At 40.5% G+C, this 537,848-nt stretch overlaps 25 protein-coding genes, 8 long non-coding RNA genes and 1 pseudogene across 46 annotated transcripts; 23 read left to right on the top strand and 11 right to left on the bottom strand.

Moving 5' to 3' along the window:
- Positions 1–15,704: 15,704 nt before the first annotated feature.
- On the top strand, positions 15,705–25,081 carry fosl2 (FOS like 2, AP-1 transcription factor subunit). Its single transcript, XM_079370347.1, has 4 exons — positions 15,705–17,453; positions 19,891–20,148; positions 20,435–20,542; positions 22,232–25,081. Exons 1-4 carry the CDS (start codon positions 17,325–17,327, stop codon positions 22,841–22,843), a joined length of 1,107 nt encoding a protein of 368 aa, XP_079226473.1. The 5' UTR covers positions 15,705–17,324; the 3' UTR covers positions 22,844–25,081.
- An 8,467-nt stretch (positions 25,082–33,548) lies between these two features.
- Positions 33,549–38,056, bottom strand: LOC306840887 (delayed-rectifier potassium channel regulatory subunit KCNS3-like). Its single transcript, XM_079370471.1, has 2 exons — positions 37,747–38,056; positions 33,549–35,534 (listed from the first exon to the last, which is right to left on the bottom strand). The coding sequence occupies exon 2, from the start codon at positions 35,479–35,481 to the stop codon at positions 34,192–34,194; it is 1,290 nt and encodes a 429-aa protein (XP_079226597.1). The 5' UTR covers positions 35,482–35,534; positions 37,747–38,056; the 3' UTR covers positions 33,549–34,191.
- Positions 38,057–41,102: 3,046 nt separating this feature from the next.
- On the bottom strand, positions 41,103–48,604 carry LOC306840946. Its single transcript, XR_013781411.1, has 2 exons — positions 48,548–48,604; positions 41,103–41,261 (listed from the first exon to the last, which is right to left on the bottom strand). It is a non-coding gene; the product is annotated as an uncharacterized lncRNA (long non-coding RNA).
- LOC306840945 lies at positions 43,982–44,870 on the top strand. The gene is made up of 3 exons (XR_013781410.1): positions 43,982–44,027; positions 44,128–44,163; positions 44,816–44,870. It is a non-coding gene; the product is annotated as an uncharacterized lncRNA (long non-coding RNA).
- On the top strand, positions 48,171–50,619 carry LOC306840944. Its single transcript, XR_013781409.1, has 3 exons — positions 48,171–48,259; positions 48,505–48,610; positions 50,503–50,619. It is a non-coding gene; the product is annotated as an uncharacterized lncRNA (long non-coding RNA).
- A 2,196-nt stretch (positions 50,620–52,815) lies between these two features.
- Positions 52,816–69,616, bottom strand: wdr35 (WD repeat domain 35). Of its 2 annotated transcripts, none has more exons than XM_079370209.1 (28): positions 69,225–69,616; positions 69,000–69,117; positions 68,290–68,361; positions 68,103–68,195; positions 67,882–68,010; positions 67,571–67,704; positions 66,968–67,133; positions 66,729–66,874; positions 66,485–66,610; positions 62,017–62,202; positions 61,801–61,848; positions 61,650–61,710; positions 60,879–61,023; positions 60,407–60,476; positions 59,439–59,492; positions 59,212–59,321; positions 58,852–59,071; positions 58,691–58,771; positions 58,335–58,471; positions 56,820–57,023; positions 56,563–56,709; positions 55,988–56,120; positions 55,795–55,905; positions 54,659–54,823; positions 54,252–54,392; positions 53,973–54,129; positions 53,472–53,712; positions 52,816–53,152 (listed from the first exon to the last, which is right to left on the bottom strand). In XM_079370209.1, exons 1-28 carry the CDS (start codon positions 69,246–69,248, stop codon positions 53,002–53,004), a joined length of 3,570 nt encoding a protein of 1,189 aa, XP_079226335.1. In that variant the 5' UTR covers positions 69,249–69,616; the 3' UTR covers positions 52,816–53,001. The 2 variants fall into 2 exon arrangements, with proteins under 2 accessions (XP_079226335.1, XP_079226336.1); XM_079370210.1 differs by having other exon boundaries at positions 61,813–61,848.
- Positions 69,617–71,205: 1,589 nt separating this feature from the next.
- Positions 71,206–83,816, bottom strand: LOC306840163 (uncharacterized protein; the record flags this gene model as incomplete). Its single annotated transcript, XM_079369256.1, has 15 exons — positions 83,390–83,816; positions 82,230–82,373; positions 80,789–81,499; positions 79,138–79,257; positions 78,223–78,342; positions 77,903–78,043; positions 77,065–77,184; positions 76,783–76,902; positions 76,052–76,171; positions 74,850–74,975; positions 74,451–74,570; positions 74,030–74,149; positions 73,567–73,692; positions 73,261–73,380; positions 71,206–71,333 (listed from the first exon to the last, which is right to left on the bottom strand). Exons 1-15 carry the CDS (start codon positions 83,724–83,726, stop codon positions 71,206–71,208), a joined length of 2,673 nt encoding a protein of 890 aa, XP_079225382.1. The 5' UTR covers positions 83,727–83,816.
- Positions 83,781–92,541, top strand: LOC306840162 (G-protein coupled receptor family C group 6 member A-like; the record flags this gene model as incomplete). The annotated part of the gene is made up of 7 exons (XM_079369255.1): positions 83,781–83,835; positions 86,501–86,615; positions 86,706–87,018; positions 87,713–88,525; positions 89,189–89,389; positions 89,478–89,595; positions 90,531–92,541. Coding segments are annotated over 7 exons (2,541 nt in total), but the record flags the coding sequence as incomplete, so codon positions are not given.
- A 612-nt stretch (positions 92,542–93,153) lies between these two features.
- Positions 93,154–99,073, bottom strand: odc1 (ornithine decarboxylase 1). The gene is made up of 11 exons (XM_079370616.1): positions 98,785–99,073; positions 97,198–97,344; positions 96,850–96,987; positions 96,536–96,709; positions 96,221–96,393; positions 95,882–96,098; positions 95,701–95,784; positions 95,408–95,570; positions 95,195–95,310; positions 94,845–95,059; positions 93,154–94,542 (listed from the first exon to the last, which is right to left on the bottom strand). The coding sequence occupies exons 3-11, from the start codon at positions 96,949–96,951 to the stop codon at positions 94,404–94,406; spliced, it is 1,383 nt and encodes a 460-aa protein (XP_079226742.1). The 5' UTR covers positions 96,952–96,987; positions 97,198–97,344; positions 98,785–99,073; the 3' UTR covers positions 93,154–94,403.
- A 17,964-nt stretch (positions 99,074–117,037) lies between these two features.
- nol10 (nucleolar protein 10) lies at positions 117,038–131,399 on the bottom strand. The gene is made up of 21 exons (XM_079369508.1): positions 131,200–131,399; positions 130,865–130,910; positions 130,667–130,765; positions 130,498–130,575; positions 130,381–130,418; positions 129,061–129,197; positions 128,894–128,959; positions 128,700–128,760; positions 127,774–127,859; positions 127,364–127,442; positions 127,061–127,210; positions 126,303–126,369; positions 125,206–125,258; positions 121,984–122,110; positions 120,744–120,823; positions 120,532–120,630; positions 119,999–120,091; positions 119,583–119,759; positions 118,627–118,940; positions 117,998–118,100; positions 117,038–117,581 (listed from the first exon to the last, which is right to left on the bottom strand). Exons 1-21 carry the CDS (start codon positions 131,263–131,265, stop codon positions 117,411–117,413), a joined length of 2,190 nt encoding a protein of 729 aa, XP_079225634.1. The 5' UTR covers positions 131,266–131,399; the 3' UTR covers positions 117,038–117,410.
- Positions 131,400–132,168: 769 nt separating this feature from the next.
- LOC306840715 (V-type proton ATPase subunit C 1-B-like) lies at positions 132,169–143,204 on the top strand. Its single transcript, XM_079370187.1, has 13 exons — positions 132,169–132,327; positions 132,557–132,759; positions 133,232–133,299; positions 133,855–133,940; positions 135,682–135,776; positions 137,045–137,136; positions 137,222–137,314; positions 137,421–137,489; positions 138,513–138,605; positions 138,697–138,784; positions 140,654–140,751; positions 140,858–140,987; positions 142,144–143,204. The coding sequence occupies exons 2-13, from the start codon at positions 132,604–132,606 to the stop codon at positions 142,231–142,233; spliced, it is 1,158 nt and encodes a 385-aa protein (XP_079226313.1). The 5' UTR covers positions 132,169–132,327; positions 132,557–132,603; the 3' UTR covers positions 142,234–143,204.
- A 601-nt stretch (positions 143,205–143,805) lies between these two features.
- kcnf1b (potassium voltage-gated channel, subfamily F, member 1b) lies at positions 143,806–145,775 on the top strand. 2 transcript variants are annotated; one of them, XM_079370092.1, is made up of 2 exons: positions 143,806–145,095; positions 145,197–145,775. In XM_079370092.1, the coding sequence occupies exons 1-2, from the start codon at positions 143,964–143,966 to the stop codon at positions 145,253–145,255; spliced, it is 1,191 nt and encodes a 396-aa protein (XP_079226218.1). In that variant the 5' UTR covers positions 143,806–143,963; the 3' UTR covers positions 145,256–145,775. The 2 variants fall into 2 exon arrangements, with proteins under 2 accessions (XP_079226218.1, XP_079226217.1); XM_079370091.1 differs by having other exon boundaries at positions 143,806–145,775.
- Positions 145,776–156,428: 10,653 nt separating this feature from the next.
- On the top strand, positions 156,429–160,690 carry LOC306840551 (uncharacterized protein). Of its 3 annotated transcripts, XM_079369918.1 has the most exons (5): positions 156,431–156,730; positions 157,719–157,889; positions 158,016–159,215; positions 159,890–160,030; positions 160,300–160,690. In XM_079369918.1, the coding sequence occupies exons 1-3, from the start codon at positions 156,658–156,660 to the stop codon at positions 158,639–158,641; spliced, it is 870 nt and encodes a 289-aa protein (XP_079226044.1). In that variant the 5' UTR covers positions 156,431–156,657; the 3' UTR covers positions 158,642–159,215; positions 159,890–160,030; positions 160,300–160,690. The 3 variants fall into 3 exon arrangements, with proteins under 3 accessions (XP_079226045.1, XP_079226044.1, XP_079226043.1); XM_079369919.1 differs by having other exon boundaries at positions 156,429–156,727; positions 158,016–160,030; XM_079369917.1 differs by having other exon boundaries at positions 158,016–160,030.
- A 1,305-nt stretch (positions 160,691–161,995) lies between these two features.
- On the top strand, positions 161,996–171,808 carry mocs1 (molybdenum cofactor synthesis 1). The gene is made up of 11 exons (XM_079369906.1): positions 161,996–162,331; positions 164,549–164,660; positions 165,774–165,941; positions 167,520–167,684; positions 168,427–168,488; positions 168,696–168,807; positions 169,934–170,046; positions 170,255–170,365; positions 170,786–170,906; positions 170,996–171,058; positions 171,651–171,808. The coding sequence occupies exons 1-10, from the start codon at positions 162,128–162,130 to the stop codon at positions 171,049–171,051; spliced, it is 1,224 nt and encodes a 407-aa protein (XP_079226032.1). The 5' UTR covers positions 161,996–162,127; the 3' UTR covers positions 171,052–171,058; positions 171,651–171,808.
- On the top strand, positions 171,051–172,899 carry LOC306840548 (uncharacterized protein). Its single transcript, XM_079369914.1, has one exon. The coding sequence runs from the start codon at positions 171,632–171,634 to the stop codon at positions 172,760–172,762; it is 1,131 nt and encodes a 376-aa protein (XP_079226040.1). The 5' UTR covers positions 171,051–171,631; the 3' UTR covers positions 172,763–172,899.
- A 5,326-nt stretch (positions 172,900–178,225) lies between these two features.
- On the bottom strand, positions 178,226–180,360 carry LOC306840555. Its single transcript, XR_013781346.1, has 2 exons — positions 180,080–180,360; positions 178,226–179,648 (listed from the first exon to the last, which is right to left on the bottom strand). It is a non-coding gene; the product is annotated as an uncharacterized lncRNA (long non-coding RNA).
- A 2,722-nt stretch (positions 180,361–183,082) lies between these two features.
- Positions 183,083–239,740, top strand: LOC306840541 (interferon-inducible GTPase 5-like). Of its 3 annotated transcripts, none has more exons than XM_079369904.1 (3): positions 183,083–183,141; positions 237,474–238,032; positions 238,466–239,740. In XM_079369904.1, the coding sequence occupies exons 2-3, from the start codon at positions 237,489–237,491 to the stop codon at positions 239,083–239,085; spliced, it is 1,164 nt and encodes a 387-aa protein (XP_079226030.1). In that variant the 5' UTR covers positions 183,083–183,141; positions 237,474–237,488; the 3' UTR covers positions 239,086–239,740. The 3 variants fall into 3 exon arrangements, with proteins under 3 accessions (XP_079226030.1, XP_079226031.1, XP_079226029.1); XM_079369905.1 differs by lacking the exon at positions 183,083–183,141 and adding an exon at positions 234,886–234,910; XM_079369903.1 differs by lacking the exon at positions 183,083–183,141 and having other exon boundaries at positions 237,352–238,032.
- LOC306840161 (interferon-inducible GTPase 5-like) lies at positions 190,451–192,153 on the top strand (annotated as a pseudogene). The gene is made up of 3 exons: positions 190,451–190,466; positions 190,608–191,069; positions 191,537–192,153. The product of its transcript is annotated as an interferon-inducible GTPase 5-like (transcript).
- Positions 196,960–198,384, top strand: LOC306840661 (interferon-inducible GTPase 5-like; the record flags this gene model as incomplete). Its single annotated transcript, XM_079370090.1, has 2 exons — positions 196,960–197,533; positions 197,750–198,384. The coding sequence occupies exons 1-2, from the start codon at positions 196,975–196,977 to the stop codon at positions 198,382–198,384; spliced, it is 1,194 nt and encodes a 397-aa protein (XP_079226216.1). The 5' UTR covers positions 196,960–196,974.
- LOC306840547 (interferon-inducible GTPase 5-like) lies at positions 207,924–309,920 on the top strand. Of its 2 annotated transcripts, XR_013781342.1 has the most exons (3): positions 207,924–208,521; positions 208,672–209,749; positions 308,749–309,920. XR_013781342.1 is itself a non-coding variant. In XM_079369913.1 (2 exons), exons 1-2 carry the CDS (start codon positions 207,963–207,965, stop codon positions 209,301–209,303), a joined length of 1,191 nt encoding a protein of 396 aa, XP_079226039.1. In that variant the 5' UTR covers positions 207,924–207,962; the 3' UTR covers positions 209,304–209,992. The 2 variants fall into 2 exon arrangements, 1 of the variants encoding a protein (XP_079226039.1); XM_079369913.1 differs by lacking the exon at positions 308,749–309,920 and having other exon boundaries at positions 208,672–209,992.
- On the top strand, positions 215,827–216,279 carry LOC306840160 (molybdenum cofactor biosynthesis protein 1-like; the record flags this gene model as incomplete). Its single annotated transcript, XM_079369254.1, has 1 exon — positions 215,827–216,279. The coding sequence occupies one exon, from the start codon at positions 215,827–215,829 to the stop codon at positions 216,277–216,279; it is 453 nt and encodes a 150-aa protein (XP_079225380.1).
- Positions 218,862–220,980, bottom strand: LOC306840598. The gene is made up of 2 exons (XR_013781353.1): positions 220,716–220,980; positions 218,862–220,284 (listed from the first exon to the last, which is right to left on the bottom strand). It is a non-coding gene; the product is annotated as an uncharacterized lncRNA (long non-coding RNA).
- Positions 241,925–244,677, top strand: LOC306840543 (uncharacterized protein). Its single transcript, XM_079369907.1, has 4 exons — positions 241,925–242,218; positions 242,662–243,006; positions 243,328–244,014; positions 244,262–244,677. Exons 1-4 carry the CDS (start codon positions 242,201–242,203, stop codon positions 244,406–244,408), a joined length of 1,197 nt encoding a protein of 398 aa, XP_079226033.1. The 5' UTR covers positions 241,925–242,200; the 3' UTR covers positions 244,409–244,677.
- Positions 265,502–268,734, top strand: LOC306840540 (uncharacterized protein). Its single transcript, XM_079369902.1, has 5 exons — positions 265,502–265,739; positions 266,183–266,527; positions 266,855–267,223; positions 267,541–268,224; positions 268,478–268,734. Exons 2-5 carry the CDS (start codon positions 266,183–266,185, stop codon positions 268,526–268,528), a joined length of 1,449 nt encoding a protein of 482 aa, XP_079226028.1. The 5' UTR covers positions 265,502–265,739; the 3' UTR covers positions 268,529–268,734.
- LOC306840539 (uncharacterized protein) lies at positions 288,186–291,317 on the top strand. The gene is made up of 5 exons (XM_079369901.1): positions 288,186–288,355; positions 288,797–289,141; positions 289,468–289,836; positions 290,154–290,837; positions 291,091–291,317. The coding sequence occupies exons 2-5, from the start codon at positions 288,797–288,799 to the stop codon at positions 291,139–291,141; spliced, it is 1,449 nt and encodes a 482-aa protein (XP_079226027.1). The 5' UTR covers positions 288,186–288,355; the 3' UTR covers positions 291,142–291,317.
- LOC306840544 (interferon-inducible GTPase 5-like) lies at positions 305,858–308,752 on the top strand. 2 transcript variants are annotated; one of them, XM_079369909.1, is made up of 4 exons: positions 305,858–305,893; positions 306,265–306,296; positions 306,893–307,469; positions 307,672–308,752. In XM_079369909.1, exons 3-4 carry the CDS (start codon positions 306,908–306,910, stop codon positions 308,304–308,306), a joined length of 1,197 nt encoding a protein of 398 aa, XP_079226035.1. In that variant the 5' UTR covers positions 305,858–305,893; positions 306,265–306,296; positions 306,893–306,907; the 3' UTR covers positions 308,307–308,752. The 2 variants fall into 2 exon arrangements, with proteins under 2 accessions (XP_079226035.1, XP_079226034.1); XM_079369908.1 differs by lacking the exon at positions 305,858–305,893 and having other exon boundaries at positions 305,984–307,469.
- A 1,506-nt stretch (positions 309,921–311,426) lies between the features above and the next one.
- LOC306840546 (uncharacterized protein) lies at positions 311,427–315,472 on the top strand. The gene is made up of 4 exons (XM_079369912.1): positions 311,427–311,639; positions 312,083–312,427; positions 312,749–313,432; positions 313,687–315,472. The coding sequence occupies exons 1-4, from the start codon at positions 311,622–311,624 to the stop codon at positions 313,831–313,833; spliced, it is 1,194 nt and encodes a 397-aa protein (XP_079226038.1). The 5' UTR covers positions 311,427–311,621; the 3' UTR covers positions 313,834–315,472.
- Positions 315,473–320,636: 5,164 nt separating this feature from the next.
- LOC306840545 (interferon-inducible GTPase 5-like) lies at positions 320,637–325,085 on the top strand. Of its 2 annotated transcripts, XM_079369911.1 has the most exons (3): positions 320,637–320,888; positions 321,147–321,720; positions 322,780–325,085. In XM_079369911.1, the coding sequence occupies exons 2-3, from the start codon at positions 321,162–321,164 to the stop codon at positions 323,415–323,417; spliced, it is 1,197 nt and encodes a 398-aa protein (XP_079226037.1). In that variant the 5' UTR covers positions 320,637–320,888; positions 321,147–321,161; the 3' UTR covers positions 323,418–325,085. The 2 variants fall into 2 exon arrangements, with proteins under 2 accessions (XP_079226037.1, XP_079226036.1); XM_079369910.1 differs by having other exon boundaries at positions 320,637–321,720.
- A 12-nt stretch (positions 325,086–325,097) lies between these two features.
- On the bottom strand, positions 325,098–327,549 carry LOC306840552. Its single transcript, XR_013781343.1, has 5 exons — positions 327,463–327,549; positions 327,312–327,375; positions 326,419–326,681; positions 326,126–326,364; positions 325,098–325,489 (listed from the first exon to the last, which is right to left on the bottom strand). It is a non-coding gene; the product is annotated as an uncharacterized lncRNA (long non-coding RNA).
- A 937-nt stretch (positions 327,550–328,486) lies between these two features.
- Positions 328,487–446,199, bottom strand: daam2 (dishevelled associated activator of morphogenesis 2). 3 transcript variants are annotated; one of them, XM_079369896.1, is made up of 27 exons: positions 446,031–446,199; positions 405,629–405,917; positions 392,622–392,711; positions 383,514–383,588; positions 377,639–377,733; positions 368,868–369,201; positions 367,532–367,642; positions 366,622–366,725; positions 366,186–366,252; positions 365,792–365,909; positions 365,458–365,596; positions 363,439–363,462; positions 362,933–362,991; positions 362,535–362,719; positions 361,297–361,599; positions 360,531–360,638; positions 358,453–358,482; positions 356,257–356,363; positions 354,824–354,908; positions 354,331–354,437; positions 353,083–353,171; positions 350,501–350,669; positions 349,094–349,201; positions 348,380–348,440; positions 346,884–347,015; positions 333,889–334,059; positions 328,487–333,198 (listed from the first exon to the last, which is right to left on the bottom strand). In XM_079369896.1, exons 2-27 carry the CDS (start codon positions 405,794–405,796, stop codon positions 332,986–332,988), a joined length of 3,252 nt encoding a protein of 1,083 aa, XP_079226022.1. In that variant the 5' UTR covers positions 405,797–405,917; positions 446,031–446,199; the 3' UTR covers positions 328,487–332,985. The 3 variants fall into 3 exon arrangements, with proteins under 3 accessions (XP_079226022.1, XP_079226023.1, XP_079226024.1); XM_079369897.1 differs by lacking the exon at positions 446,031–446,199 and adding an exon at positions 421,283–421,566; XM_079369898.1 differs by lacking the exon at positions 363,439–363,462.
- Positions 338,899–339,319, top strand: LOC306840553. Its single transcript, XR_013781344.1, has 2 exons — positions 338,899–339,149; positions 339,238–339,319. It is a non-coding gene; the product is annotated as an uncharacterized lncRNA (long non-coding RNA).
- Positions 446,200–461,552: 15,353 nt separating the features above from the next.
- Positions 461,553–463,674, bottom strand: LOC306840554. The gene is made up of 4 exons (XR_013781345.1): positions 463,576–463,674; positions 463,400–463,445; positions 461,890–461,948; positions 461,553–461,687 (listed from the first exon to the last, which is right to left on the bottom strand). It is a non-coding gene; the product is annotated as an uncharacterized lncRNA (long non-coding RNA).
- Positions 463,675–463,764: 90 nt separating this feature from the next.
- On the top strand, positions 463,765–531,038 carry kif6 (kinesin family member 6). Of its 2 annotated transcripts, XM_079369899.1 has the most exons (24): positions 463,765–463,949; positions 465,311–465,420; positions 467,357–467,431; positions 473,213–473,360; positions 473,452–473,561; positions 475,642–475,771; positions 481,257–481,463; positions 482,594–482,737; positions 482,858–482,944; positions 491,607–491,710; positions 494,969–495,074; positions 498,406–498,562; positions 505,333–505,530; positions 511,569–511,679; positions 514,511–514,613; positions 514,854–514,909; positions 522,561–522,611; positions 523,809–523,896; positions 524,048–524,183; positions 526,122–526,210; positions 527,390–527,479; positions 527,587–527,682; positions 529,213–529,328; positions 530,376–531,038. In XM_079369899.1, the coding sequence occupies exons 1-24, from the start codon at positions 463,890–463,892 to the stop codon at positions 530,387–530,389; spliced, it is 2,586 nt and encodes an 861-aa protein (XP_079226025.1). In that variant the 5' UTR covers positions 463,765–463,889; the 3' UTR covers positions 530,390–531,038. The 2 variants fall into 2 exon arrangements, with proteins under 2 accessions (XP_079226025.1, XP_079226026.1); XM_079369900.1 differs by lacking the exon at positions 511,569–511,679 and having other exon boundaries at positions 463,766–463,949.
- Positions 531,039–533,817: 2,779 nt separating this feature from the next.
- LOC306840550 (potassium channel, subfamily K, member 16-like) lies at positions 533,818–537,633 on the top strand. Its single transcript, XM_079369916.1, has 6 exons — positions 533,818–534,118; positions 534,279–534,655; positions 535,458–535,572; positions 536,789–536,955; positions 537,129–537,297; positions 537,415–537,633. The coding sequence occupies exons 2-6, from the start codon at positions 534,443–534,445 to the stop codon at positions 537,621–537,623; spliced, it is 873 nt and encodes a 290-aa protein (XP_079226042.1). The 5' UTR covers positions 533,818–534,118; positions 534,279–534,442; the 3' UTR covers positions 537,624–537,633.
- Positions 537,634–537,848: the final 215 nt, after the last annotated feature.

Below are 537,848 nucleotides of genomic sequence, written 5' to 3'. Positions count from 1 at the left end.
AAGTAGCACTGTTTCTCTTTCAAACTCTTCGCCCCATCTCTTAGGATGAACGCAGCCGCCCTTTGGTGAAAACTTATCTCGGCCGCTTGTTTCCACGATATCACTGTTTCGGTTACTACTCATAGCTCAGGACCATTGGCGAGGGTTAGAATGTCGACTGGCCGCTAAGTCGGGAGCGTTTGATTGAAGTACAACAAAACATGCATTCCACATTTTGCTTAATTGGAAAGAAACCCCACAGGGGGGGATGCAGTAATCATTCTGACTTTCAGGTTTTCAATCAACTATAAAAACCTGTTTCTGTACTGTATCCTGCTTAATACACAACTGTGAGGCAGAGAAATCAAAAGCTACATTTCTTTTTTTATTGAAAAGGATGCGATTGATTTAAATGTATTTGACTAATTTGGAACAGTGACCCTGCATGGTGACCTTCATGAATTTGTTTCAAGGTCACATCTTATCACACTTTAACATGTCCAATACAACTGAGACTGTCAAGATGAATGAACAACCTGTAATTACTGCGCAACCTGTATGCTGCTCACATACTGCATATCCACAAGGACAGGCCCCTTTTTCTTATTTATCAAAATAATGGATTCCTTCCAGATTTCAGATTCTCACTGAATGTAAAAGTTGAAACAATATTTTTAGCACAGAGCGTGACACAAAGTGAGCCGATTTAGATCAGTCAATCAGTAAAAAAAAGTCTACACTCCTGAAGTTTCCTTTGGTCCTTGATGTTGACCCAGGTTAGAATAAGCTCTTTAAGTAACTCTTGAACAATTCCTCCTCAAAGACTCTTAAAACTCTGTCACTGTTTGCAATCTTTAAGTCACGTTCAGTTCGCCTCCTCCCTCCCAAGTGCCTGTGCCGAAACATGGCTCACCTTTACACGCTTTTAAGCAACTTAACAAGGATTTATCCAGTTTAATGATCCTGTGAAGGTGCTGCTCAACAGTACCTTTTGAAGATGTATTTCTCAGCCCCCTGAATCACAGAGCAGAGGTCTGCCAACCCTCCTAGCTAAGACTCCAAATCCACTAATCCAGCCGTCTTTAAGAGATCTCGACGGCAGTCGGATGGAATAATTAAAGGCTGGAATAATTAGCTTGGAATCTGTGGACGGGGATGATTAAATTGATGAGCGTTTTATTTATTTTTTCTGTGGTCCCCATGAGTTTGCGCTTTGCTGGACTGGGACTCGATTTTAGGAACAATTTAAGATGCTGTTTCCCCTAAGAGAAAGATTGGAGAGTTAATTGGTGTTTCAGCTTTCTTTGAACTATTGTTTCACTCCACTGAGTGCCTTCAGGTGAGAAGAATTAAATTAGCCGGTGGGCGATCAGAGCTAACATGATCCAACAAAGTAATGGACATAAACTGCTGTGGGGCTAACAGGAGGCCTGTCTGCTCCAGGAGCAGGTGTCCTTAACTCAAGGGAGCTGGCAAACATGAATATTAGCATTAGATTAACATTAACCGCTCTGGTGACAACCCTATAAGCAGCTAGCTCGGAGGCAGCGAGGACCTGCCAGCCCAGAGAACTGACAAGTGTGTGAAACAGGATCACTTAAAGCTCAGCACCGAGCACCTTCATGGGCAATAACCCAGAGTTAGCTCTTGGCATCACTCACCCGGCTTCACCTCAGAAGTCGGGCAAGTCGCCGGAAACTTTTGAGTAATGTGTGGAGGAACGACAAAGTAGCATGACTGCGGCACTGACATCGACGGTATACGTTGTAAAAAGAAAAACAGAAAAGTGTGAAAAGTGATTGAAAATCCTGAATCATCCCCTGTAAACAGAAACGGTAAACAGCCGGGGAGGCTGCGAGGTAATCAGAAGGAAACAAGGAGCATCCAAAAGGCCTGAATATGTCAGAGTGCGGTAACAGCCGCCTTATTCGAGATTGTTTACTTCCCTCTCCTGTCACTGTGTCCGAATCACCCGATCTGTCAGCCTCGCCTGATTCTTTTTTTCCCCGTCTTTATTTTTTGAACAGCAGCCTTTTGACTTAACATATTTCCCCCAGAAAAGAAAAGAAAAAAACAAAAGACGAACAGTTAGCCAAGTGAAAGAGGAAGGAGGGGGAGAAATCACAAACTCCAGTGACTGTGGGGTATACTGTTTTGAATGTAAGTACAAATTCAGAGTGACATATGGGGAGTTTTCTTTTCTCCCCTCCTCATCTTCTGCATGTTCGCGGGGGGCGGGGGGGGTGTATATGAGGAGGGGTGGATTTCAGAGGCTATGCAGCATTTCCGATGCAGCGTAGGGTTGTTGATGCGAGCCATGTTGAGGATGATGGAGCTGAGAGGCTTAACTAATTTTGGAAAGAGAGAGCAGGAGGAGGAGAGCGGAGGGGGGATTTGGGGCCTTTTGTTACAGCCTGTTTGATCTGGGAATTTGAAGAAAAAAAAAAAAATGGCCCAGAGATGTCGTGAAAATGAGAGAATTACTGCTCGGGTCCCTCACTCCTCTTTTTCATCAAACTCGAGTAACACGAGTACTGTAATGCATTCCTGAGTCAAGGCGTCGGATATTTCTTCCCCCCCTCCTTTCTTGCTTACAGATAATAACTGGATCGAGTTAAACCCTGATTGTTAATTGCTAATTACTCCTCGAACATGAGAAGCCAGGAGAGCGTAGCTAAGCTGATCAAATGAGTGTTCTCTCTGGAGCTTGTAGGTTTTTCCCGTTTTGTCTCATCTCCGTGGTTTTGAGGTGTTCTGGATGCTTTTCGATGGTTTTTGACAAGATAACGACTGATTTCTGTCGAAGCGGGGCAAGATCAGAGCGCGGGGGGCTCCCCCGCTCCTCATTTCCCCCTGGGTGTGATCATAGACACTTGATTTAAACCTTTCATGGGTTAACCAAAGCACATCCCGCAGGTGTTTTTCTCCCTGGAATCCAGCTCTCGGTTTCCCTACATTAAGCAAGCAGTTTGGCATCAGTTCAATGTTCTTGATTGTCATAAAAGATGAGACTCAATTTACTTAAAATTACTCAAACCTGGCACCCTGTGTTTTCTCTGCAGGAAGAGGATTTGGGGCTTTAATGGAGGTTTAAAAGGTAATGTTGGGCAACAATCGCTGAGCTTAGAAGCGTAATCGCAGAATCACTTTTTTTATCAGACGGTTTTCAGGAAAACAGCAGTAAGATCATGCTGGGTGGATTATTTTGGGATGTTTGCTCACTTTAATTTACTCCTTGTTGTTTTCTCTTACTCCTCAGTGGCTCTTGCTTCACCGCTCTTGCCCCCCCCCCCCCCCCCCCCCCCCCCCCCCCACCACCACCACCGATTCCTCCCTTGTCCCCCCCCCCCCTCCACCAGCTACCTGAGGAGCTGTCAGTCTGGATTGCAGCACTGTCGGTTCATCCTGTCAGGCTGAGGGACGCGTTCTGATCAGCCGTGGACACTGATAGACCTGTCAGGTGAGATGACAACCGCAGGAGAAGACGCGCACAGACAGGTACATGTAATGTGACAAGACTCCTTCATCCCTCCACCACCACCAAGCCTTCCCGCTTCCCTTCAATACCCCCCCCCCCATCCCCCGTCCACACTTCCGAAAAATAAATATCCATGTGTTGGAAGTTGGAGGAGTGCACAAGGGATGAGCATGTTTTCTGACGAGTTGAGGAAAACTTTCCTTTTGAGCCTGAGCCGATGTGATGCAGCCACGTGATGAAGTACAGCTCGGGCTGCAGTCTGGTATCATGTCAGCTTGTAGTTTGAATGTTTTTTTTTCTGCACACAGTCTGCATGAAATTAAAGATAAAAAAATAACCGTCCACCTTCCAAAGTATTCAGACTGCAGACTGCCGCTTTGTATATCTTACTGAAGCCATGTTTAGAGCCCAAATCTCCTGTTTTTGAATTTACGCGTGTGGGAGAAATCTTTCAAACCTTCCTATCATATCACTACTATTAGCACAAGCTTCAATATTCCATATAGCTAGAATCTACTTGTTTTAAACTTGTAATTTAATTTAATAAAACTGGGATAACTGAGAACAGTTGTTACCTGGAGCTGAATGAACTTTTGCCGATCAGACCCTGGGACTCTTGGATAATACTTCTCTCACCTCTTTACACGTGTTAGTCAGAGAGTGTACAGTTTTGCAAAGGCAGGATCACTGTTAACAAGAGCGTAACAAAGTCTGTGCAGAGAACATTTTACTTTCTTCTACCCTGGGTAAGAAAAATAAACCGCGCATCAGGGTTTTAAAAATGTGACGATAGCTTCAGACGTTTACTGATCCAACAACATCGAGCAGCCCCCTCGCTCAAGAATGTGCTGCGTGCGAGCTTAAATAGAGGTTTCCACAAGATCCATACGCGCCCACATTCCATCCCGCAGATGATCACGCTCTCTCGAGTCAGCGCTCGTGTTTTAAACAGAGTAGATTGACCTGGGCAGGAAGTCGGAGGAAGGATCATATAGAGCATCTGTCTAATTTGAAAACACAATATATAGACTCCCATAGTATATACAATCACTTTACTGTATCAACATTTTGTCAGGACAGGCCTTAAATAAAAAGCAAAGTAACGTGTTGTTGTGTATTCTCGAGTCATCTTGTAGATCTCCTGTGATCTTGTGAACCCCTCATGTCCAGCTGATCACGGCGCCGCTTTGCTTGCACTTCAGAAACTGACCCAGTTGGCTCGGGTGTTTGCCGTCAGACATTGCAAAACCACAGTAGAGACGTAACACCAGGCACGTGGATCCTGTAGAATCTGCTCTAAACATTCAGCTAGGGAAGATCTGTGATTCCATATCAACAATCATCCAAAAGCCAAAATATCATCAACCATGTGAAATAAATCATGCAGTGTGACCTCTATGGCGTTTTCCTCCTTTATAATGGAACAAAGTAAACAATGTCACCACTTTTTGACTGTTGAACAGATTATGTGTGGTGTGCCGTGTGTTAACTTTCCTCCGAGCACGCGGTCCGCGTGCTCGGAGGAAAGTTGTGGCCAGAGCGATGACAATGATTGCTAAGTATTAAACATGTTAAATATTCCTGACCCTGATGTGTGAGAGTAACCACAAGGACAGTCTTTCATGCACTCGTTCAATCTGTCATGTGAACATAACGATAGCCAATAGGAAAGCAAGCTGACTCACAGCAAATCCCGTTTTTACAGTACAGCACAGTCCATGCCTTCTCCATGAATTCATCTATTTTTTTCTTTTTTTTATTCTTGAATTTTTAAGTGAAAAGTCCAAAATTGACCAACCATAATTCCTGCCTTTTGTCCTTCATGATTTTTCTGCTCTCATGATCTTAAGTCATGTTTGACCGTTTCCAGTTTAGGAGCCGTGACTTTAATTGTATGGTGTCCTGTTCAGGTCATGTCACTGCTCTCCACACAATATAGGATCACAACTGGTAAATCTACATATCTGTTGACATGTTTGGGTCTCTCGGGATTTCTGATTAGATTTGACTTTCTTTTTTTTTGTGTCCATGATTTACATCAGTAAATCAAAAATGTCAACCAGTGTTTTTGCCCCTCTCTCCCCCTGTGTCAGTGTATCCACACAGCTCCTTGGCAGCTCCTCCACATAAGCCCCCCCTCCTTCTGCTTCTCAACCTCTGTGCAGATGTAAACTGTTGACCTCTCTCTGCTCCTCTGGCCCAATGGGTCATGTCCTGGAGGACTGCAAGCAAAAATATAACATAAAGGGAAGGCAAACAGTCGCAGCAAATGAGATAAGAGCAGGGGGTGAGAGAAGGACGAGGAGGAGGCAGAGAGAGGGAAGTGGTGGTGGTAGTGGGTGGGGGTAGGGGTGGGAGGAGGGTGGGGGATGGCTCATGCCAAGTGACACAAACCCCCCTTGGCAGCCTAATTAAATTTTCCACTTTTCCACACTCACATTAAGCCTCCATCCAGCCGGAAGGAATGGACGCAGCAGAGGAGTCGACCCCAGGAAGGAGATCAACCTCCCCCCTCTTACTCCCCCCGAATTGCCCCCTTCAATTCCGCAATTCTGTTTGATCAATGACGTTAGAGTCTCAATCGATACCTTTATTTCTTTTGAAAGCGTGTTGAACCATTTTGTCTGGGGCATTTTTTCCTTAAATGTCAGATATTAAGTAGAGTGTGTCGTTCCAGACTGACAGGTGTCCTTCATCAATCTTTGGCTTTTTCATTCTATTTAATTGATGACATGATGGTATGATCCATAGATCCAATGTTAATGTAACAGACACTTAGTTGTACAATCATTCAGAAATAAGGATGCCGGAAAAAAAGACCAAAATATTTGGCCACATTGGCATTTCCTGAATTTCCCCTCTGGGGATCAATCAATAAAGGAGTATCTTCCTCTTTGCTCAGGCGTCTTCAGGCTGACCTGCTGTGGTTCAGATTGTAAGTCATATACAGTAAACTGATGATCTACTTTCAGAACACAGCCACTTCCTTCCTTCCTGATGTTTACATTTACACTTCTAAATAACTCTGAGGTTAAACTCACTGGATGTAGTTTCACTCCATGTTGACTGTGTCGCTCTCTCTTCAACTTAACTCAACCATTCCAATACCGCCTTGGCTCCATAACCTTCCTTCAGAAACCAATGGATGACTTTACTGAGGCCGCGTCCTACAGAGCAAACAGGCACTGACTTTCCAACTAAAACATCAGTGCTCGTTGTAACTCTGATGAAGACATTGGACAAGGGAATCATTCAGAAGCAGCATCGTAAAATACCAAATTTAACTGCAACGCGACCGACAAAGACAACAAGGTCAGCACTGACTGTAGTTACTGTTGAGTTAAACGCTGCGTGTCCTGCTCATGCGTCTTGTCACGAAATTGGTCTCTTGTATGATCATGATAAAACAGAGGGAGACATTATGACCGATAAGACCCAATCTTTTACAGAAAACGTCTGTCTGCATCACGGTTTCCAAAAGTCCAGTCACTGGAGCATCCTGGATGCTCCGCATTAAACGTGTAAAAGTGTCATCTTTAGATACGCATGTCTCAAATGTTGACCCATTCAGAAACCGTTGAACAAAAAAAACAATTATAGTCAGGAGGAGATGACGTACCCAACAAGCGCGTGTGCTGCAGTACAGCTTCGTCTGTACAGACCTGGGATGGGAACAGTTCAAGTCCCAGTGCCGACCAAATCTGGAAATTGTTCTGGTAACTAGAGTGTTTCCAGTCCACTTCCTGAGCATTACATAGGTGCCCTTGAGCAAGGCAACGACCCCCACCGAGCTCCAAAGCGCCTGCTGTGGGCAGCCCCTCACTATGACATCAATCCATCAGTGCATGTCCACAGGGTCCTGTTTGTACGTACGTGTGTGTGTGTGTGTGTGTGTGTGTGTGTATATTTCAGCCTCTGTGTGTGTGTGTGTGTGTGTGTGTGTGTGTGTGTGTGTGTGTGTGTGTGTGTGTGTGTGTGTGTGTGTGTATTTCAGTCTCTGAGTGTGTGAAGCCTGTTCGACAACAGAGTGTAAAATTGAATTTCCCCTCGCAGGATTAATAAATTGTCTTCTTCTGTCTTCTAAAAGGTTTGTTTTTGTGTCACCTACAGGAAGCCGATGACATTTCCTTAAGTCCAAAATGACCATGTCAACTAAAGTTTAAAGCCTGTAATTTATTTGTGGTTAAAATGCTGCCTGTTAAATTACAGAGGAGCAGAGAAAATGTCGTATTCCTCTCCACCCCCTGAAATGTTCATCTCCACTGATTTAGACTGACTGTGTTGTAAGAATAAATTATTTTTGTAAAGTTTTGTAGGTTTCCCTTTGAGTCAAAATATGTCCTACTATATTGATTTTGTTAAATAACTTTATAAAAAGAAAATCAGCCAACAAAACAGGTAAGATTTTTAAGTGACTTACTTGACTAAAGAGGGAAAAGTTAATTTTTCTATCAATCTTGGCTAAATGGTCTTGGAGGTATTTTACATAAATAGCCGGTAGGAAGTATTACTAACCCCATGTTGCTTACTATAACAACTCACCTCAAGCTCATGCTGCAAAGTGTATAAAAATGCACTTATACTGTTTTCTCAGCCACGATTTCATCCATAAGTCTTTGTCTTTGTTGGGGGGGTTTTTCTCGCAGCAAAACAGGACAGCCAGCTATCAACGTCGATTGCCCTCCATATTTGTTTTCTCATTTGATAACAGAAGTTTCTGTGAGATCCATTATGTCCTTATGTTTGTGGTCTCTCCAATTACTGAAATCTGTGAAGATTGAACAATCATCTCATGTGAAGACAGTCTAAAAAGAAGACTTTCATGTCGTATGAAATATCCATTTGATAAAAAAATAGATGTTTAAGTATGAAGGTCGACGGTTCTCTTTGATATTTTTATGGCTGTTTGTCAAAGTGATTTAAAATGGGTCGTTCTCTCTGCTTTACAGTGAGCATGATTCACCCTACAGCGTGGAAAAACTTCTGGACTTCTTCTTTTGATCAGTTTTACCTCTTCTGGGAAAAATCTTTCTCACACATGAAGTGATGTGTTTGTGTTTCCAGACTCCCAGTGGAAAGTAACAGGTAGAAAGTAAACTGTTAATTCTTAAAAATGATTAGTGAGAAATGTCATTCAGAAACAACCATCTAAGAAAAAAAGCATAAAATGTGCTCCAGAATTAAATGAAATTCTCCCCCATTACTTCTTTCAGACATCTCCGTCTTTAAACTTCAGTTTGGTTAGTTCAAGTCGTTGTTTTTCAGCCGATGTTAAACAACAGCCGGCCAACTCAGCTCCTCAACCAAAACCCATTAAAATTCCAGGCTGCAGAGACCTCAGCCTGCTCTCAGACCTGCATACTCATAAATTACACTGACGACCTTGTTGACGGAGGGAGATAAACTTGCCCATTGTGTGTGCACTGTGGCTGCATTGAGACACGTCACTCACAAACACTATTGGATTTGACTGTGGGCCAGCTGCGAGGTAAACAGCGTGCGATAGGACAAAAACAAAAATAATACGTACATGAAAAGCCCATTAATGACAGGTTTTCCTTTCCTTGATTTCTGGTATGGAAGGTGAGGAGGGGGCTTTTTGTTTTCTGCCAGTAAAAATGGAAGTAACGCCGTGCGTCTGTTTATTTGCAAGCTGCAGGTGTTTGTGTTGACCCCTCGCAGAAGTCCCCCGACCACTCTTTTCTTCTTCGCTCAGACCCTGTTATTTGTTCACTTCTTCCACCACATGCTGTAATATTTCCTCTCCCCTCTCTCTTTCTCTCTCTCTCTCTCTCTTTCTCTCTCACTCTCTCTTTGCTGTTTTTGCCTGAGCTGCGTTCCACTCTTCTTTGTCTCGAGGAGTAGCATGTCTGTGACGCACTTCCTTCCATTGTATCAGGAACTGATACCTTACCGCTTGTGAAGTTACTGTAAAGCATGATTGGAAGGCGCTGTACGCTCAGTGCAGGTAAACATGTGTCTCCACTCGTCTCTTTGTCTGTGGTCATTAGATTAAACAGGACTGCTGGATAAATTACATAAATAAGGCAGCTTGCTTCACTGTAATCTTCTATGACAAACTGTGTGTTAGATATTCCTGCACAATGACAGAAAAACAACATGTGCGGCTAAAGTTGAGTCACTGGTGGTCTTTTGGTTTATTTTCCTTCAACAGAAGCAAACAAGTGAGAAAACAGGCGGTTGCTACGTGATGGCGTTTATTAAGCTGCTCCAAACCCATAATTCACACGTCACTGCAATTCCAGTGCTACTACTGTATTTGGTGTAAGCACGAGCAATACGATGCCAGAAAACAAGCAATTGTCTGATACAGACATTCAAACGTTAAGAAATGTATTCATTCACAGTAAAACCAGAAGCACTGTTGATGAATAGGAAAGTTTCAGGTTGCAATCCTTCAACCAGCTGGGAAGGAAACTGAAGGAAAATCGACCGATCCTACCTCAAACCTAAAATACATGTCTTTGTCACGAACGAGCTGGCGCTACATGTGCCGACTCTTTACTGTGAAAGATGGAAGCCATTTCCTTTTTGCTTCCATCTTTCACAGACAGAATAAGGAGATGACGTTTTCCTCCACACTGCTCGGCCACAAGGAATAAAGCCCCTGAGTATATTACCAATGGACCGTTTCATAACAAACCATGCACACATGTCAATTAAAGCATCTCAAAATGTGGCTGTTATATGAAAACCAAATGGTACAAAGGGACGAGCTGTTGGAGAGTTGAAAGAGGCGGCTTTTATTACAGAGTTCACCGAAATGATCTGTCACAAAAAAAGAGCCAGAAACGTCTCATCAAAATAAGATGACACGTCATTGAGACCATCCACCAGATCAGAAAGTGTGTGAGCTGCATCACATCTCAAGCAGAGGACCTTCATTTAATTGTAGAATGAGCAATTTTTGGAAAAACACGATGCTTGGTGATGGATCAACATGATCACATTTTCCAGCATCAACATGGCTGTGGTGGACTTGTACCAGCATTACTCTGTGTCTGATCAAAATAAAGTTTCAAAGTTGCTCAAAAAGAGGAGGAAAAAGTTGAATGGAAGCGCTACACTAAGTGTGACTCACAAATGTAAATACGTGAGTATTGAGGGGGGAAATTGCACTTGCTGTATTTCTTGGTAGTCTGTATTTTTTTGTTATTGTTGGTGGTGGTCTTTTGGATTATTTTCTTTCAACAGAAGCAAACAAGCAAGAAAACATGTGGCTGCTTTGTGATGTCATTTAATAAGATGCTTCAAACCCCTAATTCCCAGCTCATAACAATTCCAGGGCTGCTCCTCTTTTAGTCCAGGGTCCTGCTTACAATGCCAGAAACTGTAGTGTCTTTATTAGTAGTCTATATTGTTGTGTAATAGCCCAGCGTCTTTCTCAAATGAATACGTGTGGTTCTAAAAAAGAGGGCTGTCCCCTTTGAAGCTGCTGTGAAGATGGTTTGGTCGGATCTTACCCGTGGGGACAAAAAGAAATGTCTTTGTTACGGCTTGTACGTGCATAAATCATGCGTTGAATGTATTGTCTGTTGGAAAATCTCATTCCTCTTGAAGTCTGCCATCCATTGTGTCAATCACTGTGGACATTGACTGTGGAAAATGTCTTTGCTGATGGTCTTGCTTACTCGTGAAAACTCCTCACAGGAGCTTTAAATGTTGGTTAACATTGTTTTAGCTAACGTAATAGCATTGCCTAGGCAATCAGAAAGCACCTTGACTGTGTAAAAGAAGGCGGAGTCAAAGATATCGCCCTTCCTCTTTTTGCCCATATTGTGGTTTTCTCTGAAAAAAAAAAGCTGATCCTTTAATTGAATATTTAGATAAATATTTTCTCATAGACGGACTGCCCCGTTAGTCGAGATTTAAATCGTCTGTGAAGAAGATGTTAGTGTCAACTCTGTTCTACTAATTATGTCTCTTCTATCTATCTTAATGGGCTTGTGATTACAAAGTGTAAAAAACTCAGTAAAGCAGTTTCATATTTAATAATATCATGTCTCCTATGCTCAATGAGCACAAGAAGTTAGAAAGACGCCCGGCTGAGCAGCTTCTAGTTTTCAAAGTGTTCAGCCATTTCTCTTTTTTACTCCTTTGATGTTAATCATTCACAAAGATTGAACCAAAACTGAATCATCTGCACAGGACATGTCCTCTCCAAAACAAATGAAAACTGGAAGAAAAAAAAGCACTTCTATGTTCCAAAATGCAGAATTTTGTCGGCTTTGTTAAAAAAATATTTTGTTAAAAAACATGAATTGTATAAACGTAACAAGAGAAAAAAACAAATAACACACATAAGTGTATTTTTTACACACCCGTGATTCTCTTGTGCACTGTGGGAATGAGTTATTATCTAATATGGACAATATTATTGCACATCAAAATCTGATTTTGACAAAATGTCAAAATGTTTCTTACTTTGTGGGCCTTCAGGGGATCTATACAAATCTGAATTTACTGACAAAATTCTCACAAGATAAAAGCTCGATGAGTATTCCTTCTCATGGAGAGCAAAGGGATCTTCATGTGTAAAATTTGTGGAGCGCCTCATTAATTAATGCCACTGGATGTAAACAATGGACAGAGATTTTGGCATGTTGTTAGTCGACTCACATCTCTAATATTTATCCAGTACCACTTAAACCTGTCAGCGAATATTCATGCGTCAATTGTTTTTCCTAACTGGATGTGACATTAAAACAACACCAAAGGAGGTCGACGGTACATGAATCTAAGCGATTGTGTCTGGAGAGGCTGCATACATTAAAAAAAGAGTCTGTTGAGCTGCTGTAGAGCTTTTTGCATGCCTGAATGTGATCTTATTGTGGTCTTATTGGATGATATGCAGCCAATGGATTTATATTCTTGTCTGCACAATCCCACACTCCTGAGGTCAAGAATGATCAAATTATTCCTCTGTGCTGTTGTGTTTGACTGCTTTACATGAGTCACCACAGCAACCAGTAAATGAAATCACTGAAGGATGGTTACTTAAATTCACAGAGGCTGCCTGCAATCTCTTTTTGACAAACTGTGTTCTTGCTCGGTGGGATCCTGATGAAACTGCTGATTTGATTTCTATTTAAAAAAATCCAACTTGCAGACATCACGACTGAGCTCATGTTTGCTGCAGCTTTGTCTGCGATAAAAACAAGGTAGTTTGGGGTAGTTTTAATATTTTGGGGAAAAGAACATGTTTCTCACCCACAGATGAACCCAGTTTACTGCGCCATGGAGTGACATGTAAAGACAAGCTAAAGTGAGTAATGTACCACTAGCACAACAGTACAACCCACTGTCAGTAACTCTAATGGCTCTTTAACCCCCTCTCTACTCTGCCTGTCAGCACTTTGGAGCCTGCGTGTGTCCAGCACCTGAGCCATGAGATTAGCCACCAGGATCATGTTGAGCTGTTATCCAGGTGATGGTATTACAACAACAGGTGAGTGAAGCTGAACGGGGAAACAAAGGAAAGGCAAGGAAATAAGGTGATGGTAAAAAGGTCGTAGTGGTTATGCATTGACTTGAAACTGTCTTCTTTGTTCTGCTGAGCTCATACCTGCAAAGTATCAAGCATAAAGTCCCTCAGAATAACTGTAGGCCTACAGTTTAGATTTTATATATATGATATTAAATGGTCAATTCTATGGGGTTATCTTTAACTTCAAGTAAAAGGGGACTCATGGTTAAAAAAAAAAAAATGTTAGAAGTCTCTGGTGCCTTTTACAAATACACAATTAAAGCATCACTTCCACAACTTAAAGCTCCCGTGAGGAGTTATCTGGTTATGAAACAAAATAAAACATGAGACTCGTGCCTCTTGAAGACCAACAAAAAAAAACACGTCCATCTGGGACATGATTGATTATTACTATATTGTTTATTTATATACCTCTCACCCCGACCAATGGTGCACACAAGAGAAGCTGCCTTTTTGTAAAATGATATTAAACCACCGACACGTTCACAAGAAAAACATCCAATCATCCATTTCATACTGCTGTCCCTGGGGTCACAGGAGGCTATGTTATTGAGTGAAAGGCACCATGGAAAAATAACACTCACGTTTACATCTATGGTCAATGTAGAGTCACCAGTTAACTTGAGGAGCACTGTGGGGGGTAATCCATGCATTTGACAGACACAACTTTCTACTTTGTCCACAGGAGGCCAAAATCAACACAAATGGGGCTCACAGGAACTTTAATGATAGAATGTGTGGCTATGAGAGAAGTGCTTTTCTCCTGTAATTTTATCCTTCATTTGCACTTTGAAGAGTATATTACTTTATATACTTGCAGACAATGCTGAACACATTGTGTGATCATTGCAGGACTCTGTGGATTCTAACTTCTTTATATGCAGCACAATCTGAAACAGGGCTTTAAGTGCATGCTTGTAAAAACATAAACAATCCTCTTCATATTTCAGCAGATAGTGACAGTAGGATGTGGAATAAATGTTTTCCTTAATATACTGAAAATGTATTTAACATGCAGCACACCATATGGCACATCAACTTAGAAGTTTTACGGACTTTGGACATTTCAAACTCATTTTGTTTTGTTCTATTTAAAAAAATTTTTTTAAAAAACATCACATTGTATAAAATGATTTTTTGAGGTTGTATTTCCTCACTATGTTGCAGACTGCCAGAAAAGAAAAGAAACTGAAATTGTTAAGTGGCAACACAATATTTTCAACGTTACCCTTTTTCATGTAATACATTTGCTAAATTTAATATTGTAAACTATATATGCAGTATCAGTATTCCAATTCAAATTCAAAATCTCTTTACAAAGGACTCCTGGCAGCAGTATGGTGATGATGAATTGTGTCTTATTAAATTTAATATTTTATGCCTATATGTGCATATTGGTGTTAAACCTGAATATTCTATGGAGTCTGTGGTTGCAAAACAGTCCAAGACTATTTTTAAAAGATGAATACAAATGTTCTCCTCCTCTGCTTCAGCTGCACCACACGTCTCTGCAGCATTAGAAAAATGTCGCCAAATTTGAAGCATTTTGTTCATCGCTTTGTTTTGGAGGACTTGACTGTCCTTTAGGCTACTCCATCGTGTCCCTTTCGGATTAACAAGACGCGTACTTGAAGGCTGCTAAAGCCACCAAACGTTTGCGTCATGAACACCTGTAGAACGTCGGCCACGAACAGGTAAGCCTCTTGCTTCTTTACAATAAGTCCTGTGTGCGCTGTGGGATGAGGATGAGATGATCTGTATGCAGCTGATTCCTTATGATGTGTGATGGAGGAGCGCATCATTGGCGCACGAGCTGCGGATCAGATGGCCTCAGTGCGCACGCTGACCCAGGCCTTTAACTGTCACCTGCCCTGACCTCCTCCTCGAGCCTCTAAACTGCTACAAGTTCTGCAAAAGTCCCTGAATGTGTCATTCACCATCAACAACCGTGAAGATAAATTGGAGCAATAATGTCTGACTGACAGGCGTCACATTCCGCTGTTTGTTGTCTCTTCCAATTCCTGCGTGATATCTCATTATGTACTTAAAGATCAAATTTGGACTCGTGTAGGAAGAGAACCTGTCACTGTGCCATACCTTGCTCTGCCCCAAATTGACGCCGGTGGGTGCATCTCAAATGATATTAGAGCATTAATTATAGGACTATGGCAGATTAGATTTCCCCGAGCAATTTAGCAGAAACTCTGTCGCTTAGCAACACCGCTGTCGTTCAAAAAACTGTGTGGTTTGTAGATGATAAAACATTAATCATTAATTAATATCATTCAGATCAGGATTTATTGAACATCTGCGCGCCTTCATCTTACCAGAAGCTCAGGGCGGTGTAGTGAGAGCTCTGAATGACTTTATTCCAAACATGTAGGAGGTATGGATCACTGCACGGGTCAAAAGGCAATGCAGCGAAAATGACACCCAGTAACTTTGGAAATGGTGACATATTGGAGAGCTGAAGTAGGCCTATAGGATGATTGACGTGTTCATGTTATGAGCAATAGAATAAAGTCAGACCCTCCGCGGCGAGTGGTCACCTCAGACAACCCCCTGCAGATTATTTTCCCTCCACAACTTCCCCGACTGAAGTCTGCAGCTGAAACTTTTTGATGGGAGCGACTCTTTCTGGCAATGAGATTCGCGACAAACAGCTTTAAGAGAGCTCAGCACAACCAGTTATGGTGATAGAGATTAAAATAGGAACCATAGCAGATTGGATTATACTTAATACGCCATTTCATATCGTGTAACGTGTCACATTCTGGGCGCTGCGCCCTTGTTTATGAGGTGCGTCCGAATTACAATTAGCCCACATTTCACTGAGATTCCTTTGAAGCAGACGTGCTCGGTGTTGTGTAGATCTAACCAGTGGGCCACATTAATTTGACCGTTTGCATTGGATCGTGCTGTTTTGTGCCTTTCCTTTTGCGCTCCATGCCACCACTCCAAATTACTCACAATGCGTTGCCGCCAAATATCACAAAGACTCAATTGTGCATAAATGCCGCATGACCGATCATTTTCAGTGTTTTTTATTACAAGGACAATCGCACATTAAGGCCGGTGGATGTTTAACTCGCGTGCCTTTAAACTGGAGGAATATTGGGCACGAAGACGCGCAGCATCTCTCTCCTCTCTGTAAACATGCTGGCTTTTCAGTCTGGGCTTTAGACAAATGCAGACAATGAATGATTCGGACGCAAAATAAACTTAAAAGAGATCATGTTCATGCTCTAAACGAACTCCTACGATTTCTGCGCATGTGCGCCTAAAGGCGTTCAATATTTGCGACCTTATTCTCATTAAAATGTGTTTAAAGCTTGGATATATTGTCTTTCTGCACTGATGAGGAGCCGAACCGGTACCAGCGCAACGAGAGCTCCGAATCCTGAGTGTTGAGCGCGAGGGGAGGGAATCCCTCCAGTGTCTGACGCTTCCTTTACCAAGGAAACCCACACGCGCTCTCTGACGCAACTGCCCATTTTAGGAAACATGCGTCAATGGACCGAAGCAAGTCAGACAAATAGTGAACTCCACAGCAGGTACTGACGTCCGTATCAGAAAATAAATCTCTCCACACACATTTCAGCTGCTTTGACTGCATCCCCGCTTTTCGGTTATGTCTCCGGTGTCCGCTCTGCGAAGGCTGGCCGAAGCGGATCTTTCTTTTTTCACTGCCTTATCCAGAAAACAACCCCTCCCTGGATGAAATCGCAACGCCCATGCGTGACGTAGGCAGTTTCGTTGGTGTTGAAAAGCAGTTGCAGTTCTTCATAGTGCCATTGAAGTGAGTCATCTCTAGGAAGTGCGGTAAAAAGGAAAAGAAAAAAAGTTAGAACTGTTCCGTGAACAGCAGAGAGCTCAGTTACAGTGTGTAGACGGCAAAGAGACGGAAAATACTCAGAAGATTAGCCAGGCAATAGGCTTTAAAGCGAGTGTCAACCTGCGTGAGTCACTCTGTAACTACAGGTTCACTTGTCTCAGCTGGATTTGACTGCTGAAGGTGTGCTACTGACTGTAGGTTCAAGTCCTCACCTGAGGATCTCTGCTAGAGTAGTTTAGGTTTACCTGCAGCGGAAGAAAAATAAAAGCACAAAAACGAATATCCTTTATCAGCAGGGATAACAATACATCTATAATAACTGATCATATCAGTGAGATGTTTTAGGTTAGTTTAGTGAGCCATATTTGCACTTTGTCGTTGCCAACTTTTTCTGGATATCCAAAATTAACAGCGTTTCGAGTCAGAGGATTTTTTTTTCTGGTGCCTTCTCAGTGCGAGGATTTAAAAGAAAGGGTTTCAGCAGAGCTCAAACAGTCTACTGAAATCCCCCACTTTCCTGGATCATGTACCAGGACTACTCCGGGAACTACGACACCTCGTCTCGCGGCAGCAGCACATCTCCGGCCCAGCCAGAGTCCTTCACAAGCGGCAGCAGCACGATCGGAAGTCCGATCTCTACCTCAAGCTACCAGGTAAAACTAAGATGTAGCGGCATTATCAATCATATCCAAATAAATAAACGTGAGTTGCACGACCTCTTGCAAAAACATCTATATTGCACTTAAATCGTTTAAATATATATTATCATGGTGACATTGTATGTTGGTTCTCCGGGTCTCTTGGAGGAAAGACGGGAAGAATTATGAACACAGCGCATGAGAAACCGAAAAGATGCCAGACTGGATGTACGCACAAGATTTATATCATCTAAAATCTATGATAGCTATCTTGGCGCAAACGGCTGATGCACTTGCAGACCATGATAAAATATGACACTTGCTCACTGGCTAGTCGTATTATAATCCCAGTTTACCTGACAAATACAGAGAATGTTTGCTCTGGAGTAAAAGTGGGACACATTTATAGTCATTTGAGGCAGATTTCCCCTCCTTTCAGCTCATAAAGCTGTTATATTTTTTGGTCTCCGCGCTGAGAACGCAGTTTTACGCGCAGGCATTATACAGCTGATAAATCCTCTAGAAAGCCCACATAACGTCCCCTGAGCTATTTACACATTCAGCTAGTCTAGGTACAGACTAAGCATTCATGGTATATGCAACAGGCGTGTACTGATTGACACCAGAATTCACATGGTAATGATAAGGTGACGTCCAGTTTCTCTTGAACTCCAGTTTAAACAGTTCGGAGGGCAACCGAGTCGTGCAAATAGGTTCAGTTTAATGTGGTGTTTATAAGATATAAGTACCATCTTGTCAGAATTTGCATGATTAATGATAACATGTCTGGGTTCCCATACGGCGGTCGCGCTTCACATGGCACATTTCCTCAAGCGGGAAGTGCGCAGACACGTAGATGGCAATCAAGCCCGTCTTTCCTTCTCGATAACATTTTATCTGCGCCCCGAGAGAGTGATTAAAAACACTGATCTGGAGAAGCTACATCCTCATTTCACTACAACTTAAGGTTTCACATTCTCTTTGTGATATAGAAGACTGCAGGCGTGCTGTAGAAGCGTTAACACGCGGATGCCTGGCCCGTGCATTCACAAATAATAGGATATAAATCCGGGAAAAGGAATGTTGTTTACCCGCACCTTGTTTTGTGTTAGTGCATTTCTGTGGAAAAATCCTCGTCAGGCTCACGCAGCCTGACGGTAAACGACTTTTGGCCGGTGCCTGTCATTGCTCTGGTTCCCTGTAATCACACACTAGTTGTCTGTTTCTCATTACAGGGGGCTGGGACATGACCTCAGGTTTATTGAGACATCTCAAAACAAAGCATTTATTCTCATTTTATTAGACCAACAGTTTTTTTTTATATCAGTTAGACCGGAGCTTCTTTATAGAAAGAGTTTAATAACTCCCCTGATTATTCATGTGCTTCATTCATCCATCACATTCTTTTAAATGGAATTTTAACGCTCCTATATTGAAGCCAAAAATATAATTCTCGCTAACTGCTTGGCTCGTTACAGCTGGCTGCTTCCCCCTTTACTGGAACTGAGCGCGTTTCACATGTGCTTAACAAATCCCATACACAATGACTCACCAGATAAACAAAGTTCCATGGACTGCCGGGATATCCGACGGAAAGTCGGGAATAACGGGGATATGGGGACGTGCGTAATTTACGCAAACAGGCAGGCGAGCTGCCCGTCTCGTTGTGGACCCCAGGGGCATGGAGAAGTAAAGATCTGACAACAGTTCCCATTCTTTGATCATCATAGTTACTGTCAGTTTCACAATGGCATAATCATTGTAGGAATGTATTAAATTAAACTGTGGAGGGTTTGAAAGAAGTGCTCCAAATCCCTTTTTTGATGGATTTAAGTCACAACCTGCTATTAGAGAAAATCATAGCATTTGCATCACTTTCTGGCTCCAATCATCCCTGTAACTATGCAGTCAAATGCAACTTTTTACTTAAAATAATATTTTTGTTAAAGACAAGTTTTATTTCAACAAAAAACAAAACTCCAAACTAGTTTTTCTAAATCACAAAAGGAGGTCTATGGAACCATATGAGCCTTCACATAAAGTCTCAAATGATAAATATAATTTACCCTGAAAAGTTAGAAATGTTGGCGTTGTGTTTTATCATGGTTAGTAGTAAAGTGAGATGAACTGGACACCCTGGGCTTTCCCATGATTCACAGCATGTGTCACTGTTCCACTTCAGGGGTTACATACGCATTGCTTTGCCTATGTGAATTGAATCATTACTATAAGCTTGAAATGTGGAAAATGTGTGAATTTGATAAAGGTGGGTGGTGGTGTGTGTGTGTTTCCACGATTGTGTTGACAGCAAATGAAGGCAGAGCTCCTTGGTATAAACTTCGATTTTCACAGGAATTAGTTGCACACATTTGACCATTCCAGGCGTTCAGGCTCCTGCACAACTTTCCTCCAAAAATATTAATCCTGTCTCCCTCTTTTCTTGTCTTTCCAGAAGTACAGGGTCGACATGCCCGGCTCCAACAGTGCCTTTATACCCACAATCAATGCAATTACGACCAGCCAAGACCTGCAGTGGATGGTCCAGCCCACAGTCATCACCTCCATGTCCAACCCTTACTCCCGTTCCCACCCATATGGCCATCACCTGACCAACGGCCCGGGGCTGCTGGGACATCACAACACATTGGCTCGGCCTGGGGTTATCCGCTCCATTGGTGACGCCAGGGGCCGACGCAAGAGGGACGAACAGGTGAGGGACCTGGGTTGACTATTTGAACAGAAAAAGACTTGTCTTCATTAGATAAAAAGAAGAAAATGTGCTTTCATCTTATAGGGACAGTTTTGAAAAAAGAAATCATGTATGTCATGTTTTATTTTTCATGCCAAAAGATTCTTTGGATCATTGTTGTATTTACAGCCAGCCAGTGGAACCAGGCTCCTGTTTTCACTTGTGCGCTCCCATTTTTATTGATTATATTTGTCTGGTAAACATCTTATTTTACCTGCCATGTTCCCTTGTCTTTTTTTCCTCTTAGCTCACACCAGAGGAAGAGGAGAAAAGGAGGGTGAGGCGTGAGAGGAATAAGTTAGCCGCTGCCAAATGCCGCAACCGAAGGCGAGAGCTCACAGATATGCTGCAAGGGGTGAGTCTAAAACCTGTTCACCACTGCCATCCGATTAGGTAATCGTGTTTAAATGACACTAAAATCAGTGTAAGTGCTGGAGCATCATGTTCCTCTAATGCGGCAAACCAGTGGTTCCTGTTTTTTGTGCAAAATTTGCAGTGCTTAGAAAATCAAAATTGCAAAAGCAACAATAGAAATGATGTTCACGGAAAGATTACATGTTGCACAAGAAGAAAAAGTAAGCCACTCTTCTTCATAAGGCTGGCAGGAGTCCATATTTTCGATGAGCGATTGAACTCCACACCTAAATTTACAACCTGCATTACTGGTTCGACTCTCACTGCGTCTCTGAGTGCAAGGTCTGAGTGACGAGCTGACAGCCGATGAAAAGCTTTTTGTCTCGGGCAGCTGTAGACAGAGGTAGGGCTGTCTGCAGCAGCCCTGCCTGGCAGACAGCAACGGCAGCTAAATGGACTAATTAGCCGAATTACAGTGAGGTTGAGCTTGTCAGGCCTTAAAAAACCCCCAGGAATGGAATTTGCTGTAGGCAGCTGTCTCCATGAATGCGGGACATTTTGTAAAAAGGGGCCAATTGCTTGTCTCACAATCCCACAAAGAAACATGCTGTACACAGACGCACACACACATCTACAAACACATACATCACAGCCATTGCTTCGAGGGGAAAAAAAAAAAAAAAACACCCTTCGATCTTCACACGCCGGATTTTTAAAACCCTAAACAAGGAAGTGTCCCTTTCCAGTGAAGAGACGGAGCAATGTCTCTACAATTGTTGTCTTTGATCGAGTCAAACCCCCCCTTGCTCCTTGCGTACAACTTCCTCATACCTTTGCCCATGAGTCAAAGTTCTCAGACAGCATGTCACCTTATCTGTGTTGTCTAGAACTAGGGAACGGCTTTTATGGGATTCTGCATTTGTCTTTTAGTGCGAAACATTAATGACACAAACAATACAGACTCATTATGTGGAACTCAGATTCAGGCAGACGGCTTTCAGATTACATGTTGTAAATCCAAATGGCTCATGACAAATTCTTTATTTAATGTGTTGTTTGTGCTCCTTTCTATGAAACTGCAGCAAATGAATAGTGCCCTCTTTTGGTGCATGAGGGGAACACTCAAACGACCTGGCTCTCTTAAATACAAAGACATTAGAAATTGGTGCTTCACCAAAGCTAAAAAAAAAAAAAAGGCTGAAGACGGTCTTTTGTGTTTGAATATGTGTGAAAAAGCTGTTGCAGTATTTGTTTTTCGCAGAGTTCAACAGTCTAGGTCTCAGATGCACGCAATGCACTCAAAGTCTTCTCTGGCTGTTGGATGTTATTTCAGATCTCTCGGCCCTGCCTATATCCTCTCATCTCTGTACTAAGATGTCTAAAAAAAAGTATAAAATGACTCTGAATATTTTGCATTAAAAATAATCTGCTGAAGAAATTCACAAGAAAAGGAAAAACATGTAATGAGATTTTTACCTGAAGATAAAGTTATTTAATTGTACTTGTATGAACACTAAATCAACTTAATTTTGCTTACATAAGACTTGTTGTAAAGAAATGTTAAAGTTGAGTTAAGTACATAATTGTCTGAGAATCACTAAAGGACATGTCAATGAGTTACTCAAATACAAAGTGGCACATGCTGTAATGATGCTTAAGTGCTAAATCTTCCTTCTGTTTGTCCTCACAGGAGACGGAGAAGCTGGAGGAGGAGAAGGCCGACCTGCAGAAGGAGATCGAGAGCCTGCAGAAGGAGAAAGACAAGCTAGAGTTCATGCTGGTTGCCCACAATCCCGTCTGCAAGCTCCCCATCGACGAGCGCCACCAGCAATCCGGGCACCAGCAGCACCATCATCACCATCATCATCATCAGCAGCAGCAGCAGCAGCAGCAGCAGCATCAGCAGCAGCAGCAGCAGTGTGGCCCCCTCTCCCTGACCATGCGCCCCAACATGGGCCCCCGTGCTCAGATGAACCCGGTGGTGGTGAAACAGGAGCCGGATGACGACGATGTGGCGGACAAGTCGCAGCGGTCCGTCATCAAGCCAATCTGCCTCGGTGGCGGCGTCAGTGGCGGGATGTACTGCATAGAGGGAGACAGCCTGAACACGCCGGTGGTAGCGGCGTCCACCCCGGCTGCCACACCCAATGCCCCCAGCCTCATATTCACTTACCCAAGCATGCTGGAGCCCGACAGCCCTTCACCATCCTCCGAGTCCTGCTCCAAGGCCCACCGGCGCAGCAGCAGCAGCGGAGACCAGTCCTCGGACTCCCTCAACTCCCCTACCCTTCTCGCCCTCTGAGTGCGGCTCAGCGCGGCTGAGAAACAAACACTGTGGCTGAAGGCATCATGAGGATCCACCGCCCCCTCCCCTCCAGTGTCTTTGACAGACTTAAGAGCACATTCAAGAGTCCAGACCAAGCTGACCGTGTGAGCCGTTTCCCTCTCTGCAGGGAGACCCACAAGGGCTACGCCATGTGTTTGTTCCTGTTCTGCTTCAGTGTAAAATTTCTTTTTTTTTTTTGTAAAAGCGTGTGCACCGATCCCAACAAGTATCATCCCTTCGCCATTTCAACAGCAGAGTGTCAACTTGTTTACTAAGCAGACGATTTTGAAGAAAGTTCATGCCTGAATCTGGCAAATTGTGAGTTGCTGTAACTGACTACAACAAGAGAGCGCGTTCTTAATATATATATTTTTTAGAAATGTTTAAAAGCCATGCGGCCGACACTTGCACTCCGCCAAGACGAATCAATAAATCACTAAACGAGGTCAGCGTTTGACTGGAATTTTCGAGGAGAGAGAGAGAGAGAGACAATGAGGGAAGGCTTCCTCTCAGCGTTTTTTCCTTTTGAGATTTTTGGACCTTGATTCAGGAACCGTTACTATGAGTGTGTACACATTTCTGACGCTATTTCCATCTCTTTAATTGTATTTATGGCCTGTGCTGATTACATTTTATAAAGTGTTTCGTTGACAACATTGTCCTCTCCTTTATCTGCCTGTAGAAAAGCAAAACAGTCGTCCGCACAGGGCGACCGAAGCACTCCTCAGTGTTGCAAAGGATACGAGCCAACTTTTAATCAATGACTAGTTCCTCAATACTCTATACCTTCTATTTTTGCCATAGTGGCTTGACTTTACAGTAGTATTGGTGTGCTTTTCCTCGGTGATTCTGTACCTGAACTTTACAACCTGTTTATGACAAAGTGTATGTGATTTACATTGATGTCAGGGATATCTCTCATGTGTAGTAGAACTCCCATCGTGAAGAGTGGTGCAGGACTGTCGAATGGTCTACCCCAAGTGTTGCAGAGGTGGCACGCAAAAGTTGTCTTTCGTTTAAGGGTGTCACGTTAAGAAGGTGTTGTCTTCTTTTTTTTCTTTTTTTATAATTTACTGCTTAAGACGTAAATGTTTGAAGAGACCCCCTCCTGACACTGGATTCTGTTCTTTATTTCTTTCTTTCTTTTTTTTTTTTATATAAATAAAGGTCTAACCTTTTCAACACTGCCTCTCAGGGCGGGTCAGGTTCCAAAAAAAAGCCAAAAAAGGATTTGTGTGACACGTGTAATCCTGTAATTCGTACGTCTTTTTGTCGAGAAAGGAGGGATTTTTAGCTCAAATTTGAAAACGCCGCTGTGGTCTAGACTGTCGCCAGCAGCCAATGATGTCAACCCTGTTTATACTGTGTTTTGTAAATCTGTCACTTTTAGTAAAGAAACATGAAATTCAACTCAGATGTGCTGATTTATGGCTGTGTGAACTTTCGTCGACATGCAGGTACTCAAAGGAAGTCTTGGAAACACAGGCCAGACACAGTTTACTTTTTGTCGATAAGGAAGGGAATACTCTCTGTACAGCTGGCCTGACATAAAAAGAGGGGAGAATATTTCTGAGATTCTATGAAGCACTTCTTTTGCATTTTCTGTTTGTTTTAAATGTGTGTGTCTTAAAGGGATGAGGGTTTTGAATACCGTGCACTGAGAGGGACACAACGGCGATATCTGGGAGTTCTTTTGTTTACTTCAAACATTCCTAATGGATAAAATGTCAGGAAAGAAGTGTCAAGGAATTCAAGTTGTTATTGGAAGACCTTTTGTTGTGCTGGATGTAGTAAAAAAAAAAAAAAAAAAAACTTTTTTGCAATTCAATACAAGCTGCTGCTACTTTGGAAAGAACACGTCGGCTGTTTATCGTTTGATGGTGTTGGGTTTTACATCACGGGTTGTGATAGAACATGGATGCAATAGAGAAGATTTCATCCTGACATAAAGAGGTAACCAAAAAACAAGAGTGTGTGGGCCAGTCTGATATGTTGAAAAGTAAGTGAAGCCCCTCGACACACGTAGGAAAGCCATTGACTGTAGATCTTCTGCTGTACATGTCATCTACTGTCTGTCGCCTGTTTTCAACTATTTCTTCTTTTTTTCCAAATGCTTTAACTGTTTCAAATGATTCAAAATTAATTAAAAAACAGCAATATGTATAGCAGTGTTTGTTAATTTAAATGAATAACAATAAAAAATATCATTTTCAACTGGCGTGGTTGCAGTGCTTTTATGGACTTGAATTTCCAGAGGTTCACAAACGTCACTCTTTCTCCAACAGACGATCTTGTTCAAAATATCATCATCCTTTTTGATATTTCCATACTTATTATTGATGCAAAAAAATAAGAAGCTAATTCTAACTTTGAAAAATTAAAGTCTAGGTTCAGAACAGATCTACAACTGGTTAAAACTAAGAATAAGGAAAGTGTTGAAAAGGACAGAATTTATTATATTTATCAAAGTACTGATTATACTTCATTTAATCATTATGAGCAATGACATGCCATGATTATATATACTGTGTGTATATATACACATTTATACATATATACATTATATGTTTGTGTGTGTGTGTATATATATATATATATATATATATATATGTTCAAGAGGAGGCTTTAAGAGTGCTGCGTTTAACCTCCTACTTAGAGAAAACACTGAATATTTTTAGTTCCATGTTTGAGAGATAGATGTATAAAATGTTTATTTGTGCTTTTATTATTTTAAGATAAAAGGATATATATATATATATATATACACACACATACACACCACAGCAGAGTTCGCCGAAAGGCTAACTTTCATCTGTTGTCATGGCCAGATTTTTTTTCTCCAGGCTCCCTGGAAAATCAAAACGAATTCAAACATTGCTAAAAGTAAAACATGTGAAGGTGTAATTTATGCAAAGAAATGTGACTTTTTAAAAACGTTTCAAGCCCGGTGCAGTTTCAGCAGATGGCAGTTCATCACTGCCACGTCTTTGCCAGTCTGAGAAGTTTTTTTTCTTGCCATTGAAACTTTGTGAAACGTTTCTTAGTGCTTATGATGGATTAATGTTGGGTCTTTGTAGATAATATAACAATGAGCAAGCCTGTGTGTGTGTGTGTGTGTGTGTGTGTGTGTGTAGGTGTGTGTGTGTGTGTGTGTGTGTGTGTGTGTGTGTGTGTTTGTTTGTGTTCAGGCTTTTGTGTTTACATTTTTAACAAAGCAGGAGCTCATTGCAAGAACATATCTGAGAATAATAACGCTATTATATAAAGTTCAAAGGAGGGAAATCTCTCCGATGCAATGTAATGTTGATATTAAACCAGTAGAGGACAGAAGAACCCCCCCACCACCACCACCACCAACCGGCACCACCACTTTTCACTTTTACGCTTCATAATTCTCTGTTAGTCCTGTAATGATAACATTTCTTCTAAATCGTGAGTAATGAAGGATTGTTCATTTATTTAAGTAAACTTATAATTCATTGTATCCCGGAATAAAATGACAGTTAAATGACGTCAATGTTTTTCCTGTTAAATAATTGTTCTGTGCATTTGCATTTGTCAGCTGTTAATGACAAAGGTAGAAGATTGAATAACTCCATGCTTCATAATAATCATGCCGTATAAGCTATCCTTTAAGTCCCTTTAATTTAACATAAAGATCCTGTCAAAACACTGAAGAGTTATGTACTCTTACTAAGAGAGGAACAAACTGAAAAGAAAAGGTTTTTGTTTTGATCACCACTGACAACAAATTAATTAAGACAGTATTTACATGTTTATGGTAAAGAGAATATGATATTTACTGCTGTAGGCTACATCACTCATGTTATTCGTCTTCTTTAACAAACATTTAAAGAGCTATTGTTGTGCTGATCAAATCATGAGTGCGTACTGCCCCCATGAGGACACACAAGGTAATTACAGCACCAGGGTTAGGCATTATTTCATTGTTCAATTTTTTTATTTGATTTACAGCCCTTTACAAAATATGAGCCAGGGTCACATTAAACGGATACAAAGACAATAAATACACCTCAAACAGCAACAAGAGCAAATAAGCAGTTCACAAAAGGTGGTTTTGATCAGTGCTTTGAATTGTGGCAGGTTTGTAAAGACCTGAATAACACTACTTCTACTTAAATGTAAGAAATACAAATCCTGTAAAAAGTTTCATTATAAGACCTTTGAGGTGACAGCATAGATTGCTGATATAGGTTACTGTTCTGGATAGATTTCTAAGGGAACTAGGTCACAGGTTCTTGCTCATCAGGAGCGATTGAGTGCACCTGCGATGTTCCCCCTCACCTGATGGCTGATGACGATCAGCTGGGAGGCCACATAGGGAGGTGGACTGAGTCTGTCCTCAGATGGATTTGTGTTTCGTGGGAGTCAACACCATCAGTTGGCTTTCTGTGTTTTTGTTTTTGAATGAAGAGATCAGTAAAGATGCTATTGAGGTAAATACTCCACTAACTTTGATTCTTATTTTTATTTCGGCCATTTTACTAATCCTTTCATGAGCCCTCTGTTCTTTGACTTCTACTTCTCTTTTTGTTTTGAACTCTGGTTTTACGTTTGTCTATCATTTGCATAGTGGGTGGTTTGAAGGGCTGTGCTCATGTTGTACCTTTTTGTAAAAAGGTGCAGTGTTGTGTTAGCTCACCAACATGTAATTCAGATTGTGTTTACTGGGGGGAAGGAAACATATGATCACTGACACTCAAATCATGAAGTATATCATGTAACAGTATCAATACAAAACAACGACTCACTAAAATGTTTATGCGCCTCTGCTCTGATTCACATCATCACAAAGATCTCTGCATGAACTTTGAGATTGTCAGATTCAACATTGGGAGTTTCAAATTTAGTAATCATCCAGTTAAATGACGGGTTAATGTTTATTTTATCCGAACGACTAAACAGTGACTTGTTAGAGTAACATTGACTGTAAATGGACACATTGACTTTTTTTATTTTTTAATTTTTTAAGGGTTTTAAATGGGCTGTCAAACGATAAATATACAATTAATTAATAGAAACATTTCTGGGCCTTTTTGCCTTTATTTGATAGGACAGCTGAAGGAAGCAGGAAATGTTGAGGGGAGATGTTGGGGATGATGTGAATCTAAGGGCTGGGGTCAGATTCGAACCGATGGCCGCTCCGACAAGGACTACAGGCTCCATACATACAGCGAACGGCATAACCACTTGGCTGACAGCGCCCCAATAGATGCATCTCAGACCTTAATAAATCGTGATTAACAAGTGAATGCTGACGTCCCTAGTTTTAAGGGTTTTATTGATCTCAGCTAATATAAAGGTAGGAACTGATTTTCCTGAAGTGGTAAATAATCCTGCGTATAGAACGGATCCTTCAGGTAAAAAAAAAATAATAATTGAAGGAAGCTTTCCTCCAGTGAGCCCTGAACATCATCCTCCTGTGTGAGAACTGAAGCTGACCTTCTGTTTCTCCTTCACTCTCCTCAGCTTGTTTACGCTGCACCGTTTCAAAAGTCTGAGAGAGAGGATCAAACAAACGGCTCTCTGCTCAGTCACAACCTGAGCTTCATCTTTAAACACATCTTATTCAGTGACTCCTGAGTTGATGAATCTCTCCTTGTCTGTGCTTTTAACTTTGATAAACTCTTAAACCCTTTTATATCGTCCTTTTTTTCCATCTCATTTCTTTAGAGGAAAAAAAACTATCTTGATGTCCATTCAGGACCCAGTTATTCAAAAGTGATCTAATCCGATTTAAAGCTATCTGATCAGATGTTATTGATGAATTATAAAATCAGATAAGGTACTCAATACTTAGAAGCAGGCTTAGGATCATTTTGATACAAAAAACGAGGCTGTTATAAGACTAGATTACAGCTTTCACATTTGTCAAACAATACAATAATTTTACAGTAGTGTTGATAATCTAGACGTGTTTAATGTGCATTGGGATGCTGTATTGTTGCTGTGACATTGTAGATAAAGTAACCATTGAAAATTCACTAAACGGCCTTTATCAAATAAGAAAATAATAATTTACAGCATCTGTAAGAAAACTCTCTCTATGTTGGTTTTTGTGCCTTCTGTGGACAAAGTTAGTCATATGAAGTCCCATATCGACCACTGGTAATCCCATACACTTTATGTACTCAAACATAGTCACAATGATGTCACACATCTGCATCTGAAGTGGACTTTTGAAGCCAGTCCATTAGGGGTGTGCAGAAACATCACTGTTTTTATTTGTTTAGGAACAAGCATGGGGTGATTGCCATATTAGAAATAATGTGTCAACCTAGAAACAGTCAAAGAGGTGGAGCTGAGGCAGGGCCTTAAACCTCCTGAAAACGCAACTGCAAGCCCAACTAGGATGAACTATTATCATTCATATGTTCAAAATGGATGAGTTATAAAATATGTTCCCCCCCTTGTACAGTGTGTGCTGATAAAGACGTGAGCTTTTCAGACCAAATTTGTATTTTGGACACTGCTGTATACAGGTTTATTTCTGCTTTCAAATTTGACATTTTAATAAGAGGGGTGTATGGGACTCAAGTGGATACTCAAAGAACAGCATTTTTTGCCATTTAGCATTGGCTTCATTTTCTAACACTGTCCTCTTGCGTATCCACATTTGATCTTTAAAAGTCGGTTTATGAATAGGGTTTTTTTTTTCTCGCTGAAGAATCCAGATCATTCATCAACCTGGGCCTGCAGAGAATCCGATCCCTCTGAAGTGTTTCTCCATCTTCCAGAGGCACAGTGACAATAAATCATCTTGGTATCTAAGAAGAATGTAACATGATTGTGTTTGAGGCACAGCATTATGCAGAGACAGCAGCTCTGGCCGAGTCAGCTGGACATCATTGAATCTAAGCTTTATAAATAAATGAGCTTTCTTTGCAAAGCCATAACTGTGAACATTTCATAGACTAAAGTGTGTAAATGCATCTACATCACATACAGTATATGATTAGGTAAGGTGAATATTGTGCCTCCTCTTGGTTCTTACAGACAGTGGTGATTCTGGAGTCTGTTGGGGCCCTTTAGGCAAGAAATAAGGGTGATACATGCAGCCCTACAAGCTGCATGTATCACCCTGCTGCCATTGTCCTAATGCTTACTCTTCTTCCTCCTTAATCCTGTTTCCGTTTTTGTTTTTTTACTGCAATACTGCGTGCAACGCTTAGCAGGAGTGAGTGCTATGAGATGGGAGGCTCGGGGTGGTGTAACCACTGTCATTGCGCAATGTGCATAAATCGGGGCTGTGGTTTAAAGTTTGTGAGCTAAGCAGGTGCCTTGTCTCGCCTGTTGACAAGCAGCACCTTTGCTTACTGATGATCTGAAAAAGGTTTCTCTTTATGTTCCTGTAGTCAAGCTGAAAACTAAAGGAGACACAGCTTTTGTTGTCAGGAATGAGACGCTCTGATCTTCCAGAGGAAATTTGATCAGCTCAGTCACTGATCTTTCTTAAACTATTTAAGTGAGAGCCTTTCCTGATTTAAATTGAGTTTCCTTTGGCTGTCTATTTTCCCTTTTTAAAATGTTTGTGTGTTTCTGTTTTACCTGTTATCCTGGTTTGATTTGATGCCCTTGTGAAGGTGAATTGTAACACGCTCACTCTGAATACAGGTTATTATAATAAATCCATGAATGTATCAGGACGTACAGATTCCTCTTCCACATCCTATCAGTAACATGTCTGTAAGGATTAAATCGATTTCCCTCTGTGATCTGATTACAGATCAGAATTAAACCAGCTTCGTCTTTGTTTTATTCTTCTTTGGTCCTTCTCTGTTTCAGGTCATGTTTCAACAACAGTGCAGACTTTTTCTTTCCAATGTGAAAATAACATTTCAAGACCTGACCCTTCATTTGAACACGTCACGTTCACTGGGAGTCATTGTGAATGTGCTGAGTAAGCACAATAGCTGATAACCTCCACAAGGGTAATTAAAGGAAAATTGATTTCAGTTTTGTTAGCCCTCAGTAAAACTAGCAAAGCAATAAAGCGCAAACGAGGCTAATAAATATTAAACATGGAGGTATATGTGTAGCTCATGTTACTGTGGAGCTAAAACCACAAAGTGTTCAAGAGGAGGCTTTAACGAGTGCTGCGTTTAACCTCCTACTTAGAGAAAACACTGAATATTTTTAGTTCCATGTTTGAGAGATAGATGTATAAAATGTTTATTTTTTTATTACTTTAAGATAAAAGGATGTATATATACATACACACCACAGCAGAGTTCGCCAAAAGGCTAACTTTCATCTGTTGTCATGGCCAGATTTTTTTTTTCCAAAATAAATTCAAACATTGCTAAAAGTAAACCATGTGAAGATGTAAATTATGCAAAGAAATGTGACTATTTAAAAACGTTTCAAGCCCGGTGCAGTTTCAGCAGATGGCAGTTCATCACTGCCACGTCTTTGCCAGTCTGAGAAGTTTTTTTTCTTGCCATTGAAACTTTGTGAAACGTTTCTTAGAGCTTATGATGGATTAATGTTGGGTCTTTGTAGATAATATAACAATGAGCAAGATATTTTTTTATGAAGTGTATGGAAATAACACTCTTTGTTACAAATTGGCACTATATAAAAATGATTGATTAAATGAAGATTTCAGGTGAGCCTGCTCCTGAAATATGGACGAAAAGAAAAGAGTATTAAGCAACTTTCTTGATGATCTGCATGCTTGCCTACAGTGACTTTTATTGATGATTTCCTGCTGTGTTCACTCATCAGCTCGACTGTATTTCACACTGGTATTTCTCTGGGGTGCTTGAAAAAGTCTGGAGGAATCATGAGGTTTGTGCATGTGTAAAAACAGCAAAATATACCAAAAGGGAACCACATCAGACCTAATGTATCTACTAAGAAACTATTCAATGTTATCATATAGAAAATTGCTTTATTGACCTTACTGTGTTTTTGTCATGTCGAATCATAAAATGATCCCTTTCCAAAGATATCTATCAGAGAATAAAAAATGAGGGAATAGTGGGAGGGAAACGGATTGAAGTATTTCAAATAAAATTCAGCTATATTTGCTTTTATGTAGCGGTCAAAATGGTAGTAAGATGTATAAAAACAACTAAAAGCCAACTAAAGCAGCAGCTCGATCATCCAAACCCCTCTGGACTCTTATTTGCATGTGAGGTGCTTCCAGTGCTCTCTTTGTTTTTGGTACAACTTATCAGTCTTTTAGTCGCCCTCTGTTTAAGATTAGAATAAAATCGAAAATCTCTGTCTCTGTGTTCCTCTGTTATTAAAAAAAACCATTCTGGCTGTCCTTCAGTTCTGATAGGTAATGCTGACAGGGAGTTTCTCTATAAGGAGTGAAGTAATGAACTAAATTAGAGTGCTGTGCTGTGCTGTGACTTTGAGTATAACGGGCCGGACACATGGAGGAGGGACCCGAGTGACCAAACCACTGACTGCTGATGTGGACGTTTGTTGCACGGCTAAGGACAAGAGGTGCTTAACAATTCCATGACAGATTTTGGCTTTTTGTCACAGAGAGACTCATCTATGTAAAGACCACTACCTCATCAGGCAGTACTGTCAAGGCGATATTAAACAGGCAGAATTGAGAATGGAAGATTTTCTAGTATTGACATCTTTTGAAGGGCATCTCGGATGTTGGAGGATTGATGGGCAGATTATTATCTGAGGAACAGATAAGAGATAAAACACAAGTGTTGGTGTTGATTAAAAAAACCAAACTGTGAAATAAAAGCATTAAAGAACAGCACCATTAAAAAGTTGCACACATGTATCAGCACAAATGTGATCTATAACGTTTTTACAGATCATTAAGAACACTCGAAATGTGAATTCAGCTCTTTGTGTGGATTTTTTTATTGACTTTTGTTGAGCTGGGCTCATTGATTTATTAATTACTACACTGATGATGACCAAACAAAACAGAGGACCCTCTAAATGGATTAAGCTGGTAACGGCTTTTTGACTGTACTACCGCAGCGACACAAGAAAGAGATGCATGGATAGAAAGTAGATGTAGCAGCATGGCAGAAATAAAAATGAGATCAGACGTTATAAATCACAGGATGCAGAGTCATCTTTGCCGTCAGCACACATTTTTAATTGCTCAAAACATGCATTTACTGTATTTGAATTTATTCTTTAATTCTCAAACTGTCATGATGTATTTAGAGCCTATAAATAGGTTATTGCACGTCTTTTGTTCATTTGTTCACAGAGTTAAAAAAAAATACTGTAATTGCCAATAATTATTTTGTTTTTTACACTTCTGAAATGATCTAGAGAATGTAAAAACAGACCACCATGAAATCTTTGTGACTTGCCTTTTGACATTTGCAGGAGGACACAGGACATGACATAAAATGCTGAAATTCAGCAACAGTCTGAAGCTGATGATGACAGTAATTTGCCTTTATATCAATGCAACATGTAAATGGACAGATTAATATAATGAACGAACAAGTGGTACAAGACATACTCGCAATCAGAAAACAGTATGAAGAAGCTTCAGTACATGCACAACAGTGCTCATCGTTGCATGACGCAGCATCACACCAGCCTGCTGTGCTTGCTTAAATTATTTCTCTTTCATTTTTTCATCAGAATATTCGACTTCATGTGCGAACTGGCAGGAAACATCTCTTAAGTTGGGTTGAAAAAAATCAGCCATTTACATTTAGAAATAGCTTTTCCTGACTGTTTTTAAATGTGTGAAACATTTTTGAGGCGAGACCCAGCTGTCAGTTAGCGTTGCAAAATTAACAGTTATACAAGGATCTTAACATCAAACATCTTTCCTTAACCCCATGATGTTTAGGTTAAGGTAAAGCAGATAGTGGAAGTAGATCAGAATGCACCCTAAGACTGCAATTATGGCGTAGCATTACAAGCTATCACAATCCACTAAAGCCAGGCAGTTTTCTCTCACTAATTTATTTAGTGTTTTCTGAAGCTAGCTTAAGGTCTAGAGCCAAATATCATAGAACTGTGCATCACTTTAACTTGGGATACAAAAAAAGTGGAGTCCCCTCTATGTTTGCTGCTTCCTGTTTGGTGATGGAGAGCAAATGTAGCCTACAGGTTGTTGATAATTTTCATATTCATTGAATTTCATTATTTGTGCCAAGACTACTCATGACTTTGAATACGCAGCCTGCCTTAATTTAGGTCACATACTAAGTGCAGCTACTTCATTTACCCTGCTCATGAGTTGGGTTAGGGTTCTTCTCCTAAAACACCTTAATGAGTTGAGTGTTGGTTAATAGTTTTGAAACAGAATTCTACCTCAAAAAACTCTTGTACCTCATGAAGATAATTCAGTTCATGCTCTGTTTGAGATCTATGTGCTTCTGCCTCTGATAATACTTAGAGAACTTGTTGAAGATGTTAGTAATGGGTAAAGCCACAATCAGCAGCCCACAGATAATGCACAGCGCTCCTATAATTTTCCCAGCAAGCGTGACAGGAAAGGTGTCCCCGTAGCCCACCGTAGTCATGCTAATGGTAGCCCACCACCAGCCAATGGGGATAGTCTGCAGCTCTGACTCTTTAGATTCTCTTTCCACAAAGTAAATGAGAACGGAAAATGTGGAAATACCAACAGACATGAACAGTAACAGCTGTCCAAGTTCGTTGGAGCTGTGTCGCAGCGTTGCACCTAAAGAGCGAAGACCTGCTGAGTGCCGAGCCAGTTTCAGGATACGAAATACTCGCATCAACCTCAAGATCTGCACCACTTTGCCGACATTCTCCAGTTCTTTGTTCTCACCTTCTTCCATTATATCACAGGCTAATGTGACGTAGAAGGGCAGGACTGACAGGAAGTCGATGATATTGAGAGTGTTGCAAAGAAACTTCTTAGCGGATGGTGCTACGGCTAAACGAAGAACAAACTCCACAGAGAAGAAGAGAACACAGAGTGTTTCAAAGAAGGTAAGCACAGGGTTTTCAATCTTCTTGTCGTTGGGATCCATTTTATTAATGTCTGGCATACTGTGGACACACATGGCAACAATCGAGACAATGACAACACTGAGGGAAGCTACAGCCAACACTTTGGCTGAGGTTGAATAACCTGGATTCTCAAGTCGAATCCAAATATTCCTGCGAACATCTGCACACCAGGAACCCTCGAATAGTGCAATGTCATCCTCTGAATCTGACAACGGCTCGACGGATAAGTCCGAGCCTTCATCACTCCTCTGATCCCAGCACTTATCTGCAGCCAGCTCCATCAGTTCATGGAATTTGTTTGTGCAACAGCAGTCCAAATGACGCTCCTTGATCCCCCAATACTCAATCTCTTGAAAAAATGAGACTATGCACAATCCGTCCACCAAGTGCATTTTTCCAGTAAGGTAAAAGTTGAGAACATAGCAGAAAAATCGGGGATTGCGGTCAAAGTAGTACTCCATGTCAGAGGGACTGAAGTCATCGCAGAGCTCCAGGATCGCTTCATTGGTGCTGCAGCAGAGAAGACGACCCAGGCGAGTCTGCGGGAATCGTTTTAAAACATTGTGCTCCATTCGTTGAATGAAACCACCAACATTAACGGTGATACAGCAATCATCAGAGTCATGTGGTTGATGGATCTGTCCATACACCATGATAGATATTGAGGTTGTTAAGTGTCTCAAGAAAATTTCAGATGGGTTGTTGCCTGCACACAAACACATGGAAATTAGCACACCTCACACTTTCTTGTTTGTCATTTGATCACATTGAAGTGTTACTTTGAGGCCGACATGCATCGAGTTGCATCTGGGTTTCTGTAACACCCTGTACAAGAATGACTGAATAACAGCATCACCTCCTATGGAGTCTTTCTTACAATATACAGATAACACATTTCCTTTTGGAATATATATAGATAATTTACTTGTGTCACAAGCTACATATGTTATCAATTATGGAAGGGTAAGGAGTGCCAGTGGATAAAATGACCAGCCTCCTATACCTCTGTAAGCATGAATTAAAATGATCAGAGGGCAAAAAATTTAAGAGGAACAAGTAACATTACTCAGTCTGTCTTGGAATGGATCAAATGTTTAAAAAAAATGTAAATGCAATGTGGAAAGTAAACCAGGAATTATCCTTTTTTTTTTTTTTTTTTACCTGCCAAGTGACTCATCACAATATCACCCTGTTTTGTTAAACTGGTAGATATGGTGTAAAATATGCCAATGTTGTTGGGGCAAAATTAGTCAATGGCTCAATTTAGCACCAAGAGTTTCTACCGTTTCTACTACATTAGTGCAGAATAACCAGTGTATTTGCATATTATTTTCTGGCCGTACAAAAGATTGAGTGATGGAGACTCAGCCAGACAGAATGTCACTGAGAAGGTCCAGAACAGGTAGTACCATACAGCGAAATGTAAAAGACTTCTAGTCTTGAAATCTGGTCCAAACCAAAGAGCAAATTCATTTGCTTACATTTTAAACAAAGGCAGCCCTCAATGGACAACATTTCCTGAAATTCAGATAAGCTACTTATTACATTTTGATCCACAACAAGTGCACAATAAATCCTCTCTCAATGCAAATTTTATCTCTAGGGATGTTGAGCCATGAGAAAACTTTTTTTAAGGCTTAGGGTCTAAAACTACAATAAAAATAGTACTATATATATTACTAGATATAAAAATACATCTTCTTTACCTTTCTATTAGACTCGCAATATCAACTTTGGCAATAAACACCAAGCAAAAGTCTGACCTTATTGCAATAAATTAAACGTGGGTTTTAATTTAAAGTAAAGGAGTTTAAAAGAGTAAATTATTTCTCACTCAGCATGGGCTCATTTTGATGCAGACCCAGGTATAATGGCTGTGAATCAACACAATGTTGGTGCAGTTGGATGAAGCTCCAGCTTAATTTCAGCTATACTCTCAGATTAATGGTGCCAATTTAGTGGTAAAAAAAACCAAGTACTACTTTGTCATTTCAGGAGGGACATGTTGCAAACCCAAATATTATATGAAACATTAAGATCTATAAATTGTGAGTTATATATATTTAATATATGTTTATTTACTTCACTTAATTAAACTATTGAATAAAGTAATCACACATGGTACACATTTCTAATACCACAAAGGCCTAATTTGGACATAAAAAGCGTTCATCTGGTTTGATTTCTATTAAAGATATAGAAAATATCACAAGTCATTTTTTTTTCCAACGCAGCCCTTATCCCTATATGTACACAAAAAACGTAAAGTAAATTACATCCTTTACTTGAGGGAAACGACCTTTTATTTTGCAGTGAAATTATCTAGAGAGATACCTCCTCCTTCTTCTTCTTTTGTCAGGCAGGGACGTTTTTGAGATATTTCTTCAGGATGTGTTGCATTGTTGAGTTGAACACAAGCTTAGGTAAGAACGGTTGACTCATTAAAATAAATGTGTTGCCTGTCAGCGGAGACAGAACAAATGCTGGATGTTTTTTTGTTAAATAATGATATATTATTGTACAGACAAACTAACTTTGTCCTCATATACAGCTCTAAACCTGCTGTCAATCCTATGCTCTAGTAAGAGGGGCTCTGGCTTCTTAGTATTGTATTACGCGCGGTGATATAGCGTTTCAAATAGCTGTGAAACGGAAAGCCAAGGTCAGATTCGACACGCAGTACGAGTGTTTCAGACTCTTCGGTAAGTGTCCTTCGAGAGATATAAAAAGTCGAAAACTTAAGTTGAATAAAAACAGATTTCGCGAGGCACTAAGCAATAAAGAAATCTATCCGAAAATGGCGCAGAACACACAACTTTACGCATGAACGTCAACAGCTGCAACATAAGGGGGAAAAAGTCCAGTTCATGCATGTGTGCGTCAACCTCAAACACGAGAAAATAATTCTGGGAGCTTACCTGTTCATGGCGCAGATGTCCTGTATGTAACTCACTTTGCTCAGTCTGAGGTCTTGCTGCAAATTGCAGTGCTGTGAGAGTAACGCAGGGCGGAACGCAGCTTGCAATTGATCACCAGCTGACACATCATCCCCTCCACTAACAAGCTGTTAAACAGAACTCATTGAAACTTTGGTGTGTAATGTAGGGCGCATCCTGCTCTGATTTAAAGTGTGTCTAATTTATCTCCATTAATATTTAATGTTACTGTAGGCTAAGTGCTCACATTTTACTTGTGGGCTTCTTCTTGTTTCTCATCTGTTTTCATTCTGTGGCATCTGTTTTCTGGGCTCTCTCTTTTTTTATAACTCCAATAATGAACTTTTGTGAAGAAAAAGAGCAAAACAACTACAGAAGAAAGCTGTTTGAATAATAATTTTTCAAAGATGTTATGATAGCATGTTTAAAGTTAGAGACTATAAATGACCTCCATAAATACATCACAGCAAACTCTTTGAAATGCTGCACATTTTATTTTAATGCTGAATCCGATCTCTAGAGTGAGCAGGAGAGCTAGTGAAGATTTACTATCACATTGGGCCAAACTAATAAGTCACATCACACACACACACACACACACACACACACACACACACACACACACACACACACACACTCCTCCAGTGATTTATTTGCACTTCTGACCAGAAAAACCCCCCCAAAAAACAACTCCTCCATGCGTTCATATCGTCATGCCTCGATTACTGCAACTCATTCCTGTTTATCTCAGCTCCAGCCAGTGCAAGACACAGCAGCACAAGCTTTCACAAGGTCAAAAGAGAGGGAGCACATTACTGCTGTTCTTTCAGCCTTACACTTGCTGCTTGTTTGCTTCAGAATTAATTCTAAAATAATCCTGTTGGCCTGCAGTATAATGCACTTAAATGCACATAACTCCTGTCCCCACATTAGACTACCAGACAACTAAGATCACCTGACCTCAGAGATCCAGGTCCAAGCATTATGGGAAAAAGGCTTTTTTATTCTGTGCCCTAAAACTATTTAACTCGCCTCCCCCTTTCATCCGATTCTCCCCCATGACTGACATCTGTAAGATTAATCTCAAAACACACTCTTACTCCTTCTAGAAACTAAACCAGCCTTCCCCTCTGAAGTCTTTATTATTAACTGTTTTTTTTTAAACGAAAACTAATATTTTCTTTTTTCTTTTCTTGTCTCTTCACTTCTATTTCTGTTTGCCTCATTCTTTGTTCTTGTTATTTTGTTTATATGGTAAAGCACTTGCGCAGTGTTCTCATGTGTTTGAGGATATTTTGTTGGGATTTTATTCAGAGATGAAACGGCTGTGAAAATCAGGGCTGACATTAACATTTAAAAGAACACGTTAGCTGATTGTCCACACCATTGTTTTTTTTACAGTGCCAACCACAACAGCAGATCAGAGTTTATCCCAACAGGTGACATCCTCTGTCCAATAAAAAACGTAGTCTCGTACGAGATGTCAACATTAAATTGATAAAACACAACAGATAAACATCAGCTACATTGGTTCATGTCACATTATTTGCAGATGGGCTGATTTTAATGTACTTTATAAATTAAGTGTTTGAATTGTTGACAGAAGTCGATTCAGATTTTGTCATAATACTGCTGCTGAGACATTTTTTATCTGGGCCAGACATGCAAGGAAGTGGTTTGTTAAGGCTGACATCTGGAACCAGAGCAGAGCCTTGTCTGGTCTAACACATGGCCAGAATAGACCCGTCGGTGGTCAGGCAGTCGACATGAATGAGACTTTTTTTGTTAGCGGCCACATGTGGTCAGAGTTCAGACGTTTTTTTCATTGCTGTATCTGGGAAGTGAAAGTGTGTTGGGTGGCCTGAAGCTGGGCTGGACCAATGAGTGGGAACATTTAAACTTGCAGTGTTGTTACCTTGTAGGCCTTTTAGAGACAGCTGCAGACAACAACAACAACAGCACTTTAAAAAGGCAAAGGTGGGGTACGTTTATTGGCATGCTGACATGTCAGCAGGGATTAGATTCAGGTAAAATTAAAACAAATATATTTAAACTACTTTCAAAGAGACAAGTAGATGTCGTATTTTATGTTTACTTCAAAAGTCTGTAACTTACTTTTAAAACTTTCTGCAGTGTGATACAACTTTTTTCTTAAAATCTTTAAAGACAGTGAGGGAGCATGCCATGATGCACTTAAGTGGAGGTAAAACTGACAATGAGTTCGATTGCAGTCTATCGCAGTGCAGCATTGAAGTGTGATTTCATTAGTGATGGGATAAATGAACTGAGGCATTGAGCATTGTGTCAAGTAAAAGTGGGCGTGTCAAATGAAGCCGCGCTACGAGGCCTGTATCGCTTCCGAAAAATGACGTAACCGATGACCTCGGTTTGGACAGATCACGTGATTGGTTCGTTCACTGTATCGCTTCCCCTTAAAACGCTTCAAACCTCGCGGGACATGGGTGTCATCAGCGCTTGTCATGGGAGAAGTGTTAGTGCGAGTTGGAGAGCGTTTTTCAGAATAAGAGCAGCAGTAGAGGGACAGTAGGAGCAGTAGGAGTACTGTAGATTATTTCCCCTCATTGTAGGGCTTTGACGTGAGATATTATATATCTTTCCTTTTACACTTGTTTGTGAGTGTAACATTGTGTGTGTGTGTGTGTGTGTGTGTGTGTGTGTGATAGAGAGAGAGAGAGAGAGAGAGAGAGAGAGAGAGAGAGAGAGAGTGTGTGCGTGTGAGTTATTCTGTTTGTAAATGTCACTCCTGTATTTAGTATGTGCACCTTCTTTAGTCACATAAACTAGACTATTTGACGTAAAGACCTCACTGGGGAGCCACAGTTTGACAGCAGTGTTACTCATTCTTAAAGACAACATGTTTAAGTGAAATATGTGTAACTGTTTCAATGTATCATGAAAAAAAAAAAAGTTTTTAATTAAGAACAGAGCTCCATGTCTGTCATGCTGTCCATGTACTTACAAATGATCATACTATATAAAATCATACCTTTCAGGTAAAGTCACGTTACCATGGCATTGACTGTAATGTTAATTTGTCCACTAGATGGCAGTATTCATTGTTTCATTAAGGCCTAGTAGTAGTATAGTGAACCTTTTGGTGAAGCAACTGGCTGGAAAGCCTCGGTGATTCATGGGGCTTCATTTGCCCATAACTAGACATAGGTATGCATGTCGTTTTTTTTGTTTTTTAATTTTTCGACATGGGTATGCGTGTTGGTTTTTTCCAATTTTTAGACACAGGTATGCAAGCCGTTTTTTTAATTTTAAGCTGTTTTTTTTCATTTTTTCGACAGGTATGCATGTCGTTATTTTCAATATTCTACATAGGTATGTATGTTGTTTTTTCCAATTTCACGACATAGGTATGTATGCTGTTTTTTCATTTTTTGGACATAGATATGCATGTCAATTTTTTTCGTTTTTCGACATAGGAATGTATGTCGTTTTTTACCATTTTTCGACATGGGTATGTTCATCTTTTTTTTCATTTTTCGACATAGGTATGTATGTTGTTTTTTTTTCATTTTTCAACATAGGTATGTTCATCTTTTTTTCATTTTTCGACACAGGTATGTACATCTTTTTTTTCATTTTTCGACATGGGTATGTATGTAGTTTTTTCAAATTTTTCGACATAGGTGTGTATGTCGTTTTTTACCATTTTTCGACATAGGTATGTACATCCTTTTTTTCATTTTTCGACATGGCTATGTATGTAGTTTTTACTCATTTTTCGACATAGGTATGTATGTCGTTTTTCAAAATTTTTCGACATAGGGATGTGTGTTGTTTTTTCTCATTTTTCGACATAGGGATGAATGTCGTTTTGTTAAATTTTCGGCATGTGTACGTATGTTGTTTTTTTCATTTTTTGACATAGGTATGTATATCGTTTTGTCTTATTTTTCGACATAGGTATGTCCGTTGTTTTTTCTCATTTTTCGACATAGGTATGTATGTTGTTTTTTTTCATTTTTTTCGACATGAGTATGTATGTTGTTTTTTTTCATTTTTCGACATGGGTATGTATGTAGTTTTTTTCATGTTTTTCGACATAGGTATGTACGTCTTTTTTTTTATTTTTCGACATGGGTATGTATGTCGTTTTTTTCTCATTTTTCGACATAGGTATGTATGTAATTTTTTCATTTTTCGACATTGGTATGTATGTCGTTTTTTTCCAATTTCACGACATAGGTATGTACACTGTTTTTTTATTTTTTCGACATAGGTATGTATGTCGTTTTGTTCATTTTTCGACATAGGTATGTATGTTGTTTTTTGCATTTTTTCAACATAGGTATGTATGTAGTTTTTTCTCATTTTTCGACAGGTATGTATGTAATTTTTTCAGTTTTTCGACATTGGTATGTATGTTGTTTTTTTCCTTTTCTTAACATAGGTATGTACGTCTTTTTTTTCATTTTTCGACATAGGTATGTATGTCGTTTTTTTTCATTTTTAATAATGGGTATGTATGTCGTTTTTTCTCATTTTTCGATAGAGGTATGTATGTAATTTTTTCAGTTTTTCGACATTGGTATGTACGTCGTTTTTTTCATTTTCTTAACATAGGTATGTATGTCTTTTTTTCATTTTTCGACATTGGTATGTATGTCGTTTTTTCTCATTTTTCATAATGGGTATGTATGTGGGTTTTTTCTCATTTTTCGACATAGGTATGTATGTAATTTTTTTAATTTTTCGACATAGGTATGTATGTAGTTTTTTCTATTTTTTCAACATAGGTATGTATGTAATTTTTTACATTTTTCCACATAGGTATGTATGTCGTTTTTTTCCAATTTCACAACATAGGTATGTATGTAATTTTTTTTAATTTTTCGACAGAGGTATGCATGTCGTTTTTTCCAATTTCATGACACAGGTATGTATGCTGTTTTTTTCAATTTTTCGACATAGGTATGTATGTCGTTTTGTTCATTTTTCGATATAGGTATGTATGTTGTTTTTTGCATTTTTTCAACATAGGTATGTATGTAGTTTTTTCTCATTTTTCGACAGGTATGTATGTAATTTTTTCAGTTTTTCGACATTGGTATGTATGTTGTTTTTTTCCTTTTCTTAACATAGGTATGTACGTCTTTTTTTTCATTTTTCGACATAGGTATGTATGTCGTTTTTTTTCATTTTTTCGACATAAGTATGTATGTCGTTTTTTTTCATTTTTAATAATGGGTATGTATGTCTTTTTTTCTCGTTTTTCGATAGAGGTATGTATGTAATTTTTTCAGTTTTTCGACATTGGTATGTACGTTGTTTTTTTCATTTTCTTAACATAGGTATGTATGTCTTTTTTTCATTTTTCGACATTGGTATGTATGTCGTTTTTTCTCATTTTTCATAATGGGTATGTATGTGGGTTTTTTCTCATTTTTCGACATAGGTATGTATGTTGTTTTTTTAATTTTTCGACATAGGTATGCATGTCTTTTATTTTCATTTTTTCGACATAGGTATGTACGTCGTTTTTTCTCATTTTTTCGACATAGGTATGTATGTCGTTTTTCTCATTTTTCGATAGAGGTATGTATGTAATTTTTTCAGTTTTTCGACATTGGTATGTACGTCGTTTTTTTCATTTTCTTAACATAGGTATGTATGTCTTTTTTTCATTTTTCGACATTGGTATGTATGTCGTTTTTTCTCATTTTTCATAATGGGTATGTATGTGGGTTTTTTCTCATTTTTCGACATAGGTATGTATGTAATTTTTTTAATTTTTCGACATAGGTATGTATGTAGTTTTTTCTAATTTTTCGACATAGGTATGTATGTCGTTTTTTTTCATTTTTCAACATGGGTATGTATGTAGTTTTTTCTCATTTTTCGACATAGGTATGTATGTAATTTCTTTTTAATTCTTCGACAGAGGTATGCATGTCGTTTTTTCCAATTTCATGACATAGGTATGTATGCTGTTTTTTCAATTTTTCGACATAGGTATGTATGTCGTTTTGTTCATTTTTCGATATAGGTATGTATGTTGTTTTTTGCATTTTTTCGACATTGGTATGTATGTTGTTTTTTTCATTTTCTTAACATAGGTATGTACGTCTTTTTTTTCATTTTTCGACATGGGTATGTATGTAGTTTTTTCTCATTTTTCGACATAGGGATGTATGTCGTTTTGTAGATTTTTCGACATGGGTATGTATGGTGTTTTTTAAAAAATTTTCAACATGGGTATGTATGTTGTTTTTTTTCATTTTTCGACATAGGTATGTACATCTTTTTTTTCATTTTTCGACATGGGCATGTATGTTGTTTTTTTCATTTTTCGACAGGTATGTATGTTGCTTTTTTCATTTTTCGACATAGGTATGTATGTTGGTTTTTTTTCATTTTTCAACATAGGTATGTTCATCTTTTTTTTCATTTTTCGACATGGGTATGCATGTCGTTTTTTCTCATTTTTCGACATAGGTGTGTATGTAGTTTTTTCTCGCTGTTCGACATAGGTATGTATGTTGTTTTTTTTCATTTTTCGACACAGGTATGTACATCTTTTTTTTCATTTTTCGAAATGGGTATGCATGTAGCTTTTTCTAATTTTTCGACATAGGTGTGTATGTCGTTTTTTAACAATTTTCGACATAGGTATGTACATCTTTTTTTTCATTTTTCGACATAGGTATGTATGTCGTTTTTTTCTCATTTTTCGACATAGGTATGTAATTTTTTTAATTTTTCGACATAGGTATGCATGTCGTTTTTTTCCAATTTCATGACATAGGTATGTACACTGTTTTTTCATTTTTTCGACATAGGTATGTATGTCGTTTTGTGCATTTTTTCGACATAGGTATGTATGTAGTTTTTTCTCATTTTTCGACAGGTATGTATGTAATTTTTCCAGTTTTTCGACATTGGTATGTATGTTGTTTTTTTCATTTTCTTAACATAGGTATGTACGTCTTTTTTTCATTTTTCGACATGGGTATGTATGTCATTTTTTTACATTTTTCGACATAGGTTTGTATGTCCTTTTTTTCACTTTTTAACATAGGTTTGCATGTCGTTTATTCTCATTTCACGACATAGGTATGTATGCTGTTTTTTCATTTTTTCGACAGGTATGTACGTCGTTTTTTCTCATTTTTTCGACATAGGTATGTATGTCGTTTTTCTCATTTTTTGACATAGGTATGTATGTTGTTTTTTTCATTTTTCGACAGGTATGCATGTTGCTTTTTTCATTTTTCGACATAGGTATGTATGTTGTTTATTTTTCATTTTTCAACATAGGTATGTTCATCTTTTTTACCATTTTTCGACATAGGTATGTACATCTTTTTTTTCATTTTTCGACATGGCTATGTATGTAGTTTTTACTCATTTTTCGACATAGGTATGTATGTCGTTTTTCAAAATTTTTCGACATAGGGATGTATGTTGTTTTTTTCATTTTTTGACATAGGTATGTATATCGTTTTGTCTTATTTTTCGACATAGGTATGTCCGTTGTTTTTTCTCATTTTTCGACATAGGTATGTATGTTGTTTTTTTTCATTTTTTTCGACATGAGTATGTATGTTGTTTTTTTTCATTTTTCGACATGGGTATGTATGTAGTTTTTTTTATGTTTTTCGACATAGGTATGTACGTCTTTTTTTTATTTTTCGACATGGGTATGTATGTCATTTTTTCTCATTTTTCATAATGGGTATGTTTGTCGTTTTTTTCTCATTTTTCGACATTGGTATGTATGTCGTTTTTTCTCATTTTTCAACATAGGTATGTATGTAATTTTTTACATTTTTCCACATAGGTATGCATGTCGTTTTTTTCCAATTTCACGACATAGGTATGTACACTGTTTTTTTTTATTTTTTCGACATAGGTATGTATGTCGTTTTGTTCATTTTTTGACATAGGTATGTATGTTGTTTTTTGCATTTTTTCAACATAGGTATGTATGTAGTTTTTTCTCATTTTTCGACAGGTATGTATGTAATTTTTCCAGTTTTTCGACATTGGTATGTATGTTGTTTTTTTCATTTTCTTAACATAGGTATGTACGTCTTTTTTTCATTTTTCGACATGGGTATGTATGTCATTTTTTTACATTTTTCGACATAGGTTTGTATGTCCTTTTTTTCACTTTTTAACATAGGTTTGCATGTCGTTTATTCTCATTTCACGACATAGGTATGTATGCTGTTTTTTCATTTTTTCGACATAGGTATGTACGTCGTTTTTTCTCATTTTTTCGACATAGGTATGTATGTCGTTTTTCTCATTTTTTGACATAGGTATGTATGTTGTTTTTTTCATTTTTCGACAGGTATGCATGTTGCTTTTTTCATTTTTCGACATAGGTATGTATGTTGTTTTTTTCTCATTTTTCGACATAGGTATGTATGAAATTTTTTCATTTTTCGACATTGGTATGTATGTCGTTTTTTCTCATTTTTCAACATAGGTATGTATGTAATTTATTACATTTTTCGACATTGGTATGTATGTCGTTTTTTTCCAATTTCACGACATAGGTATGTACACTGTTTTTTTTAATTTTTTCGACATAGGTATGTATGTCGTTTTGTTCATTTTTTGACATAGGTATGTATGTTGTTTTTTGCATTTTTTCAACATAGGTATGTATGTAGTTTTTTCTCATTTTTCGACAGGTATGTATGTAATTTTTCCAGTTTTTCGACATTGGTATGTATGTTGTTTTTTTCATTTTCTTAACATAGGTATGTACGTCTTTTTTTCATTTTTCGACATGGGTATGTATGTCATTTTTTTACATTTTTCGACATAGGTTTGTATGTCCTTTTTTTCACTTTTTAACATAGGTTTGCATGTCGTTTATTCTCATTTCACGACATAGGTATGTATGCTGTTTTTTCATTTTTTCGACATAGGTATGTACGTCGTTTTTTCTCATTTTTTCGACATAGGTATGTATGTCGTTTTTCTCATTTTTTGACATAGGTATGTATGTTGTTTTTTTCATTTTTCGACAGGTATGCATGTTGCTTTTTTCATTTTTCGACATAGGTATGTATGTTGTTTTTTTCTCATTTTTCGACATAGGTATGTATGAAATTTTTTCATTTTTCGACATTGGTATGTATGTCGTTTTTTCTCATTTTTCAACATAGGTATGTATGTAATTTATTACATTTTTCGACATTGGTATGTATGTTGTTTTTTTCATTTTTCGACAGGTATGCATGTTGCTTTTTTCATTTTTCGACATAGGTATGTATGTTGTTTTTTTCTCATTTTTCGACATAGGTATGTATGAAATTTTTTCATTTTTCGACATTGGTATGTATGTCGTTTTTTCTCATTTTTCAACATAGGTATGTATGTAATTTATTACATTTTTCGACATTGGTATGTATGTTGTTTTTTTCATTTTTCGACAGGTATGCATGTTGCTTTTTTCATTTTTCGACATAGGTATGTATGTTGTTTTTTTCTCATTTTTCGACATAGGTATGTATGAAATTTTTTCATTTTTCGACATTGGTATGTATGTCGTTTTTTCTCATTTTTCAACATAGGTATGTATGTAATTTATTACATTTTTCGACATTGGTATGTATGTCGTTTTTTTCCAATTTCACGACATAGGTATGTACACTGTTTTTTTATTTTTTCGACATAGGTATGTATGTCGTTTTGTTCATTTTTCGACATAGGTATGTATGTTGTTTTTTGCATTTTTTCAACATAGGTATGTATGTAGTTTTTTCTCATTTTTCGACAGGTATGTATGTAATTTTTTCAGTTTTTCAACATTGGTATGTATGTTGTTTTTTTCCTTTTCTTAACATAGGTATGTACGTCTTTTTTTTCATTTTTCGACATAGGTATGTATGTCGTTTTTTTTCATTTTTAATAATGGGTATGTATGTCGTTTTTTCTCATTTTTCGATAGAGGTATGTATGTAATTTTTTCAGTTTTTCGACATTGGTATGTATGTAGTTTTTTCTAATTTTTCGACATAGGTATGTATGTCATTTTTTTTCATTTTTCAACATGGGTATGTATGTAGTTTTTTCTCATTTTTCGACATAGGTATGTATGTAATTTTTTTTAATTTTTCGACAGAGGTATGCATGTCGTTTTGTTCATTTTTCGATATAGGTATGTATGTTGTTTTTTGCATTTTTTCGACATTGGTATGTATGTTGTTTTTTTCATTTTCTTAACATAGGTATGTACGTCTTTTTTTTCATTTTTCGACATGGGTATGTATGTAGTTTTTTTCTCATTTTTCGACATAGGGATGTATGTCGTTTTGTAGATTTTTCGACATGGGTATGTATGGTGTTTTTTAAAAAATTTTCAACATGGGTATGTATGTTTTTTTTTTTCATTTTTCGACATAGGTATGTACATCTTTTTTTTCATTTTTCGACATGGGCATGTATGTTGTTTTTTTCATTTTTCGACAGGTATGTATGTTGCTTTTTTCATTTTTCGACATAGGTATGTATGTTGGTTTTTTTTTCATTTTTCAACATAGGTATGTTCATCTTTTTTTTCATTTTTCGACATGGGTATGCATGTCGTTTTTTCTAATTTTTCGACATCGGTATGTATGTAGTTTTTTCTAGCTGTTCGACATAGGTATGTATGTTGTTTTTTTTCATTTTTCGACACAGGTATGTACATCTTTTTTTTCATTTTTCGAAATGGGTATGCATGTAGCTTTTTCTAATTTTTCGACATAGGTGTGTATGTCGTTTTTTAACAATTTTCGACATAGGTATGTACATCTTTTTTTTCATTTTTCGACATAGGTATGTATGTCGTTTTTTTTCTCATTTTTCGACATAGGTATGTAATTTTTTTAGTTTTTCGACATAGGTATGCATGTCGTTTTTTTCCAATTTCATGACATAGGTATGTACACTGTTTTTTCATTTTTTCGACATAGGTATGTATGTCGTTTTGTGCATTTTTTCGACATAGGTATGTAGTTTTTTCTCATTTTTCGACAGGTATGTATGTAATTTTTCCAGTTTTTCGACATTGGTATGTATGTTGTTTTTTTCATTTTCTTAACATAGGTATGTACGTCTTTTTTTCATTTTTCGACATGGGTATGTATGTCCTTTTTTTCACTTTTTAACATAGGTTTGCATGTCGTTTATTCTCATTTCACGACATAGGTATGTATGCTGTTTTTTCATTTTTTCGACATAGGTATGTACGTCGTTTTTTCTCATTTTTTCGACATAGGTATGTATGTCGTTTTTCTCATTTTTTGACATAGGTATGTATGTTGTTTTTTTCATTTTTCGACAGGTATGCATGTTGCTTTTTTCATTTTTCGACATAGGTATGTATGTTGTTTATTTTTCATTTTTCAACATAGGTATGTTCATCTTTTTTTTCATTTTTTGACACAGGTATGTACATCTTTTTTTTCATTTTTCGACATGGCTATGTATGTAGTTTTTTCAAATTTTTCGACATAGGTGTGTATGTCGTTTTTTACCATTTTTCGACATAGGTATGTACATCCTTTTTTTCATTTTTCGACATGGCTATGTATGTAGTTTTTTTTCATTTTTCGACATTGGTATGTATGTCGTTTTTTCTCATTTTTCATAATGGGTATGTATGTGGGTTTTTTCTCATTTTTCGACATAGGTATGTATGTAATTTTTTTAATTTTTCGACATAGGTATGCATGTCTTTTATATTCATTTTTTCGACATAGGTATGTACGTCGTTTTTTCTCATTTTTTCGACATAGGTATGTATGTCGTTTTTCTCATTTTTTGACATAGGTATGTCTGTTGTTTTTTTCATTTTTCGACAGGTATGTATGTTGCTTTTTTCATTTTTCGACATACGTATGTATGTTGTTTTTTTTCATTTTTCAACATAGGTATGTTCATCTTTTTTTTCATTTTTCGACATGGGTATGTATGTCGTTTTTTCTCATTTTTCGACATGAGTATGTATGTTGTTTTTTTTCATTTTTCGACATGGGTATGTATGTCGTTTTTTTCATGTTTTTCGACATAGGTATGTACGTCTTTTTTTTATTTTTCGACATGGGTATGTATGTCATTTTTTCTCATTTTTCGACATGGGTATGTATGTCGTTTTTTCTCATTTTTCGACATAGGTATGTATGTAATTTTGTTCATTTTTCGACATAGGTATGTATGTCTTTTTTTTGCATTTTTTCGACATAGGTATGTATGTAGTTTTTTCTCATTTTTCGACAGGTATGTATGTAATTTTTTCAGTTTTTCGACATTGGTATGTATGTTGTTTTTTTCATTTTCTTAAAATAGGTATGTACGTCTTTTTTTTCATTTTTCGACATGGGTATGTATGTCATTTTTTTACATTTTTCGACATAGGTTTGTATGTCCTTTTTTTCACTTTTTTAACATAGGTTTGCATGTCGTTTTTTCTAATTTCACGACATAGGTATGTATGCTGTTTTTTTATTTTTTCGACATAGGTATGTATGCTGTTTTTTTATTTTTTCGACATAGGTATGTACGTCGTTTTTTTCTCATTTTTTGACATAGGTCTATATATCGTTTTTTCTTATTTTTCGACATAGATATGTCCGTTTTTTTTTCTCATTTTCCGACACAAGTATGTATGTCGTTTTTTTCATTTTTCGACATGGGTATGTATGTAGTTTTTTCTCATTTTTCATAATGGGAATGTATGTCGTTTTTTCTCATTTTTCGACATAGGTATGTATGTTGTTTTTTTCATTTTTTCGACATAGATATGTCCGTTGTTTTTTCTCAATTTTCGACACGGGTATGTATGTCGTTTTTTTCATTTTTTCAACATGGGTATCTATGTCGTTTTTTAAAATTTTTTCGACAGGTATGTATGTTGTTTGTTTTCATTTTTCGACAAAGGAATGTATGTCGTTTTTTACCATTTGTCAACATAGGTATCAATGTCATTTTTTTCAATTTTTCGACATAGGTATGTCTGTCCTTTTTCTCATTTTTCGACATAAGTATCTATGTCGTTTTTTCTCATTTTTCATTTTTCTCGTTTTTCAACAGGGGTTTGTATGTCGTTTTTTCTCATTTTTTAACATGGGTATGTATGTCGTTTTTTCTCATTTTTTCGACATAGGTATGCAAGTCGTTTTTTTCATTTTTTCGACAAAGGTGTGTATGTTGTTTTTCAAATTTTTTCCACATAGGCATGTTTGTCATTTTTTTCATTTTTTCGACAGGTATGTATGTTGTTTTTTCCATTTTTCGACATGGATATGTATGTAGTTTTTTTTTAATTTTTCGACATAGGTATATATCTCGTGTTTTCCTCATTTTTCGACATAGGTATGTACGTCTTTTTTTCTCATTTTTCGACATGGGTATGCATGTCGTTTTTTCCAATTTCACGACATAGGTTTGTATGTTGTTTTTTTCCTTTTTTTGACATGGGTATATATGCTGTTTTTTAATTTTTTCAACATGGGTATGTATGCTGTTTTGTTCAGTTTTTTTTGACATAGTTATGCATGTCATTTTTCGACATAGGTATGTATGTATATTTCTTTTCATTTTTTTGACGTAGGTATGCATGTCTTTTTTTTTTCATTTTTTCGACATAGGTATGTATGTTTTTTTGTTTTTTTTCGACATAGGTATGCATGTTGTTATTTTATTTTTTCGACATAGGTATGTATGCCTTTTTTAATTTTTTCGACATGGGTATGTATGCTGTTTTATCATTTTTTGACATAGGTATATATGTCGGGTTTTCTTCGAAATAGGTATGGATGCTGTTTTTTAAATTTTTTCGACATATGTATGCATGTCGTTTTTTTTCGTTTTTCGACATATATGTCTTTTTTTAAATTTTTTCGACATAGGTATCCATGTCTTTTTTTCCTATTTTTCTCCATAGGTATGTATGCCTTTGTTTTTTCAATTTTTACGACATAGGTATGCATGTCGTCCTTTTTTTTATTTTAGGACGTAGTTATGCATGTCGTTTTTTTCGTTTGTCGATATAGTTATGCATGTCCTTTTTTTCATTTTTTCGACATTCGGCTTGAATTTCCCTCGGGATCAATAAAGTATCTATCTATCTATCTATCTATCTATCATAGGTTTGTATGTCGTTTTTTCCGATTTTACACCAGAGGTATGTATGCCGTTTTTTTTCATTTTGTCGACGTAAGTATGCATGTTTTTTTTGTTTCATTTTTCGACATAGGTATGTATGACGGGTTTTTTTGGACATGGGTGTGTATGCTGTGTTTTTTCCTTTTTTACGACATAGGTATGTATGCCGTTTTTTCTACTTTTCAACATAGGCATGTACGCCTTCTTTTTATTTTTTGCTGCTGAAGCCCCCACAGTGTCATGTAGGGGGTGAGAGGGATTGTCCATGATGGATGTCAGCTTCACTAACATCCTCTTCTCAGCCACCTCCTCTACAGAGTCCAGAGGACAGTCCAGGACAGAACCGGCCCTCCTGACCAGTCCGTTCAGTCTTTTCCTGTCTCTGTCACTGCTTCCACCTCCCCAGCAGACCACTGCGTAACAGATTCCTGCACACTCCAAAGGACCTCAGCAGGTGCAGTCGACCTAAGGATGTCGGTGTTGTGTGACCAGTCCAGTTTATTGTTGAGGTGAACACCGAGGTATTTGTACGTCTCCACGATCTCTAAGTCCAAACCCTGGATGTTCACCGGTGTAGTCCTGCAGAAGTCTATTACCATCTCCTTTGTCTTGCTGGCGTTGAACTGAAGGTGGTTGACCTCGCTCCAGTTGACAAAGTCTATGATGACCTGCCTGTAGTCCTCGTCGCTCCCCTTAGACACATACCCTACGATGGCTGTGTCATCAGAGAACTTCTGCAGTGGGCAGCTCCCAGAGTTGGTGTGCATTTTTATTGATAAGGCATTTTTCTTTAAAATGAACTGCAGCCTATGGATACAATTCAGCAATTGGACACAGTTCAAGCTGGTGATACATGATATTGAAAATGTAAAGAAAAGAGCAAAAGCAATTAAAAAAAGACAACTTGAAATGTTATATTTAAGTCTGTTTTTATTCAGCGTTTACTTCCATATAAAAATAGCAACAAAGCAGACACAGAAAGCTTAAAATTAAAGCGACTCAAAGCCATTTTTCACTAACAAGCAATTTCAAATTTGAATTAAAAGCATATACATGTAAGCTGAAGGACATCACACTGCTTATAAATTTGACTGGGCATCATGATATCTGATCGTGACACAGTGGGCAGAAGTTGTATTTGCTGATCTCCTGCTCTAGAGCGCAGTGTTTACATGTACTGCACATCCAGAACTGGTACTCCTCAATCTGCAGACCTGTCACGATGCATGTGGGCAGTTTTCCTTCTGACCTAAAGAGAGAGAAAAAAAAAATTAGTGTGGAATCATGTGATGAAAACATACACCTAAACCTACTGTACCATCTTGACTTCTTGTAAAAACTCTTCCCTCATCGTTGTTATAGCCTACTGTTGATCTTGCCAATATACATCATGTTTTATGTGTCTCTGTTCTCACCAGTAAATCAAAGTTAATCTGACCTCACCATCATGACATACAAGTGTGAATTTGTCCAACATTGTCTATAAAGGAAAGAAGTAAAATCATCCAGAAAAGCCTTCTATCTCCTTTAAATAACATGAAAGATGTGAAACTCATTGGAGCTCTCACCCCTCTGATGACCTTTCCCGCTCGACTTGGCGGGTGTCCTTCGGGTTGTATTTGGTGAAGATCTCCAGAGCCAGATCCTCATAAGACTGCCGCTGTTTAGGGTCCAGACTCTCGAGGGACTCCAGCTTGATGAAAGCTTGCGAGCATGTACCGAAGGCCCGGTTAGTGGCGGTGCAAAGGGCGAGCAGAGAGTAGATCTCCTCGGCTGGGATGATGTCCTCGTACTCGCGCAGGTGAAGGGCTTCAAAAAAAATAAAAAATACATAAAAAATAGAGAAGATGTTCGTTCTTGTTCTTTGTTTTTTTGCTATCTGAATGCTTCCAGTCAGTGTGTAGAATTTGAGTTAAGTGGATGAGTTACAAAAAGAAACATCCCCTCCAGTGTTCTGAATCATGCAGTAAACAAGTTTGTTGTTGCTGTATGTAAGCCCTCTGACTGACTTGTGAAGAGTAGCATTATTAATGGTACTTTATGGTGGAGTGTTCTATGTGATTTATTACCTGTGTGCATGGCCTTCTCCATGTAGCCTTCATAAAGCTGCCTCTGAGCCAGCAGAAAGAAATGGTACGCTTCTGCTCCACGCCAGGCATTGTCGATGAAACGGTTATCTGGAGAGGTTGCATCTTCCTCGAGTAGCCCGGCAAGTGCAGATGTAGCCTATCGTAAAAAAGAAGAAGATATATTTAGGCTAAAGTTTTAGATGCCTGTCGATATATCTAGAATGCATTCTTGACTCTTCCTATCGACAGGAAGTGAAACAGTATGCTGTCATTTATTACCTCAGACTTCTTCCCTTTCGCTTTGCTCTGCTGTGACGTCTTCACCTGCTTGTGGTAATCTTCAACAAGAAGCGCTGCCAGCACATAAAGCTTCTTCACCCGCAGCGGTCGAACTCTTTTCTCTGCCTCTGATTCAGCTATCTGTAACAGCAGACACACATAAAAAAGCCCATTGAAACATGATTATAGCTTTGAAAAAGTCTAAAATCAGACGCTTAGTTGCTAAATGAGACAAAAAAAAAGGCCTGTCGTGAGATCTTGGGTTCTTTTTGAATGATAACACTGTCAAAAAGTACCAATGTATCACAATGGAAGTTACAAATACAAAGTCACTAATTAATTTCAGTTGTTTTATTTTGGAAGACCCTTCCTCATTCAGCGTTATCAGAGAGAACATATGAGCTTACCTTGTACATCAGTTTGGCTGCATCGACAAAGTGGTGAGCTTTTCGATACAGTTCCACCGCCTCTAAAATGTTGTTCTTCTCAAGGAGATGTGAGGCATATTTGGAAAGAAGAGATTTAATCTCCTTCATGTTGTGCGTTCTGGCAAGTTCCACTGCTTTGTTCCACTGTAAGAAAATGACGACATTTATTCAGGAACAAGAACACATCACTTCTATCAGGAAACTCTTTAAACGTTTAGTTTGTCAATTGAATCTAAAATAATCCAACATGTCTGGGTGCTGGGCAACTTTCATTTAAAATCTGCATTCAGTGGTAACTCTGGTATTTTTAAACTACACATGTGAGCTTCTGATGAAGTATTTCCACTGAAATGTATCTCTGTCGGGGATCATTTCCAAAAACGTCCTGAGTTTTACCAGCTAATGGCATCTACTGGAGCGACTCCAAAGTTGGATTGATTAGACAGTTAGAACCAAAATAAAAAACACAGATTGGATTTAAATGTATTGTATTTCCCTTTCACTGAAATCACTTTTTGGATTCCATTACTCAGACCTTCCTTGATCTCACGATGATGTGACAACACAGTAATTTTCAGACATTCGAGGGATGAGCCACAAGGGGGCGAAGAGGAAACAGTTCAGTGACAGCCTGTTCATTTCAATGTCTAAAGGCCAGCATTAACGCAGCAGGAGAAAGTGCAGAGCAGAGAGGAAGTTCTGCCAGCTCACAGCTTCTCCTTTTGGAGTAACGTACATCCCTGTGCAATTTAAGAGAACATCCTTTGAACTACACCGAGTTGTTGTTCACATTTTTCGCTGAGCTGCAGATTTGTAACTTGTAACTTGTAAAAAGTAAGGTTTTGGCTGTAAGAGTGTGAACCCGAGTCGCATTAAAGTGAACTATTTTTTTAGCCCATGGTTAACTTTACATTGGAAGAGTAAAGTGTGAGGAATTCACACCCTCAGGCTAAATATCACTCAGGAAGAGGATGAGAGTGGGAGGACAGCGGGTGCCACAGTGACTGCTGTGCTCAAAAGCTGTGAGAAAGTGAGTTTAATCAAAAGATCACACAGTGTCACTGTGAAGTCACTGTGAAGGTCTGGCGCCGCAGGGCTTCTAGTCTGCCTCCCACCTGGTTCAGATGGACACAGGTGTCGACTGCAGCTTTGGGTTGGTTACACTTCAGGTAGGCGGTCACAGCCTGATCGCACATGCCCACAGTGGCAAACATCTGTCCAATCTCCTGCAACACAAAGATGACGGATAGTAACGTGGAGCTTCAAAACATGAAGATACTTTTGGTCGAAGCTGAACACTCGGCTCACCGGTAAAAGTTTATGATTCTCTGGCAGCGCAGTGGCCAGTTTCTCGAGGCCAGGGTAGTCCTCTAACATGAAGAAACACTCTGCCAGCCTCTCCTCGTTGTGACCCTGATTGTAGTACTGCTCTGCATTCACCCTTCAGACAGAAAATATTGAAGGTTCAAACATTGTATGGAAAATTATTGTGCTGTAAACCTAAAAGGATAGTTTGACATTTATCTTTTCATGCAGTTTAGAAACTTGAAGCATTATTGTCTGAATTCAGAGAAACACTTATTTGTTATGCATTTGACTTTTTTTATTATATTTTATATATTGGTAATTGCTTCTCATATTTTATCTTATTTAAGTACTTAGTTATTTTAGCCTTGTTTTTTTTTCTTACACACCAATACACCAAGACAAATTCATTGTATATGTATATGTACTTAGCAATACAAACGTGATTCTGATAACTCCATTGTAAATTAAAATGTGTTTAAGTGTATTATTAGTTTACTAAAGCTTTGATCATAATTTTCTTCCCCATATAAGTAACAGACTTGTAGTACTCATGTGGAAAGAGAAAGAGAAAGAACCATTTCTGTCGGTCAGCAAAGTAGTCTCCAATTGCATTGTAGGCCTGGTCCTGCAGAGAATCATCACAGCCGCCAGAGCCAGATTTGAGCAGCTGGAGAACCCGAAACCAGTCTCCCAGCTTGATCCTGAGGCTGATGGCAAGGTCCCTAGAAGAAGAACAAAACATGCACGTGGTATAAGAAAAACATACCGACATGAAAAACTAAACAAAAAGCAAACGGGGACTAAAAGAATCGGTAAAAACGATAATGCCTACCTGCGATCCATATCCAGGTACATCCGCTCTGCTTCCTCAAAGCTGCCGAAGTAAGCCGCCACCTCCGCTTGTTTCATAGGCTCATTCTGCAGGTTTCCTAAGCGCTTGACAAACTCGATGCCCTGGTAGTCTTTGCAGCGGACGAACGCTTGCTCAGCTGTCTTTAGGTCCAGTTTCTGGAGGGCTGCCTCAGCCAGCAGACGCCTGACAGGGTCACAATGAGCAAAAGGTTATGTTAGCTAATCCAACCAAGTGTGCATGCATACACACCACCACAATAAAAAGAAAAAACATAAAGAATTAATCATGCAAATCCATATGAAAGTGGTGCTCACTATATAAACATCTGTAACCAATCCCTCTGTGTCAACTCAGTGATTTTGTGGCTACATTAGAATGAATTGAGTGCAAAATTATTCTCAAGTCTGATTGATGCTGACTCATGGGACAGGAAGGCAACGTATTGATGTTGCCAGATCTTGAGGGACGCTGCAAGAAATGACACACCAGCCAGAGAACACACATAAGCTGGTGTGATCACACCGCTGCTTCGAAAAACTGTAAATCTCTCACATGCTGCTCTCATCCTCCCCCTTTCAGCAGATGATGTAGTGACGGCTGCTACAGGTTGGTGCAAAGCAGTTTTTTTTTCTGATATATCCAACAAAGACAACAAAGGGAATGTAGTTTAAAAAGTGATTATGCTACTTAGTGGGAGTCTTCTTTCTGCGTCTTGTCCCATCTCCCCCATCCCATTTTCAAGCCCAGCACAGTTTAGCAGATGGCTGTTCCGTCATGAGCCCGGGTCTGCTGAAGATTTCTGCCTGTTAAAAGGAAGTTTTTTCTTGCCACGCTGTGACGGATTAAGCTGGGCTCTTGTAATATAGCCATAAGTAAGGTCCTTTACCTGCTTTTTGTAAACATAACGATGAGCATGGTCTTGTTACCTGCTCTTTTGTTAATGTTAACAGACAAACAGTAAGGTCCTTTACCTGCTTTTGTAAAGTGTCTCGAGATAACGCCTGTTATGAATTGACGCTATATAATTAAATAAAGATACTATTAAATAATGGTAACGTTTGCCCAAGATGAGAATAGTTTGCATGAGATGACAGATGGACTCCAAGGACAGAGAAAAACATTTGTTCATGAACAAAGAACCTATGGAAAAAAATTACATAACAACAGACAGATATTGTCCACCCCCCCCCCCCCCCCCCCCCCCCCCAAAAGAAAAAAAAAAAAAGTACTGCTGCTACCAAATGACCCCACATCTCTGGACAATTCAGAAGTCCATTTCCCTTGGTGTTTTGTCTTCTTGTGCAGGAGATGTCTAATAAAACCAGCTCATGAATCATTCAGGTCACATCCACTTTCCCCCTTTCAAACTTCTACATTTGACATTTGCTCTATTCTTCACATGCAGTGTGTAGAAGAGCTGCTGTTTCCAGTATATGAGGTTTCTATTTCTAACGCTCACTTTACTTATGATTACAACATCAGTTTGATATTTACCAGAGTCTTGGGTGTGGGTTGTCTTCAATGAACTGTGAGGCATCTTCAATCCCCACTTTCTCAATCAAAGCACGACTGTCTCTTAGGGAGCGGATTTCAAAGTTGATGAGGTTGTCTTTATTCGGCCTCTCTGGATCCTGCCCAGCAAGAGAATAATTACATTATAATTAACTCAGCACTTATAAACTGCAGCTTTCAGCTCTTTTAAAGTTAAACAAAGTTCAGCTTGTGAGAAAAGTCTCTCCTGATGCATGTGAACACTAAAGTGAAGTGAAATCTGCATTAAGGGGAGCTCTCAGAAAAAGGGTTCATTACTACATTGCTGCTACTGCGTGAGAAAATAATCACTTTTTTACCTTCATGATTTCATCAAGCAGGACAGATTTGATTTCCAGGTCTTCGAAGTCGCAGATGTATCCGGATGTTTGGATTGGTTCCTGGTTTTAAGAGATATTATACATTATAGAAATCAGGACAGTGTAGTTGACCACCAAACAAAAAGCACCTGAGCTCTTACCTCTGGGTCCAGATTCCTGAAAACATACATTCTTGTCTTCTCCATCATGGCAAACAGATCAGGATTGTCATTGGCCCACTTCATGTCCCACACATCCTTGCGTTCAAACTTGGATGGATCTCCTGTAGACGCCTGACTTCCTGCGCCGTCATCTGTGGAGGCACGAACCTCCAGGTCCAACAGAGTCAGGACGCCTGAGATGTCGATAATGGCCAGACGACTACACAACATAATCGTTTTATTAATGTATCAGTGCCGTAAATACAAACTTTACTCAATGATTGAGATGGTCAACAACAGATCTCCTCTGAAGAACACAGTTCATCTGCGTAACACCAAAAAAACCAAAAAAAATCTTGCCTGGAGTTGCAGTTCAAGGACAGATGGTAGGCTCTGTTGTTCAACGTGTATTTGTTGATGAGAACCACATTTGGGAGGCTGTATCTGTGGACCGTGCCGGACTCACGGCCCTGTAAACACACAACCAAACACTCAAAGACTTTGACTTTCATATTAAAATATTATTATTATATTATGGGTTATTATAATATTATTGAAATATAGAATGCAACTAGGGATGTACTTACCACAATCAGGGTCTTATCTGTTGCTGTGATACAACAAATGGGATCTCTAGTTGCCTGAAAAGGAACAGAAACATACATGAAACCCTCTACAGATTATCAGTCATGATTAGTTTACTGTATTTTCATTGACTGTATTTCTTTGTGAGCTGACAAATGTGTACATGTATTTGTTAATGGGTTCCTTTTAAGTTTATTCCTGTGTTTTATATCTCCACAAATCTGTACAACTAACTCTATATGCATGAAGTAATGTTCATTCTGCTCCAAGTAGCTTTTTTAAAACGGGGGTGGCCTACCTGGGACACTGACTATCAGCACTAACGATGTGTTCTTATAAGTTACACAATTTGGAAACGTAAAAATCTTTGATTGATTTTTTTAAGGACTCATAAACAAAGATGCATGAGCAAAGTCACAACTTAATGTACTTCGAAAGTTGCATGCAAACTCTTGTTTGAACCTGTCTGACTGGAAAAAATACATTTATTGATAATGAGGTCGATTGAAGTTTTTACTTGGAAATTTGTTATGGAAATAATAGTATTTTTTTTAATTTAAAAAGTATTTATTTACAAGTGAAAGTATTCCTAAAACATTCAGTTTAGATGATTTGTATTTAGGTCCACACCTCTAAAAAGCCAATCATAGATGTGAATTTTGGGGTGGCCAATCAAATTCCAGGAGGGCCTATGCCACCACTGGCCATACCCCTGCAGGTTTACACAAACAAAAACCTTGAGTGGGCATTTTGATCAGGTTTATAAACCTAATGGAGAAAAGCAACATTACAAAGAAGAAGGTCTAGAAGCATTCAACTTGCTTTTCTAAAAACATCAGAGAAAATAAGTGTGAAATCCAAATATGAAGGTTTTACTGTAAAATGATTCAGAAGGCTGAGAGCTATGTTTGTGTTCAGTTTCTTATCCTTGTAAAGTTGTGTCACTTCAGAGAAAGAAAATGTGTCTTACTGTGAAGGCTTTTGTAAAATCTGGACCACTGTCACTCGCTCCAGAAGGATTGATGTCAATGTGATAAACCCTGCGAAGGAAGTGAGAATAAATGAGAGACAGCCACACAGACAAACAGTTGTCCTTTACCCTGAGGTGAACTGTGGTCCAGGTGCTATGATAGTCCTGGCAGGACATTTGACCTTGCCCAGCCTGTCTAGAGCCTCAGTGACATTTGGACAAGATGAACAAATCCTTTTCATAGCACTGAGAGTACCAACACCTTCCACTGGAACAGCGAGCCAGTACACGGAAGGTTTCCACCACTGACTCTGACTCCTTGTGGTTATCTTGCCTCCTTGTAAATTTCCATGGTCAGCTCTGATTTGGGTGTTTAATTTTTCCCCTGTCCATGACCTGGCTTTGTTGGTTTGAGTTCTTGTGACTGTTACTGTAAATGTTTGTTACTTTTGAATTACAAAGACAAGCTCACCTCTCTCTTCCCTCCTTCTTAGTTTTGGTCACTTGGTTGATCTCCAGGGCAGTTAACTTTTTTGCCACTCTGTACTGCCACAGGTAGAAAGCCTCTTTAGATGCAGCAATCACATGGGTTTTGGTCATGGTGACGAACAGTGGGTCTGACAAAGAAAAGAAGCAACAGCATTATTATGTCGTACGTGACCAGTTTAACCAACTGCATACATGTCTGGTGTTGTTGTCCTCGTTTGGATGTCCTAAGGAGTCAGCTGTTCCTTCATATTCATATTAAGTAACTTGTGTTTTTGACTAGTCCAATTACCATCTCAATTGATATCACAATGTGAGCAAAGTCTGCATGAACTATTTAAATAAATAATCGATAGCAGTAGCTAATAGCTTACTCTCTTTATTCCTCTTCTATCCCCTCAAAATCAAGGTGCTGTACGTGGTACTTAAAAACAGCAACCCACAAACCAAACAGCACTTTTAGACTCAACTACTCTTTCACTGCCATGAATAATCACAGACTCCGTAGTTAGTCTGCAAAAAAAAGACTCCGTCTAACTCTCTGTCTCTCTTGTATGATTTACCTCCCGTCTGACCAGTGGCTGTCACAGTGTAACACCTCTGTGTGCACACTGTGAGAAAGTTTGCAGACAGCTTAGCTTGTTTAGTATATACTCAAATGTCAAACTTACTTTTTAAGAATGTGTTGAAAAAAATGTAAATCAATTCAAATCACAAGAATATTTCTTCTTCTTCTCTTTACATTATATAAGCTCACCAATGTCAATGTACTTTGAGTCCAGTGGAGTGCCAATAGAGTTGCACAGTATCAAGACATACTGTTGAACACAAAAAAAGTGCACAATTATTCCAAAGGTCAGTTTACAGTTCTTTTACAAAAACAAATACTCATCGTTTTGATGTTTTACTTTGTATATTACCCTTGCAGGACTTGCAGACTCAAGCTCAGCATCCTCCTGCGAGGTAATGTATGAGAAGAGAAGGGAAGTGATCAGAGAACTGACGGAGATCTTTCTCTATGAAGCTGACTATGTATCTTCCATCTTGTATATATTCTATCAAGCCATTATTATACACAGTATGTATTTTACCGTTGTAGGTCGGAGTCAGAATATATCTCGTACCTGAGGTTGGGTGTCATCTGCTTTGCTCGCTAGGATGCAGAAATCCCCCGAGGTTGTGATGGACATCAAGCTCTTGACATATTTGACAAACTTCTCATTGTTTTTGGTGTCCCAGAAAACCACACAGTACTCCTGTCGCTCTGGTTTTGTGTAGGCGTACACCACGGTGCTGCAGCAATACCCCCACTGTTGAAGGAGAGATTAAAGAGCGACTGAGATACACATCTTCAGCATGAACTCGAAAACAAACAAGTATGGCCTTTTCAAACAAGCCAATCACCAAAATGTAATAACTTGTGAGCCATAGTAAAGGAATTACGTTCTTGTCAATACATATACAGTATTATTTATTATTATATTTGTTGATTTATAGGCACTGGGAATGTGTCATCTATTTTAGTGTCTTGTATACGTTTGAAACTGACATTTGGAAGCTATCAATGTTAAATCTTGAGTTTAAAGGGATAATTATGACTATCAGAGCATAGTGATATCAGACCACGCCCCTGTCACAATGTCTCTATCTCTACCTGACCTACCTCGAACAAGGAGACACTGGCGTTTTAACTCGACCCTACTGTCTGATGCTGATTTTGTTAAATTTATGGAGAATCAGATAACCTTTTTCTTCAATATGAACACAACGCCTGAAACTTCCAGTCTGGTTGTTTGGGATGCACTCAAAGCGTACCTCAGAGGACAAATTATCTCATACACAGTGAATATGAAAAGGAAGGCTAACAGGGAGCGACAAGATCTCGCCAATCAGATAAAGGAAACTGATTTGCAATATTCTCAAAACAGTAGCTCCAATCTGTTTAAAAAGCGTGTGGAGCTCCAAACCAAATTTGATCTCCTCTCGACCCATCATATTGAATGGCAACTTCTAAAGAGTAAAACTCAATTTTACATCCATAGCGACAAAACTGGCAAAATGCTTTCCAATCAGCTAAAAGGGTTTAAAGCTAAACAGCTCATCACAAAAATTAAAATGGACGATGGCAATATTACATTTGATCATTCTAAGATTAATGACACATTCAGAAACTTCTACTCTCGCCTTTATACTTCTGAACTCCCCGAGGAAGTTTTTCAGATGGAACATTTTCTACACCGTTTAAACATTCCGGTGGTTCCCCCTGACAACAAAAGTAAACTGGACGAGCCTATATCCAAAGAGGAAGTAGCTGCAGCAATTTCTTCACTGCAATCGGGTAAATCCCCTGGTCCAGACGGGTTTCCTGTAGAATTTTTTAAAACATTCTCTGCGTTGCTTTCCCCTAGATTATGCTCACTGCTCTCGGATTCGTTTAAGCAAGGTAACCTTCCAGCATCATTCAACGAAGCCTGTATCACTGTTATCTTAAAGAAAGGTAAAGATCCTGATGAGTGTTCCTCCTACAGACCAATTTCCCTGTTGAATGTGGATGTCAAAATTTTGGCCAAAGTTCTGGCACGCAGATTGGAGTCCACTCTCCCATTAATTGTATCAGAGGATCAAACTGGCTTTGTTCGGCACCGTCACTCCTTCTTTAACACGCGTCGTCTATTCAATATTCTGTACTCGCCTTCAGGCTCACTCTCCGAGTGTGTTCTTTCTCTAGACGCAGAGAAGGCTTTCGACCGGGTCGAATGGAGGTATCTGTTTAAAGCCTTAGAGAAATTTGGTTTTGGCCCAACCTTTATTACGTGGATAAAGCTATTATACCGCTGCCCTTCGGCTTCGATCCGCACCAACTCTCAACTATCAGAACCTTTCATTCTTGAACGGGGCACACGTCAAGGGTGCCCTCTGAGCCCACTACTCTTTGACCTGGCCATAGAGCCGTTAGCAGTCGCACTCCGTAGTTGCAAGGCATTCTCTGGGATTGGGAGATCGGGGGTCGAACACAAAGTGTCTCTTTACGCAGATGACCTTTTGCTCTTTATAGAAAATCTTGACACCTCTTTGCCACCTATAATGTCACTACTCAAGCAGTTTGGTCAAATCTCTGGATATAAGTTGAACCTGCACAAAAGTGAACTTTTCCCTATAAATGAAGCTGCATTAGCACTAGACTATACAAACTTCCCATTCAGAATAGTGGAAAATCAATTTACCTACCTTGGCATTACAGTCACGAAGAAACACAAGTCTCTCTTTAGGGAAAACTTCCTCAGCCTGTTGGATCATGTGAAACAACACCTTACAAGGTGGTCGCCTCTCTCCACAACCCTAGTGGGCCGAATTAACTCTATCAAAATGACTATTCTCCCAAAGTTCCTTTATTTCTTTCAAACCATACCAACGTTTATCCCTAAATCCTTTTTTGACTCATTGGACTCACTTATAACATCCTATATATGGAAGGGCAAGAGACCTCGACTAGGTAAAGTTCATCTCCAAAAATCAAAATACGACGGAGGCCTGGGTCTGCCTAATTTTCGCTTTTATTATTGGGCAGCGAATATACGCTGTCTTACTGCCTGGTCTTACTTTCATTACCAACCTCGTTGCCCACTGGGGGTGGCTACGGAGCTGAAATCGGGCAAAAACATTTCCATCCTAGCTCTGCTTGGATCTTCTCTTCCTCTCTCTTCGAGTAAACCATTGGACAACCCAGTGGTCTGGCACTCCATAAGAGTGTGGGTCCAGTTCAGGAGATACTTTGGTTTTAATGACTTCTCTCTCTCGAGCCCCGTCTGGTCCAACCATCTTTTTCAACCTTCTCTACTTGATCCTGCGTTTCACGAGTGGCACAGACGGGGCATTAAACGTTTTAAGGACCTCTTCATAGAAAACAGTTTTGCTTCATTTGAGCAACTCTCTAAGAAATTTAGCCTACCGAGCACTCACTTCTTTAGATACCTGCAACTTCGTCACTTCCTCCGTAGTCAATTACCAAACTTCCCTGAGACACCTGACACGCATGTTGTTGATGCTCTCCTCAACCTGCATCCCTCACGAAAAGGGCTAATATCGATAATATATGACAGACTGGCAGCTATTAAACAGGCCCCCCTTGACAAAATCAAATCTTCCTGGGAACGGGATCTAAACCTGTCTATTTCGGATGACACTTGGAGTTCAATTTTTAAACTGGTCAATTCAACCTCCCTCTGTGCTCGTCATAGCCTGCTACAGTTCAAAGTAGTGCATAGGGCCCACATATCAAAGGCTAAATTATCCTGCTTCTATCCAGATGTTGATCCCTGTTGTGATAAGTGTAGGACTGCTGAGGCTTCTCTTATCCACATGTTCTGGTCGTGTCCCAGTCTGGAAAAATACTGGAGAGAAGTCTTTCAAACATTGTCTTCAGTCCTTCGTCTGAATTTGGAACCTAATCCTCTGCTGGCTATTTTTGGCACCACAGGAGACGACAACCATCTCACTCCCAGTAAGCGCCGCACAATCTCATTTGCGTCACTTTTGGCCAGGCGGGCCATTTTACTGAAGTGGAGGGATGCTGCTCCGCCCACCCACGCCCAGTGGCTTAGAGACCTTATGGCCTGTCTAAAGCTTGAAAAGATTCGCTATTCAGTCTGCAACTCAACTATTAAGTTTGAAAAGCTGTGGGGGCCTTTTCTGGAATACTTTAGGAACCATCAGTAAACCTAATTGTCCCAGATCTTGGTTATCTTACAATAAAAGCAGACTTGTTTACCTTTTTAGCTTTCCAATAACCTGGCTTCCAGCTCTGTAACTTTCTAACTTTCCGACTCGCTCCAGGCAAGAGACAGTGTGCGGTTTCTTTTTATTTTATTTTTGTTTTCGTTCTGTTTTTTCTTTTTTTTTTTTTTTTTTTTTTTTTTTTTTGGGGGGGGGGGGGTTTGTCTTGTTTTGTCTTTCATTGCTCTTTTTCAAAACTGTTTACGCCTTGATTCTACCGATTGAGGATTTGTGTGGGTACAGGAAGTGACCAGTAACTGTAGATGTGTGATGCGAATTATGTGGATCCTCTGTACGTTGGTACCTATATGTATAGTACAAATGATAAAGTGTACCTGTTTATTTCCGCTGATTTACAGTTTGCACACACCCGATGTCTACCTCTGAATACCTGTACTCCCTTGCTGGAAATGTGTAAAAAAACTCAATAAAAATATTCTTGAGAAAAAAAAAAGGGATAATTAGAGGAGTGATAAATGAACTGGAGCTTGTATAGCGCTTTTCTTTTACTTCTGGCAACTCAAAGCTCTTTTACACCACAGGTCACACCTACATATTCATATCACATCCATTCACTGATAGTAGATTTTTACACATTTGTATGCCACTGACGAGGCAGTGGGAGTAACTCAGGGTGAAGTGTCAAGCCCAAGGACACCAAGTACACATCCACATGTGGCTGCAGGAGATGGGGGTCATTTGTTTTCACACAGGATGCAGCTCAATCTTCAGGAATTTTGTGCATGTGTTAAAAATACCATCTTTTAACCTTTGTATTTATGAGTTGTTAAAAACAAAGCAATAAGTGTGGATATTTACCTTGTAGTCTGGTCTTATGTTGGCAAAATAGATGAACGAGTCTACAGCCAGACCAATACGTAGCCCTCCTCCCTCCCAGGCAACTCCCGTCATCTGCTTCCCCAGAACTTTGAGGGTTCTCAGGTGCTGATTGAAAACAAGAATAGAGGCTTATACAAAAAACGTGTGTTGGCTTTCAGGCCTCAATGCAATGCTTATTAAATTGTGCAAAAGGATGACACAGCAAGACAATATCCACCCTCACCTCTCCAAATGGAGTATAGAACTGCACAGCATTATATTCTTTATCCATATTTGAGGCTCTGAGGGATCCCGCCACTGCCAGAACACTGCCACAGTGATTCCACTGGATGCTGACCACATTCATCTGAGTGTCAAAACACATTGGGTCTGAAGGAAAGCACAGCCATTGGTAAATATCTCATTGAAGTGTTAGCTGGAGAAAATACTGCAGACTTTGAATTCCCCCCCAACCCCCCTTACTTTCATCATTCTCATAGCGCATGATCTGACATCTTCCATTGTCAAAACAAATAGCCAGACACGGGCAGTCTGGTTCGACATAACCTCCACTTCCTGCGTACCAGTGGATACCTGCGATACTGACAGCTCCAGTCGCATTGGTGAGACAGCTGATGGACATTTTCATCTAAAGGATGACACATGATGATAATACAAAGACAACAAATGGTCACATGTCATCACTTAAATGAGAAAATAGAATACATGAAAAGTTGGATGATCAGCCTTTTTAACTTAGCCTTTCTCTCCATACTTCAATCCAAACATTTTTTTATACAATAGAGTCTTATGTATTTCACTTAATGTCGATATGAAGAGGCAGGATTTGAAATCATAAGAGATTACTTTTCTGAATCCAGTTTCATTTCTGGATTATTAACGGGACAGTTGTCCATGTAAATCTTCACTGGTGTCCTTAAATGCCTGTACAGTAACTTCACATTTGAAATCCTTGACTTTGCATGTAATCTGCATTATCTATTTATAAATCTTTTATGCAATGAGTCAAGAAGCTGTATATTCCGTAATTTTTATTTTTAAAGGCTGATGAGCCTTTGCACTCACTATAAAGTTTCCTTGATTGTCATAGATTTGGACTTCCCCATTGGCCATGCCGAAGAGAAGGATCTTGCTGTCTGGCGACCATGCCACATGAGCGAGCTGATTTCCCTTTAGCTCCTTTCCCCAAATCCGGTTTCCTAAAAAAACAAATGCATTAATCTTTCTGCACACGTCAGTACTCATTCCCTGTGTGAACAAAGCAATCCTTGATAATGGGCATTAGTGATTTTATTCTAAATCTGGTCTGAAAAAGATATTGTGATTAATTGCCATTTATCAGACTTTTACTAATCACAGTGTAAATCTGTTTATACCGTCAACAGATCCTACAATGACTGCTCCATCTTCATACACGATGCAGATCTTCTGACCATCAGCGTTCCAACTCATGCTTCTCACAACAGACTTGTTCCGGTTGTTGATCATCTCCTCGTACCAGGCACCTTCAGGACGGGGAGAAACAAAAAAATTACAACCTTAAAAGTTAAGTTTACCACAGGGCAACTTGTGCTGTAACAACAGGAGCAGAAATCACCTTTGTAGAGCATCCATACAATGATGAGTCCGTTCTGGTCGCTGGTTGTCAGCTTTTCATACTGTTCATTCCAGGTGACCACCTGCACTGCTCCTGCAAGTGTCAGATCATTTTTCAATGGTTTTATCAATGTTAAAAACTTAAGTTAGATTAAAGATAGCCGTGAAAACTGCTGCAAGCGACCTACCACTGTGTCCCTCTAGAGTCTGGTTCATCGACAGATTACTGGGTGCAGCAAGGCCTTTGAGTTTGGCATCATCTGACGACAAAGCAGTAAAAAGTACAAGAGATCATTTGTAAAACTTTCACAATGTTTCAGATAAGACCTGTTGTTTTGGGATAACTGTTGAAATAAAATACAAATGTCTAAACTGCCAGGAGTCATTTATTGCATTGGAGCAGTAGTGAAAACAACATCACAACTCACAGCACACTAAGCCAACAGAAGGTCATTTATGTTAGGGAAGAGTCTTTGCACAATCTAAGGATTAAAAACTAACTAAATACCACGCATAGAAAATTAAAACAAGGTTAATTTCCATTTTGTTTAACTTCAGAAAGAAAAATATTAGTAATAACTGTGTTGATCTGAGCAGCACTCACTGGCCCTTTCATTGTAGTTGGCCTCACTAGTTCTGGGATACAATGTTGCTTCTTTGTTATGAAATAATTTTAGCTTTAACATAAAGCAACACAGATTGTTTTGCATCCCTTTCCCCACACGAGCTGGGGTGTGTTAAGATTAAATTGTCTTTTTTGCATTTGCATACATTACAACAATCAGTTTACTTATGTTTACCATAGAAATCCCATGCAATAGGGATAGCTACAAATAGTCTGAATGTAAAGAAAGTGTTTAAGACAGTGTAGTCTTTTAAACCTGTCCTCTGTACTCACCTGTCTGAGTTTCAAGTTTGAGCACTTTCAGGAGGCCATCGTCTCCTCCACAGGCAATGAAGCCTTGATCTTTGTTCCAGGAAACACATTTCAGATGGACATTGTTGGGGATAGCAATCTACAACACAGTGAAAACTGACGGTTTACCAACGCTGCGTGTCTGAATAGGTGTATTAATTGGTGGTTTAATAGGTGGAGGAGAACCTGAGGGTGACATGCACTTACCTTCTTGCTGAGGTAGATATACATCCTGCTATCGTTACAGACTTTTAACGATCCAAAGTTAACTTGTTATGGCGTTCACATCAGGAGACATGAACCTTACGTGATACGTAGAGTAAGCTAACTTTTTAGCTAGCGTTTATGCCTCGTCTTGGTGACTGTAACGTTTAGCCTGCACCGTTAGCTTAGCTAGTTACCTACGAAACACGACACGGTAACCCGACAGTTACAGCTTCACCTTATATAATAAATGCAGACTAAAACATATTTTACATTGTTAGAAAAAAAGAAAACATGTTAAACGGGACGTTTATGGTAGACTGAAGCTCGCAAAAGCAGAAGCTTCCCTCCGTCTCCCCTGGTAACCGTATAACGGAAGTGTGTAGTTCGGAGACTTCTGGGAGTTGTAGTTTTTGTAGTCACTATGTTGCTCGACGACAACAACAGAGATAGATAGATAGATAGATAGATAGATAGACAGACAGACAGACAGACAGACAGACAGACAGACAGACAGACAGACAGACAGACAGACAGACAGACAGATAGATCTGTTGACACTGTGAATTATAATGTGAGGTGAGTTTTTGAGATGAAGCAAACACTGTTTTATAAGCTGCTTAGGGTTGTCGATCAAAAAACTTAAAAAAAAAAAAACAGAAGTAAGACAAAAAACACTTTGATAAAATGACGTGTTTAATTATGATGGCATGACATCCAACATATACAAAGTGATAACGATTTATTTCTGAGATGTTTTAAAGGTGGCGTACAAGCCACATTGAAAATCAAATTCACAATACAAGCTATCATACAGTATGCAAGGTTTGCATCGGAAGAATTGTTTCACAATACTGTATGTCTATAGGTGCTATACGACATGCGATTATTACAAAGAAAATACCAAGGCCAGTTTCACAATCTCAAAAGCACCAATTCATGTCTGTTCAACTGTGGTTCCATGGTTATAAGTTCAACATACATGTGCATGTACAAAAGAAAATACTCTAAACAACCCTTTCGATGACTCAAAAAAAACCGGAGATATTAACTCACAATCTAGAAATGTTTCTGAAAAAGTCCTAAATGGCCACAAACGAGCAATTGTTTTTTTCTCATCTACTAAAACAATTGTACCAGTCTGTTACAGATAATTATTGCGGTTTGATTAAGTTGTTGAAATAATTCAGATATCAAAGAAAAAGGATTGCAGTAATACACTGTGATGTAACAGCCATGGGGCCAAGTGGATCAGGCTCTTTTTTTTTGGTCTTTTCTCTGTGTAATAAAGCTGCAACAAACAATGCTCCTGTTGTTGAAAGAGATTAGTAATTGTGCCACGGTCACGGACGAGGGCTTTTTGTTCGACAAAGCACCATCACCAACCAAGAAATGTTGTCAGAGCACTCAAAACACAACAAGGATGAGGTTCAACATGTTCCCACTGTAAACATTCATGAATATGAAAGGTATATTTAACAATTGTTTGACATACTCCTCTATTTTTATTCTATAAATCCCATATGGTTTATCCTGTAACTTAATTGATTTACACTTACGGATGTTATGTAGCCTTTTTTAAAAATATGCGGAAGAATTCTAACATTTTCACCAGTTACACCATAGTTTACTGTAAGAAGTCCAATAACTGGTGAATGCACATTAATAATACACAACCACAATGTTTACAGTACATTGAATCAGATAGCAATGGCCTGCTATGTAGACCTTAGACAGAGGACTTCTCCTGGTCAAACTGTTGGGTAGTATCGAACATGTTTTTGATCATCTTGCTTCCTAATACTGCTGTTGACCCTCCATGAAGTTCACTTTTTGTAGAAGCTCATCAAGTGAAATAACAGTCAAGGAAATACAGTTTTGAAAAGTTTAGTAGTTATATTTTCCAATTCATGATGACAACACAACAGCTAAACACGATCAAACTTTAAATTCAACTTTCTGTTTTTTAAATCACAAATTAAACTTAAGCTGATGGGACAAAAAGGATATGTTTTCTGCTCAGCTCCTGAATCGTTGACTGAACTTTCTTCTGGAACAAAATCTGAGCTTCACACATGCAGGCATTTTCGGTTATTTCACTCCTCATTTCCTCTGAACAGATGAGAAAAATATGAAGGGAGAGGGTCAGGGAATTTCAGTGAATGTTTAGTATTGCTGGAAAATACACACTGCTAATCCTTCAGTTCCCTTTCTGGACCATCGGCCACTTTGAGAGTTGATGCCAACCTTCAAAAAGAAAACATTTAAGAGTTGATAATACATTGTTAATACATAAAGATAATGGTTATTCATTGATACATTAGGGACAAACATGATTTCTGTCTTATCTCCATTTGTGATTGACTTTAGAAATTGGGTTAGATATGATTCAGTCACTTCGGAGTGCTTAGTTACAGAAGTCAGATTTGGAAAGCTTTACAGAGCACGTTGTTTGGGCATTATACTCACTTGTGCATTACATGCCAATTCCCTGAAAGACATCCAATCACAACAGATAAAAGGCAAATCAATTACAACAATTTACTACGGGCTGTTGCAGGGTTTCCCAAACTTTTAGCATTAACATTGAACAGAGCCATGAACACTATCAGGCCTATCCAAACACTAGCATTAAAAAAAACTCACAATACCCCAACACCATCATTTTATTTTATCAAACTATTTTTTTCTTTTTCTTTTCCCAATAAAGGGTAAAATATGCCATTTTAAACCATCTTTCATTTGATATGTTTTGTTAAGGAATCCCGCTCAGAACGAACAGCTAATCAAAGAGATTACTCTCGCGACCTCCGATTCGACATGCTGAAAAAAGGGGGACTGGGGCCGACAGGTAGCAACAGAGCCGGATGAACCGCAAAAACTAAGACAACGACCGCTCACGGGCAGTCCAACTATGACAGACAGCTGGCAATCTCCTTGGTTTGTCAGGGCCTTTATATGACAACTTCCTTTGCAAAGAAGTCTCTCATTCACAAACCAGAGCAGCACACATTTATGTCTCATAAACTCTGGTTATATCAGCAGAAGTATTGCTTTTTGTTGGAGGTAGTTGCCTTGGTTGCAGTCAATTGCAGACTTCTTTGCAACTGAGGATTGCAAAAAGACCTGACAAAAGTCCAAGTTTATTAAACCTTAAATTTAGAGAAAAACTGTCATCATGGGCTTCACCAAACTCCGTCATCGTAGTGCTTCTGCTTCGATATGCAACCCTTTTATTTAACAGGATGGTCTTTATCACTACTTTTCACACACGTTTTATACAACTCCCCCATCAAGGCACTTTTTTTTTTAATTGGGATTTTTCTGAACTAGCTTTTTTTCTACAAGCCTGTGCTGTGCCATCAACCATGTTTCTGAAAAAATCCCAGGTAAGGTCATTTATCCATTTAATGGGCTTACAAATAAACTGGTTTCTCTTTTCATGATATTGCCTTTCGAGCCAGAAGATCACCTAAGCATAGTACATTATCTGATTTTATCTTTTCAGCACAATACATACCACTGTGAAAAACTCAGAGTCTTTGCTTAACAGCAGATCAGCTTTCATTAAAAACTTCAAACTCTTTAATTCAAAGGCTAAAGTACCACTCAAAGAAGTAAAATTGCCCAGCCTTTACACTCTTTGAGAGGGCTTAGCAACCAACAAGCAAATACCAAAGTAGTAGGCCCTTCTTGGAAAATATCCACCTCACTTTCAATCAGCTTGGAAAGATTGAGATGGTTTGCAAAGGTTCTTGTTAAGTCAAGCATGTGGTCACCCTCATCTCTGGTAAAAACATTTCCAAACATTATAAAGGAAAAAGATCCTTTAAGAATTCGTAAATATTATGCCAATGTATGCCACACTTATTGCTCCATCCAATCCATGCTAGTCTGACTGTTCTCACAAGGCAACATGATTGTCAGGGTTGTGTGTAAAGATTATTTAGGCTAGAACTGTACACAAACTAGTGACACCTCTTAAAGGACTGAATTAAAAAAACAAAAAAAAAGATGTTGGAAAAATCCAGATGCTTACGTGAGCACGTTTTCTGGTCTGCATTCAACACATATCCCACTCGACACTTGCAGTTGTACGAGTCGCCATTGTTGATACAATCGTGCTGGCAGTCATGTCCCTGAGCACATGCATCTGAACCTGTGAAGAGACACTCACAACTGATTTGGTGTAATTAATTTAATGGCAAGAAGATACCGGTTATCACAACTATTCTATGAATTGAATCCCTTAAAATATGAATTGCTTCCCTTGAAAATAATGAAGCAGGATTTAGCATTTCTGAAAGCTGTACCGATCACTAATTCAGAGGAAGAACTTTCTCACGTGAGCACGTTTTCTGGTCCATGTTCAGCATGTATCCCACTCGACACTTGCAGACATAGGAGTTCCCATTGTTGGCACAAATGTGCTGGCAGTCATGTCCCTGGGCACATGCATCCAAACCTAAACCTGTAAAGAAAGACTTGTGCATTACTATGACACCTTATGACATCAAAAATGTCCTTTTGGCTTTTGGCAGAGTGTTTGGTGCCCTTTGGAGAAGCTTATGTCTCAGCCCTGTGACTGAAGATTTCCTGTCTTTGCATCCCCTTCATCTTACAGCATTCCTCGAAAATGGAAAACATCATTCACAAGAGCTCTGGTATATCCATGAGATTACATGACGCACCATCTTTAACTCACTATTTGAAACTTAAGTTGCTTTTACACAACGTTGTGAAACTCCAACTTAGTGCTTTGGGAAATATTCAAGGAACATGCAAGTGGAAACTCATAAGATGCTTACGTGAACATGTTTTCTGGTCTGCATTCAATACATATCCATCATGACACTTGCAGATATAAGAGTTCCCATTGTTGACACAGATATGCTGACATTCATGTTCCTGGGCACATGTATCCAAACCTAAACCTGAAAAAGGAAAGCTCACACCTCAATGAAAAAGTCGGTTGGGGGAAATACATTCAAAGATGCCCTATGACCAAAACTATAAAACATTTCCAGTTTCTATCTCTCCTGCAGAACTCAAAAAATAGAAAATATTCAGAAATTCTTGTGAACTTGTTTTTCTAAACTCTCATATTCTCCAGTTCTTACTAACATGCTTTGATTTGCCATCTTTTGCGACGTTGAATGTCATTTTTGTCGATTTTCTGAGGGGCCAGAACATAACAAACACGAATGTTTATAGAGATGAGGTGCTTACGTGAACATGTTTTCTGGTCTGCATTCAATACATATCCCTCATGACATTTGCAGACATAGGAGTTCCCATTGTTGACACAAATGTGCTGGCAGTCGTTTCCCTGGGCACATGCATCCAAACCTAAACCTGAAAAGGAACGCTTGCACCTTGAAAGCTGTTTCTGATGACATCTCATGCATTCAAATCACCTTTTTGGAACACCACAGGTTACACTTCCCTAGAAGGGGAAAATGTACAAGCCTTGTGACAACATCATTTTTAAAATGTCCCTTGTTTTTTAGTTCATTGTGCTTTTTTTAACCACCCCTTGAACATACAATTGTACTGCTTTTTGAAATATGAAGTGCTCGATAAAACCAGGAATTCAAACATGCAAATTAAAACTGATAAGACGCTTACGTGAACATGTTTTCTGGTCTGCATTCAATACATATCCATCATAACACTTGCACGTATAAGAGTTCCCATTGTTGACACAAATGTGCTGGCAGTCATGGCCCTGGGCACATGTATCCAAACTTAAACCTGAAAAAGGAAAACTCACATCTAAATGACAATCAGTGTGGTGGAACATTACATATTGGTGCCCCCTTGGTTACAGTTGTCTTTAAAAGAGGCCCATGCCTAATCCCTATGATCAAAACATTAAAACCTTTTAAAGTTGACATATCTCCGACTCAATCTTGCTGACCATAAAAATAGAAAATATTTTTAAAAAACTTGTGGTGTGTCCACAGGATGAACTGCCCCACCATCTCTTACTCTCCTGCTAAATTGTATGGGGCCTTTAGGAGCATCCTCTGAAACTCCAAATGTTATAATCTGTGGAATAAAAATGCAAATCGAAAAACCAATCAGCTGCTTACGTGAGCACGTTTTCTGGTCTGCATTCAATACATATCCCTCATGACACATGCAGAGGAACGAGTTGTTATCGCCAGCACATATTTGCTGACAGTCATGTCCCTGGGTACATGCATCCAGACCTGCAAAGAAAACACTTTCACAGCTGACTTCTTGTTTAAAGGTTCCTCAGAAAAAACAACTCTGTATGCATTAACTCTAGCCCCAATTCTGCATCTCTTGACATCAAGTCAGTTGACTCATGTCATTATCCGAACGTCCAATTGCAGAAGATGTAAGATCTTCTCATTAAGCTCATTATTGCTATCATCACAGAGCCTAATCGCTTCTTCCTCTATTAAGTTGTGTTTTATAATGATAATAAAGTAATGCTGGAATAGCATCATTTTAATATGCAAGAAAATGCATATCAAAATACAGTGAACAAGTTCTTACGTGAGCATGTTTTCTGGTCTTCATTCAACATGTATCCCTCATGACACATGCAGAAGTAAGAATTGCCATTTTTGACACAGACATGTTGGCAGTCAAGTCCCTGGGCACACAAATCTGAAACTGAAAGGAGACACTTCCAAAGCTAGCATCCATTTGCAACATCAGAAGCAGAGCTTAAAGAAATTAGTAGACTAAATGTATTTGCTCCGCTGTATTTAACAGGGCTATACAACTATGGCAGGATTAACAGTAAATAGCTTGGATATTAATACAAAACCAAAGGATTAACCACCAGTTCTTACGTGAACAAGTTTTCTGGTCTGCGTTTAACATATATCCCACTTGACATTTGCAGATGTAAGAGTCCTCAGTGCTGACACAAATATGTTGGCAGTCATGTCCCTGGGCACATGTATCTGAACCTGCAAACACACACCAACCCTTTTTAGGAACTTCACTGAGTTATAGTCAATTCTGATAATAGACCTGTATGCAGGAGTTTATCTGATCTGCTGTTCAGTAAATGAAGGATTCTATATCATAATCATATTAATCAGAAAACTCAAATCTTTCATTTCATTTCATTTCCAGACAAAAAATATATTTTTGCCCTTATTATCAATCGCATTCACTTGAACAATCCAGATCAGTATCTTATTTCTTGATATAACTTTATCTGGACTTGGCAGGTGAATTAGGCTTTTAATAATACAAAAAAGACATTTGATGAACAAACTTGCTAAGATTATATTTTGAACTCGGGCACGTTGTGGTCTCTGTTAGTGTGCTATTGAAAATAACGCTAAAGGAGACCAGGGTTCCATCCATATAAAGGTCATAATAACATCCGGAGGTGAAGCCGACTAAGAGTGCTTTTTCATTTGTTGCAAGATCAATCTCTACTGCAGAAAAAAAGTAATACTTTCAATCCCCTGAGAATTTGATCTTGTATTTAAGTAAATAAAATACATGAAGGATACAAAAAGAACACAGCAACCTGAAAAGCATGTAAATAAAGATAAAAGAATCTTACGTGAGCACGATTTTTGATCTGCATTCAACACATATCCTTCACGACACTTGCAAAAGTATGAATCACCATTTGTGACACAAATATGCTGGCAGTCATGTCCCTGGTCACATGTTTCCGACCCTGAAAAGAAATACTTCCACAGCTGATATTTACACCGCCACACAGATTTACCTTTACTGAACAAACAAATTCTGCCTTAAATCAAGCAAGTCAATGGACATCTTCTCAACTGATCAGTGAGATTGTACTAAGATCCTCAGATCACAGCGTCCAAATTCTTACTTGAACATGTTTTTTGGTCAGCATTTAACTTATATCCCAGCCCACACTTGCAGATGTACGAGTCAGCATTGCTAGCACAAATCTGCTGGCAATCATGTCCCCTGGTACATGGATCAGATCCTGAAAACAGACATGTCTGCATGTTACTGACATCTCATGACACCAACCGTGGAGAGTCTAAAGTGTTGGAGCCACTTTATGGTCATTGTTCCTTCAACTATTGAAGTTTACAACTTAGTAATCCTCTTTCTGAATTGGTCTTCTCCAAATTTTAAGATTAAACATCTAGGAGACATCTTAACAGTTACCAGTAAGCTCTAAAATGGCATTTTATAAAATTCATTGTGCTCTTTCATTCTCTCTCCATGACAATTTTCTTGCAAACCAAGAACCTCAGCCCGGTCAAATCTGTTAGATCAGAACTTTTAAAATTACAGATGAACACCAGATTCTTTTCAGATATATAAAGACAGAAACCAACACTCCTTCAAAGATGGAAACTGAGACACTGTACTAAAACATGAACATAAAATCAATTTCTTACAAATATAGAAGAACAAATCACAATTCCTACACATATATGCTGCCAGTGCACCCTATTACACACACTTATATTTAGCCTATAGGATAAAAAAAGCTAAAGAGGGTCTTACCAAAATCTAAATCAACTAAACATTAGCTTCTTACGAAAAATCCAGTCCCAAGCAGCTTTAATGACTGCTGTGTTTTTAAGAACAGGCCAACAATTCCATACCACTCCATCTTCATCAAAGTTATCTCATATGTTCAAAAGTCAACGTATCCTACAGTTTGTGATGAATGAAGGGACACAATCTACCTGAAAAGTCTTGGTTCTTTTGCGAACATGTTTTCTGGTCTGCATTCAAAACATATCCCAGGCCACATTTGCAGATGTACGAGTCACCAGTGCTGACACAAATGTGCTGGCAGTCATGTCCCAACGAACATGCATCTGAACCTGAAGACAAAACTGCAACAGGTAACTTGAAGCCCTTCACATTAAACTGAGAGTTGCAGAAGATTTTGCTGCACACACTATATTGAGGATACAAGGAGATTGTACGATTCTTTGACAAAACAGGGAAAGGAACTGATCAAAAGAGAGAAAACAAATCATGTATGAAATGTAGGTCTTACGTGAACAAGTTTTCTGGTCTGCATTTAACACATATCCCTGTTGACATCTGCAGATGTACGAGTCCTCAATGCTGACACACATATGTTGGCAGTCATGTCCTTGATTACATGTTTCTAAACCTGCAAAGAGACACTCTCACATCTAATAAACTAAGTTTGTGTACAAACTACAACTTCAAAATGTAAAATTGTTATTTTAATGCACGTGGCCATAAATCTATTTGAACTTGTAGTCCTATAATATATATTTTTTGAAAGTGTACATGTCTGTGTATGCTCTAGTGTCTCAGTAGTCATTTTGTATCATTAGTTTGTCTTTTGTGTCATTGTGTGTTTCTCTTAAGGTGTTTTTCAACACTATGTGGTCCTTTCGAATTCATTTTTTCCAAATTTGCATTACTATGTAGTGATTTTTATTCATTTGAAAGTCTTGATTAATATTTTGGTAATTGCATTGCTTTTCTTTGTTTTTCCTTTTGCTTCTCTGAAGTACCTTCTCTTCCTCCATCAGCTGACATCAAAGCCACTGCTGCAGCTCTAACTCCTCACAGTGTTGAAGAGCGAGACAATGACGGTGAGTTTTCTGCTGCTTTTTAGAAAAAAAGAACCTGTCGTACCTGTAACTCTAGGTAGCCCTCTAAGCAGGGTCATCATAGTCTCAGTAGACCTCGGGTCTGGATAACCATTATAAAGGTCTATTTCTAGAGCTATATGATCTATTTATGGCAACACAACACATAAGATATGCTCTTATACTTCTCACAAAACAGCTCTTGTCATTTAACATATGACACGAGCTGGTATGAAAAAACTAACCAATGCTCAGAGGGAGTTTGACACTTGACCATTCAAAAACAAAATGTAATATTTAACACTGAGACATCAAAAACATTAAGAAAAGATAAAGATTCTTACGTTTGCATGTTTTCTTGTCCGGGTTGAGGACGTATCCTGTCCGACACATGCAGTCGTATGAGTTTTCATTGTTGACACAAATGTGCTGGCAGCTGTGTCCCTGAGCACATGCATCCAAACCTGCAAAGAAACACGGTCTGATTGGCTTAAGAAAAATCTGTCAACTATACAGACTACTTACTGTGTAAGGAAGGTGTTAGTACTGATTCATTGTAAAATTACAAGTTTACAGAGCCACCCACATGCAGATTAGTTAGCTTGATTAGCGAGCTGTGCTTAAACTAAATCAGTGTTAAACTGAACTTATTTTGTCGTTTTCAATCCTTTGTCGTGTGACGAAGAGAGACAAAGTAATCTGTCACTTTCTAATCTAACAAGGGATTTTCAGTTTTAAATTAATTTAATTACTTTAAAACAACTGAGCATCATTACTTTCCAATGGACTATTTCATGCAGTTCAGGTCATGCAAACAGAATATTTGATCAATGAGAACACAGTCATGCATGAGCTGCATGTTTTCACTTTTGTAAATGGACAGTCATTTAAAAAATAAATAGATAAAATTGCACGAGCAACCATGATGGAACTAAAAGGTAAAAGAGACAATATAAAGAGACTTTATTGGATCTATTTGATCTTGGTTTTCATTATATAAAAGCATTTCACTGTCAAATGGTCAAAGTGAGAACTTTGTTTTAAGACATTTTGGACCGTTCAACCTTATTGTAGGACAGCTGAAGAAAGAGAGGAAATGTTAGGAGAGAGCAATAGGCCGAGATTCGAATCCATGGCTTCTACAACAAGGACTATATAGTCTGCACATGGGGCACGCTACATAGCTGTTACGCTATCTGGCAATACAAGAGTGAGAACTTTGAATGAAGATGAGTCAAAAACATCTTTTTGACCTTTCGATTAGTTGTTCAAATTTCTGCCACTGCTTTTGTAAACTTGTGGGTTTCGGGTCCTTCAGCAGAACTTTTGAATTAAGTCTGACTAACTCACATTCAGAACACAGCAGCATGACAGCAGGAAGATGTATTTCAAAGAGGATTATTTAAAATAAGTATTTTAACTCTATATTAATGAGCATCGTTTTTATATCAGTTATGTAGAGATGTGCAGGTTTTAAGGTAAGTTTATAATTGTATACTCTATAGAAAGAATATTTGAATCAAAAATCTCACTAAAATATATTTTATTTTATTTAGCAAGTCAGGGTTTTTGCCATGCAGGCTGAGTGGACATTAATGTCACAGAGCGCCTTGGTCCAAATTGAGGAAGCAGCATGAGGCACAAGCTGCAGCGGAGAGAGCAGCAAGCAGTGTGCTCACTGTGAAAAGTAAAGGCAGCACCGTATCAGGCTTCAACCATTTTAACATGATCAAGTCTTAGATCAGCAGTGATCAGTGAATTGTCTTCTTCTTTCATTCGTTTTTACATGGCTTATTGTTGATTGCACACTTTTTGTCACAACCTGCAAGTCAACACCATCATGTTGGTAATCTGAACACAACAAGAGGCAGTATTGCGTTTGTTATTTTGCCCTTGTGTGTAAATTCAAAGAAGAGGACTGGGTACTTTAAAGTGGAGACTCCCTCTATGGTGCTGCCAAAACCATCACAGATCTGACGTACGGATCTGACGTACCGTTGTTTCCTTTATCTGGACTTTCATTAGGCTTATTTATTCCATCACGGTCTGTTCTGCGGTCTAGGCTGAGACCATAATCACCATTTCTGCCATCTAAAGGAATATCCGCACTTCCGTAATCCTGATCCTTACCGCACAAGGTTTCCCTAAATTTAGAAGTGAGCTTCTCAATGACCCCATAGGTCTCCACATAGAAGACATGGTCGTCATGTGGTTGGCTGGCCATGAGTCGGAGGGACGCCATGTCCGCTCTGTCTACCCCAACCGCGTAGATCTCGATCCCAGATGCCCGAGCTGCTGCTGATACTTCCTCCACTTTGTCCTGGGGCCTCCCGTCCGTCACTATGATGGCTACTTTGGTGATGGTCATGGCTCCAGCTCGTGCTCCTGCCTCAGCGGTGAAAGCTTTCTCCATGGCGGTCTTGATAGCCATGCCCGTCATAGTGCCTGAAGCGAGGGGCTCCACACGGGCCAACGCCTGCTTCAGGGCCGACTTGTCAAAATAAGTCTTAAGTAGAAATTCAATCTTCACTGTGCTGGCATAGTTGACCAGGCCGACTCGTGTGGCGTCTGAGCCGATCTCCAGACTGTCCACCATGTCCACCAGGAACTCTTTGGCCTTCTCAAACTCGGCTGGGCGGACACTGCGGGAGCTGTCTATGATGAACACTAAGTCTATGGGCCGGTTTCTGCAGTTGGCCCTTGTTGCTGTTAAAAAAAACAAAAAGGTTTGGGAGTTAAGGATGTCATTGTTGGGTAAAACTTGTCACATTATTTCTTACAACATAGAAGAATGGAAATCTTCTCGTAAAGTGTGTTTACATGCACACCTGTATGTATCAATTTTTTCAAGATATTTTTAGAGACAGTGGGAGAAGACTTCAGTGGCAAACGTCGAAGATGGTCTGTAGCTTCTGCAAATGAGCTGCATGGTATCACTATTAAGCAAGTTAATATTATTAGCTAGTTATTGTACATCTGAACATCTTGGTTTCAGAAGCCTGGCAACCTGTAGTGGCTGGATAGACACCATGAGAACTGAGCCATGTAAATATTCCACATGGTTTTCAGATTATTCGTTGTAGGTTCATAACACTTAGACTGTTTGTTCTGGTTTATTGTTGTGCATGTTAAATTTATATCCTGGTTGCAGAAATGTGCAAATGGTCTTATCTTGGTTTTGAAAAACCTGGATATGCCGCGTTCTAACTTGTGCCCAAAAATGAAAACAAACCTCAACATCAATGGTCAACCTTATTCAAAGACATCTTTCAAACTGACCTCTATAAAAATCATTATTTTTAGTTTAATAGACGAATAAATGATGTTATGGGACTTTTATGGCTTTTTGATATGGGAAGAAACGCTGGTCCAAAAACAAACAACAGTCTTTTTAGATTAGAATGAGAACATGTTAGTTATGGATTTATTAAAATACCTGCGCTGGCTCTGATGGATGCAGCAGGGCCTCTTGAGTCTCGAGCAGACTCCCATGATGCATTGGTTGCAGCTCTGTGTTGCAGTGGCTGGCGTCTCTTGGGCGTCTGCTGCTGGGGTGGCTGAGTAAACCTGGAGTTAGCAGCTTTGCCAAGAGAGTGGGAAAAGGCAGAGGGGAAGGAATCAGAGAAGTGGTGACTTCTGTTTGATTCATATCAAATTAAATTTAGTACTGCCTGGCTTTTCTTTGTGCATGGTTTCTCACCCTTTCTTCCCAATAAGCACAGAAATAATGTCACACTTTATGAACAAAATGTTTCTAAATGTTACAGGGAATTATTCTTTGCATTATCTTATACCCACGATTGTTATGTCACATACATTAAAGTGAACAGAATAGTGGTCTTTATGTCTTGCAAAAACAACACAAGTACAACACAAGGAAACAAGTAATCATTTGGAAATGAGTTAATAACATCATGCAATTTACCTATTGATCTGTATTTATTTGTACTGGTTATAATACATGATGTTATTGGTCGATGCAGACTTTGGAAACATTCAGAAATGCAACTATTTTTTATGAAATGCTCTGTCTTGAATGGAAAGAAAGGGCTACAGTTTGATGTCATGGTGTTATAAATTGCAATAGATCTTAGTAACACTTAACAATAATGGTAATAATAAACAGACTGCTATGACTTTATGTGATTAGATAGATAGATCATTACTTTATTCATAGTTACTTTTCATGAATAAAGTTTCTTATTAATTGATAAGCATCAATTTATCTGGATTTAAGAATTACACCTGGTTTACAATAAATAAGTAAAATGTTGTAATTTATTTTATTGATTGATATTAATTAGGCCTATATACACTTGTTTGCATCTACAACTTTTTAAATTAAAGAGTCATATTTCCATGGGAGAGGTGCTATTCTGCTCTCATAGAGGATGGGGAAATACATGTCTGAAATGAATTGGAATGAATGTAATGGGAATCCTAATTTGTCAATTGAAAATGACTTTAAAAGTCATTGCTGGTGTCCTGAAGTTATTATTTGGAGTCATAAAGATCTGATGGGAGAAACAAGACTTAAGTAACAGTAAGTGTAAACAGTAAATGGTTTACAAACCAATAGGACCTCCACCAACACACCTCCAGTGCCAGCTCTGCGTCCCTCCTGCGTCAGGTAGCTGTGGTCTCCTGGTCGCGCGCTCTGCTGCTGCTGGGTGTCTCGCGCTGCGTGGTCAGCCAGCTGAAGCTCTTGAAAGGTTTCTGCACTGGGTTCTTCATCAGAGGGGGTTTCGAGAGATTTGACGTCTTGTAAGCGTTGATGGACCCTCGGAGGAACCTGCGAGGACACTCGTGTGATAAAAGGACTGATGGAGTGAATCTGCCGGCCACTCTGTGACCCAACCTGAGAGGAAGTTCCCAGAGTTCCCGATGATAGGATGCTTAAAAAACACAGCAGTTCTCGCAGTGCTGGAGTCATTTTGGCGTCCTGTCCTTGGCTCCACTTCCACAGCTGAAAGTGACGCTTTTATATAACGTCCGACAAGGCGTGGGGAGCACGAGACCCAATCCAAAGTCATCTGAAAGAGGTGAGGAGAGTTGTGCACAAGGAGAGGGGGGTATGGAGTCATTAGAATAATGACATTACATACATAAACACTTCATACAAATAACAAAAAGGAACTAAACAAAGACGCATTTACATTTAATTTGATAAATAGTTTCCTATATTTCAATAATTTCTCGTGTTATTTTACTCGTATTTTATTGATATTAATTTTTCATTAAACATCACTAAAAACCTGTACAGGAAGATCACATAGGCAAATGATAAAAAAAAAATCCCTTCAAGGAAACCAGCAAATAAGAACAAAACAATTAAGGAAAAAATAAAGTGATAAAGATAAGTACATTACAATACAATACCAAAATGAGCAACATTATTACAAGAGGTAAAAAGGTAGTGAAGCTTTTTATTACTCTTTTATTAAAAATCCTCTTATTTTCACGATAATTGCCTTCTTTTATAAATGTATGCGCTTCTTTGACCTGCATCAAAATGGCTGAAATATTGTTTTTTATATTTATTTAATGATGAGCAATACAAACTCCACCTCACCAGATATATACTTTTATATAGGCTGTTCACTTGTGACTGTATCACATTGTCTTCGTCACTTTCAAAGTACTTTTCTGTAATTTAATGTCCAGTAAATACTAGAATTATACATGATGAGGTTTTAAACTTATTTGCAAAAATGGAAGAAAAAAAACACGTTATTTTAATTTTGTGCGAACTTTATTGTAAACTAAACCAGAAGCCTTTCAGTTTAAAGGCACGTGATGCTCAGTGATCTTTGTCCACATAGCCCACTGCCCCCTGGTGGAGTGCAAAGTGTGCCACAGTCTCTTCTTCTAAATTTGATAGAATGGATGTGCATTTTGCCATCAGGGGGCTTTTTAGAAAACAATAACAAAAGATGATGTCAAGGCTGGCAGAGAATCATCAGTCAGTAAAATGGGTGAAACAGACCCAAGGAAGAGAATATATATATACAGATGAGCCAATGTATCTAAGTATAATTTACATTATGTTTTGTTTTTGTTTTTTTATCACTGCAGCACATAAAGCAACAGCACAGCAGCTTCAGGTCCCACTTCCTTGTAATATAATAATAAACACCTTTCAGGACACTGTACAATAATCAACATTTATAAAACAACAATGGATGAAATCAGCATTTAGTAAAAGAAATTTAATGTCGGACAGTCAGTGTAATTACAGTTTCAAGTGAGTAGACAATCTTCAACAGGTTTTTGAGGTTTTGAGTCTGGATTTGAAGATGGGGAGAGAGTAAACAGGTGGCCGAGAGGTCCAGAACTGGGGAGCAGAGCAGCTGAAAAACATCTAGCGTGCAGAGTAGGGGAGAGGGGACAGTGAGGTGGATGGAGGAGGACGATCTGAGGGAGCGGGCTGGAGGGACGACGTGAAGGAGGTCAGACAGATATGGAGGGCGAAGCTGTGGAGGGCCTTGAAGGTCTACAGGTGTCATTTGAAAATGTTCTTTGCTTCACTGGGAGCCAGTAGAGTTGCTGTAGGATGGGGTTGATGTGATGGTATGAGGGGGTTGTGGTGACATTACAGGCAGCAGAGCTTTGAACCACTTGGAGTTTATGGAGGGACTTATGAGGGAGGCCGAAGAGAATAGAGTTGCAATAATCAATACTGGAGTGGATGAAGCTGTGGACAAAGATGGAGGCGGTATGGGGGTGAGGGAAGGGCAGAGTTGGTCGATGTTTTGTAGATGGAAATATGCAGACTAAATATGCAGATAATGTTATTGATATGGGATTGGAATGACAGTGTGATGTCAAGGATGACACTCAGAAGTTTAAACTGAGAGGAAGGGGAAACTGAGGAGCTGTGAAATGTGAGGTAGAAACTGCCAACTTTGGATAACATGGATATAGTGCAGATGAGAAGGATCTCGGTTTTGTCATTGTTTAATTTAAGTACGTTTGAGGTGAACCCGGATTTTATTTCAGATAAACAGGAGGTGAGGGAGGAGGATAGAAGTAAGATTTGTTTACTGGAGAGGTAGTGCTGGGTGTCATCAACCCTGAGGGCTACGATTTGAAGGATTTCAGATGTAGGAACTGAAATGTATGTAGCTGTATTTGAAGTAATGTTACAAGTTTCCACGGGCACGATAAACATATCTGTCATGGCGGCTTTGTCATTTGGGCCACTGGGACAAGACACATCCTTTTACTACTATAAAATTAAGGATTTCTTTAGCTTTGATAACAGTTGATAACAATTCATTTGAGTACCCAACAAAATCTATAGGGTTAGTGAATGTTTCATTTATTTAGACATTTTAGTGTAAAATGTTTCCATGTTGTATCGTTAAATAAAGGATGCCTGTCTTGTTAGAGGAAACAGGTAAAGGGTTATATTTAACTGTGACTATATTTTGTGGAAAAATTCAAATCAACATGGTATTCACAAAAACACGTTTTTCTTGTACCTGCGACTGTTTTGCATCAAATTACAGGTTCTAACTATGCAAATGAACTAATCTTCCCTCCACAAGAGGAAGTTGCATGAGAGCAGTTATCCATCGGATATTTTAAAGAAAGAGGAACACAGGGACAGATGCACATTACTGTGTATCCACAGTCCACGGTCTGCAGAAACCATGTCCTTCTACTTGTTTTTCATAACTTTGTGTGTATCTTTCACTCATTCAGGTAAGAGTGATGTTCTGCATGGCAGCTCTACTGGGGACATCATCATTGGAGGAATATTCCCTTTTCACAGAGAAACTAACAGAAACACGACACATGGACCGTCCTCCTGCAGAGTGTAAGTATATACGTCCCCCTGGAAATCCATTTAATTAACTATCATGTGGCAGGAAAATTCTGGATATGTAATTGCTTGCTTTTTTTGCAGGTATAGTTTCAGGACATTCCTCCACAGTCAGGTGATGATATACGCCATCAGTGAAATAAACCAGCGAACACCGAGGGTTCTTCCCAACATCACCATCGGATATGACATCTACGACACCTGTGGAGACGTCAGCTTTGCTATCAAAGCAACGCTGCAGCTTCTGAAGGATCATGCAGAGCCCGAGAGCTGTTTAGGATCTGAAAACATTCAAGCTGCTTTCGTTGAACCCAAAACAAAGGCAATGATTGGTGGAGGGAGTTCTGAACTGTCGATAGCTGTCGCACGGGTTGTTGCTTTGTCCTCAGTCCCCCAGGTTTGTCTTTAGGGTTCTTTCAACAATAATAATAATAATTTCTCTGCCTTACAAAACATTTCCACAGTAACTGAAAGACTGAAAAACTCAAAGCACGCTTGAAAGGGTTATAACTGACCAGCAAACTTCATAAAGGAAGTCATTTGGCAACAATTTATACTTGAGTTCAAGAGGTATTCTTTTTACAATTGCACTGAGTCTTTCCATTCTTCATAGTCCCAAGTTAAAGTCAAGTTGTTTGAAAGTTCAACTGCTGTTGTTAAAAGCGGTTCTTCTTCAAGGAGATAATCCATTTTGGGTAATCAGTAAAGTTTAATATTGGTAAAGTTTAATCTTATTTTATTAATGTTAGACAACAGCTATTGTTTGACTTTATTCAAAGGCGGAGGTGCATCTGCTAAGACTGTGCTTGGGGTAGATGCGGGGGGGGGGGGGGGGGTGTAGAGGGAGTTGCAGAAAGAAACACATAGGGACAAACAACAAAGTTTATATTTTAGTACTCATGTTATGAGGGGTTGAGGATGATTTCATCGCAAATTAAATTGCATTCAATATGAAAAAAAACATCACTTTTAATACATTTATAGTGGGGTTAATGGTAAGATGTGACTGTCATTATTGTCATAATTTGCTTATGGTTTGTTGCAAACTACATGCAGAACAATGTTAACGTTTTTTTCTCATGCTGCTACAGATTAGTTACGCTTCGACTAGCCAGCTCCTGAGCACGAAGTTGAAGTTCCCCACTTTTCTCCGAACAATATCAAGTGATGAGTATCAGACAAAGGCCATTGCTGAGCTGGTGAAGAAGTTTAACTGGAAATCAGTAGCCATTATTGGAAGTGATGATGAGTATGGGAAGTATGGCTCTGATAACCTTTTGGACCTCTTCAGGAAAGAGAAGGATGTCTGTATTGCTTTTCATGAAATTCTGGCAGGTGACTTTTCCTGGAAAAATAATGAATCCCATCCGAGGCTGGACACACTGGTGAGCAAAATTAATAACTCCTCTGCTGAGGCCATCATCCTGTTCACCAAGTCGTCCAATGTTGAAGTCATCATGAACAAAGCCATTGAATACAACCTCAAAAGAACGTGGATTGCCAGCGACTCCTGGTCCACCTCTGAACGTATCTTTCAACTCCCCGGCATTGAAAAGGCAGGTCAGGTGTTAGGGTTCATCTCTAAGAGGAATGAGGTTCCTGGTTTTAAAGACTATGTCCTCTCAATGTCCACCGGAACCACAAACGCCTTCCAGGAGCATATCCTGGAACACTATCCACTTTGTCCGAAACAATCTGAGGAGAATTGTGACCCAAAGTGCTCTATCACAAGCCAAGAAGGCTCCAACAAATGTCTAAACCTGGTATGCTTGGCAAATCGCATCGACCAGGATATGTCATACAATATCTACTTAGCTGTTCAAGTTGTTGTTGAGGGTCTCAGACGCCTCCTCAAGTGTGACAGTCACCACTGTGGACGCAGTGCCAATTTCACAGCCTCGGAGGTAAAACAAAATCATCTTACTAACATATTTTGCATACTTATGTATATATTGGAGGCGGCCATTTTAAAGCCTTGAGTTTGGCAGTTGCCATCTTTTTTCATTTCTTCCAGAGGTTACCAACATTTAGGATAAGTTTAGTAAACGCTGCTATATACCTTTCTTCATAGACAACTATGGTAGCAATTTGTAAATGACAGGTTTACTTTAGAGGAGCTCTACCATATCATTGGAGAAGATCCCAGCTCCCCCTACTGGTAGAAAAACTGTAAACTAAAACTGTAAAACTTCCTGTGATATTATCGTTTGTGTTTCAATCACACAACAAACAAACTGTAAAGGCTGATCATTTATGGTTTGTGTTTACATAATGTGTCATTACTGAGCTTTTGATGGATCTGTGGGCATGTTTTCTTTATGTTTGAAGATCCAGGCCAGGCTTTTTCGGTTCCAATCCATGTGCTAAGCTTCATTAGTAACAACTCTCAACCTATAAGTAAACTCATCTGAAATTCACAGAGAATAGAGTAGGCGTTTAAATTTGATCCCAAAACCTGATTTAAATAAACAAAAACAGAAGTATTTTTACTGACATATCCATCTTGTGGAAGCAAATACAAACACATGGATGATTTTACACAGATAAGCTTGTGTTTGTTTTCACAGCTTCTTTTGGAAATCAAGAAAGTCAACTTCACCGTGAACACCACACACATAGATTTTGACTCCAATGGAGACCCTAGTGTAGGATATGATATTGTCTACTGGGACATGACTGCATCACATGTAGAAACCATTGGCGAGTACTGGCCGCGTGGAAACATCACGATCCCAGAAGATTTTGTTGAGAAAATGACAAATGTGTCGGTAAGGTCCTATCATAAACTCAATTTAATATTTGTTTCCTGGAAATAGGAAATATCATTGTGCAATAATTCTGCTTCCTCTTGTAAAGGTCACTGCTTACAACTGCTCTAAAACATGTAAACCAGGACAGGAGCTGAAAATCTCAGAAAAGAAGTGCTGTAAAATCTGTGTACCGTGTCCAGACGGAACCTTCTCCCCACAAAATGGTACGTTTTCCTTTTTTTACCCCTTAAACAGGATGAAAAGGTCTGTTGAGAAGCTGATTTTTTTAATTGTTTGTTGTGAAAACTAACAAACTTGATAAATCCTGTATGTACACTACCACACGCTTCAATACAATAGGGAACAATGTGATATGACATAATACAGCACAACATGGTATTATACAGTACGATATCATACGACATGGGAGTAATATGGAACAATACAATACTATATGATGTGTCTTGGTATGGTACAATATAATACCACACCATAAGGCACGGTACATTATGGTAACAATTTGATATGAAACAATATGGAGGCTCAAGTCCATTCACCACCACAGTTCAATACAATATAACGCAATATGATACACTTAATTGTCGCTTAAAAACCAAGAGGAATCATATGTCCCCAGGGAGATAAATCACAGTGTAGCGACTCCAAGCCCTAATGTCGCTGGAGAGGAAAACCCTGGGTTCGGTTTATTTGTATGACGCGCTGCTCGGCTATCACAGAAGCACAGACTTCAACCAAATGCGGTTTTGTGGCATTTAATTAAAAGAGTGTCGTTGGTTCACATACAGTACATTGCAGATCAGTGTACACGTTTATGGCTGTATTCCGGTGCTGAATGAATGAAGCGAACGGTCAACAAAAACTACGGCAACCCCCGGCCCCCTCTCTCTCCTACAACTTTTCCCCATTCACAAAAAAGGAGGTGAGCCTTATAAAAACTCCGCCCGTGAACACGTGACCTCGAACCCTGCACGTCACCACCCAGTCGTGAGTGACAGGCTCCATTACCTCATTTATGGCTCCTACACACAGCAATTAGAAAGTTCCTCACAAGCCAGTTAATTCAATAAAAATATGAAACATCACTTACATATCTGTGCTTTTCTCATGCAGTTAAATGTACATGTATTTGTCTCTGTAGGTGATAAGTGCATACACTGTGGTATGAGGGAGTATTCCTCTCCACTGAAGGATTGCTGTTGGAACAAACCAGATGAATTTCTTCTCTGGTCCAATGCCTTCATCATCATTCTGAGTGCTTCGGCAGTCTTCGGGATCCTCGTCATCATTGTGTTTTCTGTTCTCTTTACAATCTATCGTAGTACTCCCATTGTAAAGGCTGTTGGTGGTTACTTGTGTTTCCTGGAGCTTTTGTCCTTGCTGGCTTGCTTCTGCCTGACATTTAACTTCGCAGGAAAACCCACTAAAGCTTCCTGCAGGTTTGGTTTGCCTTTGTTTGGTATTTTCTTGTCCCTCTGCATCTCCTGCATTCTGGCCAACCTTCTCCAAATCTTACTTGGCTTCAACTTTGATCAGAGAAAAGCCTACTGGATAAAAAAGCTCAATCAGCCGGCACTGATTGTGATCCTTGTCTCTGGGGTCCAGTTGGCTCTGTGTGTGTCATGGTTATACTTATACCCCCCCAGTTTAGATGAAACCATATTGGTGAAGAAAATCCTGAAGCAGTGTACTAAAGGCTCCAAGATCTTCTTTTTAGCCATGTTGTGCTACAACGCCTTCCTGGTTCTCATCTGTTTTGCGTTCGCATACAAAGGCAAACAATTGCCTGATTTGTACAACAACGCAAGTCTTATCTCCACAAGTATGGCACTGTTTCTGATCATCTGGATCCTCTTCTTCCCAATTCATATCACCACATTTGGGATATACAAACGAGCCATAGAGAGCGCAGGCATTCTCGTTTTCAGTTACAACATCCTTGTTTTTCACTTGGCCCCAAAGTGTTACATCATGGTGTTCAGAAAAGAGATCAATAATGAGAGGGCGATAACTGAGTACATCCGGAAGCATTACGAGCAGAGAAACATCCCTGTGGCGAAATCATAATACAAAACAATTTCATTGAAAAACAAGTAATTGAAACGTGGAGAATAGATTGAAAATGGAAGTTTATGAGCCAGGCAGGAGAGAAGTTAAATCCGAAAAGAAAACATTTTGTTTGAATCAGAACAGAAAGAAAAAAAAATCTTTCTCCTCTACTTTATTTTAGCCTACATTTTTTTGTTCTCTGTTCTCATCAGTTTTTCCTTTTTTTTCTATATTCCTTTTTTTATTTCTATTTAACTTTATTCTCAACATCTGCCTTATCCATGTCACTTTGATTTTATTGTTAAAACTTTCAGCTCTTCATCTCATTCTCAATGTTTGACTTCATTCTCAAAATTTTGGCTCAATATTTCTTCTTCATTCACAAAATTCAACTTTATTCCCACAATATCTTCTCTCTACCTCTACCTAGACAATTCTTATTCGTCCACAGCAATCTAACTTCATTGTTGACACGTGTGCTTTTATTTCACCATAAGGTAATATTCTTAATATTTCAACTTTTTTTTTCTCAACACTGCAACTCAAATCTCGAAACAAAAAAAAAAGGAAAAAAATCAGATTTCAAATTGGCGTCCTGTGTTTTCTTTTATACAAATGTAAGATGTGTTTTTGCTGCAATTGAATTATAGTGTGTGTAAATAACTAAGCTTTGCTACAAGCAGGAAGATTTTGTTACCACTGTAAAGCAAGACAAGCTGTTTTTCAGTTAATGCTAAGCTAGGCCATGCTATGCTAAACTAACTAGCATCTGCCTTGATATGTATCAGTCATTAAGAAGCTTTGCCTCATCTTACTCGGTTGTAGCATATAAGTGTGTGGTTTACTAAAATGAGAGTCACTAAACAGTGTGTGTGCAGAGTACTGCTTCTATCCAACCATAAAAAAACAATTACAATTTACTTATGTGACTAAATCTGCTGCTGTATCATGAGACTCTTCGCCATTGTTTCTCTCTTTGTATTTGTATGAAACCTTTTACTGTTGCTCTGTAGATATTGATCTGTGTGCATGTTCACAGTCATAAACAAGCTCATCAGTTTTACATTTCAAGCCTTCATGTTGTGTCAGACAGAAACATTTAAACATTTAAATTTCCCCTCGTGGGATTAATAAAGTGTAAATTATTATTATAAAGGACTGGTTATTTTTTGCAGCATTTATTTTTCTGATTTTTATTTTGTATTTGATAAAGGTATCTCGTTTGTCTTATGTTTATATGATAGAAACACCACCTGAAAGTGCTTCATCTCATTTCACCCACCTCTGAATGTACTGTTGTCTGACAAGCTCACAGGAAGCTGTTATAAAACCACTTTTAACTGAGTCAGGCCCATGTAACTGCAATTTTTTATTTCACTTTTAATATGTCCTGTATTATAAAATGAAATGTTTGGTTTTATCTTAGACATTTTAAGAATATTTCAGTATGCAACATCAGGAAGTTTTTTTAATAAGGTTATAATCTAAGGATTTTTATGCTACGCTGGTGTAAACAATAACACAAAGTGCAACGCAAACTCAAGGTTTCTGTAAAGCAGAACTTGTCACACAATGACGTCTGGGCAGAAACGGTTAAACCAGTTCCTTCCACAAACACTAGATGGTGCTCTTAAAACATGCTGTGGCACAGTGCGTTTTAAGTCTTGAGTTCTGTTGTGTAAAAAAAAAAAAAAAAAAAACAACAACGGTAATAATTCGGCTCTGCAACTAACGTTTTATTTATTAAAAAAATACAAAACTTCAGAAAGTTTCCATAGGAAAGCGTCATGACATTGCAATCCCGTCTCTTTCGTATCCATTTCAAACATGTGGTTAAACAGTGCTCCTTATTATAATCATCACGAACATACTTCTTGACTTCTACAAGTTACAAAAAAAAAATATAAAGATAAAATAAAATAAGGAGGAGAAGAGGAGAGGTGCCGTCTGCTTCTTGAGTCCCTGTTTTGGCAAGTGTTAATCTTGAAGATTTAGTTATGGGAGCAGTCGTGGTGTCTAATGTAAGATTCACATGCCATATTAGTAGAGTTTCACTAGAAGGCGCTGTAACTTGCAAAATGTGATGCATACATTTTCACAAGTCTCTGAGTGCTTGCATACATATTCAAATGTTGCACTGATTCTGTGAATACCCAGAAGACAAGCATTTACAAAATTTAAAAAAAAAAACTAAAAATAAAAAAAAAACTAAATAGTATAAAATTTAGTATCAGTATAAAGAATAAATAAGTTTGTCCTCAACATCTTCAAGATTAACCCTTGAGGGGTTCTGTACAGAAGCAAAGATCGTGGAAAATATAAATAAAATAAAAATAGCAGCCATTTTTTGAGGAATAAAAATCAACCCTCGACCACCTCTTCGCAGTTACCAACCACTTCTGCTGTTAACAGGGCTGTAGAGGAGTTTAGTTTAGTCTTAAATCACCACCACAGAAGTTGCTACTATTCTGCTCAATAGTAATGAACGATAAGCATGACAAACCCCTTCACCACTTGGACCTTTGCTACAGTTTCAAGTGTTATGAGTCTTGTGGCGATGGGAATCCTTCAACAAAGTGGCCGTGTGATGTTTTTACAAAGAAACACATTATGGTCTTCATAAACTAAACTCGAGCTCTGACAGGCTCCAAAAAAAAGGGACTTCAGTAAGAAGTCCAAGTACAGAGTGGCCCTCCAACCCTCTGCCTAGAACACAGAGTGTGATTCAGCCTCATAACTTTGAGGGTTGATCCAAAGCTTCCATACAGAACACAAATGTGTGCAACAACATGCCCCTCTCATTCTCCTGTCAAGTAACTGGCCTTAAAATGTCACGGTTAACATGTGGGGAGAGGGGAAAAAAAAAAAAAGAAGAAGAAGAAGAAAGGAAACAGAAACTTCTCTGGTAAATGATAACCAAAAGATTTGAGATGTTTAGAACTGTTCAGTGATGTACAGTATTCATTTAAACCACATGGGCCTGGAAGGGCTTAGTGGCCATCTCCAAGCTGCTCTCTCTGCCACAGCAGGCGGGCACTTCGAACAAGCTGGACTCCTCCACAGGAGCTGGCATGCCTTGGGAGCAGATCTGTTGTACTTGTTGCCTGCAGATAACAAAACAAAGGTTAGATTGTCTACGATTGGATGGCTTTCTACCTGAAACTAATCTACCCAACTGCACTCAAAAGGCTTTAGTGCAATCTCACAAGCTAAAGGTTATTGCTCAAAGATTGTGGAAAAAAAAGGTTATTTGGTATAGTTGGGTATTAGAAGGACGATATTTCTCATTTTAGGGGGTAATTGAATTTAGCATATACGGATACTTTTTAAATTGTACCTCTTATTACTTGGTCGAATGTTGCACATGCTCAGCTTTAATTCCTTTAAGTGTCTGAGTTTCACTTACCAAGCAGGGCGGGACATGACATAGTGGATGTCAGGTCTTTGGAAGCCGTTGAAGGTGGAGGACGCGGCCACGGTGTAAGCACCCATGTTTTCAAAGACCAGCCAGTCCCCCACCTGCATGTCAGGCAGGCTGCACTGCTCAACAATGCGATCCAGGCCATCACATGTTGGGCCCCAGATACTGCAGGGATACATGGCCTCATCTGGCTTTGGCTTCTGTTAACATGAATACCGATGTAAAAACATAATGTTAAGTCATAATGTCATTAGTCACAATGTTTTACCTTTCTCACACCACCTTTTATGACGACAAACAGTAATGCCATTTACATTCTTAAAATATAAAACTACCTTATGTAGTGTTGGCCAGCAGTGAGCATGGTCATAGAGAATACAGTTGAAGGATCCATACACTCCATCATTGACGTAGTACATCAAAGTCCTGTCACTGGTTCCCTCGTCCTCCTCTGTGAAGGAAGCAGACGCAGTCGTTACAAATTATTCTTGGACTAAAACAAATGAAAAATTTATAAATTATACTAATTTACAAATAAAGATTGTTACCATCAGAGGCTGACTCGTCATCCATGATGACCTTCTTGGCAATGATGTTCACAACTAGTGTATAGGCTGAGGCCACATAATAACGCCCTGGCTCAGCAATGATCTTGATACCAGTATCAGCAGGAAAATACTTGTCCAAGGCCGGGGTAATCACTGCTGTGATCTAGAAACAAAAAAAAAAAAAACCTGCAGGTTAATATCAATCCATCTGATCAAAACTCACTGAACTTGTTCTGTGCTAAAGTTTAAAAATATTAATGTTTGGAACACTAATTAAAACATTTTTTGGGTACCTCTTCAAATTTGAGTTCAGTGTCCTCTGAACCAGGAAAACCGCCCCCGATGTCCAGCAGATCCATGTTGAAGCCCAGCTCAGCCTAGTTCACAACATTTTTAAGAATCATGTTTATTATTCTGTGAAAACCAATTTGCAACCATACAATCACAGATATGAATGCATTTGTCAAAACTTACCCCAATATCGAAAACATAGCGGGCATCAGCGATAGCCTGGGTGTAAGTCTCTGGATCAGTGCAGCCACTGCCCACGTGGAAGCTGACACCAATCACATCCAGGCCCAGTTCTTTGGCCTTCTCCAGAAGACCTCGACAAGCTTTGAGTGTAGCTCCAAACTTCACACTCAGTCGACAAACTGCCTTTGAGTCATCTGTCGCAATACGAAGAACCAGCCTGAACAGGAAGAACAAAAAAATTTATGTATAGAACAAACATTCAGAAAAAAATAAATAAAAAGATACCAATAAAGCCTTGATTGTTAATAATAATTTAAAAAAAAAAAAGAAAAGTCTTACTTGGCATTGTCATGACAGCGTGCCACTTTCATCAGTTCCACTTCGCTATCAAAGGTCATCATCTGAACACCATGGGCAGATGCATACTTGATCTGGGAAACTTGCTTGCAGGGGTTGGCATAAATGATTCTGCTTGGATCCACTCCCAGAGACTGAACCAGCTGAATCTCTGTCTAAAAAGAGACAAAGCCAACAAGTCAGCAACAAGGTGCCAACTTAAAAACACAAGCTGCCAGTGCAATTTTATCACAAAGAGAGTTTTGTACCGTGTAATCCTGAGAACATCTAGTGCTATGGACAGTTGCAAATACACACCTTGCTTGCACAGTCAAAGCCAGTTCCCAGGGACGCCAGTGTCATGACAACAGCCCGGCTGTCGTTGCATTTGACTGCATAGAAAGGAGTGACTCGAGGCAGGGCTCTCACCCAGCGCAGTTGTTTCTTAAGCACATCCCCGAGGTCACAGATGTAGAAGGCGTCTCTGTCATCCTGTATTATAACAAGAAATATATTTGTTTCAGAGAAGCAGAATACAATTAGAGAGAGCCTGGTGTGTTGGATTTAAGTTACACAACAACAAATAAGGCCATACGTGTTCTCCTTAAACAAGGTCTGCAATGAACATTTACCGTCATGGACGACTCGTTAATCTTTTGATCAACAATATCCTTGGCAGAGAAACCCTCCTCCAGGAACGAGAATTCAAACTCAGAGAGAGTGGTGGTGTTCATGGTCACAAGAAGTCTTTTTGCTTGGTCACAAGTAAACTGGAAGAGAGAAGGGGGGGGGGGGGCATGTTGAGTGTGTGTTCTGTAGTGAGGACAGTGTCTTTTGTGTCCTTGATGACTAAAGTCTATTTTATTCCCCATTCATGAAAAAGCCACATAAAGTGCAAGTTCGCAAGTCTTAGTAGTTTGTTGCTGATCTTTTTTTTTTTTTCCCCCCACAAGATAGCAAACAAACAGGAAGATACTTACTTGGATATGAAAGAGATGGAATTAATGTTGGTGTAACTAGGTGCAGAGAAGCCAAGGTGGTTCACCAGTGAAGTTAAATCCCTTCAGATAAGACTCAAGGCCTGGGCCTGCAGAGTAGCCAGTGTGTGTCTTCCTAGAGTGGTGATTCTGTTTAAAAAAAAAAAAAGCACGATTTTTAATGTAAAATCCACTAAAAAGGAAAAACTGTACAATGTCACAAAACTATGAACTCTAATCGCAGAATTACCAAATGTGATATACGAAATAAATGCATTTAAAATATATGAAAATTACTTATAAAGTTAGGAATAGTAATATTAAACCATGTTAATTCACTTTAACCATGCGCTAGACAAACGTGCTGCAGACAAAAGACGCTCAGTTTTATTTATATGGTGTGACAACTTGACACCAGAGAATTCATTGAAAGAACTGAACGCTTAAGTCCCGCTCACTCCTTATTTAATCCAACTGCGTAGAAGCTCCGCCTCTGACATGAAACGAATTGGAGGAAAATGAACCAATCAGAGACTACCGGATGCCGCACCTCTTTATATATATATTTTTTTAACTTTATTAAACAGCTTACATTCTGCACAGAGAAACAGCTGACATGTCGATACTTATTAGTAAGCCATTAATAAAAAATAAATAAATAAAAGAACTTGAGAAGTATCTTAAACTGCTATCAATAAGGTCTGAACTGAATATCATTTTTTTTTTTAAATGATCATTTACTGTTTGGGCTGTTTTAACTTTCACTAACTTTAAGGAGTCATAGTATAAAATATAAATTATTTTTTGGGGTTTTTTTTCTAAAGAGAGACAAGTTAATCATTTGTGTTCAAGATTATTCCACACGTAACACTAACCTTTGAGATACAAGACGGAAGTGACGGGTTTACCGCTACAAGACCCCCGCCACCCCCCAATTGTGCGAACTTACATACAGACAAGAAACCATACACACCTATAGATATTCTTACATACAGACGTAAAACGAAACGATATTAAATAAAACAATGCATACTTATAGACATTCAGGTGGGGTTTATCTCTGCAAGCCTTTCATTCATCTCAACCCAGAAATTACGTCACATTACGCAAGAACGTGCGGTTTGTACGCATCTCTCAATGTGCCGGTTCCGCTCTTAATGCCATGAGGCGTTTTAGCATTATAAGTAACCGAACACGTAAGTTATCCTACTCTAAACTGATCGGTCCAAAATGTACTCATGATAATGTAACACTCCGAGGACAATACATCTGAATATTTTCCAAGATGGATAAACTTAGTTTTCATACTACTATAATACATTATAACCACCAGCTAGCTGGTCGTAAGCTAACCAACCCCTGTAAAACACCGGTCACACATTAACGATTAATGTTAAAGAACGCCAAAGCGATGTAATTTTGAGTTACACTCACATTGAAGCTTTCGTAAAACAGTAAAAATACAACATAGACATTGATCAACATTTCATTGTCCCTTTTCAACCGCCAGGATTTACCCTGCTGGCTTTCCGTACAACTGACAAGACGTGACCGTTTTTGCTAATTTGGCTTTGAAAAGTCCTCTCTTACCTTAAAAAGCATTTACAAAGAGTTTGTCCATTAGACTCGAATGCTGGGGTGAAAAAAAATAAAACAGCTCCGCTTCCCGATGAAGCTGGCTGCTGGATGCGGGTGTCTCTGAGCCGGGACTGAAACTAGAGTGGAAGCCGGTGAAGAACTCCGACTGTATTTATAGAGAGCTTGTTGCTATGGCAACGCAGCCAGCTGAAACCGGCCTCCTTCCACGTATGAACCGGTTTAGCCTTGTCACCTCATCCACATGGTGGAAAAGACAGACAGAGACCGCTAGACAGCTACCGCGTTTAAGATTACAAAAGGTAACAGCCAGCACAAACCGGGCTCCTGGGCTCTGTAAAGCTCCAGGCTTCCCCCCACATTGTGCTGAAGTCACACAGACAGAGACCACCAGTCAGTCACAGACATACAGCTCCACTGGACTGTAAAGTCCAAGCCTGAATTACTTTTAAAGGTGCACATGCAGATTTTGTCGTAAAAGTTGGAGAAGTGAAATAGTCTATAGTTAAATATTTAAACAAGTTTTGCAATATTTTTTGAACTAAACACAATAGCTTTATTCAAAGAAAAAAAGGGTTCTTGGAATAGGACTACTGGAGATCAGAGGCAACCAGGAAAGCCGGCTGCTCCACCTTAACTTCTCCCAAAGCATTTCATCTTCATTGTTTCAGAGATCAAATTGTCCTCTGGGGAAGATTTGTATAGAGTTATGCACATATACCACAGAATCTGTACATTTCTCAAACTTTCACATTTCTCTACCAAATATACATAGCGCACCGTTAACTACCTGACTTGTGAAGTCTCTTTGTTCATGTTTCCTTATTTTACTCAAATAAAAGATGAGATTTGATCATTTAAAATCATTGTCATGAATTTGAATTTTTTGTCTTGTTGTAGGAGGAGCATGCCTTCAATGAAAGCTGAAATTGCAGGGATTTGATTGCTCAATACATTATATCCCATTGTTATCATCACTTTAATATGATAGGAAGGCAATGCAAGAGAACAACAAATATTTCTAGGCTAACCAACCGTATACTGTATATTCAGTCTCTATGCAAATATTTAGTGATTAGACCAAGCATGCATGTACAGGTCTTGGTAATTTACACTACCTCTGTGTCCATCAGGAAGGTAAGACTGACTTCAGAGGACTATAACACTGAAAATCCATGCAGAGCAAATATCAATTTAAAATTGCTAGGCCATTTATATATTTTGTATTTTAATTTCTTATTTTTGCTTGATGTCCCTTTTTTTCATTCTTTAGGATCTTCATTTTTTTTTACTATCTTTTCAATGTAATCTTTTTTCATTGATTTTTTAATATCTTTTTTCATGTCACATGAAGTACTTTGTTGTTGAAATGTGTCACATAAATAAACTTGCCTGTCTTGCCTTACATGTTCAAAAATCCTACAGGTGATGTGTAAAAGCATTTTCCATTTGTCATGATGCTTTTTTTCTCTGACCTTTAACAAAAAATATGGAAGTGTACATTATGTTGTACATTTACATTGCTCAGTACATTTTTTTGTATAGTACACAAGAGAAAAGAAAACAACAGCATAATGTCACAAATTTGCACATACAGTACAGTTTTCTTAAAGCCAAAACCCTCCACTTCCCTAACCGTAACCCTAGTGCTGTTATATCATCAGAAAAAGTCTCTCTGAGGTCCAATCACAATAACTTCAGTCTTGTCTGAGTTGAGCAGTAAGAAGTTTCTGGTCATCCAGTTCCTAACGTCCTTAAGGCAGCCTTCTAGTTTATGTAACTGATCAATGTCTTCCGGCTTCATTGATACATATAGCTGAGCATCATCTGCATAACAATGACAATTTATGGAATGTTTCCTCATAATATTACCCAGAGGAAACATAATGTAAAGAGAGTCGATCCAAGCACTGATCTCTGTGGCACTCCATGGCTAACTGGTGCTCATAGAGGACTCTGTCATTAAAATGCACAAACTGAGATTGATCTGATGAATAGGATTTATCAATTTAAAGCCATCCCTGTAACTCTAAGTAATTGTAGTAGTCTCTGTAATAGGATTTGATTGTCAATCGTGTGAAAAGCAGCACAAACTGGGCTCCTGGGCTCTGTAAAGCTCCAGGCTTCCCCCCACATTGTGCTGAAGTCACACAGACAGAGACCACCAGTCAGTCACAGACATACAGCTTCACTGGACTGTAAAGCCCAAGGCTTAATTACTTTTAAAGGTGCACATGCAGATTTTGTTTGTTGGAGAAGTTAAATATTTAAACAAGTTTTGCAATATTTGCTGAACTAAACACACAATAGCTTTGTTCAAAGGAAAAAAGGGTTCTTGGAATAGGACTACTGGAGATCAGAGGCTACTAGGAAAGCCGGCTGCTCCACCTTAACTTCTCCCAAAGCATTTCATCTTCATTGTTTCAGAGATCAAATTGTCCTCTGGGGAAGATTTGTATAGAGTTATGCACATATACCACAGAATCTGTACATTTCTCAAACTTTCACATTTCTCTACCAAATATACATAGCGCACCGTTAACTACCTGACTTGTGAAGTCTCTTTGTTCATGTTTCCTTATTTTACTCAAATAAAAGATGAGATTTGATCATTTAAAATCATTGTCATGAATTTGAATTTTTTGTCTTGTTGTAGATGCCTTCAATGAAAAATGAAATTGCAGGGATTTGATTGCTCAATACATTATATCCCATTGTTATCATCACTTTAATATGATAGGAAGGCAATGCAAGAGAACAACAAATATTCCTAGGCTAACCAACCGTATACTGTATATTCAGTCTCTATGCAAATATTTAGTGATTAGACCAAGCATGCATGTACAGGTCTTGGTAATTTACACTACCTCTGTGTCCATCAGGAAGGTAAGACTGACTTCAGAGGACTATAACACTGAAAATCCATGCAGAGCAAATATCAATTTAAAATTGCTAGGCCATTTATACATTTTGTATTTTAATTTCTTATTTTTGCTTGATGTCCCTTTTTTTCATTCTTTAGGATCTTCATTTTTTTTACTATCTTTTCAATGTAATCTTTTTTCTTTTCTTTTTTAATATCTTTTTTCATGTCACATGAAGTACTTTGTTGTTGAAATGTGTCACATAAATAAACTTGCCTGTCTTGCCTTACATGTTCAAAAATCCTACAGGTGATGTGTAAAAGCATTTTCCATTTGTCATGATGCTTTTTTTCTCTGACCTTTAACAAAAAATATGGAAGTGTACATTATGTTGTACATTCACATTGCTCAGTACATTTCTTTGTATAGTACACAAGAGAAAAGAAAACAACAGCATAATGTCACAAATTTGCACATACAGTACAGTTTTCTTAAAGCCAAAACCCTCCACTTCCCTAACCGTAACCCTAGTGCTGTTATATCATCAGAAAAAGTCTCTCTGAGGTCCAATCACAATAACTTCAGTCTTGTCTGAGTTGAGCAGTAAGAAGTTTCTGGTCATCCAGTTCCTAATGTCCTTAAGGCAGCCTTCTAGTTTATGTAACTGATAGATGTCTTCCGGCTTCATTGATACATATAGCTGAGTATCATCTGCATAACAATGACAATTTATGGAATGTTTCCTCATAATATTACCCAGAGGAAACATAATGTAAAGAGAGTCGATCCAAGCACTGATCTCTGTGGCACTCCATGGCTAACTGGTGCTTATAGAGGACTCTGTCATTAAAATGCACAAACTGAGATTGAGCTGATGAATAGGATTTATCAATTTAAAGCCATCCCTGTAACTCTAAGTAATTGTAGTAGTCTCTGTAATAGGATTTGATTGTCAATCGTGTGAAAAGCAGCACATAGATCTCCAGATTCTTCAGGATCATTGAAATCAAAGGAAGGTAAGATATAGGTCTATAGCTAGCGAGAGTTCCTGAATCAAGAGTAGGCTTTTTAAGAAGTTTAATTAAGGCTACGTTAAATGATTGGGGTACATGACGTGCCAGTAAAGACATACTGATCATATGTGAGGGTGTATTCACACCTAACTTGTTTTAATTCGCTTGAAACAAACTAAAACCCTGGTGCGGACCTTTTGAGTAGGTGTGAATACAAACCATCGAACTCAGGTGCGCACCAAACAGCCGGACCAAGACCCAGCCAAAGAGGTGGTCTCGGTTCGCTTCCAAATGAACCCTGATACGGTTCGTTTGAGGTGTGAAAGCAACCAGACCTCAGTCCAACCCAGCTCTAAAAGCCTTACGGCTTTTTGGACATAACAGGCTCCCGTTGCCTTGCGCATTAAGGGAAACAATTGTTTGGTTAGCAGCACAGTGTTCTTGTTTGTTTCTATTGCCTACTTCTTTGATATAAGACGCAGAGGTAATCTTTAGTCTATCTTTCAGACACTTTCACTAGTGTTTCATCGCTCTTTTCTTTTATTATCCAATACATTTAAATCACACAGACTATGAACAGAACAGTAGCTGCAGCACTTTCCCCCACTGCAGTCTGATCCTCCTCCTTTCCCCTGCGCCACATACGTCAATTATAACCTCGTCCACATTCATCATAACACCGGTTGATTGCCCACACATAGATGTACATTTTTTACACAATTAAATATTTTCGTACCTGTACTTAATGGATGAAATTGTTGCTAAAATGTTTAATACCAGGACAGCGAGTGCAGCATGCAAGTTCTCCATGATTGTTTACTTTCATCTTGCGAACAATCTTTGCACACATGGTTTTGTTTATGAATTCTGGGCCTCTTGCGAAAAGTGCAATGTGAAAACAAACCGCACCAAACCAAAAAAGAAATTGTATTTGGTCCGAACCAAAGAAAGCGGACTAAGGAACTTTTCTGGTGTGAATACACCCTGATATAGAGCTGCTAACAAAGGGAAAGACTTCCATGAACAGCTCGGTTGGGATTGGATCTAAAAGAGAGTTTGACGGTTTACACACAGAAATAATTGGATTTAGTTCTGAAAGCTTAATTGAAGAAAATCAGTCGAGGTTATTATCAGGATTCAGAAGTGTTTCTACCATATCTGTGTTATAAAGGAAATCTGGACCAGGCAAAGGTAGCAGGTTACTCATTTTATCTCTAATATTTACAATTTTATTGTAAAAAGCTCATGAAATTGTTACTGCTGAGGGCTAAAGGAATAAATGGCTCAATGGAGCTATGACTCTATGTCAGCCTGGCTACAGTGCTGAAACGTATATAGGTATATAGGAATGTTTTTATTTTCTTCAATAGGAGAGGATTTATAGTCAGCTCAAGCGTGACATAGAGCTCACATTTATTATGAGTATCTTGCCAGATTAAACAAGATTATTCTGTTTTGGTGGAGCGCCACATTCTCAAATTTGTGCAGTTAGTTTTAGAGAACTTGTTTCTGAGTTTGTATGATATCAGAACATTTACTAAAAGGATTTAGATGCAAAGGATTTAATGTTTATTAGCCGTTTGGGCTTATACAACAGATTTGGGCTGGGAAAAAGTTTCTATGGAATTACAGTTCTGGTTAAAATTTCAGTTAGATTTACAGTCATATTTACAGTAACAGTGAGTTAAACTGGGTCAGCAAAATACATTTTTAAATAATTGAGCAATACATAATTCATGATGCTTTTAATGTCATGCGAAGCACTTTGAGTTTTCTTGTGGCTAAAATGTGTCATATTAAACTTGCCTTCCTCTACCTCGCTTTTACCTGTACAAATAAAGTAGCTGTGTAAAACATGTCAAAAAGAAGAAAGACTTCGGAAATATGTAGCTCTTAATTTTCCTCACCATCACTTTCTCAATGCCACGTAGAGTAATTATTACAATTAATCTCATTGAGCAGGGCTAATTTAAATGCAGGATTTGGAGGATTACAATCTTAGCTAAATATTTTTGGGGGTTAGATTGTTGATCTGATAAAAACAAACAGAAATAATTAATTGACATTTTCATTGTCCAATCAATCGACAGTTATTTCACAAATTAATTACTGATGAAGAAATCTCAGCCCTTAGAATTACATTATGCTTTAATCTACCTAACCTCCTGATGTTGTGAATGATCACAAGAACAGGTTCCCATGGCCAGCTGGTGTGGATACACCTGCACTGTATATGTGTTAATCTCAGAGGTGCTTGCTCAGATTTTCAGACGCCAACAGTCTGTTGTCTGAATGAGTGACCTCGCTCGATGGCCGTCTGCTCAGTTCCTGACCTTCTTGATGAGATTAAAGGAGATTGCAAGGTGATTCGTGTAGCACTGTGTCAACACATGCTTGTATATCACAACAGCCCTGTAAAGTTCTGCAGTATTGATGAGTTATACAAAACTGCAGTAATGAGTACGCCGGAGAAAGTGTTGCATTTTATAATAGCTTTATCCTTGTCTAGATTGGTATGGCCACATAAAATCTCTTGTATAGTGCTTAAACCTCTAAACAATCAAACTCCCCTTCACCTGGAAACCTTCAGTTCCAATCACTCTGACAAAGTGTAATCAGTCCAAAGGTTGCTTTCATAGACAGTTGGTTTGCAAGCAGACATTACCAAATGGAGGAAAATGAAGAATTTGGTCAGTGTGACCTAACAGTACATGTGGAAATGTTGCACAGGCATTGGTTTCACTAACAGGAAACTGTAGGGCTTCATGAGGACCACAAATCTGTGGGCTTCACTTAATATCTTTTCCAGGTCTTGACGCCACAATCAAGGTGGCTCCTACTCTTTGCACAATGGTATTTCCATCCAATTCCTTTTTTCTGCAGAATTGGTGAATACAGTAATTTTTTCCAAGTGCTTTAATTACCAAAAAAGTAAAAAGCACAGCACTTTCAGAAAGTGAGAATAAGGTTAAATTGCAAACTTTTACGATGACATAATCTGCAAGGATCTTCATGCCTTGCAGATTTCCTTTAAATTTTACATTCAGTCTGAACTATTTGCACAGTAGCAGGGCTCATCTCTAATACAGACACATGTCTGTAGGGCAGGAAGTGGACTTACACTTGAGGATCATTTTTTTCAACAGATGTTTATCAAATGGCTTCAAAATCACGAGATTAAAACACTCCAAAAACACAGCCAACACAAATTAAAATGTGTCTCTTTACACCAGTCATGCCCTGCTGTTGCATCACATTATTGCGTTGCCACCCTCTCCTTCACTCTTTTTCCTTCGCCTGCTCTTGTAATGTCTATTTGTCTCTCTGTTTGGAGTTTCTATTATCACTGTGGACCATTGTGGCCTAACCCCCAGATTTACAAGGCCTCAAAAAAGACAAGGATGATTATTGTTAAAGGTCGCCCACATGATACAGTGTACGCTGCGGTGACTGCATCTAGCTTTGTATTTCTCCTCACTCTTTTGTTCGAACATACTTGCACAACAAAATGCCACAGTCCCTTTTTTTCATCAGCAACTGTAATGAAACAGTCCAGCTCAGTGTGCACAAACAAACTCCACTGCTTTCACTGACATTCCTTAAGAGAATAAACTGTACTCATTTGTACCAAGATAAATGTATTATCCCTTTTTGTTGTTTTTTTTAAAAACAGAAATGGGTTAATATCTGCGTCAGTGTCTGGTTTGTAGCTTTCTTTTTAAAAAAAAAAAGCTAGATCATTGTATAAGAATATTATATTGTATATATTCTAAACTAAACAGAAGGAAAAGAGGTGAGTATTTTTGCATCGAGAAGTTTGGAGAAGTTATTGGTCTCAGTTTCCAACAATAAGTTGCAACCTTCAGTGTTGAAAAATTAAACAGGAAGGATTCTCTACTAAATATAAACAGCCCCAAAAATATTTAAATGCTGTCCTGCGTGCTATATAAGGGTCCCCAGCACTTTTATCTTAAGTTTTTCTTTGGTCATCAGGCGACGTAAACGTGCATTGTTTTGAAGAGATAGAAAATTAAAAATCCTGTGCTGCAGCTCCGCAGAGTATTCAGTGTTGGCCGTCACTGTCCCATGCCTCTGTGCTGGTCGCGTGATTAAAAGCTATGAACGGTAAATTCTGTTCCGCAGTGAATTTACAAAATATAAACATGGCATCCATTTTCCCCTCGAGTCAAACTAATTTGAGATGCCCAGTGTTGTCATGATGTTGCACTGCGACAAACTGTATAAATGACAGTTATGATTGCAAAACCAGACCCCGACTGTTCTGCAGCTGTGAAGACAGTGGACTGTAAATCTTCAGGTATATGGGCTTTATTGAAGTTTCAACAAAATATTTGAATAAGGTATTGACAGCTTATTCAGTACAAGCTTTTGCACAGCAAGCTAACTCTGCCTTTGCTGGGAATACACACCTTAAATGTAATGTCCTGAAACAATTCATAAAAGTACAACAACAGCACACCACTTGGAAAAAGTGGTAAATTGCTATTGTAGACAATGTGTTATATCCATTGTCTTATCATTATTATCATTGTGTTATTTGTGACGTAGATTACACACTAGTTATGTGTTGGCTAGAGGAGTTGCATTAGGTAACAAGTTGGAGTGTGTTTTATAAGTTAAGGTCAATATGTCAAGTGAACATGTATTTGTGCTTATGTAGTTTTTACTTGTTAGACTCAAAGTAACACTAGAGTGGGTGTAACCTTAATATTAAAGCTTTTGATGCTCAATATGTTTTAGAAAACTGGTTAACCTCAAAGTATTCACGATCTGCTCTAGTTTCGGTCATATTGGTCTTCCTCCACCAGAACAGGACACAGAAAGTTAACTGGTGAAGATCTTAATGCTATCAACAAGGCCTAGTGCTATCTATATTAGTACCAGAGTGCACATATGACGCACAAACGTGTGTGCACTTATGGCTCCTTTCAAAGGTTGTGTAAGCACTGCACCAACTGTGACAAGTTTACATTACAAAAGTCAACTGTGTAATTCAAATGAAAAACCTCCTGTAGCCATTTGCAGAAAAAGGTGTGTTTGTGTGTGTGTGTGTACACATGCATATGGAGTTTGCTTTAAGTAGTGCTTAGTGTGAAGTGCACACGGCCTAGAGCTGCACTTACTGAATGAGTTTCTACAAGATGTAATTAACACTCTCATTACATATGTGTGTGTGTGTGTGTGTGTGTGTGTGTGTGTGTGTGTGTGTGAGAGAGAGAGAGAGAGAAAGAGTGAGGTTTTTGCTGAAGTGTGTATTTGAGCCTTGGAAATGAGACAACTGAAAAACACAAAGATCTGACCGAAGTTTTCTATTGACAATTATACATTCTCTAGATTGAACTTTTACAGTGTGAGCTCTCAAGTTCTGGACAATCGTGTCGTACAATGTCATGAGTTCTCAAGTCATGCACCGACAATCAGGTGGTACAGTGGGAACACTAAAATCATAAGGTTTGGTCGTGCTTTGTAAACGATTCAGTACAGTGCAGGCAATACTTTTAGTCTGACTTGTCGGTTGGAGTTAGAAGTTACTACAAAAATAGGTTGAGCCAAAGAATATTGGGGGCTAAGCAAATGCTTTTCTCTGTATCGTACAGCATGATGTATCTGTGATTAAAGTACATTGTGATTTGAGCTGAGATGCTAAACTTTGAAAACGGAAAACAGGACTTAAACAAACAAAAAAATCATCAGCTAGATCAAGATGGTCACCCTTCCTAAATGCCTTAATCTGTTCCAACACGTCCCTATTCTCGGCGCTAAAATCCTTTTTTTGATTAACTAGACAGGTTAATATCTAGCTCAAATCCGGTCAGTTTTACAAGATTCCGAGAGTGATGGGGGTCTTACACTCAGGCGATATTAGTGGGCGGCCAATGTGCAAAAATGCCTGTACTAAATGTGTGATAAGTGTGACTCCCTCCCTGCTTGGGTGCACTTGAAGATGGAAATCCCCATCGTTCTCTTTGCGTTCTGCCTTGTGGTCTTCACTCCCTCTCCCTCTAATGTCGGTTGGGAAAAATACAATTGTTTACGCTTCTTTGAAAATATGGAGCTTTCCGATTTGATTCCGCTACTAAAAAAACATATGTTCAAACCTTCAAGCTCAGACCCTACCATCCAAATTTGGCATAGCTAGGTATCACCGCTGTTGCAGACCTATATAAAGACTGAATCTTTCATTATTCGCTGAACTCTCATCCAGATACCAATTACCCAACTCACACCTTTTTCCATTCTTCAATGCTAGAGACTTTGTTAAGACGTTTTCTCCATTTCCCAAATCATGCTCCCGAAACTTTGACTGACACCCTTTAAACTGTGGACCCCAGACATAAGAAATGCATTTCAGCACCTTACAACTGTCTAGGTTTGTTCACCGCAAACTCTCTCGTTTTACTAAACCTTGTGGGAGAACGACTTGAATGTGGTCATAACGGATCAGCAGTGGGACTCGGATCAATCTCTCGTCCATTCTTCTCTCTTCTCCTCTAGCTCTCGAGACGTGGGAGAAGAAACCAGTGTCGGCGCGCACAGTCGCTGCGGATCGGTCTTGACCTACGTAATCTCGTTGTACTTTTACTGTTACAATGACAATAAAGATTCATTCATTCCACCTTGATATGTGCTCGTCATGGCCTTATCCAATGTAAGGTCTTCCACCAAGTTCACTATACGAATGCAAAAATATTTAGGATGTACTCTACGGTCAGTGATGCTTGTAGTAGGTGCAATCAATTCCCCGCCAATCATACTCCTATGTTCTGGTCATGCCCTAAACTGTTTTTGAAACGATAAGTGGAGCGTATGGTCAGACCATTCCTCCTGATCCACTGTTGGATATTTTTGGTATTTCCCCTGACTCCACTCTCCGCAGCGACAAAGGGTGCCATTGCCTTTACAGCTCTGCTGGCCAGACGACTGATCCTGCTCAATTGGAAACTCGTCCCCCATCACATGGATTAAGGAAGTCCTCCAAAATTTAAAACGTGAAAAGTTCAGATTTCTGCTCAAAGGCTCTCTTAAGACTTTCCAAAGCTTATGGGACCCTTTCCTACGATTCAGATAGAGACTAAATTCTTCTTCTGGCTCCCCCCTTCATGTCGGCTGTGGTCTCCCTCATCATTTCTGTCCCACTTTTTTTGGTCTGTCTTTGGTTATGTCTATTGTGTCGTCTGTATGAATGTTTATGTAGATCTTGTGTCCCTGATTGGTTTTGACCTGAGGTGGGTGGGTGGTGGGGAGGGCGCGGGTTTTGGGTTCATTTACAGACTGCCTTGGATCTGTTCTGATGTTATTCTTTGTTGTATGTTATAAAATGTAAATAAGAAGAGTGGGGGGGGGGGGGGGGGGGGGGGGGCTATGTTTGGCACAGTTTCATTTTACAACTGAATGCTTAACAAGAACTTCTTAAAGGGATACTTCACCCATTTACATGAAGCTGTGTATCATTAGAAACATTGTAGTAGTGTTGAAAGGTCGTGAATCCAACCCTCATTTTGCCCTAAGACGAGAAAAATGTTTTTCTTTGCCTGGAAGTTTTCTTCATGTGATGCTAATCATTTTGCATCACATGAAGAAAACGTCTTGATACACAGCTTCATGCAAATAAGTGAAGTATCCCTTTAAGATTGCTGCAAAAGGGCCTTGACAATTATTTTGGCAGCCCTTCCTCCTAAAGTGTAATTCCTGCGTTATCATTGACTTGACCCTGAATGAGACCACTATTCACAAATTAACATTGTGCTGCTTCAGAGAACTTGGCTGACATTTCACTAAGACTCATGAGGAATATGTTTGCTTTAATGAATCAAGTGAGAAATTGTAATTTGCTCATATTGTAGTTTCATACAATTATATTTTTTGTGGCAAATGGAGTCTTCCCCTGCTGGCCATTGGTAAACATGCAGTTCTGTCCACTTCTTATACAGACGAAAAGAAAACCTGTATTAAATGAACATGCTACAAGTGGCATGCATGCGTTTAGTATAACTTTTGTAATATTTTTTGTGTGCAAATAACAACCTGCTATTGTACAACACAGAGAGTGTGTGTTTGAGTGTATTTGACCGTATTTGACCAATGAACAGAAGTTTTATATGAGGAAGTCACAGATTTTTTTGCCTTTACTGAATGTTTCAGATACATAATGTTTTAATTGTTTTTTTTTTTTTTTTTTTTTTTTAATTGAGCCATGAACTGCAATCCAAAGGCATCTATTAAATATCATGTGACAGCAGTTGTGGCCTATAAAAATACAAGATACTGTTTGTGGTTTCACAAAGTTAATCTGCACCAACTTGTAGCAAACTGATTCTTTTTAATCTTTTAAACCCACTCGTTCTTTCACTTAAGATGAAGCTGTGAGATCAGAGGTAAGAGATTAGAGGCTTTTACACTTAATAAGAGGTTAACAGGTAGAATCCACAGAGGCTTGACCCCAATATACATAAACATTTATGGCTTGGCCTAGACAGCTAAAGGACCGGAAATCCCGGAGATGGCACGTGTGGTGTCTCGTTGGTTTCTTGACTCTGCTTGATCAGTCCTTTCAGATTAGACAGAGAGATTATCTTTCAGATATCTTAACCAATTTAAAGCTCTGACGACAGACATCAACTAGAAAACTAGGTAGGGTTAACAGTTCAGTTCAGCTTGGCCTTAAATGATGAAATGTAGCACGTCAAACTTCAATGAAACAATACCGTGACAAAGACACTCCATGGAAAGAGTGAAAAGCTGTATTTTTGTAAAATACACAGACAATGGGTGGTTTGTAATTTAGGTCATAGGGCGATACTTTAAAGGAGTAAATGAAAGGTTTGGTTTTGTTGGTCTCTGCTGACTGGGCTCAGTCTGGTTATTCACAAGGCAGATGGCTGACAGTCCTGTCTTCTTGACTTCTTGTCTAGGTAATCTATTTTTAGATGAATGTCTTCAAAGCAATTGCAGAAAAATATGAATGATATAGTGATAATATTCTACATTAACATAACAATGTTGCACAATGCTGGATTTCATTAATGGTCACCGCTTCCAATAACAGAAACAATCTGCACCATTAAACTGTGCTTGACTTCTGTCTGAAACCAAATGTAAATGATAAAGAACTGTAAATGGATTGGGTTTCCCTTTTTGCATTAAGTATGACAGAGGGAGTCGCAGGGTAACTCATACTTCAATAAAATACATGTTTATACTTTTATGATGGAGGCTACCTTTTTTCTTGATTAAGATTTCCAGTTGTTGGAAGAAAGTTGTCTGGCTGGTGGACATTAGATACAACCAATAGAGACATTTTTTATATTCATTAAAAAAATAGGGGACAGTGCACATTAATGAACATGTTGGAGCAGACCAAAGATGGAGAGGATGGACTTTTCTAACCAGCTAGTGACACATATGAGTGTTAGGAAAACATGGTAGTGTATCTTGCATAATATGTGACCTTTAACAAACTCTACTTTTCCCCTTGGACAAGTTTCCTGTTGTTCAAAATTTTTCCAGGTTTTAGGTTTGCTACTTAAAAAAAGATCACGTTTTACTACCCCAAATTGGTGATTATAGTTTCCACCTCAAGAAAAATATACCACCAGCACAATGTTTAAATGTCATGATTATGACGTTCAGATGTGAATTATATCTGAAAGTAAGAATTACTGTACATCCAGTTTCAAGAGTCCTCACAACACTGATGATTGCTTCAGGTCCTTCATCCAACCAAAATGCGTGATGATTCAAAATTAATTCTTAAACTAAAGACGTCACATCGGCTCTGTGTGCTGTAGTTTGTAACTCTCTTTGTCCTTTATTGTTTTACAGGAGGAGCACTGGTGCTGACACATCTGGGTCACATCTGTCTATACCACTGTTAGAAGCTCCCTTTGACAGAGACCGAAATATTTTTGGATCACTTGAAGATATTTACTTCAGTAAGTACATTGAATTACAATGTAGAGGTGGGAAAGAAAACGGATTGAGGTAAAAACACTGATTTTATGAAATTTTAAATTCACTTCCAAAAAATATTGTTTTGGTCAGATAAGTCACTCCCTGCTAATTGCAAAGTTTAGCTCTTTTACTTAGAAGAATGACAAATGGAGCAGCAAGAAATTCTGCCAAATTCAGTCTCACAGATGACTGGAGTAGATCCTGAAGGATGTACAAACTCAAGAATAGACTTTGAATCCATGGATCCATGAATAGTTTTGAATAGAAAATAGATTCTTTATGAAAGCGACAAATCACCTGATTCTGAACGTGGACAAGACCAGAGAGATGGTGATCGACTTCAGAAGGAAGAGGACAGAGCCATAACTGCTGTGTATCCTGGGAGAGGATGTAACTGTGGAGGAGGAGTACAAGTACCTGGGCATCAACATTGACAACAGGCTGAACTGGAAGTCCAACACGTGTCCAGCAAGACATTGGAGATCACCAGTGTAGCTAGTGCACTGTACTCTGCTGTGGTCTTTTGGGGGAGCAGTGCTTGAGCCAGCGACATTAAGAGACTGGACAAGCTCATTACGAAGGCCTGCTCTGTGACAGGATGCAAGCTGGACTCCTTTGTAGTGGTGACAGCGAGGAGGACTCTGAACACAGAGCACAGAACAGTTATCATGATCATCTCTGTCTCTTCTTTCTGCTCATGTTAACTTTATTATTCCTAATTTCAAAGCGTCGAAATCAAATTGAGTCATGAGACACCCAAAGATGGCCAGCCCTAATTTCATCACCTACAGTATATTGTAGTAATTCTATCGTAATTTGACATTGAATGTCCTGACCAGTCACATATCAGCATGCTTGGGTGTATGCAGGTATAATAGTCTGTATAGAGAGCAAAGATAGGTGAACCCAATCCACCATGACTGCTTTTACCTGCTCTTTTGACAATATCATTATCAATCTTAACACCTGATATTTTGAGGTTTCAGATGGAAATCTTTTTCTTTTTGGTGCTCATACTGCTGAGAGAAGGGAGGGTGAAGCCTATGTGAAACTTAGTATTTACTGTTGAAGTGAGATTCAACATAAACTCTTCCAAGGGATCTACTGAACCAAGAATTGACAGCAGGGTTTTTTCTTTTTTTTTTTTTTTTGGGGGGGGGGGGGGGGGGGGTTGCAGCCTTCTAGAGTTTCTTTGCTTATAATGTGAAGACACAAGTTGCTAATTAGGGTTTAAATAATGCATCAGGCAGAAAAGGAAGTCATGTCAGGAAGTTGTTTAATGCTAACCACTGGCTACACCAGAACTGCTGAGAAGCAGGATATCATTCTGAGGTAACCTGTATCCAACCACCAGACTTTCTTGTATAGTGTGTCAATTTGTAAAGGTCAATCAGAGGCTAAATTTTTGGTTGATGTATTTTTCATCAATGTTCAAATGTATTATCTTTAACTCAAAGGAACCCGTTTAAATTAAGCCGTTAAGAACAGTCCTAAATATATCTGAAGGTTGCCATCATAAAATTAGCCTTTGACCGCCCAGCTGCCTCACTTGTCAACTCGGCCCCTGGAAAGCTGAGAGGAGACCCTGTTTAATCCGGCTCTCTGCTGACTCATCATTTATCCTTATTTCAGGGTTGAGTTGGTGATGCAGCTGGCACTGTCGAGACTAAGGCAAAAAGAAAAGAAAAGAAAAGTTATCTTATTTTCACTGGAACATCTTTTGTGCTTCCCTAGACTGGACTGAAGCTCGGTGAGCTGGCTGTGTCAGCACATTTCACTCCTTTGAAGTCACAGACGGTGGAGAGGGTTCACAGTTTAGGTGTTACTGGTCTACACTCACACACATTTTATTTGCTCTGTGAAATTTGGGGGAAGGGAAAGTCAAAATAAGGGTAAAAAACTATACTCTTTAGAAGAGGAAAAGGCTTACAGAGTTACAGCAAGTTAGTACGTATTCTTAATATTATAAAAAAAACAACTAAGTTTTGTGAATTATTGATGAAGGTAAACCAGAACATCAGGGAAAATATCTGCTACTTTCTTCTAATCTTCTTCTTTCCTGTTGCTGCTGAAATCTGGTCCAAATTTGACTTACTGGATGTGGTAAATTACATTTTTTTTTCTTGTGAGTCAGACGTTGGAAACAGTTTAAGAGGATTGCAGGATATCCAAGAGAATACTACGCACATGAACGCTACAGGGTAGGATAAGCAAAGAGAGAAAAACAGTTAGACAATTAAGCGAAGAACCAAAAAGCATCACTAAATGGACGTGTGCAAAAACAATTTGGCTCCAACACTGATCAAAAATGATTCCTCTTGTTGACAGGCTATCACAGTGTAAATTCCTTCATACAATTATTTGGGATACAAATTCGCTCCTTTTACAAATGTATGGGGAGACTGGCAGCCCTAGCAGTAGCTCTGTCTGTACGTACCTACATGTCATTAGGTTTGTGCATGTGTGTAATTGGGGCCTATGCAGGTGAGTAGCGATTATAAAAGTGGAAAACCAGAATTTATCCTCTGTGATTATTTAAGCAGGTATAATTAAATTAGGTTAAATCTGTTCATTCAATACGTGGAAAATCATTATCTCAACTTCAAACAATTGTTTAAATAAAAGCAAAAAAGCAATAAAAGCAGAAATGAATGTTAAAGTTAGCCAAATCAAGTTTCACTTTTGTCCACAGGGGGCGCCAAACTCGACATTGAATAGATTCTCCTCATAGCTACTCAAATAGAAGATGATGGTTAAGGGATCTTGCAGAGTGGCTGTAGCCTGCATACTCACAGAATGATCTCATTGTAAGACAAAACAGAGTGGACTTCATTACCAACTGCACAACCACAACTTCTTTTAAGAGCCATGAGTCATTTTCCTTCAGCTGAAGAGTCTCTGATGGCCCTAACAAGGCAGCTCAAACACTGCAGAGATCCAAAATTAAACAAGTCTTGGCACAATCATCACCACTGAACTCTGATGGTCTTTGTTTAAATGTGACACTTTAAAGAGAGAAAGCTCGTGGAGAGAGATGGAACGAGACAACAGATAGTTCTTGCTGTGAGAGACACGGGATGTTGTGATTTCATTGCGCACGTCTTTAGTCCATGATTATGCCCCGAGACCTACAAATATGTGCACTAACTTTCAGACTGAATTGACACATGCTATCAAAACGCACGTCTCTGCCTCTTCCTTTCATTTCAGCGCCCGCTTTGGTTGACCCACTTCCTTTGGCCCGATTGCCAGTTGTCATGGGGAGGCCAAAGCATTGTGCAAGGAGAAAAGAGAGGCCTTTTCCTGGGAACCCTGAATAAAGAACTTAACCAAATGACACTTTGCTAAATGATGTTTATTTGTTCCGTAGTGGGACGGTGTCACCGGTTTCCCAACACAAAGGAGTGAACCAGATTGATGCTTTGTGCTCTGGTTTCAGTAACTACTGATCGAAATCTCTTAACAGACACCTGGATGTAAAAGGTCAAGTTCAACCTTGAAAAGGTTTTGTTAAAAACTGGAAAGTTTAGATTATCAGATATGTCCTCCTCATCCAGGGTAGACTGAAACACTATGCCTACACAAAGTACAAAGTACCATTTTCCAATTGTTTTCATTGCATTAAGATTCCAATGTTTTATAATCTTGAGTCTGGTTGGCGAGGTTCCAGGTCGTTTGAGGGAGAGTGGATATGAGTTTTTCCATTTTGTGATTTGGGGAATGAAAGAATAATTCTGCAAATTAGAATCTTTGAATTTGTGGATATGTCTTTTTTTTTTTATTGATCTCTGTTGGAACATGACAAATAATCAACCAGAGCCAGCTAAAAGTTGGCAATAACTGTTAAGCTGTATGGAGCTGTAAAAAAAGTGACCAAAACTAGATGTGCCATTAAAAATCTAATGTGAAGTTAAAACTACAGATAGAACCTTGCACTAACTTCTTGGTTAATCTGTTTAAAATCCAAGTGTTAAAACTATAAAGATCAACCAGCAGAAACTACAGGACACCTCAGATCCATTGCCAAGAAATAGCCCAGCACATAACCCTCAGCCCCCTGTCAAATTGGGCACCGCCGTCTTTTCCACTTCTTGCTTTTGTATGCACAAAATATTCTTGGTGACATCAAATGAGTTTGAATGAGCCCTGGGGGCCGGTGTTGGCATGCTGAGGGGGGCTTTGACGCACCTCCCTCGCATTTGAAAAGGGCCAATGCTGGAGCAGAGGGGGTTCACACCATCAGCACATTGGGGGATGGGGAGGACACCCAGGCTGTGCGTCTATTTCCAAGAACTGCAGTTGTTGGAGGGGAAAAGGAGAAAATAAATCTCCTGCCCTCCTCTACGTCTGATAAAAAAAAGTACTAAACCAGGAATAAAAACTAAACACTTGTAAAGGTAGATTCTGGTACCAAATTTAATTTGTTAATCCAGTGTTGGTTTAACAATATACAGTTACAACGAACAGCATTGAAAAATACTATTTTACACACATCACCCTTTCCTTCCATTCATTTACTACATGTAAAAAATGGTTCAACAGTTAATGTACTTTTAATGGGCTATGACTCATGTGAAGACACAGGTAGTCTTTAATCATATGCACTGAATGTGCAGAGAGCAGCTAGAAACAGACCACCCAGAAGGGCAGGCATGTCTGTTCATCACTTTTACTTTGTTCCACTTTTTGAATCCACCTGCAAGAGACGATTCAAAGACAGACTCCATGAAACTTAGATGTGAGCTGATGACTGAACCCTGTGCTGCTCTCCTTAGGACCGGCCTCTCCCTCTCCCTCTCCCTCCGCCTCCTCTACCCCTGCCTCCGCCCCAGCCCCTTCCCCTTCCCCGGCTGCTGCTCAGATGTCCAGCCGAGCGCCTCAGCTTCTTCCTCTCCTCGTGGTGCTCCCGCTCCGCCTGCTGCTGCTTCTTCTGCTGCTCCGACTGCAGAGGACGGATTAGTGCATGTTAAATAACCTCTCTCTCCCGTGGTGTCCCATACCGATAAGACAACATGAATTTACTGCCGAGTCAACACTGAACATGCTTGCAACTCACATGCAAATACACATTTTGCATCTCTTTTTAAGTTATTGTTCAACATTTTTGTGGCTGTTTGGTAGAGAGCACATTTGGCCCCGTTTGATGTGTCCTTAAGCAAGACACTTAAACCCAATCTGCTCCCGCAGCTTCGTTGGTTGAGTAAGAATGCGTATGAACGGGATTAGTTACTTCTGATGGTCCCTTTACATAAATAAACTCTGCTTTTATCTTGAAGCAACAACCAGTTATAAAACTCAAGAAATGTTTTTTTGTACAACTGAGTCAAAAGACAGAACGATGGAACGTAAACTATTTACCTTTTTCAGAGTGAAGGTCAGCTGTTTGCTGCCCACCGCAGTGTCGGCCATGTTGCTTGGTCCCGTGTTCTCCTCTAACTTCAGTCGGTCCTCCAAAGACGCCCTGAAAACAAACAAACAAAAAAAACATTTCAGACTAAAGACACTAAACGCATAAAAACAAAGAAGTCAGGAAGCAGTTTTACTGTTTTGTTTCTGAGCTCCAGTTTTTTCCCTTTTTTTCCCCTTCATTTGACAAATGTCTTTATTCCTGTAGGGCAACAGGGAAACTAAACCTCTAAATCTCAGATTTACAGCACAGCCGATTTCCAATGAATCAGTTTCATGCTGTCATTTTTTAACCGCCTCTTTGAAGCTGCTTCCTCTCTCACAGAGAGCTCAAAGGTTTTTATAACCTAAAAGGAGTTAATAGAGCCGTTTAATTGCAAAACTCATTTAACACTGTGACAATATATTTGACATACATTTATACAACTGATTCATCCTGCAAAAGTTTCTAAATGAACACACTATGAAACAGCGATGACTAAAAGGTATGTGACTAACGGGACGGCTCGGAAACATGGATTAGTGAAAGGCGTGCCAGCACTCCTCTTACACTTGTGTTTGATACATTTCTAAAGACATACTTCTGTAGTTTCTGTTTGCGTGCCACGTCGTTGAAACTTCTGAACTCCTCCCCGGCTTTGATCTGATAAAACTGTGGCTGACTGGTCTTCTTGCTTTCTGCCAAGTTTGCGGTTTTCTCTCTTCTGCTCTGATCGCCCTCCAGCAGGACGGTTTCACGGTCTCCATCCTTCCTCTGCTGCCGACGGCGCTCCCAGCCCTCTTGTCGCATCAACCTGCGCTGCTCCCGCACCTCCTCCACCCAGCTCTTATCGTCGTCCGAGCTCTCCTCCTCAGAGCTGGCTCGCCCTTCAGGCTCTTCCTCGTCTTCGGCTGCCTGGAAGGAGAGAATAAATTAAAAAACAAAAAACAAAACAGAATTATCAACTGGTAATCTTTTATTACATCCATTATCCTAAAAAGCTACATTAAAAACAATCTGTGGAAACTTGGCACGCCTGCAGAAATCTACAGCCATAAAAAATACCAGAAAATTGTGTCCGGAGGGTTTATGGAGCGTGCAAGTGTCACACTTATTTAAATATTTCCAAAACAAAAACTAAATGTGGAAAGCCACACATTTTCATCCTCGCACTCCTCCTAAGGCTCCTTTCTTCTCCTTCTCACGTGGAAGCAGCTCAAAGCTTGGCAGCTCATGTCTGATATCTTTCACTCACACACTGGGAAGGTTTCCTAAACCTCCGCAAGTACTATGAAGAAGAAGATACTTTATTAATCCCACGAGGGGAACGTGCTACACACACACACGCAGGCTGTAATACACGAGGGGAACGTGTTACACACACACACACGCAGGCTGTAATACACACACATGCATGAACAGGATCCTATGGAGAGGTGGGGCTTCCACAGCGAGTGCTCCTCGGTAAGGAAGTTCAGGAAGTGAGCTGGCACCTCTCCAGATACTAGAACCTGGACTCTTAGCTAACAGCCACTCTGAAGCTAACTGAGTAGATACCTGTTGGGAAGCTGCGGCCTGTTTAGCCAGCAGTCGCAGCTTCTTCTTCCTCTTCTCTCCGACCTTGGAGACGATGGGGTTGAGGAGGCGGAAGTCCTCGCTCTGCTCGTCCACCTGGTAGTCGGGGTTTTCGAACATCACCTTGAAGCGGTCGTCTCCCAGGATGCTCGGGACGGCCTGCGCGTGAGAGACGGATGATGGTTAGGCATCACACGCCGACGGTTCACACATGAACCTCGCTTTCATTTCAAGTCAATTAAAGATTCAACAGATTGGAAGTTCCCCATCTTCTAGAAGGTGCTCAAAGAACAGGAAACATGAAGAGGCGGGACAGCAGAGATTTTAAATTCCTGTGATTAGCTTCACTGAGACACCTTACAGGCACAAGTCAGGACAGGTGATGCATGTTCGCCTACCTTGCCCTTCTTTTTCCGACCAGCCAGCTCCAGTTCGTCATCGCCCTCCTCCATCAGCTTCAGAGCCAGATCCTTGTTCACCTTGGGCAGCTTCTGTCTCAGTCAGAACACATCACTTATGATTACACACTAAAGGAAACTTGACATTCACTGTGTTGAGTCCACCACATTACAGTCCTCTGTATATATCCCCCCTTACTACTTGGAATTGTATTTATGTTATTTTATTCGTTTTTTGACCTCTTTTTTTTTTTTTTTTTTTTTTTTTTGATTGTGTAGAGCTGCTGCTGTAACGCCCAAATTTCCCCATTGGGGATCAATAAAGTTATATCCTATCCTAAAGGAAACAGTAAATAATCTGTCCAGGTGCAGCATGGCAGCTTTACTCGGGCCCGGAACAAGGATGTATTTATTTATGAGGAATATTTGAAAGAATTGGGAAAACTTGTATTTGCATTCATTTCTACTTAAAACAAAAACTATGGAGCGAACCTCTCTGCAGACAGGAGAAAGATGTCACCATGACTTCTCACCTTAACCTGCACTCTCTGGATCCTGGACTCCTCGATCTTCTGCCGGATCTTATCCTTGCGATACTCCTCGTATGCGAAAGGATTTGCCATAGTTTTGACCTGGTGACAAAAAAAGAAGAAAAAAGCGAACAGCAACGACGCTGAATCAAACGTTCCTCTTTGACCACACAGCTCATTAGGACTCAGAGCACTCACTGAGAGAGACGCCTCACCTTGTGATAGAGTCGGATGTCCATGAAGAAGCCGTGCATGTAGGCTCTCAGGAGAGTCGATCCCACCAGGTGAGACAGACCTGGAACATATAACAACCAAAACAGAAAAATCAGGATCAACAAGTATTCAGTCAATGGAAGTTTTTTCTTTTTATTATTGCAAGACAAGAGACAATACACTTCGGAAACAAGACGATAGACAATTATAGAACAAGGAAGAAGTGTGTGTGGAGGTATTTATGAGTTTGTGCGTGCGTGTGTTTATTTGATTTTGTGACGAGATTTCTAAAGAGAAGTCAGAGTGGGAAGAAAATAAACTAATAATAAAGTTGAGTAAATGAATAGATCTATGAGTGTCCAGATTGAAATGAACTTGACACATTAATGATCCTCAGAGGAAGAATCTCAACTGTTCTGATTTTCTTTCTGACTTTCTTTCTGACTAATTGACTGACTAACTGACTAAGAGAGAGAGAGAGAAATGATATGTAGAGAAAGGAGCCGCAGGTTGGATTTGATCCTGGATCAATCATTTCTCTTTGTACGAGGTGTGAAAACTACCGACGAGGCCACCGGCGCCCGACAGCGAGGGAACCTTTCCCCCACTGTCTGACTTTAAACGGCCGTCAACTTTTTATTCTTGGGCCAATGAACGACTGCTCACGTTACCCTCATTTATGTAAGAAGCACCGCTACGTCAAAGCTTCCAAGAATGTGGACGCCTGCTCTCCCCCAGGATCTCCTATCAGCGAGTTTAGCTTCGCTGTTACATAACGGGGCCACATTACGTGGCTTCTGTAAATCAACACTGCTGTTACCCTGTACACCCCCCCCGCCCCCTCCTCTCCTTTTATTCCACAGCAGCCAACCGCCTTCCTGCTTCTTGTCATTTGATCTCTTAACTGCTGAGCCTGCATTCCAGTGTTCATTCAACCCTTCCAGTGTCCTCTCCCCGCACTCCCAGCCCCCCTCACACACACTGCACTCTCCTTACCTAAAGCCTCTCAATCACTCCCTGGGCCTCTACTTAAGCAGTCTAGCCAGCATGCAAACCCCCGAGGCGGGAATGTGACTCACACACTGATTCATAGTTCTGCGTGTAACTTTCTAGGCTCGGCTTTGATTTCCCTTTATATTTTTTTGGAACAGTTATCACTTTCAGCCTTCTGACCTAGAGAGCAACAATGACAAGCTCCTTTATGGAAAAAAAAAAGGTGTGGTGGGTAAAACAGGATCTCACCCAGATTTTCCAGGTCCTTGCGGGTGACGAACTTGTAGTCGTCGTACACGGTGCTCTCTGGACTCTCCTCCAGCTCCTCCGTCAGGTTGTCGAGGAAGGAGCACCATCGAGGCGCAGGGCCCAGAGCCTAAACACACACACACACACACACGTACTACGATAAGCTCAGATTTAGACTAAGTGTGAAACCTGACGTGTGTTTGTTGAAACAAATATAGACTTTCTAGGTCTGTGTTTCCATTCCAGGGAAAGGTTGGCGTGTGTTTGATTTTCCTAATGGACCGCAGGATTCTGTCGGTGTGTAACCAAACATGGAAAGCAGCAAAGACTCTCAGCTCGTCTTTGAAGAAATATCAGCGTGCACCTTTGACCGGTCATATCTGTCAGTCACCATTCTTGCATGCTGCTACTGCAAAACTTCTCTTCTTTTCACATCTGGTTGGAGGGCAGAAAAAACAACAACCAGGCAGCGCTGTCTCGTACCGTGCTCGTGCATGAGCTGGACCGCGCCAAAGCACGCCTCGTCCAGGGCCAAGGAAGTGTACTGTACTGTCTTTCACGATGTGGACTTTAGGACTGTCACAACATCTCACATGAGGTGTGACAGCCCTTTCAGAGACTAGTAGCTCTACTTTCAGGGTTAAAATTGACAAGCTCTCTAATACAGGTGTAAAAAAATGAATGAGGAGTTATAGTGGTGATCAGCTCAGAGAGTTGGTCTGACACTGTTGGGAGTATTAGTGTGACAGCTTTCCCACCGGAGCTGCAGTTTAAATCAGAGGAACTGAAAACGGTCCAGAAGCAGCTGCAGATGACTGACTGAGATCTGATCCTTCACATGTCGACTGGCTCCAACGTCACTCAGCTGAAGCTGCAGCTCAGGCCTGATGTCATTACAGTCATTTCTGCGGCTGCAGATATTCATTGTTTTAAACTTCACCTGGCTGTGTGTGAAGCCTCTTTTTAAGTCCACTCATTTTTTATGTTCAGTTTGTCAAAATGTGCGACAGTCGTGGCTGCTGCGAGCGGAAGACAAAGAGCAGAATATTTAGATGTGCAGTTCAGACAGCGTGTGTGAGACTGCTTTCCATTTCATGAATTTAAAAAGAAGAAATGATTCTTTATCAGAAGCTTCTGATACTGTTGCTGTGGCGTCGTCAAAGGTTTCAGTTCTCTAGCATCCTTTATCAGTTTAACACTGTGGTGTTGTGACCACACCAGTATCTCGTGTTGTTTAGTGAATGCTTCTATCTAACCTTCAAAGCATGTTCGTCTTTCCGAGAAAGGAAGGGGCGAATCAAAGATCCTCTGACACAGTGGTGTCTCACTTCAGAGAAACTTCCTGTAAAAAAGCTGACATTGTTTCAGTGGAATCGGTTCATTCCTTGCTGATACTGACATCACACAGAGCCGCTCAGTGAGGTGAGGGACACGTGATGAAGCTTGGACTCGTCCATGCACAGATAACCAGAGGTTCTGTAAGTGCCGACATGGCAGAAGTAGAAACGGCGAGGTTGCTAAAACGAGTCTGAACACAAAGTTTCTCCTATAAGCCTGCTCCCTCCAGATCATTTCAGACACGCTGCCCCTTAAAACCTCCTCTCCTGACTTCATGCAGAAACTGGCAGGAACATTCCAGGTAGAGCCAACAGTGAAAGATTCTGCCTTTCTGCAGTCACACAAGCAGCTCACCACAGAAACACACAGGTCTTGAATAAGTGTGAAAAGCAGTGATAGGGTGAAGAGGAAGGTCGGGGATCCTCGGGGACACAGTGGACCTTTATCATCTTTTTAGATGAGGTTACCAAGACTTGACATATTTAGTTCATGTAACATCCCTCAAGGTGCATACTGCCCCCTAGTGTAGAAGTGTGTTAGACAATGTGAAGAGGCAGCAGATCGTGTCTGTCTTGTATTCCAGGTTTACCATATTAAACTCTATAACTTGACTTGTCCCTGTCGATATTAAAGGGATACTTCACCCATTTGCTTTCGTTTCTAATGATACAAAGCTTCATGCAAATGGGTGAAGTATCCCTTTAAGTATTCCCTTAACTCTTTTTTCTTGTGCACTGCAGAAGAGTTGAAGTTGATGTGTGTTATTTACACAAAGACAAGTGTACTTTCCCATACACACACACACACACACACACACACACACGCACAGAAACCTTCTGCAGAAGGACACGTGCTGCTCCATCATATCTGAGTCACAGGACAGATTGTGGATAAAAAACCTAAAGCTTTCATAAGCTTCATTCATTGTGCAGCGGCCTTGTGAGAAGCAGATTAGTGAACACAAGTCCACATGATGAACACAAGTCATCTGAATCACTCGGGCCAAATCAAAGACAAAAAAGCGACTTCAGAGGAGAAGTTTGGGACGAGGGCAGACGGTTTAACACGCTGTGACATTTTCAAACTGAAGGATCGCGTGCATGTTTGTGGACCGGGGATGCGAGTCAGGTTAGCTACTTACCTGATGATGCAAACACATCGGGGGGGGGGTAATGAAGTCAAACGTGTGCACTTGTAGAAGGATCAGCTCGTTTTTTAATTTCCTCTTTTTCAGTCTGATGGTGAAGTGAAACAGTCACCTGACGCGTTGTGAGCGGTACTGAACGTGCTCCTGGGCCTGAGCAGCACGTCATGGAGCGGGTAACAGACACCGTCCAAGATGCCACGCAACTTTTACCCCAGGAACCCCACAGATTGGAACTCGGGCCTCCAGCTTTGAGGACTATAGCCTCCTTACTTGGACTGCCTGCACTAACCACTGCACAACTTCATGTGTGAACGCAAATAGACAGATTTTTTTAAACCTGGCTTTACCTGGATATTTTTCCAGTCAGCCTCAATAAATCTCTGCAGGAAGTCAGGAACTGATGTGTGAACGCAGCAGCAAGAAATATGTGGGGGAAATTGAAACCGTCACAAACTGAAGCAGCTTCATTCTCTTCTCAGCATCCAGTACGACCTTTCAAACTCTTTGATGGAAACTATGAAGAAAACATTGCAAGCAGCACCCGGGGCTTTGTCTGGCTGTGAGGGACGTGTGCGACTCAGGAAGACTTAAGGTGCTGACTTTCAGGAGCGCACGTGTGAAAAACATCTTTTGTTTGTGCCGTTAGCCGAGCACCTGTTAAACAGGATGCAGCAGCGACCTGTCTGCCGCTGCTGCATCCTGTTTGTGGAGAAAATATAACAAGCCTGTGAACTCACCGGGATGTAGAACGTGCTCATCTTTGGATCTTCATTGGCAGTGAAGAGCATACCTGTCAGACACACAGGATGCAGACAGCACAATGTGAGGAAACTGATATTAATAGAGCTCATCTGTGGTGGAACAAAAACGGGATTTAGTCCCATTACTGTCCTTCTGAAGGTTTCACACGTGTCACAAGTAATTATTTGAGTCCTTTCTTTATTCTGACCAAACAGTGAGAGGGCGACAAGAAAACACTGTTTGAAGAAGCTAAAAAAAAACATGAAGGCAAAACAACAAGTGATTGTGTGAGCTGGATTATCTGAATGTTCATTTGATTCTTTTAAAACAAGAGTTTTTAAACGATCGCTCCAGAGTAACGGTGGCTGCACTCTGCTGACAGGTGGCGCCACCTTGAGGTGAAACAGCAGTATGTCAATTCAAAAAGATGAAAAAAACCAAAGCACTTAAATTAAAAAAAAAAAAAAAAGTAAACCAACAGTGATGAGCAGGTACAACCACATGTGGGTTGTAGCCGTGGACTTGTTTTTAAAATGTCTATGATGAAACGGCTACTCCAGACTCTCGTTTTTTTTAGCTGTATATGAATGTTGGACAGTGTGACGGGAAATAATCATCAGGAAATAATAATCATCATCATAATAATTGCAACGTTACACTTTAATTTCACTCATGTATAAGTCACATGTAAAGGACTGTCATTCCTCTTCTCCTCACTGGGACTTTCTGCTCTAAATACACTTTAAGTTTGCACGTTATTTATTTGAACACTGTAAACACTCAATGTACGTTTAGCATGCTAATGCTAACTGCACAGGTTTAACCTGTAATTATATTGACTCTTAGTCACATAGGGGCTGCTAAATCGTGTTTGGGGGATTATTGTATACAGAGGGGAGGGGAGACAGCGGGTGTGTATTGTAACTAATGTCTTGTGTCCTGCCTGTCTGTATACTGCTACTGGATGCCTTGAATTTCCCTCGGGATCAATAAAGTATCTATCTAATCATTTAAAATGTACTTTTCTATCAGTCTGTTTTATCAAATCTTCCTGGATGAGATCAGTCAGTCTTGCAGAGGAAGCGGCTCTCACCTGAGTCGGGGTAGATACAGACGTCATTGATGTTGGTCTGAGGCTCGATGGACGAGAACACTTTGCCCTGTGAGTGAGAGAGAACACACATAGTGCAAGCCTTTGTTTACTGACTTCAACAAGGAAATGAGGTGATTTTCTACACTATGGCCTTATTTTTCTTTTTAACACGTTTGTGTCAAAATAACAAATAGACACATAAAGAGTTGCTCCTGATCACTTTCTCATCCCCCCCAATAAAAAAACCTGATCATCCCCACTCACGTCAACTTAGCTTATAATGAAGCTCATAAAGGATTACATCAGAGGACAGCCATGAAATGGGTTTTAATAGATGTCATGTATTTTTGTAGAAATACTTGTCCTGGTTTAAGTACGCTACATCCCGCTTCTTCTCTCTGAGCCGTCTAATGGATGAAAAACATGTTGTTCTGGCTATGAATGGATGTTATTTTTAGACATACAGTCTCTCTCTCTGTATTTTCGTCTTGTTCTATCTTGTTTGGTTTTAATGGACCAACTTGAGGGGGAGAATTTTCTTTGCAGCCACTGCTACTGGAGTCTTTTGAAAATGTTCCTGAATCCATTTTTGCATTTTAACCTGTCGAGCTGTTTCAAACAGGGGCCAGTTAGACGAGCAGGGAGATTCTTTAGATTCACAAACTGAACTTATACACGTTACATTCAACCATGAGCAGAAGGAAGCAAATAAAAGAATCTCTTAACACATCACGAGTCACACACGACACACGCCTTACAGTGTCTTTGTTCCACATCTTTATGATCTTGGAGTCGGAGGAAATGACCAGGTCCAGTTGGTCGTGGAAGTTGAGGGTTTTGATTGGCAGGTTGTAGAAATGATCTTTTACCAGCAGCGGCCGGTTGGAGCGCAGGTCATACATCAGCACCTTCAAGACGAAGCAAAGGGTTTAAAGCACCCGTTAGAAAAAGGCAACACTCAACTCGAAGGGATTTTAAGTCTTCTCGAACATAAGGAGCATGTTCACTTTTTACTGCTTCCAAACCTCAACACCAAATCAACGGTGTTGTTTTCTGCTCACCTGTCCTGTGCTGGTGCCGACGGCCATGGTGAGGGAGCAGTTGAACTTCAGAGCACTTACTGAGGGCAGACCTTGAACTCTAACAAAAATAAATAAATCTCATTAAGGGCGTAAATAAGAACTATTTATAAAGCACCTTTAAAAAACAACTGCTTACAAAGTGCTTTACAAATAAAAACAAATACATCAACATTTAGAGAGGAACAGAGGTAAACGGATGGACCTAACTAAAAAAATAAAAGGCTCAAATAAAATAACTAAAAATAAGACATGAAGTCTAAATGGGACACATGAAATAACAAAAGCTTAGTTGAAAATACTGATGTCCAGCTCACAGATTCTTTGAAAGCTGTGAAGATAAAGACTGTGTCCTGATTTAATCTTGAAGGGTTTTTCTGCGTGGTACCTACTCTGTTCCCTCAGTGAGGCTGCTCAGGGCGCAGTCCAGCAGGCCCACTCTGGTGCGGACGCGAGGGTCCCAGCATTCAACCCGCCCCTGGAATCACATGACAAGAAGGAATCAAGGAGTCAGACAGACACAGACTTTTTTTTTTAAATAATCGTCCCGTCTGAGAGGGGAAACTTCACACTGTGAGAGACGTGTGTGAAGGAGCAGGCTGTCCCGGTGTTGTCCAACACTGTGTGAACAGTGCTAAAGAATCCATGTGTAGCTCATAATGTGGGGCTGCTAAATCCCGAGAACACACCAGGAAGCCTGACGATGTGGGGCTCTGTCAGTGAACATCATCATTATAAAATCAAATCTGAAATCCATGGAAGGAAAGAGATGTTATACAAGACCTTCTGCTGGAGCAGCATGTTGGACAGATTCTATAAGTGTAGTAAAGATTTATTTAAAAAGGTAACTCGCATATTTCACATCTTGATGTTAATTCTTTTTACTTTTGTGACTTTTATTGAAATTGCTCCAACAACTAAACAATTCAAAACACTTGTAACATTTCTCATTGTTTGACACATTCATTGACTTGAAGGAAACAATCCCAGCTGATATGCGTAGATAATCTAATTCTAACAAATCCTCTTTAAGTGAATTACTCTTCGTTGAAAAAACGCATATCTTCAACTTTAGGTACACCTCCAAAAACCTAAGTAATAAACAATGATTGTACTGACCAACAGATATACAGTATGTACGTCATACATTCTCCATCACTGAGCGAGTTCAGCCTTGTCGCCCTGTGACTCCACCAAAGAGTCTTTTTCATTTAAGGTTATTCACCGCAGAAGTCAGCCGTACAAACAGACACAGTTAATACTGGTCTTTAGTTTGTCATGGTGCTTCCTTTCACACTGAGCCTGCTGGGACTCTTACCTCAGAGGTTCCTGTGGCCAACAAATGATGGACCGGGTTGATGTCGCACACGTTGTTCTCCCTGAGCGAGAGAGAGAGAGATCACAATTATCAGCAGAGAGGATAAAGCAGAGAGCGATCCGATGGCGAGCATGACAGGACGCCATGACAGATCTCCCACCTGCTTCACGTGACAAACACTGTGGCTTACTTACACAGCGTCAGTCTGGAGCGAGTTGAGGAAGCGTCCTTGTTCCAGATTCAGTCTGAACACCTCGGAGCTAAAACGAAAAAATAAAAAAATAACACAGTCGTCCAGACAGATCTCTTCTGCTAAAAGGACAGACAGTCAAACACGTCTTAGTGTCCCTCGTTCTCTCACCTCGTCCCCACAAAGAAGAGGTCACACGAGGGGTAGTGATACGAGAAGTCCCGTCCGAACTTTGGGATCCGTGTTTTGTAGTAGTGTCCGTGCTGCGAGTGGAACTCCACGTATCGGTTACTGTGCAGAAACACCAACTGGACAAAACAAGACATGTACAAATGATTACACACTTTATAAAACATGTGCATACAACAACAACCCTGGACAAACTGCAGACCACAGACGAGCACGGCAGGATGTTTGAAGGGTGACGCTGAATTAATAAGGAGGTGAAAACTTCCTCTGATAATTCGAGTGACGACTGGAACGAGAACATGACTTATTAAGGAATAATATACATCGCTAACTCATGCTAATCAGGACTACACTCTGCTGTGCTGCACACAGTGCACAAGGCCGAGTGTCAACGAGGAGCTGGGAGCGTCCTTTTCTGAACACTGCCAACATTTTACATTTCTAAAATAATCGTTTTCTGAATGAATTGTAAAAAAACAAACAAAAAAAACATGTTTTCACCAGCTCATGACTTCAAACATTACACAGATATCAATGTGATTCAATGTGTCAAAGTGATATCAAACAGAATTAAACACCGTCAGTGTACTTGTAATGTCATCTTTAAAGCGACCAAGTCAGATATTCTATGAAGTCTAATGTTGGATATTTGAGTTGACACAATGGGGAGGACATTTGAAAACTGTCGTCACCTTTATACATCTACTTCCTGTGTGGAAGTTATTCTGTGTGGTCAAGATAAATGAACCTGCAATAATCAACAGTAAAAACAAAACACCTGCTTTTTAATACCTATGTTTAAAACAAGTTTATTAACAATCCAAACAGCTTTTTTCCCCCACTGCTTCATCAGCACCAAATAATCTGAAGGTTACTGACAGTCAGCTCAAGTCTCATCTGAGAGCGCGGACATTGACCTCAGGCCTCCATCCGACGGGTAACATCTACGCTCGCTGAGGGAGGACTGAGGAAGCAAAACTTTTCAACATTAAAGAATTGTTCTTTAAAAGGAGATGTCTTTGTGTTTATTGTGAATGCTCGAGTTGCACAGCTCGAACTCTGGGTCCAAAAACAAGACAGAAACATCCAAATGTCAAACTCAAAGCATCAGAACGACTGTCCACAAACCAACGGGGGACGACGACATGGTTGCTATGTTGACTCTTTATATGCAGTCTAGGGCAATGGCATGACAACACCATACATTCACAGATCACACATGTCATAAACCATGTGCAAAATAAAAACACATCAAACATGAGAAGCACTGATTAAGGCCGGAGCAGGAAGAACTTGTCTTACCTTCGAGTAGTCGTCAGAGAGGATGTCAAAAGCGACAACTGTGAGACAAGGAAGGACAAATCATTACATTTTGATTTACATGACGTGTACGGCACACGACGAGAGACGCTGACTCACCGTCCGAATCCAGACATCGCTCAAACTTCAGGGACAACTGGTAGGTGTCATAGCAGCGGATCCTGGGTTTGTAAGTGCCTAAAACAAACGCGATAAAACAGGAAGGTGCTGCAGTCTGTGTCATATCATGAAATGTGCGGGGACTTTCCACAGTGCTGGTTTTCGTTACCTGCTGCCAGGATGAACTGACCATCCCTCGACACTTTGATGGATGTGCACACTGTGGGCATCTCAAAGTCCTGGATGAGCTCGATCCTGCGCTGGATGTCTGGAGTAAAGAAAAAAGATAATAACCCAAAATGAGAATGAGGTCTGAATGAAAGCTCGTTACAGATCTGTCCTGCTGACAGTGAAGAAGAGAACTCACCGACATCTTTCTTCTGGAGTTGTCTTTTCTTTCGATCTGAAAGCCACTGGATCACACAGGGTGATGTGGTTAGGATTTGGCATGAAGATACCCAGTAAAGCAAGGTTTAATTACAGTAATACTTTCATAACTTTTACGCTTGACTCGCATAAAATCTTTACATGGTTCATTTCCACTGATAACACTAGTTTGTCATGGCATTAAAAAGTTGATTTCAAAATGCTGCGTTACTGAAAGACAATAATGAAGGATGTTATTTTCTGTCACAGGTTAGCTGTTTTAGCAAGCTCGGTTTAAACATTTACAGCTTATATAAATGTAACTCTACTTCTTACCTCCGGAAGAGACTTTCCATGACTGAGATTATAAATCTTCACATCGTTCACGCTGGATATCTGCATCGTCACACATAACACTGTTTCTATATAAACACACACCGGTGAGCTGCACTGAGCCGAACCAACGTGGTCGCTTCTGAGCCAAAACAGGAAGTGAGGTTGAGTGTTCAGAAATGTGTCCGAGTAGAAACAGCCCCTCTTCTTTAAAATGGGTCCCTGGTCTTTTACAGCACAGATACTTACATTATGTTTTAAACTTACTCATTAAAATATCTCCAAAAACATAGAGAAAAATAATGTCTTTATCATTTACCGTCGATCAAGAACATTTCGGGGTTTTACTGAATGACTAACAAAGAATAATCTAAACCAGCTGACTTCATTGAAACGATGCTCTTACTGTAAACTTTAGACTGTAAACTTTAAACTGTAAACTTTAGACTGTAAACTTTACATGTTAACTTACATTTAGCTTTGGTCACTTTTTTAAAGTTAAAGACACATTGTAATGTTTGTGACAAATGTGATATGAGTTTTATTCAGTTTTTATGGACCAAAGTGCCTTAAATGTAGGAAATAAACAAACTTTCCAAATTCAAGTGTTTAGTTCACTTAGACTGTTTTATAATTATAATGATGCTTTCAGGAGGCTCCTAGCTTAGTTTTTAAACATAATTCTCTTGTTTTAATTCATTTACATGTAGATGAAAAAGATGTTTAATTATTATTTTGATACACAAGTTATTATTAAAATGATAATGAATCTATCATTTTAAGTAGGCCTACCTTTTTTTTTTCTCTTTAAACTTTATTCTGCATATTTTCAAACTCGAAAAAGAAACACTACATTTGTAACATTTATGATTTTTGGTTGTCTAAGTCATTTCAGAACATTTTATTAGTGAATAAATGTTTACTTTTTGTAGTCCCAACATTTGTAATTAGGCCTAATAGTTGAGTTTCTAACCCGACTGGTTTTACTTGCTCAAATCACCTGGAGTGATGTCAGAGCTACCTGTGATCCCAGAGGACAAAGAGCCGTCAGTCTCAGGTGGAGCTGCTGCTCAGACTCTCCCAGCACTCACAGAGAGACTGACACTGAACGACCATGAGGATAACGTGAAGGTAAGAATCAAGACTGTGATGTTTTCTTTCTCTACTCTTTTTCTTCTATTTTATCTTTTTGTTGCCAGACACAAAGAAAAGTGTTAAAATGATTACAGGACACTCTGACTTTGTGAAAACTAAATAGGATATTTAATCCAAGCATAACAATATCAATTACAATATCTTTACATGAAAGTCTGTATGCTATGATAGAGTTATTCTAACTGTATATTTGATGTGGTTACAGGGTTTTATGGTGCCAAAGCGTGTTCTTGCTGTGGGGATTTTGACTGGATGTCTCCACGTGAAGTACTGGGAGTCATGACAGACTTGTGGTTAATTTCTGTCCCTTTGGACAAGGCCAGTTTAATCAGTGTAGAAAAACTGAAGCGCACTATAGCCAAAAAGAAACTCGCCTCCTGCTGCAGGTTCTCCATCCCAGAGCTCAAGGTAAGATTTTGCATCTTTGAGGGATCTAAAGTAGAGTAAACAAACTAAATAAATATTCACATAAGGATCGGACATGGAACAGTTACATCCTCAAAGAAGAAGAAGAACTGCATGTGTATGTTAGATCTGAGTTTGTACAGTATAGAGCAGCCGAGGAGGCTGATGGTGTTTGGTGTCCTTCTCTGGTGAAGCTACACAGGCTCAGGTTGCTCTCTGCAGTTTGAGGCAAAATTTCCATCTGACCCATTTCACTCAACATGATCTATGCTCACCTGCTCACGTTTTAACTGCAGTTTTCCATTCGTCAGGAGTTCAAACATTTTAAACAATTTTAATAGGATATTGAAATTGAGTTTGGCTCCTTTAAAAAAAAAAAGTAACAAGACACATAGTGTTGCTTTGCGTGATTTGAGCTCTCTGTGATGTCGAATCGATGATACAGTAACACTAACTGTGCTGTCTGTGACCTCAGGTGGGAATACTGGACAGTCTGCTCAGCGTGTCAGATGATCTTTCCAAGCTTGACACACTGACTGAGAGGTAAAAAAAAAACAAATCTGAGAAAGATCAACTAGCCTGAAAATGTTTCTTATTCTCTGTTAATCACATAATACTGTTTTGTCTTAGTGCCTGATTGTTATTTACACAAAGCTTTGTCCTTAAATAAGTCTTGTAACTCTGAGCTTGTGGGCAGTCTATGTCATTATTAATTGATGTTCCAGGGGAAGCGGACGGTTAGTTTTACAGTCTGATTTGAAATGTGTTGTTTACCTAAGCGGGGAGTGCTGTAGGCTGGGATATTTAGGTATTGTTGCAACATTAAAATGTGGCTAAACTTGACAGACTTCACTTCGCACATGAGTCCAGTCTCTTTGTTTAGATTGTGATTCATTGTTTTATAAATCTCCCTTCAGCTAGAGGACTATTGGTGGATTAATAAAACCCTCATCTCATAATGTACATTATAGGCCTCAGTGTAAAGAAAAGTCATTTCCAGGAGATGACAAACTTTGAGTTTTTGAGACGTAATGAACACCTTTTCAACTCCCTCGAGTGTCTTTGTGATGATGATGTTTTTTTCTGTTCCCCGTTCAGTGTGATTAAAAAAACACATCAGTGTATGAGGGAGGTGATGGAGCAGTCTGATGACAAAGTGCTAGAAAACGCCTTGGTCAATGGAGGTGAGTCACAAACACACACACACACACACACACACACACACACACACACACACACACACACACACACACACACACCCATATGTAGTGAGAGTGTTAATTACAGCTTATCGAAACTCATTCAGTAAGTGCAGCTCTAGGCCGTGTGCACTTCACACTAAGCACTACTTAAAGCAAACTCCATATGCATATGTATACAAACACAAACACACAAACACACACACACAAACACAAACACACAAACACACAGTTTTCTGCAAATGGCTACAGGAGGTTTTTCATTTGAATTACACAGTTGACTTTTGTAATGTAAACTTGTCACAGTTGGTGCAGTGCTTACACAACCTTTGAAAGGAGCCATAAGTGCACACACGTTTGTGCGTCATATGTGCACTCTGGTACTAATATAGATAGCACTAGGCCTTGTTGATAGCATTAAGATCTTCACCAGTGAACTTTCTGTGTGGAGATGGCGGCTTAGTGTCCTGTTCTGGTGGCTCAACGAGGAAGACCAATTTGACCGAAACTAGAGCAGATCGTGAATACTTTCAGGTTAACCAATTTTCTAAAACATATTGAGCATCAAAAGCTTTAATATTAAGGTTACACCCACTCTAGTGTTACTTTGACTCTAACAAGTAAAAACTACATAAGCACAAATACATGTTCACTTGACATATTGACCTTAACTTATAAAACACACTCCAACTTGTTACCTAATGCAACTCCTCTAGCCAACACATAACTAGTGTGCAACTGAAGTCTGTGATAAAATAAAATAAATTAAAACTCTGTCCTGATTTGAATCTATTTTTAGTTATTTTAAACCAACCAAAAGAAAGCCTCAATTCACGCCTTAGCATAATTGTATGCAAATAATCATTTCAATAATTTGCCTATTAGATCAAAAATAGCTTCACCAGTGCACCCAGTGAGTAGTTTTGGTATAGAAATGTAAGAAGAAGAAGTTCTGTGGTATATGTTTCTACCTCAATACACAAACTGTCTTCAGAGGAAATGTGCTTCCTGGAACACTGTTTGAACACATTTCCATACCTCCACTCCCACATACATTTTCACAACATTTAACACTTCATTTTGTGTTAGCCTCCTCATACTGATCCACAGCTGATCAGCACAAACCAGGCTAACCTGCCTTACTTTCTCCATCAGACCACGGCGTGGCTAAGAGAGCCGTCCTGTCTCCCCTGAAAGCGTACCTCAAGTCTCTGAGGGGTAGTTTATCTGCTGCCAGTCTGCTCTTTGAGCTGGAGTGTTGTGTGTTTTTTTTTAACATGCATGTTTTTGCAATAGAGCGGCACCATGAATCTGAAGATTAATGTAAAATTACCTGAGGCAAGGGGAAACATCTGAATGGTACAAACTGGAATAAATTGTTTGATGTAAAGTTTGAGACCAACAATCAGTCATCGAATCATCAAAAGAACGAGAGTGTTGCAGACATGTCCTGGCCAATTTTTTTTTTTTTTTTTTAAATATAAGAAAACATATTTGTTGTGTCTCAGCATTATCTCAATCTTTTGTTGAAAATTACAACTGTGATGCAAAATATGATTGCACTCAAAATTAATGTCACATTCCAGTATTTTGATTATTGTGCAGCTCTAGTTTTTGTCCTGATCTTTTTCTAAATGGCACTTTTATATCACTGCAGAGTGGTGGCATGTGTTTTTTTTGACGTCTTAGTGCAGCTCTGACTCTCTGTCCGGTTTTTGTTCCTCAGTGGATCTGATGAGCTATGTGACAAAGTTTCAGTGGGACAAAGCCAAGTATCCCACAACTCTGTCTTTGTCCAGCCTGGCAGACATCATCAACAAGGTACCAACATGTTCATTACATTTTATTCCTATTTATACAGTGGCTGAAAGTGCTGCACACTTTTGGTGCACTTTAAGAAAACATATCTTAATGGGGAAACAAGCAATCTGTGAACCGAAGTCCAAGTCAAAACATCAATACTTGATTTTAACTTTTAGTATATACTTTCTAGAAACAAAGATGGTATTGTACATGTATTCACAACCTGAGTGGTGCTCTCAGGTCTTTCCTCTTCAGTTCAGTGATCTCCAGCTTCCCCATGAAGCTCTTTGACTCACTTCGGTTTCCTGTTGGGATCTAAACTGCTGCTTCACATCAGAGCGACTTTTCTCCATGAAATCGCATCAGCTCTGTGAAGATCTCCTCACTGCTCTCCACTGCTTTATCGGTGGAGACATCGATAGCCTCCCCCTCCTGTTAAAGGAGATCCTCATGGTTCTGTCTGTCCTGGATCCTCTGCTGGATGTTTTGTCGTTTCACCTCGAGCTCTCTCTGCTTCTTGCTCCTCTCTGCTGCAGATGAGACTGTGTCGTGGCCTTTATGTTCATCCACAGAGCAGCAGAACGTCTTTATCACCTCCTCATGACGAGAGCAGACCTTCGCCTGGAGCTTCTTGGACGGCTCCAGCAGCTTGTGTTCCCTCAGTGGAGCTGCCTCAAAATGAGGCTGAATGCTTATTAGAAAAATGTTACGGCTTTTTTGAGTCGGGTAAAATTAGTTCTATCTGAACCAGTTTGTTTGCTCCGCTTTCCTTGCTGGAACATTTGATTGATTAAATTTATTTTCGTGTCATAAACACAAAGTGCTCAGCCCTCATCTCACCAGAAAATCAGCGTGTTCTGTTTTCTTTTTCCTTTACTAACAAAATCTGATCCAACCAAAAAGAACCTCCCTTAAGGTGTCATACATTGGACATTAAAACACCTGTTGTTTAGCCGTTTGCCTTAATCTAATGTTTTCTGTCTGGTTTGCTTTTGTAGCTTACAAAGTTGCAACATTATTTACTTCAGTCTGTTTCATAACCAGATAAAAACTTCTCAAAGGAGCTTTAAACCGTCACATCCATTTATCACGTGTCTGAACTAAAAAGAATCTCAGCTCTTTAAAGATGTCATGGTCAAATCATGGTCACATTGGGTCACATTAAATTAACTATGTCAGTGTCGGAGGGCGAGGGGTAGAGATCTGAGTTCATTGATGTTTTGATGTTGTTCATAACGTGTTACCAGTGATGCTTTCGTGTGCTGTTAAACCTTCGTGTGTTTCAGGAAGTTTCACTGATGGAGGCAGAATTAAAATCCAGAGTTCTTGCATACAACAGTGTGAAAACCAGCTTGCAAAGCTTCAACCAGAAAATGCAGTACGTAATCTCAGATACACGTCAAGTAAGTCGATTTTTTTTGTTCTGCATGAATATTGAACTTGGGTTTCTGTCTCTACAATAGGAGTTTACAAACCTGCAGCCTCAATGACGTAGTGAGAAGAGAAGACCTGGTGGTGTCAGAGTACCTCACAACTCTCCTCGTACTGGTCAGCAGGTCAGTGACACAAACACAGCTGCTCTAACTTCATTATTCTGGATAGGTGTTTCTGATGATGCTCACCTTGAAACATGTTTCTCTTCATGTTTTGCTTCTGTGCCAGAGGGAGCTACCTGCAGTGGGAGAGGACTTATGAGTCTTTGTCACAGTTTGTGGTTCCTCGCTCCAGCAGGTAAGCCGTCTTTACGCACTCTGCACTGTAAGACAAGACTCTCCACCTGATCCAGGTACAAGAGCACCTGCAAAGCTCAGAGTACCTGTTCTCAGCATCTAAAAGGTCAGGCTCGGTAACAGCAGGTGTTTCATTACCGGCAGAAAGTAAGAGTCCACCGAGCTTGCACAGAAGTAATGAATAATGTTTGTAGTGGGACTGAGAAGAAAATCCATTGAGAGAGTGCTGCGTTGACTGATCGCTAAAGAAGACCAAGAATTTAAACGTGTGGTCAAGCTCAAACGTCTCGAGGATGAATTGAAAAAAATGTTGTTGTTTTTTATATTATTGACGGATGTACAGTATTACACACTTTAAAGCACCTGTGAAGAGTTTTTTGAGTTTTTGATCTTGCAAGGGGAAATTAAAATGTAAAACTCTTTTAATGAGAGAGACAGAAAAGTCAGCGCACTAAATGTCCTTGAAAGCATGTTTTATCTGGCTGGAGCGGCAGATCATAAACAGACGTGTTTCTGCAGCAGGCCTTTCAGCTGATGAAGGCTCAATATTAGGTTGTTTTTCTTTTATGTCTTTATTTCGGGGGTGGGCGTATTCCTTTATTCTGATAGGACAGTGGGAAGGGTAGGACTACCCTGAACACACCTCAGACTTGAATCCATAGGTCCGCCCGCTGGGAGCATTACAGCCATCTACCTCAACGCCCCACGGACGGCGTCCCAGAATTTTCTTGTCATTATCTGCAAAAAAATTCCAAGCAAACTTTAGCACAGGTTTTGAATTGCACAAACAACTTTGTGCAGCTGAGAGAGAGAGAGCTCTTCCTCTTTCACTCGAGGACGCTTTTGGTTATCTTGCCAACACCATCAGTAACTTAAAACACCTTAACTCATAGCCCACCTTCTAATGTTGCGTTCACTACAGTTGTAGGCCTTTCACAGCAGACTGTCAGCTTAACCTGTTGCTGCATGTTGTCATGCTTGGCTCTAACCTCAGTCATTTTTTGTTTTGTTTTGTGGCCATCAGGAAGCTGTTGGAAGACGGAGAGGAAGGACTATTTGCTGTTACACTCTTCAAAAGATCCGTGTGTGAATTCAAAGCCAAAGCCCTGGAGAGCAAGTAAGCAGGCCTGATCGGCAGACAATTCCCCATCAAGTCCAGGCTGTGTTATCTCTGTGAATTACCAAAGTGTAGCCTCTGATCCACACAGGTTCAGCGTGCATGAGTACAACTTCGATGTGGAGGAGAAGAGGCAGCAGGAGAAGAAGCAGCTCAGTGTTCACAAGAAGGAACAGTATGTGAGTCAAACCTGGAATAAGCTCTCTAAAGAAGTGTTGTTATGTATCACAGGAGTGTATCTCTGTATGCCACTAACTTGTGATCACAACAGTTCAAAACTGCTGAAAAAAAATAGGAACAAACACCCACTTACTCACTGTGAGTTTAAGAAAACAATTTGTTGGCCATAACTTAAGAGCTCTAATTATGACAACATTCAGGACATTTACCCAAAAGGACAAAGACTATCTGTGATGTCATTACATCCTGGTCGAACACTTAAAATGATTCCCTTTCTCTACTTTTCAATGCATTATCTCAGAAACCTCATGAGACTAGTTTGCCACAGTGTGCCTGCCTTGGTCCTTTGCTGAGGCTGCAGAGTACCAGACTGTGGTGGAGGAGGAAAGGACGGACTCGATGGTAGTCGTGTAGAAGTGCACGGTCACTGGCAGTCCTTTTGTGATGAGTGGACACCGTGGAGTCACCGATGAGGATGGGGGTGGTGACGGCTGCGTTTTTTTTTCTGAAGTCCACAACCATCTCCACTGTCTTCAGAGCGTTAAGCTCTAGATTGTTCTCGTCGCAGCAGGTCACCCGATGGTCAGCCTCTTACCTGTAGGCAGACTTAGTCCCACCACAAATGAGTCCAATGTGGGTGGGGCTGTCTGCCAACTTGAGGAGCTTGAAGGACTTGTGACTGGAGGTGCAGCTGGTGGTGAGCAGGGAGAAAGAGTGCAGCCTTGAGGGGAGCATGCTGAGGGTCCTGGTGTCCGAGACATGCATCCTCTGCTTTTCCTGTCAGGAAGTCTGTGGTCCATCTGCAGGTAGAGTCAGGCTGATGGCGGAGAACTTGCAACAGGCTAGCGGGTGGCATGTCTCCAATGAGGTGTTAAAAATGTCCGTAAAGACTGGAGACAGCTGATCAGCACAGGGTTTCAAGGTGGAGGGAGAGATGGAGTCCGGTCCAGCTGCTTTGCAGGAGTTCTGTCTCTTGAAGATCTTACATACATCTGGTGTCGCTGGGGTGACGGGGGAGAGGGCTGTTGAAATGAACAACCGTTGAAGGTCCTGAGCCCCTGCTGTGGTGGGATGGAGTTGATGATTTCTGGGCTGTCATGGTCTTTCAGTGAGACAGTAGAACTTGTTCAGGTTGTTGGCCGGGTCACTCACAGAGAAGGAGGTTTTAGGCTCATATCTGGTGAGCTGTCTAAGACCCTCCCAGACTGTTCCAGTGTCTTTCTGTTGTACTTTCTTAGAGTGTAAAGACGCTTATCGACTTCTCTCCTCGCTCTGCCGAAGCTGACGTTACACAACTCTTGCTAATGAAAACACAGATTTCCCTTCCAGTGTAAACGCCACAGATCCCTCAGGTTGGTACAGTCTACAGCAGAGCAGATTTCTGTGTCTGCTTGAAGATTGGAAAATTCACTGCAAACAGGCTGGCTGGATGATGTGTTGTTACATCATGAGCCTGTTGAACGTCCTGTCATTATTTGACAAACAATTCAATGTAGTTTCAATCCCAATATTTGTTTCAGCACTGTTGATCCAAAGTGCTTTTAACAGATAGACGATAAAACAAAGCAAGCGATGTGCTACGCAGATATTTCCTGCTTTTAAATACATTTATAATTAATAATAATCTCCACTGCTGCTGTACAGTCTGATGGCAATAGGGACAAATATATATATACACACACACACACACACACACAACTCGTGTCAACGTACGTCTAACTCAGCCAAAAAATAGAATTAATACCTGAAAATCGCTCAGGGAAACTCTGAATTAATGTTTTAAAATCTCTGTCTTTCTGTCTTGATCCCACTTTAGATTTGAGCGTTTGTGATGCAGCGTTATATTGATGTGCACATCTCTTCCACAGGGGATCTTTGTGCGTTGGCTGAAGGTGAACTTCAGTAACGTCTTTGTTGCCTGGATTCACTTGAAAGCATTGAGGGTGTTTGTGGAGTCAGTCCTCAGGTCAGTGCTACACACATTAGTGATTTCTGTCTCATCATGACTTGTGTGATTGGTTTCCCTGAGTTGTTTGTGTGAAAGCAGTACTCACGAGGACGTCACTTCTCAGGTACGGGCTGCCGGTGAACTATCAGGCTCTTCTGCTGCAGAGCGACAGGAAGCGTTCAAGGAAACTCAGGGATGAACTCTCCTCACTGTTCATGCACCTGGACCCCACTGCCACAGCCGGCAAGACAGAGGTAAGAGGCTGAGTCCATTTATGAAGCTTTGGGTGTTTTTTGGTCCCCTTCAGCTCTCAAAAACCACTTTCAGTAATTAGTTAGCATTATTGCACGCATGTGAGCGCCTCATAAAAAATAATCTGAAATTAAAACTACACTGTTCAGAACCATGTGTGCTGACTATTTTAAAACGTGTTCACCACTGAGGCGTAAATTGTGGAACTACTCCTGGACGCCTTCACTTCACTTCACTGGGACGCACATCAGGTCTTGAATCCATCTATTTCCGGTCCATGATCAGGATTCCAATAAAAGCACATGGCAATGTAGTACATAGACTGTTCCATTCAAGTCCACAAGCTCACACGCTGACACAGTCAAACACTGTTTTGCTTCCAAACACACCTGCATGCAATCACCTGGAGCCTGGTGTTATGTTCAACACAAGCCAAGACTCCCCCTTGTGTTCAGTTTCAGAATTACACTCCAAATATTTTAAAATACACATTTAGGCTCCAACACCATGGCTTGTTTTCATGTCCATGTTGCATCAGAATTTAAAAAAAGGCTGTAGGTTGTGTCTCTTTCTTCCAGCCCAGACTAGATGGAACAATGCTCAGTTATGTTTGACAAAAGCCTCTTTGACACAGAAACTTAACACTTCAGCTACATCTTTACAAGGAGGTACATTTTGCACATTGAAACAGCAGTCAGAGGTTAATGTTACATCAACTCTCAGGATTTAAATATGTTTTCAATAGCAGCCTATAGAGGATATTAATGAACGCTCTTTCCATTCAGCCTGTTGCTCATTTATGTTTTCAAAGAACGACGAATGACATCAAATGTTTTTCCAGTCAGATTTCATTATTATGTCCAAGTGATTGAGAGTAGGGTAAACCATGCTGTCTTTAAATAACATCTGTCTCATGCAAATTCATCCGTGGACTCAACCCTCCACAGTGTGTAACATGAAACTGTGGGCTAATAGGCCTTTTGCAAATTTCTTGAAAGCGATTATCTAAAATAATCTATGGGTGTGTTAAGAAAACACAATAGTGCCAGTGAACGCAGCCTCATTTAAATGGTGCGCAGACAACCTGGCAGAACAGAGATTATGATCACTGTTGCTCACACTGCGGTCCGTGTTTTTCTGACTCCCTCTTTCCAACAGGTGAGCCTTGACATCCCAGGGCTCTGTCAGCAGGAGTACTCCTCCGTCATCTGCTTCCATGTCAACACCAACCTGCTGGACCTCAGCTAGCAGTCAGCAAAAAGAAGACTATGACACAACAAGGACAGTCCATCCTGTCCCTCACGCTGTGGCCACTTCCTGAGCAGAAAGGCCTCTCGATAAAGCCCTGCTAAAGAAGAATAAATCCCTCAATGCTTTGGTTTTCAACATTTCTGTAAGCTGGAAATAACTGTGGGGCTTCCCTTTGACAGCTCTGTAAATAACATGGGACCAGCGGATGAATGTTGGTCCTCTGCACCAAAATACAAGCAGCAAATGGACTGCACTGTCGTAATGTGCTGCACAAGCTGTGGAACCACTAAAGAACCACACTGTATATATTAATGTTAGTGTACAGCTTTAATTTAATTTAAATGATTCCTTCCAGAAACCTGAAGACCATCCAAGAGTAAAGAAGCAAATCTAAGACAGTTTGTAACAATGTTAACTTAATGTAGGGAAATATATCATGACTCTGTTTATACTATTTAACTCATTTAAAATCACAATGTTTTAATGTAAAGTTATCATTTGTGAGAGGAGCACTCAATGTGCTTCATTAAAATGGCTTTGCATCTGTGTTTCCGCTTGGAGGACCAAAGCGAAGCTAAACGCTATAATAAGCCATCACACACCCTGAAGGCTAGTTTGAACTTAAACGGCCCATATTTAATGTATTTAACGTTTTAGGTTTTTTTTAACCTCACTAAACATTTCCCTCTTGAGTTGTGCAGTCAATGGCTTCTTCTTCAATGCAGCATGATGTTCATCTTTCAAATCACGTTCCCGTTTTAAGTAAAGCAGTGTAGGACTGTGGATGTAAAAACAAGTGACTATTCTAGAATCAAAATGTATGATTGTCCACATGTGGTGCCGTCAAGCCACAAAATAACCATGAGGCTTCAAAGCAGACTGAGGACAAAAGGATGACTTCATGGTGGCTTTGCTCAAAAAGACAAAAAATGCTGATAAAAAACGGACTTGTGACAAGTGAACTAATATTGAAATAAAGACTACAGAAAAGACTTTTCTTTTTTTCTGCATAACATTTGTTATGATTTGCGGATGTATGAATTAAAAAAACTGTACAAAATACAAATTAAATCTGCTCCTATACGCCACTTTTCTTGGGAGCTCACAAACCAAAAAAAAAAAACCAGAGCAAAATATTAATCTGAACTCAAACATGAATATTAGGCCATGATTTTATGTAAACAATCAAATTTGTTTTTTAATATTGATCAAAATAAACTGCACATGCGGAGAATAGGACTTAGTGTCAGTTTGGTAAAAGAACAAATTAAGTTAAACAAAATAATAACAGACAAAAGATTTCTTTGACACTTAATTGTGAAATGAAACAATAAAATCCATTTATTGTGCTCCCCTTATCCCCTCAACACTGCAGCCACTTTTAGTAAAATGTGAAATGTAGTTTAACGAGATGTCAACTTTACAACTAAACAGGTTGTATATTGACCTGCGAGACTCTCTCTCTCTGCGTGTGTGTGGGCGTGCACGTGTGTGTCAGAGAGAGAGAGAGAGAGAGAGAGAGAGAGAGAGAGAGAGAGAGAGAGAGAGAGATAGAGAGAGAGATGAAGATGTGAGGAAAAGCTGGTCTCCCAAGCTGTGACAGTCAGTGCATTAAACAGTCTTAAGAGGAAACATTTACGCGTTGAAGTCATGGACATCCACTCTGGTTTATACGCTTTATTTTAACAAAAAAAAACATTTGTTTGTAAGAAGAATTTTTATTGAAAATGTGGAAAATTCCGAAACCAAATTACAGGCCTGATTTGTGCTCCGAGGGGAAGATCACTGTGAACATCGGCGGAGTCCGAGTAGTGCTCTTCGGGGATGTTTTGAAGCGCTACCCGGAGAGCAGACTGGCCGAGTTGTTGAACTGTTCAACTCAGAATCATGAAGTTATCTCGTCGCTATGTGATGACTTTGATCCGGGGAGAAAAGAGTTTTACTTTGACCGAGACCCTGACGCCTTTAAGTGCATCATCGACGTATACTACTTTGATGAAATCCACATCAAACGCGGGATTTGTCCCATTTGTTTTGTCAAGGAGATGGAGTTCTGGAAAATAGATCCCTGTGTTTTAGATGAGTGCTGTAAAAGTTACTTAAGTGAGAAGGAGGAGGAGTTGAATGAGATAGCAAACAAAGTGAAAGTTATTCTGGAGGATCTGGAGGTGGATAGGTGCATTACGCGCGCCAAGCGGTGCCAGAGGTTCCTGTGGAGGCTGATGGAGAAGCCCGGTTCTTCGCTGCCGGCGCGCATCATCGCCATTGTCTCCTTCCTCTCCGTCCAAGTCTCTGCGGTGGTGATGTGCGTAGGGACCATCCCGGAGCTACAGGTGACGGACACGGAGGGGAAACAGGTGGAGCACCCTTTCCTGCAGGCGATCGAGACCGCGTGCATGTCCTGGTTCACAGCAGAGTACCTGCTGCGTCTCGCCTCCTCTCCGAACAAGCTGTACTTCGCGCTCTCCATCATGAACGTCATAGACTTTATGGCTATTATTCCGTTCTACGTGGTCTTATCTCTCACTTATCTCGGCACCTCATCCATGATGGAGCTGGCTAACGTCCAGCAGGCTGTGCAAGCGCTCCGCATATTGCGCATCGCGCGTATTTTCAAGCTGGCCCGCCACTCCTCCGGGCTGCAGACTCTCACCTACGCGCTGAAAAGGAGTCTTAAGGAGCTGGGGTTGCTCCTCATGTACATGGGCGTGGGGATCTTTGTGTTCTCAGCGCTGGCTTACACCATGGAGCAAAACCACCCGGAGACTCTCTTCCGGAGCATCCCTCAGTCCTTTTGGTGGGCCATCATCACCATGACCACGGTTGGCTATGGCGACATCTACCCTAAAACCACGCTGGGCAAGTGCAACGCTGCCGTGAGCTTTTTGTGCGGGGTGATAGCCATCGCCCTGCCTATCCACCCCATCATTAATAACTTTGTGGTCTTCTACAATAAGCAGAAAGTGTTGGAGACTGCGGCGAAGCACGAGGTGGAGCTGATGGAGCTGAAGTCGGATGAGGACGCGCGCAGGAAAAGTAAGGATTAAGATGTGGAGGCACCTAGTGTGAGCTGTAGACCCTTCAAAAACTACACTCAGACTGGAGCATAAGGGCAGTTTCATTTTTGAATGTTGACAACACTAGAATCAACATCTGACAAAAAGCAGCAAAAGAAAGCTAAAACTACAACAATGAGACTTTTGTACAGCTCCGTACAGGGACACTTGTACAGCTGAACCAGCTCTCCTTCTCTTTCTGTCGCTGCCTTCTGTAGTCATTTAACTGTTGTTGGTGTGAATGCTGTTGTAATAAAAAGTTGAGCATGAAGAATTATTTGTGCAGAGGATTATTAAACCAACACCATACAGACCTGCCGAAGGAAAAGAAAAATATCTGACTTATTTGTCATCATTTATAATAAAACAACGTTTTAATGGAGGAGAGTTCAAATCATGTTAGGTAATTACTTTTATTACCATGTTGATCAGGACAGATAAGAAATAGCTTGTCATGTCAATAAAATGAGATATAAATGTATTTTCTTTAATGCACCCTGTGTACATTTTGTTTTCATTGTTCACATTTTGAATTCTATTTTATATATTGGTAATTGCTTCTCATATTTTATGATATTGAAGTACTTGTTATTTTAGCCTTGTTTATGTACTTGGCAATAAAAAACAATTCTGATTCTGATGAGTCATCGATTTATTTTGGAACTGAAGTTAGTTGTAGTGCAACAATTTGCACTGTGGCAGCTTCCTGAAGGATCTGCGTGGTGTGGCTGGCTGACATTATTGAGATTATATGTGACTGCCAGACAGCTGCTTGATGCTATTCTCTTAAAATATCAACATATGTTGGGAAACAAGGTGCACATTTTTATGTGCATGTCTCTTTGTTCACATCCACTTTAAAGTAGCCGTGTGGTAAAACCAAACAATCTGTCTCCTTTTGCCTTATCTGAAATCCTTAGTTGCAGACACTATCAGTCAGTCAGTCATTCCTACCTGTATATCTCAGAATTGTCAGAGGGAAATTGAAGGATAACAAGGTGACTTTATAATTTGTTTAACCAAAACATCAAATGTCAACTTCACAGTGACATCATAATATCCTGTGTACAGGATTGATTAATAGCGCTTTCACAGAAAATTTATAAATATATACCACTTAATTTAAATGGTGAAATACACATTTTGTGGTCACAGGTCAAAGTCATTGTATAATCAAATCCATCCCATAGATATTTGTATTTGTCTGCAATCAATCAGGGCTATGTGTGCTCTGCTCTGCAGAGAAGCAGGGGGTGGATATTCTTAGATACCATGTTCTTGTTGTCCAGCCCCTTCTGTTCCATATTTAAATATAAACCCCATACTATACATCAGAATACACTGTGCATCTGAACAACTGCACAGATCTAAAGTGTCTGCACCAAGTCAACAAACTAAATGGTAAATTGCACTTTTGCACTTCTGACTCAAAGAGCTTTCTACACCACATGTTTACATGTACATGTCTACATTCACACATAATGGCAGAGGCTCCTACAAGAAATGCCCAGCCGCCCATCAGTAAAACTGCCCTTACACCCACATGCCACCTTCAGAAGAGACTCGAGCTGGGTCCCACTACAGGACATTGGTCCTCTAGTGATTCTGACAGAAACATGCACAGTCTGTTGGAGGTCATCTGAAGGGCTCTTGCCGTGCTCCTCCAGCTCCTCCTTGCACAGACGAGCAGACAGCGGTCCTGCTGCTGGCTTGAAGCCCTTCAACGGCTCTGTCCAGCCTCCTCATGTTTCTGCCACGCTCCTGGTGTCTTCTGTTGAGACTGTGTTAGGGGACAAAGAATACCTTCTTGCATCCTCATATATGGAAGTTTTATGCAGAAGCTTGACGACCTGCCTGATGGGACTAAGTAGTGCCAAGAACAATAGCAGATCAGAAAACTGTTGCACATGCAACTTTGTTGGGACGTTATCTTGCTCAGTCTGTCTCTTGCGTCTGCTGCCATTTATTTGCACCAACACCGTTGAACCTGATTCACAAATTATTTGTGCTTTCTAACGGACAGATTGAGATCCCTAAAGTCTAAATGACTGTGACGAATAGTCCCACTATTTTTTGAGTGGTGTACAGCAGTACAGCAGTGTTAGCTGTATGCAACTGTTGATCCTGTAAGATGTACTCTTGTGTGACTGAAAGTTTTTCAGCCCGAGTCTTCGTCTACAAGAATACATTTCTCTGTTTGTGCATTACATGTCACATGATCTAAATCAGCAGTCTGTGAGGAACAGCCGTCCTCAGCGGGGAAATGTTTCAAACTGTTCACACCCACATACTGAACACTCAAAAGCATTAACCCCCCCACCCCCACCCCTCCTCCTCCATAAACCCACCCGCTGTCTCCCTCTGTTTCCCTCTCGCTCCTTCGTCCTGCCTCCACCTCCTCAACCTCCGTCTCAGATGAAGATCTGTCAGCGTCACATGCTGAGCGAGCCGCGATCAGACGCTCTGAGATGCAGAGTCTGAGAAAGTGTTCAAAACTTTAAGCCCTGAGTTTAAAAAAGAGAATGTACCGCAGATTGAAGATCACAAAAAAATGAGTGAATGGCTGTTCATCAATATTTCATGAAGAAAGATGATGTGAGAGACACGAACTGACAGTGACTTTAACCAAATATAGCACCTCATGTGTTATGCATCAGCAAGCATGACAGGTGACGCAGTCTCACTGCAGCTGAACGACACTGAGGTGACCACAGCCACTGACCTCTATAAAACAGAAGAGACTCACTTAAATGAGAGTCTTCTGCATGAACATTCATGTTCTCAGTTTACAGTCCGTTTATCTGTGTGGCTCTCACGTTGACCTGTAAACAAAGGCATCAAAGAAGAAGGAGCTCCGTGTCGATACCTGACTCCCCTCTGTGAGCTTTGATGCTTCACTGCAAGATCTCCCACGATCCATACAGTCTCCGAGTGGACTGGAGGAGGAATTAATGGTCAACTCCTTCTTATTGAACAATGGTTTAACTGGTAAATAGCCCTATTTCTAATTAGTTCCCACTGGGGAATTGCACATGGGCAGTATGGGAGGGCATAGGTCAGTGTGTGGGAAGTTATAGTTTCACACACAGAGGCCACTTCCACAGTGTTCATAACCGTAAGAATAAACTTAACTACGTTGGCTTTGTTCTTAAACATTGAACAAACTAAAAACATTTCACTGCATTGCAGAGGGGTTGCAGATATTTACTGGCTCTTCTCAGACCAATGCTTGCTGGTGGCATCACCTGCAACTTATATTTTATTTTATCACAGCATGCACACTTTCCACACTCTTGTTAGATGACTACAATGAAAGCATGATCAATTAAAAACCTAAATTTAAGATTAAAACTGATGCACTGATGCCCTCCAGAAAAGCCTTTATGTCGAGTGCAGGATCTATCCCTTCAAGTCAAACATCTGTCCATCAAACCCATTGCACTTGACACATTACAGACTCTTAAAGTTGTTATTTAATGCTGTACACTCCAGCAGCATTTTCCCCTCTGCGTCTCCTTTTGTCACAAAAAAAAGCCCATGATTTTCCTCACCAGCATGGTCCTCTGTTGTCATGGCGCCAGTCTTTAAATAACAACCTGCATGGCTTTCATTATTCTGCCTCAACGAAGACATTTACTGTTAGTCTGGACTCCCACACTGAATGCACTTAGCGGTTCTTTATAATGCATTTAATACAACAGAAAAGGTTTTTTTTTTAATCCTGTTCATGTCAGAAGCTTTATCAGTACATATGCTTTGAGGTTTTGAAGAGTTTGAAATGTAGGGAGGATAATTGTGTGATCTGAAACCTAGTCCCTGTGTTGTACAATTAAACATCCACCCTTGTATTTATTAAACATGTATGTCACTAACTCAGTGTGTTGTTATTGAGTGACTACAGAGCCTGAGTATGAGTATGTGGGCTTCTATACATAACATCTCAATGTGAACAACCTGCAACATTTAAAGACAAAATCTGCACATTTACTGAACCTGTGTTTATTTGTTGTATTTTACAAAACGCTCTGAACAGCATCATGAATCATTAATAGCTCACAAAGTTGGACCTCTTTAACTCTTGTTGCTCACATTCTGCATGTAAATGTTTTGTTGTTGTTAATTAATCTGTTCAATTGACATGATGAAAGTTTACTGAGAAGGAAGCAAACAAGTGGTTTCCTTGTTCCCTCGGTCCTACAGTGAGGGGAATAATATGTCAAGAGTCGGTAGGTTTAATCAGTATATAAATCAATATTATATCATCTGAATCCAAATTTGTTATCCTTCAGATTTTATCCAAGGCAATAGTTTTAACCTTGATCCCATTACGTTTGAACAGCTGGGCTCAGAATGTTATTTTAGACAGATGATAGATAACTTCAGTTGAGTCCTTGAGTTGTTCCTTCAGAAGCCACTCACTCATAAATAAGGCTGTTTTTAGTTTTTGTGGCTTGTATTGCTCATAGTACATTGTCAGAGAAATGTCACTTGATGTCACTCTTACTATAGTTCTGTTTTATGATCAGAGTGTGCCCTTTAAGCAGTCTGTTGTTACTGGAAATCCCAGCACTCGATCAAGGTGAACTACACTTCTCTGCTCTGAAAAAAAAAGCACCTCCGTTTAGGTCTCGACTTCGCTATGAAGTGAGAGACGAAAACACTTCAAGAATGAAGTGAGAAACCCTTCACACTCCAGATTCAACAGTCCTTTAGACGGCTAAATTATTGATCTTAAGATGTAATGTGTGAAAGGCGCAGGACGGTGACCTTTGAGTCTGGTGTGATGCGGAGCGAGCACTCAGCCTGGCCCGCTCATTGATCGCTTTGCATTCCTCCTCAGCCCCTTCTCGCTCACAGCTGGTCCCTCCGTCTCCTTCTGAGGGGCAGCTCGCCTCTTTCAGACAATAAGAACGCTGGAGACCCTTTATATCTATCTCTTTCATTTTAGCCATCGCCTCTTGCTCAATAATGCATGCTCTACCTGCAAAGGCCACTGCTGCAGGGGGTGAGGAGGTCGTCCTGTCAGGTGTGTTGTCTGAACATAAACTGACCTATGAGTAGAAAGTGAGAAAGGATATTTAGTGCTCTGAATGTCGTTGTTTCTTCCTGCATTAACAAATTGAAAAGTTTAGAAACCAAATCAAAGGCGTTGAAGTCCTCTGGATCTTCTTCTGCTAACGCCGGGGCATGCGTCTCTCATAACTTTATATTTCTTAAACTCAGCTGAGTGTAATGTGTAAAGTGTAATGAGTTCATTCTTACAGAAATAAGTAAGGTCTTTTTCATTTTTCATTTATTTCATTTATTTATTTATTTGAACAGGGGCAGTGTTCCACCTGCAGTCCCTGCTTCTTGTACATAACAACGTAAAAGTGTACGTTTTGTAAATTGTCTTCAGACTTGTTATGAATTGATGCTACACAAATAAATTCATTGTTTGACATTCTGTTCTCTACACCTTCTAATTATTGTTGAGGATATGATGAAAAATCAATATATGCTTGAGCTGGATTCCCATTCAATCAATTCCTTTCAAATTACTTTTAAAATGTCACAGACTTCAGAGCTGCTACCGTTTTCTTCCCCATGAAGGACGTGTGGGATCGGTTTAGTCTGTGGTGCACTTTTGGCATCAGAAATGTTAATAACTGAATTTTGATCTGCTGAAATAAATGCTGCTGAACAAACAATGACAATGAAAAAACTTACAATGAATGGAGATTGTCGTGGAAAGCAGATGCAGGTTTTAGATTTCTTTTTGACTTCCACTTTCTATTCATTCATGTCCAGTTTTCCTGAGAATAGAAAAAGGTAAATATTATGACTTTGGACAAGGCTTTAGTCTTCAGAAAGTCCTATTACACTTCATGCCACCTTCACCCATTCATGCCTCACACACACACACACACACACATACACACACACACACACACACACACACACACACACACACACACACACACACACACACACACACACACACACACACATTGAAAGAGAAGTTTGGTCGAGAAGTTCAGTGATTTGCTCAAGGACACCTCTGACTGATGCTGGGTATCGAACCTTTAAACATTCACTTGAGAGATGAACACTGACGCAGACAGTCCTTTCTTACTTGGTAACATGTAATCATGTTTCCTTGGCAACGATAAACATGTTGTGTCTGTCATGGCAGCTCGGTAATGGCAGCCGGGGGTAACCCTAACTTTACCAGGCTGATAATCTAATAGCTGTAATTATGTGCTTGATGTGAGCACAGAGACTCAAAAAGACACAAAGGTAATATATCAGGCAGTCTACATATACGTATTGCTAGCAAAATAGTTTTGCTGTATTAAAGTCAATACCAGTGTTCACTTGAGGATTCATGCAGACTTGATGTAACAGGTTGAAAAACTCTGTGGGAAATGATGACTGTACTGTAAACTTCGAGACAAGCTCTCCTAAAGTTCACTTTAAACACTGCAGAATTTAAATGAGCTCAACAAGCACAGTTGTCAGAGAAGAGCTCTTTCCGCTCTGAGCAAACTGCTGAAATTGCTCAAAAATATTCCCATAACTTCATCTTTGGCAGTTCTATAAATTATATATTCACAAATGTGTACGTTTTGGTTTGAAAATGAAATTCAGCAGAGATTCGTCTGCTTGTAATTCTATTCCCCTATCATTACTCGAGATTTCTGCTTTTGCTCAAAATGTATTCAGTCTTGATAATTGTGCAAACACTCTGTTCCTGCACAGAAAACCTCCCAGTCACAAACTAAGTCCTGCAGGAGAAGGGGCGATGAAAGTGGAGGGTTAAGTGGGTATCTGTCCAATTTGAGTTCAGCAATGAACGAAGAGGACAAACCTAAATTATTCACGTGCTGACTACCTTTTCATTAATCTGGGAGAACTAGAAAGTACTTCACCTCTGCAGAAGTTAATTATAGCTCCTGAAAAGACGTAAAAGGTCTCTGTAAAAGGATAGACCAAACTGCTGAGGCTCAGAGCAATATAACGCTTAGGTTCCCTTCCATTGAGGTCCTGGGCATCTTAAAGTATTTACACATGAAAAACAGAAATTTCAAGTTAATTTTTTCTGTTTTATGGAAAACATTTCACCAAATGAAATATATACAACAAAAACCACAAATCATTAAGTTCAAGCGCTCAATTCTGTAAAGGACATTTCAATAAAATTCACAGGTTCTTTTTATTTAAGGGACAGTTGTGTTGTAGTGTGTCAAAGAGTTTCAGTTGATTTAGTTAAGCTTGTTGTACACTGTATGATTTTAAACTGATTCAGACGAGATTTTTGTAATTCAATTGTTAAAGTAATCTGTCGACAAGTGTAGCTTTTTCCGTTGAACTCTGTTGAGCATCAAACATGGGACCAACTGGCGGACGTCTACTGAAGATAAGTATCCTAATTCACTCATATGACTTAACGTTAACAACTCTTATCTTTACTTTAAAAGTTAAAATTCCCCGAAGATAATTCTGTAAATATCACATAAATGTGCTGGATTTCATCTCTGACGTTTGATCAATCATTGAGTTCAACCTGCAGAAGTCCTCCACCCAATCCTCTACCTCCATACCTGCTGCCCCCTTCAGAATTAACTGATTAACACGTAATACAAACTAAACATTATATTAAAAAAAGAGCTGGATGTCATAATTGGTAGTTAAGATTATTTGTTTTTGAAGACATTTCCTTGATCTTTACTGGACTCAACATGCAAACAAAGACTGAACACATCTGCATTTACAGGGCAACCGGTGTGAGATGAAAAAACCGCAGTGCTTTGTTTGCTTGGTTCTATTAACCCCAGCACAGCCTGGGAAACCGTTCACTGTGATTATACAGTAAAATCAATGTGTGCAATCGATGTGCTTTTGCAGCACAGCATCTTGAAGAAAACCTTTTTGTCCCAAAGCGCTGCAGAGGCTCCTCTTGTGATTTTGAGGTTCAAAGTTATTCAGCGGCCGTCGTCCTCTCGTCCCTCTGTGTTCTGAGCTGTCTCGTGTGGCTGACTCCCCCTCAGACGGAGAATTGACAACAGCTCGAGGATTCACTTCACAGAAAGAGTCCCCCCGTCCCCCTAGCTGAAGCAAAGATGACAGGGCACAGAGTCCGCTCCCTCAAAAAAACCACCACTCTGTCATAGAGCTAGAGCTCTGAAGGATGTTGATTATGGGTGTTAATTATCCCTGATTGACAAGTAACTGATTACAAATACTCAACTTACTGTAATTCAGTCATTAAATTATTGCTTTGTATTATTTGTAATCGCCTGAGAATAATAATAATTGTGTTTTTGTTACCTAAGAATTATTAACTTTATATCTTCAGGGGGAGAAGGTCCATTTTAATACATCAACATTTTAAGTGTACAGCTTGGCCTATAATCTCATGTTAGATTATGAGAACTTGTATGTGTTTTCTGAAAGCAGAGAAGACATACAAGAGGTGTGTACAATCTGTAGCAGAGCTGAAAATTTAATCTGAGAGCAGCCGTTATCCCTGAGATATTTCAGCTAACGTGGCTCTGAGGCGTAAACGTGAAGGTCACCTTGTGTGACACTAAATCTCTAAACAGGCAGCCGTATCACGTTATTACAGCCATGATTACTACAGTTGTATCTTCTATCCTGCGGAAGCATTCCTGGACCAGGACATCCGGGTGACCTTGGTGGTATAGATGAAGGGATTGTTTCATTGATGATAGAATAATAACACACTCTTTGTTTTGTCTCTCCTGTCTCTTACACACAGTAACAGCCACTGCAAAGAGAACATAAAACGTTCTTGGGAAATGGTGAATGTCCACTGTAATTCCCTCTCAGCATCTTTATGGCAATCTCAGCCACAGCTTCACAAGTATCTTATTTATCCTGCCATTTCCGAAAGAGCTCATATAAGCTGAGATGGTTCAGAGAGGGGGCAACACATTGAGAAGCATTTTTTCTATCTCAGTTCATTTCAGAGCTTTATTGTCCCTGGACGGGAAATGTACTTTCAACAGTGGACAAAAAACACAACAGATAAAAAGACATATAGGGATAGTGCAACACAACCTAAATGGGTACAACCAAAAAAAACTTTAAAAGAAATTTCACTGTCCGTTAAAAGTTTCACAGGAAATGTAGCAATACAAATAAAGTGCTGAAGTGCAGTCAAGGTTTAAAGAACATTAAGTGCAAAGTTTGTACCTGTTGCTCTTGACCCTGAGCAGCCTGTAGCTTCAACCAGAGACATATCAATTCCTCCAAAACAGGTCAGAGTTGGACAAGATTGACTTTGTCTCCTCAAAGGAGATTATTCTCTGAAATGGTAGAAGTGAGTGTGAGAACAGATTTTGAGCCAATGTTTGCCTTTTAGTCACTCAAATGAATATTGACCATTAACTTTCAAGCATTCTGACACAAAAGATAAAAATGCATAAAAAAATGCAAGATATCTATTTTTTTCCTTTTTTTTTTCAAAAATACGAAATGAACATATATATACACACAACTCTCATATAAACAACTCCTGAGATTTTATATAACCACTTGCTATTAGCAATATGCAATTCCATGTTCCCTGTATTCTAGTAAAACACACCCACACAGAACAGGAGGGATTACTGCTGGACCAAAGTGGGAACAAACCTATCATTTAAGGAATATACTCATTCACTTTGTCGCAGGTTTTAAATACCTCTGTTTAATTGCTGTATCATGACAGGCTAATTACCACCATCATGTCAGCCATTCAAGGGGACTAACAGGCCTGAACAGCACCTAGCATTTTGATGTCTATCACTGTGGTTCTACTGAGAAATGTGACGAGCAGGTTGGCAGCAACATGATGGGAAAACAAAATGAACATGAGAGCGTGGTTGACAGTTTCATATAAGTGGTAAATAAAAAGAGGGCATGATGTTCTGCTTTAAATTCAGCTTCTGTCACAGTTGTTCCTTAGTCGCAAATGTACTCCTCACACACTGTGCACGACCACACTAACACCTCCATGTGTCAGCTGTTTAATGGTGTTATCAAGGTTCACACACAGGCTTTCAGATGACAATACTGTGCAACTCTATTCTTCAGCTTCTGTACAATAGTTGTCATATTGTGAAATTCTAGTAAGAACCGCTTATAGACGGTGATAATAGTACAATTTTAAGTAGTGTAAAAACACAAGTGTTAGCAAATTATAATAAAGTGAAAATACATTCAGACCAGAAAAAAAGCTCATTTACATAAATGATTTTCTTTTCATTTGTAGAGTATCCCTGCATGATTACAAAGGTTTTTATGAGAGTACAATATTTCAGGCTTTTGAAATAGAAAGCCTGATTGTAATAATGGTGATTTTACTGGTGGTCTCCTGCACATTAATATACACTACAGAGAAGCAGCTTTATGGTATACAGGTGTTGATTGGAGAAGGCTACATTACACCCAATTAAGAATCAGTCAGATCAGTCAATGTCTGTGTTTGGTATCACCACAAATCTAAGAAATGTCCATAGTTCTTTAAATGTCTTTCATGGATTACTCCAAATACAATTAGCTTTTTTTCTTTCATAATTCATTCATTTATTCATTATTATTATAAAGGCATTACTGCCTGGGTGCAAGCCTCAAGAGTACGGCGTCAGTACAACATTGTACTGCCATCTGGTGGATACAACACAAATTGCAAACACTATCCTGCCAAATTAGAAAAAGGTGCTATTTGGGTTCAAGTAGTTTTTAATGGGGTTGAAATACCTTTTAATTTTACATTTTCGCAAGGAAATATCTTATGTTTACTCAAACAAAACTTAAACAAACTTTAACATCATTTAAAACACATGGGCCTATTTAAAGTTCTTGCAGACTGAACACATCTTTGAACGTATTTTCTTTGTGTCGTGCATGCATAGGAATAATTGCCTCGAATACTAACAAGCAAATGTTTTAGAGAAAGCGATTATAGTGTTTTGTTCCTGCCTGTTTATGTATCAATGCAGTGACGCATTCAAGCGCTGCAGCAGTGTCGTGATATATGATTAAAAATTTTTTAAATGCAGCCAGGTTAAAATAATAATAGCCTAACATTTCAATGCATTAGTTGTAAACCCAGCTCGCGCACACTCATGCACGTACGTCAGTCATTGTCATGGAAACGGAACGGTGACGTGACCTCAGTGCTTCAGGTCTTTCAACACTTTTCATTTGCACTTGGACTTGACACGAGTTGATGCAAAATCTTTCTGCAGGAAGTTGAACTTTTGGAGAAGTGATCGTCTGAAAACTTTTTGGGGAGAACTGCACGCACAGAAAGCCGAGAAGAACTTTTTTTTAAAAAAAAAAGAAGAAGAAGAAGAAGGTGATAGTACTTATTAGGATGGCTTTCTACGGACCCTTGATGGAGGAGTACCTGCAGGCCAGAGACAGACTGTGGCTTCACTACTTTGGTGGTAAGATATTAATTTAATTTTAGCCTGAACACACGATTGATTGATCAATTATTCTTTTTGTCATTTTGCCTGTAAAATAATAATAATAATAATAATAATAATAATAATAATAATAATAATAATAATGAATGTAAAGATTTAATCAATCTGTGAGGGTTAATTGAGAAGTTAATTGAAGCTCTTTAGGGAACTTTTTTGTTTGTAAAATAAATATAAATTGGGAAATATACATATTCTACTGGGAAATGTTTATAACGTGTTAACATAAGCTGTCTTGATTTAAACATAGTTATTTTGGTTTGTTTGTTTGTATCAATATTTTGGGTAATTAAATATGGCGACTGAGCATTTTTTTTCGGATAATGCTAAAAATGTCTTTTTCTTGGTTGCCATGGAAACGACAGAACGTAGTGGAAGCTAATGTCAGCACGTGCTGATGTAAACAAACCAACATCTGTGTCTGTGCATACATGCGTTTGATTTACCAAAATTCGCTTCAGCTAGAGATTTGATCACTTCTTTTAGTGAAAATATTAAACAAACACATGTTTCATAAATAAAGATGTGAGTCAAAAACTGTTCTAAGTTACTATTAAATAGATAAAGAGAGGTCAGTCTCCTGTTATTAGACCACTTGTAGGTCTACAATTGTCTTCAGTCATTTAGTGCCACTGTTGGTGATACATATTTTTAAATAAATATGTTTGAGGATTATAATGTAATGAACTGTTACTTGTATACAAACAACCCCCAGTTTACCAACTTTTACTCAAGTAGAATGAAGAGGTCTTAAGACTTTAATGTTACCATACTTTCTTTAATCTACAATGTTTATGCCATATGGTTGCTGCTGCCCAGTACTTTGTCTTGTGCTTTTTATTCCAGAGTCCCTACTTAAATTCATTCTGTGTAATTTCTCATGTCTATAGAGCAGTTAAATCACTGTAAAGTACAGAATGTGACTTCTTTCAAACATCTTCATCCTCAGGTGGACTCTTCTGGCCTTTGAACAACTTAATCGAGCGTCCCATCGCTGTGAGGCCTCAGGAGATTATGGATTATCCCCCACCGGCCCCTGCTGACGAGGAGGAGGAGGAGATCGATGTTGTGGGTCTGGACGAGGAGGAGGGGGAGGAGCCTTACAGACCTGATGGGGAAGGTAAGTGTGATGATGGTGCTCAGAAATTAAACCTAAATGAAGTTATTGTCCTGAAGGCAGTACGTTTCTTTCACATCACGTGATCTCCTGACTGACTGAAACAGGGCCTGCTTTGTGTTCACACAGATGAAGAAGAGATGGATGTCGCTGGTCTGGATGGCGAGGAGGTGCTGCTGGGCGCCGAACCTCGAGGAGACGACGGAGATGCTCCTCACAGGTTTGATCAGCCCGACATCAGGAGAGGGGAGAGAGAGGAGGAAGTGAATGATGCCAGAGCTCCCTCTCCTCCTCCGCTGCATGAGGGTCCTCCTGCTCCCCCTGCTGACCCTGCTCCAGCTTTTGCTCCTCCAATTGCTGCTCCTTATGTTAACCCCTATGCTCCTGCTTTTGCCTACGCTTATGCTCCTTATGCTCCTGCTTATGCTGCTGTTAACGCTCCTGCTTTTGGTTATCGTTATGCTCCTCTTGCTTACCCTTATTTTCCTCCTTATGATGCTCATCCTGCTGATCCACCTGCTGATGCTGATGACACTCCTGAGTTTCAGATTCCTCAGCTGGAGCCTGAGACCGTCGGACCCCTGTATGAGGAGGAGTGTGCTGAACTCTTCTACACCGTCGACTCTCTGGAAGAAGACCCTGCATCTCCCTCCACTTCTGGCACCTCCAGTAAAAAGGGGAGGAGCGAGAGTGAGGAGGAGAGCGGCTCTGCTGCCAGGAGGCCGAGGTGGTCTGATGACAGCCACTCTGACTGACTCTCGTCTCTCTTTCTCACACCACAGGTTTCTCTCCAAAGGATGCTGCAGTGAACCTGTCTTCTTCCACTGATGACTGGCCTCTGCGTCTGGCAGGACCAGTGGTTCCAAGGACAGCTCTCGTGTCTGGCAGGGCTAAAGACCCCCTGTTGTAGAGTCCTGGACCAGGGGGCCTATCTGTACCATCTCCACTTTTTTTGCACTGCGGTGGATTGACTTTTCTTTCTTTGATCCTGAGAGCGGGTCTTTGCGTCTGGCAGGGCCTGTAACACTCCACTTAGCCTTTGCGTCTGGCGGGGCTGCTTGTAACCTTTGCGTCTTGCAGGGCTGGAGAGGACAGATGTGTCTTTAGATGGATTTGATCTCCCTGGTCACAGCACCAGACTCTTACTGAACGAGCAGTGACTGGAGTGCACGGGGGGAGAGGAGACGAAAAGGGAAGCTGCAGAAACAGGAAGAAAACAAACGTCTTTTTTTAAACAGGAACTAAAACCACACTGATCTGCTCTGCACCAGCACAGGTTCGGGGTCAGAGTCAGAGCTAGCTCATAGAGATAAAATACAGATAGGAAAGGTAAGTACACGTTTCTGACATATGGAGAAAGTGACTCGGGATAGGTAAGATTCAACTCTGGAGCTTTGATTTAAACGAGTGTCAGTTCATGAATCACTACATTTTCAATAAGAAACCAATTATTTAATTTGTAGGCTCTTAGTCCCCTCGTCACTATTGTTTCAAAGAGGAATACATATTTTCTATTTTTTTAAAATAGGCTGATTCACCTCAGTGGATTAAGGAGCGGTTTAACTGAATGTTAAATAAAATGTTAGAAACAACATTATTTTTAAACAAACAACAACCTACCTCTCTTCTAAGATGGACAAATGTACTTTGTCATCATGTTTTAGTATCTAGAAACTTAACTCTGAACAGGCCGAGATGAAAACATAAAGACGGAGAAAGTCATGTTGTGTAAATGTAATTATAATCTCAAAGATAACTTTTGGTTTTATAAAGCATGGTTTCACTCCTCTTACTTCACCTAACAAGCTGTGTCCTTTAATGTATTTTTACTTGTTAAATAAGAATATGTAAAACAATTAGGATGCATGTGTTCTTCTGTAAACTGCACATTGCATGCTTTCTCCGAAGGCACTGTCCTTTTTTTCTTCCCACCCTGGAATCATTTGTTCAGCATTTTAAAGTTGAAATTAAATTAGAAATTTTTCTTCTAATATTTTTTACAGAGACCAAAGCTCCTGAAGAACATCCAGACGTTTCCATGACAACAAAGAAGAAATGCTCTTCCTGGCGAGATGAGAGGGGTGGCCGACCACGAGACAGTGAGCAGCAACATGATGGTGGCTTCGTGTGCTTCAGTTCACAAAGTAAGTAGCATTTTAAAGGATAATGTCTATAGGATAATAGGACAATACAGTATCTATCTATCTATCTATCTATCTATCTGTCTATCTGTCTATCTGTCTATCTGTCTATCTATCTATCTATCTATCTATCTATCTATCTATCTATCTATCTATCTATCTATCTATCTATCTGTCTGTCTACATCTTTGTAACTGCCATTTATGACAAAAAGAATCATGATGAAACTTCAGTCCATTGTGTATTCACGGTTTGTTTCTGATTTCTGAAAGGACTTCTTGAGTCTTCGTTTTCCCTGGAGCTCCTGAGAGTGGACGCTGATCAAACTTCACACAGACGACAGCACAGAGCCAGTTAGATGTGAGGACGCTCCAGCACCACAGCAGTCCTCTGAACACACTGAAGCACTCTCAGCTCCAGACTGTGTCCTCTCCCAGTAAACCAAAAACTCAGACATTTTAAAAGATCCTGTGTTATGTGAGATCCTTCAGACTTTACAAAAGTGAAAGTCCAAGGTAACATGAAAGCTGAATTGGTGTCACAAGAGTTTCTTTGAACTGGAAGGAATCACATCAGAAATGTGTTTAACTATTCGGCGAGGAGCAAACAGAGAGATGTTGTCATTGAGGTATCATTAAAGAGATGGTTTGTCAGAAATACAAACAGACTGAAAAATATTTCATAGATAACAAATAAAGTAATTTTATCTTTTAGTTAGTTTATACTGAGATCACAAAACAAACCATCAGCAAGAAGTTTGACTATTTCTAAACAAAATGTTTTTCTAATGGCTGTTACAGCTTCACCTTGGTCCATGTCAAAGAAGTTTGCAGTGAGTGCACAAGAATTTCCACTAAAAGCATCAAAGTGACTGAAAAGAATCTGCAAAAAAAAAGATACAGGCACAAATTCTATGTGTAACAAAGATGGAGAAGAAATGCTTAAACACATTGCTGTTCAAAAATGTAGGGTGGAGCTATAAATGTAGCATGTAGAAAATGCAAAGGACAGCAGCATAATAGTGACAACAAATAAGAAGAAAATCGATAATAAAAAGCTTCACTTTCTCCAACGTTTTCCCTTAAAAGATTCACTTAGATTCACAAATAAAACTGCAAAAAGCTCTGTACAGACGATGGTTGCGGAGGATATTCAGCTTGGATGTAAAAGATGACTCCCACCCTTTAAATGCTGAATCTCAGCTCCTTCCATCATGATGTATACCATCCTGCAAAACTGAGAGATACAAGTCCAGCTTTGTCCCAGCCGCCATCAGTGAGATGAACAAGAAATATGCTGCAGCAGTTCTTTGGGATTATTTTTAGTATATTTTTTGAAAATTTATTGATTTCTGTTTTTTTACTCAACATGATTGACTGATTGGTCTTTTTTATTATTTGTCTTATTCTTACTGATGAGTTACTTTATCGTGGTTTTACTAAGGGCCTTTCACTTTAGTTTTAAGTGTTGTTATCACTTCATCATGTTGTTATATGTAAAAAGAGTCAGACCCACTTACTGTAATCCAAATTTACCTCCAGGTACAAGTGACCTTAATTTACTTTACCTTACACAATGGTAGCACCTTATTATGAAAAGTAAACATTGTACGGCTAAAAGCACTTATAGACAATACAAAATGATTACCTGGCCAATACCATAATACAGGCAGCATCAAAAAACACAGTTACATGTCAGCAACACAGAAGCATCAGTCACTTTAAAAAACAAAACAAATGTTGGCTAAGTTAGTGCCTTATTTATTTGTGGTTAATACAAGCCCAAGCACAAAATCACAACAAATATGTAAGAAAAATATTTACTCAAGCTTTAGTATTCAAATATAGTTCTACCAACAACAATACAAATTCAGTCTTTTACTTAAAAACTCAAATAAAGTAACCGAGCTCCGACAAGCTCAACGTGGTTATCACGTTTGACTACAGTACCCAGCCTGCATCACTGGCTACGTTTGTTGACGTGATTGGCTGACGTCCCTCCGCCCCTGATCCTGCCTTCCTAGCATGTTTTACACTGCAGAGGAGAACAGAGAGCTGTAAACAGCTACTGAGGACTTTGACGCTGTCAGAACATTTAACCATGGCGATGAACAGAAGCATGAGCTGCCGCTTGTTTCAAAGACTTTATGTTTTTACAAAAATGAAACCGATGCAAACATGCCTGTATGCGCACAATCAGCGGCTGTATTCCGGAGCTACGCAAAAGGAAAATGAATTTGAAGTTAGAGAGTCGGCTTTACCAGCCACCAACTTTTCTGCGTTGCTGAAAAACGGATCAAGACAGGTAATTGTGACTAACAGACACTGCCTATGAGTTGTTTATTTAATGAGGGAATAACTGGTGTTACAGCTAACCATGAAGCACATGTTCAACCAATTTATGGAAATATTGAAACAGTGATCAGATGTTCTATTTTAGATCAGCAATAAGATCCAGATCTTTTAGCTTCCAAACGGAGCTTCATTTTATGATCCACATTAGAAATGTTTTCACTAGTAATTAATTTGTGCATATATGCAATAGATGCAATAATATTAGATATTGTATTATTTGGATTATACTCAGTCCCATTGTTTATAGTATACCATTGTTATACTCAAAGTTTGTTTGGGATGTGAAACCTAAACAACAATCTATTTCATTTAATTCTAATGACATAAAGTGAGATTGATTTTTATCCTGCAGCATTTAAAGTCCAGCTCAGCTTAAAGAATTCTTAACATGCTTTTCTCTTCAGTAAAGTCAGATGTTAGAGGTTTTTATTTCACATAAAAAAAAAACATTTGGTGGTACTTTTTTTTTTTTTCATTCTTTTTATTCGTTTCCCTATAAACAACAAGACATCTCTGGTCATCTCAGGGTACCAGAAAGGCCTTACCAGCTGTGACTGACTCAACATTAACCTCAGTAAACTCTTGACAGTGGATTAAAGTGGATTTGTTGGTTGACACAAAACTGTTCGAAGACACTTTAGAAGATTAATATCATTCTAATATTCTTTGTCGCTGATATAAGTTGGTATCCTCAGTATCTGGCTATACAGTTGGTTTAACCCACCAGTGTCATGTTTACCTGGAGGCTGATGACCTCTGACTTTACTGCAGCTCACCATTGACAGTCAAAGGTCAGGAGGAATACATTTAACCATTGACTCTGACAGCCGCTCCCTGTCTGTGACAGTGAACGTCCTTTGAATCACACTGTCAGCTGAATGTATCTTCCTTCATCGAGGTGCAGCAACATTCCCCCCCGACACACACACACGCATTCTAATTGGAACATTGTGTAACCCTGGTTTACCTATCGAGTTATGTAAGTCTACATATAGACTGATCCCGGGAAACCGGAAAACCTTGCATTTAAAGAGACGTCAAAACAGAGCGCTCTGAAAGGCTTTCGTCGAATTTATTTTGATTATTGGATTGTTATATAATGTATTTCATTATTTAACATCTTCATGTCTTTGTTTGTATCCCTACTTGTCAGCAGGGTTTTAGTGTGATCCCTCCACCCTATTTAGGACTTTATTTAAATGTAGCTGTGTTGTTTTTTTGGATGGAAGTCGAAGTGTAGACGTTCATGCACAGCCACTGATCCAACATACAAGTACAGGCAGCGTTGGTAATTTTCTCCAGATACACTTTTTAAGATTTGGTTTAAAATTGTCTTCAGGTCATCTGCACTATGTTGTAGCCTGTAAAAACTCTGCGCAATGTCTGCCATTGAGGTTATCAATCTGATGAACCAATCCCAGGGTGACAAAACGAGTGACAAAAAACACAAGAAAAACCAAAATCCAAAAACTACGACGAGAAACACAGGGAGCAGAGAGATGAACCACATACCAGGACAAAAGACAATAATCCGACCAGAGACTCAGGGAAAACACAGAGACTAAATAGACATGGGGTAATCAGACGCAGGTGAGACTAACGAGACAGGTGAGGACAATCAGGGTAATCAGACAGGAGGGAAACACAAGGAACAAAGAACACAAGTACAAAGTAAAACTCAACACTGACAACACAACCAAAACCAGATCTACAAAATAAAACAGGAAACACCAAAGACGAGACTTAAAACACAAGACAGGAAATAAACTAACAGGCAACATAGGAGGACACAGGGAAACACACTCAAGACTAAAGTAAACACAAGACTATGAAACATTAAAGCAGACAAGGGAAACAATCAACACCAGGAAACAAATAACACTAAGGACAGAATGAAAACTAAAACAAGATAAAACAGAACCAAACCATGACAGTTATCTTACCGCTGTATGAGAGACAACGTAGTTTCTACACAATACAATGCTAGTTTATGAACAATACCAATCCTGCCTTTAAGCCTCAATATTCAACCAATAATCTTCAACTTGACATTTAATAAGGGTAAAATAAATGTAGGAACATTTTGTTTGATTAAAAAAAGGAATCATGTTCACTGTCCTCTCTTGTCTGTCCCTGAGTGTCACTGTCCCGTTGTCTTTAACCCCAGGAGACGCTGGGAGACGGCGGCATTCTTCCATTTTCAGCGTTTTTGACGGACAGCTTTGGCCGACAGCACAGCTACCTGAGAATCTCCCTGACTGAGAAATGCAACCTGCGCTGTGAGTACGATCCAGTCTATGTATGTTCCCACTGGAACATGTCACAGAATAAACTGGCTTCTCAGTAAACCAGATCTTCTTGTTCAATCAAACACAAGTGGCTCTGTCGGTACTGACACCAGAGGTGGTTAAAAACTTTGCTTCCACTGTTGATTTATTATGACCGCCACCTGCAGATACTTTCTCAGAGCAGTGATCTGATGTCGGGTCATTTATCACGTTTTCAAGAGCAAACCACAATATTGTTGAGTAAGCAGACGGCGTACCTGAGCTAAATAAAGCAGTTTGTGCTCTAATTCTGTGTCCTCCAACGCTTCAGTGGACTCACCTCAGAGTGTTTCAAGATAATCCTCTGGTGATTTGTAGGTTAGGATTCCTTCAGTGTTTATCTTTAGAGAGGTTTTTAATGGGTACTAAATGATCTGAGGCTGTATGCTTCTTCTGTTTTTGAACATTTATTTATTTGGGTAACCCGAGTGTCTATCCGCCCACAAAATGTGAAATAAATCCATCCAGACCTTTCAAAAACTCCACCTCCAGCCAAGAGCAAAACTTTTGCCAAGGTCTGCCATTTTTATTCTCGCTGCAGAGGAGTGACGTCTCCGGGGAAATCTCGGGGGGGGGGGGGGTCAGTGGATTTAAAGAGACACACACCAAAACAGAGCGTTCAGAGAGAGCTGGTTTTTACAGAATCACAAACCTCCTTTGGTGCTTCATTCATGTTATGTTTGGACCAAAGCACAGAAACACAAAACATATATGAGTAGAGTTTTTCTTTTTACAGTAGAAACGTTCACAGCTGCTAATATCCTCGTGGATATAAATAAAAATGTTTGAATGAATCGACCTGTCTCAAGGTAAGAAAACGCTTCTTGTGCTGTTGTTGTTGAAAAGAGCGTTGATTTTTCAGACAGAGTGGGATGATATCCCAGGTCAACGTCATGGTTTGCTGACCGGGTTAAACGTTAGCAGTGCCTTCAGTCCTCCCTGCACGTTGATGTATCTGTGCTGAATGTACTGACACACTGCTCCGGTCGATTCTTCCAAAACTTGTTGATGCAGGGAGCCATCTTTGAGCATCCTCTTTACATTTGACCGTCTTCCACTCTTCAGGTCAGTACTGCATGCCGGAGGAGGGAGTGAAGCTGACACCCCGGGGCCAGCTGCTGTCCACCTCAGAGGTGCTGACTCTGGCTCGCCTCTTCGTCCAGGAGGGGGTGGAGAAAATCCGCCTGACTGGAGGAGAGCCTCTCATCAGACCTGATGTGCTGGAGATCATCGGTAAGGAGCTTGTCCAAAATGAGTTTGTGAGCGTCCTTCATCAGGCTGATATACTGCGAGGAGGTAACAGCATCTAAGACGTGGTTAATCAAACATGGATAGAACAGAGCTTTGAATAAGGATCATAACAATCAAACTCAGGACCTGTGATTAACTGTGCGGCTGTAGCTCAGTCGATAGAGTCGTCATCTCTTGAACGGAAGGTCGGGCGTTCATTCCCCAGCTCCTGCAGCTACATGTCCCATGTGTCCTTAACCCCGAATTGCTCCCACTTTGTAAGCAGCATGTGTATGAATGCGATTAGTTACCGTGGTGTGTGTGAGACCATTCAGTGGATATATCAGTGTTCACTATCTAAGGTCATCACATGATTCATTTAATATCCCTGCTGAGTGCACGATGCATCTACTTACAATTTGCATCACATTCTGAAGAAGAAGGGAATACTCACGAGAGCAGCCTTAAACACTAATATTCATGACCAAAGCCATGTGCTGTGACCACGCTATAACATCTTTGTGTGAAGAGGACCTGAGTCTACCAACGGCCCCCCTAAAGATCAGCATTCATCAGGGTGTCACATGTCAGACCTCTGCTGTGACCTCACATGACCCTGAACATTTAACCGTGGTGAAACATTCACATGAAGTGGAAGGAGATGGCAGAGTGCTGAGCTCCTGGCTTTGTTGGTTTGATGTTCTGACGTTGGGAGAAAATAAGTGGAGTGGAAAACAACGGAGAAGTCCGGCACAAAATGAGAAATATGTGATGTAGGATTGCTTGGTCATAATATCATATAATAATAATAATAATAGTAATACATGTCATTCAGTTAAACATGACTTGCAATTCATACAACTTACATACAGTTAATTTCTCACTTTTTTGATTAGTTGGGATGTTGAAGTTAAATCCTGGTGTATACATTAGTCTTATTTGTAGCTTTTATATTTTGTACATGTTTAGTGCTTTTCTTCTGTATTCCATGTTATATTGTTCTGTTACTAACATTGTGTGTTTAATGTCCTGCTGCTGTAACGCAACAGTTTCCCCAGCTTATGATCAATAAAGTACATTTGTCTACAAAAGTAGTAAAAAAGCACATTTATCTATTTTCTATCTAAATAGCTGAAGAAAAGCAGCTTAGGTTTATTTTTGAGCTTGTGGTGATGTTCTCTCATGGACAAAATAAAACAACCATCACGTTCAAAAGGAAACACTGAATGCAGCACGGCATGCTGCACAGTGATGCTCTAGTTTACCGTCTTCTCACGATCGTGGGGAGACAAACTCCAAGCTAAAATGGACACTCGATTGATTGCCCGGCTCTAGCTCAGTCTATGGATGACTTTTATTGGTCAGTCACTCACGGTTGACGTAAAGCTGCTGCCAAATCAGACATCAGGCTGCAGCAGTTAAAGCAAGCAGTCCAGGAGGGAGTGATATGTGGGACATCTTTATTTCTGGAATATAATCTAACTGATTCAAATATTGAGCATCACAGTTTCCTCTCTGTGCTCACCCTCTTCCTCCTTTCTCTGACTCCTCCCTGTTCCCCTCTCTCCTCTGCGTCCACAGCAGAACTGAGGAAGCTGGAGGGCCTGAAGACCATCGCAGTGACGACCAACGGCATGAACTTGGCCAAGCTTCTGCCTCAACTTAAAGACGCGGGACTCGACCTGATTAACATCAGTCTGGATTCACTGGTCCCGGCTAAATTTGAGTTTATTGTGCGGCGGAAAGGTACTAAAGACTATGTGGGTTCATGTCATGGATGCGTTTAAGCGAACAGTGTGCACAGGTGTGAATGTTGCGGAAGCGTAACGGGGTACAAAGTGATCCTGTCTGTACCGTCTGCAGATGTACGAACAAAGACGCAGAGTGTAGACTGAAGAGGGGAGATGGTATCATCTGAGCCAGCGGGGGAGCGCTGTGTAAATGTGAATGATCGGGTTGCTACATGGAGTTCCCGCTGTGCCGTGCTTACGTAATGCGAATTTACAGATTGGGACAAGATTTAAGATACTGCACTTTAGTGAAAAAGAAGTCTGAGAAGGGCGAGAGTCGGGCCCAGTGAAGCCAGTAACTGAAGGAAAGAAAAGATGTCTGAGTCAGACTTAAGTCGTCATTTTTTCATGTTGTGTTTTTTAAAAGGTTTAGCAGATGTCCAGCCTGTAGGCTTAGGGAATCTTCTGTCTTAGTGAAAAGTGTGTGAAGGATTTTAATGACATGACTTTGAGGGATTCCAGTGAAACAACTACACACCTCCCTGAAGAGAAGTTTGTGGCCAGTGTCTGAGATAATGAGTTCTGTAGAAATGACAACAAACAACAGCTGTTCAGCAGGCTGCTCGTTAGAGATTGTCTTTAGCTCTTTACATGTCCGTGCAAATCCTTAAAGGCAGTTATCAGTAAAACTAAAGCCGACATGTCTGACTTTAAAGATGACAATGTGTGATAAATATTTAAATCTGATTTGTTCCCAGGTTTCCACAAAGTCATGGAGGGTATTGACAAGGCCATCGAAATGGGCTACAACCCTGTCAAGGTGCTTGGTTTATCTTTATACAGTTGTTTTTTCTTTAAGTGTTTATAATTCTTGGATCTGTTTTTGCTTGCATAAAATTTCAACCTTGGTGTGGTATTTGCAAAAGGATATCTTAACATGTAGGAAGGTCGTGAAGGATGAGAAGAAGGGTGCAGTTGTTTAAAATGTGCTCCTCATTGAGCTGCTGTGGTGCGCCGCCCTCTGCAGGTGAACTGTGTGGTCATGCGAGGCCTGAACGAGGACGAGCTGCTGGATTTCGTGGCTCTGACGGAGAAGAAGCCTCTGGAGGTGCGCTTCATTGAATACATGCCCTTCGACGGTGAGTGCTTACTCAGTCATTTTTATTCATCACTTACATATTGCTCGGATATTTCAGTATGAATGCAGTATGGAGCAAAATGGTATACTGATCAGTTTAGCTTTTTAGGATAATTTCTTCAGTGGGTGTTGTGGGTTGTAGTCTTTTGTGTTATTTTTGAATGACTGTATAATCTGTTTAAGGTGCACTTTAAACACCTATTTTTCCAATATTTTTAGAAGTTGGCTGCGTCTTATGCAACGGTGCGACCAATATGCCACAAGGCTATAAAATGCTACACTGGATCGATGGTGCAGCATTCACCATCACACAGCCTGACATGATTACAGATACATCCCCATTAATAGTAAAGACGGTGACACAGACCAGTCTGACTTTTTCTCAGCTTTTTTTTTTTTTTTGCTAACGAGTCACTCTCTGTAACGTGCCAAGGCTAGCTATTTAAGTCAGTATGCAAGAAATGAAGCCAGTCCCCCAGATGACTGGGGTAGATCCTGAAGTATGGACTGATTCAAAAATAGACTTTGAATCCATGCATCCAGAATCGTTTTAAATTGAAAATTATTTTCTGGATTGAATCATGACCCAAAGAAGGGGACAGTTAGTAAAGTTAAACAGTGACCTACAGAGTTGGGCACAGAGATGGCAAGCTGGCGGTCTGTGCTTCACTGTAGGCTGAGAGCTCAACTACCGTACTGTAGCTAGCAGGAGTGAAAACTGATGGAAGTTAAAGAGTGACACGATAGTTGAAACTTGTTTTCTCTCTGAGAGACATTAAAAAAGGTTTATACCGGATCCATTTTATTTCAGATTTTAACAGTACTGTAGATGCTTTTTTTACAATTTATTTCAGTCAACAATGAAAGTGCGCTCTTGTGATGTAGAAGGGATTAACAGGGCTATAGCTAGCCCTAGCATCAGAGTAGCAACACATAGTCCATGTCAGACAGACGCTATTCACTGAACAAATGTGTGTTTGGAGGAGAGCGAGCTGATGTGCACAGACTGATTCAGCTTCATCCGTCAGTCTGTCCTGTACACAACTTGGCAGACGCTAGATTGTGTTTCAAACGTTGACATGAGGGGATTGTCTTCTAAGCGCAGGGCCTCATCCTCTCCCCTACAGGTAACAAGTGGAACTTTAAGAAGATGGTTAGTTACCAGGAGATGCTGGATCGCATCAGGCAGCAGTGGCCCGACCTAGAAAAGCTACAAAGTGGACAAACAGACACAGCAAAGGTCATCCAACTATACTCCTTAACTCAAATACTACTTGCTGCAAAGTGTGCGAAAACACTGCCAAGATGTGTTTTTTAAGATGTATCATCTCATCATCAGTTTAAAGTTAAAAACAATCACAATGACATTAAATAACTTTTTCACTCTCTCTTTTTTGAACAATTGAAGCCACTGTTAACGGTTTGACTCTCCTATTGCTTTTGAACAGACGTTTAAAGTGCCGGGCTTCAAAGGTCAGGTTGGATTCATCACCTCAATGTCGGAGCATTTCTGTGGCTCCTGCAACCGTTTGCGCATCACAGCAGACGGCAACCTCAAGGTAAAGCTACCGCTCTTTTGATGGGCGCGTAACCAACGAAAGTCCACCGCTCAGTTAACTGCTCAAAGCATGTCGGGATACAAAGATTTTTAACACCTCCTCCTGAAACCTGTCGGGTGCTGGATTTTAATTCATTCTAAATTTGAAAGTTGACAAGCAGAGGTGGAACGTCATCGTTTCGCACTATGAAGTGACAAACATGTCACGATCATATCAGAGTTGATCTATTGGCATAAAAGTAAAGTGGGCAGGACTATTGGACAAAATAGCTGATTTGATTGGTTCAAGAGGTCCAAGTATTTATTTTTCAATGATACAGCCAACATTTACACCGAGGCACATTTTCTGTCTAAGATAATCTTACAGCCTGTCTCACAGGTTTTTGTACATATTTGTTATTTATTGTCTGTCTTCTTTCAGGTCTGTTTGTTTGGGAACTCTGAGGTGTCCTTGAGAGATTTCTTGCGCTCAGGATCATCAGAGGAAGAGCTTCTGCATGTCATCGGAGCAGCAGTAGGCAGGAAGAAGAAACAACATGCAGGTAGACTTCAGACACACTGGGGAAGGAGGAAACTTCCACATTATAGGAAATGTTACTATAATGTTATATTCTTCTGTTTGCCGCTCCAGGAATGTTCAATATCTCCAAGATGAAGAACCGGCCTATGATCCTCATTGGTGGGTGACATGGCTGTACGTACAAATCTCTCACACTCAGATTTTTCCTTCAATGCCCCGCAGGGATTTTCTGTGATAATATAGATATCTGTATCTACAGCTCCTTCACTCTGACATATAGACAATCAAATGTACATAGAAACAATGACAGATGAAATCTTGAACTTAACCATACAGAACATCTTTGAAATCTTATGGTTACATGTTTGATACTGAGCTCTATGATTAGTGATCTATGGGTTAAAAAAAGCTCTAGATTTACTTCAGTAGATGTTTCAACATGCTGCTGAGACACTGGCTCTCATTTCTGGCAGGCTCAGTTATTTTAAGGGCCTGACAGTGATACTGTTCTACTGCTGCCTTCATAGTTAGTTGTAAGTCCATAAGTAAGGTTGTGGCAGCTATTTTTTTTTTTTTTTTGAGAACTTGCAAGATGTAAAAAATTAAAAATAAATTAGCGTGGTGGGGTGCGTCTTGGCCTTGTGATTAGTTTGTGCACCTAATTCTTGAAGCAGATGACCTGGGGTTCAAATCCACCCATCTGAAAGCAGATATAATCAATACAAACAATATACCAATACTTCACAGATGCTCCTTTTTTTAACAGGTACCGGATTCCAACCGCCTCGGTCACAAGACAGCCAGAGAGGTTTCCCCATTGTCTCCCAGCTCACAAACAACACCATCCTCTCTGCAGACACAGCTCCTCACACGAGTGGCTCAGGCAGCAGGAGAGTCCCAATGAGAGAAATGGATTTATTGTGCCTTCCACACTGCACACATTCAATACAAGGAGATAGTTTTTACTCCTCTAGGACCCAAATGAGTGGGGGAATCCATGCCTGTTCAGAAATGAACAAAGAAACACCTAATGTGACGGAAAACATCCAAAGTGAGACACTTCTTCCCTCCTCTGAGATTGCTGATGATCTCAATTTCAGTCAAACTGCAAATTCAACTTCCTGCACAAATATCAAAAGAAGCATTAATGAAGACTGTCTCAGGTACGCAGAAGCCAGGAGTCCTAACGTTCTGAACAACAACTTACTGAGGACCCTAGGAACACCTGTTTTTTGTAAACTAAAGAATGTAAAGCACTACAATGTTAGACTGTGCCATAATGAAAGCTCAAGTCAAGACCTTAGTCTGAAACTCCGACAGTGTGTCAGTGATCAGAGTAGGTCAAGCACAAATGTCTCCAACCCTCATCACAATGAAACCGCTAAAGCCCAGCTGACGCACACAGACGCCCAGGGCCGAGCCTCCATGGTGGATGTAGGGGGGAAGAATCCCACGCGGCGAACAGCGTCAGCCAGTGCCACCGTCATCCTGGGCCCCATCGCATTCCAGCTGCTCAGGGACAACCAGCTAGCTAAGGGGGATGCCCTGGCTGTGGCTCAGTTGTCTGGCATCATGGCTTCCAAGCAGACGTCAGCCCTCATCCCACTCTGCCACCCGCTCCCCTTGGACCACATCTCGGTCACCTTTCACCTGGATGAGCTGCAGCACGCTGCGGTCATCACAGCAACATGTCGCACTACGGGAAGGACAGGAGTCGAGATGGAGGCCTTGACTGCAGCTTCGGTCGCGGCGTTGACCCTCTATGACATGTGCAAGGCCGTGAGCCACGACATCGTCATCACAGACGTCAAACTGGTCAGTAAGACAGGCGGAAAGAGGGACTTTCATCGTCCCTCCAGACCTTCCCCCTCAATATGAAGTCTGCATGAAGGAAACTGAGAATCAATGATTTGTCATCAACATGAATAAATGAACCTTTTTCACTTGATCTGATGTATTTTGTACAAACTGAAAGTAGCAACCAGAATATTAAAAAGTTGCAAATTGTCTTCAAATCAGCACTTTTATATGCACAAGAGATAATGGTTTAGGTGATTATAGGCAGGGTTGGTCATTTCCAAAATAGCATGATTCTCCCTAAAAAGCCACGCCCCTCACTTACATGCATGCATGCCATTGGTCCAGAAGCAGATTTCAGCTCATGCTTTGAGTGTGGGCTCGTGCATGCATGGGGTAAAGGGCTTGATTGGTTTACAAAACCTGGACCACAATACAAGGATAGGTTAGTTCCCACTCTAGATTATCCCTCAGAAATGATTGTGAACCGTTTAATAGAGTTATGCTGCAGTTGAGGATTTTACCACTAGATGTCACCGTTGTTGGTTAGATAGATAGATAGATAGATACTTTATTGATCCCGAGGGAAATTCAGGGCATCCAGTAGCAGTATACAGACAGGCAGGACACAAGACATTGGTTACAATACAAGACATTGGTTACAATACACACCCGCTGTCCCCCCTCCCTTCTCTATACAATAATCCCCCACACAAGATTTAGCAGTCCCTATGTGACTAAGAGTAAAGGTTAAACCTGTGCAGTTGGCATTAGCATTAGACTTAAAACTTATATAGCATAAAGTACCTAACCTGTGAGGAGAGAAAAACGTGTGATGTTTAAAAGAGACCTGTAGACAGTTAAAGGGCCTTGGAAACAAAGGCTGACCTAGAAACTAGTTACATGTGTATGTACAGAGGTCTTTGAGCTTATGCCCGAGGTGTGAGTACAGTCGTTAAACAGTCGTTAAACAGTCAATGTAGGAGTAGTGAGCAGTGATTAGCATTAAGTGTCCAAAACAATGAGGTGAAACCAGGGGGGATTAGGGTGATTGCCGTTTAAGTACCCAACTTTTGAGGAGCAGATTAGCATTAAGTGTTGAAGACAATAGAGTGAAACTTGACCTAGTTAGGGTGATCATGTCAACCCTTACAGATGTAGCATAACAATACAGTAGGATGGAGCCAGATGATTAGAGTGATTATCATTAAAGTGACCTGTGCTCAGTAAGGTGACTATCAATATGCATTAAAGTGTCCAACTGGAGGCTGACTCTGAGGTCAGCGGTGCAGGTGGGGAGTGAGAAAAAAGTGAAAAAAGAGTCCAGGGTTCACCGTGTGCTTCTTCCCTGCCGTGACAGTGAAGTGTTGTACAGTCTTATGGCCAGGGGGACAAAAGAGTTCTTGAGTCTGTCTGTGGAGCACGACTGTGACAGCAGTCTGTCACTGAACATGCTCCTCTGGCCGGTGAAGGTGCTGTGAAGAGTGTGGTGTGTTTTGTCCAGTGTGGTGTGTTTTGTGGTGTGTTTTGTCCATGATGGAGAGCCTCCAGAGGAGGTCTCTGGACAGGAGACCTGTTCTTCCTGGTGGGACAGCTTACAAACTGGTGAAAGTCCGGTAGTGTGGAGTTCAATGTAACATGGTTAAAGTCCCCTGAGATGGCAATGAAAGCATCCGGGTGCTGTGTTTGTAATCTCGAGATGTTAGAGTGGATGACGTCACACGCAGTCTCGGCGTGCACACGGGGTGGGACGTAAACAGCAACAACGATCGCGTGAGAGAACTCCCTGGGCATGTAGTAAGGACGGAGACCTACCGCCAGCAGCTCAATGTCTTTGCTGCACGTTGCCTCCTTCACCGTAATATGTCCATGGTGGCACCATCTGTTGTTAATAAACAGCGCGAGTCCTCCTCCTTTCCGTTTTCCGCTGCGTTTCGTGTCTCTGTCCGTTAATTACCAGCTGTACATTGAGAACGTAGTATACCTGATCATACTGCTTTGTCATATTCTGCAGAACTTTTTTGTTGCTCTTTGTCTATAATCAGAATTTACTCTCAGCTGTTTGTCAATATTCTGCATTCAGATAAAAGCTCTGCACTGATTGGTCACATGAAGTTAGTTTAGATGTGACAATATACTAGTTATAATAAACCTTACATCCCAGTGGGGCAGACAAACACTGACAAGACTGAAGCTGCAAATCTCATGCTACTGAAATGACTCTTAAAACACAAAACCAACTTTTAGAAAGTCCATACTGCTAAGAATAGATGATAGGCTTCAATCCATCCCCCCTCCCCCCCACCATCACCAGAGACCAGGTGAGCAAGGAGCTGAAGAGACTCCGCCCCAGGAAGGCAGCAGGCCCAGACAAGGTGTGTCCCAGGATGCTAAAGGCCTGCTCTGCTGAGCTGGGGGAGCCACTTCAGCACATCTTCAACATGAGCCTGCGGCTCGGGAAGGTTCCTGTGCTCTGGAAGACCTCGTGCCTCACCCCTGTCCCCAAGAAGAAAAACCCCAGTGAACCAGGCGACTTCAGACCAATCGCTCTGACATCCCACGTTATGAAGACCTTCGAACGGCTGCTGCTCCAACACCTCAGACCCCAGGTCCAACACGCACAGGATCCCCTGCAGTTTGCATACCAGGCAAAGGTGGGCGTGGACGATGCCATCCTCTATCTTCTACACAGGGCTTACTCTCATCTGGACAAAGGGAGCAGCGTGATGAGAATCATGTTCTTTGATTTCTCAAGCGCTTTCGACACCATCCGTCCCCTCCTACTGAGAGACAAGCTGACCGAGATGAGGGTGGACTCGCACCTGGTGAGGTGGATCACGGACTACCTCACAGAGAGACCACAGTACGTCAGATTGAAGGACTGCACATCTGACACTGTGGTCAGCAGCACCGGAGCACCACAGGGGACCGTGCTCTCCCCCGTCCTGTTCACCCTGTACACCTCGGACTTCCAGTATAACTCTGAGCTCTGCCACATGCAGAAATACTCGGACGACACTGCGATAGTTGCTTGTGTCAGGGATGGACAGGAGGAGGAGTACAGGAGCCTGATCGAGGACTTTGTGACGTGGTGCAGTGCCAACCATCTGCAGCTAAACACCTCCAAGACCAAGGAGATGGTGGTGGACTTCCGAAGGAACAAACCACATCTTGAACCTGTTTCCATCGGCGGGGTCGACGTGGAGGTGGTCAGGACCTACGGGTACCTGGGGCTGCAGCTGGATGACAAGCTGGACTGGTCGCCTAACATGGACACTACCTGCAGGAAGGGACAGAGCCGTCTGTACTTCCTGAGAAGGCTGGGGTCCTTCAACATCTGCAAAAAGCTGCTGCAGATGTTCTACCAGTCTGTGGTGTCCAGCGTCCTCTTCTACGCAGTGGTGTGCTGGGGAGGAAGCTGCAAGAAGAGGGACGCAGCACGCCTGGACAGACTGGTGAGGAGGGCCGGCTCTGTGGTGGGTACAAAGCTGGACTCTCTGGTGTCAGTGGTAGAGAGGAGGTCTCTGGACAAAATGCTCTCCATCATGGACAACACACACCACCCTCTGCACAGCACCTTCACCGGGCAGAGGAGCATGTTCAGCGAAAGACTGCTGTCACAGTCGTGCTCCACGGACAGACTCAAGAACTCTTTCGTCCCCCTGGCAATAAGACTGTATAACACTTCACTGTCACGTCAGGGAAGAAGCGCACGGTGATCCCTGGAATCTTTTTTCACTTTTTTCTCACTCCTCACCTGCACTGCTGACCTCAGAGTCAGCCTCCAGTTGGACACTGTAATGCATATTGATAGTCACTTTACTGAGCACTGGTCACTTTAACGATAATCACCCTAATCATGTCTGGTTTCATCCTACTGTTGTGTTATGCTACATCTGTAAGGGTTGACATGATCACCCTAATTAGGTCAAGTTTCACTCTATTGTCTCCAACACTGAATGCTAATCTGCCCCCCAATAGTTGGGTACTTAACGATAATTACCCTAACCACTCCTGGTTTCACCATATTGTCTAGGACACTTAATGCAAATCACTGCTCCTTTAAGTGGGTGAGCCAATTTACATTCCTGCATTGACTGTTTAATGACTGTACTCACACCTCTGGCACTACCTCCAACACCTCTGTACATGCACATGTAACTAGTTTCTAAAGGTCAGCACTTTGTTTCTAAGGCTCTTTAACTGTTTACAGGTCTCTTTTAACCAACACATGTTTTTCTCTCCTCACAGGTTGTGTACATTATGCTATATTAGTTTTAAGTCTAACTGCTAATGCTAACTGCACAGGTTTAACATATAATTATATTTATTCTTAGTCACATAGGGGCTGCTAAATCTGTTTGGGGGATTTTGTATACAGAGGGGAGTGGGGACAGCGGGTGTGTATTGTAACTAATGTCTTGTGTCCTGCCTGTCTGTATACTGCTACTGGATGCCTTGAATTTCCCTCGGGATCAATAAAGTATCTATCTATCTATCTATCTATCTATGTTTCACATTTTTTGGGAGCAAGCTGAGATCAACATCTTTTTTTACTACATGTTGAATATTTTCTTATTTTTTGGTGAGTCTCAATGAACTCTTAAGGATATTGAAGGGATAATTCTCCTATTTAAAAACATGAATCTGTATTGAGATTGGCTCTTTCTTTACAGAGAAAAGGCAGAGTGTCTTTTCGGCTACTGATGGAGAAATACAACTCCCAGAATGCACAGCACCGCAGGCCACCCGCACTGAAGCTGCAACGCTCTATTTACAGTGTGTTGACAAGACATACGGCCGCGTGCTCAACTGATTCTGAGATTTCAGTAGGATTTGGCATCTAAGAAATTCCTGTCAGCAAACAGGGAGGCAGGCACACCACCTGTCCGTCCCAGCCCGGGCCCCTCATCCTAACCTAGCCTGTTAGCATAGCTTCTTAGCAAGATGGAAGGCATTGCTTTTAGACTCTGGCAGTGAGTGAGGTCCCACCCACTGACCTGTAATAGGTCTGTAGCTTCAAAAAACATTTGGAACAATCAATGTAGTTTCACCCCCTTTAACCACAGCAGCCTCCCATGACGCAAAATGACGATTTAAGTGTCATTGGAGGCTTCTTTTCAGACAAGAAATACAGAGCTTTCCTTTCTCAGGGGAAAAATACTACCAGGCTCCAGTTTTTTGGTTTTCTTTAATTCTGACTGAGAATAAAAGTCAGCATTCAGGATTAAAGTCTGAATCCCAACATTTCTTTTTCCGTGACCCTAACCGTCTTCCGTACAAATAAGTAAGTCTGTTCCTTGTTTGTTCATGTGATGTTAGCTCAAAATGTAACATAAGAATGTGCAAGGAGAATTAATAAAGTAAATTCATAATTAATTATCATCTGTGTGAAATTAATTTCTTAGGTAATTGTACTCAGACGATGATGGGAACGTAAGCACACCAAACCCAAACTGAATTACTACATAATGTTGCACTGATGTACTCATTCTTAATATTATTCATTGTCATTCATTAATCATTGTTGTTTGTGTTGATTGGTTTTGTGTGTTGTTTTTTTTTTTATGTAAAATTTTGTGGGAGAAACCAGAGCACCTGGAGAAAACCCACACACAGAACATCCAATCAGACTAACACAAAGGTGTGTCCTCAAGGAGAACATTTATGTGAGGCTGCTGATTTCCCATGGTGACTGGAAATGGGAAATAGAAGAGCGGGACAGAAGAATCGAGTAGAAAGATAGGTTCGGGAAAGGACATGAATGTTGTAGACTGACCATTTAGGCCTTTCTGGTCAGCAGCCCTTTGAACTCAAAGTGTTGCCTCATGTATCTGTTCTGTTTAGTGGCCAAGGCCCTCAAGGATTCTCGAGACTCCTTCGAACGGTACTTGTAATTCTCAGCAAGCTGGGGGCGGGACTGTCTTTTGAGTGTGGTCTTCTCGCTACTGGATAGCAAAGGGTTTACCAGCGGATTGATCCTTTTGTTGACTCTGTTAGACAATGGCATCTTGTCCTGTTTAAACCACTTTGTGATGCTCTGTTTATCTTCAGTACCATATATTGACCCTGACTCTTGTGTGTCAGAAATAGATGGACAGTGGTTCTGCTTTGGATGTACCTCACCGAGCTCTTCAAAGTGAGCAGTGCCAGAATTATGCAAAGTTATCTCTACATCTTTATCCTGACGCTCTGCACTAGCAGAAAGAGAGCACTCAGCTGAAGTTTCTCCAGCCCTGAAAATGTCTCTCCCATATATGGATGGAGGACTTCTCAGCCTCCACCTGTTTTCCCATTTGTTGAAAATTTGAGTCTCCTCTTCCAGTGATACAAACGGGTCATATTTCTCCAGCAAATCCTCTTTCTTCTCTTCTTCTTGCTTCTCTATGTTCATGGATCTGAACATGAGCTTTTTACACTTTATTGGTTTGCTAGCGGCAAGACATCTTTGCTTACACTTCTCCTCCCTTTCTCTTTCTTTCTCAAGTTTCAACCTAAGCTCCTCTTCACGCAGCCTTATCATCATCTCTATGTGACGCTTCTGTCTCATTTCTATCAAGGCTTCTTCAGGGACTTTGTCAAGCTGGTCAAACAGTCTAAACATACGATGCTCAATACTGGTCATCTTCTCCAAAGTGTCAAGTGTGTTTAACCGAGTATCGACTATGGTACGATACGCAACTGTGACCTTCACACCCAGAGCTTCCAGCAAAGAATCCATGTCATCTTTAAGTATTGAGTCATGGAGCTGAACCTTGACTTTGAGTTGGCCAGCTCTTTCTTTTACTCTCTTAATTTGATCATTCAGTTCATTTATCTCAGAGATTAGCTTCTCTTCTTCCACATTACATGCATTCACAGTTTTCTCTGTTTGCAGACGAAACTCCTTCAGTGTCTCATTGTTTCTGGTGACACTCTGACACAGGACTAGGTGAAGCTTGACCAGCTGCTGGTTCTGATCCACAAACTGCTTGGGATCAGATAGAAATGTCTTTAGTCTCTGCTCAAGTTTCAAGCTTTCATCATCCATTTCAGAATTTTTGTTTTGGGCCGAGGTCTGTCCAGGCGTCTCGCCACTGAGGCTGCACACAGCATCGGACTGAGGCAAAAACTTGATGACAATGTTTTTATACTTGTTATATGTATGCATGATTGTTTCAGTGTGTTCTAATTCATTGGTAATGTTTGCAATTACTTCATGCAAGTCCTCACTTATCACATTTAAATCCTCTTTTGAATTATGCGCTCTGTCAAAGTCCGAGTTTGCTTTTGCAAGTCGTTCCTCAGCCCCGCTGAGTAACTGCCCATGCTTACTTTTTAAACTATGAAGATACTGCTCAATCTTAGTTACATCCTGCTCCTTTAGAACAATAGCTCTGTGTAGCTGTTTCATCTCACCTCTCTTTAAAATCAGGGATGCCATAATCATGGCTCTCTTCTGTTCAATGATGGTAATTTCTTTGGAGGGAAGTTTCTGCTTTGGTTTTCTGTTTGCCATTGTGTTTGTAATTCTATAAAACTGAATCGAACCTTACAAAATAATAGACTTTGAATCAGTGTTGCCAACTCCTCTGTAAGGAAAGTAGCTATTGACTGTCCTAGAAATCGCTGGCAATATGCATGTAATCGTAACGGATGCTGTAGGAGAAATGACGTTGAGGGAGAGACAAACAGTGTACAAATGAGCTGTGTCTGTTTTATAACAGGTTGCCAGTGACATCACAACTATCCTGTGACATCACAGCCTTTGATATTTTTAAACAAACAAAAATCCATTTCAGGGAAATTCTGTTTTTTTAAGCACTGTATTATTTTTTTTAATTACACATGTACTGTACGTCCTGAATTCGAACACAACACACAAAACTTGTTTCTGCTGCGAGCAAAACCAACATGTGAGATTAGAGCTGCAAAATGTATCACAGCCTTTTAGAAGCTGCAGACAACCAGACGAATCTGAACACACAAATACAGACTCGCACACATGAACAAAGCTACACACAGAATACTACACAAATACAACACATACACACAAACTAAAACATTCAAACAAGCACCTATGTGAAATCCCCAAATGTGGGAATCTCGACTGTATAATTTGTGGCAGTGGGGGACTGCGTTTGTGCTCTCCCTTGATGTTTTTTTGAGGGGGCGGCTGTGGCTCAATGGGTAGAGTTGTCGTCTCTCCATCGGAAGGTCGAGGGTCCGATGCCCAGCTCCTGCGAGCAACATGTCCGGTGTGTCCTCGGGCAAGACACTTAACCCCCTTAACGGGTTTTCGGACTGATTCCTGTGCCACTCTATAGCACCTAACACGTATGTGTGAATTAGGACGGGAGGCCTACAGGCAGACCCAGCCTAAAAGCCATCACCTCTCAATGCTCATTTTCTTTCATATGCTGGACCCCAGTATTTGAGAAGGCCAACACCCTCCTTTCTGCAAACCACAAGAACCTCTTCCCCACATGATCAGAGGCACTGCTTGTCAACAGGCAACTGCTTGGGGCCCCAGACCAGTAGGGGTCCTCCCAACAGATGACAAACTTTAAACCACAGCATTACCTCAAAAAGTGCACACTTTTCAATCACAGAAGGAAACCTCCCTAATAAGGCCCCATCAGAAAGCACTTACTCTCAATGCCCTGCTTAGTGTTGCATGCATTATTGCAGTAAAAATAATAACGGACGCTGGATACAGGGGCCCCTAATGCATGTTTGCCTGGGGCCCCAACACACCCTAGAAGCGCCCCTGTTGTTCCAAAGGATTTGCATCTGCCACGAAGGACACCTGCCAAAATCTGTGGATCTTTTTTATTTAAAGGTTTATTTGAATTGGGATAGATACAAAAACAAAGATAATCTTGAACAGTCATCTGATATACAGTGAGTTCCATAATTTTGTTCCTTTTATTGAAAAGGCAGTTTGAGCAAAGAATGTTCTGCCGAATGGGACACAATTGGTTTTTTATGTTGCTCGAGTGGTGGATCTGAAACCACTTTGTAGTCTTGTTATAGTCTTGCAGAGCAGTTTGGGAGCAGCGTTATTTAGGCATTTGAATGCCAGTTTAACTGAGTGTAAGGAAATAAAATTAACAAAACATATGATCTTGTATTTGCGTAGGATTTGGCAGCGATGATACCTTATTCCTTTCTTGTCCAGGACATTTAAGGCTCGGTTATAGAGACTCTTTATGGCCTTCATTGATGACTGGTGAACCTGGGACAATGTGGAAACCAGGATTCATAAAGAGAAAATCACAGTTAAAAGTCAAAGAGATTCTTATCATAAAACAGCCTAGGTTTTCCTCAATGGTTTTACACATGACTTGTAAAGTTTAACTGATAGTCTGAAATTATTCTCAGATGCTTAACTTCAGGGACTTGTTCAATGAGCTCACCATTAACTTTTATATTCAGGAGGTATGTTAGAGGTTGTTTTTTATATGGACAAGCAAACAGAGTTTTTTTTGTGTGTTTAAAGTTAAACAAGATGAGGACAACCAAGGTGATATTTTGTCTACATTGGCATTTAGTTTCTCAGGTTTTACTGGATTAATATACAACTCTGTTATATGTAGACCTATATCTGGGCACACATCTGTTAAGTCATTGATACAGAGGCTGAAGAGTACAGGTCCCAAGACAGTGCCCTGATGGATCCCGGTTTCAGTTTTGCGGAAAGTGGATCTCACATTATCAATTGTAACACATTGTTCATGGCACGTTAATGACTGTTTGGATAAATTTAACTTTGTTAGTTTTGAAATTAAAATGTTGAGATTGACTATATCAAATGGGTTTTTTTTAGATCTAAAAGTGCTGCACCAACCACATGACCAAGTGATTGTTTAATATTTTTGATTAGAAACAAGTGGCAGATTTTGTAGAACGATTATGTCTGAATTCGAATTGCAGTGGATGCAAGTAACGGTTTGTAAAAATAAACATCATACACAAAGAAACTAAGGTGATAAATATGAAGAATATTATATAAAAATAAATACACACCCATATACATAGGCTACTCTGCTTCTTTAAAGTAAATGCCCCAAATCAGCTGATCACCAGAGCAGGGACAGTGGGAGTTAAAGAGAGGGAGTGGCTTAAACGAAGAAATGTAATACATTTGTGAGAGATTATACCTGTTTTTTATGTTTTAATTTACACTGATCTCCATTTGAAATGTTAAGTCATGGAAACCTGCAGGGGTTGTGGTGAAGAACAACTCTAAATGTTTCTGTTATATTAAATGTTTCTTGATGTCAGCTGCTTCAATAAGAACTGATGGGTGATTCACAACTGAAAGAAGACTTCTTATTGGTTCCTGACTAAAGGGCTGGACTCTGATAAACACTTATATTCAAATGAAGTGAAGAAAGTCAGTGAAAGCTGTTCCTGCAAGTGACTGACTCGTACAGTGATCTGCTTTTATCTCGTGTTCTTTACTAATTCACTTCAAGGTGAGTATTCTTTGATAATAAGATCAAATCTGCTTAAACAGGATCGAAAAAAATTTACTAGATGGTTCATTATTATTTTGCTGTGCAGATCAGATTTACGGTTTAATTTGTACCGACCCCTTTCTTGTTGAATTAGGGTTGAATCACTGAAGCCTAAAACATTTCTGTATACCACATTCTCAGTGTTTTCTTCTTTCATATTTTGTTGGTGCCTGATGTTTATTATTTTAGATTTTACTCACTGTTACCTGAATCAGAACCAAGCAGGGAGAGTCAGCTTTTAGTTTCTAAGCTCTCATCTGTGAAACGCTCGGTTGGAGGTACAATTTCTGGTTTAATCAACACAGCCACCGCCTTCCATAAGATCCTGTATCAAACCAGACAAACTGGTATAGAGTAATACCGGGTGCATGATATTTGTACTGTAGACTTTGGATATCAGATCTCTGATGGCTATACTAGCTGTCATAACCGGGAACTACTGTTTATATCATCAGATTTGACCAGATATTGTACATTTGGCACCAAGGGCAAAGCACCCTGTGCATTTAAGCAGCAACCTCTGGTGTTGAAAAAATAAAGTCGACGAGGAAGTGTGAAATCTTGCATTTCCTCGAGTCTGTTATAGCAGAAATTAAAATGTTTACAGCCTGGTTATAAAAACAAAATAGGTCTGATAAGCCCATGTCTCCATTGGTACACACTGTATTGAGGGTGAATTTCTTGATAACTCGTTCATTTTGATTTGATGAAGGATAAAAATTATTCACAATGAGGGGCATAAACAACCTGTTTAATAGATTGATAAGACCTGCCTCAGCTCCAGCTCTCAGCCTCTCAGTTTGACAGACAGCTCGGGTAAGACAGCATAGCATAGAAACGATAGGCTTCCAAAGCCCCCTGCAGTGACAGATGGGGGAAGTCACCCAGGCTTCTGCCATTCATATTTACAGTCTATAACAATACAAGCAGAGATACACACAACCACAGTGATCCAGAGCTAAATTTACACTCACTGTGATAAATCACTTAGAAACCACAAACAGCCGGGAGACGAGCAGAGAGTAAAAATAGTTTGTTGTTGTGTTTTTAGGGATCCTTATAAATAAGCAGCTTGTGTTGTGCTCATCAAGATCTTATCTGAACAGATGTCTGTGATTCCCTAAAATACAAACTTCAATTATAAAAGTCAACTTGTAAAAATAATGTCAGGTTTTCATCAGACTCTCGCCCATAAACACAATGAAAAGGACAGGCTGAGGTCAGACAGAACCTGCACAGGATCAGGCCAGGTCAGATTTTTTTGGGCACCATTTAATGATGCCCGATTATTATCCATTGTTGTACTTCTGTGAAAACATACATTGAAATTATTTTTTTAATCATCAATTTTATTTCAGCATAAATCTTACTTTGCCACTGTAGTTGTATTTCAAATTCAACTAATATTGAAATAATTTTTTTTTACAATAGTGGGTAAAATATGCAATGTTCAACATTTAACTTTCTTATTTAATGATGGAAGGCATCTCGCGACCCCCTTCTCAGTGTCTCACGAGCTCCCAGGGGGTCCCAATCCACACTTTAAGAACAGTAGAGTGTGGAGAAGACTCAGACCTGGACGCCTAAGACATTTAACAATGTGGTGCATTATTTTTCAAGATATTGAAATAGGTTTACATGTAAAATTGGCTGTTTTTCCACCAAGGACTAGATTATTGCAATGGATTCAGAATCATGAAGAACCCCTAGTTTGACTCCTTAAAAGCTACACAAGGCAAAGGTTAACATTTTTAATTTTTCACCTATAAGGTTCCAGGTATCCCGACTGAGAGCAGCTTTCACAGAGTTTCCTACTTGAGTTAAGTTAAAATATTGTTAGAAGACATGTTTATGAAATAATTTGTGAAGAAATGTCTCGGTGAGGAATTTATTACCATATTTGGCAAATATCTGAAAAATGCCCACACTACTAACCCATGCCACAACTCCACCCTGTAGCCTGAACTATACCGACTCTTAGTTGTATGAACACAATTAAATTGGCCCTTGAATCATAATCCCCCTCCCTATCACAAAACATTTTTTGCCTGGAAGTGAATTATTTCTTATTTTAAACATGATTATTGCAGATTTCTATACATTTCCATGCATGTGACTTTAAAACAGTGTCTTTGTGTGTTCCCTATACTTCACCATGTGTACTATACTAGGGTTTCTTAACCTTTTTGACCTTGGGGCCCAACATTTTCAGGGCAAGGTAGTCTGGGGCCCAATCGAGTAAATGGTTCTGATTTACCTTTTGCGGTCATTTTTATTTACTAGCTATTTGTGTCACTATGTTGTAATGAATACTGTTCTTAATTTGTATGTTTTTTAATCAATATATAACCTATACATAGGCTAATTATGCATAAAACCTTGCACAAGTTAACAAGATCATTTAATAAATTTTGCTCATATAAAACCATGTTTAAGTGCATGTTTGTGAAATAAGTAACACAATATAAACTTATCAATAAAAGCAATAAAAGTAGGTGCTCAATGAAGTTAGGTAGAATTGTTTAAATTAAAAAGAGCATTCTGTTTTGTGTAGCGCTGCCCCCGTTGCCGTCATTATTTTTTCGTTTTAAGAACCTCTCCATTACGTTTCAGATTCAGGCCCCGTTTACACGGAGACGCTGTGACAGTAAGACGAAACAGTTGAGTATCGGATTGGCCTTTCGTTCATGTTTCACTCTGTTCCATTTACTATCTTAAACCATACAGAATGGACGATACAGCTTTTTTGCAGAACTTTATTAAACTGTGCATAAACAAATACATACTCCTGCAGCCTGCTCTAGTCCCGGCGAGTGTCACACTCAAATCGGTCCCCCTAGGAACATGTGTTATAACTTTCCACATCCTCTCTTTTATTTTTTTTCACACACATTTGTTTTCTTTATAACCAAAATCAACTTTTCCTTTCCAGTGCCTCTTCCTAGTGCATCAGTATTTAAACAAGAACATTTTCAGTAAACATCCAACTATTCCTGGGCTCCAAAATAAATCTCTTTGGTCATACCTTCAATCATTTTCTCTCTGTTCTTTCTAGCAACACACTGTCTTTTTCTTTTTTTTTCTCTTTTCTTTTCCAGTGCAACTGCAGTCCGTAAACAACCATTACGCAACATCTCATATAACCAGATCATGTACAATAGTCTTTCAGATATGCAGGTGGTCTAATCTGACGACCACATCTGGTAGTAACAGTGGCATTATCACCTCGCTCTGCAGCCACTACAGTCTGTGTTTTGTTCATAGTCTTTGTACGCGAGGAGGAAGAAAGTGGGCTGTGGTTGTGCCTGAGATGGCGACGGTTTCTTCTCAGAACTCCACCAGACTCCAGCTCAACCTCGTATGATCTCGGGCCTACTGCTCTGAGCACTTTTGCAGTTTTCCAGGTTTTGCCAGGCTCGAATGGTTGGACTTGCACACTGTCCCCTTCTTTGAGATAATCCAAGTCTCTTGCTGTGCGGTTGTAGTATTCCTCCTGTCGTTGTCTATTGTTGGTAAGTCCTTGTTTGCTGTTCAGCACGTCAGGCTCTAACAGTGAGTCTTTTGTAGGAAAAAGGGTCCGGGTCCTTCTACTCAAAAGTCTCTGTGCTGGACTTGTGTTGACACCTTAGCTTGGAGTATTCTGATGATCCAGTATAGCCAAGTATGGATCCTTTCCTGCAGCTGCGGCATTCTGCATGAGCCATTTTGCTGTTTTGACTGCAGACTCTGCCTTTCCATTGCTTTGTGGATATCCTGGGGAGGATGTTCGGTGCTCAAACTCCCACTTTTGCCTGAATGCCTTAAACTCTTGTGACGAATACTGTGGTCCATTGTCCGAAATCAGCACATCTGGTATCCCCTCACGAGCGAAATGTGCTTTCAGCTTGTGGATCACAGTGGTGCTCTTGGTGTCAGGAAGACGGTCGACTTCCCAGAAGTTTGAATAGTAGTCCACAGTTATCATATAGTCCTTGTTATGCCATGAAAACAAATCAGTTCCTACCTTGGACCAGGGTCTGTAGGAAAAATCATGGGGATGCAAAGTCTCTTTCTGCTGTTTATGGTCAACTGACCTGCAGATGTCACATTTGGAGATGAAAGTCTTTATCTGTTCATTCATGCCCTGCCAGTATACATACTCACATGCCCGTCTGAGACATCCTTCGACTCCCAGATGTGATGAGTGAATACGGCTGGTAAGGTCGGCTCTGAGAGTGTCAGGGATAACTGCTCTTTCTCCCCTGAACACAATGCCATCCTGGAAGCTCATCTCACCCTGAAATGCGAAGTAGTGTTGAATGTCCTGTGCCATGTCTCTTTTGTTCCTCGGCCAACCTGTGAGGATCAGCTTTATCACGCTTTGCAACTTTGTGTCCACTTTTATTGCATCATGGATGACAGACAGTCTTTCTGCAGAAATGGGTAGGTAGGCTAACATGTTAACAGTCTCTAGATCTGACTCTGTGTCTCCCTGATTACAGTCAGGTAAGTACGCTCTGCTCAGTGTGTCCGCTAACAGCATATCTCTACCTGGCATGTAAGTTACATCAATGTCATATTTCTGCAGTTTGAGTACCATTCTCTGTAGTCTCTTTGGTGCATTAACAAGTGGCTTTCTCACTATATTCTCCAGTGGTTTATTGTCACTCTGAACTGTCACCTTTCTACCATAAGTATACTGGTGGAACTTTTCCATACCAAATACAATGGCTAAACATTCCTTTTCTATTTGGGCGTAACCCCTTTCTGTGGGAGTCAGTGCTCTGCTCGCAAAGGCCACAGGTTTACCTTTCTGAGTCAGGGCTGCACCTAGACCTGTCTCTGAAGCATCACATTGCAGCGTCAACTCCTCAGTCTGGTCATAGTACTTCAGTAGTGGTGCGTCGACTATTTTCACTTTCAGTCTTTTAAAGGCTGTCTCATGCACCTCAGTCCACTCCCATATATTGTCCTTGTGTGTAAGTTGTCTCAAAACTTCACAGTCATCTGAAAGGTGAGCACAAAACTTTGATAAGTAGTTCAGCATGCCAACAAGTCTCTGTACACCCTTAACGTCTGTGGGCCTGGGCAAGTCTTTAATCGCCCGAACCTTATCTGGGTCAATCTGAAGGCCCTCCAAAGTGAGTAAATGTCCAATGTACAGACTGTCTTCTTAACTTAAACATGTCTGCATTCAATTTAACTTGCCTGCATCTCAGTAGGAAATGTCTTAAGTTCTCATTGTGGCTCTTATCTGCCTTTTCCTGTGTGTCTCCCTCACCTGTGATAAGAATATCATCTGCTATGACATACTCTCCTTGCAAGTCCTCTAGCGCCTGCATCAGCTTCCTTTGAAAGACTTCTGGAGCCAACGGTACCGCCCAAACAGGGTTACAAACGTGGTGAGATAGCTAGACTCCTCGTCCAGTTTGACATGCCAAAATCCATGTTTCACATCGCAAACAGTGAACACCTTGGCCTTTGAGAGCTCCGGTAAAATGTCATCAATGGTGGGAAGAGGAAAATGACTCCTCTTCAGTGCTTTGTTCAGTGGTTTGGGGTCAATGCAGATCCTAGGCTTCCCATTTGGTTTAGTCACGGACACCATGCTGCTTCTCCAGTCTGTACTGCGCTCAACTGGTGCAATGATGTCTTTTGTTACCAAGTCCTTTAGCTCTTCCTTGAGCGGTGCCATCATAGCAACAGGCACTCTGCTTGTTGCGCTTTGGTAGTTTCACTGGTGGGACACTTTCGTCGACATCAATCTTGTATTCTCCTTCTAGGCAGCCTACACCTGTGAAAATGTCTCCAAACTCAGTCATTATTTTGTCCATGTTTGTCAGCTCCTCACTTCTTACTTGTGTCTGCTCTGGACACTGCTTAGTCACTATGCTGTCTATGGCCAGGATGTTTTCGTTTCGTTATTCTCTCTCAACAGTTCTGAAGCTCTGCACACTTGCATACATTTTTCCAGTGTTAAGCTCTCTTCTCTTAACAGTCTTTCTCTCATAGCAGAGCTGTATGTGCCACATACCATGCGATCTCTTATTGTCTTTCACAAGTCTTTAATGTCACCAAAGTTGTGTGGCCAAAACTCTCAAATCTGTGACATATTTGTCTATTTTCTCATCTTGTGCTTGGTTTCTGACAAAAAACTTGTATCTCTCAACAGTCAATCAAACAGTGCCATCATAGAACTCACTGTCCTCCTTGCTGTTGTCCACCCGCTTTCCATCGTGGTCAAAAGCTCCCTCCCTCTCTCTCCGAGAAGGTATTTAAACAGCTTCACTTTTGACGTTTCTTCGCATTGTGAGGTCGGTGTACAAAGTCATCTCCTCTTTCCAACTTTTTCATGTCTTCAAGTTGGCAGAGTCCAAAATTAATGTCGGTGGTGGTCTCAAACCTTCAATCGCGAAGTCCGCCGTTCTCCGCTCCTCACTGTTTTGCTCCGCCATTGGCCAGTCACTCGCACGCGCTCCCGGGCTAGGCTAACAAGCTAGCGGCACTTTCCCCTCGTGGCAAAACTCTTCGCCTTAGCTATTTTCAGGACCGCTGCCATCATGTTTCACTCTGTTCCATTTACTATCTTAAACCATACAGAATGGACGATACAGCTTCTTTGCAGAACTTTATTAAACTGCATAAACAAATGCATACTCGTGCAGCCTGCTCTAGTCCCGGCGAGTGTCACACTCAAATCGGTCCCCCGAGGAACATGTGTTATAACTTTCCACTTGACACAGTTCACACGGCGTTGGTGTTTCACGGGGTTAGGGTTAGGGTTAGCCATGTGAACGAAACGGAGCGAACTCTTTGGCTGTGATGACCTCACCACACCTCCCCCCATACATTTGGACATGCGCAGTAGTCGAGAACAAACATAAACAACAATGGCGGCGGCTATGTGCTTCAGCAGCTATTTGCATTGTATAGTCTCTCACTGTAAAGTTTCACTGCCCACTACTGTCTGGGCGTGAGAACTACATCGTTTTCACCCAGGCAAGACCTGCCGTGTCGACGGTCTGTACTTCCAATCCGGAGTGGGGTTGTTTCGATGCGTTTCTGTCACAACGTCTCCGTGTAAACGGGGCCTCAGGGTAGTCACCTAGCAGAGTTGAGACTTCTCCGTAGACGTTAAGCTAAATATTCTTCTCCTTCTCGCCACTTCTAACTAGCGGTTTACTGCCTCTGGTGGTCGGAGAGTATATTGCAGGGCAACGATCACGGCCCTTACGGCCCACAGATGCAAACATTATCCCCTCGCTGCCCTTTGAAGGGCCGCGGCCCCATGGTTAAGAAACCCTGTACTATACTGATTGTTATTCGACAGAGGATAATAGTGACTTTAAAACATCCCTTTTATTCCAGTTTCCAAGAAGCACCATGGGGAAAAAAAATAGATACCTTAATTAAAGAAGCTCTATTGAAAAATTATCAATACTCAGCTTGTGCAAAGATCCAGGAGCAAAATGTTCCTCTAAATATTGCTGTGACAGGAGAGACTGACTCTGGTAAATCCACCTTTGTTAATGCCATTAGAGGAATAGATAACAAGGATGAGGAAGCTGCTTGTACTGGTGTTGTAGAAACTACCATGGAGGTCACACCTTACACCCATCCAAACTATCCCAACATGACATTCTGGGATCTTCCTGGTATCAGCTCCCCCGATTTTCTTGCTGCTGAGTACCTGAAGAAGGTTGGACTTGTAAAGTTTGACTTCTTCATCATCATCTCAGCTGATCGCTTCAGAGAAAATGATGTGAAGCTGGCTAAGGAGATTCAAAGGATGAAGTTTTACTTTGTTCGCTCAAAGATTGATGACAACATACGTAATGCGGAAAGAGATCAGAAAGAGTTCAATGAAGAAGAGACCCTTAAACAACTCAGGGACAACTGCACCCAGGGTAGGTGATATATCCTTTAAAAGACTTAAAAACAATAAAATTGTTTACTTCAGCGCTAATAATGTTCATAATGTTCTTCTGACATCAACTGTTGCTAATTTAGAATATTATACTGTATACTTTTTTGTGTGTGTGTATATATACATACATATATGGAACTGAGGGGAAGGTGAACAAGCAGTACTACACTGCACTGACCATATAAACATGCATATAATATAATTGCATACAGTGCATGTAAGTACAACTGTAACTGACTGGTGTTTATTTGTTAAGCCACACTCTGCTTGTTTAATTGTGATAAACTCCTATTTAAAGTTTTTTGTTATGACAATATATAAACAATAGGACCCACTTTAAATTTCAAACCAGTACATTTATTGGATTAAAATAATTCTCTTTTGAGATTAAACTACTTCAGTAAGACATTTTTCTAATTTCCCAAATTACTTTTTTTTCTGACACAGGTCTTAAGGATCAAGGTCTCCAGTCTCCTCAGGTCTTCTTGGTGTCCAGCTTTCACCTGACACTGTATGATTTCCCTCTGTTAGTGGAGACACTGAAGCAAGATCTTCCTGATCTCCAGAAGGATGCCTTTCTGTTTGCCATGCCCAATGTCAGTCTGGAAATGATCAAAGAAAAGAAAAAGGCTTTCCAAACTAAAGTCAAATACTGGGCTACTCTATCTGCAGCTGTAGCAGGTGTGCCAGTTCCAGGGCTTTCTACAGCTGTTGATCTTGCCTTGCTGGTTGGTGTTGTCACAAAATATGTTTTTGGCTTTGGTCTTAACATCCAATCGCTGAAGAGAATGGCCAACTACACAAGAGTTCCTTATGAGGAACTGATAAAAGGCATATCACCTCTGACAATAGGAGTGACTTCTGAACTTTTACTGAATTTGTGAACTCAAACTGCATTACTGGCAGTAGAGGAGGGGGCCAGATTCATTCCAATACTTGGAATCCCAGTATCAATGGGCCTCTCTTTTGCTTTTACCTACAAAAGTCTTAATCTTTTCCTCGACATGCTTGCTGACGATGCAGAAAGTATATTTAACAAGATCCACTTGAACACCACAGGCTGATATTTGTGGCCGGTACATATTTGTGCTTCCAAAACAACATGTAGATTTTGAGTTATTAATTTAAAATTAGATGTTAACAAGAAAAAAAAACAAATATTAAATGTATGTAGTCTTTAAATGAACACATTAAATGATTAAGTTTGAAATAAGCAGCTAGAAAAAGAGAAATGCAGACTGAGTAAGTCTCGCTGTGCTTCTCACAATATTGACGTGATTCATCTCATCCTTAAATGTTGTTCATATGATTCAACTTTTGACTTTCAGCTGCACATTTTAGAGAATGTGCTTCATATATTTTCAGATTCTTTGCCAACCCCATTTAAAATGTTTTTTTAAATATCTGTATTACTGAATAACTTTTAGCATTAAAGCACATTGAAACATGTCTATTGATCGTCTTCATAATGATAAAGTTATTTTTGTATAATGGTTTATAATGCATGGGGCTTCACTATTATGTTTGTTCAGTTCTGCAGTTTTTAAGTGCTACAGCCAGCAGCATATACCAGTAATTAGTTCAATAATTCCTTCGACATGCTTGCTGCCGATGCAGAAAGGGTTTTTAACAGGGTCCACTTGAACACCACAGGCTGATATTGTTCAGGAAATAGCATTCACTTCCTTCATATTTGTATTGTAAATGTACTTCTTGAGTTATTAATAAGATCAAATTAGTTAGTAAATGGACAGATTAAAACGAAGTGAAATGTTGAAGTTTGAAAGAACCAGCTAGAAAAAGAGAAATAGCTGCAACACAGTGCTTCTCACATTATTGATGTGATTCATCTCAACCCTAAATGTTTTTATGAATCAAATTTCTACTTTTAGCTGCACAATTTAGAGAATGTGCTTCATATTTTCAGGTTCTTCTTACAGCCAATCCCATTTAAAACAGTTTTTTAAATATCTGTATTACTGAATAACTTTTAGCATTGATGCATATTGAAACATGCTTATTGATCGTCTTCATAATGATGTTATTTTTGTATAACGATTTATAATGTATGGAGCTGAAGTGCTTTAAGTGCTAAATACTAAACTGATTTATAAGCCAGCAGCACATGTCAATAATTTGTTCAAATCAGGAAACATGAGTGTTGACATCAAAATATTTCATATATGTTTAAACTGATGTTCTTGAGTCTTTAAATAAAATCATAAGAACAAGCTTAATTTCTTTGTTTTGACTAGTTAAAAACCACTTAGATTTTTTAAAATGTTTTTATTAAAGGTTATTTTCTGAAGCATCGTAATAATAGATTATTTTTGAACATGTAGTTTTTAAACCAAAATACTGTTTCTTGTAACTGTCTGCACACTCTTCAGCTCTTTTACTTATTATGAATAGCCTTCACTGCCATGTAGTGGTCAAGTACTGAATTAAACACCACATAATTGACATTAAATGCATGATACAGTTATTCAACTTCAATTATCAACATCAATCAAAACACAACTGAGTACATTTTTTATATTACTGGTGTAGATCATTTCTTATCAAACAATATGAATACATTCTAATAGAAGCTTTAATATCTTTAAATTCTTCATAGTTTTAACATTTATTTACTTATATTCACATCTGGTGAACAGATTATTATGTACTCCACATAATAAAGTCTGAACGGCCTCCTCCGATGCGCTAACAAAATCAAGTCCTGATCTGTGATTGATTTATTGTCTTATCAGATGCACTGTGTGTGTGTGTGTGTGTGTGTGTGTGTGTGTGTGTGTGTGTGTGTGTGTGTGTGTGTGTTTGCTTGCTTGCATATGTGTTTGTTTTGAGGGGGAAAAAAACACACAAAGAAGATATGGCTTTCACCTGAAAACGTCTTATCATTCTTAATAATTTGTAAATTATTTATTTCAGTTGATAGACACCTATCATGCAACTTTCAGAGAAGATGTCCAGTAGATGGCGCACTTTAGCAAAGTGGTCCCTGCTTCCTCTCCTCCTTTGTTATTTTTGTTGAAAAACACAAGGCTCTAACAGCTGCTAATATTTTAACTTGTTCAGGTTGAAGTAAATTTATTAAGCAGAAAATATTCAGATCTTTTCCTTTATTTTTCCTCAGATTTTGTAAAGGCACCGGAAATGTAGTGTGTCTGATGAGCTGGAGGTGGGGGTTTAGAGGGCCTCTTAAAAAAGGCTGCTTTGGGCCCCCACTTTGGCCAGCTAAGGGCCTGGTTCTTTTTGTCAGTTAGTTTGTTTATTCTTTCCAAAAGTTTAATTTAGGGATTTGTATGTCTTTATTTTAGAGATAAGGCAGTGAATAGAGTTGGACACTGTGGGAGGAGAGAGAGAGTGGGGAATGACATGTGGGAAAGGAGCCACAGGTCAGAATCAAACCTGGACCGCACACTTATAGAGGAGGATACAGTCTCCCTAAGAGGGTTAAACACACTAACCACTAAGCTACCAGCGCCCCTGAGTTATTATTTTATTAGAACAAGCCTGTTGTTAATGTTCCAACGCAGGTATGCAGTGTAAAAAACTGTTGTACCTTCATGCAGAAATGAATGTCAAACAATCCAGTCACATAACCAGCAGGAGATGTCCAGTGCCAGGAGTTCTTGAGATACATAACATTGCTTTATGATAAGGTAACAGCACTGAGACAATGTGAGACAGATTCCTCATCTCCTCTCCAATTAAAGAAAAAAGTTATCTAAAGACCTAAGGTAAAAGGTGAAAGACCTAAGTAGCTACAATGGCAGTCATACGTGTCGGGCATGTGTTGTATTAGCAGTAACAGCTCAGTGTGATAATAGACTGATCGGTCTAACATCAATGTTAGCAACTGTAATTAAGATGTAACAGGGAGGACTGATTATTTTAATTATACAGAGGTCGAAGCTGAGCAGATCTGAGATGATTGACTGTACTGTAATGAATTATTGTTTTCTAAAAAAAAAAAGACAAGGAGGGTTCTTTGCTAAAATGAAGTAAAACAAACAATGACTTTGCCTCAGTTGAGACAGATGGAAAATAACAGACATTTGTTGTTTATTTGCACAACCCTAAGTCTGCTAGCTCCAACATTGTAAACCACCACCTGTTAGGGGCCCAGTTCTTCATAGTTTTTTCTTGTATAATAGAACTGGTCAGCATCGTTAAAATTATCATTGAAAAACAAACAAAAAATGATGCTGGCATTAGATAGATAGATAGATACTTTATTGATCCCGAGGCAAATTCAAGCGGGTAAGCAGGATGTAGAATCAGTTTGTTACTTAAAATCAGAATCAGAATCAGCTTTATTGGCCAGGTATGTTTAACACACAAGTAAAAATATTAAGTAAAGAATGAAACTTCTGTTTAACTTGGTAATCTTGTCTTTTCCTGTCATTTATGGTTCCTTTGTTTTTTACATTATTATATTGTGTTTATATTTACATTTTGCACAATTGTTCAAATTCTTTTAAATTTGGGGTTGCGGTTTGTGTAGCTACATTTTTAATACACCGTTCAGCGCCCAGGGATGTTATGGGCTTTAATCGATAAAACATGAATGAAACAATTAGAAACCTTCAGAAGCCACTTAACTCATCTCCAGTTTGGAGGGAGGAAATGTGAGGGAGGGAAAACGGTGATAGCGTTTCTACCAGATCACAGATAGTGCAGGGGAGAGTACCTGTAAAAGTGAGCCGGTTGAAATTATTTGTACTTATTTGTTTATTTATTATTATTATTATTATTATTATTATTATTATTATTATTATTATTGTTATTATACATTTCCTGGTTATTATCATCAACCTGCTGCTTTACTGGTTTTATGCATCTATGTCGCAGCTCATATCTGCTGCGACATAATCTTACAGGTATGAGCTTGTTTACATCTCATTGTTTGATTTGCTGTATCATCATCTAAAATATAAGGGGAGGACCTCAGAAACAGGGGAAGCTTTCTACAGATTTCTGTGGGAAAACATTTTCCCTCCATCATGATGTTCATTGAAAAAAAAATGCTAAAAGCCTATGAAGAGCTCCAAACATCACTAGTTTCTAAAGAGACAAAGCTTTGAAAACATAAAGATGATTTCTAGCAGCAGCCACAATAAAAATTCATGCTCTTATGATTGGTTGCTGGCCAAGACTGATAAACTTTTCTCCTGTTTCTCTGCTTTGATTGTGCTTTTCTTTCAGGTGAACAACTTGTACACTGATCTTTTGATCTGGTGAGTACACTGTAGCATAAAAGATGTTTTCAGTTAGTCATTATCATCAGTCTGTGTGTCTATGTCTGCTTCACAGTTTGTTTTCATTCATCTTTATCTGCTGCAAATGTCACTTTGTATGTCTATTTTACTGCATTGGTTTATCATCTGTGTTATTTCCTCAAAACCTAACCAGGGACAAGGACTGTAAATTAGCCATGGCTAGAATTCCTATAAACATTTAATCTGGTGCACTTTAATTAGATGTAACAATGCCTACATGTGTTGTTGCTGACAAATAAAATGATTAATAAATAAACAGCACTTTGGTCATTGTGGGATGTATTTAGTATGAGGTGAGGACAAACATTACATATCTGAAGATCATTTGTGTGCTTGATGTTATTTTGATTAACATATGTTAAAGTCTTTCAACATCTGTCACATAACACAACAGTTGTCTTAAATCAACACCAACCTGCAGGGACTTTATGCAGGGAAAAGCTTTAAGTGTTGCTGTACTCAATATATTAAGTGTTTTCTTCCATTGCACTTTCTTTGTGCAAGATGTTTATTATTGTAGTCTTACATTTATTCTATTTCTCAAAGGATTATAGTGACTTTATAACTTCTCTTTTATTCCAGTTTTCTAGAAGCACCATGGGGAATCTATTCAGTCGTAAACATATAGATGCAGAAATTAAAGAAGATCTACTGAATAATGATCAAGACTCAGTTCGTGCAAAGATCCAGGAGTATTTGGACAAGGAGCAAAATGTTCCTCTAAACATTGCTGTGACAGGAGTGACTGGCTCTGGTAAGTCAACCTTTGTTAATGCCATTAGAGGAATAGATAACAAGGATGAGGAAGCTGCTCCTGCTGGTGTGGTAGAAACTACCACGGAGGTCACACCGTACCCCCATCCAAACTATCCCAACGTGACATTCTGGGATCTTCCTGGTATCGGCTCCACCAATTATCCTGCTGTTGAGTACCTGAAGAAGGTTGGATTTGAAAAGTTTGACTTCTTCATCATCATCTCAGCTGATCGCTTCACAGAAAATGATGTGAAGCTGGCTAAGGACATTCAAAAGATGAAGAAGAAGTTCTTCTTTGTTCGTTCAAAGATTGATGACAACATGCGTAATGCGGAAAGAGATCAGAGAGAGTTCAATGAAGAAAAGACCCTTCAACAAATCAGGGACAACTGCACCCAGGGTAGGTGATATATCATTAAAAAGACATTAACAAATAATATTATTTACTTCAGTGCCAATGATGTTTTTCTTTTTTTACATGAATGCTGTCATTTACTCTTTAACTACAAACCAGTAGTTATTGATATAATGTTGTGATCAAACTACTTCAGTGAGTTAGAAGTTAGCTGCTTTGAGAAAGAACTGTCCCTAAATAACTTTTCCCCTTGTGACACAGGTCTTCAGAGACATGGTCTCCAGTCTGCTCAGGTCTTCTTGGTGTCCAGCTTTCACCTGACACTGTATGATTTCCCTCTGTTAGTGGAGACACTGAAGCAAGATCTTCCTGATCTCCAGAAGGATGCCTTTCTGTTTGCCATGCCCAATATCAGTCTGGAAATGATCAAAGAAAAGAAAAAGGCTTTCCAAGCTAAAGTCAAATACTGGGCTACTCTATCTGCAGCTGTAGCAGCTGTGCCAGTTCCAGGGCTTTCTACAGCTGTTGATCTTGCCTTGCTGGTTGGTGTTGTCACAAAATATGTTTTTGGCTTTGGTCTTAACATCCAATCACTGAAGAGAATGGCCAACTACACAGGAGTTCCTTATGAGGAATTGAAAGAAGTCATCATATCACCTCTGGCAGGAGTAGAAGTAACTTCTCAACTTTTACTGAAGTTGTTAACTCAAACTAGCATCACAGCTACATTACTGTTTGCTGAGGAGGGGACCAGATTCATTCCAATACTTGGAATCCCAGTATCAATGGGCCTCTCTTTTGCTTTTACCTACAAAAGTCTTAATCTTTTCCTCGACATGCTTGCTGACGATGCAGAAAGGGTATTTAACAGGATCCACTTGAACACCACAGGCTGATATTTGTGGCCGGTACATATTTGTGCTTCCAAAACAACATGTAGATTTTGAGTTATTAATTTAAAATTAGATGTTAACAAGAAAAAAAAACAAATATTAAATGTATGTAGTCTTTAAATGAACACATTAAATGATTAAGTTTGAAATAAGCAGCTAGAAAAAGAGAAATGCAGACTGAGTAAGTCTCGCTGTGCTTCTCACAATATTGACGTGATTCATCTCATCCTTAAATGTTGTTCATATGATTCAACTTTTGACTTTCAGCTGCACATTTTAGAGAATGTGCTTCATATATTTTCAGATTCTTTGCCAACCCCATTTAAAATGTTTTTTTAAATATCTGTATTACTGAATAACTTTTAGCATTAAAGCACATTGAAACATGTCTATTGATCGTCTTCATAATGATAAAGTTATTTTTGTATAATGGTTTATAATGCATGGGGCTTCACTATTATGTTTGTTCAGTTCTGCAGTTTTTAAGTGCTACAGCCAGCAGCATATACCAGTAATTAGTTCAAATCAGGAAACATAAGTGTTGATGTCAAAATATTTCATACATGTTTAAACTGATGTTCTTGAGTCTTTAAATAAAATCATTACAACAAGCTTAATGTCGTTGTTTCAACTTGTTAAAAACCACTTTGATTTTTTAAACGTTATTAATAAAAAATATTTTCTGAATCCTCGTAATAATAGATTATAAAATGAACCTGTAGTTTTTAAACCAAAACACCCTCTGTTTCTTTTTCCTTGTCTGCACACTCTTTAGCTCTTTTACTTATTATGATGAGCCTTCACTGGTATTTAGTGATCATGTACTGAATTACACACCACATAAATGCATGATACAGATATTCAACTTTAATTATCATCATTAATTAAAAAACAACTAAGATAGTTTTTTTAAATTACTGGTGCAGATAATTGTTCATCAAACAAAAAATACATTCTAATAGAAGCTTTAATATCTCTAAATTCTTCATAGTTTTAACATTTATTTACTTATATTCACATCTGGTGAACAGATTATTATGTACTCCACATAATAAAGTCTGAACGGCCTCCTCCGATGCGATAACAAAATCAAGTCCTCGGCTGTGATTGATTTATTGTCTTATCAGATGCACTGTCTGTGTGTGTGTGTGTGTGTGTGTGTGTGTGTGTGTGTGTGTGTGTGTGTGTGTGTGTGTGTGTGTGTGTGTGTGTGTGTGTGTGCGCGCGCGTGTGTGTGTGTGTGTGTGTGTGTGTGTGTGTGTGTGTGTGTGTGCGCGTGTGTGTGTGTGTGTGTTTGCTTGCTTGCATATGTGTTTGTTTTGAGGGGGGAAAAAACACACAAAGAAGATATGGCTTTCACCTGAAGAAAAAAATCTTAACAAGAGAGTTAACTCATTTAATCAGAAAAACAAAAAGATTTTATTTTAAATAGTGATTGCAATAGGCTTCTGTAAAAGAGGATTAGTCTGATCAAATGAAATTACAAGAAGCAAAACATCTTATCATTCTTAATAATTTGTAAATTATTTATTTCAGTTGATAGACACCTATCATGCAACTTTCAGAGAAGATGTCCAGTAGATGGCGCACTTTAGCAAAGTTGTTCCTTTAATGCACTGCTTCCTCTCCTCCTTTGTTATTTTTGTTGAAAAACACAAGGCTCTAACAGCTGCTAATATTTTAACTTGTTTCAGGTTGAAGAAACTTTGTTAAGGAGAAAATATTCAGATCTTTTCCTTTATTTTTCCTCAGATTTTGTAAAGGCGCCGGAAACGTAGTGTGTCTGATGAGCTGGAGGTGGGGGTTTAGAGGGCCTCTTAAAAAAGGCTGCTTTGGGCCCCACTTTGGCCAGCTAAGGGCCTGGTTCTTTTTATCAGTTAGTTTGTTTATTCTTTCAAAAGGTTTAATTTAGGGAATTGTATCTTTATTTTAGAGATAAGACAGTGATGATAATTTAGATAAAATAAAATAATATAAATGTACATTCACAGTTCCAGGGTCATTTCACCTCGACAGGTCTGATACTGTGTAAACATTCATCAGAGTGACAGTCTGGGGGAAGAAACTGTTCTTGTGCCGAGCTGTTTTGGTGTACAGAGATCTGTAGCGCCTACTGGAGGGGAGGACTTTGAAAAGTTTGTGTTCGGGGTGTGAGGGGTCTGCAGAGACGCTACCTAGAGCTACATAGAGACGACAACAATGTTTTTTTCTGCAGTCCTTATAGTCTGTTGCACTCTGTGTCAGTAATACATCTGCATGCAGCAACAAATCTCAAACAGCAGTCTTTCACAGAGTGAAGGTCAACCCCTTCACGACTTTACTCCTGAAATATTCAGCCAATTTGGGATATTGTTGTTAGATCCAATCAATCAATTGTTTCGGCATTCGTGACATCTTTTTCAAACCTTTCTTTTTACTGTCACAACTTTTTGCAACACGTTGGCATCGAATTCAAATTTTGCACATGTAAAAATATTAAAGAATGACACTTCTCAGTTTAACTTTGTAATCTTGTCTTTTGCTATCATTTATGGTTCCTTTGTTTTTCACATTATTAGGCTATATTGTGTTTATATTTACATTTTACACAATGCTCGAATTCTTTAAAATTTGGGGTTGCGCTTTGTGTATCTATATCTTTAACATACATTAATGAAGGGGGTTTCCAATTAGAAACCTGCAGAAGCAACTTAACTCATCTCCAGTTCGGAGGGAGGAAATGTGAGGGAGGGAAAATGGAGAGAGCGATTCTATCAGATCACAGATACTGCAGGGGAGAGTACCTGTAAAAGTGAGCCGGTTGAGATTACTTCCATATAATTATTATTATAAATATTTCCTGGTTATCATCAACCTGCCACTTTACAGGTTTTATGAATCGATGTCGCAGTTTATATCTGCTGCAAAAGATTTTAAGTCTGTTTGACAGTGTTGTTGTATCATCTGTTTCATTTCCTCAAAACCTAACCAAAGACATGGACTGACAAAAACAACCATGAAGGCCTATACATTGCATTGGTTGCACTTAAGCTAGATGTAACATTGTATATACCTATACTTATTGTCATTGACAAATAAATCTGACAAATAAATTAGTTAATTTTTATAAATCAGTAACAAAATAATTTTTGTAAACAAAAACCTGTTAAAGTCAATTGACAGCTGCTGCAATCGTCAAACATACAAACTGCTGCTTCATGTTCAGTTCGGAAAGAAGGACATCTTATCATAATCTTACAGGTATGAGCTTGTTTACATCTCATTGTTTGATGTGCTCAACTAAGATGTAAGAAACAGGGGAAGCTTTCTTCAGATTTCTGTGGGAAAACATTTTCCCTCTATCATGATGTTCATTGGAAAAAAAAACATGCTAAAAGCCTATGAAGGGCTCCAAACATCACTAGTTTCTAAAGAGACAAAGCTTTGAAAACATAAAGAGGATTTCTAGCAGCAGCCACGATATAAATTCATGCTCTTGTTGACCTGCAGAGGACGTGACAGCTCACAGCTTTTACTCTTCCTGTAAATCAACATGTTTCGTAAAAGTCAGCTGCTTTAAAAATAACCAATGAATGGTTCTGAACTCACAGGACTTATGATTGGTTGCTGCCCCAGACTGATAAACTTTTCTCCTGTTTCTCTGCTTTGATTGTGCTTTTCTTTCAGGTGAACAACTTGTACACTGATATTTTGATCTGGTGAGTACACTGTAGCATAAAATATGTTTTCAGTTAGTCATTGTGATCAGTCTGTGTGTCTACGTCTGCTTCACAGTTTGTTTTTATGCATCTTTATCTGCTGCAAATGTCACTTTGTATGTCTATTTTTCTGCATTGTTTTATCGTCTGTGTTATTTCTTCAAAACCTAACCAGGGACAAGGACTGTAAATTAGCCATGGCTAGAATTTCTATAAACATTTATTGCCTCCATTTTATTTGTCAGGAACAAATAAAATGATTAATAAATAAACAGCACTTTTGTCATTGTGGGATGTATTTAGTATGAGGTTAGGACAAACTTTACATATCTGAAGATCATTTGTGTGCTTGATGTTATATTCATTAATGGATGGTAAAGTCTTTTGGTCAGTGGCGTACAGTGTGATATTATGTACATTATGTTACGTTTCTTCAGTCTTTAGTGTTTCCTGAGTTTTAAGTTGCACTCCTGAGGCCTATACTACGAAGGGAGTTCAACATGTCCAGGGTCTCTTAGGGTTATCTGGCTTGACAAACCCTAACATACGAGATCGTGATTATCAGTCCTACGATGCAGGTTATCAACCTGATCCGTCAACCCAGGGTTGCCAAGAGCGCGTTCACGTAAAAGGGGCGGAGTTAGCATCCCTCCCCTCTCCCTGTCGGGAGGGCTGGAGGATGCACCTGACACCGTCGCCGAGTCAGATTGCCCAGGCTTCCCTGGGAATCGGGCTGCGAGCGGCTCCCGGCCCCCGCCGTCGGTGGGGACCGGGAGCCGCTCGGATAGTTCAGAGAGCCGAGTTAGATTGCCCAGGCTCCCCTGGGAATCAGGCTGCGGGCGGCTCTCGGCCCCCGCCGGTGGTGGGGGCTGGGAGCCGCTCTCGGCCCCCGCCGGTGGTGGGGGGTCTGCTTCAGGAGCTGCCAGGAATCATTAGAACGGCTGCAGCCCGACGGGGCCTCACTGTGCCGGTGGCACGTGAGGTGGAGCCGATCGATGAGATGGCGGGGGTTTTTCCGCTTCTCCGGCGGTCCGGCGAGACCCGGTGTGGCCGCGGTTCCCGGCTTTGATCCCCTATCAGGAGGGGGCAGCGGCGGATCCGAGGCTCTTGAGGGCTCCGGTCTCCACCTACACTTCCATCACAAAAGTGGGGGGGGGGGGGTGGCGGACCGTGGGTTCCCTCCGGTGCCGCCTTTGGAGGCTAACCTGACGGCCGTTTCGGGGTCCGGGCCGGGGGTTCGGGGCGGCGTCCTGTCCCTCCATCGAGCCGGGATCTGTTAACAGAGCGCCTGACGGACAGGTCGCACCAGTGTGCCTACCAGACCTCTGCTGCGGCTAATAAAATTTGTCCCTGTTGGCTCATTCCATGTCGAGACTGGCGGTCCAGTCCCACAATGAGCGTACAGCCAGCTCGTTTTTTTTGTGCTAAGGAAACCCAGCGGGGCTGTATGAGCCAACTGCGACGTCGGCCGCGAGACACCTGCTATCTCCTCAGTCCTCTCTTCACCGAAGTGTTCCTCACTCAGTTCTCCGGCGGACAGGTGGGGGGGGGGGGGGCCATCATGAGCCCACGAGCGCTGGCTCTGAGCGTCGTGTGGACCTTTCTCTCCCGTCTCCATCCTGTGTGTGAGCCTCTGCGGGCTCCCCAACAGCCCTGTCGAGTCGGCCCCCTCTTGGGCTGCACGGGAGCTCGCTCCTCATGCAGTTTGCGTCTCCCCCTCCACGATTCAATGGGGTAGTGGAGACGATCATGCCATCCGGGGAGGGACGCCTGGCTCTTCGGTCAGAGCTGCAGGAGCTCTTGACGAAGGGTGCCATCTCCAGAGTGGAGCGAGAGGAGGAGAGCCGGGGTTATTACCCCGCTACTTCTCTCGTGCGGAAGAAGACAGGCGGGATGAGGCCCATCCTCGACCTGTCTCTTTCTAATAAATCGATTGTGGTCAGACCATTTTCATATGTTGACAATCAACATATGGAGTGTGTTCACCAGGACGACTGGTGAACATCCATCGACCTAAAGGACGCCTACTTCCATGTCCCCATCCTCCCGAAACACAGGCAGCTCCTGCGCTTCGCGTCCGGTTATTTCCTGGCCCCACGCACTTTCTCCAAGTGCATAGAAGCAGCTCTGGCTCCGCTTCACCGGGCAGGGATGAGAGTGTTATCTTATCTGGACGACCTGTTGTTACAGGCTCGCTCCAGAGAAGAAGTAGCTCTCCAGACGAGGGCGCTCGTGTCTCATCTGTCGAGCTTGGGGTTCATCGTGAACTGGGCGAAAAGCTCCTCCATCCCATCCCGGTCCATAATGTACCTGGGGGTGATGTTGGACTTGGCCGACATGTCAGCGCGGCTCCCCCAGCAGAGGGTGGAGGCGCTGAGTGGATTATTAAGCCGAGTGAAGCCATGCAGCACGGTGACAGCTCTCACTGTCATGCAGCTGCTGGGCATGATGGCGGCGGCCCATGTCGTTATTCCTCTGGGCCTGCCCCACATGAGATGTCTGCAGCGGTGTTTCTTTGTTAACACATCGATCCCCGGCTGCAGCGGAAAACGTCTGCTCCGCGTTCCTTTATCCGCTGGATTGGATTGGCCCACTGGGGGAGTCCCTGCGTGACGTCAGCGGGGATTCCCTTGGGAAGGGCTACGACATAGAAATCGACCTAAAGGACGCCTACTTCCATGTCTTCATCCTCCCGAAACACAGGCAGTACCTGCGCTTCGCGTTCGAGGGGACATCGTACCAATACAACCGTCTGCCGTTCGGCTATTCCCTGGCTCCGCGCACTTTCTCCAAGTGCGTAGAAGCAGCTCTGGCTCCGCTTCACCGGGCAGGGATGAGAGTGGTATTTTATCTGGACGACCTGTTGTTACTGGCTCGCTCCAGAGAGGAAGCAGCCCTCCAGATGAGGGCGCTCGTGTCTCATCTATCGAGCTTAGGGTTCATAGTGAACTGGGCGAAAAGCTCCCCCATCCCATCCCGGTCCATAATGTACCTGGGGGTGATGTTGGACTCGGCCGACATGTCAGCGCGGCTCCCTCAGCAGAGGGTTGGAGGCGCTGAGAGGATTATTAAGCAGAGTGAAGCCACACAGCACGGTGACAGATCTCACTGTCATGCGGCTGCTGGGCATGATGGCGGCGGCCCATGTCGTTATTCCTCTGGGCCTGCCCCACATGAGACGTCTGCAGCGGTGTTTCTTTGTTAACGCATCGATCCCCGGCTGCAGCGGAGACGTCTGTTCCGCGTTCCTTTATCCATTGTATTGGACTTGGCCCACTGGGGGGGTCCCTGCGTGACGTCGGCAGGGATTCCCCTGTGAAGGGCTACGTCACGCGTCTCGTTTTTTTTTTTTTTTCACAGACGCATCCCTCTGCTAAAAAAATCATCATGTGCTGATCAGCACAGACAACAGGGCGTCAGCCCAGCTTCTCGGCATAGCCAGAAAGCTGCTGGTCTGGGCGAGCACACGCTTGCTTTCTCTCCGTGCTCTGTATGTCCCCGGCGAACTGAACCGGGGAGCGGACATCATGTCGGGGGGGGGGGGGGTCCTCTTCCGGGATCATGGACCCTTCATGCAGACCTGTTTTCCCAGTTATGGGAAAGGTTCGGCAGAGCGGAGGTGGATATGTTCGTGGCACGTGAGAATACATGGTGCTTCCTTTGGTTCTCCCTGAGCGTAAAGGGAGACCCTCCTCTCGGGGTGGACGCTTTTTCGCACCGGCTATGGCCGAGGACGCTCATTTAGGCGTTTCCCCCTGTCCCGTTGATTTCGAGTTTCCTGGACAGAGTGAGGAAGGAGAAGCTGTGCGTCATCCTGATCCTGATGTGGTTCCCGTGTTTACGTCAGATGACGTCAGGCGAGCCCTGGGAAATCCCTTGGAGGGGGGATGCCCTCTCGCAGGCAGGGGGCGTGCTCACGAGCTACCCGATCATCGGCCAGCGTCTCTGGGCTTGGCCGCTGAACGGACACATCTGGTAAGTATGGGGCTGGCTCAGGATGTGGTGCGCACTATTCAAGGCGCTCGGGCTGCCTCCACAACGGCATCTTAAGCCGCAAAGTGGGCTGCGTTTCAACGCTGGTGCGGAGAGAGAGAACTCTCCGCTACTGCGTGTCCTCTGCCTCAAGTGCTTTCTTCCTCCAGTTCTTAGTGGACCGAAATCTGGCATTTAGCACTATCAAAACATACACGGCTGTAGTTTCATCATGCCACGAAGGTTTTGGTGACCGTTCGGTGTTGGCCACCCGCTGGTGAAGCGGTGTTTAAAAGGGGTACAGAGGCTTCGGCCGGTGGTGCGCAGCCTGGCCCCGCAATGGGATTGGCACTGGTGCTGCGCGCACTGATTGTGGCGCCATTTGAGCCTTTGGATCAGATTCCCCTACGTTTTCTGTCGGCTAAAACGGTTTTGCTCTTAGCTCTGACGTCAGCAAAACGTGTCAGTGAGCTGTCAGCTCTCTCTGTGGCTCCGTCCTGCCTCAGGATCCACGAGGACGGTAGTTCGGCTGTATTACGGCCAAACCCGGCGTTCATGCCAAAAGTCATCACTAGCAGGTTCAAGTCGCGAGTGATCACGCTGGAGGGGTTTTTTCCTCCTCCCCATATATCTGGGGAGCAGGCGACCTCCCACCTGCTGTGCCCAGTGCGCGCTCTGGCATGCTATGTTGCGCGCACAGCTGCCATACGCTGTTCTCAGCAGCTGTTTGTTCACTTCAGGGCACATTCTGTGGGACAGCCGCTGTGTTGACAGGGGCTGTTCACACTGGCTGTGTGACGCCATCACACAGGCTTATATCGCCTCAGGAGCTGAGCCTCCGGCGGGTATTCGGGCGCACTCCACCAGGGGAGTTGCTTCCTCGGCTGCCCTGCACGGGGGCGTGACGGTGGACGACATCTGCACGGCAGCTTCGTGGTCCTCTCCGTGCTCTTTTGTGCGTTTTTATCTACGGGATGCCTCCCGTTTCTCAATGTCTCACTCAGTTCTCAGCACTCTGTCTGCGTAAGAGTGGGATATTCCGTTTTCCTCTGATGCTGTCAGGCGGAAAATGGTTATTCGGGGTGTTGTTGTGCTTGTGGTACCTCACGGACCCAGTGTGGCATTGACTACATCCTGCTTCGCCTCTAACCCAATAGCGATAGCCTTAGAGGGCGAAGCCTATACGAAAGAGAACGTTTGTTACGTACTGTAACTCCAGATTCTATGAGTATAGGCGCAGCCCTCTAAGCGGTGGGCCCCACTGACTCCGTGAACGGCTGAAGAAAAGCCCTTTATTGGGGAACAGAACACACGGTCCCTTCCAGTTATATACCGGCAGGTTGACTGTGGGAGGGGGCCCACCTCGTGGGTGGGCGTGGACTACAACTCTTCAGTGCTGCGCATGCGCGCGAGGGATAAACCCAATAGCGATAGCCTTAGAGGGCTGCGCCTATACTCATAGAATCTGGAGTTACAGTACGTAACTAACGTTCTTACCCTCTTGTCGGATCATTGTCTTTGCTGCAAGTTGGACGTTTCCCCGAGTTCTCTGCTCCCTGAATTTACTTTGCTTTTGTGCTCATGGTTTTTTCTCGTTTTGTATTTTGTTTTTGGAAGTAAGTTTTTGTTTTTGCCTTTTGTTTGAATAAATGTTTTTTTCTGCACATGGGTTCTCCTCCCTGTTTTAATCAGCGATCGTGACACTCTGTCTTGGCAGAATTAGGATGTTTTTCTGACTTTTCTTTTATGCAGGAAAAAGCTTTAAGTGTTGCTATACTCAACAAATGAAGTGTTTTCTTTCGTTGTACTTTCTTTGTGCAAGATGTTTATTATTGTAGTCTTACATTTTATGTCTCAAAGGATTATAGTGACTTCATAACTTCTCTTTTATTCCAGTTTTCAAGAAGCACCATGGGGAATCTATTCAGTCGTAAACATATAGATACAGAAATTAAAGAAGATCTACTGAATAATGATCAAGACTCAGCTCGTGCAAAGATCCAGGAGTATTTGGACAGGGAGCAAAATGTTCCTCTAAATATTGCTGTGACAGGAGAGCGTGGCTCTGGCAAATCCACCTTTGTTAATGCCATTAGAGGAATAGATAACAAGGATGAGAAAGCTGCTCCCACTGGTGTCACAGAAACTACCATGGAGGTCACATCATACACCGATCCAAACTATCCCAACGTGACATTCTGGGATCTTCCTGGTATCGGCACCACCAATTATCCTGCTGTTGAGTACCTGAAGAAGGTTGGATTTAAAAAGTTTGACTTCTTCATCATCATCTCAGCTGATCGCTTCAGAGAAAATGATGTGAAGCTGGCTAAGGAGATTCAAAGGATGAAGAAGAAGTTTTACTTTGTTCGTTCAAAGATTGATGACAACATACGTAATGAGGAAAGAGATCAGAGAGAGTTCAATGAAGAAAAGACCCTTCAACAAATCAGGGACAACTGCACCCAGGGTAGGTGATATATCATTAAAAAAACATTAACAAATAACTACATACCAGTAGTTATTGAAATAATGTTGTGATCAAACTACTTCAGTGAGTTAGAAGTTAGCTGCTTTGAGATAGAACTGTCCCTTAAGAACTTTTTCCTCTGTGACACAGGTCTTCAGGATCAAGGTCTCCAGTCTGCTCAGGTCTTCTTGGTGTCCAGCTTTCACCTGACACTGTATGATTTCCCTCTGTTAGTGGAGACACTGAAGCAAGATCTTCCTGAACTCCAGAAGGATGCCTTTCTGCTTGCCATGCCCAATATCAGTCTGGAAATGATCAAAAATAAGAAAAAGGCTTTCCAAGCTAAAGTCAAATACTGGGCTACTCTATCTGCAGCTGTAGCAAGTGTACCAGTTCCAGGGCTTTCTACAGCTGTTGATCTTGCCTTGCTGGTTGGTGTTGTCACAAAATATGTTTTTGAGTTCGGTCTCGACATCCAATCGCTGAAGAGAATGGCCAACTACACAGGAGTTCCTTATGAGGAATTGATAAAAGTCACCAAGTCACCTCTGTCAGCAGCAGAAGTAACTTCTCGTTTACTGAAGTTGTTAACTCAAATTGGCTTCACAGCTACATTACTGGCAGCTGAGGAGGGGGCCAGATTCATTCCAATACTTGGAATCCCAGCAGCAATGGGCCTCTCTTTTGCTTTTACCTACAAAAGTCTTAATCATTTCCTCGACATGCTTGCTGACGATGCAGAAAGGGTTTTTAACAGGATCCACTTGAACACCACAGGCTGAGATTGTTCAGGAAATAGCATTCAGTATACATGTGTGCTGTCAGAACAACTTGTACCTTTTGAGGTATTAATTGAAAATCAGATGTTAACAAGAAAAACAAAAGAAATGTCAAATGAAAGTAGTCTGCAAATGAACACATTCATTCAATTCAAAAAACATTATTTGTCCCCGGGGGGTAATTAAAGAAGAACTGACTACAGTGAAAATGTAGAATTTTGAAATAAGCAGCTAGAAAAAGACAAACGCAGACTGAGTAAGTCTCGCTGTGCTTCTCACACTATTGATGTGATTCATCTCATCCTTAAATGTTGTTCATATGAATCAAATTTTGACTTTCAGCTGCACATTTTAGAGAATATGCTTCTTACATCCAACCCCATTTAAAAACAGTTTTTTAAATGTCTGTATTATTAAATAACTTTTAGCATTAAAGCACACTGAAACCTGTCGATTGATCATCTTCATGGTGAGAATGTTATTTTTATATAAAGGTTTGTAATGCATGGAGCTTCACTATTATTTTTGTTCAGCTCTGCTTTTTTTAAATGCTGTATACAACAATGATTTATAATCCAGCAGCACATATCAGTAATTTGTTCAAATAAGGAAACATGAGTGTTGATATCAAAATATGTCATTTATGAAAAATGTATGTTCTTAAGTCTTCAAATAAAATCATTACAAAAAGCTTAATGTCTTCGTTTTGACTTGTTAAAACAGTTTGATTTTTAAATTTTTATATTGAAGGTTATTTTGTGAAGCCTTGTAATAATAACAGATGATATAATTAACATAGTTTTTAAATTATAATACCCTTGGTTCCTTGTTACTGTCTGCACACTCTTTTGCACTTGTGGGATGAACCTTCACTGCCATCTAGTGGTCAGATTGCAGAGTTACACAGAATGTAATTGAAATTTATAATACAGTTCACTTAGCAGATGCTTTTATCTTAAGTTATGTACATCAGAGAAGTAGTACAACACAATAAAGGATCTAGACAAAAGGAAACAGCTGTAAGTGTAAACAAACAGATTGAAGTCTGATTGGACACAGGTGCTGACAGAAAGTGACCACAGGCAAGGTCGTAGTGTCTAGTGAGCATCTTAGGACTCTGTTGTGAAGGTTGGATGTATAGATAAAAATAATGGACGGGACAAGGTGCCCGGTGGAGTGAAGCTTTTATTGTTAGAGCTCCCCCTGCTGACTGGCTGCAGTATAGGTTATAAACCCTGCCTCCTCAATGATATCAGAAATCAGGTGGGTCAAACTGTGAAGTTAAAATACTCGTCACATGATCTTGGGTCAAATGTTGTGTCTTACAATATAATATTTAGTGCCATTGATATGTTTACTCCTCAGAATTAGAAAGTGTAGAGTCCGGACGAGTCAGACAAAATTCTGTACATGCAGAAAATCTTCAAACAACATCTGATGAATGTCCTGCTGTCGCTAAACAATACACACACACACACACACACACACACACACACACACATACACTGAGGTGAACAAACATATTTAGGGTGCAGTCATCCCTGCTGCTCATGATGGATGTAAAACGTGTTGAGCGGAACAATGTGTCAGTGTTACAATAAAAGCCTTCAACAGTGATGACTCTTATGAGAATGAATCACACACTAATTGTGGTATAGTAGTCAAACAGTGACTTCATTATCAAATACCAGATGTGTAGATGAATATACTCACATGTGGTTAAAAATACCCGTCATGGACGGCACCGAGGATCTGCTTTGAGTAAATTAACCCTCAAAGGAGACCCCTCTGAATCACTACGACACCAAAGACAGTGCCAACTTGTTGTCGTACAGGGGTGCTACTCACACTTTTTCGGCATGTGAGCTACTAAAAAAGTTCCAAGTCAAAAATGATTTACCTATTAAAATACAAAAGATGTATATCTATTAGGAAAAAATTATTGTGACGATTTAATATGGAAGAAGTCATGAGAGATAGGGTTCTGGGTTGCACTTCTCATGAGAAGAAGGCAGATTTATTTAACACGCCCACAAAACAGTCTAAACATGAACATTACCTTAGGGGTAAACCAGGTGTGTTGGAGCAAGGAGACATTTAACAATCTGAGGAAGGTAGCTCTCGAGGACTGGACATGCATACCTGCTGCTTACTCTGATGACGTGCACTGAACTGAATCAGCCAGGGATGCATAGTCTGGACCGAAGCTGCTGATAGCAAGCCTCAAACACACTTCCAAATGATCATCAGTCATGGTGGACTGTTAGTTTGACTAAATTATCTTGATATGGGAAAAGGCTGACTCACATAAATAAGTGGAGCTGTATAATGCAGTGAGGGAGGCAGCACCTTTCCTCAAGATGGGTTACTTATCCTCTGTGAATAACTTCCAGAACTGTCCATGAGCTCTGGACTTCAGCTGAATGTCGGGTTGTAGTTTCAAAATCTCCTCCTCTGTTCCAGAAGAGTTCAGGTGAAACAGTCTATAACGTGCATTATCAAGTTGCACACATGCCTTCCCTCACATTTCCAGCTCTGATGCTAGGTTTTGGAAGTTTGCCAAATGTTGACGCTGGAGCTTTGAGGAGAGATGTTGCATTTTTCATTTGAAAGCATTAACTGAGCGAATCATATTGATCACAGTTGTGTCTTTTCCTTGCAGCTCGAGATTGAGGTCATTCAACATGTCGGTGAGAATGGTGAAAAATGTACAAGTCTAGCAACCACTGATTGTTATTTAGTTGGTTGTATTCTGCATGTTTAGCTACACGAAAAACACGGACAGAGCGCTCTAAATCTTTGTAGGAATTTCCCTCGACTAAGCCGTCTCACATCAGTGTGCAACAACAACTCAGAGTGATCGCAGTCTGCCTTCTCCGAATAGCCGTCTTTGAAGAGATCTGACGCGAATGTCAGGCAATCTTTGTTGCCACATCCATTATCGCTTTCACGTTCAGCATTTTTAATGCATAATGCTTGCTGGTGTATTATGCAGTGTTAATTGAGGAAGTCCATCCTCTGGGTTGGGTGGGGGTTGTTTGGGCAGGCCATCCTCACCAACAGTCCCAAGGAACCTAAGAGAGCTCAGGAGCTCCCAGAAAAGGGAGAGGTTAGAATATAAAGATGACAAGCAGTAATAAGATATGAAAGCTGGGAGAGAAAGAGGGAGAGAGAGATAAGAGATCCTGGTGCCAGTTCCCCCGGTAGTCTAGGCCTATAGCAGCATAACTTTGAGCTGGTCCTAAGCCAGCCCTAACTATAAGATTTATCAAAAAGAAAAGTTTTAAGTCTATTCTTAAAAGTACCTAGTGTGTCTGCCTCCCGGACCCCGACTGGTAGACGATTCCAAAGGAGCGGTGCCTGATAACTAAAGGCTCTACCTCCCATAGTACTTTTAGAGACTATACGCACCACGAGCAGGCCTGCATTCTGGGAACGTAATGTTCTTGTCGGATAGTACGGTACAAATAACTCTTTAAGATAGGATGGTGCCTGACCGTTTAGAGCTTTGTAGGTGAGCAGAAGGATTTTAAATTCTATTCTAGATTTTATAGGGAGCCAATGGAGAGAAGCCAATACAGGAGTAATGTGGTCCCTTTTCCTAGTTCTAGTCAGAACACGAGCTGCAGCGTTTTGGACGAGTTGAAGGGTCTTTAGAGATTTACCATAGCACCCTGCTAAAATAGAATTACAGTAATCCAACCTGGAGGTAACAAATGCATGAACTAATTTTTCAGCATCATTTTGTGACAGGATCTGCCTAATCTTAGAGATATTACGAAGGTGAAAACAAGCTGTCCTTGTCACTCACGTCTGTAGACTCGTCCAACTGCAGTGACAAACACTCGCTATCTGCAATGTCCTTCCAAAGCTGCTGAGTCAAATCCTCGGACATAGCTTCACTGCGCCATGTAACTGGATTTCTTAAGAGCTGGAGAGCTTTAATTGAAGGTAGCATTTGTTAGTCATGTAATTGACAAGTCTGGGATGTGCTGCACACTTTGCTCACTGACAGCAGAGGTTGACTCTCCTCCTGCATGTCTTTTAACAGGGCTATACATAACATAACACAAATACATTTGGCCTATAAATGCAGTTAGACATCATTATTTATGTTGGTTTCATATCTCTGACTTCATTCTGTCCACTTCAAACATCACTAGCCCCAAAATATCAGCTAAATGTTCTCGAGATAATCACACGAAATGACCAAAAAATGTGTCTGTGTGATGACCCAAAAAATAACCCGGGCAAGTGATCAAAAAGGGGCGATATGAGTCTGTTTAAACATCCACATCCAGATGTGCTCTCCTCCAGATCATTAAGATGACCATTAAAAACATTGCTATTAATATCTCTTGATGAGGATTAATCTGATCAAGTTAAACTTCAAGTAGCAATAAACTTTAATCATCATTCTTACTTGTTTGTAAATTATTTATTTCACCTGATAGACGTCGATCGTTTGCAACTTTCAGAGAAGATGTGCAGTAGATGGCGCACTTTAACAAAGCTGTCCCTTCAGTGCACTGCCAGACTCATGTTGAACAGAGATATGCCGACTGCAAGATTTACAGTCTCTCACTCTGCTCTTTTATTAGCAGCTCTGTCCTGCACCAATACTTCACTCTAGCTCAGTCCTACCACAACCCCAGCATCCACCTGTTGGCTCCGACTACAGGGGTTTAAGATATCATCCAATCACTCCTTACATTTCTGCAAGTAAATTAAAACTGTGAGGAGGTCGGAGCCTGGACGCAAAACAGAAACTATGTTCCAACGAAAGTCCACCGCTCAGTTAACTGCTCAAAGCACGTCGGGATACAAAGAGTTTTAACACCTCCTCCTGAAACCTGTCCGGTGCTGGGTTTTAATTCATTCTAAATTTGAAAGTTGATAAGCAGAGGTGGAACGTCATCGTTTCGCACTATGAAGTGACAAACATGTCACGATCATATCAGAGTTGATCTATTGGCATAAAAGTAAAGTGGGCAGGACTATTGGACAAAATCGCTGATTTGATTGGTTCAAGAGGTCCAAGTATTTATTTTTTCAATGATATAGCCAACATTTACACCGAGGCACATTTTCTGTCTAAGATGGCTTTGCAACCCGTCTCACAGGTTTTTGTACATATTAGTAATTTATTGTCTGTCTTCTTTGAGGTCTGTTTGTTTGGGAACTCTGAGGTGTCCTTGAGAGATTTCTTGCGCTCAGGATCATCAGAGGACATATCGACAATCAAATGTACAATCGGACATTTAAACAGATGATGAGTGAGTTTGTAAAGAGTCGGTCTGTGATGAGCTGGGATTAAAAAGAGTCTAGATTAACAACCAAATATGAAGCTCTATAACTTCTATCAAATCAATACATCCTTCATGTTCTGTTTGAATGTCTGATGACGAGGATGACAGTTTGATGAAGAGGGAGGCCGTTTTACATTCACACTTATTTATCTTCACAAAAGTTCATCATTTAGATTTGAATCAATCATTTTCAGTATTCCTGACACATAAATATCTGTTTATAAAATACAGAGTTCGTTGTCTAAATACAGGCTAGGTTAAGTACTGTTAAGAACTGTTTCATAATAATAAATAATTATAGACAATTCAAAATGAAATCTTTTAGTCAGTAGAAACTGTGCTTTTGGTTATTAGTAGACTGCAGGTTGTTCTTCAGGTGTTTTTTTTATCAGGTAAAGAGACTAAACACTGTAACTGTGTGTGTTTGATGAGAAATAATACAGTGTGTGTGTGTGTTTGATGAGAAATAATAAAGTGCGTGTTTGTGTGGACATAAACAGCTGTTCGGCTGATTGACAGCTGAACGTGATCAGCTGATGTCGCGTCATGTGACGCTGTCGAGGAAACAACGTCTCATATGTCTTAAAGCTGATTTCCTCTGTCCTCTCTCCTCTGCTTCGTTTCCTCCGTGCATCTCTGGTGGGCGAGACTAAGACGCAAGTGGAGGAGACAACTCGGAGGACACTCGGTGCAAATAAGGGACTTGGGATCCAGCCACAGACCTCTCTGCACACATTCAATACAAAGAGATAGTTTTTACTCCTCTCGGACCAAAATGAGTGGGGGAATCCATGCCTGTTCAGAAATGAACAAAGAAACACCTAAAGTGACAGAAAACATCCAAAGTGAAACACTTCTTCCCTCCTCTGAGATTGCTGATGATCTCAATTTCAGTCAAACTGCAAATTCAACTTCCTGCACAAATATCAAATGAAGCATTAATGAAGACTGTCTCAGGTACGCAGAAGCCAGGAGTCCTAACGTTCTGAACAACAACTTACTCAGGACCCTAGGAACACCTGTTTTTTGCACACTAAAGAATGTAAAGCACAACAATGTTAGACTGTGCCATAATGAAAGCTCAAGTCAAGACCTTAATCTGAAACTCCCAGTGTGTCAGTGATCAGAGTAGGTCAAGCACAAATGTCTCCAACAATCATCACAATGAAACCGCTAAAGCCCAGCTGACGCACACAGACGCCCAGGGTCGAGCCTCCATGGTGGATGTAGGGGGGAAGAATCCCACGCGGCGAACAGCGTCAGCCAGTGCCACCGTCATCCTGGGCCCCATCGCATTCCAGCTGCTCAGGGACAACCAGCTAGCTAAGGGGGATGCCCTGGCTGTGGCGCAGTTGTCTGGCATCATGGCTTCCAAGCAGACGTCGGCCCTCATCCCACTCTGCCACCCGCTCCCCTTGGACCACGTCTCTGTGACCTTTCACCTGGATGAGCTGCAGCACGCTGCGGTCATCACAGCAACATGTCGCACTACGGGGAGGACAGGGGTCGAGATGGAGGCCTTGACTGCAGCTTCGGTCGCGGCGTTGACCCTCTATGACATGTGCAAGGCCGTGAGCCACGACATCGTCATCACAGACGTCAAACTGGTCAGTAAGACAGGCGGAAAGAGGGACTTTCATCGTCCCTCCAGACCTTCCCCCTCAATATGAAGTCTGCATGAAGGAAACTGAGAATCAATGATTTGTCATCAACATGAATAAATGAACCTTTTTCACTTGATCTGATGTATTTTGTACAAACTGAAAGTAGCAACCAGAATATTAAAAAGTAGCAAATTGTCTTCAAATCAGCACTTTTATATGCACAAGAGATAAACCTCATTATACTAATTGAGGTTTAGGTGATTATAGGCAGGGTTGGTCATTTCCAAAATAGCATGATTCTCCCTATAAAGCCACGCCCCTCACTTACATGCATTAGCGCTATTGGTCCAGAAGCAGATTTCAGCTCATGCTTTGAGTGTGGGCTCGTGCATGCATTGGGTAAAGGGCTTGATTGGTTTATAAAACCTGTACCACAATACAAGGATAGGTTAGTTCCCACTCTAGATTATCCCTCAGAAATGATTGTGAACTGTTTAATAGAGTTATGCTGCAGTTGAGGATTTTACCACTAGATGTCACCGTTGTTGGTTAGATAGATAGATAGATAGATTGATAGATAGATAGATAGATAGATAGATACTTTATTGATCCCGAGGGAAATTCAGGGCATCCAGTAGCAGTATACAGACAGGCAGGACACAAGACATTGGTTACAATACAAGACATTGGTTACAATACACACCCGCTGTCCCCCCTCCCTTCTCTATACAATAATCCCCCACACAAGATTTAGCAGTCCCTATGTGACTAAGAGTAAAGGTTAAACCTGTGCAGTTGGCATTAGCATTAGACTTAATGTGTTTTGTCCAGTGTGGTGTGTTTTGTGGTGTGTTTTGTCCATGATGGAGAGCATTTTGTCACCGTGTGACCTCCTCTGGAGGTCTCTGGACAGGAGACCTGTTCTTCCTGGTGGGACAGCTTACAAACTGGTGAAAGTCCGGTAGTGTGGAGTTCAATGTAACATGGTTAAAGTCCCCTGAGATGGCAATTAAAGCATCCGGGTGCTGTGTTTGTAATCTCGAGATGTTAGAGTGGATGACGTCACACGCAGTCTCGGCGTGCGCACGGGGTGGGACGTAAACAGCAACAACGATCGCGTGAGAGAACTCCCTGGGCATGTAGTAAGGACGGAGACCTACCGCCAGCAGCTCAATGTCTTTGCTGCACGTTGCCTCCTTCACCGTAATATGTCCATGGTGGCACCATCTGTTGTTAATAAACAGCGCGAGTCCTCCTCCTTTCCGTTTTCCCCTGCGTTTCGTGTCTCTGTCCGTTAATTACCAGCTGTACATTGAGAACGTAGTATACCTGATCATACTGCTTTGTCATATTCTGCAGAACTTTTTTGTTGCTCTTTGTCTATAATCAGAATTTACTCTCAGCTGTTTGTCAATATTCTGCATTCAGATAAAAGCTCTGCACTGATTGGTCACATGAAGTTAGTTTAGATGTGACAATATACTAGTTATAATAAACCTTACATCCCAGTGGGGCAGACAAACACTGACAAGACTGAAGCTGCAAATCTCATGCTACTGAAATGACTCATAAAACACAAAACCAACTTTTAGAAAGTCCATACTGCTAAGAATAGAAGTTAGGCTTCAATGTTTCCCATTTTTTGGGAGCAAGCTGAGATCAACATCTTTTTTTACTACATGTTGAATATTTTCTTATTTTTTGGTGAGTCTCAATGAACTCTTAAGGACACTGAAGGGATAATTCTCCTATTTAAAAACATGAATCTGTATTGAGATTGGCTCTTTCTTTACAGAGAAAAGGCAGAGTGTCTTTTCGGCTACTGATGGAGAAATACAACTCCCAGAATGCACAGCACCGCAGGCCACCCGCACTGAAGCTGCAACGCTCTATTTACAGTGTGTTGACAAGACATACGGCCGCGTGCTCAACTGATTCTGAGATTTCAGTAGGATTTGGCATCTAAGAAATTCCTGTCAGCAAACAGGGAGGCAGGCACACCACCTGTCCGTCCCAGCCCGGGCCCCTCGTCCTCCTGTTAGCATAGCTTCTTAGCAAGATGGAAGGCATTGCTTTTAGACTCTGGCAGTGAGTGAGGTCCCACCCACTGACCTGTAATAGGTCTGTAGCTTCAAAAAACATTTGGAACAATCAATGTAGTTTCACCCCCTTTAACCACAGCAGCCTCCCATGACGCAAAATGACGATTTAAGTGTCATTGGAGGCTTCTTTTCAGACAAGAAAAACAGAGCTTTCCTTTCTCTGGGGAAAAATACTACCAGGCTCCTGTTTTTTGGTTTTCTTTAATTCTGACTGAGAATAAAAGTCAGCATTCAGGATTAAAGTCTGAATCCCAACATTTCTGACCCTAACCGTCTTCCGTACAAATAAGTAAGTCTGTTCCTTGTTTGTTCATGTGATGTTAGCTCAAAATGTAACATAAGAATGTGCAAGGAGAATTAATAAAGTAAATTCATAATTAATTATCATCTGTGTGAAATTGATTTCTTAGGTAATTGTACTCAGACGACGGTGGGAACGAAAGCACACCAAACCCAAACTGAATTACTACATAATGTTGCACTGATGTACTCATTCTTAATATTATTCATTGTCATTCATTAATCATTGTTGTTTGTGTTGACTGGTTTTGTGTGTTGTTTTTTTTTTAATGTAAAATTTTGTGGGAGAAACCAGAGCACCTGGAGAAAACCCACACACAGAACATCCAATCAGACCAACACAAAGGTGTGTCCTCAAGGAGAACATTTATGTGAGGCTGCTGATTTCCCATGGTGACTGGAAATGGGAAATAGAAGAGCGGGACAGAAGAATCGAGTAGAAAGATAGGTTCGGGAAAGGACATGAATGTTGTAGACTGACCATTTAGGCCTTTCTGGTCAGCAGCCCTTTGAACTCAAAGTGTTGCCTCATGTATCTGTTCTGTTTAGTGGCCAAGGCCCTCAAGGATTCTCGAGACTCCTTCGAACGGTACTTGTAATTCTCAGCAAGCTGGGGGCGGGACTGTCTTTTGAGTGTGGTCTTCTCGCTACTGGATAGCAAAGGGTTTACCAGCGGATTGATCCTTTTGTTGACTCTGTTAGACAATGGCATCTTGTCCTGTTTAAAACACTTTGTGATACTCTGTTTATCTTCAGTACCATATATTGACCCTGACTCTTGTGTGTCAGAAATAGATGGACTGTGGTTCTGCTTTAGATGTACCTCACCAAGCTCTTCAAAGTGAGCAGTGCCAGAATTATGCAAAGTTTTCTCTCCATCTTTATCCTGACGCTCTGCACTAGCAGAAAGAGAGCACTCAGCTGAAGTTTCTCCAGCCCTGAAATTGTCTCTCCCATATATGGATGGAGGACTTCTCAGCCTCCACCTGTTTTCCCATTTGTTGAAAATTTGAGTCTCCTCTTCCAGTGATACAAACAGGTCATATTTCTCCAGCAAATCCTCTTTCTTCTCTTCTTCTTGCTTCTCTATGTTCATGGATCTGAACATGAGCTTTTTACACTTTATTGGTTTGCTAGCGGCAAGACATCTTTGCTTACACTTCTCCTCCCTTTCTCTTTCTTTCTCAAGTTTCAACCTAAGCTCCTCTTCACGCAGCCTTATCATCATCTCTATGTGACGCTTCTGTCTCATTTCTATCAAGGCTTCTTCAGGGACTTTGTCAAGCTGGTCAAACAGTCTAAACATACGATGCTCAATACTGGTCATCTTCTCCAAAGTGTCAAGTGTGTTTAACCGAGTATCGACTATGGTACGATACGCAACTGTGACCTTCACACCCAGAGCTTCCAGCAAAGAATCCATGTCATCTTTAAGTATTGAGTCATGGAGCTGAACCTTGACTTTGAGTTGGCCAGCTCTTTCTTTTACTCTCTTAATTTGATCATTCAGTTCATTTATCTCAGAGATTAGCTTCTCTTCTTCCACATTACATGCATTCACAGTTTTCTCTGTTTGCAGACGAAACTCCTTCAGCGTCTCATTGTTTCTGGTGACACTCTGACACAGGACTAGGTGAAGCTTGACCAGCTGCTGGTTCTGATCCACAAACTGCTTGGGATCAGATAGAAATTTCTTTAGTCTCTGCTCAAGTTTCAAGCTTTCATCATCCATTTCAGAATTTTTGTTTTGGGTCGAGGTCTGTCCAGGCGTCTCGCCACTGAGGCTGCACACAGCATCGGACTGAGGCAAAAACTTGATGACAATGTTTTTGTACTTGTTATATGTTTGCATGATTGTTTCAGTGTGTTCTAATTCATTGGTAATGTTTGCAATTACTTCATGCAAGTCCTCACATATCACATTTAAATCCTCTTTTGAATTATGCGCTCTGTCAAAGTCCGAGTTTGCTTTTGCAAATCGTTCCTCAGCCCCGCTGAGTAACTGCCTGTGCTTACTTTTTAAACTATGAAGTTGCTTCTCAATCTTAGTTACATCCTGCTCCTTTAGAACAATAGCTCTGTGTAGCTGTTTCATCTCACCTCTCTTTAAAATCAGGGATGCCATAGTCATGGCTCTCTTCTGTTCAATGATGGTAATTTCTTTGGAGGGAAGTTTCTGCTTTGGTTTTCTGTTTGCCATTGTGTTTGTAATTCTGTTAAACTGAATCACACCATACAAAATAATAGACTTTGAATCAGTGTTGCCAACTCCTCTGTAAGGAAAGTAGCTATTGACTGTCCTAGAAATCGCTGGCAATATGCATGTAATCGTGGATGCTGTAGGAGAAATGACGTTGAGGGAGAGACAAACAGTGTACAAATGAGCTGTGTCTGTTTTATAACAGGTTGCCAGTGACATCACAACTATCCTGTGACGTCACAGCCTTTGATGTTTTTAAACACAAACAAAAATCCATTTCAGGGAAATTCTGTTTTTTTAAGCACTATATAATTTTTTGTAATTACACATGTACTGTACGTCCTGAATTTGAACACACAACACACAAAACTTGTTTCTGCTGCGAGCAAAACCAACATGTGAGATTAGAGCTGCAAAATGTATCACAGCCTTTTAGAAGCTGCAGACAACCAGACGAATCTGAACACACAAATACAGACTCGCACACATGAACAAAGCTACACACAGAATACTACACAAATACAACACATACACACAAACTAAAACATTCAAACAACCACCTATGCGAAATCCCCAAATGTGGGAATCTCAGATGTGTAATTTGTGGCAGTGGGAGACTGCGTTCGTGCTCTTCCTTGATGTTTTTTGAGAGGGCGGCTGTGGCTCAATGGGTAGAGAGTTGTCGTCTCTCCATTGGAAGGTCGAGAGTCCGATACCCAGCTCCTGCGAGCAACATGTCCGGTGTGTCCTCGGGCAAGACACTTAACCCCCTTAACGGGTTTTCGGACTGATTCCTGTGCCACTCTATAGCACCTAACACGTATGTGTGAATTGGGAGGGGAGGTCTACAGGCAGACCCAGTCTAAAAGCCATCACCTCTCAATGCTCATTCTCTTTCATATGCTGGACCCCAGTATTTGAGAAGGCCAACACCCTCCTTTCTGCAAACCACAAAAACCTCTTCCCCACATGATCAGAGGCACTGCTGGTCAACAGGCAACTGCTTGGGGCCCCAGACCAGTAGGGGTCCTCCCAATGGATGACAAACTTTAAACCACAGCATTACCTCAAAAAGTGCACACTTTTCAATCACAGAAGGAAACCTCCCTAATAAGGCCCCATCAGAAAGCACTTACTCTCAATGCCCTGCTTAGTGTTGCATGCATTATTGCAGTAAAAATAATAACGGACGCTGGATGCAGGGGCCCCCAATGCATGTTTGCCTGGGGCCCCAACACACCCTAGAAGCGCCCCTGTTGTTCCAAAGGATTTGCATCTGCCACGAAGGACACCTGCCAAAATCTGTGGATCTTTTTTATTTAAAGGTTTATTTGAATTAGGACAGATACGAAAACAAAGATAATCTTGAACAGTCATCTGATGTACAATAAAACAGCCTAGGTTTTCCTTAATGGTTTTTCACATTTTCTTAATATGACTTGTAAAGTTTAACTGATAGTCTGAAATTATTCTCAGATGCTTAACTTCAGGGACTTGATCAATGAGCTCAACATTAACTTTTATATTCAGGAGGTATGTTAGAGGTTGGGTTTTTTTGTGTGTTTAAAGTTAAACAAGATGAGGACAACCAAGGTGATATTTTGTCTACATTGGCATTTAGTTTCTCAGTCAGAGGTACAGGTTTTACTGGATTATACAACTCTGTTATCTGTAGACCTATATCTGGGCACACATCTGTTAAGTCATTGATACAGAGGCTGAAGAGAATAGGTCCCAAGATAGTGCCCTGATGGATCCCGGTTTCAGTTTTGCGGAAAGTGGATCTCACATTATCAATTGTAACACATTGTTCATGGCATGTTAATGACTGTTTGGATACATTTAACTTTGTTAGTTTTTAAATTAAAATGTTGAGATTGACTATATCAAATGGGTTTTTTTCGATCTAAAAGTGCTGCACCAACCACATGACCAAGTGATTGTTTAATATTTTTGATTAAAAACAAGTGGCAGATTTTGTAGAATGATTAAGTCTGAATCGCAGTGGATGCAAGTAATGGTTTGTAAAAATAAACATCATACACAAAGAAACTAAGGTGATAAATATGAAGAATATTATATAAAAATAAATACACACCCATATACAATGGCTACTCTGTAAATTCATAATTAATTCATAATTAATTATCATCTGTGTCAAATGAATTTCTTAGGTAATTGTACTCGAACGAAAGCACACCAAACCCAAACTGAATTACTACATGATGTTGCACTGATGTACTCATTCTTAATACTATTTAAACTGAATCGCACCTTACAAAATTATAGACTTTGAGTCATCAGTGTTGCCAACTCCTCTGTAAGGAAAGTAGCTATTGACTGTCCCAGAAATCGCTGGCAATATGCATAATCGTAATGGATGCTGTAGGAGAAATAACGTTGAGGGAGAGACAATAAGTGTGTGAAAAAACCCTAAATATGTTTTGAACTACAAATGAGCTGTGACATCACAGCCCTTGATATTTTTAAACACAAACAAAAATCCATTTCAGGGAAATTCTGTTTTTGTAAGCACTATATTATTTTTTTTAATTACACATGTACTGTACGTCCTGAATTTGAACACACAACACACAAAACGTGTTTCTGCTGCGAGCAAAACCAACATGTGAGATTAGAGCTTCCGTTGGGAGCCACACAATTGGATGTAAACAGCAAATCAGAATTACTCCCCCCCATCTCTGATTGGTTCGTTCAGCTGGCTGCACTTTTAATGAGGGTGTGCCACCTCCAGCGAGCGCAGGAGGCAAGTTGAGAGTGCGAGATGCACGTTGAGAGCAAAGAGACGGTGTGTTGAGAGCAGAGCTGAATGTGAGCACACGGAGCAGAGGTTGAGAGAGCGTGTACAAAGAGTTGAGCTCGCATAGATCATGTTTTTGGTTTGGTCAGATATATATTTGCTGTTCAAAATGAAAGTATCCGATTCTGATTTATTGTCCTTTTGCAGGAAATTTGCTTTCACCCTGTACAAGGGACACATAAACAGAAAGACCTCAGGATACATAAAGACATACATTACATCCTCCACCATGCACATTTAACACAGAAAACAGTAACACACATTTAGCATGTCATATGCTAGCGAGAAAGCCACTGCGCTCTCAGAACTGTCTCCTTGGCCTCTCGCCAATGTGGCACAATAATAACGCCATACTCGTCTTCAACATTGGTGTCCCCCAGGGCTGTGTGCTGAGTCCTTTGCTGTGTTCCCTGCACACCCACGACTGTGTCGCCAGGCACAACTGCAATACCATTGTGACGACTGTGGACAACACGGTTGTGGTGGGCCCTATCAATAATAACAACAAATGGGCCCACGGAGGTGTCAGACCTGACGACGTGGTGTAAGGACAACAGCCTACTGCTTAATGTGGAAAAGACCAACATCGCAGGAGCTACACCCCTCTCCTGATAGACGGGACACCAGTGGAGTGGGTGAGCAGTTTTAAATATCTCAGAGTGCACATTTCTGAGGATTTACCATGGGCTGTACACGGACAAGGTGGTGAAAATGGCAAAAAAGTGCCTTTCTCACCTCAGACAGCTCAGGAGATTCAAGGTCTCCCAATGAACCCTGATTTCCTTCTCTGCTTCTGTACAGAGTATACTGACTGGAGCCATATCTATCTGGTATGGTAACCATAGGCTCCACACTTCCCCATGACTTACACGCCACACGCTGTACCAACAGGGCCGGAAGGATTATCAAGGATTCCCATCAGCCCAGCAAACTGTTTGTGACCCTTTGATCATGCATAGTCATAAAACACACACAGAGAATGAGGAACAGTTTTTTTCTCTCTGTGGAATCAGAGCCCTGAACTCTGCACTCTAAACACTTTCAACCCAGCCACATTGAACATCTGCCTGTCGATCTACCGTAAATTCCGTACTATTGAGCGCACCTGGATATAAGCCGCACCGGCTAAAAATAAGTAAATAAATGTATTTGTACATATATAAGCCGCACTTGATTATAAGCCGCAGGTGTCCACGCTATAACAAGAGCTATTTACACAGACGTAGGCTACCGGTAACATCCGCAAATACTGTAGCGTCCGTACGGACGTTAAAGGACGACGAGAGCGTTCAAATAATAACTTTTAATAACCCGATCACTGTCGGCCGTGACCACGCCGTTTACAGCAGAGAGCAACACATAACTTGCCGTAACAATCCAACTCTCTCCCCCAGCGTTCTCTCATACAGCCACTCAACACTTTCTCGCTGGTGCATTCACTGACTCTCCACATAATCGGAATTATGAACACATTATCAACTACTGACTTTACAACATGAACCGTTACAATACGAAGCCTAGCCGACGGTGTCTGTAACACGGCTGATGAAAAAGATGACCGTAATATATTTCACAAGAAAAAGTCCATCCATTCACTGCCTCAGAATGACTTCATTACTCACTTCCTCAGTCTCTGTTGTCGCTGTCAGTGTCATCTTAACGTGCAGCAGCTCTGTTAGCTTCTTTGACAGCCAGGTCGATCGCCTTTAACTTGAAAACTGCATCATATGTATTTCTCCGTGTGTTTTCCATGATGAGGGTGCGTGCATGAAGCGCAAAATGACTGATATTAAGATCCGACGTGACGAAGTCAAATGTTTTTGCGGCAGAAGCTCATTGTCCCCCAAGAAAAATCCATGCATTAGCCGCACCGGAGTAGAAGCCGCAGTGCTCGAAGTGTGAGAAAAAAGTAGCGGCTTATAGTCCGGAATTTACGGTAGTTTAATTTTGATCTATTATAATATTCTTTATTCATAACTATTAAACATTGATTTCCTAACTGTTGTAGACACATGTAAATTATCCATAACCATAACTTAATTACAACTTCTGCTAAAACCTTTAATGTATTTTATTCAATTTAATTCTTCTACATTGCACTGTATTTTAATTTTTTATTATTATTTCAATTGAGCACAGAAGGATAGATACATGTCACAAAAACATTTCACTGCACATCCTGTATGCGTATGTGACAAATAAAAACCTTTGAATCTTTGTTAAAAAACACTTTGATGTTTTTTAAATGTTTATATTGAAGCTTATTTTCTGAAGCCTCGTAATAATAATAGATTATATAATGAATATAGTTTTTAAACCACAATACCCACTGTTCCTTGTAACTATCTGCACACGCTTAAACACTTCGTGGGATGAGCCTTCACTGCTATCTAGTGGTCAAAGTACTGAATTACACTCCACGTAATTCAACATAAATGCATAATAAAGATATTCAATTTTAATTATCAACGTTAATCAAAACATAACTGTAAAATTATTATAAGCACGTTTTATATTACTGGTGTAGATAAGTTCTCATCAAACAATATGAATGCATTCTGATAAAAGCTTTAATATCTTTAAATTCTTCCTAGTTTTAACATTTATCTACTTATATTCACATATCTGGTGAACAGATTATTATGTACTCCACATAATAAAGTCTGAACAGCTTCCTCAGCTGTGATAACAAAATCAAGTCCTGGGCTGTGATTGATTTGTTGTCTTTTTAGAGGCAGTGTGTGTGTGTGTGTGTGTGTGTGTGTGTGTGTGTGTGTGTGTGTGTGTGTTTTGAGGGAGAAAAAGAAAGGAGCTACTTGAGCTGGAAGTGGGGGTTCAGAGGACCTTTTAAAAAGGCTGCCTTGGGCCCTACTTTGACCAGCTAGGGGACCAATTCTTTATATTAATTTTTCAAAGGTTTATTTGGGGTTATTTTATGCTTTTGTGTTAGAGATAAGAAGAGTTACACATTGGGGAGAGAGAGTGGGGAATGTCTCTCAGGTGTGGTCTTTGAGTCTTGCCCGGCCTGGCTCTCTTCAATCCCACCGTTACGTCTTCCACTGTGGAAGCAGAGGCTGAGTCCTCAGAGGTGGACTCGTCCATCACCGAGTCACCGAGGTGTTTGGCAAGCTCGCCCTGAGATGAGATTCGCCCTGAGTATCTTAAGTCTCTGGATGTGCAGGGCCTCTGTAATGTTGAGTGGAGGTCGGGGACAGTGCCTCTGGACTGGCAGACCGGGGTGGTGATCCCTCTTTTCAAGAAGGGGGACCGGAGGGTGTGTTCCGACTACTGGGGAATCACACTCCTCAGGGAAAGTTTATTACCCAGTGGCGTCCTGTGGGGGGTGCTCCAAGAGTATGGGGTTCGGGTCCTTTGTTAAGGGAAGTCCGGTCCCAGGTGGAGGAGTTCAGGTATCTCGGGGTCTTGTTCACGAGTGGAGGGAGGACGGAGCGTGAGATCAACAGACGGATCGGTGCGGCGTCCGCAGTCATGCGGTCGATGTATCGTTCCGTCGTGGTGAAGAAGGAGCTAAGCCGAAAGACGAGGCTCTCGATTTAGCGGGTGATCTTTGTTCCTACCCTCACCTATGGTCATGAGCTTTGGGTCATGACTAAAAGAACGAGATCCCGGATTCAAGCGGCCGAATACGCTTCCTCTGGAGGGTGCCAGGGACGAGCTGAGAGTAAAGCCAGTAGAGCACCAGTAGTGATGAAGTGCTGAGTCCCTTACTGTTCTCCCTGTATACACGTGACTGCAAACCCTCACATGACTCTACCTCCATCATTAAGTTTGCTGATCAGCAACAACAATAAATCAGCCCACAGAGCAGAGGTCGAGAACCTCGAGCACTGGAGCCGTAACAACAACCTAATCCTCAATGCAGCAAAGTCGTCGTCTACCGCCCAATCAACATTGGGGGTAGAGGTCATGCAGAGCTTCAAGTACCTTGGTTACCACATCAGCTAGGACGCAACTTGGTCTGTCAACACCACTGTGATGGCCAAGAAAGGACTCCAGAGGCTTCCTGAGGTGCACAACTTCCACAACAGTTGCTGGTGGACTTCTACAGGTCAACCATCGTCTGTCATCACCGACTGCCTCACTGCGTGGTACTCTGGCTTAGTGGCCTCACCCTGGAAAACAGTTAGTCTTTCCAGCGTATCATAAGGACTGCAGAGAGGATAACTGGCTCCCAACTCCCCAGGTTAGACAACATTTACAGGTGACGTTGCACCCGTAAGGCAGCAGCCATCATCCTTGACCTCACGCATCACGAACACACAATGTTCACCCCCCTGCCCTCAGGGAAACGCTACAGGGTGCTGCCCGCTGTTATGGAAAACACTATATGTGTATCTGTGTACTATATGCGTTGTATTAAGGTCTCATAGAATCTGTCATATAAAATGTATGTGAAATGTCTTAGAATACTACATGCACAGCCTATTGGATGTTTTGTTTTCCATCATTTCTCTCCCTTTATTCTGTTTCTCACACTCTGTACATGTGGGAAGAGTCACCCAGGCTCTTTCTCACTGGACTCCATCTCCTTCTCAGCCTTGGGAGATGGTAAATAGTCATGTAGTCTCTTCTCTCACACTAGGGGATAGATTGTGCCCTGCCAGGTGGGCAGTGGCTCTATGTGGCGTGATGGGGGAGTGATCTGTGTAGTGTGATGGAAATGTATAAGTTTTCATGTTTGCCTTTTCTCGGGGCCTCTTTCTCTCCTCACCGTGTGAGAGAGGGGTCTTCGAACGCTTATTTTGCCTTCGAATAAATGTTCATTGAGACCAGATCGATCTTGGGGTTCCTTTTTGAATAGATCTTCTCACTCTTTATTTTCACTCTTTGGTAATGGGAAAAATTCCACAACACCGCACACACCACCAGACTCCGGAACAGCTTCTTCCACAGAGCTGTCTCACTCACGAACACACAAAAGCAACTCCCCACACCCCACTGACCCTCTGCATACCGCTGCATAATGCATAAATTCAGACACTTGGCTCCAGATCCGATATGTATCCATCATCAGGCTCACCGTTTCAGCCCCACATTAGTTAAATCCTAAAATCCAACCTCTGAGCATAAGTCATTCTCAACAGTCTCACTCCCAGTACATTACCTGCCTATCTAACTCACGGGAAATGTTTAGAACATCTCTCTCTGCAGAACCACTTTCATTTCCTTCGCTGGACTCGCCTCCATCTACAACTTCACAACCCATGCTCAGCATATCCATAAATCTGGTCCTCCATTATTGTAATTTACATAGCCGGAATTAACTTCTTTATCCAAATCAGTTACTGCAACACAACGCTATCTGTCATTCATTCCTACATAACTTGTATCCAAGGTGAGAGGAAATGAAAAGAATCATCTTTAATGGCCAGGTAAGTTTAACACACAAGGAATTTAACTTCGGTAGACTGTGCTCTCATGTGTAGACATTAAATATTAACACTAAACTAGAAAATATAAACAAGTAATTACAGACTAATATGTAACAGGAACCTGATGGCCGTCAAGCACCTTCCATTTATCTCTGACTTTCGTAGCCTCTGCATCCACAGGTTATAATCATCATCCACACTTCAGATTTTCTCACATTTACACTCTGTCAAAGTAAACAGATCAGCTGGGAACCTCTTTCGTCTCGACTCCTCTCTTAGCCTATGAGCCTCTGACAAACATATCAACACTAGTCTTGCAGTTCAGGCCATAACCTCAAAAAATCGCTCTTACTCACTGAGACAGGAAAACGGCAATACCCTCTGTTCCGGAAACAATTTCACAAAGTCCTGCACCTCTATTCTCTCCCTTCATCCACATCAGCACAGCCTGCACAGAAGCCAGACTAAGCTTCTCGACCAAGTCCTTGGATCTTGGTCATCTCAGGCTCCCACTCAACCGTGACAATATGCATCAGTCTCACACTTAGCTCAACTACATTAAACTTGACTCTTATGGGGGCAATGATCAACTCAGAACTACGCCTGAGACGGAACCCCCACCCTGAGTCTCACTCTGCCCTGCAGTCAGTTCATCCTTCCAGACCAGCCTACCGACAACGTCCTCCTTCATCATAATCATTACCTTAGTACATATACATCTGTCTTATACGATCTATCATTAAATATTGTATCTTAAACATCTATGGTTGGCATGGTTGCTAGTGAACTTTCAGTTAACTGCTTCCACCATCAGAAAGACAAGTGTATCTGTCGTTGAATCAAAGTCCTACTACTTTCTTTCTCGTGTTTAAGTTATAGTTACTGAACTCAGCTCAGAGAGCTCAAGCTATTTAATAGGGCAGCCACACAGCTCCCCTTGTCCACCATCTTGTCCCCATGTGAAGTGACCATATGGTGCATTGTTGCAACTCTGTATGCTTATACTTTGTTTTCTGTAGTTTGGTTTATAATGTTATAGTTTTACTATATAAAACCCAATGTGACACCCAACATTAACTCTGAACTGAACTCTGTGTGGCGAATGTTGTTAAAATGTTTCACCTTAGTGAGCACATATTTCTTAGACACAAAAAACAACCAGCTGATCGCTGCTGCAATTATCAAAGAAACCTCTTCATCTAATGGCTCAGACATGAGGACATCTCCCCACAATCTTGTGTGCTCATTTACTTCTCATGCCTTGGTTTCTTGTCATCTTGATGAACTTGAGAAGAACTAAAATATGAGAAATCCAACTGAAAGCTTTTCACTGTGGACAATTACATAAGTAAATTGGCAATAATCTAAAACACAATTTTTCAGAGCTGCTGAAACATCCCCATGCTTCTGATATTAATACTATTATTAGTGTTGTTGAAAGTCAGTTAAAGCCTATTAAGGGCTTCCCACATGTAGCATGTATAATGCTGCAATTTAATAATGTAAATGTAAAGTAACAATGTAAAGCTAGTATGTAGAAGGTTCTTGGCTGACTCAGAGGAAAAATGGGGTGCTCAATGAAATACAGACACAGTATTGAAGTGCTTAGTGAAATGTATTTTGTACAGTGCAGATGTGGAAAACAATTATTTACAATTTATCTACAAAGTGTACCAAGAGTTGCAACGATAATTGATACACAGTTCACACAATGCCGGTTCCTTCCGCACCGGCGGAGATTCGCATCGTTTCTTTATAGGTTCTCATCTGTAGCTCGCCATCCGATTTCCCCGGACCTGGCCTGGGCAAAGCAGGACCATGCATTACATACAAAATATTGTTCAATGTTGTTATTTCAACAAGATACAGTATACTGCACAAAAACAAATCAAATGAGTTCTCTTTAAAAAACACGTCTGTAACTTGTTCAAGACTTTATACATTTTGTATAAATGACATTAAATGTTCATATGGTAACAGTGGTTCTATTTAAAGTGCAAACCAGTACATCCAGTGCCAGCACCGGCAGACTGGTTCACATTACAAACAGCATTTTTAGCATGTTAGCTCATAGAACTCACCAGTTCCGCTCAAACAACAAAAGAACCCGTCACAGTGGAGGTCACACACAGCAGTAGAGGAGGTTGATAGGCATGACAGTGAACAATTCGATCTTTACCAGAATAAATATTATCGGACCATCGCCTACCTGCAGCAGCACGAACGCCGGTCGGGTCCACACTCATGCTGTCAGTGTGGGCGCGGCCATATTTCGGACGGAGCGCAAAGATGATCAGGAGCAAAAACACCTGGGTTACACACATCAAAAGTTTCTGAAGAGATATAGCTTTGATGAAAACTAAAGAGCTTTGCTGTTCATGTTTATCAACATACACTGCTCAAAACAAATAAAGGGAACACTTAAACAACACAATGTAATTCCAAGTAGATCACATTTCTGTGAAATCAATCTGTCCACTTAGAAACCAACAATGATTGACAATCAATTTCACATACTGTTGTGCAAATGGAATAGACAACAGGTGGAAAGTTTAGGCAATTAGCAAGACACCCCCAATAAGTGAGTGGTTCTGCAGGTGGTGACCCTAGACAACTTCTCAGTTCCGACACTTTCTGGCTGATTTTTTGGTCACTTTTGAATGCTAGCGGTGCTTTCACTCTCATGGTAGCATGAGACAGAGTCTACAACTGAGAAGTGGCTGAAGTAGTGCGGCTCATCCAGGATGGCACATCAATGCGAGCTGTGGCAGGAAGGTTTGCTGTCTGTCAATGTAGTGTCATGGGGGCCTGGCGTCCATAGGTGGGGGTTGTGCTTACAGCCCAACACCGTGCAAGATGTTTGGCATAATTTGCCAGAGAACACCAAGATTGGCAAATTTGACACTGGCACCCTGTGCTCTTCACAGATGAAAGCAGTTTCACACTGAGCACATGTGACAGATGTGACAGAGTGTGGAGACAACGTGGAAAACGCTCGGCTGCCTGCAACATCCTCCAGAATGCCCGGTTTGGCCAGTAATGTTGTGGGGTGGCAATTCTTTGGGGGCTGCACAGCCCTCCATATGCTCCCTATAGGTAGCCTGACTGCCATTACGTACCGAGATAACATCCTTAGACCCCTTGTGAGACCATATGCTGGTGCGGTTGGCCCTGGGTGCCTCTTATTGCAAGACAATGCTCGACCTTATGTGGCTGGAGTGTGTCAGCAGTTCCTGCAAGGTGAAGGCATTGATGCTATGGACTGGCCCGTCCGTTTCCCAGACCTGAATCCAATTGAGCACATCTGGGACATCATGTCTCGCTCCATCCACCAACACCACAATGCACAACAGACTGTTCTTGAAGTGTTGCAATAGGAGGACATTCAGCACAGTCAGTTCAGTGGTACAGAGTATAGAACATTAAAAGCGGAAGTACATTTGCCTAAGTGAATAGCTTTAGCAGTACATTAATTTGGTAAATGGTTATACAGCCGTAAACATAGATACAGAAATGAAAGAAGCTCTGGAGAATACTGATCAAGACCCAGCTTGTGCAAAGATCCTGGAGTATTTGGAAGAGGGGCAAAATGTTCCTCTACATATTGCTGTCACAGGAGAGTGTGGCTCTGGTAAATCAACCTTTGTTAATGCCATTCAAGGCATATATAACATGCAAATACAAGGTCACATTATACTCCAATAAAAAGTATTCCATGGTGGACAAATGCTTTCCAAGCCAAAGTCCAATACTAGGCTTATCTGTCTGCAGCTGGAGCAGGTGTGCCAGTTCCGATTTCTACCGTTGTTGACATAGTCTTGATGGTCTGTGTAGTCATGGAATATGTTTCCGGATTTGGTCTTAAAATCTGACCACTGAAGATAAATGGTTAACTACACAGGTGTTCCTTATGAGGAATTGAAGAAGGTCAGCATGTTACCTCCGAAAGCAACAGAAGTAACTCCTCAACTTTTACTGGTGTTGTTGTTTCAATTCGGCAGCAAAGCTGCATTACTGGCAGCAGAGGAGGGGGCCAGATTCCCCAGCCCAGTTGAAATGGTCCTCTCTTTCACCTTTATATACAGAAGTAGGACTATAAACTAGAAGCATAAAAGGAACAAAGAAAAGCAGAACTTGTTCAAACCTTTCCTTCCACGTACACAAACACAGTACAAAAAATTGACATCAAATTCAAATGTGTATTTACTGTATAACATTACTCAGTTTAACTTTGTAAAATTGTCTTTTGTTATAATTTCTGCTTTATATCTTTTTGATATCATTACGTCCATTTATATTTACATTTTATTCAAATTTGGGGTTGTGCTTTGTGTTCTATATTAAATATACCGTTGAGCCCCCCAAGATGTCATGGGATTAAATCAAAGAAACATCGAGGAAGGGCGGTATCCAATACAAAATCGGCAGAAGCCACATAACTCATGTCCAGTTTGGAGGGGGGTTAACATGAGGCCCACTTTGGGCAGATATGTGCCAGAGACAAGACAGTGAATAGAGATGGACATTGGGGAGAGAGAGAGTAGGGTGTGGCCTTTGATCCTAATGCGGTTTATTGGATTGTTTTCTGCACTGTCTTTGCAGAGCGCCTACAAGAATGACCCTGCACATGTTATGTAACGGGGCGGACAGATAGTCTCAACACGATAGAGAATGTAGGGTTGCGGGGTGTGGCTGGGAAAGCTGTTGTCTCTTCAAATTTGATCCACAGACCCGGGAGCAGGGGAACCCAATACATGTTATATAATGAGATGGAGAGATTGTCTCTTCAATCAGTGAACGAAGATTACATTGTAACTCTATGATATGTTATTATTTAATGTATGTAATCTTATAAGGTGGTCCTGTAATCCTCCTCTTGATAGAACCAGTCAGTCTTGTTTAACATGTTGATCCTTGTTCAAAAGATGAACCAGAACAGATATGATCACTGATGAACTAGATCAGTAATGTGATATTTTTACAAATCTTTTCAAATTGTCACTTACTGAGCTCAATGTCTCGAAACTGTTTAAAGATTATTTTGTACCTGTGGCTGAAAACAAATCTCCCAGCTAAATGACCTCAGGCCTGTGGCTCTGATTGCAGGAGTCATGGAGACTTTTAAATAATTGGTAAAGTGAGTTCTGACCAATCATGTTCAGAGCCTTCTTGACATGATGCAATTTGCGTATCAGGCAAAAACAGTAGCAGGTGATGCTAACATTACTTTATTTAATTATTTATACAGGCATCTTCAGGGTACAAAAAACACATACAGAACTTTTACATGCAGATTTTGCCTTTATTGTAGAGGGAGGACAGTGGATAGAGTCGGAAAGGGGGAGAGAGAATGGGGAGAGACATGCGGGAAATGGGCCACAGTCCGGGCGCGAGCCCGGGCCGCCCGCGCGCGAGGACTGAGCCTCAATGCGTGGGGTCGCGCGCACTGCCGCTGCGCCACCGGCGACCCCCCAAGCCCACATTTTAGCAAATAAACTTCTGTCCACTTTTAACCTTGATGCTGGATTGGTAAAATGGTAAATTTGTGATAAAATAAACCTGTCTTTTATGTTTTAATTCACACTGATCTCCATTTGAAATGCTAAGTCATGTTAAGAAACCTGCAGGGGTTGTGGTGAAGAACAACTCTAAATGTTTCTGTTATATAAAATGTTTCTTGATGTCAGCTGCTTCAATAAGAACTGATGGGTGATCCGCAACTGAAAGAAGACTTCTTATTGGTTCCTGACTGAAGGGCTGGACTCTGATAAACACTTGTATTCAAATGAAGTGAAGAAAGTCAGTGAAAGCTGTTCCTGCAGGTGACTGACTCGTACAGTGATCTGCTTTTATCTCGTGTTCTTTACAAATTCACTTCAAGGTGAGTATTCTTTGATAATAAGATCAAATCTGCTTAAACAGGTTTAAAAAGATTTACTAGATGGTTCATTATTGTTTTGCTGTGCAGATCAGGTTTATGGTTTAATTTGTACCTACCCCTTTCTTGTTGAATTAGGATTGAATCACTGAAGCTTAAAACGTTGCTGTATACCACATTCTCAGTATTTTATTATTTCATATTTTGTTGGTGCCTGATGTTTATTATTTTAGATTTTACTCACTGTTACCTAAATCAGAACCGAGAGTCAGCTTTTAGTTTCTAAGCTCTCATCTGTGAAACGCTCGGTTGGAGGTACAATTTCTGGTTTAATCAACACAGCCACCGCCTTCCATAAGAACCTGTATCAAACCTGACAAACTGGTATATGGTATATACCTGGTGCATGATATTTGTACTGTAAAATTTGGATATCAGTTCTTTGATGGCTATAGTAGCTATCATAACCGGTTGTACTGTTTATATCAACAGATTTGACCAGATGTTGTACATTTGGCACCAAGGGCAAAGCACTCTGTGCATTTAAGCAGCAACCTCTGGTGTTGAAAAAATAAAGTCGATGAGGAAGTGTGAAATCTTGCAGTTCCTCAAGTCTGTTATAGCAGAAATTAAAATGTTTACAGCCTGGTTATAAAAACAAAATAGGTCTGATAAGCCCATGTCTCCATCGGTACACACTGTATTGAGGGTGAATTTCTTGATAACTCGTTTATTTTGTTTTGATGAAGGATAAGCGTTATTCACAATGAGGTTCAAGGTTCAAGGTTCTTTATTGTCAAATATGCTCCATGTTAACATACAGCACAGATGAAATTGCAATCCCCCCCCCCCCCCCCAGTGCAAACCTGCAGTGCATAAAAAGAGCACTAACTAGCAATACTATACAACAAATAACTTAACTAAACACATTTGGACAACAAATAACGAACAACAGACAATAGACAGACAAGGGCACTTGTGAGTATTCCACTATGAGGTAGAATGTGGATAAATTAAAGTATTAACAATATAAACAGAGTGCAGATTAAGTTACAAAGTTAAAAAGTGAGGTAGTGTGCAAATAGTGCAAATAGCATAAACAATACAATAAACAATACAATAACGGCTGTGCAGAGTTTTAGGGTGCGTGAATTAGTGGAGCACGCGGGGGGTGGAGGTGGAGGGGGGTGATGCCAGGACCTGTAGGGGCAGACTGTGGCAGGATGAAAGGGGGGGATGGAGGGCAGAGGGGTGAAGGAGGGTAGAGAACTGAGGGCAGAGGGTGGGAGGAGGCGGAGGGGGGATGGAGGCAGGGGCAGGAAAGGGGATGAGTGGACGAATGGGGGGGAGAGCAGGGAGGGAGTTGAGTCTCCTGACAGCCTGGTGGAATAAACAACCACCATGAGGCGCATAAACAACCTGTTTAACAGATTGATAAGACCTGCCTCAGCTCCAGCTCTCAGCCTGTCATTAGTTTGACTGAAAGCTCGGGTAAGACAGTATAGCATAGAAACGATAGGCTTCCAAAGCCCCCTGCCATTCATATTGACAGTCTATAGTAACAACACAAGCAGAGATTCAGAACCAGTGATCCAGAGCTACATTTACACTCACTCTGATAAATTCCTGCTTAGAAACCCCAAGTAGCTGGAACGAGCAGACAATTTGTAAAATTATTTTGTTGTGTTTTTAGGGATCCTTATAAACAAGCAGCTTGTGTTGTGCTCATCAAGATCTTATCTGAACAGATGTCTGTGATTTCCTAAAATACAAATTTTAATTATAAAAGTCAGCTAGTAAAAAAAAGTCAGGTTTTCGTCAGACTCTAGCCCATAAATACATTTGACAGGACAGGCTGAGGTCAGACAGAACCTGCACTGGATCAGGTCAGGTCAGTGTCTTACGAGCCCCCAGGGGGTCCCAATCCCTGTTTTAACAACAGTAGAGTGTGGAGAAGACTCACACCTGGACCCCTAATACATTTAACAATGTAGTGCACTATTTTACAAGATATTGAAATAAACGTATATTTAGAAGTGGTTGTGGCTGTTTATCCAACAAAGGACTGGATTTTTGCAATAGATTCAGAATCATGGAAAAAAAAAACCTAGTTTGACTCCTTAAAAGCTACACAAGGCAAACATGAACATTTTTAATTTTTCACCGATAATGTGTTAGAAGACACGTTTATGAACACATTTGTGAAGAAATGTCTTGGTAATGAATGTGTTCCCATATTTGGCAAATATCTGATAAAGTGCCCGCACGATTAACTCATTCCACAACTCCACCCTGTAGCCTGAACTATACAGATGCTTCTTAGTTGTACTGACACAATTTAAATTGGCCCTTGAATCATAATCCCCCTCCCTGTCACAAAACACGTTTTGAATGGAAGTGAATTATTTCTTGTTTTAAACACGTTTATTGCAGATTTCTATACATTTCCATGCATGTGACTTTAAAACCGTGTCTTTGTGTGTTCCCTGTACTTCGCCATGTGTACTATACTGATTGCTATTTGACAGAGGATAATAGTGACTTTATAACATCTCTTTTATTCCAGTTTCCAAGAAGCATCATGGAGAAAAAAATTAATACAGAAATTAAAGAAGCTCTACTGAAAAATGATCAAGACTCAGCTCGTGCAAAGATCCAGGAGTGTTTGGACAAGGAGCAAAATGTTCCTCTAAATATTGCTGTGACAGGAGAGACTGGCTCTGGTAAATCCACCTTTGTTAATGCCATTAGAGGAATAGATAACAAGGATGAGAAAGCTGCTCCCACTGGTGTTGTAGAAACCACCATGGAGGTCACACCTTACACCCATCCAAACTATCCCAACGTGACATTCTGGGATCTTCCTGGTATCGGCACCACCAAGTATCCTGCTGTTGAGTACCTGAAGAAGGTTGGATTTGAAAAGTTTGACTTCTTCATCATCATCTTAGCTGATCGCTTCAGAGAAAATGACATGAAGCTGGCTGAGGAGATTCAAAAGATGAAGAAGAAGTTCTACTTTGTTCGCTCAAAGATTGATGACAACATACGTAATGAGGAAAGAAGTCAGAGAGAGTTCAATGAAGAAAAGACCCTTAAACAAATCAGGGACAACTGCATCCAGGGTAGGTGATATATCATTAAAAAGACTTAAAAAGAATAAAATGGTTTACTTCAGTGCTTATAATGTTCTTCTAACATGACTACTGTTGTAAGAATTTTATACTCGGTCTCTTTTATTTCTGTATATATTGCACTGATGGAAAGGTGAACAAGCAGTGCTACACTCCACTGACTGTATTAACATGTACTGTAATGCATACAGTCGCTACTCTATGCATGGTTTTAAGAGTCTCGACTTTATTTGCCACACTCTGCATGTTTAATTGCGATAAACTCCTATTTAAAGTGTTTTGTTCAGTCAATATATAATCAATAAGACCCACTTTAAATTTTAAACCAGTACATTTATTGGATTAAAATAATTCTCTTTTGAGATTAAACTACTTCAGTAAGACATTTTTCTAATTTCCCAAATGACTTTTTTTTCTGATACAGGTCTTCAGGACCATTGTCTCCAGTCTGATCAGGTCTTCTTGGTGTCCAGCTTTCACCTGACACTGTATGATTTCCCTCTGTTAGTGGAGACACTGAAGCAAGATCTTCCTGATCTCCAGAAGGATGCCTTTCTGCTTGCCATGCCCAATATCAGTCTGGAAATGATCAAAGAAAAGAAAAAGGCTTTCCAAGCTAAAGTCAAATACTGGGCTACTCTATCTGCAGCTGTAGCAGGTGTGCCAGTTCCAGGACTGTCTACAGCTGTTGATCTTGCCTTGCTGGTTGGTGTTGTCACAAAATATGTTTTTGGCTTTGGTCTTAACATCCAATCGCTGAAGAGAATGGCCAACTACACAGGAGTTCCTTATGAGGAATTGATAAAAGTCATCATGTCACCTCTGGCAGGAGTAGAAGTAACTTCTCAACTTTTATTGAAGTTGTTAACTCAAACTAGCATCACAGCTGCCTTACTGTTAGCTGAGGAGGGGGCCAGATTCATTCCAATACTTGGAATCCCAGCAGCAATGGGCCTCTCTTTTGCTTTTACCTACAAAAGTCTAAATCATTTCCTCGACATGCTTGCCGACGATGCAGAAAGGGTATTTAACAGGATCCACTAGAACACCACAGGCTGATATTGTTCAGGAAATAACATTCAGTACATATTTGTGCTGCCAAAACAACATGTACATTTTGAGGTATTAATTGAAAACAGGTTGAAAATAAGATGTTAAATATAAAATCTTAATCAAAGTAGTCTGTAAATGAACACATTAAAATAAAGAACTGACTCCAGTGAAAATGTAGAAGTTTGAAATAACCAGCTAGAAAAAGACAAATTGCTGCAAAAAAATGCTTCTCACATTGTTGATGTGATTCTCATCCTTCAATGTCGTTTATATGAATCAACTTTTGACTTTCAGCTGAACATTTTAGAGAATATACTTCACATTTTTTCAGTTTCGTCTTCCAACCCCATTTAAAACGTTTTTTTAAATATCTGTATTATTGAATAACTTTTAACATTAAAGCACACTGAAACATGCCTATTGATCGGCTTGATAACTTTTTTTTTTTTTTTTTACAAAGGTTTAAAATGCATGGAGCTTCACTATTCTTTTTGTTCATCTCTGCTGTTTTGAAATGCAGTATACTACAATGATTTATAATCCAGCTGATTATTATCAATAATTTGTTCAAATCAGGAAACATGATATCAAAATATTTCATCTATGTTTAAACTTCTTGAGTCTTTAAATACAATCATTACAACAAGCTTAGTGTATTTGTTTGGACTTGTTCAAACACTTTCATTTTTAAATGTTTATATTGAAGGCTATTTTCTGAAGCCCCGTAATAATAAAATATTCCTTGTAAGTGTCTGCACCCTCTTTAGCTCTTTGTGGGATGAACCTTCACTGCCATCCAGTGGTCAGATTGCCGAGTTATCCAACATGTCATTGAAATTTAAAATTCACTTAGCAGAAACTTTCATCCAAAGGAAAAAGCTGTAAGTGTAAACAAACAGCTTGACGTCTGATTGGACACAGGTGCTGACAGAAAGTGACCACAGGCAAGGTCGTACTGTCTAGTTAGCATCTTAGGACCCTGTGAGGGTTGGATCTATAAACTGTAAAAAATAATGGACAGGACAAGGTGCCCGGTGGAGTGAAGCTTTAATTGTTAGAGCTCCCCCTGCTGACTGGCTGCAGTATAGGTTATAAACCCTGCCTCCTCAATGATAACAGAAACGAGGTGGGTCAAACTGTGAAGTTAAAATACTTGTTACACATTTTTTTCCAAACCTTAACTCTGCTGTAATCATTAGTGTTTTAATCACCCTACATTGTGTTCATGTGCTCATTTTTCTTTGAAATTCATTTTAAATCATTTATTTATTGCCCCACTTGGTCTGCTCATATAGAAGTCTACTGCAAAAATAGTCTACATCTGGTTAATGTTCAGTAATGGGTCTTTTTTCATAATTCCAAATGGTAATATTTCTTCATCACTGCATGATGGTTTTAGTTCTGCCTGCATCATGATGCATCCTAGATTTTAAAAACAAAAGCAGTAGACAATAATGTAAACAGTAAAATAGAGCAGTAAAATGTTTTACATTCAGATGAACATGGAACATGTCATTGTCTAAATATGGTCAAGAAAAATGTTCATGTTAGCTCTGAAAAATCAAAGGTGTGGGTCAAATGTTGTGTCTTACAATATATTTAGTGTCATTGGTGTGTTTACTCCTTGGAACTAGAAAGTGTAACAACAGTGATGACACTTAAGGAATGAATCTCACACACAAACTGTAGTGTATATATATGAATATACTCATGTGGTTAAAAATACCCATCATGGACGGCGCCGAGGATCTGCTTTGAGTAAATATACCCTCAAAGGAGACCCCTCTGAATCACTGCGGCATCAAAGACAGTGCCACCTTGTTGTAGTACAGTGGTGCTACTCACACTTTTTCAGCATGTGAGCTACTAAAAAAGTTCCAAGTCAAAATGATTTACCTAATATAAAAATGCAAAAGATGTATATCTATTAAGAAGAATATTCTGACGATCTTATGTGGAAGAAGTCATGAGAGATAGCGTTCTGGGTTGCACTTCTCATGAGAAGAAGGCAGATTTATTTAACACGCCCACAACACAGTCTAAACATGAACATTACCTACGGGTAAACCAGGTGTGTTGGAGCAGGGAGACATTAAACCGTCTGAGGAAGGTAGCTCTCGAGGACTGGACATGCACCCCTGCTGCTTACTCTGATGACGTGCACTGAACTGAATCAGCCAGGGATGCATAGTCCGGACCGAAGCTGCTGATTGCAAGCCGCAACCACACTTCCAAATGGGAAAAGGCTGACTCACATAAATAAGTGGAGCTGTATAATGCAGTGAGGGAGGCGGCACCTTTCCTCAAGATGGGTTACTTTTCCTCTGTGAATAACTTCCAGAACTGTCCATGAGCTCTGGACTTCAGCTGAATGTCGGCTTGTAGTTTCAAAATCTCCTCCTCTGTTCCAGAAGAGTTCAGGTGAAACAGTTACTATTTAAGTCTATAACGTGCATGCTAGGTTTTGGAAGTTTGCCAAATGTTGACACTGAAGCTTTGAGGAGAGATTATTATTTTTATTTTTTTCATTTGAAAGCATTAACTGAGCGATCATATTGATCACAGTTTTGTCTTTTCCTTGCAGCTCGAGATTGAGGTCATTGACTTCAGATCATTAAGATAACCACGTATCTTGTGAAGCGATGAGCAACATGTGTCCACCACAAGAGGAATTACAAGATAAAACTGCAATTAAGAACAATTCTATCGTTTTTTATTTATTTAATAACACACACACACACACACACACACACACACACACACACACACACACACACACACACACACACACACACACACACACACACACACACACACACACACACACACACACACACACACACACACACACACACACACACACACACAGTTCCACTAGAACTCTCAGAGTTCTGTCTAAACTGTGTGAGGTCATAGAGGGGATTGTGAGGTCATCAGCAGCAGAGTTTTCTTAGCCCCTCAGTCAGCTCAGCAGAGATCATTTCATCTGAGACACTAACCTGTTAAGACGAAAAACACACCTCTGCAGAAAGATCCAATCTGAAGCAAAGCGATCTGAAAAGGAGAGAAAAACAACAACCAAACACGTGAACCTACTTATCAACTAATGTCTGAGAAGAAAACGGTAAGAGAGTGAAGCTGACTGGTTCAAACTAATTGATCGATCATGTTTGTAGCTAGTTAGTGGGTTTCAGTTTCAGCTGTTGGATAGATTGTGATTTTTCATGCGTCAAGTTTCATACAGAGACAAAGTGAAAACTTCACTGCCATGATTTCTGTACAAACAAACAATATACCAAATTTATCCTTCAAGCATTTCTGATGTGAAACACCAACAATAAAACGAAAACCAGACAAGTTAAACAAGTAAAATGTGTCTCAAAGAATGTGTTTGAGCTGATGTACAAACCATATTATATCAGAATCACTTTATCAGTCAGGTGTTTGTGCATTTATTGTCATACCGTCTTTACTGTTGTACACCATACATACAAGTTTAAAATGAAATATTTCAACACCTCTTTGAGATAGGTTTACAGATTTCTAATGTTTGTGTTTCTCCGACAGATGTCTGATTTCAGTCACTTGAACGAAGAACCAGAGCTCATGGAGGCAATCTCCAGCTCTGTTACGTTCTTCTTATTCCCAGAATCTGTTGAGATGACAAATGTCCCTGCACCGGGGATGACTGATCAGACTGTCAATGATTCTGATCAGTTGGTGGACGGTGACCACCTCAGAGAGGACACAGACCTGAGCAGCCATCACAGTTCCTCATCTGAGGACGACCAGAGCCTGTGTTCACTGTCTTTGTGCTCCCTCAGCAAGCACAGCAGATCCATCTGCACGTCTGTGTGGTCGTCTGCTGCATCAGACGTCTCTGAGGAGATCCCATCTGACATCAGATCAGAGGTAAGATCTTCATCCTGTGACACCTCCATCAACAAGGTGACTGAAGAGGACTGTGAGCCTCCAGCACATAGAATGTATTCATCCATTTTTAGATGGTTTCATATGTAAAAATTCACAATATGTTCAAACACGCCGCAACTTCAAAAGGATATCATTTAGGAGAATCGGGGATAAGATGTCCCTGTAGAGGTCCAGTTCTGAAGTTAATAAAGCCAGAAAGAGGAGGGGGAGCTAAACCATGAGGAATTCTATAAACTAGGTGGACATTTTTTTATTTACAAGTGTATTTACAGTTGTCCAATGTTTGTGTTTCTCCCTCAGATTTTTAATGTCATGGAGAACGATGAAGAGCAACAGATGAATTGTGACGATTTACGAGAGAACAATCATGTCGCACATCATCATGTTTCATCAATCAACGAGGAGATGTCCGACTCTATGACCTGCTGTTCCCTCAGCGAGGAAAGGTCCACGATCAGTGTCAGACCTTTCTCCTGCAGTTCTTCTTCCTCCGTCAGCTCAGCCCTCAGTAAAGTGACTCAAGAGGCTGCTGGGGAGACAAAAGACAATAATACTCCTCACAAGGTCCAAACAGTGCTCCACATCCATGTGACACAGCGTTTGTCTCCAAGATCCTCTGAAGAAGAGGAAAGTGGTTCATTCTCTCAGGAGGAACCAGAGGACGAAGAGGCAGAATCCTCCAGCTTCAAAGCTTCTGCCTGCTCCCACTCTGAGAACAGTTTGGATACAAACAAGGAAGAGGAGACACAGGCTGGATGCAAGAACACGATGAATAAAAAGAAGAGGTCTCTCAGATGGTGGAGGAATGCAAAGGTCGCGCGAGCTCCACTGAAACTTTCAGATGATGAGGCTGCTAAATCTGACTGTAAGGCAGAAGGAGAGGGCACGGGAAGATGGGCTTCACCTGAGTGGTCTTCAAGCATGATACAACCAAAACAGAAGAACAAGAGCAGCTTTACCAAGTTCATCAGCAATATATTCTCAAAGGTAAGGATGCATTTATTGAAACAATGCAATTGTTGTTGACAAAGACAATTTGCTGCAATGGCCCAAAAATAAAGAATTATTATCATTTAATCAAACTCCAGTTGTAGCTAACGCCCCCTACAGGCCTGGAGCACTTCTGTTGTGAAAATGATATATTTCTGCATGTTAAAGTTAAAGTTCAGATTAACTGTTGTGTTGACCTGTTTAATGACATTTCTGATCTCTGTTTTATGACTTTCCCACAAAGAACGAGAAGAAGATGAAGGAGAAGGAAGAGGAGAGGACGTCATCATACGCTCATGCTGAGAGGTCTCCCTTCTGGGTGCAGATTATTTGTGGAAGTCAGGCACGAAAGATGGATCCAAAACTAAGAGCCGGATCACGGCAGTCCTAGCCTGAAAAGATCTTTTCACAACTGCTCTTTTACTAAAGTCCCTCCCCCCAGTCCCCGCCCTCTACTCCTCTAAAACCTGTAATGGTTTAAAAAAAAAATATATAATGTTTGAACATTCATGGACGTAGTTGTTTGACACTTTATGATAAGGGTTTTTACAATATGACAAACACCAACTAGTGTGTGTTTGTTCTGAGCTGATGTCATGATTTGAGTCCAAATGGAGGCGGAGTAAGATTTTAAAGGAAACAGTTTGATGCCTGCAGAGGTTAAGAGGTTAACACCTTAATCCCCAACAGTATATGAAACTTGATTGTCAGCCGCAGAAAAACTTTTCCCTGTCACTGAACTTTTTCTTTCTGTCACCTGTTCCCTGGTTTTCTCTTCCCCCTCCCCTTATCACCTCCCTCCTCCCTTTTCCTACAGGTTAATTGATGCTCCTACATCATTTCCTTCACTACTATGGAATATTATTTATTTTATATGTTTCAATCACAATTGAATTTCCTTTTCTATGGATCTTGAAACAATCTCTGTCACACAATCACTCCTTTAGTAAATTAAAACTGTGAGGAGGTCGGAGCCTGAACGCAAAACCGAACCTACAGTATGTTCCAACGAAAGTCCACCGCTCAGTTAACTGCTCAAAGCACGTCGGGATACATCCTGAAACCTGTCCGGTGCTTGATTTTAATTCATTCTAAATTTGAAAGTTGATAAGCAGAGGTGGAACTTCATCGTTTCGCACTATGAAGTGACAAACATGTCACGATCATATCAGAGTTGATCTATTGGCATAAAAGTAAAGTGGGCAGGACTATTGGACAAAATAGCTGATTTGATTGGTGCAAGAGGTCCCAGTGTGTATTTTTTCAATGATACAGCCAACATTTACACCAAGGCACATTTTCTGTCTAAGATGGCTTTGCAGCCTTTACACTGTAAAGTTTACAGCCTGTCTCACAGGTTTTTGTGCATATTAGCTATTTATTGTCTGTCTTCATTCAGGTCTGTTTGTTTGGGAACTCTGAGGTGTCCTTGAGAGATTTCTTGCGCTCAGGATCATCAGAGGAAGAGCTTCTGCATGTCATCGGAGCAGCAGTAGGCAGGAAGAAGAAACAACATGCAGGTAGACTTCAGACACACTGGGGTAGGAGGAAACTTCCACAGGAAATGTTACTATAATGTTATATTCTTCTGTTTGCCGCTCCAGGAATGTTCAATATCTCCAAGATGAAGAACCGGCCTATGATCCTCATTGGTGGGTGACATGGCTGTACGTACAAACCTCTCACATTCAGATTTTTCCATCAATGCCCCACAGGGATTTTCTGTGATAATATAGATATCTGTATCTACAGCTCCTTCACTCTGACATATAGACAATCAAATGTACATAGAAACAATGACAGATGAAATCTTGAACTTAACCATACAGAACATCTTTGAAATCTTATGCTTACATGTTTGATACTGAGCTCTATGATTAGTGATCTATGGGTTAAAAAAAGCTCTAGATTTACTTCAGTAGATGCTTCAACATGCTGCTGCGACACTGGCTCTCATTTCTGGCAGGCTCAGTTATTTTAAGGGCCTGACAGTGTTACTGTTCTACTGCTGCCTTCATAGTTAGTTATAGGTCCATAAGAAAGGTTGTGGCAGCTAAAAGCTCCATGAGTTGCTCCATCATATGTGCCCATTATCTGCTCCGTCTCAAGGCCCAATTCACAAAGAAATGACACAGAAAAGTTGTTCTGTGAGCAGTTTTGTGTTTGATTGTGGAGAAGAGTGGACCGCTTCTCGTCCCTTTGATATGCAGAGTTTCACAGAGATGCTGTGTGCTCTGTGACACATTAAGGTCTTCAGCTATCCTTTATTTACGCTTTGTGTATTAAGTGCAACATCAACACTCGCAAACATCCCCCGATCAGACAGGAAATCTTGCGAAACCTCTCAAGATCAAATGTGATTCCAGAGTCAATAAATAGATGAAGAGGATGTAATAGGGATCGTTTCCCTATCGGTCCCGGAAGTCTTTTCACTGACAGACACGCCCCCTTCTCATATATCACTCATTGATTGGAAGCTGCAGAGGATCAGACTTCAGTGAAACTTCTCAACATGAGCAGAGTTTAATACCGTAGAAAAGACGGACATTAAAAAGACGCTAAACGGAGCGTCGGACATTTAAACAGATGATGAACATCAGTGAGTTTGTAAAGAGTCGGTCTGTGATGAGCTGGGATTAAAAAGAGTCTGACGTGAAGATTAACAACCAAATATGAAGCTCTATAACTTCTATCAAATCAATACATCCTTCATGTTCTGTTTGAATGTCTGAAGATGATGAGGATGACAGTCTGATGAAGAGGGAGGCCGTTTTACATTCACACTTATTTATCTTCACAAAGGTTCATCATTTAGATTCTAATCAATCATTTTCAGTATCCTGACACATAACTATCTGTTTATATAATACAGAGTTCGTTGTCTAAATACAGGCTAGGTTAAGTCAAAACTGTTAATGTAGTTTCACTCCCTTTCACCACAGCAGCCTCCCATGATGCAAAATGACGATTTAAGTGTCATCAGAGGCTTCTTTTCAGACAAATACAGAGCTTTACTTTCTCAGGAGAAAATGATGGCAGGGTGTACAACCATTTAAAAATACTACCAGGTTTTTAATGATTCAAAGCTAACATGCAAATGGGAGAGGCATCCCTTTACATAAAAAAATATGTACTTGATAAAGCTGGCAGAAAAAGATGATTAGGAACAGAGGAATGTACCAGTGTGTCTTTGAATGACCTCCTCTCACCTGCTTAGTGTTACTGTCAATAACGGCACTCTGCACTTCTGAGCAGTTGATGTTTGGGGTTTACTCAACACAGCATTCCTTTTAAGTTTAGTATGAAGTGAAATGTTTAGACGGTGAAGACTGTACTTTACTTCAACCTCCTTAATGCAAACTGGAAAAAAGTTTTTGTTTTCTTTAAATCTGACTGAGAAAAAAAGCCAGCATTCAGAGATTAAAGTCTGAATCCCGACGTCTCTTTTTCCATGGCCCTAACCCTCTTCCTTACAACTAACACGTAAACCTGTTCCCTGTTTAAGTTTTGTGTTTGTTCATGTGGTGTTAGCTCAAAATGTAACATAAGAATGTGCTAGGAGCAGTGAAGGATACTAAAGCAACATACTTGTCAAATCTCATCAACGGCAACAGCCATCGCCCTGGAACCTTTAGCACTATCAACTCTATCATAAATCCTGTGTCTGTTGTTTTGCAGGACGTATCGGTGCATACTTGCAATGCATTTAAACAGTATTTCATGGAAAAGGTTTCCTCAGCCAGAAAGTCCATACCAGATACCCCTTCTGATGTTTGTCCTTCCCAATTTTGCAGTGTGTCTTTGAGAATTTTTGCGCCAGTTGCTCTTGAGGACCTTAAGAAAGCGGTCCAGGAGATGAATTCTGCCACCTGCCCTCTTGACACGGCCCCTGCCAGAATTATGAAGGAAGCTATTGACACCTTAGGTTCCTGCCTCGTCCTCTTCATTAACAGCTGTCTGAGTTTGAGCGTTGTGCCCATTGCCCTCAAAGATGCCATTGTCCGACCACTCCTCAAGAAGCCTAACCTTGATCCATCCATGCTGTCCAACTTTCGCTCAATATCTCACCTCCTTTTTCTGTCCAAGCTGATGGAGAAACTTGTTTTTTTCAGGCCCACCTCCAACTGCACGCCATTGCTGAGAAATTCCAGTCCGGTTTAAGGTCCAGACACGGCACCGAGTCTGCATTGTTGAGGGTCCATAATGACGTTCTTGTGGCTATGGACAAGAAAAGCTCAGTGGTTCTGGTGCTACTGCTGATTGCTGTATTTGACACCGTGGATCATGCCATTCTCATCTCCCGACTTCAACACACTGTCGGCCTCCAGGGGGAGGTGCTCACATGGTTTTCATCATATCTCACAAACAGGACTTTCTCAGTAATGCTAAAAGACTTGTCATCGTCATCTACCCCTCTGTCAACTGGAGTACCCCAAGGTTCCAATCTGGGGCCTATTCTGTTTGCACTGTCCATGCTGCCACTTGGACAACTCATCACCAGACATAACATCCAGTTCCATTTCTACACCGACGACCTTCAGATCTACCTTTCAGTAATCCTGAGCAACCGTTCTGCACTGGAACCTCTTCAAAACTGTCTTCGGGACATCAAAGAATGGCTTGCACAGAACTTGTTTCATTTAAATGAAGGGACAACGCAGTATATTCTGTTCAGCCTTGACTCACCACAAAATTCACTCTGTTTTGACCCTGTAACGCCTCAATTTGCTCTCTCTGTGAGAAACCTGGGTGTTATGTTAGACAATAGACTGACATATGACAAACAAATCAGTGCAGTGGTAAAGTTGAGTTTTTCCACCTAAGGCTCCTTGCCAAGGTCAAACCATTCTTGTCCCGAGCTGACCTCGAAAAGGCCACTCACGCCTTCATCAGCTCGCGGATAGACTACTGCAATGCCCTTTACGCTGGGCTCAACCACTCTCTCCTCCAAAAGGTACAGAATGCAGCAGCACGCCTTCTCTCAGGCACATCCAAACACTCACATCACACCAGTCCTCTGTTCCCTTCACTGGCTCCTGGTGTGGTACAGGGTAGACTTCAAAGTCCTTTTATTTGTGTTTAAAGCCATTCATGGCTTGGCCCCATGAGCCTACCTCAGTGAACTTTTAACCCCGTATAACCCAGTCAGGAATCTGCGCGCTGCAGATCTCACCACCTTGGTCATCCCTAGGTCCAAGGACAAGGCCATGGGGGGGCGGTCTTTTGCTGTTTTAGGCCCTAAACTGTGGATCGCTCTCCCAGCTCATATCCAATCTGCCACTGAGCTCACAACTTTTAGGTCAAAGTTGAAAACCCATTTATTCAGGCTCACATTTCAAACATAGCCACTACTTGGACTGTTGCACTTTCATTTTTATTTTATCATTGTGTTTTAATTATGTTTGAGTAGTACTGCTTTTAATCTTGTTTTTACACTTGAATGCACTTTGTGCACCTTTTTGTGGTGCAGCTCTGTTGCTCTTTCATGTCACCATTGTGTTTTAATTAGTTTTAGTAGTATTGCTTAGTATTGAACACACACAGACTCACAACCACACACACGAACAAAGCTACACACAGACTACTCCAAAACACAAATACCCACAAACACTAAAACATTCAAACATAGCCAAGAAACAAAGCTCACTACAAAGCCCCAGACCACAGGTTCACACTTTGAGAAGTAGATGACTTTCATGAGTCAGTGTGAGTTTTCTTCTTGTTTTTGTTGGATTCTGGCCATGGCTGAACATAGGAATTAGGCCTGTAATCCCCTTTTCATAGGCTGACTAGAAGTTATTTTGGAGGGAACAAGAAGAGTCTTAAGACTCTTAACTATAGCACCCCGAAATAGACAGGAAAAGTGATCGTGTATTTTTGTTCGTGAACTAGAAGTAGCTTTTGGATTTTAGATGATTGCTGATAATAAGCTCTGTGTTAAACAATTTTCTGATGCGTAAGCATTTTGTTCAGCAGGAACATCTTTACAGATGAACACCATTTATTTGAAGTCTGAAGAGATAGAAATAAAAAGCTAATGTTATATTAAAAGGGAACTATCATTAACCTAATATTTGCAAGAGCGCTGAAAAACATGACCAGAGGCTGTGAGGTAGACTAGTGGGAGATTTCCTGACGTGATGACTTTAATGTTTCTGACAACCACTGTAGTCTCATTTAGCCACTTGTTAGCAACTGCTGTTTTAAGTCAGATCACTTTAATATGTGCAGCACGGAGAAGAGGCCAGAGCATCTTCTCCCGAACTTTCACATTACAAATCCTTTTATGCAATACAGAGAGATATGGGAGGTGGCCTTACAGTTTACAAATGGTGATCTTTACATTACAATGGTTGTTTGAAGTCTACTGTATCCTGTCCTCTGGAGACAGTGACTCTGTGATAATCAAATTACATTTACATTTTGTATGGTGTTGTCTGAGAAAGAGGATGCCCTCCTGTGGCTTTCTTTCACCTTCATTCTTCAGAACATTTGCTGTCTCCTGGAAGTCTAGTTAATTTCTCACAGTTGTTCCAGAGTTGTAATGTTGAGGATCGTTCCAAACAAAGCTCTTACAACGAACGGAGGAGAGAGGATCGAGGAGCGAAGAGACACGAGAGCTGACTTCACAGAAGTCTTTTCACTGACAGACATGCCCCCTTCTCGTATATCACTCATTGATTGGACGCTGCACAGGATCAGACTTCAGAGAAACTTCTCAACAAGAGCAGAGTTTGATACCAGAGAAAAGACGGACATTAAAAAGATGCTAAACGGAGCATCAGACATTTAAACAGATTATGAACATCAGCGAGTTTGTAAAGAGTGGTCTCCAGTCTCCTCAGGTCTTCTTGGTGTCCAGCTTTGACCTGACACTGTATGGTTTCCCTCTGTTTCCCTCACGCTGAAGCAAGATCTTCCTGAACTCAGGAGGGATACTTGCCATGCCCAATATCAGTCTGGAAATGATCACAGAACAGAAAAAGGCTTTCCTAGCTAAAGTCAAATACTGGGCTACTCTATCTGCAGCTGTAGCAGGTGTGCCAGTTCCAGGGCTTTCTACAGCTGTTGATCTTGCCTTGCTGGTCCGTGTTGTCAAACAATATGTTTTTGGGTTTGGTCTTGACATCCAATCACTGAAGAGAATGGCCAACTACACAGGAGTTCCTTATGAGGAATTGATAGAAGTCATCATATCATATCAGTAGAAGTAACTTCTACACTTTTACTGAAGTTGTTAACTCAAATTAGCTTCACAGCTGCCTTACTGTTAGCAGAGGAGGTGGCCATATTCATTCCATTATTTGAATCCCAGCAGCAATGGGCCTCTCTTTTGCTTTTACCTACAACAGTCTTAGGGCCTGATTTACTAAGATCCCAATTAAAGAGTTGCCTACTAAATTGTGGCTTCACTCCAAAAGATTGCACATTTGGTTTGTGGGCGTTTTCTCCTAAGAAAATTTGCATGAATGATAACAGGTGCAAACCTTGTGGAGGCGGTAGTATTTCAGACAGGCTTTTGCTCGTTCTACTGGTTTACATCACAGAGAGTTTGGACTGAAAGCAGGACGACTGCAAGCGCAAAATTGGTATTAGTGGGAGAGACAGAAGTCCAGTATTTTCGAGTTATAGCAGATAAATCTGAATATAACAAAAATAACATTTGGCTTATCAAAAGACCACAGCATTAAAATGTGCCTCTCTTTTCTTCCCTTAATTTTTTCAATGAATTGTTTTACATTGCGAAGGAGGTGCGAGCTGTGGCACGCCTCTCAGGCGCACCAATAGGACCATTGCGCACCAGTGCTGTGGTGTCGGACATAAGTGCCTTTGTAAAAGGAGTGCACTGGAGACACGTGTAACCCGAGAAAAAGGAAATGCCCTGTTTAAAATGTAATGTTGGCGAACAGAGGGAAATAGGAAGACAAATGTCAATGTTGCAATTCTTTAGAATGCAGAGGCTGTGAATGTTCAGTATTTAATCATGGGGTTTCTCTTTGTTAAAAATTATTGTCATTCATTTTTCGGTCACAGAAACAGGTTAACGTGTGTGGGGGGAACAGAAGCGATCTTTTCGCCTTCTTTTATTAAGCCTATCTCTCCTCCTAACTGCATCACATTGCTGGTGGTATCAAGTGCTCCTTTTTCTGTGAAATATGTTTTAAATGAGTTATTTAAGGATGAAAAACAGGATTTATATATTGCCCCACTTGGTCTACTCATATAGAAGTATACTGCAAAAATAGTCTACATCTGGTTTTAATTTAATTAACTATTTTTTGTTATAATTCTTCATCACTGCATGATGTTTTTAGTAAACTATGGAACAATTTGAAATAAACAAGAAAACAGAACATGTATATTAAAGCATACCGTTATTTAAGAGACATTCAGACAACAACCTAAAGAAATGTCTTATTCAGCTTTTGCCTTTACTTTCAAACACTCCGGTCTCTGCTCATCATTTTCTTCTGATAAATACAAGTCAGCTAGCCGGCAAACAAGAACGCAGCAGCCTCTCACTGGTAGGAAGTCGTCCTCAACCTGCAGGTATTCTTCAGGTGGGACGCAGCTCTCGTGTTTTCAAATCCGGAAAATATTACTCCTCCACCGGCTAATTCCCGGTAATTCAGATCGTAACGTCGATCACATGATGTTGTTCTGTTATCTCAAATCAGAATAATCACGCACTGCTCTTTGAAAAAATGCTAAAGTCATCCAGCATGGCTATTTCTTGTTTACAAAGTTACGTGTAAATGGCATTCAGGAACTACCGGAAATAGAGTATCAACCTTTCAAAATAAAACCGGAAATGAAGTTCAATCACTATAGTTCATTTAATTTCATATCAAAGCATAGAAAATATTAATCCCATGTAAAAAATCTCGGTTCACTCATCATCAAGTAGTAAAAAGCATTATTCAGGTCATTAATTTCAATAGGTGAAGCAACTGCTGCAGCAATGTAAGGCTTGTCTCCACAATTGAGCCATTCAGGTTTCTGCAGTTACCTCTGTATGTCCTGAAATAACTGATACCATTAAAACTCAAAGATCTCGACAACTCATGGCAAGCCAATGCAAATACCTGGTGATCGGAGGTTACCGAATTTCACAATTGCAAAAAAAAAAAAAAAAAAAAAAAAAAAAAGTTGCTCAATTACATAAATGAAATTATTCTGAAATAATTAACGCAAGCTGTTTCTGCTTGCAACACAAGCAAACTGGTTTAGCAAATTCTAAATCAAGAATCGCATCTCAGAGCAAGCAACCTTGTCGGCAACTCATCTCAACACAAGCAATCTACATGCGGGAAACGCATTTCACAGGCATATCTCTTTCAGCGGGAACTGATATTTACAGGGCATAGAGGACTCTGTTGGAAAAGATGTTCTAATCCATCGCACTATTCAAGCAATTTCATTCAGAATAGAAAACAAGCAATTCAGCATTTTCCTCTCCTGTGCGTCCAGAATCAACTTCTATCATCGAGCGCAAAGTTCTCTTAAACCTTGTCTAACCCAAATACCTGGTGGCAGTGGTCTTCAAAATTCTACCATTTGTTTGCTTTTGAAAACTTTGTTATTTCTCGTTTTAATCAAATATTCTGAATTTAGGATATTTGTACTACACACTTAAATACAAGAAGGATCTTAAGTATCAAATGTTTAGTGGTTTAATTATTCTAACCATGTTTTTCTTTTTTCTGTCATAAAAGGTCTCATTTTGCTTATTAATCTTTGCAGTGAATCACTATAAGTTGGGTTTCATTTATGTTAAAGGAAAGCATGGCAGGCCCTTAAAACGAGCAGCAGCATCTAGTCCGCAAATTTAATAGCGTTAACAAAGCATCAGTCACAGCCATATCATTGGTAAATCATCAATATCAGCCATATCGTTGGCAAATCACCTTTCACAAGTATATTTATGTGGTATCGCTTATTTAATGGGTAAAGTGGGCTCTGTGTAAAATCTCTCACAAGCATTATCTCAATGCTCGGCTCACAGGTGTAATTCTTCTGTGGCAAAGCATCTTTAAATGGGCATAGTGGATTTTGTCGGAAATCTCAACGCTAGATATCTTTCAGTCGGCAAAAAAAAAAAAAAAAGAAAGAAAAATCAGATCAAAGGTTTAGTCGCGTAGGGTGGCTGGGCGCACCCTTGGAGATAGGGTGAGGAGCTTGGTCCCATGGAGGAGCTTGGAGTTGTTATGGAAAGTTTTACTCCATGTGTACAATATGTGTTGTACGAAGGTCTCACAGAATCTGTCATATAAAATGTATCTGAAATGTCTTAGAACACTACATGCACAGCATATTGGGTGTTTTGTTTCCCATCATTTTGTTCCCTTTACTCTGTTTCTCACATTCTGTACATGTGGGAGGAGTCACCCAGGCTCTTTCTCACTGGACTCCATCTCCTTCTCAGCCTTGGGAGATGGTAAATAGTCATGTAGTCTCTTTTCTCACACTAGGGGATAGATGGTGCCCTGCCAGGTGGGCAGTGGCTCTATGTGGCGTGATGGGGGAGTGATCTGTGTAATGTGATGGAAATGTATAAGTTTTCATGTTTGCCTTTTTCTCTGGGCCTCTTTCTCTCCTCACCGTGTGAGAGAGGGGTCTTCGAACGCTTATCTTGCCTTCGAATAAATGTTCACTGAGACCAGATCGATCTTGGGGTTCCTTTTTGAATAGATCTTCTCACTCTTTATTTTCACTCTTTGGTAATGGAAAAAATTCCACAACAGAGTAGAGTCGCTACTCCTTCACATCGAGAGGAGTCAGTTGAGGTGGTTCGGGCATCTGGTCCGAATGCCCCCTGGACGCCTCCCTAGGGAAGTGTTCCGGGCATGTCCCTCCGGGAGGAGGCCTCGGGGTAGACCCAGGACATGCTGGAGAGACTGTCTCTGGGCTGGCTTGGGAATGCCTCGGGGTCCCACCGGAAGAGCTGGAGGAGGTTTCTGGGGTGAGGAAAGTCTGGGCGTCTCTGCTTAGACTGCTGCCCCACGACCCGGCCCGGATAAGAGGCAGAAAATGGATGGATGTTTAGTGTTTTAACTATTTCTAACTTACTGTTGTGTTTTCTGTTTCTGTCATAAAAGGTCTAATTTTGCTGTTATTTGTCTTTGCAGTGATTCACTATAAGCTGGGGTTACATCTACGTTCAAGGAAGGCATGGCAATCCCTTAAACAAGCAGCAGCATCAAGTCCTCCGCAAATTCAATGCATCAGTCACAGCCTTATTGTTAACAAAGCATCAGTCACAGCGATAGTATTGGCAAAGCATTAGTCACAGCCATATATTTGGCATTGCATCTTTATCAGCCATATCGGTGGCAAATCTCCTTTCACAAGTATATTACGTGGTATAGCTTATTCAATGGGTATAGAGGTCTCCGTAGTAACATCTTTCACAAGCATAATCTTAGTGCTTGGCTCACTGGTGTAATTCCTCTGTGTCAAGCATCTTTAAAATGGGCATAGTGGATTCTGTTGGAAATCTCAATGCTAGATATTTTCATTGGCAAATCATCTTTATCAGATCAAATGTTGAGGGGCTTAACTATTTCTAACCAACCGTTGCGTTTTCTTTTTTCTGTCATAAAAGGTCTAATTTTTGCTTTTATTTATCTTTGCAGTGAATCACTAGAAGCTGGGGCATCATCAGTCACAGCCATAACGTTGGCATCAGCATCAGTCACAGCCATAACGTTGGCATCATCATCAGTCACAGCCATAACGTTGGCATCATCAGTCACAGCCATAACGTTGGCATCATCAGTCATAGCCATAACGTTGGCATCAGCATCAGTCACAGCCATAACGTTGGCATCAGCATCAGTCACAGCCATAACGTTGGCATCAGCATCAGTCAAAGCCATAACGTTGGCATCAGCATTAGTCACAGCCATAACGTCGGCATCAGCATCATCAATCACAGCCATAACGTTGGCATCAGCATCAGTCACAGCCATAACGTTGGCATCAGCATCATCAGTCACAGCCATAACGTTGGCATCAGCATCATCAGTCACAGCCATAACGTTGGCATCAGCATCAGTCACAGCCATAACGTTGGCATCAGCATCAGTCACAGCCATAACGTTGGCATCAGCATCATCAGTCACAGCCATAACGTTGGCATCAGCATCAGTCACAGCCATAACGTTGGCATCAGCATCAGTCACAGCCATAACGTTGGCAACAGCATCGGTCACATCAGCATCAGTCACATCAGCATCAGTCACAGCCATAACGTTGGCAACAGCATCAGTCACATCAGTCACAGCCATAACGTTGGCAACAGCATCAGTCACATCAGCATCAGTCACATCAGCATCAGTCACAGCCATAACGTTGGCATCAGCATCAGTCACATCAGCATCAGTCACATCAGCATCAGTCACAGCCATAACGTTGGCAACAGCATCAGTCACATCAGTCACAGCCATAACGTTGGCAACAGCATCAGTCACAGCCATAACGTTGGCAACAGCATCAGTCATAGCCATAACATTAGCATCAGTCACATCAGTCACAGCCATAACGTTGGCATCAGCATTAGTCACAGCCATAACGTTGGCAACAGCATCAGTCACATCAGCATCAGTCACATCAGCATCAGTCACAGCCATAACGTTGGCAACAGCATCAGTCACAGCCATAACGTTGCCAACAGCATCAGTCACATCAGCATCAGTCACATCAGCATCAGTCACAGCCATAACGTTGGCAACAGCATCAGTCACAGCCATAACGTTGGCAACAGCATCAGTCACAGCCATAACGTTGGCATCAGCATCAGTCACAGCCATAACGTTGGCATCATCATCAGTCACAGCCATAACGTTGGCATCAGCATCAGTCACATCAGTCACAGCCATAACGTTGGCATCATCATCAGTCACATCAGTCTCAGCCATAACGTTGGCATCATCATCAGTCTCAGCCATAACGTTGGCATCAGCATCATCAATCACAGCCATAACGTTGGCCTCATCATCATCAGTCACAGCCATAACGTTGGCCTCATCATCATCAGTCACAGCCATAACGTTGGCATCAGCATCATCAGTCACGGCCATAACGTTGGCATCAGCATCATCAGTCACGGCCATAACGTTGGCATCAGCATCATCAGTCACGGCCATAACGTTGGCATCAGCATCAGTCACAGCCATAACGTTGGCATCAGCATCAGTCACAGCCATAACGTTGGCATCAGCATCAGTCACAGCCATAACGTTGGCAACAGCATCAGTCACAGCCATAACGTTGGCAACAGCATCAGTCACAGCCATAACGTTGGCATCAGCATCAGTCACAGCCATAACGTTGGCATCAGCATCAGTCACAGCCATAACGTTGGCAATGCATCCCAATGCAAGCAAAATGGTAAGCAGCCTTTCAATAATCACCATTATTTCAAGCATTCTCTCGTCCAGTAACTCATAATTCACGGAGAGTAACTGTTCAGCTGATAATGTTCTTCTGCATAAGTGTTTAAATTATTGTCTTGTTCTTTTACAGGCAGAAGCCAAGGGATCATGTTTATGTTTGACTGGTGTAATAATTATTTAATAAGCAGCGAGCGTGTTACGTTGCCAGAGGGCATTTATGTAAAAGCTTGTTTTAACTGTCATGTTTTCATTCATTCAGCAGATTAAGTCAATTATTTCATTTTGACCGATTCATCATGTTCAGTAAGTAAAACTTTTCTTTTGGGGGACTCTATGGGCTGTGCTACTTTAAGGGGTCTGCCCCCTTTTCTTTTGGGGGGATCTATCCTAATGACGAGCAGGACTTCATCACAAAAATCGCATCTCCACCCCATAGAGTCCAAGCGCCAAAACATTCTGTCAATCTTATTCTGTCAATCACTTTTTCATTGTAATAAATTCATTCTTAATATCACTTGTCTCTCCTGATTGAAATGAAGCTTAGCGAAAGTTCAGTAAGGAAGACTTTAAGTGATCCACAATCAGGTTTCTCAGTCACCCTTTTTCACGCTATCTCATTTCCGCTGTCATTCTCGAGCTGTCAGTTTGGGCTGTCCGCAGGTTAATCAGCTGTCTGTCACCGGACCTCATCTAACCAATAGCGCAGCGTTCCTCCTTCGTTTTCGGCCTATCATCGTTCAGCTCTCCTTTTAAATATGATCCTTTTTCTTCCCTAGTTCTTTCAAGCTGGCTTTGTGCGCCCCTCCACCTCCCCATCACCGCCATCTTCAGGAGCAGAGGCAACTCCCATCAATCTTTCCCCATCCGGTCTCATCAAATCATCAGTCCTCCACCACCAGGGTCTGGACTCCATGGGGGGATCTATCCTAATGACGAGCAGGACTTCATCACAAAAATCGCATCTCCACCCCATAGAGTCCAAGCGCCAAAACATTCTGTCAATCTTATTCTGTCAATCACTTTTTCATTGTAATAAATTCATTCTTAATATCACTTGTCTCTCCTGATTGAACTATTTTTTGTTATAATTCTTCATCACTGCATGATGTTTTTAGTAAACTATGGAACAATTTGAAATAGACAAGAAAACAGAACATGTATTTTAAAGCATACCGTTATTTAAGAGACATTCAGACAACAACCTAAAGAAATGTCTTATTCAGCTTTTGCCTTTACTTTCAAACACTCCGGTCTCTGCTCATCATTTTCTTCTGATAAATACAAGTCTGTTTTTGTAGACTTTATTCTCGCATCTCAATTATCATCACAGGTTCAATGGATGCAACATGAGCTGGCATAATCGTTTTCTGCTTTCTTCTGTTCAATCCTATCATCCTGGACGTCTAATTTTTTCTTTCCTTTAACTGATATCAAACTGATATCTAAACACAGATAGGGTAACTGAATGGCTAAAAAAGCATCGACCACCCCTTTGCCTGCACCTAGATTTCACAAACAAATGCAGTAGACAATAATGTAAAAAATTACAGAGCAGTAAAATGTCTTTACACCTCAGTGAGCACACATTATGACTTTCACAGACAAAAAGCAGCAAGCTGATCGCTGCATGCAGTCGTCACGGAAACTTCTTTATCGAAGAGCTCAGACATGAGAGACATCTCACAACAATCTCGTGTGGTCGTTTCCTCCTCAAGCTTTGGTTTCCTGTCATCTGAGGAGAAGGGTTAAGTTGTGAGAATTCAAACTGAAAGCTTTTCAACATAGACAATTACATTTGCAAATCAGTAAAGAGCTAAAACACAAGTTTTTAGAGCTGCTAAAACAGCCCCATGCTTCTGATCTTAATACCATTATTAGTGTTGTTGAAAGTCACTTAAAGCCTATCAAGGGCTTCCCAAATCAAAAGTTTGTAAAGAGACACATTTTTGATGAAAACAAGTATAAAATGATTTATGAAGCTGAGATGGTGGTGAAGAAGTCAATATTTTCAAATCCAACCTTCTTCAGGTACTCAGCAGCAGAATAATTGCTGGAAGATCCCAGCATGTCACGTTGGGATAGTTTGGATGGGGATACAGTGTGACCTCCATGGTGGATTCTATAACACCAGCAGGAGCAGCTTGCTCATCCTTGTAATTTATTCCTCTCACAGCATCAACAAAGGTTGATTTACCAGAGCCAGTCTCTCCTGTCACAGCAAGATTTAGAGGAACATTTTGCTCCTTGTCCAAATACTCCTGGATCTTTGCACGAGCTGAGTCTTGATCATTTTACAGTAGAGCTTCTTTAATTTCTGTATTTATATGTTCACGACTAAATAGATTCCCCATGGTGCTTCTTGAAATCTGGAATAAAAGAGAAGTTATAAAGTCACTATATTCCTCTGATAAGATTTCATATTCATATATTTCATGCATAAAGAAACTACGGTGATATATATTAAGGACATTATATAAATATACACAACATACACATAGGCTACTCTGCTTTTTGAATCTACTATTCAGCGTTTCATGTCAGACACTCTTTAGACTCTCTTTGGAATAATGTATTTCTCTGTTGACAAAACATTGTGGGTTAGTTTTAGTTGCTCTGAGAAAAAAACTGTCCCTAAGATGTTTTTTGTCACGCAGGTCTGTAGGTATCCAGTCTCCTCAGGTCTTCTTTGTGTCCAGCTTTGACCTGACACAAACTGAGGCAAGTCATCATGTCACCTGTGGGAGCAACAAAAGGAACTCCTCAACTTTTACTAATATTGTCTCAATTTAACAGCACAGCTGTATTAACGGCAGCAGAGGAAATCCCAGTGTCCAAACATCCCAGAAGTTTTTATGTCTGTTTGACAGTGTTGTTGTATCTGTGTTAGTTCCTCAAAGCCTAACTAAAGACAAGGACTGTGAATTAACCATGAAGTCCTTTATACATTGCATTGGTTGCACTTATGTAACAAGATGTTACAATGTTGATACATATTGTCCCTGACAAATGTATGAATAAATGTTTTTTGGAGACGCAAAAAAACTGTTAAAGTCAATTGACAGCTGCTGCAATCATCAGATACACAAAATGCTGCTGCATGTTCAGTTCAGATAGAAGGACGTCTCACCACAATACGTGCTGATTACCTTCTCAGAGTGTGGTTTCCTGTCCCCACCATACAATATGAGAGGAGGAACTAAGATGTAAGATATAGGGGACGCTTTCTGTGGGAAAACATGTTCTCTCCATCATTAAAGTTATTGAAAGCTAGAAAAAAGCTTAAAGCCTACTAAGGGCTCCAAACATCACTCGTTTCTAAAGGGACAAAGCTTTGAAAACAAAAAGGTGATTTCTAGCAGCAGCCACAATAAAAATTCATGCTCTTATTAACCTGCAGAGGACGTGAGAGCTTGCAGGTTTTACTCTTCCTGTAAATCAACATGTTTGTTAAAAGTCAGCTGCTTTAAAAATAACCAATGAGTGGTTCTGAACTCACAGGACTTATGATTGGTTGCTGCCCCAGACTGATAAACTTTTCTCCTGTTTCTCTGCTTTGATTGTGCTTTTCTTTCAGGTGAACAACTTGTACACTGATCTTTTGATCTGGTGAGTACACTGTAGCATAAAAGATGTTTTCAGTTATTCATTATCACCAGTCTGTGTGTCTACGTCTGCATCACAGCTTGTTTTCATTCATCTTTATCTGCTGCAAATGTCACTTTGTATGTCTATTTTACTGCATTGGTTTATCATCTGTGTTATTTCTTCAAAACCTAACCAGGGACAAGGACTGAAAATAAGCCAGGGCTAGAAGTCCGATAAACATTTCATCTAGTGCACTTTAATTAGATGTAACAATGCCTACATGTGTTGTTGCTGACAAATAAAATGACTAATAAAAAAAGAGCACTTACATATTACATATCTGAGGATCATTTGTGTGCTTGATGTTTTATTCTTTCATGAATTGTAAGGTCTTTTGGTCTGTGGCATACAGTGTGAGAACGGTTGACTCAAATCAACTCAAGCCCATTTTAATTTTCACCATTGCTGACTTTATGGAGAGAAAATCTTTGAGTGTTGCTGTTGGAAACATACAAAGATGTTTTATTGTTGTAGTCTTACATTTACTTTATTTCTCAGAGGATAATGGTGACTATAACTTCTCTTTTATTCTAGTTTTCAAGAAGCACCATGGAGAATGAATTTAGCCGTAAACATATAGATGCAGAAATTAAAGAAGCTCTACTGAATAATGATCAAGACTCAGCTCGTGCAAAGATCCAGGAGTATTTGGACAAGGAGCAAAATGTTCCTCTAAATATTGCTGTGACAGGAGACACTGGCTCTGGCAAATCCACCTTTGTTAATGCCATTAGAGGAGTAGATGATAAGGATGAGGAAGCTGCTCCTGCTGGTGTGGTAGAAACTACCACACCTTACACCCATCCAAACTATCCCAACGTGACATTCTGGGATATTCCTGGCATCGGCGCCACCAATTTTCCTGCTGCTGAGTACCTGAAGAAGGTTGGACTTGAAAAGTTTGACTTCTTCATCATTATCTCAGCTAATCGCTTCAGAGAAAATGACGTGAAGCTGGTTAAGGAGATTCAAAAGATGAAGAAGAAGTTCTACTTTGTTCGTTCCAAGATTGATGACAGCATACGTAATGCGGAAAGATGTCAAAGAGAGTTCAAAGAAGAAAAGACCCTTCAACAAATCAGGGACAACTGCATCAAGGGTAGGTGATCTATCTTTAAAAATACTTTAAAGAATAAAATGGCTCACTTCAGTGCCGTAGTTTTTTTTGTTGCGTCAAAAATATGAAGGACCCCTTTTAGTTCATTGAGTTAGAAGTTAGCTGCTTTGAGAACTGTCCCTTAATAACTTTTTCCCCTGTGACACAGGTCTTGAGAGACAATGTTCCCAGTTTGATCAGGTCTTCTTGGTGTCCAGCTGTGACCTGAAACTGTATGATTTCCCTCTGTTACTGGAGACACTGAAGCAAGATCTTCCTGATCTCAAGAAGGATGCCTTTCTGCTTGCCATGCCCAATATCAGTCTGGAAATGATCAAAAATAAGAAAAAGGCTTTCCAAACTAAAGTCAAATACTTTGCTATTCTATCTGCAGTTGGAGCAGCTGTGCCAGTTCCAGGACTTTCTACAGCTGTTGATCTTGGCTTGCTGGTTGGTCTTGTCACACAATATGTTTTTGGGTTTGGTCTTAACAACCAATCACTGAAGAGAATGGCCAACTACACAGGAGTTCCTTATGAGGAATTGAAAGAAGTCATCACATCACCTCTGGCAGCAGTAGAAGTAACTTCTCAACTTTTACTGAAATTGTTAACTCAAATTGGCTTCACAGCTGCCTTACTGTTAGCTGAGGAGGGGGCCAGATTCATTCCAATACTTGGAATCCCAGCATCAGTGGGCCTCTCTTTTGCTTTTACCTACAAAAGTCTTAATCTTTTCCTCGACATGCTTGCTGACGATGCAGAAAGGATATTTAACAGGATCCACTTGAACACCACAGGCTGATATTGTTCAGGAAATAGCATTCAGTACATATTTGTGCTGCCAAAACAACATGTAGATTTTGAGGTATTAATTGAAAATAAGATGTTAAAAAGTAAAACTAAACAAATGAACACATTCATTCAATTCAAAAAACTTTATTTGTCTCCGGGGGGCAATTCAAGAAGAACTGACTACAGTGAAAATGTAGAAGTTTGAAATAAGCAGCTAGAAAAAGACAAATGCAGACTGAGTAAGTCTCGCTGTGCTTCTCACATTATTGATGTGATTCATCTCATCCTTAAATGTTGTTCATATGAATCAAATTTTGACTTTCAGCTGCACATTTTAGAGAATATGCTTCTTACATCCAACCCCATTTAAAAACAGTTTTTTAAATGTCTGTATTATTAAATAACTTTTAGCATTAGAGCACACTGAAACATGCCTATTGATCATCTTTATATAAAGGTTTATAATGCATGGAGCTTCACTATTATTTTTGTTCAGCTCTGCTTTTTATAAATGTATAGAAAACTTTATAAACTGTATACTACAATGATTTATAATCCAGCAGCACATATCAGTAATATGTTCAAATCAGGAAACATGAGTGTTGATATCAAAAAGTCATTTATGAAAAACGGATGTTCTTGAGTCTTGAAATAAAATCATTAGAACAATGGTCTTTGTTTTGACTTGTTAAAACAGTTTGATTTTTAAAAGTTTATATTAGTGCTGTCAAGCGATTAATACAATGAATCTAATTAATTAGAGGATTTGTAATTAATTAATCTTATTTTAATCTCATACCTGATTAAGGTCCCCAAATAAAGAATTCAAATTTCATGACATTACAAAATTGTAGTGCACGACTAATAAAATGAATACACTAAGAAGACAAGATTTGAAATCCATAATATTATTAGTGAATTTTTATTCAAGTGTGCTATAATTAATCTTGCATCATTTTTTATAATGCGTTAATTTGCGGTGTAATTAATTAATCTAATTAACAAATTAAAGTGACAGCTGTAGTTTATATTGAAGGTTATTTTCTGAAGCCTTGTAATAATAACAGATGATATAATTAACATAGTTTTTAAATTATAATACCCTCGGTTCCCTGTAACTGTCTGCACACTCTTTTGCACTTTGCGGGATGAACCTTCACCGCCATCTAGTGGTCAGACTGCCAAGTTACACAGAATGTAATTGAAATTTATGATACAGTTCACTTAGCAGATACGTGTATCTTAAGTGATGTACATAAATAAATCTTTATTTAACATTTAACAGTCTGAGGAAGGTAGCTCTCGAGGACTGGACATGCATACCTGCTGCTTACTCTGATGACTTTCACTGAACTGAATCAGCCAGGGATGCATAGTCCGGACCGAAGCTGCTGATAGCAAGCCTCAACCACACTTCCAAATGGGAAAAGGCTGACTCACATAAATAAGTGGAGCTGTATAATGCAGTGAGGGAGGCAGCACACTTCTTCAAGTTGGGTTACTTTTCCTCTGTGAATAACTTCCAGAACTGTCCATGAGCTCTGGACTTCAGCTGAATGTCGGCTTGTAGTTTTAAAATCTCCTCCTCTGTTCCAGAAGAGTTCAGGTGAAACAGTTACTATTTAAGTCTATAACGTGCATGCTAGGTTTTGGAAATTTGCCAAATGTTGACGCTGAAGCTTTGAGGAGAGATGTTGCATTTTTCATTTGAAAGCATTAACTGAGCGAATCATATTGATCACAGTTTTGTCTTTTCCTTGCAGCTCGAGATTGAGGTCATTCAACATGTCGGTCAGATTGGTTAAAAATTCAAAAGTCTAGCAACCACTGATTGTCATTTAGTTGGTTGTATTCTGCATGTCTGGATGGTCTGCACACTTCGCTCACTGACAGCTGAGGTTGGCTCTCCTCCTCCATGACTTTTAACAGGACTATAGACAACATTATAACCCAAATACATTTGGGCTATACATGCAGGTAGACATTGTTTATGTTGGTTTCATATCTCTGACCTCATTCTGTCCACTTCCAACATCACTTCCAAAATATCAGCTACATTTTCTTGAGACAATCACACGAAATGACCCACGAAATGTGCGATGACCCAAAAAGAACCTGATCTCTACAGAAAACCAAAGTCAATCTAATAAAGCCAGATGACAGATTTTTACTGAAGTTATTTTTACCAGGTCATAAGTGACCAATAATGGGAGATATGAGTCTGTTAAAACATCCACATCTAGATGTGCCTGACTCTAGATCATTAAGATGACCATTAAAAACATGGAAGGAAAGCAAGTCCTTAAGATTAGAGCAACAAGAGTATCCTGTATCTTGTGAAGCTTGTGAAGCGATGAGCAACATGTGTCCACCACAAGAGGAATTACAAGATAAAACTGCAATTAAGAACAATTCTATCATTTTTTATTTATTTAATCACACACACACACACACACACACACACACACACACACACACACACACACACACACACACACACACACACACACACACACACACACACACACACACACACACTAGAACTCTCAGAGTTCTGTCTAAACTGTGTGAGGTCATAGAGGGGATTGTGAGGTCATCAGCAGCAGAGTTTTCTTAGCCCCTCAGTCAGCTCAGCAGAGATCATTTCATCTGAGACACTAACCTGTTAAGACGAAAAACACACCTCTGCAGAAAGATCCAATCTGAAGCAAAGCAATCCGAAAAGGAGAAAAAAACAACAACAACCAAACACGTGAACCTACTTATCAACTAACGTCTGAGAAGACAACGGTAAGAGAGTGAAGCTGATTGGTTCAAACTAATTGACCGATCATGTTTGTAGCTAGTTAGTGGGTTTCAGTTTCAGCTGTTGGATGGATTGTGATATTTCATGCGTCAGGTTTCATACAGAGACAAAGTGAAAACTTCACTGCCATGATTTCTGTACAAACAAACAATATACCAAATTTATCCTTCAAGCATTTCTGATGTGAAACACCAACAATAAAATGAAAACCAGACAAGTTAAACTAGTAAAATGTGTCTCAAAGAATGTGTTTGAGCTGATGTACAAACCATATTATATCAGAATCACTTTATCAGTCAGGTGTTTGTGCATTTATTGTCATACCGTCTTTACTGTTGTACACCATACATATAAGTTTAAAATGAAATATTCCAACACCTTTTTGAGATAGGTTTACAGATTTCTAATGTTTGTGTTTCTCCGACAGATGTCTGATTTCAGTCACTTGAACAAAGAACCAGAGCTCATGGAGGCAATCTCCAGCTCTGTTACGTTCTTCTTATTCCCAGAATCTGTTGAGATGACAAATGTCCCTGCACCGGGGATGACTGATCAGACTGTTAATGATTCTGATCAGTTGGTGGACGGTGACCACCTCAGAGAGGACACAGACCTGAGCAGCCATCACAGTTCCTCATCTGAGGACGACCAGAGCCTGTGTTCACTGTCTTTGTGCTCCCTCAGCAAGCACAGCAGATCCATCTGCACGTCTGTGTGGTCGTCTGCTGCATCAGACGTCTCTGAGGAGATCCCATCTGACATCAGATCAGAGGTAAGATCTTCATCCTGTGACACCTCCATCAACAAGGTGACTAAAGAGGACTGTGAGCCTCCAGCACATCGAATTTATTCATCCATTTTTCAATATATTAGATTCATATGAAAAAAAATCACAATATGTTCAAACGTGCTGCAACTTCAAAAGGATATCATTTAGGAGAATCGGGGATAAGATGCACCTGTAGAGGTCCAGTTCTGACGTTAATAAAGCCAGAAAGAGGAGGGGGAGCTAAACCATGAGGAATTCTATAAACTAGGCGGACATTTTTTTATTTACAAGTGTATTTACAGTTGTCCAATGTTTGTGTTTCTCCCTCAGATTTCTAATTTCATGGAGAACGATGAAGAGCAACTGATGAATAGTGACGATTTACGAGAGAACAATCATGTCGCACATCATCATGTTTCATCAATCAACGAGGAGATGTCCGACTCTCTGACCTGGGCTTCCCTCAGCGAGGAAAGGTCCACGATCAGTGTCAGACCTTTCTCCTGCAGTTCTTCTTCCTCCGTCAGCTCAGCCCTCAGTAAAGTGACTCAAGAGGCTGCTGGGGAGACAAAAGACAACAATACTCCTCACAAGGTCCAAACAGTGCTCCACATCCATGTGACACAGCGTTTGTCTCCAAGATCCTCTGAAGAAGAGGAAAGTGGTTCATTCTCTCGAGAGGAAGCAGAAGACGAACAGGTGAAAGCAAAATCCTCCAGATTTAAAGCTTCTGATGCTCTGAAGGGAAAGGCACTCTGCTCACAAGTGATTTTATGAGTGGGATTGTGCAGTCCCCCCTTAGCTGCACCTTTAGTGGTCCTATTTGTGACAGGTTTGAAGTTAATAAAGCCAGAAAGAGAAGGGGGAGCTAAACCATGAGGCAGACATTTTTGTTTCTGATACAGTTTTCACAACTCAAACAGACTGAACTTCTTAAGACAAGAGTGAACAATAAGTTATTCTGCAGTATTTACAAGTGTATTTACAGTTGTCCAATGTTTGTGTTTCTCCCTCAGATTTTTAATATTACAGAAAAAGATGAAGAGCAACTGATGAATTGTGACGATTTACGAGAGAGCAATCATGTCACACATCATGTTTCATCAATCAACGAGGAGATGTCTGACTCTATGACCTGCTGTTCCCTCAGCGAGGAAAGGTCTAAGATCAGTGTCAGACCTTTCTCCTGCAGTTCTTCTTCCTCCGTCAGCTCAGCCCTCAGTAAAGTGACTCAAGAGGCTGCTGGGGAGACAAAAGACAACAATACTCCTCACAAGGTCCAAACAGTGCTCCACATCCATGTGGCACAGCGTTTGTCTCCAAGATCCTCTGAAGAAGAGGAAAGTGGTTCATTCTCTCAGGAGGAACCAGAGGGCGAAGAGGCAGAATCCTCCAGCTTTAAAGCTTCTGCCTGCTCCCACTCTGAGAACAGTTTGGATACAAACAAGGAAGAGGAGACACAGGCAGGATGCAAGAACACGATGAATAAAAAGAAGAGGTCTCTCAGATGGTGGAGGAGCGCAAAGGTCGCGCCAGCTCCACTGAAACTTTCAGATGATGAGGCTGCTAAATCTGACTGTAAGGCAGAAGGAGAGGGCACGAGAAGATGGACTACACCTGAGTGGTCTTCAAGCATGATACAACCAAAACAGAAGAACAAGAGCAGCTTTACCAAGTTCTTCAGCAATATATTCTCAAAGGTAAGGATGCATTTATTGAAACAATGCAATTGTTGTTGACAAAGAGAATTTGCTGCAATGGCCCAAAAATAAAGAATTATTATCATTTAATCAAAATCCAGTTGTAGGTAACGCCCCCTACAGGCCTGGAGCACTTCTGTTGTGAAGATTAAAAATGATATATTTCTGCATGTGTAGTTAAAGTTCAGATTAACTGTTGTGTTGAACTGTTTAATGACATTTCTGATCTCTGTTTTATGACTTTCCCACAAAGAACGAGAAGAAGATGATGGAGAAGGAAGAGGAGAGGATGTCATCATGCTGAGAGGTCTCCCTTCTGGGTGCAGATTTTTTGTGGAAGTCAGGCGCGAAAGATGGATCCAAAACTAAGAGCCGGATCACGGCAGTCCTAGCCTGAAAAGATCTTTTCACAACTGCTCTTTTACTAAAGTCCCTCCCCCCAGTCCCCGCCCTCTACTCCTCTAAAACCTGTAATGGTTTGAAAAAAACAATAATAAATGTTTGAACATTCATGGACGTAGTTGTTTGACACTTTATGATAAAGGTTTTTATAATGTGACAAACACCAACTAGTGTGTGTTTGTTCTGAGCTGATGTCATGATTTGTGTCCAAATGGAGGCGGAGTAAGATTTTGAAGGAAACAGTTTGATGCCTGCAGAGGTTAAGAGGTCAAAGATAGGATTGTTTCCATTTTCATCCTTTCTGTTGCATCTTCATTTGTGTTTCTCCTTAAGTGTGTGCCTCAGCTGTGGTCCATAAAAAAAAGATGTTTAATACGTCACATACTTTTTGTCCAGACTTGGAAAAACAAAGAAAAAAAAGAAGTTTATTTATTAGTGACATTTGGTATCTTAATATATTATGGCAGATTTTATTAGATCTCTGAGAAACGTTATTTATCACTAAACTATCACCTGACTGCAGCCACATCACTTTGTTTTTTATTAAGTAAGGTAATACTGAACAAAATAAACTAGTGTGTTAGATTCCTGTTGTGAAGGTGGAATCAAACGCCCAACCTGTGTTTGAAATATTCCCATCTTCAAGTCATTTAAAGCTATCTGACCATGTTCATTTCACATGTATGCATTTTTAACACTGGATTAAATGAACAGAAAAACACCAAGATGTTCATTGGCAGAGCGTGGAGGGCAGGAGGGAGTGTAGACCTGGATTACAAAGTCTAGATAAGGAAGAGCCGTTTTGTTGCTGTTTTGTAAGCCAGCAGGAGACTTTTAAATTTGATAGGAGCAGTAAGTGGGAGCCAGAGTAAGGAGATGAACAGTGGAGTGAGAGGCTCTTATAGGTAGGTTAAAGAGCAGTCCAGCTGCTGCACTTTTTATCATCTGCAGGGGTTTGATAGTGCACGTAGGAAGACCTGCCAAGTGCAATAGTCACAAGAGCCTGTACCAGGAGCTGTGCAGCATGTTCTGACAGTAAGGTCTGATCTTTCTTGGATCTTAGATATCTCTTTAGTTAAGATGGGAAAAAAAACCTTCCCCGTTTTATTAACTCACTAAAGCCTTACCTCGTTTATTCAGGAAAAACATCATTTTCACAGGTTTATCTCACAGGTTTAACGTCTCTTGATGAGGATTAATCTGATCAAGTTAAACTTCAGTTAGCAATAAACTTTAATGATCATTCTTACTTATTTGTAAATTATTTATTTCACCTGATAGACGTCGATCATTTGCAACTTTCAGAAAAGATGTGCAGTAGATGGCGCACTTTAACAAAGCTGTCCCTTCAGTGCACTCATGTTGAACAGAGATATGCTGACACTGTGTTGGTTTCAGCAGAGAGACATAAGGCAGATATGTTTAAATTAGTCTATTTAAGCTGCAAGATTTCCAGTCTCTCACTCTGCTCTTTTATTACCAGCTCTGACCTGCACCAATACTTCACTCTAACTCATTTATTTAGGATAAGATACCATCCAATTGTAACACTCACCCCTTAACGGTTGTATTAACACACACCAGGGATTCAGGGAAGAATTAACTTCAATCAGAAAACTTGTTGTTAATGTATCTAAACCTCTCAATTAAACCATTTGTCCAAACTCAATTCATTCACTTCAATTTAATAACTGTCGGGAAATTCCCATCAGTCACGTGACGTTTCATAAACAAAACAAAACAATTAATAACGACCCAAATAATCACTTGACTTGCCCTAACACACCCCCAAAATATCATTCAACAATCCCCCCAAATGGAAACCACATAAAGCAAACAAAAGTTCATATTTTACGGTCTCTTAGTCTCTGTTTATCCAAAATAAATCCTTCGTCAGTGCGGCCATATGAGCATCCCAAACGTTCAGTCATCAAAAAGAAGCGACATAATCCAAAAAAAATTATAATCCAAACAGGGATATTCCAAACCACACCAAAGATAAGGGAAACAAAAGCGATCTCACCCGGATCCTTGGAAAGAAAAATATCCCGTTCCCTGGCATCGACAAACTTTTCCTCAGCCACGAGCCGCGTGTCCAGGAATGAATGAAAAAAGGTCGGAAATCCTTATTTTCCCCTTTGTTGATTTGATCCCTTCATATTCCGTTGTTTATTTTTTCTATAACACCTTAATCCCCAACATTATATGAAACTTGATTGTCAGCCGCAGAAAAACCTTTCCCTGTCACTGAACTTTTTCTTTCTGTCACCTGGTGCCTGGTTTCCTCACGTTCCTCTTCCTCCTCCCCTTATCACCTCCGTCCTCCCTTTTTCCTACAGGTTAATTGATGCCCCTCCATCATTTCCTTCACTACTATGGAATATTATTTATTTTACACGTTTCAATCACAATTGAATTTCCTTTTCTATGGATCTTGAAACAATCATTCTTTTTGTGGCTCTGTCACACAATCACTCCTTACATTTCTGCAAGTAAATTAAAACTGTGAGGAGGTCGGAGCCTGGACGCAAAACCGAACCTACAGCATGTTCCAACGAAAGTCCACCGCTCAGTTAACTGCTCAAAGCACGTCGGGATACAACGAGTTTTAACACCTCCTCCTGAAACCTGTCGGGTGCTGGATTTTAATTCATTCTAAATTTGAAAGTTGATAAGTAGAGGTGGAACGTCATCGTTTCGCACTATGAAGTGACAAACATGTCACGATCATATCAGAGTTGATCTATTGGCATAAAAGTAAAGTGGGCAGGACTATTGGACAAAATAGCTGATTTTATTGGTTCAAGAGGTCCCAGTGTGTATTTTTTCAATGATACAGCCAACATTTACACCGAGGCACATTTTTTGTCTAAGATGGCTTTGCAACCCGTCTCACAGGTTTTTGTACATATTAGTTATTTATTGTCTGTCTTCTTTCAGGTCTGTTTGTTTGGGAACTCTGAGGTGTCCTTGAGAGATTTCTTGCGCTCAGGATCATCAGAGGAAGAGCTTCTGCATGTCATCGGAGCAGCAGTAGGCAGGAAGAAGAAACAACATGCAGGTAGACTTCAGACACACTGGGGTAGGAGGAAACTTCCACAGGAAATGTTACTATAATGTTATATTCTTCTGTTTGCCGCTCCAGGAATGTTCAATATCTCCAAGATGAAGAACCGGCCTATGATCCTCATTGGTGGGTGACATGGCTGTACGTACAAATCTCAAGAAACAAAGCTCACTACAAAGCCCCAGACCACAGGCTCACACTTTGAGAAGTAGATGACTTTCATGAGTCAGTGTGAGTTTTCTTCTTGTTTTTGTTGGATTCTGGCCATGGCTGAACAAAGGAATTAGGCCTGTAATCCCCTTTTCATAGGCTGACTAGAAGTTATTTTGGAGGGAACAAGAAGAGTCTTAAGACTCTTAACCATAGCACCCCGAAATAGACAGGAAAAGTGATCGTGTATTTTTGTTCGTGAACTAGAAGTAGCTTTTGGATTTTAGATGATTGCTGATAATAAGCTCTGTGTTAAACAATTTTCTGATGCGTAAGCATTTTGTTCAGCAGGAACATCTTTACAGATGAACACCATTTATTTGAAGTCTGAAGAGATAGAAATAAAAAGCTAACGTTATATTAAAAGGGAACTATTATTAACCTAATATTTGCAAGAGCGCTGAAAAACATGACCAGAGGCTGTAAGGTAGACTAGTGGGAGATTTCCTGACGTGATGACTTTAATGTTTCTGACAAACATTGTAGTCTCATTTAGCCAGTTGTTAGCAACTGCTGTTTTAAGTACCCGTTGAAAGAAAATTAAAATTCAGAAGGTGGGATCTTATTCAGTGTAGTTTATCTCATCGAAGAAAACGTCAACATCTCTTAAGATTGTGTTAAGTAAGACATTTTTCTAATTTCCCAAATAACTTTCTTTTCTAACACAGGTCTTCAGAGACGTGGGGTACGTTCCGGTTCCCTTTTTTGCAATCTCCTCGGCCGAACCGGAAGTAGTTCCAGAGTTGTAATGTTGAGGATCGTTCCAAACAAAGGCTCTTACAGCGAACGGAGGAGAGAGGATCGAGGAGCGAAGAGACACGAGAGCAGACTTCACAGAAGTCTTTTCACTGACAGACACGCCCCCTTCTCGTATATCACTCATTGATTGGACGCTGCACAGGATCAGACTTCAGAGAAACTTCTCAACATGAGCAGAGTTTAATACCGGAGAAAAGACGGACATTAAAAAGATGCTAAACGGAGCGTCAGACATTCAAACAGATTATGAACATCAGCGAGTTAGTAAAGAGTGGTCTCCAGTCTGCTCAGGTCTTCTTGGTGTCCAGCTTTGACCTGACACTGTATGGTTTCCCTCTGTTAGTGGAGACACTGAAGCAAGATCTTCCTGAACTCCAGAAGGATGCCTTTCTGCTTGCCATGCCCAATATCAGTCTGGAAATGATCAAAAATAAGAAAAAGGCTTTCCAAGCTAAAGTCAAATACTTTGCTACTCTATCTGCAGCTGTAGCAGGTGTGCCAGTTCCAGGACTTTCTACAGCTGTTGATCTTGCCTTGCTGGTCCGTGTTGTCAAACAATATGTTTTTGGGTTTGGTCTTGACATCCAATCACTGAAGAGAATGGCCAACTACACAGGAGTTCCTTATGAGGAATTGAAAGAAGTCATCATATCACCTCTGGTAGCAGTAGAAGTAACTTCTACACTTTTACTGAAGTTGTTAACTCAAACTAGCTTCACAGCTGCCTTACTGTTAGCAGAGGAGGGGGCCATATTCATTCCATTATTTGAATCCCAGCAGCAATGGGCCTCTCTTTTGCTTTTACCTACAAAAGTCTTAGGGCCTTATTTACTAAGATCCCAATTAAAGAGTTGCCTACTAAATTGTGGCTTCACTCCAAAAGATTGCACATTTGGTTTGTGGGCGTTTTCTCCTAAGAAAATTTGCATGAATGATAACAGGTGCAAACCTTGTGGAGGCGGTAGTATTTCAGACAGGCTTTTGCTCGTTCTACTGGTTTACATCACAGAGAGTTTGGACTGAAAGCAGGACGACTGCAAGCGCAAAATTGGTATTAGTGGGAGAGACAGAAGTCCAGTATTTTCGAGTTATAGCAGATAAATCTGAATATAACAAAAATAACATTTGGCTTATCAAAAGACCACAGCATTAAAATGTGCCTCTCTTTTCTTCCCTTAATTTTTTCAATGAATTGTTTTACATTGCGAAGGAGGTGCGAGCTGTGGCACGCCTCTCAGGCGCACCAATAGGACCATTGCGCACCAGTGCTGTGGTGTCGGACATAAGTGCCTTTGTAAAAGGAGTGCACTGGAGACACGTGTAACCCGAGAAAAAGGAAATGCCCTGTTTAAAATGTAATGTTGGCGAACAGAGGGAAATAGGAAGACAAATGTCAATGTTGCAATTCTTTAGAATGCAGAGGCTGTGAATGTTCAGTATTTAATCATGGGGTTTCTCTTTGTTAAAAATTATTGTCATTCATTTTTCGGTCACAGAAACAGGTTAACGTGTGTGGGGGGAACAGAAGCGATCTTTTCGCCTTCTTTTATTAAGCCTATCTCTCCTCCTAACTGCATCACATTGCTGGTGGTATCAAGTGCTCCTTTTTCTGTGAAATATGTTTTAAATGAGTTATTTAAGGATGAAAAACAGGATTTATATATTGCCCCACTTGGTCTACTCATATAGAAGTATACTGCAAAAATAGTCTACATCTGGTTTTAATTTAATTAACTATTTTTTGTTATAATTCTTCATCACTGCATGATGTTTTTAGTAAACTATGGAACAATTTGAAATAAACAAGAAAACAGAACATGTATATTAAAGCATACCGTTATTTAAGAGACATTCAGACAACAACCTAAAGAAATGTCTTATTCAGCTTTTGCCTTTACTTTCAAACACTCCGGTCTCTGCTCATCATTTTCTTCTGATAAATACAAGTCAGCTAGCCGGCAAACAAGAACGCAGCAGCCTCTCACTGGTAGGAAGTCGTCCTCAACCTGCAGGTATTCTTCAGGTGGGACGCAGCTCTCGTGTTTTCAAATCCGGAAAATATTACTCCTCCACCGGCTAATTCCCGGTAATTCAGATCGTAACGTCGATCACATGATGTTGTTCTGTTATCTCAAATCAGAATAATCACGCACTGCTCTTTGAAAAAATGCTAAAGTCATCCAGCATGGCTATTTCTTGTTTACAAAGTTACGTGTAAATGGCATTCAGGAACTACCGGAAATAGAGTATCAACCTTTCAAAATAAAACCGGAAATGAAGTTCAATCACTATAGTTCATTTAATTTCATATCAAAGCATAGAAAATATTAATCCCATGTAAAAAATCTCGGTTCACTCATCATCAAGTAGTAAAAAGCATTATTCAGGTCATTAATTTCAATAGGTGAAGCAACTGCTGCAGCAATGTAAGGCTTGTCTCCACAATTGAGCCATTCAGGTTTCTGCAGTTACCTCTGTATGTCCTGAAATAACTGATACCATTAAAACTCAAAGATCTCGACAACTCATGGCAAGCCAATGCAAATACCTGGTGATCGGAGGTTACCGAATTTCACAATTGCAAAAAAAAAAAAAAAAGTTACTCAATTACATAAATGAAATTATTCTGAAATAATTAACGCAAGCTGTTTCTGCTTGCAACACAAGCAAACTGGTTTAGCAAATTCTAAATCAAGAATCGCATCTCAGAGCAAGCAACCTTGTCGGCAACTCATCTCAACACAAGCAATCTACATGCGGGAAACGCATTTCACAGGCATATCTCTTTCAGCGGGAACTGATATTTACAGGGCATAGAGGACTCTGTTGGAAAAGATGTTCTAATCCATCGCACTATTCAAGCAATTTCATTCAGAATAGAAAACAAGCAATTCAGCATTTTCCTCTCCTGTGCGTCCAGAATCAACTTCTATCATCGAGCGCAAAGTTCTCTTAAACCTTGTCTAACCCAAATACCTGGTGGCAGTGGTCTTCAAAATTCTACCATTTGTTTGCTTTTGAAAACTTTGTTATTTCTCGTTTTAATCAAATATTCTGAATTTAGGATATTTGTACTACACACTTAAATACAAGAAGGATCTTAAGTATCAAATGTTTAGTGGTTTAATTATTCTAACCATGTTTTTCTTTTTTCTGTCATAAAAGGTCTCATTTTGCTTATTAATCTTTGCAGTGAATCACTATAAGTTGGGTTTCATTTATGTTAAAGGAAAGCATGGCAGGCCCTTAAAACGAGCAGCAGCATCTAGTCCGCAAATTTAATAGCGTTAACAAAGCATCAGTCACAGCCATATCATTGGTAAATCATCAATATCAGCCATATTGTTGGCAAATCACCTTTCACAAGTATATTTATGTGGTATCGCTTATTTAATGGGTAAAGTGGGCTCTGTGTAAAATCTCTCACAAGCATTATCTCAATGCTCGGCTCACAGGTGTAATTCTTCTGTGGCAAAGCATCTTTAAATGGGCATAGTGGATTTTGTCGGAAATCTCAACGCTAGATATCTTTCAGTCGGCAAAAAAAAAAAAAAAAGAAAGAAAAATCAGATCAAAGGTTTAGTCGCGTAGGGTGGCTGGGCGCACCCTTGGAGATAGGGTGAGGAGCTTGGTCCCATGGAGGAGCTTGGAGTTGTTATGGAAAGTTTTACTCCATGTGTACAATATGTGTTGTACGAAGGTCTCACAGAATCTGTCATATAAAATGTATCTGAAATGTCTTAGAACACTACATGCACAGCATATTGGGTGTTTTGTTTCCCATCATTTTGTTCCCTTTACTCTGTTTCTCACATTCTGTACATGTGGGAGGAGTCACCCAGGCTCTTTCTCACTGGACTCCATCTCCTTCTCAGCCTTGGGAGATGGTAAATAGTCATGTAGTCTCTTTTCTCACACTAGGGGATAGATGGTGCCCTGCCAGGTGGGCAGTGGCTCTATGTGGCGTGATGGGGGAGTGATCTGTGTAATGTGATGGAAATGTATAAGTTTTCATGTTTGCCTTTTTCTCTGGGCCTCTTTCTCTCCTCACCGTGTGAGAGAGGGGTCTTCGAACGCTTATCTTGCCTTCGAATAAATGTTCACTGAGACCAGATCGATCTTGGGGTTCCTTTTTGAATAGATCTTCTCACTCTTTATTTTCACTCTTTGGTAATGGAAAAAATTCCACAACAGAGTAGAGTCGCTACTCCTTCACATCGAGAGGAGTCAGTTGAGGTGGTTCGGGCATCTGGTCCGAATGCCCCCTGGACGCCTCCCTAGGGAAGTGTTCCGGGCATGTCCCTCCGGGAGGAGGCCTCGGGGTAGACCCAGGACATGCTGGAGAGACTGTCTCTGGGCTGGCTTGGGAATGCCTCGGGGTCCCACCGGAAGAGCTGGAGGAGGTTTCTGGGGTGAGGAAAGTCTGGGCGTCTCTGCTTAGACTGCTGCCCCACGACCCGGCCCGGATAAGAGGCAGAAAATGGATGGATGTTTAGTGTTTTAACTATTTCTAACTTACTGTTGTGTTTTCTGTTTCTGTCATAAAAGGTCTAATTTTGCTGTTATTTGTCTTTGCAGTGATTCACTATAAGCTGGGGTTACATCTACGTTCAAGGAAGGCATGGCAATCCCTTAAACAAGCAGCAGCATCAAGTCCTCCGCAAATTCAATGCATCAGTCACAGCCTTATTGTTAACAAAGCATCAGTCACAGCGATAGTATTGGCAAAGCATTAGTCACAGCCATATATTTGGCATTGCATCTTTATCAGCCATATCGGTGGCAAATCTCCTTTCACAAGTATATTACGTGGTATAGCTTATTCAATGGGTATAGAGGTCTCCGTAGTAACATCTTTCACAAGCATAATCTTAGTGCTTGGCTCACTGGTGTAATTCCTCTGTGTCAAGCATCTTTAAAATGGGCATAGTGGATTCTGTTGGAAATCTCAATGCTAGATATTTTCATTGGCAAATCATCTTTATCAGATCAAATGTTGAGGGGCTTAACTATTTCTAACCAACCGTTGCGTTTTCTTTTTTCTGTCATAAAAGGTCTAATTTTTGCTTTTATTTATCTTTGCAGTGAATCACTAGAAGCTGGGGCATCATCAGTCACAGCCATAACGTTGGCATCAGCATCAGTCACAGCCATAACGTTGGCATCATCATCAGTCACAGCCATAACGTTGGCATCATCAGTCACAGCCATAACGTTGGCATCATCAGTCATAGCCATAACGTTGGCATCAGCATCAGTCACAGCCATAACGTTGGCATCAGCATCAGTCACAGCCATAACGTTGGCATCAGCATCAGTCAAAGCCATAACGTTGGCATCAGCATTAGTCACAGCCATAACGTCGGCATCAGCATCATCAATCACAGCCATAACGTTGGCATCAGCATCAGTCACAGCCATAACGTTGGCATCAGCATCATCAGTCACAGCCATAACGTTGGCATCAGCATCATCAGTCACAGCCATAACGTTGGCATCAGCATCAGTCACAGCCATAACGTTGGCATCAGCATCAGTCACAGCCATAACGTTGGCATCAGCATCATCAGTCACAGCCATAACGTTGGCATCAGCATCAGTCACAGCCATAACGTTGGCATCAGCATCAGTCACAGCCATAACGTTGGCAACAGCATCGGTCACATCAGCATCAGTCACATCAGCATCAGTCACAGCCATAACGTTGGCAACAGCATCAGTCACATCAGTCACAGCCATAACGTTGGCAACAGCATCAGTCACATCAGCATCAGTCACATCAGCATCAGTCACAGCCATAACGTTGGCATCAGCATCAGTCACATCAGCATCAGTCACATCAGCATCAGTCACAGCCATAACGTTGGCAACAGCATCAGTCACATCAGTCACAGCCATAACGTTGGCAACAGCATCAGTCACAGCCATAACGTTGGCAACAGCATCAGTCATAGCCATAACATTAGCATCAGTCACATCAGTCACAGCCATAACGTTGGCATCAGCATTAGTCACAGCCATAACGTTGGCATCAGCATCATCAGTCACAGCCATAACGTTGGCATCAGCATCAGTCACAGCCATAACGTTGGCATCAGCATCAGTCACAGCCATAACGTTGGCATCAGCATCATCAGTCACAGCCATAACGTTGGCATCAGCATCAGTCACAGCCATAACGTTGGCATCAGCATCAGTCACAGCCATAACGTTGGCAACAGCATCGGTCACATCAGCATCAGTCACATCAGCATCAGTCACAGCCATAACGTTGGCAACAGCATCAGTCACATCAGTCACAGCCATAACGTTGGCAACAGCATCAGTCACATCAGCATCAGTCACATCAGCATCAGTCACAGCCATAACGTTGGCATCAGCATCAGTCACATCAGCATCAGTCACATCAGCATCAGTCACAGCCATAACGTTGGCAACAGCATCAGTCACATCAGTCACAGCCATAACGTTGGCAACAGCATCAGTCACAGCCATAACGTTGGCAACAGCATCAGTCATAGCCATAACATTAGCATCAGTCACATCAGTCACAGCCATAACGTTGGCATCAGCATTAGTCACAGCCATAACGTTGGCAACAGCATCAGTCACATCAGCATCAGTCACATCAGCATCAGTCACAGCCATAACGTTGGCAACAGCATCAGTCACAGCCATAACGTTGCCAACAGCATCAGTCACATCAGCATCAGTCACATCAGCATCAGTCACAGCCATAACGTTGGCAACAGCATCAGTCACAGCCATAACGTTGGCAACAGCATCAGTCACAGCCATAACGTTGGCATCAGCATCAGTCACAGCCATAACGTTGGCATCATCATCAGTCACAGCCATAACGTTGGCATCAGCATCAGTCACATCAGTCACAGCCATAACGTTGGCATCATCATCAGTCACATCAGTCTCAGCCATAACGTTGGCATCATCATCAGTCTCAGCCATAACGTTGGCATCAGCATCATCAATCACAGCCATAACGTTGGCCTCATCATCATCAGTCACAGCCATAACGTTGGCCTCATCATCATCAGTCACAGCCATAACGTTGGCATCAGCATCATCAGTCACAGCCATAACGTTGGCATCAGCATCATCAGTCACGGCCATAACGTTGGCATCAGCATCAGTCACAGCCATAACGTTGGCATCAGCATCAGTCACAGCCATAACGTTGGCATCAGCATCAGTCACAGCCATAACGTTGGCAACAGCATCAGTCACAGCCATAACATTGGCAACAGCATCAGTCACAGCCATAACGTTGGCATCAGCATCAGTCACAGCCATAACGTTGGCAATGCATCCCAATGCAAGCAAAATGGTAAGCAGCCTTTCAATAATCACCATTATTTCAAGCATTCTCTCGTCCAGTAACTCATAATTCACGGAGAGTAACTGTTCAGCTGATAATGTTCTTCTGCATAAGTGTTTAAATTATTGTCTTGTTCTTTTACAGGCAGAAGCCAAGGGATCATGTTTATGTTTGACTGGTGTAATAATTATTTAATAAGCAGCGAGCGTGTTACGTTGCCAGAGGGCATTTATGTAAAAGCTTGTTTTAACTGTCATGTTTTCATTCATTCAGCAGATTAAGTCAATTATTTCATTTTGACCGATTCATCATGTTCAGTAAGTAAAACTTTTCTTTTGGGGGACTCTATGGGCTGTGCTACTTTAAGGGGTCTGCCCCCTTTTCTTTTGGGGGGATCTATCCTAATGACGAGCAGGACTTCATCACAAAAATCGCATCTCCACCCCATAGAGTCCAAGCGCCAAAACATTCTGTCAATCTTATTCTGTCAATCACTTTTTCATTGTAATAAATTCATTCTTAATATCACTTGTCTCTCCTGATTGAAATGAAGCTTAGCGAAAGTTCAGTAAGGAAGACTTTAAGTGATCCACAATCAGGTTTCTCAGTCACCCTTTTTCACGCTATCTCATTTCCGCTGTCATTCTCGAGCTGTCAGTTTGGGCTGTCCGCAGGTTAATCAGCTGTCTGTCACCGGACCTCATCTAACCAATAGCGCAGCGTTCCTCCTTCGTTTTCGGCCTATCATCGTTCAGCTCTCCTTTTAAATATGATCCTTTTTCTTCCCTAGTTCTTTCAAGCTGGCTTTGTGCGCCCCTCCACCTCCCCATCACCGCCATCTTCAGGAGCAGAGGCAACTCCCATCAATCTTTCCCCATCCGGTCTCATCAAATCATCAGTCCTCCACCACCAGGGTCTGGACTCCATGGGGGGATCTATCCTAATGACGAGCAGGACTTCATCACAAAAATCGCATCTCCACCCCATAGAGTCCAAGCGCCAAAACATTCTGTCAATCTTATTCTGTCAATCACTTTTTCATTGTAATAAATTCATTCTTAATATCACTTGTCTCTCCTGATTGAACTATTTTTTGTTATAATTCTTCATCACTGCATGATGTTTTTAGTAAACTATGGAACAATTTGAAATAGACAAGAAAACAGAACATGTATTTTAAAGCATACCGTTATTTAAGAGACATTCAGACAACAACCTAAAGAAATGTCTTATTCAGCTTTTGCCTTTACTTTCAAACACTCCGGTCTCTGCTCATCATTTTCTTCTGATAAATACAAGTCTGTTTTTGTAGACTTTATTCTCGCATCTCAATTATCATCACAGGTTCAATGGATGCAACATGAGCTGGCATAATCGTTTTCTGCTTTCTTCTGTTCAATCCTATCATCCTGGACGTCTAATTTTTTCTTTCCTTTAACTGATATCAAACTGATATCTAAACACAGATAGGGTAACTGAATGGCTAAAAAAGCATCGACCACCCCTTTGCCTGCACCTAGATTTCACAAACAAATGCAGTAGACAATAATGTAAAAAATTACAGAGCAGTAAAATGTCTTTACACCTCAGTGAGCACACATTATGACTTTCACAGACAAAAAGCAGCAAGCTGATCGCTGCATGCAGTCGTCACGGAAACTTCTTTATCGAAGAGCTCAGACATGAGAGACATCTCACAACAATCTCGTGTGGTCGTTTCCTCCTCAAGCTTTGGTTTCCTGTCATCTGAGGAGAAGGGTTAAGTTGTGAGAATTCAAACTGAAAGCTTTTCAACATAGACAATTACATTTGCAAATCAGTAAAGAGCTAAAACACAAGTTTTTAGAGCTGCTAAAACAGCCCCATGCTTCTGATCTTAATACCATTATTAGTGTTGTTGAAAGTCACTTAAAGCCTATCAAGGGCTTCCCAAATCAAAAGTTTGTAAAGAGACACATTTTTGATGAAAACAAGTATAAAATGATTTATGAAGCTGAGATGGTGGTGAAGAAGTCAATATTTTCAAATCCAACCTTCTTCAGGTACTCAGCAGCAGAATAATTGCTGGAAGATCCCAGCATGTCACGTTGGGATAGTTTGGATGGGGATACAGTGTGACCTCCATGGTGGATTCTATAACACCAGCAGGAGCAGCTTGCTCATCCTTGTAATTTATTCCTCTCACAGCATCAACAAAGGTTGATTTACCAGAGCCAGTCTCTCCTGTCACAGCAAGATTTAGAGGAACATTTTGCTCCTTGTCCAAATACTCCTGGATCTTTGCACGAGCTGAGTCTTGATCATTTTACAGTAGAGCTTCTTTAATTTCTGTATTTATATGTTCACGACTAAATAGATTCCCCATGGTGCTTCTTGAAATCTGGAATAAAAGAGAAGTTATAAAGTCACTATATTCCTCTGATAAGATTTCATATTCATATATTTCATGCATAAAGAAACTACGGTGATATATATTAAGGACATTATATAAATATACACAACATACACATAGGCTACTCTGCTTTTTGAATCTACTATTCAGCGTTTCATGTCAGACACTCTTTAGACTCTCTTTGGAATAATGTATTTCTCTGTTGACAAAACATTGTGGGTTAGTTTTAGTTGCTCTGAGAAAAAAACTGTCCCTAAGATGTTTTTTGTCACGCAGGTCTGTAGGTATCCAGTCTCCTCAGGTCTTCTTTGTGTCCAGCTTTGACCTGACACAAACTGAGGCAAGTCATCATGTCACCTGTGGGAGCAACAAAAGGAACTCCTCAACTTTTACTAATATTGTCTCAATTTAACAGCACAGCTGTATTAACGGCAGCAGAGGAAATCCCAGTGTCCAAACATCCCAGAAGTTTTTATGTCTGTTTGACAGTGTTGTTGTATCTGTGTTAGTTCCTCAAAGCCTAACTAAAGACAAGGACTGTGAATTAACCATGAAGTCCTTTATACATTGCATTGGTTGCACTTATGTAACAAGATGTTACAATGTTGATACATATTGTCCCTGACAAATGTATGAATAAATGTTTTTTGGAGACGCAAAAAAACTGTTAAAGTCAATTGACAGCTGCTGCAATCATCAGATACACAAAATGCTGCTGCATGTTCAGTTCAGATAGAAGGACGTCTCACCACAATACGTGCTGATTACCTTCTCAGAGTGTGGTTTCCTGTCCCCACCATACAATATGAGAGGAGGAACTAAGATGTAAGATATAGGGGACGCTTTCTGTGGGAAAACATGTTCTCTCCATCATTAAAGTTATTGAAAGCTAGAAAAAAGCTTAAAGCTTACTAAGGGCTCCAAACATCACTCGTTTCTAAAGGGACAAAGCTTTGAAAACAAAAAGGTGATTTCTAGCAGCAGCCACAATAAAAATTCATGCTCTTATTAACCTGCAGAGGACGTGAGAGCTTGCAGGTTTTACTCTTCCTGTAAATCAACATGTTTGTTAAAAGTCAGCTGCTTTAAAAATAACCAATGAGTGGTTCTGAACTCACAGGACTTATGATTGGTTGCTGCCCCAGACTGATAAACTTTTCTCCTGTTTCTCTGCTTTGATTGTGCTTTTCTTTCAGGTGAACAACTTGTACACTGATCTTTTGATCTGGTGAGTACACTGTAGCATAAAAGATGTTTTCAGTTATTCATTATCACCAGTCTGTGTGTCTACGTCTGCATCACAGCTTGTTTTCATTCATCTTTATCTGCTGCAAATGTCACTTTGTATGTCTATTTTACTGCATTGGTTTATCATCTGTGTTATTTCTTCAAAACCTAACCAGGGACAAGGACTGAAAATAAGCCAGGGCTAGAAGTCCGATAAACATTTCATCTAGTGCACTTTAATTAGATGTAACAATGCCTACATGTGTTGTTGCTGACAAATAAAATGACTAATAAAAAAAGAGCACTTACATATTACATATCTGAGGATCATTTGTGTGCTTGATGTTTTATTCTTTCATGAATTGTAAGGTCTTTTGGTCTGTGGCATACAGTGTGAGAACGGTTGACTCAAATCAACTCAAGCCCATTTTAATTTTCACCATTGCTGACTTTATGGAGAGAAAATCTTTGAGTGTTGCTGTTGGAAACATACAAAGATGTTTTATTGTTGTAGTCTTACATTTACTTTATTTCTCAGAGGATTATGGTGACTATAACTTCTATTTTATTCTAGTTTTCAAGAAGCACCATGGAGAATGAATTTAGCCGTAAACATATAGATGCAGAAATTAAAGAAGCTCTACTGAATAATGATCAAGACTCAGCTCGTGCAAAGATCCAGGAGTATTTGGACAAGGAGCAAAATGTTCCTCTAAATATTGCTGTGACAGGAGACACTGGCTCTGGCAAATCCACCTTTGTTAATGCCATTAGAGGAGTAGATGATAAGGATGAGGAAGCTGCTCCTGCTGGTGTGGTAGAAACTACCACACCTTACACCCATCCAAACTATCCCAACGTGACATTCTGGGATATTCCTGGCATCGGCGCCACCAATTTTCCTGCTGCTGAGTACCTGAAGAAGGTTGGACTTGAAAAGTTTGACTTCTTCATCATTATCTCAGCTGATCGCTTCAGAGAAAATGACGTGAAGCTGGTTAAGGAGATTCAAAAGATGAAGAAGAAGTTCTACTTTGTTCGTTCCAAGATTGATGACAGCATACGTAATGTGGAAAGATGTCAAAGAGAGTTCAAAGAAGAAAAGACCCTTCAACAAATCAGGGACAACTGCATCAAGGGTAGGTGATCTATCTTTAAAAATACTTTAAAGAATAAAATGGCTCACTTCAGTGCCGTAGTTTTTTTTGTTGCGTCAAAAATATGAAGGACCCCTTTTAGTTCATTGAGTTAGAAGTTAGCTGCTTTGAGAACTGTCCCTTAATAACTTTTTCCCCTGTGACACAGGTCTTGAGAGACAATGTTCCCAGTTTGATCAGGTCTTCTTGGTGTCCAGCTGTGACCTGAAACTGTATGATTTCCCTCTGTTACTGGAGACACTGAAGCAAGATCTTCCTGATCTCAAGAAGGATGCCTTTCTGCTTGCCATGCCCAATATCAGTCTGGAAATGATCAAAAATAAGAAAAAGGCTTTCCAAGCTAAAGTCAAATACTGGGCTATTCTATCTGCAGCTGTAGCAGGTGTGCCAGTTCCAGGACTTTCTACAGCTGTTGATCTTGGCTTGCTGGTTGGTCTTGTCACACAATATGTTTTTGGGTTTGGTCTTAACAACCAATCACTGAAGAGAATGGCCAACTACACAGGAGTTCCTTATGAGGAATTGAAAGAAGTCATCACATCACCTCTGGCAGCAGTAGAAGTAACTTCTCAACTTTTACTGAAATTGTTAACTCAAATTGGCTTCACAGCTGCCTTACTGTTAGCTGAGGAGGGGGCCAGATTCATTCCAATACTTGGAATCCCAGCATCAGTGGGCCTCTCTTTTGCTTTTACCTACAAAAGTCTTAATCTTTTCCTCGACATGCTTGCTGACGATGCAGAAAGGATATTTAACAGGATCCACTTGAACACCACAGGCTGATATTGTTCAGGAAATAGCATTCAGTACATATTTGTGCTGCCAAAACAACATGTAGATTTTGAGGTATTAATTGAAAATAAGATGTTAAAAAGTAAAACTAAACAAATGAACACATTCATTCAATTCAAAAAACTTTATTTGTCTCCGGGGGGCAATTCAAGAAGAACTGACTACAGTGAAAATGTAGAAGTTTGAAATAAGCAGCTAGAAAAAGACAAATGCAGACTGAGTAAGTCTCGCTGTGCTTCTCACATTATTGATGTGATTCATCTCATCCTTAAATGTTGTTCATATGAATCAAATTTTGACTTTCAGCTGCACATTTTAGAGAATATGCTTCTTACATCCAACCCCATTTAAAAACAGTTTTTTAAATGTCTGTATTATTAAATAACTTTTAGCATTAGAGCACACTGAAACATGCCTATTGATCATCTTTATATAAAGGTTTATAATGCATGGAGCTTCACTATTATTTTTGTTCAGCTCTGCTTTTTATAAATGTATAGAAAACTTTATAAACTGTATACTACAATGATTTATAATCCAGCAGCACATATCAGTAATATGTTCAAATCAGGAAACATGAGTGTTGATATCAAAAAGTCATTTATGAAAAACGGATGTTCTTGAGTCTTGAAATAAAATCATTAGAACAATGGTCTTTGTTTTGACTTGTTAAAACAGTTTGATTTTTAAAAGTTTATATTAGTGCTGTCAAGCGATTAATACAATGAATCTAATTAATTAGAGGATTTGTAATTAATTAATCTTATTTTAATCTCATACCTGATTAAGGTCCCCAAATAAAGAATTCAAATTTCATGACATTACAAAATTGTAGTGCACGACTAATAAAATGAATACACTAAGAAGACAAGATTTGAAATCCATAATATTATTAGTGAATTTTTATTCAAGTGTGCTATAATTAATCTTGCATCATTTTTTATAATGCGTTAATTTGCGGTGTAATTAATTAATCTAATTAACAAATTAAAGTGACAGCTGTAGTTTATATTGAAGGTTATTTTCTGAAGCCTTGTAATAATAACAGATGATATAATTAACATAGTTTTTAAATTATAATACCCTCGGTTCCCTGTAACTGTCTGCACACTCTTTTGCACTTTGCGGGATGAACCTTCACCGCCATCTAGTGGTCAGACTGCCAAGTTACACAGAATGTAATTGAAATTTATGATACAGTTCACTTAGCAGATACGTGTATCTTAAGTGATGTACATAAATAAATCTTTATTTAACATTTAACAGTCTGAGGAAGGTAGCTCTCGAGGACTGGACATGCATACCTGCTGCTTACTCTGATGACTTTCACTGAACTGAATCAGCCAGGGATGCATAGTCCGGACCGAAGCTGCTGATAGCAAGCCTCAACCACACTTCCAAATGGGAAAAGGCTGACTCACATAAATAAGTGGAGCTGTATAATGCAGTGAGGGAGGCAGCACACTTCTTCAAGTTGGGTTACTTTTCCTCTGTGAATAACTTCCAGAACTGTCCATGAGCTCTGGACTTCAGCTGAATGTCGGCTTGTAGTTTTAAAATCTCCTCCTCTGTTCCAGAAGAGTTCAGGTGAAACAGTTACTATTTAAGTCTATAACGTGCATGCTAGGTTTTGGAAATTTGCCAAATGTTGACGCTGAAGCTTTGAGGAGAGATGTTGCATTTTTCATTTGAAAGCATTAACTGAGCGAATCATATTGATCACAGTTTTGTCTTTTCCTTGCAGCTCGAGATTGAGGTCATTCAACATGTCGGTCAGATTGGTTAAAAATTCAAAAGTCTAGCAACCACTGATTGTCATTTAGTTGGTTGTATTCTGCATGTCTGGATGGTCTGCACACTTCGCTCACTGACAGCTGAGGTTGGCTCTCCTCCTCCATGACTTTTAACAGGACTATAGACAACATTATAACCCAAATACATTTGGGCTATACATGCAGGTAGACATTGTTTATGTTGGTTTCATATCTCTGACCTCATTCTGTCCACTTCCAACATCACTTCCAAAATATCAGCTACATTTTCTTGAGACAATCACATGAAATGACCCACGAAATGTGCGATGACCCAAAAAGAACCTGATCTCTACAGAAAACCAAAGTCAATCTAATAAAGCCAGATGACAGATTTTTACTGAAGTTATTTTTACCAGGTCATAAGTGACCAATAATGGGAGATATGAGTCTGTTAAAACATCCACATCTAGATGTGCCTGACTCTAGATCATTAAGATGACCATTAAAAACATGGAAGGAAAGCAAGTCCTTAAGATTTAGAGTATCCTGTATCTTGTGAAGCGATGAGCAACATGTGTCCACCACAAGAGGAATTACAAGATAAAACTGCAATTAAGAACAATTCTATCATTTTTTATTTAACACACACACACACACACACACACACACACACACACACACACACACACACACACACACACACACACACACACACACACACACACACACACACACACACACACACACACACACACACACACACACACACACACACACACACACACTAGAACTCTCAGAGTTCTGTCTAAACTGTGTGAGGTCACAGAGGGGATTGTGAGGTCATCAGCAGCAGTTTTCTTAGCCCCTCAGTCAGCTCAGCAGAGATCATTTCATCTGAGACACTAACCTGTTAAGACGAAAAACACACCTCTGCAGAAAGATCCAATCTGAAGCAAAGCGATCCGAAAAGGAGAAAAAAACAACAACAACCAAACACGTGAACCTACTTATCAACTAACGTCTGAGAAGACAACGGTAAGAGAGTGAAGCTGATTGGTTCAAACTAATTGATCGATCATGTTTGTAGCTAGTTAGTGGGTTTCAGTTTCAGCTGTTGGATGGATTGTGATATTTCATGCGTCAGGTTTCATACAGAGACAAAGTGAAAACTTTACTGCCATGATTTCTGTACAAACAAACAATATACCAAATTTATCCTTCAAGCATTTCTGATGTGAAACACCATCAATAAAATGAAAACCAGACAGGTTAAACAAGTAAAATGTGTCTCAAAGAATGTGTTTGAGCTGATGTACAAACCATATTATATCAGAATCACTTTATCAGTCAGTTGTTTGTGCATTTATTGTCATACCGTCTTTACTGTTGTACACCATACATATAAGTTTAAAATGAAATATTCCAACACCTTTGAGATAGGTTTACAGATTTCTAATGTTTGTGTTTCTCCGACAGATGTCTGATTTCAGTCACTTGAACAAAGAACCAGAGCTCATGGAGGCAATCTCCAGCTCTGTTACGTTCTTCTTATTCCCAGAATCTGTTGAGATGACAAATGTCCCTGCACCGGGGATGACTGATCAGACTGTTGATGATTCTGATCAGTTGGTGGACGGTGACCACCTCAGAGAGGACACAGACCTGAGCAGCCATCACAGTTCCTCATCTGAGGACGACCAGAGCCTGTGTTCACTGTCTTTGTGCTCCCTCAGCAAGTACAGCAGATCCATCTGCACGTCTGTGTGGTCGTCTGCTGCATCAGACGTCTCTGAGGAGATCCCATCTGACATCAGATCAGAGGTAAGATCTTCATCCTGTGACACCTCCATCAACAAGGTGACTAAAGAGGACTGTGAGCCTCCAGCACATCGAATTTATTCATCCATTTTTCAATATATTAGATTCATTTGAAAAAATTCCCAATATGTTCAAACACGCTGCAACTTCAAAAGGATATCATTTAGGAGAATCGGGGATAAGATGCACCTGTAGAGGTCCAGTTCTGACGTTAATAAAGCCAGAAAGAGGAGGGGGAGCTAAACCATGAGGAATTCTATAAACTAGGCGGACATTTTTTTATTTACAAGTGTATTTGCAGTTGTCCAATGTTTGTGTTTCTCCCTCAGATTTCTAATTTCATGGAGAACGATGAAGAGCAACTGATGAATAGTGACGATTTACGAGAGAACAATCATGTCGCACATCATCATGTTTCATCAATCAACGAGGAGATGTCCGACTCTCTGACCTGGGCTTCCCTCAGCGAGGAAAGGTCCACGATCAGTGTCAGACCTTTCTCCTGCAGTTCTTCTTCCTCCGTCAGCTCAGCCCTCAGTAAAGTGACTCAAGAGGCTGCTGGGGAGACAAAAGACAACAATACTCCTCACAAGGTCCAAACAGTGCTCCACATCCATGTGACACAGCGTTTGTCTCCAAGATCCTCTGAAGAAGAGGAAAGTGGTTCATTCTCTCGAGAGGAAGCAGAAGACGAACAGGTGAAAGCAAAATCCTCCAGATTTAAAGCTTCTGATGCTCTGAAGGGAAAGGCACTCTGCTCACAAGTGATTTTATGAGTGGGATTGTGCAGTCCCCCCTTAGCTGCACCTTTAGTGGTCCTATTTGTGACAGGTTTGAAGTTAATAAAGCCAGAAAGAGAAGGGGGAGCTAAACCATGAGGCAGACATTTTTGTTTCTGATACAGTTTTCACAACTCAAACAGACTGAACTTCTTAAGACAAGAGTGAACAATAAGTTATTCTGCAGTATTTACAAGTGTATTTACAGTTGTCCAATGTTTGTGTTTCTCCCTCAGATTTTTAATATTACAGAAAAAGATGAAGAGCAACTGATGAATTGTGACGATTTACGAGAGAGCAATCATGTCACACATCATGTTTCATCAATCAACGAGGAGATGTCCGACTCTATGACCTGCTGTTCCCTCAGCGAGGACAGGTCCACGTTCAGTGTCAGACCTTTCTCCTGCAGTTCTTCTTCCTCCATCAGCTCAGCCCTCAGTAAAGTGACTCAAGAGGCTGCTGGGGAGACAAAAGACAACAATACTCCTCACAAGGTCCAAACAGTGCTCCACATCCATGTGGCACAGCGTTTGTCTCCAAGATCCTCTGAAGAAGAGGAAAGTGGTTCATTCTCTCAGGAGGAACCAGAGGATGAAGAGGCAGAATCCTCCAGCTTTAAAGCTTCTGCCTGCTCCCACTCTGAGAACAGTTTGGATACAAACAAGGAAGAGGAGACACAGGCAGGATGCAAGAACACGATGAATAAAAAGAAGAGGTCTCTCAGATGGTGGAGGAGCGCAAAGGTCGCGCCAGCTCCACTGAAACTTTCAGATGATGAGGCTGCTAAATCTGACTGTAAGGCAGAAGGAGAGGGCACGAGAAGATGGACTTCACCTGAGTGGTCTTCAAGCATGATACAACCAAAACAGAAGAACAAGAGCAGCTTTACCAAGTTCTTCAGCAATATATTCTCAAAGGTAAGGATGCATTTATTGAAACAATGCAATTGTTGTTGACAAAGAGAATTTGCTGCAATGGCCCAAAAATAAAGAATTATTATCATTTAATCAAAATCCAGTTGTAGCTAACGCCCCCTACAGGCCTGGAGCACTTCTGTTGTGAAGATTAAAAATGATATATTTCTGCATGTGTAGTTAAAGTTCAGATTAACTGTTGTGTTGACCTGTTTAATGACATTTCTGATCTGTGTTTTATGACTTTCCCACAAAGAACGAGAAGAAGATGATGGAGAAGGAAGAGGAGAGGATGTCATCATGCTGAGAGGTCTCCCTTCTGGGTGCAGATTTTTTGTGGAAGTCAGGCGCGAAAGATGGATCCAAAACTAAGAGCCGGATCACGGCAGTCCTAGCCTGAAAAGATCTTTTCACAACTGCTCTTTTACTAAAGTCCCTCCCCCCAGTCCCTGCCCTCTACTCCTCTAAAACCTGTAATGGTTTGAAAAAAACAATAATAAATGTTTGAACATTCATGGACGTAGTTGTTTGACACTTTATGATAAAGGTTTTTATAATGTGACAAACACCAACTAGTGTGTGTTTGTTCTGAGCTGATGTCATGATTTGTGTCCAAATGGAGGCGGAGTAAGATTTTGAAGGAAACAGTTTGATGCCTGCAGAGGTTAAGAGGTCAAAGATAGGATTGTTTCCATTTTCATCCTTTCTGTTGCATCTTCATTTGTGTTTCTCCTTAAGTGTGTGCCTCAGCTGTGGTCCATAAAAAAAAGATGTTTAATACGTCACATACTTTTTGTCCAGACTTGGAAAAACAAAGAAAAAAAAGAAGTTTATTTATTAGTGACATTTGGTATCTTAATATATTATGGCAGATTTTATTAGATCTCTGAGAAACGTTATTTATCACTAAACTATCACCTGACTGCAGCCACATCACTTTGTTTTTTATTAAGTAAGGTAATACTGAACAAAATAAACTAGTGTGTTAGATTCTTGTTGTGAAGGTGGAATCAAACGCCCAACCTGTGTTTGAAATATTCCCATCTTCAAGTCATTTAAAGCTATCTGACCATGTTCATTTCACATGTATGCATTTTTAACACTGGATTAAATGAACAGAAAAACACCAAGATGTTCATTGGCAGAGCGTGGAGGGCAGGAGGGAGTGTAGACCTGGATTACAAAGTCTAGATAAGGAAGAGCCGTTTTGTTGCTGTTTTGTAAGCCAGCAGGAGACTTTTAAATTTGATAGGAGCAGTAAGTGGGAGCCAGAGTAAGGAGATGAACAGTGGAGTGAGAGGCTCTTATAGGTAGGTTAAAGAGCAGTCCAGCTGCTGCACTTTTTATCATCTGCAGGGGTTTGATAGTGCATGTAGGAAGACCTGCCAAGTGCAATAGTCACAAGAGCCTGTACCAGGAGCTGTGCAGCATGTTCTGACAGTAAGGTCTGATCTTTCTTGCATCTTAGATATCTCATTAGTTAAGATGGAAAAAAAACCTGCCCCGTTTTATTAACTCACTAAAGCCTTACCTCGTTTATTCAGGAAAAACATCATTTTCACAGGTTTATCTCACAGGTTTAACGTCTCTTGATGAGGATTAATCTGATCAAGTTAAACTTCAGTTAGCAATAAACTTTAATGATCATTCTTACTTATTTGTAAATTATTTATTTCACCTGATAGACGTCGATCATTTGCAACTTTCAGAAAAGATGTGCAGTAGATGGCGCACTTTAACAAAGCTGTCCCTTCAGTGCACTTATGTTGAACAGAGATATGCTGACACTGTGTTGGTTTCAGCAGAGAGACATAAGGCAGATATGTTTAAATTAGTCTATTTAAGCTGCAAGATTTCCAGTCTCTCACTCTGCTCTTTTATTACCAGCTCTGTCCTGCACCAATACTTCACTCTAACTCATTTATTTAGGATAAGATACCATCCAATTGTAACACTCACCCCTTAAAGGTTGTATTAACACACACCAGGGATTTAGGGAAGAATTAACTTCAATCAGAAAACTTGTTGCTAATGTATCTAAACCTCTCAATTAAACCATTTGTCCAAACTCAATTCATTCACTTCAATTTAATAACTGTCGGGAAATTCCCATCAGTCACGTGACGTTTCATAAACAAAACAAAACAATTAATAACGACCCAAATAATCACTTGACTTGCCCTAACACACCCCCAAAATATCATTCAACAATCCCCCCAAATGGAAACCACATAAAGCAAACAAAAGTTCATATTTTACGGTCTCTTAGTCTCTGTTTATCCAAAATAAATCCTTCGTCAGTGCGGCCATATGAGCATCCCAAACGTTCAGTCATCAAAAATAAGCGACATAATCCCCCAAAAATCCAAACAGGAATATTCCAAACCAGACCAAAGATAAGGGAAACAAAAGCGATCTCACCCGGATCCTTGGAAAGAAAATATCCCGTTCCCAGGCATCGACAAACTTTTCCTCAGCCACGAGCCGCGTGTCCAGGAATGAATGAAAAAAGGTCGGAAATCCTTATTTTCCCGTTTGTTGATTTGATCCCTTCATATTCCGCTGTTTATTTTTTCTAAAACACCTTAATCCCCAACATTATATGAAACTTGATTGTCAGCCGCAGAAAAACTTTTCCCTGTCACTGAACTTTTTCTTTCCGTCACCTGGTGCCTGGTTTCCTCACGTTCCTCTTCCTCCTCCCCTTATCACCTCCGTCCTCCCTTTTTCCTACAGGTTAATTGATGCCCCTACATCATTTCCTTCACTACTATGGAATATTATTTATTTTACACGTTTCAATCACAATTGAATTTCCTTTTCTATGGATCTTGAAACAATCATTCTTTTTGTGGCTCTGTCACACAATCACTCCTTACATTTCTGCAAGTAAATTAAAACTGTGATGAGATCGGAGCCTGGACGCAAAACCGAACCTACAGCATGTTCCAACGAAAGTCCACCGCTCAGTTAACTGCTCAAAGCACGTCGGGATACAAAGAGTTTTAACACCTCCTCCTGAAACCTGTCGGGTGCTGGATTTTAATTCATTCTAAATTTGAAAGTTGACAAGCAGAGGTGGAACGTCATCGTTTCGCACTATGAAGTGACAAACATGTCACGATCATATCAGAGTTGATCTATTGGCATAAAAGTAAAGTGGGCAGGACTATTGGACAAAATAGCTGATTTTATTGGTTCAAGAGGTCCCAGTGTGTATTTTTTCAATGATACAGCCAACATTTACACCGAGGCACATTTTCTGTCTAATATGGCTTTGCAGCCTTTGCAACCCGTCTCACAGGTTTTTGTACATATTAGTAATTTATTGTCTGTCTTCTTTCAGGTCTGTTTGTTTGGGAACTCTGAGGTGTCCTTGAGAGATTTCTTGCGCTCAGGATCATCAGAGGAAGAGCTTCTGCATGTCATCGGAGCAGCAGTAGGCAGGAAGAAGAAACAACATGCAGGTAGACTTCAGACACACTGGGGTAGGAGGAAACTTCCACAGGAAATGTTACTATAATGTTATATTCTTCTGTTTGCCACTCCAGGAATGTTCAATATCTCCAAGATGAAGAACCGGCCTATGATCCTCATTGGTGGGTGACATGGCTGTACGTACAAATCTCAAGAAACAAAGCTCACTACAAAGCCCCAGACCACAGGTTCACACTTTGAGAAGTAGATGACTTTCATGAGTCAGTGTGAGTTTTCTTCTTGTTTTTGTTGGATTCTGGCCATGGCTGAACAAAGGAATTAGGCCTGTAATCCCCTTTTCATAGGCTGACTAGAAGTTATTTTGGAGGGAACAAGAAGAGTCTTAAGACTCTTAACCATAAGCACCCCGAAATAGACAGGAAAAGTGATCGTGTATTTTTGTTCGTGAACTAGAAGTAGCTTTTGGATTTTAGATGATTGCTGATAATAAGCTCTGTGTTAAACAATTTTCTGATGCGTAAGCATTTTGTTCAGCAGGAACATCTTTACAGATGAACACCATTTATTTGAAGTCTGAAGAGATAGAAATAAAAAGCTAATGTTATATTAAAAGGGAACTATCATTAACCTAATATTTGCAAGAGCGCTGAAAAACATGACCAGAGGCTGTGAGGTAGACTAGTGGGAGATTTCCTGACGTGATGACTTTAATGTTTCTGACAACCACTGTAGTCTCATTTAGCCAGTTGTTAGCAACTGCTGTTTTAAGTACCCGTTGAAAGAAAATTAAAATTCAGAAGGTGGGATCTTATTCAGTGTAGTTTATCTCATCGAAGAAAACGTCAACATCTCTTAAGATTGTGTTAAGTAAGACATTTTTCTAATTTCCCAAATAACTTTCTTTTCTAACACAGGTCTTCAGAGACGTGGGGTACGTTCCGGTTCCCTTATTTGCAATCTCCTCGGCCGAACCGGAAGTAGTTCCAGAGTTGTAATGTTGAGGATCGTTCCAAACAAAGGCTCTTACAGCGAACGGAGGAGAGAGGATCGAGGAGCGAAGAGACACGAGAGCAGACTTCACAGAAGTCTTTTCACTGACAGACACGCCCCCTTCTCGTATATCACTCATTGATTGGACGCTGCACAGGATCAGACTTCAGAGAAACTTCTCAACATGAGCAGAGTTTAATACCGGAGAAAAGACGGACATTAAAAAGATGCTAAACGGAGCGTCAGACATTCAAACAGATTATGAACATCAGCGAGTTAGTAAAGAGTGGTCTCCAGTCTGCTCAGGTCTTCTTGGTGTCCAGCTTTGACCTGACACTGTATGGTTTCCCTCTGTTAGTGGAGACACTGAAGCAAGATCTTCCTGAACTCCAGAAGGATGCCTTTCTGCTTGCCATGCCCAATATCAGTCTGGAAATGATCAAAAATAAGAAAAAGGCTTTCCAAGCTAAAGTCAAATACTTTGCTACTCTATCTGCAGCTGTAGCAGGTGTGCCAGTTCCAGGACTTTCTACAGCTGTTGATCTTGCCTTGCTGGTCCGTGTTGTCAAACAATATGTTTTTGGGTTTGGTCTTGACATCCAATCACTGAAGAGAATGGCCAACTACACAGGAGTTCCTTATGAGGAATTGAAAGAAGTCATCATATCACCTCTGGTAGCAGTAGAAGTAACTTCTACACTTTTACTGAAGTTGTTAACTCAAACTAGCTTCACAGCTGCCTTACTGTTAGCAGAGGAGGGGGCCATATTCATTCCATTATTTGAATCCCAGCAGCAATGGGCCTCTCTTTTGCTTTTACCTACAAAAGTCTTAGGGCCTTATTTACTAAGATCCCAATTAAAGAGTTGCCTACTAAATTGTGGCTTCACTCCAAAAGATTGCACATTTGGTTTGTGGGCGTTTTCTCCTAAGAAAATTTGCATGAATGATAACAGGTGCAAACCTTGTGGAGGCGGTAGTATTTCAGACAGGCTTTTGCTCGTTCTACTGGTTTACATCACAGAGAGTTTGGACTGAAAGCAGGACGACTGCAAGCGCAAAATTGGTATTAGTGGGAGAGACAGAAGTCCAGTATTTTCGAGTTATAGCAGATAAATCTGAATATAACAAAAATAACATTTGGCTTATCAAAAGACCACAGCATTAAAATGTGCCTCTCTTTTCTTCCCTTAATTTTTTCAATGAATTGTTTTACATTGCGAAGGAGGTGCGAGCTGTGGCACGCCTCTCAGGCGCACCAATAGGACCATTGCGCACCAGTGCTGTGGTGTCGGACATAAGTGCCTTTGTAAAAGGAGTGCACTGGAGACACGTGTAACCCGAGAAAAAGGAAATGCCCTGTTTAAAATGTAATGTTGGCGAACAGAGGGAAATAGGAAGACAAATGTCAATGTTGCAATTCTTTAGAATGCAGAGGCTGTGAATGTTCAGTATTTAATCATGGGGTTTCTCTTTGTTAAAAATTATTGTCATTCATTTTTCGGTCACAGAAACAGGTTAACGTGTGTGGGGGGAACAGAAGCGATCTTTTCGCCTTCTTTTATTAAGCCTATCTCTCCTCCTAACTGCATCACATTGCTGGTGGTATCAAGTGCTCCTTTTTCTGTGAAATATGTTTTAAATGAGTTATTTAAGGATGAAAAACAGGATTTATATATTGCCCCACTTGGTCTACTCATATAGAAGTATACTGCAAAAATAGTCTACATCTGGTTTTAATTTAATTAACTATTTTTTGTTATAATTCTTCATCACTGCATGATGTTTTTAGTAAACTATGGAACAATTTGAAATAAACAAGAAAACAGAACATGTATATTAAAGCATACCGTTATTTAAGAGACATTCAGACAACAACCTAAAGAAATGTCTTATTCAGCTTTTGCCTTTACTTTCAAACACTCCGGTCTCTGCTCATCATTTTCTTCTGATAAATACAAGTCAGCTAGCCGGCAAACAAGAACGCAGCAGCCTCTCACTGGTAGGAAGTCGTCCTCAACCTGCAGGTATTCTTCAGGTGGGACGCAGCTCTCGTGTTTTCAAATCCGGAAAATATTACTCCTCCACCGGCTAATTCCCGGTAATTCAGATCGTAACGTCGATCACATGATGTTGTTCTGTTATCTCAAATCAGAATAATCACGCACTGCTCTTTGAAAAAATGCTAAAGTCATCCAGCATGGCTATTTCTTGTTTACAAAGTTACGTGTAAATGGCATTCAGGAACTACCGGAAATAGAGTATCAACCTTTCAAAATAAAACCGGAAATGAAGTTCAATCACTATAGTTCATTTAATTTCATATCAAAGCATAGAAAATATTAATCCCATGTAAAAAATCTCGGTTCACTCATCATCAAGTAGTAAAAAGCATTATTCAGGTCATTAATTTCAATAGGTGAAGCAACTGCTGCAGCAATGTAAGGCTTGTCTCCACAATTGAGCCATTCAGGTTTCTGCAGTTACCTCTGTATGTCCTGAAATAACTGATACCATTAAAACTCAAAGATCTCGACAACTCATGGCAAGCCAATGCAAATACCTGGTGATCGGAGGTTACCGAATTTCACAATTGCAAAAAAAAAAAAAAAAGTTACTCAATTACATAAATGAAATTATTCTGAAATAATTAACGCAAGCTGTTTCTGCTTGCAACACAAGCAAACTGGTTTAGCAAATTCTAAATCAAGAATCGCATCTCAGAGCAAGCAACCTTGTCGGCAACTCATCTCAACACAAGCAATCTACATGCTGGAAACGCATTTCACAGGCATATCTCTTTCAGCGGGAACTGATATTTACAGGGCATAGAGGACTCTGTTGGAAAAGATGTTCTAATCCATCGCACTATTCAAGCAATTTCATTCAGAATAGAAAACAAGCAATTCAGCATTTTCCTCTCCTGTGCGTCCAGAATCAACTTCTATCATCGAGCGCAAAGTTCTCTTAAACCTTGTCTAACCCAAATACCTGGTGGCAGTGGTCTTCAAAATTCTACCATTTGTTTGCTTTTGAAAACTTTGTTATTTCTCGTTTTAATCAAATATTCTGAATTTAGGATATTTGTACTACACACTTAAATACAAGAAGGATCTTAAGTATCAAATGTTTAGTGGTTTAATTATTCTAACCATGTTTTTCTTTTTTCTGTCATAAAAGGTCTCATTTTGCTTATTAATCTTTGCAGTGAATCACTATAAGTTGGGTTTCATTTATGTTAAAGGAAAGCATGGCAGGCCCTTAAAACGAGCAGCAGCATCTAGTCCGCAAATTTAATAGCGTTAACAAAGCATCAGTCACAGCCATATCATTGGTAAATCATCAATATCAGCCATATCGTTGGCAAATCACCTTTCACAAGTATATTTATGTGGTATCGCTTATTTAATGGGTAAAGTGGGCTCTGTGTAAAATCTCTCACAAGCATTATCTCAATGCTCGGCTCACAGGTGTAATTCTTCTGTGGCAAAGCATCTTTAAATGGGCATAGTGGATTTTGTCGGAAATCTCAACGCTAGATATCTTTCAGTCGGCAAAAAAAAAAAAAAAAGAAAGAAAAATCAGATCAAAGGTTTAGTCGCGTAGGGTGGCTGGGCGCACCCTTGGAGATAGGGTGAGGAGCTTGGTCCCATGGAGGAGCTTGGAGTTGTTATGGAAAGTTTTACTCCATGTGTACAATATGTGTTGTACGAAGGTCTCACAGAATCTGTCATATAAAATGTATCTGAAATGTCTTAGAACACTACATGCACAGCATATTGGGTGTTTTGTTTCCCATCATTTTGTTCCCTTTACTCTGTTTCTCACATTCTGTACATGTGGGAGGAGTCACCCAGGCTCTTTCTCACTGGACTCCATCTCCTTCTCAGCCTTGGGAGATGGTAAATAGTCATGTAGTCTCTTTTCTCACACTAGGGGATAGATGGTGCCCTGCCAGGTGGGCAGTGGCTCTATGTGGCGTGATGGGGGAGTGATCTGTGTAATGTGATGGAAATGTATAAGTTTTCATGTTTGCCTTTTTCTCTGGGCCTCTTTCTCTCCTCACCGTGTGAGAGAGGGGTCTTCGAACGCTTATCTTGCCTTCGAATAAATGTTCACTGAGACCAGATCGATCTTGGGGTTCCTTTTTGAATAGATCTTCTCACTCTTTATTTTCACTCTTTGGTAATGGAAAAAATTCCACAACAGAGTAGAGTCGCTACTCCTTCACATCGAGAGGAGTCAGTTGAGGTGGTTCGGGCATCTGGTCCGAATGCCCCCTGGACGCCTCCCTAGGGAAGTGTTCCGGGCATGTCCCTCCGGGAGGAGGCCTCGGGGTAGACCCAGGACATGCTGGAGAGACTGTCTCTGGGCTGGCTTGGGAATGCCTCGGGGTCCCACCGGAAGAGCTGGAGGAGGTTTCTGGGGTGAGGAAAGTCTGGGCGTCTCTGCTTAGACTGCTGCCCCACGACCCGGCCCGGATAAGAGGCAGAAAATGGATGGATGTTTAGTGTTTTAACTATTTCTAACTTACTGTTGTGTTTTCTGTTTCTGTCATAAAAGGTCTAATTTTGCTGTTATTTGTCTTTGCAGTGATTCACTATAAGCTGGGGTTACATCTACGTTCAAGGAAGGCATGGCAATCCCTTAAACAAGCAGCAGCATCAAGTCCTCCGCAAATTCAATGCATCAGTCACAGCCTTATTGTTAAGAAAGCATCAGTCACAGCGATAGTATTGGCAAAGCATTAGTCACAGCCATATATTTGGCATTGCATCTTTATCAGCCATATCGGTGGCAAATCTCCTTTCACAAGTATATTACGTGGTATAGCTTATTCAATGGGTATAGAGGTCTCCGTAGTAACATCTTTCACAAGCATAATCTTAGTGCTTGGCTCACTGGTGTAATTCCTCTGTGTCAAGCATCTTTAAAATGGGCATAGTGGATTCTGTTGGAAATCTCAATGCTAGATATTTTCATTGGCAAATCATCTTTATCAGATCAAATGTTGAGGGGCTTAACTATTTCTAACCAACCGTTGCGTTTTCTTTTTTCTGTCATAAAAGGTCTAATTTTTGCTTTTATTTATCTTTGCAGTGAATCACTAGAAGCTGGGGCATCATCAGTCACAGCCATAACGTTGGCATCAGCATCAGTCACAGCCATAACGTTGGCATCATCATCAGTCACAGCCATAACGTTGGCATCATCAGTCACAGCCATAACGTTGGCATCATCAGTCATAGCCATAACGTTGGCATCAGCATCAGTCACAGCCATAACGTTGGCATCAGCATCAGTCACAGCCATAACGTTGGCATCAGCATCAGTCAAAGCCATAACGTTGGCATCAGCATTAGTCACAGCCATAACGTCGGCATCAGCATCATCAATCACAGCCATAACGTTGGCATCAGCATCAGTCACAGCCATAACGTTGGCATCAGCATCATCAGTCACAGCCATAACGTTGGCATCAGCATCATCAGTCACAGCCATAACGTTGGCATCAGCATCAGTCACAGCCATAACGTTGGCATCAGCATCAGTCACAGCCATAACGTTGGCATCAGCATCATCAGTCACAGCCATAACGTTGGCATCAGCATCAGTCACAGCCATAACGTTGGCATCAGCATCAGTCACAGCCATAACGTTGGCAACAGCATCGGTCACATCAGCATCAGTCACATCAGCATCAGTCACAGCCATAACGTTGGCAACAGCATCAGTCACATCAGTCACAGCCATAACGTTGGCAACAGCATCAGTCACATCAGCATCAGTCACATCAGCATCAGTCACAGCCATAACGTTGGCATCAGCATCAGTCACATCAGCATCAGTCACATCAGCATCAGTCACAGCCATAACGTTGGCAACAGCATCAGTCACATCAGTCACAGCCATAACGTTGGCAACAGCATCAGTCACAGCCATAACGTTGGCAACAGCATCAGTCATAGCCATAACATTAGCATCAGTCACATCAGTCACAGCCATAACGTTGGCATCAGCATTAGTCACAGCCATAACGTTGGCATCAGCATCATCAGTCACAGCCATAACGTTGGCATCAGCATCAGTCACAGCCATAACGTTGGCATCAGCATCAGTCACAGCCATAACGTTGGCATCAGCATCATCAGTCACAGCCATAACGTTGGCATCAGCATCAGTCACAGCCATAACGTTGGCATCAGCATCAGTCACAGCCATAACGTTGGCAACAGCATCGGTCACATCAGCATCAGTCACATCAGCATCAGTCACAGCCATAACGTTGGCAACAGCATCAGTCACATCAGTCACAGCCATAACGTTGGCAACAGCATCAGTCACATCAGCATCAGTCACATCAGCATCAGTCACAGCCATAACGTTGGCATCAGCATCAGTCACATCAGCATCAGTCACATCAGCATCAGTCACAGCCATAACGTTGGCAACAGCATCAGTCACATCAGTCACAGCCATAACGTTGGCAACAGCATCAGTCACAGCCATAACGTTGGCAACAGCATCAGTCATAGCCATAACATTAGCATCAGTCACATCAGTCACAGCCATAACGTTGGCATCAGCATTAGTCACAGCCATAACGTTGGCAACAGCATCAGTCACATCAGCATCAGTCACATCAGCATCAGTCACAGCCATAACGTTGGCAACAGCATCAGTCACAGCCATAACGTTGCCAACAGCATCAGTCACATCAGCATCAGTCACATCAGCATCAGTCACAGCCATAACGTTGGCAACAGCATCAGTCACAGCCATAACGTTGGCAACAGCATCAGTCACAGCCATAACGTTGGCATCAGCATCAGTCACAGCCATAACGTTGGCATCATCATCAGTCACAGCCATAACGTTGGCATCAGCATCAGTCACATCAGTCACAGCCATAACGTTGGCATCATCATCAGTCACATCAGTCTCAGCCATAACGTTGGCATCATCATCAGTCTCAGCCATAACGTTGGCATCAGCATCATCAATCACAGCCATAACGTTGGCCTCATCATCATCAGTCACAGCCATAACGTTGGCCTCATCATCATCAGTCACAGCCATAACGTTGGCATCAGCATCATCAGTCACAGCCATAACGTTGGCATCAGCATCATCAGTCACGGCCATAACGTTGGCATCAGCATCATCAGTCACGGCCATAACGTTGGCATCAGCATCAGTCACAGCCATAACGTTGGCATCAGCATCAGTCACAGCCATAACGTTGGCATCAGCATCAGTCACAGCCATAACGTTGGCAACAGCATCAGTCACAGCCATAACATTGGCAACAGCATCAGTCACAGCCATAACGTTGGCATCAGCATCAGTCACAGCCATAACGTTGGCATCAGCATCAGTCACAGCCATAACGTTGGCAATGCATCCCAATGCAAGCAAAATGGTAAGCAGCCTTTCAATAATCACCATTATTTCAAGCATTCTCTCGTCCAGTAACTCATAATTCACGGAGAGTAACTGTTCAGCTGATAATGTTCTTCTGCATAAGTGTTTAAATTATTGTCTTGTTCTTTTACAGGCAGAAGCCAAGGGATCATGTTTATGTTTGACTGGTGTAATAATTATTTAATAAGCAGCGAGCGTGTTACGTTGCCAGAGGGCATTTATGTAAAAGCTTGTTTTAACTGTCATGTTTTCATTCATTCAGCAGATTAAGTCAATTATTTCATTTTGACCGATTCATCATGTTCAGTAAGTAAAACTTTTCTTTTGGGGGACTCTATGGGCTGTGCTACTTTAAGGGGTCTGCCCCCTTTTCTTTTGGGGGGATCTATCCTAATGACGAGCAGGACTTCATCACAAAAATCGCATCTCCACCCCATAGAGTCCAAGCGCCAAAACATTCTGTCAATCTTATTCTGTCAATCACTTTTTCATTGTAATAAATTCATTCTTAATATCACTTGTCTCTCCTGATTGAAATGAAGCTTAGCGAAAGTTCAGTAAGGAAGACTTTAAGTGATCCACAATCAGGTTTCTCAGTCACCCTTTTTCACGCTATCTCATTTCCGCTGTCATTCTCGAGCTGTCAGTTTGGGCTGTCCGCAGGTTAATCAGCTGTCTGTCACCGGACCTCATCTAACCAATAGCGCAGCGTTCCTCCTTCGTTTTCGGCCTATCATCGTTCAGCTCTCCTTTTAAATATGATCCTTTTTCTTCCCTAGTTCTTTCAAGCTGGCTTTGTGCGCCCCTCCACCTCCCCATCACCGCCATCTTCAGGAGCAGAGGCAACTCCCATCAATCTTTCCCCATCCGGTCTCATCAAATCATCAGTCCTCCACCACCAGGGTCTGGACTCCATGGGGGGATCTATCCTAATGACGAGCAGGACTTCATCACAAAAATCGCATCTCCACCCCATAGAGTCCAAGCGCCAAAACATTCTGTCAATCTTATTCTGTCAATCACTTTTTCATTGTAATAAATTCATTCTTAATATCACTTGTCTCTCCTGATTGAACTATTTTTTGTTATAATTCTTCATCACTGCATGATGTTTTTAGTAAACTATGGAACAATTTGAAATAGACAAGAAAACAGAACATGTATTTTAAAGCATACCGTTATTTAAGAGACATTCAGACAACAACCTAAAGAAATGTCTTATTCAGCTTTTGCCTTTACTTTCAAACACTCCGGTCTCTGCTCATCATTTTCTTCTGATAAATACAAGTCTGTTTTTGTAGACTTTATTCTCGCATCTCAATTATCATCACAGGTTCAATGGATGCAACATGAGCTGGCATAATCGTTTTCTGCTTTCTTCTGTTCAATCCTATCATCCTGGACGTCTAATTTTTTCTTTCCTTTAACTGATATCAAACTGATATCTAAACACAGATAGGGTAACTGAATGGCTAAAAAAGCATCGACCACCCCTTTGCCTGCACCTAGATTTCACAAACAAATGCAGTAGACAATAATGTAAAAAATGACAGAGCCGTAAAATGTCTTTACACCTCAGTGAGCACACATTATGACTTTCACAGACAAAAAGCAGCAAGCTGATCGCTGCATGCAGTCGTCACGGAAACTTCTTTATCGAAGAGCTCAGACATGAGAGACATCTCACAACAATCTCGTGTGGTCGTTTCCTCCTCAAGCTTTGGTTTCCTGTCATCTGAGGAGAAGGGTTAAGTTGTGAGAATTCAAACTGAAAGCTTTTCAACATAGACAATTACATTTGCAAATCAGTAAAGAGCTAAAACACAAGTTTTTAGAGCTGCTAAAACAGCCCCATGCTTCTGATCTTAATACCATTATTAGTGTTGTTGAAAGTCACTTAAAGCCTATCAAGGGCTTCCCAAATCAAAAGTTTGTAAAGAGACACATTTTTGATGAAAACAAGTATAAAATGATTTATGAAGCTGAGATGGTGGTGAAGAAGTCAATATTTTCAAATCCAACCTTCTTCAGGTACTCAGCAGCAGAATAATTGCTGGAAGATCCCAGCATGTCACGTTGGGATAGTTTGGATGGGGATACAGTGTGACCTCCATGGTGGATTCTATAACACCAGCAGGAGCAGCTTGCTCATCCTTGTAATTTATTCCTCTCACAGCATCAACAAAGGTTGATTTACCAGAGCCAGTCTCTCCTGTCACAGCAAGATTTAGAGGAACATTTTGCCTCTTGTCCAAATACTCCTGGATCTTTGCACGAGCTGAGTCTTGATCATTTTACAGTAGAGCTTCTTTAATTTCTGTATTTATATGTTCACGACTAAATAGATTCCCCATGGTGCTTCTTGAAATCTGGAATAAAAGAGAAGTTATAAAGTCCCTATATTCCTCTGATAAGATTTCATATTCATATATTTCATGCATAAAGAAACTACGGTGATATATATTAAGGACATTATATAAATATACACAACATACACATAGGCTACTCTGCTTTTTGAATCTACTATTCAGCGTTTGATGTCAGACACTCTTTAGACTCTCTTTGGAATAATGTATTTCTCTGTTGACAAAACATTGTGGGTTAGTTTTAGTTGCTCTGAGAAAAAAACTGTCCCTAAGATGTTTTTTGTCACACAGGTCTGCAGGTATCCAGTCTCCTCAGGTCTTCTTGGTGTCCAGCTTTGACCTGACACAAACTGAGGCAAGTCATCATGTCACCTGTGGGAGCAACAAAAGGAACTCCTCAACTTTTACTAATATTGTCTCAATTTAACAGCACAGCTGTATTAACGGCAGCAGAGGAAATCCCAGTGTCCAAACATCCCAGAAGTTTTTATGTCTGTTTGACAGTGTTGTTGTATCTGTGTTAGTTCCTCAAAGCCTAACTAAAGACAAGGACTGCGAATTAACCAGGAAGTCCTTTATACGTTGCATTGGTTGCACTTATGTAACAAGATGTTACAATGTTGATACATATTGTCCCTGACAAATGTATGAATAAATGTTTATTGGAGACGCAAAAAAACTGTTAAAGTCAATTGACAGCTGCTGCAATCATCAGATACACAAAATGCTGCTGCATGTTCAGTTCAGATAGAAGGACGTCTCACCACAATACGTGCTGATTACCTTCTCGGAGCGTGGTTTCCTGTCCCCACCACACAATATGAGAGGAGGAACTAAGATGTAAGATATAGGGGAAGCTTTCTGTGGGAAAACATGTCCTCTCCATCATTAAAGTTATTGAAAGCTAGAAAAAAGCTTAAAGCTTACTAAGGGCTCCAAACATCACTCGTTTCTAAAGGGACAAAGCTTTGAAAACAAAAAGGTGATTTCTAGCAGCAGCCACAATAAAAATTCATGCTCTTATTAACCTGTAGAGGACGTGAGAGCTTGCAGGTTTTACTCTTTCTGTAAATCAACATGTTTGTTAAAAGTCAGCTGCTCTAAAAATAACCAATGAGTGGTTCTGAACTCACAGGACTTATGATTGGTTGCTGCCCCAGACTGATAAACGTTTCTCCTGTTTCTCTGCTTTGATTGTGCTTTTCTTTCAGGTGAACAACTTGTACACTGATCTTTTGATCTGGTGAGTACACTGTAGCATAAAAGATGTTTTCAGTTAGTCATTATCACCAGTCTGTGTGTCTATGTCTGCTTTACAGTTTGTTTTTATGCATCTTTATCTGCTGCAAATGTCACTTTATATGTCTATTTTTTAGCGCGTTGGTTTATCGTCTGTGTTATTTCTTCAAAACCTAACTAGGGACAAGGACTGCTGATTAGCCATGGCTAGAAGTCCGATAAACATTTAATCTGGTGCCCTTTAATTAGATGTAACAATGCCTACATGTGTTGTTCCTGACAAATAAAATGATCAAATAAAGACAGCACTTACATATTACATATCTGAAGATCATTTGTGTGCTTGATGTTATATTCTTTCATGAATTGTAAGGTCTTTTGGTCTGTGGCATACAGTGTGAGAACGGTTGTCTTAAGTCAACTCAAGCCTTCAGGGAAGAAGTTTCCTGTTTTGCATTTCATTTCATTTTCACCATTGCTGACTTTATGCAGAGAAAGTGTTGCTGTAGTCAACATACAAAGATGTTTTACTGTTGTAGTCTTACATTTACTTTTATTTCTCAGAGGATTATGGTGACTATAACTTCTATTTTATTCTAGTTTTCAAGAAGCACCATGGGGAATCTATTCAGTCGTAAAAAAAATATAGATGCAGAAATTAAAGAAGATCTACTGAATAATGATCAAGACTCAGCTCGTGCAAAAGTCCAGGAGTATTTGGACAAGGAGCAAAATGTTCCTCTAAATATTGCTGTGACAGGAGAGACTGGCTTTGGCAAATCCACTTTTGTTAATGCCATTAGAGGAATAGATGATGAGGATGAGGAAGCTGCTCCTACTGGTGTTCTAGAAACCACCATGGAGGTCACACCTTACACCCATCCAAACTACCCCCACGTGACATTCTGGGATCTTCCTGGTATCGGCTCCCCCGATTTTCTTGCTGCTGAGTACCTGAAGAAGGTTGGACTTGAAAAGTTTGACTTCTTCATCATCATCTCAGCTGACCGCTTCAGAGAAAATGATGTGAAGCTGGCTAAGGAGATTCAAAAGATGAAGAAGAAGTTCTACTTTGTTCGTTCAAAGATTGATCTTAACTTAAGTAATCAGAGAAGACGTAGGAACGGCTTCAATGAAGAAAGGACCCTTGAACAAATCAGAGACAACTGCATTAAGGGTAGGTGATCTATCCTCAAAAATACATTAAAGAATAGAATGGTTTAGTTCAGTGCCTTTGTTTTCATTAATGCTGTCATTAACTCAGCATAGTTTTTTTGTTCTGTCAAAAATATGAAGGACCCCTTTTAGTTCAATGAGTTAGAAGTTAGCTGCTTTGAGAAAGAACTGTCCCTTAATAACTTTTTCCCCCTGTGACACAGGTCTTCAGAGACATGGTCTCCAGTCTGATCAGGTCTTCTTGGTGTCCAGCTTTCACCTGACACTGTATGATTTCCCTCTGTTAGTGGAGAAACTGAAGCAAGATCTTCCTGATCTCCAGAAGGATGCCTTTCTGCTTGCCATGCCCAATATCAGTCTGGAAATGATCAAAGAAAAGAAAAAGGCTTTCCAAGCTAAAGTCAAATACTGGGCTACTCTATCTGCAGCTGTAGCAGGTGTGCCACTTCCAGGACTTTCTACAGCTGTTGATATAGTTTTGCTGGCCGGTGTTGTCACAAAATATGTTTTTGGCTTTGGTCTTAACATCCAATCACTGAAGAGAATGGCCAACTACACAGGAGTTCCTTATGAGGAATTGAAAGAAGTCATCATGTCACCTCTGGCAGGAGTAGAAGTAACTTCTGAACTTTTACTGAAGTTGTTAACTCAAACTGGCATCACAGCTGCATTACTGTTAGCTGAGGAGGGGACCAGATTCATTCCAATACTTGGAATCCCAGCAGCAATGGGCCTCTCTTTTGCTTTTACCTACAAAAGTCTAAATCTTTTCCTCGACATGCTTGCTGACGATGCAGAGAGGATATTTAGCAGGATCCACTTGAACACCACAGGCTGATATTGGTCAGGAAATAGCATTCAGTACATATTTGTGCTGCCAAAACAACATGTACATTTTGAGGTATTAATTGAAAATAAGATGTTAAAAAGTAAAACAAAACAAATGAACACATTCATTCAATTCAAAAAACGTTATTTGTCCCCAGGGGGCAATTAAAGAAGAACTGACTGCAGTGAAAATGTAGAAGTTTGAAATAACCAGCTAGAAAAAGACAAATGCAGACCGAGTAAGTCTCGCTGTGCTTCTCACATTATTGATGTGATTCATCTCATCCTTACATGTTGTTCATATGAATCAAATTTTGACTTTCAGCTGCACATTTTAGAGAATATGTTTCATATATTTTGCAGTTTCTTCTTACATCCAACCCCATTTAAAACAGTTTTTTTAAATGTCTGTATTATTAAATAACGTTTAGCATTAAAGCACACTGAAACAGGCCTATTGATCGTCTTAATGGTGATAATGTTATTTTTATATAAAGGTTTATAATGCATGGAGCTTCACTATTATTTTTGTACAGCTCTGCTTTTTATAAATGCTGTATACTACAATGATTTATAATCCAGCAGCACATCAGTAATTTGTTCAAATCAGGAAACATGAGTGTTGATATCAAAAAGTCATTTATGAAAAACTGATGTTCTTGAGTCTTTAAATGAAATCATTAAAACAATGGTCTTTGTTTTGACTTGTTAAAACAGTTTGATTTTGAAAAGTTTATATTAGTGCTATCAAGCGATTAAAAAAATGAATCTAATTAATTACAGGATTTGTAATTAATTAATCTTATTTTAATCTCATACCTGATTAAGGTCCCCAAATAAAGAATTAAAATTTCATGACATTACAAAATTGTAGTGCACAACTGATTTAATGAATACACTAAGAAGACAAGATTTGAAATCCATAATATTAGTGATTTTTTATTCAAGTGTGCTATAATTAATCTAGCATAATTCTTTATAACACGTTAATTTGCGGTGTAATTAATTAATATAATTAACGCGTTAAAGTGACAGCTCTAGTTTATATTGAAGGTTATTTTCTGAAGCCTTGTAATAATAACAGATAACTGTAACTGTCTGCACGCTCGTTTGCACTTTGTGGGATGAACCTTCACTGCCATCTAGTGGTCAGACTGCCAAGTTACACAGAATGTAATTGAAATTTATAATACAGTTCACTTAGCAGATGCTTTTATCTTAAGTGATGTACATCAGAGAAGAAGTACAACACAATAAAGGATCTAGACAAAAGGAAACAGCTGTAAGTGTAAACAAACAGATTGAAGTCTGATTGGACACAGGTGCTGACAGAAAGTGACCACAGGCAAAGTCGTACTGTCTAGTTAGCATCTTAGGACCCTGTTGTGAAGGTTGGATCTATAAACTGTAAAAAATAATGGACAGGACAAGGTGCCCGGTGGAGTGAAGCTTTTATTGTTAGAGCTCCCCCTGCTGACTGGCTGCAGTATGGGTTATAAACCCTGCCTCCTCAATGATAACAGAAACGAGGTGGGTCAAACTGTGAAGTTAAAATACTTGTTACACATTTTTTTCCAAACCTTAACTCTGCTGTAATCATTAGTGTTTTAATCCCCCTACATTGTGTTCATGTGCTCATTTTTCTTTGAAATTCATTTTAAATCATTTATTTATTGCCCCACTTGGTCTGCTCATATAGAAGTCTACTGCAAAAATAGTCTACATCTGGTTAATGTTCAGTAATGGGTCTTTTTTCATAATTCCAAATGGTAATATTTCTTCATCACTGCATGATGGTTTTAGTTCTGCCTGCATCATGATGCATCCTAGATTTTAAAAACAAAAGCAGTAGACAATAATGTAAACAGTAAAATAGAGCAGTAAAATGTTTTACATTCGGATGAACATGGAACATATTGTCTAAATATGGTCAAGAAAAATGTTCATGTTAGCTCTGAAAAATCAAAGGTGTGGGTCAAATGTTGTGTCTTACAATATATTTAGTGTCATTGGTGTGTTTACTCCTTGGAACTAGAAAGTGTAACAACAGTGATGACACTTAAAGGAATGAATCTCAGACACTAACTGTAGTGTATATATATGAATATACTCATGTGGTTAAAAATACCCGTCATGGACGGCGCCGAGGATCTGCTTTGAGTAAATATACCCTCAAAGGAGACCCCTGTGAATCACTGCGGCATCAAAGACGGTGCCACCTTGTTGTCGTACAGTGGTGCTACTCGCACTTTTTCAGCATGTGAGCTACTAAAAAAGTTCCAAGTCAAAATGATTTACCTAATATAAAAATGCAAAAGATGTATATCTATTAGGAAAAATATTCTGATGATCTGCTGTGGAAGAAGTCATGAGAGATAGGGTTCTGGGTTGCACTTCTCATGAGAAGAAGGCAGATTTATTTAACATTTAACAGTCTGAGGAAGGTAGCTCTCGAGGACTGGACATGCATACCTGCTGCTTACTCTGATGACGTGCACTGAACTGAATCAGCCAGGGATGCATAGTCCGGACCGAAGCTGCTGATAGCAAGCCTCAACCACACTTCCAAATGGGAAAAGGCTGACTCGCATAAATAAGTGGAGCTGTATAATGCAGTGAGGGAGGCGGCACCTTTCCTCAAGATGGGTTACTTTTCCTCTGTGAATAACTTCCAGAACTGTCCATGAGCTCTGGACTTCAGCTGAATGTCAGTTTGTAGTTTCAAAATCTCCTCCTCTGTTCCAGAAGAGTTCAGGTGAAACGGTTATTATTTAAGTCTATAACGTGCATGCTAGGTTTTGGAAGTTTGCCAAATGTTGACACTGAAGCTTTGAGGAGAGATGTTGCATTTTTCATTTGAAAGCATTAACTGAGCGATCATATTGATCACAGTTTTGTCTTTTCCTTGCAGCTCGAGATTGAGGTCATTGACTTCAGATCATTAAGATAACCACGTATCTTGTGAAGCGATGAGCAACATGTGTCCACCACAAGAGGAATTGCAAGATAAAACTGCAATTAAGAACAATTCTATCATTTTTTATTTATTTAATATCACACACACACACACACACACACACACACACACACACACTAGAACTCTCAGAGTTCTGTCTAAACTGTGTGAGGTCACAGAGGGGATTGTGAGGTCATCAGCAGCAGAGTTTTCTTAGCCCCTCAGTCAGCTCAGCAGAGATCATTTCATCTGAGACACTAACCTGTTAAGACGAAAAACACACCTCTGCAGAAAGATCCAATCTGAAGCAAAGCGATCCGAAAAGGAGAGAAAAACAACAACCAAACACGTGAACCTACTTATCAACTAATGTCTGAGAAGAAAACGGTAAGAGAGTGAAGCTGACTGGTTCAAACTAATTGACCGATCATGTTTGTAGCTAGTTAGTGGGTTTCAGTTTCAGCTGTTGGATAGATTGTGATTTTTCATGCGTCAGGTTTCATACAGAGACAAAGTGGAAACTTTACTGCCATGATTTCTGTACAAACAAACAATATACCAAATTTATCCTTCAAGCATTTCTGATGTGAAACACCATCAATAAAATGAAAACCAGACAGGTTAAACAAGTAAAATGTGTCTCAAAGAATGTGTTTGAGCTGATGTACAAACCATATTATATCAGAATCACTTTATCAGTCAGGTGTTTGTGTATTTATTGTCATACCGTCTTTACTGTTGTACACCATACATACAAGTTTAAAATGAAATATTTCAACACCTCTTTGAGATAGGTTTACAGATTTCTAATGTTTGTGTTTCTCCGACAGATGTCTGATTTCAGTCACTTGAACAAAGAACCAGAGCTCATGGAGGCAATCTCCAGCTCTGTTACGTTCTTCTTATTCCCAGAATCTGTTGAGATGACAAATGTCCCTGCACCGGGGATGACTGATCAGACTGTTGATGATTCTGATCAGTTGGTGGACGGTGACCACCTCAGAGAGGACACAGACCTCAGCAGCCATCACAGTTCCTCATCTGAGGACGACCAGAGCCTGTGTTCACTGTCTTTGTGCTCCCTCAGCAAGTACAGCAGATCCATCTGCACGTCTGTGTGGTCGTCTGCTGCATCAGACGTCTCTGAGGAGATCCCATCTGACATCAGATCAGCGGTAAGATCTTCATCCTGTGACACCTCCATCAACAAGGTGACTAAAGAGGACTGTGAGCCTCCAGCACATCGAATTTATTCATCCATTTTTAGATGGATTCATATGAAAAACTTCACAATATGTTCAAACATGCTGCAACTTCAAAAGGATAACATTTAGGAGAATCGGGGATAAGCTGCACCTGTAGAGGTCCAGTTCTGAAGTTAATAAAGCCAGAAAGAGGAGGGGGAGCTAAACCATGAGGAATTCTATAAACTAGGCGGACATTTTTTTATTTACAAGTGTATTTACAGTTGTCCAATGTTTGTGTTTCTCCCTCAGATTTTTAATTTCATGGAGAACGATGAAGAACAACAGATGAATTGTGACGATTTACGAGAGAACAATCATGTCACACATCATGTTTCATCAATCAACGAGGAGATGTCCGACTCTATGACCTGGGCTTCCCTCAGCGAGGACAGGTCTACGATCAGTGTCAGACCTTTCTCCTGCAGTTCTTCTTCCTCCGTCAGCTCAGCCCTCAGTAAAGTGACTCAAGAGGCTGCTGGGGAGACAAAAGACAACAATACTCCTCACAAGGTCCAAACAGTGCTCCACATCCATGTGGCACAGCGTTTGTCTCCAAGATCCTCTGAAGAAGAGGAAAGTGGTTCATTCTCTCAGGAGGAACCAGAGAACGAAGAGGCAGAATCCTCCAGCTTCAAAGCTTCTGCCTGCTGCCACTCTGAGAACAGTTTGGAGACAAACAAGGAAGAGGAGACACAGGCAGGATGCAAGAACACGATGAATAAAAAGAAGAGGTCTCTCAGATGGTGGAGGAGCGCAAAGGTCGCGCCAGCTCCACTGAAACTTTCAGATGATGAGGCTGCTAAATCTGACTGTAAGGGAGAAGGAGAGGGCACGGGAAGATGGACTACACCTGAGTGGTCTTCAAGCATGATACAACCAAAACAGAAGAACAAGAGCAGCTTTACCAAGTTCTTCAGCAATATATTCTCAAAGGTAAGGATGCATTTATTGAAACAATGCAATTGTTGTTGACAAGGACAAATTGCTGCAATGGCCCAAAAATAAAGAATTATTATAATTTAATCAAAATCCAGTTGTAGCTAACGCCCCCTACAGGCCTGGAGCACTTCTGTTGTGAAGACTAAAAATGATGTATTTCTGCATGTTAAAGTTAAAGTTCAGATTAACTGTTGTGTTGAACTGTTTAATGACATTTCTGATCTCTGTTTTATGACTTTCCCACAAAGAACGAGAAGAAGATAATGGAGAAGGAAGAGGAGAGGACGTCATCATACGCTCATGCTGAGAGGTCTCCCTTCTGGGTGCAGATTATTTGTGCAAGTCAGGCACGAAAGATGGATCCAAAACTAAGAGCCGGATCACGGCAGTCCTAGCCTGGAAAGATCTTTTCACAACTGCTCTTTTACTAAAGTCCCTCCCCCCAGTCCCCGCCCTCTACTCCTCTAAAACCTGTAATGGTTAAAAATAAATAAAAATAAATTAATGTTTGAACATTCATGGACGTAGTTGTTTGAGACTTTATGATAAGGGTTTTTACAATATGACAAACACCAACTAGTGTGTGTTTGTTCTGAGCTGATGTCATGATTTGAGTCCAAATGGAGGCGGAGTAAGATTTTAAAGGAAACAGTTTGATGCCTGCAGAGGTTAAGAGGTCAAAGATAGGATTGTTTCCATTTTCATCCTTTCTGTTGCATCTTCATTTGTGTTTCTCCTTAAGTGTGCCTCAGCTGTGGTCCATGAAAAAAGATGTTCAACACGTCACATACTTTTTGTCCAGACTTGGAAAAACAAAGAAAAAAAAGAAGTTTATTTATTAGTGACATTTGGTATCTTAATATATTATGACAGATTTTATTAGATCTCTGAAAAACATTATTAATCACTAAACTATCACCTGACCGCAGCCACATCACTTTGTTTTTTATTAAGTAAGGTAATACTGAACAAAATAAACAAGTGTGTTCGATTCCTGTTGTGAAGGTGGAATCAAACGCCCAACCTGTGTTTGAAATATTCCCATCTTCAAGTCATTTAAAGCTATCTGACCATGTTCATTTCACATGTATGCATTTTTAACACTGGATTAAATGAACAGAAAAACACCAAGATGTTCATTGGCAGAGCGTGGAGGGCAGGAGGGAGTGTAGACCTGGATTATAAAGTCTAGATAAGGAAGAGCCGTTTTTGTTGCTGTTTTGTAAGCGAGCAGGAGACTTTTAAATTTGATAGGAGCAGTAAGTGGGAGCCAGAGTAAGGAGATGAACAGTGGAGTGAGAGGCTCTTAAAGGTAGGTTAAAGAGCAGTCCAGCTGCTGCACTTTTTATCATCTGCAGGGGTTTGATAGTGCATGTAGGAAGACCTGCCAAGTGCAATAGTCACAAGAGCCTGTACCAAGAGCTGTGCAGCATGTTCTGACAGTAAGGTCTGATCTTTCTTGGATCTTAGATATCTCATTAGTTAAGATGGAAAAAAAAAAAAACTGCCCCGTTTTATTAACTCACTAAAGCCTTACCTCGTTTATTAAGGAAAAACATCATTTTCACAGGTTATTGCTATTAACGTCTCTTGATGAGGATTAATCTGATCAAGTTAAACTTCCGTTAGCAATAAACTTTAATCATCATTCTTACTTATTTGTAAATTATTTATTTCACCTGATAGACGTCGATCGTTTGCAACTTTCAGAGATGTGCAGTAGATGGCGCACTTTAACAAAGCTGTCCCTTCAGTGCACTGCCAGACTCATGTTGAACAGAGATATGCTGACACTGTGTTGGTTTCAGCAGATAGACATAAGGCAGATATGTTTAAAGGAGTCCCCTCGAGTACTGAATTAACGTGTTCTTCAAAAAAGACAAGGAGTGCTCTGTGGTAAAATGAAGTCAAACAAATAATGACTTTGCCTCAGTTGAGACAGATGGAAAATAACATACATTTGTTGTTTATTTGCACAAACCTAAGTTTACGAGCTCTGACATTATAAACCATCTTTTACAGCTTAAACATCACTACATTGCAATGTCGACAAGCTAGTTCAGGCAGTCAACCTTCCAGCTGCTCTGGTTTCACACGTCATGCCTCATTTCCAAAAACCACATAACAACTTCTTCCAATTAGTCTATTTAAGCTGCAAGAGTTCCAGTCTCTCACTCTGCTCTTTTATTCACAGCTCTGTCCTGCACCAATACTTCACTCTAACTCAGTCCTACCACAAGCCCAGCATCCACCTGTAGGCTCCGACTACAGGGGTTTAAGATATCATCCAATCACTCCTTACATTTCTGCAAGTAAATGAAAACTGTGAGGAGTGATGAGATCAGAGCCTGGAAACTAAACAGAAACTATGTTCTGCTTAAATATAGATTGTAAATGATACAAACGGGAGTTAACAGAGTAAACTGCTGGTAAACTGTCTGTTACTTAATCTGAACACAGATACTGCAGAGCACACAGGTGTAAACATGGACTCTAAACATGCCAAAAGATGCCAGACTCCTCCCTTTCTGAGAAAGTCAGCTTCCTTACAGGAACCACTGAAATGTAAGCATGATGAAACAAAGACAACCTTCTCTAACAAAGGAAAATCATAGCAGTATACTGAACTCCTCTATAATGATAAGCTAAACATTTTTCCCTCTAGTGAACTTTTTCAATCCAAATGTTGTACAAGAATTACAATTTGCAGAGGAAGAATCTATTTTGAGTTTTGTCCAAATTACCTGAACCTACTGTAAATTCAAATCATCAAGGTACAATCTCGATAGTCCAAGATGGGCTACAGTTCTCAACTTTCGCACATAAACACACTGTTCATGTCAAAATCTCTACTGTCTTATTGGGTTGTGGACACTATCCAGAGATTGTATGCCGGCCTGCTCGCAGTCTTAAATATATTGTGGGAGGTACTGTAGAGACTTCAGTTATCAGGCCCTCTCCTCTTGAATCATCTACAAGCCAGGGTCGGGGAGGCAGACACGCTGTACTTTTAGGAATAGACTTATAACATTCCTTTTTGTTAAATCTTATAGTTAGGGCTGCCGCAGGTATACACTAGCTCCTAGTTATGCTGCTACATGCACAGACTACTGGGGGAACTGGCACTTTGAGGACTCATCTATCTCTCCAGCTCTCATATGCTGCTATGTGGTCACCTAAGACCACATCTTCCAGGTTCTACTATCTTTAAGCAGCAGGCCCTCCTTTGGGAGGGTGTACTGAGTCAGCCTTGCTGTTGAGAGGAGACCTGAATGTATGTGTGGGCTTCGTGGGGTCTTTGGCCATGTTCTAGGACTGGCTTTGAGTCTTGGGTACTGAATTACAGGTGTGGCCTTTGAGCCTTGTGTAGCCTGGTTCTGTAGGCATGTAAATGGTTGACTTGGGTTTCTTGGATTATATCCTGCACCGTCCTTGCAGGGTGTCTTAAAAAATTTCCATGTACATGTTATGTAACGGGGCGGGAGATAGTCTTAGTAGAGAATTTAAGGGTACATTGTGATCTTGGCACTATTGCAGCCTTTTGGCTCCTTGGAAACATTCTGATCAAACTATCATTGACTGCATGCCAGCAGAAGGTACTTTACAGATGAGGCGTGAGTTAAGCCGTGGTTTCTTAATATTTTATCCACTGACCCTCAAGCAGGGGAAACGTATCCCATACAGGGGTGTCTCTTCACTTAGGGAATTAAGGTTACAATGTAACTATTATGTGTTAATTCAATTTGTGTGACCTTAATGTAGGCCTGTATTCCTCCTTTTGATAGAACTAGTCAGTGTTGTTTAAGGTGTTGATATATTGAAACCATGGATACAGTGATACTGAAAGTACAGGTATGCAGGCAACGAGGAAATAGTTTGAGCCAAAAATAGCCAACAACACTAAAAACCTGCCAAGGATACCAGTGAGTCATTTATAGTGCCAGTGGTTTCAGGAAAGAGAACATCATTTCATTTCAAACAGTTAGGGTTAGGGTTAGGGTTAGGGTTTCAGTTTTTGTCTGTTTAAATCATAGACTGTATTAATGGACGAAGCCTCACTCATCTGTCAATGCAGGGGGCTTTGGAGTCCCGTCGATTAGATAACGACAAACTGAGAGCTGGCAGGTTGTAAGCCTCAGCAGGGGTGCCCAACCTTTTTTGACCCAAGATCTACTTTTCAAGTAGCCAACTTCCCGTGATCTACCAGTCCAATGTCAACATTGCAAACCCACACACATTGTTTCCAGTCTGCAGTAACTAACTTCACAACGCTCTCTTTCTTGTTGTCACACAACCACGAGGAATCAATCAATCATCTTTATTTATATAGCACTTTTTATACAAAATGCTGAACATTAAAATCAATGCATTACATCACAACCCTCCCTCCTTTACATCATAACCCCTTCCTCCCTCCTTTACATCACATCCCCTCCCTTCCTCCTTATGCACGCACCCACACACACACGTTAAGTTTGGGAGTGTGTAAACGCTCTGAGCGCTAGCTGCTGGCTACTGTTGACAGCTGTCAACTTCCAGTCATACATATCTTGCAATACATATCTCGCTCAGCGCTCAGATCCTCCGCGGACCCTCCTCACGATGTCGCGCCGGCTGTGATTGCGCAATATTTACGTTGACTCATGGTCGAGTTGGAATCATTTCGCGGTCGACAGGTTGGGCACTCCTGCCTTAAAGCAAACACTTTGTATACAGTTGCAAGAAAAAGTATGTGAACCCTTTGGAATAATAGATAGATGACTTTATTGTCCACCGTGGTGGAAATTTGTCTTTGGCTTCTCCAAAATATAAAAAACACACAGGACAGATTAAAACACTCCACAAAGTACAACAATATGCAATAAATAAATAGTTGTGCAAACAGGCGACCAAAAATAAATGAATAAATAAAAATAAAGGGGGGGGGGGGCAGTGGATGTAATAGCTGTACCCTCTAAAGGGGGATCACTTCTAATCTGGATTTCTGCATAAATTGGTCATAAAATATGTTCTGATCTTCATCTAAGTCACAACAATAGACAAACACAGTCTGCTTAAACTAATACCACACAAACAGTTATATGTTTTCATGTTTCTATTGGACACACCATGTTAACATTCACAGTGCAGGGTGGATAAAGTATGTGAACCCTTGGATTTAATTACTGGTTGACCCTCCTTTGGCAGCAATAATCTCAACTAAACGTTTCCTGTAGTTGCAGATCAGACCTGCACAACGGTCAGGAGGAATTTTGGACCATTCCTCTTTACAAAACTGTTTCAGTTCCGCAATATTCTTGGGATGTCTGGTCTGAATCGCTCTCTTGAGGTCATGCCACAGCATCTCGATTGGGTTGAGGTCAGGACTCTGACTGGGCCACACCAGAAGGTGTATTTTCTTCTGTTGAAGCCATTCTGTTGTTGATTTACTTCTGTGCTTTGGGTCGTTGTCCTGTTGCATCACCCATCTTCTGTTGAGCCTCTGTTGGTGGACAGATGGCCTTAAGTTCTTCTGCAAAACGTCTTGATAAACTTCGGAATTCATTGTTCTGTCGATGATAGCAATCTGTCCAGGCCCTGAGGCAGCAAAGCAGCCCCAAACCATGATGTTCCCTCCACCATACTTCACAGTTGGGATGAGGTTTTGAAGTTGGTGTGCTGTGCCTTTTTTTCTCCACACACAGTGTTGTGTGTTCCTTCCAAATAACTCAACTTTGGCTTCATCTGTCCACATAATATTTTGCCAGTAGTGCTGTGGAACATCCAGGTGCTCTTTTGCAAACTTTAAACGTGCAGCAATGTTTTTTTTAGGAGAGCAGTGGCTTTCTCCGTGGTGTCCTCCCATGAATTCCATTCTTGTTTAGTGTTTTCCATATCGTAGATTCGTCAACAGAGATGGTAGCTTGTGCCAGACATTCCTGTACGTCTTTAGCTGACACTCGAGGATTCTTCTTCACCTCATTGAGCATTCTGCGCTGTGCTCTTGCAGTCATCTTCTCTGAACCTTCTCCATTTATAAACAATCTGTCTTATCGTGGACTGATGAACATCAAGGCTTTTAGAGATACTTGTGTAGCCCTTATGTAACCCTTTCCAGCTTTATGCAAGTCAACAATTCTTAATCGTAGGTCTTCTGAGAGCTCTTTTTTTTGTGAGGCATGGTTCACATCAGGCAATGCTTCTTGAGAATAGCAAAATTCAAAACTGGTGTGTGTTTTTTATAGGGCAGGGCAGCTTTAACCAACACCTCCAATCACATCACATTGATTGGACTCCAGCTTGGCTGATTCCTGACTCCAATTAGCTCTTGGAGAAGTCATGAGCCTAGGGGTTCACATACTTTTTCCACCCTGAATGTTTACATGTCACATCCAATAAAAACATGAAAACATATCATTGTTTGTGTGGTATTAGTTTAAGCAGACTTTGTCTATTGTTGTGACTTAGATGAAGATCAGAACATTTTTATGACCAATTCATTCAGAAATTCAGGTTATTCCAAAGGGTTCACATACTTTTAAGATAAGATAAGATCATCTTTTATTCATCTCGCGAGCGGAGAAATTTAGTGTTACAGCAGCAAAGCAGGATAGCAGAAGGAAATCACACAGTGCAAAAAATTAAAATAGAAAAAAAAAGGGTACAAAAAAACAATAATCAAGAGCTAGTATAAAAATATGCATCAATTAAAGAGCTAATAAAAAATATGCATCAGAAAAGGAACAGTTGAAATGCCAGTAACCTAACGATGTAAGTCTGTATAAACAGTATGAACACTAGTATGCACACAGTGCATATAAGGATGGAATGTTATTTTGGAATGCTTTTTCTTGCAACTGTAACTGCACACCTGCTTCTGGATTTTAGTGTCTCTGTGATTAAGAGGAGGCGTAGGTGTGTTTATTTAACAATCTGTTTTCTTACTGTTTATAAAGCAACCTAGGTGGATTTAATTCAAATATAAAATTCTATTTCAAATTATATCTAAAGCTAAAAACAGAGAGCATTTTAAGCTTAACCATTTTCCAAGATTAAATGGTAAACAGAGAACTCTTTATCGTGCATTTAGGGAGGTATGGTTGAGAGATGGAGGTTCAGCCAATAGTGAAACCCACAAAGAGCTTCAAATAAAGCTGTAATGGAAACAAAGAAGTATGAAAGAAGGATTTCCAGTGGCAGACTTGGCAAAGATTGTTTGGCTATGTTGTTAGAAACCTGCAGAGGGTTTGGTGATGTGCAACTTCAAATATTTCTGTTACACAATGCAAATGGGTGATCCCTAACAAACAGAAGACTTCTTATTGGTTACTGACTGAAGGGCTGGACTCTGATCAAAAAAAGCTTTTGAATTTAAATTAAGTAAAGAAACTCAGTGAATGCTATTCCTGCAGGTGAACAACTCGTACAGTGACCTGCTTTGTCTCATCAGCATCTATTGGTTGGCTCCAAGGTGAGTATTCTTGCATAATATGCAAAAGCTGCTTAAAGATAAAACAGATCCCAAAAAAATATAGATGTTTTCTAACAGTTTTGTTTGAATTTACTCTCCAGTGCAAACAAGTTTTTCAGATGTTTAATTGCTGATTTTATGCAGAGACTCTATAATAACTAAATGTGTTGCTGTACTTCCACATACTGTATATTTGCATCTGTCATTTTGTTTGTGCATGGCGTTTAAAAGGATAATAGAAACTTGTTTACTTCTCAGATACCAAGAGGCACCATGGAGAATCCATTTGACAGTGGACAAGTAGAAAAAGAAATTAAAGAAGCTCTAGAAAAAAATGACCAAGCTTTAGCTGTTGCAAAGATCAATGAGTATTTTGATCAACAGAAAAATGTTCCACTGAATATTGCTATAACTGGAGAATCTGGAGCTGGTAAATCCACCTTTGTTAATGCTTTTAGAGGCATAGACAACAGGGACGAGAACGCTGCTCCTACTGGTGCTACAGAAACCACCATGGAGGTGACACCGTACCCCCATCCAAACTATCCCAATGTGACATTTTGGGATCTTCCTGGCATCGGCACCACAAAGTTTCCAGCTGACAAATACATGAAGCATGTTGGATTCGAAAAATTTGACTTCTTCATCATTGTTTCATCCGATCGCTTCAGAGAAAATGATGTGAGGCTGGCAAAGGAGATTCAGAGAATGGAGAAGAAGTTCTACTTTATCCGCTCAAAGATTGACAATAGCATGCGTGACGAAGAAAGAACTCAGAGGAACTTTAACGAAGAAAGTTCTCTCAAAAAAATCAAGGACAACTGCATTCAATGTAAGTGACATATCAATAAAAGAATAGTATTGCTCAGTGTTAATGTTTTTGAAAGCTGTCACATGATTTATTTATTTCACTGCAATAAATTTGCTAATGTTCAAAAGTTAATCGGGATTAATCACATCTTTAAATGCATGTCTGAAATCCCATTATTTGGCATTTAAATATAGAAATTGTAAAAAGCCTTTTATTTTGAAGCTGAGGGTACTTTTTTTGCTTTTTGATTTCAACCATGCTTTATTCTGAAATAATGTAATGACATTCTGTTTGGTCAAAGGTTACAATGTTAATTATAATAATACATTTTTTTTTAATATAGAGCTTTTCTAAATACCCAAAGACGCTTTGACAAAAAACTAACAATCAATAAACAAAACAAAAACTATCAATATAAGGTAGAAGGATTGGACTTACTGATTGTAGGTAATGTTGAAGAGGTGAGTTTTAAAGATTTTTTTTGAAGGAGGTGAGTGTCAGGGAGTCTCAAATGTTTTTTGAGAAAGAGTCCCAGAGTGTGGGAGCAGCAATGGAAAAGGCCCTGCCCCCCAAGGGACAATGTATTAACTTGACCATGGAAAAAGGATGTTGTTACAGATCAAACTAAAAATGGCTGAAAGGAATGATAAAAATGTATGTCTGATGTCATAAGAAAAATACTGTTCTGTTGTTTTAAAGTGAATTATGACATTCAAAGATGCAGCAGTTCTGTCTATTCCCAAAAGTGTGACTACAGGGCACCACAGTGGATGCGTATTCATGGTTTGCATAAAAGGCACAAAATAACAAACAACCACAATTAAAAAAAATAAATCTAATTATTTTAGATCTAAATTAAAGGTGAACAACAAGCTAATGCTGGCAGTAGACATTAACAAATATCTACATACAGTAATAGTCTGACTGAATGTTGCATATATATAGTCTAATATAGTCAAAAGAAACATTAGTACAGTGGGTGAATTTCTTTTTAACACTGTTGAGATCACACTACTATGGGAAATAACTTTGGGATATAAAATATTTTATCAGCTAATTTAAGTTCTTCTTGTGACACAGGTCTTCGGCAACAAGGATTTAAGTCTCCCCAGGTCTTCCTTGTGTCCAGCTTTGACCTGAAACTGTATGATTTCCATCTGCTGGAGGAGACTCTGGAGCGAGAACTTCCTGCACACAAGAGGGATGCCTTTCTGTTTGCCATGCCCAATGTCAGCCGAGAGATCATCAACAAAAAGAAAAAGGCTTTTCATTCAAAAATTAAATATTATGCTACTCTGTCTTCAGCCGTAGCAAGTATATTAATTCCCGGGCTTTCTATTGCTGTTGATGTTGCCTTGCTGGTTGGTGTCGTCAAGCAGTATGTATCCCAGTTTGGTCTTGACATCAAGTCGATGCAGAGCCTAGCCAACAGCACGGGTGTTTCTTTAAAGGAATTAAAAGAAGCCACCACTTCACCACTAACAGCAACAAAAGTAACCCCTGAACTTGTGATGAAGGTGTTTGCCCAAAACTCCAACCAAATGACATTAAAGGCAGTCGAGGAAGGGACCAGATTCATTCCAGTCTTTGGAATCCCAACAGCAATGGCCCTGTCTTACATCACAACCCACAGAGGTCTCAATAATTTCCTCGACATACTTGCTGAAGATGCACATAGGGTATTCAAAAGAGCAATGGGTTTGAAATCCCCAAGGTAATGGTGTAAAAAATGTATTCATACATTTGACTTTCAGCTTCTGTAAAACAGTTGCATAATTAAAAATTGAGCATCATGCATTCAGAAGTTGAGTCATGAGACTGAAGAACAAAGAGGACCCACCCAGTGCTTATTTTAACAAAAGGCAAAATAAGGCTTACTTTTCAAAATCCAGCAAAAATCGAAAAAGAAGAAAACCAAGAGCCACAACGAAACTTCCTCCAGGAACACAGATAAAATCTGACAATGATCCAACCAGTGATATGTTAGGTCACTGAAAACGCACTGTTTGAAAAACTCCTGGCGTGAAGATTTTCAAAACTTTGCATAAGTTGTTTATGTGAAGACGGGGAAAATTAGTTTTGGGCTTGTAACATCACAGTGTGACGGTTTCTCCTCCCTCATTGTGCAATACTGTCATTTTAATTTACTTTGAGAACTGTACGATAGCTGACATTACCAACTAGTGCTGGTGTTAACGTGGCTAACCGGACCTTTTATATTCCCACACATACAGCTGCACTTCCACTATGTTGACTAGCAGGGCTGCCTGAACAGAGAACTTTGCAAGTGAAGAGGTCATTGCAGAGAAATGACAAGAACATTTTAACATGGTTTTTGTCTAGGCATGGTCATGACAGCCGTCCAACAGTGCATATTTAACATACTTAACCCTGGAAGGGTTTCAGTGGCGGCCATAATAAAAGATGTTCAAATTCTGTAACAGTTAAGGAGACTTGGGTCAATGCTTCCTTTATAACCTCCTTTAGCATAGGAAACACTGGACCATCCTTCACCAAAGGAGATGAGAAAGATTGTAAGATCAGCTTTTTGAGAACTTATTATATTATCATATTGGACACGTGGAGTTTATATTAATATTGATTTGATTATTCTTGTTTGTTTTTCTGTTTACTTTTTTGTGCTACTTGCACATATATGGGGAATTTGAGAATCAAAAACATCTTTTATTACACCCTTTTTGTCATTTAAAGGTATCAAAGTACAAAATGTATGTAACAGTAAAATAACATAACATTAAGAAACCTATTCAATTTGGGTAATGCAGTTTTAGAAATAACTGACTTTTTTTCTTAAAAGCACACAATTAGATGCTTTTTATTATTTTAATATTCATTTTGTTATTTCAGTTATTTTTTAATGCAAAGAACTTTTGAATTACATTCAGGCCCCCAGTGTTATAATGTAAAATAACAATTGTACATTCAACTTTTAACTTCTGTAAATGAGCATCCTAAGAAAATGTGACATATTTTGCAGTTGATCTTTCCTTACAATCATTTTTAATTAAAGTAATGCAGATGCAGATTTTTTCATTAAAAACATGACAATTTGCTTTTACATTTGATGTATAGTCACTATTATTTGAATATCAAAATGTTTAATGCAAAGAGATTAATGTGGAGATTTTAAGGTGGCTTACTAAACGGCTTCCTAAACTCCTCATATCAGAAACCGCAAAAAAAATGTGGTTGCAGACAGCTTTGCATGTTATGTTCATGAGGCTTATAATAAAATCCTGAGAATGAGATGACTTTCATTGTCATTGAACTTTCCATTTTTATGATTCATTTGAAATGGTTTCTGTATCTGTTTTCATAATACACGGTAGTGTCTTGTTATGTAAACAGGAGAAAAAGAGAAGAAATGACTCCGAAACAACCTGTAAGATTTATTCTCCCTCTTTGACATGTGTCATTGTCATTGTGATAACCACACTGCCCTCTTCTGGTCATGGTACAGAATTACACTACAACACAATACAAAGGCTATAATTATTACAAATGTATCAATTGTTGCGTTTAAATAAAAAGTAAACGTTTTATTACTGGTGTAGTTTATGATTGCCGTACCTGCACCATGAAAGCAGTCTGATCGCCTCTTGATAGCTTCTCTGATTTTCCAGCAGCTTTTATTCATTCCTCTGTTCCCCTTTCCCAAGCAGCCTTACTTTCAGAACATGCATAGTTTATATGCTGCATGTGTGTATTTACGCTGCTCCACCTTGGCTCCTGCTCATCACTGATGGGGAATTGAAGTTGAGGTTGAATCCTGGAATAAAAGGAAAACAGCTGTTGAAAAACAAAAAACCTCATACACTGATAGCAATGCATAAACAGACCACTATAGTGTTACATATATATATATATACATATATATACATATACATATATAGATGCTAGTACACACTGAGTCATTCATCACATTGAAAAAGTTATATTGCCCAACAAGTCAGTAATATGATCTTTTTCACATGTAATGGGAAAGCATCCTCAACCAGCAAACATAAATATATCTATCTTACATTGTCTCAAAAAAGTTTATAACCTTATAAACCAATCTAAAACTAGCATATATCAAACAGATAAATATCTATCTTACATTGTCATATCATATCATGGTAACAGTTAAATACACACACTAAACAACGACTGTATAGAGTTTCAGGTTTGATCAAAATCTGATAGTATGGGGTGCTGGTAGCGCCGTGGTAAGTATACGCCCCCATGTATGAAGGTTATAGCCCTCCAAGTGGGCGGCCGAAGTTTGGATCCAGCCTCCTGCTACATTACGTTATTCCCCACTCAGTCTCTCTATCTACTGTCCCGACTGTCTCCACAGTCCTGTCTCTCCAATAAAGACCGAAAATGCCCAAAAACAAATTTAAAAAATCTGATGTTACTGTACCTTTTAAGTCGACATTGTTCTTTATCTTCTCACAGTGTTCGTTCACCCTCAGCTTGTCAACAAATGTGTGTTCTCTCAGAAGGAGAGTTGTAACCGCTGCAGTCGCCTTCAGAGACCTTCTGTTAGCGTTGAGTTGCACCAAAAACTGAAAAGTTACATATTGGGGCTTTAAACATGATTAATCCTGACTTACTGATACCATACTAACATATATACTGATTTACTGACTGACACCCTACCTGACTTACTGAATTGGCCGCATACTATATCTGTCTTACTGACTGACATCATACCTGTACATAGATAACTGAAATCATACCCAACTTACTGTGAAAAGAGTTCAGGGCTCAAAAGAGTTCAGTGTCGCGGGAAAAATCCAGATGTGTGTTCAATGTCGATGTTTATTTCTAATCAGGTAGGTGAATAGAGTGTATGCATCTTATCTGCAGCCATCCGATGTCGTCTGAGCAGGTACTGCAGCTGGCCTCACTGTGTAAGCGACCGTCCTCACAATGACTTGGCTGGGCTCGCCATCAAGTTCATCGATATTGTGGTCCTTAAAAAAAAGAAAAGAAAAAAGTGTGGAATTATAAATGATGAAGTTATTATTCTGTTTCTAACGTGAGATTTAGTTCTACTACAGGGTATTTTTGTTATGTATAACCAAAAGCCAAGGACATTCATTTTGAAACAGTATTTTAGCAATTACATTCATTATTCTTTACCTTCAAACCGTTTAACTCTTCATATTTCCCATTTTATAACCCTCATATACAAATTGCTATATATCGCATTCTAAAACATGAGAATGAACAAAATTATTATTACTAGACCACTTAACAAATGCATTTTAACAACCAAAATCTGTTAAAACAAATGTTAATTGTACTTAAATCCATTAAAGTGGCTAATTAAACTCATAAAAGGTTTTAAATGTCAACAAAATGGGTGAAGTGACCCTTTAATACTATGGGTTAGCCATTAGCATTAACAACTCGGGCTAGCATTAGCGACCATTATTTAACATGTGAAAAGATGACAAGTGCACCAAAGTATAGGACTTAACATAGGAAAACCATCTCGTACCACTATTTGGTCTTTTAGTATCTGGACTTAAACAGCACACAGTCAGTTTCCTCTCCACATAGATTAAAAGGCTAACATGCAACATAAAACTCAAACTCACCAGAGATTCATAAAGACAAAAATAACTCAATGGAGGAATTTTTCTCACGCTCGCAGATTGTGTTCTGCAAACAGAGCAGACTTATTAACACCAAGACACGTTTTTGAATGGATTAATCAAGGTTTTAAGACTATTTCATGGCAATTCATACCAGAAAAAGTGTAATCTGCTGGTGGCTGTGAACCTCATGTCTGCCAAACAAACAATGACGAGCGCGCGCTTCACTTCCGACTGCTGCTACTGCTACACAGGGACACGCGCCCTCTACTGGTGAAAATGCATAACTGCATATCTAGACAACATGGGTCGAGCTGCCTTATATTTCTATGGGTTTCAGAGAAAAAAGGTCTGCATGCACAGACTTCTGGTCGTTATGAGCAACGTTTCCATTGTTATACTCGTCCAACTGCAGTCTTTTTTTTCTTTTTCTGCAGTTAGTAAGCCTACATTTCCTGTCCTGCATGTTTCCTGAATGTGCACACACTGGGTTTCTCTTGTGTTTAAAAAACGACAATTTTTTTGGCATTAAAATAAACCCTATATTCTTTATGAAAACATCTTCTTGGTCATTTTTGCACAGCCATGCCTATCAGTGGTGTCCGTTGGTGTTTTACAGTAAAATTCAATTGTCACCATTGGCTACTGTATTTATGAATCATTAGTCATCAAAACGACTTTTATAAGATTGCTTTTTCATACTTATAAGATCCTACTTTACTCAGTTAGGTTAGTGAGATTTAAAATGCAAACCAGAAGGATTCAAAACTGCTCTGATTTTGGACTCTTGCTAATGGTGGTGAGATTTCTACACTTTTCAAATGTTAATATGCATCAAAAGTTTTAGGCCTATATTGATATAGCCTTCCTCTTTTTGTGCAAGTTCATTTTGCAAGCTAAGTCAAAGAGATGCTGGTAAATACTTTTTCATCAGTTTAGTTATAAATGTCACATCAGTTCAACATTTGTTCTAGAAAACATCAGAAAACTATACAGCAATAAACCGTGCAGCAAATGTATGCTTAGGAACCACTTCATCCATTATATTCTTGAATATGATGAATGGCTGAGAACTCTGTAAAATGACGAGTAATATTATGTGTGCCTTCATCTGTGCACCAAAGAGTTGTCCACATAACACAGTGAAGAAGATTTAAAAAAAAAAAAAAAAACACAGATTCATTTTAAGGGACAAAAGTTTATTGTAACCCTACCAAAGACACAGGGTGAGAAAAAATACAAAACAAAAATAAAATTATACAAATGAAAAAAAAAGAAAAAAAGAAAAAGAAATTCTCATTCTTATACAAGTCTCAAAACTATCCATCATACATGGACCACAGTTGAATTATTCATATTTTTAATATAACATTTTATTGTAATGCTGTGTGTACATACAAAATATAGCAAACTAAATAAGGCAAATAAATAGAGGTACAATTTACAGGAAAATGGAACATTCCTCAATGGTTTTTTAATCTTTTTTTAATGTCATCTCAAACATCAAGCGTGGTGTACAAAATGCTTTTTATCCAACTGTACATTTTCAGTGGAGGATTCTTTTTTTTCCAACCGTAAAAATACTAACTCCTCACAATGATACAACCTCTAAAAGTGGGTGCAACTTTTTCTCAGGCAGTACGAACTGTCGTGTGACAGGTGTGTTCCATTTTTCTAACGATTTTCTATGAAAAGGTCAAAGTCACACTGTGCACGTTGTTTAGGCATGCAGGTCGAAGCCGAGTGCATGATTTCATTGAAATGTGTAGGTGGGACAACGTCACCTTTTTCCCTCCTCACACATCGGAGGAGGTAACAAGCACACACATAAAGGTGTCTGTTTCAAACAAGTGTCACCTTTGTGTCCTCCTAAGTCCCACCTCTGCCATGATACTGACTGAATATTAATGTGTTTACAGCGGCCCAGCCGGAGCGTCCAAGCTCACTTGCCCTTTATCTCCCTCCTCTTCTTCACACCGGGTTTTTCTGCACCACTCATCCGTTGCACCCTTCTCACGTAAAGAGGGATCTGAGCCCCTCATCATGGCGCTGCAAATGGAAATGTCCCATAATAAAAGTGCATTGAACAAGCTACTAATTTCTTTCCTCTGACTTCCATCTGTACACTCCCCAATCAGCCAGTCAATGGCCAAATAAACATCCATACAACATAAACATGTAATAATACTGACAATGTTGCAATACCCCTCAGTAAATAGTCTGCACTACACTACAGGTTAAAGCTCTGGATTTGAGTGTAATGGGTCTGCCAAAGTCTGAAATACTAACTCAGATTAACTTGAAAGACAAAGTAGCAGAGGTTAGGAAACAGCTCAAAAATACACAAATGTTGGTTAAAAGAATAGGCAAACGTCCTCCTCCTCTTAAGAGATAAGGGACTTTTGTAGATTTTATTTTTTTTTTAAAGTGTCTGCATGTCTAAATGTTTTTGGTTTACCAATCAATCTCATAACTCAAAGATCCTCTCTGCACACTACTCATCTTTTTAACCTTACATCAACTTTACTGTACTTCAGAAAAATCAAAGAAATTAACTCCTGTGAGTTTTAGTCATTTTGCCTAACGTTCAGGTCAACTGGCGCCTAGTGTTAACACTCAGGAGAAGTAGCCACATCTGCAGCCACAAGGTGGAGCCAAATGTCCCGATTTAAACTGTCAGCTTCTGGAAAACACTTTCTTTTTTTTTTTCTTTTTTTTTTTTTTGGAAAGCCACAATCACTTAACACAATAATAGGAATGATACGTGTGTGAAAACTGGTTCAGGCACTTAAAGGTGAAACAAAAATATGTTGAATCAAATTGTATTAAACACCAACTGGGATAGCATTTACTTCTCGATTTGTGTGGCCATTCAGATGTAGAGTAAAGGTTCAGTTCGTCATGAATGACATGAGAATTTACGTTTTTGGAAATACACTTCTCTTGTGTTTTGTAACATCAAAGTTTGTAGACCAAGTGCACATTGGTTCAAGTACTGTGGGGTCATTGATCTGTTTTAATTTGGAGGACGGGAAGTGTTTACTGTTTTTGTCACTGTGAGAAAAGCCTTTAACCTCTTTGTTTTTAGAGACAACATCAGGAGCCTATCACTCGATGCAGTCACACACAATAAGGGCACACGTATCTTGTGTTTGGTTATAATCATACCGAACAAAACTAAATGATTCCTTTTTTACTTCTCACGTCTTCAGCCAACAAAGGAGATTTAACAGGGTGTGTCTTTTGCTCTGAATCCAATCTTAAAACTCTTCTCCTGGACTCTAAAGCTCACAAAGAACATTGAATGAAATGAGTTATTTAAAAAAAAAAAAGAGAGGTAACCATGTATGATATTCCAACTCTTTGTATGCAGATAAGTTGTTTTCCAACATAGCATATTAATCACACTTCTTTCCTCATTTAATGTAGTGTGCTTCCTCATCACCCTTAGAAAGTAACTTAAAGAGACTTTCTCCATTCACCATACACACACTGAAGCTCAAATTCTGACATAATGAACTGCTTGGAAGATGAAAAAATGTTGGGAAGTTACAATTTTCCTTTTCCTTAACCATGCTTTTAGAAAATTTAGCAACTTCAAATTTTCAAATGTAATATAGACACATTAGCTTCTGTTGGACACCAGCTAACATTAGCGTTTAACCATTTCCTAGCACATGTTCCACTGTTCGTTGTTGGATGTTGTAGCTGCTGTCCAATGCCAGCTAATAGGCTATATGTACTGATATCCCTGTAGGTTTCAGGGTTAGGTAGGTACTGATCAACCTTAAAGCAATTGTTCTGAGTCCTTAAGTTTGTTTTTTTTTAACTTTGAAATTATGTACACAGAAATACAATGGCTTCCAATCGCAGAATTTGAGATTCCCATCCCGAGCTTCATGTCAGAAAAAAGGCTGCCTTGTGAATATGGTGAAAGGTCGACTCTTCATTTGCCAGTTTAAATGCCTCTCTATGGGCACACTCTGCATACCCTTTAAGTGCTCTGTTGAACTGCAGTATAGAGTACATAGTGTGGTCTCAGATCACAATACCAGCTGAAATAAAAACATAAATGTGTGTAATCAGGCTGAATCTGAGCAATAAATCCCTGGTTTAAATCCTAAAGTGGACTGATGGCTTTACATAAACCACAAGTTTTAGCACCAGTGGAAGAGATCCTATAGATACAATGGATGGGAACCGTTATGCAGCATAATTTTCGCCCCCCATGGTCTGCATAGTGGTTGCAGCAGATGAATCAGAAAACACATTCAGATGCAAGCAGACAGCTGAGCAGTGAGAGCACTGTAAACAAACCGCCAAATATGCCTTTACGTTTTAATTTTTCATGTGGCATTCCTTCATTATCTTTTACACATAAAGGTATTTTAAGTACAGAGAGGACTTTGTCGGGTAGACCTGCCTGTGTGAACCACTGAGTGAGAAGTTTTGTCAGAAAATCTACAGTGCAAACAACACATACTGGTGAGAAAAGGTCAAGCAATTATCTATTTTACATAAAGCGCAAAATGTATAGAAATTCACTTCAACAGCAATGTGAACTTGCAACACCAACAAATAATGCATCGTGTGTACAAAACCCCCAAATGCCATGAAAACATAAAAAAACCCTCTACATCTTTGCAATTAGCTTGTCTGCATCTGAATATAAATATATATCAACGCCTAATCGCAGTATGTTTTTTTGTTAATACATTTACATTTGTGTTCCTCTCGTTGCTTTGGCACTCATTAATGCCAGAGCAATGTTGAAACGACTGGAGAGTGTAGGTGAGGCTAAAACCTGGTGGCACACTCATCGTGTTGTCGGGTGGAACAAGATGAGAGAGGTTGTTTTTTCTTTTCCTGTCCTCTGAAATAGCCTCCCGACTAGTGAACGCTGTGCATTAGAAGAGGCCAGGTTGGGATACATCCTCTGTTATGAAGCACTGTTGTGTGCCCTTCCTCACACTTTCAGAAGCTTGCAAAGCATTCTGGGAAAGGTAGTTCATGAACATCCACTTATCCTGATGCTGGAGTGTCTCTAGTCCTGGGAACCACCATGGCCGTGGAGGTCATGGCTGAGTTCCCGTAGTTCCCCCACCTTCTTTTTCCAGATATACTTTTTCCTTCCTTTCTCTTGGCCTGGAATCTATTTACAGCGTGACTGGTGGATTTGAACATCCTATGTGTTTTTAGAACCAGATACATAGAGAATAGGCTGCTCAAGCCCCGCGGAGGTTACTGAGAAACGGAGACAGATTTGTAAGATATAAAGAGCAGTGAAAAAGAAGGGGTGATGGAGAGCTGGAAGTTTGAACACAGTGTTAAAAGGATAGGGTCAAAAGATGTGGGATAGTGCGTCACAGTGGTCTGTCTGTCTGTCTGTCCATCCATCCATTGATCAACCAATCACAAGTGTCCTTCATCCAGCTCATGAGATCAAACAACACCCAGGACAAACAGGTTGGAAACAGCTTTACAAGACCAAATCAGAGGAGAGTGTTGCATCCTTCGAAGTGGCGTTACTGTCCATACATGTCACCACATGTCCAGCCTTTATTTACAGCCTCTCCCATGTCAATGGTCACCACTCGAGAACCTGGACTAAAGGTGTCAAACACCTTGATAGAATTTAGGTGTTGAGTGTTTAGTTTTTGTCCTTCCATTACTCGACCTAGTAGTTGACCTTGGTGACAGCTCGTTCGCGGCCGCCGCCCTCCACCAGCTGGTTGACTGAGCGCTTGCGGTTACGCTTGAATTTGTTAAGGTCCTTGTCGAAGACCTCACCGGAACGTAAAGCCGACACAAGGTCGTCAAACTCCCCGCCGACCTCGTCTGAGGCCCCGGTCTTCTTTGATCGCCGTTCCCGTTCCCTCTGCTCCTTGAGCTAGAAAATTAAAAACAGGAGGTCAGGCGACACAGGCAGACAGATAGAGGAGTAGTGATGGACAAAGGACCCCTGCAAACATAATACATCACCTAGAGATGGCTAAATCTGTTTAAAAGTTTTTTTCTTAACTAACTGTCATGCTGGGACAATAACGTGTATGTTATCTTATTTGATTGTACCGTATCTTATCTTAAAGTACTGTACTGTCACATCATATCATACTGTACTATTCTGTAGTATTGGAGATCAGCCAATGAAATTCACCAGACGGAGAATAATGACTTCATTCAAATACGTTTAAAATTTAAACATCAAGAATGATTATCTTAATGTATTTCCAACACCAAAAATCTTCTCAGATTGATGTTATAAGTGTATCTGTATTTGGATATCGATGTATTAGGGCTATTGGTTATTATTTAAGCCCATATAGAGATCTTTACCTAAACTTAATTAAACTACATTATCAGCCTCAAATTAAAAAAAGAGAATTGTTCTGGCTGTTATTATGTAACAAAGATAAGTTTTGGTTTCACAGGAAGCACAGGGAAGTCCTGCGGGAAGGTAAAATAGCTTCACTTGGAAGCGTTCTCACGTTCTTAAAATCATACCCGTGTGCCTGTAATACAGTGTTTTTTAGGGAGTCCCACTATGTGAATCAGCAGAATATATTCTTCAGTCTCTCACCATGGCCTCCATTCGTGCCCTCCTCTCCTCCTCATCTTTACGTCGCTGCATGTTCTCCAGGTCCTGCCTTGCTTCACAAAACGACTGCAAGAAGGTGTCGAAGATCCCGAAGAACTCATCAGGCTGCATCCTCCCTTCTTCCTCCCCAAAGTGCTTCAGAGATTTGGTAAACTGTGTAAAGACAAGAATGCATAACGTGTTTACATTTTGACAGGAAGTGACTGAAAGCAAGCCTTGAACAAATAAACAAAGATAATACAAACATGAAAACCCTTTTCTTTTTTGCATATCTTGCAATAAATCTGATCTTTCATGATTGTTCATATATTTAAAAGAGTATCCATCCTTGCCTAAATCCCTGTGCTTTGGGTTTATTGTTGTGCGATTTCTTAAGACTGCAGCCGCACACAAGCAGACATGCACACAAGCAGAAGATGGGAGGCTGACTGCATGATTTGAGCACCGTATGTCCACCCTGTTCAGTCCAAGCTGTCCAGTGCTCTGTGCCAGGACGACGCCTGCAGCCAAACCTACTCTACATTCCTGCACACACACACAGCTTCATACTGCAGCATCCAGCAGAAAACACTACAGAACTGAGTGTCCGCTTTTGCCAAAATGATGTTGTTATGTTGTCAATGTAATCATTATACACAAGCAGATTCCCTGCACACCGATTCGACTGGGTTAAAACACAACAGATTGAGATTAATGCAAAAATAGTCTCTTTAATTAATAAACAAAGGTGAACTAGGTGCACAGATCAGATATAGATAGAGAAGCAGGCTGTGTCAGAAACCACATACTTTCATACTCTTCAGACTAAATATGCCGTCATATTTATTACTGTGGTACTAGCTTGATGCTAGCTTATCCAACCTAGCTTGGACTGGAAATATCATGTGATCAATAATTCAGCATGCTGCTAACAGTATACTAACAGTTGGATTAGTAAATTATGAAATTATGGCAATATGAAGTATACAGACTACTAATTGTGCATGTAGGCACTAAATTAGTGTATGGTTTCAGATGAGCGGCCCTTCTGAAATGATAAAGTTCAGACTTTTCAATGGACTGAAACCTTGAGGTCATTAAATGGGCATCTTTTGGGTCCACCTCAGTAGACTGAACATTTCAGCATTGGATGCTAACTTCAGGGTTTTTGTGCAGCAGGGTTTGGATGCATCCTTTCAGGAAATAAATTGCATCTTAACACCCACAATAAACAACAAACAAAAACAATGATGGATGCAGCTGGTTTGGGTAACGCGTCTTTTAAATATGAAGTTGTCAAGTAGTTTACATACAATGTGAAATTTTGCATTCTTTACTGAGCCATTGTGCGGATCACATGAGGCGGGCTAATTACGCCACTTCCACACTGAATGAATCAGACGAAGTAGGAACAAATGTCAGCCTACTGAACAGCACGGAGAGAAGGGACCGTCCACTGTCTATTGTCAGATTGTGTACAAACAGATACATGGTGTGATTAATCAACCAGCTGGTTCTATTTAGTTGAAACCAACTAGAGTGGAATTATTTGTGGCTTTTCAGCCCAATCAAATTTGTGGGCATCTCTTCTGCCATTCTCTGAAAGACATCTTCAGCAGATGTTAAGAAATTATACTTTCAGATTCAACTAATGGAAGGTCTTTACGCTGACCTCATCACAGGATACTATTTAAACAGGAGCATAATTAAACTTGAATGTGAACTTGAACATAATGACTTGTGACAAAAATCAATTTTGATAAATATAGAGAAAACTACAGTGAATGTATTTTTTACTTGCATATTATTATCCACTCTCAAAGCCATCATCATCCTCACATAAAACGCCTTGAGAAAGAGAGCACTGCTGTACTTTAAGGCCTGCTCTCTCTGTGAATGCAACAGAAAAACATCCGATCACAGTAGTTTGTAGCAGGGGGAGTAAAAGGTTTCAACTTCTTGTGTTATGATACAGAGGAGATGGGATTAGTTCTTTTTTTTTTTGAGGCAACACAATCATCCTGTCATTATGGGCTGGTCACCATGGCAACCACCACCATCATCCCTCTCCCTCCTGTAATTATGTGTCTGGTCAAATCGGTTTCCTCTCATCCCCTCTGGGTCTGAGCTAAAGAAGAAAACGTGCACACACACACACACACACACGCACACACACAGACAGACACAGAAATGGATTGTTCTAAGTCACGCTGTCTTATCCTCTGTCACACTGACACACAAGGCTGTGGCTCAGTTGGTAGTCGGTCATCTCTTCAGTGGTAGTCTGGGGGTTCGATCCCCAGCTCCTGCAGCCACATGCCCTCTGTCTCCTTGGGAAGAGCACTTAACCCCAAGTTGCTCCCGCTGCTTTGTCAGCAGCGTATGAATAGGATTAGTTACCTCTGATGGTCGCTTTACGTATCAACCTCTACCATTAGTGTGTGAATGTGTAGGTGTGACCTGCAGAGTAAAAGCGCTTTGAGTCAGAGACTAGAAAAACGCTGAACAAGCTCAACTCCATTTACCATGTACAAAACCTGTGGCACTACTAGAGGCTTATTATTAGTGATGAGTGTGTCAATCCTGTGTTATGACACTACACTACCCACAAGTTCATGTATTTGTTTATTGTATACTGACAAAAGACTGTCGAGTTCTTTAACTTTAAAGCTCCTATGAGGAATTTCAGGTTCTTGAGGATTTTGGCGCCCCCTGTAGATAAAGACTTTTCATTCTGTCCTGTACAAGTGTAAGGAGTGATATCTGACAACAACATCTTATCTTTGTAATTCAGAGTGAATCACATCACTAGACATTATTTGGTGCTGTAACTTAGTGTCTGACAGCTGGCAAGCAGCAGTGGTTAAAGCATCTAAAACAATAAAATAAGCATGTTTAAAGATATCTGTTTTCATTTCAGTCTATTTCACAACTCCTCACAGGAGTTTTAACTTTCTTACAGGCTGTTTTAAGATCGACTCCTAAAAGTGCTGTAATCCCACCAATCATGCCAAAGTGTTGTCAATGCTCTGCATGTGGGAACTTGAGGGAAAACAAATATACTTAATTGCATCAATTTATAAATAAAATAAAGCTGATTATTTCTTATAAAGCAGCCCTGGGAGGCTGGCCCTCAGAAATGTAGAACGGTCCAATTGTCACTTCTGATTTAGTCTGATCCCTACTCCTCCATAGACACAACTTCAGCCTTAGACAAGCCTGTCTTTGAATAAACTTCCCTCCCCAGCTTGCCTGTGCCCATATATTAAATGCTTAAAAAAAAAAAGCTCAGTGATGTTGTCACGGTGTGAGTGTCATGGACTGGCAGTTATGAAAGGGTAGGTTTAATGAAAGTGGGCACATGGGAAATAAGTTTGTGCTGAGCTGCAAATGAAATACACGGACAGCCTGCAGTATGATCAGTGTGTTCAGAGCTTTTGGTAAGACGCACCAGTATAAAAGCTGAAACAGGTTTGATCGAGTATTTCCACTGCTCATGAAGACTCATTTATGCCATCTGTTGGTTACGTGGATAAAAATGATCAGCCACATATTCCTTTGTAATGGACGTCATATTTGACACTTAAAATTCAATAATTATTTCATTGTTTTCAACTTAAACCCTATAAAGATTGTATTATAAAATGTCGACAGACTTTAGGTTTCAAAAATAACCTAATTTAACCCTGAACTGTTCTTAATGGCCACAAGGGGGCGACTCCATTGGTTGCACCAACAAGGCCTAATTTAGAAAAGGATGCATGCTTGTTCAGCTGGTGAAAAAATAAAGGTCTATTTCACAAAGTACATATCCAAATTGTTAAATTCACCACTAATAGGGCTGCAGAGAATGCAGCGTTTCTTTACTCTGTGCAGTGCCGTTTGTACACGTTTCAATGAGCCATTGTGGGCAAAACTGACTCTGCTTTATGCAAACGATTGTCATTGAAAATCTCTGAATTCACATCACTGGCACCAAAAGCATCGGACAGTTACAGCGTTATTGCAATTGTGCAACAGTTTTAATCAGGAATGTCATGCCCAGACTTTTCAGTGGTCATGGCAACAATTCTACATCTGTATGACCCAAATGATCTCTAAGTACTGCATGTAAATAACTAATCTGGGGATGGTTGTGCAAGGCTAAACCACGACACATCCATGCATACTTTATCAACACGCACAGAGATGGTTCGGAGCCGTGTTTGTTTTTTATCTTGACGAGCTGCTCTTGATGTTTCATTCCAGTGAGGGAGCTTTTGTAAATAATCAAACATGAAGCACATCGATCGGGTCTCTGTATCACATAAACTAATAAACTATATCCCCCCCCCCATCCAGCTCATCACCATCGTGTGTATACTACTGAGCTCAGAACCAAAACTCTCTGTGCAGCAGAGTTTGGAGGTGCATTGTATGGAGATACATACAAGACCCCGCTTCTTCTATAGTTAATTCTACATTTTTATTATTTTGTGTTTATTGTTATTGCATGGCTTTGCGAAACAGTCCTTACATTTCACTGTGCATCAGTATGCGCATACGACAAATAAAAATCTTGAATCTTCTCAGCAAAATGCACAATATCTGTGGACTTTATTTTGGCATGATTACAAGTGCACTTGAGTTATACAAAGTGTTGCCTTTCTGAACATGAACAGATGAGGTTGTGAGAGATAAACCCAACCCGTCTCTCTGGATCAGAGAGAAAATCCCTTCTCTCCTCTAGAAACCTCTGTCCCAATAACCCCCATGACCTTGGACATCTGTAATCCTTTGTAATGTATGTAGTAGTGTCTGGTGAGGGTGTGTGTGTTTCTCTCTTGTAAATACACACACATTGGTTGCCATGGAGCTTTATTAGCTGCATCGCCCTGCTCGCTCTGTTTAGTCATCCTTCTCAACATAGAACTAAAACTGTAGCTGCTGATAGAAGCAACATGTATATAATTCATAATTTTCATAGTTGGTGAAGGTGAATAAATACAATGTATAAATAGAGTTCATATTGTACATAAAATGTGATTTAAAAGGGTATGTTTTACGTTAATTTATGCAAGTTCATGTACCTTTTATTTTGGTTACAAGCCCATGTATATTGAGTGGGGAACATATTTTTTGTTCCGGTTGATTACGTTGTTGGGGGGACAAATTAGTAGGTGACGCATTAAGAAAGAAGCATGGGACGACAAGTGTTTGGAAGAGTTAATGGAGTCTCGGATTAAAAGAAACTTTATTCCCTTGGAGTTCATGAGGCCAATGAGGTATGATTATTTCTGATGTATGTGAAATTAATGTGTTTTCTTTTTGGATGTCAGACTAATTGTAAGTTTTGTTTGCTTATTTTATTAGTTCTGACGGCATTATTTGGCACTGTTTTGGCATCGTTGGTAACAAGAAGAAGACGTGGCTAAATAAATGTCTGTGAGCAAAACGAACGACTTGAGCCTTGATTAAGACCTCGGAGGGAGTAACAGTCAGAACTCAGCCTGCGTCGTGCTGAAGAGAAGAGAGAGGAGCCTGTCGCAGCCGCGGAGCCGTTAAGGAGCAGCTCGTTGAGGGGTGACATCGCTCTCAAACTTCAAAGGCCGCATGCACGGACATTCCAGATGCGTTCAGGGTCCAACGGTGCAGCGTGGTTAACTCAACACCCAAGTAACACGTTTGAAATAAGTTAAATGTGAAGATGTTGGTTTAACCTGCTAACTTTAAAGGGACATTCTGAATACTAAAAGGATAGCCTGCTGTTGTCTGAAGTAATCATTTAAGTTTAAGAAGTGCTGATATGATACAAAGTGATTATCATTGCTAAGCTCATGTTAAGTTAATTGCTTGTTTTGTTTGACAATTTAAAAGAGTACAGTAAGGTAGGCCTATTTAAAGGACAAGGTTCATTTTTTGACTTTGAAATTTATTTCTGTTTATAACAAGTGGAAGAAGATATCGTTTTGGTTTAACTAAAAATAGTGTCATACACAAACTATTTTTGAAAGAAGAAAATCTTAACAATTTAAGTTGACAAGTAGTCTACATTTTAATTTATATTTAACTACAAGCAAACATCTTTATCAAACCTTTAAGTTATATTCAAACTAAATTAAGCTCAAACACAACATAGATAGTATAGCAATATGTCTTACCAAGAACAGACTGACACTGGAGCTGTCGTGTTGCTGCAAGAAGATGTTGAAGAAGAAGTTGCGATCCCAAATCCCCATGAGCCTAGCACAAGTCAAGCAGTGAACGAAGAGGGCTTGAGGAAAAGTGTAAGACCCAGGAAACTCACTGAGAAAGGCCAAGCGCTTCATGAGGAAATTGTGAATAAGCTTCAAGCTCGCTTCAACAGCAGTTATGAGAAATGGAAATCTACTGCCAAACAAGCCAAAGGAGCACTTAATGCATCTGATAGAGAAAGTTTTCATGGTCACTTTACTCGAATACAAGACACTGCTGGTGAAGTCAAGCAAGCGTATGAAGAGTTACGTAGCCATGAAGCTCCTGATGGAGACACTCGTCGCAGAGTTGATACGTGTGATGCAGTTTCTCAGAAGATCTTCCAGCAAGTACAAGAGAATCTTGCAACAGAAGAAGATGAGCGATATCAAGACAAAAGGTCATTGCACTGGAGTGAAGCTCGCTCAGTGTTCATTCCAGCAGCCTCCCAAAGATCCAAACTCTCAAGTAGTCGACATTCAAGTCAGCTCTCCGCAAAAAGACAAGACGCAGCAGCGGAAGTAGCTGCAGCTCAAGCTACTCTGTTGGTCATGGAAGAAATGGAGCGCGGACAAAATGAAATAGAAATGCTTGAGAAAGAAATGGAACGAAAGAAAAGGGAGCTTGAACGTTTGGAAACGGTAAAACAAATGAATGCTGCAAAAGCGCGACTGGAAGTATATGAACAAGAAGGCAACTCAGATGAGGAATTGTCAGATCTTATGCATGGAAGGAGCAAACCAAGAAAGCTGCCATACAAGTCTGTAAGACAGCCTGAAGTGAAAATGGAATTCTCAGTTTTCAATCCATATGCACAACCATTCCATATGCCTAAAGATACCACAAGAGGGCAACCTACTCGCAATGAAGCACCAGAAGATGGAATGACAGCACTGGCTAAAGCCTTGGCAGAGTCGATCAATATTAGTCGTCTACCAGTTCCAGAGCCTGCAGTTTTCAATGGTGATCCTATTAAGTACAAGGATTGGAAAATGTCTTTTCAAATGCTGATTGAAAGAAAGAACATCCCAGTGGCTGAAAAGATCTACTACCTCCGAAAGTATGTTGGTGGTCCTGCGAGAAAGGCAATTGAAGGCTACTTCCTGCTGGGAACAGAAATAGCATACCGTACAGCTTGGAGCACTCTAGAAGAAAGATATGGTAGTCCATTTATAATCGCCAAAGCTTTCAGAGATAAGCTCTCAGCCTGGCCAAGGATTGGAACCAAGGATAATTCGGAACTAAGAGAGTTTTCAGACTTTCTCAAAGGTTGTGAAGTGGCAATGCTACAGATAAAGAGTCTTCAAGTTCTAAATGACTGCAATGAGAATCAGAGACTGCTCAGCAAGCTTCCTGATTGGCTTACTGCAAGATGGAATCGAGTAGTAGTTGAGATTGAAGAGAAGTGTGGTTCATTTCCAACATTCAGCCATTTTGTTAACTTCATAGCAAAGGAAGCCAAGATCGCGTGCAATCCAGTGACGTCGCTAAGTGCCCTCAAGGCAAATGACTCAGAAAAAGAAAAAGCGAAAACTCCAAAGAATCGGAATATTGGAGCAAGGACGTTTACGAGCAGTACAGAAGAGAGAACAGATACACGGAAGTGTGAATTCTGTGAAAGGTCAAATCACAACATTCCAACCTGTCGAAAGTTCATGGAAAAGGAGATTGCTGAAAGAGTGAAGTTTGTAAAAGACAAGGGCTTGTGTTTCGGTTGTCTCAACTCTGGTCACATCTCCAAGAAATGTGAGAAGAGAAGTATCTGCAACGCATGCAAGGGGAAACACCCAACATGTTTACATGTAGAACGAGACAAAGAGTTGAGAAAGAATAATGACAGCCAAAGGGAAACAAAAGTGACAAGTGAATCAAAGGAAACCAAACGAACCAAAGAATTAAGTCAAGAAACACCAAATGAGGCCATCTCAAACCGTGTGATTCAAAGTGACAACAGTGACCTCACATCCACAATTCTTCCAGTGTGGTTGTCCGCAACGAGTAATCCAGAACAAGAAATACTGGTTTACGCTCTTTTGGATAGTCAGAGTGACACAACGTTTGTGCTGCAAGAGAAGGCAGATGTACTGGAAACGGACAAGAAAGAAGTGCAGTTAAAACTCTCCACATTGTCGTCCAAAGACACAGTCATTCCTAGTCAAAAGCTGACAGGTTTACAAGTTAGAGGCTTTTACTCATCAAGGAGAATCCCTCTTCCCATGACGTATACGAGAGAGTTCATCCCTGCCAATATAAGTCACATTCCCACTCCGAACGTAGCCAGAGCATGGACTCACTTAGAGCACCTCGCTGATGAGATCGCTCCTCTAATTGAATGCGATGTTGGTCTGCTAATAGGGTACAACTGTTCACAAGCTCTGGTGCCCAGAGAAGTCGTGTCAGGAAGAGACAATGAGCCCTTTGCTCAGAAAACAGATCTTGGTTGGACCATAGTTGGAGGACTTGATCCACGTGTTGACTATGGAGATGCGATTGGATGCAGCCACAGGATTGTTGTCAAAGAAGTGACACCCAAATCATCATCTGATCAGTTGTTGAAGGAAGTGCACTACATCTGTCGCACCCAAGTAAAAGAAGTAATCACACCATTGGAGGTGATTAAAGTGCTTGAGTCTGATTTTAACGAAAGGAAAGTAGAAGACTCTCATTTCTCCCAAGAAGACTTGCGGTTCATTTCAATAATGGAAAGGGGAGTGAAAATGCAAGACGATGGTCATTGTGAACTACCTTTGCCATTCAAACAAGACAGACCAAACTTACCGAACAACAAGAAATGTGCAGAACATCGACTTAAGTGTCTTAAGAAAAGATTTGAAAGAGAAAAACAATATCACAAGGACCATGCCTCGCGTGGACTTAAAGCCAAAGATCTCATCGCCTCAAGCTGGTTCAGTGGGCCAAGTTTTCTCTGGCAAGTAGAGCTACCCGAGGGAGAGGTCAAGGTGGGAGAACTTGATACTGAAGACCCAGAAGTACGAAAAGCTGTTGTACACCACACACTCAAGGTGGTTTCTTTGGAAGAACGTTTTGAGAAGTTCTCCAGCTGGTCAAGATTAGTCAAAGCTATCGCAAGGCTCATCAGATTGGTGAAAGAATTTAAGAAGATGCAAGAGAGAACCAATGAAGCCACAAGTCTTCAAGAAAGACAGGAAGCTGAGCTTGCAATCATAGCCATTGTACAACAATCAGTTTTCTTCAAGGAAATTAAGGAGCTTCAGTCCCGAAGTGAGTTGACTAAGGACAAAACAAGCAGGCTCTATCGACTCAATCCCTTCCTGGATCACAAGGGTGTCCTCAGAGTGGGAGGCAGATTAGAGCAGGCTTCGTTGCATCCACACGTCAAACACCCAGCTATCTTACCGAAGACTAGCCACATCACAAGGCTACTCATTGATCACTACCATCAGCAAGTGCAACATTCAGGGCGTGGCTTGACAACAAATGAACTAAGAGCAAACGGCATTTGGATACTTGGCTGCAGTCAAGCAGTATCATCCTTTATCCACAACTGTGTCAAATGCAGGAAGTATCGACGTGGAACAGAGGAGCAGAAGATGTCAAACCTGCCGAGTGAGAGGATGGAAACGACTCCTCCCTTCACGTATTGCGGGATGGATTGTTTTGGCCCGTTTTATGTCAAAGAGGGAAGAAAAGAGCTGAAACGCTATGGACTGCTGTTCACATGCTTGTGCTCACGTGCAGTACATATAGAGCTACTCGACGATCTGTCAACTGATGCCTTTCTCAACTCACTCCGTGCCTTCATCGCTCTACGTGGAAATGTGCGTCAGCTTTTATCAGATCAGGGCACCAACTTTGTTGGAGCCAGACGAGAGCTCCAAGAAGCAATCAAGGAGATGGATCAGGAAGGTCTGAAGAAACTCGGCTGCGAGTTTGTCATGAACCCTCCCTCTGCCAGCCATATGGGTGGAGTTTGGGAGAGACAAATCCGTACGATCAGAAGTGTCTTAACCTCCATTTTAGATCAGTCATCCCAGACACTAGACACTTCATCGTTGAGGACCTATCTTTACGAAGTGATGGCCATAGTTAACAGTAGACCCATCACCCCACACCTTCTCAACGACCCTACCGGACCTCAGCCACTCACGCCCAACCTTCTCTTGACCATGAAGTCGTCAATAATAGCACCACCACCAGGCGACTTTGTGAAAGAAGACCTATACCTACGCAGGAGATGGCGTAGAGTGCAATATCTGGCCAATGAGTTCTGGCGCAGATGGAAAAAAGAACACTTGTTGAGCCTACAGCAAAGACAGAAATGGCAAAAAACAAGTAGAAATGCCAAAGTCAATGATATAGTGCTCATACAAGATGACACAGCACCTAGAAATGATTGGAAACTCGCTAAGGTCACTGCAGTTTATCCAAGTAAAGATGGATGTGTGCGCAAAGTGCAGTTGCTAATCAGTGACTCTGCATTAGATGACCATGGAACGCGACTCAACAAGCAGACACACTTGGAGAGACCTATTCACAAGACAGTTACACTGTTAGAAGCAGAATAGACCCACACTAGTTTTAACTAGGAAAACACATTAGATTTGGTGGGAGTGTAGCTGCTGATAGAAGCAACATGTATATAATTCATAATTTTCATAGTTGGTGAAGGTGAATAAATACAATGTATAAATAGAGTTCATATTGTACATAAAATGTGATTTAAAAGGGTATGTTTTACGTTAATTTATGCAAGTTCATGTACCTTTTATTTTGGTTACAAGCCCATGTATATTGAGTGGGGAACATATTTTTTGTTCCGGTTGATTACGTTGTTGGGGGGACAAATTAGTAGGTGACGCATTAAGAAAGAAGCATGGGACGACAAGTGTTTGGAAGAGTTAATGGAGTCTCGGATTAAAAGAAACTTTATTCCCTTGGAGTTCATGAGGCCAATGAGGTATGATTATTTCTGATGTATGTGAAATTAATGTGTTTTCTTTTTGGATGTCAGACTAATTGTAAGTTTTGTTTGCTTATTTTATTAGTTCTGACGGCATTATTTGGCACTGTTTTGGCATCGTTGGTAACAAGAAGAAGACGTGGCTAAATAAATGTCTGTGAGCAAAACGAACGACTTGAGCCTTGATTAAGACCTCGGAGGGAGTAACAAAAACATTGAGTGCACACCCACACTTCCATATTTGTATTCCACTGAAAACCGAGCAGAGCGTCACAGATCTATGACAAGCTCTGAGTTAATGTGTCAGCCTCCCCTCTTACACACACGCACACACACACACACACACACACACTATCACCCAGAAAAACTCAGCCGAGTTAGGAAAAGAGTGTTTTCAGAGTCTGGGCTGCTGAACACAGGTTCTTTTGTTTTAAAGAAGCCTTCCTTCTTTCCCATGACACCCAAACAGACCCGTTTTCCCTCCAACTTTTTGGCAAACTCCTCTTTGAACAAATAATTCAGCAGAGTGAAGGGTCTGAATGAAACTCCTTCTCCTCTCCTTTCCCCCCTTTCTTGATTCATGGGAGCAGGGATCCCGTGACCTTGGTTCAAGTCCCACTGAGGTCTGCAAGCTTTATTTTATGTTCTATAAAAGGAAATTTTGGTCAAATAATTTTGTCTTTTGCAGACAAATATTCATAACTGCAATAAAAATGCAATCTTGTCAAATATAAACAGTTTTTTTCATATTGGGAGAAACGGAAGTTCTTGTGCCAAGTAAAGGATAGTGGATGTAACCTTTGACTGACAGCAATCAAATAGAAGTAGTGGGCAGCTGGTGGGTAGTGCATTAGCCCCATGTACAGACAAGTCCTCAAGCGTCAACAGCCTGGGTTCAATCGTTCCTCACTCCCTCTTCCTGATTTCTGACTCTCTCTACAGCCTCTAAAATAGGAGTCTAATATATATAGTAGGTCTGACTATGTGCGTATGTGAAGCGCAGACTGTGCTGTGCGTCTTCAACCCCGATCTTACGTTGTGGAATCAATATGAATATACAAAGATGTGATGATGGCTGAGTTTAGTTATGCCACTGAACAGGGCGAGTGAAAATGCAAACAATGACCAGAACACTAAATAGGAAATCTCCTGTGGTATTTTCATGATGGAGAGTTATCCATGATTTGGACAGTTTGGGAAACTTGTTCTTCAGCGAGTTTAACACTATTTATGCATACTGAATCAGTACTTAAACTATTTTTAAAAAAGAGCCTTAACATAAAACCTCATGTCTGGGTTAGTATTACTACTGGATGTTTTCTGCAGGATTTAAAAGCTTCCAGTATCGGAGCACTAAGATGCTTTATGTGCAACAGAGCACCGAAGGCCTGCGAAAAACTGCTCACATTAATCTTTTCAACACTGTATTAACTCTGGGGTTCCTGCAGTCCCACTGATATCTTCAGCTTACATGCTTCCTACCAGACATCAGTGCATGAGCCAGCAGGGTTCAAGAGGCCATATGTCCTCGTGTGGATTAAAAAGACTAACTCAGAGAGAAAAAGACAAAGGCAGGACGAGGGGGGAAGCCATGGAAAGCCTTCAAGGCTGGGTTTCCCCTGCGCTGCTGAAGTCGTCACACTGGGGTTTGGTTTCTCCCGTCAGCGTTTCGTCTCTCTTCTTCCCTGCTTTTGTCTGACATGAGGGTTTGGCAGTGACAACCCAACTTACAGAGAATAGATCAAAGCCACCCACATGGACATATGAACTTGCAATATGTTCTTGTCTCATGTTTGAAATGCTCTGTTTCCTGTATAACTCGGTGGTCATGCAGTAAAGCTACCTTGTCCTTGGCTTCGCTCAGCTGATCCTCCAGTTCAGAGAAGCTGAAGCCGGCCACGGTGATGAAGTCTCCGATCACAGCCACAAACTTATCCCCACGTTCCCTCGTCCTGCTCTGCTGGTACTGCAGCTCCTGCGGGGGGGGGGGGGGGGGGGGGGGTGACAAGAAAAGTGATTTAGAAAAAAAAAAAGAAAAAGAAGTTGTGAACTTGTGTTCTATAAAGCAATCAGAGACATCTCCTTCAGCCCCATGAAAACACATCACCTGTGGGTGAACAATGAGGTGACATCAAGCACTAGGGGGCAGCCATGATCTAGCTGCAGGACAGAGTTTTCTGCATGATCTGGTTAAAATTGAACTAAAATTATTATTTTTTTAAAAACAGCTTGATTAAAAAACAAATCGATATGAAGATTTGATGGATACTTTGATTGAACAAAAATGACCAGTGATCTATCCAAACACTCAAATACAAACATGTAGAGGGTTCAGAAAAGGTTATATATTGAAACTGTTTCAACAAATTCTATGTTGTACGTTTATTAGATTCCTCAGATAGTCATGGTCACCTGCGTTAATCACTTTGTGACTCAGGTTGTGTATATAAATCATGAAAATACATTTCCTGAGAAGTTGGAACGTTGTGACAAAATGTCAAACCAAAACTCATAAAGTGTTTCAACACATTAAAACCTAAGTCTTAATTTAAAAAAAAATCAAAAAAATCAAAGACAGGATATCACATGCTGAAATTGAGAAATATAATTGCTTTTGAAAGTGTTATTAACTTTTATGTCCATTTTGAATTTGATGATGATGCAGAAACACAAAAAAAGAGTTGGCACAGGGTCATGACTCCCTCTCTGTTAGAGCATCCTTTCTTTCAACAACACTATGTCAGCGTTGTGGGGAGCTGAGGAGAACAGTTTCTGTCATGTTTAAAGTGGAATGTTTTACTTTTCTTGAACAGTTTAGAGTCTTTTGTGTCTAATTTGTCTTTTTATAATGCGTCGAACATTTTTAATAGGTGACGAGTCGGGACGACAGAAAGGCCGATTTAGTTTAAGAATGAGGTGTGGTATTGTCTCGATGAAATAAATAAAGATGTTATCTATCTGGCAGCATATGAAACTTCAAAATATGTCTGTGTACTGTATGTTTGAGCATTCATGGTGCCTCCGCAGACGTGCAGTCAAGTACCCTCATAAAGTCACCGATTCTGACTTCTGGCAGCGCTCCAAGGACGGCTGATTATCAACAAAAAATAGTTGTTTGTTCTTATAGTTCTGAAAAGTGTCTCGAAGAGTGCGTGGACATTAGCCGTGTTTCTTTGTGTGGCTGTAAACATGACATTTTCCAGTCCATGTTAGCGTTAAACATCAGCAGCATTTAAACACCTCATCTTGACGTCCATCTCTGCTCTGCTCAAAAAACATAATAACAGACAGCAGAAGAACCAACAGGAGGGAGCAACGACACAAACACACACAACTCACCGCCTCCAGAGCCTTCAGCCCACTTTTGATGCTGTGCACCTCTTTTTCCAGCTCCGCCAAACTAGAGAGAAAAAAATGTGTCTTTATTTTAAATTGAAGCTTTCTAAGTGTTACGGCAGTAGTACTGTAGGACAAACAGACTGCAAATAAACTGAACCAAGCAGAAAAAAGCCATAATAACATCAATCAGGTGATTTAAAATATTGGATGTCCATGCAGGGCTTTGAAAAGATGAACTCATCTTCAAACCCGAGCACACACTGGAAACCAGTGAAATGAAAGCCAGAACTGGTGTTACATGATCCACTTTTATGTCAGAGATTCTAGTTGCAGCTTTCTACAGGGACGAGCTTCAGATATGACTTAAGATACAACTTCATGGATTCATGTTTCAGCATCAGACCACAGAGGAAACAGATTTGAGCAGCACTGCAATGGTTGAAACTTGCTATCTAACTTTATTACATCATGACATGTGCTGCTGCCCTCTTGGCCAGGTCACCCTTCTGAAAGAGATCTTGATCTCAATGGGTTAATTAACTGGTTAAATAAAAAAATATATTAAAACACGTAAATTATAGATAATAATAATTCACACCTGGCCCTCTGATTTTCAGTAATTCTGCATTAATATGAACGCTCAGATGTCTCTGTCTCTACTGAAACACGGCTCTGGTGAAAAAGTTCCCTTTAGTGAAGAGTTGGGACACTCACTTGACTTTTGCAGCCTCTGGGACACTGTTGAGGTCCTGCTGAATGTTCAGTGTGTCCGGGTAGTTCTTCTCAAAGATCATGATCAGGTAGTGCAACATGGTGATGTTCCTGGTGAGTCACAAGCAAAGACAAAAGTTTGAAAACTAAAAGTAATCCAGCGTACACAGTGTCTTGCAGAGCTGCTAATTAAAGGCTCATCTTGAATACTTGTCTTTAATCCTTTGAATATCAGGATGTTCTGCTCAGCTTGAACTCTTTATTGTAAATCTATTTACAGGCTTATGGTAAACTAGTCATCACCTGCCCGTCCCGGGAACATTTACCGCTCTTTCAATGAGAACTCAATGGATTCAGACGAAGGACAAGTAAAGCTGTTCTTCTCTTATACCATCAATATATTACTCACGTACATTTTATTACTTTTTTTTTTTTTTTTTTCACATTCAATGTTTCAGTTTTTGTTTTCTGCACTACAGTTCCCAGCATGCTTTGGGGGATTCAAACAGGATATAGAAAACTGTAATGGAGTAATGCTGACTCTGTCGTGTTTTAAGTTTTAAATCCAGATGTTGAAAAAAAAAAATCATGGATGCAACAAAAATAAGAACAAGGTGTATATTAGGAATATTTAACCAACATGCTAGAAGCTGTTCCAGCATCATTGTTTTTTTGTTGTTGTTGCAATGATGATTTTTTATTTTACTCATTTAGAAACAATTTTTAATATTTTTCTGACACCATGAGGACAGAATAATTTTGTTTGCCTCAAGTTTTTCTTTCATTTGTACTTAATAAAGCAGTGGAGAATCATGCTGCTTTAACTGCTTACAGTCCATGCTGACAGAAAGACAATGATAAATGCTAAATGGACTTGAGCTCGTGTAGCACTTTTCTAATCTTCTGACTTCTCGAACACTGCAAGTGTACACACTGGTGGAAGAGGCTACTGCGTAAAGGGACCATCAGAATTAACTTATCCCATTCTTACACAATCATACACACCAAAGAAGCAGAGGGAGCAACTTGGGGTAAAGTGTCCAAACAAAGGAACCATCGGGCATGTGGCTGCGGGACTTACTGCACAAGCTGGGAGTCGAACCTTCAACCCTCTGGGTGAGAGGTGAACAACTCTACCACTGTCCCACAACTCATCAATTTTAATCCTAAGAATTCAAATTGTGATTCATATGACAACAGATTTTTTAAATAAAAACAAGTATTCAAAACCAACATTTGGACTTTTGTTTGAAACAGACTTTGAAGAAACTGAGTGACTCTTCCTACCACATGTTTGACATCTGTGTAAACCTTCCTTTTCACTTTTATATCTTAGAAAGCTGAGAAGAAGAGGCCATTTCTTTTTCTCCATTTGAGTGACAGCTTCAGTGTAAGGTGCTAAAGGCCCACCTGTCTATGCTGGACTTGGTGTCAGCGATTTTGTTGAGACTGGAGACTTTGAAGCCGTAGGCGTTTCCTCTCTGGCCCTTGTTCATGAAGTTGCCGAAGGCCAGCACCACCTCCAGCATCTGAGTCAGCCTCTTGCTCCGGACCACCTCCTTGGATGCATTCAGGATGGCTGGAGGGAAAATGGGAAGAGAGAGAAGCAGCTGGAGAGATCATATAAGATGGTGATTGATATGTGTGCACTTAGTGCATCACCTTTTACATTACATAATAAACTGGTGTTTTTCCCCTTCAGTCCTTTCCATTCTGTTTCTCTACTCAGCCCCCATGGATATGCAAACTCAAGTTTCAGCTGACCTGGGCTTCCCATCCTTTCCTTCATTTTTAACATCACTCATCATGATTGATCAATACTCCACACAACAACTGGGCAGCTCAGAGGGGAAACCCATCAATCCCTTCCATCCATCCATAAAACAGCAGGGGGAAGATATTACTCCAAACACAGCCCCGTGCTGTCCGATTCCTCCCCCATGAGAGCGGACTTGTCTGGCAAAGTGCAGGTGGTTCCCTCGCTCCTCAGAGGAAAACCTCAGTGTGAATGTGAAAATCATTAACAAAACCCTTCTTGTTATTGTTACAGTTCTTTCTGCTGTGTGCAGCATGGGAACTTCTCCCCTGGCTCTGCTGACGGTGTTCTGCGCTGGATGCAGGAAAAGGCTAACTGCACTGTCTGCTCAGATGTTTCTATTGAACATGTTGGGTGGTCCTGGAAATATAGTCTCATTTAAAGTATATGACAAAGTAGCACGAATAACAAAAAAAGGATATGAGAACTTCATCTTCGGCGTTGAACATTTGTGGTTTTGGGAACGTTTGGAACTAACAACAAAGATCCAGGAGGCTTAAATCTGCGCCCGAACTCACAGGATTATTCCCCTGCTCCTTCCTTATTTCCATTACTGGCAGCCAGTGATGCCAGTCAGAACACATTTTTTATTCAAAGGCAAACTAAAATGGAGAGGATTTTTGACAAAGAAGCTGCAGCACACACGGCTAAGCTGTCAGGAAGCACTGCCGCTAATGCAAGACTGCTGGCACATAACATATAATGTGCTCTTTCAAGTTTCTCAAACAGATACAATCATCACTTATATTATTCTCATTGTAAAGCTGGCCTTGTCAAGGCTGGACAACTGGGATGATATGATACATGTATACATGGGGGTGTTGGTGCTGGTTTGCTAAACTCGGCTGTTCGCTCGGCTTTGGAAAAAACCTGTGACAACCTTACTCAGCCTGGACACACCCATGTTCACACACACGCACACACACATCAATGGAGCTCATTGGAAGACCTTTCCCTCAAGTCTTTGAAGTGAGCTGCAGTGTTTATGAGAAAGACTCTCCCCCCTCTCAACGTGGGCCAGCTTTCCAAAACAGCCTCCTTGGTAACCTTGAGACTGACTAGAGGAGGAAAAACGACAGTGGGCCAATATACAATAAGCCATCCGCTTTAACAGAGCACACACACAAAACACACACGGACGCAAACACAACTCAACAGGAAGAAAGGATTTCATGAGTCACTGTGTAGAGGATTGGTCAGAAATTCAACAGAGATGACATTGTAAGTGTGACATGAGCATGTTATTTTATTTAGATGGTAATTAAATTTATTGAACACTTACTGTCACAGTCTATTAATCACTAAACCTATTCAATGTTTAAAATGGTGAAAAGTTATTACTTTAAGGTCCATAAAGCAATAAAATCCCTTGATATTCTCCAGTAAAGATCCTTTCTATTGTGTCCTATAATTATCTTGGGTCTCGTTTCCACTAATCATTGTTATTATATTTTTCTTTACTTGTTGGGTCATGAAGTTGGGATCAGACTTTGTATTAAAATGGAGATAAAAAAAGTCCCTCATGACAAGTTAACAGGCCTTTTCATTTAAAAACATCACGTCTCACAAACACACATCCCGTCGTGGACAGGTGATCGTCACAAGGCTGAATCAGGAAACCTTTCAGTACCAGGTTGTGCTGGTCAATCTGACTTTTAACACTTTCTCTAGGATCAGGTTTTCATAAAATCCTTGAAGAGCATCTACATTTGTTTTATGTTAAAAAACGTCTGTTTGGCCTGAAGTTGCTCCTTTGATTGACTGGTAACCAGTCCAGGGTGTAACCCGCCTCCCGCCCCACGGCAGCTACGATTGGTTCCAGCCTGTCTCACAACCCTGAAGGGGATTAAGTGGTATAGATAATGGATGGATAGATGTTTTACAGATGGGTTGTCATTTTGAATCAAAGCTGGGCAACATAGTTTCAAGCAAAAGTTAAAAAAATATAAAAATATTGTTTAGTCGCATGACAACAATACAGCTCTCTGGCTCAAAGAAATCCAATTATTTAGGCTTTGACTTTATTATTTTGATATTTCCCTTTTTGTCAGTTCTTTTTGTAGATAAATTAAAAGAGAAAATAAGAGCACTGCAGGTCTTTACCTTTGAAAAAAAGAAGAGGCTCTGAAAGTTAAACGTGTAGCCTTTTAGCTGCCTCCGAGCTCTTTGCCCTTACCTTCAACTTTTGGCTTGGTTTCAGCGAGACGCTCCGCAAACTTCTTCTTAAAGAACAAAGCCTGCAGTCTGTGTTGGTAGTGGTCAATTCTGATGAAAGGAAGAACGAGGTAAGGGGAGGAGAAAAGGGGCAAAAAGGAAACAAGAGGTGAGTTACAGCTGTCTCGTGGGAAGCTTAAATTCAAGGCTAGAAATCACCCAAACGAACAAAACTCCCTCTCTTAGTTTTCACAGACCTTTGATCATCTATTAGGCTCCCATTAAGTTCAAGCGTTGACAAACGGGAATGTTAAACTCTTCGAAAAGTTCACTGAGGGAGGGAGTGTGAATTTTCAAAGTGGGACCAGGGATATTAAAAAGGAAACGACTTAATCCTAGAAGTATTCAACTGACCAAAGGAAAGAGAGGACAAGGTCATATTTCAGAGGAGACATGGAGGCTTTGACGATCTTTACAAACAGTTCATTCTGTCATGCAAAAGAAAAGGCAACAATTTTAATTGTGATAAGTCCTAACAGGACAGTCATGACTTTGTCTCCTCCTCTCAGTTAAGTCTCAGTCTGTCTAAAGCCTAATGGCTTTATGAAGCTTTACAGGTTTGTTCTTTATGAACTGATTCTATATTTCAGGAGGAAATAAGGGTTCACTGCTTCGTCTTCTCTACCTGTTGATCCCTTTAGAAATCATCAGGCACTACATGATGCACACCTATCAGATTTTTCTTTATCTTCCATCATCCCGATCATCAGACCAACTTTCTAACAGGTTATGCCACATAAAACAAACAAGGCCAACAAAAGTGCAGACTGAGGCTAATCCAGCCTTTTCAGGCGCTTCGGCTGTAGTAAAAAGACATGTAGAAGCCACCAGAGATTAAATTAAAGTGTTTGGCGGAAGTGCCTGAAAATAAAATGTTCACACCCATTACAATTTTGTGTAAAAGATATTTTTTTGGGCCACTGTAGCCTTTATTGAAAGGACTTCTTAAGAGAGACAGGAAGCTTTGGAGGAGGGAGCGGGGGATGACGTGCAGAAATGGGCTGTGGTCGGATTTGGACCCATGATTACTGGACCCACGATTACTCTAAATTAAGCAGCCTTATGGGAGCGTTGTACTGTAATTAGCATTTGAAGGCAACATTTACATATACAGCAGAGGGTATCAAGTATGTCGATATTGCCCTGCTCTACCATTTACCACGAGGTTGTCACCTGAAGCAGTGCAATGCAATGACGTAGTTTTCAGTACCTGCTCATTTCAAAGAGGAAGCGATCAGCTCGGGCCATCCGCTCCAGCTCGTGTTTGTGCTCCTCCAAGAGATCAATGTCGCTTTTCTCAGGGACAAACTTCAACAACTGCAAAGACACCAGGAACAACATTCAAAGTGAGGTCTGATATAGTTGTATAGCTATAAACGTTAAGGAAAGGTGACAACGTTTCTCCAGGATAATACGTAGCTTTCTTTTAGCAGTAATGAGCGTGCTTCTCTTTTAAAGTTTATCCGAGGCGACATTTCACACTGAAACACACCGATTCAGGAAGCTTCATCATTTTCTGTTTACTTCCTCTGTCCTCATCAGAAATCTATAACAGCTCTTGGTCTGGACCGACCGCTGATCAAGCATCAAACCTCCGTGGTGCCGTTTTGAACAATAGAGTATCAATTTCCGTTCAGTGTCATTTAAATCAGGACACAGTGTTGTTACAGAGGAAAATAAACAACACAAGCTCTGAGCCTTACCTGCTCCAGCATGTCTTTGGCGAGCTCTTCCCTCTCATCCATCTCTAGAATGGCCCTCTTGATCTCTTCATTGCTCAGTTTTAACCTGCACAGGAAGGAGGTTGCTGTTAGTTGACATGGACACATTCATGTTTATTACAAACATGGCATGACTGGGTCAGTGTCTGGACCGGAGTCAGCTGCGTACTCCCAGGTGTCTTCAGTGCTAAGTGTGCAGCTTTGTGATCGATTACAGCATCGCCAGTCTTTGCATGTATTGACCACATGCTGACCCCATTTGGGTCGGGTTTGTACCCTCGGGTCATTTACCATCGACACGAGGAGCGAGCTTTGGGACCATGTTGCTGTTGAGGCAGACAGAGGAAGGTATCAGGAAGTCTGTTTATTGATCAGTAAAAAGGACTCAAATTCTCCTCAGGGCTCTGGGTCATTGTTGTTTTGTATGGATCTTATAACTCATAACTCATTCCACTTTACAGACTGCAGCCCCCCTTTAAGAGGAAGGGGTTGGTTTAACATGTCTAAAGGGAGGTTACTTCCACACTGATATGTTTTCATTTGAAAATGAATAATTTTATTTACTACATCAATGACCAGCATCTTCACTGAGCTGGTGAACAGCACCCTTAAAATAGATAGAAGACACTGGAAGCCAGCTGAAGCCCAAAAAAGTTTATGATGATGCAGCACGGTGAGGAGACAGATGTTTCATAACAGCAACCTGTGTGTTAACGACGCTGATCTTTTTCCTGCTTTCTCACAGTAAAAAAAAAAAAAAAAAAAAAAAAAAGGAATAGAGGTTTTTAAGTGAAGTTTCCATACATCACTGATTTCCCACAGAACTGTCGAGGAACATCAGGTTTTCATGATCAAAAAACGTTTTACAACACTTCAGCCTTTAATCATCCACTCACTTTCTTTCTGCTGCATGGAAACATGAGCACAGCCCTCCTTTCACTGCTGAGCCTGGATCACAGTGTGTACACATCATTTCATGTTTTTAAAGGATAATTAAGGCCATTGAGACTCTTTGTTAATTTGCTCATGAAGCAGGAGAGTCATAGGATTAATTTGTAGTAGAAAATGCTCAACGTGTTATTCAGAATAGACAAGAACCTAGTTGAAATCTGACTACCAGTCCAATCCATTTCTGACCGTCATGTATCCCAGTAAAGGTCACATCTGGTTATTCAATTACGCTGACAGATGTCCTCTTGTGTCCATTAAAGCACATTTCATGCACCAGACAAAGGAGGCACCTGCCTCAAGCAAGTGAGTTACAGCTCTAACCCCTGACCCAATGCCTGCAAGATTTCCCTCTAGCCTGCCTTTAGGACATCTCTTCTGTATTTCAATCTAATATACGGATAATAACACACTTTTTATTGATGGTATAAAGAAGCATGATTGATAATTCTCTCCTAAAGTCTTACTTTGAAAGCAGGATGATGCAGTTCTGTGCACGTCTCCCATCGATTACTGACAGCTCCTTGACCTTCCGTGTGCTGACGTATATGTCATCCATGGAGCCCGTGTCTTTCTGCAGGAGAACAGAAAGAACAGGATTAACTCTGCAGCATAGTTTTTCTTAAAAGCGCTCCCATAAAATGCAAAGGTCTCCTCCTCACATCTGTTTGACATCTTTATTTTGTTTAGAGATGATATGAGCCCCTCGAAGCATTTAACAGTGTGTTAATTTGGAGCAGACTTTGGAGAAGTCAGAAGAACCAGTTGTTGCAGTTTGATCCCTGCCACTTTCAGACGCAGACTAAAAGGTGGCTCTCGTGCCAAATACTTTTGTTGGCCTCAGGTCAAGTTTTCTGACTTGATTTAGCGAAGACAAGTGTTGTGCATCGCTTCATAGAGAACAAAATACACGTCTCATTAGAAAAATCTAAACCTGGATCGACTTTTGGAAGATGTATGATGGGTAAAATGCACCTCCACCCCCCAAAAAAAACCAACAAACAAACAAAAAAAACAAAAACAAATGGAGGAAACTCACGAATTCATGCCTGTGCAGGCGAACAAATAAAAAATAAAAAGTGTGTGTTGTGGATGCAGATTTTATTTGGTGAGTCATCCTGAGAAACACAATGCAGGCAGGCCTATAAAACCTCCCCGAGGAGCAGGAAACTGCTAAAACTTGGTCCAGGCCAAGTGAGATATTTTTGTAAGCTTCACACAAATGCAGTTTTTAAAAATCCTCAAGAGAAAAGACCACATGTCTAAGAAAACTTGTCGGGGCTGCATGCTAAATGCACTCTATTTTTGGTCCATGCTGGTTTCCTGTCCTTTTTGGAGGTTTCTGCCGATGACGTGTGTGAGACAGATGCAGCTTGTAGAGAGAAAAGAGTGTTGTTTTTCCATGTCTGCACTGACCCGGGTTGTCTGGCATCAGAGTGAGGTTGGCACTATGTAAAGGGGGCAACTCCCTTTCATACTGTAGGATGTCTTAAACCCCTCCGCCCACACATGGTGTTTGGACTGTTTAACATACAAGTGGGTGCATTTAAAGACTGTCATTTCCATTTGATACTTTTCTCATTTCTAAAACCTTTTTTTTCCCCACATGCACTCATGAAACATTTCGAGAACATTTTAGGCAAGCTGCAGCTAAAACCTCCCTGAGTTGCCTGTTCACACAGTCTCCTGTCCCTCACAGCAGGGCAGGAGACTGTCCCTGATGGACAGGAAGGGAGGGCGAGGGACTAAAAGTGGGGACACAATTATACCGCCTCATAAAACATCATGAAGAAGCGTCATTATAGATATGAAGATCACATTACACTCATAATGCATCGGCCCCTCCCATTCACTCTGTGAAGTATACATAATCTTTTTTTTGACAGTTTGACCAGCTCAAGTCACATGGAATTGGAGCTTTTCAGTTCAGAGTTTGGCACTTTATATACGATGCCAAATAAGATACAAGTTGAATAATTAGCAATAAGAACCTCTGTTTGAGCAGCCAGATCATTGGGACTGTGACGTCACTCTGAGGCTCATAGTAATGCGCCGGGGGACAGGCAGGGGGGCAGCACTCACTCACATCTAGGGCCATGTTAGCTTCACACTGCGCTGCATGTGGCGTCTCTGTTTGGTTTTTGTTTGGAGGCACGTGGGTCACTTCATGCCACTTTTCAGAAGTAATGTGAACATGGATCTAAAATGTAAATCCATCCTGAGCATCAGAGCACTAAACCAACACATGTGGTTGTATTGTATCTGTTCGTGCTGCTGCAGAAGCCGTGTCATGGCAAACAAAGGTAAAGACGGGGGCTTGGAATCCGTTCTTTTCATGTTCAGCTTAGTTTAGATGTTTGTGTGTTGGGCTCTGGATGCTGCCCACCTGCGTCCGCATATTGTTGTATGAGATTGCATCCTGTATAAACACCCATACTGTAGGAGCTTCATGTCAGTGCTTTGTGTCCTACGTCACACAGCATGCCGTAGGGCTAATGTGCGTTCTCCGCCAACCACTTTGGGTCATCCTGTCACTTTTGGACATTCACATGATAATACACTCATAATGTAAAGAATTGGATGCTCTGCGTGGCTGTTGCATTGCAGAGGAGAGAAGTGAAGGTAAAACTTGAGGTAAAGACGCTGGGAGAACTTTAACTCACCTGTTTGAACGATTGGTTAGTGAGCAGGTCCTGCGCAGGCAATCGGAGAATGCAGAGAGACACCAAAAAAAATTGAAAACACATGCAAAGATTAGCAACTCAAGCAGAAAACAGAGTGGTGGCAAGTGCAACTATGCAAACTACAAGCTGCAGCTGGTAAGCCCCTCAGTGAGAAAGAGATTGTAATAATCTGCTGTCAAAGTCATCAGGGGCTCATGGAAGTCGAAAATATCTCGTTTCATTTGGTTTCTGTATTCTTAAACAGGTCACGATTGTTTTAATGTATTCTTTTGATTGCATCTACGTTTGTCTTGACGTGGAAAACCACAAAAAATGAAAAATGAGTGTGGTTTCTAATCCTACAGAGGGCAAATGTAAACATGAGACCGTTTTAAAAAGAAAAGACCAATGACAAGCTTCAAAAAGCAATTATGCCCCGTGTAAACATTACAAAATTGTCCAGTTGAATTTCTTCTGACTCTTGCCAAATGGAACCAAAGTTGTCGAGGCCAGAAAGATCTGGGGTTTTTATGCGGCTCCATCCGAAGAGATCAGTGTCGACCTGAGCCAATAAAAACCTGCTCTGTATAAATAAATACCCGCAGTAAATCACCGTCGGCAACAGCCTCAAACGACCCGTTTCCTTTTAATAAAAGCCTAAAATGAGAAGTTTTGCTTTTAGCTGTCAGAAGGCTTTTAAGCATGGCAGTAAAATACATAAAAAAAAAAAAAAAGAAGTTCAACAAAAACCTCCATAGAGGTTAAGTGCTGCTGCTCCATCGAGCCTCAGTGACCTTGCTTTAAACTGCGATTACTACAAACTCATTAGGACCATTAACATTCCACTTAAAGCCATTTGAGGCAGTAAAATATATCAATTTATGCAACTGCATGAATATTATCACATGTCAAGTGCAGTGTAATTAGTTTGTAGCACTAACACAGAGAAGTAATCACAGTGTACTGTATGCTCTAGTCCCAAAGGGCGTGCATACTGTAATTATCCTATTAGTTAGTCAACATGGTTCAGTCAATGCCCCGCTTCGCCCAAAGAGTTTCCTGTGACGGGACTCCTCGTGACTCTTTCCTGTCTGTTCATTTTAATCCATGAGCCCCGTGAAGACACAGTCAAATCGCCAAGTTCTCACACAAACGCTCGGCAGATACCCGGGCAAAGCTTGAGCCGTGTGGCATCTCTACAATCAGGCATTCAGCAGTGAACAGCTGCTCGTGATAGCCTGGAGCTGAACCCTCAACAGACCTCTGACAACATCCTACCCCTTCATTCATCCGTACACACACACACACACACACACACACACACACACACACACACACACACACACACACACACACACACACACACACACACACACACACACACACACACACACACACACACACACACACACACACACACACACACACACACACACACACACACACACACACACACACACACACACACACACACACACACACACACACACACACACACACACACACACACACACACACACACACACACACACACACACACACACACACACACACAGATAAACATGATAAGGGTTGCACAATAATATCTCAACATCACTGAGCTGAAAAAGCTTGAGATTGAATTATTGGTGTTGCAGTGAGTTAACTCATCTAACCTCAGTTCCACATTGACCTCAGTTTGTGTATTTTCCCTTATTTTCCCGAACGACTGTGTACAGGATGGTTTGAAAGACTTTGACTTTGTGTATCTCTAAAGTGCTAATTCCACAACAGAAGACACTTTATGGAGTCTTAAATGAATCGGGACAATACGTATCACCATCAACAGTGGGCTATAACGAGTTGGAAAATTGTTATTCAAGTTGTCGCTGTAAGCCTTTATTGCGCATCCCTTCTTAAGTCAAACACACACACACACACACGCTCACAAGTAAGATAAATATCAGTTACTAAAACAACAGACACATAGTTCTGTGTTTTATGTTTTATGTTCTCCAAAAACAAATTGTGCACACATTGAACAACATTTCCTAAAATTTAATTGACTTGTTTTTCTCTGTATGCTGAAAAATCCAAACCTGCTGTCTCTGATAGGCTGAAAACATCTTCTCTATGTCCTTCAGGTCCAGAATCTCGAACGCTTTCAGGTCGTCGATGTCGTTCCAGATGGTGCCGTTGATCACATTCTGAAGAGGACAGAAAGGGGTGAACACTTAAACTCAAACATTCAAAGTTTGTTTCCGTTACTTCATAATGAAAAAAAAAAAAAAGAAAGAAAAAAAAAGAAGAAGAAGCTAAATCATTAACTTGCAGAAACACTGGGCTAAAACTATCATATTATAAGATATAATAAGAACAGCAGAGATATATGATATATGATGTAAGACACTTAGAACAGATTTTTCGTTACAAGATCTTTTTTTGGACAATTGTGACCTTCAAGAAATTAGTTACAATTGTACATCTTTGTTTCTCTTTCTTATTTTTACATTTTATACTACAAACCATCATTGCTACCTGAGGTGAAGATTAAATCTTGGTTCACTCTAAGAATCTGATACAGCGTTTATCAGAAACAATGCAGTAAGAAAATATTCATGATTCAGATTTGCAGATCAATAAGTGTTAGTTGTTATCGGGGAGGTTGTAGGCTAACCTTAAGTTAAGTTAAGCGATTTTATTCTGCCAAAAGTTTAAACACATTAATGTTAAGTGCATTCACAAAGAACAAGAGTAACGACTCAAGGTTAGAAGACATATCACCAGAAGTTACAAAACAAAACCAACCAAACAAAGACATAAAAAGTAGAACAAACCAACATATACTAACACATGTCCTCTCACCTCTCCGAGTTTGGCCCAGTTGAAGGACTTGAGCGGATGAGAAGGCTGAGGGATGGACTTGGAGCGCATGGTGCTCGCTGAGTTGAACGACGGAATTGGAGGAGGGGCTCCAAAAATGGGAGGTGCTCCCGGTGGAGGAGGCGGTGCTCCGGGTGGAGGAGGAGGTGGTGGAGGAGGCGGGCAGCTGAATGGAAGCGGAGGAGGAGGAGGTGGAGGACAGCCACCCATCATAGGCGGTGGAGGAGGAGCCACTGGGGCCCCGGGAGGAGGAGGAGGAGCTGGGAATGACACGCCGCCGCCGCTCTGTTGGAGAAGATTGGGAAATGAAAAGATGAAGACAGCCTGAAGTACATTCTTTACCTTTCAGTGTCAGTTTATGTCAGGTCACATACAAAGATAACAACTAAAGCAGACTCGGGCTGATGGATGGATGGGTCAAACTAAACATCATCTTCTTTTGATCCCCATGTTAAATCAGCAGTCAATGATGACTTCTTTGATGAGACCTTGATAAATGTTTGTAACTTCATTAACCTACAGTTTTTAAGTAATGTTTATGCACTATTTATGAACCTAATCTTTCACAACTCAGCATGCCACAACATCCCATATGTAAGTCCAACTACAGAAAATTGGGTTAAGCAGAAATACATTCTGAAATGTGTCCAACACAGACTGTATGAAATATACAAAACAATATGGTCTCAGTGATGTAACCCACTGGTTTCTGAAGAGGCACGATGAAGGCCGTGACACAAGAGGAAATGTTATCAGAGCCTGACTTTTGATTCATTTAGCATCAGGCAAAAAATGGATGGCTGAAGAGAGGATGAAGCCTTCTGACAAACAGCTTCAACACAGACACCGGTCAGTTACATGAGGTTGCTGCTGCAACTTGAGGGAACATGAGTTTGCAGAGTGCTTAGTATGTGTTATTGCCAACTGAACTGATTTTCACAATTGTACAATTCTCTCTTATCTCAAAAAGAGGAAATAGCATTGGTAAGTGCAAACGATCAGTTTTGAGTCTGATTGGACACACAGCTGCTGACAGGAAGTGACCGGAGACCAAAGCACAACATTGACGGCTGTTCTTTAGAGTTCCCACCAGTAACAAAACCATCTTAAAAGTCGTCATTATCAAATAATATCATCGTCTTTTTAAAGCAACCGTACAATTACACTTTAACATATCCATATCTCATCCAGTATGCAACATAAAAAGCATGACTGCTTACAGAAATGTCATTGATCCGTGTGGACAGGTCCACGACTTGCTCCCTGGCTGAGCGTAGCTCCACTCCCTCACGCTGCAGTTTGTCCTTCATCTTATTCAGAGTCTTCATCATCTCGTCCTTTTCCTGCGTCTTGGTTTCACACTCTCTCTCCTTCTTCTCTAGTTTAGCCATCAGCTCTGCATGGTCTAAAAGAACACAGGAGGCTTAACAGATACTGTATGATAATGATTCAGGTTCATTTAGAGAAGCAGAGAGAGAGAGAGCAATGTGCATGCAAATATAAATGTAAAATATATTAAAATAAACAAAATCCAGATTGATAGATAAGTGCATGAAAAATGTGATGAAGATTTTTTCTCTCTCTACCTGCAGAGTGCATCATGTCAAACAAGTCGTACCTTTCCTGAACTTCTCTGCCTGGTCTCGCCATTGTTTCACCTCATTCTCATTGACCAACCTGTGGAGAAGGCAGACGCAAAAATAAGAACAGACACAAAAACAGCCTGATAAAGTTAGCAAAGCCAGAATGATTGCAGCTAAGGCTAAACTGCAGCCCAAACAAGTCGAGGAAATGTTATCATTGGTTTAGAGAAGTGTCCCGACTTTATTTTGTGTGAAGCCAGCATGGACTTGGTTGAGGCAGTTTGCTCTTTTAAAAAGCTTAACTCAACATTAATGCCACAAATTAATCCTGCATACATTTTCAAATTTAGTCCAGATTTGGGTTTCAACAGGGTTACGGTGATATTTTAAATAAAAATGAGATCAACGGATGTGAAAAAGATGAGTGTTCCTGATAATCAGGGAGACTGCCTCTTGGTGTGAGTTAAAGTAGGAGTTAAGAAGTCGAAAACGTAATGACAAAAAAAAAAAAAAATGATGAGAAAAGACTGGAAAGTGAAACCTTGAGCATCGGTTGAAGCCGTGGCTAGAGTTGAAAAGAACCGACATATTTCAGTGTCACAGAAAAGAGAACTGATGAAGAGAAAGAGTGAAGGAGCTACTTAAACAGAAAAGTGCTGAAGTTCCACAAAGAGCTAATGATTCTCATCTAAAAACCTCTCATCAATTCACAAGGGGAGAAATTCAGCAGGCTATCTAAAAGCAAATTAAGCATTAATCAGACTCAGGCTTCCACCTTCTGCTGTTAATGAACTCGATTAGAAAGTCTGAGCTGTTTTAATTACAACTGAAACAACGCTTCATTGATCCGACTTGATACCAATAAAAAAAACATTATAGTCAACAAGTAATGTAAAGCCCTACAAAGATTTTAAAAACCTTACAAAGCTGTCAAATCAAGTGTTGTTGCATCACAGGTGATGAATGACTCGGCTGTTGTTTTAACGCTTCCTCCCCCTCTTAATCGCCACAGTGAAAACAACCATGAAGTGCACTTTTATTCCAGCACTTTGCACTCTGTGTGATTTCCTCTCGGACAGTTAATGGAAAGAAAACAAAGAATGGATTCGAGATTTATGCTCATGGCAACCTCCAATGAAACCAATAAGGGAAGTTCATAAAACTGCATTTCCTCCAGTGTCCACTTGAGGCTGGTTGCAGAAGTCCAAGACTCCCTAATAAGTCTCTGCACCAACAGTTTGGCCTCTGAAGCTCATTTGTTTCTTTAAATTACTGTCTGGAACCGTGGGTTATTTTTTTTTTAAAAACTCATCCGTTTTCATTCTATAAAGAAAGTTGTATATTTATATAAATAGGCAAGGGTGTTGCTGATTTGACCGACAGGTGAAACACTGAAAGCGAGATTCAGCCTCAGCTCCACCTCTCTGTCACTTCAAGATCGGCGAAAAAGTTAGTAATAGTCAGGACTTCCAATACGACGCTGCTCGTCTTGAGTGGTGTCACAATGACTATGTGAAGAGTTTACACAGTCTAGGTTGAATACGTCGTGGTTTGGGGTTCAATCCCCAGCTCCTTCAGCATCATGTCCGATGTGACCAAGTGCAAAACATTTAGTCCCAAGTTTTTCATGTGTATGAATGAGATCATTTACTTCTGATGGACACTTAGTAGCCTCTGTGATCAGTGTGTAAATGTGGTGGGATGGTGTAAGTGTGGCTTTTAGTCATCAGAAGACTGGAAAAGCACTTTACAAGCTCAAGTTCATTCAGCATAAGGTGTGGGCTTGCAATGCTTTGAAATGGACAGTACTGGATGTAACTGGCTTCGATGAAACATTTAAGTTTCTCTCCTTTTGTTCACTACAGGAAATAATCCCTCTGCCAATCACTGGAGTGAGAGGATTGCACAAACAGAAGAAGCTGAATCGGTGAACAGAGTGGGAGGTGCCAGGAGCAACGTGACATGCTTTATGGTGCTTTCGACAAAGAGACTAAGAAAAAGTTTCAGAAGTCAGTTAAACCCCAGACTTTAAAATCCAGCACATATCAGCGATCTGTTTGACACATTTCACTCAAAGAAACGGCAGACTGTCTTTCGACTGACACACAGAGAACATCATCTAAGTCTTAACGCTCTGTTCTCCGGGATGAAATGATCATTCCTCCATGTTTTCCTCCACATGAAGCGCAGTGACTGCTTCGCCGCACCTGTACATGGCTGACTTGGCAGATCTGCTCATCTCATGCGATTAGAGACATTTCCTTTTGATCTCCAGCTTCCTCTTTTATTCCCTTCCTTACAAATTTGCTGCAATCTTACCTCACCATCCTGCACATTCTCCTCCATTATCCCTGACATAATAGGTCCAAAATGAAAATAAAAACCAAGCTCTTACATGAAGTACAAAGCACTCACATCAATTGTCTTTTGTAATAATATGAACTACAGCATCATCTCTTTCCTCAATAACAACTTCCAATGATATCCTATGATAGCAAATATGAGATAATCTACACTCTCTCTGTGCGTAACGTCTGCTGCACAAAGAGTCTTCACTTACATGCGAACAATGTTTTTAACACTGAAGTTGTCCAGAGGGGCGATGTCAGGGTCTTCTCCCTTCTCGTCCTGCAGGACTATCTGCTGCAGGATCCTGTCTAAGAGCTGCCAGTGATGCAGGCTTCCACCGCCACGTTTGTCTGGAAAGAAGTCACGCAAACAATCCCAAACAGTCAGATCTGTATGAAAGGTTGGCCTCTGATGCACAGTTTATGATTTGCTGGTAATGTATGTGACATAACACCCCTTTGGTATAGGGCTCAGACGCATTAAAAACAGGTTTGATTAGCTCATGTTAAACCTTTTCAAAAAGTCTTCGTCATGCAGCTACTCACAGGGCATCTGCAGGCAGTGCTGCAGGATGGAGAGGAGGTTGGGGTAGGCGTCTGTGTGGCTCAGCTTCTTCTTGAGCAGCTCAAACATGGCACCAGCACTCTTAGTATCTACATGACTCTGTTCAGGGGAAAACACAGACATGAGTTACTATCAAATCTGCATGAGCATGTCAGGTGATTACAGCATCTTACTTCGAGGCCATTTGGTCGAAACATTTGATTATTAAATTATTTGTGGTACTGAGTGAGTGTGCAGGCTTTTCCTCGTCTCCTGACTAATTAATCTGACTTGGCTTTATGTTGGATCATTTGGGACATGCAGCTAAAAGTGGAACAGCCGCCGATATGAGTTTGTCAAGAAAACAGATGTTTTTTTGTTCACGATGTTACTCACCATGTCGAATCTTTTGGCCAACTCAGAGTCATCCTCATTTCGCACCATCTCGAAGAAGTCCAAATGCCTGCACAGAGAGGAATAACAGAGTCAGATGAAAGTTTTAACGCAGCTTTATTTAAAGGGATACTTCACCCATTTGCATGAAGCTTTGTATCATTAGAAACATGGTAGTAGTGTTGAATGGTCATGAATCCAACCCTCATGTAAATGGGTGAAGTATCCCTTTAACCCTTTATGTAAGTTTGTATTGAAGTTTTACAGACGTGTTTTTAACAGGGAGCAAAAGACTAGGTCTGCATTTATTCAATGTTGAGTCACATGTACTGTTCCTGCATTACTGACATAAAGGGATTGGTATTCATCGCCTCCGCAGCATCATTACCGAAGTCGATGATAATTTACAAGCTGATTGCATATTAAGTCCATCTCTCACCGATCCAGGGTTGCGTTCTCGTGCCCTCGGAGCTTGTCGATGACAGGCTGGATGCCCAACATCAGGAACTCGTACCTTAGGTGGAGGCGGAACTCGAGGTTGTCCTTAAAATAAATACAAAAAAGCAAAACAAGTTCAAGGTACTAAAATGGTATTTGGGGATTTTCTTGTTAAATTAAGGGAAGAAGCAAGGATATGTGCATGGTACAGAATTAAATCAGTGGTTAGAACGTACAGTATATGACATTTTAAACCTAATAACAAACCACCCTTTGGGAATAAATTAGACTGAGCTTGTACCTTAGCCTTCTTGTTAGATACTAACTGCTAACTTGATGTTTTTGCTCATTCTGAGATGCTGGTAACGACCTTCTTACTACCGTGAACACACTTGCCTTGCAGCTCAGAAGAGGCCCCTGCTGTGCAGATCCAACGGTTACTGAAGCGACAGCAGCTGTTTAAAAAGATGTCCCTGTCTGAGCAAAGATGTGCTCAAATCTCCTGCTGACTGTACTCAAGTAAACATGAGTATGGTATGTTTGTATGTACTGGGTAGTAAGAAACTACCCAAGGCTGATTGGTCAGATTTAAAACTTATCGGAGGTGTTTGTTCGTCTTCTGCCTTTATGTTAAGATAAGCAGCTGCTCTTTGTAGCTTTAAATTCACATAGAGAGATCAATACCCGTTTTTACTGATCAGTGGAGCTTCAATAACAAGCTATCAATCTTTTCCAGGTTTATTCAACACTTTGAACTTTGATTTCAACCTTAAAATGTGAATCTTTGGTTAGTTAAAACCAATAAAAATTATTATTTCTTTGTTGTTTTTTAACACAAAAACGTTATTCATTAAGTTGAGTCTGTATTTGTTGGGATGTAATGTAAAAGTGGTGTATGTGTTCATGCTGACCTCCCCAGCTCCAGCGTTGAGCACAGCGTTGATGAAGGACATGATGGCGGTCTTTAAGTTGACCTCGTCCCTGTATCGGCCTGTGCTCTTGTCCAGCTCGTTCAGCAGCGTCTACAGGGTCAGGACAGACAGCCAAGTCAGTCAGCAAGAATGTATGATGTCAAAATATAAATGAATGTAACCAGATAACTGGATCAGAGATTAAAGTACAAAACTGAAAGTAATCTTGATTTGTGAAAAGTGAGTTGTTTGAACATAACAGTGAGGCAGTTAGCGGGTCACTGCGCTCACTCCTCACACCCCGACATTCTTCTCAGCCTGATCATAACTCAAACCAACATCATAAAGGGCCCAGAATCACTCAGCTCTCGTGCTGTTAGTTTAGCCCAAAGTGGCCTGATTTACCACAAACCCTGGGAGGCGTTCGAGACGGGGCTTGTTGACACAGTCCTGCGAGTCACAAAAGTACTGAAAACTAACTGACTTCAATAACTCTGGTTGTCCTCACCTGCCTGTAATAAGGCCACAGTGTTGACTTAACCCCAGGCAGACAGTTCGAGGTGTTAGTCATTAGTTTGCCAACTAATTTTAAAGACCACAGCTTGATTTATTTCATACAACTACTGTACATGTACATTCAGTAGACTAGATATTTGAAGGAGAAGGTGGCGCTACAGAGGAGCTAGCTGGTTAGCAAACACTTACCCAGAGTTATAAATGAGTAACGCTAACAGTCTGTGCTCATGACTTATTCACTTGCTGGTGAATCCAAAAGTTAAACTTTTTTTTTTTTTTGATGTGATTGAAAAACGCTCCTAAACCATTTCCTAGGTTGGAGAGCAAGCAACAAGACAACAGGAATTGATTAATTTATAGAAAAATCAGTCCCTTATAATTTAGGCCTGTCTTATTGACTTGTGATGCCATGACCTGTCACAAGAAAATACATCCATGAGAGTCAGAGCATGGACTGCGTGGACTTTCTGTGAGTACAAAAAAACTAAAAGCAAGAAAAATGATTTGCATGACAATGAGGTTTAGAACAGGGGCTTAAGTTAGCCGAGCTGACACCTAGCCAAGCGCTAGATCACAGTCAATGTGGTACATGTTAATGTGGGGCTCAATGGGGTTGCCTTGTTTTTTGAGCGAGTCTCAACATATCACTTGACTAACTGTAATTGTGGGCTCTTCCTTCTCACTCCATTGGCTTCATTTCTCAATTCTCAGCTTGCTGCTTGGACTGTTTAAATCTCTTTATGCTCAATGTCTTCAGCAGTGGTTCATTAGTAATATGAGATCTACTTGTACCTCCCCAGATCCCCTCAGTTCTCCTCACCTGAAAGCGAGTCCTTTCTGCGGCGTATTTCTGGTAGTGTGCCATGGCCTGCAGCACCTTCTTGTGTCCGTCAGGGACTAAACAGACGGCCCCGAGGATCTCCAGCACTGCCACTTTGGTCTTGATGTTCTCCGTCCGTAGGCTCTGGGAGATGGTGTTGATGCTCTGCGGGTGGGCGAGGACGTGAGCGCGGCCCTGCGAGTTGTTCATCAGGGCCTTGATGCAGCCGATGACAGAGGTGTGGACGCGACTCTCTGACGTCTCGTAGTCCATGCTGCGTAGGAAGTTGAGGAGGCAGGTGAGGCCGTCAAGCTCGATGAAGCGTGTGACGAACCTGTAGGACAAAGACAGGAAAGTCAGAGTTAATATAAGAAGGGTTTTGAGACACTGTGAACCTAAAGTTTTACAAACACTACGTGAAATAAACTCCCACACACCGTCATTAGCTAAATTAATTAGAATCAGCGAGTAATTAAGCTATGGAGGAGAGAAGTGCACAGGTTTGACAGGCAGGACATGCAAACACCGAGTCTAGAGAGAGCTGACTGTGGGCTGTATCGTAAATGACCTTCCTACTCACTTAGATTCCTGAGAGGCCTCATGAATGATTTTACACAAATGAGGACTCAATGACAGGGAGAGGAGACGAGAACAAACGCAGGAGGAAGAAAGAAGTTGTAAAGGGACATCGAGGACAGAAGGGGAAGGGTCTGTAAGTTTGGATTTATTGCCTCTTATTTGATCAGAGACTGTACATTGTTTTAACGTCTCCTACCGCTTTATTGGCTCAGGCACGGCGAGGAAAAACACAACACAAACATATGTAAATCATCCAATTATTATCATTTACATCAAGGCCACTGCTTGTCCTCAGCTCACACACAATCAGTCCCAGATTTCCAGCAGATGCACACACAGACGTTACCTGGCATGGCCAGTAAATCTCTCACAGACGCGTAATCCTCTGATGTGCAGCAGCCAGCATGAGACCAAAGAGGTCACACAACAAGCATGCAATCAACTGGGGTGCCAAGTCAAGTTACCAGGGTTCTAAACTTTGATACAAATCAAGTATATATATTATTTTATTTATTATAAAACAATCATTTACAGTTCAAGAAACGACCAAATTGTCTTAGTCATACACACATAAAAAAGACTAAATCTGTCACCACACACGCACAGCTTGCCCCTGATCTCACAGATCGTCTTGAAGAAGATCTGTGAGATCAAAACATTGCTTTTGCAATTAAAGCTGCTGGGAGCTTTTAATACAGTGTGAGGGAATGACAGGGTGGATTCAGACCTGGGCCGTACTTTAGCCTCCATACTATATATGGTGCTCAACTTCTGAAATATTAAGCCTTGTGTCTTTTTATTTGCTTTCTTAAGAGTATTGCTAGATTTAGTTGTTCTCCAAACCACTCTCTCTTTACATTACTTTAACCATTTTGTTCCTAGCCTTGGGTTTAAAAACAGAATCAAACTATGAACAACCATGGAAAGAACCATCCTTGGCGATGCAGTGAAATCGTAGGACAACCACATCCCAATATGTTTTTGTTTCAGCGCAGACATTTCAGTCTTGGCCTCAACTCAACACCAAGGTGGCCAAAAATATAAACCTGTTAGATATGACTTGATTCAGATGTAACACAGACACTGAAAGTAGAGCGAGGCGGATGTGATCCAAGTGCTAAAAGTTACACATCTTATATCAGTGACAAGTCTTTGGCCGTCAGTAGTGGTTTGCCTGTGCGTTTATTGCAGGGCCACCTCAGAGAGAGAAAGAGAGGCTTCATAGAGGAAGAGAAATTAAGCTGAACATCCCTGTGATTAATGTATGGAGGCCGTGGATGAGAGATGTTGCTCTTGGAGTCTGGGATCAAAAGAGTGGACGGGATTCAAGGCTTCGCTTCGCTTTGCTCTGCTGGTTTGTCGACAGCTTTCCAGAAACTTGCAGAGCACACAGATTAATGCATACAATCCCTCGCAGCAAAAACAACTGCAAGTGCTTGTACAGGGAATGTAAGGAGATAAATCAATGCATGTGCAAATATCTCACACATCTGCATTGCTCCTTAAATGACGTTGAACAGCGACTTTACAGTATAGGACACAAAATGTAAGCCAACATCTCGCTATTCTCTCCTCCTCCCCCTGCTTTCATGTTCTCTCCAGTGTGCACTTGAATCAATGAATCCCATCTCCTTCGACTTTGGAGTCTCCTCTCGTCTGCCTAAATCCACTGACATTCACGCTCGGTCGAGTGTCGTGCAGGCCCTTTGCTTTTCCTTTTTTATTTTTTTTATTTTGGAACAACCGCTGCATACCTAAAAAGCCGCTGTGGCTGTGTTAAAGACAGCCAGAGTTCAACAACTGCTGCATACAATATGAGCTCAGACAGAGCTGAACAATGCAGAGCTCAAGCCAACCACAGACAATCACACACACAAACACACACTAATTTCTTCAGACAGACAAAGAAAGAAGCAGGGAATGTAACTTGGAATTGAAAGAGACTAAAACAAAAGTGACAGTGGAGCAGAAAACGACTGCAGTGTGCGTCGATATAAGGCCAAGGATGGTGAAAGTTCACTTTCAGGTTTCCTGCAGAACAAAATCTAAACGAATCCATTCTTTATGACCTGAATTATAATGTCTGCCAGTGAACATACAGTGTATGTTTTTGGTTTTGTTTAGTGGGATGTCATTTTAAAACAAAAAATAACAGAAAAAACCTTTATTTTTCGGGGGGGCAATTCAATTTCAAAGAGATCATGCGTATCAAATATGTACCACCGTTGCTAAAAATTTAAATGAATGAATGAAAATTATGTTTTTCAGTCAAGTTATCTAAAAAAAATGAAATAAAGCAGAGCAGAAAAGTAATCCAGATGTTCACATTTATATTCAGAAGTTCACTCCAACTGACTGCACCTTCCGAGGTTTTTGCGGTGCAGACAAAACACTCTTGACTTTTTAAACTATGGATGACCCATGTGTGGACATGTGTGACAGTCAGGCAAGATTGTTTTTGCCTCTAAGTCCAGTCTTGAACAGATACATTCACGAAACATACACAAGGAACCATAAGCCCCCGTGTGCTCCCTGCCTCACTTCTGCCCTTCATTTAATCACCGCCTTCACACATACTGAAATATCTCTTTCAAACACCCACTCACCTACCCTCAGGCAGGACACACACACACACACACACACACACTGACGTATGTGCACACACACATAGTTTGCGTCTTGTTCGGCTATTAAAAAAAGGGGGCTGCGGTGTGGACAAGAGCCCTGAGGTTCTGCAGAGCTGCTGCTTTAAACTTTCACCGAGGTGTTTGAAGCTTTTGGACGAGGAGTCATACGATATCACCACCCGCGTTAGCTCAAATAAATCTAACTTGATGTGAGGCCCGGTGTATTACTCTGGTACAGCAATGCCAGAACAAAGGGCAACACACATCGAATGGACTCACATACACACACAGAACAATAAAAGCCCTGGCCAAGGTGCACATCTGTGATGTGTGTAGTATATCCTGACATGGCTCTGCAGACTGGGTTTATAGTTAAATCTACAGGGAGAAGTCTGCGGTGTGTGACAAAGACTGAGTGAGACATGTTTCCACTATTGTTCATGTGACTTGTTTATTAAACCACAAACTCACACAAACACACATACACACAGATACACACAGACATTAATCACACACTGAGTCACTCACAATGTCCCACAGAGCAGCTTGTGAAGAGTACATGGAATTCACAACAAGGTCTTAAATAAAGGATGACATAATGAAGGTTCATTGTGTTGATTCATTGTATTATTACTCCTGAACTCGGATAAAGGTTGCATTTGATTTATCACAGTTATAATGCTCCATTCTCTTGGTTGGTCCAGCTCAACGCCACATGAAGTATCTTCTTACAGTGAAATGGCATCTACTCTGAGACTTCCACTTTTCCACTTTCCTGCTGTTATTGACAATGACAAGTCAAACAATGAATTATTGTTTTAGTCCAACTAAAACCTTACTTTTATGATCAATGTCAACATGTTAGCCTGACTGACATCGTGCCAAGTCCGTTGCTCAAAGTTGGACTAACAGCATTGGATGTTTTTATATGTGGACAGAAAATAAGGAAGATGTGAACCTATTGATACAGACAGCCTTATTGCTTTGTAAATTGGGTTGTATCCGTGACAACATGTCCTCACCTTATTCCTCACAACCTTGTCTTCAGCTTAAGAGATCCAATCACAGATGCAGCAGATATTGCTTTAAAATGAAAACATATCCAAAGTGGATGTCTTCTATATTCTACTTAAAAAAACAAATACGCAGAGAGATAATCACTTCAGTGAATACGGGAGGATTTCTACTGACCGCTCTTCAGACAGATGAGTACGACACACTCAGTGAGTCCTGCAGGTTGTCATGCACTCCTGCACAGTAAGAGTTACAAAATGCAGCCCTGTTCCCAGCCCCTCCCTGTCTTCCAGTTTATGACAAAAAAACGGCAAAACTAAGCCATGTAAAGGTTCAGGCAGTCTGAAACTAAGTGTTTGTACACACCTGGCCCTACTTTCTCTTAATTTCTCAGAACTGATGGGTGAGAAATCTGCACAGTAAAAACACTGCTCTGTCCAATACTCTGCAAACATGTGACACCCTACTCAGATATTTGGGAATATGTTAACACATATTAAGTTCACTCCCTATTAAGCAGAACCTTTTAGAGATTTGGCTGCAAAATGTTTTGAGGGATAATATTTGCATGTGGTCGTAACGGTTCGTCCAAAAGCGCTGTTGATACAGGAGCGAGGTGGAGGTGGGGTGGAATAGGAGAGTCGACCCAAGTCAATATTCTTGCTGGAAGAGTTTTGCAGAGACGATGTCCAGAGTGCGTGTCTTGGGAAACACTGCTATGCTCTACTGACGTGCCCCTGATTCTGCAGTGCTCTGTGGGCCAGAGTGGCCTCGGTGACCTCCAGGAAAACTTCATTTCCTGTTCTCCTGCAGTCGTCTCAGCACGGAAATGACAGTGATTGCGGAGCATCACATAGGAGAGCAAGAATGCACGCACAGTACGCTCATCAGCATGAACATAAAGACCAGTGCACGTAAACCATGCTTATGTAAGTACACTTAACAAGCAGCTAAATACCTCCAGAGAGTTTAAGTATTTGACTGTTTGGAAGCTAAATTGAAACGTACACCAGACTGTGCAGACTCGATGCAGCTACACTTCCAGCTGTGGTACTTTGTATTTGCATAAGGACTCGCAGAACATGCACGTTTAAGTTGAAAATCAGCACCATGCGAGTAAACACACGACTCCAGTGCGATGGTTCATGCTCCATTTGGCAGCAAGTAAACACAGCAATAACTGCTGGCAGAGAAAAGGAGATAAGCTGTCAAATGCATAACAGAGAGATGTAGAAAATCCTCCAAACATCTCAGTTTATAGTTGTTCATAATTAATCCAATTTCTTTTTGAAATAAAACATCTGTGCCTTTAAATCTGCTCAACAATTAAAGCTATAAAAACAAGTTCAGGAGTGCAGCAGCAGAAAGGTACCTGCCTGACCTGCTGTTTCCCATAACTGAGTCAGGCTTTGTTTAATTCGATCCAAGTTTTGTTGAACTTGTCATCATTCTGTGTTTACATCCCTGACATTACTAACAATGCTTCTGGAGCTTGACCACAACAGGACATGTATGTTTGCATCCAGTCGTACGGTTTGTCATGCCAAGAGGAAAGCATAATAACAGAAAACAAACATGTTCGTTTTTAGGGGGCAGAAAAAACAAGATGTTCTCAGAGCGGCAGCAACAGATTCTGCTGCGATTTCATAGAAATCAACGGGTTACAAGGGACTCCAAAACCATCTCCTGATGCAAGACTGTACAACTATAAATCTCATGCCTTGTCAAGTCTGTTTGCATGACTCGATGAGTAAACAACTTTAAAAATGCATGCTTTTTTTTTTTTTTTTTTTTTAAATTAAGTTTCTGAGAATTTAAAAGGAATCTTGATGCTGGATTTACTTTCTTCCAAATCTATCACTATAAAAAGGGACATTGTGCAAAGATTAATGGTCTCACAGTGTTACTGAATACATTGCAATAAAAGAGGTGATGCATGAGGGTGAATTTTTGCTATCAAAAGAAAAATAAACGTAACAGACTCAGTGTGCAAGGTTTTTTTTGAGTAAAATACAAATGACAGATCTGAAAAAACAAACTCAGTGTATAAAAGGTCTCAACATTGAGATTTAGGGTCGTTGCTCCAGAGGCGGACCTCCGCTCATCCCTTGTGTAGGAACTCTGTTGTCTCATTCAGCTGGAAGCTAACCCACAGTTTAAACGCCCTCATCGGTGGAGAAAATTATCAACCCTGGCTTTAATCCATTAGATGTAAAAATGTTGCTCAGAACTCTTTCAAACTCAAAATATTACCATGTGAAAAAGGACATAAGGAGAGCTTTCTTTGTTTTAATGCTCACAAACCATTCAGGTAGTGAATCAAACCTCTCAGCTTGAAACCTGGATGCAGAAACCTTTCATCAAAGGTCATCAAATCTTTACATGATAAGGAAACAAATGTGCAACTTAAGACTGTCTTCTTGCCAGTGTTTCATATGATGTAACCCATAGCAGAACACATGACCCCAACATGTCACTGTGGTCTGACATACTTGATACAATTAGCCTGTGAATGAAAGGGACAGCCGTGGGCAGCTTGCTGACACTGTGCTGTTTTTGTGCACTCTGCCTGGCACCCTGTATGCCCTCCATGTGTTTGGGCTCTGTGTCCCTGCAGAGCGGGCTGAAGGCACAAGGGCACCTCTTTACAACCAGGCCCAGCTGCCTCATGAAAACGCCAGAAATAAGGGAAAGAGATGGGGGGGTGGAGGGCACTATGGGCACGCATCCAAAGGCAGAAATGAATCAAAGCTGAATACAGATAAAACAGCCATGTCTTACAAAAGCTTCAATAAAGGCATACAGTTTAAACACACACAAAGGGACCGAGGTGACACACAAAGGGGGTGTTTAGGTGATCGCCACATTAAAACATAGAAATCCTCTCTCTTTTTTAACCAATCCACCTTTTTCTTTCTTCACAGGACAGATTTGCAGGGACATTAACACACTGCACATGCTCTCCCTGAGCTCTCTGTGCACCTGCTATACAGTATAAAAAAACATCTATGCGCTAATGAGCAATAACTCACTCTGTGAACGACATGAGAGCAGGTGCGATGCTGAATAATGTGGACTGAACCATTTCAGCAACTTTTGATGAAGTAAATTAAGTACACTCAATTATAAATGAGTTTAACCAATGAGAGAGAATGCAGGGTGAAAACAGGCTAATTTTCAAAATCCTGCACAAACGAAGGAAGCATTAGGGACCACATTTGTCTGAAACTTTGCTGAAAGGGTATTTGGTCACATTTTTACCGCCTTTTAAAATATAAATTTGGAAACATCCAAACTTCCAAAAATAAACGTCTTCTTAACTCTACCTCATTTCAGTCTTCAGAAATGTGAATAACAGCTGTTTAATGGTTGTGAAACTCTAATCTCACACATTCACAATTTGCATAATTTGGACAGTGTGAAGGAGTTTTCCTGCAATGTTTGGTGATTAAACAAAGAATAACCTGATATTGGTGCCTGCCTACAAATTAGATTTGTTGTTGCGATGGTTTCGAATCGGTATCCATATTGTGTTTTTGCTAGTCTTACTGTATATGTGTCAAATGTTGGTTACGTAAACACCCTAGTTTGGCCTCAACATCACAGAAAATGTTTTATTCTCACTGGACTTGAATGCATGTTCAACGTTTTAAAGCTTCTCTTTATCATGACAGCTTCTGATCACTTGTCATGCCGCTCGAAGCTGCATACAAGCCACCTTCTCCACACTATTCATCCACACCAACACACACACGCAGCCCAGACGTGACCCAGACTCTGAGGCTACCCTGGCTTTTTGTCACTCTAAACATTACGTCTAGCACTTCATAGCTTCCCTTGAGAAAATTCAGCACCACGCCACGGTCCAGACCGCTGCATCATCCGACTGACACAGGCTGATGGACAGCTTTAAAGGAGCTGCTGACGGGGAGAGGGAGGTGGTTTGTGTTAGTGTGCTGTACAGTGTCCTTGAATGTTTCTTTGTGCTGATGAGTGACGTGCCACAGCTGCTGATGACCTTTTAAAGGAGGAAAATAGGGGTGTGGGTCTTAAAATAATATTCATTGGAAGCATTTCAATTGGAAGTAATTAAAAGGGATTTTTTTTTTCTGTGATCCACCGGTGACAAGAGACAGGCTTCATGGAAAATAAATATTTTTGTAGCATGCTGCTTTAACTGGATTGAATATTTTTGGCACTAACTCAACATGCCAAAGAGCCCAAACGCATGACTTAAAGGAGAGCTGAGAGATGAGGAGCTGGGGAGATCAGAAAGGAGACGCCATACTAAAAGTAATTTCCTGTATCTGTAGACTTGGGTTTGCAGGACGTGAAGAAAGTATGACCCATAACTCTATCCCACTGTTTCACATTTTAGACCAATATTCTTCCAAACTTTATGAACAGAGAGAATGCTCACTCTGACCAGGTAGGAAACAGGATGTGTGTATCGTTGAGCATGCATCGAGCATGCATGTTAAAGACAGGGCTCTCTTTGTTGTGCAGCACAGGATGAGGTCACATTTAAGTTGTGGGGAGAGATGTGCTTACCTCATTGGCTGAGTGCGAAGTGCTGTCTTCAGATCTTCAACCACCTTGTTCCTCATTTCCATTTCCTCTTCATCGAAGGCAAAGAGCGTCTGCATCTAAGAGGTGGTGAGAGGCACAAATCATTGAGTCCATTTATGAACAACTTGGCTTCAGCACAGTTAGAACTGGGCGAGCTCCTTACTGGAAAATAATTATTTCACTTTGGATTAAGAGACTTTTGTTATTTCTTTCCCGCTCAACATGAGAATGTTCTCATTAATTTAGCAGCAATAAAATAAACCACTAAAGCTACATGCTGCATCCTCTCTTCAAGTTATTTGTTTCCATTAGTTTTAGCATCACAGAGAATCTGTGCATGTTACACTACAGAGACTCAAGTCTGACCGAGGATACTTGCCTTATTCACTTATTGTAATATAAGCCACATTCACCTGACAAGTCCAGTTAAACATCCTATTGTGAGATATAAAAAGCAAAAACTGAGGCCAGAATTGTTAGAAACAAGAGCAAATAGCAATCAATCATATTTAACTAAGGTGTCTTGTAATTAGAGGTCCGTTTCTAAATTAGTATTTCTCGGCAGCTATGGCTCAGTTTGGAGGATGGGGATTCAATCCTCAGCTCCTGCAGTCACTTTGGGCAAGACATTTTAACCCTGCTGCTTCATCTGAGGCGTATGCATGTGTATGAATGGGATTAGTTATTTCTGATGGCCACTTGACAAAGCAGCCTCTGCCATCAGTGTGTGAATGTCTTTGTAAGGTGTGTTGTGGTGTTAAAGCGCTTTGAGCAGCAGGAAGACTAGAACAGCGCTATACAAGCTCAAATCCAGCTACCAGTAACATCTCATTAAAAGTCCTTTGACACATAGAATGCAATACTTATTACAAGCATATCATCTTCAAATATTTAAATATAAAGTTTACTTGGACTTGTCAGATGACTGAAGCTTACATTAAGTTTTTCTTTCTATGATTTAAGTTTTTGCAGTGTGTTTGTCTTAGCTTCCAGGAAACACAAGAAGACCATGTGTTTGAAGACGCCAAAGTCAGTCATGTCATCAGGCAATTAGCTCCAATCCAGTTTACAACACATGAAATAAAGTAACTCTTTGACCGTATGTGGTGTTAATGCATTTCTGCGTCACTAAAAGCCTCCCATCAGCAACATCAAAGAGCTGCTGTGCTCCCATTAGTCAGGGCCACAGGCCTTCTGTTTAGCCTCTCCAGGCTCCTGACAGCTCACTGCCAAGTGCAAAGATTCATACAGTGTGTTGCATTACAGAGAAGTAACAAGTCACCGTGAATGTCCAGTTGTTTTCCTCATAAAATAGGCTTAATGTGACTTTCTTTTCCAAATAATAAAAAAAACATAAAATTGGTCGTGAACAAGAAAAGGTTCGAAGGGACTTAAAACAATCACACAGCACTCTGGTCTGACCCAGAGGGGCCTTTCTGAAAATGCTCTACACCCCCACTCCAGCACAGTATGAACTCCATCTGACTCCATCTACAACATAAGGAAGAAAAAAAAAAGTCGTATTTGGTGGCATTTCTCTTTTTCAGCATCTTGTTTGTATCTGGTTTTTATACAATCAGATGTTTTGTTTTTTTGGTCCCTGAAAATATTAAACTCTTCACAGTCAAAGAACAAACATTTCAAGACGAGAGAGAATGGTTAATTAGTCCCCAATAATAACGGCATCACCTTCATTTTTACATCTTTCCGATGCAATCATTTTTTATCATATTGTTTGTGCAGCTGATTACGCAAAACTTTCAATCATGTTACACCTGTTTAGTATGCCACTATTGGTGCAGACTCACTGTTTAAAGGATTTAACACCCAACCCTCACTAAAACCTCAGAGTTTATGTTGGTGGACACTGCAGAGGGAGTGGTTTAAGAAAGGCCCATCGACGGCACTTACACACAGCTCTCCAAAAGGGAATCCAAATCATTTGATGCTAATCCTACTGAGTGGCTGCAGTATAGTTCTTAAGGCCTACTCGATGTGAATGTTGATGTTAACGGATGGGACAAACTTCACCACCACAATACACGTCAGTGTTTCTGTCATAAGAATTCTTATCATGCTGATTTATGCCCTAATATTCACAAGAACTTTACTTACTTAATTAATGCTAATAAAAGACTGACAGCTCTGTTGACACGTGGCTCCCCTGCTCATTTCACCTTCAGTAACAATGAATCAAATGACACAAGAATCCGTTCTTCTTTGGGTTGCATCAACCAGAGGGATCTTTGCTGTTTCATTGGTAAGATAAATGTGTTTTTTTGTTAACAGAAAGGGGTTTGATGCTGCAGATTGCGCAGTCTCTGGTTCCAAATGCACAATTATGTCGGGCCCGACATTGGGGGGTATTTTAGCTTCAATGTTCTACAATGGAAGGAGATGGAGACACTTTGGCATATCTTTATATATCTGTTCAATGGTCTGGCTGTTGTGTGAATGAACAATCCAGAAACAGTGCAGTCTAAACATCCATCCTCTAGCTTTAGTCCTTAGTACAGATGGTTTGTATGTCCAGTGCCAAGTGAAAAAAAGGTTTGGCTCCTGTTACTCTAAATGAATATATTCATAGTCAATGGGAAGTTGGACACAACAAGTGTTGGGAAGAGTGAGTGATTTGGTCGTGCTGCGGGCCAGTTCACCGTGTCAATGAGTCTAGCCAACTCGCTCCCCCCTACATCTGCTATTTGTAAGCTCAATCGAACCCATGGCCAACATGCACATAAGGATACTATTAAAGGCAGTCAGTAAACCAGCACAACATGCTTCCCTAAATCCTTATTATGGGAAGTGCCCCCCAGAGTCAGAACTGTGCCCTCAAGCTAGTCGTCAGAGCGCCGTTAAACGAGTGAGTGATGAGTGCAGCTCATCAAAACCTTAATTTGGTCCATGTGGGTCATGTTGGGCCAAGCAAAGTAAGTATTTGTTGAATGAAAAGGAAGGCAAAACAGCATTATTTTAACTAAATAATCATGCAAAAGTTAAGGCACAAAACCTCATTAAGCTAACAAAATGATTACTGAAAGCTATGCTATTGTTCCTGTTTGGCCAGCAACCAACAACTGTTAGTAACTGGAAACAAGATGAATTAGCAGCTTTGTTTGAACAGATTTACTGGCACTTGATTGTAAAGTCATACCGGGCTGTAATATCCCAAAAATGTTTTAGTCATTTTGTAGTGTGTCTAAAAGTAACCTATTTGTAAAAGCTGCAGGGTGATAATAACACAAGGTCACCATTCAGTCGATTTGGAAATTAATCATTGTTTTAAGCTTGTCAATGCTGCACTTTAATGAATACGTGAAAACCCTTTGTAAAGCTTATTTGAGACCTCCTTTCTGAAGTGGAGGATCAACAGTGTGACGGGCTTCCTGCATCCTCCATATTTCTTTACATCATTGGCACAAGGAGCCCTGTTGCTTCCCTTTGAGTTAAATCTTCTTTTGCTTCTATCTACACAAAGCCTTGTGCTGTAAGGAGCTCAATACTGGTTTGGATTCAGCAAGGTGAAAGAAACTTTTGTCAGTGTAAGAAGAAAATTTGAATTCTCACACTGTGACCAATGCATAACCTCAGGGCTCTGACATGATTTTATGAATGAACATCAAGACGCTGGTTAAACAGTAAGCTCGCTGGGCGGCAAAGCAAAAAATTAGCTCATCCAATAACTAAGCTACTGTTGGACGGGCTGCCCCCGGTGAGCTCGCCAAGACATGAAGTCATAGACGAGCAGAATCTCCAAACTTAAAAGGATGCTCATGTCAAGTCGCTGTCTGGGGTGGATGGTGGAGAAAATTGATGATTTATGGTGCAAGGGAAAAAAATGGATTCAGAGAGGGGAGGGAATGTGTGCTGTGATTTAAAGTGGGGATGCTGCTAAAGTAGGGCTTGACGCACAAAAAGCTAAATGAAGAAAATGTATGTTGTATGTGTTGAATATGAAGCTGTTTTAACACATGTATAAAACTACTGAAAATTCCCCAAAATCAACGGGACGAGCTGCATGTGTGAACAGCCCACTGCTAATGTGAGTGTGGAGTGTAAGTGAGCTAAAAAGGAAAAATGCCTGGCACAACTTAACAATTAGGCCTGACAATTTTTAAACTTTCAAATGATTGTGAACTCTAGCAAAAATAGTGACAGACTTAGGATGTTGTGCAGAAAATTAGCGATACAAAAAAACAAAAGACAAGTATAACTGTCATAAAAATGTCTGAAATGAAATAGCACAGAGACACCGCTGCTGCCCTTGCAGATTATACATTCTTAGTGTCTAGGCTTCTCTTACAGTATATACTTACAGTACTATGTATGTGTGTGTGTGTGTGCGTGTGTGTGTGTGTGTGTGTGTGTGTGTGCTGTCTGTAAAAGAATGACAATAAAATAGTTTCTCCAGACTTCAACAGCTCAACTTTATAAAGCAGTTCTCGTCCCTTGAGTGTTGTTTTTAGACAAAATCAGCAGCAAAAATAGTAACATTCAACATGGTTTGCAGCGACATGCATGTTTACAAGAAAAACTAATAATATTGCAATAAAGAGATATGAAATACCATTTTCCAGTTTTGGCGTCATATTTAACGAAGTCTGCGTTAGCCGAACAGTTTGATCTGATTAACGGCCTGGAATGATTTGACGATGTATTAAGTGTTTCCTTTGCCAGATAAGAAAAACAAACAACAAAAATCAACCCAGTGGAATGTGGAAAAGTCTGTGGCTGAGGCTCTTGCTGTTATTTAGAGTCTCCACTTGTGACTTGTTAGTCTCTAAATTTCATGCTTGCATGTCATCCTTAAAGAGCCCCCCTAAAGATGCCACGTTGTATGATCTCAAAACATTCAGGAGCCAACCGGCCATCCACAGAAGGACTCAGGGTCAAAGCTCACTGGTCGAGAACTCGTCAGTAGCTTAATTTATAAAAACAAAAAAAGAGAATCTGTGCTTCAAATGCTACAGGGATCAAGGCTGCTGGCTGTATAATGATGGTATCATGCAGTTTTTATTGGCAGTCATGCTGGCTGTAAATAATGAATATTGTCATCCTGGCTTTGCTCCGTGTGTTTGACAGTCATTCCCACTGACTGAACTGCAGAGTGTCTGAGTGGCCTGTTTGTCATCACAGTGTGTGTGACTGCTGGGGTCACAGCGAAGGAATGTGGTCATGCGAACATAACAAGCAGTCAGCAGGGAGGTGATAAAAGAGAGCCAACAGAAGAGTCTGAGAAAAAAATGACTGAGTGAACGCTGACCTCACAGGAAGGGAGGGTGGGATACTTAAAATAGTCAAATTAAAGTTACCATGAGGAACTTTCATTTTGTGTGGATCTTGGACATCCATGCAATCTTGTTACTGATCTTGTCCTGTACTTGCTTACGTAACACTCTGATGAAAAACATAATCCTGCATTCTGTTAAAAGTCAGTTCACCTATTGAAAATTGAAACCAACAGTTTCTGCCTTGGGGTAACAGTTTCAGGAATTGTTAAGTTTTGTTTGACTGTTTAAAGGTTTGATTTGTATTATGCCTTAAGAGACAGGACAATGGATAAAGTCAGAGACCGGGAGAGAGAGAGAGAGTGGAATGACATGTTGGAAAGGAGCCACAGGTCAGATTTGAACACGGTCCCCCCGCTTGGAGGACTATCAAAGTCATAGTATTACTGCACTAACCACCAGGCTACCAATGCCACAGTTGTCTTTTTAAGGTCATATACAGTAGAGGCACCAGTTAAAGATTGAGTCTTTTCATTAACTACCTTAACTCCTCACAGGAGCATAAAAGTTACTAAAAGGACATTTCTCATTGGTAGGTAAAAGAGATCCAAACAATGTCTTTGACTTACAGCAGCCATGGAGTTGATGCGGTCGATGTAGTAGTCGGGCCAGCTGGTGGCCAGTTTGTTGGGGTCCTCTTGCTCCTGTGCATGAAAACAAAGAACAAAGACGAGAGAATGAAGCACTTTACTTTCAAAGAAAAACCCTTCATCATAGCGCTGCATTTTTAAGTGCAAGCAAATAACACACATTATGATGCAAACAATGCAAGCAATCTTGGAAGTTCTCATTTTGTTCCGTCTGGCAGCACCTACTGCAATCGAAGGTAATTGCAGAAAGAGTTTTGGACCTCACCCACAGATGTGTCTTCATCTAAACCTTCATTTTCCCTACTTTTCTTCAGATGTTTTATTGTTTTTAAAGTACCATCATCTTTAGTGATCATTCCTTTGTTTTTTTCTGGCCAAAGTTAAAGAAAATGGTCAACTCAACAGGGACAAGAGAGAACATGAGGCTTCGGCCTCTTCTGTTTGGCTCACTAATCACTGATGGATCAATGAATGGGCTTACTTTATCCATCACCTGAGGGAAATTCTGGTCGTCACCTGCCTCTAACACACATAGGCCCAAAATGTATGCACAAACAAAAGAGATGCCACACAGGGAGCACATCAGAGCTGTTGGGGTTTCAGTGCCCTGCTCAAGGGCACATGGCATTATTCAAGAAGGGACCTTGCACCTCTCCAGCTACCACACCAACTTTCATATTTTGGTCAGCACCAGGACTTAAACCGGGGACTATTACCTAAGACCGTACAGGCATAGCTACTGCTGCCCCAATGTGGACTCTTCCATTCATACTTCATGATAACAAACACTACTGGTGACATTAGGTCTTTTGTCAGTCGGTTTTTGGGATAGGAATATTGATGATGGAATATTTATCCCCTTATGAAGACTTAATCTGATGTCGACCCTTTCCAGAAGCGCCATGCAGATCAAATCAGCTTTTCTCATTTACTCATGTAGATTCTCTAATAGATCTGGATATTACCAAAGACTTTGATGTACTACAGACACTTTCTAAACTTTTGTTAATTGTTCAGCTCATGCTGATATCAATACAGTCTTCACACTTTAAACCGAGACTCCAGCCAGGTACTACGCCCAGTAACAACCTTATTATTTTGTCAATTTTCTTAAAAATTTAATGGGTAAAATTAAAAACAGCAGATGTGCAAGTTAGCATTTTACCATATCCTCAACAACATACAACAACCTCCTCGTGAAAATTAAATCGACGAGGTAATCGAGTCCATTGTAATGGGGTCACAACATCCACATTATTCACTCGTCTTAGTTCAGATCAACTGGAGAAACTGGAGAAACGATGAGGAATTGCCCCAGGTAATGAAATGCACTCCCTGATACTTTTCAAGGGGCTCTGTCTGAGATCAATTTGTCCAAGCCAATCAGAGGAAGCCTGGTGCCATGAGCGACTAAAGGCACTGAGGAAAACAGAGTCCATGTTCATCGCTCACATCTGGCTTTGTTTAGACGGGGCTTAGAGTGCTGGTGGAGCGCTGTTGATGTTGTTGTTCCTGTTTCTACACGTCATGGAGAGATGTAAGCAGAATAAGCTGTGTAAGAAAAAGTATGGAGATATATATATATTTATTGTCTTATCTTAAAATGGAGAAGACATTCATAAGTACCAGTTGTTTTGTCTAATGTGATCAAAAGAGATCCATGCCTTGTCTCAGAGACTTTGTTTTCTACTTGGTAGGTGGATTAATAACTGCTGATGCCAAATCAAAGTCTCTCCTTGCATTAATTATGCTAAGATCCCCTTCTATAAAGAGCTTCTTACATAAACTAAAGCTGTTGGGGCACTCTGATTGCTTACGTAACTTTCCTCAAGTACTTTTACAACATCATTTACTGCAAGGGCATTCACAGCACAGTAAGTGCTCATTAATCCTCTCTGTGTGTCTTCTTGATATGGTAAAATCTATTTTCCTGCCACCCTATCCCTGCGTATTTGAAGTGTTGCTTCTAAATTTAGATGGCACTGAAAGTACCTTTTTACTGTTGATTAAGCCAATCAAACCAGTCTGAATTGATTGTCCTAAGACATAAAATCCCTTTATTATTTCTAGTAACCCAATTCATTTAAATGCTGGACATAAAAATAAACTGCAGATCAGCAGACTCAATGATTTATGGATCATTAACACTCAAGTAGCTCCACTCTAGCTTTTTTGGAAAATAAAGGTGGTTCAAAAGTCAGTTATAATTCTCATAGTAACTTCTGTTTCTGAGCTACAGCACTGGATGCCAATATTTGAGCTCAGTCTGAAAGAGCTGAGCTGAAACAAAAACAATAGAGTGCACTGTACCACTCAGTTTGTGTTTTCAAACTGGCCGGCTGACACGCTCAGGACGCGATGCCAGACAGATCCTGACGCTGAGATTAACAACTTAACTGCCTCTTTTTGGCCCGACTGAATTACAGCCACGGACGACACGCCCTCAGAAACATGTTGGGTCCAATGCAACATTTAGTCTGGCAGTTTCACGAGCTGGAGTAAAGTACTGTAATTTTCCTCTTGTTTTGGGACCAATGAAAAATGATTACAACATTAGGTTTGTTGGGAGGTTCAAGTCCTGTATCTCTATACCCTTTCTGAATAGTTTCATTTTGAAAGTAGTTTCACAGCGCTCAGGGATTGTTGGCCTGTTTTTGTGTGCTGCTTTTTGAATCTAATAATTCTGGAAGTTAATCACAGCTCGATGACTGGCATTAAAATCTTATGATAAGAAGCCAGACGGCAAAGAATGGAGCCTCTTAGAAGTGAAAACTGCAAACAGCAGGCCTTTGTTATGAATTGATTTAAAGTTTGTATTTGTATGATTGCACAATGTTTGCATACTGAGTGCTCTTCTGCTCATGGTCCTCATCTGGGTAAACAGACAGTTTAAGGTCGGGACCGCCATTCTCGTACAGCAATTACACACTTTTGCACCGTACATTCCTCATGTCTGGTGACATTAAATATGATTTACAATTGTGTTCCAGCTAAAAGAGGACAGGAATCCCCAGCAGTGTATCAGGTATATTTTTGTGAGGTATTCCTCTTGTTACAAACATCTGTTGAGGAATATATAGTTTCTCAGCAAACCCAAATACTGACTAAATCCAGGGTTCAAGAACAGATCCCTGTATTTGGCAGGCAATTGCATTTGCAGAGGCACCTGTTGAAAGAATAGATGAAATTACATATTTCTGCTCCCCCTACTGTCATGCAAAAGGTTTCACTGATGATGATGATTGAATTTACAGATTGGGAGACACCTACACACATGGATTTCAAGTGAAGGTTTCAAGAACCACAGGTGATAGAAAGTCCAAATGTTCAATGGGCCACAGTAAAAACTTTGAAGTGTCTTGGCCTTCCTTCTACCGTTTTCGCTGAGGTAGTCACCATTTTGGATACTTTGATAGCATGTGTTTTCAAATAATACCCTCTTCTGATTGCAAGAATCAAAAAGTACCAAAGATTCTTTTGATCTTCAGTCATATATTAACTAAAAGACAAAGTCTAAATTGCACAAATAAACAGGCAATGTCTTGGTAGTGAAATGTTGACAGTGCAATTGTCGAGACAGTGTGCAGGAATTCCTTGCAGTTTAGGTTGTTTCCTTTTTTTTTTCTTTAAAACTACATAACATTAGATGCCTCAGACGGTTGCTAAGGTATCAAACAAGGTTTCATATCATTTGAAGTTGACAATAATGGTATCAGTTTGCTTGTCTTTGAAAATGTACATTGGAATGACTCGGCTATTTTCTGATTTCATTAGGACTTGCACTTCCTCTTCAATGCACTGGCCATTGTATGCTGTCCAACAAGCCACTTTAATTGTTATTTCAACAAACGGATAGATTCCTTGTTTTTGGACAATGGCTGATGGGTTCATAGCCTTTCGCTAAATCATAGTCAGAGGACAGCCAATGGGCTCTGAAAAAACATTTTCATCAATGCCTATTTTAATCTAGGGAGTATTTTACTATATGCAACCAAAGCTCTCTCAAATGGATACCACAATTATTTTGTCTATAAACTGGCTACTAATGGAAACTAGAACACTTCAATTACCAGAACCTTAGACTCTGCATTCATGTAGGAATCCAATTCAGGAGTTTATCAATCATGATGACTTCAACATGTGCTTGGTCTTGACCCTGATATATTTTCATGCAATAATCTTCTGCACATTACAGATCAGCATATTTTCACTTTCACATTTTCCGATCTTAGGGCTTCAGCAGCCAACTTGGCCCAGTTGCTTCTTTAATTTAAGTCAAACTGCTCTAGGTCCCTTATGAACCAGAATCCATGTATTGTCTCTCAGCAACATGCTTCCAAAGAGGTCTCCAGTTTCTCTGGCAATCAGAGTGCTTGTCAACGACTTAAACTCTGTTCCCATGTGCTCAGAGAGGCCCAAGGGGACCAGGGGTGTGATGCAGGGGCTCTCACGAGCTGTCCAAAAGCAGTGAAAGGACCAACAAGCTGCACAAAACTGATTGCCAGATTACTTAAATTAACCCTGAATAAAGAGAATTCATCATTTTAGGCCTTGAGTGCCTTTCTACTGAAATACCTATTACATTAGTCATTTTGTAGTAATTGCTAAGGTAACCTGAAATAACCTAGACGTTTCCTTTGACCAACATCTGAACTTTGAGTCCAGACAAAGTAAGTGGTCCCATCCTATTCTTTCCAACCTCTGAAGAGCTGAGAACATTTTATTGTCTTATACAAACACTGGCATTGGCCAGTCTGGTTAACCAAAAAACACAGAATTTACTTTGTATTCATATCATTGTGTCTCCTGATATTTGGAGATCAGTGGGGCCTTCTGACTAAGGCCCTTGAAAAGTTGCTGTGGTTGTTCCTTCCAACTTCTAACACGTCCTTCTCCAATTCCTTTAATATATGTTCTGCCTCCTGTGTAGTTTCCATTGTATCTATTAGGGATGTTCATGGGTGACTACTCTAAAAGTTAATTAAATTTAAATTGAACACATGACTAAAGGTTAAAAAAACAACGACAAAACAAGACAAAACAGTCTAAATTGAGCATATTTATTTGATATTGTCTGCAGGTAAATGGCATAGCTTGGTCTGTCAAGTGTGGCTAACGTTAGCAATGCTAGCCCCTGCAGGCCCTTGGTCCTCCCTTCAGGTTAGCGTGTACATGCCCTATAACGTGTGATTTTCCCAGAAAAAAAAGTATCACTGCATCAAATTACAACTGCATGAATCAAATTATTTTCATTCTCATCACTTTCAAGTCCATCAAAGAGAGTTGTAAATTACACATGGTAAAAACCTGCAGCAATAACTTTGATAAATTAAGACACAATGCAGTAGTCACTGAAGTATTGTAAATTATTTTCCATGATCTTCTCATCAGCTGTCGCTACGATATGTTTCCTGATTGTACAACAAGAGGGACAGTCCGACATTCCAAGACCCCATCTCTCTGCAGGGAATATTGTTCTATGGAAGCCAGGATATAAAGTCTCACCTAGAGAGGCAGGAAATGGGCAGGATATTGAATTCTGGAAGATTATGTAACGTTTGCTGCCTGTTACAGGTTGCTAACATAACGCACGTTTAAGCACACGCTCAGGCAGACATCTTTGCCCGGGGTCAAATTAGTTTAAGGGATGCGGATAAAACACACATGGCAAATAATTGAATACATCAGCTGCATGTTTGCAAAGTAATATGTGAGGCTGAATATGGTAACTATAGCCAGTGCGTGCTTAGAAATGGTTTTCCACTCGCAGCATCTGAAGACTGAGTTGTGTGACTTTGAACAGCAAATATGGTATACAAAAGATCCTATTTTTAGAGAAATTGAGGACAGTGACTCGTGGATCAATGCCCGTTTTGTCAGTGTTCTGGCTCTGATAAAGGGCCATATTGTGGGATGGTGGACTGCAAGTACAGCTTGAGTGTGTGCATTTGTCAGTGCAGCGCTACTAATGAGAGTCAGGAGACCTTGCTTCAAGCACTGAACGATTATCAGGAGCTGTTAGATGTTACATCGCGTTCCCTACCTGGGGGCTTCTGGACACGAGTCATGCTTCAAAAAAAACAAAGTGCACACACACACACACACACACACACACACACACACACACACACACACACACACACACACACACACACACACACACACACACACACACACACACACACACACACACACACACACACACACACACACACACACACACACACACACACACACACACACACACACACACACACACACACACACACACACACACACACACACACACACACAATGCAAAGCACTCATACATAGATTTACTTATGCTACCTCTACTTTACTTGCACACTGAACATGTGAACAAGACATCCCTTCTTTTAAAAGTTTTCCAAGAATGAAATCTATCTCTCTTGCTTATACATACACACAAACACACAAACACAATCACACATACAGCTCACCAACACCCCAGGCTATGGCTGACTGGGTGGCTGAGATCAGAGGTGCAGATACGTTTGGCTTATGTAGAGGCCTCGACAAGATGTTCGAGTTAGTCATGGTACACAGAGATCATATTTACACTAATTCCCTTACATCACTGCTGACTGGTATGAGCTGTAAGAAGATGAGATTCTCATAAAACTGCATTTTCATACCAAACTGCTGAATTCATATTGTAACTTAAGATATTGGAAATCTAATCTGTTTTTCTTTCTTCACATAGACCAACATAAAAAAAGATGTCGTCAACTGGAACTGCACTTTTTTGCACATTGGCTTTATTTTTTAAAACCTTAAGGATGTTTGCATTCACATGCCTTTTTTTCTTTAGAGTAAATCGCTGGTAATTCATCTCCCAAAATAAAAACTGAATTAAGTTCTGAAAATTTACTGTTGTCTTTGTTTATAAAGTTTCCCGCTTCCCACACCGTTATTTTTCACACTGGTCGGTATCAGTGAAACAGCTAAAACATAAGAAAAGAATCAACCCAGAGTCAGATATACTAATGGTTCCAACATTTAAAGAGGCTAGAAATAGAAAAAAATATATATATGTCAATGCACAAAGAAACATTTAGCTCTCCAGTTTATGGAAAAAACAAAACATAATCAGAGTCAGAATATTTGTTTTCCACTGGACAGCGGAGAAATAGAACGGTCAAAGCTTAATTTGTTTGAGGAGAAATGTGTTGGCCAGTTTGTTTAGCAGGTGAACAAAGTTAGTTTGTCCCCTTGTTGTGCCCTCTGTTGCTCTCTCCAAGTGTTATCTAACCACAACAACTGGAGCCGTCGCTCGGCTGGAGGAAACAAGGGTCCCAGTGTTTGTCCTGGACAGGACCGGCTGAGGGAAATTCTGCTGTCCACTGCTCTCTCCATTCAAATCACTGTCATGCTGTAATTCTGAGGAACACAGGGCACTACTGTGTGATGTAAGCATGTGGGTTATGTCTGAATAACCTGCGCATATTCTTCCCGATGTGGTTCTTCATGTATGTGTGGGTGTGTGCACGTGGGGACAGAATTCAAGCCTTCCTGCCCAAATATTCACACTCAGACACGCAGGTTATTATCCCATATCGCACGCCAGTAGTTTTTTTTCCCCTCTTGTTCTCCATTACGCTGCCTCTATCCATGAATGAGGGGTTTGTTTGATTTTTCCTCAAGCTTTCTGCTGTTCGCTGTGACCCCGGTTTTGCTCTCTGTTTCCTGGCGTGGACACACATCTGTTTTTTTTTTTTTTCCACCATAGCCTCACAGAGGAAATGATTCCTGATCAGGGACGGGATGACAAACTAATATATCCTACCTCTAAACCAAGCTTAGGAGCACACTGCAAACCACTCCGGTTCCAATATGTCCAGACTGTTGCCACATTTTTGTTTCCATTACCTCCTGTTACAGAACAAAGAGTCTTCATAAACGCTTGTGGTCTCTTCGCTGAGATATTTAATACCTGATATAGGGGTGATATTGGACTTGCATCTTTTATGTGGGTTCACATGTGCAAATGCTCATTCTGCCAGACATGCAATCCCCTTTGATATTGTGCAAAATATTCAAAGGGAACAGCAAACTTCAAGTCCTTTGGTTATCATAATGTTTTAATACAAAGATTATATCCTCCACTTGTATTATTTTTACACTTATTGCATTTCATCGTAAACTCGTGTGCACCTCCAGCTTCCATCCTCGCCTTGACATCCCTTTAAACACCACAATTCCATTGCTTTTCCTTGTAACTCAATGCTGGCTTAAATACAAGCACAAATTCTTTGACATGCAGGTGCACACACGCGCATGCACGAACACACAGAAAGTGGTGTGTGTTTACTACTTTTTAAAGAGGTTGTCAGAGCCTATCATATCAGCGAAGCGGAGCCTGCATGCTTTGGAAAGAGAGGAGGGGTCACAGCCTCGTCCTGCTTCCAGCTCTAAACCCTCATCCAAAAAACAAATTAGCACAGAAACACAGGGGAGGGTTTATGACTATTTATTCAATTTGCTTTTGAGAGAAATAGGGGGGCTCTATTTCATTTTTTTCTCCATGCACAATGCCATCCCATGGTGCACAGTTGACCACAAAGTGAGACCAGAGTTGTTGTTGCAGAGACACGCTTAAGGGTATGAAGAAAACTAAATATGTTTTGGCGAGGGGAAAGGGTTGAACGAGAGGGCTGACCAGAATGTTCTAGAGCTTTCACAGTATGTTGACAATTCTTAAGCAGCACAAGGAAATTGCTTGCTCCAATGTGGGGAGGAAGATGTAGAGATTGAGGGTCTTATGGCAAGCGTTTGGGAGGGGAGAGAGAACGACATGCGTTTGTGTCCTGAGGGATGTTTACGTTTGGCAACAACACACACGTGCACACACAAAATTGCCCGCAAAAAAACACGGTGCTGATTAAAAAAAAGTTCACGTTTACGTCAATGCAGAAATGAGAAAATGAGTTCTGGTAAGAAAATGCCCTTCAACAACATTCGCTGCAGACAGTTTGGCTCGGATCTGTGCGTTTAGGCAGCCATTCAATCGAGGGCCAGCCAGGGATTGGAGCTGATGTAAAGAGAGGACGACAGAGACCCACTCACCTTCTTCTTGCTGCAGTAGATCTGCCATTTCTTCTCATCAGGAAGAGCGAACATGGCCTCCCTGTTCTTGTCCGTCAGGTCCAGCTCATCCTGCAACAAGAGAGTATGCTGTTTTAGCCACACAGTATTTATTATTAACAAATATTTACACTACGTGCTAAACAATAATCTTATATTTGATAATAAAAAAGGTCATACTTTTTACAGCATGATGGGAAATACATATATTGGGATTTTATATATATATATATATATATATATATATATATAATTAAATTTTATGTAATGAGTGGTCGAAACATGAGCCAAAATCACCCTACCTCGTAGGACATGATAATAATAATAATACTAATAATAATAATAATGATAATAATACATTTTATTTGTAAGCGCTTTTACAGGAGCTCAAAGGCACTTTACATGTAAAAATCACAGTGTACAGTTAAAAACAGCAAAAAAAACAGTAAAAGACAGAAAGAAAAGAAGGGATGATGACATAATCACCGCTGTTGTTAACCCTAACACAAAAGAATCTCCTCGTAACACACTTTATAGATAAAAGGGGGCGGGGCATCGTTTTGTAAATTGCACATTTCAGCACTCTGAATGAGTGTAAAGCAGTGACTGTGGGTATATTTCCTCTGTAAAACCACAATAGCATGCTGGATTATTAAATCCCTAAAGCATGATCTTATCCTGAAGATAACTATGTGCCGTCTCTAAACTCAACTGCTCATCATTCATTTAGAGGTTTAGGATTGTGCCTTTTGCTGACAATAATTTAAAGCCCTACTAGATCAAACAATATGAGACTATTTAAGTGTTATTTTACTGCTTGGTACATTTAAGTTATCCAAATCTGCAATCAACAGAAAAGTAAGATTTTTAAAAATCTACAAATTCCAGTCATGCTTGCAGTTAAGTTATAAGGCGCGACATTTTAGTTTTGGATTTGAAAATAAATGTTCAAAAGAGAGTGAGAGTCAAGGAGTTCTCCTGTAGGTCAAATCTCAGAAGGAAGGCAACGAGACAACGGTTAAGGGTGAAGGTTTGCTGGCTAGTTTATCCACAAAGTGAGTGGATCCATTAGAGCTGCCAAGAATGTGCATAAAGCACACACCACTCTGTGTGAAGCAGGACATAAGGAAACAGCTCATTAGAGAGCCAGTTCTTAGAGAGACCCATGTAATAATACATGTTAAAACTGTTCAGCAGTGACCACAGATTACTAAAGGAGTCACGTTTACACAGTGACATTTGATTCTGTTTGACAGACGACCGGTCTCCACAGACTTCAGAAGGGTGTTTTAATATTCAACCAGTTGCATTGCTTAATTCTTCCGCTTGGTACAAGGAGCCTCCTGCACCTTTTGAAATGCATATGAGAGCAGGAAATGAGTCTCTATGTGCCAGGGAGGAAAGCAAAGTCTAATAAAAAAAAAAAAGAGACAGGTCCGGTGGAGAAGCAAAAGAAGAAATGAACTGAGGGAAAAGAAGACGACAGGCAGAGAAAGAGGCTACGCAATACTAAAAATGGATAAGCCTGAAAAATGGAGCAACGGATGAGATGTTATAGCACAAGGGCTTTGTGCTAAAGCTCAGACTAATCTCATCTTAATGGTTCTGCTACCATGATGTCAGCCAGAACTATCGGGCCTCCCGGGCCCCCCAGAGTGAAGATGGCTACCGCTGCCAGAGGTGGGGCCCCCTTAAAGCAGGCCAGTACATTCACAGGGTTTGTTTTCATCCATTCAGCTGGCCGGGGTGGGCTGAGGTTGCCCACATTCCAAGTGTTCGACTCTATGAGGGATGACATCATCTCTTACCAAGTCCTTTCAGCGGGATAACCAGCAGCAGCATTATAGCGGTTTTTGGCAAAAAAAAAAAGGAAAAATCTGAAGGGTGTGAACTTCAAGGGGGTCTAATACTGATACAAACCACAAAGAAGCTTTAGGATCTTTGGTCAAAGCGTTTTTTCATCCCAGCAACCTCGATTCAATGAATAATTGTGACTCACACACAGAGCCGATCCTCCAGGGTCTACATTACCAGCTACAATAAATGCATGCTGCATGTGACCAATGTGCACTTGTCAGTGCTAAGTCGAAAAACAAGCCATATTCTGGCGGCTAAACATCCAACCTCTGACTCTCTGCCCTTCAATCTTTACAGATTTCAGCTTTGGGTTAGACCACGATCCTCTCTCCACATCCCCCGGCTTAGAAACTGAGGCTGAGAAACCAGCTTGTCTCTGGCCTGCCGCCTGTTTCCTGGGTCAAAGCCCCGCAGTCCAAGCTGCTGCTGCTGTTTGGAGGAGCTGATACTGGGAGCTGGTGGGGAAATCAGCGAGAATAAGACCCCTGGATTTGAACCAGATGGGAGCTGAGCCTGGCAGCTGATCTCTGTGATGCTTCTCGTACACTCTACTGTATTACTGAGTCCCTTTGCAACACTCCACAGCAGGCTCCTTCAATTAAAGCTAAAAAAAGGTGAGTTCTGTGTGAACGCCAGCAATAAAAGTGAGGATTTAGGTGTCTGAGACACCCCGGTTTAACAGTTATTGGGAGAAAGCTCCCCAAGAGTTCCATTTTAAAATAGATTGAATACAGAAGGTTTCTGTATGAAGCTCAAGGCGTATTGGGAATGTGCCTCGTTAACCGACTAATTTATTTTTCAGTTAAAATGTAGACTGACTAACAGTTTAAAGGTAAGAAAACACTCGGAAAAAAAACTTTAAATTGAGTAAAACGACATCAAATTGTCTGCAAAATATTTGTTTTGCAAAATGTGACTAACATTAGTAGTGCTAGAACCGCCAGGACTCTGTCCTCTGCAGGTTCATATCCACATGTGCTATACATGCTTTAAACATCGCTTCAATAAATGTTCCATAAAATCTTTTGAAAAACTAAAACAAGAAAACGTAAACACAGGAACACAAACTACAAACCCACATTCATCTGTCCATCTGTCGGGGAGATAATAAATCTACTTCTCATGCTTTATCTTGAACCATGCTGATGAGTGTGTTGAGAGTGACTTAGAGGACTGAAACAGATTTAGCTAGGAGACGGGTTTGTTTTGATGGACAAATTTAAAATGACACAATAAATAGAAAATGATATCTGTTCATGAAGAACAAAACGCCGAGCAGCCCTCGTGCTTATTTATGTTGAGATTTGAGAACACGGGCTGAATCTTTTAGTTAGAAATTGTCGAGCAAAAGCGATAAAACAGAGATGAAGTTGGGAAAGGAAACTGGGGTGGTGGAGGAATGCCAGTGTAATGCCATCCAGAAGACTTTTCACTTTCTCCTTATGCAATTTCCCCACTCTTCTTCTTCCGTCACTCAAGCCATTAAAACTTGATCCAACACCACATCCGCATCACATGGTTTCTATTCACAACCACAACAACACCCAAGAAACACCCAGTCCCTGTCTCAGTCTTCCAAAACAACACTGATCCTGCTTTTTTACTTCACTGAATAAAAACCTCTCTTGATGCGCCCCGGTCCTCCTTCAGCAGCGTGCGCCGGTCGGGGGATTCACATAAACCAAAGCTAATATTGTTACACCTGCAGCTAGAGAGGGCTATAATACAAACCTAAGGCCTTCTTCTTTCACATTTCCTCCAGAACTGCCAATCCAATAACGTTACAAATGCTTAAAAAGCTGTGAGATTCATTCTGCAGACTGACTGATCAGCCCCGTCAATCAGTTGACTCTTCGAGGTTCTCAAATGTGCTGACGAAATAAGCTAACCGAGATCTGGTGATGGACACTTTTTACACTTTAATTCAGATCTCACTCGCTCGCCCCACATGCGTGCCTGTCCGTTCGATTAAACTGGATGGGTCAGCGTTTACACCCAGCGGGAAGCATCATAGTTTTCCCAGTTAAAGGGGTTAACTCAACGTTCTCCCTAATTTTGGAAGTAGCTCTTATCCGCTTGGTGTTTTGCAACACTATGATGACATTTTTGTAATTTGCTGCTACTTCCACATGTGTCATATTTGCAGGTTTTAACCGGCAAATTGAATCCACTGCTAAACTCATACGCACGCTGTCATTGGCTGGAAACACACCAGCTCACCGCCCAAAAACATCCCATGTCAACAAACAAACAAAACATGAAAAAAGTCTCTTTACCACCTCACATGTATGGAGGTCGAGAAGTGATGATTAAACAGCATCACTTTTGTATAAGTCTATAATTTATGGTTTAAGGAAAAACAAAAACCTACTAACTATCTTTAAGCACAAATGCCATTCATGACCTCGGTAGATTTATTTGCATGACAAAAAGGGATTCAGATCATGTAACAAGTCTGGGAGATATTTAAAGTATTTCTCTGCACCATATGGAAAAAGTGGGGGGAGAGATAGGATGCAATAAAACATGAGAGTGAAGTCAGAGCAGTGTGGGAGAACCTTAAATATCCGCTTCTGTCATTTAGACTGCATGTTCGCTTCAGGCTAAATGCATTGAGACAGAGATGAGTGGCTGACAATGAAAAGTGGTGAAAAGAGGTGAACGAGTAAAGAATAAAAGGAAGTGTACGCGGCGCTGAGAGAGTTTGAAAGGAAAAAGCAGGACATAAAGGAGGTAAGTGAGTGGGTAGGTGTGAGTGACTGACAGGGGAGTGGGAGTGGGTGTGTGTCTTTGTGACGCTGATTGAGAATGTGTGAGGCCGCCCAAAAGGAGAAATATGTGTGGTCCAACAATGACATCCTTTCACGTGCATGTGTGTCTATGAAGTGGCATTTCAGGGGAGGATGTGAATGTCTTTACCTCGTGTAAAGTTCTACAGAACTGACAGGGAGGGTCCATCTAGCAGACTGCTGACACACACACACACACACTGACACAGGGAGAGACTAACAGTGTATATATATCCTGCAGCGGTCTCTGGGCGAGACAGGAAAGCAGAGGAAAGACAGGCAAGATGGCAGGAAGTCATATGAGGCCTCTAGGGGACCCAAAGGAAGCTGTAGCTGCCATTAATGACCCAAACCAGATTCACTGAGATTGTGTGTGCATGGTTGTGTATGTGTGTGCGACAACTTGCATACCTATCTTACACTGGTTGACATTCACCAACAAAAAAGTGTACATTCAAGAGGAGAAGGTTTCAGACTAACTTTAAAAACATGTTAAATAGTTCATAAAGTATGAAGAAGTTTACACTCCTACATTGATAAATGACCGTGAACAGTAACCTGAGAGCCCACTGTTGAAGTGAAAACTTGTTTAATTTAAGGTTGTTAACATTGTTGATATTTTGACGAAAGCGAGAGCGAGAGCGAGAGCGAGAGCGAGAGAGAGAGAGAGAGAGAGAGAGAGAGAGAGAGAGAGAGAGAGAGAGAGAGAGAGAGAGAGAGAGAGAGAGAGAGAAGCAGTCGTCCCTCATATTCTCATATTCACTCTTTGTTTCTGAAGTTTTTGATTTTGGCATCTCATTAAGTTGCACTGGGTTGGGTATCATTTTCTTACAAAGAGACAGAGAGCAGTGTACGAAACAGTGGAGGACACACTGTCAGAATTCATTTGAACTGTGATCATAAAATATGATAAATGACCCAATTGTGTGTGCAGAGAAGTTCCATTTTTTTTGTAATGGTTTTAAAAGAGTGATCAAAATTATCTGTTGTTTGTATTATCTAATCCAAGTTTTAAAATTCTGGTATCATGACAACTCAAAGTGTTGTTCGAACCAGGCACTTCATCTTGAGTTCTTCTCATATAGACCGGCTCTGAATCATTGACCACAACTTAGAAAAAGGTCAGCCTATTTTTTTATTCTTATGATCTGGTCAGAATGGGTTTAACCGCCAGTTACAAAATCACCACATCACACACACCCACACTGGGCTCACACCACTTTGTGACATTTATATGAGTCATAATATCCTCTTTGATGAGTCAGGGTCAGTAGCTACTTCTGAACCCACCGCCCCTCCACAAGTCCAAACAAGGCTTCATCACCTCCATGACAAGGTTATCTCAGGACAGCAAGAGACAGCCGCAGCACAGAGGTAAGAAGCATCAGTTAGACGACTAAAAAAAAAAGGAAGAGGAAGGAGGGAGGGAAATCGAAAGGAAAGATGGGGCATCCCAGGGCGTACACTGTGGAGGAAACACACTCCCAATGGCTCAGAGGGTGGAGAACATTTCCATTCTTTCTTGTTACGCAACACATTTTTGGTTCACGTCCGGCTTACTGGAAGGAACATTAGGGGAGGATTTATGTTTTAAAAGAGTGCAGATCTCCTGGAAACACAGGTTTTAGGTTTATGAATGAGAAATTCAAATCACACTATTTCTACTTTAGGAACACAGTTTAAATACTGCAACAAAAAAAGAGAGATTAAATTAAACCTGTAAAAGGAGAAGAGTATCTTAAAATATAGCACACCATGCACTGATTTTATGTGTTTGCCCTGTTTTGCAACCAAGGACTTTATGATGACTGCATCTGGTGACTTCTTCTTTTTCTGTTTTAAATAGGGAAACTAACTTCCTTCAAAGCTGGTTGAATACAACTTTAAATGTATAAAATGTCAACTCGTGAAACATATTTATTAAAAAAAACTCACAAACAGCCAAAATCAAGAACAGTTTTCTTAACATGGCTAAACATGTGATCTCAGCGTTCAGGTTTGTGGCTAACGTTAGCAGGCCTTCAGCCCCCCTTGCAGGTTCCCGTCCACAAACCTTTGCTGGTTACACATTGCAACTGTCGAGTTTAGCTCTATGTTATAGATCAAATACTACTATATGAGATGCCATCTGTCCATTGTGATGGTTAACAAGCAGGTAGTACAGTACCACTGCAGTATGTACTGTATGTACGACAGAAGCCACTGACTGGAACTACAGTCCTCTCAAGTGGCAGGCAGCAGCATTACAGCTTAGACACAACATTTGTCCGGCATTACGAGCAGGAATGAGTGGAAATTAATAATTAAACCTGCTCGTAATTCTGTTTACCACTACCGGGCATTTAAAAGATTATCTGGCTTATTACACATAATGATAGCTCATAGTTGCATTGGGTGAAATCAAAAACAAAACTGTACTAGCATTACATGTAACAATTGAAATCGAAAAATATAACAAATTCTTCTCATATTTTGTAGTGGTGAATTACATTAGTAGATAAATGAAATGCATGTTTTTCTTTATCTCATTGGATTTTCCTTGACTCCTGGTATCTTTTCAAAAAGCATCAAAATCTACATCAGGACAAAATCTACATCAGGAGAAATCATGTATCATCTCTAATATGGACGCTATCAGAAGCCGTGGCACACAGAGGCAGCGCCTGACACTGGACAGCTGGACCATTTCCCAGAGTGGTCGGATTAAAACTGGCCCAAATTACGAGAGAGACAGAGACAGAGGGAGAGAGAGACAGAGGGAGAGAGAGACAGAGGGAGAGAGAGAAAGAGAGAGTGAGAGAGAGAGAGAATGGGGCTCACACATGGGGACAGAAACAAACAGACAAAATAGATCGAAAAAGAGGGCAGAGAGAAAAGCAGAGAGAACACACACTAATCTGATGTCGGCCAGCTCCGTGCCAGATGTTGGCCTATAAGACCTGATCAGTTTGGAAAATGTGTCCCATCAAAGAGTACAACAGACACTGGATTGTAACACCTCACATGTATTTAGTGTGTTTGCCTGTTAGATTCTTCATGCCTGTTTGTTTTAGAAAGTTTGACACCTCTGTTGATCATGTTGCCTCATTTGTATACTGTACTTGGTTTGTGAAGTTTGAAGCCAGGGCTCTTCTCAACTCATGATTCAAAATGTAAGAATTTAGGAAACAGCACTTCGGGAAACCTATAGGAAAAATAAATAATGCCAGCAACAAGTTTATTTATTTATTTTGTTTGTCTTTTACAGCCACAATCTTAATCAAACATGAATTAAATTCTACTCCACTGCAGATTGTCCACCCTGAATGTTTCTTAATGACTTGCCTAATTTCTTCTTCCCTGTCTGCTGTTCTCTTTAGTTTAAGTCTGCCGGCGCTCAGTGTATTTGGGTTAAGGCACTTGTAAATGTGACGACACATTGTGACCATATGCCACTGTCCACAGCTAACGCTTTGTGCTCAGTGCCATCAGCTGTAACTTGTAAATGGCATTCAAGCTGTCCCCGAACAACCCCACACTTTGGTTCCTTTGTCGAGAAATGATTACTGTCCTCTTGGTTACTAAATAGCCAGTATGAAATGCCCATTAAAATGATTTATAAGGGCATCTTCTTAATTACTTGAAACATGACAGCATTTTAGCATTGATTACAAAGTGTTATTAGTATGGAATTGCCTCGACAGACATAAATAAAGCTTTCACTGTACTTGAAAGTGCTGCCAAACTTCACACATGGCCTAGATATCAACTATGCATGCAAGCCTTGAAAGCCTGATTGAAAATCACTGTTTAAAAATGCACCCAGATTCATAAAGACAGAACCAAGAGCTGTGGCACATTTTCTACGTGGACATTCTGCAGCCAGCTGCAAGTGCACTTTAATTGATATGGTCAATTAGCTTCTCTGATGTGGTATTTTCTTCATGTGTTCAAATCAGAGACAATTACTCCCAGGCTCATTTGCATGAGTTCGTCAAGGTCGTTACTGGCACAGAATGCTTTCATATGGCTTTACAGCAGACATGGAGACAGATTTATTCTCCAGGCTCAGGAACGTTGTTGAGCACTTGCCAGGGGATTATTAACATGACGGAATCAAGGATGGACACCACACTCTTATTCCTCCTAACTTGTTTTGTAAGCTCCATATTGGATTGCCTGACGGGCACATTCAACAGGAGTGTGTGCGCACCTCATATCGTTCACAACGCACACTCCGAAACTGATTGCAACCTTCCTCCAATACTTGTGTACCGCAGGCTCCAACAACACACCATGTTTATTTTTACGCAGCACACTGCAGAAATGCATCAAGAAGGAACAGAAGGAACCAGGCATGACTCAGACAAGGAATGGCATCGAGCATCTGTTTGAATGTCAAAATAAAACACCATGTAGCTTCCTCTCTCCATTCTACATCCCAATACTTTATTAACATTGTGTCAAAATAGACACCAAATGAACCTCTGAAAGGCAAAGTCTATGTTAATGTATTCGGTGATTCTTGTGAACCCTTGAGTGGAGCTGCACACGGCTGAACGCAGCAGTGCCTTCACGTCAGATACAGGCCAAGTGGGTAAGAGCTTGCGCAAATCAGACGAAGCAAAATCAGGGCGGAGGATGGATGCTGTGCACAACAATGATGGTGTGGAATCTGATGGTAATTTAAGGAATCTGCAATTATTTTTCGGACTCATAGTTGAAGTTTGAGTTAATATATATCATCACTTACAGTCAGACCCACATCTTAAGATGGCAGATGGAGTTAGAGACATCGGTTGTTTGACTGGTTTGTTAATCCAGAAATTAGGCAACATAGGTCGTCATCGCCACCTTAGTTTCTATTTAACCTTCACAAATCAAGGTCAGGTCAAATAGAAATAAAGTGTTATAAAAACTCTCAAAGCAACAGTAATGGCCCAAGTTATAGCTGGATATTTGTGGCCAGAAAAACAACATTCGAAACTCTGGGGAGAAGTGATCTAAAGCCTTTTTTCTTCGAACAGCGTAAGCTGAGTGTGCACTGTTCAGCCTCTCGTCACAGAGGAAGACCCCATTATGGACATGAAGACACGTGGAGGTGGTTAACTCCTCCGTTTGGCCCAGATCTGTCGCTCCCACTCTAGAGGCTCCGCTGAGTCTCATTCTCCTCCTCAGGAAAAGGCTTTCATAACAATAATCCCTGTCTCCTGTTGCCTTGGAAACACACTGTGTTATGTCGTCCCTTTTTTCTATATTTTTTCCCCCTAGAGTGTTGCTCCTCATCTACTCACATAGGCTTTTAATGTCTTATCATTATGAGCATCGTGTCAGGACCGGGTGATGGCTGTTGTATTTCTGTATGTCTGATCGAATGCGTCAGCATGTCGACTACAGAATCAGTAAAACAGATGTGAAGGAAAAATAGATTGACCAGATGAGCATCCTTAGGTAGAGGCAGTTCATAAAAAGGTCATTCAATCAAAGCAGACATGACCTCAAACAGTCAGGGATGGAACGATGTCCAAAGGTCATTTTCAATTTCCTTGCTCGAATGTTTTAAGTTGAAGAAAAAACACATTTAGTCACACGTTCTGCAGATTTAAAAAAAAAAAAAAAACAGCATGATTTTTATTTGGTTTCGCCTTTTAAAAATAATCTGACATGGGGTGTTTCAGTGCCTTTGTGAAATTTGCAGACCAGACTTGCATGTCTTGTATCGTGCTGCGAGTGTGCTCTTAGCCCGTCTTAGCCTGAGGACAAACATTAGCAATGCACTTTTGGCTTTTCTGGTTATGTTGATAAAACAGCTGTGCAGAAGTTTGGGGAGAATTAGGGGAAAGACATTATGGATTTAAACATGCGGCCATTGCAACAAGTACTTTCCTCTTCACATGGGGCATTTATGCTACCATTTAAATTAATCCAGCACCTTTATTTGGTCACACAATAAAAAGGCTTAAGGTGCAGGACACATTCTGTTTGTTAACTATAAAAAGTAGCTTTAACATCAAAGCTTATGTCAGTTGTTTCTAAAGATGGAGGCTCTTGTCTCAGGCTGCTGTCAGACTTAGTTTGAGTTGTCTGACACCTTTACATTACAACTCTAAAGTTACTGTCTCTGTTTCAAAGGTCAGGTCAGGTATAGGTCCCCTATACAAACTGAAGATTAAAGAAATGAGTCATCAGTATTTGACGCTACATGACTGTGCTACACTTTGCTGATGTTGTTAACGTGAGTCAGTGTAAACCAGATGCTGCAAACTTTAAGCAGTTTCTTCTCTTGCCAGGATTTATTTCACCAGTATTAGTTTGCAGTTGCTTACTAACTTACAACCTTGGTGACAACATTAGTTTAACAGCACTTTGCTGGATCAAAAAAAAGAGACAATCCCCAAAGAAAAAAGAAAACCTCATCCTCCTGATATGCTCGAGCTCACCCAACCTGGCAAAGACGTGCTGCAGGTGTATCCTTAAAAGATCAATTGTGCATACCTTGCATGTTCAGTAGAGCCATAGGCTTTTGAAAATATGCTGAACTGTTGATGAGGCAGAATTGTTTTTGGAGCACTTGAGGTTGTTGAGTCTGAGCTTGACTGCTGCATGTTCAATGCCCAGGAGGGGTAAAGCATGTCAAAAATAAAATAATGATACATCTAGATATGAAGTAAAGTTAAGATGGGCCAGACCGCCCATACAAATCATCTCAACGACAAAACATTGATGCTTGAGAGTGAAACATCGGATGTACAACAAGCATTTGAAAAATAATCTTTTCACAACATGTGGATGGAACAGGAGCCAAAGATGGAAAATGCCAAATCCTCTTTTTCTTGTAGATCGACAGCTCCATGTCAACGAAAAACAGATGTGCCTGCTCTTCAGCTGAGTCATCACTGTCAGATTCATTGCAAGCTTAGATATTTACTACAATGAAAGCTGTTTTAATTGCATCTTAGAAATAGAAAAAAATAGCTTTTCCAGATCTCTATTAAAAACCTGATTGATGCATCGATGATTATCTGGCTTCTTCAGTTCCAATAATCAACCTGTTGGTGCTTCGAGAAAAAAAAAAGCTTTAGTTATTACACTGCTCAAATGGCAGTTTTTCCATACAGTCAAAGGATATGGATTGGGGCAGTTATTTTGAATGCTGTAATCTTGATTTGTATCTTGTTTGTAATCAAGCCAATTCATACAGAGCAGCTCCTAGGGTTTAATGGCATTGCTTGTGTTTATAAAGGAGCCAGGACAGTAAATGTGCGGTCAAGTCAGGTTAATCAGCTGGAGAAATGGAGGAAAAAGACCACCAATGGGAAAACATCTGCTTTGATATCAGTGAATAATTTCCTATCACAAATGGAATTTCGCTTAATCTTCTGAATGAGTTTTGAAAGTTGGCAGAGTGATATATCCTGCAGGCGGTGAAGTTTAGCATTCCCCAAGACTGAGACTCCACAGTGCCAGAAGCAGTCCTGCAGTCATGGTGCTGAGTACACAGTTTGGAGAGGGAGATAGAGACTGAGGAAAAGAGAAATATCCGAGGTTGAGAGAGAGATCAACAGAAGGCGCTGAGATGGAGACAGACAGGACCAAAACAGACAAAGAGACAGGAACTGAGCAAACGTAGAAACAGAAAGAGCAAAGCTCTGTTCCTCCTGTAAAGACAGAACCAGATTGCATAGCAGCTGAGAGCCAGAGCAGACTCCTCCATCCTGACAGCTGTGCCCTGATCCCTCTCCACACCATGGGAACATGCCAACACAGCCACGCCAGTCTGCCAATGCTTAAGTCCTACATCTCCTGCCAACAAGTGTGAGCTGTGCATGAACGAGGGCGGTGGGAACGCGTCGCATGAAGGTGGTCTACAAGCAGTGGAAAAGGATGAGCTTCTGAATTTGTGGATTGTGGGGTTTGGGTGTGGTCTCATTCAACCATCAAGACACTCTCCACATGATCTGATCCCTGCCAAGTCCCGTCCATAATCCAGTTAGGTTCAGATAATTAACAACACACAAATGGAGGGAAAGAAGAGAAATGGATTGCCTGGCAAGGGATAAAAGAAAACTATATAGTATATAATATTTTTCTCCCACTGTACAGCTAGCAATTATATCATTGAGAAAGCGAGATATCCCACAATTCTGTCTGCGTTTTGGCATTGCATAAATCATTGGGTCCAAATTATGTCCAGGAGTAAAATTGAGTTATTTTGCAGGGCCATTCAGGGCCGAGTTGATCGCTAAGTTGATTGAATAGCATGGCCAAACTCCAGGGTTTAAATTAAAGACACCTCATTACCTCCACTCCAAGGTCTATTAAACTAGCTTGCCCATCTACGGAGATCAGTCCGTCTTTACTCACCACTAGTTCAGAGAAACGTGCGTGCAGCTCCTCCGCGGGAGGCATGGGGGCGCTGAACTCCAGCAGCTGCAGGGGAACGCTGTCTTTGAGGTTGATCTCCGGGGGCTCGCTGCTCCCGAAGCAGCACAAGAAGCCCAGGCCTGGCCGCGTCCTCTTCCTGGGGGGCATGGTGGCTGCTGCTGTGACACAGGTGGCAGTGATGATGCTGGACCAGGAAGGTAGAGGAGGGGGCCAGGGGCAGGGAGGGGGAGTGGAGAGGAGAGCGAGGCCGCTATCTAGGGGGCATGATCTAGAAGAAAGAAAAGAAAGAGGGAAACAAGGTTATAGAGACATTGATGATGCACGCTGGTCTCTTTGTCGTCCCAAGTGTCACTGGGAATTACGTTCAATTGCGCCAGAGTGAATAATTCAAGTTATTTACAAAGACGACGGAGCAAAGCAAAGATTCTGTTATCATAAGGGCTTCACAGCTGTCTACACAAGCAGTATCTACTCAATGTCAATGATTCAGAAATGATTTGAAATGCATAAAAAAGTAGAGATGTGTTTTTACTATACGCTGCATGAATCATGGAGGTCTTAGTGACGTCATACATTGGGGTCTAGAGAAGTGTTCTGGAGCTGAACGATTGAGGTTGCAATATTGGAAATGATGACTCAATCTAACCCTCTGACAGTGCAGTAGTCAAGTTGAGGCAGCGTTTAGTCTCCTGGAAAAAGCTACAATTCACCCGGCTGTTGGTCAAATCACGCACGCCCCTGATTATGTAAAATTACAGTATGTAAAACTCCCACCATCACTTCTGCATTCGCTTCATTCTGCAATACAAGAGGTTTCCACTTTTTTTCAAAACTAGCCTGGAGACATGAGATTCATCAATCTCCATAATCAAACTCGCTCATGACATTCAAAAGTATAATCATGAAAAAATATCATCACAAAGAGGGAGCAGCAAGTCAAGTCTTTTTCAATACAGTATTGGGTATGGCTCTCTTTCATTGACTAGTAGCTTCCACTCCACCACCACAAAAAACAAATGGTCAGTAAGCATTCTAGTAATCCGACCACAAACCAAAGTCTGCATCCCGGAGGCCTTCACCTTCTCCGGTACCTTTTATAAGTATGGTCAAAAGGATAGAGGGGCAGCAGGGGAGCCATGATATCTGCATCTTTACATCAGCTGCTCTTCAACCCCCTCACAAAGAGAGCTCTTGTCCATGATGTACAATGGAGCCTGTGCAGAGTGTGTGTCTGTTTGTGTGTTTTTTTGCAGAATCAGATCCCCCAGATGCCCCAGCAGTGCCCTCACTCCGTCAATGGAGCGTACAATGTGTGTGTGCGTGTGTGTGTAGGTGTGTGTCTGTGTGTATTCAACAGGAGAAGAGGACTGAATAGGCCGAGACACCCTGGAGGATTTCCTCAATGCCACCAAAAGGAAATGGGTGGTCTTCACTGTATGAATGATACACTCTTTACACCATATTATGTCCTATCAGCCACACACTCACTTGCACAATGTGAGCTTACACCAACAGCAGCTCACAAAGCTCTTCTTTATGCACCAGTTTACTGCATTTGTGAATGAATGGACCTCGAGCTTGTCATGCAAAATATCAGTGACATTCAGATTTACATGATCATTTTATACAGGAAGCAACCTTTGTAACCTTTGTTCTATAAATAGACAAAGAAGTTGATTTCAAGTAAACTGAAGAAAAGCAGCTTTAAAGAAGCAAATCCCTCTCTTCCACTCTGAATGTTGTGCTTTTATTGACTCCTTTTACGTAACTAAACACGCATTAAGTAATGCCTGGAGCTTTGCACAGGCCTGTTAAATATAGCAGTGAAAGTTTATGATTCGAATTTCTACAAAAAGCCTCAATCTACATCTCAGCTGAGCGCGAATCTCCGCCATCGCTCTCTTTAACGTTTGTTCAGCCTTGAGTTCTTACTGCACCGTCTATAAATAGCCGGATGGTAAATTCTTTATGAATGCGCTGAGCCTTCAACGGGAGCTTAAAGGAAGGGGAGAAAAAAAAGAAAAGAGGAAAAAACACAGCATTTCCATTTTGCTCTTTTCGTCTTTTGCTCATTTGCTTTTTTTTTCCGCCTCCTTCAATCTGACATCTTTCTATAGGAGGAGGAAGAAGAGCTGTGCATAACTACATGTGAACTGGATCTGAGGCTCTTTAAACTAATAAATGAAATAAAAAACAGTGAGGTCTCTACAACCATGTTTTCTATCATGTACTCTATCTTATAACGATTATTGAAATATACGGACTGTTTCATGGTCATTGCATCAGTGTGCAGAATGTGTGGCATCTTGTATACGTGTGTCTGTTGGTGAGGTAAATTTGATACTGCAACTAGTGTGTGAGTGTGTGTGTTTGTGTGTGTCATGACAGCAGACGTGACGATCCCCGTACACCCCCCTGTGAGGGTAGACCAACCTGCTATGTGAAACCACAGCACAAGTGACCTGCTGCTGACCATTAATTCACGACTGCTCCCATTCCCTTTGCTTAGTGTAAGCGTGTATCTGGTTACCTTTAGAGTAATGTCTCTCCATGTACACTGCTCTCTGCAGGTTAAAAATACGATCTGGATTATCTTTTGTGTTTGCAGATGTTGTAGCTTCATGGCACACACACGGACAGTGTTAGCCTTGACCCTGGACAAGCTAAAGCTAACATTAGGCTTCAGAAGTCCTCAGGAATGGAGACACTTGACTGAATCTTTGCCTCAATGTTAAATTAGATCTACAGGACAAACAGAGGATATTTTGTGTTTGTCTGTGATCACTAATTTGTGAAGAAAAACTTCAACTTTCACTCCTTGAAACGTCACTGCTTCAAATCGAGTTCTTTCAGATTTTCAGACTCAGTCGCTGATCATTTAAAATCAATTGTTGCATGTGCGTGTCATTGGCTTTGATCAAACCAGATGTGGCTAACCACAGCATGCTGCCCAAAACATGTTCTGTATGAACATATATGAGACTTTATGTCGAGTCAATGACAAACAGGAAGCAGTACTGCATCGGGAGATGATGAAAAATGTCGTCTTCAGGAAGATAAATCATTGAGATTTTTTTCCATACGTTTACACTTAAGGAGACTCCGCCTCAAACTATTAACAGTGATGGCTCTTCATCATTTTTATTGCCGTAAGATAAAGTGGGAGCCAGTGCCAAAACGTTATGGTGGTGAGTTAGTTATTGTTGCTGTGGACAGCTGGCGGAGCCTAATGGAAAAGAGGCCGCTCTACAGGGGTTTTAAAGCCATTCAGCATAAAACACGACCTAAACCTCCTGTCCAGTGTGTGTGTGTGTGTGTGTGTGTGTGTGTGTGTGTGTGTGTGTGTGTGTGTGTGTCTCTCTATCTTCACTTTCCCACTGAGCCCCACGTGCGGCCAGTCCTCACTCAACATCCCTTCTGTTGGCCGTCATCCAGCTCATGCCAAGGGAAAGTAGGCCAAGAAATCCAAATACACACGCTTATAGTATATACACAGAAATACTGTATATATTGTATATACAGGGAAATATGAGGAAGCAACTTCTATCATTCTCTGTCTCGTGGAGACAGCTGCCATACGCCCCGACAGCCCCTCTTATCTCCCAGCTTTTCTTTGCATCGCTCTCTCTCTCCCTCCCTCCCTCTCTGATTCGCTGTCATCTCCCATTATTCCTCTCTTTCAGGGTGAATGCAGTGACATTTACCTCCGTCAGCCCCCCTCTGACAGTAACATCTGTCATCTTTCTTTGCCACGCATCTCCTCCTACCAGATTTATCCCCCTATTTCTCTTCCTCTGTGCCTTCCTAAATCTGTGTGCTATCGCTTCCCTCGCTCGAGACACACTTTCATTCAGAGGTGCCCTGACTGGACGCAGGAATAAAAAGCCTGCCTCTGCCTAAAAAGGTAAAAAAAACAAAAAACAAAAAAAACAATGAAAAACTCTGAAGCACACGAAGTGATTTTACCTGATTTGTATAACCTTTAATATCACCAAGAAAGTAAAAGTGACTATTTACCTCGAAGCTGTTAAAAATACATAATGTTATACAATGCAAAATGTAAAAGTTATGTTTATGGTTCTTATCAACAGACAGTCGAGGACATGACACTGTCTTCAATGTAAAAATACATAGGCATTGTATGGGTGCTCAAATAATGTCAATATCATTTATACACTGCAGAGGTTGCTTGCAGCTTGAGGACCCGCCTTTTGTTGGCTCAGCATAAAATTATTTTTACAACTATTGTATTTAGGTTTAAAAATCTGGTATGTTGCAAACTCTATACAGTCTGCAGGATGCTTTGCTTGAAGCTGGTTTGTAGATGACTGCTAGAGTATGTTGGCTTTGACTTAAAGCTAAAATTGGAGCAATGGTTAGCTCATCGACTTCAGACTTAGTGATTCTACAACTTCAGTTTCTGCTCAACGTCTAAGGCAGCAGCTGCAACTCCATCCGATCCACCCAGATTCACTTTACATGCTCTCTGCCACTTTTTAGTGCACGGCAAAGCAGGATGAAAGCATGACAGGGGCCCAGAAACTCAACATCTGCAGTGTGTTTTGAGGTAGACAATGCAGAGCAGCCCACCTAGTCAAACCAGTGGGTTAGTGTTAACGATTATGCTAAATGCTTATGGGCTATTAACATTGGCTGCAGCAGTACTTCCCATATTTTTTGACCCTCATGCATCACATAGGGCTTGAATTGAGATCTATAGATGCAAATCCTGCAACTGCAAATGTATCTGCACTATCTCCGCAGCCTCCCTACAAGCTGTCAATGCAGGATTATAAACTTCCAATTGTTATGCAGGAGTTTGAAATTCATAATAATGTTGAATACAGTACCATTTTTGTGCATTGATTTTTTGACTATTCTCCAAATTGCAATGAACTTGAGTCTCATTAAGGATCTTATTGTATCTCAATCAGAGCACAAATCTGCTACAATTCACCCGGCATTCATTTAAAGATATTTCTCAGCTTACAGAACACTTCTTTCATTTTCTCTGTGTTCCACTTTTGCTGCTTCTCTAAATTGTATAATACTTGTTCTTTTCTCTCTGTCATTCCCTCTCCCTCCAGTCTCTTTTTCGTGTCAGTGACTTGTCACACATCCAGCGCTCTTTTAGACATGGAAAACTGCACAAACACACACACACACAGACACACACAGACTTCCTCACTTGTCCCTGCTCAACAAAGGGAAACAGATGTATGTTCAGTTTTGATATAAGTCGCAGGAAAAGGAAACAATCACAGAAAGAGTAAAAGCCTGGTGCTAATTAGAAGCATCTGTGTCACAATGGGAGACGCACAAGAGATTTGACAAACTGTTATCACAGAAAAAAAAAAAAATTCTGCTTACACACACGCAGGCACATGGGTTAAAAGCATGAAAACACACCCATTTTTATGAATTTGCTGCTTACATACTCCTGCAACAAATTTGTAGTATCGTCTGTGCACAGCCGTGAAGTCACATGCACTCGTGCTTTGAAATTCAGACACACCCACTGCAGACTCACATGTAAGCAAGAGACACAGCATTAGCATACTCGCACACACACAGAGCCCTGAAGCAGAGAGAGGAGCCTGATGGCTGCTCGCTGTGTTGGAGGAGTCTGGAGAGCAGCCGAGCACAGACAGAGAGAGAGAGAGAGAGAGAGAGAGAGAGAGAGAGAGAGATGAAGGAGGTGAGGGAGGGAGGCAAGGATAAAAGGGAGATACTGCTGCCACTTCTCATTCAGCCCACTACCTCATCGCCTCATCCACAGCGCCGGGAAGTAGGTCAGTGGAGGAGGAGGAAGAGGAGGAGGAGGAGGAAGAGGAGGAGAGAGAAGAGTTGCTTCTGCTGAGTGATTCTGTGTCTGTGTGCAAGCATGAGAAAAAGAGGTGTGCATCTATGCAGACATCAGTCCTCTCAAACATCTGTGCCAGAGTGATTGAAATTATCTCACCGACACCTGCCACACAACACAATATCTTCGAAGAGAATGCAAAAGTTGATACAAATCAAGAAACCCAGCACACAATCTAAAAAGCTGCATCATCCATCATCAACTTTCACTCTCTGCTCACTTTGCTTCTTTTTTCTTTTAAAGCTCAACTCCGGCATGCTCCTGCATTAAAATGCTTCTCACCTACTCAACTTCTCCCCTTTCATCTCCACCCTCATCCTCCTGCTTTGTGTTCCTCCTCCACACCCCAGTGCCTCTACCTGCCGCTTACTTTCACTTTGAGGAAGTGCCCTTGTCATAGTCTGTGTGATGCGTTGATGGATGACTGGTAATACAGCTCCCACTTTTCACGTAACGCATTTCTACCTCTATGGAGGAAAGCAAAACAAGGGAAGCAAGTTGAGAAAACACACACGAGGCTGCAATGAAACCGTTGAAAACAAAAGGACAAGTAGGAGAGGCAAAGGCGCAGAAAAAAGAGCACAATTATTAGGAGGCACTGAATTAAAGATCAGAGGCAAGCCTGCAGCAAACACATTGTATCTGGGTCCCACAAATTAGGAACATCCCTCCAGGGAAATGGGTTGAGGAAGAGGGTACAGTCGAGCTTACGTAAGCACCAGACAGCAAAAAAAAAAAAAAAAAAAAAAGCCAAGAGATTGCCAAAAAACAATACCAGTCAGTGAGGGGAGCATAGATGTGACTGAGCCTTCACCAGGGTAGCAAAATAAAACAGCTGAAGGCGAAGGCATAATGTGACTAATTTCCATCCCGTTTAATATGAATGTTTTCATGCACAAAGTTAAAGTATCTATTACAGAGGGCCAGCCAAATTATCTTATACAGTATATGGAAGCCTAACAAGGACTGTGTCGAGACATTTTATATTACTCGGTTTTCATTTGATATTACTTTGGCCTCTAATAACGGATTCATTTCAATGGTTTTCGCGGGATCCAAGTATTGACTAATGATCACAGGAAAATTAATGTTGACAGGGTCTGGAGGGAGAAAAGGATGCTGAAGGCTTCTATGTTTATGCAACATCCAAAAGACTTTGCAAGGTGTCAGACTTTTCTGAAAAATTGGCTTTTGTTCAGCAAGGAAACACTTCCCTCGAGCAGGCAGAAAACCTCGAGCAGAACAAGGCTCGAGTTGAACAGCCATGCTGAAACTAAAGGACCCAGATTAGTTAGAAGAGCTATACAGAAGCAGTAATCCTGATATAAAAGGAGGTACAGTAAATGTCTTTAGTTAAAAAGAATGAAGGCCTACAGGTGCAGTAAAACGATTGAAACACAATCTGAAACAGAAACAGCTATAAACATGTTGTTAAAATGCTCTAAGCAATAAAACATATGTTTTCTGTAGACCACATTGTGTTTTCACTTTAAGGCTTATGACCCCTGAACACAATGCCAAAAAATGGATCATCAAAAGCAGTTCACGAATGCATTTAAAATCCTGCACCTGAATCCTGCATACTCCAATTAAACGACCATGTTACAAGAAAAACCAGCCAAACTGTTTTCTCCGATGTGTTGATTAACGCTTTCCTTCAGGGACTCACAGCTAATTATAAACCACAACTTACAAGCAAACTCTGAGGCCTATCTTTCAAACAAAGGATTGACATAGAACACATGAATGGAGAACACTTAAACATACACATCAAGGTTTGAATGGAGCTCTGTTGGCATTTGTCTTCATGTCACCATATTTGTGGTTGTGTCCTGGTATACGACTACAACTACATGTGTTGTCTGAAAGAAGGTGAATCACTCCATCTCATTAATTTGACATGAAGTACCGTAAATTCCGTACTATTGAGCGCACCTGGATATAAGCCGCAGCGGCTAAAAATAAGTAAATAAATGTATTTGTACATATATAAGCCGCACTTGATTATAAGCCGCAGGTGTCCACGCTATAACAAGAGCTATTTACACAGACGTAGGCTACCGGTAACATCCGCAAATACTGTAGCGTCCGTACGGACGTTAAAGGACGACGAGAGCGTTCAAATAATAACTTTTAATAACGCGATCACTGTCGGCCGTGACCACGCCGTTTACAGCAGAGAGCAACACATAACTTGCCGTAACAATCCAACTCTCTCCCCCAGCGTTCTCTCATACAGCCACTCAACACGTTCTCGCTGGTGCATTCACTGACTCTCCACATAATCGGAATTATGAACACATTATCAACTACTGACTTTACAACATGAACCGTTACAATACGAAGCCTAGCCGACGGTGTCTGTAACACGGCTGATGAAAAAGATGACCGTAATATATTTCACAAGAAAAAGTCCATCCATTCACTGCCTCAGAATGACTTCATTACTCACTTCCTCAGTCTCTGTTGTCGCTGTCAGTGTCATCTTAACGTGCAGCAGCTCTGTTAGCTTCTTTGACAGCCAGCTCGATCGCCTTTAACTTGAAAGCTGCATCATATGTATTTCTCCGTGTGTTTTCCATCATGAGGGTGCGTGCATGAAGCGCAAAATGACTGATATTAAGATCCGACGTGACGAAGTCAAATGTTTTTGCAGCAGAAGCTCATTGTCCCCCATAAAAAATCCATGCATTAGCCGCACCGGAGTAGAAGCCGCAGTGCTCGAAGTGTGAGAAAAAAGTAGCGGCTTATAGTCCGGAATTTACGGTAGCTACTAAACACTGCCATTGGACACATTGTTGCCATGCCACCCTTTGGATACCGTTGCCCCAGACATGCCCTCTCCAACATGCCCTGCCCTCCCTTATACTGTCTGCCTTTCTGTGCGATGACTAATGGACCTCGGCTTCAATTCTTTTCACCCCCATCCACAGCCAATGGCCCCGAGCCAAATCACCTGGGACACTGAAAACTCACTCTCCCATGGACCCCATTGGATTCGTAGCCCACCCACAGTCACTGCTTCAACTTCGGAGAAGCAATGCACACATCATTTATCTTACTCCGTAAGGATCAGAGGTCAAACTGTTGTGCTAATCAGTTAAATAAGTGAAACATACAAGCAAGAATTTCTAGTTTGTTCAGTCACAAACCAATTAAAGAGAGTTTGTTCATGCATCACTTCCTCAATCGCACGGGGGTTTAGCGACATGGGTGGTCAGTTTACTGGGTTTATGTGAAGAAATGCTGAAACACGATTGACCAAATGTACTGTACATTATATACAGAGCTTTAAATCCACCACCAGCAGCATTGTGATTCACATTCCTAAACCATGACATCACCCATCCACCTTTTTCCTGAGCGAGTCTCCCCTTGGTAAGCAGCGTGTTACAGCCTCAACAGACAAATGACCATCGCTGCACTCTTAGTGAAGAGACTATCAATACTTCACGGTACATTTACGCATGATGCATTCCTGTGCTCATTCTGAACGCACACAGAAGTGCTTTCATAAGAGTCTGTACTCTGAGTGGCTTTCTCATGTGGACCTGGACAATAGGCCAGAGGATTTGGTTTGGACAGTTCTGCAGGGGCCCATCAGGGTAGAATAATACAGGCAGGGATAGTTATTTTGGCCTGTGCAACGTTTAAAGTTCCGCGACTTGATTTAGAGCCCATGTGCATCTGATGCGCAGAGGGCTGTTATTTTTAGCTATGACAGCACAGTCTGGAAACATGCTCGCCGTCTTTGATTGGCATGGGGAACAAATTTAATGAGCAAAAAGAATAATTTCAGAGAAACTGTGAAGATTCTTTCAAGTATTATAAGATTCTTTTAAATAAGCCAATGGCATTATTCTGTCTTTGCTTTCCTTTCTGAGACTCATCAAAGCTTTAACAGAATGTTGTATCTGAAGAAAAATGCAAAAAGACAAAACTACCTCTCATGCTAGCAGAGTAGATTTTGTACAACGCTACACACATCTCCCACTTGTTCCAATGCGTTGAGATGCTGGAATAGATTAGTTGTACTGCTACTGATTTTAGATGCAACATACTTCGGGTTAGGGTTAACTATACAGCAGACAATGATATGCTGGAAGTTAGACGTTGCAAAACAACCCTTGTTAGAACTAATGCAAATCTCTGTTACTGTGTCTGAAAAAAAATCCAACTCTTGTTTTGATATGAACTTTGGCCCTCAGGGAACCTATTGCATTTCCGTCTATTAACACAGGTGTTGTTCATAAATGGAATAGATTGATCTTTTTTTATTAATTGTTTTTCAAGTTATGTGTCAAGCAATCAAGATTATCAGCCAATGAAACGCAAATAATGATCATCATTCAAGAGTCCCATCAAATAATGGTCTTGAAGTGATTAAGACAGCTACTGATACGGGACGCCGCTCTAGTGCCTACGTGCATCTTCAAGGAAAAGAGCCCAGGATCAAGAGATCAGACACCCACCCTCCTTCCCACAGCCCCTCCAGCAATTCCCTTTTACCCCCTACTAGAACTATTCTTCAAAAATTCCTTCACTACTTTGCTTACGTTCTCCCTCAATTGCTTCCTGTCGGCCCTGCAATCAGATAGGAGAAGCTGAGGGGATGGGACTTTCAGCTGTTGGACTGGGAACTGTGCTCTCAGACGGTGACGCCAGGACTTCAGTCTCAGGCAAGACTGTCTGAGTCAGTGGCAAAACATGCACTGCGAGCCCTCATAGTGAAATGATACTCCTGAAACAGCATGACAATGGACTTCAAGGACATAGAATTTCAAAAACAGCCTACGTTCAGCCCCAAGCTTGGAGCAATGTGCAATATTCAGGAGTTGTGGTTGAGCCGGTTTCATTGGACTACCGTATAATACAGAGTCAGCAGTTTGTTTAACATGAGAAAGAAAGAATAAGTTAACGTATTTCTATTTAAATATACCACAATTGTGATTAACTACTTTAATCAGCTGTGGTTAATACTATTATTATGCTATAAGACTTAAATATTTCCAGACTGCCTCAGAGGAAAATGCAATCCAGTTTAGACAGAGAGTCATTTTCTATTGTTTACCAACAGCTTTTATACAGTATAATTATGTGCATTTCCCCGAGGTTTGCCCTGTCATTTGTTCCTCCTGTTAATGAATTGAACTCATCAAGCCTCCAGGATAAATGGTGATAGTTGAATGACTCTGGATCCATCAATTGATATTCCATTAGCAGGGACTCCACTTCTTCAAATTGGTTACACTAGTCAAGCTGTTCAATTTGTCTGTGAAGTCCATATCATAACTCTTCTTTTTTTTCTGCTTAAATAATAGTGAAAAGCTAAATCTCCACCATATACATGGCAGTGTTTCAATATCATAAAATCTTTAAGTGTCAACTCTTTCACAGCCAACATTTAAGAATTCTCATAGGTCTTGTTGGCTTCTAGCCTCATTCAAAACAAACACACAAGCACTGTTGGTTTTAATAGGGCCATGAGGCACAGTAACCCACCTTAGAGAGGAAATGCCTCAACTAACCCACTGGAAAAATAGGAGGAGGCCGATGTTTCCAATCCTCCAGGGATGTCATTAATAGCCATTTCATTTAGCTTGATTCATTAAAAGCCACTCAAAAAAAAAAAGGCATTTCCCGATGTGAGGAACATTCATAATGGTGTAGACCACATTAAGCAGGGGGTTGTCACAACTCTGCTTTTAGACTGAGTTTTCTGCTTTGATCAAAACTAATGTAGCAGCTCTGTGCAGCAGTGGAGGGGCACAGTTGCAGTTTGAAGCAAATTCTTCTAAACATGTTAAACCCCTTTATAGAAGCCACAACCACAGACACGAGTTGCAAGAATAAGAAAAAAAAAATTTGAAATCAGAACCAGTGCAGAAGCAGACGATCTGTGTGGAGTTAATAGTCAGTCAGCCGACATTTGGAGACACAAATTTTTGATGGTTTCATGAGACACCCTGAATCTTTGAGAACAGTATTTTACCCACTAGCACAGCTATATGGTGCCCAAATGACTACAGCCAAGCTTTGTCCTTTGTTTTGATGGACACACGCACATGCAGTATTTATGTTGGCCCCAACAACCCGCATGCCCAGTTGAAGCCTGGCTGGCCTGTGGGAAGCCTTGTAGGCTGCATTGTATGAGTAGGCTGGTTTAATTGCACCTCAGACATCTTTCAAACCTTTATTTGGGAAGTATTAACTGTATTCAAAAGGTCATCCACATGTTGCATTAGGAGAGTCCAACAGTTGCTGCTCTGCATGAGTAACAATACAGATGTTAATGTTGGTTTGGAGGTCAGATCAGGGGTAGGCCAACATTAGAAGGAAGCGCCGAGCAACTGGTGACCCACTTCTCTAACGTCCGACGGGCACTGCTCTGTTCATCGACTAGTCCGGATCATAGGGATAACTATGCTATTAATACTGTGAATGAGAAGGAAGTCAGCCACGCCACATTCCACTGGCCCCAACATTCCCACATATTAACAGAGCTCAGAATGAAATCCAATCCCTGGCATCACTTTCCCTCAAACCCCAAAGCGCTACCCAGTCGTGTCAAATTATTTCATACAGGAGGAACGCCAGAGTCACGAGCTCCCAGTCTAACTAAAGAGGTGTTATTATATATTTAGAAAAAAAAATTGGAATGGGCACAACCTCAGAGCTGGTTACCATGACTCTCAAGAGGGAGGAGGAATCTGGACTTCCCAGAGACTCAGCATTCTTCAAACACCCCAGAGTCTCATCTTCATGAAGGAATGACCCTTTTCCATCAATACAGTGCACTTATCCAAATTACACTGAGGCGAGAGATGATCCAGCTCTTCTTCGTGATGAAAGGGCCAACACTGGACTGTGTAAATCACCACAAGGCAACACAATTATACTAAACCAATACACTCGCCACAATACAATATACTGAGTACTGCAACAATAAATATCAGGAAATATTCCCTTTATCGAAATGCAAACTTCACCATCTGCGGCTAACTTACCAACAATTATTTAAAGTTCATTTTTCTGTGCATTTACTGCAAATTGACAAAACAGGATTGTCAAGTCCACAGACTTTGAAATACTCTAATGAATGTTGAATTTGACCAACAAAACTAGTGTTACAGTACTCATAATACAACATACAGACATAAACGTGCTAACAACTGTGCTATTACAGATGTTTTGAACAATGAAACCTGTACATAAGAGGTCATCCTTTTAGTTTTGCAACTATAACTACTAAATTTGCTACATTTGCAATGTTATTATGATTATGTGTTTCATAAAAGATGGTGTATTAATAACATACTGACTTGAAAATTAAAACAATGCTTTGCCGTTTCCATTTTCTGCTAAGCCAAGATATGTTTTCACTTTAAACTGATGCATTTACAATGGTTTGTCCTACTCGCCAATTAGTCTTCATGCACTCTTATGGTAACAGCCATTACACTTGTTTTCCATGCATTACAAATGGATTGTTAGCATCAAATGGTGTGGCTTGCCATCCTTTGTGCCAAGATTTGAAGACCGTCAGTAAGTGGGCATGAGCACTCTATATTGTACATTGTTAAGCTATTAATCTTGCCTGGGTAAGAGGTCAACAGCTGCAACATAAAGGACAGAGGGCTTCTGGGTAATGACTGGAATGCTCTTCTGGTACAGTGATAGAAATAAAGATCAGGACAGCCCTCAGAAGTGACCAGCATTTTTGTTTAAATAGCCTGCAGTAATGCTGCGCTGAATTGAGGCACTGTAACGAAGAGATATGCTTACACATCATAAGCCCCTGAAAGTGTGTCACTGGTTCAGATACAATAGTGCCATTTGACACACAGTGTGGGGACTTCCAGTGAGTGAAATAAAGGAACACAAGAATTACTTATAAAATCTTCATGAGTTTTTTCTCTCCCTCCATTCAGCTGTAAATACAACATGATAATAATGAGAGATGAATTTAAGCAGCTTTACAGACCTCATCTTATTCGCTTTTAGTCCCTACCCTGATGAGGACGCTTTTGAGCTGAGAGTCAACAGCAGGGCTGAAGCAATACAAGTCTGACCATCGCTCACTAACTCTCCTTCACACTCCCTCTAATCCTGAGAGAGCCGTTCATGCATCCATAATGGTCGATAAAATATGAAAAGCCCAGAGCCTGCTGACGGCAGCACAGGGTGTGCATGTACACGGCATGTGAGTCCTCAACTTTCATTAAAGCCCTACCAACACAATGAATCTTTTAGCGATGTCACTCTGCTTGCCCCCCTGGCACATGTGAGAGTAGGAGTGAGGATTTCCAGCAGGCCGAGGAGTAAGCCTTTAATGTGGTGGAAAAGGATACTGTCTTGTTCACAATGCAGAACAAGATCAAAGACAGAAAACATGGCCATGGTAATCTATTAATTAGTTTTGCCTTCTTTTCATCAACCTTGAAATGCAAACCTATGAAAGAACTTATTTGCTTAAATTGTTTGTCTTTTGCTTCTTTCATATTGCTATAATCCAGTGGATTACCTGTTTGAAAGCCCAGCCTCCAGGAATACGTTTAAAATCCTGATGTTTGGAAGGTTTTCCATCCAACAACCAATAAGACCCAAGCAATCCAAAACCATGCATCCAAAACCAATTTCACAGGTGGAAATTTGGAAGGATGATGCATGAACTTTCATTACTGTATTTTTGACACATGCAAGGGTTTACAGCTAAGATGACAGCATCTTAACTGGGATAGGCAATGCTTCCAAGAGGAGAAATAAGGCTTCTTAGAAAAAGAGAAACCTTGAGAGATAAGGTTCATGTTTATGTTGGTCTAAATTGCTATGGAGTATTGGCCTCCCATGAGGCGAACAGGAATGTATATACTGTAAAAAAGCATTAGCATAAAGAAAGCTGGATTTAAAGGCAAGTTGAAGTTGGTCCCCTTGGTTCCAGGATGGGTAGTTGCTGGGAGTACATGCAGAGCACATATGGAATGTCTGGCTTACACCAAAGAGTGACTGTGTGATTGATGAACATGTTCATCTGCCCACATCTATGACCTAAAATAGACCCCCCGTTTACTATGTATGACAGTGACCCATCCTCCCTCAATTCCTGAAATTCCTGAAACAGTTCCTCGAACTTCAAGTCAAGCCCTAGAGATCCCAGGCTAAGCTTTTCGCTGAATCCAAACATGGATATCACCCTCAACTGATTTACTTCCAGCTCGAAATGTTGGACCCTCATCCGTCCTTGAAATCATGCAGCGTTCTCCAATGAAAATAGATCTCAGAAAAGTCTCAGTCCAAGACGGCCTGCACCAGTACACGTGGAGCAAGACCTGTTGTCAACACAACTGGAGAAAGAGCCAAGACGGAAAGATGCCAAACGTTTCACAACCCAGTTGTTACTGCTGTTTATGACCAATAAAGCCCTTGCAGATATTGTAAAGCTATAAGTTTGACTCCAGCGACAACAACACAAAAATGAGGAAACTTTTTCATCTCTGTGGGATCACAGGAACATATGTTGCCGACCAACGTCTTTCTACTTAGCTTTCTGCTTGGCTAACATCTGACTGATGTTTATTTTATTGCCTGCAGTAGTCTGTGTTTGCTATGATTGAGCAGTAGGGCTCGGCACACAGATAAATGCTTTAACATCTGAAGTCTGTCTTGAGTGCAATCTCCTACTGGGTGAACAGCCCTGTGGTGTAGCCGCTTCTCATAATGACCAGCAGAGTTACGGGTATCAGTGTCAAGCTCATGTGTCTCTTACTTACCTACTTTAGACGGGCTGCCCCTAGAGATGAGATTGTCCCTGTGTTGCTTCACTTGAAGTGTAAAAAAAAAAAAAAAAGAGCTTTTTAAAAACAGAAAGTCACATGAAATTTGGAAAAACCCCTGTAGAGTCCGTGTCAGAGTCTCTTGTTTTGCTGTTTTGTGTTTCGTTGCCAAATTCCATGCCTCTGCTGAGTCTGACGTTTAACGGCTGAAGCTGCTGCGTTTTGTCTGCTCTCTGTGAGCTTCCGAGCAGAGCTCTGGATTTCAGCTGACTGTGCTGGGAGCTGAGCTGTTGACATTGTCCCCGCTCGCTCGCTCTCTCTCTCTCTCTCTCTCGCTCTCTCCCCCTCCCTCTCGCGGTCTGACTTTGAATCATTAGCCCTCCCTCCTCCTTTCCATTTGAATACTCACTCCAGTGTATGACAGCATCAATGTGGATGTCATTGAGATGGTGATGGAGTTTCTGTGATTACCAGTGCATATTTATGTACAGTATGTGTGTGTGTGTTTTTGGGCTGTGTCAAGGGAGACGGCAGGATGAAAGGATATCACCTTTGGCAGTGTACACTTCTAATCCCAACCCACAGTATCTCGACTCCACCCAGTGCATTCCCTCTCTGAGCAGGAAAGAAAAGGTTTTGGATAGGGACATATCACACAAACGCCCAAAGGAAACCCCTGTTCCTGACTCTTCACACCCAACACAACACACACAGATCCATATAAGCACAAGCACACTTACAGAGAAGCCAAAGACAGAATTCAGCAATCATAATTTCTACTATGACACAATCATTTCCCTGAGGTCAAATCTGTTTTGAATACAAGAAGGTGTGTTAGGTTGCTTGATTGTTGTGGGTTATGTTCACTGTGTTGTGTCACACCTTTATTAGCTCAGGCAAATGTAATGCATGGAAGTATGGAAGGTTTGGGGGGGTTGCAGTTGGCCAATGACATTTTTATGTACGTTACTTTGATAACGTGAAGGGTCACTGAGTGCAAGCTTTAGTGTTAAGTACTCAAGAAAACCTAGGACTCCCATTGTACTGGCCAGGACACGGTGAAAAAAATGTAATGAATAAGAAACAGATCTCCAAGAAAATGTAGATGAATAAGTTGCTAACAACGTTCCGAACAAAATCAACTCATCAATTAAAATGTGATTTTCCACTCTCCTCAGACAGTCAGTGCGTCTGAAAAAGTTATCCACAGATCAATCAGAAGGACCTTAACACGTCATTGACAGCCTCTTGTGCCAAAACTGAGGGATCAATAAAAAATCTCCTGACACTCTCAGATGCCACAGATTTTATCGAAGCTAACCTGCAGCTTGGATGATAAGGGTCAAATGTGAATTGATTTCATACTGATTGATCTTTTGCTCCTCGAGACTGGTCTCGTCTCATCTACAAGTCAAGCATTGTGACAGCTTGTCTGGTTGTGATTTTGGATCAATACTGGATGATCGAGTCCAGCCTTGCTTATATTTGCATAAAGATAAAAGAGCATCTGACGAGATCTTTAGGAAGAGAATTGGGTACATTGGGTATAATCATCTTGGAAACAATCCGCTATTTTCTTAAGACACATTAGCTTCTTCTGGGTTGACCATTAGGATTATTTCTGTTGGCAAACAAAATGATAAAAGATACCGTGGTGAACTAAGGCTCCCACTTCAAAAACTGTGATTTTCTGGCTCTTGCTGCTAATCAGTCTACACAGCTGATTTGTAGGGGTCATTCGAGGCCATGTGGTAGGATAGGTAGTATCTGTGTTGTAACTACCTGGCTAACTTGTATAAATGGAGCATGGGTCTGTTGAAGGTTGACACGGTTTTGGTTAAAGTGGGCCATAAGGACGGTTACGTCATGTGGACAGGACATCGGGGCATAATAGGGACACTGCTTATTGTCGTGCACTTAGCTGTTTTGGCAAAAATGATCAGGCAACATTAACAACCAATGGAGACCACAGCATCCACCAAAAAATCTTCTTGCTAAACTACAGTCTGCATCTATATGTATATTTCATATTTTTGATTTTTTTTTTTTGCCCTGACCAAGACTGACAAATGTAATCAGTTTAAAACTGCACTGATGTTCCAGAGAGAGGAGAAAGGAGGACCCTTTTTAGTATTTGTCATCTTCTCAAGGGACACAAGACAGATGACACCAAGTTGCTGGCGATTATGCCTGGGTACATTCCTGAGCGTGCCCTAGGGACACATCCATTAGCCCGGCTCTTAGACAGACTGCGCTCATCTCCATGACGTCCACTTCCCCAACTGCGTCTTTCCCTTTTTCCTTTACTTTCAGTGCATCATCATAATTATTTGCATCACAGCTGCTCTGTCTCGAGGGTAATACCTCCATCTCAAAAGCAAGGGAAGTTACCCTGAGGAATAGACTAAGCTTCAGCACCAGTCTAGCAAAGTGCACCTCAGATACCCCAGAATGATCCATCATGGTATACATAAGCTTATTGACACAACTGGAACTGGGCTGGGCATATATGCAAGAACCCAACTTGTTCTCATAAATTGCTTGCTATGCGATGCTTCATTGGGATCAATCTTTGATAATTGATATTAAACACACTGCCTGTTTAGCATATGTTAAAAGACAGCCTTTTAAGATCTGATGTTGAATTACATATTGAACATTATCAGCTACCCAGGCGGACTTTATCAGCCTATTCACTCGTCACCTCATTGTCTACAAGCAGGGTAGTAGGAGCACTTGGTCTAAGTTCTAACTATTAACTTGTATGGTAACAAACTCCAGAGTAAACCACATCAAGCTTTCTTTAAAAAAGAAGAAGAGTGGAAGGTAAAAAAAAACAAAAAAAACGGCCAGTCTTTCACTTGTCTCAGACAGCATGTATTTTGCAGACAGAATGAACAAAGGAGGTTGCACACTCATTTGCAGCTCCATATCCCTGTACATGCCAGGCAGATGATTGCAGTTTGTGGCCTCGACAGACTAGGTTTAGGTGAACTTTCACTGCACCCTGGGTAAACTTGAGTGAGGCTGGTGTTTAACTATATCACTCTTAATGGAAATGCCATAACAAATAAACCTTCTGCAGGATCTGTCAAGCAACACTGACACTTCAGATAGGTTGCTTGCCTTTTTGCAGAACCGTGTGTGGTGGAATGACACGGAGCTCCCGAAAACCTGCCAGTCACTTGTCAGTCAAGTCTGTGAAGCCCACAGCACTGCTGTGTACACCAGCCTCAACCCACTGAGGAGGTAGATGAACGACCCAAATAAGCATTCCAAGCAGTGATATTTGGAAAAGAAAAACTCACCGGGCAGGAGCACTCACCGTCTGATTAACAAGAGCAACGTTTTGTCAGGGAGTACAGTAAAAAAAAGAGAAAAAAAGCAAGGAAATTGGCACCTTCTCTAAAGTTGGACAAAAGGTTGAATGGAATATTGGACACGAAGAAGTGGGTCACCTCAGGTGTTCTCCTACAGGCTCATAAACCATTCTTTCTCCCTTAGATCTCTCATGTGCAGGAGCAGTCAAACCTGATAACGGAGAAAAAACTGGAGAAGAAGTTGTAAAGTAGTGTTTAAAGCAGCACTGGCGCCAGAAGCAATCTTTCCAATGTTGTCAATGAAAAGTTGTGGCGAGAGTCCTCCTATAATCTGCCAGAGCAAATATGGCAAACAGTCATGTTTTATGACGTGTTGTTTCTTATGTATTATTTAGGTTTTCCCCCTTCCCGGGCAGCTCTGATTTAAGTTTGTTTTGTTGAGGCGAGGAATTCCTTGTGACAGCACTTTGCACACAAGCATTTCTTTCACGCCCGCACAGAAATAAATTGCCAGTGAGAAAAATAACGCTGCAGCACAAAGCCTGAAGCCTTGACAGCATAAACATTAGGGCACATTTTTATACATGGTGTAATTGTATGTTAGCTATAAATCCTGATAGTGGGGAACACTATACTATCCATCTTTTAAATGCCTCACAAACACAGCGTAATGACAGTAAAGCCATAAACCATAAATCTAACTGAGGTCGTCATGTCCACATGGTGCTGTTCACTCCTGTTTAATAAAATCACACCCCTTCTGTAAACATTCTTTTGTACTGGTAGGATAAACTCCTTCATGTAGGTTTTCTTCTCCTCAAACAGACACTGAATCAACCTGCTTTTATCCATTTTTACAAAGAATAACAAAAGTATTTCACCAGGATTAGCAGTCATTAAACGCTGTTTTGCAAAAGCATTGGCCATCTGAATGGCTCTTTCATCCCAAAGGCAGACTAGGCAAGATCAGAGGTCACCCTGTCACTTGCTCTCTACAGAACTTCTGCTGTCTGTCTGGCTGTGAGCCAGCGAAATGCTGCCATGTTTGGACAAAGGTCCAGCTTTCTGCTGACTGACTAATGACAGCTTCATCATGTTGACCAATGATGTAATGCCCTGATCTTTGTGCATGAATGACATTACAAATAGACTTTGAATGAAGTCAGAAACTTACTTGCGATGAAGTGGGACTGCCAACCATGAATGAAACACTAGACACTCCCTTTTAAGGGGAAATAACGAAATAACGTCATTAGAGCATAAGGGATGAGTATGAGCTCAAAGTGTTCATCAAAGACTGACAAGCACATTGGTTATAAAATAAATATAAATATAAAACTGTTGGTGACATATTGTGACAAATACATACTCCATAGAGGGCGCAGACTCAAAGGATTGGCCAGTATGAATACAGAATTCTTCCTATAAGAACACTGAGTCATCAAAACAAATACATACATCAAAACAATCACCATTAAACACTATTAATTCTCCTGACGTCAGCTTACAAATGAGTAAAAATGCAGGATGAATATTGTTCATTGTAAATAGACAATGATATATAAAGGACCAAATATTACGCCTCATAGTTCTAAGTTCACAGTCCCCTGTTGCATTTAACAAAGTGTTTGGTAAACACACCCACACAAGTCTGTCTATTTTTGAGATATTACTGCAACAACAACAACAACAGCTACTAAAACAGTAGCAGTGTCAAGCGATCTTTGGAGACGCTGAAGAAGGCTCTGTGCTAAAACGCGCCCATTGTTAATCTGTATGCTGCTGCGCTACCAAGATAGATGTACATTAAAGGACATTTAGTGTGTTGACTTTTTGGTCCCTCCATTAGTCTTTGGTGAAAATCTGATTTAAACAAGCGTATATACGGCAAGTCTATTAAATTTAATTATACTATCTTTTCAAGGTGCACCTTTTTCAATAACATTTTAGTTTTTCCAAACAATCAATATTAAATAGATTTCAATGGCTCCAGGTGTGTGCATCATCAAACAGTGAAGACTGACAGACAATCCTGATGGTGAAAAATACTAAAAATAATAAAACTGAAAGGAAAGGGCCTGGCTTCTTTTCCAGATGCTTGTATTCAAAGGCAAGGTTTATATATTCCAGTTGCTGTTATATTGGCAACATGGGGACTCTGCTCCACGGTGTGCAACTTCAGCTGTACAACTGCCATTACAATTTATTGCCGTTTCTTATCCCGCCATTCAAACGAAAACGCTCAAAAGTACTGATCTTCTCAGGGGCGACTTTCTAGTACGAGCTGACCACAGACTGAACCTAAAACAAGTCCTCTACCTGAGCCCTTCCAGGTGGAAGAATGTCCCTTCTTAAAATCCATTCAAAGCAAAGTAAATCAAGGTTTTACATTTCTCTAACGCATTACACATGTCCATTTATGGCTGAAGAGTGTGCTGGGAAGTTACTCCAGTTCTGAACAAAGGTATAGGGGTACCTTCTCTCTGTTGATCGCATCATTGTCCTGCACACAGACTCAAACAGTCATTGCTCTCACAGTTTCTTCATAAAGAACATCTGGGAGTCATCTGTTCTGCGAAACCAAAGACCCCCTGTAAACAGGTGGGTGTCTCCATCCGTGGCCTTGTGCCCTTTTTCTTGACTTTTGACCTCTTGTTATCGGATAGAAAGTCTTTGAACCCCGTGGCACCCTCATGGACACAAACAGAGCAGTGTCAGCAGCCAAGGTCAAGTAACCCACCTGGTTCTAGAAAACTTTGAAAGTGTGACGCCAGCCCATATTTAATGACAATTTTGTCAGCCACTATGTGATTTTAAAAGACTGGATAACTTGGAGGGAAATTTTCTTTTATTTACCTAAAGGTTGAAGATTGTCTGAAAGAGCTCAATCACTTGAAAAGCATGTTAATGTCAAGGCACATGGCAGAGAGGGAGCAGATCAACCAAAACCAAAACCAACATGTCAGGTTACAGTTTCAATACAGATTTTATTGAGCCAATGAAAAGCTGTTGTACATTAACTATGACAACCAGCTCGTGTCTAAATGTGAAAGTAGAGATGCACTGATCCACTTTTTTTCAGTTCAGTTCCAACATATATCATACCAACACCAATTCAGATATTTCATTATCATTATTGTTGGTGTTGGCATTATGTGTATGGCTACACAAACCTACTGTAAAACTGACATTGCATTGCACTGGCTTCAAATACAATTCATTAGGAGCAACAAATGTAAGGTTTTAACGTTAAATATTTGAAACTAAGAATTGTACTTTATAATCACATAGAAGCAGCTGTTCCATCTATTCTGAAAGTCGTCATGGAGACAATTTGAGGGTACATCAGTTCAGTCTGGGATTTTCAAAGCAAAACATTTTGAGCTCAGAATGTTTAAAGTGCCCAAAGATCAGTGACGTGGCTCTGTGGCATCAGTCCGATACCGATATTAGATCGGATTGGTCCCATCTCTATGTGAAACAAAGCAAAAGTCAGCTGTAATTGTGAATTTGCATAATGCTGTGACAGCAAAAGCAAAAAAATGGCCAAACCTTTGAAGCTACTAGGGCAAAAATAAAGTTCCATCTTCTCACTAAAGATTTTATCACAAACCAGAGGAAGTGGATCGGCTAAAAATAGCCCCCTTATTTTAATCTCAAAGTCTTTGGCCTGGCTTGACCATAATGGGTCCTACCAACCCAGTCAAACCCACAGCACTGCTGCTGAAAAGTAAAATTACAAGCTGCCATTTTTGACCTTTTTCTCTTAATTCCTTTCTTTCTTTCAGATGTAATGCTTGGCTGGCTGTTGAGCTGCACTGAAGATGTCTTCGGAGCTTCACGGATGACAGAATAATAACAAACATATCCTGTTTATCTCTACACAGCAGGTCACGGCAATCTGTTCCACTGTTCATTTCAACACAAATCCACCCGTTATCATGTCTCTTTGTGGAAGGAGCAGGCATGGTTTACTTTAAGAATACAACCACAAAAACAAACCAAAGACAGATCTAAATTCAAGAGCTTCATAAACACCACCTCACCCACAATGTAGCTAGACTTTCCCTTTCAACCATGTGAGGGAAACTTGCCCAGCCAAATGACCACCAACCTTTAACCCCTCAGCATCACTCAAGTCCACGTGCCTCACATTCGAACCAACCACACAAAGCGTTTGTCAGCCCAGCTGCTTCTTATACAATGGGAAGGGTCAGACAAGTTGTTACACTGATTTACTGTCCCCCTTAGCAAAGGAGCACCCTGTCACTTCCTGTTCCCCAGCTGAGAAGAGTCTCCGTAAAAAGTTACTGTGTTGTGTCTTAGTATAAAACATGGACATCATCACCCACTGGTTTCAGAAGGAGCTAAAAAGTCCAACGATGACAGCCACAATATTGGAAATGCTATCTCAACCAGACCTTCGATCAATCTGGAAACACTCAATGAGGATGAGCTCAGTCGAGCCTTACCCAGCCTGTCAATCAAATCAACCCAACCCCTAATTATGCAAATGTCTGAATAACTGAGAGCTTAAAGAAATCCAAACAGATGAGTGACTCGGCTTCACTCCGTGTGAAAATAAAAAGAAAAAAAGCGTTTTATATTTAGTTTGGGTTTTTTAAATAAGGCTATCAGAATATTACTTTATGCTTTAAAAATTGTCATATTGTAATGGGACCAAGCAGGAAAATGCTGCTTTAGCTGTATTCTTCATTACAGGAAGTTGCCACTTCAGTGAATTTATAGTCAACTATCACATGGGTTATGCTGCTGTTTTCTGGATCCACCCCTTCCTTTCTTGGTGGACAGGAGCAAACTGTCCTTTATATGCATCTGTCAGGAACTACTCTGCTCTTCCAGGAGTTAGGGAGCGATCAGCCCCGCATGTACACAAACCAAGTGAGTGGAGATTGCACCCTATCTTATGCTTCTACTCGTTCTTTCCCATCAATCTCACAATGCAAAATGTTAATTTACAGTTGGAAAATTCATCTCATTAACAGACTTAATCATTCAATAGGAATTTTATGGTTAAAGAACATTGGTAGAAATGACACTTCATAGGGCGCCAGCTGGCCTGGCATTTAGGTCACGCCCCTTAAGCTGAGGCTATAGTCCTCAACCAGCCTAAATATCATAAATCACATTGGGTTTGTCTAAAGTGAGAAACTTAATTTTAGTTTTTTTAAACCAGCCCTTCCTCTTGGTTTTGGAACAAAGAGCATTAAAATAAATACTGAATCACTACAAAGTGTAAAATTGATTTCTACTACCTTTATTTAAACGTTCAAATAAACCCTTCAACCAGCCCCATCCTCTGATTGCACATATTTCCTGTCCATTTGGTATGAATGGCTAAAACTGTAACAATACAATCACAGATGTAATGAAGTGCTATTGTTTAAATAAATGAATATGAGTAGAAATTTCTACATGTAATGAGGTTTGAATGTGTGTGAAATAGTGTTCCCTTTAAGTATAAAAGAATGGGTTAATGAGCTGGTTTGAGACTGGGAAAGCTCATGTGTATCTTCTCACTGCTGTGCGCTGGAGACACAATGTAAATACATAAAGCATCACGCTGTGCCGGGGGAGCAGAGGTGGAGGGGAGCGTTGCTAAGGGGGCCCATTGTGCACCGATTACCCGCAAGAGGGGAAAATGATGCTGTTGATTAAAGCCAGCTGAGCCCGAGCAGGCTCCTGGAGCTGCAGTGGAAGACACACGCCCAGCACCACGTGTCCCTGAAATCCATCTGGCTCCTCAAAGACACCCACTGACAAGTCAGTTCTGCACGCTTGTTCTCATTGATGCTAAAATAGTACACAAACACACACCCACACACCCACAGTGCTTGTGAAATCAAGCTAACAAATAAGTCTTTTTCCTCATGAGAATGCAGGTTTGGCTATAATGTTGGTGCAGAACAGCCACAAACTGACCACTTTGCTCTTACGTGCAAGAACACAGGTTTGCATTGCCACACTAATTAAGACTCTTACATGATTACAAACGAGGCTTGAAACTGATTCTAGTTTATTTCTCAAAAGGAAATTCATTTCCCCCACTAAAGCCTTCCTAATTAAATGTTAGAATTCGGGACAGTCAGGAACGCATGCTTACTTGTCACAGCAAGTGTTCTAGATGCAGATAAAGAGGGCCCATTTTGTCCTTAACACAATTATTGCCTTCAATGTGCATGTGCATCAAAAGGGCATAATAGCATTAAAGCTTCTAAGAAGGCCTGTGTTCGAAATTGTCAACTATTATTCCCTTACAGCATCACTCCCCTCTTCACCCCAGCAGTGATTTTGCTTTGTATTTGGGTGGGGCCATTCAGAGAAACCAAATCATCATCACAGACCAAATACATTTTACTGCAGGTTTCAGGAAGATTAAAAAAAAAACAGTTAAGCTCTGCAAATCACAATCTTCTGTCTTTGTTTGGATATCTCAATCAAGACATCTTTCCTCAGATATGATGCCATGGCTCGAAATAATATTTGCATTTGTATTAGTCGTCGCAGACTTTCTGATGAGCTCTTTAACAGATAGAGTTTCCTTATGGCATGCATTTTATTCATGTTATTTACTTCTCCTTTGATGGTACTCAGTGTGTTCCGTCTTAAAATCAATCTTGATGCTTTGTGGTGAGATGAGCCTCCTGAATTTGCACACTGATTGCCATCACAGCTTTTTTTCCCCCACTCTCTTATACTTGTCAATGCCATCTGCTTAATTCTGGACTAAGAAGGAAGGAGAGAGGCAATGGGTCTGGAGAACGCATCAAACAAATCCAAAATGAAAAAATGATTTAAAAAAAAAAAAAAAACCCACAAATGACAGAGCTGCAGAGACTATTCTCACATCATCTGTGTTTGGCAGCAGTCATTTCTTTGGATTTCTTCTTTACAAACTATAGACATGGGAAATTCACCAGGCATTAAGATCACCAGCTACACCATAAATATTAAGTTCCAAATGACTAGAGGTCCCTAGGTTGTACCATTATCGTGCAAATACTGTAAGGCCAGAGATTTGCAAGGGTTTCCAGTTCAAAGTAGGACTTTTACTGAACTAAGTAAGCATCAACTTCTCAGAGTTGTAGCTGTGATCACATTGCAGTTATAACCACATCCAATTAGGGAGATCACAACCAAAACTATAGGCATCATTTAGTTACTCTATACTGATTTTATTTCAAACAGATGTCCTCTCCCTCATGCTTTAAAAATGCCTTGTGTCAAAGAAATGTGTGTGAACAGATTTTCCCACAATAAGCTTTGTCCCACTTGTCATCCCCGATAGGATGAAAACCTGCTCCAACCAAACTAGAAAAAACAAAAAAACCTTGACTGTTGGAGTACAAATCTGGGTTAATCACATCTGCTCTTGCGGCGTACAATCAACACACATTGTTCCTATTACATGCCATTTAGTTAAATGGTCAGGTTGGGCTGAGATTTGTTGTCCCATTGCATGCTGCAACAAAAATGTGGGTCAGCATTTCTTCCCCTGCAGCTTTTCCTCTCCTTGAACCTTAGTTTCCTTGGTAGAACAATGAGTCTGCCTTTTTTTTGTCCTCCAGAGACGGTGGAACTGTAGTGAGAACTGGCATTATTATGACCACAACGGTCACTGTGGTGCTCCCAGACAGTGAGCACGGCTGCCCTCTGAGATGCAATGAGCGATATGACGGAGAACTCAATGACCTTAAATTGAAGCTTTCCCGTTTCCTTTGGTCTAACACAGCAATTTGAATAATCATGAGCATTGATTGTGGATTCTGGGATGAAAAGAAAAAATAAAGCAGATTGATGACAGAAGAAAAAGCACCAACTTCAGACTCTTTTACACTCAGCAGCCGTCTCCTTAGGGAGCCACAGCGTTGGCCTACTGTTCTGCTTCTGATGGAGTCAACCTTGAAAAATTAAGCAAAAACAAGTTGGCGAGGTGTCAAATGTTGGCTAAAAATAGCCTGCAGTAAAACTACTGACAACTCATTGACATTAAACTTGAAGTTTTCAACAAAAAAAAAAAGATTTTTATTTTTTTTTTTAAAGGAAGGAAAGATAAATCTGGGAAATGTTCTGCACAACTCTGACCAGAGGCCAGAAGCTTTAGACAGATTTATGATCAGCGTCTGTTTTAATACTTTGTAATCTGTGTTTTAAGTGAGTGAGTGTGTGTGTGTACGGCTTTGTGTTTAAATGTCCCAACATACACAAATGAACCACAGTAGGGCTTCTTCCCTCCATTCTGTTTCCCGGGCCAGACCAGCATTCTCTTCTGATCAGCAGAGCGGCCCTTTCCTGTTCCGCAAGCTCTTAGAAGGAATGTCAGGGAGGCAAGTTATTGATGGACAGGATGTGAAAGTGTGTTGATTCATTTGTGCTGTACACTAGTAATACAATGGAAATCCTGAATGGCAGCTTCAGCCTTCTTTGATAAAATCCCTTGAAACATACGGAAGTGTATCATATTTATCAGTTCATTCTTCATACTCCTAACTTGTCTAGCATGATCAGTGTTCAAGGATCCATTATTAAAGTGACCAATTGAAAAAACACTGATCCACCTTGGATATCTTCACAATGTCTTTATTTAAAAATGGAAACTCACAATGCAATAGTGGCAGTCTTTGTGGTACACTGTCTGGTTAAAAATTGATGTAACATTTTAACACAATTAACTGTTGATTTATACACAACATCTGGTTACACTCTCCAAAGCCAGCAATACTTAAATAACCAAGTTCCATTTTTCATCCGGTATGTTATATGCCACCTTATGTTACTATGCGTTATGGTATGTTAAACGCTACCTTACGTTACCATAGAATATACTCTAACTTATGTTACAGGCTGGCCTACATTACCTTATGTTACCAAACCTCCTGTTATGTTACATTACTGTATGTTACAGAACCTTCTGTTATGTTACATTACTGTATGTTACAGAACCTTCTGTTATGTTACATTACCATTACCGCTAATATAAGTTCAATCATAACAGGCCATACTTAAAAAGAAATCTACATTGACAATTTGACATAAACGACAATCAAAACAATGTGTCTGATGAATATACAGTCCTGAGTTTGTCAGACGATTCTGTCACAATTTACAGCCAGCCGAAACAGAGTTACACCTCATGACTGCAATAAAACATCATAAAAATGTGCAAGAGCTCTGAGTAGTATGATGACACTCACAGGGAATTCTCTGCAGGGAATTCTGCACCAATGACCAAGCAACAATGTTAACAAGTTGGGAGAGATTTGGGGTTTTCATGTTTTTTAAACCTCTTTCTTCCTTGATTGTTTTTCCCACTGTTAATAATGAAGCCTGTGTTGTCCAAACCTCGAAGAGTTTGTTTACCTCTGGCTGTAAAGGTGGAAAAATGGACCGGATAGAAAAACAAGGCTTCCATTTGCTTATGTGGTTTTAGCTGCTCCCTGCTGAGGACAGAGTGAGCAACAACCAAAAGAGGGAAAAGATAAAAAAAAAAAAAATGTGGAAGACTTCCTGCCTCATGGCGCTGTGTTCCCCGAGCATCCTCTAGTTTTTGTACTGCAGCCCATCGTCAAGGCAACTTGGCAGGAATCAAGGCCCAGGACGAGAGTGTTGGTGATTCAGGGAAGGGACAAAGTCTGAGTGGAGGATGTTTTTGTTAAATTGTAGCTCAAAACACAGCACAACTACAATTCAAAATATTAACTTTGAAAATAAAATGTTATTTAATTGTACATTTAAGGAATTCTGTCATTTAGCAGGGCTGGATTGGGGGTTGGGTTGACTGGGACTTCTGATTGGGTTGATATTACAGCATTAAAGTCTTCAACAAGGGTCTGGTGGGTCCGCCTAATGCCTCTAATCCACCCCCCACAGCTAGCGTCAATCCCTGTAGATGTGGTCAAGGGCATGGTTACAGTCTGGTAGCATCGCCCTGCCGACCCCCCCCCCCCCCCCCATTTCACCTCTTTCTCCCTCTACGATAATCACAATATCTTTCAAAGTCCTCACGCTACATGCTCCGGCTAATCCCTGCGGCTGTTGGACAATGTGAAGGTGGGAGGCAAAAAGCAGTGGGGGTAGACGGGTTGGAATTGTGATAATGGACTTTAAAAAAGGCATTTTTTCTTGATGGATCACTGCCGGAGGAAATATTGCGGGCTCTGGTGTTGCATGAAAACAGACAGCCCATCAAAGCAGTCGATGTAGAGAGAGGAAGAGAAACATATGAGAGAAAGAGAAAACATCATTCTCTGTTGTTTTAAATTGTATATTCTAGCAGATTAAATTCAATTTAGCAATATGTCCACATATGTCTGAATGTTACATTGCCCTCTTCAAAGTCACTGGACTCGATTGACAAAGTATTTTCTGTAAAGTGACACATGAACATTGTGTTTGACTTGATGACGCAGGTTAACCATTGCCACACACTGCAGTGCTTAAAGAACTTTTCAGGCCCGTGCCTAGATTGGCCTTCAAAATACATATTCCAACAACAAATATTTGGGGGGGTGCAGTAACCAACTTAACAATAAAACAGATGGACCAATACAAGATAAGAGAGAGACCATAAAAGAAGTATCCAGTTTGAACTCTGCAGGTATCCAACATATTGATCCCCCCCAAAAAGAAAAAGCTGTTTTAGCATTTTTTGGGAACAACTGATAACATTTCAGCTATTGAAAGCCGTTTCATGGCTGGCAGTTGAGGCAATGAACTGTACAAACTTATTTTAATTATAGGTCATTTGGACCACAAAATATGTAAAGGAGAGGCTTAATAATACCCGAATTTCCCTTCAATGCGAGCCAACTCTCGTGTGGCTGAGAGTCTTTGGCGCACACAGCGATGCTTTCTGTGTTCTCTCTCCATCACTGTTGCTGACAGTTTGGACGTTTCAACAAATAAATGCACATGGACACACATTTTTTTACACCACTTAAACATTTGAAAATTGCAGTGGAAAAGTGAACTGTTATCCTTGTCACTACACTCACAAGTCATGACAGCATGGCTCATAGCAACCACTGCCAGAGACCTCACATTAGTAGAGAAGTTGGAAAAGACCCACATGACCACAGTAGCAGAGAATGTCATGGATGCAAGCGGACATACTACAACTGACTAATTAATTAGTCAACTGAAGGACTGGGAAGAACTTGCATCATAGGCCATCTGGCAGCATCAGTGATGATGCTTGAAATAAAAAGGAAGCTAAGCTCTACTTCAGTTTTTTGTAATCTCACAGTTGCAAAAAAAAGTTTACCCAGACACATAAACAAATATCGATAAACCCTTATAACCACAATGCACATAGATACAGAATGCAACAAAAATACTCCTTTCCATGGTTGCTAGGACATGGCTGGGTCATTTGAGTTTCCCCCTGCTGGCTCCTGTCGTTTGTTTACCCCCACACTTCCTGAATGCTGATGGCAGATAGTCTTCTGGTTTATACGAGTGAAGAGAGAAGAAAAACAGCCCTCCGCTCTGCGAGGCTGCTGTGAGAGGAAGGGCCAAAGAGGAGGAGGATAAGAAGAAGGGGGCGGGGGTCTGATCCGAGTAACCAAGAGAAGTGCACCAGGGGGGTCACCTGGTGCACTGGATGACAACAGTATTAACAGGCTTCCTTTCTATCTCCTTTCCATCTGCAAAACTCAAACAATGACTCAGACTTGACCTTAAATCTGCAAGAAGTTTTCAGTTTTAATCATGAGTAGAGATGAGAAGGTCAAGTAAGAATACCATTTGATATTCAATAGGAAATATTTGACAGTTATTCAAAGCTCGCTAGAAAGCAAACACACGAAGAAAGATAAACAACCCACTAGTCACTTAATGATAGCCAGCTACTTTTTACCTTTTACCTTACAAGTTGCTATCTTCTTTTCCTGTTAATTTAAGGAGCACTGGCCTCCACTAAAATCATTATGATCATGGGACAGGTGCCTACCCCTCACTCTGTTTAAATTAACCCCGTACTGATGTGGAACCACTGGACAACCTACAGCCAATGTTGCCACCTAAAAATGTTACCAACCCACCCTTATTTGACAAAAAGCTCAAATTCTCCTTTGCATCAATCTACTTAGCAATTGGGTAAGTCAATTTAATAAATACAAAAGATGTTAGTGTATATGATAAATTGAAGGCATTGAGATGTACCAGAAGCCACAAAATTTGTGCTTTAACGTACAAAAGTATTCTCTTAAGGGGGGCATGTTTTCGACACCTATCCAGCTAATTTTCCCAATGACTGTCTACTCTGTATGTGTATGGAAAACCCTGGTTATCAGAAAAGTCCAAGGCCTGGCAATGGCACTGCTTACAGATGATGGAGAACACCCACAGTTGCAAAATCTGGGGTAAGGACACAGTTTAAAACACAGCGCAAATAAACCCGTTGCCTTTCAAAGCTCCATTTGAAGTGCACTGCCAGTGCAAAAACAACCCCAGCTCAAGATCACTCTGCCTCTCAGGAGGGATACAAGTAAAAAGGCCCCGTTTCAACAAGCCTCTCCTGAGACAGACCTCTATTCATACGGCCTCTGAATGCTTTAGTTGTTGCCAACCACGCGGTTTGTCACTTGGCAAAAAGGAGTTTTTGAAAAGAACTTGCCGGGGATGAAGGATTCATGGCTCAGGCCCACTGTTCAGACAGGGTTAGTATGTTTTGTTACTCGATAGCAAAAAGACAGGACTATTTGTTATCCTCCGCTGATCCTTAACTGCATTTGCTCATCCTTCTCAGGACTCAAACACAGTGAGACGGCAGTTCGGTCAGATGATGCATTATGGGCTGAGAGTGTCAGAAGAAAACAGTAAAAGTGCCTGTCACAGCTTTCTATTCTACTTAAGAGCTTTGAAGTGAACTATAAAGTCATTACATGATTGGAAAGAAATGCATGGGAAGATAGATATGCCAAATTTAATTATCTGAAAGTCTTAGCTAGAGTTATGATACTGTCGAGCTTGTAAAATGGTTTACTGTTCCTGCCTTAGTTCTACATGGGAGATCACTGGGAAGATTTCGTGTGACACTATAAGTTTTTTAACCATTTTCTTCCACGGGCCACAGATTATGGTTGTACAGCCTCCAACCTCTGCAAGCTGAGATAGGATACGAACACTGATTGACGATTAGAAAGGAAAACAAGATGGGTTGATCTACATCTTAAATCATGTTCATATGCTGCATGAAAAGCGAATTACAGTTGCAAAAAAATTGATATAGTATGGTGTAGGGAGTATCCATTCACCTGACAGCCTGTTTTATCCTTTGGAAAGAGTTTCAGTTTCTTTATTGGTTGGTCAGCGTTGAGTCAAGCAAGAGCAACTCAGTAGGAAATCCTTAGTAAATCTTCAGTTCTAGGGATTGGCAATGTGAACCAAACTGGCATATTTGTAAATGTATATTTGATGCCATAGGATATTTTGAGTGTGAGTAGGGGGGTGTCCATAAAAGAATGCAAGAGCAGCAGCACAACATTCACTAAATCACATGACGGGTCTAAGAACAACTCAGATCCACAAAACTACTGAGAAGGATGATATATGAGGGTAGTGTAAGGCAGAGCAGTCAGACGTATACCAGTAAAATCACTTTAAAAACATGAAGGATGTGACATTATAATCTGCTCTGGTTCTGTCCTAGATGCTTACGTAGATACACTGGGACTTTAACTGAATATTTGTAAAGTGCACAGTTTTAGTTTCTTCTATTTTGTTGGAGTTCAATGTCTTTTGACAGTTCAATGTCTTTTGACATTAAATTTGAATGAGATTTCCTTCTGAACTGAAAAGATGGTAAATGTATAGAATAGAATCTAGAGCCTTAGCAAAATAAATGACACAACACAGAGTTAATAGTGCTGTATGTGATATTTAAATATTCCCTGTATTAGAGGGAGAATCCCACGAAACCAAAGTAATACCCACACTGCATCAAAATATGAAAATGAAAGCAAATCAATGCCACTGACAACTGCTTGCACTGAAAGTAAAACAAGAATTCATAATCTAAATATAACAGCCACCAAATGATCTTAATGAGGTAATTCCTCTGTCAAAATGGCATACTGTATGTGAATCAGAACCAATCTCATTAACAAAACTGCAGGGCTTAGAGCTATAAACCTCACCTATCTAAGGTTCAAAATCCAGCTTTAGAGCCAGGACATTCTACAAGAGCAGCCAAAGTAAACCCAGCGAAGGCTGGTCCATTCCCAAAACACTCGTTTACAAATCCATGTCTCCACCTCAGCCAATCATTTAAAATGATTCATTGGTAGAGGGGACTTTTTGCCAGGCTTTTGAATCACTGTGCTGAAAGCCTGAAGGATCTCCTCTTTCTGAAAGAAACCTGATCATACAAAAATGAAGCTGGCTTTTGGGGAAGGGGACAGGTCATACAAATGGATGGACAAGCAGTTGAGACTCAATAGACTGGGAGAAGGATTTACACTATCCTCACAACCACTAAGTTGCTGGGAGGAGAAGGGCCGCAGAGCAATGGTTGGGCTCTGACTCTCCAAGCATGGAGGACCCCAAGGGAAAAAAAACAGTCCAGAGAGCGGGGGACTCTCACGGACTGTGGAGAAATTTTCCCACAATCAAACACAAACAGAGCTGCTCAGGGCAGCAGAGGGGACCCTTGTCCACCATGGAGACAGAGGGAGGGAGGGGAAGAGAAGGAAGATTTGATAGTTACAATAACACTGCCCAAAGAGGAACATGCTATTCCATATCTCTTGTGAAGAGGCCCCTCAAGCTGAGAGCAATGTAAAGGATAATCAGTGGTCCAACCAGAGTCTCAAATTCTTTAAAGAATTTTTCACTTGTAAGTGACCTAAGTACATTTCAAAAACTCAATGATGGTATGAGCCTCCACCAGATGATTCGGCCAAAACCACTAAGTTCATTGGTAAATGACCTCTTAAAGGTAATCTGTTTTAAGCACAAATACCATCTGCTAGGCCCTAAATGGTGTGTCAGGCGACTGAGGGCATCTGGATTGTTACTGTTGAAGAGCTCAGGCTAATTTGGGAGGGATTTGATCCTAGGAAACGAACAATGCATGAAACGAACAATGCATGATACAAGTTTATGTACTGTACAACTACAGGGGCCAAATTATTTTTCAATCTCAATGAAGATCAAATCAAATCAGTTTGCAAAAAGGACATTTTCTTGTTAAGGAGGAACTGGCTGAACTTTTGTTGGGTCTCCGGCTAAACAAAACTACATGGATCCAGATAGACTTCAAACACTTAGCTAGTTATCCAAACCATGTTAAGATAATTAAATCTAAAAACCTATCATCACAAGCTCTGTGTAAACAGACATTGTCTTTTTTTCTGAAAGGGCCAGCAAGGCAGTTAGACCTGGTCATAGGTCAAAGATCGCCTTTCACCGCTGTGGGTTGGGTCTGTTCACAACAAAAACATGCTTGACCTCTGACACAATGATCAGCTTTAATAATAGCTGCATTTAACACTGCTTTTTTCACACGTTCTTATGTTATGTTTTAGTTAGAAAAAGAAAAAAAAAGATTTTAAGGCCCTAAATCCTTTGGGATACTTGAGCAAAACCCAAACAGTAGCTGTCTTCACACATTCTGAAAATTTCCGGACAGCCTGTCCTTGATCTTCCTGAGTTGCTAATCTATATACCCCTTACATCGTAGAGTTCACTGTTGGACAGGAATGGTGGTAACCGGAGACAAAACGTGAGGGAAGAAATACACTTAGGAAATTAAAGATGGTGGACAAAGTGATTGTTGTTTGTGTTTTGTTGCCTTCACACCAATTCTGCCTGTTATTTGACTGTATGAACAAAAAAAACAAACTTAACGGCTGAAAAGAGCATGAAATAGTTTCATTACATTTATAACGATTGAACCAGTGGCACAGTAGTTGCTCGCATTGGCTCACCCCCACTTCACTGAAATAATACTATAGGTGGGGGTGGCAGTAAAAAGTCTGGGTAAAGCCATGATGAAAAATGAGGCAATTTTTGCTACCATGCATCTCACCAAAAATGTCTGGATTTTTGCGGAAACACCATGATGTAGCCAATAATCATTGGGGAGTGTTTGTAGCCAAGTATCCAACTTTCCTTGGCCAAAGCCAAACTATCCACTTGTTTCCTGTTTGACCGATGCCATTCCTCTTCAGAAATCTAAAGGTTACATCTTGAGAAAATGTAGCGTGCAAGCCTCCTTTTGAGTGGGTCAGCAAAAGTCTTCAAACTTCCTTTTATAGAAGTAACCCCCCGAGCTGGATATCACAGCCATTAAAAATAAGAAGCTGGAATGCAGCAGGGGGAAAAAATAAACATCTACCCTGCTCTGTTATCTACACCCAGCTGTGCAGTTTAGGGGCCGATTCTTGGAGATGAGGTCACGCTGGCATTGTGTTACTATTTAAATGGCATTCCTATAATTCTGAGAGAATATTAATGTATACAAAGAAAAGAAAAGCTGCGTCTAAAAAAAGGCAGACCTTGGATTAAGACAAAGAAGCAACTATTATGTATCCTACTGTTCCTTGATAAAATCCAGGAATGAATTGCAATATTCATTTGAATACAGACATAACTAATATATGGTCTACCTTCCTTGAATGTATGTAGGTGGTCATAAAAAGTTCAAGATGGATGTTGTACGTGGAACAAAAGATCAGAACGGAACATATAAGAAAGACAATGTATGAGATCTTTAAGGGCACTTTGAGCAGACCTCAAGATAGTGGGGGAATATTGGAGAGTTCAGAGGAGTACCAAGGGCCAATAGAAGAACGTCTCATGGTGCAGTGTTTTAAGCTAATTTAAGTGAATCTGAGACACTGCAGCCAAGAGAATATGGGACTGAAAAACTAAAGGTTTGATAAACCATTCCATATGTGCTCCAGATCCCCAGTGAAAGGGCTGCTTTGTGCTAAGTGAGGTAGCACGCGCACAGGTCCCGAGTGGAACTCCCCCATATCTGGCCTTACCTCAGTAGCTCAGGGTAATATTAGCCAAGTGTAGGGGGGCGGGAACAAGAATTTAGATGCCCGAGTCTCAACCTTCCATCCAGCAGTCTATTTTGACGGGAGCTAATTGCCTGTGACTACGTGGAGCCAGGGGACTCAAACAAGCATTGCATTGAGTTAGTTGTCAGGGAGTTAGAGTTGGGGTGTGGGGTAGGGGGCAGGATAGAGATTAAAAGGGACCACGGTTGGAAAGAAGCTGGGAGAGGAAGGGGGCAGGGAGCTGTCAGGAAGTGAAGAAATATTAGGATATTCTCAACCTCCATTACCCCCAGTGCTTAATCATTCACAGTGATGGGAAAATAATTCCTCAAGACATTAAAGAGCCAATCTAACATGGGCACCTGCTCCCTGTGTTAAGCTCTGATATGGTTGAAGAAACCAGTCAACCAACCATTTTGCACATTTATTGTTAAATTCCACCCTCAGTGTAGCTGCAAGCTCACTTATGAAACCTAGACCTAAATACCCTTTCTTCTCTACCAGTGTTGGAAACATGCATGTCCAATCAAATAGTCAAGTTATTAAACTGTATCTAAAAAAAAAAAACTACAGTGGCATGAGTTCAGAATTCCAGAGCTATTCTTGCAGAACTGCAGGAACAGAACATGGGGCTTCTTTTCTGTAATAAAAGATCTCTTTATGATACCTTAATTAGCAACTCGATTGCATAACCTTTTCTTTTCCATTTGTGAGTGAGTGGATATGTGTGGTGAGTCTAACAGGAAATTAGACTTAAGGGACAGACTGAGGAGGAGGAAAGAGGAGAGTGAGGGGTTGAAAGGAATACTAAATGTTTTTTTTAGATGAAAAAAAGTACCACTGGACCGGAGGTTTCCTCCTTCAACAAATATATATAACACATTACCAATGGATGTTTGATTTTTCAACCAATACAGTTAAAACATGTATAGTTGCAAAGAACATTTGACATTATTAATGTGGTCTGCAAGCACATGTACATTAGATTTATAAAGGGCTCTGTTTCACAGTTTTAAAACCCAAATTATGACCTTGGATTATTGGCATTTTAGGACATGGCATCCAAGCTGCAAATCATCTCCAAGTCAGCTTCTTCAGGAGGTAGAACAGCCTGACGCGTGTATAGCTCAAACAGACCCATGGCTTTTCAGCACTCTTCAGGAATCTCCTCCAACAGACTGATGCTGAGAGACAACAGATGCATCTCTAACAACATGTGCAACATTTTGAGAATTCTTCTTGGCACATCTTACACGCATATGTTCATATTTTGGAGTCCAAAAAATAGCAATAAAATTGACAAAGGCTTTTTAAATAGTTATTTTGGTGTTTATACATGAAAGTGCAGGTAAAGTAAAAGAACTTGTACTTGGGGGTCAGATTCATGACCACCAGTGACTGAAGACTTGAAGTAGGAGAAGGGGGAGCGCACAGACACACTACTATAGGATTATACCCTTAGACCTAATTACTCCCAGACGACTTCCCCCTGTGCCAAAAACTCTGCACTGATACAGTAAGCCAGCTGCCTGTCTATGCACAATGCAAAGAAAACACTGGGCTGCAGCAGAGAGAGGCACAAGGCAATGGGCGGACCAGTGCTAAAAAAAAAATTACATTTATATTTGTTTTCTGTTGCACTGGTATTAGTCCACAGTGTAAACTAAGAGTAGAAATATTATCTATAAATATATATATCAAATCTTTCTACTGTTAGTTTACAATGTGGGCCAGAGAGAAACGTTTTTCAATTCTTCTGTATGTCCAGCAAATGTTGAAAAATTGACACTAAAGATGACTTTGACTTGATCAGAAAGGAACTCAGTACAAGTGAATACTTAAGGTTAAGGTATCACAATTATGGAGCATAAAAATGTTATCAGAACCATACTAAGGCATGACCTAAAGCCGCTAATGGATGATGAAAATGAAGCTGAAGGGTGTCTCTGAAAATCTAAGCAACCAGTTAACAATCAGTGAAAACCAGAAGATTAGTCTGTATCATAAAGTCTGTATAAAATATGCAAAATATGCACCTCCTGCTCCATGCACATACCTCCACCCTGCCTGAGCTCCTGTCCTATCCTGCCCGTCTCACCAGATTCTCACCTTACAGTCTGAACTGGCAGAGGAAGATGCCAACCAAAACATTGGTGTGAGTTAGAAGTGAATGCTTGAGTGGCTGGAAAGGAACAATGGCCCTGTCACTCCCCTGCAGATCATCCTTCCCTGTGGCACACCAACACCTGGTCATCACCACACACAGCCACCCTGAGCTGAGTAAGGCTTCCAGTCATCCTTCTGCCGCACAAACACAACAGAGGTTCTGTGCCCTCTGCTCAGTCAGCATGGGGACAACCACAAGCAGTGCACCTCAGCTCAGTGGCCTTGTTACTCTTGGACATCAGACCTATTTTCCTTCCCTCCCTCCCCCTCTAAAAACACACAGGTAGCTGGACATGGATATGCACTATATAATCAAAACATGGGACCTAAAAATACTGCAGGCAAATTGCTGCAACAGCTGCTCTCGTCTGACCTAAGAGTAAACAGACAAGATTCCTGTTGTATATGTATGATTTTAATGCTCAAAGCTGAACCTGTGAAAAAGCTTAAAGCGTATTAAAAGCTCAGTGGATTGCAGCTTTGCTGAGCGATATACAGCTGGCTATAGTGCAGGGCTTTTCAATAAATCTATCCAGCATTGATGTCCATTATCACAAAGTCTGCTGGGTTCAGTGGGCAGCCTATTGATGCCTGTGAAGTATGTGCATTGCACATTGTTGAAAATTCCTCCATTGGCCTTACATGGTCAAATCCTGCAAGCCACTTACTCCCAACGGGTTAGCATGATTAAAATGTAATATTTACATAATAATCTGTTCCAATCCCTTCGCCCATATTTTTATCTTTTCACTTCTTCTCATGTCTGGAACTGTGGCCTTAAACAGTTAAGGATCACTGTGGCTTACTTAACGCTCCCGAGCAGCACGATCTTGATCCAGTAGGAGGAATGTGGCAGATGCTAAGTACTCCTTAGGCAAAGCTGTGTGGGTGAGGAGGAGGGGATCTTTTTTTTTTTTTTTTTCTTAGCGTGGTGCTGTTGCTTGTAAAGCCTCAACAACTGACCAAAATGACCCAATGCTGCATCACTGCCAGATGTTCAGTTTCAGATGAAATAGCTCGGGATGTCTTTCCATCCTATAAACTGACTTTTCGTGCAGGATTTAAGAGGAATAAATGCACCTCCCAGTGTGCAACATATCCCCAAATTTTCCTCATTAGAAATATATAATGCTTTTCTTCAATTCAGAACAAATTGACTGCTTCGGAAAATCTTGTAAGGAGACTTAATAGCTCAAGCCTTTAACCGATCATCACTGCCTGGATTCAGTCCTTCCTTAAATTTAGACATCTGAATTATAAAGAGTCACCTGTTATCTGTTACAGCAGGAAATACATCGCTCAAAACTGTTGCTAAATTTAGCTCAGGAGAGCAGGAATTATTGCCCACTGCAAAAAGGGTCAAGCATGACAGGTGTTTTGTTTTTGCCAAAATGTTAGGTTTTTATGCAAAACATGAACACATCCTCATATAATTCTCCTTATTCTGATCCCTTCTGATGAGGGGCTTGACCTGAAGAGATGAGAGAAGCTCTGAGAGATGAACATTCATCTCACTTGATATAGCCTCGCACTACATAAGCTACATTATGAATAGACATTTTTTGCAGTATGACAGAGGCAGGCTGTGCTGTGTAGTGACAGAGCAGCGCCCTCTTTGGATGCTCACAGGTATTAATTGTCTGTCAGGTTTAGCCCAGTGAACGCTCAGCCGCCTAATATCGAGGTCAACTGCATTGCACGTCAAGTGGCGGCTCAGTCCTGTCCATCATTGTATCACACGTATTTAGAAATCAATGGAAATATTTAAGATATTGTCATAAAACGGCAGATCTTATAATGATCGCTGAGTATGTTGGTGCCATGCGCAGAGCTGCATATAAATTAACCAATATGCATTTCATGGCGGTCAGCGTGTTAAATTCTTCTTAAATATGGGGATAATGCGGACTGGCATGTTCCACATCAGGTGCTGGATTTATTGCGCACGATTCATCAGAATAACCAGCAGCATGGCAAAAGCTCATTCCCATCTTTAAGCCGGGAAACAGCCCTTAAAACATGTTTCTAAAGGCAAAATCGGAAGGAAATACTGAAGTTTCCCTTCATCATGCGTATGTCCGTAAATCTATGATTCAGAGGAACTACTTCCAGCCGATGGCTCCCTGCGCCTCCGCGGCTGCTGGAGGGAGAACCGGGGGGTGTGGAGCACCATCACAAGGTAGCCTACCGCTCAATTCACACTGAATTACACTTAATTTCTAAACTTACCTTCCAGCTTCGTTGAGGAGAAACAATGTCTGCTCGATAATAATAATCCCTTGTCACTGTCACCAGGAAATTACGGCCGGATTGTGTGACGCTGCGGGCTGTTAAATAGAGAGCCGATGCCCTGCGCTCGCCGTTCATTCAGCTGAATGATAGTGGAGAGTGAGGAGGACTGACAAGTCGGTCAAAACAGCAGCACCACGCCTCCCCTCTTAAAGCCACCGCATTCTATCTGTGCGTCGACCTGTCTCACCTTCAGCGCGCGTGCGTGCACGTGAGGGGAAGGACGATAGCTCACAATTTCAAGCCAATGTTGCCTAATTACAAACATATTTATATTCTCTTATTCACGTTTTAATTAATATCCAGGATAAACCATGAGGACAGTAACATGATTCTGCAGAGCATTCCAATGACCAAATCTGAAATCAAGAAAATGTTGCTGTCACTAAAACTATTTGAAATAAGTATAAAAACAGAAGGGGAGATCAGGTTTGGTTGTCGTACAGTTATCAGGACAGGAAAATAACGTTTTTTTGAAAGATGTTTTGTATACAGTCAATTTGTTTTTATTACAACCTATTCACTACTGGGTGTTGTTCCCTTGAGTTGATATTAAATATTTTGCAACCTTTAATGCTTTTTTTTCTATCTTGGCATCTTCAACAGAAAAAACATGTCAGTCATTTTAAGTTTTCACATCATATTTGTCTTTTCACTTTTTTTTAAGTTTCCATTTGAGTAATGTACATAGCATAAAAACTTGGTCAAGCAGATGTTTTATGATAGATGTTATATTTCAGATGAAGTACAATGCCTCACACAGTCAACGTCTTTCTTTTACTTTGTCTTGATCAGCAACTCAACAAAAGTGAAGAGTGTGATACAGTACTTCAGCTGAAAATGTTCCACACTTGATGTTTGCAGATGAAATCAAGTAAAGGTCTTGCTGCTCCGGCCGCTAAGCATTTAATCCTCTGAAATATGAAGAAACAGTATGACTCGCTGTGTTTTGATCTCCTCACAGCTTGTAATCCTTCATTAATTGCAAATTCTGGGCATCAGCTTTGACCTGGGCTCAAACATGGGCATCAATACTCATTTCATGTGTTTGAGAATGGAATAAACCCTGCTCTGAGGTTTTTGGGAAATGTGTATAAGAGTGCTGTATAGAAGTCAGTTTAGAGGCCTGAAATAAACTCTTCAAAATCTGTAATATGAAAATGCAAAATAGTTATGAGGCTGCCTGGATGAACATATTGAAGACTCAGCCACTCAGGAGTTTTCTGCCTGAGGACAACGTGCTCAGAATGTATGCTTGAAGTCTGGCAACATATCAGAGATGACTTCTTCATAAACTTAAAATATAAGCAAACATTAAAAAAGCTACAGATAGGCTCTTGTGGACATCATGCACCTGATGGACATGAACAAGGAGAAAAACAAACAGTGGAACTGAAACACAGGACGCTTTTGGTCACAGCCGCTCCTGTGTGCTGTGGTTTGTGTTATCTGCTGGGCTTAACATAATTAACCAGCAGGCCACAAGCAAGGCATTTCCTTCCTTCCTACCTTTTTCTCAGGTTTACCAGTAACTGCCGCCTTGCAAACACTTTGCTTTAACAGCAGCCAAGTATACAACATTCACTTGAGACAGCAGCCACTGTGGATGCAGTGGTTTACATCTCCCTGGATTCCTTCCATGTTGACTCTCTTGCCTGTTCGCTACTTCCTGTGTAGTGGCGGTCAGATGTGGTTCTAATTTTAAAAACTATATACGTTATTTGATTTAGAGAAGAAGAAAACTGACTTTGAACTTACACTTTACACCAAACAATCAACATGATAGGAGCTCCAGAAAAACTGGAAAGAATTAATTCCAGCCTAAGAATATTTTCATTTAACAGCTCAATGACTTGAAAATATTGTGAAGTCTTAGGCTAACAATACTTAGCACAGTCACAGCAGCAGTCTTCTGTTCTGAATCAAGCTTTATCAAGTAAAAAAAAAGAAATAACTGTGAAGACTTTGCAGCGAGTTGCATAGCGAGAAATGAGGCCTCCAGAGTATTTAATCTTAGAGGGACACTGTAAGTAGAGGTAAAGTCACAGATTAGATGTGTTTGGAACTTTTTAGATGTCTGAAACACGTGGACTGCCTGATTCACGATCTCACGAGGGAAAGGCTCTATTTCTTAGACAGCGGGAGTGTTCAGGCAGACATCAAGCACACCTCAAACCTTTCAAATAATTTGAAACTCTATAGCTTTTGTGCTCAAGTCTGACGCTGCAGTGAGCCAAAACTAACAGATGTAGTTACAGGAGGATTTTCTGAGCGTCTGTCAGACAGGAGCCAGGTTGTTTGGAGACAGGCTTGATTTGACGGGCCTGCAGATGTGAAAAGGTCCAGTCGACACCTCCGGATCTCAGGGGCGTCTGGTAGAACAGAAGCAGGTCTGAATGCACGCAGCAGCATTTATTATGTGCATACATATTCATGCACTATTGGCTTTTGTGTACAGTGAAACTTAAATAATGTACATGTACAGTACATATAATCCATGACTTTGCTTTTATAGTAGACTTAGGCACAAAACTAAAATATGTCTTAATCATCTAAATATCTATATAACTGTTCAAGAGCAAAATGTGCAGCAAGACAAGTGTTGCCCATAAGCGGGAAAGAGCAGAACGCTATCTGGAGTACGGCAACGTGGTCGATCCTAAAGTGAAGCAATGATCAAAAATGTTCTTTGAAACCCAAATACCCATAATGATTTATTAAAGCAATATATATATATATATATATATATATAACATATATAACATATTTTAATGTTTTTTTGTTGTTTTTTTATTGTTGCTTTAGTAAAATGTAGCCTGTTTCGAAATGTAAACTGCCCCTTCAATTGGCTTGTGCTTATTGTAAAGTTAACCAGTACCAGTTGCCAACAGAAGTGGAGGGTCTTATCCAACACGCTAACGCTGTGAGAGTGGCAGCCGAATAAAAGTCTTTCAAAAAATGGTAAAAGTTTTGACTATATGGGTTCACCTGAAAATTCAGAAACTATTATAGTAGCCAAAAAAAATGCAGGTAAAGTTTGAATTTAATTTAATATTCATCCAGATATAAGCAAACATAAATCTTACTTTAGAGGAGCTATAGCGCCTTCATGAAGCTTTTCCATTCACACTGTGGGGTTACAGACTTGCCTGTCAGGTTGACCTCCGGTGATGAAATGACTCGATGTCCTTGACCAGCAGCACTTTCCCCCCCCAAATTGCCCAAGTAACAAGCCAGCTGTATAAATGGCTAACAACGTGAAAATGACTCCGGTAAGTGTGTGCGTTCAGCCATGTGAGTGATGATGGAAAATAAAAGGGCTCTGCTATAAGGGAAATGACTTCACATTCTGCAATTCAAATGAAAAAATGACATCTGAACCAGAATAATTCAGGATAATTCATTCTCTGTGGTGTCGAGGTCGGTTTGTTTTAAAGTAATGACCTCTAATTTAACTAAAAGAAAAAGAGCGTGAATCACGTGGAGCATGAAGGATGAAATGTGTAAAAACAGCACATTATGTTGAGTGGGCAAACAAACATGAAAGCCAGTCAGAACTGAATTTTTCTAACATAAGTGCTCTGGGGTTTTTTAATTTGGTCACAATGATTATCAGACCATGTCCCAATTAAAACCAGAGACAGCATGAGTTGATTTGTTTTGAAAAACAAAAGGCAGAATCCAAGTCACCCCAGACAAAAACCTTTTACAAGGCTTTATTTTACTCGGTCACATCTTGAACTATTAATACCATCAATGTGTTTCGACCAGGGCCATTAAGAAGGACTGAAGCCAAAAGTCTCCCCATGTAGCGCCGCCCACACAAAATCTGGAGACTTAATTTTCCTCTCATTATTTATTGTTTTGTTTATTTCAAATACATTTGAAAGCAGTGTGTCTAAAACAATCAGCTCATAAAATAGTTAGAGTCACAGTTAAACTACATCAACGCTGTAAAGCCCCCCAAAAAGATTTGGACTCTTAGGTTTTGTTCAGACTGCCATCCATATCCGATTTTTCCCCAAATCTGATCAGAATCTGATCTAACTTGACTGACTGTCCCCATTAAAAATTGCAAGTGACCAGATTCAATCTGCCTGTATGTCCGTATTGACGTTGTCTGATCCACATTGATTTCTATGGTAACAGGTTACGCCCAGCAAAAATAACAGCAAAATGTTTGACAGAGATGTGTTGTCTATTTTTGATGCAAACAATCTTGCGGAGCAGTCTGTCTGCGGGCTTGTTTTACTACATCTGTTTTTATTCTTGCTGTTTTCACGCCACGTTGAGAGTGACGTTCAGATTGAGTCGGATCTGATCAGATTTGAATGACATTTGAAACCACCTCCGTATGTTGTCTGAATCACATTTGAAAAAATCAGATCTCATCTTTTTCACATGCAATCTGGATGTGCTCAAAATCTGATTTGGAGGTGCAGCGTGAACAAGGCCATAGAGACTAAATAGACACAGGGGTAATCAGACGCAGGTGAGACTCGTTACACAGGTGTCGACAATCAGGGCAATCAAGACAGGAGGGCGACACACCGAGGAAGCGGTAACATACATGAAACACTGAGGAGACGACAAACTAAGTCATGAAACACTGAAGACACACAGAACTCAGGAAAGTAACAAGACACACGAGAACATGAAATGGTGCGATAAAACTGGAGACACTAAAGACTGAACTGAGAAACACACAAGGGAAACAACATTATCAGAAGACAAAATAATACAGGTAACACTAAACGAGGAAACATGACCGCACAAGTTAAACAAGCAACACTAGCGATGAGTAAGAACTAAAACAACAGAACTGAAACCTCTGAAATAAAACATAAACAAGACAAAACCATGACAGGTTACCTGTTCCTGGGCTGCTCTGTTGTTACTGGCATGTGAACGTAATTGTTCAAACGCTGCTGTGACTTGTTTGTTTCTTCAGATCGTCTTGACTCGGTAGGCTGATATGTCTTATTTCCCTTTGGCTTTGGAAATTTGAGATCATGCTTTCAATAAAGATTTCCGATCAAATGACCTGAAATATTTGAGCCCGACGTAGGCTCTCCTGAATGCACTCCTGAATTAGTCCATTACAGAAGAGATAAGCAGTCACAGTTAAAGTTATCTTTGTGTCGGTGACGATGATTTTGAGAATGTTGTTGTTGATTAAAATATTCATGATGATGATCGTGCTGAGAAATTGGCTCTATGTGCATGGCGTCTGTGTTCTTACTGCCAGCTCTAATGTCCAGACAAAGCTGTAGTATGTCCCTGTCAATTAAAAAGAGAAAAATGTTTGAATATGAAGCTGTTTTAACATGACTGCAGTATATGGCGGTCCGTTTTAAACAGATACATTGTCTTTAAGAGTGCTCCCTAATTGAGTGCAGATATATTTCGGGGGTAAAGGGGAACATATCAAGTGCTTTCATGTAAGATAAGAAAAACACAAAGAACTTACTTGCAAAGGTCGCTCATGATATGATAAGTGTGATTATACACTGACAACACATGTTGAAACTACACAATATTGGTCTTTCATTTCCCCTTTCAATATATTGTTGTAACAAAAAAGAGGAGATGTGGCGGCAATGTAGAACTCTGCCTAACAGATATCCCCTGAAACCTTTACAGTATATAAAACCCTTCATGCAGTGTCACATTTGGTATTGGTTAAGCTGCAGTTTTATAGTTTGACACTTTGGCCCACTGACCAAACTCTCAAACTAAATCGAGAGTATGAACAGTTGAAGTATTAAGTTTGTCAATCATACACAAAAACACTGTCCCCTCCGTTTAGAGCTTCCTGTTCCTCTACACCTGACGTGCTCTGAACAGCTCACATATTTTTGCTCTCTAACACAACACAGAGGCTCCCCATTGTCCATAAAACTGCAAGCTCTGCTGGATTAAGTCCACTCTCTGATGACACACACACACACACACACACACACACACACACACACAATGAATCACAAATGTACAAGTATCCATTTTCTAACCCATGTGTGTATTTCTGTAACCTCTCTAAAAGTCAGAGGTTGGTGGGGGAGACTTTCAGATCCAAAATGAGCTCTCACCTCAGAAGGATGCAAAGTCATGTGTGTGTTTTTCCTCTCTGGACCATCCTGCCTCCATCTTTCTCCCTCTTCCTCTCTTCCCGATACACTTTGCGAAGACTATTGTGAAAGTCTGAGAATCAATAAAATGCCTCTCAGTTCTATTTTTTGCCTACACTCACTTTCATTTTCCGCCTGTCATCAAACTCTCTCTACATTTGTTTTCCTTTTGTCTCGGCAGCAGAACACTGGAGCTTTTATCTTGTCGGTGTGTATGTGATTGTGTGTCTGTGTGTTGAGTGTAAGTGTAATATCATTGCAAAACCCTCACATGGACACCAGTGTTGGCAGAAATATCAATTTTAACAACAATGACAAAACAAACAGAACATTCATTACTCTCTGGGCAGTAAAAAAAAAACACAAGATAACAAAGCAGCATGCTCACTCTAACACACACACACACACACACACACACACACACACACACACACACACACACACACTGTAATCTACTCAGTGTGGTCTAATTGAAAGTGACACATTACTACTAATCAATACACAAGCCCAAGTCCGTTGCTATGGAAACATCCTCAATGAACTATCCCCATCCCTATTTGTGTCCCAGGTTTGAAAAGTACAATGAAACAACCCGATTTACAGCTGGTATTAAAATGTGATCTGTATCTGAACATGATGTGAAAGAAAGAACTTGTGATGTTTCAAGGTTAGAACCAAAATGTTAACAGTTTGGACCGAGCACATCTGGAGCACATCTGGCTGACCTCATTTATACTTGGTGATCAAATATGATCTGTAGCCAAACATGTTTGTTACCAGGTAGTTTTAGGTAAACATGCATTCAGAAAAAACACTCATTCATAAACAAAGAATTCATATAAAGAATGCGAATTCAACTCACAAAAATCAGCAACAAAGATAAGCTATGTATATATTCATCAGTGTGTCTTTACTATAGACAGTATGAAACATGGCCTTGGTCTCTTTGACGTCCACCATTGGTTCCTGAAACGTAGGCTTGAAGCCCAACGATGGCGGTTGCCATGATGGAAATGCTGTTTCAACCAAACTGTCAGTCAAAGAGGTGGAGCTACAGCTCGCCGGCATTCAATCAGATCAGAACTCACCAATTAAGCTGCACATTTATCCTTTGTAAAATCAAGATGGATGAGTTGTTTAAAAAAAATCCCCTATGTGCAGTGTGTGCCAATAAAATCATGTGCTATCCAGACCAAATTCATGTTTAAACCAGACTGTCTATCAGAAGATGTTTATACAGTATCTGCTGTCAAATGGTCTTCTAACATGTGTGTATATAGGCCCTCTGCCTCTGCAGCCAGCCTCAAGTGGACTGAGAAACTGCAGGTTTTTGCACTTCCACGTTGTCTTCATTTTTCAGCAGGTTGCTGCTTGGTTGTCACTGAATTTGCAAACAGTTTCTCATGTGCAGGGTTTCAGGGTTTTCGCCACACAACCACTCTGACTTTCTTTACCCGGTCAAAGCAGAAATCATTTGGCAGAGTGGACATGATCTGCCTTTCATGGCGTGACACCTCACGGGGTGGGTCAGGGGTTACAGTGACATAACACAGCTCATTGTATGAGGAATGGCATGCAAAAACAGAAGCCTGACACACGGTCCTGAATAGCACTTCAAAGGCCGCAGTGGTGCGAGGTATTTCATTGTAATTCTACCACACAGCGAGGAGAGGAATTTGGATGCTAGAATCTTCCACAGCAGCAGGAATTCAGCAGTCCTAACGGGACTCTCCTGTTAAATTCCCACTCAGCTCGTTACAGTCTGACAGAAAGCATTCCCGCAATGCTTACATAACGCTGCACTGAACCGTCACCTGGACTTGGCTCACGTTGGGAAGTGGATTTGGAATGAAAGTTGTTGGCTCTGGCGGGCAGTCGCTCGGAAATAGGTGGAGAAAGTGGATTTACTGTAGAAATGCTGCCAATATTTCCAACACATTACAATTCATTAAGCGACTATGTTTGTCGTTCCAGCTGCAAATATTCCGCCAGTGCTCTTTCAACCCTGTCTCTCATTTCACATCCATTTATTTTCTCTCCATTCCTCAACTCCCTATCCTTCTCATGCAGAAGTTCACAAGAAATTCCACTTCTCAGTAACAATACTTTTCATCAAACACACATTCTCCCTGTGCTCCTGACTCTCCTGTGTGCTGAAGATGTGGGCTCTCTCAAACCCAAGTTTGTTCTATTTATACTGAGGAGTTAGAGTGGTTAGGTCTGCGTTCAGAGCTCCGGGCCCTTGAGACCTCATGGAGGGAGGGCCTAATCCACTCACTTTCCACACTACACAGCACTGCCAGGCCAGCAGAACCGCCCTGCTATGTGCCTGTCCACTGACCGAACTGCTGACCACACGTGGCTGATGGGGAGAAGTGGAGCAATGAAAGGAGTGGACAGGATGGAGGAGTCACTTGAGATGCATGTACTGTGAAAAGTGTAAAAAGCTTCAAGGTCCTTGTATTGTGTCTTGTATAAAAGTATGAAACTTGGGCGGTAGTAACTCAGTCGGTACAGATTTGGGTTCCGGAACCGGAGGGTTGCAAGTTCAAGTCCTGATGCGGACCAAAATATGGAAGTTGGTCTGCTAGCTGGAGAGGTGCCAGACCACTTCTTGAGCACTGCTGAAGTGTCCTTGAGCAAGGCATCAAACCCCCACCAGCTCAAGCTTTAAGAAACACCAGCTCCAGTGGGGACGTCTCTCCATTAATGCATGTCCACAGGTCGTGCTTGTGCATGTGTGTGATTCAGGCCTGTGTGTGTGTGTCTCGACAATAACACAGTGTGAACCAGGATTTCCCTTTAGGGATAAATAAAGTATATAAAATAAAATAAACTGTTCATGTGAATAGTGAATACACTAAAATACAATTGTGACATTGTGAGAAAAAATGTGTAAAACTTTTTACCGTCATGTTTATTGTAGGCATGTTTTAAAGGCATGTTGTAATTCTGGAAAGCTTAAAAGAGAAAGTAACATCTCCTAATGGCTCTGTCTACCCCCCCTAACCCCCCCCCCCCCCACCCCCGCACACACACACACATCAACCAATCACAATGGCTCTGCAACAGAGCAGACAGAGGACCTCAGCATATTGCTTTCACTTTTACTCAGTCATGTTACATCATGTCACATTCATATAGTATTAAAAAAAGAAAAACAAGGCAACAACCGTGGTGTCACCTCTAAGAACTTTGACTCCACTGTGGTCTCCGTCGCTGAAAAGCTTTATAATTATTACTCTGTTGTGTCCTGCTTGTTTATCTAAACATATTTAGTCTTAGCCTTCTCTGCTCTTTTCTTTATTTTCTTGCCATGTTTTCTTGCCATGTTCAGCAGACTGGCGGTTACAAGGTACAATGGCAGTGGTCATTTAAGCTGAGCTTGACACAGCCCATAAAAACACATGCTTTCATGGGCTGGTGCACAGCAATGGTAGAGTATGGACTGGGAGCCAGGGAAGCATTTGATTGGTGACTCACAGCAGTGATACGTCAGAGTTCATACAGGATTAGAGCGGCTGAGTGATTAAGTAGTGATCAGTAAACCGCCTCTCGCTCGATGACAGCTGGGATCAGCACCGGCCCTTCACGACCTGAGCGGGACAAGCTTTACATATAATGGATGGAGGGGTAGAATCCTCCATGAACCTTGACAAATAAAGTGACTGCAAAGACCGGAAATAAATTTCGTAAGAGTGTAGCTTAAGAAATTAGCCGGAAAATAAGTGTCAAACACAAACAATGACAATTTAATGACAACATTTCTCAAATAGAGCATTTATGAGAGATTTTGAAAAATGTTCAACCACACACATGCGTTTATCTTTAATAAGTAAGCTACACATTGTTTTCCCAAATTCTCTCAACTACCCGTACATGCAATACAATGCTGTTTTCTTATTAGAACATTTGAAATTATATTTCCATAAATTTGAACATGTCTAAAGAGATGAACAGAAGAACAAAGCATAGGCCTGAGAAAATGGTCAGTAGTTATTTAAACAGATAGCTCAAGATGAATTCCATTCGCAGGAGGTAAGAGAGGTTTTCTCGGCTGCAATCAATGAAAACTCTTAACATGATGTCCATTATGCAATAATAGTCTAAAAACTCCCCACTCACTAAAAATGCCAAGCATAAGAGCTGCTATAAAAGGAGAAGGTATGCATCAGATTTTCCAGCTAAATAAATCTGTTGTACATGACGGCATTAGTTTTACTTTGAAGAGGAATTATGGAGCTGTTATCAGGAGAGAGTTATGTGATAACATAATATTCACTGACAGCAGGAAATTTAACTCAAGATAATCTTTGAGAACAAGGAGCAGGCGGAGTCATACAGAGCGAGAGAGAGAGAGAGAGAGAGAGAGAGAGAGAGATTGAATGAAATGTTCTGTCTTAATGTACTATCAGCAAATTATCCTGGAATTTAAGAAACACCCTGAAATAGTCTTTGAGAAAAAACATTTTCAAATCACATCATATGGGTGTAGTCAAATACAGAAGTCTTCAACTCTGCATTGTCTTTTACTTGACATCGTCCCTGCAGAAATCACACACTTCTCTGTTTCTGACTTCCTAGACTGACTGGATGCAGACAGAAAAACAAAGACTCCGACACATCCCAAAACAAAACAACAGTTATATGTCACCCTCTCCATGACTTCTTGCTCATCCCCAAATCCATCCCACAATATTGCTGGTCTTGGTGATTCATATACAGTATTTCAGGAATGCAGACTGAAGTCTGATATGCCTGGGCCAGGCAAGCATAACAGAGGGCAGATGCCTCAGAGAATAACACACAACCAAAGCCCTAAAGAATTCCCTTGGACTCAACTTCTGACCAGAAAACTGTGCAGTGGAGAGGCAGGCAGGAGACACTTAAATAGCACAGACTTCACTGCTGGTGGCTGCCTGAGATAGACTCTGGGCACTCTGATGAGTGCTAGTCCAGGACAGAACTGAAATTAGATTAAGAGATATATTTACAATGTCCCTATATACTGGAATGTGTCTACTGTACAGTACTGGGCAATAATACAAGGTGCTGGACTTATACGTGCACAAAACAATATTGTGTGTTATGTGTTTTTTGTGAGGATGAATTCCTTTAACCTACGTTATTATTAAGTCTATATTTCACATAAGCTCTATATTTTTTTTTCAGTAAGCGACCTGCAGAGTTACAGATTTAGTCCAGTGCTGCAGCTTTTCAGACCACGGACAGCATGAAGTGGCCCAAGCCATTAGAAAAGAGCCTTTATTCTGCTTTTTCTTACTGGCCAGCATAATGCAATTCCACTGGTTTGAACAAAGTAGTTCTATTGTTTATAAGTGTAAGGCAAAATAGCCTATATATTAATTGAGTGTCTGTCCTCAACAAGACTTTTTCACTGACTTTATGATCTCAAACATTTGTTTCAAGTCCTCCTAAAGTCCTCATGAAATGAAACTTCGAGAGCATCAAACCGCCGTGTTGAGAAGTATTCATGTTTACAGGAAGAACTTTTTTATTCATTTGGCGGAGAGTGGCAGATAAATTAACATTTAACACTTGAACGCTGGATTAAGCCCTGTTTAGACTGGATCTACACCCCCGTGATGTCTCGTAAAAACATCTCTAACTTGCTATCACAGGAAATCAGAGCCAAACTAACCACACAGTGCCCAATCTAAATTTAATGATTTCTGATAAAATAGTTTAACATGCTGCAGCCTTGCTTTGAAATTTGAGCAAAAGTAAAGATTGACTGGTCCGGGATCTGACTGGATATAATAAATAACAAATTGTAACTTCATTTGCTCTGGAAATCCTGCATACAGTTGCAGCTGTAGCTTACCTGTCTGCATTGGCACTAACAAACTATCACGTTCTCACGCTCACCCAACACACTAACTTGCATGTACAGGTCTCTGCATGGACTCACCTCCTTTTACCACAGTTACCAAAGCACTTACTCATGAATCTGTTAGGGTCATCCCCTCTGACTCGACACTCTGCCACTTTGCAAATTCATTGCTGTAAGAAATGCACCTTTTTCCCACGCTCACTTAATATAGCTGTGTTGATGTGGTGCACGCAGATGTTCATCTCTGCTGCAGTTCAGATAGAAAGACGTCAATGTGACTGGAGTTGAGGTTGGTGCGTGTCTCTTTATTTTGGTGGCTCCTTATTTGATGTGTTTTTGCAATAAACATATGTTACCATGTTCCAAACACGAGTTTCCATCATCACTGTGTTTGTAAGCACGTGTGTGTGTGTGTGTGTGTGTGTGTGTGTGTGTGTGATGACACTCGCAGTATAAGATACAGTAGAAGCAGAAGCTTGTCTCTAATCTTTCTTTTGGTTATTGGAGCTTCTTGGCATTCGACCACAAAGCCTCTGTGGTCACCCTCAGACAAAACTGGGACAACACACACACACACACACACACACACACACACACACACACACACAGTGACACAGTGACACATCATCCTATGGAATCCATCTAACCTCAACCACTAAGTCACTGAGAGGCAACTACTTAACTGAGGCATCAACATCTCCTAGTCTGTAATGATGGCTGAGCCAAATCTAAACCGCTGTGTTTGAAAGGAACGTCAGGATGCCTTCGTAAGGGATTGATTAGCCAGGAGCGGAGGGTACAGTGTTGACTATACCCCGGCCTGGGTGTGTGCACTTCGCAGATGCAGAGACGGGGAAGAAACAAAGTAACAAAACACGTATGCATAAGTTACAGGGACATTTCAGGGAAATGAACGACTGTATGCAACATGCATCATTGTGTTGCCTTCCCAATATAAACACCTTAAAATACAAGTACAGTCACACATAGAAAACACGTTCACGCTCTCTTGATCGATGCATCTTGGTGGAAACTTCAAAGCAGTTACTGAGTTCATGAAAAGACGTAACAAGATGAAATAGAGAAAGGAGGGAGACTTGAGAACAGGTGCTTTGTGAGTGTGAAGGAAAAGAAGAAGTTGTTGCAGTGTAAACAAACATTGTTTGCAAACATTACAGGTGACTTCAGCGCAGATTTAGGCTCTTTATGCACATGTTTTATTCTCCTTAATGGGAGGTTAACTTCTCTACTTATAGCCTGTTTCATAGCCTTTACCTTGTACACCTTAACTTCTGTAAAGAAGTTGAATCAGTACTTTTACTTTCTTTTTTTCTCTTGTAAGTTCTTGCTCTTGGAGAAGAATGTGTTTATGTTGCCCCTATCGCATTAACACCACACACACCTACAGATGCATGAAAAGTATTGCTCACAGAAATACAGTACAAAGAAACCAATACTCCGACAACAGTCTAGTGTATCGCTTGTGTGTGTTTGTCATGTGTGTTTGTCCTGGGACTGGATTTAATGAAAAGGAGCAAAAACTGCAAAGAATCAGTCACTGTTTTTTACTCTTCGTCTCTTTTCTATTTGAGTCATTCATGGATTAGCCTCAGTGCAGGACACTTTTCTTCCTGTTGTAATTCTACCTGTGTTGAATTCACGAGGGGAACCTCCAAACTACCACAAATCAGAGCTATTAGTCTGTCAGAAGAGTGCTGCTTACACTCTCAATTGGGCGATAATCCTGCGACACTGAGCACACCTTTTTGATTAACTGCCAGGCCAGCGCTAAGAAACAAAGGTGTCGAATGCTGGCATAGAAGACTGAAAAAACTGGTTTTCTTTGCTGCCGCAGCTCAAGTTGTTTTTGCCTGTAAGGTTCCTCAAGTTTTGAAACGTATTCGGTTCAAGCAAGATGTCTCAACCTTTATCTGTATCACAACAGTCTTTACTGTAACTCAGCTCTTTCAGGGTCAATGAAGCATGCTTTTGTGTGTGAGTGTGTGATTTAATGTGCGTGTGTGCATGCACTGATTGCTTGCGCGTGTCAACTTGTGTCACCATTATCCACTGTGACAACATAATTGCGACACTTATTTTCCATTGTCAGCTTTCTCTGAACCCAACACAGCAAATATGAAAGATAAAAGAGTACAGAAGAGTCCGATTTATGGGAAATCATTTATAGGGTAAAAACTTAAAATCACTTCTCTCAGCCTGAGGAAAGGGAGTTTGGTTTGCATGCATGCAAACCATTTCAAAGTGTTTGCTCCTTTGTTGAGAGTAAAAACGTCTTGCATCCAGATTTGGAGCCTGTTTCCATGCATTGGGCTCACGCTGTACAGTCGGTTGTCTTTTTTAGGGTGAAACCACAGCTATGTCAGCTAAAGCTAAAGACAACTCATGGACCAAAACAGGATATTAAAAAAAGAGTTCACAGCTCCCTAACAAGCCCAGTCCGGCCCTTGGTTGGTGTTTACAGCGCGCACTTTTCTGTCAAGGAAACCGATTTAACTGCACTGTATAATTGTTTTTGACTAAAGTGGACATAGCTGCTTTCCTTTTGAATCTCATGGATTCTTTCTGACCAGGCAGCATTTATGAAGCAATGACTCAAACTTTATGTGATGCATGTTTTACTAGCTCTTTAGTTATTTTGATGCATATTTTTTCTACACTTACATTTCTTATCTATTTTATTATTTTTTTGCACTGTTTGATTTTCTTCTGCTATCCTGCTTTGCTGCAAAATAAAAAAATACGTATTACATAGCCGAATCTTTCTTCTTGTTTTCCATTGTTTAGGAAGGACACTAACACATTTTTTTCCAAGCTATTTTTGTCTGATTTGTATTTTCCTTGTAAAAACATTGTATATGGTGGATTCAATCAGGATGTATTCTGGGCACCTTCCATTGGAGTCTTCTTGATACGTTCAAATGAAGGAGGAGACCCCAGGGTGGAAAGTAAAACGTTCCTGGAAAGAAGAAACATGTTCTATTGTGCTTGTTCTGCTCAGACTGTGGCTCAGCCTGTGGTATGCAGAAGTAAATGGATGAAGAGGAAATGAATACAATAATTGTTAGCTACAAGGTGCTCCCAATTTTTACTACATCTTTGTGCTTATTTAGCTAAATTTAACCAGCTTTATATTCTTCTCACTCATACACTGTCAAAGGTGGAGCAAGAGCTGAGAAGAAATATTTAGAGCTCCCCCTGCTGACTGACTGCAGTAGAGGTCAATGACCTCTTCCATGTTAACAAAAGGGACATGGGTCAAATTAACAAGTTAAAATACAAATCAAGTCAATTTTTGTCAAACACCAGGTTCCATTAGAATAGTTCATTATCGTCCTGATTTATTTCCAAGTGTTGCTTCTCTGAGCAGTTTTGTTTTTATTGGATATTTCATGGAAAACAAGTTACATCATGTTCATCAGTTCTTTTGACATATGCAGCTTCTTGCTGGGATTTTTTTTTTTTTTTTTACCAGATAAGCAGAGTGGAGGAGGAAAGGTGAGATTCTGCATTCTGCATGACAAGTTTATCATTTCCGCAATATGTCACTGGGTATTTTGGCTTCACTTTTTTCCAACGAAAGGAGGTGGAGATTTGCTGTAGAAGTAAAAAAAATAAAAAATAAAAATAGTCAACATGCACCAGGAAAGAACTTTTACATCTATTTTAACATGGTTTGCATCAAAACTGAAATGAAATCATCAGACACATTTCAAATGCTGCCAAGCTTAAACATAAGGTCGCCTAAGGGTGTTTTACAACACCTGAAAGTAAAATGTTATTTTCTCTTTGAACTTACTGCTTCAGGGTTCTGCAAGAGAAGTTTTTGTTCAGCCATGCATGGTGAGAAGTATCTGCCTGACGATGGCACAGTGAAACATGTGAACACGTTAGCAGGAAGGCTGCATGTTCTCTTCACAGAGCCCTCCCCATTGCATAATAGAAAAATATCCCAAACACACAGCCTCTTTCAAGAAGTGCACACCTGCATGTTAAAGCATGTAAAACACATCCTCCCCAATTTATTTTCCTCACACGGTCTGCTACTGAAGCTCCTCACCCCCTGTCCTAATAACTTTAGGGAGGAGCTTAATTAATGCACGTTATATAAATGTTCAATTTAGAAATTGACAGGGAGGAAACACAATCAAGTCTTTCATTCACAGGTTAAACTTCTGGTATGGTTCTTTAAAATACGTTTTAACTTTGCTGGTTTTACATAGTGCTCTTCGGTTTTTTATTCCAAGTCCATAACATACAAAACAGTCTGAAAGTGGAGGCCACCACACTTGTATATTGCCACACATTCATTATAGCAAACTTGGTATACTATTATCTTCACATTTAAACCAAACTGCCTACTGAACTCGGCAGTATACATCGTACTATTATGCACAGCAAGCAAACACACGCAGACATGCATTCAGCTCTTTTAAAAACAAGGAGCCACACAAGTAGTATTTTCTGTGGCACCGAGGAATGCACTGAAACAAACATGATACATTCTGCTGAATGCCACCATGAAACCACACAGTCTTCCCGGTATGCTGGCTGGTGTGCAGCCTGGAGGGAGGCCTCCTGGTAGGCTATATTTGGGGGGGGGGGGCATACAGGGTTCAGGTGAAATACCAGAGACGGCATGACACGCATACACTGAAATGGGAGACAGGGTCAAAGCCACAACTCCAAACCTCTAAACACAAGACATATGGTTGTGTGTAAATCAGCTGATCAGTGAATTTGTGTTCTTTAGGAGATTTAGTGAAAGTCTTTTTTTTTACTCTGGTGGATCTGTTTGAGCAAAGCCACACACTGTCTAGGTATAACAAGGTGACAAAGTCAACTTTAACCTTATGACTAAAAACATACCATAACCCTAAATATTGGGGGCAGAGTGTGAGGCTATTGGCTCCACTGGGTATACATATATACCCTCTTATAACCACATCATGCACAAAGCATGCACAAAGCACACACACACGCACGCACACACACACACACACCCTCCCCCCCACACACACATTCACACAAGGATTTCAGTAAACCATAGGTCACATGTTATCGTATTTAAATCGTGTGGGTAAAAAGCAGACGAATGTTTTTGTATCCTTGTACATAAAAAATAGAATTCTTATTCATATGGCTTTGAGTCAGACCTGAGATAAACAAAAAGTAATGCAAACATGCTCAGTGTCCCATACATGTCAAATCTATTATTATAGCTGCACCTATATGTAAAAGCCAATGGCTTTATTGTGTGGTACAGCGTACGGTGCTGAATACACTGAAGTCTTGCCTGTACAACATACCTCGAACAACATGCCTGTTGTAAGACTCACTGAACCCGTCGTGACCCTGTTTGCAAACAAAACACTTGCTTAGGGGAGATTAATAAACACCGGAAGAAAATAGAACAGCTTTCAATCCCTGCTTTTATTTATTTTTTTATTTTTTTACTTCAAACAATGTGTTCTGTGTTACTCACATTAATCCTCCTACGCACACGTCCCTGATCGACATGCAATTAGCTCTGACTCATTTTATCTGGCATTTGGGGAATTGAGAACAGGAAAAGGATTGATGGAAAGATTCCATTTAGATTCTAATTAATCATCTTCTTATGTATAGATGATCTTTGTGAGTGGCGTTGGCCAACGTCGCCTAGCAACCAACTACAACAAACCCAATAGACAGTAATAGTGACTGGAGTTAGCAGGCGAGCTTACCAGCGAGTTATGCAACATTTTTAAGGAAAATACAACAAACTGCTGAGTTTGTCTTTTCAACAAAACGAAACAAATGGTTAAACAGACAATACAGATATTTGGCCGTATTAAACCCACAAGGAACACTCCGGCGGTAAGTCTGCTAAACAGGCTAAACACAAATCTGAAACATAACTTACTACCACTGATGCTAACAAAAGATGTGTATTTAGCGTTATATTAACGAGGCTTTTATTGACATGAGGCAAGCTAGCTTAGCAGCATTCCTCTTAATGTAATTATCTTGTTTCATTACTCACGTCATATGGCAAAGGAGAAAAACACGGCTGTAACTGATCACGTTGATTAAAGTTGTGTCCAATAATAAACTGTCAGTGATAACACACAGGAAGCAGCACTAGCCTAATGCTTTACAAACACACCTGAATGACATGCACTTGTTAACTTTTTCACGTCTGATAAAACCTTTTTATTATCTCAACGTTATGCATGCTTTCTTCCTTCACAGTCATCTAATAATAAAATGTCTCAAGGTTTAAAAAAGTGACAAGCTTGTATTATAATATCATTATAATGTCAACCAAGCTATAATTAGATTCAGGATCTTTCTTGGATTCATACACAAAACAAAATGTCAGTGACAAAAATACAATGCAAAACCATCTCTTGCAGCACTGCCTTCCCCCCAAAGTGCAAGTTATGGTCTGCACACAGCAACCATTGGCAAACATGTTCAGATTTTTTAAAGGGGTTTCTTTGACACCTTAACCTAAAATGAAATGAGCACAGGTGCCTCCTCGGAGCTGTTTGACGTTCTGCGGTTCTCCACATGTGCCATGTGAGGACTAACAGAACAGTGGCGTTCAGGTGCTGCAGGCTGGCACACGGAGAAAAACAAACCAATCATTTAGGTCTTATCTTTTATTCCTTGTACCCTGGAGACACGTAATTGGATCAGTGTTCATTGGAAACATATGCCAGAACATATGCTGAAGCGAAAATACAAAGAGACAGGGGCCATTAGGATTGACCCAGCCAGCCCCTCTTTAAATGTCCTCCACTGCCAAAGCTCAGTCTATATTGGTTTAATGTTGTGCAGTTTTTCTCAACTCCCCTGAGGACTTATTGTGAGCAGAGGTGATTTTATAAAGCTTGCTCACACTGTGCGCTGATCACGGCTGTTCTTTTCTCGTGCAGTCCACAGGAGCTATGCTTCATAAACTCCATCTTTCAATTTTGGTGCTCGCAAAACCCAAACCGCAAGTCAGCAAACATATATTTAAAACCTAACATGATGTGTTGCCACTGTTTTTATTTCAGGTTGCATGTAAAGTATAGAACCACATAGCATAGCAGCACACAAATCATGTGACACATGCAGTAGTGGACATCTCTTTTAAAACAGAACACGAATGGTCATGTCCTGAACTTTTCTCCTGTTGTGTTGAACGTCAGCCTGAAGGTGGTGTTCTCTGTTGTCTCTGGCTCCCTCAGGTGTACTCTGTGGACAATGAGGATCAGGCAGGTGCTTCTCTAGAGTTTGTCATACCCAGGGATCTGGCTGATGGCTTTGTCAACAACAAAAGGGAGTGCTACAGGTTCAGGTACAGTGTGATGGAGCTGTTTGTTTACTTGTCTGAAAAACCTTCCATTTGCTATTAAACTAAATTAGCCTACCCATTAGGGTGGAGCCCTATTTTTGAACTTTTGAAATATGATTTGCTTAACCTCTTTTTTTTCCCTCTCATATATAAAATATTATATCTGGCAAAATATGAGCACAGTTGAACAGTATTTAGGGGTAGCTCAATGATTGTGAAGTTTCTGATACCCCAAAGCTGAAGCCACCTTTTTATTGTTTTTATTTACTCCACCACAGCACCCATTTTGTTGTTTTCATATAAGAACTAACCAATCTTTCTATAATTTACACTGAAGGGCAATGATAGAACTTATTGCCAAAAAGTTTTAATACACGCTTGTTCTAATACACAAGCAGACTTTAGTGTGGTGAATAAGAGTTATTTATCTGACTAAGATAATAAACTGCAATTTAATTCAGTTGTAATGGAAAGGCTGCATCAGCACAATGAAAGACATTCTTTGACCAAATCAAGAAAATAAATAAGTAAATTTAACAGAACTGATTGGTTTATATAACATATATTATGGTTTTTTTTAAACATGCTCTTTTAACATTTTCAGTATAAAGTAAGTATAAACTATAAAGAATAAAGTCAGACAGAAAAAAAACACCAAAAAAAACAAGGCCTACATTGCAGGACGTTATGCTACATTGCATCATTAGTAGAATATTTCTGATCACAAACGTTTAAAGACAGGTGAGCTTTAAAACCACTCACTGTCTGGAAACTGTCTTATCGGGGAAGATAATCCAAAAACTGCCAGATGCTGAAAATGATGTTAAGATTGCCCATCACACCATGCTGGATCTTCTTCATGTGCAGCACACAAGTGAGATCAGTTCCATTCATGCTAGAGCTCTGCACAGAGAGACTGTGGTTATGAAAAGATGGAGAATACCCAAATAACGCTTTCTCTGGGTCCGGATGTTATATTGAGTTATGACTGACTGTTAAAGTACATATAAAAACATTCTCTGGTATTTATCTCTATTTATTTAGGCTATAACCTCAGCCAGGCTATAGGAAAAAAAAGATCAACAATCACATTTAAACAGGTTTATAGGTTACAATTGTTTTCAGAAAGAACTTAAGACAAATAAGAAACATGATTATATGGAGTCTTTCAATAATATCTGCATAATTAGCTACACAGGGCAAAGTGATTGCAAAACATCAAAACTACGGTTGCTTCATGCTCAAAGGGTAAAAAAACAAGAATCTTGCTGATGACCACTTCTTCATGTAAATAAACTCTTATTTCAAAGATTGGTTGGCTATGAAGAATGATACCATACAACATGAAAGATGGTATGCTCCCTAAAACACACTTTAGACCTTCAAGGCGGCATACAAACTTTTTCCCATGAATAATTCATCGACCAGTTGCGTATGTCGTTGCAGAGCCAGAACATCTGTTTAAGGCTGGTGGTGAAGCTGCATCCTTATATACCCTCTGGGCAGGGCACATGCCACGCTTCCAAGCCCTAAATTCACAGTTCGGGAGTCAGACAGCAGTGGACACTGAAAGCCTCTGAAAACCACAGAGCCCTAAAATAGCTTGTGGAGGTTCCCTTGTGCCCTTATAGAAATAAAAATGTCCACATTTAACAATCTTTCTGGGCGGATTCCTCTCACATCGCCCTCTTCTTTCTGTGGGATGAAACATGGTGGCTTGAGACTGTTTTAGAAAACAGAATGACTAAACTCCTCCTGATCCGCTCAGCCACTTATATAGACTGCTTTTTGGCTGATTCAGTAATACTGTGGGGAACTGTGCTGAGCTTTTAATGCATGAGATAAATGAGTTCACATTTTCACTGTATGTTGTGGGAAGAAATGAATTGATGGAAGAAAGCAAGACCATGATGTCTTTGTGCTTCTTTTTTTTGTTTAGGTTCCAGAAGGTGTTCGATCAAGCAGCCAAACAAGAAGATATATTTGAAAACATTGTCAAACCAGTTGCTGACAGGTAAAATCTTCTCACCTATGAAGGCCTTTGTCACCTATTAAAACTCCCACTTCTAATTATCTCATTCATTCACAAAAACTATATCCCTGTCCACCTGTGCCCACCACTGTTTTTCTCTCCATGACGGCTTCAGGCCACACAGACTTCAGCCAGCCATGTTGACAGGAAGTCAGTAAAGCTTAGTTTTCTTTAGGATGGAAATGGAGGGTGTCTGTGATTTTTGGCGTGTTTTGCATTCTTAAACCACTAAGTGGACTGAGCTGGCAGGCAGGATGGTACACTGTGCCATCTGCGAGTGTTAGAACCATGTTTCTGCCACAACACAGACTTATACCAGGCACCGTGTAACTGCTCACTCAATTTGAGCCTTAAGTCTCATAAGAGTTAGAAAAACATGGTGCTCAGGATTAGCGTTTATTAGTCAAGACATTATCTGTATAAAAACTAGATCATAGTCAAATAAAGATGATACTGTATAGCCACAGTTTAAGTACATATTTAACAAATGGGCGATGACGTCTTTTAAAATAATAAAATAAAATAAAACATATTGTTCTCTTTCTATCAGTGCTGCTATAAGGAGTACAATTAGCCTTTTCAGGTTCCAGCTGCTCTAGTCAGGAGTATGTTACATTTAAGTTTTAATTTCCAAGTAAGCATACAAATACAAAGAAATAGTCTTTTTATTTCGGTGTGTAACAATCAACAAATGTACAATTAAAAAAATGAGTTAACAGCAGTTCTGCAACCGTGGATAAACTTAAATCCTGTAAAAGATATTGAGTGTGCAGAACTCACATTAACAGTTTGAAGTACAGGTACAGAGACTGTGTGGTAATGTGATGCATACAAAGCTGTGACACAATACAAACACAATGTGACTTTGAGTCTGGTGTTGGTATTGGGGACGAACAGTGAGAGGTCAGGGGGCCCTTGTGTCTCAAAGAGTAGAGTTTGTGTGTGTGTGTGTGTGTGTGTGTGTGTGTGTGTGTGTGTGTGTGTGTGTGTGTGTGTGTGTGTGTGTGTTGGTGGTCAAATCTGACCTGCATGCCTCAGGGTCTTTGAGGTGTACAGGTCATGGAGAGATGACAGATTGCATCCATAAGCCTCTCTTCAGAGTGGATGATTGGCTCCAGCCGGCTCTTGCCCTTGGCAGTGGCAGCAGAGCACCAGACGGGGACAGCATCTTTGATTTTGCTGGTGTGATTTCCTCATCTGCTATAGGAAGTAAACCTTTGCACAGTTTGAGGGTCCAACAGGGTGAGGAGCACTATGTGGCAGCACATGTCCTGAAATCCCCAACCATCTCCACTGTGTCATTGAGAAAGAAACATCTGTGTGAGCTTAGGCAATATAGCGAATAAGCTGTTTCATATTACCCCACTAGATTGAATAAGAAACATCTCAGCTGGTTTTCATAGTCTTTAAATTCCACACATTCATCAGAAAACATGTTTTATATTTCTTTCTTCTGTCTCCTAATTATCATATTCCATTTCCTGATGTTAATGACCAATTACCAAAGACACATTGCTCCCCCCATTTCAGCAGAGGAATACTATAGAGGTGTCTGTTTCAGCTTCAGCCATTTGCCCAAGTCTCAGTCTAAATTTGGACAAACTTCCAAAATAGAAACATCTAAGAGGAGGGGAAATTAACTTGGAATTTCCTGTGATCAAACACTGGTTTGTTGTTGATCTGTTTATGAGGTCCTTCCTCTCCTTCTTCTTGCCAGCTCTGTTATTCACTTTAATCATCCACCTCTAGTCTTTTTATTAGTCACAATAGGATCTATTTTCAGAATCACACAAGTGCTCATCATTATCTTTGCCATCGGATGACTTACTTATAAACAACAGTGTTGAGACGTCTGGGTGGACTGACTCATTCTTGGATGTGTTTGACCTGACTCACTCAGGTTCACTGATTCACTGACTCGGGTATTAAGTTGCTCTGGCAGCAGTCTTAAAAAAAAATCCCAAAATATTTTAAACAGTTCTCCCTTTGTTGTGGCAGATGGTGAACATGAGGTTCAACACATCTGTCACAACCAGGTTATGTCTTACTGTATTAATTTGAGCTTGGCGTTTTTCGCTGTTGATATGACTTGAAGGTCGGTCTACAGCTTAAAGTACACCAGTCAAACAGTCAGTCTGCCTAATCGGACATTTCTTCTCCTCTGTTGGTTTCTTTCCCCTCTGCAGGATGTCTGTGTACTCATTGAATATTCTGACTAAAACTGAGATTTAACCTTTTAATTCCAGTCTCACCAAAGTGGCTAAAAGGCAAGAATGAATGGGTGAAACTTATCCAAGCCTCAAAGCTTAATGGTGCTGGGAGACTATTTTAATGTGAGGCATTCTTATTGTCTTTGTTTCTTTTCTTTATGTCAAAATTAATTGCATGTTTGCAAAGGTCTTGTGCTTGGATGTGGCCATGGGCTCCATAGTTCCCCCTTTCAGCAAACAATCCTCTTCAGTATGTTTCGAACACGTAATGCTAATTTTTGAACCAAAAAGTCAAAAAAAGTTCTCAATCATGAAAAAGGGCATGATTAAACATTCATCCAAATGTTATTGATCCTAACCATCCATAGTTTGGCAGCATATTAAAAAAAGACCTTAACAATGGATTTGTTAAAAAACATGTGCTAGAGTTTAATTTTTGGCCATGTGCTGTTGGCATACCAATATTCCATTTCGGGCCTCAGACATACCAATATTCTGTCAAAGTCATTGCACAGAGTAATTATTGTCAAGTGTAAGTAAATGTTATCCAACAAAACACGTCCAATTTATATTGAATTCATACTGTGTCGAAATCTCAGGCATGGCTACTGTATTTCCTTTAGTTCCACATAGTGGAAGGTTCAAAACACAAAAAAGACAGACTGCAAAATCTTCTTGCCAATATAACTTTTGCCGTGCAATACCCCAAGATATACAAAGTTGATTCAAGCGTTGATTGTATTCTGTTGCTTGTCCTTGTTGTTGACATTTTGGGAGAAAAGTAGAGTGCGCTTTGTGAGATTTTGTACCAAGCAATAATTTACAGCAGTTTTTTTCTAAAAATGGCCGCTTGGTTTGGAGACATTTTTTCAGGTTTAAACAGTAGTCACTTTTATTCTCAGCAGTTTTGTTGTAAATGCATTTTGATGTACTTCCTGCCTTTCTTCTGAACCTGTCAGGTGGTCTTTTAGGTTGGTACTTGAAGCACTTCATCTTAAGCTAAAAGCCTTAACTGGTTTACTTGCACACTCGTCTCGGTCTTTGCTGCGGTGTAAGTGAAGCCAATCATTTCAACCACATCAAGGTAGTTTAAAAACAAACCGGTATTAACGGCTCCAGGAGAGGAGGAGTCATGGAAATGATGCTGAATTGGCAGGCCAAACCCTCTATCTAGATTGTAATCCCATTTCACAAGCTTTATGAACCCTGCAGATGAAGTTCAGACGTGAAAAAAACTGAACAGAAGTTTGTGTTCAGTTTTTATAATAAACCCAAATTACCGCAAGCTTCGGACACACTGCTCTTAATAAAATGAGCAGAAATAACAAGGATCTTCGAGATGATAGGTAGCCAATCTCCAGGAAAGCTGAGGTGTAAACAGGAACAAGCAGTGGGAAACGCCAAAGCCTCAGAGGCGAGGCCCAAGCCGCATCATTAGTACTGACATTCCACTAAACACAGAGTCTGTCTCGCATGTCCCCGATGTCCATCACTGTGATGACTCACACTGGATTAAATGGTTGCCAATGGTCATCCAAGTCAGACTAACCAAACAGCATTTAAATAAGTGGACGCTGTGTTTTATATAAACTGACATACAGTTATTTTCCCTTCTCCTTCACATGCAGGGTGTGGAATTGTACAGCGTGCATAAAGGGGAAACCCACACACTGCTTAAATACTGGTTTGGCAGTTCTATTAAAATAAGTGAGAGGCTTAGGTTAATTTATAATTCATCTTGAAAAATATACCATCAAGATATCGTTTTCCTTGCAATTGGCAAGTCAGAGAGGAAAGAGTTTTTCCTCACCTTTGATGCAAGCTCGCGTGTCAGAGGCAACTGTGCAATTTTTACAATTTCTGTCTGATTTCTGTCCAAGAATAAAGAACAGCAGTTTTTTCATAGTCTGATTATATCCGAGTGCCATCATTCTGCATATTTGTTTAGCTCAAACATAATCAGATACAGTTGGTTTCCATTGCCCCTGTGCACGTGTGGAAGGGCAGCTCAATGCCAAACCAAATTTTATCAGCCCCTGCCTTGGTGCTTGGGTTTGGTCCCTTTCCGTCACTCATACTCTGAGACGTTTCTCCCTTACCGGCAGATGTCTGTCGCCATAGCAGCCAGTCACTGCCATCTTTTTCTGTTGATTTAAAGTGTCACATTCAATTGACTCAGACTTTCAGTGGTCAGGGAATAATTAAAAGTCCCTTGGACTCTTTCAAATTAGAACTTAGACGTCATACGAGGCTATAGTGGGATGATCAGTGTGGTTACATATGACCAACAAAATAAAAAATAACTGTACTTTCCAGTGTCGATCAATTATTGGAAGGCTTTATTTGTGTTGTCTGGTTGCATAAATGTAGCCTTCTTTAAAAAGAGTCCAGCAGTGATCATAAACTGTTATTATGTATGCTGTCATCTGTTTCTGTGATCTCATGGAGTTACATTAACAGCTCGTCCATGAACCATGCTCCAGGAACTTCTACTGCACGTACGTGAAATGCACTTGCTCTGCTATCTAAGGTCAACAGTTAAACTTCACTGAATTTGAATTCTTAAATATTTTCTGTTTACACTGAACTCTCTTTTGAAAAATTATACTGGTAGTTATTTGCATTGTCAATCACACACATACCTGCATATGCACATAGAGCATATGTCATCCACTAAACCCTCTGTGTTTTTATAATGGATTATACATTTTTAATATCTGTATCTTCTTCTCTTTAGGTTCCCTGTTAGCAGGAGCACTGCTGTTAGCTTCTTTATATCTTCTTGCTATTTTTGCTTTAGTCCAAATGCCTTTTATTGTGTAAATGTAGCCACAAAATTACAGTTGACAAATAACAAAGTGTCTCTAGCTTAAATTGTTGTTTAGTTGAATGCTGGTACTGTAAATGCTGGTATTGTTTCTTGTCAGTTACAGCATGAACGGTTTCACTCAGTTTGTATTCCAGAGGTAGTTTCAGCTCAGCTCGACTCAGAGAGACTTGTTTTCAATCCAAAGCTTCTGTATTCATTATGTCCCCCCACCAATGATTTAATCAAAGGGTCTGTTTTGTAAAGGAGATGCCTATGACAGCTTAATTAGTTAAGCAATTAATGAACAGTAAAGATCTCTGAAACAGGGAACAGGATGAGCACAGAGAGACAAGAGGTCTGCTCACAGCCCTGCTGGTGTCGGGTCCACTGCGTGACACAGATTCAAACCACTTTCAACCACGTTTTAGAGTCTTTCTAGTAAAGTCCTCAGTCAATGCTGAACACTGAAGGGATGTTTTATGATTTGTTTTGTAGGTTTAAAGCTAGTTTGATGCTTTTGTATTGTATACAGTGGCTCAGTTTAAAAAATAAAGTCACGACATGTGAGAGGACTTCCCCACTGGCAGGTCAGAATGAACCTTCCTCAGCAATCACCACAAACAGATATTAACTAGCCTCAGATAACTTCACTTATTTCTGGAGACAGTGGACATGAGTGCATGTTGCCAAGGGTCTCCTTCTGTGCTCTTACTTGTTGTACATGTGTTGTTTTTGTGTGTGCAGTGTACTGGCCGGCTACAATGGCACCATATTTGCCTATGGCCAGACAGGAAGCGGAAAGACATTCACCATCACAGGAGGAGCTGAGCGCTACAGAGACCGCGGAGTTATTCCCCGAACCCTCTCCTACCTGTTTGAATACTTCAGCCAGGTCAGCTCAGCAGATTACCTGAACGTAAACGTCATGCTCTTAGTTTCAATGCTGCACATTATCTTTGCTTTTTTAACTTCCTCGTTCACAGGACAGCAGCATGGTTTATACCACACACGTCTCCTACCTGGAGATCTACAACGAGATGGGATATGACCTTCTGGATTCCAGACATGAAGCATCTCGACTTGAAGACCTACCGTCAGTTCTTTTTTTTTTCTTATTAGGGCTTGCCTAGGGCAATAAGAAGCATACCTTTAAAACGTTATTTCACCTGAAAGACATGCATTAGTATGTGATGGAAACAGTCATTTTAAAGATGACAGGAGGAGTTTTGCTCACCCTATTATTCTCTCAGACACTTGGGGGTTAAACTGGGATTTATTCCCTGGACAGCCATTCGTCAGGCTGGCCTGGAGTCAGTATGTGGTGAAATATGGAGACTCTGGTATTTACCACCTCACTACAAACTGCCAGCTGACATAATGAGACTGTGGAACAGCAATGGATGTGGTCAGCCTGGTGGCGGACTCTGCCACTGGAGCGGAGTGCAAGAGGGTCATGTGAAGAAAAAGCTAGCAGCTTCAGCAGCTGGTCTGAGGGAGTTTCTTTCTGTTATAGCTCATCCTTGGCCTCTTCCCTCTGTGCTTCGTCTGTCTTTGTCGTTTCTTCTTCGTTTCGGTCCCTTAAATGTTATCCGACAGGAGGTTTTGTGTGCATGATCAAACTCTTACTTTTTTTCTTCTTTTTTTTTTGTCATACCAGATACTTATTCATTTCAAAGTAGTGGTTGCACTTCAGGCGCGACATTTAAGTTTTTCTCTCATCGCAGAGGTTCTTGCTTAGGGTTCCGATACCCACAAATCACAGACTTCTGGAAATAGACAGTGCCCGTTGTTAACCATGCTGCGGTCACACTTGCTGATTCAAGGAGAAGCCGTGGCAATGACAGAATTCTTTAACTGTAGGCTTCTGTCTTTCACTCCTCAACAGCAGAGCTTGTTTTCTTGTTTTAGTTAATGTTGTGGAAATAATTAGAGGTACTTTAAGTCGGGGGATTATGTGGGGAGTACTGGGGGAATATGGAGCCGTCGCTGTATGACCAAAATGGGAGGTCTTCCGCATCATTGGTACAAAGTCAGACATGTTCCCGGTGCATGTTGACCTCCGCCAGGGTTGCCCCTGGTCACCGATTCTGTTTGTGATTTTCATGGACAGGACCTCAAGGCCCAGCCGGGAGCAGGAGGGTTTCCAGTGTAGGTGGCTCAAAATCTCATCTCTCCTTTATGCAGATTTGAAGGTTTTGTTGGCATTTCTCCTGTCTCCAGCAGGTGTTAGGGTGGTTTGCAGTTAAGTTCGAAGCAGCTGGGATGTCGGTAAAACACTGGATGCGAGTCTTTGCCCCAATGAGAGTTTAAGCACAGTGTGTTGGGGAAGGATGGGCTGTGAGATGGAGAGACCTATTGGCTCAGTGTCAGCACATGCAGACGTTTTGCTGGAGCGTTGTGATGAAGAGGGAGCTGAGCCTGAAGGCAAAGCTCTCGATTTACTGCTTGATCTTCGTTCCAACCCTCACCTATGGTCATGAGCTATGGGTAGGGACCGAAAGCATGAGATACAAGCGGCCGGAGCATGGCTGGCTCAGCTTCAGAGATAGAGAGTGAGGAGCGCAGACATTCGGGGGGCGCTTGGAGTAGAGTCGTTACTCCTAGATGTAATGATCATTTTATCTTCTGATGGACCTTGTGTTTCTCATTGAACCTTCTACTTATATTTCTTCTCATCGTCCTCCTCTTCCTCCTCCTCCTCCTCCTCTTCCTCCTCCCCTTGCTTCTTCTTCCTCTCCTCCCCAGATCTGCAGCTCCAACGTTGGAAATAATACAGTAGGATCAGAGGAGTCTTTTCAGCCCCATCTGTCAAAGCACGCTGTGTTTCTGAGCACTTGATGAGAGCTAGAACCAATCACCTGTTTGTTTTTAAAAGCCGGCCCAGCCTGTTACAATCCCCCCGATAGATAAAGCACATGTCAAACGGGGTCTCAGCCCACACTGCCTTACAGATGTGGTTTGTTTGGATTTTGATCCGAGCGAGGCCCGAGTGATTGGAAGGAAATTGATGACATAACTGACTTAATGAGTTTTTCATAATGACTTCAGTGTTGGATTAGTTGAATTTGAGCTGGCTTTGTCCTTCTGGGTCCTTTTTTTAAATTCACAGCTTGAGGCTGATTCATTATGCTGGAATGTCTGTTTCATGAAATATGATTCTTTTCCTCTCCCAGAAAAGTGATGATTATGGAGGATCCAGAGCAGAACATCCATCTGAAGAACCTCACACTGCAGCCATCAGCCAATGAGGAGGAGGCTCTGAACCTGCTTTTCCTGGGCGACACAAATCGTATGATTGCAGAGGTAAGAACGGGAGAACATAAGCTTCTGAAGGAATTATCAACTGTTAGAACAGTGATCACACAAATCCCTCCTTTATAATCATCACTGATAATGAAAACAAGGTTTGATTTAATCATTTAGTGTAAGAAACACAGTCCCACACTTTAAAACAAAGTTCAGTTGCATTGGTAAAGAATTAAAGGCAGAACTCCTTTCAACAGTGACTTCTACTGAACTCTGCCATATTGTTGCTACATGTCTTGTTGTGATAAAAAAACATCATGTAAATGATACTTGAATACATCAATGGTAAACATATTCTCTTCCTCAGGTCGGTTTCACATGTTCATTGATTACAGTGAACTCACAATTTTTTTTTAATATCTGAGTCGACGGAGGAGTAGCAGAGAGAATCACTCTTATGATTCCCTGCCAGCCTCCACGTCATCGTTTCTACTGTACTGTGATTCCATTTGCTCCTAACATTAAAAGCTTTTTTTTCGAGGAGCTCAACTTGTTTCTAACCTGACATTCCTTCAGTGTTTAAACTGTAATTCATGAAGTCTCTCAGAGAAAAAATAAACATTTGAATGAAGTCTAACTCAACGGTTAGAATACGAGGATCTCCTCTTTTGATTTGTGATGAACTCAAATCAGCTGTTCTTTCTCAAACAGGCCCCTGATAGTACTCTTTCTGCTAAGAGGCTGATGGACACAGATTAAAGATGCCCAAAATGGACCAACATTATCAAAGTGAACTCGAAGACATACCCCTTTAAACAGCATTTTATGGCCCAATCCTACACATGACTTTCCCCTTTTTATTGACTCATCATAAATGCAGTGTCTCACATGAGCACTGTAGACACTTCCTGGGCAAGTGGCGTAAAGTGTACTTTTGTTGTCCACATATGCAGTGTGCGCTGTAAAGGCTACCTTAAGACCCTTCTAAAATATTATTTTAGTCCCCTGTGGTCCCTTTTACTGTGTTTTTCTAAACCTGCTCTCTGTAATTTCTCTTTATGCTGTGGTGTTGTTTTTTCTACACTCAGACTCTCAGACTCTCCACACTGATGAGACATGTTGTGGTTCAACTTTTTTCAACCCCTTTAAACTTTGTGACCTGAGCTTTAAACTCAAACAGGGCTCATCACCTCTTCTTTAGCACCTTTTTTACTCCCATTGCTTGTTTTTAAGTGAATAACAAAACACATATGTGTCAATCAGAGACTTTAGTCAAACTCAACCATACAATTTAATATACCGTTTGTTTAAATAGTAGACACAGCAAATTTTTAAATCTACCTTGAGACCTTTATTGTAAAATTAATTAAAGAATATTTCTGTAGAATGAAATGGAGGTTAAATGATGAAACCTATTGGATACAAAGATAATAAAGGATTTTAATATGCAGTAAATTGTAGTGACAAATGAAAAACTATATCAAGAAATAATTATAAGAAAATTTGATTTTTTTTACATTTCATCTTCCTATTTATCCCCTTCTCTTTAGCAACCTCAGGTGATAGCCCTTCAACATTTAGAGAAAAAAACATCTAGTTTGAGAACCAGGGAGCAAAAGAAAAGTCGATATAATTTGTAGAATCCAGACATTTATTTACAAAGTATTTACATGTTTAAAAATGTGTAGCTTTAGAAGTACATCACTTTTTAGTGATGTCAGTATTTTTACAGGTTGTCACAGCATTGTTACTTTGATTTGGTCAGCACATGTTTTAAAAGGCTCTCCCTTAGTGATCCACAGTCTTAATAAGGATCAGTGCTGGTCTATTCACTGAGTGAATTACACAAATACATTGAAACATATGCATTTGTGCCAACGTATTTGTATTTTTGTTCATTAAAAACAAGAAGTCACCAAATGTTGGGCAAATCAGACTTTAATTTTTGTTGCTGTGGTATGAAAATCGTGACGGCCCAATACACAGTTATCTGGATTCAACTCTTCTTTCATCCGTTCCTCTTTCCATAAGGGTTATACTGGCACTCCTATGACTCCATATTGAGCAAAGTATCCCCTGCAGAAAAACCTGGGGGATATATTTCATTGGAAACTCAGTTCTTGGATTTGACATTAGTCTGTTAATCAGAAAAAGGAGGTGTTTCACAGTTCAGCGGGGGGAGCCCCCGGTACAGTCCTCCCACACTCAGTGAACTCGTGCTCTCTGCAACTTCTTCCAAACAAGGTTTCTCATGAGCCTCGAGCAAACAAAGCACTGTCAACAAATCCAATTTGTCCCTGCCAGAAACATCCCAGAAGATCTCAGATCTCACAAAGACTTTCTATAAAGTGAACAGTAAGGCTCTCTTTCTTCTCCCGCTCCCAGCCATGTGGATCAAAGATGACACTTTTATTCAAGCAACACTCAAACGACAATGAGCTCATTCGCTTTGAGACTCAGCTATCCCCTCTACACTTTTATTGGGCATGAAATAAATACACCTTCTCAACTCCTCAACCCTTCCTTTAACCTTGTCAGGAAACATTTCCTCCCATCTGGTCTTTTCCTTGTGTCCTTGTCTCAGTTCTCTTCACATGTGGGGATGCAGATTCTGGATCTTTCCCCGCTCTCTTTATCTAAACTCCCACTTGAACTTTAGTCGTTGAGAAGGGTTCATAGCAAGTGATCAAAACACAACTTAATTGTCAATCTTTTGAATCAGCAGTCTCAGTGCTCTGGGGCTTGGAGGAGCAGATTGCCCCCTCGTTGTGACCCACTGCAGCTCAGTGTGTGGTCAGCATGTGGTCTGTGTGAGATCAAAACATGGTCAACACAGGATGTAGGTAGGAAAGCAGGAGAATGAAGGAAGTGACTCCAATGTGATTATTTTGTTCTGCAGTCTTCAAACCACTAAGACTGACTTGATGCCCCTGTGTATACAAAGGGACTGTGAAGTCAACAGATTTGTCCTTTAAACCTGCCCAACCTTTAAAGAGCCAGCAGGGGGCGACTTCACAGGCTGCAAAAAGAAGTTTGATGAAATACACTTTTTTTTTTGTTTGAAGTCACAAAATGTAGGATCTCAATAGATATTTGAGTAAGTTAGTGGTCTCTATTGCTCGAATCAAGTGTCCTTCAATGCACCATGATGTTCAGATTGTTGCTGTTTTGAGGGCCACAGAGAAAAGACTTGTTAGTGGTTGTTTCATTCACTGTCTCCAATCTCAATATTACAAAAGTAAGTGACAATGACTGAAACAACTTTGATTGGACAGTATCAGTTCAAGAGTTCTTGAAGTATCCCTGATTTTCAGTGCAACGTTGCTGACTGACACTTGATTCATCTTTTTTTAGTTGCTTGTTACATGTGCTGATCACTGAAGATAAAATGAGAGGTTATCTATCCACCTATAGGTGATACCTATCTGAAGGGACCTTCAACCTGAATTACAGTTTCCAGTAAAAGTTTTTTAATGTGAGGATGTTACAGTATTAACAGTTTACTTGATCCAAACCTATAAACAATAAACCAAACCACCTGTTCACTTGACCCCAGTGACCTCTTATCACCATCATGTGTCCATCTAAACCAAAACCATTGAAATCCAACTCAAACGCAAAATCTGCTCCGACAGTTCACCAACCAGGTGTAGGAAGTAATAGAATCAGCTGTCAGTAAAACATAACACAGTTCAACAGACTATCTAAAAGAGATGGATGATGAATACCTTCATGTATCACCCCTAATAAACTGTCAACTAAGTTCATGCGTTAGATATGACTGTTCATTGGCAACGTCATTTATGACTTTTAATGTTTCGTGTGATTGTCTGTGTTGCATATAGTGTGTACTGTATCTCCTCACGGTGTGAATGAAGTACACGGTTACATTCTGATTATGAAACGTTAAAAAAACACCTGTGCAGGTCATTGGATAATTATTTGTCATTTGATGTGAGGTTTAACCGAGAATTCAACTTCACTTCTGACAGTACTGATGTGCTCTTTTATCCATCTTCAAAGTCCGCTGGGCTTCTTTCTCTGACTTTCAGTTGAATAAAAAGCAAACAGCCCGAACATCACAAGTGAAACAGATAAGTCTCTTGGCATCGAGAAAAAAAAGACAAAAACAATCCAAAAGCAACAACTTTTTCTCACTTCTGGACATTTCTTGAGATGTTCATTTTGCTGCTTACCATCTGGGTGTGGTTATGTTATTTCTACAGTATGAAAGGCAATCCTCATTTTGACATCTTTTTGAAGCCTTTATTTGCTGTCTGTTTCTGTGAAGCTGCTCTTAAGTTAATTATGTTAAGTGTAATTGACTTGCACACTTGTTTCGCATTGTGAGCTGGGATTTCTTAACACCAGTAGCAAATCTTCACATCTCAGGAAGTGTTAAAGGGAATTCTGTACTTTGAAAGTGGTTGTATTAGCATGCACTGAGGAGGACAGACGTTGGCACATTGATCGTAAGGTGAACATTTTTTTCGAGACATCATACTGGACAGTAAACTGCCTACGCATGTCCCTGCTGGAACTTGACATACAGTACTTATCGAGGTTCAGTCTGGATTTGGTTGATGTGGAAAGTAGCTGTCAGTGGTAAGACTGTAAAAAGTATTATTACTCACAATGGACACTATGTCCTCACTCTGGAACCTTTTTTTAATCCTTCGATTTGTCAGCATCATACTTCTGCTTCATATTCCTGTAGGGGATCCCCTGAGGAGCAAACATGGACGTGTGCAGAGTGAAGGGAATTTGGACCGAGAAAGGAGATGATAGCTGCAGGTTAAGGTAGTGGAAGATCTGTCATGGACTGTCATGACCTTAACAAGCAGGTGTTGACACATTTACGCCAAAAACAAGTCAGGGTCAGAGCACCTCTTTAAGATGAACGACCTTGAATGTCTTGGACAATGTTTTCAAGCAAAAGAGAAAGAGTTAGTCATGACCCAATCACAGCTCAATGACTTTACTCCTGACAGAAAAGAATCTCAGCCTGTGTTACAAGCTAATCGTCGTGAGGATAATTGATCTCTTCTAGTTTGAAACCACCATAATGTGTCAGCAGCCTACAAACTATGGCGTTAACAAAACAACAAGAAGTCTATAATCAGCACTTTGTCAGTGAATATTCATTTCCTTTGTTTATCTCCTCCATGAGTAACCCTTCCTCCTCCAGTTAATAAAGTGTAATGTGTTTAGAGTGACTCACACCCTATTTCTGTCTCCTCCTGGTCTCAATGTGACTTCTGCTCTCCCAGTGACCATCTAAAAAGCAACACCAGCTTTTGTAGAGCCGCCTCCATGTGTTTACTGCTCATTGGTTACACATGGTGTGGCTTTTGTCTTTAAACCAGCAGGAGCAAGAAAAAATAAGAATCAAAGGAACATGTTTTTGTTGTTTCAATATGGGCTTTTTTGTATTTCAAACATTTGTATTAGATCCTGATGAGTCAGTCTGGTACAAAACAGACCCAAGACCATTACGATGTGATCTCTCCTCATCTCTTTCTTTCGCTCTCTTCCCATCCAGACTCCAATGAACCAGGCATCTACACGTTCCCACTGTGTTTTTACAGTTCACCTGTGCAGACGTGAGCCGGGCTCGGCGACCCTGCGGCGCTCGAAGCTCCACCTGGTGGACCTGGCCGGATCTGATAGGGTTAGCAAGACTGGCCTGAATGGGCATCTGCTCACTGAGGCCAAGTACATCAACCTCTCCCTCCACTACTTGGAGCAGGTACAAGCAGACACTTCCGACACATGCTTTTAAAATAATGTGTTGAAAACAAAAAAAGGTTCTCCAACAGTTTCCTATATTTGCTATGTTAATGATTTCCTTAATCTGTTGAGGGTAAATCCTGTACTTTTAAATTGGACTGTTTTTGCCAAAGATGGTCTCAATGACTCCTGATGATTTCAGTACAGTTTGAATTGATAAATTAAAGGACTATTATCCTACAGGAACTCTTCTTTAGAGAGATTTCCACTGAATTACATTACAAAATGGCCGTAGTACGATCAGACATGAAGGAAACATGTTATGTTGAAGTGCTGGCTTCTCTGACAAGAATACAACAGCCAGCATGTCCTCCTTCTAACTTTAGATTCTGGTCCTGAATGATCTGCATTTGTTTTGTGTAGCAGAAATGGAAGCAGGCGAGCAAACTGATTCAGATACTGTAGAAGTGATACTAGCCAACCTAAAAAGCCTTAGCATTTACCTTAGAAACAGAAATGTGGTAAAACTAGGATGAATGTTGGAGATGATAAAAAAATGGAGAGAAGTTAAAACACAGAAAGGTTTAAGAGGATGCAGAGCTGGCAAAACACTGAAGCTTCAGTGTCCACCACATGTACCACCTGCATGCACATCGACTCTATGGAAGAGGAGGGGGAGGACTCTTTATTATTTTGAATTTGGACTGCAGTACCCATTTTCAACGCTAGGTGTTTTATATTTGTCATCAAAAGAAATAACTTCTCCTGTCAGCAGGTAAAAATAGGCTGTAATGAGACAAGTAGGTCCACTTAAAGTGCATTTTTCTGGTACTTACAGGCTCTGGTTGTTATTACTGTATTTAAAAAGAGCAATGTTGATTCCAGTTTAAAAAAAAGTGTCTTACTCTTGAAAATAAAGCTCTTGTTTTAAATTGTTCATTACTGTCATGTTTTGAGGCACTCCAAAACATTTTGAGCCTGTCAGTGGAAAAATCTAGAACTTTTAGTGGCAATCTTTGCAGGCACGGTATAAAGAGTTGTGACACACTATGATTAAAAAGGATGATTATGCCATATTGGGAAGTTTAATATTTTCCTTCTGGCTCTCTTTCTTCACTACTGTTTTTGTTTCATGATTCTCTTCTCAAGGTGATCATAGCTTTGTCAGAGAAGAACCGCTCCCATATACCCTACAGGAACTCCATGTTGACCTCTGTGCTGAGGGACAGCCTTGGAGGAAACTGCATGACCACAATGATTGCTACTATGGCCGTGGACAAGAGGAACCTTGATGTAAGGATCTATCAGTCTGTCATGTTCTGTCCAAAGATGACTTAGGACTTATTGTAGAAAATTGTCTTTCTGGCCTAAAAGCTCCTCTTTTCCACTTTTTATAAACTGTTTGTTTTACAGGAGTCCATCTCTACGTGCCGCTTTGCTCAGCGTGTGGCTCTCATCAAGAACGAGGCGGTACTGAATGAAGAACTGGATCCTGCCCTGGTGAGAGAGACACAAAAGTTTAGAATGAGCACACAATCAAACTGCATAAACATGACTTACTGAGCTGGGTTATTACAGCTAGACCCTCCTGATACCAACAAGACCCTTAACTTGATCTGGTGGGTCTTCCTCAGGTTTCCAACAGCAAATTAGTTTTCCAGCGTCAGACAGTCACTCCGATGTAAGCAGTTTTCCACCTTTGACACGTGTTCTCTTGTCTGTCTTGTAATATTTAGACTGCTCACAGGTCCTGTTTGCATTCCTCTCCCCGTCTCGTTTACATGCCTTCAGTTCTCTTTCAGCATATTTTATCAAAATACCTTACTGCCTTTTGAGGAAGAATCCAGCTGGCAACTGGTTTGTGTATACGTGTACGGAGACATCGAGCAATCTCAGCCCAGATGTTGGCTGTCTGACAACACAGCGTTACATTGTTCAGCCTCACTACCTGCATCAGTCCTTCAGTACCTTTATGTAGATGCATTACCTCAGAAACACCTGCAGGGAACATCTTTAGTTTGTCGCAGACAACTTGAACCCCTGAATGACCTGATCACATTTTAGAGAGCAAATGTGTCTGTGACATTTTAACAACACCTGGAGCACATTTCATTTAATCCGTTCGTTTATCAATCCTTCTCAGAACACAAACAGATCTAGAACAATCTTCCCTTGCGTTCCCCTTTACAAACCTGTTCCAAAGAGAGATGTTCTCTTAGTTAATGGTAATAGATTTCAGAGTTTTTCAAATATTCTGATATTAAAATAATTCCCCCATCCTGGCTTTTTACACTGACATTCTATTGTAAACACTGACTGATAAAAACCACAACTTGTCCAGTCAGCTGAGGTATAAAACAAATAGACAGAGGTTTTAGTTTGAAACAAGACTGGGCATTCTGTTTGATTTGATACATATAATATACATTCACTTTCTTAATAGTAGTGATCATTCTTTGACTTGAGAAGTGTTGGAGATGTAAAGCTGAAAATGATTTCGTAATAAGAAGCCGTAGCATGGGCTACAATGCGGATAGTGCTATTGCCTCAAAGCAAAAAGGTTTCTGGTTCCAATCCCAGGCTGGACTGGGCCTTTCTCTGCCGTGGTCGCACGCTCTCCTCACTCATGCTCGGGTTCTCTTCAGGTACTTCAGCTTCCTTCCAAACTCCAAAGACATGCTTCCTAAGTCAAGTGGTTGTTCCTAAATCAGCCTTTAGGTGTGAGTCTGTGTTGCCTGGTTGAAGTGTCAGACTCTTGATCGACTAGTTTTCCCAGCTTCTTACCAGAATTACAGCTTCAGCACATAGCCCACAACTGTCATGGTTTTAGTTTTGTATTTCAGAGTTTGGTTCGGTTCTCATTTTTCCCTCGTGTTGTTTCCCTGTGTGTTAACGTTCCCTAGTTGGTCTTTAGTGTGTCTGGTTGTATTTAGTAAGTAGTTATTCTTGTGTTTCTCTGTTCTTGTGTGTCTTGCTACATTCTGTGTGCCTTTAGTTCCATGCTTTACTTTGTAGTTCTCAGTGTTGTCTTTCCTGCTGTCAGTGTGTTTCCTGATTTACATTATAGTTCTTGGGTGAAAACGTCACAGGGTTAAGGAAAGGTGTGAGGAGAATTCATAAAGGACTTAGGAAAAGGCGATCACGATGTTTTGACAATCCGGCCGCACTTTCACTCTGTGACGTCATAATAATGTGACGGCGGCAGAGGTTAGTGACGCGAATCTGCCGGGGTGGAACTACAGTTTTCAGATAATGGACTACAAAAAGCTCATCTAAACATGTTTCCCCTGTGCCTTCTTACCGGTGAAATAATCCTAAAAACCACGGGGTGGGAATAAAAATAAAAGGTAGGCTTTATTAGACACCAGGAAACTTCACTTTGATGGCTTTATAACATCAAGATCACGTTTAGAGTTCACCTCTGGGTTTAACATTGATCAAAGTTGTTTAAGGTACATTATTGCAGTGCTAACATCCCTTTTCCTTTTCTCTTTTTATAAACAAGGTTTTATAGGCCGATTACAATTTCACGTATTAAATCATCATCAAATAACAGCAAATCATCTCCACAAACATGATACACGAATATATAAAAGCAATGTTCACTTTCTTCACACACAAACAATAAAAAGAAATGAAATAAATTCAAAGGCTGTGATTAATTAGAAGTCAAATCAATGTGCAGATTGTCTCCACACTTCTCCTCTGACAGATCGTTAGCTCCGTGTTCTCCTGAGTCCTGATTGCCCTGATTGTCCTCACCTGCCTTATTAGTCTCAGCTGATGTCTGATTAAATCATGTCTGTTTAGTCTCTGTGTGTCTTTACGTCTGTGTCAGTTGGTTTGTAACCTGTCGTGTGTCGTGGTAGATGTTCGTTCATGTCTCCTGTTCCTCATGGCTCCCTGTGTTTACTTATTTTGGATTCTGGATAAAGTTTTGAGTAAGTTTTTGCTTTTGCCTTTTCCTTTAAATAAATCTTTGGGTCCTCCTCCCTGTTTTTCAATCCGCAATGTGACAACAACTCCTGAATCCTCACCCTAAACAGTGTAAAAGATGATTGGTGGATTGTTGCATCATATGTTTTGCTGAACAGCCTTATATATGATCCATATTTCCATACCTGCCTTTTGTTAAATTAAAAACGTTGTTCAATGATTACACAGGTAAGCCCTTAAAAATGGCTTCCATCCTTTACTGTCTCTAAATACTTTACTTCTCACACCTCCTCTGTATGGTGGTGAGTCAGGAAGCAGACCTGGGAGTTGATGTAAAAAATACATCCCTTCAGGGCTCTACTGTACAGCAGTAGTTCTCCCCTCCCACTGTGACCTGCCTCAGGATCAACTGCTACTGTATTACCGCTACTTAGACTTGGCTGGCCACTTGCAAACCCTGCAGAGGTATTTTTAAGAGAGTCTGCGGCCGGCGCAGTAATTGTGACAGAGTCTGGCTGTTCCTTATCCTGTCCAGCTCTCTTACAGCTTCAGGAAAAACCTGAACTCCGCGGGCAAACGTCTTGTCTCCGTTCATAACTGTGAAGTGTGTTACTCCCGTCTCGCTGTCTCTCCTTCTATCTCCCCGTCTCATTCGCTGATGAAAACAAAAAATAAAAATCAGCAGAGCATTTTGCAGATTAGAGTGATGTCATTTACTGTGGTTCGGTGTGACAGTCAAAATCCCATTTTGTTCCCCCGTCTTCAGGCACACTGTCTATTTGCCAAGCAGGCTGTTATAATTGATTTGAAAATTTGAGCTGGCTTTTTCAAATCTTACTGTCACTGTTTAAGACATTGCTCAGACCACATGCTGCCGTAATGATGCCACCGACGCTTCAGCCTTCAAATGCATTAAGACTGAACAGCAGGAAAGCAGCCAGACCAGACCAAACATTTAACAGGTCTCCGGTGGAGGGAAAAGAATGAGGTGTTGAAAGTTGACCGTGATCAAAATGAAGTCAGCCACAGTGACCAAACCTTATAAGGCTGGCTCTTTTGTTTCCTCTATAAGCACTGAAGTCAGTCTTAATCCTCCAGTTAGAGCAGGAAGATTTTAGTCTGCAGCTAAGAGAGTTGTCATCAGTTTAAGAAACTTCAGAGGTTTCCAGCACCTTGCTATAACCTTGATTCTGAGTGCACTCGATGGAAACGTAAGAATTGTTTGCAGTGCACTGAGTTTGTTTTCTGCCTAATTGCCATCAGTCGTTTCTGTCATTCAAAAAATGTGATCTTAATGTGTTGTAATGCAGCTAAGCAGAGGAAAATAAGAGGCTTGGTGACCCTTCTGAACCTGGACTCTCCCTTCACTTAAAGATACACACAACATTGTGCTTGAGTAGACAGCTCTGATTAGCACATACCTGTGAATCAAACACAGAGGCCTGCCTGCAGCCCGGCAGGGAGACATGTCAGGGAAGCGTGTGTGAAAAAATTCCTGTGGGAGCTTTGCTCTCCCAAGGTCCCTGCTCTTTCTCATGTGAGTGGTTGATGTTCACCATGCACTGAAGGTACTTTGTAATTGTAGTGGTGTGGTAGAATCTCTACCTAAATGGTGCCATGCACAGAACAGAGCCCATCTGTTATCATTTGTTGTGGGGGGGATAAATGGCCTCCTGAGTTAGTATGTGGGGAAACTGTGACTCCTCTTCCTTCATTAAAAGACTCCCCGTCATAGCAGCAGGTCTGTGAGTGGCGCACTACGTTAGATGCATGCATTTATGGTGTAAACTGCGACATACTGCTGAGCTAGCTGTTCACTGTGGGTGGTTTTCTTCACAGGAGGGAAAGCATTTATTCAAGAGGAAGGTTAATAGTTATTGCCAAGCAACATGAGAGCAGGCCTCTAAATCCTTGTGATGGGAGCCGTGTCTCCAGCAATGTCCGCTCATCTTTGTAACGTTTCGTTTCCTCTTAACAATGGTGATATTTTGATGGATAGCAGACTGTTGCTATGCTTAATTGGCCCATCAGCCTGTGAATTCAATGCTTACATTCAGCGGGTGGACTGGCATTTGGAAGGAAGACCTATTTTACAAATATCAGAGTTTTTTTTTTTGTTGTTGGACTTTTTTGCCTTTATTAGAGAGATACGACAGAGACAGAAATCAGGGCGAGAGACTGGGGATTGACGTGCGGGAAAAGAGCCACAGGCTGGATTTGAAACTGGACCGCACGCGTTGAGGACTATATCCTCTATACATGGGAACGCGTGCACAATCACTGCACCACCAGCACCCCAATTTCAACGTGTTATTACCTCTTGAAATTGACCTTGTGTTTTACACATGACACATGGAAATCCATGTCACTGTCAACCTGTCTCTATGCTGTAGGGGCAACTCACCTCTTCTGTGTGATGGTGCTTGGGCCCATTCAAGGCTGCTTGTAAGATTATTATTCATTTAAAGTGAGGCCTTTTTTTTCTGCAACATGTTTTGTGTTTACCAGTAAACTCGATGGTGAGAGCGTGAGCCACAGTCTCAACACAGCTGGCCCTGGATCAACTCTAGCCTTGGGTCCTTTTCTGCCAAGTTTCCTCTCTCTCGCTCTCTTGTTTGCTCTTGCTGTTGTTTATCTTATTGAAAAAGGCAAAATTTAAAACGAATAATGCATTAATCGAACGTGACATTTCTGTTCATGTATTGTTTTTTGCATCAATCATTTTTTATCTTTTTGCATTGTTTCGTTTCCAAAGGCCCGACATCATCAGTCACATGGCCTGACTCATTTCTTTATTCGGAGCGTTTGAAAGCCTTCCTCCGGTGCTGCGGTACCAGTGTGGGTCTCTCCGCTCTGAAATAGAAGAACGATTCTGCTGACCAACAAGTGGCGGTCAGTGCCTCAGGATACAGCTGGGAGAATTACATCAGACCAAAAGTTCCAAAAAAGAGATACTGGGAGTGGTGCTGGTGAGGGACGGTTCGCTCTGATGTTCAAGGTTCGAAAATACGATACGGGCTGGATTAGGGATGAAATTTTCACTGAGCTGAGTGGCACCCGAAACCAAACCGCACTGCAGGTCTGCTTCTCCTCAAGAGCGTCTTGAGTTGAGCATGTCTGACTTGATGACGGGTTTTGACTTTCCTGTCAGAAGTTTGTTTGTTAGAAGAGTGGCTTCTTCTCTAACTCCGTCCTGACCTTTGACTCCTGTTTAGTTTTCACAGATTTTTGGCTCCCTCACAACACAGTGCCACCGTGAGACTGAGGGACACGGTCGCCACTTTCTGTTGTATTGACTCTTTTCAGTTCCAGTCACTCAGTCTGCTGTAGTATTTTGCGATGTGGTCAGACTCAGTGATGGTAGTTAAGTGGGATTTACACTGAAGACAGAAGTGGGTCATGTAAGAAAAAGAACAATTGCTACTTGTTATTTCTGGTGGTTTAGTATGTTATTTTTTTGTGGTGAGATTTATGCAGAATTTTATTTGAACTGGGTCGGCTTTCTTTTGTGTAACTAAACTATCCACTGATTCTGCTCTTGGCCTGTTTTCCCCACCATTAATCGGTAATCACAGGTCTCTGCTTTGACGTGATGTTGAAAGGGTCCTTCTTCTCTTTTCTTGGGCTGATTCCTCTTTCTTCAAGAAGTTTGGCAAATGCGTCAAAGAACAGTTAAGATCTTTTTTAATATCCTGCATAAATAAACCAAACCCTAACTTTTTTAACGATGCGGTCCCTCAGGGTCGTGGCCCCTCTCGCATTTAATCATAGCACCTAAAGTTCAAGTTCTGGCACACTGCGAGAAGCTGCTCATGTTAAATTGGCTCACCTCTAACCTCTTGCTCCTGGTGTGGAGCAGGAGATTAGGACTTAATCCCACTTAAAAAGTCTGCTGTCACACCAACACAGAAGACTGAAATGTGAAAAGCACTGTGAGGGTTGTGGGGAACAATGAATGGCCATTGTTGAACTCATTCTGCCTTACATTAACATCTGCTTTTATAATACCGCGGCCTCTGTTTCACTTTGTTCTGATGTATTATGATCATTCATAGTAGCACATGTCCTGATGAGGGTTAAAACACAAACCAAGCTTTTAAACCAATTTCAAATGACTCTTGTTCTCTGGATGAGCGGCTGTTTCCAACATCAATCGTTAAGGCTACATCATCGATCATCTGAACTGACTGATCTTGTGGGTGCGAGGTAGCTAGATAACATCTAATCCTTACCCAGACTGACGTGAGGCCACTCAGTCTGACCTCTCTGAGCGTGGAGCCCTTCAGTAGAGGAGAACAGAGGAACCACATGCTTATCTCCAAAGAGCAAAGTTTCAAAGTCCACGGGTAGCTGTTAGCTTGAGCCACTAATCCGCACAGGATTCGGATACGATGTTAACATTGAAATTCTTCTTTTTGGAGCTTCAGAAACTATTTTTATCCAAGACTGAGTGACTGAGTGAACTGCAGTTCGCTACAATGCTAGCAGCAAGTGTTAATGATTCTGAAAGACTTTCGAAAAACAGAAGATTTTGTTTTTTATTTAATTTTTTTTAATTTTTTTCCTTCTCATTCAATAAATAATTTATTGATACTCAGAGTGGCCTACCGTTACCGCAGTAGCTCAGTCCGTAGTGTTGGGAACCAGAGGATCGCCTGTTCGATTACCGGTCTGGACCAAAAATCTTGGCACTGCCGAGGTGCCCTTCAGCAAGGCACTGGCAATCCCTCCCCTCCTCCAACCAGCTCAGGAGTGCCTGCTGGGGGCCGCTCTCTCACTCTGACATCTCTCCATTAGAGCATGTCCATAGGAACCTGTTTGTACATGTGTGCGTCTGTGTGTGTCCATGATTTCCCAAAGAGTAAAAACCTAATTTTCCTTCGGGGATCAATAAACTAAATCTTCTTCTTTACAAGTTGAAACTGTGGTTTCTAAGTCTGATTCAGTGACCTTTACCCTGAATTGTACCTGATTACTAACGTCTTAAGTTTCCTAGAAAGGTCAAAGTGAGATGGGTAAAAAATGGACTTCTGTAGCAAACACAGTTTAAAGCGTGCATCTCATGCGTCACAGTTTTCATAAAGCTCCTGTGAAGATCTTAAACCGGTTTAAAAAAGACTGAAATATTGATTTGTCTTTATTAACAACAGAACCACATTTTTTATTTATTTTTTTTCAGTGACAGAGTAAGTTGTGAACAGCAGCGTGCACAACAAAGATTCTTCATGAGTGACACATTTGGCTTTTAAAGAAAAAGAGGTTGAGATTATTTTTGTTAGAGACTTTACTTAAACATAATCGGGACAAAGGCAGCAAACAGAGAAGACAAACCGCTTTGGGACACCAAAATCGGCACAAACCGGAAGTTTCTCACCGGCGCTTGTCTAACAAATGCTGCAACAACACACCGCTCACGCATCTTGAATAAAGTTGTACTGTTATTTTTCTTACTGTAACTAATAACTAAAGGATGTTGTATTAACTGTAAGTTCTTCTCATAGATGAACAGTCTGTTAACTCATTTGTCATGTTTGTTCCTCAACATTTCTTGATGTCATATCCTCTGTTGTGAAAGTGACTCTCCGCGACCATCCTGTGCAGGCACACATTAGAGATCCCACTCCTCTGGGATATCTGTGGGATGACGCTCTCGGCTGTTTACACGACTGTGCCTCTTCTCTGAGAATTTCTGACATTAACAGACATGCTTGCTCTAACTGTTTTTTGTTTTCACAGAGATTGCTATCTCAGTCTGTCTTTAAGAAACTATGTCTGGAAGTGGTGATATAATTTGCTTTTTTATAAATACCGTAACCAGACACGGACAGTGGTTACTATTGGGAACCTGCCTGTTGGCTCAGTGAGCCGGCCTTAACCAAACACGTGTGGACAGACGGCAGCAGAGGGCTTTATACGTTCTTTTTTGCCACTGTAGCTGTTTAATTTTATTTTTTTCATATATATATATATATTTGGCTTCCTGTGTTTTCTCGCTGGAGCATTCAGTTGTCTGGAATCACTTAAGTTTGTCCTCAGAATGCATCAGGAAGATAAGCCGCAGGATCATTTTCAGAAGGATTGTCTCATCAGTTGGCAACAGTGAAATAGCCGCTGTCTGTCTGTGTGTGCGTTTGTTTTCTACTCTAGGCTGTGAGTAGTGTGCTGTTTGACATTGTATGACATCAGTTGACCTCTGACCTTGCTCTTTTATGTGTGTGCGTTCCAGCTAATAGCACGTTTGAAGAGAGAGATCCAGTCCCTGAAGGAAGAGCTCGTGATGGCGACAGGAGAGCAGAGGGACGATGAGCTAACTGTGGAGGAGATCCAGAGGTATGCCTCCTATTATATACTTAGTTTCATGGTCCATTACATCCAGTTAGTCTGCTGCTGTGTTAAAGATATGTCATGTTCCTAAAATCAGTTAAATATGCTCTGTCATTCAAAATCAGCTGCATCAAGATGAGATTACAGTCTATCATATTTCTGCTTCAGACAGCAATGAAAGGTCAAAGAACAAGATCAAGCATTTTTCTACAATGGCTAATAGCTCACATGTTGGCTTATGCGTTAAAGAGTTATACAGTTGCATGTTATTATTGCATCCTTTATGCTGCTTTGATGCAGGTTGCTTAAGATTTTCACAAATGAATAAGAACTCTTTCTGTGGTCCAGCCTTTGACCACCAAGCCCCATTTCAACCCTGTGACAAGCTCTGCTAATAGTAGAGCCTGATAAATGTGTTTTCAGACTGAAACAGATGGACAATGGAAATATCTGATGTACCAATGTTACTGACAGTAATATTTTTAAAAACAGTTGAGATTCATTTGAGGGCATTGTGCCTCTATTTGACAGGACAGTGAATAGAATAGGACAGTGGGGAGTGACAAGCAGGAAAGCGGCCACAGGTCAGAGCAGAATCCAGGCCACCTGCCCAGAGGACAACAACCCCCGTACATGGGACGTATCACAACCACCATCTTATCCATCTGCACCCTTAAATGTTTTTAACTGTAATCAAAATCATACTTTCTACATGGTCAGGGTTTCATTTCCACACACATACTACACTACATAGTATAAAGAAAATATTTACTATGATTATACATAGTGAACTTGTGAAAGTAAGGCTCAAAGCCTGATTAGAACTGTTGCTCTGCCTCACATGTTGAAAAGACAGATCTTAGAGGGATGTGAAGTTCTGCTGGACAAACTGTGATGACACCTTTTCTAAATCAACCCATGCATTGTTTTCTTGATTATACATCCAACAAAAGAAGTTTTATATTAGCCCATTAAAGAAAAGTCATATAATCCAGCACCCATTAATCTGTTAAAGTTTCATGTTGGCCAAATTGTTTAAGCCAATGAAAATGTCTGTTTAGTATGCCTGCACCTCATTTCACCTCACAGCACTGTAATCCTCTTTAAAACGCTCTCCTTCACATAATCTTCATATTTGCATTAATGCCAAAGCAGATGTGTAAAATGTTTTTTTTTGTGTGTGTGTTACTGTTGGACCGTGTTATAAAGTAAAAAAAAAAGGCACCTGATGCATTGCAGCTTCAGTTGACATTTTGGCAAATGATTCTATCTACAGATTTACAGGGAACAGATGAGGGGAGTCAACAAACTCCCTCCAAGTCCTGAAATGAATCAAAAAACTCCCAGAGGAGCTCCCAGGAGTCCTTACAATGGTTGGACAATTCATCGCTTTCAATGACATCACACACTTATTCAGCATCCTACATGGCGGCCAAGAAAGGACTTCCTGCTGCTGTACGCCACGCAGACGTTTTCAGCCTCTGTTGCCACCTGTAGTAAATGTTTCAATCAGTTAATTTTTTATTTTTTAATGAACAACAAACAGTAATGCCCAAGAAAACTAACTGAAAGTGACAGCTGACAGTGATCCTGATACTTCTGTATAATTACAGTGGCTAACAGTAGCTTAAGTTAGCAAATAAGCCCTCACTTGATGATGATGGATTTTCTTGCCCTTCACTTTCCAAACCGTAGAATCAACGGCAACAACCAAAATACATGAAGCACTTGGATCATGCAGCAGAGGGTCAGTAACCATCACCAAAGTAAAGTTATACATAGTAAGGGTCTCGCAGTATATCTCAATACAAGAGTTTTTTTGTGGAAGCAGGTCATGTAAACATCGCTTTGAAAAGATGGAAAATTAAAAAGCCTGTGTTGCAGCTCTGCAGTGTGCTCGTTTTGCCCTCCGAGGTGAGGCAGTCATCTCAGGACAGTACAGACGTGAATCACTGCGGACCTCAGACACGGGGACTTTTTTGGATTCTAATCGTGTCTGTCAGACAAAAAAACCCCAAATATTCTTCAGCAAATATGTTTTATGCTCTCAAAATATTTGAGGCCTGCCTTAAGTACCTACGTGACTTATGCTGTTAGACATGGATGGATGCGGAGTTGAATCCTTATTCACTGAAGCCTAACCAGAACTAATGGAGTTTCCCAAGACACTCTTTCTACCAGAGCTGCTTTTTTTTTGTTTTCGTTCTTCATTGGCAGAGAACCAGTCAGTCCGGGCCAGAGATCAGGCCTGAGGTTTCATCCACCTCAGACATGGCTCATCACCATCCAGTGCTGATGTATTTACCGCCCCATGGCCCCCAGTCCCTTTTTTTGTTGTTATTATTTCCTCTCTAGCCTAATTATTATCTGCCATTTCCCATCAGTCTGTGGTCAAACTCTCACACAGAGCCTTTAATGATGCCTGTTTTGACCGAAGTCGCTGGACATGCTGTCTTTTTTGTTGCTGTTTTTCTCCTTGGTTTATGCGTCGACTCATCCCCAGTGCTGAGTGAGTGCACATTTCCTGCTTAATTTGTTTGTTTCAGTTCCAAACACACGTCCTGCATATCCAGACTTTCACAAACTGTTTCACAAACCTCGATCCATCTCTATACAACCTCCAGGCAATTTCAAGTATTTTTTTTTTTATTATTAGTATAAAGCTACATTTGTTAGAAAACACATCACCTTGCACCTTGAACCAAAATATTTCGAAACTATCAAGTTCTTGCATTTGAAGGATATGTTTTCTCATGGAAATGTGTCACTGAAGGGCATCCTCGAGAGTCAAAATATGAAACGCAAAACACCCACTGATGTCCTGCAGGACCCTGAAACAAGACCGCTACGTTTGTTTTAGATCCTTTGTCATGTAAACTTAGCGTGTTTCTACTCTGAACACGTTTCAGTGGAAAATACAAACCGCACGCTGCTGGCGTGTCTACATTAGATCCGTCTGGACCGTTGCCTTCTGGTCTTTTCCAAGGACCTGATCCCGAGCTTGAAGAACCAATGTTTGGACTAACGTTCAGTTATAGTTTATCAACAGGTCTGCTCGGTGGACCTGGTGCACTCGTTTGAGTAAATAGTTTTCTTTGACCAGACCCTCATTTTAAACAGGAGACGCACTCCTGATATAGATCTAAACTGTTTTTGAGCGTGTGGAGAAGGATGCTAACAGAGAATGTGGCATTGGTTTCAGCTTTGACAGGTCAGTAGGAAGTGTCTGAGCGTGTGTGTGTGTGTCTGTGTCTTTGTGTTTAGGTTGGAAGAGTTAGTCGAGGCCTTTCTTGAGGACCCCGACCCAGATGTGACACTGTCATTGGGAGCAGACATGCGGAAAATCCAATGCTGTTTCTCTCTGCTGAAGGTGATGTATTTACACGAGGGTCTCCATGCACTGTATTTGCACGCATGTCAACCTATGTAACCTCTCCTTTTTTTTTTCATCTGGATGTTGCATTATGTCTTTGACTCTTCTTTGCTTAATAAGAGCCGCGGGCCATCACCATACTAGTGAGCTTATGAGAGAACCATTTTATTTCGTGTTCTGTTAACTAGTTTGTGTTTGAGTTGTGTCTTCATTATAAGAGTGAGCGGCTACAAGATAAACTGATTCGATCAGTTCAGTGTCAGAAATGAAACTTCGGTCAGCTCAGCACTCACAAACTGACCTTTACCTCCCCTAAAGAGCTCCCTCTACTGTCCTCACATGGAACTAGTCTTACATTTGAGTCAAGTGTCTTGTCCTTTTCTACGTTTGTGGTAAATAATTGTTTGGATGTTAACTGTCACATACTATGCATCCTCTTCACAGTTAAAGCTGGTGATTGATAAGATCATCTCCTCAGGTCCCGCTGTGATTTAGCTGGATATTGTACACCTTTCTGAAGAGGCTTTAGCTGGAGAGGAAAAAAAAGACAGCTTCTTCCTGCACTGTTTGTTTTCCCACAGCCTGACTTAAGTCTAGACACTTCATGCTTTCCTATTGTTTGTCATCTAATTAGAAGACCAGTGCAATGTGACATGCAATTGTTAATGTGTGTACAAACAAGAACTCTCGAAGAATTTGCACAACAGAAGAGAATGTGGTTAAAACATCTGAGCTTCTCATTCTGACGTGAACACCAGTGCAGTATTCCTGCTAATTTTAGCGGATTGTTAAAATCATTGACTCACTGAAGAGTTCATTACAAGTAAATCAAGTTCAATCAGCTTTATTTATAAGGTTGATGAGTTGAACACGGTATACTATTTATCATTCCTTAAGGTTAATTAAAATAATTGATGTCATTGGTTAGTAAATGAAAACAAAAACAACAATAGTTAATCAGTTATAGCAAACGATTTAAATGTGATTCTCTTGTGATCAAATCATCGAGTCGAGTAAGACATGGTTAATGATGGCTGAGCATTGAAAGATATTTGAAGATGTTGGCTACAGATTTATCGGGGGGGTTGAGGGAACAACGTTGAAAACAAAAGCTATAATAAATGAGGATCAATCCATAACAATGAAAACAAGCCTCTTCAAGAACTACAAAAAAGCACACACACACACACACACACCACCAAAATCCTGAATGTCTCCCGTGTACTTTCCAAAAAGAGTGAATGCTTGATGTCATGTTTATTTAATGCCCAAGACACTTGTTTTTTTTGTGCAGATTTATGTGGAAAAAGTTTCAAATGGCATGTAGTTTTCTGAATTTCAATAGAAAACACATTTGATGTACTTATTTGTTTTGGAAAAAAAAGTCTTATTGGTGATAGATTTAATCTGATATTTGCCAAGCAGCAGCTGCTCAGTGAGCGTCGGGGATAACACTGCTGTGCTCACTCTGCTCCAGCACTCCGATTCGGTTCAAGTTTGAGCATCACTGAGACATAGATCCAGACCCCTCTGCAGCTTCTGTTTATCTCTCCCTCAGTTTGTTATGACCTGCTCTCTCTATCTGATGTTTGGTTTACATTCTTTGAGGCATCACCCGTGATGGAATTTCTACAGACATTTGGATCTGGTCTCAATTATATTTCTTTTTCCATCCTGTTTTTATGCTGGTTGAATCTTTAATGCTCAATACTTAACATGTCCTTGTGTCAGGATGAGACTCAAACGTGCAGATTTATCTTTTCAGCACTCAGATGAAGCATCAAGGTGCAGCGTGACCTCAATGATCATGCAGTTGTGCATCATTGATTTAAAAGCCTGTTCATCAATCATTCCCCCGCCTATTTTCAGATTTTAGAAGAATTTTCAAACTGTCATAGAAATATGTAAATGATTATCACGTTTTTTTACAGAACAGACTTCTGAAACCAAAATCCAAATAAAGGCATCCTGAGATTGAGGAAGCTGAAATCAGCCATTTTTATCTGTTATGCTTCAAAATGCTGCTTTATGACAGATTCATGTACTACTTATTGCAGGTGTAATGGACAGTGTTTATGTTGTTAAACTCAATGATTTAATTAAACATCATTGTGGTTCCATACTGTAAAGTTCAGTACAGTCTGACAGTTTATTGATACGGGGCGGCTGTGGCTCAGTTGGAAGTCAGTCGTCTCCTAACTGGGAGGTCGAGGGTCAGTCCCTATCTCATGTAGCAACAATGTGGTTTAATCGTTGGCCAAGACACTAACCTCCCGCTGCTTCGTCGGCAGCGTATGAATGACATCTACTTCTGATGGTCTCACTACATACCAACCTCTGCCTTCAGTGTGTGAGCCGGTGTGACAAGCAGTGTAAAAGCACAAGTCAGAAGATTAGAGAATAGCGATACAAGCTCAAGTCTATTTACCACTTACAACACAAGGTTCAATTAGCTGGTGATTCACCCCGACATCACCTAACACAAAAAGAACTAAACACACCATTGCTTAACAAAGGGAAATGCAGCGTGGCTGATTGGAAGATGAGAGAGAGGAAGTTCCCCCTGCACTGATGTGATGTCATCTTCATCTTTAAAAGGGAGGAAGAACTCTATGCAGTCAATCATCAGCGGAAGTGGGAAGTTGATCTTCCAATCAGCTCCTGGGACTGGCACACACACAGACACAACCAACACAGCCAATCTATAGCCGAACATAATCCAGAAAAATACACATCAAAACCACAGTCGTAACACTGTCTACAACCAGCCTCCTCCCTCTTCATATTTCATATCAATTCTCTTTTTGTGTGGCTTCTGTGAGGAAAAAAGACATTTCAATCCTTTTACCACTTGTCCTGAAACCTGGATTATCATTAACAGTTTTATTACAGACCGGGGAAACAAGGAGTTTAATTTGTGTTTAGAGGATCTTGTGGAATTTAAAAGACTTTCCATTCCTTTCTAAGATCATACTGCAGTTCATTTCTCTGCTTATTTACATCCTCAGCCGCTCAGTTGTTGAAACGATTTGTGTTTCTCAACAGCAAAGATGCTTCTCTCTACCCCTGACCACAGTAGAGAGAAGTCTGTAATTTCCTGTAGAAGTCTCATAAGATAAACATTTTAATAAAAGGTTGTGAAACGCACTGGTTTGCTTTGTTAGTCAGGAAAGGCCAAAGAGAAATGATTGAATCATTGAATTAATCATAAGGTATGAAACATATCTATTAATACATGCGTTGGGTAAAGAGAACTTTTGATTGGCTGCCCTTCTTTCCCTTTTATACGCTTACATTAAAATACTTTTTGTTTTGTTTTTTCATGCAGTCAATGATCATGAACAAGCGAGGAGGAAAGAAACCCAGTGATGACAAAGCGTCACCAGGAGTAACGCTGAAGAGAGAAGCCATTGAAGACATCAGCCACAGTGCAGCAGAAGTGACCAAATTCAAGGAGATGCTGACACAACGGGATAATGAGATAAGTATCCTTTTACATGGTGTGGCGTGCTGCTCAGCTCGGATCAAGCCTCCACCACAACAAGGGTTTATTTTTCTTCCGGATGATGCCCCCTTGACATATAAACGTTATTTTTCCTCTAGTTTTTGGTGTGCAAAGGGATGACTAAAGCAGTACACCGCACACTAACAGAAAACGTGGTCAAGTGCCATTTAAATGTAAAAAAAGCACGTCTGAAGGAAGCATTGATGATGGCAGTTTTTGAACTCCTATCGTTGTATAAATACTCTTGTTGCTGCCAAGAAACTACACTCTCCTCCTGAGCAGATCATGGAGGTTAAAGTCACTCTAACCTTAGCACAGGTCACATCACAAGAAAGTCTGGAAAGATAATCTTAGGAATGTCACATGATCAGGCCAATTGTCTTGCAGTGTGTAGGGCGGAACTTTCCATCAGTGCTGACCACATACACACACATTTACACACTTTGGAGCAACTTTTGGAGTCTTGACTGTGATCGTCTGTGGACTGCAGGAGTTGGCGATTAAAGGGCCAAACTTTCAATTTAGAGATGACCTACCTTACCACTGAGCCACAGCCATGTCTGATGTCAACACTACTGTCAATTTATGCGTCTCCCAATCGTTGTCTGCTGCTTCTTGGAGTTATTTAATCAGTGTTGCTTATTGAACAACTTTTGTGTTCTCTCACTGATGGAGCAAAGTCATCTGCACTGGATAAGTCGACGGAGGGTGATATCATTTGGTTGAATGAGACAATATTTGATGAGTGTGTTTGCTAAATAAGCATTTCTTTGATTGCATTCTTTAGAATGTTTTGCTTTTGCAGGTCATTGACATAATTCCAAATACAAAAACCTAAAAAAATGCCTGGATTAATAATTTGTCTAACAGACAGAATGTGTCTGCTTCATATCATCGGGCGAAGAATCTGAGTGAACTGCCTTACAGTATATTGTTTGACCGTCGTGTACGTACTTTAGGAATTTGCACTCTGCATTGACAGGCATGAAGAAAAAATCTGCAAAAACAAGGAGAAACGACTAGGTTTCAACTCCTGCTGGAGTGTGTATCAGCATCCAGCTTCAGAGCTTAATCATCCTCACTGTTGATGCTAAAATCTTCATTGGGGAAAGGAATTTATCGTAAAGTAAACCTGCCTGTGTTATTGCATGGTAGGATTACAGTGTTTCAATCCATGCATATAAAGTATGAAATGTAGGCAGCTTTGCATTAATAACAATCGGCCCCAAAAACACACACAGAAATGTGGTTTCAATGTGTACGTTCAGAAAGATGTTCATCTAATGACTGCAGTTCATCATCATTTCTATTAATCATAATTATGGTATTTGCTTTCGAGTATGATGTTTCTAATGGCTTTATGGGATTATTCTTCCCTCAGACAGTCTTGCTGCAGCTTGTCATTACATCACAGCACATTAGTAGGAAAATTGAGATGTCTCCTTGATTATTTAGCCACGAAAACCTCAGCGCTCCAAAATAAACAGAATATTATCATGCAGATATTTCATCGTAGTGTTTCTTGGATTGAGCGTCTGTAATGTGAAATCCTCATTTCTTTGTACATTTTTCCCCTCAAATGTCATACACTGCTTGTCAGTGGATGTAAATCGGATGCCAGAGTTGGGATCGTGCGTGTCTTGAAGCATATACTCAGGCCAGTAATGCTCACGCTCCACTGAACATATTGCCATTGTGCAGTTTGTATATAAAGTTGAAGTAGCCTAAACTGTCAATCTCTCACACGGGGTGGTCCGTCTGCAGCATGTAATTCTATAACCTGGGTTGACCAAGCCGGTATGGGTGATGTCATTTCCAGCCAAAGCCCTTATAACTATCTGTACTCTGACCTTTTCTACAACTTAAGCCTGTATCCGCTAATCACAAGGTTTCCGTGTCTGTTCAACTCCACCCTCTCCTACTCTGCTAAAAGCGTTACGAGGAGCCATCAGTAGGAGGCTTACTGTTCCCAGGCTGATGAGTCCACACAGAGTTAATTATGTGAGAGCTAACTGTAAAACAAAAGGATGCATCCTTACCCCCTGCCCCCATGCACCGCTGATTCTGTGAGACGAGCACCTGGTAACACTTAGAGTGATATCACATCCAACCCTAACACCACGACTGAGTTACGAGGAGAATTAACAAACAATTCAACATTGCACACGCATTAGTTTCGCCTGTTAAAACGCCTATTAGCCCTCCAAACATGTGCTTAGACTCAACATTAATTCATAGAGCTGCAATGAGGGAGAAAATCCCTATTTTAAAAAAAAAAAAAAGCCTATAAACAATACTAAATACTATCCATAATACAATTGCCCACTGGATCTAAGTTCTATACATCACTAGAGCCAGAAATTACAAATTCATTTTCGGACATTTCTTTTTCAGTCTTTTCAAGCATACCATTCTTCTGAGATTGATCATCAGAAAATGATTTAATTGTCAGCCTTTAAAAGTGATTTATAAATAAGTCCTCCACTCTGACAATCCAAGTAGATTCTTTTTGTTCACCTGAGGGTCACTGTTTGCTGATTTTGGGACTTAAAGAGTCATCTGTGTTGCACGTTTATGTGAGAACTTTGCAACCATAAAGAAATGTACCAAATTTCAAATTACCAACAAACAAAGATGCAGCTAGATGTTTGTTTCCAGCTGTCAGCTGTTTCTGGATATCTTTAAATCAGTGCTCAATTTCCTAAACAGACCTCCTGTTGATTGGAAACGTTTGCGCTGCATAATCTGAAAGTGAATAAATATTTTAGGATAGGATAGGATATAACTTTATTGATCCCCAATGGGGAAATTCGGGCGTTACAGCAGCAGCAGCAGTGCAGAATCAAAAACAAAAGTCAAAATCGAATAAAAAAGTAACAACATAAGCATAAATACAATCCAGGTAGTAAGGGGGGGATATATACAGAGGACTATAGCACGGTGGACTCAGCAGGGCAATGGAAAAGATATAATAATACTGTGCAGGGAATGGCATGTTAAAGTTAAAGTGACCAGTGAAAGAATTTAAAGTGGCGTTGTGATCAGAGGGTTATGTAAACAGTATTGACAGTTATAGTAATAAGTTTAAGATTAAAGGAAAGTAAACTACTACTTTCTACTACTCTCTGCTGGAGTTGACATTGCCATTGGCCTTTCTCTGGTAACTGTTGGATAACTGGTTCTCATCTGGTGTTTTTCAGATGTGTGTGAACTGACCCAACAAAAAAGGTTTTTTTACATAAAACTTTATTGATATGGAATCAATGTATGGAGGGCATACAAAACCAACGAAAAAATGCCTGTCCAGGCTACATGGAGAATCAGTTCAGCTGCAACTGTGTTGATATTTTCTGTAGCCTTTTTTTTTTTTTGTTGCTGTTGAAGATGTATTATGTGATTGTTTGTGATAGCTTTTAGTGCTGATACTTAGAGGGGTTATAAATTACAGATGTTACATCATGCAACAATTATTCAAAGTTTAAAAGCGTATTCAATATCTTCGGATATGCAAAAAAGTTTTGGCTTCATAAATCTTATTCATGTCATAGACTGTCTTGTTGTTGTTCTACACATAAACCATTGTTACGACCGGACTCGTGGAGGGAAAGGGAAGCAACATAAAACCAGATGTTTTTGGTACATAATTCAAATATTAAAACAGAGGAAAATTGTGAATCATAACAAAAGGTGAGGCAAACTGAAAGGACCAACAAGTGCTGTTCAAATCAAAAACATAATAAAACAGTATTCTAAATAAATTTTTTACATCCGAAATCTATATAGTGAAATAAACGAAAATAAAACCTAACTACACTAACCAACCAAAATCAAACAACAAACAAACAGCACCCCTAGACCTCGTGTTACTAAAGAAATACAAGAGTGTGTGTGTCAACAAAAAAATACTAATACCCAGCCAAACACCGAAACAAAAGCCTCAAAAAAACAAAAGACAATAAATGACTTAAAGAAACATTATCACACAGACAAAACAAACAAGAGGCACAGTGGCGAGCTTAAAACAAACAGAGCTGCGCCCTGACTGCTGGCTGACCAGATTCTTTCAGACAGAGAAATCATACAACAAATACTCAAAGACAAAAGTCCAAATTTAGTATATCTTGGCCTTTATATAATTCAAATGGGTTCACCCCAAAACGGCTGTCTTGATTGTAACAATGGCTTGGCATGGTTGTTACCATGTTAAATGCTGATTTTCACATGCCTCTGGTGGATATTCAAGGAACTGCAGTTTGTATCTCCTTGTTAGTGCTTGTTATTGCAAACCCACTGAAATGCTCTGATTCCACAGAAGAAGCTAAAAGCTGGTGGATTTGCTATATGAAGCCTCGCAACCCTTGTTTTTCCTAATGAAACTTTCTAACTCTGTGATTGTACTCTGTCATGTACAGTATAGAGACAAACAAATCCCTCTTATTATGTTAATGATCATAATAATGCTGCTTTCAACTGCAGCAATTTGTGGCACCATCAGGACTGCCATTGCTCCATTTTGCCAGTCGGTGGTAATGAAAAGGTATTTTCTCTGCTTCCTGTCGTGTCTGCTTTTTTAAGACAGCGTAATGGAGATCGACAAGAGAGATGAGAAGGAGAGATTGAGTGCACATCGTGTGCTGACTCTGACCACGGTTCTGAGAGCATGGCATGTGAAGCAGCCCACACATCTGATGTGCAACCCCCAGGAGAAATGTTCATCATCATCATACTCAAAAGTGTTTGGTAGTGTTCAGCATAAATGAAGATATCAGATGCCAAAGATCTCAGTAATTGAAAAACCATGAACATCAGTTTGAAGTAATGACTTGTATAAAACAATGACATAGAGGCCAGAGGAGCAGTCGTATTTCTCTGTAGAACTTGGCTTCTATAGGTCATTTGGAATTGGGTCGGCTTTAGATTTTGGCAGTTCAGAGAAGACTGCATGGTTGATTTCACTGGAAACTGTAATTGGAGATTCTGTTACTTCATGTTATTGTTCCCGCTGACATCCCCTTTGTGTTGGCTGACAGGAGAATAAATTAATGTCTCCAGCTCCTTCTTAAACTGTGTGCATTCATCATTGAAAATAATGACATTCTGACTTTTTTTTTTTTTTTCTCTCAGAACGTCGCAAATGATCTGCTGACCACTACAGTTTCAGTCTGGCCACAACTGAATGTCTGCTAATCTCATGACAGGAACGTGTTTTAAACACAGACTGATGTGTTACGTTTAAATTATGGGTTATGATTAGGCCATCAAATACACGTCCGTTTATAGTGGAAAAACAGGCACACAGGTCAGGGCTGAATGAATATTTTATGAGACTCGAGTGTTTTATTCATGTAGGTAACGTATACGAAGATCAAAACCAAAGGCTGGGCAGGCACTACTTCACAAGCACACGTCTTATAGAATAACTTTAGTGAGGCTTTTAACCCCATCCCTAACAACCCCAGACAAAATTTGATTGAATGCTCTCCGATGACATTTTAAAAGCTATCTTGGCAACTTTCTTTCTCATGTCTTGATTGTGTTTTACTTTATTCATTTTCCCCGATGCAATTCCAGTTCAAGCTATTCCAATTTTCCCTCCATCAGCAGTTCTGATTGTTAAAAAGTGTCTTCTGGTAGCGAAGCAGAGTGCTCCTTTTGGAAAGTAAGAGTTACTCCACGAGTCATGATGCAGGCATCAAGGTGACAATCAAATTGTAATGTGATGATTGAATGTGCAATTTGAAGTAATGTTAAAAAAAAGTGAGCTGAAAGACGTTTTGGCGTGAAGTGTAATAGAAACACAGAACACACTATTCATGAAAAATTGCCATAAAGTGTTTCATTAGAAGTGAAACATTTCATGGCTGTAAATGTGAGAACAAGATGTTTGCATCAGTTCTCTTGTCGCCACTCTCCATTAAACTCACATAAGCACAAATAGGTGAACATCACATCTACATTTGGACATAAATATACAACCTCATTCGTGGTTGAGGGTTTTTTGGAACCTTGAAAAGGATTGTGCGTTTTTTCTGTTTTTAGGTGGAGTTGGAGGAGTTACTTTGACCTGTGTGTTATTGATGAATCAATTCTGACGCGCATCTCAATCAATCATTATTTGTATAACGCCAATTCATAAGTGTTATCTCCAGACGCATTACAAAAGAGCACACGGGTTATTATGCAGACAGGATTCCTCCTTTCTTTGCGTTTCTGTCGTCCACACTTTGTTGCTGCTGAGGTGGAGGTCAGAGCAGGTCGTGCATGAACGAGGACGGCCGTGCTTGTGGGAACGACGCAGTCTGGAGGTGGCGGAGCGTCGGGTGGTGGTTGGGACAGCACAGTCAGATAGTAGAGGCTGGGAGCCGAGCGGTGGTTGAGGAACGACATGCTCTGATGGTAATTGCGTGGTGTCTGGGACGTCGGGTGGAAGTAGTGTCAGATCACATTGCTGAAGGTTGGGGGTCTGTCTACCTGAGAGCCTGGCTTCTGCTGCTAGGACTACACCTCATACATTTACTATTAACACATACCTCATAAAACCCCACTTCAATAAAACTGAAACTTCCCTTTAAGTAGAGTAGCGGGCCTTTGTGGCTCCTCATCTCTCCACTGACCCAACCAAGACCATGAAACGTTCCCATACCTGTAAGGTGAGGATATTGCCCTCTATTCATCCTGAGAGTGTGTGATCATTTTAACAGTATTTCCCCAAAGGAAGCCAATGAGGAGTCCTTAACTCAGATCCTGCAGGTATCCTCGTGAACATGTTGAAGAAGGAGAAGAAAAGGGCCCAGGATGCTACTGCTCAGCTTGCTAACATCACCCATAACCAGAGCTCAGCCTCCCAGAGCGCTGTGAGGTCTTCCACAAACCATCTGCTGAGGGATGAAAACACGGACACCCCTTCTGTGGACCATGGAGGACGAGCCGTACAGTTCATGAAAAGAGGTACGGTAAGGAGCCTTGTTCTTTCTTTTTGTGGCAGATTTGACAGATATGGGGTTACTTTAGTGGACATTGAAATGGGACACAATAGAAACTGGAAATTATTAGTCATCTTATTAGATATTTATGTGACTTTTATGGCATGACACGTAAAAAAATATATAGGCTGTGAAATTAAATATCTTGTTTATGTCACATTATGTACTTTTCCATCATGTGTACGTACATCCTTCTTTATTCTTGCAAACAAAATATCTCACAAATGCTAAGTTGCTCTACGCTCAGCGTTGTCCAGTTCATTCAATTCTGATCATCAAATATCACATCCATTCCAATAAATGTGATATCTCAGCAGTGCTTGGGGGGGTGTTCATGTACCGTCTGTAAATTCCACAACAAACATGCTACATATCTTCATGGGTTCAAGGCAGAACTCCCTGAGGCTGATACCTTCAAGACTTGCCAAAGAAAACCCAGAAATCTGCATGTTTTGATGTTTTTTGCAGTGTTTATTTTTATTTATTTTTTTGTGGTTATATAAAAACCAAGAATAGATCAAGAGCATCCCATGGGGGACTCTTCAACTACTTGGTAAGTTAGATATTTGCAGAAGGCACAATGACTTTGTGAAGAATTAGAGGGTGCAGGCAAGTGATGTTTCTCTATAGAAACGCAGCAGCCCTCGGTGGTCATGCTGACGTTTGAGTGTCTGTACAAGCTTCCTGCAGGACATGACAAATCCTTTGATTTCTAGATTTCAAGTGCATCCCTGAGCTCCCTGCTCTGTCTTATTTTTAAAAAATGTCATCAGCGGGATTGCATGTATTTGGGAGATTCCTTTGAAAGGTCATTGAAGTGGCCCACTGTAATCATGTCAGCAGAGCTACATTAGACAGTGCAGTATTTTAGACCTGTAATTTGTTGCTGATGAAAAGCCGATAATTTTAAACCCCTAATGCGTACTGGAACATGAAGCTCAGACAGAGGGCCGAGAGCACTGCTGTATAAACAAAAGAGACAGTGTTCAGACATCACGGGGATAACAAACATGGATCCACTTTGTTTAAAGAAACATCAGATTGATGTAATGGCATTATGTCTTCATGTCAAACATAAAGGAACTGGCACACTTCCATTGTTTTCTGTTTTCTTTCAGTCTAATGCAAGAATATACAATATATCATATAGGTAAACAAGCCGGTGGATATTTACCATGTGTAAACTGGAAAATATATAGATAAATATCCAGTCTACATGACAGTTCCAGTAAATGTCAGATTACGCTCTGACGTGGTATTGGAGTGTCTTCACAGTGCATTTGGATCGTTTATCTTTATGGGGTTTTCTCGTGGCACGTACCTTCTGAATCTTTGAAGAAACTAAGAGATGGCAGAGTAAGTAGTATTATACTGCTGACTGAAAACTTCCCCTGGATACTTAGTCAACTTGTATATGTCACGGACTTGGTGGATGTTGCTTGAAGTTAAGCCAATCATCCCAAGTGATTTTTTTTTCTTTTTTTAGCCAGCTGTCCCTTGTGCTTCAACAGCTGTAGCTTTGATTCTTTCAGTCTCGAGAATGTTTTCAACTTCTTATTTGTATCACATAATGCAATGCAAATAGATCCGTTCATATGGTCATACAATATGCAGCACACCGCAAACAAACTTGTTGCCAAGTAAGATATGCGAGGCACATTGGTCCCTCATGTCTCTTCCAACCAGAAAATGAAATACCAACACATCTGCTGTGTTTTATTTGGTTTGTTCCCTGAGCATGATCCCCAGGGTTAAAGAGTCAAACATTATCATAAATACATTGAAATATCCCTTGTAAATTATCCAGCTGTTTCATGATCAAATAAGAGAGGAGACATGGCTCATTTCAGAAACACTGACAAATAAAAGTCATCATTAAGGAATCTTTTTGGCGTTCCTGAATTAATGTTATACAAAGTTGGCTAAGACACTCCAAAGCAGCATAACAGCCCTCATATTGTATTTGAATGGCTCCCTTATTGAGGGATTGGTTTAGATGTTGGTTAAAGGCTGGTTGGTACGTGGTTATTATAAGGCCAATAACATGATACAGCGATTCTGCAATAATTAAAATGTTGCAAGACAATTATATCAGAATAAATGATGCTATTTGATAAACTATAGAATATGATTTGCCCCTGGAAAGGTAAAAGTGCAGATTAACGTATTTCAACTCTTATGGGGTGACAGTAGTTCAGTCTGCAGGGACTTGGGTTGTGAACTGGAGGGTAACGGTACGTACCAAGTCTGTAAATTGGTCTGGTAGTTGGAGAGGTGCCATCACCACTTCCTGAGCACTGCCAAGGTGCCCTTGAGCAAACCCCCAACCCAACATCTCATGATGGCTCGCTGTGGCCCCCCAGTGTAAAACTACATTTCCCCTTGCAGGATTCATAAAGCACATCTTCTTCTTTTTATCATGCGTTCTCTTTAAAACTTCTTTTCACTGCTGTCTGACATCATCCCACTGTCAACTCCTTCTATGCTTGATTACTTCTGTTCACGTTACCCTCGGTCATGTGATGAACGCCACCATGAGAGTCATAAAGTAGTAACACGGAGACAGTCAAATCAGTGGGGACACCAGATTGATCAGAGGGCCGTATTACTTTTTCAAACTAAATATTGACATTCACAACCATCTATTTAGTAAATGTATCACCCCGCATTGGCAATTATTTATTGCTGCATTGATATTTTGTCGGACGCCTATTACAGACTTTGACAAAATGAACAAGTCATCCTGATTTGATGGGATTGTGATCATAGGTCAAACTGTCTGATCTTGATAATCATCTGCACTGATTAGCTCAAATACTAAATTAAATTACGTCACTTTAGAAACACAGACTTTATTATGACCTTAATAAAGTTTCTTTTTTTTTACCAGTTTTGTTGATAGTGCATGTTAATGTCCAACTCTTTTTGGAAACTTCCCAGATCCTGCAGTCCCTTGCTAGTAGTTACAAGTCCACTCTGGAATGTTCATCCGCTTTTCTCACACTTCATCATGAGAAATGTCTGCCTCTTTCTGCTCTGTTTCCAACCAGCGCTTTGAGGACAACATGCTTCCAACTCCATCAGCTGTTAACCAGCAGGGAGAGCATGATTGTGTCCAGAACAGTTCTTTGGAGAAACCATTCAGCAGTTCCAGGATGACCAGAGAAGACATTCCTCACACAGTGTGCATTTGCATTGACTTGCTCTTTTAAGTATCTAGTTTTCATGTTGTGCATATAACCATCAATTAGCCCTTATCCCCGATTTTGAGACACTTGGAGAACTCTTACCCTGGTTTCCACCAGCTGCAGTACAGCAGTAAAAGAGAAGTGTTGTAAGAAGTAAACATAATTGGCACCTGCGCAAAAAAAGCCCGTAATCAGAAACCGGGATACTATGTCATGTACACATAGATACAAATAACCGGTTCAATTGAACGCCATATCACCAATATAATCAAAACTGGGATAAGAGTCATTACCAGGATACTTAAGTCCATGGAAACGCACTCACTGGCTCTCGAATCCTGGGGCTAACTTGGTGTAAAAAAAAGCATTACTGTGTCAAAAGCTTATGCAAGAGCCTGCTGTATTCAGTGACATATCAAATGCTGAATGTGCAAAATTTTACAAGCACATTGTTGACAGAGTTGTTGAATACAGTTCACTCTGTCATACATCTTTCACATCTGGAGTACCTATTTTCCATGACCCACTTGGAGTCTTGTAACCAAACTGTATGCACATTAGATCATTGTTCTTTACTCGGTCCTAATTCAAAACAAATGTACCACGCTTATCCTTTCCTCATGTCTGATGGGTCACTGCATGCTCGTGTATGTTTTAATTTCGGGGTTCTGTAGCCCGCAGCCTCTATGGTTACAGTTACCGTAATTACTGTCCCCCTGAAGATTAACTGTAAATGTAATGATGATGACCTTTCCATGGAAACCATTCATGCTGATTGAGTGGCATATAATCTACTTTGGTCTTTCCATCATGCACTCTTCTGCACTCGACTCTTGGCTTTGTCAGCACAGAATTAAACATATGCGATTGTCTTTTTGATGAGCACTGTCTGCATGAGCTTCTGCACAAATAACAATATTCTCATTAAGCAGGAATCACTTGTCTGCTGTTATTTACAAACTGGACTAATGTGTCCAGTTTAATTCAGTCTGCTGTCACAGGTACAGGTGAGCTGAGCAGTGCTGCACTGACTAAAGATTTCCATCATTAACTATTAGTCCAAGTTGAATATGTCAACATGTCGATGCAGAGTAAAAACTAAAATATACGACTACAGCGTTGTCTAAACACCAGCTTTGGGTTGTACCAGCTGTGTTAAAGTCCAAACATAGCCTAGTTTGAGCTCATGCAAACTCAAAATCTTGCATAAGATTCTATTTTAGAGATTTCCAATGTAGGCAGACATTACAACTATCTTACACCTAGCATCTGGTCGGTTTCAAAGTCATCCATAAAAAAACTGTTGTCATGGTCTATCTATTTGAAAAGGTGGGATAAGTTGGAAGATAATGAGGAGCAAAGGGTTTACCAGCAGTTTGGCATCATCAAAATGACATCTGTGTGCCACAGACTACTTCTCTCCAAAATGTATGGTCACTTTGATTTGTACTCCTGCTTTCATTTTCCATATTACTTAAGGGGGGAAGCTTCAATAGTCACCAAATCATAATGGTCTAGTATTATACACAATTTAATTGCTTTTTGATGATTATCAGCAGTCAAAGGACCAATATGTTAGATGTTTACTGAATTAGATAATAAAATCAATGGAAGACCAACAGGCGTTGCAGCGATTGAAGCAGGCAAGAGAACTGGTTCAGGTTCCCCAGTAAGTATGTTTGTGGATCCAATGGGAAGGCAAACCCCATAAGCTTCGTCATAATGTCGCTAAAGTCGTGTCAAAAAGTAGTAAGCTTTGCACACGACCAGGTGCAATGCAGAAACGAGCCCTCCTCCATACCACATCTAAAACATGCATCCGGTCCTGATGGAACTTGACAGGAAAAAAATGTCCCCAAAACTCCACAGATTAAGCACCCTGCTGTCCAGCCCAGAGAAGACGGTCTTCATGCACTGACGTGCACCGTTATGAGTATTGCAGTTTGGGATATTTGTATAATACATGAGACTTTGTGCATTTTCACTGCAGTATTGCTGAGGTTCAAGTTAAGAGACATAATTTGGACATAGTACATTTGAAATGTATTAATTGTCACTGCTCTATATTCGAAGCTTGATCCAAAGGTAACTGGAGTGGTTGAAGATGTTACGGACGTTTCACCTTTCCTCCACTGAAAGTAAAAGTAGCTTACTTTTTTTTTTTTTAACTCCATTCACCTGACAGTACAGATGTGAAGAAATTTGTTGGAGGAGAGAGGAAACGTCTTCAAAATGTTCAACCAATCCACTTGGCTTTGGATCAAGCTTCAAATTTACATCACTGTGGTATCGCTGATGCTCAATTTCAGACCTACATTTTCAAGAATTTTCATAATTTCTGCATTTAAAATAAATATTTATGATTCAAGGAATGTGTTTGAGTACTTGATCAATATGTATTTAGTAGATTGTTTTAATTTAAATTAGCATAAACATTAAATAATAATGTCAATTGACATTTCTTAATTGAGCCAGCTTAAAATTATTAGTTTTCTCCACCTGCCAAAGATGATTTCAGTGGAGTTGCAATTTCAGGTTGTATTAAATTAATTATTTACATTAAGTCAATAAAAGCTTATCAATTATTTAAATTGGCACAATTTAAAATAATTGGTTTGCTCAAATCAAAATAATGTTTTGCATTGAATTAAAGAAATTAGGTTGTGTGGAGTTACTTTAGTACATTGAATTAATTTAAGAAATACTTCCATTTTTTTAGGTTCATCCAATGTTTTATTTTTTTCTGTGTACAGAGAGACATAGATCTTTCTGTAAATCATGGTTTTACATAATGAGACGCTGATGATTCCTCCAGGCTTTCCATACATCACTCTGACTGAACTAAAGGCCCGAGACAATGGGGAAACCTCCAGTGAGTCAAGAGCTTTAGTGTCCTATGTGGACGACCACAGAAGAAACACTCAAGGTAGAAATATTTCTGTCTACCGTCTACCTTTTTCTGCAGACAGTTACGAGTTGGTGTCCAACATTATTTTCTTTATTAAGTGATGGAATAAGTTCAGTCATACTTTGCTGGGATTTAATTTCTAAAATGTGTTGAAACAGCAACAATAGTCACGACACATTCCTCTCCCATTAAAAGCCCTGTGGTTTGTCAGCACTTGAAGCACGGAAAAGAAGAGTGAGGAAAGTTGGCCTGATGTCTATGTGATCTCATTACCACAAATGATGTTATTACAACATCACATGATGTCATATCAGTCTGAGATATTCCTGGAATGTTACTTTTATTCAAGAGTCAAGCACAGTGCATTTTCCCTCAAGAAACCTCTGCAACAGATCTGTCGGGGTCGGCTCTCGCTGTATGTCTGTGAGACGCCTGCTGGTTTCAATCAGGACCTTCCAAAAATAAAGAAACAAAATTCCTAACTGTCCTGTCATTAATCGCACATGAGTTACTGTCCTGTGAATGTCTTTGGTTGGAAGAGCTTTGTCACAAAGATCCACACATTTTAATAAGGGTGGAATTTATTAGAGATCATAGTTAAGGTTTGGGTTTTCCTCTGAAATCTTGCAAAACAATCAGGTCACACATGATCCACTGCTGTTTTGCGTGCAGGAAAAACATGTTTTGATGGAAAACCAAAAGCCATTTTACATTAGATTTTTTTTTAAAGGTTTATTTGGGGCCTTTATTTAGAAGTAGTACAGCAGATTGGGTCAGAAATCAGGGAGAGAGAGGAATGACATGCAGGAAAGGAGCCACAAGTTGGATTTGAACCCAGGGCATTTCCCTATAGCGAGAGATTTAAAAGATTACAAATGTATCTGCAGTGTCATCTCATTACTCAAGAAACAAAATTAACATCTTAAGTTCTAAAAGTCTAAGGAATGATCCCAATTCCAATACCTTGCGACCCTGTCCATAGGAGTTTTTTCGTAACTGAACCACTGCCTCTGAACAAGGCTTCTTTTAGGAGGTCAGTTTGGTGTAGTGTTGAGAGGTAGAGGATGCAGGGATACAAGGAAATGCATGCAAAGGATTAAACAAGAGACGTGTCAAAGACCACTATAAGACTTTTGTCCTCTTCATTAGCATGCATACAGAACATGCATACATGCATGCATACATACACATACATACATACATGTATAATGGACCTAAACCAGAAACTAAAAGGACAAAGGGATCTTTGATTAATTTAGACCTTAATGGTTTTTGAGCATTCAGCATTTAATGTTGATCAGGCTGGATTTTTAGAGATCATTGTGGGCTCGTTCTTTGAGTTAGAATTTACTTTTTTGATGAAGGAAAATCCAAATAAATAAAAACATGCATCAAAGAACTTGGAGGCTCCTTAGTTATTTCATAATGAAGCTTCTTTATGACCAAAGAGAAAAAGACAAGATGAGAGACAATCTGGAATTTTTAAGGATTTTTTTTTTTGTATGGCTCCTGTGTGTTTATAAATGTATGTACATGTAATGGTCATAATGCAGGTGTCTTATGAGAGCTGTGTTTGTCTGCATGTTGCCTTTTTTTCTCTGCTGTGTTTTGTCTGTTTTAAACTGCACCTGCTGTGATGTCTTGAACAATAATCCTTTTGAAAATCTCAAGAGTCTTTGAGTTACAGAAAGGTTAAAAAGCAGCATGTTGTCCCTGAAAACAGGCTTAATTAAAGCCTGCTTCCATTGCAGAGGACTCCCACCATGCCTCACTTTACAGGCACTTTGTCCTCTGTTCTGCTCCCTTAGAACAATGTGAATGTTCCGTATCATGGTTGTTTTCTATTATAGATGTCTAGCATTTTCATAAAAATGCTCATTAAATAATATAACAAGCCTATTAAAAAAACAATTTTCAGCAGGATGTTTTGTTTCCTCTCAGTTGCAAGCTTCAAAAGTTCTGTGGGGGGCATCCGCCATGTAATGCTGACCTGTTAAAAATGAGCTGTTTATATTTGTGTTTATGCTCTCTTTAAAGAGCGATCAGGAGGCTAAAGGTCCTTCAGTTCTCTAATCACTTAGAGACAGGAGGTCGACTGTATGAATAGAGCTCTATTTAGCATCTGGCTGCCAGACTGAGCTGAGTGCATGTATACCTGTGGATGTGGGAACGTGCAGAGCTCTGGTCTCTCAGCAGGTTCTGACACAGCTTCCTAACATTTATGGATTTATTTTTATAACATAACAAGCATGCAGTCTTTTTAAGGTGGTATTTTCTCGTTTAGGTTTAAAAAGAAGAGTGTTCATCACAGACCTCGTCATATGGATCTCTGTTTGGGTTCTTAGTGTAATGACTGATTTAGTGTTCTTGGGATGCTTCAGGTACAGAGTAAATCTGGATTTTCTGGAAACTTCGTGTTTTCAGCTTGTTTGTGAGCACTCCTGCTTGTTACTGTCTTCTTTTCCAACACTCATCTCCTGCTATTGTTTCCCACTTAAACTGCATTGTGTCTTTTAGCAGTCTCTCAAAATAAAAATATAGATACTTTTCAAGTGTTTGTGGAGAGTAACAGACGCTCCATCTAACGTGATGACCATCTTCAACGCCTGGACTTTTGCTGAGTCATGGCAGATGATACTTCTGCAAAATGTTTTCTTTGTTTATTCCTCAATTATGCAATGCATTGATATTTGTTTACAATTCACTCTCGACAAGCCACTGGAGGGTTTTTTAGTCCGTTCTCTGTTGTGGTTATCTTTTTTTGGAGAAAAAGGCTGTGTGTGATTTTAAATCATGTACATGTATAAATCGGTTGGTTTATGCCTTGGTTGTGGTTCTTCTTCTTTCAGGTCCACAGCTGTCCATAGGAAAGCAAGAGGCCTTTGAGACCTTCATCAGGGACCATGAGGACCATTTAACTATTGAGGACAACAAGAATCACCTTAAACAGAGGTTAGTGATCAGCTGGACAGGTAAACAAATAGATTTATAGACAGACTTAGTTACTTAGACTTAGTTGCCACCCTTGAATTTCCCTCGGGATCAATAAAGTATCTATCTATCTTAATGGCTGTATGCTCTCGATTGGTTCCTTCCAAGACTGTCATTGTGAATTCTAATATTTTGCTGCTTCCTTTAAACAGAAGATGTTTTCACCCCATTGCTTATTAACACCTGCATCCTTGTGAACAGGTCAACTGAGGCCAGAAAACTCGGAGAGCAACTGAACGAAACCAGAAACAGAATCAGTAAGTTATCTCAACCGCTTTAGAAATCCGGTTACATTTAAGAGCTGTGAAAACTTTAAAATTGGCATTTGGCAAACAAAGGCTGTGGTGCAGAGCTCGAAAGAGCGCTGATCATTATCTATTAGTGTTGGGTTGGGAAGAAGACAGCAGCCATACCTGCCTGGAAAATGTTAATGAACACATCACTGTCGGGGTTCAGCCTCCCTGTAGTGCAGAAATGTCGTTCAGCACATTCCTGAACTTTTCCAGGACGCAGACGCGTTCTGATTTCCACCCAGCGAGGCTTCCAACCTGTGCTTTTACTAGCCTGGCTCAGCCTGTTTTATGATGACTCTGTAAGCACACCCATGTGTTCTTCTGGGCAATGTCCTTGACAGGTAGTCTAGCTTTGCCAAAATGAGACCTGGAATAAGCCCAGCATCGGTCAATGCTGAGCAATTACGAAGATTACCTACTAGAAATCCACTGACGTCTCTGTTGTGAAACAAAGAGACGTGTGTACTTTTGTGTCATTCGACTTCATCAAAGTCCATCTGCATGGGGAAAAAGCTCTGTAGCTAAAGCCTTTTTACGTCAGTGAAGGTAGACAGATTTGTTCTTTTAGTTACAATACGGTGATGTTTGAAAGGGTGCAGGGTAAGGGTAAAACTTCTATTGCTTCAGCTTTGAGAATTGAAGCTTGTCATTAAAGTCACCATCTTATTTGACAGTGAAAACTGCCATCAGACAGTGGGAGGGTAGCATGCACCAATTTGTCCTGGCTGGGATTCAAACCAGCAGTCAGTGCGTCAAGGACTTTAGCCTCTCCTAGATGGGGCAAGATGCTCTGCCAACTGAGCTAAATCAGCGCCTCAGTCACCATCTTTTCCAGTAAGCCACTGTATTTGCACTAATTCTTGGTTTAATAAACTGGCTGGTAAGTTGATACATCCAGGAAAGATCCCGAGTGGCATCGATCACCCAGAAGAAGTTTTTCTGTGGAGAACAGAAACTGAAAGCAGTGTTCTGTTTTCTCCTTTTTTGATGAACTGTTAGGAAACGGTCACCGTGGCTGAACGGGGAAAGAAAATATTGATTACAGAATATGGATCTTCAAAACAAATACAAAGCCTGTAAAGAAAAGGAAACAAATTTGATATTTGGATGAAAACAAACAGCTAGTGAGGAGGCTTTTGGGATCTTCTCTGTTTAAGTCTCAGTCTTGCTCGTTGTGCCACTGGTGATGCAAAGAGGAGAAACTAATTAGACTTTAAACATATTTACATGTTACACAGTATATACAATGAAAACATTAAGCCCTCCTTCAGGAAATATATGTCCCTAATCCAGAAGATTTGTCTTCGGATTGGTCATTTTCAAAAACTAGCATGATTTTAAAAGTAGCGTCCTCTCTGTTCTCCATATTGACTCACCCCCTCCCCTCTGCGCTCCCTAAAACGTCCTACCCCTCACTAACATGCACGAGCGCCATCGTTTCAGAAGTGCATTTCATCTGATGTTTGGAGTGTGGGCTCGTGCATGCATAGAGTAGAGAACCTTGATTAGTTTAATAAAAACTAACCATCATCCAACAACTTCTACAGATGACAGATTTTCTGTGTTCCTTTTTCAGAGCACATACGATACTGTACCATACTGTACTTAATTACTGTCAGGACATACAGACAATTTCAACCAAAAACTTAAAAAGATTGTCTGGAGAAAATTACCTACCCTACCTTTAACAATAAAAATACTGCAGAAAGACAATTCACTAGGACAGGAAAACAATTTAAAGCAAAATATAAAACAGGATTGACAAATGGTGCAAGAAGGTTTTATAAGCTACATAAAAAACTAACTTTCCACTCTCCGAAGAGTAAACATCAGAATAAAGCATCAACAAGCTCAGAGAGGAGCATCATTTAAATTCTACACCGATGGCAGCACAAAAATATACAACGGTCCAAACTCCATTCGATCTACAGAGTTTTAATATTTTTGATGATGATGGTGGTGGTAATGTTGTCAAGAACATCTGTCGATGTCATGCTTTGATCTCTGGTCACTTCCTGTCAGCACCTGTGTGTCCAATCAGACTTAACGCTGTTTGTTTGCACTTACTGCTGTTGTTTCCTCTTTTCTCGATCCTTGCTTGTGTTCTACTTGCTTTGGATAAATGAACTGTAGAAGATACTTTGCACAGATTTTTGCCTCCACAAAGGCAAACACAATGCATTGGCATAGCTGTCAATGTGTTTGTTGCTGCCTGTTCACTATCATGTATCATCATATTCTTCGTTCTGGTTTTAATTCTGTAACACATGTGGCTCTAAGTGAAGTGATGTCTTATCAAAATCTGACTTAAATACTAAACAAATACAAATACACCAAACTACAAACAACAGTCTGTATTGCTAATTATTGGTTAATTGCTTATTGGTCAGTGTAGGAAGCTAATCAAATATCAGATAAATGCCTTAACATTGTTTGAAATGAGTCCATGTTTATTGGAGGTGAACTGATTTCATTTCTGTTGAATAATAAGAATGCTAAAAAAGGCGACCTGTCAACATTGGGAATACGTTTAAATGATTTCTCTCTCGGGTTGAATTTCCAGTAAACTCAAAGCAGTTACAAATGTGTTTTTAGAGCCTGATCTGGTTTGCATTTACTGTTGCAGGCTACATTTATGAATTTCCCTCCACTGTGTGCGTCTGTGGCTTATTTCACATGCCAGTGAAATGGATAGGTTTTCCTCACACCAGTGCCTGGCATCACGGCCGCCTCAGATCACGCTTGGTGGTTTGGTAGCATTCAGCTGTTACCCTCACTCATGCCAGCGTACACTTATCATCTTTGAGTTATTCATTTCTTGCAGCAGCGATCAGTTAGGAAGGGTGCTGACTCAGACTTGATTCTTACATTAATGTAGGTTTTGAATTCTTCATCCTACTCCTATTTGGAAGTATATCCAAAAACCATCTTGCTGTCAGATGTTATTTCCTTGTTAGATGCATGGAGCTGCATTCTTCTGAGATGAGGCAGAGTGTTTTTAGTGGAACGTGGTTGCCTCTTCTGGATGGAAAGTAGCACCATAACATTAAACTGTGTGTTTCCTTGCCATCTTGGAAGCCGTGCTTGGAAATTTTACACTACCTGTGTCTAGTGGTTTTATGCAGAACATGGAAACATTTAGCATAATATAAACAAAAGTTCAGTGCTGCTTTTACTGATGGATGCACCCAGCACTAAGGGTCAGAGAGCGGAGGAGAAAGTAGAGAGGTAGTAGCCTGTGGAGACATTAGTTCCTAAACATTCCCTCGGTTTGGGTATTGTTCTTGGCCACAACATACTGCTCTGGAATCCAAACCCACTTGAGGACCACACGTTCCAAGCCCTTAGGTGCAAAAAGTGCAAAGATATACTGTATATTTATTCAGAGGGCTCAGCAATGCACATCTTTTAAAGCATGAAAGGTGTAGGGCAGCTGGAAAGGAGCAGCATCTCTTGATTTCTCTGCCAGATGTTTAGGATTTATGCAGCTTGATGGAGCGTGTTGTTGTGGTATCCCACTTTCATTTTCTGCTCACCTTTGCTAATGTGACCCAATAACCATTCTTTTTTTTTGGCATGGATCAAGAGAAACTTTGACCACAACAACCAACTCATAATGTTACCTAAATCTAAATGTTTCCATCCCCGGGAGTAGGACCGCACCAGTATTCACAATTTCATCGTTATCACGATATTAGCATTTGTAATCAACATTTCACAGAAGTCTTGATTTATCCCACCTTATAAGAAAATATTACGCTTTCTCAATCAGCATGTGTACTGTTGATGGCAGCCTGAGTATACCCATGCTTTCAGACCCTGAAGTGAAGTCGATGAAATTAAGCTAGCACTCAGCTCCTCACAGATTAACTGGTGCAAATTCAGTGCTGAGAAAAAAAAGGACAAGATGGATTGATATAGGATTTGGGAGAAACATATTGCCATCAGCTTCTTAAAAGGAGTAGTTATTAAAGATATCCAACCTTTTGTCCATGTAATGTTGTATACCATGCTGAAACTGTGGTAGGATTCCGATGGTTACTGGTCACCCTAGGTCACATTTATCATGTCAAACAAGGAAATACTTGAGAACAACCAGTTCATCTTGCATGATGTCTGGAGACACATTCATTATCTATCCCTGACCTCGGTCTCCCAAGAGAGTGGCCAAGTGAAGTTCAACACTTTAAGGACAGCTAAGGGAGTCTAAGCAGTCCACTTGACATGACATTACCTGATCTATTGCTCTGAGAGAGATGGGCAGTGACCTTCTCTGTCCTACATCCTGTTGCTTCAAAACCTCCCAAACCCTTCATGGATGGTAAGGAAAGTTAATTTTATCAATCCAATACAGTAGTAAATAAATAATGCTGAAGGAAATGCAAAAGTACAGTACTGATGTTATGAACTGCTAAATAGAAAGGTTTATGCCGCGTTCACACTTAAAAAAACAACAACCCCACTTTCATGATCACAGCTGCCCAGTAAATGCAGAATGTTTTTCAACTCTTATGTTGATTTTTTTTTTTTTTAAAGATTGCTTTTGGTCTTTGCTCATTGGGATAGTTTCAGAGAGAAAGAAAACATGCGACGGTGAATAGGACATTGACATAGCTGGTGGTGAGTCGTACTAGTGACCAGTGTATTGAGGACTGTGGCTGCTGTATTTGGGGTGCATGCCCTCTTATCCGATTGAGCTAAACCACGGTGCAGGGTGAATGTTTTTGGGTCAAATTGCACTGGTCAAAGATTTTTAAATTGCCCTGTAGGCCTACGCCTCCTTGACAATAATTTCATCCTTCAAGTACATTTTAATCTGCACCCACCCCGATATTGAGAAGCAGGAAAGTTTGCAAACTCCTTGGATCTTGAGCTCACTGTGGTATTTGTGCGGCATATCACATTTAACCTCCGACCCACAAAAATCACCAAATATTTATTGAGGCTTGTAGCTTGAAACCGGTCTTTTAAGACGACGGCATGTCTCCCGATGATGTGGGGGGAAACCCTGCACGGTTTGGAAGAGGCTGTGGTGTCGAGGCCACAGTCTTGTCCTGGAAGCCGTGTGGGAGAAGTCAACTTTAAGCACATCATACACCACTGATACCTGACACGTCTGAAAATTAATCTTTCAGGAATTCTTCTTGTCATTGAGAGTCAGAAATATTGTTGAAGCTGCTATCAGTTTTTCTGCTTCAATGATTTGTCCTGATGAATTAGTCTTTACTGTTTGACTCTCCAGTCATCGCAAAGTAATGTTACTATCCGAGTAATAAATATACTGTAGTGTGTGGCACCAGTTTGCTTGCTCCTTACTTGTTCCTATACAGATGCACATGAAATAAATAAATAAATTGATAGATAAGTTTTGCTGTTGTTTACCGAAAACTTTCCACTTTTCAGGAAATGTGTGCTCAACTGTTCTCTTCATGACATCACAAAGGGCGGTAACCCCTCCCCCAGCTAGTTGACAATCCACAACTCGGCATTTCTGCTTTCCCCTGGTGGTCCACCTTTCCACAACGTAAACAATAGGACATGGTGCAAGAAAGCCCAAGCCACATCCCCTTCCAGAGAGGGGCGTGGTCAAACGCCGCTCATTTACATTTAAAGCAACAGACACAGAAACGGCCAGTTCTGAGTAGGGCAGAAATAGAGGGGTTTATAGGCGTGATCAAATACAAGATCAGAGGATTTAGAACAACACACTTCACAGACATAATTTTATGATCCTCTGACACTTGTTTAAACTTGTTGAAAAGGAGAATAATACAAGATTTATGCAGCAGAAGTTAGTTCTTGTGAGCCTCTTTATCACATATGGGTACCATAACCCTACAAATAAATAGTCATTTTATGTATTGGTTTGGGGTCTTGAAAAGCTTCGTTACATGCCATGACTGATCAAAGCTTCACTGGCTGGTTTGGCCCCTTTATGTTTCTGCTTCGTGCTCTCTGCACTGTTACAGCCTGTCAACAACGCACAAGTTATTCCTCATCCATGTACGTTATTGTGGAAAAGGAGGCTATACATAAATTAATTGTGGGTCGTGTTGGAGAACATCTTGTCTGTCAGAAGACTCGGGGCTGCCCATCTGACCACAATGTAAAGCCACAGGGCATCTCAGTTCATTTACAATCTCAGCTACACAAACCACTGACGTTTGAAAACACATGTTTTGTGAGGGGTTCCTAAACTCTGGCTCATACTCCATAGACATTTAGGAAAAACTGTGTCATCATAGGGAGAACATGTCCCTGTTAGTCATTTATAAAATGCACATCATCCATTTACATCTCCGCCATCTCCAGACACTCTTAATAGTAGTCTACATTAGTGTTTAAAGTGTTGGCAGAATTTTAAAGGGAACCTTGTCTGAATGTTAAATGGGAACTTTGAGAACACTGGACCCATTCACTCTAATAATATGCTTTCCTTCAGGCGGACAGAGGAACGTCTTCATCATCTTCTACAAAGCTAGAAGTCCTAGTTCCACTGTCTTATTAGGAGAAGCTGCAGGAATAGGTAGCTTCCCTCACCCAATGTCTTTCCCCAGAACTATAGTTCATCTGGATTTCTCATTTTTGGACCTGGGCTTTTAGATTGGCGACAGGCTCATATTACAGAGAGAGCTGCAGCACAGCACCGTCTACATGTTTATAAGACCTGAAGGAGAGTAATGGAAACTGACCACAGCAGATACTGACTGCCAGTCAATGTCTCTCTCAGCTCTTGGTGTACCTTGTTATTATTCTGGTCATTCCTCAGACTCACTTTGTGGGTCTATACTTGCAGATCAGATATTACTCACTCAGTGATAAGTTTATCAGTGCACAGGCTATAAAGTACTTTGGCTCAAATGTTAGCAAATTTTTTGTGGAGACAATTCAGAGAAGCCGATGTGCTTACTATACACAGTCCATATGTTTTTCTGATTTATCCAAACCTACAATTTTATAATGAGGATTTCAGGTGGTTTGACGTTGAGAAACTGAGTGCAATGTGACTCTGTTAACCACTACCACAGGAGGGGGACAACTTTGCTCTTCATCAGTGTCTTCTTTCAGCAGACATCCCCCTGAAGGATAAATACTTTGTTTTAAATACATTTTTGTTCAATAATCAGGTCAGATACAAAGCGCCCAAACCGAGCCTTGTTTCAACCTCCTCATTTTCTTTGGACAGATGACTCTCTGGATCTGGTAGTATTATTCCGGCTTATATTGCTAAAGAAATCCTGCCTACTCTATTATCTGTCCTCATAAATGCCCCAGGTTTCTTTGAACTTTAGATATTTGCAAAGCGCACAAGAGGATGGATGTAGATAAATCTATTGCTTTGTTGCTCCTGTATTTAAGAGGGCAGATCATTTTTGACAGGATTTTGAGCTGTGGGGAAGAATCATCTGTACCAAAAGATGTATCTACTTCAAATTAAATTCTCTCTCTCTCTCTCTCTCTCTCTCTCTCTCTCTCTCTCTCTCTCTCTTTCTCTCTCTCTCTCTCTCTCTCTCTCTCTCTTTCTCTCTCTCTCTCTCTCTCTCTTTCTCTCTCTTTCTCTCTCTCTCTCTTTCTCTCTCTCTCTCTCTCTCTCTCTCTCTCTCTCTCTCTCTAGATGAGTTGAAGAAGCAGTTAGAGAAGCAGAGGAGGCAGAGGGCGGCTCACGGTAAGATCAAACTGACGAAGGATGTTCCAAAACTTGAACCATGTGTGATCGACCCACACCAACATCTAAACAATGCATGAAGCAATGAAATGCATGCTTTGTCAAATCGCCACACACTGCACCTTCCTTCTAGTCTTTCAGGTTTAATATTCAAATTCATACAGTGGTCTCCTAAAGCATCAACTGAATGGTTGAACAAAGCTGCCACAAACAACAGCATGTTTTGATATGAGACTCCTCGCAGTAAACATTGTGAACACATTGTGGGTGCTCTTACTGAACATGCTGCTGTGCCCACTTCAAAGCTTCACTCACAGTAGGCCTCACTCATTGAAAGCTTGGTGACCAAAGCCTGGGCGTACAACCAGAAGACGCCCTCATTTACTCTTTTCCGACTGTTTTGATGAGCGACATCGAAGCTTTGATGAGGAAATCTGGTAGTTAAAAAACACACAAACATCTCCCCCTGTTTCATCCCTGAAACGCTTTTCTTTTTGAGCTCTGCATCAGAGCATCTCACAGCCACCTGCTTTCTGTTATGGCTCCATGGCCCATATTTAAAATACTGAAAACCTGCACTCACATGCATATGAGTGGCATAAAAAAACATGTTATGGGGTGGGAACCAGTAGCCTATAGTGGGTAAGTGTAGGTGAAGGCTGGAGGGCTCAAATCCGACCTGTGGATTCTTTCCTGCATGTCATTCCCCTCCCTCTCGCTCTCTACCAGATTTCTGACTCTAACTACTGTCCTATTTCTATGGCATATAAAGACCCTGAATGAACTGTTAAGAGTATACAATGAATGTGGGAATAAAACTAGAGTTAGTGAAAAAAATCTTTACATTAAAAAGACGAATCACCAAATATTAAGCACCTTAATTTTTTCATACTTTTTCATTTGTGTTATTTTAATTGCTATTTGCACATACAGTAAGCATAAAGCGTAAGCGGTAAGTAAGCGTTTTTCTCTTAATCTCCCCATGGCTCTTGCTTATCCTTAAAGCTGTCAGCCAACTGGCTGACGTATTTCTACTATTTACATTTTGAGATGTTTATTTGTGCTATCCTTTCAGTCTGTACACATAAGGATCCATTGTGACTTTGTTTTTTTAATTGTTTTTGCAGCATGTCGAAGTTTGTCTCTTTTTTCTTTAAAACGGGTCTTCCATCTCTTTCCTGTCTATTTCTACCACAGGTGTTATGGGAAATCAGACAGAGGCAGAGGAGCAGGTCGACCCAGTGGAAGAGAACGTGCTTAGACATATTGAGCATGAGAAGAAGGCGTGAGTGTAGTGAAAACAATGTTTTCAATGTATAACCATACCAACATTCTTCATCGTTCCTCTGAAGACTCTGCTTTAATTGATTAGACACAGCAGATGCTCTGAAACATGCACGAAAGATTCATATGGTGCCGCTCATATCTCGTGTCAGTTACAAGAGCATCGTCGGCCGTCTGAAAGCGCTGAGGACAGAGATCGAGCACTTGCAGCTGCTGCTGGAGAGGGCAAAGGTCAAGCTGCAGAAGGACTTCCATACGTGGTGGAACCAGGAGGCTTCCTGTGGGCAGGTGACTCTCTCAATCTTCTTTACCTATCTATATGACAACACCACATAAAACTTCTGTGTGCATGACATAAAGGCAAAGCTACCGTGTCAAGATATGTTCATGACATTAGACTGTCTTTGGTTTTTGTCTCTATATTTATGGATGTTGTCTTTCGTGTGGTTTCTGAGTATTGGCCTCTACAGGCGCATTAACGCGTGTGTAAGTTGATATGCATGTGTCTCTGACTGCGGAGGCTTTTACGGCACCAGTGTGACCCTTGCAGCCTCTGCTTTGCCTCATGCCGAACGGGTCCTGGTGGGAAGATACGTAGGAGGCAAATACACGGAAACACATTTTTACAGAAATCCATGTGACCAAAACAAGAGCCAGGAGAGCAGCTTGGACGCAGCACAGTAACTGCATCAACAAATAGTGGCAACGAGTTTAAGCCTTTAGAATTTATATTTCTTTTAAAATGTGCTTCATGTTTAGGGTAATAAATGACTTGCATGAAAGAAAAAGTTTTGAAGTTCCTCAGGAAAATTTGCATCAGCTAAACCATCTGTACAATAAACCACGAGATCAAAGACTATCCACCTTTTTTTTTTTGCTCTTCTTTCCTTTATTGAGACAACAGGACGGTGGATAGTCAAAAACAAGGATGAGAGAGTGCGGCTGACATGCAGTAAATAGCAGATGGTGAGAGTCCAACTGTAGGGTTTCTCCTACAGTTTCTGTTCATGGGACCCGAAATCTAACCACCGAGCTCAGCTTTTTAAACTGAAGCCATGCCATCACTTTCTTCAAAGCCCCCAGACTTCATTTATAGAAGCAGTGATTCGACTGATGTTTTGTGTGTTTGTGTGTGTGTGTGTGTGTGTGTGTGTGTGTGTGTGTGTGTGTGTGTGTGTGTGTGTGTGTGTGTGTGTGTGTGTGTGTGTGTGTGTGTGTGTGTGTGTGTGTGTGTGTGTGTGTGTGTGTGTGTGTGTGTGTGTGTGTGTGTGTGTGTGTGTGTTATTGTGCTACACAAATATTGTGTGGGTGCTTAATGAACCTTTTAAAACAATGTCAAACAATACCACCAAGAAACAAACATATTGAGGCTGAAGACCAGCAACTCCCACACTCTAGGAGGTTACACGTTTGTGTCAAAGGATTCTGGAGGCTTTGGAGCTGGTTCAGGTTAAAGAAAACAAACTCCCTGATCTGCCTCACACTCAGACTAACAACCTGACCTTTATGGTGAGGAGTATTTTACAGTGAAATACATCGAAAGGTAAAAACTGAAAATGGTACAAAAAAAAAGAAAAAGGCCAAAGTGTAAAAAGATGCGAGACGGTGGAGTGTCAGGAATGAGTCGTTTAATCTCCTTCCATTCTAATAATTTTGTGTTTCGACTTTAATACACTCACAGTTTAGTGAAAGACCATTCTTGCGAAGGCATGAACTTAAAGATGAGCTGAGCATTGACAGATTGGCTAACTCGGACTTCCATAGAACTCTGTCTCTGGTGTCTCACACTTTGCTCGTGTTGGCTGTTGAGCATATTCGAGAAACCAACCACAAAATGCTAAGCAGAACATCTGAGCTGCAGACTCGGCTGGCTGCTACTCAGCCGTTTTGATCTTTTGAATGGAGAACAATATCTCACTCACATCTGAGCATGCTTTGGGATTTTATCACTGAATGACAAATGGAAAGAAGAGGAAGTCAGACAGACAGGCCTTACATGTGCAGTTTTGTTGTCCAAGCAGGAAACAGGACGTTTCTCGCGCCAGCACACTTACATCTAAAAGATTTATTCAAGTATTTCCTGTTTTTCAGAAACCAGAACATATTGATTGATTAAAGCGAGTAGCCACAAAATATGTTCAGTTGTCTGTTGTTTAGTTGTTTGTTACATATGGACCCACTGTGTTTAACATGGTGTCATAAGCATCATATTTATGAATTGACCAGGTGACTGACTCAGAGGCCCCAGACAGAAGTCCCAGTGCGTCATTGAGTCGAACCTTCTTGCCGTCTTCTCCTCGCCCTCCGGGATTATGGTGAGACCCTTTTTGTGCGTGTTATGTAAAAGTAGACTGACTGCTCATTGTCTGTGCGTGCACCGCTCCTCTCCAGCAGATGTGAATGCAAACCTGTTAGAGAAAAGACAGGCAGCAGCAAAAAAAATGCTTTATGTATATATATCTATATATATATATATATATATGTATATATATATATATATAGACAGAGACAGCTTCTGTTCAACTGCTGGTTATTGCTAATATCTGATCAGCCAATCATTTACGGCCCCGGGTTGGGAGAGGTCGTTATCAACTTGTGGTGGCCCAAGGTCTGGGCTAACTAAAAACCATAGTGAAAAAAAGATAGCAAAACACATCCTGAGGGATGGATCTGGCTCCCAGACTATATTAACAGGGAGGATGATTATATGATGTTGAACCTCTTCTGTGTTTTAAAGCTCATTATATCAGTCTTCTCAATCAATTACTTGAAGATTTTTGAAGTCTGAAGTATTACCTTTGGATTGTTGAAAGCACATTTTATCTTTTTTTGTTTTGGTCAGCATCATCAGACCTGTAGCAGAAACTCCATTAGACCTCGGCCCTTTGCAGCCGATCATCCCCCACTTTCTCCTCCCTGTATTCCCTGTCTCTCCTCGACTGTCTCTTTTTATGAAGAGGGTAAAAAATGGTTCTCGCTAAAGAGGCATTGAGACTGTCTCATAGAGGGCAAATGTCAAGTTTGATATCTGTACTTAATGGATGAATCATTTTGTATTTAATTTGTATTCTAAGGTTCATGTTTTGTTTTGGGGTTAATGATATTATCAGGAGTCTCAGGAGATTATTGTCTGCACTGCTGAGACTTACAAAATAAATATGAATTGACATAAAATCATTTTAGCTAAATCTCTCCGTCCTGTTTTTGAATCAAACTTTCCTTCTTCCACCAGTATGATCATGTTACTGGTATTAAAATACATTCAAGCTATCTTTTTTATCTTATGTCTAAACTTGTTGAACTTGACAGGAATATTATGTTAGCATTGTAGCACCCTCTTGTGGTTGAGCACCATTAACTATCCACTTCAGACCTGCTGTGGGAGTTTCTAGGACTTTCTGTATGCTGTATAGGATAAATGAAAGACTTAGATATTATTTGGAATCATTGCAAAAAAAACTATTCATGAAATGTGCTCCTAACGTGTTACACAGTGCAGCAGGTCAGAGCAGAACAGTGAGAGACGCTCCTGCAGGCAAAGACCAGAGTCCAGTCTCTTCTACTGCTTCTGTTCAAACCCTCAGGTCAGCATGGCTCCTTTCAATTTGTTTGTTTTTGAGTGTTACTGGATCATCTTGTTTCACACTCCTTTGTGAGAATAACATGATAATTACATTTCTTAACATTTCAGAGAATTCATCAGTGAAAGCGTTCCCCCGTTGACAGCATGGCATGGTCAGTCAGCGGATGGGAGGATGGCTGACTTCACTCCTTCATCTGAGTGGAGGTAAACAAAGGCCTGTTTAAAATCAATAGATTTCAATTCTGTGGGGGACCGACTAAAGACTGGACATTGGTCTTGTGTTTGAGAGGTGCCAGATCATTTCCTGAGCAACCAATTGCAAAGGATTTTATCTGGAACCATCAGTGAAAAGTCCCACCCAGCGCTGTTCTTGAGAGAACCACCCAGAACGTTCCATTAAGTTCTGTTTAAAACCTTTGCCTGCTTTCCTGAGCTAATACAAAACCTTCTTTCTACTGAAAACCTTATGCAATAAGGCAAGTTTAATAAAGACCCTCAAGAGAATCCATTGAATAAAAAATAGAAATTCATCAAGAACAACCAAAAGGGGATTTTACAAAAACCCTTTTAAACGCAAAGGTCCCCTTTTCTATTCCAAGAGTTGACAACCAAAAAGAGAGGGGTTTTTAAAGTTATTTTGTATGTATTATTGGATTCACACCCATGGTCAGTGTAATGGTGCAATAAGGGCTATCACCTCTGTACATGGGGTGCAGGAAACAAACTCAAATCACATTTTCACCAGCGATAAAGCCCTTGATAGATAGATAGATAGATAGATAGATAGATAGATAGATAGATAGATAGATAGATAGATAGATAGATAGATAGATACTTTATTGATCCAGAGGGAAATTCAAGTGTGTGTAATGTGTTAAACATAGAAACATGTTCTAAAGGTGGGGCAAAACAAAAAGATTGAGTCCATCCTTTCCTGTCTTCATGCATCCTCCTACCACAGAGAACTGTTGTGGAGCCTTTATTATAATTAGTGTGCTCTCATTGAGCACATTCAACGTGCTTTCAAAACTCAGTGAGAAGCCTCATGACATTAGATAATGCCTCTGAAAACTTACCATGTGGGACATCTCATTCATGAACGGTCATTTCCTCCTCACTGAAAGCCTAACATAAACACTCGAATAGAATGAACTGTGAATTGAGTTGACAGAGTGTGCATACGCTACACACTGAAGAACGTGGGTCTTCCTAAACACTACAGAAGCAGCTCTGATACGAATAAGTCCTGGACGTGTAGGTTTTACAGCTGTACTCTGTTTTCTCTCCACTTATAAAAAAACCCATAAATATTTAATTCTTTGTGAAGTAATGTCTCCAAACTGCATTAACAAATCAAAGGCCTGCAGTCTCGCTTGAACGCTGCCGTTGAAACAATCCTTTTATAACCTCTGTAAAACACTAAATGCATAACATGCATGCTTTGTCTGTCTCCAGACATCATGTGTGCTACAGAGATTCTATTGTTCGTACAAAGTCTTCATGACACGTGGTGAGAGGTGGAGCTGTCAGTGTTTTGGGGTTTTATTTTGTTCATTTAAGCTTTTGGAACGAGAACAGTTGAGATATTTTACAGTGTGGAGAAAGGTAAGGTTTACATACACCTGTGTGAGAATGGATTTTCAATAAGTACGAGTGCCATAGAAAGTCTGTGTTGTGTTAAACACACTGTGGAGGATTTATATTGTTATTAAATAGAACATGTGTGCATTTCAGAGCCCTCGCCACTACCAAGCTCTCATCCTCCTCCATTCCCCTGACTGGAGACCAGCAGGCAGATTCTGACATCATGGCCTTCATCAGGGCCAGACAAAACCTCCTCAATAGGACAGGTGAGAAACACACACACACACACACACACACACACACGTACACGTACACGCACACATGCACACAAACAGAGAAAGAAATAACCATAGAGACCTTTACACAGGGTTAATTAGGCATCCAATGCTGCCCTCTGTTGGTGGGATGCTTCACAGCACTTTTGTTTTTCACCCAATGCCTCATCATTAACTTTAAAGAGAAGTATTTAAACCTCCTGTAAAATGCAGAAAGACGTTGTGAGTTATCAGTAATAAGGGAGTTGTAAATTCAGATTTAATTTTGTGTTTCTTACAAGCAGGTGGTGTCTTTTTCAGGAGGATCCGTTTAGACTTTTTTCATAGCTACAAACACAAGCCGACTGTCTGGGCAGCGTCACTTCTTTATAGCTTCACAACTACTCATCTTTTGCTCCTCTGTGGTTCTTGTCTCCTCCTTTGACCCTTGTGTGGCTGCTTGCTTTGGCACACAGCACAGAGGACTTGGCTTTCTTGAGGTTGGCTACTGCAGATATCCAGAACGGCTGAGGTCATGTGAACAGACACAACAACGGCCGCTTCAGCAGATACACCAGATGTAGAAAAAAACAAAAAAAAAGCATCTGTATGCCCTCCAAAATCTGTCTGTCTTTCTTTACTGTCCACACTCTTAAGGAAGACTCATTTCACGCCTCTTTACCTTGGCACAACGGAGCTGGATAGAGGCTGTGTTTTAACAGGAAAGCCCCTCGCATTGGTTGTTTGGCAACCTCTGTATTGAGCTATTCCTCATAACAAAACTGCCCTGAAGCCAGAAGGGCATTCTGGGAAATGTGGGGAACCTCGCAGGGAAAAGAACAATCATGATTTCAGAGTGGAGGCTGTTATTGTCGTGGTTGTCAAAGTTGAGACAGTGTTTTATTTTTGACTCAGATATTATTATACTAATTTATCCTGGTTTCCCTTGTCAAACGTCTTGACTATAAAATAGATCACTTTTAGGTGTCATCTTATTCATATAGCTTTCAACTTGTTTTATCGCTCATGATTTTTCTCTCATCCTTGTTTGTTTTCCAGGTCAGTCAGATTAACCACAGAAATTGCTGAGAAAGTTATCGGCCCTTGATGCTGAAACAATCTTCACATCTGTCAGGTGATAAAACTAAATAATTGATGTCATTGAGTACAGATGGACTGACAGCAACGATGTGCGAAAGAATTTTCTCAACTAGATTTCTCATGAAATACTCGGCAGCTGCACATCCTGTCTGATTTATTCAGATACAAACACATCTGTATCATTTCATGTGCAGCTGTAAAGAATCCCATCCTGTGCCATCTGAGCTAAACAAATATTATCTCAAGGTGTCAAAGAAAAATGGAAGGAGAGGTGATGAATGCTTTATCTTTCACATGCACAATGCAATCAACTTTAGTGTCTGTTATGATTTCATTTTCAGTGTAACACTTTGTGTGATCTGTTGTAAATATGAAATGTTATGTATTTGCAGAAGACGATCTAATTATAACTTTAAACATTCTGTGAAAACAATCTACATTGATCTTTTTTTTTTCAGAATGAAATGTTAGATAAGGCTTTGTAGAATCTAACTGCACTCTGGATGAGTCACATGGCTGCGGGCCTGGCACCCATCAATCCTCATGTCTTAGGGCCCTTAAAAATCCTCACATGGTACTTCTTTAAGTGTTAGAGAGATTAAAACATTCGCTCCATAAAAAGCTATTGTCAGAGTTTTGTAATCTTGTCAAAGAGAATTTTTATAAAAGTCTTTTATAAAAGTCTTACATTGATCAGTATTTGTTCTACTAGCTTCACAGATGCAGTTTGTGGTCATATTAATTAATGCATTTTGTTATAGCTGAACCTGAGGTCTTTTTTGTGGCTTTGTTTTGCAGATACCTGTAAATATATGTGCAATACTTTTTGGGGTCTTTTGGGGGCTCTGACTGTATTTACAGTCTGTAGTGGGACAAGCCTGTGGGTTCCTGAACTGAAACCAAAGCAGAAATGTCCTAAGCCTGTATTCTTCGTAATGGGCAGCAGGAGGTGACTCCACGAGAGGTAACAAGTCACACTGTGTGAAAGCAGATGAGAGCACCGCTCACAGGTCTCATAACCTCAAGAAACATGCTCCTAATATGTTATATATAATCTGTGTTCTTGAATACAGAATGATGGTGGTGAGATGATGGTCTCCATTCAGAATATATATATGGTTTAGCTACACTCCTTTACAGTTAATCCCTTGCAAATTTCTGCTGTTGTGAGGAGTTTATAGTGCTTCATTTTCCTATGGAATCCAGCCAGAGGATGACTCAGGAACATTAACTTCTCCGAGTGACTCACAGACTTCAACCATTAAGGGTATAAAGAGGACAATTCATTTTCGTGTGCGTCATTAAACAAAGGTTGATTTGTAGTCAAATGTATTTTAAATATACTGGTTTCAAGGTGAATGGACTTGAGCTTGTAGAGAACTTTTCTGGTCGTCTGGCTACTCAAAGCGCTTATACACAGCAGGACACACCTACACATTTCACACACTGATGGCAGAGGCTGCTATATAAAGTGACCATCAGAAGTAACTAATCCCATTCAAACATGCAAATCAGGGTTAAGTGTGTTGCCTATGAACACATCAGACATGTTGAGAGAAGACCAACTCGCTACTACTAAATCGAACCTGTTTGTCAAGAAATAAATAAGTTATACAGGCAACACAGATAGACAGTGAATCATTAAATCTTTATTTGTATAGCGTCAATTAATAACAGGTGTTATCTCGAGACACTTTACAAAAGGCAGACTCTGTTAACGTTACACAAGACCATGCTCATCGTTATGTTTAACCCATCACAGCGTGGCAAGAAAAAATCTCTAACAGGCAGATATCTTCAGCAGACCCAGACTCATGATGGAGCAGCCGTCTGCTAGAGCTGCGCTGGGCTTGAAAATGGGATGGGGGGGGGGAGATGGGACAAGATGCAGAAAGAAGGATGGGGGGGGGGGGCCTAAGAGAGCTCAGGAGCTCCCAGGAAAAGAATTTGAAGACAGTGACATGCAGTAATATGATATGAGAGCAGAGAAAGAGGGAGAGAGAGAGAGATGAGAGTTCAAGGTGCTTGTTCCATCGGTAGTAGCAGCATAACTATGAGCTGGTCTATACCTGCGCCAGTCCTAATGATAAGGTGTATCAAAAAGTAAAGGTTTAAGTCTATTCTTGAAAGTACAGAGTCTCTGCCTGCCGGACCCTGAGTGGGAGATGATTCCAGAGGAGCGGTGTCTGATAACTGAAGGCTCTACCTCCCATAGTACATTTAGAGACTGTAGGTACCACGAGCAGGCCTGCATTCTGGGAGCGCAATGTTCTCGATGGGTAGTCTTTCAGACAGCTTGGTGCCTGAGCATTTAGAAGTAAGTAAGTTGTAAGTGAGAAGAATGAATGTCTCATTTTGAACACCAGTTAACCGGGCGATAAAACACGATTTAATAATGTGAGAAAGTTACTTAAAGCCTCTTTAACTGGTTGATCTGCCGATGCTGCTGACTTTCAGTGTATCAGTTTATGTCAGATAACAAAGTCCACCCATCCAGTCACCTGTGAGTCATGGCTGCACACCTCCACAAGCAGCAGACAACCTGTGAACAAAGGAGCATCCTGTTTGCATGGCTTTGCGTGGATTTGTTTGACAGAAGACACAGGGAAGCACAATTTGCATCCCGGCAGAGTCTTGTCGGAGGGGAAGAGTCTTCTTTGGTGAAGTCATGGTATCTGATATCCTGTAGCTCTTCTTCATAATGAGTGTGTTTAAATGTACACACGATACATAAACAAAACTTCTCTACCTCACTCTTAAAGCGGTGGTGACAAATTCCAGTAAATGCACATTGGATTCATAAATTAACAATAATATCGGGAGCATTCTCATAGGAGATAAACAGTTCAATGTTTTTATGAAAGTATGATCCTTTTGTATACGTTTAAAAAGTTTTAATCCTCATTCAAAGTATCCTTCTGAACCACAAACATTATTAAGACTCAGATGAAACATTCAAGTTAAAGGGAATACAATGATGGACTCTTTTCTTAGTTAGGTACAAAAAAATAAAGACAGATATATAAAGGACTTGTACAGTTCTAGGAGTGGCTGTGGATAAGTGGTAGAGTCTGTTGTAATTCGCCTCTCAACCCGAGGTCAGGTGTTCAATCCCCAGCTCCTGCAGCCACATGTCTGATGTGTCCTTGGGCAAGACACTCAACCCCAAGTTTCTCCTGCTGCTCTGTCAGCAGCGTTTGAATGTGTGTGAATGGGATTAGTTAATATGGATGGCCACTTCACATAGCATCTGCCATCAGTGTGTGAATGGGTAATATTTAGTCTATGTTTAGTATAGAGTTTGTCAATTCAATTAAAAAAAACTTTATTTGTCCCGGGGGGGCAATTCAAACAAACATTTTTTTCTGCTTTTAGACCGATGACATCAGGAAGTTTCCTCTTTGGTTTTTCTAAAGTAAGGGCACATACACAGAGAGTCAGTTGAGGTTTTCAATAGTTAGTTCAGAGTCTTATTTTAATCCTGTGGTATCAGTGCTTGAAAAACCAACAGCACTCAGGTAAAATATTAACTTTTGTTCTGCTGACTAGCTGCTGCTGCAGCTTCCTTATTAGTGGAAACAGTTTAAAAGTGAATGTGTGTCCAGATGTCGTACTGATGGAGGGGAGGAGTTTGATCGTTACCCAGGCAACGCTTAAGTCAAACATCCAACATGAGGTCATTGACCAATCAGTGAAAGAAAGTGAGTCGAGATGTTTGAGGGATTATCCAGTTAGAGTGATAAACTCGAGACAGATTAACAAAAAAGACCTTTGGTGATGTTGATTGGATTTCAAACAGGCCTAAAGAGCCCTGTTTAAAACTTTTGATGATTTCCTTTATTTTTATTTTTTTTGGAGAAGAATGCCATAGTCTTCAGCGATGGATGTTTTTTTGAGTGGACAGCTCATGAGATCTGCATATTTCATCCGACTTTGATTATCAGTTTTTATTTTATGCAGCTCTCAACTCTCATCTGGGTTGGAACATCAGTGTTTGTGTGTGTGCTGAAGCTTGGAGGAGGTTGATGGCGAGCTTTCAGTTGTTGCGGGTCAAAGTGAGCTGGACAGCACTTCTGACTCTGGCCCACTTCACATACCTGCTGGTTGGGGCCATCATCTTCCAGATACTGGAGCGAGAGGCTGAGAGCAACAATCGAAATCATTTCCAACTGGAGAAGTTGAACTTCTTGGCCAATTACACCTGCTTGGATGGACCAGCTTTGGAGAAGTTTGTAAAGGTTCACTTTCATTTTATTCTTTAATAAAATCTTTTTTCGAAAGTGCCATGACGAGTTCTTGAAAAAAAGAAAAAAAAATCAGTTACACTTAAAGCTGCCACGCGTAAAAGAGAGAGAGCGAGATGAGCTGTGGTCCATTCAAATTCACAGGTTTCATTGTTCATTCTAATATTTGTCAAGTCCTTTGGTGTCTCATAAAGTTGCAAATGTACTTTTTTTTCGTCTCTTTTACAATGATCATATCAAAGTTTGAAATTGGCAGTTCAATCCCAGCTCCCATAATTCACATGTAGAAATATCCTTGAGAAGGACACTGAACTTCTCCCAGTGGCATAAACATCCACGTGTGAATATGTATGATTGTGATTGATTAGTTAATACTGATGGTTATTTAACATTTTCTACAATCAGTGTGTGAATGTGTGTGATAATGGGTGAATATGACATGTGGGGTTTAAGTGCTAAGGGTGCTCAGAGGACTAGGACAGTTTAAGTATATTCACCAAGTCCATTTACAAACTCGCTAACAATAGAGGCCTCTATTAATCAAAGTTATGAGGGTTGGCAAAACCCCATAATAATTTAGTTATTACTAAAGCCTGTTTTTCGGTATTGAGATAATATGATGAAAACTGTTCATAAAAATCTATAAACTGAAGGATCACTTCTATGATGAGTTTATCGTTGAGTAACCAACCACAGCTCTAAAAACCGTCATGACCTGAAATATTTAATAAGAAAAAAAACTTCAAGAACCCATGTCTTACCAAGTGTATTTGTTTAATGTTTGTGTGGTTGCAAGGTGATTTTGGAAGCCTGGGAAAAGGGAGTAAATCCATCAGGCAACTCGACAAACCCCAGTAACTGGGATTTCTGCAGCTCCTTCTTCTTTGCAGGCACAGTAGTCACAACTATAGGTGAGTATCTTTACACATTCCACATTTGCACTGTTAGTTTGTAATACTATTCACTTATTTGTTAATCCTCTTTTAAAACACAATTCTTTATATACATCGTACATGCAGGCGATGTGATTCATCGAACGCAAAATTGACAATATGAAAAACGTCTGTGGATGACTGACAACATGAAAAACGCTCAACTCTCATCCTAAAAGAGATTGTGGAAAATAGGTCACCTAAATATCAGACCCTCAGGCTGCAGGTAGAGCATTCCTTTGATTCGGTGTTGTGGCCTCAAAAGCTCAATCACCACCAGTCTTAAGGCCTGTGCATGTCACAGAAGCAAGTTTTACATTTTTTGACCAGAGGCAGTGAAATGATGAGCAGAAGGGGGTTAGTTGTATCACCTATTCAGAAACATGACCCAGTTTTGCACTGCCAGTAAGAGTTTGAGATATGGACCTGATCCTAATGTAGGCCTATATGCCGCTATTTCAAAAAGAAGAGAGGTGATTGGCTTTTCGCCGGTCAACACGAGAATAACATATAATCTTGTCTAAGCTTTACATGGGAATAGACAAATAAAGATGGAACAATAAATGACACAGGTTGACGATTGCAGCAGAGGAAAAAAGACCCACTATTTTACTCTCGAGCAGTGACCAGAACCTGCAATAATTTTTAATCATCACTACAAATTCACAAAACTTAGACAGTCTAAGATGACCTAAAGGCATCAATAGATATTAGAAGTTAGATGTATTTTATAAAATTATATTTTAACATTTACTGTCCCCGAAACAGGGAATTAAAGGGCAATAACATAGGACCCAGAACTGAGCCTTGTGGGACACCACAGAATATTAGGCTGGACACAGCCTAGTTTCACAGAGGCGATTCCACAGAAAGTGATTGGCTGTCCTGGTGTGCATTCTGTTGCAGAGAAAAAAAGAAACAAGAAAAAGAATATGGATGAAATAGAGACTGAAAAGACAATTAAAGTTTGGCTTATACATTTTATTTTTTGCCATGCCTTTTCCCAATTGTCCCTTGCATGTAAAATTATAAAGGCACTCAATATTTAACTTGGTGCAAGGCTCAGTTCGGTGCATATTTATTAGAAGTGCACCCACAGGCAAAATGTAACTTAAAGTAATGGTGAGCCAGCCTTCGAAAGAAATCAGGGCGATTGAATATTGATGATAACAAACTTTAATGATCTTGTCCACAGGTTACGGTAACCTCTCTCCCAGCACTGTATCTGGTCAAGTGTTCTGTGTGTTTTATGCACTTTGTGGGATCCCACTGAACCTGGCCTTCCTCAAACAACTCGGGATGTGTCTTACTACCCACCTGGGCCGACTGGAGAGGGGAATGGTGTCTGTTGTTCCCTACAAGGTACAACAGAATTTATCAACAGAATTTATGAGAGCTTCATTTTGCTGTGCAATGTCTGGCATGGGGCTTCGATAGCTTTCTGGTCATTTTGCTACCAATTACAGAAGAATTATTACTAGATGAATTGCCTCTGGATCTAAACCAAATCTTCTCGTGCTGTGTTGGTTTCCTAGCAAACAGTGGAGGCTCTGGCTGTGAGCCTGTTCTTCATCACCGGCAGTCTGCTGTTTCTGGTCATCCCTCCCCTGCTGTTCAGTTACGTGGAAGGCTGGACATTTGGAGAGGGATTCTACTTCGCCTTCATTACCCTAAGCACCATTGGTTTTGGAGATTATGTGGTGGGTGAGTAGAGAGAGCAAACCAGCCCTAATGGGATGGAAAGACCACCGCTTTTACACCTCCATTAGATAAAACTGCCTCATTCTTATCACAAATACTGAACCCAGTATGTTTTAACAGGGACAGACCCAGACAAGCAGTACATTTCTCTGTACAGGAGCCTTGCAGGTATTTGGATCATTTTCGCCTTGGCTTGGCTCGCCCTCATCCTCAACATGGGAGCCAGGATAATGGAGTATGCCATCGGTCTGACTCATCCAGGCTTTAAGAAACAGGAGGAGGAAGAGGAGGTGTCGTCCAGTAAACTAGAAGAGTTATCAAGAATCTGACAGTGGGGACTGTCTTTAAGTACTACAGACTAAGAAAGAAAAAATAAGTTCAATGTTTTCTGTACATATTGTGACTAATGTGACATGTTGAAGTTTTCTTAATGGTGTTCGTCATTCCCTGCAAAGCATTTAGCAATAACCAATTCTGCACATTCTGAACTAGATTGGTGTTTTACAGAATATTGTGCTCACTCTATGCATTTAATGGACCTTTTATAAACACTG

Source organism: Symphodus melops (genome assembly GCF_947650265.1).
Source record: "Symphodus melops genome assembly, chromosome: 19".
NCBI classification, from domain to species: Eukaryota; Metazoa; Chordata; class Actinopteri; order Labriformes; family Labridae; genus Symphodus; species Symphodus melops.
The sequence above is the reverse complement of the archived record's forward strand: the minus strand, read 5'-3'. Positions and strand labels throughout refer to the sequence as shown.

Excerpts from the sequence above, each read along its gene's own strand:
- fosl2 (XM_079370347.1), top strand. The coding sequence starts at position 17,325 with ATGTACCAGGACTACTCCGGGAACTACGACACCTCGTCTCGCGGCAGC. Across the intron at positions 17,454-19,890 it reads TCTCTACCTCAAGCTACCAG|AAGTACAGGGTCGACATGCC; the intron begins GTAAAACTAAGA and ends TTGTCTTTCCAG. Across the intron at positions 20,543-22,231 it reads TCACAGATATGCTGCAAGGG|GAGACGGAGAAGCTGGAGGA; the intron begins GTGAGTCTAAAA and ends TTGTCCTCACAG.
- LOC306840887 (XM_079370471.1), bottom strand. The coding sequence starts at position 35,481 with ATGGTGTATGGACAGATCCATCAACCACATGACTCTGATGATTGCTGT.
- wdr35 (XM_079370209.1), bottom strand. The coding sequence starts at position 69,248 with ATGTATATCTACCTCAGCAAGAAG. Across the intron at positions 67,705-67,881 it reads CATTGTAGGATCTGTTGACG|GAAACCGGATTTGGGGAAAG; the intron begins GTATAAACAGAT and ends TTGTTTTTTTAG. Across the intron at positions 60,477-60,878 it reads AAGAAGGAGGGAAGAGAGAG|GGTTTATCACATTGACATCA; the intron begins GTGAGCTTGTCT and ends CTTCCTTCGCAG.
- odc1 (XM_079370616.1), bottom strand. The coding sequence starts at position 96,951 with ATGAACACCACCACTCTCTCTGAGTTTGAATTCTCGTTCCTGGAGGAG. Across the intron at positions 95,571-95,700 it reads CTGAACTCAAATTTGAAGAG|ATCACAGCAGTGATTACCCC; the intron begins GTACCCAAAAAA and ends TTTTGTTTCTAG. Across the intron at positions 94,543-94,844 it reads GTCATGTCCCGCCCTGCTTG|GCAACAAGTACAACAGATCT; the intron begins GTAAGTGAAACT and ends TGTTATCTGCAG.
- nol10 (XM_079369508.1), bottom strand. The coding sequence starts at position 131,265 with ATGCAGATATCCAGCGTGAACGATGTGAAGATTTATAATCTCAGTCAT. Across the intron at positions 129,198-130,380 it reads TCTCTGACGACTACTCGAAG|TTGGTGTTTCTGCACAGTAA; the intron begins GTAAGACAAGTT and ends TGTTTTGTCCAG. Across the intron at positions 120,631-120,743 it reads ACATCCGACTCTATCACAAG|GTCAAAACTATGGCAAATCC; the intron begins GTGAGGCGTCTC and ends TTTTGTCACCAG.
- LOC306840715 (XM_079370187.1), top strand. The coding sequence starts at position 132,604 with ATGTCTCCACGTGAAGTACTGGGAGTCATGACAGACTTGTGGTTAATT. Across the intron at positions 138,785-140,653 it reads TTCACAAGAAGGAACAGTAT|GGGATCTTTGTGCGTTGGCT; the intron begins GTGAGTCAAACC and ends TCTCTTCCACAG. Across the intron at positions 140,988-142,143 it reads CCACAGCCGGCAAGACAGAG|GTGAGCCTTGACATCCCAGG; the intron begins GTAAGAGGCTGA and ends TCTTTCCAACAG.
- kcnf1b (XM_079370091.1), top strand. The coding sequence starts at position 143,964 with ATGTGGAAAATTCCGAAACCAAATTACAGGCCTGATTTGTGCTCCGAG.
- LOC306840551 (XM_079369918.1), top strand. The coding sequence starts at position 156,658 with ATGGCTTTCTACGGACCCTTGATGGAGGAGTACCTGCAGGCCAGAGAC. Across the intron at positions 156,731-157,718 it reads GTGGCTTCACTACTTTGGTG|GTGGACTCTTCTGGCCTTTG; the intron begins GTAAGATATTAA and ends CTTCATCCTCAG. Across the intron at positions 157,890-158,015 it reads TTACAGACCTGATGGGGAAG|ATGAAGAAGAGATGGATGTC; the intron begins GTAAGTGTGATG and ends GTGTTCACACAG.
- mocs1 (XM_079369906.1), top strand. The coding sequence starts at position 162,128 with ATGGCGATGAACAGAAGCATGAGCTGCCGCTTGTTTCAAAGACTTTAT. Across the intron at positions 165,942-167,519 it reads TGATGTGCTGGAGATCATCG|CAGAACTGAGGAAGCTGGAG; the intron begins GTAAGGAGCTTG and ends CTGCGTCCACAG. Across the intron at positions 170,907-170,995 it reads GAAGAAGAAACAACATGCAG|GAATGTTCAATATCTCCAAG; the intron begins GTAGACTTCAGA and ends TTGCCGCTCCAG.
- LOC306840548 (XM_079369914.1), top strand. The coding sequence starts at position 171,632 with ATGCTCCTTTTTTTAACAGGTACCGGATTCCAACCGCCTCGGTCACAA.
- LOC306840547 (XM_079369913.1), top strand. The coding sequence starts at position 207,963 with ATGGGGAATCTATTCAGTCGTAAACATATAGATACAGAAATTAAAGAA. Across the intron at positions 208,522-208,671 it reads CAGGGACAACTGCACCCAGG|GTCTTCAGGATCAAGGTCTC; the intron begins GTAGGTGATATA and ends TCTGTGACACAG.
- LOC306840541 (XM_079369903.1), top strand. The coding sequence starts at position 237,357 with ATGCATGTGACTTTAAAACCGTGTCTTTGTGTGTTCCCTGTACTTCGC. Across the intron at positions 238,033-238,465 it reads CAGGGACAACTGCATCCAGG|GTCTTCAGGACCATTGTCTC; the intron begins GTAGGTGATATA and ends TTTCTGATACAG.
- LOC306840543 (XM_079369907.1), top strand. Across the intron at positions 243,007-243,327 it reads CATCTGACATCAGATCAGAG|ATTTTTAATGTCATGGAGAA; the intron begins GTAAGATCTTCA and ends TTTCTCCCTCAG. Across the intron at positions 244,015-244,261 it reads TCAGCAATATATTCTCAAAG|AACGAGAAGAAGATGAAGGA; the intron begins GTAAGGATGCAT and ends TTTCCCACAAAG.
- LOC306840540 (XM_079369902.1), top strand. The coding sequence starts at position 266,183 with ATGTCTGATTTCAGTCACTTGAACAAAGAACCAGAGCTCATGGAGGCA. Across the intron at positions 266,528-266,854 it reads CATCTGACATCAGATCAGAG|ATTTCTAATTTCATGGAGAA; the intron begins GTAAGATCTTCA and ends TTTCTCCCTCAG. Across the intron at positions 268,225-268,477 it reads TCAGCAATATATTCTCAAAG|AACGAGAAGAAGATGATGGA; the intron begins GTAAGGATGCAT and ends TTTCCCACAAAG.
- LOC306840539 (XM_079369901.1), top strand. The coding sequence starts at position 288,797 with ATGTCTGATTTCAGTCACTTGAACAAAGAACCAGAGCTCATGGAGGCA. Across the intron at positions 289,142-289,467 it reads CATCTGACATCAGATCAGAG|ATTTCTAATTTCATGGAGAA; the intron begins GTAAGATCTTCA and ends TTTCTCCCTCAG. Across the intron at positions 290,838-291,090 it reads TCAGCAATATATTCTCAAAG|AACGAGAAGAAGATGATGGA; the intron begins GTAAGGATGCAT and ends TTTCCCACAAAG.
- LOC306840544 (XM_079369909.1), top strand. The coding sequence starts at position 306,908 with ATGGGGAATCTATTCAGTCGTAAAAAAAATATAGATGCAGAAATTAAA. Across the intron at positions 307,470-307,671 it reads CAGAGACAACTGCATTAAGG|GTCTTCAGAGACATGGTCTC; the intron begins GTAGGTGATCTA and ends CCTGTGACACAG.
- LOC306840546 (XM_079369912.1), top strand. Across the intron at positions 312,428-312,748 it reads CATCTGACATCAGATCAGCG|ATTTTTAATTTCATGGAGAA; the intron begins GTAAGATCTTCA and ends TTTCTCCCTCAG. Across the intron at positions 313,433-313,686 it reads TCAGCAATATATTCTCAAAG|AACGAGAAGAAGATAATGGA; the intron begins GTAAGGATGCAT and ends TTTCCCACAAAG.
- LOC306840545 (XM_079369911.1), top strand. The coding sequence starts at position 321,162 with ATGGAGAATCCATTTGACAGTGGACAAGTAGAAAAAGAAATTAAAGAA. Across the intron at positions 321,721-322,779 it reads CAAGGACAACTGCATTCAAT|GTCTTCGGCAACAAGGATTT; the intron begins GTAAGTGACATA and ends CTTGTGACACAG.
- daam2 (XM_079369896.1), bottom strand. The coding sequence starts at position 405,796 with ATGCCCCCCAGGAAGAGGACGCGGCCAGGCCTGGGCTTCTTGTGCTGC. Across the intron at positions 365,910-366,185 it reads TGGCCAAAAGATTCGACATG|AGTCATGTAGATACTAAGAG; the intron begins GTGAGTAACATC and ends TCCCCTGAACAG. Across the intron at positions 360,639-361,296 it reads ACTGGGCCAAACTCGGAGAG|AATGTGATCAACGGCACCAT; the intron begins GTGAGAGGACAT and ends TGTCCTCTTCAG.
- kif6 (XM_079369899.1), top strand. The coding sequence starts at position 463,890 with ATGGTTAAACAGACAATACAGATATTTGGCCGTATTAAACCCACAAGG. Across the intron at positions 473,562-475,641 it reads TCTCGACTTGAAGACCTACC|AAAAGTGATGATTATGGAGG; the intron begins GTCAGTTCTTTT and ends TTCCTCTCCCAG. Across the intron at positions 522,612-523,808 it reads GAGGCAGAGGGCGGCTCACG|GTGTTATGGGAAATCAGACA; the intron begins GTAAGATCAAAC and ends TTTCTACCACAG.
- LOC306840550 (XM_079369916.1), top strand. The coding sequence starts at position 534,443 with ATGGCGAGCTTTCAGTTGTTGCGGGTCAAAGTGAGCTGGACAGCACTT. Across the intron at positions 536,956-537,128 it reads TGTCTGTTGTTCCCTACAAG|CAAACAGTGGAGGCTCTGGC; the intron begins GTACAACAGAAT and ends TTGGTTTCCTAG. Across the intron at positions 537,298-537,414 it reads TTTTGGAGATTATGTGGTGG|GGACAGACCCAGACAAGCAG; the intron begins GTGAGTAGAGAG and ends ATGTTTTAACAG.